This window comes from Meles meles, chromosome 8 (genome assembly GCF_922984935.1).
Source record: "Meles meles chromosome 8, mMelMel3.1 paternal haplotype, whole genome shotgun sequence".
Lineage (NCBI taxonomy): Eukaryota > Metazoa > Chordata > Mammalia > Carnivora > Mustelidae > Meles > Meles meles.
In genome coordinates this window covers 44,189,024-44,764,382 of record NC_060073.1, presented here as the reverse complement: position 1 = coordinate 44,764,382, position 575,359 = coordinate 44,189,024, and the positions used below count along the sequence as shown (strand labels likewise).

At 47.5% G+C, this 575,359-nt stretch overlaps 9 protein-coding genes and 1 non-coding gene across 20 annotated transcripts in view; 4 read left to right on the top strand and 6 right to left on the bottom strand.

Moving 5' to 3' along the window:
- The window catches only part of USH1C (USH1 protein network component harmonin), a 46,498-nt gene extending 19,178 nt beyond the window's left edge, over positions 1-27,320 (bottom strand). Inside the window, exons 1-15 of one of the 2 annotated variants that reach the window (XM_046017932.1) lie at positions 27,165-27,320; positions 19,738-19,805; positions 18,148-18,291; positions 17,876-18,014; positions 13,545-13,653; positions 13,386-13,410; positions 13,129-13,186; positions 12,714-12,808; positions 10,936-11,020; positions 9,779-9,838; positions 9,560-9,616; positions 9,106-9,248; positions 8,009-8,074; positions 7,525-7,649; positions 3,286-3,335 (exon numbers count right to left, since the gene is read on the bottom strand). In XM_046017932.1, coding sequence (XP_045873888.1) covers positions 3,286-3,335; positions 7,525-7,649; positions 8,009-8,074; positions 9,106-9,248; positions 9,560-9,616; positions 9,779-9,838; positions 10,936-11,020; positions 12,714-12,808; positions 13,129-13,186; positions 13,386-13,410; positions 13,545-13,653; positions 17,876-18,014; positions 18,148-18,291; positions 19,738-19,805; positions 27,165-27,200 — 1,260 coding nt within the window. In that variant the 5' untranslated portion in view covers positions 27,201-27,320. Of the gene's footprint in view, positions 1-3,285; positions 3,336-4,386; positions 4,461-7,524; positions 7,650-8,008; positions 8,075-9,105; positions 9,249-9,559; positions 9,617-9,778; positions 9,839-10,935; positions 11,021-12,713; positions 12,809-13,128; positions 13,187-13,385; positions 13,411-13,544; positions 13,654-17,875; positions 18,015-18,147; positions 18,292-19,737; positions 19,806-27,164 lie in introns of both variants that reach the window. The other variant, XM_046017931.1, reaches the window with a different exon arrangement.
- Positions 27,321-30,390: 3,070 nt separating this feature from the next.
- OTOG (otogelin) lies at positions 30,391-108,235 on the top strand. The gene is made up of 56 exons (XM_046015863.1): positions 30,391-30,502; positions 30,946-31,009; positions 31,175-31,235; positions 34,571-34,646; positions 35,548-35,640; positions 35,808-35,962; positions 38,217-38,335; positions 39,623-39,828; positions 40,691-40,821; positions 41,075-41,181; positions 41,610-41,719; positions 42,101-42,229; positions 43,052-43,160; positions 43,455-43,501; positions 43,990-44,135; positions 49,892-50,024; positions 51,149-51,326; positions 52,864-52,988; positions 54,000-54,212; positions 55,788-55,980; positions 57,311-57,385; positions 57,579-57,622; positions 59,032-59,185; positions 66,967-67,074; positions 67,442-67,580; positions 69,224-69,358; positions 69,606-69,752; positions 70,046-70,165; positions 71,634-71,750; positions 72,457-72,613; positions 75,367-75,393; positions 77,940-78,107; positions 80,801-81,079; positions 82,667-82,784; positions 83,460-83,539; positions 84,052-85,829; positions 86,666-86,834; positions 87,104-87,249; positions 87,854-87,943; positions 89,151-89,334; positions 91,707-91,927; positions 92,138-92,276; positions 93,802-93,996; positions 94,208-94,420; positions 95,021-95,125; positions 95,296-95,403; positions 95,833-95,934; positions 99,031-99,129; positions 100,267-100,307; positions 101,615-101,690; positions 101,802-101,980; positions 102,742-102,846; positions 103,025-103,144; positions 104,311-104,356; positions 106,692-106,771; positions 106,855-108,235. The coding sequence occupies exons 1-56, from the start codon at positions 30,391-30,393 to the stop codon at positions 107,053-107,055; spliced, it is 8,772 nt and encodes a 2,923-aa protein (XP_045871819.1). The 3' UTR covers positions 107,056-108,235.
- A 67,207-nt stretch (positions 108,236-175,442) lies between these two features.
- MYOD1 (myogenic differentiation 1) lies at positions 175,443-177,148 on the top strand. Its single transcript, XM_046014172.1, has 3 exons — positions 175,443-176,072; positions 176,547-176,625; positions 176,898-177,148. Exons 1-3 carry the CDS (start codon positions 175,443-175,445, stop codon positions 177,146-177,148), a joined length of 960 nt encoding a protein of 319 aa, XP_045870128.1.
- An 11,821-nt stretch (positions 177,149-188,969) lies between these two features.
- KCNC1 (potassium voltage-gated channel subfamily C member 1) lies at positions 188,970-233,094 on the top strand. The gene is made up of 4 exons (XM_046016022.1): positions 188,970-190,625; positions 221,344-222,277; positions 229,414-229,602; positions 231,644-233,094. Exons 1-4 carry the CDS (start codon positions 190,056-190,058, stop codon positions 231,706-231,708), a joined length of 1,758 nt encoding a protein of 585 aa, XP_045871978.1. The 5' UTR covers positions 188,970-190,055; the 3' UTR covers positions 231,709-233,094.
- Positions 233,095-237,801: 4,707 nt separating this feature from the next.
- On the bottom strand, positions 237,802-456,858 carry SERGEF (secretion regulating guanine nucleotide exchange factor). Of its 7 annotated transcripts, none has more exons than XM_046016024.1 (11): positions 456,686-456,847; positions 452,755-452,890; positions 450,988-451,143; positions 448,479-448,573; positions 444,506-444,569; positions 439,539-439,652; positions 436,717-436,779; positions 432,702-432,860; positions 407,807-407,973; positions 322,384-322,420; positions 237,802-238,166 (listed from the first exon to the last, which is right to left on the bottom strand). In XM_046016024.1, the coding sequence occupies exons 1-11, from the start codon at positions 456,746-456,748 to the stop codon at positions 237,823-237,825; spliced, it is 1,398 nt and encodes a 465-aa protein (XP_045871980.1). In that variant the 5' UTR covers positions 456,749-456,847; the 3' UTR covers positions 237,802-237,822. The 7 variants fall into 7 exon arrangements, with proteins under 7 accessions (XP_045871980.1, XP_045871981.1, XP_045871984.1 ...); XM_046016025.1 differs by having other exon boundaries at positions 444,506-444,566; XM_046016027.1 differs by lacking the exon at positions 237,802-238,166 and adding an exon at positions 250,334-250,767 and having other exon boundaries at positions 456,686-456,858.
- On the bottom strand, positions 292,882-292,985 carry LOC123950157. The gene has a single exon (XR_006820155.1). It is a non-coding gene; the product is annotated as a U6 spliceosomal RNA (small nuclear RNA).
- Positions 456,859-461,945: 5,087 nt separating the features above from the next.
- Positions 461,946-487,188, bottom strand: TPH1 (tryptophan hydroxylase 1). Of its 2 annotated transcripts, none has more exons than XM_046016059.1 (11): positions 487,127-487,188; positions 481,228-481,364; positions 478,791-478,974; positions 476,957-477,057; positions 473,865-473,932; positions 473,324-473,520; positions 470,952-471,087; positions 469,868-469,994; positions 468,317-468,412; positions 466,926-467,059; positions 461,946-464,973 (listed from the first exon to the last, which is right to left on the bottom strand). In XM_046016059.1, the coding sequence occupies exons 2-11, from the start codon at positions 481,342-481,344 to the stop codon at positions 464,799-464,801; spliced, it is 1,335 nt and encodes a 444-aa protein (XP_045872015.1). In that variant the 5' UTR covers positions 481,345-481,364; positions 487,127-487,188; the 3' UTR covers positions 461,946-464,798. The 2 variants fall into 2 exon arrangements, with proteins under 2 accessions (XP_045872015.1, XP_045872013.1); XM_046016057.1 differs by lacking the exon at positions 487,127-487,188 and adding an exon at positions 486,855-486,942.
- Positions 487,189-513,463: 26,275 nt separating this feature from the next.
- On the bottom strand, positions 513,464-541,474 carry SAAL1 (serum amyloid A like 1). 3 transcript variants are annotated; one of them, XM_046017334.1, is made up of 12 exons: positions 541,320-541,474; positions 539,849-539,962; positions 532,841-532,924; positions 529,206-529,285; positions 527,540-527,599; positions 527,293-527,408; positions 526,766-526,946; positions 524,532-524,614; positions 524,255-524,443; positions 519,638-519,831; positions 517,516-517,608; positions 513,467-516,826 (listed from the first exon to the last, which is right to left on the bottom strand). In XM_046017334.1, exons 1-12 carry the CDS (start codon positions 541,449-541,451, stop codon positions 516,734-516,736), a joined length of 1,419 nt encoding a protein of 472 aa, XP_045873290.1. In that variant the 5' UTR covers positions 541,452-541,474; the 3' UTR covers positions 513,467-516,733. The 3 variants fall into 3 exon arrangements, with proteins under 3 accessions (XP_045873292.1, XP_045873291.1, XP_045873290.1); XM_046017336.1 differs by lacking the exons at positions 539,849-539,962; positions 541,320-541,474 and adding an exon at positions 533,401-536,280 and having other exon boundaries at positions 513,464-516,826; XM_046017335.1 differs by lacking the exon at positions 524,255-524,443 and having other exon boundaries at positions 513,466-516,826.
- Positions 541,475-544,690: 3,216 nt separating this feature from the next.
- On the bottom strand, positions 544,691-547,902 carry LOC123949006 (serum amyloid A-2 protein). The gene is made up of 4 exons (XM_046016275.1): positions 547,856-547,902; positions 547,309-547,400; positions 545,385-545,523; positions 544,691-544,994 (listed from the first exon to the last, which is right to left on the bottom strand). Exons 2-4 carry the CDS (start codon positions 547,394-547,396, stop codon positions 544,832-544,834), a joined length of 390 nt encoding a protein of 129 aa, XP_045872231.1. The 5' UTR covers positions 547,397-547,400; positions 547,856-547,902; the 3' UTR covers positions 544,691-544,831.
- Positions 547,903-560,052: 12,150 nt separating this feature from the next.
- Positions 560,053-563,255, top strand: LOC123947923 (serum amyloid A-2 protein). Its single transcript, XM_046014242.1, has 4 exons — positions 560,053-560,099; positions 560,555-560,646; positions 562,432-562,570; positions 562,961-563,255. The coding sequence occupies exons 2-4, from the start codon at positions 560,559-560,561 to the stop codon at positions 563,121-563,123; spliced, it is 390 nt and encodes a 129-aa protein (XP_045870198.1). The 5' UTR covers positions 560,053-560,099; positions 560,555-560,558; the 3' UTR covers positions 563,124-563,255.
- The last annotated feature ends 12,104 nt before the right edge of the window (positions 563,256-575,359 follow it).

Genomic DNA, 575,359 nt, shown 5'->3' with positions numbered 1-575,359 from the left:
GCAGATGTAAAGCAAACAGACTCCTTCTTTTTCCTGCTGGAATTGGACCCATAAAACCTGCTTTCCTGGCTGCTTCTCCTATGAGGTTGCAAGGAAGCCAAGGGGTAAGGAAGGAAGAAAATTAACGTTTATTTATGGATTTATGTTGATTATCTTATATGTAGGGATTATCCCCACTCTTTTTTTTTTTTTAATTTATTTGACAGAGAGAAATCACAACTAGGCAGAGAGGCAGGCAGAGAGAGAGGAGGAAGCAGGCTCCCTGCGGAGCAGAGACCCCGATGCGGGGCTCGATCCCAGGACCCTGGGATCATGACCTGAGCCGAAGGCAGAGGCTTTAACCCACTGAGCCACCCAGGTGCCCCTATCCCCACTCTCTTGATGAGGGAGCCAGGGCCCAGAGAGGTGAAGCCCCTTGACCAGTGTCAAACATCTAGTCAGTGGTGGTGCCAGAACTTGCACCGGAGTCTTCTAGATCCTACACAGTTTCTCCTGTGCCCGCGTGAGCTGGCAGCCCCTGGGGGCACGGCCGGAGGGAGCACCAGCCCCATCACACACAGCACAGAGGACAGAGTTCGCACTCAGGAGAGGGGACAGCAGGGAGTGTCAGCATTCTGGGGTATTTCTGTGGGGAGGAAGAAATCTGCCTGTTCACGGAGCTCACCCCCATGCTCAACAAGCCTTCCTGGGGTCTTCTCTCAGAATTCCTGAATCATCCCAGCATCGAAGGCCTGGAACGAGGAACTGAGTTTCTCAGCACCGGCCACAGAACTTTGTCCACAGCTGGAGAGGGTTGGGGGTGTAGTTCTGGACTTCTGACTGAGTCATCCTGCCTCCCCTCCTAAAGACAACCCCCAATTCCATGCACAGATAATATGCTTTGGAGGTGGTCCTCCATCTTGGGGATAGAGGTCCACCCCCAGAGAAGTCTACGAACTGCTTGAGAAAATGATTCTCATTGCTTCAGAGTCCTGCCTGGTTCCTTGCCTACCATGTTCAATAGACTCTTGGCTCGGGTGATAGATGAACCCTGCCATCATATCACAGATCAGATAATAATTCTCCCAAGAGGAGCCAAGAACATTCTGCCTAATGGCAGCTGCTAGAATAAGGGCATGACTTCCCACAGGGACCACCATGATAGGAATGGCCATTCTGTTGATTAAACAAAACAAAACAAAATAAAACACCCACCCCAACCAAAAAAAAAAAAAAAAGTTATCAGTACCAAGATTTTAGAGCCAGGGCTCCTGGATGGGGCGGGCAGATATGACAGTTTCTGACCCATTTCCAAGAAAGCAGCACCTGTTTCCTGATGCAGGAGGTTAAAATGTCCCATAGCATTGTCTACTGACCTCATACCAGCGCCCAGTATTCGGGTTACTCAGTGGCATGGGAATCCGCTTCCCCTGCGGGACAGTGGGCTCCCGCAAGTAGGGCTGGTTTGCATGATTTACTCAGGAGTCCTAGTGAAATGCTTAGAGCCATGGGTCCTTCAGGCACTGACACAGAATTGGCCTGGGGACCTTGAATGCCAGAGGGACTTACTGCCAGGTTAGGAATAAGACATGGAATCTTTATCTTTTCAAATCAGGGCAATTTTGTGCATTGATGATCATGGCTGTAGATAGCCACGTGTATTACCTGGGGACTTGGTGTTCTAGCTGCTGGGACACAAGGCGTGTCACGGGCTCTTGAGAAAGTGACAAAAGATTTTCAGAGCCAGCATGAGGGATGGGATTCTGTTGTCCTTTTAGCTGTCAGTTAAATTCATGGCAAATAATCCTTCTGGGAGGCAGATGGGGGGCGGGGTGGAAGTACTCTGGTTTCTACCTGGAAGCAAGCTTTCTCGCTTTTAGAAATGAAATGAAAACAAAAATACCAGCTGTTCAGTTATACTGAACTAATGAAGAGAGGAAAATGGGTCTCCTCTACTAACAGCAATTTCCAAGTGACGTGATTTCCTGCGGGAGGTGTGTGTGTATGTGGAGGAAATGCTCATTCTCTTACATTTGGCTGGTTATTTGTACCTGGGAAGGATTTTGCCTATCCATCTCCTTTTAATTATTTTTTCCAGTAAAATCCTGTCTGTGTGCATGTATATATGTGTGCGCGCGTGCACCGTCTTCTCTAGGTGAGTTCTAGTAGAGAGAGTGCACAGAGAAGAATTAGAAATCCAACCCAATAAGACATCCTAAGCCTAAGAGTCAGGCTGTAGGATGAAAAAGATGGTCTTCTGAGACTGGGTCCTTCCTGAGACCACGGCAGTGTGGAAAGGAATGCCCCATGGAACTCTGTCCCGAGCTGATTCGGTGTCATATGGGTCACGATTTGTGTTCCCAGCTGAAGATGTCAACTTCTGTCAGGAATCTATTATTTCAGCAGCATTGTGTTGGAGGAAGGGGGGAGAAGTTTCCTGAACATCAGGTATTCCCATTTTACAGGCAGGGAGAAGCTACATATCATCAAGGTCACCCAGCTGCCCCCACTCTGGTTTCCAGGGGAAACGACATGCCTTGAGAAAGACCCGGTCGAGCGCTAATGCCTAAATGAGTTCACCCAGATTTATGCTGATGCCTGACTTCCAAATGCCAAGTCATCTCAAATATCCAATCTACAGACATTAACAGCAGCAGTTTCATAATCAAATGTCAAAGTGATTTAGAGAAAAAAAAGGATGAGAGTTTTATGGGGCCTGGAGATGCGGTAATAAGATTTAGAGAGAAAATTCAAGGCCCAGGGACCAGAAAAATGCATTATTCTGGCACATGTGGATGCTTCCAGGAGAGCGCTGGGATTGGTGTGGCTCATCTCAACGACGCGGCGGCTCCCTGCCTGGCAGCCAGTCTCTGTCTGGCACGGCTGGTCTGGTAACCTGTGCTGTGTATACCCAACCTGATCTGCCACTGTCTGCCTGGGGCTTCTGGTCTTGGCCTCTGTTTCTCATTGGCAGAGGAACAAAGTAGAAGCTTCCTGCTATGGCCCTACCCTTGCCCTGTGCCTCCTGGGGCTGATGCTGACCCAGGCGGAGCCAGATGGTACTCGGGTGGGTCTCACCCCCCCGAATCTCCCCCCCTCACCCCACAATGCTTCTGTGACACCCCCTAGCATTTGATGTCAGCCTGATGGGGACGCATGGACAGGGTCAGCCCTCCAAGTGAACGGTCAGGCTCACACGGGTTAGAGTTCACAGGAAAAACAAAAAACAAAAAACAAGGCTTGGAAAGGCCAAACCCCACAGCAAACCCAGTGGCAAACAGCACAGCACCCAGCCTCGCGTCCTACCTTGCGGATGGTCGGGAATTTGCCATCGTAACGATAAAACCACCCAAAGGCTACGAGAACACAGAGAACAAAGAGATGAGCCGCGGTTCTGCTTGGCTAGGTCATCCCCGGGCGGCAGCCCAGGGTCGGGATCTCAGGCAGACCCAATAGCAGCAGAACCGCCCCTCGAGCTGACACACTCGGCCTCACCCGGGTCACCAAGCAGGCCCCACGCTGGCCCGAGGCAGGCCCTGATTCCCTAGGGCCCCGCCAACCTGCTTCTCCCCGGGACACTGGCTTCAGAAGTCAGTGCCAAAAAACCAGAGACAGCCCTTGTGGGGAGATGAGCTTGCCCAAATCACAACTGCAGTGTGCGAACACAGAGCCTTGCTGAAAGAGAACGGGGCGCTCCTGACGGCTCGTCCCTCCCGCCAAGGAATGGCTCAAGACAAAGGCGAGCCTGGGGCTCTGCCTAGAACTTCTGTCACACGGAACAACACTGCCTTGTCTCATGGTGCAGCCCACGTGCTCCACCGTCGATGCTGAGAGAGAAGGCAAAGACTGGGTCCGCCTCTGGGAAAGGCAGCTCAGGCGGCAGTGTGCCGATCCGCCCCCAGAAAAGCCAGATCACCAGGGCACCAGCCACTTGCTCTCCCAGGCAACAGCAGGACAGGGAAACACCTTGAACTCACGTTCCCTGGGCCAGCAGTGATCTCCTAAATAATTACCCACCCTGACCAACTGGAGTTCTAGAACAGGATGTGGAAAGACTTCTGCTGGATCAAGCTCTAACCCCTTACTTGCTGGATCTTGGGGATATCTAGGGAGTCCTGAGGGAGAGGCCAGAGCAGCAAAGGAAGGACCTGGGCTTGGGCAGTACTTAAATATCGGAACCCCTCTTTCTGTTTTTCTGGTGTGCACCAGCGAACGTTCCAGCCCAGTCACCAGTCCTGTCCTCGGGTCTTGCATGCCGTTCTTGGACTAAGCCGGCCTTGCGGGAGCTTTGCATCCACCCGTGGTCCCCACCAGCTCCTTAGGGCTTGGTGTCTGTAGGGCTAGCAGGAGGCGGCGGGCAGGGCAAGCAGAGCAGCAAGGCCAGGGAGCAAAGCGGGGGCGGCAAACCTGCTCTCCCTGCTCCTCTGTGCCTCCATCCGGGTCTTCTGCTGGCTCAAGCTCGGGCTCCACTCCCTGATCAGCTACCCGGGAAGAGAGGAGGAAGCCAGTGAACCGAGAGGGGCTTGGAAGACCAAGAGGCCAGAGGTGGTTCCCAGGAGCCTGATGACCTACGACACCCTCCTCTCCAGGAACAATGAGGTGAGGGGCAGGAACAGGGCTCAGAGGCCCAGACCAAACTGCTTTGCTCTGGGATGGTGCATGGAGTGTTTTCAACCTCAGTAGCTTTAGTTTTCCTGTCTGCAAAATGGGGGTAATGACAGGGACCTCTGATCTGACAGCCAAGTGAGAAACCTTTTGCAGAGCATTCCGCTGATGCTTGGGAAGTGAGGGACAGAGGATGGGAATATCTGAGTATTAAACACGTTTGGTGCCAAGGGCTTACAATGGAAGAACAGGTCCTCCTGGCTGCTTCTCACCACCTTGGGAACTCTGTGTCCCCAGAGGATGTCCAGAGCTACGTGGGCAGGGTTGAGGATCCAGAGGAGGTGAGGAGATGACAAAGAGTAAAGGAGAGACGTGTGGTTATTAAGACATGAATTTTGACATCGCGTGGAGAATAGCAGATCATCCATTCCAGGGGCTTCCAACCTGGACTTGGGCCTCCCTAGGACTGTGGAAGGGAGTGTATGAGTCTGCTGTGAGCTGCTTATTAATATTTCAAATCTTAATTAGAAGAACTTGCCCATTCATCTATGAAAAGGCTATAAGTTAAGTTCCTTTGCTTTTGGCCCAGTTTATGTTTACTCAACAGCGGAACATTGATGCTTTCTTACAAACAAGAGTGACTACTTAATAAAACAATAGGAAAACAAATGATTAATTAATGGTGTGATAGGAAAAACCTGAACTTCTAAACCATGGGGACTGTTGGGGGTGGGGGCTAATGGTTGGGGTCCTGGATGAGACAAAAGCCTAGTAATAATCTTATTTAAACCTCTTTATCTCCCAAGGGTGCTTCCAACTCTGGGATCCTTAACAAATCCCCTCCCTCTTGCTGGGGCTAAAGAAAGCTCTTCTGGGGGGGTCTCTTGACAACCTGTCCCGGCTCAGCAGAATGTTGGGGCTCTGCTGGGTCAGCCATGGGGAGGCAGGCCATGCCCCTGGGACAGGTGTTGGTGAGAGGAGCAGCCAGTCCCACCGACATAATTAGGATGAGCGGCTTCCTTTTCCAGGCAAGAGATGCTCCCCACTCTTTCCTGTCTGTTCAAAACTGTATGGTCCACCCCTCCCAGGCACAAACCCCCAAGTCAGATATAACCTATTGGCTAACTGGGCCCCAGAGCTGAAGAGTGGCCCAGGAGGAGGCAGCAGAGGCCTGGTCCCTGCTGGCCCAGGGTAACAGGGACAGTTCTGGCCTCCCAGGGATGGGGAGAGAGGCAGGAGCTGAGCTGGCTGGAGGCCTTCCTGCATTTCCTGACATTCCCAAATGAGATGGCATTGCTGGTGCATACAGAGTTGGATTGAAGCAGCAGCTGCCCCAGCTCAGGCAGGCAGGCTCAGGACATCAATCCCGTGCTTTGTGCATTCTCTTAGAAGACATTTATATCTTCAAGCAAATGGAATTCTTGCTCCTTTAATTCAAGAGGATTGATTTGGTTTAAGAGCACTAAATAAATAGCTAGCTAGAGAAAGTGTTTTTATTTTTTATAGTTCCTGAGAGGGTGTGTTTGCTCTGAAGCCAAGACCCAGTTTCTAGAAAGGTACTAAATTGACTGGGATTACTTACATGAGAAGCAATTAAAATCGATTTCTCTCCTTCTGAAGCTCCTGTTTCATTCATAAGAGCAAATTAGGTCCCTGACTAAAACAGATTATTCACCAGGAATTTAGCTCTGGCCACATCCTCGACTAATACCAACTATCGTGGGGGGAGGCTTATGAGAGCTTGCTTTGTCCTTCGGAGAGGAGCGGGAGATGACACCGTGCCCTACAGCCAGGAAGGAATGTGCTAGCAGATGTCTGCCCCGCACCAGGGAGGGGTGAAATGGAACCATCCAGACGCCCTGCCCAACATCTTCGTTGACTGTGTTGGCAAGATGATGTCCCTCTAGGGCTCAGGTAGGCTCCAAAGTTGGGGCCAGAGTTGTCCAGACCCCATTGCAAGATCCCGAATGGTTGCAACACAGCAGAGATGAGGAATCTTGGTCCTTAGGTATAGGTTCACCCCATCTCTAGAGGTTCCCAGGTCAGCTGAACATAATCATCTGCAGTAGAACTGGCCCTTTGTCATGTAAAGTGAGAGTAAGGCTCAGTCTGGAATCCTGGACTCCTGGATGCTATGGCCCCCAAGCTACCTTACTTCCTACCACCAGCCCACTGGAGCAGCGTGGAGCGTGAGCCCCCACTTTGCCCTGGAGGTGTGAGCTGCCCCATGAAGAGACATCCTGGCAGCTGGGGTTGACAGGTGGACCAGGGAGCAGGTGGTGGAGGCTCGCCCTGAAATTGGAGGTAAGAACCCAGGACCAATAAAGAAAGGAGGTGCAAAGTGCAGAGGGAGCTGAGGTCCCACGATGGCCTCAGTGTGGGCCTAAGAGGGGTCTCAGTCCTCTCCCCAGCTCCACCCTTGAAGGGGGGTGACCCTAGCGCACACACGGGGATGCAGGTGGCAGGAGTGCCTAATTTAGGTAAGCTCTCCCCACAGTTACCCATCAGCCTTAGAACCCCAGTGTCCTCTCCAGCATGAGCGTTTCCCCTCTTTCTGGCTACCGTTGCATCCAGCTCTGACTCACAAGGTAGGACATCAACATGTCCCCCAACAGAAATGATGATCCCATGAGCTGCTTACTTTTGCCACAGCTCTCTGCTCCCTGGTCAGCAGCCCAGGGCATGGGGAGACGTCCACCTGCCCGAGTCTCTGTCGTCGGGGAGAGCCTGGTCCCCGGGAACAATGGGACAGAGATATCCCTCCTACCCCAGGGCCCTGGCACGCGGCTGCCCCTCCATGAAGAAAATGCAGCCCGGGGAGCCATGGGCTCTTCACCCAGGGAGGCGGTGGTGAATGGAGGAAGACCTGCATCTCTGTCTAGAGACACCCCAAATGCCCGGCCCCAGAAGGAAGCCCCTCCCCCGGCATATGATACGTACACTTAGGCTTGCGAAGGGGTACTGGGTGCACTTCGGCGGTGATGGTTTTAGGTGAGAGCAGCTGTTCCTTTGAACCCCAGTCTTCTTCCCACTGCTTCTTGAACTTTTCCTCCTCTTCTATAATCCTGAAATAAGATCCCCATGCCTGTGACTGGGGTCAGGACTTTTGCAGGCCCCCCATCTGCCTATCGGGAAACCCTACACAGCCTGGGGAGAGGCCGTGTGGCTCCAACTGCGGTGAAGAAAACACAGGCCCCGGTTCTTGTATTCTCCAGCGAGTGGGAACGCCAGCCTGGGGATTACAGGACTGTGTTCTAGTTAACCCAACATGACAGGCTTTCCTAGATCTACGGAATGGCTACAAATAAAGCAGGATCCACCAGGGGACAAGAGGGCCAGGCAAACTAGGCTTGGAGGTGGCCTCTGGCCAGCCACAATCCTGACACAGACAGGTGTGTGCAGACACGTGGACCTGGGCACTCACTGTTCCATCTCCTTCCGGTATCTTTCATTCTCCTCTGCTGCCTTCTGGGCAATTTCCTTTTTCCTTCTGAAACACAAGTTCACATGGGCATGTTGGAGCCCCTGCGAGAGACGTTCACTCTTCTTGTAGCTAATTCCTGATTTGAGAAATGTTTAAATTTTTTCTTCCAGGCTCCCTTCCAAGGATGCCTGGATCAGATTTGGATGCCGGGGGAGCAGGTCCAAGAAAATCTGGGCCTTGGGCTCCGGTGTGGTTTTGTCTGGCACTGCTGAGCCGAGACTCTGCGCTGCCACGGATGGGAGGCTGATCGCAGGAGGCCACACTCCGTGTCTACCTGCGAACACTTAGATAAAGTGACTGAGGACAGGCAGGGCCTGGCTGGAACAAGGTTGTCCAGGAGGAGGGCCCCAGACCCCATATAGTCAGGACTGCTGGTCGAGGCCAGGCCAACGGGTAGAGGTATTTCCAGAGCTGATTCTCTAGGCTAATTCTGTGATGCGGAAGAGGTGACGATCCTGTCCACCTCCCTTTCCCAAATTCTTTTTACACTCCTAGGATGTATCTGGATTTGGATTTTGACAGTAGGTCTTGGTGTGTGTGTGTGTGAATTGCTCACCACTTTATTATCTCAGTCTATCATCTCAACCAACCCTGGGAAGAGTGGGCCTTCTTACTGCAGACAGCCGTGAATCCCACCCAGCTTGGCCATATGTGACTTGGTTCACAAGTGGCTTAACCTCGCTGAGTTATAAGACCGCTCAGTCTCCTCACCTGTGAAATGGGTTAATACCACCTATCTTCCAGAGCTATTGTGGGAATTAAGTAAAACATAAATACTGGCCCGGATACAATGCCAGCCCCAGAACTGATACTCAACAAATGTTAGCTACTGCTAGTAGTATCCTCATTTTCCGTACCCCTGGGTTTTGGAAGTCAGAGGCTCTCCTGAGCTACAAGGGAAGAGCTTGGTGGTCTGGAGACAAGGGATGGAGGCACCGATCACCCCTGAGCCCATGTGATGAAGGCAGGATGAAGGTGGCCCAGGACACATCGGGGGCGGGGGGTAGGGGAGGCCTGGCTGGCCACACTCCACTCACTGTCGCTCCATCTCCTGCTGCTCCTGGAGGATCTTGTTGGACTCCATTGCCAGCCGCTTCTGCATGAGAAGCTCCTGCCGCTGCAGCTCACGCTGCCGGGCCTCCTCCAGCCGCTCCCGGTCTGTCAGGAACAGTTCCCGGCCCTCGGGGAGTGAAGAGAGGCCCCCGGCTCAGTCTCCTGGGGAACCTGGGCATCCACTGCCACAGCCCCGGGGACCAGGATGCAGGTTGTCTTCTTATCACCGTGGCCTCCGTGTCAGGCACTGTGGCTCCTGGTCCTCTCTGAGCAAGCTTCTCCTGGCTGGGCAGAGTTCTCTCCCTCCACTCTGTCAGAGCTTCAGGAACGGACACCCTCTGGCCTTTTCCAGGGGGGTGTGGCCGAGATCAGGGGTCTGAATGGCTGGGGCTGGAGGTCAGGGGTTAGGGGCTCCCTACCAGGGCATTCTGGACTTACAGCTCCAGCTACAATGGAGATGGTCAGGCTGCGGCTACTCTTCAGCACGTTCACGGCCTGGTGGGGGGACAAGAGGACAGCTGGCTGAAGCCCGACAGACCAGAGCAGTCGAGGCCTCCAGGGACCACAGACAGTCTCAGACCCCATGGCAGGGCGAGGGAGAAGAGAAGTGAACGGCAGATACAATAATGGCCAGCGACCCAAGACCTTGCATCTCACCTCCTTGTGGTCCAAGTTGGAGAAGTCGATGCCATTGACTTCGACAATCTGGTCCCCTGTCTGGTGGAGAAATGGAGAGGGATCAGCGTGTTTGCACTACCTATAAACCCACTCATCCACAGGAAGGGCTTCCCCTCTTGGCCAGGGTCAGATGTTGAGCCTTCAAGTGGCTGCACCTCAATTCTTCCTGATGAACACAGCAATTAGAAAGCTCCCAGGATACCTCCACTTCATATCTTTTATTAACTGTCAAATATTATACCCTTAGAGATTCATTCCTTTGGCTTAATTTATGATATTCACTTTAAAAACTCAGTTTGTAGACATAGGAGCCTTTGGGTTTCTCATATAAGCAGAGGCTATGCTGAGCCATAATAACAATTTGTATAATAGTTAACATTTGTCAGTCCCTTACTACATGCCAGGCAGTCTGAAGCATATGTATTAATTCATTTAATCCAATGACTCTAGAGGGAAGGATATTTCCCTAGAGGAAACTGAAGCACAGAAACAGGAGTAACTTGTCCAAAGTAGAGAGAAAGGGTTCTGGCTCTGGCACCAGACCACCTAGGTTTGAATCCCGGGCCTATTACACTAGGTACATGATCATGGAAAAAGCACACACTTTCTGCAGGTCTCTGTTTCTCCATCTGTAAAGTGAAGATAATGACAGTACCTAATTCTCAGAGTTCTTATAAATTTTATTTTTCAAAAAGATTTTTTTATTTATTTATTTTGGGCAGAGAGAGAATGAGTCGGGGGAGAGGCAGAAACAGACTCCCCGCTGAGCAGCAAGGATCCCAGGACCCCAGGATTCTGACCGGAGCCAAAAGCAGATGCTTAACTGACTGAGCCACCCAGGTTCCCCAATAGTTCTTATAAATTTGTATAAATTTTAAAGGCCTTAGGACAATGTCCTACCTATTTAACACTCAGTGAATGTCAATTATTATTACTACATTTCCAAGCTCAGGATCAAAGGCTCTCAGAGCTGGAGAAGACTGTAGAAAGGTCAAATGTGAGCCTTCCCATGGGGATGGATAGGAATCCTTGGCCAGTGGCTGCTGAGAGAGGACTGTGTGGGAAGCCCTGTCTCTGTTGCTCTGCGATCATCGTCTGACCCGTCCTCCCACTGGGGCCATGCCAGGGTCACTCACCTCCAACCCCACCTCGGCAGACAAGGAGCCAGGCTTCACATTGCTGATAAAGATGCCTGGTTTCTGGACAGGCCCACTGGAAATGCTGTGGAAGAGACAGGAAATGCAGATGAGGCTCTGCTCATCCCTGCAGCATTGCTCATTCCCAGTGTCCTGTCCCCTCTTCCCGCATGTCCAGTGCTCTGACCCCTCAGGACCCAGGTCACCCATGAGGCTCAGTTACCCATGGTGCTCTGCTGTTTACCTGTCCGGCCTCATTTTCCTGAGGCAACAGCCACAAAAAACTATTTGTCATTCCCCGCTACGCAATCCCTCACCCAATATATGGCACACGCTGTTTCTTTTCTTTTTCTAGCACTTTCCTAGTCATTCCTTAAGACTCAAATGCTATCTCTTCTACAAGGTTCTCACCAAACTCCTTACTCTATCCTAAGCCTCAGCTAGTTCCTCCCTCCTCAGTACTCCCAAGATACCTCCACCAAGGATGGCATTTGTACATCATTTTCCCCTCCCCCATCTGTGGCAGCCATCACTAATCAATCGCAGCACTCTTTCCCACTAAACTTAGATACAGCCTTAGAGTTCTCAGTAGACTCTTGAACAACCTGGGTTAGAACTACATCAGTCCACTTATACGTGGATTTCTTAGAGTACAGCGCTGTAAAAGCATTTTCTTTTCCTTATGATTTTCTTAACAAGTCTCTTTTCCCTAGCTTCCTTTACTGTAAGAATATAGTATATAATATGTAAAACACAAAGTACGTGTTAAGCAACCATTTAGGTTATCAGTAAGGCTTCCCGGTCAACACTAGGCTATTAGTAGGTAAATTTGGGGGGAGTCAAAAGTTATGTCTGGATTTTGGATGGTGCCAGGGGTCAGCACCCCTGACCCCTGTGTTATTCAAGGGTCAAATGCCATACTCCAGGCAGCCACCACCGGTTGATTAGAAAGAGCCCGGGATGGGAGACGTATGTGCCTATGTCTGACGCAGAACACAGCTCCATCAGAGTCCTCGCCACTCTCTGCTGTAACTCTCCAGTGGCTGGTCTCCACATTCACTATATTCTACAGTGTAATCTCTTAGGGAGGAGGGGCTTTTTTTTTTTTTTTTAACCACTTTTATTGGCAAAAAAGTGTTGAATAAAAGTGAATGAATGGAAATAATACAAAAACCGCATGTAACGATTGCTAATGTTTGGTGGCTGCTCACCGCCTACGAGGCACTGAGCTGTTACTTTACTTCTGTCATCTCAACTCTCCTCACAACAACTGGTTTTTGTGGGTATTCTTATCCCCAATTTACAGAGGGGGAAAACTAGGCTCAGAGTAGCTAAGTGACTAGCCCGAGGTTCTAGAGCTCCTAGGTGGCGGAGCGGGGTCTGGAACAGAGATCTGTAACTGTAGCACCTGTGTGCTTAGTAAGAACATCCCACGTGGCCCGAGGCCTGTTTGCAATTCCCAGGATGCCCCTTAAGGAAGCCCACAAGGTAATAAATGACACAGGAGCTGTAACAGAGATGACAGGCTGGACAGGTTCCCTTTGCAGTGACTTGAGGGCCCACAAAAGGAACATGGCTCTGCCTTTGGGCCTCAGTTTTGTCGTCTGTACAATGGGCCTGTTAGAGCTGTCCCTCTGGACGTATAGGGCTGCTATGAACCTCAGGGAAGAAAACAGGCACCGAGAAGTGGCATCTCCTCAGAAGCAGCGGTGAGAAAGGGGAGAGATGTTAGGGGTCTCCTGGCCATGAGTGAGCTTCAGGACATGCCAGCCATCCACCTGCAGCCAAGGCCCCGGGATCCTACTAGGCTGATGAAGATCTTCTTCTCCTTGTTTTCCCGACTGCCGGGGAAGGCCAGGCTACTTCGCCCACCCTGGAGGAAGGACGGGATAAGGGTCACTGGGTGTCCACATGTGTGCAAGTGGCCTCTTGATTTCATAAAGCCCTTTAGAGCAAGCACTGCTGTCCCCCACCATGAGACTGCTCACCTCACCATTATGTCCTTGGGGGGTATGTCTGCCCCAGCTGGGCCTAGCTGAGGGCCCACCACCCACAGGGACATTCTGGATGCCCTGAGGGCCCGTCGGAAGCCCCTGGATGCACATCTCTGGGGCAAGCCCTCCCTGTGGGATCGGCTGCCCCTCCTTGAAGACAACCCCATCCAGAATGCATCGCAGGTGGCTTGGCCCTTACCCCAGATTCCGAAACAAACTGATCCACGTACTGCCATTTGAGGGGTTCATCTGGGGAGCTGGGGGCAGGGAAAGGAGAAGAGCATTATTAGATATGTCGGAGGAGCTAGACTCCAAATCCAGATCTGCCCGTTGGGAGCCTCCAGCTACCGCTGGCCTGGGACCAATGCCAGCCTGGCCGACGCCAGACCCTGCTGCCAGTGCCAGACCCCTGAGCCCGCAGGGAAGGGTCTGTCTGCAGAGGCGGGTCCTGCTCACCTCTTCACAGGAATCAGGCCGATGTCTGTGGGAGAAAGACAGGGGGGTTAAGATGGCTCCTCTGCCCTCCCTTCCTCCCCCAGGAGCTGGGGACCCCGCTGCCGACCCCACCCTAGCCCATGCCTCCATCAGCGCCCCATGCCCTCTGGCCTCACTCACGTCTCACTTTGATGGACACAGTCTTCTTGGTGCGGATGAGGTTGATGACCTCCTCGTGGGTGCAGGAAGAGATGGAGTAGCCATTGATCCGCACAATCTCATCCCCTACCTTGGCCACAGACAGAGGGAATGAGCACCGGGTTGAGGGGGCATCCGGTAGCAAGACAGGCTTGCCCCCAGAGGCTCTAAGCCTGCTCTCCCGGAAAAGGGACGATGACCATGTCTTCCCTCAGAAGAAATCTTGGCATGGTCCCTAGTACCTTGTTACTACCAACCCACTCTCCATCAGCCCGAGAGGGTCCCTTGGTAGCGACATGTCCAAGCAGTCTTTCTGGCCCATGTGGCAGATGGGAGATCCAACGGGGGAGGTGAGAGGCACAGAGGGTGGGTAACAGAGCTGAGACTAGAACTTGCGATTCTGTCCCCTGAGTCCAGTGCCCCCTTTGCCCCACTGGGTCACCATCAGGCTCTGGATCCCATGCAAAGGGCAACCCTTCGCCTAGATTCAAGCAGCTCTTCCTTGGCCTTTGTCCCACCCCACCCCAAGGAGAAGGCTCTCCTGACCTTGTTAATCACTGAAACACCATAACTGAGTCAGGGTGGGGAACTTCTATGATTCCTTACTCAAGTTTACATCACTGACACACACACGACTTCTTCCCACTCTGTGGATGCTCAGGGGACATTTTAAGTCTGCCACAGGCCTGACCTCTGAATTTCCATGCTGGGAGTAAGAAAGACTGCTGAATAAACATAGGGCTTTGGCATCAGATAACCTGGATTCAAACCCCTGCTTCTAGCTGATTCTCTTCCAGCAATTCTTTTTTTAAAAAAATTTTTATTACTCAAAAATATCTTCATTTTTTATTTAGCTTTCTGACTCTGTGCTTGTGCCTTCAACACTTTCACCACGATCTTCTGCTCTTCAATAAGGAAAGCACGCTTGATCCGCTCACAAACACACTTAGCACATGTGGAACCACCATCGGCCCTGCTGACGTGTTTTTACATTTTCGACAACCTCCTAAGACCAGCAGGTGTCAGGGCACCTGGGTGGTGCAGTTAGCAGGGGTTCAGGACAGCCTCGTTTTGCTCGAGGCTGTACTACAGAAAAGCCCACAACGATATGCCAACGCTGGCGTATTCAGAATGCCTAAGGATGCTGTGCCCAGAAGAGGAAAAAGGACCTTGGGCAAGCCCCTTGAACTTTCTGGGCCTCAATTCCTCTCATCTGTGAACTGAGAAAAGGCTCTGGTTGCTGTGAGAATTAAGTAAGCGTGTCCGTGTTAAGCCGGCCAGCCCCTGGCATAGAGTCAGGCATCAAACGGTCACTACTGTTATCAGTTGTCCGGCCGGAGCCCTAAATACTCCCGCCCTCTTCGCAGGACTTCAGACCTCATGAGATTGGAAGAGATAGGGGCTCGCGGGCCTGCAGGGTCAGCCTGGGCAGTTATCTGTGGTGAGTGCATCACCTGCTGGGCACTGCTGGGGGCCCCTCCAAGCACTCTGGCTCTGGGGATCAGTCCTGAAGCTCCTCACTTCATAACTGCGGGTCTAGAAGAACCCTCAGATATCAGCTGAAGCTGAGGCCCAGGGAAGTGATGTTTTGTGTAAAGTCACACGGCCATTAGCTGCAAAATAGGGACTGGCTCTTGGGTGTCCCTCTTCTCCAGCCTGAGATCAGCCCAAGCCAGCTGGTGGCTTCACTCACACCACATGTGCTGTCCCTTTGGGACCTGTTTTTACATGTGGGGGACACAACTTGACTCTGTGGGCTCTGGGTGCTGGGCGGGCACACAGCCTGTGAGGGGTCTGGCTAGGCCAACTCCCACAGTCTACAACATCCCTACAGTGTAATCTTCTCAGTACTCCTCAATACGACCTACTCAATACCATCTGAATGCTTCCCTTGCACACCTCAACACAGACCCCAATCTTCTCAGGGACCTGAGGACAGTGGCAAGGAACTCGAAAATGGTGCCAGAGGGAGGGGGGCTTGCTAAAGAACTCTCTAGGTTTCTGGGGACACCTCATGTGAGGAAAGCAGCTGGGCTACCTCCTCGAATCCCACTTTTTTTTTTTTTTTTTTAGATTTTATTTATTTATTTGAGACAGAAAGAACACCAAGGGAGGGGAGAGGGAGAAGCAGAATCCCCGCTGAGGAGACAGCCTGACTTAGGACTCCACCCCAGGACCCCGAGATCATGACCTGAGCTGAAGGCAGACACTTAACCAACTGAGCCACCCAGGCGCCCCTTACACCTATTTTTTATAGCAACTCTGTTTCTGTTAATCAGATGAGGAAACTGAGGCTCAGAGAACGCAAGTGGTTTGCTCGAGGTCACTGGGTTAGTAATCAGAATTGCTGGGATCTGAAGTCAGGTCTCCCTTACTGACAACAAGCGTGTCTCTTGGGCATCTGGAAGCAGAGAGGAAGGGCACCTGGCCAAGCCTGGCTGCAGATCCCAGCATCCTGTCCTCTCTGGATTCTTGCCACCTGTCACAGGTGACCTCAAGTCCCATAGGAAAAGCAGAGATTACTCTGAGCATTTTATGGCTGGGACAACCCAGGAACACAGAATCGTTCTCTAGCTCTGGAGGACAGAGAACATTATGCCGAGCAGACAGCCTACCTTCAGATAGGACACACCTGAGAAAAAAAACCAACATATCCTGTAGGTGGACCGAACAGGTCAAATCAGCAGACCTTCAGTTCTGCCAGGATGTGTCTGAACATGTCTCTCCCCTGCCTTCCAGAATCTTCTCTTGTCTTCAGATCTCAGGCATGAGATCTTCCCAGAAACATGAACCCCAGACAGGTGAATGGAGGTGGACATTTTCCCCAAGCTCCTCTGAGTGAGGTTTCCTGTCTTGTTCCTAAAGGGAACCTGTTGGGGACCCCAGTCAGAATGATTCCCACACAGCCCCTGGCTCAGGCTACACTATCAGCTTTCCTCTCGCTCTCGCTCCAGCACGGAGCCCTGCAAAAGGCCCTTTGTGCAAAGGCCACAATGAAATGACGATCTGAGGGACAGGGGCACAAAGGACAGATGAGTCCGTCAGCCCAAGAAAGAGAAGATAATTTATAAGCCTGAGAAACAGGTGGGAAGGCAAAAATGCCCCAATGTCCCCAATCATGGAGGCATCATTGAGAAATGCTTGTCCTAGAAGGAGAGCTTGCCCTGGAAAAAAAAGAGGGCCTCAGGCGATGCCAAGAGAGGAGCTCATTATGTCTTTTCTCTGGCTGTGTTTCTGGGCTGGAAAATGTGCCCCACAGGAGAGGGGTAATGAAGTGGCTGAAATTTCAGCCGCTACTGGCGAGCCGTGAGACAGGGATTTAGAACAAAGCGATGTCTGTCAGCTCCCACTTCCCACCTCCCCCTCCACAGGGTCTGAACCAGGCTTCAAGCCCCCTGAAGTCTTGGCAGCCTGATAACAAACATGCTGGCAGCTCTGGGAGGGGCTGGGAGGGCTTCTTCTATCTGGACATACAAGAACACAGCTCTGGGCTCCAGCAGGAGCGAGATCTGGAGGTTGGCCCATCTCTGCTCAGACACGGAGGTGTGGCACCCGAAAGGAGAGGCACCTGGGGTGCTCAAGAGAGATCCCTGGGCTTGGCAGTCAGGAGACCTGGGTTCAGATCCTGACTCTGCCACTTACTGGCTCCAACTCTAGTCAAGTCTCTGAGGCTCTATTAACTCCCTAAGATGGAGACAATACAGTGAGAACCAGTAGTGAGCATGTCACCCGGCACAATATAGGTGTTTATTTAATTTCCCTCTCTGCTTACTTAACAAACACATAGCACTGTGTGCTGGGCACTTCTATAAGTACTTTATAGTATGAATTCACTTATTCTTCATGATAACCTGATGAAGTAGGGAGTGTTATCATTATCCCCATTTTACAGATGAGGAAACTGAGGCATGGGGTTTAGTCATTTCATCACAGTCTCATAGCTCATGAACAGCAAAGCCAGGAGAGTCTGGCTCTGGGGATCTATGCTCTTAAACATCACACTACACTGGGAATTCTTTTTCCCTTCCAGTTAAAGGCTACCTGTTCAAAGGTCCAGGTGCCAGGATATAACTATGCTCCTCCTTTGGGAAGTAGGGGAGGGGGTGTTAAATGCAGTAGGCAGGCTCCCCGGGTGACTGAAGAAAATAGGCAATTGCCTGCAGCCTGATGTCTATGGGCCTGAGGAAAATCTGTCAGGATGTGTCAGCTTCTTCCTCCCCCAGAGTCCCAGAAAGGCAAGGTGACCACGTTCTGTGGGGAGACAGGAAGCCTGAGGCCCTGACCCCCCATTCCACTGGATTCTGCTTGCTCACCTGGAGCCCGACACTGTCTGCCTGGCCGTCTTTGATGAGGTGGGAGATGAAGAGCCCGCAGCCGAACTCGAGGCCCCCACGAACGCTGAGGCCGAGGCCTTCGGGGTGCAGACGGTCCAGACGCACCTCCTTCAGCTTCCTGCCGCAGGAGAAGTCGGTGAGGGCCCAGTGCCAGCCTGACTGCCACCACTGACCCACTCATGAGTGAGTGACCCCGTTCAACCAGGTGACCTTTCTCACCACTTCCTCTGGCCTGGCAGCACCCCCTGTACCTGGAGCGCCGGGGCGTCAGCTGGTCGTACTCCACCTGGTGTTTCAGAGGGATCAGGGGCCTGATGGCGTCAAACAGTGGTAGGCGGCTAGGTTCATTGATGACCAGCTTCAGGTCCCCCACAAGCACGGCCACATCCATGGTTCTGCAGAGACACCGGGAATACCTGGAGCTCTACCCGTGGCCATGGCCTCTGACACCCAAGGGTTCCCAGAGGCAGCAGTCCCAGGCTGGGTCCCCACCCACTGGGTGCAGTCCCTGGAAATGGAAAGAATGCTCCTGAAACGCCCAGAGGCCCTAACTCTGGGCCAGGTGCTTTGTAAGAGCCTCATTGTTTTCCAAAAACTGTCAGAGGGAAACTGGTGAGGTAGGGATTGTTAACCAGTTCTACAGATGAACTCAACCAGGATTCAAACTCAGCTCTGCCTACTTCTGAAGTCCAGGATGTCTCTAGCCAGGAAACTTCATAGGAGATGCTGATGGCCCCACTTCTGCTCCACAGTAAGCTCTGTCAAGTCTGCCCTCATAGTATCTCTCATATGACTCCTCCTTGCACCGTTCAAACCCTTAGTGTCTCTGGCCTGCCCTTCTCCAGCTGCCACCAACCTGGTCATGTTCGTCTCATATTTTCTAAGTGTAAGTCACTCTCCTCAAAACCCTTCAATGGTTCCGTATGCCCAGAAGCCACCATCCTTTCTCCTCAGCAGGCTCAGGGCCTCCATGACCTGTCTCTACGGAGCTTCTCCGGGCCTGTGGCTGGTCCTGTGTGCCTTGAGTTCTGCTCCCCCAGATTACCTGTCATTTCCCATTTACCCTCTGTGTTTTCATGTCTCTGCACTTGTAGTCATTATTGATCCCTCCGACTGGAATGTCCTCTGATATTTCCACCTGTCGACACCCTTCTTAGCCTCCAAAACCTAGCTCATGCCTTCTTGGTCCAGCCACCCTCCCCCCCCCCCCCCCCCCCCCCGCCGCCCTATGATTAGAAGCAAGACTCCTTTCTTCCTATCTGGCTTTTACTTCACCTTAGCAGTTACATTCCTGCAACTCCTATTAGAGTTCTTTGTGTTTGTAGAGTCTGTATACTCCCCCACTAGGCCACGAGTTACTGGAAGAAATAACGTAGAACTTATTCATTTCCAGATTCCGCATGGTGCCCAGCAAGTGGCAGGAGCTTAGAAAGTGTGCTGAATGAATAAAGAAGCAGGTGAATGACAACGGACGTGTGGCTGGGGCCCTCTGGCATTTATGGTTCCATCTCAGCAATCATATTCTATTGAACCTCTCTTGACAGCCTCCCCCATTGGATTATGAGCAACCTGAGGTCAGTGGCCAGGCTGACTTGTTCCCTGGTGTACCCTCAGCTCCTAGAAAAGAACCATTCTTTGAGTATAGGAGTAAATATTTGCTGAGGCAAGTGAAGGACGTGTCCGTTAGATTCCCAGGAGCATGGAGCATCCGCCTCCCTCCCAGAGCTCCCCAGAATGGGAAGGGGAGGTTCCCCTGTCTTAGAACAACCCACCCGAGGGCTCCCTATAGACAGAGATTCCCAGGGAGTCCGCAGGAGCACGACCCCCCCCCCCCCACTTACTGGTGATACATCCGTAGCACGTCATAAAGATAGTCCTTCTCCGCATCATTTTCAATCAGAAAATCCACCTAGAAAACCCAAGGGCAGAGTTCTAGTCCTAGGCCCAGCATGCCCACAGTGGACCCCAGGGAGAGGGAGGCCCCTGCCACTCCCCAGCATCCCAACAGGGCTGCGGCTGCAAGAGAAGGGCAACCAGGGGCCAGGCTGGTCCTCTGACCCCATCAGCCACATGCAGATCACCCCGATGGGGCCACGAGAGTGCCTCTGCACATCCGGATGAGGCCAGGCTGACCCTCATCCCTCGGGGCACACACCTTCATATGCACACACCTGCCCCTTCCTATGACAGTGACGCACCCCCATGACAGCAGTGTTGCTGCTCACCCTCGCGGCCATGTCTCCAGGATCTAGAGTGGCCGTGCCAGGGTCCTCCCTGGTCTGGAAGAAGCCCACTGTCTTACCTGATGGTGGCTATAGTGCCGGATAACTGCCTTCAGAAAGGATTTGGGCCATTCGCTCAGATAGCACATGCCACCCACCAGAAGTCCCCGACCGTCTTCCGTGCCTCCAGTGTTAGGGGCCACTCCACCCTGGCCTGGCCTGGTCTAGGCTGCCTTGGCCCCGACTTCTGTCCACTAGTCAGCCTCCTGGCCACTCCTTCACCTCTCCAGGCCCCTTCAGTCCCCCGCTTCCCCCCCAGGGGAGAATCAAGTTACATCATTTCAAGTTTGCTGACGTCAATGGCTGGGACTCAAAGGTCGGGGTCAGGAGCTGTTTCATTAGCACCTCGATCCCAGGGGAACTGGTGGGTCAAAGCCCCAAATTCCACCCCCAGGGCAGTGCAGTGTGAATCTCTACATACTGTAGTCTTTACTACTCTCTCTTTAGCCCACGTCTGAGAAAGAGGGTGAGAAGGGCCTCAGGCTGGGAGGGGGGTGAGGAGGCCCTGAGCTGCGCAAAGTTAGGAAAGACTCTCCAAGACGGGGCTCGGACTCCCCTTAAATGAAAGCAGCATTCAGGTGTGACAAGACAGGGTGGTCTTGCCCAAGTCTGGGACCCACTCTTCTGGGACCACTGGAACAGAGCTAAGAGGGACAGAACCAGGAGACTGTGGCAGATGTGTGCGGAGGAGTGCCGGGAAGGTGGTGAGCCAGGGCTGAGCCAAGAGGATAGAAGGAAGGCTCTGGACTAGAGCAACTGGAGTGTGTTCTCATCGGGCAGGCACTGTGCGCCTCTGCACAGCACAGTGCTGTTGAAGACCTACTGTGTGCCGGGTGCTTTACCCTGAGCACCAGGTATCAGGAGAATGGCACAAAGTGCCCTAGAGCAGGGGGTTCCTGAAGCCAGTCCTTGGACTCTCCTTGTTCGCTTGTTCAGGCCATACTCTCACTTACTGACTGCCAGCCGTGTCTGAGGAACTTGACATGAATTCTCTTTAACCTTCTAACCGCCCTCTGATGTGCATGGATATCATCACCACACCGGACAGATGAGGAAAGACAGGCCCGAGGAAGCAGCAGAGCCGAGACTCCAACTCACACCCGTAGGCTCCAAAACCTCTGCCTTTTTTCTAGCCACCACAGGGTATCCACTTACCAGATACAACTTTTTGTATGTATTTGTCTAATACACATTTATTCAGCAACTACTGTGTGCAAGACACTATGTCTTCTTTTTCTAATTAGATTTTAAAAGCTTTTCCTTTTCAGGGACCCTGGGTGGCTCAGTCAGTTTAAGCATCTGCCTTTGACTCAGGTTACGATCCGGGTTGGATCTGTAACCTAGACCCAGGTTACGACTGGGATGGAGCCCCAGTCGTTCTGCGGTTCTGCGCCCCACCCCCCACCACCCCTGCTCGTGCACGTGTGTGCGCGCTCTCTCTCTCGCACGCTCTCTCAAATAAATAAATAAAATATTTTTTAAAAAGTCTTTCCTTTTCTTGGATCTCTCCTGATATGGACACAGAAACCCTAAAGGAGCCCACCACCTACAAAGACATTATCATCTCTATCCCTCCTTCCCTGCCCACCTGTGTCTGGTCCCCTTTGTCCCGAGGCAGCCTTCTCTGGCTGATGCTTGATGGGCCCGTCTGCTCTCAGTCTGTATGGCGGGGGGACTGGGGGTTCAGGCCCCTTGTCTGGGGCACTTGAGGCAAATGCTGGGTTTAACCTTGGGTCCTATCCAGCCACATGTCCCAGCATTCCTCCATACGGACTGGCCCTTCAGGACAGCTGCACGGGTTGGGGGGAGAGCAAACCACATTCAGCTCCTGCAAATACAACTCCACGTGTGCATCCGGGGAGCGAGAACGAGAGCAAAAGCAAATTAAATAATGTTCCGATCGAGGAACATCTGCCCTCCTCAGGCTGTTCTGGGGATTAAATAGGTGAATATATATGAAGTACCTCCACAGTGCCCAGGGCTCCAAGATTTCAAGGGCTTGGAAATGTGGCTGCATCTCTTCCTTCCCCCAGGCCCACTCTGCAGCCTTCTCCGTGCTGCCCTGTGTCCCAGGAGGCTCTGCCTGGGCCCCCTGCCCTCTGACACTCAGCCAGTGATGAGAGGGCCTGAGGAGAAAGGAGATGGGGCTCTGACTCCTCAGCTGGCTGCTCCCTGCTGGATCACCTTACACACAGGGCTGAGCTTTTCGCGGCAGCCCTGGTTCTCCCCTGTTCTGCCCTCACCCCCTTCAGGAGAACCTGGCCTCCTGCTGTGACCCCAGGCCCTGTTCCACACCCTGTTGGCTCCTGTGGTTCTTAGTGGTGGTGGTGGTGGTGGGGGAATGGGCAGCATCATTTCCTCTCTGTGAGCTCTTCCTTCACCTTCCAGATACCTCAAACATCAGCTCCCCTTGTCTAGCCTTCCCTCGTGCTCCCCACAACGCCTGTCCTGTCATTCTCCGTGCCCGCGACACCACTTTGTTCCCACCTCTGCCATGCCACGCGCCAAGCTGTGTTGCACGTTTTCTCTTTACTCCCCTGTCGCCCCACTCATGTGGGTGTGGCCCAGACCCAGGCCTGTGAAGAGGGCGCAAGGGGAGGCCAACAAGCCCCTTCTCCACCTGGGTCTGCACTTCTCTGTGCCTCATTTTCCTCATCTGTAAAATGGGGCTAAAAGTACCTGTTTTATAGGAGTTCATCCTTCTCTGAGGGATTAATCATTGTTTTTCTTTTTTTTATTATTCATTGAATTAATAATCATTAAATGCTTGCCACAGTGCCACAGTGCAAATTAAGTTTTCAGTGTTTGTTTAGTTTTATTTAACTAAATGAGTGAGTGAGAACGCTGAGTGTATTCTCAGCAGCTGGCAGACCGGGGCCCCTCCATAAATGCTGGTGGGATGAATGGATCCAGCCTCACTTCCTCCCAGGCCTTCACAGCATGATTCCCGAATAGTACTGGGTATATTTGATTCTTGTTTTATTATTCTTCGTCTTTTCAAGACACTTGTGTCCTGCTAGCTAGCTCATGGCATCTGACCCAGTGCTTAGCACAGCTGAGCATACCCTCCTTCCCCTGCCTCTCCTACCTCACGTGCTGCTCCTTCTCTCCTTCTCTCCTCTAAAGGTTGGGGTGCTCTGGCTCTGTTCTGGGCCTTCTCTTCATCAGCACCACGTCCCTAAGTGACTTCATCAGTCTCGGGGCTGAACTGCCATTTATTCCTCAAGGACTCACTGAGGCTCCAGCATTGACCTCTCCCCACCATCTTCAGGCTCCCACAGCTACTGGCTTCTTAGTCACCTCTCTACTTAATGGACAAACAGGCATCTTGATCTTAAAACATTCAAGATGGAGCTCTGCCGCCTCCCCGCCTGTCCCCACCAACCTGCTCCTCCCCAAATGTAGACGCCCTCTTGATGCCTTTCTCTCCACACCCAAAGCCACCCATTAGCAGAGCCCGTCAGATCTACCTTTTCTTGGGTTCCTGGTCTGACCGCTCCTCATGCTAGTCCAAGTCCCTACCCCTGGCCTGGGCTGCTGCAGCAGCCTCCTGTCTGCGGTCCCCCTTCTGCTCCTGGTCCCCTCAGTCTGCTCTACCAGCACCTGGAACAATCCCTTTTAAATATAAAGCAGTCAGATCACTCCCCTGCTGGTTCCCATCACTCTGAGAACCCAAAGTCCTGACCAAGGCCTTCATGGCCCCGACCCCACTCTCATCCAACATCCAATACTCTTCAATCCGTATTTCCTCTCAGAAACACCATCCTATCTGCTGTCCCTAAAGCAGGGCCTTGGTACTCACTGTTCCCTCTTCTTGGAATGTTCTTCCCTATATATCCGCGTGGCTCCTTCCCTCACTTCTTTCTGAATGTCTGTTCAAATATCACCTCCTCAGAGAGACCTTCCTGACTACCATGTGGTTTCTCTCTATCCTCTCACCCCCATTTTTTTTTTCATAGCATTTGTCACTACTTGGCATTCTATGATACTTGTATTGGCTTACTTGTTAACTGTCTGTCTTCTCCACTAAGGAGCCAGGGACTTTGTTTTATTATTCAATGGTTACAGTACTGTTGGGCGTGTATTAGCAGCCCAGTCAATGTCTATTACACGTATGCATGCATGATCACAAAACACTGGAAGGCAGGGGCTCTTTCTGACCTCCTTACTTATCCCCTCTTCCCCACCCAGGTGCCTGGACTTGGGCAGGGTACACTACAGATATCCATAAATGCATGATTGCTGACCAGGCAATAAAAACTCCTTTGAGCAAATGAGTAACCAAGTTCCTGCAACGGGCAGGTGCAGTGAGCCGAGAGGAAGAGCCTTCTTTTGAAAATCTGGTTCTTCAGGGAAGAGATTAGTCTTTGATGCTCTCCTCCCTGCTCCTTGGTATTCCCACCCAAGGCTGTTGCTGGAAAGAGCATGCCAGTGTTGCCGATGTCCTTGAAAAACTGCATAAGCCCAGAGGAACAGACTCTACTCACCAGCCTGGAGCCTCCTGGCTCCTCCCCCAGGATACTCTGCAGGTATTGGCAGGTGACTGTGGACCAGATGGTTACTATAGGTCCAGAGCAGCCAATCCTTGAATTCCTATTTAGTCCTAATGGTCCAGTGAGGTAAGCACTTTGAACCTCATCTCACAGCTGAGGAAAAGAGAGCTCAGAGAGATTCAATGACTTGCCCAAGATCTCACTGGTAGTGAGTGGCCGAGCTGAGATTTGACCCCAGTTCTCCCTATAACTAACAGGTAATAGACAACAACAAGGGACATTTTTTGCGGACTCACTAAATGCCAGGGTCTATTTAAACTCCCCGCACGCATGTAGATTTCATCCAACACTCACAAGAACCTTACTAGCTAAATATTACTGTTATCCTCATTTAACAAATCAAAGAACTGAGGCTTGGAGAGGTGAATAACTTGCTCAAGGCCACATAGCATGTTCCATGACAATATGCCACTTGTCATGTCATCGCCAACAACTAAAGATTACAAACCATTCCCACGGGTAAATGTGCTCCGCAACACTAAGCAAGGGACAGCTAGGAAGCAACAGACAGGAGCTGTAAATTTCACCCAGTACGGCTGTACGCCCCATTTGTATGCTCTGCTGCTTTGTCCTCTCTCTCGGGTTGCTAGATGATCTCCAGTCTGGGAGGGCAAGGCTGCTGCTGTCTGGGAAGCAGCAGGGCACAAAGTCCAATCTGGGGCCCCAGCCTGGTGTCTGCCCCGCCTGCACACACAGGAACATTAATAGGTAATGACTCTTGTGATGAGGAAGAGCCGGGCAGTGGAAACACAGAGGCCTGAGGCCTGTTGGAGCCTGCAGGGCCTGGAGAAGAGAAACAGAGGCTAACTCCAGGGCGCTGTCAGCCACCAGGGACCCCAGAGGTAATTCTCGAAAAAGAGGCAAAGACTGGTACCCACAGGAAAAAGGCCAAAGAGGACTGGGTGTTACTTTCTGCCCAGGCGCAGGAAACTGAAATTCAAGCCTGAGTCCTGGGGGAGGGGACGGGAGGTAGTGTTCCTTCAAAGTGGGTTGCCTGAAATCTACACTCACCAAATGTCCTCAGCAGCTGAAATTTCTCTCCTCCTGTCCCTGTGCAACAGGACACACTGCTGGACAGTCTTATACTTCCCTTGATATTCGCCAGCCCCCAATCTCCTGCTGAACTTCCAGCTATCTCTTACTCTTAGAATACCCAAGGCTTCTTTTTTAGGAGGCCTCTGCTGGTATGAGCTTCCCCTTTCTACCATACCACCTTGACCCCAACACTCAGCACCCAGCCATGGTCATTGTTAGTGTGAGGTCTGCCGCCCACCTGCCCCGCCAGCAATTTGAGGGCACAGAGAGGTCTAGCACAGATTGGGCATTCAGAATACATTCATTAAATGAATGATTGGCCCCTGGTCCTTAGCTCTGGTGCCCCCACATTGGCTGGCTCCTCTGGCTCCTCTGGGCCTCTCTATGGTGAGAGAGGGGCTAAGCACCCTGACCTTGCCTACCTGAGCTCTACCCGCTCAGGCCTCAGAAGAGGTTCGGTTTGGTCTAAAGACACTGCCCCTGTGGGCAATGTGAGTCAGGGTGCTCAGTCACCTGTCCCTGAGGCAGGGCCCGTGGGTAGTTCTGGACACCCCTGGCTTCATCCTTGGGCTCTGAAGCATCCTGAGTCCTGGTGGGGAGGTCCACTGAGTCACCTCCAATGGTCCTCTCTGGCCTCAGGGCCTCAGCAGCTCCTGCACAGCTCTGGAAACAGTTCTGGAAATGCCCTGGGTGAAATCCTGTAGCGTTCAGGGAGGACCTCTGAGAATCCTGGACCATCCTTGAGGTGCCTTTTGGGACACACCAGGGGAGATGTGGCACTGCCTGAAGGATCTGGCTGACTTTCCTTATGTACTTCCTCCTTTCCTCCCTCTGCCTCCTGGACAGCACTGGTTCCTCAGCTGCTTCTCAGGCCCTAAGAAACGACCTGAAGTGGGGGCGGGGGAGGGGGAGTTGGCTAAAATGCTTTCTAACTCTCTCTATTTTTTTTTTTTTTTTTTGGATAGGACAGAGAGAAACTTTCCCTTTCCACCGATCCCCACCTCTCAGACACTGCCCCATACCCTCTCTGTGTGCTCCAACAGCCCTCAGCTTGGGGCACTAGGAGCTGGGTTCTGCCCACTATGGGACAAGTCCAAGAAGCGTCCTGTCTCAGGCCAAGGCTGGGAGGAATTCCAACCCCAGAAAAGTCCCAGCCCTGCAAGGCGGAAGGAGGAAGGACACTGTCTGAAGATCCGTTTATGGGTTCCTACACCTAGAGTCCTAGTGCCCCTTCCCTTATTTTACTGGGATCTCTGCTGGAAACCAAACAACCCTCAGGTTCCACAGCCCTAAGGCCACACTGGAAAAGGGAGGGGTGGCGCCGGGTGTGTCCATCCCCCACCACCCTGCCAGGACTCCGGGGTCCTGAACGCTTTAGGGGTCCCTAGCAGCTCTGACCTTGTGTCGGAATTCTCGAGCCACCTTCCGGTCCATGGCTGCGCCAGATCGAGCCGCGACACAGATCGAGTCGCTACACAGCTCACTCCTTCGGGTGCCGGGTGGCTGCAAGCCGGCAGGAGCCTCACGGGAGATCCGCCGGCCCTGAGAGCTGTGGGGGCGGGGCCTAAGCGCGGTGGGGGCGGGGCCTGGGCGGAGCGGCTGGGAAGCCCGAGACACCTGTCCTGAAGCTTGTCGCCTCCCACCGACAACCGCGGAGCAAAAGGCCTGGGGGGTGTGTATGTGGTGGCGGTGGCGGTGATTGGACTCCAGGCCAGCGCTCCCCTCGGAATGATCCCCAAATACAAGCGGCGGAAGGAGAGGATCTCGGGAGGCTTGGGCTGGAGTTCGAGACTTTTTTGTGGCGGTCAGAATACTTTTTTGAGGGCGCCTGGGTGGCTCAGTGGGTTAAGCCGCTGCCTTCGGCTCAGGTCATGATCTCAGGGTCCTGGGATCGAGTCCCGCATCGGGCTCTCTGCTTGGCAGGGAGCCTGCTTCCCTCTCTCTCTCTCTCTCTCTCTGCCTGCCTCTCTATCTACTTGTGATCTCTCTCTATCAAATAAATAAATAAAATCTTTAAAAAAAAAAAAAAGAATACTTTTTTGAGGTCCCGAGAGTGTCAGGAGAGTAGGTAGGGATAATGTATGGATACGCAAATAGAGGCCCATTTGCGTGCTCCTGAGGTTTTCACCCCCTGCCAGGCATCTCACCTCCGAGTCCTTTCTTTTTTTTTAAGATTTTATTTATTTATTTGACAGAGAGAGATCACAAGTAGATAGAGAGGCAGGCAGAGAGAGAGAGAGGGAAGCAGGCTCCCTGCTGAGCAGAGAGCCCGATGTGGGACTCGATCCCAGGATCCCGAGATCATGACCTGAGCCCAAGGCAGCGGCTTAACCCACTGAGCCACCCAGGCGCCCCCCGAGTCCTTTCTATAATGACCTTCTCCATGGGCTTATTTCCAGTCAGAAGAAATCTTTGATCTGTGAATTCCTTGGAGGCTGCGTCTTAAGCCCCTCACAGAGGCCTGAACCACTGAGGGCTAGGCAGTGCCTCTCTTGAGCCAACTTCCCTTCCCACCTCCCGAGCCCAAACCCACTCCAAACACACACACACACTCTCTCTCACTGAGGCATGGAAGGGCCTGGCAAGGACATCCTGGTTTACTGCTGACTTTACCCAGGGCGGAGACCCCATCTGGTTCATTTGATTCAATTCAACCAAAGTTTGTTCAACTCCTAGGTCTAGCGCTGGAGTGCAAAGACAATGATGAACCAAGCCTGGGACAGACTGAGAGGGAAGAGGGGGATCAGGAGAGGGGTGATAAAAACAGATGTGAATGGGAGAGAATGAGCTCTTTAATTGTGGAGCTAGCTAGTGCCTGGAGTTAACCCAGGGTGGGGGCCTGACCTGTTGGCAACAGGTCAGGGGGCAGAGGACAGGGAGATGGTCAGCAACCCAAAATAGTGTAACTTCAGGGACACTTACAACTGTAACTTACAACTTACAACTGTAACTGTAACAGACCCCCTACCCTTTTCATTTATCCCCAATACCTAAAGTTTTGCCAACAGACTTATTTTTACTGGGACTAAATTATTGCTTGGTTTAGGATGTAAAGCCTTCCTGGAGAGGAACCTTCAAATATTACCCATGTTCTCACCTTAGTATTAACTAGTTAAGTCCAAGATAAAAGAAGAAGACTTGTGGGATTGTCAAAGGTCCAGGAAAGATACTCAAAATACATTCCCCTCCAGCTTACTTTGTTGATTCTCTACATCTCTTAACTAAGTCATATGGCTGTTATGTCATAGTTAGAATCCAGCAGAGTGGAAAATTTCCCTTACAAGGGAAATGCTGTCCACTAGCCACCTCAGTCCTTTTCCATGAGCAGCACTCCCACAGACCCTCTCCTTCTTTAAATGCTTCCCCTCTTGGTTTTGAGGATGGCACTGAGGCCCTGCTCTCCTCTCCTATGAATGTTCCTTTTCAAGCTTCCCCTGCCTTCATCTATTCCCTAACAAGGGTTCCATCCTTGACTCCCTCCTCTTCCTCTCATCCATGCCTATGGCTTCAAATACTGTGTGTGGGGAAGTGTGCTTTATTTACCACTATATTCCCAGAACACTGTGTGGTAAGAAATAGATGCTCAACACATTTGTTGAATGGATGAATGAATGCATGCTTCCCAAGTCTATATCCCTGCCTAGGGGTCTCCTGGGGCCACCACTACCATCGTGATCTTCATCATCATAATTATCTGCAAGGCTTGCATCCGGTTGGCACTCCCACACTTAAGTGCCCGAGAGAATGCTTCACAGGTTCTCCAGGCTCCCAAGCCCACAGTTCCAGCATTAAAATATTCTTCCTGGACAGGGAGTGTATCTTGTTCACAAAATTAAAGTGGTTTTTGTTGGTTGGTTGGTTTTGTCGCTGTTTTCCTTTTGTTGTTGCTGCTGCTGTTGTGGTTGAAGTCTGGTCGTGACGGGAGCAGTAATCTGGGAGTGTGACGCACTTCTGTGTTTCAGTCAACGCTTTCTGAGCTGGGGCCTGAACTAGTGCTGGGCATACAGAGGACTAAGTCACAATCCATTCCCTAGAGGTGCTCAGAATGGGGGGGGGAGTGGGTAGCGTAGGGTCTCAGGGTCCTGGAAGCTGTCGTGGTTGAGTGGTGGGAGCAAAGGCCAGAATCCTGCAGCCTTGAGCCTTGGTTGTGCCACTGACCACTGAGTGGCATGTCCCAGGGCATCTGTGAAAGGAGAGTGGAAGACCGGACTCACACAAACAAGTGCCTGGGGCCTCTGGTGGAAGGGCCTGCCAAGACCCAGGCTTCTAAGTTGGGGATCTTTGAGGAGTAAAGGATGTTGGGGGCTGCACTGGCTACCTCCTTGCTCCCCCAGGGTATTAGGGCCCAGTGATCTGAATCCAGACCCCTCCGGGGAGGATGGGCCACAGGACGAGAGCGGCAAAAAGGCAAAGGCTGGCGCCTAAGTTATGGTAATGAGCTGAGCTCTCCTGTCACTCTAGCTCGGGGAGGAGCCTGGGAGGAGGGGCCGAGGGAACCCTCAGGCGAGAGAGTGAAAGGGACCGTGTCCGCGGAGTGGAGATGTGACCCTGCCTTCGCAAGGAGAGGCATTGGGGGCTCCCCGCCCCGGCCCTGCGCTCAGGCTTCCCAGTTTCCCTGTACCCCATGGGGTCCCTGGCCTCTGGCGCCCCCACGCCGGCGCTCTGCCTGCTTCTGGCCTGCATCTGGCTGGCGGGGGGTGAGCCGGCGGGCCAGTCCCTGCCGGTGCAGTCTCTCGGTGAGAAGGGTGTGGACTAGGGGAGGCGGGGGTCGGGGGAATGTTCAGGGGAACGGGCTTCGGCAGATTCTAGAAAAGGGAGGAAAAAGAGGTTCGAGGGAGGGAGGTCAGGGCGACAGCCAAGGAGAGGGTCGGAGGGGGCACAGAAGGAAAAAGAGGCCAGCGACAGCCCGTTGGGGGTGAGGGAGGGGGGCAGAATGGGTCCCAAGCTAGGCAGGATGGAAGAGACCCCAGGTGGAGAGCTAGAGAGAACTGGGCACAGAGAGTAAGAGGAAAGAGGGAGACCCCGGTTGGAGAGGTGGCCAGAGAGGGGGAGAACGGATTGAAGTCTGTAAGGAGAGAGAATAGGGGGATGAAGAAGAGGCTTCCTGGCAGGTGAGGGACAGGTGGTGGGAGACCCAACAAAGGGAGGCCTGGCTTGAGTGGAGCGCAATCGTCCCCAGGTGCAGCACTCACAGTCCAGGGTAATGGCCAGCTGCAGCGGCCAGAGCCGGTCCAGAAGCCCAGGTGAGTAGGCACAAGCTTGGGGCTGCCCCATCCAGGCCTCCCACCTTTATTCCTGGTGTGGATGACCCCAGGGTTTTAGCGCTGAGGGTGGGGTGTGCTTGGGGTGGTGGGGAGGCATGTCCCATTCCTATCCCCTTCCTGACGTTAGGCTTGTTTCTTATCTAGCCACAGACATCGGGAGGTGACCCTTGCCACGGAGGATACAGCAACAGTGATGGGAAGCCAGGTGAGAGGAGGCCTGGAAGGGGGGCTTACACGGGGAGGGGCTTATTTCTGTCTGGGACTGGGGCTAGCCAGGAGGTCTGTAGGTTGCAGGAAGGTTGTCTCTGCAGTTTCTTGAAAGGGAACAGTGTTCCTAGTGTATGTCTGAAGTATGCAAATTCACGGGACACTTGTATTCCCACTTCACTAATCTCTTGGGACCCTTTGGTCAGTTCAGTTTGTTTTTGTTTTCGTTGTGTTTTATTTGGGGAGGAGGGCACTACGATGCAATCAGGACATAGTCGGACTCTCCCGTGCCCTGGGGTGAAAGTATGAAGGTGAAGTTCCCTTGTCCCTGCCTGGTCTGGGGAGGTACAAAACCCCATAAGAGGCCCTATTCCATACCTTGACCAGGGCTCCAGCAAGGGTGCTTTGAGAGGAGAGACAATTTTTTTTGGTCTCTGGATCAGGTGACTTAGGCTCTCTTTCCAATCCTGTTCTGCACGCATCTTTTCTATGATGGCAGACGCGTTACAAATCTGGCCCACCCCACTGCCAGATCCCCCAGAGCACCTTGACCCTCAATTCACACACCTTGGCCCTAGGGATCTGCTCTGGGCAGCTCCTTGTGCCAGTTTGGGGAGTATCATTTATAATAGAAAACAATGTGCCCCCAATGCTTCCCTTTTGGATATAGGTAGGAAGACCCTGAAGGCAGGAAGAGAACTTGTTTATTCTGTAAGTGGTAGATAATCTAGGCTTTTTATTTCTCGTTTGACCATTTTTTCAGGTCCCAAGTTTTAGAATCACAGTTGGATGCAGTTTGAGTTGAAAGAAAATGTTTTTTTTGTTGTTGATGTTGTTTTAAGATTTGTTTATTTATTTCATTTGAGAGAGAAGGTTGGGAGGGGCAGAGGGAGAGGGAGAGAAGCAGGTAGCCCACTGCGGGGCTCCATCTCACAACACTGAAATCATGATCTGAGCGCCCTGTTATTCTTTTTATATATGATGATATCAAGGTAGGTGGGGGACCTGTGGGGGCCCCCAGGAAGCAGGTGAAACAAGGTCTACTGGCGGAGCCAGCCTGTTGCCCCACAACATAAATGCCCCACAGGACTCCAGGAATACCTTTGTTTTGGCGGGGAAAATGACCCTCAGCCAAGAACCTCATTCCCCTGACAGGATTCCTTCCTTGCTGGACTCCAGGGTAGGCCTCCCTCCTTTCTCCTTGGGAAGCATCTGGAACAGACAACACCAGTAGGTTTCTCACGTTTCTCCTTAGAGCACATAAGGGGTCAGGATGGCCTTCCTTTAAACCCACTGGAGTGGGTGTGGAGGAATGAAGTCATTAGCCAGAAAGTGAACCTGGGGATCCTTCAAGGGCTTCTGCCTGCACTTGCCTCTTCGGTAAGGGTGGGGGTCCCAGACCAGCCGGTAAGCAACCTTCATTTCAGGGCTGCCACATTCCTACAGAGCACAGCCATTCTCCAGAGAACTGATCGTATAGAGCAGGATGGGGGAAAATGCATTGTTATTTACAGGAACCTCAATTTCACTGAAATTTAGCCTCCCTTTAATTATGCCTGTAGGCTACAAACCACAACACAGCAGTGGCAGTGTGTGTGACTGTCACCAGGAGAAATCACAGATATTGTCGTGTCACACTTGTTGGTATTTCCAGATCTCCTTTATACTCATTACCTCAAAACTCTGGCCATGATAAGACCCATTGTTAGATCTTGCTGTTTAATGTAGTAATAAACAAGGACAAATAGTACCAAATCACACATTTTTATAAAATATTTTCATAACTATATTGCAATATAATCAATTTCTTTTGTCATCTTGTGTCTCATTCTATGTATTTATAAACACTTTTCTAGGATTGGGTCAATAGAATTTGCTCGATTATGAGAGAGGTTCTTGGCATCGAAATGACTAGAAATTTCTGATCTATATTGAAGATGAACTTTTTGGGCAGGATTTAAAAATGTCTCCAGAAAATGGCCTTGATTCCGTGCGCTATCTTGCCCTCGTTAACACCAATCTCAGAAGCCACATCTGAGGTGGGGGCGAGGAGTGGAGAGACAAAAAGACTACATTTCATTAAGAGCTCTTTGGGGCCTGTGGGATGCAAGGCGATCGTTTTTCCCATGTTCTCTGAGGCCCCGTGAGATCGATTACGACCAGGACGGGAAGCCTGACTCCTGGGGCTCAGGCTGGGTGTGCAGGGTAAGGAGAGCTGGGGAGGACCCAGGAACCAGGGGCCAAAGTGGGACAAGGCCCAGGAGGGGCCAGTGACCTCCCAGGGGTCAGCAGGACAGTGAAAAGGGAGGTGGTGAGTACCCAGGGATGAGGCGGAGAGACTGGGCCCACCAAGGAGGGGCAAAGACCTGAGGCTGGGCTCCAGGGATGAAGGGTTCTGAATCTTCTCCATGTTCTAAGTCCGTGGCCAGAGGCTGGGGATTCTGCCCGAGGATGTAGAGATGACAGAGAGAGAGGAAGACACGTGAGACAGATACCCACAGTGTGCTTGGTCCCTTGTTGGCCTTGAGAACAAGAATATGAACTCCCCGAGGGCTGGGACTTTGTCCCGTTCACATTGGTAATCTATAGAAACAGGGAGGCTGGGGCTCTGAGAAGGGAGGAGCTTGCTGTGCCCCAGACCCCAGAGCCAGGTGATATGAGCCACCTCAGACTAGGGTCCCAGGTATCCAAGTCAGCTAGCTCTGTGGTGACTGGACACACCTGATGTTCAGGATAGTTCTAATTTCAGGTGGTTTATATCTGGAGAGACCACGTGTTGGGATTTCTGGCCTGGAAGATAGGATTTCTCAGCTAACTTTGCCTGTGTCCTCCTCAGATTTATGGTATCAGGGAGAATCCTGGCTTGGAGCTGAGTTCTGAGGACCGTGGGTGGTGACCTGTGAGGAAGGTTGGGGTGGAAGATGGGTTGAGATGTTCCTCTGCCTTGGGGCAAGGGGCTGCCTTTGTTTCCTAGGCCTGCCTCCTGTGGATTCTGTGGTGAGGAGGAAACATATTTGTTCCCCAGATAAGGGGTTTTTGTGTTGGGCTGTGGGGGACTCAAAAATGTACTAGGGAGGGAAGGAGAGAGGGGAGGCTGGGGGGATATGGGAGCATGGAGGGGAAGGAATATCTTCAGGCTGCCAAGATGCCACCTTCACTCCTCTTCCACCTTCACTCCCCTAGGGCAGGCCTGAGAATTCTCCCAGACCTCTTAGAGGTGGGCCTGGGGAGGTGGAGTGGCTAGGGGCCTCCCTCCTCCAGGTGATGGATGGGAAGGGTCATGACCTTTAGGAAATCCCTCTCTGACTGGGTTTTCTTCCTTGTCTTTAAAAGGAGACTGAAGTCCTGGACTCCATGGCCATGTCTTCCTGGGAAAGGCGACTCCATCGGGCCAAATGTGCTCCGTCTTGTAAGTGACCCCCTCCTCGTGGCCTATGGGAGGGCTCTGGTCCACAGAGAAGCTGTGAGGCCAAACCAGGCTCTTCTCAGGGCCTCCTATGTCCTCTTCGCCCTGCAAGGGTTTCCACCTTCCCCAGCCATGGCCTCCCAACTCTATTTTGCTTTCTCCTTCCTGGCTGAGGAGAGCTTCCTCTCCGGTGTCCTGTTCTTATGACCATGGCCCTGTGGCTTTTCCCTCTCATGCTGTCTGTGAGATGGGGCTTCCTTGTTTAGTGGTTGTTTCCTCTCTCCACTTCACCCTGTTTCTGTGGCCTCTCCCCTCACCCTTTCTGGTGGTCCATGGCCCTTTCTCTTGCATCCTGGCTCCTTCCCTCACCACACTCTGCTCCCCTCTGTCTTATTGTGCTCTGTGCTCTGTGGCCTTTCTGTCTATCATCTTTTCAATGTGAGGCATTTCCCCACTCCCTGGGTCATGCTTAGGTGTCTTCCCCTGAGCTTAAGGAACAGTGAGGAAGAATGGTCCTTGAAGATCTCTGGGCAGTCTCCCTACTCACCCCACATGCTCCATACTCAGTCTGCCTTGTGTGGCGGCCAGGAACTTTAAGCAGAGGGAGCTGAAGGCCCAGGTGGGGATGGCCCGGGGTCACTTGACGCACACTGAGGACAGGTACTCTGAGACCCCACGCCGCCTTCCTGTCAGGGAGGGAGCCAGGCAGCCAGATCTGAGGCATCCTACTTGTGCCGCCACTAAGGCTAGCTACTGAGGAAGGCTGAGCCCACCTGTGGTGGAGATCTGAGTGCCACGCAGCTCTGGGAGGGCCCGGTCTGGTGCCTGGCATGAGGGAGGTGCTGTATCCCGGAGTTCTGCCCAGCCTGGCTTAATGGGGGGGTGCCTTCTCTCTCCCCTGCAGACTTGTTCTCCTGTTTCAACGGGGGCGAGTGTGTATACCCAGCCTTCTGTGACTGTAGACGCTTCAATGCCACAGGACCACGCTGTCAGATGGGTGGGTCTGAACTCTGTCCCAGCCCTGGTGTGGGCCATGGGTACAGGGAAAGCTGGGGGCCTGAGGCCTGGGGATCCTGGGCTGGGAGGGGTAGGGGCTGGCCTTGCTAGCCTCTGGCCTGAGGCCCACTGCAGCTGCACGGATAGGTTCTCTCTTCTCTGGCACAGTGTACAATGCCGGCCCTGAGCGGGACAGTATCTGCCGAGCATGGGGACAGCACCACGTGGAGACTTTTGATGGTCTCTACTACTACCTCTCCGGGAAGGGCAGCTACACCCTGGTGGGGCGCCATGAGCCTGAAGGGCAGACCTTCTCCATCCAGGTGAGGCCTTCTTTACCTTGCCAATCTAGGAAGGTTCCATGAGGCTCTGGAGGTTGTGCTGGCCAGTGCTCTGCTCGTCATAGTTAGAGTCTACACCTGGAAGGAGCTGGGGCTCCTCAGTTCTCTCTCACCTGCTTACTCCTGGTTGCTCCTGGCCAGTCATTGATTTAATCACTTGGCATTAAGTGTTGGGCACCTACCTGTACTCTTCCTGGCACAAAACTTGGTAGTGGCCTTGTGTACAATAATACAGATGTGGTCTCAGTCCTTGTGGAATTTACAGTCCAATGGGGAAAACAGACATTAAGTTGAATGAATCATTTCAAGAGTAACTGAGAGCTTCAGAGGAGAAATGCCAAATGTTAGAAGAGCATGTGATGGAAACCTAGCCTTGTTTATTGGGAAAGATAATGATCAGGGAAGACTTCCTGGAGGAAGTGACATTGAAGTTGCGATCTGAAGAATGAATTGGAGTTAGCCAAGTGAAGGGTCACAGGGATAAGGTAAGAACATTCTAGGTAAAGGGAATTTGGGTGCTAAGGACCTGAGATAACAAAGAACATCATGCCTCTGAGGAAATGGTAGAGATCCTGGATGACTCAGTTTAGGGTTCTCTCTTCTAAGAAGCCCTCCTGGATGCACTGACCTCCTAACCTGGCTCAGGGGCTCCTCTCTGTGTAACCAAAGTTCTATATTGTTGCATGGTCCATGTATTTCTCTTACAAAGGTCTGTTTCCAGGTTGGTCTTTTCTACTGGATAGAAGATTTCTAGACAGGACCACATGTCTTTCCATTTCCAGATTAGTGCTCAATAAAACTTTGTCCTGTCTATGAACACATGCGTGAGCCTCACTGTCAGGTAGATCTGATTTCCATGCTTACCCTGGGTGCTGAGTGGAGGTCAGTACACCTCCATCTGGAGAAAAGTCTGCTTGGGGAGCCAGCTCTGCTGAGGGGCACCTTGGTTAGGACTGAGCTAGGGCCAGGGCCTTGGGAGTTGGGGGAGGTGCTCACTGTCACCCCTCTGTCGGCAGTTATACCCCTCTGTCTCAGGCATAGACCTGTCAAGGGACCGCCAAGGGACCACACCCTGGATGGGCTGACCAACGCTGTCCTCTCTACCTGGGCATATCACACACTGGGGTTTCTCATGACTGTCATTTCATGATGGATATGTTATAATTACTTAGACTAATGGGGTACCATGCATTCATGGATTATGAAATAAACTTAATGAGTTATAACCAGAATCCCTCTCCCTGGAAGGAAGGAAGGAAGGAAGGAAGAAAAAAAGAAAGAAAGAAAGAAAAGGAGGAAGGAAGGAAAAAAGAAAAAAACAAAAGAAAATGGAAAATATAATATGGATGCATTGCACATTAACAGGGGTGAATACTATTTATAACATTTTTGTTTTATTTATATATGTATATATTTATATTTCTCACTGTGGGTCATGATCTAAAGTTTGAAAAATTTAATTAGACCATGGGGTGGCTTTCACAGGCCCCACTTTCAGCTGACGTGACTCCAGCCTGCTCCAACACATTTAAGGTAATCTAGTGTAAGGGTTTCTACACTGGGAAGAGAAACATTGAAGATTTCCCCTAAGCCCTGGGAGCCTCAGTTCTCCCCCTTCTCTTGGGTCTTCTGGCTTTGAGGTGAAGTTCTGCCTGAGGAGGGGGTGGAGGAGACAGGCATGTGACAGGCAGCACGGGAGTGACATGTGTGGCTGGGTGTGCAGGGAAGGACTAGACCGTCCCCCTAGCCTGCCAGGGTCATGGTAGGAGTGTGTGTTTAGAGTGTGTGCATGAGGGTGCCCAGTGAATCTATGAGGGGTGTGTGTGTGTGTGTGTGTGTGTGTGTGTTCTGTGTCAGAAGGTGCGAGTGCTTACCTTGGCTTTGAATCTGATGGGATAATCTGGGTTACAAAAATGAAAAACTCAGAAATAGGGAGACAGCACAATGTCTTGGAAAGAGCCCTGAAATTTAGCCTTCAGTCCTGGGATGGAATCCTGGTTGCGTGTGCGTGTGTGTGTGTGTGTGACCTTCATCACTTCACCTCTCTGAGTATCAGTCGCCTCGTCTGGGAGATGCCGATCACCACAGCTCTGACCTCCGTGGGGTGCTTGGCACACGGAGGGCAGGCGATCGCACTAAGTGGGAGCTTCGTGGGGTGCCCTGGGCTCAGAACGGAAGCTCAGGGCCAGGTCTTTGGCAGGAACCCTGCACAGTGGCCTCTAAACCCCCCAACCAGGTGCACAACGACCCCCAGTGTGGCTCCTCCCCCTACGCCTGCTCCAGGTCGGTCAGCCTCTTCTTTGCGGGGGAACAGGAGATCCGTCTGGCCAAGGAGGTGACCCACGGAGGCGAGAGGTAACTGTAACACCTGCCCTGAATTCGCCTGCTCCCTGGCACTGGTGGTGGGGGAGGGTGAGCACCTTCCTTCGAAAGAAAACCGTTTTCTGCGAGCAAACAGCGGATTGTCTACTGTCAAGGCAGCGACATACTGGCAGGCCAGCTGGGTTTCTTGTCATCTGGGTTTAAAGAAAAATGAGTCCCTCAAGATTTTCTTAGAAACCCTGTGGGTTTCCAGACAGTGGGTATTCGGGCCAATAGCAGAATTTTCCAGATAGTTGAGAATATACAAGCATGCTTACTTTTTTCTTTCACAATTTCGAGAGAATCTTCCTAAATGGATCATACAAGTTGAAGCCTCCTCAGAGCAAATACGAGCACAGTTTTACCTTTTCTGATGACAAACGGTCATTTGAATGTCACTTATCTTGCTGGGACGTCAGGGACATCTGGGACCAGGGGAATGAGGCCTCTTTCCCCCACACCACATGGCCCAGACTGTGGTTCTGAAATCTTTCCCGTTATCTTGTCTTCACTGTCCTCTCCTTCCCTTGCTGTCTGCTGTCACGCTGCTGCTGGGTTGGGAGAAGGAGTCGTCCTGTGAGGACCCTTCTCCCGTTCTCATTTCCTGCTTCAGATCTGGAAACTGGGTAACCAAGCTCTCTGGGGCCCCGTGTAAAACTGAAAGTCCACGGGTTTCTCCTGTGAAGAAAAGATTGGTATATGGATCTTTGGGTACCAATTTTAGCTGGTTAGCCCCTTTTTGTTTTTGTTTTTCTTCCCTGATTTTCAGGTGGATTGAAAGTTGACACATTCCAGACATGCTAGGAGAGCCTGTCCCAGTACAGCTGGGAAAGTGGTTGGGACGGCTATGACCCTGCTTCTTTTCCTCCACTCCCAGTTTTCTTTATCCCTCAGCTTTTTCTCTCCTTCCCCCTTTCTTGCTCCCCACCTAAAGAACCAAACCAAGTCAGTGTCTGCTTCTACCTTTTCTCCCATCTAGGAGAAAGGAGCTGGCAGCTTCACTCTTAAGATTTATCCCTGCCAGGGAAATTGCAGTTTTGAGAGCAAGCTTTAAACTCTGAAGACAAAAGAATCCCTATCTAGTGGTGGACTTCAGATATCGGGGAAGTCGGGGGAGGGAAAGTGGGGGCCGTAGATCCCATGGTACCAGTGGCGTGTAGATGAGGCGGGTGCTGGGTATACGATGGGTCCTGCGGGCAGGGGATGGCAGGTCCTTTGGTGGAGGGACTGGATGAGTGGAGGTGGCGTGAACAGCCTGAAGCTCCGGGCCATGCCCTGCAGGGTCCAACTGCCACAGGCGATGGGGAGCCTGCGTCTGCAGCAGCTGGCCGGCTACATCCTTGTGCGGCATCAGTCAGCCTTCACGCTGGCCTGGGACGGTGCCTCGGCCGTGTACATCAAGATGAGCCCGGAGTTCCTGGGCTGGACTCATGGGCTGTGTGGGAACAACAATGCTGACCCCCAGGACGATCTGGTGACCAGCTATGGTGAGGTGCAGGGCAAGTGGCCTCTGAGGGCTTTGGGTGGTGTGGGGGATGGGCCAGTCTGGGCAGGACGGGAGAGGCCTTGGGGCAGAACCCTGGGCTCGTGATACTGAAGACCCAGCAGGAGTCCAGGGACCCCTTCCTACCCAGTGTGTAGCCTCAGGCATGTTCCTAACCACTCAGCCTCAGTTGAGTGGTTATCTGTAGAACCACTTATCTGGTTCTTATCTTATCTGTAGAACAGTCATAAGGAGAACCCCTACTAGGGTTGTGTGAGGATCTAAAGGGCACTTTGCTAGGGGGGATTGACCCCATAAGATGAGTATCTTCCGGGGGCAGGGAGCCAAAGGCAGGAGAGAGCCAGGATGAGAAAGGGCCCCATGGGAGCTGAAGATGCCTGTGGAGGTGTAGTAAGAAGTACAAGTGAAGCCTACAGGGCCAAATCGTGGTGGCTTTGCCCGGAAGAAGGGAAGTGATCTCTTGGAGCACCCACAGCATATCGAACACGTAACACAGTTTTTGCAGTAACCTCATGGGGGCACTATCTGCCCTGTTTCACATATGGGTGAGCTGAGGCTCAGGGAGGTGTGGGAGCTTGTCCAGGCTCACATTCCGCGCCCCACCCCCCGCCCCCAGAGGCTGGAGCAGTAGGGAGCTACTACAGGTTCTATTGCCTATTACCACTAGCTTTTTCAGGAGAATGGTTCCATTGGGAAATGCAGCCTGGGATGGGAGCCAGGAGGCTGGATTCTTCAATTCCTTGCCCACCTCTTGGCATCTCTTCGGCTTCCCCTGCCCTCTCTCAGAGCCCTCTGTGGCCCCTTCCCCGCCATACCCCTGTGGTCATGCTTATTCTCACCTCCAGGGAAGCTGACCGACGACGTGGCTGAGTTTGTGCACAGCTGGCAGGAGCAGGCCCCCAACCAGCCTCCAAGGCCTACAACGTCCTCCCTGCCTCGCCCACCGTGTCTACAACAGAGCCCAGGAACCATGCAGGTCTGGACCTGGGGAGAGCGCCTCCCCCTACCCATCCTAGTGTCTGGCGTAGTTCATTTCCTGTCCACCTCCTAGAAAGTCTCTGATTGCAGGGGTCCAGGCTCATCTGTGCCTATGGTGCCACCCTTTTCTCTCCACCATTGTTGTTCTCTCTCCTGAGCTCAAATTGGCATTCGGTGTGCGGGGCTGGTGAAGTCCGAGGGCTGTGCGTGGCTTTGCCAGCCCCCAGCTCTGCTCCTGGCCCTTTCCCTAGGGTGTGTACGACCGGTGTGAGGCGCTGCTGCGGCCCCCCTTTGATGCCTGCCATGCCTACGTCAGCCCTCTGCCCTTCACAGCCAGCTGCACCAGCGATCTCTGCCAGTGAGTAGGCAGCCCAGAGTGGAGCTGGGATTGGGTTGTGGGGAGACCAGTCCTGGTATTGTGGGGGCCAGGGGATAAGGGGCAAGGGGACTCAGCATGTGGGCCACTGAGCCTGATAATCACAGGCCCTGGCAGATAGCCTTCCTAAAACTCAGAAATTCCTACCTGTGTAAGTGGGACAGAGCTTCCCTAGTCTCTGAAGCCCAGGAATGGGGACTGATGCCCTCAGGGTCAAACAAGTCAATGACAGTGTTGGGACTGGAGCCCAGGTGTCCTGCCTCCATCTGTACATGTGTAGATATCTTCCCGGTCTCCCTCTCTTAGTTGCGTGACAAGAAGGGCTGCCTTGAGCCCTGGAAGACTTCAGAGGGTGCTGAAGGGCAGGTTGCAGATTGGGCTCTAGTGTAACAATCGGTTTCCTGGCACAGGTCTGTGGGTGACGAAGCCACCTGGTGCCGGGCGCTGGCCGAGTACGCCCGAGCATGTGCCCAGGCGGGGCGGCCGCTGCGGGACTGGAGGACCCAGCTCCGGCAATGTGGTATGGACATCCTGCTGGCGGGCAGGGAGGGGTTCACACAAGCTCTGTCCTGGGGCTCTGGGTGGCATCCTCGGGCCTCAGCTCAATGTCCTGTCCTGCTTAGAACCACGGTTTTCAGAGCTAAGTCCTGAGGCCCCATCCTCCTGTGACTGAGGAGCAGACAGGCTCAGACTGGAGGAACTGGCCTAGGGTCCCAGAGCCCAGCTAAGGGTCATTCTCAGAGCCTTCCATGCTCTGGCCAACTTCCCGGTCATCCAGTGCTCCCATCACGACTAGGGGAGCAGGAAGATCACAGCCCTCCCTCCCCCTACCCCAAGGCCTGGAGTAGGGGCTGGGTCTGTCCTGGCAGAGCCTGGGCCGGACCGTCCCCTACCCCCGCAGCCATGCATTGCAAGGAGAAGGCCTTCACCTACAACGAGTGCATTGCCTGCTGCCCTGCCTCCTGCCAGTCCCGGGCGTCCTGCGTGGACAGTGAGATCGCCTGTGTGGACGGCTGCTACTGCCCTGATGGTATGCCGAGGGTTGGGGGGAGCCTGGCAGTGTCTTCCTGGGCTGGCACGGATGAGCATGAAGCAGGGGCTCAGAGGGGGCATGTTTGTGGAATGGACGAAGGAAGGGACACACAACTGAATAAGGAGTAACTGAATGACCGGCTTCAGGGAGGTGACGGTGAGGGTGGCCGTCCATCACCATGTTTCATTTCATCCGCACTGAGCTTTGTAAGGTGTGTAGACCAGGAAAGGTCATTCATTTGTTCATTTGTTCTTTTTTCACACAGGCATTTGCTTAAACACTTACGTGTTTTAGGGGGTAGACTTTTGCAGCACGTCTGTAGGTGCAGCCCACTTGGTGAGGTAGGGGTTGAGATAAAAATATATGGGAGACAAGGCCATTGCCTTTAGGGGTCAGAATCCAGTTGCAGTGATAAGATACACATCCCTACAACTCCCATCTGAGCCATAATGTAGTGAGGACCTGCTCAGGGGTTCAGACAAGCAGAGACATAGGAATTCAGTGTGGGGAGAGATTGTCAGGGAAGGCTTCCTGGAGGAAGGGGTACCTAAGCTGGTTCTAGATGCGTGACAGGCTTTTGAGAGGCGGGGATGAGAAGCTAGTCAGTATGCAGGCTGCTTGGGGTGGTGAGGTGAGATTATTTGCCCAGAGGGGATTCCAATCTGGCCTGAGCCAAGGATTTATGAAGGAGGGAGCTTGAACGCAGGCTCGGGGGTGAAAACTTGGACGAGGGAATCTTTGTCCCAGGCCCAAGGCAGCCACAGATGGTTTGTGAACAAGAGTGGAGGTGAGTCAAGTGGGCCTTTGGTGTTACCCTAGGGCTGATCCTTGAGGATGGGGACTGCGTGGCACCAGCTGAGTGTCCCTGTGAGTTCCATGGGACCCTGTACCCGACTGGCTCTGTGGTGAAAGAAGATTGCAACGCCTGGTCTGTGTCCATAGCTGGGGGGTAGGGGGGAATGGTGATTTCCAGGGTTTTCCATCAGGGTTGTCCATCTGGGATCTGGGAGCCCTGGGGACGTGGGGGCCCTCACTCAGCATCTCTAAGTCCCAGGAGATCTCATTCGAGCTAAGTCTTGGAGGTGGAGGAAATCCTTGCCACCCATTGTAGAGACGGGAAGACCAAGGGCTAGGCACAAGAGCTCTGTGGACCCTGCAATCCTCCAGCATCTATCCTAGGCCTGGAGAAGTGAGCCATGCCTCCTTGGTCTCTGTGTTTCAGCACATGCACGGCAGGCAAATGGGTGTGCAGCTCCGCTGTCTGCCCAGGTATGTCTGAACCCCACCTCAGACTCCACCCCCTTCTTCTAGCCTCACAGCTTTTGGGGGCAGGAAATTTGAGGGGGGGCCAGGCCCGCAATTCCCAGCTTGACCCACTTTGTTTCTTCAGAGCCATTTTGCCTGGTTAGGGGATTGCTTCTGCTCCTGTCAGGGAGGGTTTTTAAGGGGGGTGGTCTATCTAAGGACCTTCCTGAGCTTGGGGTTTTGACCAGAGACTGGTCTCCAAGCTCAGGCCTTGGTCTCCTAGAAGGGGGAGATGCCCGGGGCAGGGCTGCATCCCCTTTCAGATGGGCCTGTGGGGGGCAGGGCTGCTTCTTCCCAGTGACCAGAGTGTCAAGAAGAGGGCCAGCACTCCAAACATGGCCCGAATTCCTGAAGACAGGGAGCTGTCTCTTCCTATGCTTAGAGCCTTCAGGGCAGAGTCCCTCCCTGTGGGTGCAGCTCCCAGGCATCAGCCACCTTTCTCTGCCCCTCAGCTGAGTGTTCAGTGACTGGCGACATCCATTTCACGACCTTCGACGGCCGCCGGTACACGTTCCCTGCCACGTGTCAGTACATCCTGGCCAAGAGCCGCTCCTCGGGCACCTTCACAGTGACGCTGCAGAATGCCCCATGTGGTCCGGTAAGGGCTGGGGCCCAATCCAGCCAGCCACCCCTGCTCTCTGCCTCCTAGAGAGGCTGAGCAACAGGGCAGGGTTTCCACAGCCAACTCACCCTGATGTCTAGTCTTTCTGGGCAGAGCCAGGGGGCGAGAGAGTATGTTCTGTCTCTAGAACATCTGCTAGCTGAGAGGCACTTCCCTTTTCTGGGCTTCAGAGTGTTGTTGTTGTTGTTGTTGTTGTTTTAATCTCTAAAATGGGCCTAATTTAACTTAATCTTTTCTGCTTCCTTGGATTGTACCTTCAACATCTCCGTATTCATTCATTCATTCATTCATTTATTCGTTCAGCAAGTACTGAACATCTGTTTGTACCAGAAGCTATGTTGGGTCTTGGAGACTGGGATGAATTGGATTTGGCTCTGCCTTCCTGGGCGTTGCACTTTGGTAGGTGAGGCAGGTATGTGACCCCATTATCCACTATATTATTGGAGCTGGGACAATGTGGACATCACAGGGTAAGTTTCCATGGAGGAGCTTTCCTTTGTTGTTGTTTTACCTGGATGTCAGGTGGGAGGAGGTGTGGATCCGGAAAGACTTCCTAGAGGTGGTGACCCGTGAGCTGTGTCAGCCACTTGTGAACGTAACTGAAAAAATGGCCAACTTGCTGGTCTGCGGTAATTGTGAGTTTATCTGTCTCTCAGTGGATGCATTTTCCCTGAGTCCTGGTCTGGGCTACACTCAAGCTCCTTCCTGTGCAAGCAGGGGTTCACACCCATAGCCAGGGCAGCCACCCCCAGCCCCACCTTGCTGCCTGCCTTCCTCCCCCAGTGATGTCAGGTGGGTGAGCAGACATCACTCAGAGGTGCCCCTCCCTGGCCCTGGGGACCTAGGCTGGGCTGTGGACAAGGGAGAGGGCTGTGCTTTCTCCCTTTTGAGACTTGAGTGACCACCCCCCCTCTGCCAGAGAATGGCCTGGATCTGCCCTTGGCTGCTCTCTGAATCAGAAGAATACTTGTCCTCAAAAGCCAGGTTACTCTCATCCTGAGGGCTGCAGAAGAAAAGGCAAAGCAGAGAGACATGGCCCAGTGGGACTCCTACCAATTTACAAAGTTCTAGAGTCTTAGAATGCCTGGGGCTATGGGACCTTGGAGGTCCCTTACTAGCCCTTTTTCTACCGTGTTCTGGATGGTGGCCAGCTGGCCTTGGCCTGAGGTAACCTGCTTCATTGCTGAACAGTGTCTCTTGATAGCACTTTCCTTTTACCATGAGCCAGGTCTCCTCCTTGTGACTTCATCCACACTGATGAACCAGTAGAAGGCCAGCCTTCTGGCAGGTCTGTGTGGAGCACAGTGAGGGTTACTCAGATGAGTCAGACCCTGGTCCTAGCCACCAGGAGCTCACGGCCCCATGCGGGAGTCAGTCATGTCCTCAGGTCAGGTGCTTCACTATGACATACAAGAGACAGTGCTGTCAGAGGAGAATTCTGTGGAGAAACAAATATTCCTACGGGTTAGAAGAAAGGAGCAAGGAAAGCCTCATGGCAGAGGTGGCATTTGAGCTGAATAACCTAAAAAGTGGGCCTAGAAAGATAACTGGAAATAAGATATGTCTATTTGAGGATGGGGAAGAAGGGCAATCCAGGAGGATCAGGTCATATGAAAGAAAGCAACGAGGATGGAATGTTCTAGAATACATTAAGGCAGATGCAGAAGGACTTGGCAATTAGCTGGCTGGCTAGTAAGGTGCAGGGTGTGTGGGGGAGAAGCAGGAGGAGTCAAAGATGAAGCCATGACTTCAGTCCTGGGTGGACACGAGGTGGTAGAGTGAGGATGTTAACAGAGAGGACGGAGCTGGTAAAGTATTTGCACAGTACTTTGAACTTTGACAAATCACTTTTTCATAGGACATCTAGTTCAAGGCTCAAAATACCCCCAGGTAGTCATCATTATTATTCTCCCCAGTTAAAATATGGTAAGACAAGCCAACAGAGGCCTGGGGCTATTCCTGATAACCCCCAGCCAGCAGGAGGGGGAGCAGAGCCAGAACCAAGGCTGGAAGCCCAGAAAGCCTGTCATAGCCTCTTCACACACCCACCCCAAAATCAGGGAGTGTTTACAGCCTTTCAAGTATTTTTTTCAAGTAGATCTTATTTTTCAGAGTAGCTTTAGATTTTATGGAAAAAATGCAAAGGTAGTACCTAGAGTTCCTATATACCCCACACCTAATTTCTCCTATGATTAACATCATACATTGGTATGGTACATTCACTGCAAATAATGAACCAATGTTTGTTTAGACATTAACTAAAATCTGCACTTCACTCATATTGCCATATTTATATTTTCAACCCAATACCATTTTTCTCTGTTTCAACCTGCCACATTGCATTTAGTCATCGTGTCTCCTAGGCTCTTCCTTGTTGTTGTAGTTTCTTTCTTTCCTTTTTATGTCTGTGGCTGTGTTTTTGGTTTTTGGTTTTGGGGGGTGGGGAGCGGGCACGTGCATGAGCCAGGGGCAGGGGCAGAGGGAGAGAGGGAGAAAAAATCTTAAGCAGGCTCCATGCCAGCGTGGAGCCCCATGTGGGGCTTGATCTCCCTACCCTGACATCATGACCTGAGCTGAAATCAAGAGTCAGATGCTTAACCAGCGGAACCACCTAGGCGCGCCCCCTTGCTGTAAGACTCTATTTATGATGATCTTGAAAATTTTGAGGAGTTCTGGCCAGAATGCCCCTCTACTGGAAATTTTGCAATGTTTTTCTCAGGGTTAGAGAGGTGTTATAGATTTGGGGAGGAAGAGAAGAGGTAAATTGCTATTTTCATCACATCTTCTCAAGGATGCATATACTAACATTGTTTATCACTGTTGAAGTTGACCTTGGTCATCTGGCTGAGGTAGTGTTTGTCATGTTCTCCATTGTAAATTTACTCCTCTTTCCCCCCCTTACCATACTGTCCTCTTTGGAAGGAAGTCACTGTGTTCAACCCACACCTGAAGAGTGGGAAGTTATGTTCCCTCTGCTTTTGAAGGCATAGAATCTACATATATTGTTGAGAATTTTTCTGCACAGGACATTTGTCATTTTACCTTCACATGTTTTCTTTCAGTCATTTATGTCAGCATGGACCCAGGGATATTTATTTTATACTTTGGGTAGAATCTAATACTTTCTTATTTATTTTGTGATTCAAATTTTTCTGACTTGACCATTGGGCAGTCTTTCAGTTGGCTCTTGGGTCCCTTTGACATAGCCCCATTTGTGTGTGTGTGTGTGTGTGTGTGTGTGTGTGTGTGTGTGTGTACTGCCTTACTGTATGGTCCTATAAGATGCACCAGGCTCATCTTGCATATTTTCTGTTCCTTTCCTAGAATCAGCCATTTCTGAAAAAATGTTATCAGATGCTCTGGGCTCTTTTTATTGGAGAATGGTATTAGAAACCAAGATTTGGGGTGCTGGGTGTGCTCAGTGGCTACTGGGTATCATTTCTTTTAGAAGTAATATCCTTTCAGCTGACAGGAAAAGGAAATAACATGTATAACTTATGAATATCCTTGTATAACCAATATATACACATACATAGAGATAATTACCAATAGCTCTCTATATCTACATGTGCTAAACAGGAGTTCATATTGGTGTTCCAACTCTAGTCTATTACCACATGGGCCATTCTAGCTTTTCCCTTGCTTATCTGTAAACACCCAATCCAACAGTGAGAAATCTGGTTTCTACTACACAGCATCCATGTATCTAATTGTTCAATTCCAGTATACATGTAGAGAAGTACCAGAATTATGAATTCATGGGATTATTAACAATTATTAACATTGGGAAAGAACTTTATCAACTAGTGTACAATGGTTATGCACAGTTCCTTTTGCCGTTAGTCTAACGAACTCCACTTTCCAAAGTTACTTAGATCGATGGCTACCTTGCTCTCCCTTTCAGTGAGGTTGTTTTATATATTTGTAATACAGTTAGATTCTTTTGTCACAGTCTGCACTCCATCCGGGACTCTCTGACATATGACATGATTTTTTTTAAATTATACTAATGTGTAGGGAAGTTAAATGAAGTCTTTAAGGTCTCAGCTTTCAGTGACATCAAGACTTGAACACAAGACTTTGACTAAAGGATGCAGGCTTTCTTCCTGCACCAATGAGATGTCCAGAGAGGACCAGAGGATGAGTGGGTTTGACAATGATGATGTTTTAGACACAGTGTTTTTGAGCTGTTTCAGGGATTTTATGTCTCCTTGGGAAGGAGTTTGGAAGGTCATAGCTTGTTGTACAATGTTTTTCTGAAAAGTTTCAAGCTCTAATCCTTTCCTCATTTCACTGTTTGATTATATCACTTTCGGGTTTTACTTTCTCTGGCTATCTTTGGACTTAGGATAAAGTCCAAAAATTTTACAAAGCTCTGCCTAAGCTGGCCTCTGCCTACCTCTTGAACCTTATCTTTTTTTTTTTTTAATATTTATTTACTTGACAGAGATCACAAGTAGACAGAGAGGCAGGTGGGGGGGGGGGAGCAGGCTCCCCGCTGAGCGGAGAGCCTGACGCGGGGCTCGATCCCAGGACCCGGGGATCATGACCTGAGCCGAAGGCAGAGGCTTAACCCTCTGAGCCACCCAGGTGCCCCTCTTGAACCTTATCTTAAATCACTTTCCTCAGTGGGCTCTGGCCTTCTGCTCTTCCTTTACGTGCTTGGATACATTAAATACCCAACTGTGTCAGAGAATTTTGTAAGGACTGGTCACTATTCCTGGATGTCCCCCTCCTTGCCTTTTCTCTTTGCCCAGCTACCTTCTGTGGATCCTTCAGATCTCAGATCACCTGTCATGGTTTCCTGTGCCTCAGTCTTCTGATCTACACAATGGGGTTGTTAGTAATACTAAATAGGTTGCTATGAGAATTGAGTGAGTGACTACGTGTAAAAAGATTAGAGTAGTACCTGAACATAGTACCTCTATATTAAGGTTAGCTGTTATTATAATAAATATAGGATTATTAAAAGTTTTGTTATGATTTTTGCATTATCCTTAGATTTCCCTAGGATGGCCTTTCCTACCTCTGCAGACTAAGTCTTGTTTCTTCACTATATGCTTTCTTAGCACGCTACACCTATTTGCAGCACTGATCCCAATTATAGTTTAAAAGCCAACTTTGTAATTACTTGTTTAATGTCTATGTCCCACACAAATATGTACTCTCCATGAATATATCTGACATGTTCACCACAGCATGGTTGTTGGATGTTTTCTTGTGGAAGGGAAGTATGAATGGGCCTGATGTTTACTACCCATTTCAGAGATGAGAACCTGAGGCCCAGATAGTATTAGCTCATTTCCTGGCCTGTCCATGAGTGGAGCTTGGTACTCTGCAGGGTGTGACACAAGGAAAGAACGATATAAATGCCTATAAAGGGATGAAATTAAAGTCCTATATTGTCCTTGAGTGGGGAATTTCTGAGTGTTTCTGAGGCTAGTCTCTGGGCCATCTAGGTCTATCTCTGCTCTATGTCATAGGCAGTCTAGGAGTTGACTGTATTTTTATTTGCCTTATCCCAGCTCTGCCACTAACCTTCTCCAATCTGAGCCTCTGCCTTCCCAGTCCCAGATGAGGCATGTGGTTAGAGGACTCCTAATCTCCTTTGGGGCTCTATCTCAGCCTGCCCCTGACCTCAAAGTGACTAGAATCCCTGCTCCTGGGGGCTTTCTTGGGACCAGCAGGACAGACAGACTAACTCTGCCTCATTTGTATTCCTCTTTCTCCAGAACCAGGATGGAGTCTGTGTCCAGTCAGTATCAGTGATTCTGCATCAGGACCCTCGGAGGCAGGTGACCTTGACTCAAGTGGGGGATGTCCTTCTGTTTGACCACTACAAGGTCACCCCACCCTACACAGATGGTACGGCTTTGGTGAATGAGAACTAGCTGGGACCTGCCTGCCCAGGCCTCTTCTTCCAGGCGCTGCCTATGGCTAAAGGCACTGCCACATGGGCAAGAGCTCACATTCTCTAATACCGGGTGAATCAAGCCAGAGGGGCAACTCAGTCCCAGGAATGTGGACTCTGGACTTGCAAGATGGTCTTTATCCCCATCCCGACATGGCAATAGGCTTTACAGTAGCATGATGGCTTCTCCTAATGTGAGGATAGGAAGGGAGCTCTTTTCCATCCCTACTCTATTTTTTTTTTTAAAGATTTTATTTGAGAGAATGAGAGAGAGCAAGTGAGCACACACGTGTCAGGAGGCAGGAGGGACAGAAGGAGAGGCAGGGACAGAGGGAGAAGGAGAAGCAGACTCCCTACTGAGCAGGGAGCCCAATCCAGGGCTTGATCCCAGGACGCCAAGACATGACCTGAGCCAAAGGCAGACGCTTAACCGACTGAGCCACCCAGGTGCCCCTATTTCTTCTTTAATAACCTATTATCCTGTCTGATTCCACAAGGGATCTGTGGTATCTTGTAGGAAGCACATCTAACAAAAATGGCAAAACTCTTAAGAAATGAGATAGCGCCAGAGAAAATGATTAAGAAAAAAAAAGAATAAGCGTTCAAGACTGGGAGGAGTGGGAATGCAGGGAATGTAAAGAGACCAAAGAAATGCAAGCCACAAAAAGTGAAAAATTCAGTACAACTGAATCTAAAAATTTAAAATTTTTACAAATAAATCTAAAATCGTATCATGAGCTTCCTGGTGGCCATTGAAAAAATGGGTAGTTACAGAATGGTCTTTTGCTACAGAAGGAAATATTTTCAGCTCCTTAAGGAGGCAAAACTTTAATTGGCACTTGATGCTCAAAAAAAAAAAAAAGTTCTTAACCAGTGCTGCCATGGTGTTATCCCCGGGTCCTGACTTCATCCCTGAACAGGATTTCCTAAAGGCTTCCCAAGCCAACCCCTTGGCAGGGCTTCACCTGGTGTGAAGGCTGGGCTGGCTGGGTATGGGCGAGGGCCATGCAGGTGGTGGCCATGGGTGGGGTGCACATCGGCAGAACTTCCCACATCCCTATTGTGGTTCTGTGTCCAGACGCCTTTGAGATCCGGAGGCTGTCCTCCATGTTCCTGCGGGTGAGGACCAACGTGGGCGTGCGGCTGCTCTACGACCGCCAAGGACTGCGGCTCTACCTGCAGGTGGACCAGCGATGGGCGGAGGATACCGTGGGCCTCTGTGGCACCTTCAACGGCAACACGCAGGACGACTTCCTGTATGTGCCCCTGCCCTGGAAGCAGAAGGAGGGGGTGGGTCCCTAAAGGCTGAGTACCTGGAGTCTCCTCTTGAAAACGCCTGTTGCAAACTCCCTTGGTCCCTCGCTGGACTGCACATGCACCATTGAGTATTTCTTCCTCTGCTTTTAAATCGAAGCATATTTCTTTAAGGCCGTGGCTGATTGTCTTCTCTGTGCAGAAGACTCACCTGGGGAGCTTGTTAAAATGCTGACTCCTGGGTTCTACTTCTCATGTATCTGATTTGAGTTGGGGCCCAAGAATCCTGTTCTTAGTAACTTACTGCTATGATTCTAGTGTAAGAGATCTATGGACCGTACCTTGAGAAATACTGCTTTGTAGTGAGGTCTTAAAATTGGTAGACTTTAGGCTGGGTTTCATGGTTTTCCTTGTTTTAGTTGACGTGAACACCTTTAGATGAGTGTAAGGCAATGATGTCCAGACTCCTGCTTTCTATCCCACCAGGCCAGTCTAAACCCCGTATCTTTCCTGTCTGGGCACACCCTGTGATTCTCTCACCTTCAGGGGAAGGCCGTTTCCCAGGGACTGACAGAGAACTAAGAGAAGGACTGTCCCAGGCCTGTATACAGTTTAGGAACTTGGGAGGGGACAAGAGTCAGACTTTCCAGAAAGGAGAGTAAAGGGTTGATTGTCAAAGTGAGAGGTTCTGGCCAGTTTTTCAAGTTACATGCATTAGGTGATATAGAAGTAAATGAGAGGCGTTCTTTAGCCAGAAATGAGAATTCAGATTCTTTCAGAAAAACAAGAATCAGAAGAAACTGAGAGCTTTAAAATACATGCACATTCAAAAAGGTAGCGTTCTAGTCTGCCTTGCCCGGTGGGGCTGATGTTAGGGCAGCAGGCCAGGGCAGTGGGTTTAGTGGTTTAGTGTGTGGGCTGCTTGCCACCCTCCTAAATGTGGACTCTGGGCAGAAAAGTTGCTGTGGGTAACGAGTACTCTCATGGCTCAAGAGCAGTAACATGGGCGTGGTGAGTGCCAGGCAGAACCTGTCCCAACCCCGCATATTATGATCTCTCCAACCTACCGTCTTCTCATGTTTAGTGACCCTTGGAGACTGGTGATATCTGGGAAACATGCTTTTCCCCCTTTCTTCCTTTATTGCCCCTCATATGACTATTTCTTATCTAGAGGGAAAGGGAGGGCAAAGGAGATTTCAGGAACTGCTCATGGAGAAGGGAAGAGGAAATTTTAATCTGGTGAAGTTTGGTTCACATAGTGTCCCTGTTTCTCTCTGACATGAAGAGCTGGGGGTGGGTGGTGAAGACAGTGTAGTGTGTGGCCCCAAGTCAGTTCTGGGTCCCTTTGGAGACTTTTAAATATGTGTGTGGGTGCCTATGTGTGTACATCCATAATTGTATGTGTTTGTATGGGACTGTGTAGACTCCCTTGGCGGTTGGCCTGTCCGGCATGTATTTGTGCTCTGGGTGTATGCTGTACATACATGGGTCTGAGTCCACGTGGGCAAGGGTGTGAGTGTGGTCATGCCATGACTGCAGGTCTCCAGTGGGAGTGCCTGAGAGCACCCCACAACTCTTTGGCAACTCTTGGAAGACGCTGTCTGCCTGCTCCCCACTGATCTCTGGCTCCCCGCTGGACCCCTGTGATGTGCACTTGCAAGCAGGTGAGGTGGGGGAAGAGGGAGGGAGGAGCAGGGTGCTGTGGGACTGGTTTGAGAGGGATGAGATGGGAACTCTGGGCCTGGGAGTCTGGGCAGTTTGGGCAGACGTGATGAGAAAAGGTGGAGCTGCCGAGAGGGGACCGTAGTTCCCTTCTGGGAAGGGTCAGGCAGACAGAAGCCTCGGGCTCTGTCCCTGCTGTGTAGACACATGCTTGTACTGGCTCCCCTGTCTTAAGGCAAAAGTCTAAGCCCTCACAGTAGCCCCCCCCCCCCCAGGCCCTACACTCTCTGCCCACCCCCCCCCCCCAACTCTCCAGCAGCCACGCAGGCCTCCTTGCTGTTCTTCCTGCACTGCGAGGTGTGCTCTCCGCTCCCGGCCTTTAGACTTGCCATTCCCTCCACCTGCATGCTCTTCCCTCACTGAACACAGGCCTCACCCCTCAGCTCTTTCAAACTTTTGTTCCGATTTCATCTTCCCACGGAGGCCTTCCGGACCACCTTTAAAATTGCGGTTGGCCCTCCCACCCCACCTCCAATGCCTGTCCTCCTTCCTCTTTCCCTCCTCTGAGGTCTTCCCCTTCCACTTTGCTGTTTGCGGTCTCCTTCACAGCAATGTAAGCTCCCCGAGGGCAGGATTTTTGTCTGTTTTGTTCATGCCCGTGTGTCTTTCCAGCATGTGGATTCACGTTCCGTGCATGGTGGACTATTGCACGAATACACTACACACACACACACACACACACACACACACACTTACTCTCTTTTAGTCATTTACACCCATGCCCGTGGCCAGCCATGTAGTCACACTGAGACCTAGCAAACCATAGCCACACATTCCCAGTCAGCCGTGTGCTCTGGTACCTGCTTGCGTCCCTCCTGTACACACACACTTGCACCCACCTTCTCACGCCAACAGCCCCCTGCACTGTGATGGGGACAGGGTACGAAGAGGATGGACCTGGGCACCAGGCCAACCAGATCCCTGCTCCCTGCCCTCCTCCCTCCTGTGTCCAGCCTCCTATGCCGTGCAGTCCTGTAGTGTGCTCACCGGGGAGCTGTTCGCGCCCTGCTCCGCGTACCTGAGCCCCGTGCCCTACTTCGAGCAGTGTCGCCAGGACGCCTGCCGCTGTGGGCAGCCCTGCCTGTGTGCCACGCTGGCCCACTACGCCCACCTGTGCCGGCGCCATGGGCTCCCCATTGACTTCCGGGCCCACCTGCCAGCCTGCGGTGAGTGCCCCATGAGGCTGCACCCCCGTGAGGACGCCTGGAGGAGCCCAGCTCCAGACCTGTCTCCCTGTCCCCTTGCCGCCTAACATTCCCGCCTCACCCCTCCTCTGTGCTCTCCGCCCCCTTGGCCAGCCAGGCCTGACACTCAGGACATGTGACACGTGACCACGTCTCTGTGACCCTCCCATCCAGCCCGTCTCCAAGTCCTATCGGGTCTGTGGATTGGAGATGAAATGCACTCACTTGTCACCACCCCAGTCAGAGCTTCCCAGTAGGCCTCCCTACAGCCCTAGTGAACCTTCTCAGGATCACTGGCCCTCAGTGCACAAGGGGCTCAGTGGGGACGAGCTAGTCCCTGTTCACCCTCCCACACGGGGGCCGCACTCTTCCCCAGGTCTCAGTTGTCTCGGGACCCCCAGCCCTAGCACAGGGCCCTACTCACAGTAAGCTCTTAGCAAATGTTGAAGAAATGAAAAAACTGTCCTGGGACTCAGGAGACCTGTGTTCTATGCCAGTCCTGCAGGTATTTGCTGTGTGTCTCTGACAAGGCCCTGCCCCTCTCTGAGTCAGTTTCTCCAGGTGACTAGACAGGACCAGTTGTTTGTAACCCTGACTGCACATTAGACTCACCATAGGAGCTTTTATTTTATTTTAAGGATCTTATTTGTTTATTTGACACACAGAGAGAGAAATCACAAGTAGGCAGAGAGGCAGGCAGAAAGAGAGGGGGAAGCAGGCTCTCCGCTAAGCAGAGAGCCCGATGCAGAACTCGATCCCAGGACCCTGAGATCATGACCTGAGACAAAGGCAGAAGCTTAACCCACTGAGCCACCCAGGTACCCAAGAGCTTTTAAAATAAATGCACATATCTGTGCCACATTCAGTATCAATGAGAAAAACATATTGTTGTTCTCAACATGAGGCCGGGCCTCAGCATTTTTAAATGGAGACGTTGACGTGTAGCCTGGGTGAGAAGAGCTGAGCTTGACAGTCTGACTCTGTGGGGTGCGGGAGACCCTGAGGGAGAAGGCTGCTGGCCAGATGAGGAGAGGGAAGCCTGCAGTCTTTGGACAGAGGGCCCCAAGAGGCTGCTAACTGGAGCACAATTGACCTTCACAGCCTATGTGTGCTAGAGACATGAAAGTGAGAAGGAGGGCGGTGTGTGTAATACCCACCTGTGTGTATGTGTGTGTGTGTGTGTGTGTGTGTGTGTGTGTGTGCTGGTGTGTGACTGATGGGGCGGGTGCAGGGGTGAGGGGTGAACTCTACCCTCCCCCAGTATAACTGCCTGAGAGGAACGCTGTGCAGAGAAAAAGAAACACCAATGGCAGGGTCCAGCCTGGGCTTGGGAAGGGGGGCTCACCCCTGCTACTCTGCCATTGTCGTGTAGTAGGAGGAAGTGGGACTTGGCAGTCAGACCTGGATTCAAATCCCAAGGCTGACCTTGATCTGTTGTGTGACCTTGAACAAATGTCTTCTCTGGTTCTCAGTTCTCCTCATCAGGATGATGACCCCACCCCCACGCAGTTGTGGGGCTGAGGGAGACAAAGCACGCAGTTTCATTTCCCACTACAGCACTGTCCTGTGGGGCCACCAAGGAATACAGCCCCTGTGTGGCCCTGTGTGGACAAACCTGCCAGGACCTGGCCGGCCCTGTGGCCTGTGGGGCTGGAGGCAATGGCGACCTCAGTGGGGACGAGTGTGTAGAAGGCTGTACCTGCCCACCGGACACCTATCTGGATACCCAGGCTGACCTCTGTGTCCCTAGGTAAGCTGGCTAACTTGGCCTTTGTCTGGGAGGAGGGCTGGCGGAGGGCTGAGGGTCTCTAGGGCATCTGGGCCTGGGGAGGTGCAGAGAGGCTGCAGCTCTCATGTCCTTGCTTCATCTCATAGTCACGGGATAGAGCTTGATGGGTGGCTGGGTGGGTGGGTTTCTTCCCTTCTCAGGCCTTTTTCCTCACCTCCAGCTCTTTAGGCCTCGAACTCCAGCCTGGCTTCCCCATGAGACGGAATAACAGCCCCACAGAGGCAGCCTCTCTCCCTTCATCTCCCCTTTCCTTCCACAAATACTTATTGATCATCTTGTATGTTCTAGACAATTCTAGGCCCCGGAAATTCAGCAACAAACAAAACAGAATTCTGCCGTCATGGAGCTCACATTCTTGTGCCAAGACAGATTAATAAATAAACTGACACTTAAGGGGTCCGGTGGTAACAAGCTATAAACATGCAGGGAGGGGTTATCGTTATGTCACATGAGGCGAGCACAGAAGGAAGGCCTTTCTGCCGAGGTGACATGCGAGCGAGCAAAGATGGTTGCTCCAGGCCGAGGGGACAGGGACAGCCCCGAGGCTGGCTGTGGCATGTTCTCAGTGTGGCTGGAGGCAGAGGTGGGAGGTGGTGACCTCATAGGATCCCAGGGCGGACTGGCAAAGCCCTCAGTCCCCTCTTGATCTGTTTCTCCCCTAAAATGGTATCACATTCACTGAGGGTTGGGGGCTGGAGAGAAGCTTCTGTAGGGGATGTACTGGAATCCCTCAGGGCCTTTTCAAGCTATAGGGTCCTCTTTTGAGATCCGCACACACTGCAGTTGAGTATTGGCAACAAGGGGGCCTCTGAGATTTCTATGGGGGAGGGGTTGGAGAGGAAGAAGGTGACTGAGAAACACAGGGGTCAGAGGAGTGCAGACATCCCTTCCAGTCCTCACCTGCTCTGCTCCAAGACCTGCACTTGGCCAGGACTGGCAGGGGCTGTGGGAGGTGTGGGAGGAGGAAATGGTCTTTGCCCTCAGTGGACCTACAAAGAGGAGCCGAAAGACAGCATCAGGGACCCTGTGAGGAACAGATGAGATGATGTATTTGGAGGCCTAGCCTGCTGTTCAGACTGTGAAGGTGGATGACCCTGACCTCTGTCCTTGGTGCCAGCCTGGCCTCCCCCCCCACCCCCCCGGAGATGTGTCATCACCTGTTATGGCTGACGCCATTACTTCTCCCTGCGTCCTTAGGCTGCCGGCTGCTGAGGGGTGGGGTCCCTGTCCTCCACAGTCGCTGCCCCAGCCCCCGAGTCAGCTCACTTCTGTCTGCTCCTGGGTTTTACAGGAACCAGTGCTCCTGCCACTTTCAAGGAATGGACTATCCCCCTGGAGACAGCGACATCCCTTCTCTGGGCCACTGGTGAGCTCCCCAGCAGCGTTAGTGTCCTTGCTTTAAACGGAAGTTGCTGACCGACCAAAGACATTAGAGCCCAGCGGATCTTTCCACAAAGCAGTGCTCACCTTTCGCCTCTGCGCAGGGGGCCAGGGGCAGAGTGGGGACGTCTGTCTGAGTCGGCTAATCCCAGGGCACCCCCTCTCCCCCTTCTCCACAGCCACTGCAAAGATGGAGTCATGAGCTGTGATAGCAGAGTGCCAGGTAAGGTGGGAGATGAGGGATGCTTCTGGGGGCTCCTCCATGCTAGTGTTTTATGGAGAAGAGAGTGGGGAGCTTGGGGACAGACCAGGAGGGGAAAGCCCGGCCATGTCCTGCCCCACACTGAGCCTCCTGTATTCCTCGACTTTTGGGGAAAGGCTCCAGTTTGGAGGGTGGAGTCCAGAAATTCTGGCCCATCCTCAGCCCCACCCTAGTAGCTGTCCCTCCTGCTTCCCGAGAAGGACAGGCTGAGACTGTCTCCCTTAGGGGCAGCCAGCAGAGGTGACCTCCCCTGGGTCCTGGGTTTCCTCAGTCTGAGCTGCTGGTCATTCCACTAAGGCTGACTGTCTGCCAAGTCATGTAGTAGACCTGGGGGTCACAGAGATGGGGAGGACAGCCTGGGTCTTTGAGGCCGTTCCAGGCAATAGAGATGGGGGTAGGGAGGCATGGCCTGTGAGGAACGTGGAGGTGGAATAGTAGGGGCCGGGAGTGGCAGGGTGAGGAGGGCCACTAAGGACGGGGATTGGCACAGAAGGGTCAGAGAGTAATCCTACAGCAAGTGGCTTGGATCAGGACCTCCAGAGTCTGGCTGCCCTGAGTTCAAACCTAGCCCAGTGCTTGCAAGCTGTGCAGCCCTGGGCAACTCACTTCACCTCCCTGAGCCTTCGCTTCCTCTCTTATTTATAACCTAAAATTCTGTGATTTTCTTTTTTGTTGCTTCCAGCTTCAGACTGTTTCCCTTTGGGACTTCTGTCTCATCTCCTGTGGCTATTTTCTCTCTGCTCCATCCTAAGCTGGGCATGGAACTCACCTCCCCTTTATCGATTTCCCTAAAAAAGATCAGTCACACAAGGTGCAGGTGTGCACAGCTGACTCGACCGAAGGCTTGGGGAGAGAGAGGGAGTTTATGGCAAGAATCATACGTCATGGGGAATTGGCTTCCTGTTGTTGAAAGTCCTCTGGCCATCCCTTCACACTGCATTGCTCTCCTCATCTGGCTCTTCTCCTGGTCTCTTTGGGGGCACATCCTCTCACCTTTTCATGCCTTGGAAAGCGGAAGTGACTTCTTTCCATGAGGTGGGAAATGGGGGATGGTGATACCTCACAGAGCTGTTGCAGGATCCAGTAAGAATGTGCACGTGGAGTGTCCGGAACAGTCCCCAGTGGAGAGGACGTGGCACTCTTGGTGCCGGTAGAGGGGGTGATTGTCTTGTGTGACACCCGCAGCCCAAGGGAACCCGAGGAATGCCCTAAAGCATCACAGCCCCTCTCTCCCTCATCCTCCAGTTGTTGGGTCCCCCGAGTCTCCCCGGCCACCCCTGCCACCCAGGAGCTCACCCCTGGGACCAAGTGTTCCAAACATCCTGCTGGGCATCCAAGCTCCTGCCAGCAGTCATCCTCTTCTCCTGCAGCCACCACCTGCCCCGTGGGCCAGGTCTTCGTGAACTGCAGCGACCTGCACACCGACCCCGAGCTGAGCAGAGAGAGGACGTGTGAGCAGCAGCTGCTGAACCTGAGCGTGCCAGCCCTTGGCCCCTGCCTCTCAGGCTGTGCCTGCCCCCCAGGGTACGTACCCAGGCTGCAGGGTCCCCCTCTTCTGAAGGCGGGCAGAGTCAGGGGCCACAAGGCAAAGGGAGGGGCAGGGAATCCCTGACACAGCCATGCAGGGAGGTACCAGTCCGGGGCTGCCCAGTGATCACGGAACAGTCGGCACAGGATCTGAGAAAGAGCGGTGGTGCGCGGTCCAAACCCGAGTGCATTCTCCCTGACTCTGCTTCTTCCCATTGTGTGACCTGGGACAAGGAAAAGGCCGAACCTCTCTGAGGCTCAGTTTTTCATCTTTAAAATGGAAGTAATAATAATAATGCCTGCCACCTCACCAGGCTGCCCTGGGGAACACATGAGCGACAGAAGTGAAAGCACTGAATGGGGTGTGCAGCAGAGGCCCGGAGGGGTGAACCCCATGGGAGAGACACCAGCTTCACTTCTCAGCCCCTTTCCCCGCAGAGGCCAACGGGGCCCCCCAGGTGGAGGGCTGGGGTCCTGTAATACTCCAAAAAGCAAGGCCCACCCAGTGGAAAGTCTGCCTCCCAGGTGCCTGAGATGCCACGTGCTAGAGTTGTGACCGAGCCTTGTGGGTGCACCGAACACTGAGGGGGCTGCCAGGACAGGGCTCCCTGCTTTGCTAGGGTTCGTTCCCAACTCTAGTTTTGCTTCAGGTCTGGGCTGAGAAGAAGCTGGGTGCCTGAACCCAAGACTTGGCAGCCCAGGGCTGTGTCCTTCAGCCAGGCTAGAGATCGGTGGTCAGCTGGGAGTTCTGGCCCAGGCCTGGCAGTCAGGGGAAGTGGTGGGGGGAGGGGGCCAGGGTGGGAAGTGGAGGGAATAGTCAGTGAGAGCGCTACTGTTCATTAAACAACTTGTTCTTATCACCTTCCACCTCAGAGCCTCTCTGGGAGAAAGGAAGGAAGGATCATTACTCTCATCTTGCAGACGAAGAAACCAAGGCCAAGGGTGGAGGGAAGTGGGTAGCCCAGGAGCCGGGACTCGAACCCAGCTCTGCTTACCCCAGATCCTGCCCTTTGGCCAGAGCACACCAGCTCCGTGAGGCCAGGGGTCTGGTTCCCTAAACAGAGGTCATCATGTGGGTGAAGAGTTTCCCCTTCCCAGGCAAGGGCAGCCACAGCATCCTAGGCCCAGCTGGCAGGGTGCAGACAATACTGGCTGCCACATGGGCCCCAGAGGAGCTTGAGAGGAATGTCTCTCATTGAAGGCCTCTCGAGGTACTGGCCTTGCATGTATAAGCCTGCCTCTCTGAGGACAGGGAGAGCCACAGCTCCTGGGGTCAGGAACTGAGGGTTGCTCATTACCAACCCTGGCAGCAAGGCCACAGAGGCCAGGTGGAACTGGGAGACCTGGGCTCAGTTGTCCCTGTGACCTCCCTGAACGTGACCTCATGTGTACTACGAGGGCCCGTGACTCCTGCCCAGAGGGGCTGGCGACTGAGCCAAGGGCCCTGGGGTCACTAAGCAGTATTGTACAGGGGTTGTAAGCCCAGACTCTGGAGTCAGGCTTGAATCTTGATTCTTCCACTTACTATGTGAGTTAGTAACTTCCTTGAGTCTCAGTTTCCTCATTTATGAAACAGTACAGAGTAAGCATTACCCGTGAGCAGAGAAGCATTGTCTTCCTCATTTGGATGCCATGCATTTGCAGATGACCCCTGAGGGGACCCCGAAGTGAGAGGATCCCTTAACAGGTCAGGAGAGGCTGCTCCACTGACTACGAGCCCCTTGAGGGCAGAAGCCAAGCTTCTCTCTGGGGTGGGCATACAGCAGGTGCCCAGGGACTGAAGCAGGACTGCGTAGGGCCAGGAGGGACCAGTGAATGGTGGGCGGCAGGGAAGACCCCTCAGGAGGTGGTAAGAGACAAGGCCTGGGCTCAAGGTGGAAGGTGTGAGTCAGCCCACTGTTATTGGCCGATGCAGTTATGGGTAGAGGAGGGACAAGAAACCAATATTTATTGTGTATCTACTAAGTGCTAGGCAGTGTGCCCAGGTCTGTAACGAAATTCTTGTAATGACCTTGAAGAAGGCGTCATTACCCCTGTTTCACACTTGAAAAAACAGGGGCTGAGGAAGGTTAAGTGGCTTCAGGGAAACCAGTGGATTAAACACTTGGGTTTTTTTTCTGCTTCTTCCCACAATAAAATGCTGGTAATGGAGTAAAAACAAAACAAAAAAACCCTGTGAGTCCCCAGGGATAAAGAGGCCAGGCATGGGAATGACAGTGGCACAAGATGGGTCAATAGTTTTTGAAGAACGAGCAAGGGTGGATGTGTGGAAACTGACTTTGCAGAGCCGCGGTTGACAGCTACTGCTTGCAGAGGAGGAGGCCAAGGAGAAACAACCTATGTTGTGTTGACATCTTCAGGGACAGGAGGCTCCAGGCATCTCAGAAGGTGGGGTGGTGGGAGGGAGACAGGAGGATATCCCATCAAGTCTGTGTAAGGAGCTGTCAACCCCCCAGGCCTCCTCCGCCAGGCCCTGGGGTCACACAACTGCCCTAACCCCACCCAGCAGGAGAAAGATGATACAAGTTTCTGCAGAAACCAACCACATCAGAGATTTTGATCTCAGGAGCACCAGGAGGGATGAGATGCAGAGTGAAAACAGGGAGATTAAATGAAAACCTAGTGGGACCCCAGCCCTCTTCCGAAGCTTGGATCCCTCAAGAGTGGCATTGAAGCTTCTGCCTCCTAGGTTGGAGATGAAAAGGATTCTTCTCTTGAAATTGGGCTGGGCCAGAGAAAAAAAAATCTATAGAAGCTGACATTTTAGGAGTTCCCCCAACAAAATGGTGGCTCCTCTTATACAGCTTCTAGTCAACTTGTGATGCTTCTGCTTTTTTTCCCTTTTAAATTCCTTTAAAGTGAGGCATAATTTATAAACAGTGAAATGTGTGGCTGCTAAGCATACAGTTTGCTAAGCTTTGACAAATTTGAATGTTCATGTATAGGTACCCATGAAAGGTACTCATTGCTTGTTGTGTCTCCTTATTATTTTAATTTTGTAATTTTAATTTGCAATTTTAACTGGTAATTTTCCCTAAAGACAATGAGTACTTTTTTCGTGTGTTCTTTGGCCATTTGTGTATCTTCCTTTGTGAAGTGTCCTTTCAAGTCTTTTGCCCATATCTTATTTGGTTGGCTATTTTCTTTAAATTGAATTAGAGGGGCACCTGGGTGGCTCAGTGGGTTAAAGCCTCTGCTTTCCGCTCAGGTCATGACCCCAGGGTCCTGGGATCGAGCTCCGCATCAGGCTCACTGCTCACTGGGGAGCCTGCTTCCTCCTCTCTCTCTCTGCCTGCCTCTCTGCCTACTTGTGATCTCTGTCTGTCAAATAAATAAATAAATAATCTTAAATTGAGTTAGAGTTCTTTCCTCATCAAATATATACATTGCAAATATTTTCTCCCTGCCTGTGGTTTGTCTATCTATTTACTTAATACATCTTAATAACCCTAAAAACTTCTGATGAGCAGAAGTTTTAAATTTTGATTACATCTAATCTATTATTTTTCTCCTTTAGGATCAGTGTTCTCTATGTCCTCAGCAGTTGCAATTCCAAGGCCACAAAGACATTCTCTGATGCTTTCCTCTGGTAGCTTTACAATTTTGGCTTTTACATTGGATCTATAACCTATCTGAAATGATTCTATATTGTAGAATGGAGTCAAATTTCATTTTACTTTTTTCTGATGGCTATCCTGCAGTTTTAGCCCCATTTTAATAAAAGACTTTTCTCTCCTTATTGAATTGCTTCGGTCCCTCTGTTAAAAGAAATCAATTGACTCTTTAAATGTGGGTCTATTTTAAGACTCTCTATTCTGTACCATTAATCTCTTTGTCTATCTTTAGGCCAGTATCACACAGTCTTGATTTCTGAAGTTTATATTAAATCTTGAAATCAGAAAGTCATAGTGCTCCAACTTTGTTCTTTTTCAGGATTTTTGGACACTCCTAGGTCTTTGCATTTCTATGTAAATTTAGAGAATTTCTACAGAAAAGCCTCTGGGATTTTGATTGGTTTTGTGTTAAATCTAGAAGTCAGTTTGACGAGAGCTGGCATCTTCACTCCAGCGTGTCCACCAATGCACAAACGTGGCATTATTCCATTTATTGGGTCTTCTTTAATTTCTCTCAGCAGTGTTCTGTACTTTTCATGGAAAGGCTTTGTACATATGTTATTAAATTTATTCATAGGTATTTGATGTCTTTGCTGTCCATTCCAAGTTGTCAAATTCATTGACTTTACATCATTAAAGTATTTCTATATTCTCCTTTTAATATTTGTAGGACCTGCAATGATGTTTTCTCTTTTCTCCTGGTATTGGTAATTTGAGTCTTTTCTCTTTTTCTTACTATCCAGTCTAGGCAAGGAGTTGTCCATTTTATTGATGTTTTCAAAGACCCTACTCTGGTTCCATTGATTTTTTTTCCCTATGGTTTTCTATTTCACTGATTTCTGCTCTAATCTTTATTTTCTTCCTACTACTTACTTTGGATTTAATTTGCTCTCACATTTGTTAAATTGTTATTTCTAGTATAAGCATTGAAAGCCATAAATTTTTCCATAAGCACTGTTTTAGCTCACTCTACAAATTTTTATACCATGTGTTTTCATTATCTTTGTTGTAATTTTTTCTAATTTCCTTTTTGATTTATTCTTTGACCCATAAGTTATTTAGAAATGTTAGTAGAGGGGTGTCTGGGTGGCTCAGTCGTTTAAGCATCTGCCTTTGGCTTGAGTCATGATCCCAGGGTCCTAGGATGGAGCCCCACATCAGGGTATCTGCTCAGTAAAGAGGTTGCCTCTCTCTCTCCCTCTGTCTGCTGCTCTGCCTGCTTGTGCTGTCTCTCTCTCTCTCTCTCTGTCAAATAAATATATAAAATCTTTTAAAAAAAAGAAATGTTACTAGATTTTGAAATATTTGGAGATTTTTCCTATACTTGTTTGTTCCTGATTTCTTTCTTTCTTTTCTAAGACTCATTTATTTATTTGGAGTGGGGGGTGTGCACAACCCAGAGGGCCAGAGGGAGAAGGAGAGAGAATCTTAAGCAGACTCTGTGCTGAGTGTGGATCCCAACACAAGGCTTGATCTCATGACCTTGAGATCATGACCTGAACAGAAACCAAGAGTTGGATGCTTAACCAACTGCACCATCCAGACACCCCTGTTCCTGATTTCTAATTTAATTCACCACGATCAGAGAATATACTTTGTATGATTTCAAACCTTTGAAATTCCTTGAGTTTTATGGTCCAGAACATAGTTGTCTGAGTGAACCTCCCACGAATGCTTGAAAATAATGAATACTTAGCAGTTACTGGATGATGTCGTGAGCACACTAGGAAGGTGCATGCATGGGTTGTGTCTTTCTATAGCGTCAGCTTTATTCAGTCATAAAGCAAGGTTAACATAATTATAAAGCAGATTCAGGATTCCAAATTCAATGACATTTCACCATGTGATTAACTTGGCTTCTTACATGTCACACAAGGTAAAGCACAAGACACGTCACACAATAAATATGATAGAACAGGAGGTAGGACATTAACAATCCAAACGTGAAGTCGGTCTGGGGGTGCACGGTGGAGATCAGGCCTTGGTCTGGTCCGGGTCAGCTCCCAGCACTTCCTGCTTATCACGTTCAAGCAGTGAGTGAAGGATCTCTGTTCTGTTCAGAGATCAATCAGGTGGAATCTTCAGCGGCAGCTGCCTTTTTGAAGTGGTCAGACATAGAGGAGGCCATATCTGAGGAGTCTGACAGTTTGCAGCAAAAATCCTCCCCTTTAAGAGAGAGATAACCAGCCTTGGGCCTTAGTAGATGGGCCTCCTCTGTTTCTGCTGGTTATCAGTTCTGAGTGTGTCATTAGCTGGTGCTGGTCTCGGGGATAATCTGATTACAGTTGCAATGCCCTTAGCTGCTTGAGTCACTGTTTGACACAGTCCACTGCTTGACCCGAGTTACTCCATCTTCTTCTCTACAGAGTTTTTAAATTGTCAATGAAGTCAAGAGCTTGTCAGAGTTGTTCATTTCTCTAGCATCTTTGAAAATTTTTTTGTTCTGTCATTAATGGAGTGGAGTGTTGAGATCTCTAACTATAATTGTGGATTTGTTTCTTTTTCTTTTTTGTTTCTATGAGTTTTTGCTTCTGTTTTTAAGCTTTGTTACTTGGTGCATGCCCATTCAAGATTGTAATGTTCTCTTGATAAATGGACTCTTTTGTTGTCACGAACTATCCCTCCTATTTCTGTTAATGCTACTTGGCTTGAAGTCTGCTTTGTTTGATGTTAATAAAGCCACTCCATCTTTCTTATAACTGTTGTTTACATGGCATTTTTTCCCTATAATTTTACTTTTAATGTTTCTTTGTTTATATTTCAGTTGTGTCTTTTGTAAACAGAATGCAGTTGGGTCTTGCTTTTTCAGCCAATGTTACAGCTTCTACCTTTTTAATTAGAGAGTTTATACATTTTGATTTAGTGTAATTGGATTTGATTTAATATACCATCTTGTTATTTGTTATCTGTCTTTTTTTTTTTTGGAAAAAAATCTGTTTGTCGTATTGGGGTTGTTTTTTGTTTGTTTTTGTCTTTTTCTGCCTTTTGAGGAGTTATATTTTAACATTCCATTTTATTTCCTTTATTTCATTTTAACTATATATCTTGGCATTTTTTGTGTTTTTTTTCAGTCTACTGTGAATTAATATTTTACCACTTTCTGTAGAACACTTGTACCAGTATATTTCATTTACTTACTTCTTGTCCTTTGTGCTATTATTCTCATACATTTTATTTCTGTGTATTTTGTAAACCTCACAATTCATTGATACTAACGTTGCTCTAAATGCTCCATTATCTCTTAGAGAAATTAAGAAGCAATTTCCAGAATTATTTACCAACATATTTTCTGTTTTTAGAACTCTTCATTCCTTCATATGAATCTGAGTTTCCCTCTTCTTGAAAAGCTTTCTTTTTTTTTTTTAAATTTTATTTATTATTTATTTATTTGACAGACAGAGATCACAAGTAGACAGAGAGGCAGGCAGAAAGAGAGGAGGAAGCAGACTCCCTGCTGAGCACAGAGTCTGATGCGGGGCTTGATCCCAAGACCCTGGGACCATGACCCGAGCTGAAGGCAGAGGCTTTAACCCACTGAGCCACCCAGGCATCCCTGAAAAGCTTTCTTTAACCTCTTTCTTTTTTCTGAGAGAGAGAGAGAGCGTGCATGTGAGCAGGGTGGGCGAAGGGCAGAGGGAGAGGGAGAGAGAGAATCTTAAGCAGGCTCCATGTCCAGTGCAGAACCCAGTGAGGGGCTTGATCTCAGGACCCTGAGATCCTAACCTGAGCCGAAATCAAGAGTCAGACCACTAACTAACTGAGTCACCAAGGCATCTCTAACATTTCTTTTTAGTGCAGGTCTGCTTGTTGGTCATGTAGGGCCAATGCCCATGTTCATTATCTGTTTATTAATGTACAGCTAATGCCTAAGGGGTAACTGGCATCCAGCCTGACTGAGGGGGATGTGGCTGGTAGAGCTGAGCCTTGCTTCCTGATGGATGGCAGAGGCTTCCGAGGTGGGCCCAGTCTTTGGTTTTTCCAGTTACCAAGGTACCTCTGACCTGCTCTGGGTAGCAGCAGGATGGTAGGTGGGCACATGGTCAGTCTCTTCTGCAGCAAATGCTGAGAGCCGCCCTACGATAGCCATGTGGAGGCAGGGTCCCCCATAAATGGAAGAAATTGGAAGCATGCTGGCTTGACCACCTGCTTGCTGTGTCTCCACAGCTTACTCAGACACGGGGACGCATGTTTCCTGCCAGAGGATTGCCCATGCACTTGGAAGGGGAAGGAGTATTTCCCCGGGGACCAGGTCATGTCCCCCTGCCATACCTGGTAAGTGAGGGTCCCGTTCAGGCTCTGCTTTTTGCTGAGGATGAGGATGGATATAAGAAGCATGATCGTGAGCTCCATCCAGCGTTCCCCCTTCCCCCATGTTCATACCCACGTTGTGTGTTTGTGTGCCGTATAGGGATGTGTGTATATATACAAGGGTATGCATAGACAGAAATCTGGGGGGTATTTTGTAAATATTTATACAAATGTGATTTTGTGACCTCCTGCTTCTGTTGGAGATCGATGGTGTTTGTGACCCCTCCAGGCCGGGGACACAGAGTGGGCATATAGGCAAGGGCTCTGGCATGGATATTCCAAGTGTGTGTGGCGTGGGCCCTGTGAGCTGGTCTGGGCCCTTGTGTTTCAGTGTGTGCCAGCGGGGCTCGTTCCTGTGTGCGCTCCACCCCTGCGCGTCCACCTGCACGGCCTATGGAGACCGGCACTACCGCACGTTCGATGGGCTCCCGTTTGACTTCGTGGGGGCGTGCAAAGTGCACCTGGTCAAGGTGAGCTCCCAGATGTGTCTGCCCAGCTGGCTGTGTGGGGACCCGGGGCAGCCAAAGCCGAGGACCTGTCCAACAGGGTGACGTTCTAGACTCCAGTCGGATGCCTAATGGGGTGGATGGAGGGATCTAAGCCTGGGGTAGGGCTACCTAGAGACCGAAGGAAGTGTTGAGGGGCAGGCTCAGGGCTAGACAGAGCTCACCAGTCTATAATCCCCCACTGCTTGGCCGCTCACCATTATAGCCTTGCCCCGCTGGGTCCCAAAGCTTTTCCTGTCTGTAATAGGATCTCAAGTTCTTTGAGCTTGTATTGTATGCCTGGTGGTCTCCTGAGCCAATCTCATGGATTCCTTTACTTAATTCTCACAGCAACCCTATGAAGTAGAGTTTCTGACCTCATGTTATAGAGGCAGCAACTTGGGCTTAGGGGAGTTGGGTGTTTTGCCTGAGGTCACCCCACCGGGCAGTGGCAGAGCCAGTGTCAGGTTTGAACCAAGAAATCTGACGGAAGGTTCAGTGTGCAAAATCCGTCAGCTCCTGCGAAGGAAAAGGGATGGTGATTTGGGGTGGGGGGCACAGTAGAGGCAGGATCCTCTAGAAAAGGGGTACCAACAAGGCAGGTGGGAGAGTACCAAAGACACACCCAGGGGACCCTGATTTTGCTAAGGGCCTGTCTCATTATATAATAGTGAGAGTAAAAATAATGACAGACCTTTTATGGAATGAGTCCTAGCTATGTGGAAGGCACCGTAAGGCGGTCTTTCACATAATTTCTGTAACCCCGAAAGACAGATAATTGACCCTATTTTAATTTTTAAATTCCAAAGATAATGCATGCTCTGCACCGATATTTAAAATAATATAGAAGCATATATTAAAAATAAATGTTTTCCTTCACAGCTCTTCTGTTCCCATTCCCTGCTCATAACAATTAGGTGTGAATCCTGCAAGATTTTGTTCCATGAGACAGAAAGACACATAAGCACACACGTACTTTGTTCATATGGATAGGATTCTGCAATTTGCTTTATTCATTTTATACTAGATACCTTAGTCATTGTACTACCAGTACATCCTTTTTTCTTCTTTCTGTAAAATTCTACAGAGAGGGCACGCCCTAGTTTGTCTTATTATCCCCCCATTGACAGACATTTAGATTGTTGCTGATAATTTAAATGAATACTTTTGTGCATGTATCTCTAGAATCTTAGAAGTGGAATTGCCATAAAAAGCTGCATACACATAAGATGTTATTTGGTACCTGCAGTTTGCCCTGCAAAAAGGCTTACAATATTGTCCTCGTGTATATAAGACAGTACCCCTGCCCTATACCCCTGTCAGCACCAGCCAACCCCATTATATAGCCATCCATCCGTCTGTCTGTCCGTCCGTCCGTCCGTCCGTCCCTCCCTCCCTCCCTCCGCCAGATACTTTTTGGAGATGAGTACATGCTAAGCACAGCACTAGGCACCCAACAATGAAATGGAGCCTCGGAGAACTAGAGTAAATTGCCCAAAGTCACACAGTTAGTAAGAGCTGTAAGTGGATTGGAAACCACATCAGAGTACATGTCCCACTACCTCTGGGCCTGTCCGCAGGCTCTTGTCTCCCCCTGGTTTTACTGACCACCCTTATCTTCTCCCCAGAGCACGTCAGACCTCAGTTTCTCCGTGATTGTTGAGAACGTAGACTGCTACAGCTCTGGCTTCATCTGCAGGAAGTTTATTTCCATCAATGTCGGGAACTCACTCCTTATCTTTGATGATGACTCGGGAAGTCCTGTAAGGCCCAGTGCGGGTTCAGGTTGCACAGACAGTCTGTATGTTAGTAGGGGCTGGGGCAGAAGAGGGCCGGGGTCCCAGTTCCTTAGGGCTGGTGAGTCAGCAGCTCTGAATGAACTCCTTGGTCAGAGTAAAAAGCAAAGTGGTCTATGTCAGGGTGTGAGGGAGGCGTGTTTCTGGAGCTGGGAACCTGACCGAGGTGTTGGGGGACACTCAGCCTCAGGAATGACCATCTCTGTCCCTCTAGAGTCCTGAGAGCTTCCTGGATGAGAAACAGGAGGTCCACACGTGGCAAGCGGGGTTTTTCACACTGGTGCATTTCCCAAGGGAGCACATCACCCTCTTATGGGACCAGAGAACCACAGTGCACATCCAGGCCGGGCCACAGTGGCAGGTACTTGCATGAGCAGTGACCCTCCCAGGGCCCTCTGCTCTTACCTGGGGCTGATCCAGGCCACCGGGCATCCTTGCACGAGCTGTCACCTCACTGAGGAGCCAGGAGTATCATGACTCCCTCCCTGTCTGCCGCCACCCCACTCCGTGCCCTTCTTCTCTGACTCTTCTCCTATCCCTCTTCACATCGTGGCCCCAAAAGTTGCTTTGGGCTTGTGATGGACTCCCGGGCTCATGACAACTGCTCATCCCTCGTGTTCCTGCAGGTGACTGTGGTGTCCTCTCTTCTTTCAGGGTCAGTTGACGGGACTGTGTGGGAACTTCGACTTGAAAACCATCAATGAGATGAGGACTCCAGAGAATTTAGAGTTAACTAACCCCCAGGAGTTTGGAAGCAGTTGGGCAGCAGTCGAGGTAAAGCTTCCCTAGCCTGGCTTCCTCCCTTACTCAGATGGGCCCTGGCTGGACCGAGGGGACCTGGCCCCACGTCAGGGACACTGGTGTGAGTGGGACTGCTCGTGCAACGGTTCTCCTGGCCTCTGACCCAGAGGCCTTCGACTCTGTTCTTTGGCCCAAGGACATGTACCACCCGTCTCATAAATCAGGCTGCACCTGTGCCTTGGATTAAGCCCTCATGGGAGGGTGGGGGGCTCAGGAGGAGACAAAGTCTTTGTCTGAGGAGAGACGACCACTTACTAGGGAAGATGAGGTTTGTTTGAACAAGACCATCTCAGCCATCTCTGTGACCCCAATGCCTGGCACTAGGTTGGTCCAGAGGAGAGTCCACGAGAGACCCATGTGGACTGAGGCAGTCAGAGCAGGCTTCCTGAAGGAGGTGGGAGTAGACTGGTACTTAAAGGCTGTAATTGGAAAGATGCATGTATCAGAGAGAAGGCCTCTGAGAGGGAGGACAACTTTAGCAGAGGCAGAAATGTGGAGGATGTCCCTGGGGTTTGGGAGATGGCTGAGGCCCCCGGGTTGTGAGCTATGTGGGAAAACAGCACTGAACCAAGAGTGAGAGACCTAGGTTCTTGTCTTGGGCCATCCAGTGACTTGCTGGGTAAGCTTGACTATGTTCCATCTTCTCCGTGGTCCTCTGAAGGAACTGTACCAGGGGAGGGATGGAAACTGGATTTAATCTCTTGTGACAACTCTGATCAGTCAGAAGAGGTGGCCTGGGAAGCTGTGTTGAGAAATACTTAAGACTCACAACAGGCTTGGCTAAAAGAAGATCTGCGATTGATTAGTTATGTCTACCACGGGTCCGGCAGCAGAGAGTAGTGATATGAGTGTTACATATGTGCCTTTGACAGAGTCATCCTAGGTCCCTAATTCTCTGTTAGGGAGTAGACAAAGATGAGCTTATATAGACCAGGATCAGGGAAAGTCATGGCTTGGAGCCCAGTGTAATCCTGAGGTGGGACAATGCTGTTCTTGCAGCCTCGGGATAGTGTGCTCTACCTCCCGCCGTTTTAGAGAAGCAGAGAGGAGAGCGTCAGCGTTTTTGCTAGCTGATGCCCAGAGGGGATCCTCAGCTCCTAGGGAGCACCCACCATTCCCACCATGTGAGAGTCCCCTCCATGGCTGCTTGCTTCCTCCCAGCCGTTAAGGGAGAGACTCCAGGGAGATGGGGTCTACCATCTTATGTAACATGAAAATGCAGTCACATACGCATAACTGCGTCCATCCCACCACCTTTGCCTTCTTTTGTCTGTTTGAAGCAAGTCATGGGTCCTTCCCACACTCAAGGGGAGGGGATTATACAAGGACTTAAACCTCAGGAGTCAGGGGATCAAGGGGCTACGCTAAGAGTCCGTCTACCACACGAGGCACCAGGCATTGTGGAGGTAGGGAGATCAACAGCCTTGCCTTTGCCTCGCAGTGCCCAGACACCCTTGACCCCTGGGACACATGTGTCCTGAATCCTCTCCGAGAACCATTTGCCAGAAAGGAGTGCAGCATCCTGCTCAGCGAGGTGTTTGAGATCTGTCACCCCGTGGTGAGTGGACTCCAGCCCCAGTTCTCCCGAGCCCCTCCACACCTTCCCGTGGTCCCTTCTGCTCTCAGAACCCCCCACCCCCATGCCTCGGGAGAGGCACCGCAGGTCTAGAAAGGAGACCCACCTCTGCCAGTCCCGTGCCTCCACCTGCTCCGATGAGCCTGTCCTATTTCCCCAGGTGACCCAGGACAGACAGCCAGACAAAGAGCTTCCATGCCTTTTTCAAACCTATCTCGATCTGGCTCTTCCTTCCGGTGAGGAAGTTTCTCTGCACAGTGGACACAAACCCTTGTGTGCCCTGGCGTGTCAGCCTGTTGCCTCTTCTGCCCTCCGTGGAGACGGAGCATGGCACCCCCCTCTCCCAGGGCCTCGAAGGCTGCTGTCAGCCTGGCCTTGGCTCTCTCTGGCCCTGGCTGGGTGTCCATAGCCCATGGCTGTTTCTCAGCCTCACTGTTAGCCTCTGGACCAAAGAGCATAGACCCGGGGAAGGCGGGAGCTTAGTTCTCAAAAGTGGGGTCTGCCTGGGCCGTGGGGTTTTTCCCTCTGAGCTGGCTCCCTGTGTGCCCTCAGCCCGCCGGGTAACTCACCCCAGCCTGCAGTCCCTTCATGTGGACACAGCGCCCTGCTGCTGGAGGTATCAGCTGAGAAGCCAAAGGGCTAACCTTTGGGAGCTGTCCTCTGACCTCTGACTTCTGACCTCCTCCAGGTCGACGTCACTTGGTTTTACTCAAACTGCCTGACAGACACCTGTGGGTGCAGCCAGGGTGGTGACTGTGAGTGTCTCTGTGCCAGCGTGTCGGCCTATGCCCACCAGTGCTGCCAGCACGGGGTGGCTGTGGACTGGCGGACCCCACGCCTCTGCCGTGAGTATCCAGAGCAATCACCCCGTGCGGGGGGTGGGGGCCCTCTGTAGGCAGGCCCAGAGGCCGCCATCACTCTGGCTGGGGTTCTGGAGTACTTGGTACCAGCTAGGCACCAACTAGTGTGCCCGTATCTTTCACCAAATTCGTAAAATCCCTATCAAGTAGGAGTTCGTTCCTATTTCACAGCTGAGAAACAGGTTAGACAGAGAGAGAAATGAAGTGTCACGCTCAAGGTCACAGGGGTTAGTGGTGGAGCCAGGGCTTGTCTTCAGGTGGTCTGGCTGCAAATCTGTGCTTTTAACCACTTTACCAGGGGAGTCAGGAGCCCCGAGTTTCAGACCCACGCCGGCCATTTGCAAGCTGTGTGGCCTCCAGCAAGTCACCCAACAGCTCTGGGGGTCAAATTTCTCATCTGAAAAGTAGGATGAGAAAACCTGCCCCACCAGGTTTGTTGTGAGGGTCAAATGGGACTTAAAAAGCCTTTGTCAGCTAAGAGACACAGACCCCATCAGAGGCAACACAGAACCTCGGATTATTCAGAGCAATGGTGGTCTGTAAATGCATTGGGCTGCACGCTCCATCCAGTAAAGATATTTCAAGTATGCGTTCCTACACATACACAGATACACACACATACACACACACTATTGGCAGTATACATGTGCATCATCAGATACAAGAGTAAATATTTAAAAAATGAAATAAAATATATAGAACATTACATTATTCATGCACCTATTATTTTTTTATTATTTGTTCTTGTACGCCGGTGGTCTTCCTGGCACCAGCACGCCTCACTTTGGGGAGCAGTGGTTATCCCACAGGCTCTGGGACCAGACTGTCTGCGTTCAGGCCCAGGCCCCACCCAGCAGGGTGACCTGGGGCCCGTTCTCCACACTCAGACTCCTGCTTGAGAGTTAAGAGCCCTCCCTTGCAGGGCACTGCGAGATCTCAGGGAGCTGGCACACCTGAGGCAGGGGACACGCGCTCTGTGCTATCGCTGAGGTTGCTCTCATTTCTCATGGGGACACGGGTGTGGCCTGTCCTGAGTCCTGAGAGCTCCAGGAAGGATGATGCTGGGAAAAAGATGGAGAAGAATCTGCCTCTGGCCTCCCTTTTCTCCGATCGGTTTCCTCTGAGAGCCTTCCACTGCAGAGGCTCTGTGGCCGTGCTTGGTGACCCTCCCTCTATTTCTTAGTAAAAATCCTTCATGAAGGAGAAGGGAGCCCAGATTTACCCAGGATCTGCTGTGTGCCTGGCCCTGGGCCCTCTGCGCATTATCTCATTGATATTCGGGGCTAGGGACACCTCACCTCGGACACAAGATTTAAGGAGGCACCAAAAACTCAGCAATGGAGATAAATCACATTTTAAGGAAATATTTTTAAAAAATCAAACCCGATGTAAAAATATCTGTGGCTTTGATGAACAAAATAGCAAAGTTTTAAGTAATGACAGGGTCGATGGTATTGATTTTCCCTTCTGCCTCAGTATCTCATGTGGCTTGGCTAGGCGCTATTATTGATCCTGTCCTTGTTTTAAATTTTTGATATTTGGTTCATCATGGATATTTTGCATTAATTTAAAAAATTTTAAAACAGTGCATTAAACAATTGTGTGTCTTAATTACTGAGGTGTTTGATGCCCCCTTCCCTTTTGGATGCAAGATGAGCACCCATTTTGCTCTAGTTGGCTCTAGTCCAGAACTCACAAATCTGTGAGGCAGCTACCCCTGGTGGTCCCATATTATAGAGCAGGGCGCTAAATTTCAGAGAGGTTGAGTAGCTTGTCCCAGGATGCACAGCTGAAGAGTGAGAGAAATGGAATTTGAACTCAGGTCTGACTCTTACGGGCTACCTCCCACTGACCAGAGACTCCAACATCTAAATTTCTAGTTCAAACTTCTGAGTCAACAAATGAAGGAAAGGGAGTCCTTTCCCATAGCCACACTGTGGGTCGATCTCACGGCTAGTGCTCTTTCTAGAGGTCAGAGCCAAATGCAAAGATATAGTGTTGATCATGGCCTTGGGGGTAAGGGGTGGAGTTGGTGGCTCTCTTTAGACCATGCCTATGAGTGAGGGAGGGTCCTCCTCTGCCTTCACCCCAGGTCTACCCAACTGGCCCCTCATGGCCTTGCTTCTGGCTTTAGGAGCCCCTGCAAGGTCCCTCAGCTTGCTGCAGTTGACTACAGAATCCAAGGTTGAGACGCCTGGACAACAGGCTGTGGTGCTGAGCTGGGCCACTAGAGGGTGCGCTGAGCACACACTTGGAGGAGCTTGTTGTAGCCTGACGGACGCTACACTGGGGTGCGGGGAAAAAGCCTTGGCTCCTGGAAGCCCCTGATTCCCTTCCACGGAAGGTTCTTGAAATACCAACTTCTGTCTTGTGCTCGCATTCCTATAGGACCTGCCACAACATTTGTGATTGGAGTTCACACTCCTTGATTCTAAACTTGCCCTTTGGGGGTCTCACAAGATGCCCCATTGTGTCCAACACTCATTCACTCATTCACCCGTTTGCTCATTCTTTCATTCGATACATGCTGAGTGCCTCCTCTAGGCCAGGCTTTGAGTTCTGCGCCTGGCACACAGGAGTTGTGGTATTTCTTATACCTTAAGATATCTGAGTCCTATGACCATGCCTAGATCTTGGAGTTTGGGAGGCAGGCCAGATCTAGGACAGCTGGGATGCTAGGGGCCGTGACTCTACCCTTCTGTTCCAGGCTTCTCAAGAAGTCTTATTCTCTCTTTCAGCGTATGACTGTGACTTCTTTAACAAAGGTAAGCCCATCTGCCCCAAGTAGAGCCTGGGGGCGCTGAGTACTACCAGCCCCGCCCTGCTGCCGTGACAGCATCCGCTGACCCTGGAAGAGCTGTGACATGGCGCAAGGAGGGACGGCACTGAGTGGAGAGAACCAGACAGTGCAGAGGCCGGGCTGCCCCAGAACTGTCTCTAGAAGCTCCTGCGGTCCCTCTCTCGAGGCCAGGCCAGGCCACCTTCCTGAGAGTTGTTCTCACCCAGGGCAGCTTCATCAGGGAGTAAAAACCCGATTCCCACCAGTATGCCACGCTAGGGCCATCACAAACTTGCTCATCAGGCTCATGGGAATATTGTCTTGGGTCTCCTGAAGGTTTGAGAGGAGAAGTCAACTGCAAACTGCTCTTTCTGAGGATGGCTGGGGCAAAACCTACAGCTTGGTTCAGCCTGTCAGATTCATCTTCCAATTTAGCCAGGGTCACAGGGTGCCGGGAAATGCTCCACCTTCTGCAGCAGCTCGGGTGAAAACACCGGTTGCAACTAAAGACCCGAGGGAGGCTAAGGTCCAGTGTGAGAGCTCGTTATTCAGTTTAGTCACCAAGGTGACGGGCAATAGGGTGGAAAGTCAGATCCTGACAGAATTAGATGCTTGTCAGGTCCTTGGTACCATTCACCTTTGACTTCTGAGCCCCGCTCCCTCCCCTTCTGGGTACCACGGCAGGAACAGGCCTATATGAGCCTAGTCCCAAGCTTTGTCCTTGGTTACATGCATTATCAGATTTGGGGTTGAGACATGTCCCACCAGCAGAGCGTAGCAGGCGAAATGGAGAGGGACAGACTAGAGACCAGAAGACCAGTGAGGGGGTCTGTTAGATAAGAGCTGGACCAGGGTGAAGAATGATAATTCAGGGACTACAGGCCTCCAAAATATTAGCCCCCAGGGACTCCTGAGGACCACGGGCTCCCTCCTGGCTATGAGAAAGCTTTCCTTATAAGAACGGATAATGAAAAAAAAAAAAAAATGAAAAAAAAAAAAAAAAAAGAACGGATAATGAATAGGAATGAGTCTGTAACAGAATTGCAGTCCCTGGGACAGGCAAGGTCTGTCTGACATCAGGCAAGACATTTCAGCGAGACAGCTCCGAGAAGAGTTTTCTCCCTTCTGTGGCATTTTGGGTGGCAGTAACTGGCAAAGGACAAGCTGTTTCTAGCATCGTCCTCCTACTCGTCCTCCTACCCATCCATTCCTTGCTCTGCTCTTCTACCAACATGTTCTCCAGTCCAGGCCCTTTGCTGGGTGCTGGGGAATCAGTGGTCAGAGAGGCCTGTCCCGGTGGTGTGCTGGAGCTGGAGCTGGCTGACATGGGCCCTAGAAAGCCATGGGGTGTGCCTACACTCAGACATTCGGTCGGTGGTTTGAAACTGACCCCTGCCATGAGCCGTGGAAATCAGCAGCTGCTGCAAAGTGGGGTTTTGTTTGTTTGTTTGAGAGTGTACTGTTGTGCGTTTACTAGCACAGTGCTGCCTGTTTCCCACGTGGTCCGGGAGACACACGTGCTTCCACCCCCTAGGTCCCCCTCGTAAGAGCCGTGATCAGGGCAGGCTGTGCTCCAGGGGCTGGTGGAGTGCTGAGGAGGAGGGATGACGTTTGTGTGTGGCGGGAGAGGGTGCAGGGAGAGCTTCTCCAAGGAAGTGACATTTGAGCTGGGCCCCAAAGGTTGAGTAGGCGTTTGCCAGGCACAAAACACGGAGGACTCCTCTGAGTGGGCGGACAGCATGAGGACAGGCATGAGGTAGAGCACAGCATGGCTCTTTCAAGGAAGCACTAGAGAAGTTCAAGGTGGCGGGCCAAGGATGTGGGGAGGTAGGTGGGGTGTGGGGCGTGAAGGGTCCTTGAATTCACGCTGGGCCCTTGGAGTCCATCCTGAGGGTAATGGGGAGCCATTCATCCCAGCAGGGAGTGTTTCTAGAAAGGGGACTCAGGCACCTGTGGGGAGGAAGCCCTGGAGTCTGGGGCGGGGTGCTTCCGACACCAGAGGAAGGGAGGTTGGTTTTAAGGCAACTGTCTAGGAAACCTCTGGCCCTCTCTAACCTATACCAACAATGGTAGGAACCCAAGAGCCACAAAAACGACACATTTGAGATAAGTAGGTAAACACTGATGTTGAGCCCGAGACCCACTGACATCCCTCAGGTGTTGGGTGAACAGAGACCAGCTCTGATGCTGAGTCCCAGAGGCAATCCTGACTGGAGGGTGGCTGCAGGACAGGCCCGTGGAGAGACATCTGCAGGCATGGGGTTGGGGCAGAGGTCTCCCGTGGGTGGCGCTGTTCCCAGGTTTCCTGTGAAATTGTTCAGGTGGTGTGCAGAGGGTCACTTCCCATTAGGGACTGACTGCCTAGAGCTCATGCCCTTTCCTTCTTGGGGACCTGAGCTCCGTGGGGCCCAGGGTAAGGGAAGCGGCTGAAAGTAGTTCTGTCGTACCCGCTCTTTTCCCCACCTCTGGCAGGATGGGAGGGGGGCTGAGGCCCAGGGAGGCAGGCCTCACGACTGGACACCTTCTCTCCAGCACTAGGTAAGGGTCCATACCAACTGGCCAGCTTGGCCGCTGGCAGTGTCCTGGTGACCAGCAAGGCAGTGGGCAGTGCCGTGGTCCTTGTGAGCGCGGAGGATGTGGCTCCAGGAGACATTGTGAACTTCCTGCTGACGGCTGCACTATACAAGGCCAAGGCACATGGTAAGGCCTACCTCCAGCCCCACCACTGCAGCCCTTGGTGGAGGGAGGAGAGGGTGCTGAGACCCTAAGCAGTCTGCAGTCTCCGGAGAAATGGGCTCCAATAGGTAACCCTTTCCCAGCCGAGACGGGCCTCTGGGTCACCTGTTAGTCTCTTCAAAGATTTTTTTTTAATATTGTATTTATTTATTTGACACACACAGAGAGATCACAAGTAGGCAGAGCAGCAGGCAGAGCAGCAGGCAGAGAAAGAGGGGGGAAGCAGGCTCCCTGCTGAGATGCGGGGCTCGATCCCAGGACCCTGGGATCATGACCTGATCCGAAGGCAGAGGCTTTAACCCACTGAGGCATCCGGGCGCCCCTGTTAGTCTCTTCAAATGGACACCTTCCATTTTCTCCCTGGAAAAAGCAGGGAGGCCAAGGTCCAGATGTACCTCTAGACCTTTCTTTATACCATTGCTGTGTTCTGGTCAGGCTTGAGGGCAACAGCTGCTCCTTCCTCTCCCTCCCCTCCTTCCTACCCTTAATCCTCTTTCCCCTCTCCTCCTTCCCCTCCTCTCCCCTGTCCCCACCGTCTTCCAGCTCTTCCTGCTTCTTCTTCTCTTCGGTCTCCTCCCCTCCCCTCCATTTTGGGGACTGGATAGACTGTAAGTCCAGAGAGGCATTGGCTGATGGACTGACTCCTGGAGGCCTTGTTTCTGTGAATGGAGGAGCAGCTCTTAATGGGCTCAGGCCATTATCCTGAATTCTGGGACACGTCTAGAACCAGCCATGGCCTCCTGGGTCACAGACGGTCCGCAGACCTGACTGGTTTCGCTTTAGTGGGCACTGTCCTCCCTTCAGAGTTCGGTAGTGCTGAACGGGTGGCAGGAACCTTGCCTGGCACAGAGGGAACCCTGGATGGTATGTTTGCTGGGTCCTAGACCAGCCAAGGCCTCAGTTCAGCCAGTGTTGGGAAGTCTTTCCTGTGCATTTGTGTGTATCCCAGTGTGTGTGACCACTGTGATCAGCATTTCTACCCTCGCACCTGCTGGCCCCATCTAGTCAGTGTCTCCCCAACCACAGGGATGTGGCTCATCCCAGCATCCACTGGAACTGTGACCCAAGACACTTCTCACAGGGTTCATTCCTGTCTCAGAATTTCGGTTCTCAGATTCTGAGGGTCTGCATCTTACCTGGTTGTGATGTCCTCTCCGAACCCCCTCATCCCTCCCTCCCTGCCTTTACCCTTCCCTCCTGTTCATTGAGCCCTATTCCCAGGCCAGGCACAGAGCTAGGCACTGGGGCATCAGGGACAGAAGAGACACTTCCCTGCCCACCGGAAATCCACAGTCCCATCCCGGAAACAGACACAATATGAGCATGATATGATCGTGCCTGCTCCTGGTCCCATCCCTGCGGCCAACTGTGTGGAGTTGAAGATCTGGGATCTGGCCTTAGCCTACCTGGTCTCCTCATCCTGCCTCCCTCTTCCACCGGCACTTTGACTTTGAGTCTCACTTCCCTCATCTGTAAAATGGGAATAACAAGAGCATCCCCTGCCGACCTGTTACAGATTTTACTTGTTTATGATGTTTATCCTCCTTCCACTAAAATGTAAGTTCCATCAGGGCAGAGATTTTGGTCCTTTTGTTTCCGATTTTGCCTACAACAGCACCTGGCACATAGTAGGGCCTCAGAAAACATGAGCTGCAGAAAGAATGAATTTGCTACCTACTAGGCTCTCTTGGAATTTAATAACCCAGCAGGTAGCCTTGCTTAGCATCATGCCTGGCACATAGTAAGTCCTTGACAGATACCACTTAGTGTTTTTCCACCAATAATGAATCCTTCCTCCGGTTGCTTCCGGTCTCCTCACAGCTGTTCAGGGGGGTGTGACAGGGCTACATGGGCGGGGAGGGAAGACACATCGAGCCCCATACTAGGCCTTTCACCCGTGGCATGTTTTTTGCCCCTCACCATGGCCCAGGCACGTTAATTCATTCATCCACATCATAGCCAGCTGTGGCAGGCCGGGACTCCTGGACCCCTCCTTGTGTGGATTTGGGAGTTATCCACCCAGGAACAAGCTCTGCTTTCTAGAACTGGACATTTGTGGACACAGGAGAGAGGACAGCAGAGACCAGTCATGGGGCTCAGGGCAAGCCCCTTCTCCTCTCAGGGTCAGTTTTCCCATCTGTGGGTTGGACTCCACATTCCCTCAGTCTGCCAGCTCGGACCCTGTGGGATTCTGTGTGGAGCAGGACCAAGCTGGGGTCACTGACACCTGTCAGATCAGCACCCACCAGCCTATCCAGAGTGTCCAGTTGAACGTGACTCTTCTAGGGTGGCCGTGTCTGTTGGTCTGCTCACTGCTGTCTCCCCAGCATCTTCAGAGCATCCTCCAAATGTTTACAGAGCAAGGAACAGAGGGAGGGAGGGAGAGAAGGAGGAAGGAGAGAAAGGATGTGGGAGGAAGACACCTCCCAAGGTTTGGCAGCTGGCAGCTTCTCTAACCTTCCACTTCCCTCCAGCAGGGGTGGTGTGTGCAGAGGGCCAGCCCGCAGGCAGAAGTGGGCAGGCAGGCGTGGAGGAGCAGGGCCCAGCTACTCCACAGGCAGGTGGCTGTCTTGAGTCACTGAGTGCAGAGGCACGCCAAGCTCGCCCCTCCTCTGGGCCCCTCCCTGGGCTCACCTCAAGCACCTGGCTCTTTACAGACCCGGATGTCGTGTCCCTGGAGGCAGCAGACAGACCCAACTTCTTCCTCCACGTCACAGCCAACGGGTCTCTGGAGCTGGCCAAGTGGCAGGGCAGCGCTGCCTTCCACCGCCGTGCCTCCTTCTCACTGCACCGGGGGACATGGCAGGCCGGCCTCGTGGCCCTGGAGTCACTGGCAGAGCCTGGCTCCTTCCTTTATGGGTTGGGCCCGACACTGGTCCTGCGGCTGTACGAGCACACAGAGGTGTTCCGCCGCGGCACGTTCTTCCGCCTTCTGGGTAGGTGTCCACCCCGCCATCGCCGCAGCCCCTCCTCACACCGCCCTTCCTGTCCTCTCCCACCGTACCCTCCCAGCTGCCCCCAAGAGGCAGAATTCCCACTCTCCTGGCAAGGGGACGCCACACTTGGGTGCCGCCCCGAAGATGGGAGGTGGCCTGACCTCCATGTTGGTGGCCTGGGGAGCCGTGGGCAGTGGGGTCTGGGGCCCAGCCAGCTTCCTGGGTCCTGCCTACACCCATAGGCCAATTACATGGTCTAAAAATAGGACAGCCTTTGTGGACACGAGGTAAGAAGGGTTCCAGGCTGCAGCTTGCAGAGCCCACTGGCTCAGGTTTCTTGCTGATGGGGACACATGCCTGCCCTGTGAGCTCAAAGACCTCCCCCTGGGCACCAGGCTGAGGGGCCAGCAGCCTCCCTCTGTCCCCCGTGGGAGACCCAGGACCATGGGCAGTGATGGGGCAGTTCCACACCCTTTCCAGCTAAGGCCAGGGGGTTCCAGGGCTCTGCCATTCCCCTGGCAGGTGGGTCTGCCCCCAAGGGCTTGCTCTCTGCTTATACCCTGGAGGAAGTGAGCACAATTTCTCTACCACTGCAGGCAGACCTCTCTGTCCTGCATGGGCACATGCATGTTTGTGCCTGTGCGGGCGCCTTGAGCTGCATGAATGGGTCCATTATATATGTTCACAAACGTATCTCCAACCAGCCCCCCCCACTGATCATGGGCCTTGCTCTGGGCCTGGTTCATAGTGGGTGCTCCCCAACTGTAAGTTCTCAGTTCTGGCCTCCAGGATCCTAGAAAAGCAGGTTTCTTCAGAGCCCACCCACGTCTCCCCAGTCAGGCCATGGTTTCAGAGACAGGTTGCATGTGTTAAGATGGTCTGGGGTCTCGTCTGCCTCCATGTCCCCCATTACCTGCTTTCTCTGAGGAGTCCTCATCTGTCAAGGCACTGGCCACAGGACCTTTTTTTGAGGAAATCTCTCCTGGGAGAGTAATTTTCCTGGCATCTTCTGTACCTCAGTTTCCTTAGCTATAAAATGGGGATAATGATAGTGCTGCATCATAGGATTACTGTGAGCATTAATAAGGAAAACTTATGAGACGTTGAATGCCGTGTTTGGTCCTGTTCAAGAGTTGGCTGTTGTTTTGTTGTCATTATTATTATTCTTAGCCACCAAGGGTGCAGGGCAAGCCTGACCATCAAGGTCCCAGAGGAGCAGGGTGACAGGGCAACCTTATGGAGGGGATCAGGGGTCCCAACCTTCTCTTTGGCTAACCCTCAAAGCCCAGCTGCACCTGCCTGTTCTGTACCTCCCTGTCACAGGGTTCTGAGCCCCTATTCCAAGTTCCCACAGCTCCATCCCAAGGATGCCCCAGGCACCGACCCCTGCTCACAGGAATAGTTTCCCCTTAGGTTGGTTTTTATTTTATTTTATTTTTCTTTGCTTTTCCTACATGTGTCCATTTGTCTCTTCCATGGAGCAGGGTGGGGATAGGTGAGCTAGGATTACCTCTGTCTGTCTCCTGACCCTGAGCTGGTACCCAGTCTCACTCAGTGCTGGGACTCTGGGGCGGCTCACCTTTCCAGATGCCAAGCCCTCAGGGGCTGCCTACCCCCTCTGTGAGTGGCGCTATGATGCTTGTGCCAGCCCCTGCTTCCAAACCTGCCGGGACCCACAGGCAGCTAGCTGCCGGGACGTGCCAAGGTGAGGGAGCACGGGGTCCAGGTGTGTATGTCAGTGTGTTTGAGCATGCGCATGTGCAAGTGGGTGTGTGGTCTGTGGGCAGAGGCATGAGCATGTCCTGAGGTGTATGTGTGTGCTCACATGTACTCGTGATTGCATTGTGTGTGTGTGTGTACTAGAGTGAAGCTGACTTACATGGGCATGTGTGAGTATTGATTTGTGTGATGTGCATACAGCTGGGCCCTGCGTGTATTCGTGTGCGTATACTGGTGTCCGTGGGCCGCACACAGTTGTGCGTATGTACACGTGGGTGAGCTGTTGCATCTGGGGGTTGGTGCAGCTGTGTGTGCACAAAGGTTTTGATAGTCTGTATGGATGTACAGGTGCCTGTGTGAATGTTTTCGAGCCTTGCGGGTGGGACAGTGTGCCTAAATGCAAACACGTGGGAGCGTGTGTGTGTGTGCACAGGTGTGTGCATAAGCAGACCTTGTTCATGTTTCTCTCTTGGTCTGAGGAGTATGAGTGTGCAAAAGTGTGCAACGTGCATGTTCAGGTGTATGTGCTTCTGTACACGTGTCTCTGGGGGTTCATGTGACGTGTGTCATAAGGAGGGATGAAGCTGTGCTCTCTCCATGTGAAAGAGATGATTGTCCCCCATGTCTCCAGCTACTGACTGGCTCCCTGCTCCGTCCTCAGGGTGGAAGGCTGTGTGCCTGCCTGTTCCACTCCCAAGGTCCTGGATGAAGTCACACAGAGATGTGTCTTCTTGGAGGACTGTGAGTGGCCCAGATTTCTCATCCCCCCCTCAGATTTCCTCTAAATCTCCAGTGTCTGCTTTGACCAACCATGCCCAGAGTCCCCAGGTCCCTGGAGAAGCAGGGTCAGCATAGGAGCCTCTGGAAGAGACCTTTAGAGTAGGCAGGGATCCCATCCAGTCCATTCTTCCCACTAAACAGAGAGAAAAATGAGGCCCAGAGTGGAGAGGGCACTGGCTTGGGGTCAGGTGGTAGGAATGCAGTACAGGCAAAGGCAGACCAGAGGTCCATTGGTTCCGAGCTTAGGCTTTGAGGTATGGGGCAGAGTCCAGACCTGTGGAGTCCTCCAGTCCCACACGACAGAAGCCCCTGGGTTGGTCAGGCTGCCTGACTGGCCGCTGGAGGCTGCCTTCCCCCATGCTCACCTAGGCTGCTGGCTCAGGAACCCTACCTCACAGCCCTGCCTAGTGAAGATACCCCTGGGGCAGGCAGCAGGCGTCCCATTGTCTGAGCTGCTTCTCTCTTTGCCCCAGGTGTGGAGCCCATGGTTTTGGTCCCCACAGAGTCTCTTGGCGACCAGACTCTGCCTGCCGGTCAGGAGCTGCCCACTCTCAGTGGCAAGGAGCTGCAGTTTCCACAGGAAGCCTCCGGGGCCCCCTCCCACAAGCCAATGCATACTCTCACTGCCCCACTCACCACAGCTCTGAATCCACCCATGGCAGTTACTGAGGGGCCAGTGCTGACTCCAGGCCCCACGCAGGCCACTCTGCGGCTGCCGCCGGGGGTCACTTCATCTAATCTCCCTGCCCCTGCCACAGAGGCCCCAGCCAGCATGGGAGCGACCGCCAGCCACCTGGCCACCACCCTTACCCCAGAATCCTCATCCCGCTCCCTTTCGCAGCAGACACCCACACCTAGTGTAGGGTCAGGGGCTGTGAAGACGACAAGGGTGACTGTGACCTTTTCAGGGAGCCCCAATATCACAGAGTCTGCCCGGTCACCCCCGGCACCTCGTTTCCCACTCATGACCAAAGCCGCGACAGTCCCAGGCCCTGGCTCTTTGCCTATTAGGACCACCCCACTCCAGCCCTTCCCAAGCTTGGAGTTGCCTATGAGTTCCTCCTCCAGGCCTGTGGCTTCCCCTGCAGTGACCTCCAGGCCTCCCACTTCCTTGGGATCCCACAAGGCTTTGCTGACACCTGCAATCACAATGGTCATGAACAAGACAGGGAGGCCCCAGCCCACAAAGGCCCAGAGCGTTTCAAGGCCCAGCAGCCTCCCAGCCAAGGCTAGGACAACAGCACAGCAGGTTTCTCTTAGTGCTCTGGCTACCAAGAGTGTGGAGACGGCGCCACCCACGGAGAAGCAGCCTGGGCCCAGCCAGCCCGCAGGCACCCCAGCACCCTCACTTCCAAGACCCATCCCTACTGCCCCACTCCACCCCACCCGGCGAACTACCATAGCCACCGGGCCTCCAGCTCTACCCCCGGGGACCCCAGCTGCCGCCAGCCCGTCCACACTCGCTCACGGGCTGGGGGTCACTCCCTTCATGTCTGTGGATTTGACTCGGCCACCCCAGCTCCTCTCTGGCCTGCCCTTGGCCAAGGTGGGCACATCTGCCCCAGTGGCCACGCCCAGGTCCAAGGGTTCTGTCGTCACCCTTCCACTCCGGCAGCAGGCCACATCTCCCACTATGGCCACAACCCCACCTACGCAGACCCTCAGCTCAGCACCACCTCTCACCCCTGCTGTCGTGGCCCAGGTAGGCCTACCCAGCCATGCAGCCCCTCAGGCAGCAGGCACGGTGCCCGGCCTGCTTCTGGGAGCCACGTTGCCAGTCTCTGGAGTCGTGGCCATGGCTGAGGGGGGAGCCTCCACGCTCTCTGCTGCCCCACACAAGAGCACCACAGAGAAGATGGCCATTCTGTCCAAGCAAGTGTCTCTGACCCCCTGGATATATGGCCCTGCCCAGGGGGTGCCCACAGAACTCACGCCAGCTGTGGCCCACACTTTGGCTGCCTTGGCGCCGGAGGCTGACGGCCCCTGGGCGGTCACAGTGCCACTGGTGCCCACATCCTATCCCCTGAGTCGTGTCTCGGCCAGGACTGCCTCCCGAGAGAGCTCACTCGTTCTGCTCCCTCAGCTGGCCCAGGCCCATGGAACCCCGGCTGGACCGCAGCTTCCAGCAGAACTGGGGGCGGAGGCCACCACCAAGCAGTCTGGGCGCTCAGCCCCCCCGCAGAGCATCGCAGCGAGTTCGGCTGAGACCTTAATAACCACCACTGAGGAAATCACATCTCCCACCTGTGTCGTGAGTGATCTGTCAGGCCACCCCAGTGTGGTCCCCTCATGCCCCTCTCTCCTGGGCCACTTGGCTGGCACACCATCATGGCGTCACATTCCTCACGGCCTGCGGCAGCGTCTCCTTCACCAGCCACCAGGCTGCAAGATGGCGGTTCAGTCAGCGCCCTCAGGCTTGCCCCACACTCTGGAGCTGACAAATTCTGCAGGCTCTTCTGGGTCCCTGATGTCATGGCGGAGTGTCTCCATTCCCCTAGGGCCAATTGGGTGACTTGGTGTGACACCAGAGCGTGGAAACACGAGTGTGCTGGGGGGTGTATGTTTGTATCTGTAGAGTCACGTGGGACTGTGTGTGCGTAGTTTACATGTGTGAGACTCAGGGCGAGCAATCATATCTCTGTGTGTGTGTGCTATATGGTGTCACGAGACAGTGTAGGTCTATATTTGTAAGAAAAAGAGATTGTGTGTGCATGTGCCTGTGCGCATGCTTGTGCGTGTGTGGGTATACTCAGGTTTCTCTGAGTCTGGGCTTGCATGTCTGCACATCTGTGTACCTGGACCTCTCTAGCAGGGCTGGACAGAGATGCAGAAATCCCGGGGATTCAGTCCCTGATCCCCAATCTCATGCTCAGCTCGTCCCCAGGCCTCTGAGGGGCATGTTGGGTGGGTAGAGGGTGTTGACACCATTCCCTAGTAGTTATACCTCTGGGTCCCCTGCCCTGCTACAATTGACACTGGAAAGGGTCTTATGCCCTTAGCCTTGGGTGGGGGTTGGGGGAGGGGCGGGCAGTGAGTGGCTCAGTACTAGGCTGGGCACTCACGTTGTCTCTCCACTCTGTGCCCCAGCCAATCGCTGAGCAGGACTGCGTCCGCCACATCTGCCTGGAGGGCCAACTGATCCGAGTGAACCAGTCCCAGCACTGTCCCCAGGGTGCCACACGCCCTCACTGTGGGGTCCTGGGCCTCGCAGTGAGGGTGGGCGGGGACCGCTGCTGCCCCCTGTGGGAATGTGCCTGTGAGTTCTGGGGTCCACCAGATCCTCCCCAAACGTGACCTCGGTGTCTTCCCTGTGTGTTCCTTGGCCTTAGGGTAACTCTGACCTGAATGCATTCTCCTGTGGGACATCTTGTCTCAGTGTGACCCCTGAACTGGCAGATCCCTACTCTTCCAGCCCCCAGGGCCTCTGAATCACTTGGGAAGAGGCCAAGGTGCCTGTGCTACGTACCTGGGTGGCCTTGGCCCCAGAAACATCTGTTAATCTTCTCATCCTTGCCCCTCCCCCAGGCCGATGCTCAATCTTCCCTGATCTAAGCTTCGTGACCTTTGATGGGAGCCACGCAGCCCTGTTCAAGGAGGCCATCTACATCCTCACCCAGAGCCCCAAAGAAATGGTCACCGTCCATGTCCTTGACTGCAAAAGTGCCAACCTGGTGACTGTCCCCGGCTGCATTTGCTGCTGAGACCTCGGGATTTGACTAGATTTGGAGGGGCGATTGAGCAGTGAATTGGGTTTTAAGGGGTGCCAAAAGCGAGGACAGACACAGAAACCCCTATAGTAGCTCTGTCTGTCAGGGGTCTCCTGGAATGGCCCTGTAGAGAAGGGGCTCATGGAGTGTACCACCTCGTGGCCCTTTCTGGGGCCTGCACCATTCCCAGCTCATCCCCGCTGCCTAAGCCCATGTGGGAGGCACCCAAGTGCAGAGGAGTTGGGATGCCACTCCAGCCATGTGGCCTGTGGCCAAGGAGTCTGGCCGCAGAGAATCACCTACTAGGGTACCCTCATGAGCTGGGTGGAAGGAGGCAGGGTTTTTTGTTTATTTTCGCTTTTTGTTTTGGCTGGGTTTGCAGGAGGTCAGGTAGAACCAGAAATGCTCCCTGGGATTCTGTGCACCATCTGCACAGCCCCGACCAATGCCCCTGGCAGACTGAGAGGGGGTGGCAGGGAAAGTATGCTCACAGTGGCTCCCCAGCAGGAGGAGGAGGAGGCAACAAGGACTGGGCTCCAAGCTGATGAGGGTTGGGCTCTCTCTGCAGGGGCACCTGAACTGGCCCCCGTTCTGCCTGGTGATGCTGAATGTGACTCACCTGACCCATCAGGTCACCATTGACCGTTTCAGCCGGAAGGTGAGTGCATCAGAGAGCCAGTCTTCCTAGGACTGCGATCAGGCAAGGCGCAGGGCATCCAGCGGTGGAGGGGTCTTGCTCATGACTGGGGGACGAGGGTGGAGAGGGAGAGGGACCCTTCCAATGAAAAATAATGCAAAAGGCTCATCCCATTTGTTTCCCCTTTCTCAGCAATCATTCTCCTGTGCTGCCAACTGTTCAATGTCTGAAAACTATTGTTTCATATAATCTGTCAGGGTTTTTTTGGTTGTTTAAGGTAAGAGGGCATATCCAGTCCTTATTACCCCATCTTGATCAGAAGCTAACGCCCGAGCCCTTAGATGTGAGTGTTCATTCCCAGACCTGGGAGGCCACTCCAGGTCCGTGGAACCCCATCCCCTCTCTGTACAGCTAGGAAGGCTCAGGCTGAGAGCACCAGGGATTTCCCAAGGTCCAAGTTTCCCAACACCGAAGTTCCTATCCTGGATAATTTGCAAAGTGATTAATAAAACAGTGATTCCTCTAGGAGAGGGAGGTATAAAGTCATTATAAATATTTTAAGATTCTAATCTTTTAATCTCTCATTTCTACAGAGTAAAACTACGAATCCATAGTACATACAAATTTAACCTTGTCAATGTGTAGCAGAGGTTGCAGCTGTGACTGTAAAGTGGTGGAGAGAATTAGGGTGTGTTGCATATTAAACAAACATTGAGACCCCGGTTTATGTCGGGCCCAAAGGCAGGTGCTGGGGATTCAAAGGTGGATCTGGTGCCTCGATGAGGGAACAAGCAGAGGTCAGCACAGAGATGAGGAGGCCCCAGAGAAGGGGTGCCCAAGCTAGAGGCTGGAGACTTGGGGAAAATCCCCCAGAAGAAATGACCTGGGCAGAATCAGGAAAGAAGGAGAGTGATTACAAAGCCTCAAAGTGCGTGTTTGTTTGGGCACAGAGATGCAGCCTGTATCCCATTGTTGTATTTTTTTGTTTTATCATTTTGTGCTCATAAAAATGGTTTCAGAATTCTTTGATGCCACTTATGCAGTGTCTTGGCCACATGTGCCTGAAACAGAGCCTGTTACATAGCTCGATACTGTTTGTTGGATAGATGTGTGGATGGATGGGTGGATGGATGGGTGGGTGGGTGCATGGATGGATGGATAGATGGGTGGATGGGTGGGTGGACGGACAGACAAGATGTGCTCACATTGAACACTCTCCCCCCACAAGGTGACTGTGGACTCACAGCCCGTCTGGCCCCCTGTGAGCAGACACGGATTCAGAATTGAGGACACAGGCCACATGTACGTGATCCGGACCCCATCACACATCCAGATACAGTGGCTGCACAGCTCAGGACTCATGGTCCTGGAGGCCAGCAAAGCCAGCGAGGCCCAGGGCCGCGGCCTATGCGGTGAGGTGGGACCCAGCTGGGGGAGAGGGATGGTTCTTGGGTCCAACCTCTGCCTCCCAACATAGGTTCCCCTGTGTGAACCCAGGGAAAGCTGGGCCAGAAGGCCAGGCCAAAGGTGGAAGCAGCATGGCTGCCAGGGCAGAGAGACCTTGTGTCTGGTGTTCTGAGGCTGAAATTGCCAGCAGGGAGATGGCTTAGGGCTCTGGCCTCGGCCAGTTGTCACTTTAACTGGGATTGTCTGTCGGCTTCCCGGATTGCTTCCTAATACCAGATAATCCTTCCTGTCTGCATAGGCCTGGGCATTTCACAAAGCACTTCCACACTCTGATCTCACTTACTGCAGGTCACCGACCTAACAACCCTAAGAGATGACCATTGAACTAAAAAAGAAAGGGGGCTCAGAGAGGTTAAGCACCTTGCCCCAACTCACACAGCAGAGCTGCCACAACACTGGGATTCTTCAGACACCAACATGACCGCAGGAGTGTGCCCTTAGGGACCGGATGTGTTTTGATAAGGAGAAGGGGTGCAGGGGGAGTCTGAGTGTGGACAGCTGCTCCCCCACGGGACATTCTGTGACAGGACATTATGATGCCAGAGGACAGAGGAGCACTTCTGTGTTCCATAAACACATAAATGTGCATCCATAAATCTGCACCGTTTTGATCATTGATGCTCACACCCCTGTATTCAAAATGCCCTCTTCACGTGAATTAACATGTGTAAGTCTGCTCTCTGCTCATTCTTTCATTACTTACCCTGTGCCCATCACAGGACAGATAGTAGGCAAAACAGAAGAAATCACTGTTTTATGAAACCTCAATCCTTACTGACTTACTGATACAAGCATATCTCTTTACACACACACACACACACACACACACACACACACAGCGCTGCCACCACTCCATCATCTTTTTCTCACCATGTCTTGCTTCCACAGTTTATGCCTGGCAGGGAATGCTGGCCTCAGCAGTAATCTCCTCCCTAGGATACTCAGGACACCCTTCGGTGACTCAATGTCAAGACCAAAAATGCAACCACTGGGACCATAAAATCTGAAGGTTTTGAGTAAATCATGCTTTACATTCATGAAACTGGTGGCTGGAGGTGTGAGAGCAGAAGTCAGCCAATTTTTATTCAAACTAACACTCTATGTCCTGGGCACCCTGCTGGGGGACCAAGGGGAACTACTGGGAGAGTGAGAAAATTTATCTAAAGGAAAATGAATCTTTGCATTCAGAGTGAGAGAGCCCAGCCAAACCAAAATCCGTTCTACAGACCTGGAAGGTCAGGGACGGGTGCCTCGGAAGGGCTCTTGAAAGGACTTCTGAGGAACTGTTTCAAGCAGAGGGAGCAGCATAAGAAGGTCAAGGGCAGGGAAGTCTGTGTGGGGAGCCTAGAGCGTGAGAGAGGAAGCTGAAAGTTAAGGTCATGTTAGAAGCTGTGACAGAGAAACTTCAGCCCCCCCCACCCCCCCACCCCCCCCACCCCCCCACCCCCCCACCCCCCGTTTCAGTGCCTTACGACCTGACAGAAGTCTATTTTGGGCACACAAAAATTCCCAAGTGGAGATTCCCTCCATCTTGTGGCTCTGCCTTTCTCAACACACGCTTCCAACTCCACTGCAGGAAAAAGAGTCAAAGAGTCAAAGAATGTTTATGGACTGCCCGGCCGCGGTACCCCTCACCTTCCTCCTCACTCTCGTCCTGTTGACTGGGACTCAGCATGGGCTCCCCCAGCCTCAGGAAAGCCTGCAAAAAACAGGCTAGAGAACTGTCTGGGAAGAAGAGGAAAGAGGAGTTACACTTAGCTAGCAGTCTCGGCTAAGGCAGATTTTCTTGGAGTCATTTTTAATTTATAAGGTCAGAGCTACTATAAAGAACTCCCATGTACTTTTTGCTCAGATTTACCAAGGGTTCACATTTTGCCGCATTTGCTTTTCCTGCCTTTTTGTGTACACAGAGGTGTAGAAAATGTGTTTGGATGTGTATAAGGGCGTATAAAAACCACATATAGGTATACATATTTGTATATGTATGCATGCACACATGTATGATTTTTATATGTGCACTTTTCTAAGTTACGCCGTTTTTACATAAATGCATTTTTCTGAGTGATTTGAAAGTATGTCGAAGACATTGTATCCCTCTATCTCTAAATACCTTGGTGTCTGTCTCCTAAGAATGATGATCTCTTCCGACACAGCAGGTTTCTTAGCTTCTCTGTGCCTCATTTCTCTCATCTGTAAAAGGGGGATAATAGTAATACCAGCCCCAAAGAATTGTTATAAGAAATACACAAAGTGACATCCAGGGACCTGGGAGTGGTGGTGATCATTATGGCTATTGGGATCGTCCTTCCCTTTCCAGGCCTCTGTGATGGGGATGCAACCAACGACCTCACCCTGGAGGACGGTTCTGTGGTGGGTGAGGCTGAGGACCCCGCTCCCTTTCTGGACAGCTGGCAGGTGCCCAGCTCCCTGACCTCGGTAGGCCAGACCCGCTTCCGCCCGGACAGCTGTGCCACAGCGGACTGCTCGCCCTGCCTTCGCATGGTGTCCAACCGCACCTTCAGCGCCTGCCACCGCTTTGTAGGTACCCGCTGGGGCCAGGCGTGAGGGGACCTCCCAGGCTAGGAAGGGCAGCCCCTACCTGCAGAGGGCAGCTCCCCAGAGGTGTTGAACCTGGGGCCAGATCACGAGTCTCCAGAAGCTGGTTGTTGCGCCTGGGCGGGGCTGGGAGGAGCCGGGTCCCGGGATGTGGGGAATGGGAGGGGGAGCAGCGCTGTCTGGCATGCCCAGGTGCCACCAGAGTCGTTCTGTGAGCTGTGGATCCGGGACACCAAGTACGTGCAGCAGCCCTGCGTGGCACTGACGGTGTACGTGGCCATGTGCCACAAATTCCACGTGTGCATCGAGTGGCGACGTTCTGACTACTGCCGTGAGTCAGGGCCTGAGCGGGAGTGGGGAGGACTGGCGACTCCTCTGTGGCTTCTGACACTCCTGCCCCTGTTAATCATTGATTTATTCATTCGTTCATTGATATTACTCTGTAATTCAAGAAATATTTTATCAATACATCTATGATAAATACATAAATAAGTGTATTTATATTTAATATAAGATATAATATAAGCATATTTAATATGATATATAATAATTATAAATCCATCTATGAATAATTTAACACATTTATTTTTATTACAATTAGATTAATAAGTCCAATGAATATTATCAGCTTATTATTTAACTTATCTGAATCTCTTCTCCTTCTCTGTAAAATGAAGAAAGTAATAACGGCTCCCCCTAGGGTCTCTTTGAAGGTGACATGAGGTAATGTGTGCCGAGTGTCTCCCACAGGCCCACCACACGGTTACCATCCAGGATGTATTGCCTTTCTTTTAATTTCTTGGTCATCTTTCTCTTCCTTCAGTCTCTCCCCGCCTTGCCTGAGAAGGGAAGTGAGAGCCACCCGTCCCCACCCCGTTAGGTTTGCACTGGTGGTGTAGACAGGGGTGGACCAGCCTAGGGCGCTCTGATTTATAAACGTGGACACATCCAGATAGGCTGGAAGGAGCTCACAGGAAGACCACGCCTAGAATACGACAACAGATAAAAGATGAAAAGACAAAGTCATCTAGAGTAGTGTTTTCCACACTGTGGGTATGAAACCAACTTTGCGGGTCAACACCATGTTAAAAATATGCAACAGAATAGAAAATGCTAGTGTATACTGTACCTAGAAAAAGTAAATATTGTTTTGTGAATAAGTTTGTTTCAATATATCAGTAATGCTCTAAAAAAAGGTTCATATTTATATATATATTATATCAGTAATTCTCAATCCCAACCCACCCTTTAAAATCACCAGGGAACTCCAAAAAGTATGACTGCTGGCCCCCACAATAAGAGATTCTAATTTAGTTGCTCTGGGGTGGGGTCCTGGCGAGGGGATTTCCAAAGCTCCCAAATGAGTCCACTGTAAGGACCACTGTTTGAGGTTTAAGAACCACTGTTCTGCATGCCCGTGTATATTGGACCACAGTGTAAAATGTACTTTCTAAGGTCAAGAAAATTTGAAAACACTGATCTAAAGCAAAGATTTGACAAATGTTTCCTGAGAAGGGTCAGATGGTCAATAACTGAGGCTTTTCAGGCTTTACTGTCTCTGTCACAATTAGTTCTGCCCTTGGAGTGCAAAAGCAGCCAGATACAATAGGCAGGTGCCTGGGCGTGGCTGTTTCAATAAAACTTTATTCACAAAAGTCCGTAGGAGGCTGGATTTGGCCATGGGTTGTGCTTTGCTGCCTTCTGATCTAGATAAGGGAGGCAGGGACACCAAGCCCCTTTGCACTCTCTGCGAAGGCCTAGATAACGCTCCGAGGCCCCTCCTCACTATGCTCTGTGGCCCCTCCGCACTCTGCCTGGGGTCTGAGCCCGGCCTGCTGCCCACTGTGCCCCTGCAGCCTTCCTGTGCTCCAGCGACTCCATTTACCAGGCATGTGTGGCAGCCTGCGAGCCCCCCGAGACGTGCCAGGATGGGCTGCTGGGCCCGCTGGACCCAGAGCAGTGCCAGGTGCTGGGCGAGGGCTGTGTCTGCTCCGAGGGCACCCTCTTGCACCGGCGCCACTCAGCGCTCTGCATCCCCAAGGAGAAGTGTGGTAGGTCCCTTCCCGGCCAGGGTGGGGCCTTCCAAAGCTGACCTCACCCCAGGGGCTCCTCATCCCACCTGCCACCCATGGCCGAGGCCCATCTGCCCCCCTCCAGGTCTGCTTTGGGGATGGTCAGTGTCCCAGGGAGGGTCAAGCCTGGGATGGTCCGGGTCTTCCCACCACCTCAGTCCCTTGTGCCCCACCCTGTCCCCCACTGCAGCCTGCACTGACAGCGCAGGAGTGCCTCGGGCCCTGGGGGAGACCTGGAACAGCTCCCTCCGTGGATGCTGCCGGCACCGGTGCCAGGCTCCCAACACCATTGTCCCAGTGGACTCGGGCTGCCCGGGGCCCCGCCCTGAGACCTGCCCACGTTTTGGGGAGGTGGCCTTGCTCCTGCCCACTGAGGATCCCTGCTGCCTGGGGACGGTTTGTGGTAAGTCCCACCATTCACTTCCCTCAACCGCACCCCTTAAGATGGTTAAAGGGCGCCGGCTCCCCCTGCAGACCTTGATGGACAGGACAAGGCTTGGGAAAATGAAAGGGGCATGGGGGGGCTGTGGTAAGCAGGGAGAACCCCACCTGGGGGAGAGGAGTCCCCCTCATGAAGCAGCGTGAGGTAGGGCTTGAAGGCACAGGCTCTGGACCTGAGCAGCCTGGACAATTCTTCTGCCATTTGGCGGCCTCTTGACCTCAGCGATCGTTTAATGTCTTCTGTGTCTTAGCTGGTTCTGCCATAGCACGAGACTGATCAGAGTCCCCGCTTTCTGGGTGGTTGTGAGACTCTAGAAGTTGATACTGATCTAGGACAGCAGCTGGCACTTGGCCCATCTCGAGGAATATTAACAATTAATGCTCTTCTGTCAAGCCCTGGACCTTCTGTGTGACCCTTAGAGGCCCCTTCCTAGAATGTAGGTTCTGGGGGGATTGAGAAATGAAGACAAGCTATCTAGGTGCTGGGGAGTACTGGAGGCTGGGAGGTGGGGGTGAGGGGTCCCTAACCTCCAGGTGACATGCCCTGTGGCCCCTGGCCCAGTGTGTAACCAGACTCTGTGTGAGGGCCTCGCCCCTACCTGCCGCCCAGGCCACCGACTCCTCACCCACTTCCAGGAGGACTCCTGCTGCCCCAGCTACAGCTGTGGTGAGAGGTTCTGAGACGGGGAGCGCAGGGCGGGTGGGGAACCCTGCAACTGGGGAGGGGGAGCTCTGGGGACTGCGTTCTGGTTAGGGACTGGGGCAGAGCCGGGCTGGGGGCCCAGGCATGGCCAGACAGGGTCTGCTCCCAGCATTTAAGTTCTATCTTTTCTGCAGAGTGTGACCCAGACCTGTGTGAGGCAGAGCTGGTCCCCAGCTGCCGCCAAGACCAGATCCTGATTGTGGGTCGCCTGGGGGACTCATGCTGCCCCTCCTACTTCTGCGGTGGGTGGACATGCCGGCAGATGTCAGCGTGCACAGCTGGATCCCGGTCACCCCTTTCCTCACCCATTTCCTGGGGGCGGCTGGGAAGGAAAGCGTGGGGCTCCGCAGGTGGACTGGGCACAGGACAAGGGTGAGATTCCTGTTCAGAACAAAGGGAAGGAGGAAGAGGAAATCAAGCCTGGCTTCACCCCATCCATTACTAGCAGGAGGAAATTGGTGTTTGGTGTAAAACTTTAGGTAGACAAGGAGGATCTAGATTCTTGCTCCAGGACAGGCCCCATGAGGCCACGAAAGGCTACTTGAGTCCAGCTCCTTTCACAGCTGGGTTTTAGGTAACCCCCCCCCCCCACCAACCCAGCAACCTGCTCTGTACCAAGACCCTGTGAGAGGGCCTTCCTGTGACGACCGTGGCTCCTCTCCTCTTCTCAGCCTGTGGCGACTGTCCAGATCCGATCCCCGAGTGTCAAGAAGGAGAGGCGCTCACCGTGGACAGGAACACCACAGAGCTCTGCTGTCCTCTGTACCAGTGCGGTGAGTCCCAGCTGGAGGTGGGCATGCAATCTCAAGGGGCTCCAGGGACTTTTATGTGCCACAGGGACCCCTTCACAAGGCCCTCCCTCGGGACTGGTGGGAGTTCAGTAGGGAGCCACAGGGAGCCCCAGGGTGAGGAGAAGACAAACCTCTGAGGGAGGAAGAGGCCTCACCGGAGGATACTGGGCCAGGCCACGGGAGCCAGATGGTGTGGGGTCCAGGCGGGGACGTGGATGGCTCTGAGGCTTCAGGAGGAGGTTCCCGGTCCCCTCCCTTGGAGTCCCCAGGCACAGGAGAAGGCCTAGGGTGAGACCACCCCGGCCCCACAGCACTGATTCACAGTCCTCATTCTCTGAGCCAAGGCCCCTGCTTCAGGGCCCCTCTTGCCCTGTGTCACCCTGGCTTTGCACATGCAGCCTGCATCCCAGAAGACCCTGCATCTCAAAGCCTCGGAAGATCTTTTGGGTTGCGATCATAAATAAGAGTGGACCCTTTCTGATATCTTCACAGGACATAGTACCTTAATACAATGTGTACTGTATACCTAGTACCTTACTAGTACCCCTTAAGCCTAGTAGAGGCAGCATCAGGGACATTAAGAAAACCTAATGGATGAGAGTTAACAAACTGGTTGAAATTCAAGATGACTCCATTTGCAAAAACCGCACACTGATTATAGGGAAAAGGTGAGTGAACCTCACCTGCCCAGAGCGGTGTAGGTGGGGACTGTCTGCCAGGAGACCTCAGGGGCAACTCCAACGGCTTCAGGGTCAGAAACCAACTTCGGAGCAGTGTAGACTTCCACGGCGCATGCCCAGATGAGCTGACCACACTGCACGGATCGTCCCTACCTGGGGTCTCCAGGCCTCTCGTTGCCAAGTGTTCACAAAGCTGATCTGAGCGGAGGGCCAGCGTCCTTCCCCTTGTCTTTCCTCTTCTTCTGTCCTTCTCGGCCTCCCTCTCTTGTTCATGCATCTCTCTGGGGTTCTCAGGAGGAAGTCTGGTCATGGGGAGTGAGGACAGGTGCAGCCAGTCAGTCATGGTCTCACGTCCCAGTTCTGCCATTTACTAGCCATGTGGCGTGGGGCAAGTCACTAACTCTCTGAGCCAAGGTTCCTCATGGGTCCAAAGGTGCTAACAGTACATACCTTGAGGGACTCTCATGAAGATGGGAGATAATATATGTGAAGTACCTTATGGTCCTAGGCATACAGTAGGTGCTCAATAAAGGGAGGGTATTGGTATCATTACTTCTTCCAATCCTCATTGTACTTTTGTTATAGAAGCACTATATCTGCTTCATAAAAGGTACAGAATCCATGTAAATGCAAGTGAGTGAGAATACTTTCTTCTGGCTTCCTAGATACCCCACTGTCAGCACAGTTGGGGTTGGAATATGTCCTTCCACATATTCACTAGGCCTTTATATGTGTGTGTGTGTTTAATCAAAATAAGCTCATACTGTACATGATTTTTTAGATTTTCTTATTTGTTTTATTGTTTTTATTAGAGTATAATTAATATACAATGTTAATTAGTTTCAAGTGTACAACATAGCATTTCAACAAATGTGCACATTCCTCTGGGCTCGTCTTGAAGAATGTCATCACCATCTGTCACCACACCGTGTCATTATAATATTGTTGACCCTGTTCCCTGTGCTGTACTTTTCATCTCCATAACTTACTTATTTTAGAACTGTAAGTTTGTATCCTCCTCTTTACCTGTTTCACCTGTCCCCCCCGCCAGCAACCACCAGTTTGTTCTCTGTATTTAAAAGTCTGTTTTTTTGTTTGTTTGCCCATTTGTTCTGCTTTTCAGACTCCTCCTATAAGTGAAATCTCTGTCTGACTTGGCATGATGCCCTCTCGACCCAACCGTGTTGTCACAAATGTGTACCTGCTCTTATTTAACCCACTATTTTCAGTTCATGTTAATACATGTTCAAGTTGTATCATGCCCCATCCAGGACTTGCCCAGTTTGTCCAGTCCAGGGCCACACTTTCCTGTTTTGTCCCTTAAATGTCTTTGGACCTAGCATCAATGTCTTTTTCTGCATGACACGAAATTATAGAGTTTAGGCGGGGGTCCCGCAGAAAAGTCCCACCTTCTGGATTCATCCGTTGCTTCCTCTTGGAACTGTTTACCTTGCTCTCCCATCCTCTGCACTTTCTGCAAGCCAGAATTTGGATCTAAGACTCGGTGGACTCAAGTCACAAGTGTGGGGCTCCACAGACGCGAGCTTCACATCATGCGACACAGACCATCTGGTCGAGACAGTGTAACTGAGGCTAACGTGGGCCCTGGCTGAGGGCAGTGACTGCCCCATGCCGCCATCTTGCATTTACAGTTTTCAAGGAACCTGTTACTTTGACCCTATACAAAGGTCCTTCTCCCCTTCCACCTCATAATTTTTTGAGACATCAATCAATAATCCTTACCTGTGCCAATATACTTTTTTTTTAGTAAATCAGATCAATCTTACAGTTTTCAAAGTGCTGCCCCAAACACCTCCCCTCCCCACCCCAAAGTTGTGCCCAGGAGTCCCTCAGTCCTTGCCTTGTCCTCCTAATAAATGAGAATGGCTGAGGAACCCCAAACTAAGAGGGGTTGCCTGAAGACTAGGAAAAAGGGAAGTGTGCACCCTGGAGCGTAGCATCCCTGAAGCATAGCAGGCTCAGGGTGGGCTCCGTGGGTATGGCTCCCACAGGGCGCATAGCATGGCATTCTCCTCTAGAGGGAACGTTTGTTCCCAGCAGTGGAGCTTGCGCTGGTCCCTGGCATCCATCTGACCCTACTCTCAGGGTCATAGGGACAGAAAATCCAGGGGGAAGGAAGGCTCCGTTGAGTGACTTTAAGGTTTTGACACTGTCCTATTGCTAACCCCTCCTCATGGTGGAACTAAGGCTTCCAGAAGAAGTTCTAGGGGGCGACTCCAGGAGCCCAGACTTCTTCCCTGGGCTCTAGCCCTGGAGGGTGTCTAAGGACGTTGGACGGGGGTGGGGGCAACCAAGGAGGAGCCAATGTTGCATTTCTGGGGGTTTCTGCTCCAAGGTGTCTACAGCTGACGTGTCCGCTGCCTCCCTTCCTTCACAGTGTGTGAGAGCTTCCGCTGTCCCCATGTGCAGTGTGGCATGGGCACTGCCCTGGTGGAGGTGTGGAGCCCAGACCGCTGCTGCCCCTACAAGTCCTGCGGTGAGTCCCTGCGTGGAGACATCCCTCCCCACAGCTCTGCGGAGAGGGAGGCAGGGGAGGAACGGGCCCCCACGGTCCACCTGCTCACATTCTAGCCCTCCAAAACCACCAACTCTGCCTTGCTCCCCCTGCATCTGAATGCTGGGCACTTAGCATTCCTACACCTTTTTCTCCCCAGGATGAAAGAAGGAAAAAATCGAGTTCCCTGTTCCTAAAAGGTTTTTCCTTCTTAAAAAGAAAAAAAGCCTTTATTGCAGCTGTCTGTTAGTTAAAAAAAAAAAAATTCTTCATTAAAATTTGCCTCAAGCCCCTTTGGGAGCCTCCATGATCAATAACGAACACCAGTGAGCTTTATGTAAAAATGTAACTTAGAAAGAGTTGATTTAGAAAGAGTTATGCATTTATTTCACTCGTCTTTTTTCCAGACCTCCAATGTTAACGTCAGGAGGCCAGAGAGTTTGGTCTGTTTTATTCATAGCTCTGTCCCCAGAGCACAGGAAAAGCTCTGCACAGAGTAGGCGCTTAAAACTATTTGCTGCAGGAGTGAGGGACCCAGGAGAGTGTTTTCACAGGCGCTTTGACCTTGCGCTCTACTCCCAGGAAGCTAGAGCCTGCATGTCTGTTGGGTTTGCTGGCGCTGCCCGGGCAGCAGGCTGTCCCTGAGCAGGACCTGCCCGAGGCCAGACACTTGGACCAGTAAAGCTGAACTTGCTGGAATAAGTATTTGGGAAAGACAGACGGTCAGAAGTTCCACCCCTGCCATGTTCACTTCTGGAGAGGCCCCGCATCTGCTCTAGAAAGGGCTCTCAGGAGGATGGGGCAGGATGAAGCCCAGACGACAAAGGGAACCTGTGATTGGCCTGTCTGCCTGTTTAGCCTCACACGCCTCTGGAGTGGAGCTTAGAACCAGGACCCACCCCTGCCTCCCCACAGGCCGACCAGGGGAGCCACAGCCCCCATGTCCCGGGAGGCTGAAGGGAGGCTAAGATTTTGGCTTCTTCCCCCCATCCCTCACCCTGACTGGGGCTGAGGCTGGGCCAGAGGAGGGGCTGCAAGGGAGGGAGCAGTATGGGGACCGAGGGTGACTTCCACCTGGACAGCTCCCAGTGAGATTGGTCCCGGCCCTCTGTTTTTCAGAGTGTGACTGCGACACAATTCCAGTGCCCCGGTGCCACCTGGTATGGAGACCCTGCTTCTCCCCACTCTCGGAGATCTGCCGCCCCCTTTCCTTTCTACTGTGTCCCACCCCCCGGAGACCCTATTCCTTTAATGTAGTGCAGAAAGCCTTGACTTCCTCATCAGCTTCCTTGTCCTAAGCTCTGCTTTCTGCGTACAGTGTCCACATTTATAAAGTGGGCATGCTCATGCTTCAGCATCATGGTGAGCAAGTACAATGCTGATGGGGACGGCAATGACGGTGGTGGTGGGGATGGTGGGGATGGGGATGGTGAAGATAACGATGATGGTGATAGTGATGATGGTGGGGGGGGATGGTGAAGATGATGATGATGATTATGGTGATGGTGATGATGGTGGTAGTGGGGATGGTGGAGAGGACAGTGATGGTGATGGTGATAATGATGGTGATGATGGTGGGGGGGATGGCGAAGATGATGCTGATGATGATGGTGATGGTGATGATGGTGGTGGGGAGATGGTGAAGATGATGCTGCTGATGATGGTGATGGTGATGATGGTGGGGGGGATGGTGAAGATGACGATGATGGTGATGAAACTCATAACGGGAGCTAATGTTTACTGAGAGCTAACTGTATGTCACGAACGTTCCTAGGCCTTTTTATGTATATTATCAGATTAATTCTCATGACAGCCCAGTGAGCTTGATTCCATGATGATCTCAGTTATACAGATAAGGAGACTAAGGTTAAGGTCATGAAGCTAGTAAGTCACAGTCAGGATTAGAACCCAGGAAATCTGACTCCAGACCATGCCCTTCACTTCCAGGCTGCACGGCCCCTGAGGGAAGGGAAAATACTTGAAGAAATGTGACGTTATGTTTAAAGGGGTTTTTTCATCATTTTCTGATTATATATATTCTCCTCACCCCATCTCCGACAACACACATTTCCTCTCATTTTCTCCCCCTTCCCATCCCTCCTCTTCTCTCTTCAACTAGTGAATGAGGAGGGTAAATGGTATAAGCCATGTGGGGTTCTTGGCTGACAGCCAGGCAATGGTCCCTCGTTGAGGTGGCCAGTGGGTGCTTAGGGCGAAAGGAGAGCCCTTAGCCCCTAGGAGAGGACACTGGGGGGTGTTCCTCAGTGGGGAGCCACGCTGGGAATTTTTCCTTTGGCTGGGGAGGGACTGAGCTCCCTGGGAGCCAAGGACCCCAGGCCCGCCAGCCCCCTCCCCACCCACAGCAAGGAGCCAACTGACAAAGACAAGGGCCGGGGTGGCAGACTGCTCCTGAGGGTGGGCCTGGGCTTCTGCACCCTGGGGTGCTGACTGCCTCTGCCCCACCCAGTGGGAGAAGTCCCAGCTGGACGAGGAGTTCCTGCACAGCGTGGAGAATGTGTGCGGCTGCGCCAAATACGAGTGTGGTGAGCGGGGAAGGGAAGCCCATTGGGTAGGGCCAGGCTGGGCTGGCCAGGGGGCGCTGGATGTGCCTGCCGGGCTCTCGGTCACTGCGGTCATCCCACACACCTATCCAGTGAAGGCCCCCGTGTGCCTGAGCCGCGAGCTGGGGGTGATGCTGCCAGGTCAGACCGTGGTGGAGCTCTCGGCAGACGGCGTGTGCCACACCTCGCGCTGCACTGACGTGCTTGACCCTCTTACCAGCTTCTACCAAATCAACACCACCTCTGTGCTGTGTGACGTCCACTGTGAGGCGGTAGGTGTGGGGCGGGAGGGGGATGGGCAGGGTCCGGGCACCAGCCCAGGTGACCTTAGGTGCTCCAGGAATCAGAGGAGCCTCAAGCGTTCTAGACAAGCCTGAAGAGTAGGGCTGGGGGGAGGGGCCCTTCAGAGACCCCCGTGGAAGATGCTGAGCTCCGGCCGGGTTGGGAGAGGCCAGGAGGGGAACAGCAAGAATGCGGGTCTGGCCAGGACAGGTATCTGACGGAGAGAACACAGATCGAGGCACTTACTTATGACAGGCCCACTCCTTGCTGCTCTGTGTGTGTGTCTGTGCTGCTACCCTTTGTTGAGCACTTCTGCATGCCCAGTAGCTAGGATAGTGACTGGCTTCTTGTAAAAGCTAACGAGGGTTGGGGGTGGAAATAGCCCCATTTGTCAAATGAGAAAACGGAGGCTGAGGGAGGTCCAGTCATTTGTCCAAATTCCCGCAGGGACTAGGACTCCAGCTGAGGTCTATGCGCAGCCAGAAGGAGCACCCTGAATCACCAGGAGTGCTGTCTCTCAAATGGGTGGAAATGCTCTTCGTCCACGGGGCCAGGGTCTGGGAATTGCTGTGAGAGAGGTTTGAGGAGGATGGAGGGAAGACCTTCCTGCCTGACATGAGAGGCTGGGAGCTCCCTTTCTGAGGGCGGCCTGCTCTGGGCTTCGGGCTCTGAGACCTCAGGCAGTTGGAAAGGCAGGAGGGTGGAGGTGGGCACAGGGCTAAGGCCCCTCTCGTCCTGCCCAATCCTGCAGAACCAGGAGTATGAGCACCCACGGGACCTGGCGGCCTGCTGCGGCTCCTGCAGGAACGTGTCCTGCCTCTTCACTTTCCCCAACGGCACCACCTCCCTGTTCTTGGTAGGTGGCCCCCCAGCTACCCACCTGGGGAAGGTGTGCCGGGGGTTCGGGGTAGGCCAGGGCTCAGGGAGAGGTGCAGACAGGGTCCTGGGCAGTGCCGGGTCCTGGGGCACACCTGTGTTCAGAGTTGTGCCCTAGCAGTTCCCACGGGCCATCTGGCCACCTCTGTACCCTTCAGCCTGGGGCGTCCTGGATCGCAGACTGTGCCCGCCATCACTGCAGCAGCACTCCCCTGGGCGCCGTGCTCGTCCGCTCACCCATCAGCTGCCCCCCGCTCAACGAGACTGAGTGTGCCAAGGTCAGTGCCAACTTCCTCCCTGCATGGCATGGCCTGAAGCCAGGGAGACCGGCCGTCTTACTGGCAGGGGGCGTGGGGGCTGGGGGGGGGGGTCCTGTGAGCTGAGGTGAGGGAGGAGCGGTCCACTGGAGTCTGTATGCGCCCTGCCACCCCAGCTCCACATCCCTCTACGTGGTCCCGCTCTGACCACATCACAGCGCACATCCCCAAGCATCACATGGCAGCGCCCAGGTGTACGCAAACATCCATCCTCACGCACACACCAACACGGACAGTCAGTCCCTCACACACACTGCACACCTCACGGGGACATGAACCCCTCCGCCTGCCAGAACACACGCCATGGACCGTCACACAGTGGGGCACACAGGCCACACACAGCGTGCAGATGCCCAGTTTGGTCTTGGGATGGTTTGATGGCACTGCCGCCGACCAAACTAATGCCAGAAGGGACAGCTGTCACTCTGTCACCTCAAGGGAAAGGATTTCCGCAGGGCTGGGTCATTGTTGCATTATTGAAGTTCCCGAGATTGATACCAGACATTGAAAGATTTCTGATCTTACCTAGAAAACAAATACACACCCTCCCAGTCATACTCACCCTCCTAATACAAAATCACACGTTACACACACAAGCACACACTCATAAAGTCACACGCATATACTCCCTAATTCACAAAGCTCTCTCACATCGGCTGATTTCATAAGCGAGGAGGAGGGTTGTGCCCCCATTTTCAAGGTGGGAAAACTAAGCCCAGAGGAAAGGGGTGACTTATCCGGGGCTGAGATAGAGCCCAGGTCACTGGCCCAAATGGGTCAGCCCCTGCACCCCTTCCATCTCTGTGCAGGAAGCACATGGGGCACGAGGGAAGCTGCCCCTGGAAGGACGGGGGCCCACACCCTCTTATCCAGCCTGCAGTCTTACTGGGGCCACAGGCCGCCTTAGTGCCACTGTCTCAGCCAGTCAGGTTAGACTCTGTGGCTCTCCCATGGCCAGCCCAGGGGCCCCTTCTCCCACTGGCCAGGGCCTGATGGACGGAAAGACCAGGTGCTCCTCTCCCGGAGGATCATGGGAGAAAAGGAGTCACTCTCGCTGCCTCTTGCTGGGATCTTGACTCCAGGTCTGGGACAGGCTCTCCCACTCACCTCCTCTCCTCTCCTTCTAGGTTGGGGGCTCAGTGGTACCTTCCTTAGAAGGATGCTGCAGGACATGTGAGTGAGCACGGCTGAGGCCCAGGGGTGAAGGGGGACACCTTTCGGGTCGGGGGACAAGATATCATGCCAGGGTTCAGAGGGCCAGGTTCCTGGCCCGGCACCTCAGTGGTGGTTCATCAGGGGTTATTAAATGAAGGAATAACACCCCTCCCATGGGGCTCATGGCACCGGCAGAGATATGCAAATGGGCAGACACCATACTCATGTCCCTATCCCAGCAAACGTTCTCTGCTTCTTGATGGAGACAGGGACGTCCAGGAGGTCAGTAATTCCCAACCTGTTCTCCCTCCTCCTGTACCTGCCATGACCCCCAGCCAGGAGCCCCCAGGTGATTTCTCCCTGTGGCCAGGAGCCCAGTCTTAGAGGTGCCCCCTGGGTGGGATTCAGGCCCGTGGGGTCCCTGACTCAGTCTGAGTGAGAGCTCTGGGCATCTGTCCTCACATCTGGCCCCTGAAACACACAGCCCCAGCCACATATGCAGGAACGTTCCAGTTGGCTGTAGGACCTTTGCCTACATGCCTCCCCTCCCCCTACGGTCCTCAGACTGGCCTTTGGAGGACAGAATTTGGGACCCTGTGTCCACTTCACAGACAGCAGGAAAGCTGGGCTCAGTGCCTCTTGGCTGAACTCTCACCCACAACTCACGTTCGCTGAATATTCCATGTGCTCCCATGTGACCTGCGACCCATGTCCCTCTCCCCAGGTTCCCCGGGGACCCTGTTTCCTGTGGTCCCTGTTAGCCCCGCCTCTCCTCCACGGGTTAGTGTCCACTGCCACCCAGGTACTCCTCTTGGAAGGACTGCAGGCGTGCAGCCATGTTGCCGTTCCCAACAATGTCCCTTCTGCTAGATGGCCCCAGCTCTGGGGGTGGGGGAGGGGAGGGCAGGGCCCCTGCTCCCTGCCTCTGGCAAGGGCCTTTCAGCCAACAGTGCATGCTGGATAGCGAGCCTCACCCCCTGGGCTTGCGTGGGAATGCTTCAGCGGTGCCCACTCTCCCGGAGCCCATCAGTGCCCAATGCTGCCACCGCTTTGCTCCTGCTGGTCACTCAGCTGGTCTCGGTCCAGGACCCCAAGGGCCATGGCCAGGACAGCCCTTGGGCCTCTTGCCTCCAAGAAGTAGAGGGGGAGGAAAAAGTGAACTTAGCTCTGGCCAGGAGTCCTCCAGCTGGTATGGTGGGAAACCCACTGTGGTGAGGCCCAGAGGCTAGAATTCCCCCCCATTTCTGGCAGGCGGCCCCCCAGCTACCCACCTGGGGAAGGTGTGCCAGGCTCCCTGGGGTGACAGAGGGAATCAATACGCCAGGCCCTGTTTTAGGTACTGTAGACACAGCTGACGTTTTTAGTGGGAGAGACAGAATAATAAGTAAAATATATAATAAGACGGATACCTCTGGTTTTAGGGGGATTGAGACTGACACAATTTGGGGGGCCCTCATTAAGAAGAAGAATACAAACTTACAAGTCTCATGTCAGGGTGTGAAATTGAGTATTTATATAGAAGGGAAAAGAGCTCACAGCAAGTTGAGGGAGGGGCTGTTCAAAAGAAGGTCTGAAGCTTCCGTTTCCCCAGCGTAACTACCCTTGTGTCTCTGGTGAGATGGTGACGGTGCCCAGGCTAGAAATAAGGCAAAGGAGGGGTCGGGGAGGGAGCAGAGGGTGGAGGGAGGGGGTTGTAGTTTCAGGTGGGGGGCGCAGGAAAGGCCTGGGGAGGAGATATTTGCAACTGTGAGGGCCTGAGTGGCCCTAAGATGGCTTGTCTGTGGGAGGTGCGGCCCAGGCAGAGGAAGATGCTGCCAGTCATCTTCCATGCCTGTGACGACTGTGTGAGGGGGGCGAACCCCTGACCCCGTCCGATGGATACGGAAACCCAGTGAGCCTGCTGTGTGCCACCTTCTGGCACAGGGTAGTGGGTTTCCATACATTCAGGAAATTGCCGATTCTTTATCCTAGAAGCCCTCTCAGAGTCGGAACGGTGAAGCTGAGAAGGGGTGGGGATAGGGCCAGGGTCACCAACAGGGGTTAGAGACAGGCGCTGGAGCTGAGGTGGGAGGCAGCCTGCCTGGTCTCCAAATCCTCCTCTTCCCTAGCGCAGAGCACCGCACCCCCAGGCCATCCAGACCTCATTCACTGTCTCCCCTGCCTTCACCACCTGCCTGTCTCTCCAGGGCACTGAGTGAAAGGCTTTCTCTTTGCTGGGGAGGGACTCTAATGCATGGGCACTAACGCCAGTAGAGAGACCCTCAAGCATGACACTAACTGCCCCAGTCCAGCCCATCCTGCTGTCCCCTGCAAGCACTTCTCAGCCACAGCTGCCCCCTCCCTGTCCCCCCAGGTAAAGAGGACGGGCGCTCCTGCAAGAAGGTCACGATCCGCATGACCATCCGAAAGAACGAATGCAGGAGCAACACCCCTGTGAGTGGCGCCCCCTGGCGGTGGGAGAGGGGGCATCGCGGGGTGGGCTGCACCGTGGGCCTCACCAGCCCGCCCACCTCCAGGTGAACCTAGTGTCCTGCGACGGGAGGTGTCCGTCCGCCAGCATCTACAACTACAACATCAACACCTACGCCCGCTTCTGCAAGTGCTGCCGGGAGGTGGGCCTGCAGCGGCGCTCCGTGCAGCTCTTCTGTGCCACCAACGCCACCTGGGTGCCCTACACCGTGCAGGAGCCCACCGACTGTGCCTGCCAGTGGTCCTGAGGCCTGGGGGCCGGGGCTGGCTGGACCACCTCTGCCACCCCCACCTTCTGCTTCCAGCGCGCCCAGGGTGCTGGGGGGTGGGCCTGAGGGGTGCTACTGGTGTGGAGAGCGGGTAGGCGCTGAGCATGGAGTGACCGGCAGAGGCTCAGAGAGTGACTAGAAAGGGCCACACCTGCCCATCCTGGCTTCTTCTCTGGCCTCCCTCTCCTGCATACACCGAAAGTGCTATACCTGAGGGCTCAGGGAACTCGACTCTGCCCTTGGCTGAGGTCCAGAATAGGCCCAAGGCCTGACTCTGGCTGCAGGGGGGCGGAGCGGGGAGAGCTTTCCTGGGATGCCAGGCCCCAAGCTAGACTCAAGACCATGTGCAGGGCCGAGACGTGGTGGACCCTTTCTACCCTGGGAGAACCACAGACACAGTAAAAGGACAAGGAGGCTTTAATTGCAACATGCAGGTCTGCATGGGGCTGCGCAGGGGGATTTCCCAGAAGCGAAGAGGGTGGGTTCCCAGGTCCTCCCACCAATGTCTGTGAGGTCAGTCCCAGAGACAGGGGAATGGGCTCAGTGACCTTCGAGTCCCCTGTAGACCCAGGAGGGATGCTCTCACATTCTGTCGTTACCCTGTGGTTCAGGAAAGGATGTAGAAGAACAGACCCATGCCTGCTCCCTATATGGCCCCCACTCCCAGCCTCCCTGGCAGGTGAGCTGGTTCTTGTGAGGTGGTGGCAGGAGCCCCCACGGGCCATTGGCTGTTTTAGGGTACCTTCAGCCTGGAAGGGCGTACCTGACTTTGCCGTGTGCCTCTTCTCCAAGGACATAGCAGAGTTGGTCTCTGGAGGGGCCTGAGGTGAGTTTTGTGGCTCAGCCAATTCCTAGCTCTCTGCTTCATGGGACTGTTTAGCAGGAGACCATCTGTCAGTGGGAAGTGCCCGTGCTCCACACATACAACTGGTCTTCCAGTGTTTTGTCAGAGCCTTGTCTCTGAACCTGAGTGTCCTTCTTAAAGCCAGAGCTAAGGTCCCTTTCACACCCCATTCTACAGGTCACCTCCACATGTTCCTTTGTTCCGCTGGTGCAAAGGGCATGGACACGAGGTTGTTCACGCCCCAGCACTACCCTGATATGCCTGGGGCCGTGGGGCTGCCCTAGGGTTGGGGTTAGTAGCCTGTGCCAGGTTGGGCCCCAGCTGTTCCTGCAGCTTCTTTGTTCTCGGATCTATATTCTGGTTCTGTATCTAATAAACCACGGAAAGACACCAGGCCTCTGAGCGTCTCTGAGGGTGTCCGGTCTGCTTTGACTCTGAAGGAATTTCAAGCTGTGAAGAGAAGAACCTATTTCATGGCCCTGAAGGTCACTCCAACTTCTCCTGCCCCACCTGCCCCCAGCACTTCCCCCCGGCCCCCAGTGCCTGCCCCCAGCTTGTTGGAACTGATCTGACAGGAGACTGGCTCCCAAGAGAAGGGGTGGGAGGAAGGACGAGGACATGGGGAGCTGGGGTGCTAGCGTCCCAGCAGAGGCCTCGGTTTGGAAAGGCAAACTCGGGCTTTCAGATGTCTGTTCATCTACGTGCCACCGAGGACATAGCTTTGCTGACTTGGCCCTCCTGCGCTCTAGCTGGAGGCAGCTCCCCAGCACCTGCCCCATTTCCAACCTGTGCTCCCAGGGAGCCTGGCTTCCAGTGATCACACCCATCACTGGAATCACAGTATTCCTGCCTTTTCTTCCCTCCTCACCTGCCCTTCCAGCCAGGCATCCCCTCCTACCTGTTCCTCGTGGAAGCCAACCTCTCACCCCAGCCCTCTGGCCAAACATCCCAGTCCTGTTCCCTCAGCTTCCCCTTGGGAAATCAACTCCTTTACACTCAGAAACTCCATTGAAAGATTAGTAAGAAGCAAATCATCACCCAGCATGATACTGTGCTCTGTGCTATGGAGAAGACAGGAGACAAGGAGGAACTTAAACCTTGATCAATGTTGCCCAATTGCCCTCAAAAAGCCAGTACCAGCAATGCTGATGTCAGTGTTCATTAAAACAATTTGGAGATGGTGATTCACATCAAAAATACTTATACCCTTTGATGAAACTCTTGAATTTCTAGATAGCTGTGACAGGCTGAAGGATGTTCTTCCACGTATTCATGGAACCTCAGAATATGTGACTTGACATAGTAAAAAGGACTCTGCAGGTGTGAATAAGACTCTTGAGGTGGGGAGGTGATCCTGGCTTATCCACTTGGGCCCAGTATAATCCTAAGAGTCCTTGTAAGAGGGAGGCAGGAGAATTGGAGTCAGAACACATGGAATGACAGATGCTGAGGTTGAAATGATGCACTTTGAGGTTGGAGGAAGAGGCCACTGGCCAGAGAATGCAGGCGACTTCTAGGAGCTGGGAGGGACAAGGAATGGCTTCTACCCTGGAGCCTCCAGAAAGAACACAAGACTTCCCATGCCTTGATTTTTTTTTTTAATTTTATTTATTTATTTATTTGACAGAGAGAGAGAGATCACAAGCAGGCAGAGAGGCAGGGGGAAGCAGGCTCCCCGCTGAGCGGAGAGCCGGATGTGGGGCTTGATCCGAAGATCCTGAGATCCTGAGATCACAACCCGAGCCGAAGGCAGTGGCTTAACTCACTGAGCCACCCAGGTGCCCTCCCGTGCCTTGATTTTAACCAGTGAAACCGATTTAAGATTTCTGACCTCTGAAACTCTAAGAGAATACACTTGTGTTACTTTAAGCCATTAAGTGCGCAGTAATTTGTTACCGCAGCTATAGAAAACTAATATGTCATCTAAAGAAGTAATTCATACAAGGAGGCAAGTGCCAATTGTTTATTATAGCATTATCTTAATTTTTTTTATAAGTAGTAACAACTTGACATGCCTTCCGATAGGGAACGATTAGATCCTCGAACAGACACACCGGGAAGATTATAGAGCTGTTTCTTATACTGACACAGCAGGTTCACTGGGTTTCCTTATCCATCGGACGGATAAGAAAGGAAAGGAATTTCCTCAAAGAAAGGAAATTGTGTCAGTTCCCACAGAACGACCCACTTTTATGCATCTATGCAGGGAAAAACATATGTGTGCGCGCATACACACACATACACACACACACATAACCAGGCTCGTTCCCTTTAAGGGTTTTCAGGACTGAGGAGGGCCCTTCCTGGCTGTTTGGGCCAGCTGGTTCAAAGGCAACATTGGTCCCAGAACATCCTGTTTGGTTCTGAGGGTCCCAGAGACTGTCACTGTGTACAGAAGGATGAAATGATCACCCCAGGACAGACTCAAGGCTCAAGGAATATCTATGGCATCTCCCCATCCCCATTCTCTTCCTGTAACTTACAGCTTGAGGGAACCCCCCAGGCCACACACTGGCCAGGTAAGGAAGCAGAAACCCAGGACCCAGCCCCTCCAAGACCTGGTAGCTGAGCTGAGCTGAGCGGCTGCACAGCCTACGGGCCCCCTGTGACGTCTTTGCAAACACGAGGGGTTTTGAGCCCCAGAACCATCCCATTTTCCCTGCTTCAGGCTCAAGTTCCCGCCCTGATTTTCTGGGCTTAATCTTCTTCCTGTGGAAATCAATAAGGACATTGTGATGGAATGATTCACGTTCAAGGTCAGGCCAGAGCAAATTGGAGGCGACATGCTGATTTTACTGCCCTCAAGGAGTGGAGAGCCAATCCTGTTCACAGACCCTTTAACCCTTTCCTCACCACTCCCAACACTGGGTCAGCACCTGCCCAGCCCAGCCTCTTCCCCCAGCCCCTTCGCTCTGCTGTGGCCCTGCATTTTACATCTCCCCAAGGTTCTGACCACATGGCCTTGGAGCCTCACATGGCTCCTGATGATTGGGGGAAGGCAGATGGCAGTCACAACCCTGGACCAAAGAGGAACGATTTCAAGCTAAAGGTCAGATTCTACTTGTATAAGAACATTGGGCATAGTCTGTGCCAGGAAATCACCGTCCCTGAAGTGAAGCTTTCCCCACTTCCAACCGTCTTTTCTGAGCTCAAGTTCCCCTCTTCCCTGCTGTCCTGGACTGTCCCACCTGAGGAGGTGGAGGAAAAGGGGGAAGAAGTTCCTCATTTTTTTTTAATGACCAGCAAGTCAGACCTTTTCTGTGGCTCAAAAATGATAGAGCTTTATGTCCCGCTTATAAAGAAAACAAAACAAAAACAAACACAGGCATTTCTGAGTATCAGGAACCTTCCATCCAAAATGATTCAGAGACCCTGGCTCCTCGGTCTTGAGGGACCACCACCTTCTGCACAGGCTCACCTGCATCAAGCCAGCTGGCACTGGAGGCTGGGGAAATAGGAAAGCAAGTGGCTTGCTCTCTTTCACTCACATCTCAGCAGCCAGAACCTGTGCTGTGGCCACAATTAACTGCAGGGGAGGCTGCGAGTTGTAGTCCAGCTGTGTGCCCAGGAAGAAGGGACCTGGGTCTGGAATAGTCTTCTCAGTGAGGAGGTGGAGATAGTGGGGACAAAGCTTAGGAGTTTGGCTGAGTAGGACTGAAGAGAGACAGGGTATGAGGTCAAGGGAAGATTTATTTGTCTGAAGGTTTGAGGAAGGCAGTGACTTGACCATATATGCTGGGAGGAGCCAGTGGAGAGAGAAGGGTTTCGCTGGGGGAGAGATCAGGGTCTCCGAGGGCCCTTGGCTGGCATGAGGAAGAGCAGTGGCATGTAAGGACCCCCTGGCTGGGTGGACCCTGCTTTCCATCTTTATTCATCCTGGGTCCCCAGGGTCTAACACAGGCCACTGGAATCTGAGTATGAACATACCTTTAAACATACAAGTAAGGAGCCGGGCAGCAAGAAGTTAAAGAGGATAGCGGTGGGCAGATCCAGGGAGCCAGGTGCCCCCCAACATACTGCGGCAGTGCCAGTTAATCCCTTGCAGCAGGCAGGAGGCCTGCACAGCTGTTTCTCCCAAGCTGGAACTGCATACCCAGCCGGCCCTTTGCCCAGAGGTCCTGGCAGCCCAGGGCGGAGGGAAGGGGAGGAGAAAGGTGGGCAACATGGTGGGTGAAGGTCCAGCCCCTGCACGCTTGGAGAACACATTCTCCCGAGTTGAGCCCTTCTGGAGGCTTGCTACTCAGCCCCCACTTGCCATGAAGACTGACCTCCCTCTGGGACAGGGTCCTCTACAGCCAGCGAAAGATAGAATGTCCCTGCCCGCTCCCCCCAACCCACACACACCACGTCCATTCCTGCGTCTGCGTTTTTGCCTGGGGTTCTTGCCTCATCTGGGATGCTCTTTTCCTTCCTCTCCCTGGGCAGCTCCTGCCTAGTCTTCAGACCAACCTTGAGCTGCAAAACCCCCGCTCACAGCCTCCTTCTTTTTGATCATGGCGCCCCCCCCCCCGGCCCTTGGTTCTGCTTGCCTGGGGTGTCACATGCCAGTGCAGCTCGATGCTCTGCTTAGGGAAGGGGGACACAGGCCTTGCTCTCACCTTCATTCATTCTTCACCCACATTTCATTACAACAGAGAAGGACGCTAAGGCTCAGAGAGGTTAAGCAACTGCACAGCTGGAGAGTGGGGGAACTCAGGACATGAGCCCGTACTTGTGTCAATCCAGAGTCCACACCCAGACTTTCCTTCTCACTGGGAAAAGCAAGAAGCAGAATGCCGGGTAGCTAACAGCTACCATTCAGGCCCCTTCCTCCCAGAAGCGGGATAGGATAGTGGAAAGAATATTCTAGTCTCTCTTTGGCCAGTTCCCAATGATAGGATGTTGGCAAACATCAGTCCCCCTTTGTGAGGAGGGGCGACAGGTTCTACATGCTAGGGCTGGCATGAGTGTCAAGTGAGATCATGGATGGGAATGGGCGGGACAACTGCACAGTCTGCCGCCCTGTGGGAAGCTGCCTGGCTGAGCCAAGCGATCCCAGCCGGAGCGGGCCACGGAGCAGGAGAAAAGCTGGAGCACAGGGCCTGATGGACCCCCAGCCCACCATTCCTGCAGGAGCTCTCGGGCTCACAACCGAGCCTTTGAGTGTGCTGTGCCCAGACAGCTGGGTTTCCTGTCCCAGTTCCCCCTGAGCTGAGGCACTGGTTATACATGGTTGGAGCTGAACGAGCAGCGTGCTTGGGGGAAGAGCCCGGATGATGGGGTCCAGCTCTTTCTCTGAACAGCTACATGATTTCTCCTCTCTAAATCTCGGTTTCATCACTAAAATGGAAATGAGAATCTGGCAAAGTGATGGTGAGAATGTTTACAGGTAAAGCCCATGACTTATCATAGGAATTTAATGAACGGAGCTATTGTTGCTACTGCGGACAGAACCTTTAAGGTCAACTCCTTCAAACTCCACATCTCCAGGAGCAGAAACTGACCCTAGAGAGAGACAGTGACTTACCCAAGGTCTCACTGCAAAGTGAGCAGAGCCAACACCAGACTCCAAACCCAGTGCTCCTTCCATTCCATCCTCCAGGGAGTTTCCTTTGACTTCCAACCCATGCAGGGTCTCCTTGCTCGAACCTCACAGCCTTCCCTGCCTGAGTCACCTGCTGGGCCTTCTAAGAGTTCTGTCTCCATCTAAGACAGACGCCTCTTGCTCCTGCCCTAACCTCCCCAACAGTAGCTATTAGAAGGCTGGGTCCTCTGCAAGGTGTTCAGACCCAGCCAGGGATGTTCCTAGGGGTCTGGGAATGTTCCAGGGATGGAGTCCCAGGATGGAGAGGGGAGACAGAAGTAAGAGAGGGAAGGGTTAAAGTGAGGCAGCTGGAGAGGGCAGCCTACAGACGGCCCAGCCCAGCACTGGGAGGCCTGCACCACTCCATTCCTTTGCAGATCAGTTACACCCAGCTGTCTCCCTCCCCACCGCCAGTGCCCCTTGGATTAGGCGGGAAAGGATCCCGGCCTGCAGCCTGCACACGGCCCATGGGGAACAGCGCCTGCAGCCCACGCCTCCGCGACAGCTGCTGAGTGTCAGGCGAGAACATAGATCAGCAGGGTCCTGGCAGAGGTGCCCCCACCATGCGCAGGAGGGGCCGCCCAATGAGAAAGGGGGTCTGTAAGGGATTTGGGAGTAACAGGGAAGGGACTGCTCCCAAAAATACCTCTTCTGCGCATATGTCACTGGGCCTCAAATTCTACCATTAGACATCTTAGAAACTTCAGGTCTTTCAAAGACACCAATTAAAAACTACACTTCCTGGAACAGCTGGTATTCTTATGCACCGCTTGACGAGACTGTCTTGGTAAAATTGACCAGAATTTTATTTTACTTTTACAAAGCATGCATGAAGTCCCTCAAAAATGTCTATTCTTTGGAGCGCCTGGGTGGCTAAGTTGGTGGAAAGTTGGTGTCTTGGTCTCATGTCTGATCTCAGGGGTGTGAGTTCAAGGCCCACGTTAGGCACGGAGCCTACTTTTTAAAAATGTCTTCCTTTGTCTCAGTCATTCCACTGAGAAATTTAACTTAAGATGAATTTGATGTAAATAGTTGAAAATATGGAAAAAAAATATTGTGGGCTATAGGGCTCCTGGGTGGCTCAGTTGGTTAAGCATCTGCCTTCAGCTCAGGTCATGATCCTAGGGTCCCAAGATTGAGCCTTGCATTGGGCCTCACATTGGACTCCCTGCTCAGTGGTGAGTCTGCTTCTCCCTCTTCCCCTGCTCCTCCTTCTGCTCTCTCTTTCCCAAATAAATAAATAAATAAATAAAATCTTAAAAAAAATATCGTGGGCTATAGTTTCAAGATAAAAAGACTAATACCAGAGATACTCTCAAAATACTCAAAAAAGCTATATGATATGACAAAGAAAATTTAAAACTAGAAACTATCTGTACCTATAATGAAAAACATGAAATAGTTCCATCAATAGGCCAAACACACAAAATTTCTGGACGCTATCAAGCAAATGGGAGATAGCACAGTACATAGGTTGGACAGAACTTCTGGGTTCTAATCCTGATTACTTCACTCAGCAGTTCTGTGACCTTGGAAAGTTACTGAACATCTCTGAACTTCAATTTCCTCAACTGTGAAATTGGAATAATCATTATAATAGTGATGAGAATCATGTAAAGATTAGAAGAGGTCATGTGTGGGAACATCCTTGTGAACCCACCATCAAAGGAACCAGCATTAGTCAGGGAATGAATGGCTATGGTGTGTCTCCCCCCATCACCCACCTACACAAATGCTGAGAAACCCCCATGTAATATCAATTCAGATTAATGTAAACCTTTATTATAAATATTATCAGTCAATTAAAACTCACTAGCTATTTGAAAATGATGGACTGCCCCAAAATAATAGCCAAGCTGAGATGGCGGGGGGAATTTTCATCAGTGAAATACCATCAATTCAGAATCAATATAGAACATGAAAGACATGAACAGTATTCTAATAAACATCCCCAGGATGATTTGTGAGGATATTTAAGTATCTATAAAATAGGGAGCTAATATATAAAAACACAATTAGAAAACAAGAGTTTTGTTTTGACTTTACAACATGACCTTACAACAGAGTATCCTACAGTTGCACACCCACCATGCAATTATAAACAATTAGAAAATTGGACAAAATACATGAGATCTGTGTTTTCAGACATTGGACAACAGGCAATGCAGGTCTAGGATCCTTAAGAGGAAAGAAAACAAGTGCAATGAGTCTTACTAGAAAGCTCCAACCTTCTGCCTACAGGCATTTTCTGGAAAAAGACACAGAGATGGGGAAGCCCCAGCAGAGGGTGGTGGTCTCAATGAATTGAAGAGACAGAGATCACAGCAGGAAATCTGAGGTAACTGGAAATTGTGTAGCAGAGTATCAAAGTAGAGGGAGTTATGTAGGAAAAGAGTTTCAGAAATCTGTATAAATTGTCTGTTGATGAATACTAAAGTACACATATACAAGGCAGAAAACTATAAGACTGAGCAAAGAACTATTGACCAGTTGTAAACTGAGCAATTCCTGGAGCTTATGCAAAAATAGGAGACATTCAGGTTCTTACCAGCCACAGTGGAGAGACCTCATTGAATGTCTGGGGCATTTAATTGAGCCTCCAGAAAGGGTTTTGCCATAGAAATAGAACTAAACTAGCCCAGAGTAAATCCTATGAAGGACCTGCTCTAATTAAGTTTTGAAACAAGTGTGAAATTGACCATGGTGATATATAAATAACTTAACTGTAAGATATAACTCTAGATGTTCTCTAGAAGAAACAAAATCCAGATGCTTAACAATGTGATAATAACATTCATTCAATCAATTTAAAATAATTACCAGACATGCAAGGAACCTGGCAACTGCAACTTAAAACAAGGAGAAAAATCAGTCAATAGAAACAGACATAGAAGTGACAAAGATGATACTAGCAGACAAGGACTTTAAAATAACTATTACAAATATGCTCAAGAATATAGAGGAAAATATTAACATAATAAGAAAAGAAATGGAGGATATTTTAAAGAAGAAAATGGAACTTCTAGGGATGAAAACACAAAATTTTCAATGAAAACAGGATTAAAAGATTAGAGACTTCAAAAGAAAACATCAACAATCTTGAAGACATAAGAAAAACTGTCCAAAAGGAGTTACAGAGTGAAAAAAAAAAAAGGCTGAAAAAATAAACAGAGCCTCAGTGGCCTGTAAAATAATATAAAGAGATGTAAAATCCATGTAATTTAAGGACCAGAGGAGAGAAGGAAAAGAAAAAATGTCTTACAAAATAATGGTTGAATCCAGAGTATATGGAGAATTCCTCAACTCAACAACAAAGAAACAAACAACACACTTTTTAAAACGGTAAATAACCAAGGCATTTCTCCAAAGAAGATACACAAATAGCCAATAAGTATAAGAAAAAAATGCATGAATTAATCATTAGGGAAAAAATCAAAAGCACAATGAGACATACTTCACACTCATTAGGATGGCTATTATTAAAAAAAAGTGGCAAGTGTTGGTGAGGATGTAGAGAAGGTTGAACCCTTGTGCGTTGCTGGTGGGCATGTAAAGTGACACAACCACCATGGGGGGAGAATGACAGTTTCTAAAAAAATAAAAAATAGAATTACCATATGATTTAGAAATTCTATTTCTAGATATATATATTCCAAAGACTTGAAAGCAGGGGCATAAACAGATATTTGTTTGCCCATGTTTATAGGAGCATTATTTGCAATAACTAAATGCAGGAACAACCCAAGTGTCTACTGATGGACGAATGGAAAACAACGTTTTACACACAACAGAATATTATTCAGCCTTAAGAAAGGAAGAAAATTCTAATACATGCTGTCATGTGAATGAACTTTAAAGACATAATGTTAAGTGAAAAATCTGATCACAAAAACAACAAAAAATACTGTATGATTCCACTTATATGAGATACTTAGAGTAGCTTAGTCTAATGGTCAATGAATTGCACAAGGGTTATGCTTAAACATGCCAAAACCTACAAGACTCTTTACTCTGTCTACCAATCTGTAATGGGTTGATGAATACACTTAAATTTGCAGTCATGGTACTGACATAGGATGACATATTAATCAACAGAATAAAACTGAAATCTCAGAAATAAGCCCATACATATATGGTCAATTAATTTTTGGCAAGGGTGCCAAGACAGTTCAATCGGGATAGAATAGTTTCAAACAAATGATGCTGGATAACTGTTTATCTATATGCAAAACAATGAAGCTGGACCTGTGCTTATACCATATGCAAAAATTAACTCCAAATGGATTACAGACCTGAGCAATTCCTGGAGCTTATGCAAGAATAGGAGACATTAAAGGTCTCACTTGCCAGAGTGGAGAGACCTCACTGAATGTCCAGGGCATTTAACTGAGCCTCCAGAAAGAGTCATGCTTTAGACATAGGACTAAACTAACCCAGAGTAAATCTTATGCCAAACCTCCTCTAATTAAGTTTTGAAACAAGTTTGAAATTGACCATGTTGATATGCAAATAATTATAAGATATAACTAAATATTTTAAGAGGTAAAACAAGAAAACTCTCAGAAGAAAATACAGGAGTAATATGACCTTGAGTTAAATAAAGCCTTCTCTGATATGACATCAAGAGTTCAAGTGATGAAAAAAAAATAGTTACTTTGAACTTCATCAAAATGGAAACTTTTTGGGGGCGCCTGGGTGGCTCAGCGGGTTAAAGCCTCTGCCTTCAGCTCAGGTCATGATCCCAGGATCCTGGGATCGAGCCCCGCATCGGGCTCTCTGCTTAGCGGGGAGCCTGCTTCCTCCTCTCTCTCTCTCTGCCTGCCTCTTTGCCTACTTGTAATTTCTATCTGTCAAATAAATAAATCTTTAAAAAAAAATTGTGTTTCAAAGGGGAACATGGAAAAAATAAAGAGACAACTCACAGATTGGAAAAAAATATTTGCAAGTCCAATGTCTAATAAGAGACTTGTATCCATAATATATAAAGCACTCTTACAAATCAATAGTAAACAACAACAAATAAACCTAAACAATACAGTTTTTTAAATGAACAGAGGATTTGAATAGATATTTCTCCAAAAAAATGTACAAATATTCAATAAGCCCATGAAAACAAGATCAAAATCATTAGCCATCAGGAAAATGCTAATAATATAGTCAATGAGATACCACTTTTACATCCACTAGAATGGCTATTTTATATATATATATATATATCACTCCACTCAACAACAAAATAAACACTTTTCAAGCTCAAATGGGTCATTCCCCAGAATAGACTATATGTTATATTATTAAATAAGTCTCAGTAAATTTAAAAGGAATGTAATCATACAAAATGTGTTCCCCAATCACCATGGAATTAAGTCAGAAATCAACAAAGAAAGAAATCTAGGAAATCTCCAAATATTTGGAAATTAAACAACATACTTCTACATAAAATACAGAAAAATCTGAAGTGAAATTGGAAATACCTTGAACTGAATGAAAACATAAAAAAACATATTAAAAATTATGGGATACAGATAAGTCCTTAGAAGAAAATGTATAGTTTGAAATGCGTATTAAAAAAGAACAAAAATTCAAAATCAATGATCTTAAATTTTTACCTCAGAAGGCCATAAAATAAAGGCTGAATCCAACTCTAATTAAGCAGAAGGCTGTTAAGAGCAAAAATCAGAGCAGAAACCAGTGGAAAAGAAAAAAAGAAAACAATAGCAAAGATAAATAAAACCAGACAATAATTCTTTGAAGATATCAACAAAATTGACAAACTTCTAGCTAGACTGACCAAGAATAGGAGAAAAGACACAAATTACCAAAATCAGGAATGAATCAAAGAGTGGACATCAGAAAGTTCCTACAGAATTATAAGGGAGTATTATGAATAACCTCATGCCAACAACTTAGACAAATGAAGTGAAAAAATTCTGAGGAAGGTATAAAGTACCAAAACTGACTTAAGAATAGAAAATATATAAAGACATATATCAAGTAAAAAACTGAATTGAAAATTAAGATTCATCCCACAAGGAAGCCCTAGGGCCCATATGCCTTCACACGTGAATTCTACCACACATTTAAGGAATAAATGACACAAATCCTACACAAACTCCAGAAAAGATAAAAATAGGGAACACTTCTCTATTTTACAAAGCAGGTATCACCCTGATACCAAAGCCAGACAAAGACACAAGACACCAAACAACATTTCAATATCTGCCACAAACATGGGTGTAAAACTCTTTAAGGAAATATTAGCAAACAAATCCAGCAATATCCAAAAAGAAGTACACATTCTGATCAAGCAGGCTTTATTCCAGGAATGCAAGGTTGGTTTAACACCCGTAAATCAAGTAATGTAATATACCATATTAATAAATTTCCACATGACCATCTCAATAGGCACAGAAAAAGGATTTGATAAAATCGAACACCCAGTCATGATTTTTAACAACTCTTTAAAAAGTAAGAATACAAAGAAGCTTTCTCAACCAGATAATGGTATTTATTAAAAATTTACAACAAATGTCATACTTAATGCCAAAGACTAAATGTTTTCCCACTTACCTTATAAACTTAGTAGGATTTCTGGCCTCACTCTTCTATGAAATCATGTTTTGGAGATTCTAACAGTGTAATAAAGTAAATAAAAGAAATCAAATGCATACAGAGTGGAAATTCAAAAGTAAAACTGTCTTCATTCACATATTCATGGTCATCTATGTATAAAATCCTAAGGAAACTAACAAGAAAGCTACTATAACTACTAACCAAGACAATGCAATACAGATTCAATATACAAAAATCAATTGTATTACAAAAATCAATTGTATTTCTGTATAATAGTAACAATCTGAAAACAAAATTATGAAAAGAATGCTCATAATAATAGTATTAAAAAGAATAAAATGGAATACATTTGGAATATACTTAACGAACATGCAAAACCTATATACTGAAAACTATAAAATATAGTAGCAAGAATTTAAAGAAGATGTGAATTAATAAAGGGATATGCCTTCTTCATGGATTGGAAGACTCAAAACTGTTAAGATGGCAATTTCCCCTATTAATCCATATATTCATTGAAATCCTCATCAGAATCTCAACAAGCTCGTTTTGTAGAAAGTAACAAACTGTTCCTAAAATGCATATGGAAATGGAAAGGACCTAGAATAGCCAAAATAATTTGGAAAAACACAAAACTGTAGGAATTACACTGCCTTTATTCATAACTTATTGTAAAGCTACAGTAATCAAGACAATGTGATATGGGTCTATGGATATACATATAGACTATAATAGGGAGTCCAGAAATATACCCACACAATAATAAGAAGTCAAAAAAACCTAATAAGAACAATAAGAAACTGAGAAAAATTTGAGCTGACACTTCACCAAATAAGATACATGATGGCAAATCAGTATATAAAGAGATTCCCAATATCATTAGTCATTAGGGAAATCTAAATTAAAACCATAATAAGATAACACTATTATACTCTCTAGAATATCTACATACTAAAAGACTGATGCATCAAGTTTTGAGAATGTAGATAAAGGGGATTCTCATACATTACTGGTGAGAATGTAAAACAGTACAGTCAGTTTAGAAATCAGTGTGAGTTACTTAAAAAGTTGAGTATAAACTTCCTGGGCCCAGAAAGTCTACCCTTACATAGATACACAAGGGAAAAAAAATTTGTGTACCCTAAGACTGTATGCAAAAGTTCATAACAGCATCATGCATAATGGCTCCAAACTTGAAATAACACAAATGTTCAATGGATGAATTAATAAATGAATATGGCATCCACATATACTGGACTGCCCAAGAATAAAAAAAGGAAATGAACTATTGATACATACAAATATATGGGTGAACCTCAAAAAAATGTGCAAAGTATGAAATGCCAAATCCATAAAACTATATATTGTATAATTCCATTTATATGAACTTTCTAGAAAAGCCAAAAATGTAGAGACAGAAATCAGATCATTGGTTAGCCATACTTGGAATGGGAGTGGGGTTGACTGTAAATACACAAGGGGAACTTTTAAGATAGTGAAATTATTTTTTTTAAGATTTTATTCATTTATTTGACAGAAATTACAAGTAGGGAGAGAGGCAGGCATAGAGAGAGAGAGAGAGGAGGAAGCAGGCTCCCCGCCAAGCAGAGAGCCCGATGCGGGGCTCAATCCCAGGACCCCGGGACCATGACCTGAGCCGAAGGCAGAGGCTTTAACCCACTGAGCCACCCAGGCACCCCAGTGAAATTATTTTAAAACTGATTACATAACTATGTAAACTTACTAAAATTCATGGAAACTTACAATGGGTAAGTTTTATATTATGTAAATTATACTTCAGTAAAAATTTTCTTTTTAAACTCACTGTCTAAAACAAAAAATAACTATGTTTTTAATGGTAAATTACATAAATAAAAGTATAATGTATGATAAATAACACAATAGAATGGAAATTAACTTGTAAGGCTGCATAATATACTGTTGTCCATTATACACAAAATGGTATAACATTATATGAAGGCAGAATATCATGCGATAAAGATAAATTAAGTATGCTCATTCTAAATCATTTTAAAATAACTAAAACAAAAGCTATAGCTAATATAACAATGGTGGAGATACACTGAAATTAAAAATACAATTAATCAAAAAAAGGACAGGAAACAAGAAAAGTAAGAAAAAAGAGATAGGGTAATAGAATAAATACAAAACAAATAAGTAGATAATAGATTAAAATTCTGTTTTATATTATTACATCAAATCATTGCATAATATTAAAAATGATCTCAATAATCTAATAACAGATTGAGGAGACTTTTTTTTAATGAGCCAATTATAATACCTACAGAAACAGGTTTTTTTTAAGATTTTTTTTCTATTTATTTGAGAGAGAGAGCTTGAGAGAGCATGAGTGGGGGGAGGGGCAGAGGTAGAGGGAGAAGAGGACTCCCTGCTGAGCAGGGAGCCCAACATGGGGAGATCATGACCTGAGCTGAAGACAGATGCTTAATCAGCTGAGCCACCCAGGCACCCAGGAAGCACTTAAAATATAAAGTAGGTTAAAAAGGAAAGAATAGAAAAAGAAACTTTACACAAGATTAGTCATAAGGAAGCTATAATGAATATATTAATTTCAGACAGAGTGGACTTTGGAGAAAGGAATATCACTAGAAGTTTTTTTTTTTTAATTTCAAGATTTTATTTATTTGAGACAGAGAGGGAGAGACAGAGAGAGAGAGAGAGAGAGACAGAGAAAGCACAAGTTGGGAGGAGAGGGAGAGGGTAAAGCAAACTCCCCACTGAGCAGGGAACCTGGTGAGGGGCTGGATCCCAGGACCCTGAGATCATGACCTGAGCTAAAGGCAGACACTTAACTGACTGAGCCACCCAGGGGTCCCTCATTAAATGTTCCTTAAAACTTCTTTTTTTTTTTTTTAAAGATTTTATTTATTTATTTGACAGACAGAAGTCACAAGTAGGCAGAGAGGCAGGCAGAGGGAGAGGGAGAAGCAGTCTCCTCGCTGAGCGGAGAGCCCAATGTGGGGCTCGATCCCAGGACTCTGGGATCATGACCAGAGCCGAAGGCAGAGGCTTTAACCCACTGAGCCACCCAGGCGCCCCCTTTTAAAAAACTTCTAATGATATTCCTGGGGTGTCTGTGTGGCTCAGTCAGTTAAGCATCTGCCTTCAGCTCAGGTCATGATCCCAGGGTTCTGGGATCAAGCTCCATGTTGGGCTCCCTGCTCAGCAGGGAGTCGATTTCTTCCTCTGCCTCTCCTCCACCCCAACCCCTTACTCATGCTCGTTCTCTCTCTCAAATAAACTAAAAAAAAAACCTCTTTAAAAAAAAGAACATTTAATGATGAAAGAGTCAATGAATCAAGAAAACATAACAATCAATAGTTTGCATGCACCTAATAACAGAGCTCCAAAATATATAAAGCAAAGAAATCATAATTAGAGCTGAAGATTTCAACACCATTTACTAATGATTGAAAGAACAAGTAGGGGCGCCGGGGTGGCTTGTAGGTTAAGCCTCTGCCTTCAGCTCAGGTCATGATCTCAGGATTCTGGGATCAAGCCCTGCATTGGGCTCTCTGCTCAGCAGGGAGCTTGCTTCCCCCTCTCTCTCTGCCTGTCTTTCTGTCTACTTGTGATCTCTCTCTCTCTCTCTGTCAAATAAATAAATAAAATCTTAAAAAAATAAATTATCCATAGGTTGAAGAAAAATTTTTTTAATTAGTGATTAGAAATTAAAACATAGTATATTGAAATTTATGGGACATTTCTTTTTTTTAAGATTTTATTTATTCATTTGACAGAGAGAGATCACAAGTAGGCAGAGAGAGAGAGAGAGAGGAGGAAGCAGGGGCTCGATGTCGGGCTCGATCCCAAGACCCTGAGATCATGACCCAAGCTGAAGGCAGAGGCTTTAACCCACTGAACCACCCAGGCGCCCCATGGGACATTTCTAAAGCACTATTTAGGTAGAAAATTGTAACACTAATTGCTTATATTAAAAAAGAAGAAATGTCTCAAATCAATGATCTTAATTCTCACTCTAAGAAACTAGAAAGAGAAAAGAAAAATTAAATTCAAAGTAAATGTAGGAAAAGAAAACAAAGGTTGTACCATCTTTATTAGGAGACTTTGGGGTGAAAAAGACCAAGTAAATGTAAGAATGGAAAAATAATAATTAAAGTTGGAATGGATAAAATAGAAAACAATAGAGAATAAATAACAGAGGGAAGTCATTAAAACCAAAGTCTTGTTTTTTAGAGAAGCTTGATAAAATTGATATAACTCTAGCCTAATTAATCCAGAAAAGGCAGAGGAAAAAATTACCAATATCATTGTTTAATAAAGGGGCATCAATGCAGGTCCTATGGACACTAAAGGAAAATGAAATATCATTATGAACAACTTAATTCCCATAAATTTAACAATGTATATGAAATATAAAAATGAAACTAAAAAGAAAAATAGACAAACTCACAATTATAGTTGGAGACATCAGAACTCTTTCAGTAATAGATACAATAAGTACACAGCAAATGGTAAAAAGATACAGAATCTGAATAACACTACTAATCGAATTGACCAATTGACATTTAAGGAAAACTTCACCCACCAACAGCAGAATACTCATTCTTCTCAAGTGTACATGAAGCATTCACCAAGAGAGAATATATTCTGGGTCATTAAACAAACCTCAAGAAATTATTTAAAAAACTAAAATTGTATGAAGTATATTCCCTTGCCAAGCAGAATTAAATTAGAAATTAATAACAAAGATGTCTGGGAAATCCACAAATATTTGTAATTTAAATAATGTATTTATTAATAACTCATGGGTCAAAGAGGGAGTTACAAGAGAAATCAGAAAATATTTTGAATTGAATGAAAATAAAAATACAACATATTACAATTAGTGGGGTGCAGCTAAAGGACAAATATTTATAGCATTAAATCCATATGTTTGAATAGAAGAAATCAATTATCTAAGTTTTCATTTCAAAAAAACAGAAAAAGAAGAGTAAATTAAATCCAAACCAAGTAGAAGGAGGAAAATAATAAGGAGCAAAAATCAATAGAATTTAAAAGAAAAACATTACAGAGAAAAATCAATAAATCCAAAGTGGTTCTTTGGCAAGATCAATAAAATTAATAACATTCTAGCCAGTCAGATTAAGAAAAAGAAAAAGAAGAGATGATACATATTATCAACATCAGGAATGAATGAAGGGAGATTACTACAGACCTTACAGACACTAAAGCAGAATAAGACATTATTGTGCAAACCATTCTGATAAACTTTAATAACTTAAAAAAAATGGAAAAATTTTTGAACACATAAAATACCAAAATTTTTAAAAAGATTTTATTTATTTGACAGACAGAGAGAGGGAACACAAACAGGGAGAGTGGGAGAAGGAGAAGCAGGCTCCGGCGGACCCTGGGATCATGACCTGAGCCGAAGGCAGACAGTTAACTGACTGAGCCACCAGGCGCCCCTAAACTACCAAATATTAAGAAGAATTAGACAATCTGGATAATACTATACTATTAAAATTTAATTAGTAATTAAAAACTTTCCAACAAAGAAAACTCCAGGATCAGATGTCTTCACTGGAAAATTCTACCACATATTAAGGAAGAAATAATACCAGTTATATGCAAAAACTTTCAGGTAATTAAAGAGGAAGGAATACTTCCTAATTCATCTTACATGGCCAGAATTACCCTGATACCAAAACCAGAAGAAAGATGTTATGAAAAAAACAAACTATAGACCAATATGCTCATGGACATAGATGCAAAATCCTTAAGAAAATATTAGAAAATCAAAATCTAGCAATATAGAAAAAAATTATATATCATGACCAGTTGGGGCTTATACTAGGTGTGCAAGGTTAGTTCAACATCTGAAAATCAATGTAACAGAGAAAAATCACTGTCAACAAAGGAATAGGAACAGACATAATGTCATCTCAATAAATGCAGAAAAAGCGTTAGAGAAAATTCAACATTTATTCATGAGAAAAGCTTCCAGAAAACTAAGATTAGAAGGAAACTTCCTTGGGGTGCCTGGGTGGCTCAGTGGGTTAAAGCCTCTGCCTTCAGCTCAGGTCATGATCCCAGGGTTCTGGGATCGAGGCCCATGTCAAGACTCTCTGCTCAGTGGGGAGTCTGCTTCCCCCTCTCTCTGTCTCTGCCTGCCTCTCTGTCTACTTGTGATCTCTGTCAAATAAATAAATAAATAAAATCTTTTTTAAAAAAGATTAAAGGCTAAATACTGTCCCCCTAAATTTGAGAACAAAGATAGGATACCTTTTCTCACCACTTCCATTCAAAATTGTTTTGCAAGTTCTATCTAATGAAGGAAGTCAAGAAAAAGAATCAAAAGGTATACAGATTGGAAAGGAAAAAATAAAACTATCTCTATTCCCACATGACAATTGTCTAAGTAGAAAATCCCAAAGAATCAACAAAGAATCAAGAAACTAATAAGTGAATTCTGCAAGTTTGTAGGATACAGGATCAATACAACATCAAAGAACTTGAAATTACAATTTAAAATAAGTAATGTTTCAGATGATCTGCTATAATGAAAAAACAGTACAGTGGGTAGCTTAAATAACAGAAATTCATTTTCTCATAGTTCTGGATGTTGGGAAAGTCCAAGATTAATGTGCAGGCTGACTTGGTTCTCCATCCTCCTGCACTGTCACGGATCTTTGTCAAGAGCAGTGAAAGGTTGATGGAGAGGAGCCTGCGAGTATGAACTACCCTCTTGTTCGCAGGTCCCAGCATTTCTATACTTTCATATAAGCTCACATTTGGCCTTTAGCAGTTTGTTTTAAAAATTTATCTCATGAAATAAGTCAGACAGAGAAGGATTAATACCATAATGATCTCACTTATACGTGGAATGTAAAACAAGAGCAAAAACAAAAACCAAGCTCATAGATACAGAGAACAGATTGGTGGTTGCCAGGGGTAGGGGGCAGAGTGTGGGGGTAATGGGTGAAATTTCCAGTTATAAAAGGGTACAAATTTCCAGTTATAAAATAAATAAGTCATGGAGGGTCATTTACAGCATAGGGACCCTAGTTAATAGTGCTGTATTACAAATCTGAAAGTGGCTAAGAGAGTAGATCTTAAAAGTTCTCATCACAAGAAAAGAAAATTCTGTAATGATATCAACTAGACTTATTGTAGTGATCATTTCACAAAACACACAAATATCAAATCATTACATTATACACCTGAAAGCTAATATAATGTTACATGTCAATTGTACCTCAATAGAAAACATAAAATATCATTCGATGTAACAAAGAGAAATAAATATTTGTCTCTATTCTTTTTACCTCTTTCTATGGCACCCAGATCTTTTCTCATACTCTGCTGTAGGTAAGCAAATGTTCATATCCTGTCTCTGCTTAGAGGGCCCTGTATTTCCTTAGATTCCAGATGCTGGTTATCCTGGACCCTCCACTCTCTGGTGGGTTATTAGTTATCTACTGCTTCCTAAGGAATTATCCCTCAAACATAGCAGCTTAAAGCAATACACAATTATATCTCACAGCTGCCATGTCTCGGGAATATGGGAGTGGCTTAATGGGGTGGTTGTGGTTCAGGGTCTCCTGTGAGGTTGCAGTCACACTGCCATCCAGGGCTATAGACACCTCAAGACATGAATAAGGCTGAAGAAGTTTCCCAAGCTCAGCAGGTCTTAGTTCATTGCTGGTTGTTGGTCGGAGACTTCATTTCCTTGGGCCCTTCCCTTGGAACACTCTCAACCTGGCAGCATACTGCCCCCAGAGCAAGTGATGAGAGAGAGAGAAAGCCCAAAACAGAAAACCATATTCTTTTATAAGCTAATCTTCAGTGTGGCATATCATCACTTCTGTTGTATTCTGTGACTGGTACCATATAGTAGGAAATTACACACGAGTGTAAATACCAGGAAGTAGGGATCATGGGGAGCCATCTTGGAAGCTGGCTACTACAGAGGGGGTAAAGAAATGTTATGGGTTTTCTAATTGATCCAGCTTTCTTTTTTTGTTACTATAAGAAAAATGAGGAAAGCTCTTTCCAGCTTTCTATATCATAGACATGTTAGAAGTCTCCCTCTACTTACACTTTTCACCTCTTTGCCTTATTGCATTGTATTTTGAGAGAATTTCTTGGCACCACTTTTTAGTTCATTGATTCTGTCTTGAGGATGTTCATCAAACCTCCCATTATTTTTCCCCCATCAATATAGTTTTTATTTCTGAGAAAAATTGAGAGGTTTTTAAAAAATCTATTCTTAAAAAATTTTATTTATTTATTTATTTGACAGAGATCACAAGCAGGCAGAGAAGCAGGCAGAGAGAGAGAGGGAAGCAGGCTCCCCGCTGAGCAGAAAGCCTGACGGGGGGCCTTGATCCCAGGACCCTGAGATCATGACCTGAGTTGAAGGCAGAGGCTTAACCCACTGAGCCACCCAGGCACCCCTAAAAAAATCTATTTTAATACAGGACTAGAATGCATACACTTGGTAACTGCTATTGGTCCAGGGTTGGGCATATGACACAAAGTTGCCCAATCAGACTCAAGAAAAAGACTTATATTCCATGGCTGGGGAGAGAATATTTTCCTCTTTCCCATTAAACTGAATAAAGGGGGGAAAAATCTCCCTTTTCTACTGGCAGTTATCTTACAACTAGAAGGCAGCCATCTTGTGACACAAAGTAAGGCAAAGCTGAGAGACAGAAAGAACCTGAATCCTTGATGACATGCTAAATAATCCAGCCCTGAAACCCACTTTAACTCTGAACTTCTTGCTCTGTGAGTTAATGACTGCTCTTATTGTCGGATCCAGTTTGAGCTGGATTTTCTGTGACATGTCACCCAGTCCTTCCTGTGCCCATATAATGTCTTCCTTAGTAAATGAATCCCTCCTTCATGCAAACAGAAAGAGATGGACACGAGCCAGAATCTAATAAGAATGGACTCTCATTAACCTTATCTTTTACCCTTAGCCACTGATCCTCCCCTCTCACCCCTCCTACAAAGTGGTCCTTGACTTTGTGGCCTAGCCACTCTTCACCGCCAATCCACGGAGCCCTGATCTGTCACAAAACACTTTCAGGACAACCCTGGCCCCCAGTGACTATGAATCCAAGTTAGCCCTTGACATATGCTCAGTAAAGCATCTCTGACGCCTGTTGCAGGATCCCATAGTAGGCAGACCCGTAAGTGAGAGCCCCACTGCCAGGTTCCCATCCTGGTCCTGTGTGATCTCTCTTCCCTCTCTGGGCCCTAGGCAGCCATCCACTTACAACATCTGAGCTGGACTCTATGTCTCAAGGTCTCTCCTGCCTCTGACGTTCCAGGATTTCTGGACTCTGAGATACATGAAACTCTACCTATCCTGGTTAGCCCAATGTCCCATTTTGCATTTGGCACACATCCATTCTGCACTGATCTCCAGCATCATATGGCAAACATGAAGGAAAGAAGTTAGAAAACTGAGCTCCCCAATGTCCGGGCTCATGGTCCTGGAAGTCCATTTTCAGGCAGCTGATAACAGGCCCGTCTTTGTCGGGACTCATTTCCTGACAAGTTAAGAGAGTTGCCCCTCATCTATAGAGACACCCAGGGGAGGAGTGGAAGTGCTAGGAGATGGTCTCTGTCCCAGGGATGCAGGACAAGAAGAGGAAAGACTGGGGTAAAGGACAGACATTTGGCGGGGAAATGGGAGGGAAAGGAGTGGAGACCCCAAGGAGCCAGAGCTGGTCATCCAAGAGATCTCTGTTCTCTCCCTCTCGCTTGGGAACTCAGTTGGCCATTTCCTCCTCCAGCCCCTTCCAGCCAGCTACACCAGTATCCCCTCCCTCCCCATCCCAAGCCTTGCTCCAATTTCAAAGCTTTCCCTGGCCCCAGCTGGATTGGGAAACCAAGGAAGGGAGCAGGCATGATTTTTAGTCCTGTTTGGGGGAGGGGGTGTAAAGAAGGGGCTGGTGGAAGACAGAAAAGAAGTAGAGCCTTTTGAAATGAAAGCCAGGCCAAGCCCATCAGAGATTAATGTAGGAAAAGCCCCACTTGTGTGATGGGACCCAGATGGTGGGCAGACTTGCAGAGGCCGCTGACAGATCCTGATGGTCCACAGCCTGCCTCTCACTTCTCAGCCTCAGCTTGGAGCAAAAGATACAGGCCCAGCCCCTCAGGAAACTTGGGGCTGCCCCAGGGCTCCTCCAGACCAGGTGGAAAGCCAGAGTTCTAACCCAGTGGCTTCTTACTCCAGCTTTCTGAACACAGGCATACACATGTCTGTGGACACACACAGAAAGGGAGAGAGAATAGAGAGCTGATCCTGGCACTTTCTCCCATGAGAAGCCTGGACTGGAGAAGAAAGGTCCCAAAGCAGACTGTGACCTTGTTTAATAGCTGGAGGTTGGTGGAAAGAGTGCTGTGACCACCATCCCAACTTCATGCCCAGTCACTGCCCTAATGTCCTTCCTTCTTTTTCTAACCACACTCCTCAAAAGAGTTGACTCCCTTCACTGTCCTCTGCTTTCCCACTTATCGAGAACTCCTTGCAGCATGGAGCCCAGTCTCCCCACCCAGAGAAACGATCCTGTTCCTACCCTTTCCACACTAAATTGAACAGATACGTCCTCAACTGTCCAGACCTCCCAGTGTTACAAGACAGATTGGCAGCTGCCTCCTTCTGGAGCCTCTTGCTCATTCCAGGGGAGCTCTCCTGGTCTCCTCCTACTGCTCTTTGTCTCCCTCATTCACGGGCTTTTCTTCTTTTGCCTTCCCATGCCTTTCTGTCCCTTCCCTAAAGGTAGGCTTCTCAGTCTCCTCTCTCACAGTTACTTCTGCATATGTCTTCTCCTCCCAAGTCTTCAAACAGCAACTCCAGGCTGATGAGACCCAAAGCAAGGTCACTCACCTCATCTTTTCCTGAGCCCCAGTTTATCCCCCATCCACCTCCTGACAGCCCATCCTAGGCAGCTAAAACCCAACATAGCCCTTAACTTCCCACCAACTTCTTCCCCTCCTGGGATTCCCATCTCGGGAGAACTACCACCATCTACACCATTACAGTCGGGAACCTGAGACTCATCACCGTCCCCCCCATCCACTCAGACCACAGGACATTGATTCTACCTCTTGAGTAACACCTGGACTCTGCTTCTTTCCAATTTCAGTAACCTCAGGCTTTTCCTCTATCTCCAAGAAGGATGCCAACAGCTCCCATCTGATCATCAAAAACAACTTTCTCTTCACTGGGCTCTCCCCGCACCCTCTCGTGCCTCTACTCCAGCACGTACATCGGCATCTACCACACTCCTTAGGGTTCTTCCTCCTTGGCTAAACTGTGATCTCCTTGGGGGCGGAGAGAGTGTCTAAGTCACCTTCATAAAGCCATTCCTTAGTCCAGGACATAATGTGTGATCAAAATATTTAATGTTTGGCTAAACAATTCTATTTCAAGTATTGTGCCTGCTTCCCGAAACCAAGCCAATGCTAGAATTTTCTGTGCTGAATCCAGGGTGCTGAATACCAGTGCGGCTGCCCCCAGATGGGGCATAAAGCTGAGCAATTATTTCCAAACTGGGTGTTTTAACCAGCACAGGCAATACTGTGGTAAGCATCTTTGGGCATAAAGCTATTTCTGTATTTTGGAGTCTGTCCTTGGGACAAGTAAGAAAGAACAGCGGCCACACTATCCAGCTGTCCCCTGGGAACATATTCACCCTGAGAGTGTGGTGAGAGCCTTTTCTGCAGCATCTCTGGGAACCTACTGTGGAACTTAACCACAGACTGCAGTAAAAAGCTAAGAAGCTACAGAATACGAGTGCCCAGGAGACTTGGGGACACTGTCTGTAAGATTCTCAGGCTCAGAGAAGGGGAGCAGCTCATCTAAGATTGTCCACGTTGATGAACTACTGAGTCAAGCCCAGGAATGAGGTCTGCCTGACACCTCTCTCTGCCCGCACCCCATGTCTGCTTTGGAACTGCATGCACTTACTAAGTTCCCCATGGGGAGGCTGGAGACACTCTCCAGAGAGCAGAGGGTCTGACAAAAGTTGAAACCTTGAGGATGAGAAGCAACTGGTTCCCCGTGGGAGGCAGGCCTTCCAAACCTTCTGCATTCCCCTGTCCTAGCAAGGACATTTGCTTAGGAGCTTCAGGAGGGAAATGGGAAATGCAGAGAGGGGCACTGGAAGTGCACTACGGCACTCAAAGGAAACAGTGGAATCACCCTGCCTTCCTCTTCATCATTCTTAAGAGAACAGAGAGAAACGACAACAACAACAACAACACTATACATTTAATTATCTAAGTCTCTCAAGTTCCATGTCACCATGCTACTATTATCTGCCTCCTACATATTTGGAAACAGGCTCAGAGAAGTCGATAACTCATTCAAAGCCACACAATAAAGACTCAAGTGCAAATGTGCCAGACTAAAAAGCCTGCAGGATTCACTCCAATGATAAAAGTTTCCCACCTTCAAGCCAGTTTCGGGCCAGGTCTCTGTCGAGCAGCTCTGGTCTGGAGTTGAGTAAGTTCTGAGTCCAGAGCTCCCACCTCTTCCAAAGAGTTGTTTTGAAGAATAAAATAGATCTATGTGAACCAACACACAAATCTATGGACACCTGGTTTGGGACAAAGATGCCACTGCAGTGCAACCGGGAAATAATGATCCTTCCAATAAATGGTGCTGGGACAATTGCGTATTTACAGAGAAAAAATAACTATGCTGGCCCCCATCTCACTCTATACGTAAAAATCAATTCCATTCAGATGACAAATCTAAATGTGAAAGTTAAGACACCAAAGCTTTTAGAGCAAGATATAGAATATTTTTGTGACTTTGAAATAGATGAAAGTTTTTTTAATAGAACATTGAAAGCACTAATCAAAGAGGGAATTTTTTAAATAAATTAGACCATATTAGGATTAAGAATGTCTGCTCATCAGAAGTGCAATTAAGAAACTAGAAAAGCAACACATCAAAACAATGAGAAAGCATGTCACACACTGGGAGGAAATATTTGCAAAAAGACATATCTGATAAAAGACTGTTGCCAAAATATACGAAGACCTCTTAAAACTCAACAGTATGAAAATGAACAATTCAAATGTAAAAACGGGCAAACGATCTGAACGGACACCTCACCAGAGAAGATATACAGAAAGCAAGTAAACACATTAAAAGATGCTCTGTATTCATTATGGGCTTACAAATTAAAACAATAATAAGATACTACTACATACCTTTAGAATGCTCAAAACTCAAAACATTGACAACACCAAATGCTGGCAAGGATGTGGCACAAGAGAAACTCTCAGTCATTGTTAAGAGCAATGCAAGATGGTACAGCCACTTTGGAAGATAGTTTAATAGTTTCTAATAAAACTGAACATATTCTTGGGGCACCTGGGTAGCTGGATCAGTTAAACACAGGCTTCGGCTCAGGTCATGATCCCAGGGTCCTTGGATAGCACCCTGCACCAGGCTCAGCAGGTTCATCAGGGAGCCGGCTTCTCTCTCTCCCTCTGCCCTTCCCCCAGCTTGTGTTCTTTTCCCTTCTCTCTCTCTCTCAAATAAATAAAAATCCTTTAAAAATTTTTAAAAACCCAAAATGAAAACTAAACATAATTTTTAAGGTTTTATGTGTTTATTTATCTAGAGAGAGAGAAAAGTACATGAGCATGTGAGTGGAGGGAGGGGCTGAGGGGGAGGGAAAGGGAGAATCTCAAGCAGACTCACCACTGAGCTCAGAGCCTGACTCGTGCTCACGAGCTGAGCTGAAATCAAGCTAGACGCTTAACCAACTGAGCCACCCACGTGCCCCAAAACTAAACATATTCCTACCCTATAATCCAGCAATCACACTTCTTGGTATTTACCCAAATGAATTGAAAAACATGTCCCCAGCAAAAAAAAAAAAACTATACTGGTAGACATGCCATCATACATTTTTCCAAATCCACAGAAAGTACATCAAGACTGAACCCTAATGTAAACTATTGGCTTTGGGCAATAATGATGTGTCCATGTAAGTTCATTGATTGTAACAAATGTGGCACTCTTCAGCCGGATGTTGATAGTGGGGAGACTGGGTGGGAGTGGGGGCAAGAGGTATATAGCAACTCTCTGTACCTTCCACTCAAGTTGCTGAGAACCTAAAACTGCTCTAAAAAAATAAAGTTTTCATTAAAAAAAAAAAGAAAAAGGCAACAGACTGAAGAGAATGTAATGCATATATCCAATGAAGCATGTTATCCAACTCTTACAAATCAAGAGGGGAAAAAAGACGGTGCAACTTTTACAAAGGGCAAAAGACTTGAATAGGCACGTCTCAAAAAATAATATCCAAGTGGCAAATAAATGTATGAAAGGGTGCTGACCTTCACTAGTCATCAGGGAAATGCAAAGTAAACTCACCACACAGTACCACACACATACCACTGCATGGCTGAAAGGAAGAAGACAGACTGAGACTTGGTAAGGATGTGGAAATGAGGACTCCGAACTGCTTATGGGAAAGTAAATTGGTGGAACAACTTTAGAAAATTGATTCACTGTACATATCAGAGATAAGCATACACATAATGTAAGACCCAGCAATCCCATCCCTGGTATAGATCCTGCAGAAATGCTTACATCTAGTCACCAGAATGTTTGTAACAGCCCCACTCATAACCAACACTGAAACTACCAAAATGTCCACCAACAGTAGCAGAGATGAATAGTTGTAGGATACGCACACAATGGAATACAATGAGAATAAACAAATTACAATGACACACAGCAACAATAATAAATCTTGCAAACATAATACTCAATGAAAGAAGCCAGGAATGAAAGTATATTGTACGGCACCATTTAGATAGAGTTCAAAACCAAGGAAAACTGCGGTGATGGAACCTTTCTATATCCTGACTGTGGTGGTGATTAAATGAATCTACATAATGTGATAAATTTCATATGAGCGCATATAAAAACTGACAAGAGCTGAATAACACCTGTAGCTAAGTTACTATTATTGTACCTATGTCAATTTCCTGGTTTCGATACTGTACTATGGTTCTATACTACATCACTGGGGGAAATTGGGTAAAAGGTATGCAGGAACTCTCCGTGCCACTATTGCAACTTGTTGGCAGTCTAAAATTATTTCAAAATAAGAAAACTTTTTAAAAGCAGACTGAATTTATGTTGCTAGAAGGCAGGGTAGTAGTCATCCTGGGGAGGGTTAGAGGGATTAGGAGAGGACATTAGGAGGCTTCTGCGGTGCTGTCATGGTCTGTTTCTCAATTTTGGGGCTAAACACACAGGTGTGCACATCTTATACAGTTTTATGAGAATCAAGTTGTACACTTATGTGCATTTGTTTCTACGTACATAATACTTCAACAAAAGATTGTTTTTTTTTTTTAAGGCAGGGATTTGCTCATAAGAGCTTGGCCCAGTGCCCAGCATATTGTAAGGGCTCAGGAAAAGCATTTCTTTACCTGTGGCTCTCTCCTACCTTACCCTCACAGGTTCCCTCTCATGTTGTCTTCACTGCCCAGGTGAGCACATTTCCTAAAGGAGGTGACTTGGCCCACAGACTAGAAGGGTGGGTGTTCCAGGCAGGTCTTTTGGGAATAACAAGACCTTTTGGCAGGAAAAATAGGCCCCAGTGTGAAATATAATATGCCTCCTCCCAGCATGGAATATAATAAAAAAAGGCTTCATGTAATTTCTAGACATATAAATTTACTAACAATCAATAATTTCATTGGTTTCTTGGTTAAAACAAAAGTACACCGCTTTGGAAAAAAAAAAACCTGAAAATGTTAAACAATTCCTGACAGTATAACAATCAAAAATACTCTTTCCTTATGAAGAACTTTATGCGAATTACAAAAGGTATGCTGATGTTGCTATACCTGGCCAAGGTTCCAGCCATTTGAGCCTTATTGATAAGCCATGGGATCTTGAATTAGTTTTAATTTGGAGAAAGAACATTTTGCCAAAGTCAAAAGTGATAGAAATTGCTCAAACTATAGCACACACTACAGAAAAGCAGGCACCGAAGTTGTACTATTTCAAAGTAACCATCCCAGCAAATTCAGTCTTAATTTTTCTCCAGGTTGGCATTTAATGATTTTACAGAAAGCAACTTAATAATGCTTCTGAAGGGTCACTTGAGAATTGCTTTTACACCTTTCATGTGTCTGCCACACTGGATTTTTCACCATTTTTTTTTTCCAGAGTGAGATATGCAGACAAAGCCAATAGCTGTACTTTGCCTCTGAAATCTGGGTCTTGATAGGCAGTTAGTGTATCAATTACAAGATGAAAAATGATGAACTCTAATCCTTTCCCGTAAAGAATCTGCAGATCAGAGAACCATCGTACGCTCTGGAACAGATGACACAAAAATGTTTAAACTATTATCCTTTCAACCGAGAGAGTTTTACAACGCAGGAAATGTGATTTAAGGCAGTTGGTTTCGCATTGCCTTTTAGGACAATGCCACTGGCCACTGTATACTTTTGTAAGTGGATTACAATGTATGCATTACAGTTCAGACTTGCAAGGAAATATGCGTTTCTTTATTGTTCCCTAAATATTTTTGTTATCTTGTTTCAAAGTCTCCAAATGAAAGGTGGGGGGAAATTATACTCCAGCTCCTCTGGTTAAAATCCCCTCTTACTCTCGAGGTGAACTCACTCTGCAGTGGGTTCTCAGCCCTTCCAGGGGCTCTCTGCCCACTGCTCCCTCTCTGCTTCCTGAGTACTACAGGGGCACCAAGAGGGAGAGGGACCTTGGGTCTGAGCCATATGACTTCTGCTGCTCTGGGGGATGGGGAGCTCAAACCCTTTGGACAGGACCCCCGTCCTCCCTCATCCTGTTGAGGGATCTGTGGCTGGATATCTTGCAGTGTCCTCAGAACAGGCAAACCAGGGGCGCTTGGGTGGCTCAGTGGGTTAAAGCTTCTGCCTTTCGCTCAGGTCATGTTCCCAGGGTCCTGGGATCGAGCCCCGCATCGGGCTCTCTGCTTGGCAGGGAGCCTGCTTCCTCCTCTCTCTCTCTCTGCCTGCCTCGATCCCTACTTGTGATCTCTATCTGTCAAATAAATAAATAAAATCTTTAAAAAAAAAAAAAAGAACAGGCAAACCATGTGGCAATTGCTTTCTGGGAGACGACCCTCTCATTGCCCCTGTGCTCTTGCCCCAGCTGCTACTGCTGGAGATACAAATCCCACCTGCATCCTCAGCTTTGAGCTGCCTACCTGCACCCTCTTGTCATAAGAATCCTCCTATTTTTTACAGTGGGGTGGGTTCCCTGCACCTTCACTGCAGGGCAACCCTTGGGCAAGCCTGCCAATTCCCAATTCTCAGCCACCATCTCTGTTTACCATAGCAGAGAAGCTTCTGGATCTCTTCCATGGCACCCAGAGACTGCTTCAGGCTACTGCTTCGGTCTAGATACATATTGCAGCATGAAGGTGGGGCTGGGAGAAAATGCAACAATAGCTTGCCCACTTGCAAAATTTTCCTAAACCTGTTGGGAGTAAGTGTATCTGTTGGGGTACCTTTCATTTTACCTGGCCCCCTGTATCCCTGATCTAAGGCAACACCCTGATCCTGTCTCATCCTTTCCTAGCAATTGAAGAGCTCTCTCTCTCTCTGCTTCCTGTCTGGTGGGGCTTCTCCTACACACCCTTCTCCCCTTTTCCACTCCAGCCCAAAGGTTGATGGCAAAAAGGCCATAGGGCACAAGCCCAAACCACTTGGAACAGGAACATACATCAGCAGGTATAAAAAAAATTATTTTTGATCCCTGACACCTGATTCTGACAAAGATTTCTATACACTTTCTGCTAACAAGCAGCCAGGTCTCAAATGCAGCGAGCACTTGACCCAGCTTTTACCCTGGCCAGTGTTGGCACAAACTTCCAGATTCCTCTAGCAAAGGGCAAGCAATGACCAATTTTCAAAGGGCTTCCCAACATACTGACCAGATATATGTATATTATTTTTGCATATGAAAAAAATTCAGGCATAGTAGGGCTTAATCCTAAAATTTTAGAAGAATAAATGCAGGTGAAACATTCTTTGACAAAATAAAGTCTGAATTCCAAAAGCTGCATTTGACCAACCAATACAGCAATTTCTTGTGCCCTTTGTTTAACCCAGTGATGTTTTCATTTTTATCAGTACAATGTATCTTGTTCTTGCAACTGTTTAACCAAGTAAAGACTGGGAGAATGGCTACTGAGGGTTACTGGGCAACCACAGGGAATGGATTAGCACAAAGATGCCCAGTAACACATCTGAGATCTTCCTCCTTCTGTCATAAACTTTGCACCTGTGATCCTGTAGTAACGTGTTTGGATCCAGATCCTTTATCCTATATTGGAACCCTATAAGTATGCATTACTTTCTTTGCTAATGCTTTAAATGCTCATTTTTAACTGCAGTAGAATATTTAAAAGCCACAATCAATACTCTTGCCATCGCCCTACTCATTAGTTCTCTCAGAGCCACTGGTCTCAATGCAACATTCTTCATCCTCCTCCTGCCCCTCCTGGGTGTCTAACTCACACCAGAAACTTCTGAGGGACATCTGAGGGTCGGGCCCAGGTAGGACCAGACCCTGGGGTTGCCCTCAGGAAGATAACAACTGCGTCCATAATATCACTGACCATTACTTGGGTCTGCACACTAGCTAATCTTTGGACTGAATCCTTAATCACTGGATGAGAAGGCTGGGTCTTTATTGTTCTGCAAGTTCCCTTCCCTCTAAACACACAACAGATAGGTAACATTTATTGAGAACTTACGCACCACATACCTTACATGCATAAGGTCATTTAATCCTCTCCAGGAGCCTTTGAGGCATTACTCTCTCTGTTCTATCGCTGAAGAAAAGGAGGCTCAGAGAAGTTAAGTAATCCATTTGGAATCACACGGCTATCAAACAATAAGCCAGTTAACTCTAGTGCTCTTAGTTATTTTAAAATTGGAGGCATACAGAAGTTAAACAGCTGGGCTGCAGTTATAAAGGTAAGGAGTGGCTGGGCTGGGATTCAAAGTTCAATCTCACCTACCGGCAAAATTTTGTTCTTCACCCTACAGGACAGGGAAAAGGCAGGAAGCACGTGTATTTAAGGGAGGCCTGTGAGAATAGCATACATTCAGACGATCAGAGCCAGAACTAGCCTTGAAATAGAAATTGGAGGTAAGGTGTGTGAGAGCAGCCTCTTTTCAGCGGACTGGCTGGTGGGATTTGCCAATCAGAGAGCAAGATCTTTGGAGAGTTTAGTGGACTCGACCAATGAGAGCTGCATACTGTGAGGCATGGGGAGCGGAACCGGCCAATCAAGTAACTGAGAGAAGGGGATTCTCCTGTGAAACTGGCCAGTTAGTAAGTCGCAGCTAGACCTGAGCCTCTGAGCTGGGAACTTACTCCTTGGAGAGGTAGTCTGACTTCCTAATGTCACAGGGCTACTCTGGCCTCCGCCTGGCGCCAGGGTTCCAGGGAGCAGGTCGGAGGCCTTCCCGGCACCAGCAGTAACCGCCAGTGCGCCTTTGCTCATAGATTAGCCATGAGGTCAGCCGTTTTAGTGACTCACCTCGTGAAAATGAGGCGGCGGTGTCAGGCCTTACTGTTTCTCTTTAAGCATTTAAATTGATTTTTCCAGCTGGTTAAATTCTCCCCCTTTGTTTTTATACAGAGGCTTAGGATGTGGCTGGATATCAGCTCCAAAGATATTACTAGGTAAAACAGCCCCCCACCCCACCCATGTAGGACCCGCACTCTGTGACTAATGAAACTGGCTCATTGAAACCGTGGTCAGAAAGTGACCTACCTGAGACAGCCCACACTGGTGACAGCCCGGGAAAGTCACCACCAAGGGCTGAGGGATAGCCCTAACTAGAGACGGGGACAGCCCCATCCAGAAACACCCCATTGAGTGATGACCCCACCCATTGCCACAAATTCAAGAAGTCACAGATCTTTACTCGTCCCCTAAGCCATGCGATGCCTCCCTTTTGGGCACAGACATCAGTGGGTCCAGGAATTTTATTTTATTGTTTTTAGAAGATTTTATTTATTTATTTGAGAAAGAGAGCACTACTAGCAAGGAGGAGGAGCAGAGGGAGGAGAAGCAGGCTCTCTCCTGAGCAGAGAGACCCACACAGGGCTGGATCCCACGACCCTGGGATCATGACCTGAGCCAAAGGCAGACGCTTAACTGACTGAGCCACTCAGATGCCTCTGGGAATTTTATATGTAGAGAATCTTTTACATGTAGAGAATCTTTTATATGTAGAGAAGGAAAGGAGGTCTTGACTGCTGCATCCCTTGGAGTTTACTCTCTGTTCAAAATCGTTTGCTACCCTTGGGCACATGGGTGGCTCAGTTGGTTGGGTGACTGCCTTCGGCTCAGGTCATGATCCTGGACTTCCATGATCGAGTCCCACATCAGGCTCCGAGCTCTTTGGGGAGTCTGCTTCTCCCTCTGACCTTCTCCTCTCTCATGCTCTCTCTCACTCATTCTCTCTCAAATAAATAAATAAAATCTTAAAAAAAATCGTTTGCTACTCTGCCACACTGTGTGTCCTCTCCACCTCCCGTCCCTCCCCCCCCCCAGTGCTATTTCTAATTCACACAGCCTTCCAGGCACAGGCACACCATCTTGGTTTGGGTCACCCTGAAAGCAGAGCCTCAGGCAAGAATCTAATGCAAGTATTCGATTCAGAAGGTGGCCCAGGATGCAAACCTGTGGAGGGAGGAAGAGCGAACCAGGGGGAAAGGAAAAGCCAAGATGAGGGCCTGCTTCCTCGAGGTCTGCAGACATAGGGGGCTTGATTCTGCTGGAACCTCTGAGAAATGTGCAGATGCCTCGCCGAAATAGCCACCCGACCCGTGATAGCTGGACTCATCCTTCATTGTCTCCCTCCCTCACTGGTTGAGAATTGCTTCTGGGGAGGCTGACTCCCCTGAGCTTCCAGACAGCATTTGCAAGTTCTGATCAAGCTTCTGCAGTGTGGCAGGGAACCATGAATCAAAATTCGGTGACTGGCTCTGCTTGAGGTGGGACACGGAGAGTGAGTCTGAGCTCACCTAGGAAGGATTGTCCACTGGGCAGTGGCTAAAATCTGAGGGGGGCTGGGGGCTTGTGGTGCACACACCACAGGTGACATGGGCTGACTTCAACCCTCCTAAATGATGTTATGGGCTCTGCGGGAGAGCAACAAGAAAATAAATGCAAAAGGAGCAAGATATGTGAACCAGTGTAGCTCACCCAACCTGAAGAATGTAGTATTTTCATGTTTCGACCCAAAATTGGAGAAAAATGTACTGGCTTCCAAATCCTACAAGTTTGGGTTCAAATCCCAGCTCTGTCACTGTGTAAGATAGCTACCTTAGGTATGCCATTTGGCTGTTCTTAGCCTCAGTTTTCTTAAGTATATAATAGGGATAAAAATACTTTACTTGCAAGACCCTTGGGACATAACAAGCCTTTTCTTGACATATGGCAACTCTTACTAAAGGGCTGGCACATTTTCCCTCAGCTCCAGGCTCTGACTTCCAGGCTGTCTCTGAGGGAAGGTGGCCATTTGACCTTCTCTAGACAAGAGCTACTTGACATCCTGACACTCTGAAGGCCAAGACCAGCTAGCCATATGGCCTCTTCCGTCCTCACCCTCACACCCTTAACAGAACCTCTTCTTGTCCAAATATTTGGTTCAAACCTTTTAGAAAGTACAAGAGAAGTAGGTCTGAGTAAGACTGGTAAAATCCAGGTATCTTTTTTAATGGGATAATGTGAGAAAGATACATCCTTGAGGAACCATCTTGACCTTTCTCTCAAACACTGAAGACAAAAATGCAAGCTTTCCTCTATAAATTTTTCCATTTCATAGTTTAGGTTTCCATACCTTTGGGCAAAGCAATACCTTTAGGTGGACATTATAATAAGCAAACTCAGATTTCAGAGGTGAGTGTTCCTGTGTCAAATCCAACCGTTTGCATTCCTCAATTGTGCTAACAAGTGGGGTTATGTCTATAAAAGATATTTTAAAAACTTACTTATTGCCCTTATTTCAATTATTCCCAAACTTTCGTTCCTGCTGTTCCTCAAATTTCCAACTTCAAATGACTTAAAATTTGTCTAATTTTATCTGGGTTAAAAGGATCATGTGCTTTAGTTTAAAAACTGCCTTCCCCTCATATCCTCTGCCTTGGGAGTCTGGATTAGATAGGAGCTCCCATATCAGACCCCATCACCCAGACGATAGGTCTACAGAACTTCTCCAGAAGGAGCTGGGGAAAGAGCTAGGAGTGGAGAGATTAAAGTTCCAGTGTGGGCATTGCAGTGAACAGGCTGTGTGACCTAGGGGAGGTACCTCACCTCTCTGGGCCTCAGTTTCCCATTTTTGAGGTGAGGGGCTGAGACGGGAGGTGCTCTGAGAGTCAGCGGTCGTGATCCTTCAGGGCTTAGTCAGAGGTCCCCAGATAGCTGGGATTTTCTGAGCCCCGCCATGGCGTCCCTGGCTGGCTAGGAGCTCCCGCAGGGCAGGATCACATTGCCCCAGATTCCAGGACTGGCTGCGGCACAGACCCAGGATCGGGTGACAGATCCATCCAGCCTGGACTGGCTCAACCTCTCAGCTACAGTCGCAGCCATGGGGGCTGGAAAACCGGAGCTAATGCAAGCCAGCTGGAGGCTAGGACAAGATTGATGAAGGACAGGGAGAGGATTTGGCCAGGGGGCTGGGCTGGGGGTAGAGCATAATTAGTCCTGCCTGCTTCCCAGAGGCCCCCAAACCGGCTAAACCTTATTAATTGGGAACCCCCAGTGGGGAATGCCTGCTCATGACCTAGAGAAGGAAGGGCTAGGTGGGAGTTAATTAGTAGTGAAAGTGCCAATCAGGGAGTGTTTAAACTATTAAATAGCTGAGCACCTGTTTACCTACAAACAACAGATATGTCTATTTGGCCATCAAAGCAGGTCCCCGAAGATAGTGATTACCAACCTCGGGTGATCCCCAAGTTCCCCTAGGAACCTTGTTAAGCATCAGTCCCCAGTGCAGTGATCTTGATCGATTGGTCAAGGGTGAGAACTGCTGCTCTAAACAATCCATTAGCACAAGATCTCTTGGTCCAATCTAAGTGGCTACATGTATCAGCAAGCAAGAAGTAATACCCAGCAGGTACCGCTATCACTAGTCTTTCTATGACTTATTTAGCATTTACTATATCTCAAGAACAATGCTTGGCTTTTAGAATGCATTGCCTCTTTTAATCCTTGTAACAGCTATTTTTGGGAGGGGTTATTGTCCCTTATCTACAGAAGATGCATGGTAGTTGAATTCAAAGTGGGGGGGGGGGGACTTACAGAAATAATAGTAAGTGGCAGAGATTATATTTGATCTGATATTTTGACTTCAGAGCTCAAACGTTCACTCTAACTTTTTTAATGATCCTGAAATCCTTTCCTGTCCTTTCACTGACTAAGATGATACTGTCAGGCTTTTAGGCATAGTCATAGTGCTATGAAAGATACTGCCCATTAAACAGATGAGAAAACCAAATCCCCATAAGGAGATATTAACTGATTTAAAGAGTCCAGGTTTATGGCTCCCATGCCTGGTCTATTTTCCATTAGCCAGTTATGCACTAGAAGGAAGGAGAGAGGCCGACCTCCATCGCTAAATGTCAACATGTCTCCTAGTATTCAAGGAGCCAGAGCGATTCAGTTACAAGCACTAGGCTCTAATCACCATCACTCCACTGACCCCAAGTGTGATCTGGAACAAGGCACTGAACTTCTATTCAGTTTCCCCATCTGCCAAATGGGGATGCAGCTTATTTGGTGTGTCTCTGCTTTAGAAGGAACAAGGGAATGCATGAGTGAGAGAAGAGAGTGTTGTAATGGTATAAGGGATTGCTCCAACTGATGTGGGGTAGCCTTGACTTTAGGGAGCATCTTGCACAACTATGTAACTGCTTCAGCGTTGATAAGATGGTCCATTAGGCCCCAGGCCTCAGAGATGATCTTCTCCTCACTGGGTTACAGGAAGCACAAGAAAACTCTTTCTAGTTAACTCTAGGAAACTGGCAAGATGGTTGACCAGATGGCTCCCAGGCTTTCCTATGTGACTCTTGCATTTGATTTTATTGGTTGATCAAGACTTGCAGCCCTACCCCTCAGACCAAGGGCAGCTTCCCCCAGAGCCAACCTCACCTAGGGGCCACATCCAGATGCTTGCCTTGTTCCCTTCCGGCCTTGGTAGAGGCATGAGCCTCCCCCACCTCCTGTTCACTCCTCACTCCTCGGCCGCCAGCCCAGCAGCTGTTGCCTCAGATCAGTGTGGACCATCTAATCCTCTCTCCAGAGCCCTGGCCCCCTCCTCAGGCAGTAAATTAAGGAGGATGTAAGAACAGAGGGCACCAGCGTCAGCAGAGCGGCATCCAAAACATCCTCCCCCACCCTGCGCCTGAGTCATAGGGCCCTGATTTGCACCCCCCCACCCCCGCCGCCTGGGGAGAGGGAAGAGGAAGCAGAGAGAACCAGACCTGAGGGAGGAAGGAAGGGAGAATCCAGAGGAGGGGACACCAGGGTCATGCAGGGCATGGAGTCCAAGCATCAGCTTCTTGATCATGCCCTGGCCCCTCCATCTCATTCCTTTCACATGCCACACCCACTCTGACCACTGTGTGTCCATCCCAAAGAGGGCAGAGAATAGTTAGCTAACAAGACCTCAAGGGAACACCTCACTCCAGGACAGAGCCCAAATCCCTGTGTTGAGGGGCTATACGACATCTTTGGAAATGACATCTTGGGCAGCTGTCCTTGTGTCCTACCCCTGGCAGCATAATCTACAGCAACTGACCTTAAAAATTCTATTACTCTCTGACTGAAAAACAGCATTTGGTACTCCCTATGCATATAATGTCTTGAAGTGTACACCAAGAGCTTCCAGATCTGACACTAGTCTACTAACAAACTGGAAATGGGGAAAAAAAAAAAAAAAAGGAGAATGATGGCCAGATAAAAGTGGGATGGCATCTATGGTACGACGTAGAAAGAAGAGCCATGTAGGGATGCTGCCCTGCTTTTTAGAGACGCCACCTGGGAGGAGGGGCTGGTGAAGAATGCAGTGGCTTCTGATGCAGAGATCAGAGTAGGGTGATAAGCCCCACGAGCTTGAGATTTTAGGCCAGCGAAGTCAACACTCCCTTCTAGACGTCATAGGGACATAGCAGGATGAGACTCATCCCTCAGAAACAGGATGGAAATGATTCATGCAAAATGGGTCTGTTCAGAGGGAAGGACAAGCAATCTTATATGTCGAAAACATCAAGGCATCAATGTTTGTATTCCAGTGTTGCTTTAAATACCATTATATACATGACTATCAACTTTCTATCTTCTGCCAAGATCTCCCGAATGAACTCCAAACTTACATCTATCAGCCTGCTTGATGTCATGACTTGGATATCCAACTGACTCAAATGTAACCTCTCCAAAACTGAACTCCTGATCTCCTCCCACAAACCTGCTCTACATACAGCCTTTCCCATCCCAGTGTATGGCAACTCCATCATTCACATGGCTCAGGGTAAAACCTTGACACTCCCTTTGAATCTTCTCTTCGTTTCTCCTCTCCATTCCCATATCCAATCTGTCATGAGATCCTGTTGGCTCTACCTTCAAATACTACAGTAGAACGCTGACTACTACTTGGTCCTTCCCCCGTTAGCACTGCAAACCCAACTACAGTTGTCTTCTCCCTGATTCCTGCCAAAGCCTTTGTACGAGTCTCCTTGCTTCTACCCTTGCCTCATCACACCTCCCCGCACTGTCTGTCCTCACCACAGCCACTAAAGGAATACTTTTAAAATTGTAAGTTAAGTGGTGTCTGGTTGGCTAAGTTGAAATCTTTATTTCAGCACAGGTCTGATCTCAGCATCATGGGATCGAGTCCCACGACGGGCTCCACACTCAGCACGAGTCTGCTTGAGTTTCACTCTGTCCCTCTCCCTCTGCCTCTCCCTCTGCATGCACAGATGTGCTCTCTCTCTCTCTCTTTAAAATAAATAATTTTTAAATAAATGCAAGTTAGGTCTCATAACTCTTCCACTCAAAACTCTCCAAGGCTTCCATTTCATTCAGACTAAAAACCAAAGTCCTGGCAATGCCCACAAGGCTCTGTGTGATCTTGTTCCATCAACCCTTGTCCCTCATCTCCCATGACTCTTGCCTTTGCTCTGCTCCAGGCACACTGACCTCCTTGATGTTTCTCATATCTGATGGATGTGCTTCTGTTCAGAGACTTTGTTGTGATTGTTCCTTCTGCTTGGCTTGTTCTCCTGCCAGATATTTACCTTTCTCATCCTGCACCACCCTTGAGTCTTTGCTCAGGTCTCGTCTTCTCAACAAGGTCTACCTTGGCCATCTGACTGCAACAGAAGTTTCTCTTCGCCAGCATCCTGACCACCCTTACTCAAATCTACTTTTTCATTTTTTATAAGTAACACTAATACTCTTGGAGTACATAATTTACTTTCTTATTATGTGTATGCCTGCTGACCATCTCTCCCAGCTAAAAGGTAAGCCCCACGAGATTGGTGTTTTTTTCAATACTATACCTCACGTGCCTGGAATAGAATGTGGCCCACGCATAAGTGAATGAATGAGTCCAGCTGGTAAAGGGGAGAGGAATGTTCCCTAAGCCTCTCTGGCTATATTATGGAAGTGGAGGTAGGTCTATTGAAATATATTCCAATACTGGCCCAGAGGTCCATTTAGGCAATGATGTGGTTCCCATTCATCAGGAAGTCCTGCCACAAGGGATCTGTGGCTAAAACTCTGACATGTTGCATATACTGAGGTGCCAAACTTATGGCTGATCTAATCAAAGGGCAAAAACTGGAAGCAATTTACTCCCAATAGTCTTTGGGTTCATTACATGCCTGCTACTCTTTCTTGACTTCATAACTGGGTAACCGTCCTGGTTCTTGATTTAATCCAACCCGTTAACTTTAGATGTCTGTCCTCCTACCCATGGCAGCCAGACCCACCTTACAAGAATGTCATTTAGAGATATTTTGGGCCACTCAACTCAAATGGCTTATTTTGTCACCAACTTTGACCCCATTTCCACTTTTTGCCATCTGAGCATAAGAAAGCACCTGTATTAGTTTTCATTGTTGTATAACAAATTACCCCAAACTTAGTGGCTTAAGACAATGCCCACTCAACATCAATTGCCATTAGAGAAATGCAAATTAAAACCACAATGAGACACACACTACAATGGTTTTAATGAAAAAATTTAAAAGACAGATATAATAACTGTTAGCATGGATGTGGAGAAATGGGAACCATCATACATTGCTGGGGGTAATGTAAATAGGTACATTCACTTTGGGAAACAGTCTCGCCATTCCTCGAAAAGTTAAACAGAGGGTTACCATATAACCCAGAAATTCTAATCCTAAGTATTCACCCAAGAGAATTTGAAACATACGTCCACACAGAAGTGCCTGGGTGGCTCATTTGGTTAAGTGTCCAACTCTTTTTTTTTTTTTTATTTATTTGAGAGAGAGAGATCACAAGTAGGCAGAGAGGCAGGCAGAGAGATAGGGGGAAGCAGGCTCCCTGCCAAGCAGAGAGCCCGACGCGGGGCTCGATCCCAGGACCCTGAGATCATGACCTGGGCCGAAGGCAGAGGCTTAACCCACTGAGGCACCCAGGCGCCCCAAGTGTCCAACTCTTGATTTCAGCTCAGGTCATGATCTCAGGGTCATGGGATCAAGCCCCACGTTGGGCTCCATGCTCCATGTCGGGTCTGGTTGAGATTCTCTCCCTCTCCTTCTGCCCCTCCCCTCACTTGCGCATGCTCTCTCTCTCTCTCTCTCAAATAAATAAATAAATAAATAAATAAATAAATAAATCTTTTTAAAAACCCAACATATGTCCACACAAAAGCCTGCTCACAAATAGTCATAACAACTCTATTCATAATAGCCAAAAAAGTAGAAACAACTCAAATGTCCATCAACAGATGGATAGATACATACAATGTATCAGATCCAGAGAATGGGATATTATTCAGCCATAAAAAGGAAAGAAGTATGGTTACATATTATAATTTGGATGAGCCTTGAAAACATGCTAAACAAACAAACAAAAAAGCCAGACACAAAAGGCCACAAATTGTATGATCCCGTTTGTATTAAATGTCCCAAATAGGCAAATCCATACATACAAAAAGTAGGTTAATGACTGCCAGGGGCAGGAAAAAGTGGGGAATGAGGAATGACTACTTACTGAATATAGGCTTTTGTGGGTGGGGGGAGTGGTGGATGAAGATATCCTGGAATTAGACAGTGAGGACAGCTGCACCACCTTGAGAATGTAAAAACACAACACAACAAAACATTGAAGTGTATGCCTTGAAATACTCACTAATTAGTTCACAGTTCTGTAGATCAGAAGTCTGCATAGGCTTGTTGGGTTCTAATCTCAGGGTCTCATAAGACCAAAATCTAGCTGTCAATAGGAGGGCAGCATGAAACATATTCCAATAATCTGCTTCTAAACTCAACAATTTGTTGACAGGAGCCAGTCCTTGTGTTGTAGGGCCCAGGTCCCTGCTCCTTCCTGGCTGTTTCTCAGCGCCTTAAAGCTACCTGCATTTCTTCTCATATGATCCTCTATCTTTAAGCTTGCTAATCAGTTCAGTGCACGGGATCCTTCTTATGCTTCAAATCTCTCTGACTCTCCTTTCTGCCACCAGCCTGAGAGAGGGTTTTGCTGCTAATGACTCATGGGATTACATTAGACCCCCTCAGATCATCGCTCCACTTCGGGGTCAACTGTCCCATATAACGTAATATAATTGGGGGAGTGGTGCCTTATCATGCTCACAGGTTCCGTGGATGTAGGCAGAGAATCTTGGGAGCCATTCCTAAACATTTGGCCCCTATAGCACCTGATAATTATTTTTGGGCGTACTTACTGACAATTATATCTCCAGAAGGAGCAAGCATTCCTGACCACCTGTACCATTCAATGCTGGGGAATTCCATGAGTTGCCCCTTTGTCTCCCTGGTCTGTAGCCCAGTCCGGGCACACAGTGAACCCTTGCATGTCTGCTTACTGTCCCCTACCCTGCTGTAGCTTCCTGTTCATTTGAAAAGACAGGGAAATTCCAGAGGCTATCACTGTGAGAGGTAAATAAATACAAGTGCGGGGAGCACATGGAGGTTGTAACATAGGGAATGGTTTCTTTGAAACTACTCCTGGCCTGTTCAAAAAGACAGAAGCAGCCAAGTGACTTTAGAGCTGTGATAGCCATAAAGGTCATTTATCTGTGTGAGAGAAAGGCCAAGCCTCTCCCCGCTTTTGGAAGGCAAGTTTCAAAAAGTAGGAGGGGAGATGGGCTCCCATGAGCAGATGTGTTATTCAAAGCTAGTATTTTTTAATTTAATTGCCAATGATTCCTGTGAAGAAGAAAAGTTAGGGGGTGAAGCAGGGGGAGGGTAATATCCAAGGAGAACAATCTGGAATAATAGAACCTCTGCAGAGATTCTTTTGATAATTGCTTTCATTCTTCCAAAACTATCTACTGAGGGCTTTGTGCTGGGTCCCAAAGCACAGGGAGAAACCCAATGGAAAATTCAGTGTGCAGCCTTGACGACGGCTCCCAATGATCCCTGCCTTATATATAATGTGATCCCTTCCCTCTGGGAGTGAATATCAGCAGAAGTATTGGGATGTCACTTCTAAAATCAGGTTTCTCTTAAAGATGTGCCTTTGTTTGGAATACATTCTCTCTCTCTCTCTCTCTCTCTCTCTCTCTCTCTCTCTCATGCTCTCCCTCAGCTCACTTGCTCTGAGAGGAGCCAGCTGCCATGTTGTGGGCTGTCCCACGGGGAGGCCCACATGGCAAGGAACTAATGTCTCCAGCCAACAGCCAGTGAGGACCTGAGGCCTGCCAACAGCCACATAAGTGAGCTGGACCTGGATCCTCCCCTAGTCACGCCTCGGGGTAACTGCAGCCCCAGCCAACACCTTGATGACCGCCTAGAAGGGACCCTGAGCCAGAGTCACAGCTGAGCCGCTCCTGGATTCCTGACTCACAGAAACAGTGGAATCGTAAAAATGTGTTCTTTTAAGCTGCTAAGTTTGGGGGTAATTTGTTAGGCAGGAATAACTAATTCAGAAAGGTATATAATAGCGATGCCAATATTTTATAATAGTTATAATAAAGAATATACCCAACTATTCTTTATTTGAGGATGAACCATGGAGAGGGTTTGGGAGAAGAGAGGGTTTGAAAGACCGGAGTCAGAAAGGAGGGGACCCGTGTGGAGGGAGACTTGGGAAACACTCAAGGCAGAAAACAGGATTTCTTGACTTTTGTTGAGGGCAAGAAGCAGAACGAAGAAGGCGTCCTGTCTGTCGGGACCAGGGGGGGCAGGGGAGCAGAACTCTCCCCAGTCTCACTACCTGTTGTCTCCAGTGGGGAGCAATGAGCCTCCGGCTGCTTCACTCATTCCTCACATGTTGCTAAGAGTGTCGTGGAATCAGGCCTGGCTGGGGCAGACTGAAGGAGATGCTGAGGAAGACTGGCCCAGAGCTCAGAGCTCTGCTTCTGCTTTCTTCTCCTCAGGCCCCCAAAACCCCACACTGCAGGCCCAAGAGCGTGTGGAGTAAGATTGTTGAAGTGTTACCGGTGGCTCTTGGAGGGGTCTGGGGGTATAAGTGAGGTCAAGTTGTTGTGGGGAGCAGACACTATCCTTATCTCCAGAAAGACAGAGATGGGTCCTGAGACTCTGAGGGACCCTGACCTGAGGTGACGGCCCAGAACAGATTCTGGAGAGATGATGTGTGACTCCAGGCCCAGCCCAGAGTTCACTAAACAGCTCAGGCCTAGGCTCATGTGCTTTCTCGGTTTTTAAATAGCAGAGAATGAGCAATCATAGCCAGGACCCACGTAACAATGTGGGAATGGCATATCCCGATTTCATCTCCTAACTGACAGCTTTAATTCCTGCAGAAAGTGGAATAAAAATGCTGCTAGGATGACTTATAACCATTGGAACAATTATGGCCAGAAATTACTGATCAAAGGAACATTATCAACTATGGTGTCCCCAGGAGCCTCTCACCCTGACTGGGTAATAATATTATTGGTTAACTTGCATCGTGGACTCACATCGTACTAGGAACGATTCAAAGCATTTTCTGTGGATTGTTTCACTTGGTTCTTCAGTCCTCGGAGAGAGAGGCTCATTATCCAATCCACTTAACAGATGAGGTCCCTGGGGTGCAGGGAGGTCAACAGAATCCCGCAGTTAGTTTGCTATGTGGCCTTATCACCACAGAGAAGGCAATTCAGTGTTCTTCTACCTGGGGAGAAGCAACTTGGCTCGGTGTGTTTGAATCTGAAGCAGGCTCTGGTGTGGCGCATGCGTTCATGCAGCCCGTGTTAGTCCGCGTGTCTGTGTGAGCAGTGTGAATGGGCATGTGGGTGATGTCTGTGTGCCTGTGTGCTCCGAGCCAGTGAGTTGCTGGGAAAAGCTGAAGAGAGGAGGGCAGAGCACTGCAGCCCTGATCATACAGCAGAGCAGCGGGAATTTGGTCAGTGGGTCAGGCAGCCAGTCACCCGAGCAGGAGGAGTGACAGGTGGGCAGGGCTGTGGGGGGTGACTAGCCGGCTCCCACCTGCTGGGGCTGTCTGTCAGCACCAATGCTGGCAGTGCCTGAGGCCAGGACCCCCAGCAGGCTAGTCCCAGAGGCACACTCTTCCAGGGGACATCCCAAGGTGGCAGAGCCGCCCCCCACAGCCAACCCCAAGCTCTGACCCAGACCTAAACACCCACATTCCATCCTATCCTCTCTTACTCACCCCCACCCCAGAGGCTAAAAAGCCTCCCTGCTGCTGAGACCCTGAGAGCTAAGTGATGGGATGAGATGGAGTGGGGACACGTGGCCAGCGGGGGCCCTCCCACACGCATCTGTCTTCAGCATACAGATGACTGGAAGAACATGACCTTGCTAATGTTGTGGGATAAGAAACGGCAAGTGAGTGCTCAGAGGTCATCTAAATCACACCTCTTTATTTTTCAGACAAGTAAAACAGATTCAAAGAGGCCCCAGGATGCCCCCCACCAAAGATCCTAGGATCCATCAGGGGGTCTAGCAAAAGTCAGAGGATTAGAACTGAAGTTTGACTGCTCTGGAGGGAGGAGAGTTCTGCCTGGGAACAGCATGAACAGGCGAGGGCTGTACCTCTGTGTGGTGGAAGAGAGGATTGGGGAACTTTGCTGATCCAGGTAGGGGAGGGAGCCGAGGACTGGCCATCGGAGAGGGGTAGAGCAGGTAAATGAGAGGGTCGCGCGCAGAGTGAGAGGTTGCGGCCCAAGGAACGATCCCCTTAGCGGCGATGGTAATGGAACCTGGCAGGTGGGTGGCTCTGGGGCAGGTCTGGGCAGTGCAGGTCCTGCGCTGGACACTCGGGGCGGGGATGCGGCTTTAGCCCGCCTGAGGACCCAGAGGGAGGCTGATGGACAAACGGCGGGGAGGATCTGGGGGCGGAGCAGGAGCAGGGGGCTGCTGAGGGATAGCTAGGGGTGGGAGCGCAAGGTCGCCGGCGGTGGCGCCGGGGGCAGGGGAGGCTGCGCAGGGCTGGGGAGGTGGAGGGGGAGGGGCGCGGGGAGGGGCCCCCGGGGCGCGTGGCCGGGAGGCCGGTGGGCTGGGGCTGCGGTGATGGGCGGCGCGTGGCCGGCCGCCCCCAGCTGTGGTGTCGCTCAGGCCCGGCTTAGCGGGCCAGGCCCGGGGATTAGGGGCAGTGGCCGCACCTGGTGGGGCGGCCGCAGGGCTAATGCTGTGTGACCGCGCCGCCCCGCCCGACAACTGGCTCCCTCCCGCCGAGAAGGGCTGTGGGCTCGTTAGCCCGCCGGCGTGTGCGCGGGGGTGTGCGGCCCGGCGGCGTGCGCACGTGGCGGCTGTCTGCCGGCCACCGGCGGCGGCGCTGCCATGGGAGGGTCCCCGGAGCGGGGCTGCCCTGGGCGGGGCCCGAAGGTGTCCTGCCCTGTGCCGGGGAGCTCTCGGGGTCAAGTGAGGGCCACTTGATTGTGTGCAGCTGTGAGCAGTTGTGGCCTGGTGATGGTGTCGCTCCGGGTCTGAGTCCCTGGGGGTCTGACTGGGGCTACGTCTAGTGTGACAGTCCCTGTTATCACCGGATGTTGACTGCGTGCGGCCCCCCAGGACCTTACCCCGTATTTGTGAGACTGAGTGTCTCTGGACTAGACTCTAGGGGACACCTCGGTACTTTGAGTATGTACTTAGGGCGCATCTGAGGGGTATCCCTCTGCAGGCACAAGCCAGCCAACAAACTGCCTATTCCCAGCGACAGTGTCTCGGACATGTGCCCTGCAGGAACCGAGTCTCTGGTGCTGAGTGGAGACAGTAGGAGGGGAGTTCTGGCCCCCCTGCGTTCCTCCCCTCCCTCAACTTGGGCCTGCCCGGTCAAGAACTTCTCCAACCCAACCCTAGGCCAGGGCCCCCAGAACTGCTTTAACAGGTATATTTTCTACCAAAATAATTGGATCTGGACAAAGTTTGTGCTGGAATTGGGAGTTCTTATCTAATGTCATAGGTAAGCCTCTGGGCCTTTGTACCTGCTGTTCCCTCTGCCTGGAAAGAGGCTTCTCTCCCTTTCCCAGAGCGCAGCAGCCACCTCCACCAGCCTTCCCTGTGGCAGACCCACCCCACCGGGCTCTATCCTCTCCTTGCAGGAACTTGGATCACACCTGGCCTGGCTATTCCACTGTCATTTGTGTCTCCTGGAGCTAGGAGCTCTCTGAGAACGGAGGAGGGTCTGGACAGGGGACAAGTGGCAGGAAATGCTCACTGAGTAGAGGCACTGGGCAGCAGAGCCATGGACCCTGCCCTTGCCCACTACCAACTAACAAAAGCCTCTACAGGCTTCAATTCTAAGAGGCGGGAGGGTCGGACCAGCCCTGCCTCCACTCACTCGTCTATGTCCCATGAGCAGCCCTGCTCCACCCCACCCCCCAGTCTCCCTAGCAGTGAGGAGCTGGGCTGAGCTGTCCTTACCCGCCCTCCTGGCCTCACCCTGGCCTTGCCTGGAGATGCCAGGATACACAGCAGGTGCCTGGACAGACTTGGGGTTGGAGAGAAGGGCTGGGCATGGCAGGCCAGCCTCTGGCCAAGAATAGGATTCAGAGAGCAACAAAGTTCCAAAATCTTCCTCTTCCTCCTTCTCCCCACCCCCTACTTAGTATTGTTAATAATAACAGCTACTATTTACTGACCACTTAGTATCTGCCTTACACGGTGTTTAATGATGTATTTGCATTATCTACTTAATCCTAAATCAATCCTGAAAGGTGGGTGCTATTATCCCTATCTCTCTGATGGGACAGCAAATATTCAGAGAGGTGTATTTCTTGTCCAAGGTCACCTCGCAGAGCCAGGATTCTTTCCATGTCCTTCCGGACATGCCCTTCCGGTGCTGCCCCAGATGTTGCTGTCCTCACCCTGGGTGACCACTTTGTTATACCCTTGCCTCCCACAGTAGAGCAGGAGCTGTGGGATATAGGACTGTCCTGTCTTCCCGATTGCCTCAGAGAAGGCATCGAGGAATGCTAATGGAATGGTATTACCTTGGCTGTTAGCGGAGCAAGCGCTGGGGCTCCAAACCCAGTTCTATCTTAATGGTGCTGTAACATTGGAACACTAATCTTTCCGTCTGTTTCATCACGTGTAAGATGGGAAGGATAATCATGTGGTGGTATGAGAAAACTGAGTTAACTTGGGGTTAGTGTCATATAGACAAGAACTTGGGGAGTTCTTGTCATATAGTAGGTTGTATATAAGCACTAGATAGTACTCTTATTTGTAGTTCCCACTAGACTAGCCTGGGCCCTGTCCCACTCTCTGCTGTAGCCCCAGGCTTGACCTCGAGTCGATCCTTGCATTTTCTTATCTGTAAGATGCGGCTAATAGCATCCAACCCCCAGGACTAAGGGGTTGTATGTAAAATGCCTGGCACAGGGCAAAGGCTGGCATTGGGAGCGGCACGAGGGGGGTTGTGGGTATGTTGATGGGAGATGGAGCCAGAGCAAGCATTCCTGGACACCCCATCTTCACATCTAGGGCAGAGGCTGCAAGAGCACATCCTCCTGCCCCCATACCCTTCAGGCCCCAGGACACAGGGCACACAGAGCCTCGATCAGACTGTGGCCCCTCTAGCATGTGGAGAAAGCCCCATGCCAGGAGTTACCTTGGAACCAAGATGCCTTCTCCTTACCCCTCTCAGGGTCTTCCCCAAGGAACTGGCACTTAGGGCTTTGGGAATAGAACCAGGTAGACAGGAAGTATCCAGGAGATCATCCCAAGGTGAACCTCTTTAGGAGCGGAATCCTGTTCAGACAAGTTCTTGTGTGAACCTTGATATATAAAGCAGAGGAGGTGCCAATTTGCTATTACGAATTCATTTTTATTAGTTTAGGGGCCTGGGTAGTTCATTCGGTTAAGTATCTGCCTTCAGCTCAAGTCATGATCTCAGGATCCTGGAATCAAGTCCCATGCTTGGGCTTCCTGCTCAACAGGAAGCCTGCTTCTCCCTCTCACTCTCCTCCTCCCCTCCTGCTCATGCTCACACACACAGACACACACACACTCTCTCTCAAATAAATAAAATCTTTAAATTTTTTATTAGTTTAAATCTGTAACTCTCATTTCTTATAAAGAATGCTATTGTTCTCCACCACTACAACAGAGCCTAGCACATAGTACACACTCAATAAATGATTATTGACTGAAGGGATAATCAATCTGTGGGGGAAAAAAGGTATTTTGATGAGTACAAATATGTGAAATGGGGAGGGAAAGGGGTTATGTATGATACTTGGAGAATCCTAGTAGCCTGAAATTCTCATCTAGCATTTGTGGAATCTGGAGCATTTCTGAATGGCCCAGGACTCCACAGAACACCATTTGAAAACAACTGGTCTACACAAGTCCTTTTAACAAATGAGGACCCTAAGGCCAGAGGGTGGGTGGGAAAAGCAGTCTAGAACCCAGACCTCCTGACTCCCCATCCCAGGGCTCCCTCTCAGACTCTCCACATGACACCTTCTGGGGCCCAAGGGTGGCCTCTTCCTGCCATTTCACCCTGCCTGGGACAGCCTGTGTGCCAGCAGCCCACAGCCCTGCTCCAGGCCCTTCCCGCCAGCCTCTGCCCTGAGCCTGGGCCAGGCAGGAGCCAGGCCCTTCCCACTGACTCCAGGCCAGGCTTTGTTCCTAATGTGTGTCATCCGGGGAAGGAAGGACCATTGCCCAAGACCCCTCTTGGAACCATAGGGCCCCAAATGGCAGGCATTCCCAAAGGGTGCCAGATTAGCAGAACCTGTTGGGTAGGTGAAAATTTGGGGGTGAGGGGATAAGTATAGCCATTGACGGCCTTGTCAGGGGAAGCATCTAGGAGCGCCCCAGATCACGGGCCCCACAGCAGTTGGGGGCATTTATGGGCCTTCCTATAAACTTCTGAGAGGGTAACTTTATCCTGCTTCTTTCGGCCAAGTATCCTCCTCCAGCAGCTGGTCACAAAGCTGGTTAATCTCCCAGAGTGCTCAGCTTAAAACCCGTGACTCACAGCACAGCCAGTGTGGGGGAGGGGGCAGCTGCCTCCAAAACGTGGCGCCCAGAGTCAGCTGTTCCCGGGGCCTTCTCGGGTTTCTCCAAACTCTGGCCTGAGGTTTGGGGCCTTCTCTTCCCTCCTGGAGTCCTGCTCCTCACTAACCCCTTGATATGAGCCATGAGAGGTCGGGGTCCTGGGAGGAGGGCCAGTTCCAGGGCCTTGGCTTTGGCCAAGATCTCAGGATGTCCCCAGGAATGACCAGCTGGCATGGGCCCCCAAGGGAAGGATGAGGTTTCAAGTGTAACTCTGGGACTAGGGAGAGGACAGGCCTGCAATTGGGGGTCCAGCGCTTGGATAGTTCTGGAAAATGTTTCCTTTAATCATGACCCCTCACTGAAGAACCCGTTACTAAATAAATAAATAAATAAATAAATAAATAAATAAATAAATAAATATGAGCACATGGAGAACACCTGAGGCAGGCTAGCAGAAAGTGTTGCAAATGTCAAGTGGCCTCCCACTGGAGATAGCAGAATAAACACAAGAACTTGAAGGGAGTGAAGTGAAGTAATGAAGAGTATTGTCCTTAGAGTTGGAGAGACTTGCGTTCCAGTCCCAATTCTGCCTCTTGCTAGCTGACTGGCTTTTCTGAGCCTCAGCAACCTCATCTGTCAAATGGGCGTAGTGACAGTACCGACCTCTGTGAGTTGAGGTGAGAATCAGAAGAGATTCTGTTTTGCCTCCTGTGTAGGTGGGAGCTATTATTACTACAACTGTTATCGTCATCGTCATTATCACTCAAAAGACAGAGGAATCCATTTTCATTTCTTTTATTGAAGTGAAGTTGATACACAGTGTCACATTAGTTTCAGGTGGATGACATAGTGATTCAGTGATTCTATACATTATGTTACCCTCCTCACGAGTGTAGCTATCGTCCGTCCCCATACAGCGCTATTGCCATAGTGTTGACTAGATTCCTCATGCTGTACCTTTTATTCCTGTGACTTACTCATTCCCTCACTGAAGGAGTGAAGGATCTCCCGCTCTCCTTCACCCATTTTGCCCATCCCCTCAGCCCTCTCTCCTCAGCAACTACTAGTTTGTTCGTTTGTTCTCTGTATTAATGGGTCTGTTTTTTGTTTGTTTGTTTGTTTGTTTGTTTATGGCTGAGCCCATTGTGTATACGCCCGCATCTTCCTTACCCATCCGTCAATGGACGCGCAGGTTGCTTCTGTATCTTGGCTAGTATAACTAATGCTATAATGAGCATAGAATAGCATGTATCTTTTCAAATTAGTGTTTTCATTTGCTTTCATTAACTACCTGGTAGTGGAATGACTGGATTGTATGATATTTCTGTTCCAGGTTTTTTGAGGAAACTCCATCCCATTTTCCCCAATGGTTGCCCCAATTTATATTCCCACCAACAGTGCAGTCAGGGTTCCCTGAGGAGAATCCATTTTCATTTGTCAGGGACAGTGTCTGTGGAATAGGACTGTGTCTGTGGAATAACGGTTTGAACAGCTCTCAGTGACTCCTCCCATTCGGTAAGAATCTATTCAGATGTACTTAACTCTCTAAATGATGAGCAAATATCTGCCAAGCAGTTGCATTGTACTCACTGTGGCTGAAGACAAAACCCAAGAAGCAGGGAGAGCGGACACATGATGGAGGGTCCCACTGGCAGCTGTACAGAGCAAAGCTTGAGTCCCGTGTTAGCTTTTGCTGTTGTAGCTCCAGCAAATCCTAGTATCTTCTACCCTATCTGAAAAGCCCCAGAAACACCCCCAAAAAATACCTGTGTGAGGAGGAACTGACCATTTTATAAGTTCCTATTAAGGACCTATATAAAACACATATATTTGACCACATCCAATCTTTGCAGCGAGCCTATGAGGTAAATGCACTATTATCCCTATGCAGTAGACTCATGATACTGATGGACCCAATTCCTTGCTCCTCCTTGTGTCCATGCCTTGGCAGCTCTCCGCCTCAAGTGGCATATTTTTCTACCCTTCTGTTCTGAATTCAGTCATGCAACTCGTTGTGGCAGAAGGGGTGACCCCCATGACTCACGTAGAGGTTTGGGAAAAGTGCTGCTTGCATTTTGAAAAATGCGATTGAAAAAGTGTGTTTCTGCTTGCATTTTGGTTTCACGGCCATCAGCGTGAAAACATGCCCCGGCTAGCCTGCTGGACAATGAGAGGCCGGTGGAGCAGAGCTGAGGTGTCCCACTTGCCCCAGTCAAAGCCAGCCCAGAGCAGCCAAGAACCAGTCAGCCACAATATGTGAGTGAGTCCAGCTGAGCTCAGAACAGCTGCCCACAGGAGCCCAGGAGAACAGCCCGATCTAAATAGCCAACCTCACATAGCAGAGTCATAAATTAAATGAATGCTTATTGTTCAGGGGCCACGGAGTGCGGGGATGGATCATTACAGAGCATTATTATAGCGGGATAGATAATAGACACACACCTTTTTAAAACAAATAGATTGTTTGTTTGTTTATTTTGAGAGAACATGAACATGACAGGGGCAGGAGGGACAGAGTGAGACAGAAAAAAAATCTAGAGCAGACTCCCAGCTGAGCGAGGACCCTGATGCCGGGGCTAAATCCCACAACCCTGAGATCATGACCCTGATATCGTGACCTGAGCCAAAAATCAAAAGTTGGACGCTTAACTCACTGAGCCACCCAGGCACCCCTCAAATAGACTATTTTTTAGAACCATTTTAGGCTCATGGCAAAATTGAGCAGAATGTATAAATGTTTCCTGTATATCACCTGTTCCCCTATACACACACAATCTCCTCCACTATGACATACTGGGCTAGAGTGGTACATTCATTATAATCAATGTACCTACATTGATATGCCATAATCAGCCAAAGCCCCTAGTTTACATTAGGGTTCACTTTTGGTGTTGCACAATCTATGGGTTTAGACACATGTGTAATGAAATGTATCCACCATTAAAGTATCATATAGAATAGTTTCACCGCTTTAAAAAATCCTGTACTCTGCCTATTGATCCCTCCTCTCCCCATAAGCCTGGTAACCACTCATCTTTTTACTGTCTCTGTAGTTTTGCCTTTTCCAGAATGTTTTATAGTCAGAATCATGCAGTATGTGTCTTTTTCAGATTGTCTTCTTTCACTTAGTAATATGCGTTTAAGGTCTTTTCATACCTTGATAGTTCTTTTAATAATATTCCATTGCCTGGATCTACCATAGCTCACTTATCTGTTTACTCACTGGAAGACATCTTGGTTGCTTCCGAGTTGTGGTACACGACCTTTTAGTTGAGGAAACTAAAGTGCAGAGTGGTAAAGTAGTCTGTCCAGAATCACACGGCCATAAGTGGCAGGTCTGGGACTCAAACCTAGTTCTTATTGCAGAAGTCATGAACTTTCTGTTCTTCTGTTGAAGGATCCCTACAAAACTATGGTCTTTTGAAGTTCACAGCTTTGGCCTGCTCTGGTCCCTAGGATTAGGATGCTTTTCCTTCCCTCTCTGTTTATCTGTGTTTAACTCCAAGTCTGTCTCTGTGAGACCTTCCCTTCACTTCAGCCAAGGCACTCATTAGTCCTTTCTCTGTGTCTCCACTTTGAGTCCTTTGCATTGAAGAGTTTGTAAAATTTCTCTTGGAGGAACATGCCAAAGTAAGACCCCAAACTAAGATGTAAGCATTTCTAACCAGGTAGCTAAGAACTACCTGGGTTTGAGGGAGGATGTTCTTTGGGGGGAACTATTGGGACCATGAAGACTCCCCCTTGGGTTAATACATGTTTTCCCCTTTACCTCAAGTCAAGAGAGAGAGACTTTAAGGACATCACATGGGGATCTGATCACATCTCTCCTACAGTTTGGGGGACATATCAGGCTGATATCTGAGTCATGAATACAAAACCTGAAGCATGAAAAGATAACCCAAATGGCCTGGAGTTGCAGAGTACAAGGCTGCTTTCCCACAGATACCTGGGCAAGGATTCATGTGTCCTTTCTGTGGGTTATGTGTGAACCATGTAGGAAAGAGTCAGTATGGGGCGACTTAGAGATTGCCCTAGAGACCCTCTAGAGAGCAGTGGGGTCTCAGCAGGAGAACACTGGAGGTAGACTGCTGAACACCTAAAGTTACAAGAGATCAGTAGAATAGAGTTGCAGGTGAGGGGTGCCCAGCAACCAGAGCAGGAAGAATCGCTAAAGAAAGCACCAAGATGGGAAGCGTAAGATACAAAATTTCCTTTAAGCCTGGAAAGTGCTGCTAACTGGAATATTGTAACAGTACCAGCCAAATAATGACATTTCTGCCCCACCCACCCCTCTCTTCTGTCTCCTCTCCCTGCAAAGTGTAGCAAATCTCACTGGCTGTGGATGTCCTACCGACCGTGGATACAAGCTGGAGAGCAAGGGAGAGAAGCCTACACTTTAGTCACATTTCAGAACAAGAGTTTTGATCATTGTAATCTCTGAATTGAGGTTGTATTCGTGTTAGTTTTCTATTGCCCCATAACATGATGATCGCAAATAGAGGCGTAAAGCAACACCCATGAAGTAGCTCTCCATTCGTTCTACAGGTCAGAAGTCTGGAATGGCATGGCTGGGCTCTGTGCTCAGGGGCTCATGAGGCTGAAATTAAGAAGTCAATGGGCTAAGTTCTCATCTGGAGGCTCTAGGGAAAAAAATCAATATTCAAGCTCATTCAAATTATTGGAAGAATCCTGTTCCTTATGGTCTTATGACTCAGGTCTGAATTTTCTTGGTGGCTTCTGCCTGGACGTCCCCTTCAGCTCCTAGATTTCTTTCTCAGGCCCTATCTATGGGGCCAACTTATCCTCAAGGCAATAATGGCATGTCAAATCCTTCTCATGCTTTGAATCTCTGACTTCCTTCTTTGTGACAAACTGGAGAAAATGGTCCACTTTTAAAGGACTCCTACGATTATGTTAGGACCACCCAAAGATTCTCCAAATCTTAAGGTCAACTATGTCATGTAACATAACTTTGAATACGTTATGTTACCATCAAATCCACAGTCCTGGTGATTATCAAGAATGTAGTACCATGGAAGGTACAGGGGAGGTGGGGGAGAAATCTTGGGCACATCTAAGATTCTTCCACAGTATTGTAAACCCAAAATAATAGTAGGACTTTTTATTATCTTAAAGAGACCAGAGAAGTCATGAGACTACCTAACATTTCATCCAGGACCAGGAAAAGAGCTATTATGCTAAAGAGCTGCTTTAAAGAGATTGCAAGAGATCCCTTCCCAACAACGACAAATATTTGTTCATGATGACCTCCCACCATTCATTCTTGCTCAGGGCAAGGACTGTCATGGCACCACCCCTCCCACGTTAGCACTAATTTCATCTGCCTTCTGGGGTCAGAAAATGTTTCACTACCTGCCCTCTGCTCTAGAACTTTAGGGATTTGAAGGAAAAGACCAAGGCTTGTTCATTTTTATATCTTCCAGAACTGGGTGCAGACCAAAAGCTCATGGTTTGTTGAAAGAATGCGTGAATGAGTTAAGCAAATAGGAACCATTTGCCACAAGTAGTAAAACTGTGATACCCTTCCTCCTAAGAGCCATTAGAGGTAAGCCATTAAAGAGCTGCCCTTGGGAGCCATTTTTAACAGGATCATGCCTGCATTCTATACATTTGCTGTTAGTTGCTCCCCATTAGGCCAAGCTCAGTCTCCATCTTCAGTTAGGACAATAGAGAGGAGGATGGGGGGGGGGCAGGCAGGGTAGACCCTTTACTTTCTCCTTTACTTGGGTTGAACCTGTTAAATAACAAGTGTAACTGCTCTAGAAGTCAGTGTGTAACAGAGACCGGCTTAAATGTTGGCAATTCAGAGACTGAGGGGTGTTGGACCTCTCTACCATTCAATAGGTGGGCCTGACCATTGAGTTTGGGACAGGTGAGACCTTAAAAGAGAGCTGTTTATTGAGTCCTTCCTGTGTTTCCAGCTTTGTGCCTTGGCTCCCCTCTTCATACATTCACTTACTCACATCCAGCACTTCGACAAATGTCAATTAATCTCTTCACTTATTAGATGGGGAAACTGAGGCTCCAAGAGATTGAAGAACTTGCCAAAGTCACACAATTAGTGGCAAAGTCAGGAGTACAACAGAGGCAACGTGACTCCCAGAGTCCAGAGGCTTAACCACCTCCCTTCCACTGCTTCCCTTCCTGGAGCTCTTACTCCTCTTTTTCCCTAAAGGTTACCCCACAACCTCTGCTGTCATCTCAGGGGACCCATCTGTCAGCCTGAGGGAGAATCGCCAACCTCTTGGTCCTATCTGCAAAGTGAGGAGAACAATCCTTACTTACCTGCCTGCAGTCCTTTATGTTCACATAATTTCCTGGGCACACCTCAGCCATCACACTTCATCACATACTTGATACGTGTCATTTCCCAGGGCCAATGTCATTGCGGGACACATAGTAGTTCATGAATGTTAATTAGGATACAGCTTAGGCTACTGTAACAACAAAGACACCTAAAAAATGCAGTTCATTCCTTTCTTACATGATGTTCCAAGAGCAGGAGATGGTCAAAGAATGGTGCAGCTGCTTAAAAGTACGGGGCCCAGGTTCTTTCTGTCTTATTGCTCTGCAGTTTCAACAAGCTTTATCACTATCACATGATCTAAGATGAGATGTCTGTTTCCTATTGCTGCTGAAAGAAATCACCAAAACTCAGTGGTTTAAAACAACACACAATGATCTCGAGCACTGAGTAATGTATGGAATTGCTGAATCATTATATTTCACACCTGAAAACAATGGAACACTGTATGTTTTATGAATTTTAAGAAGAAGAATAAATAAATAAAAGAAGAAAACACATACTTATTATCTTACCATTACGATGATTAGAAGTCTGAAGTAGGTCTTACAAAGCTAAGATCAAGGCACTAGCAGACCAGGGTTCCTTCTGAAGGCTCTGGAGGAGAATTCTTTCCCTCCCTTTTCCAGATTCTAGAAGCTACCTCACTCCTTGGCTCATGGCCCCATCGCCCTGACCTCTGGTTCTGTAATCACATTTTCTTCTCTGCTCTGACTCTCCTGCCTCCCTCTTTTCCTTTAAGGACTCCTTTGATTGCATTGGAATCACCTAGAAAATCCAGGATAATCTCTCTTTAACTTAATCACATCTGCAAAGTCCTTTATTCCCCCAAGGTAACAAGCCATGGTCTCTGAAGATTAGGACAAGGACATCTTGGGTGGCCCATCATTCTACTACTGGTGGCTACATTCCAACTAGTGAGGATGAAGGAAGAAGAAAAGTTACAACTGAGAAGTTACAAGCAAATCATTTCCACTTTTACCACGTTGGCTAGAACTGATTCATATGACTATAGCTAGCTGCAAGGGATTCTGGAAAATGTAGTCTTCTGCTGGGTGACATTACTGCCAGCTATAAATTGTATCAGTATGTTTTTTAAAAAGGGAAAAAAAACCACTACACTATTGGGAAGCAATAAAGGAAACCTCCAGAGAATAAGAACTCTGCAGGACAAACAACTCAGCTTTTTTCAACAAATAAACTGCAGAGAAGAAAGATATGGAAGGGGAAGTTTACAAGTAAAGGGACTTAAAAGACAGATTAACAACCACAATGTGTAGGCCCCATTTGGATCCTGATGCAAACAAACAAGAATATTTATGAGATAATTGGAAATTTGATTACTGATTGAATAGTTGATTGTGTGAGAAATTATATACTGTAAATTTCATTAGTATTCTAATGTGTCGTACTTAAGTAAACAAAAAGCTCTTATCTTTTAGAAATATGTAATCAAATATACACAAGCGAAGTGATATAGTATCTGAAATTTGTTTCAGAATAACAGGAGGGGAGGAAGTGGGTAGTAGGTCAACAGGTCAGGTCAGTCAGTTAGTGACTGTCAGAGCTGGTAATGGGCTTCTTATACTATCGTGTCTATTCCTATGTTTGGAATTCTTGACAATAAAGAGTGAAAAAGGAGGTTTGGCAGGGAAGGGAAGAAGGGGCAAGGCAGGGGCTGAGTGGACAAGAACAAATTCGATGAGCCCAGCAAGGCCCCAAGACCAGCTGTCTCTTTCTCCCCACTTCCCTGTCCTCTCCCTAGTTCCTGGACGAGCCCACTCTCAGCCTCCATCCCAAAACAGCTAAGGAGGGACCATGAGACCCAAAACCCCTGAGCCAGATGAGTCAGACGTCTTATATCGAGGCAGAGGTGGCTACCTCCTAGCCATAGATAAACCAAGTCAGCCCTAGCCCCTGGCCACCCTCCATTTGCCTTCAACTGCCACAGGTAGAGATGTCCTTGCTTTAAGGGCATGAGGTGGAGCAGGTTCATCCTGAATATCAAGGGACCTCAAGAAGCCATCAGATCCATTCCCCTGTCTCCAAGGCTGGGCTTCCTAAAATTAGCTCGGCGGAGAGATCAATAGTCCCATCCCAGTGCCTCCAGAGCTAAGCTTAGGTGAGTCCTGGATGGCAGGGTACTTAGAAGCTTGGGCCTCATATCTCTCCATTACACAAAGAAAATAAATGTTGTCCCTGGTGTTGAAGAAGGGAGGAGACACTGGCCACTGAGGTGTGGGCTCTCCTGGGCCTCAGCCTCCTCCACAGAGCTGCCTTCTCTGTCCTCTCCCAGCCCCCGCTCCCTGGCCCAGCCCGCACCAGCCTCTCTGTATCTGTCATCGGCCAGTTCTGCTCCCTTTGGGCCAAGCTTTGTTTGGGGGCGACTGGCAGGCTGCCCGTGTGCACATTAGAGACGGTGGTCCTTGCTGCTGCAGTCAGATACTCCACAGGCTTCAGGATGGCCCCCACCTCCAGCCACCTCACCAGGGCCCCCACGTCCAAGAGCTCCAGAGCCCAGAATAGGCAGACCAGACCCCCCACTGTCCCAGCCCCACCCACCCACAGTTTGCTCCTAGCTTCTACCAAAAGGAGAGCAAGTCAGCCTAGAATAATCTCCAGGCTTCTACTGTGCTCCATGAGACAGGCTCCTCACAAGGATGTCACGTGGCTTGCCATATTGAATCCTTAAGAGCCTACAGAGTAAGTACTGGGACTGGTCACAGTTTACAACTAGGAGAAGTGACACTCAGAGAGGGGAGGTAACTTACCGTAGCTAAGTAAGGGATAGGGCCAGTGTGTTGAGTCCCCGTCGCTCTGACCTCTAAGCCCAATAGAGATCCCTGGCAACACAGCCTAAGGAACTGGGGACCTAGTCTCTGTGTCAGGCAAGATCAGCTCCATGTGCTCCAAGGGCAAGTTCAGAAAGGCTGCAAGGGAGATTCTGCTGCGTCTTCAGGAGAGAACTAAGCAATGGCCTTCATGATTCCCCAGTGCTCCTTGGGGCATGTTAACTACCTTTCCAGTCTGAGGACCAGGCTTCTGGGTCCCATGCTGAGCCCTAGTCTCACTCAGGCTCCTGCTTCAGCTACCCCTGCTTCTGGGCGGGCCAGCAGGACAGGTCACAGGACAGGCTTCTCCATCCATGACGAAAAGGGGGACCCAGGAGAGAGGCTGGGGGCTCGGGGAGAAGCAGGGCCCTCTGCAAACCCCCTACCCGAATAGGAGGGGAGCCAGGTGTCCAATGCCTCCATCCTACCTGTGGAGAAAGTGAGACCCAGGCAGAAGGCACGGAAGGGCTCACGGAGATCACAAACCCGTGCACAGCCAGCGCAGTGAATACGGGTGTTTCGGCTCGGGCCAGGCGCTCTCCACTGTGTAAGGTTGCCGCTCTCCCCCTGGAATCCTTCCTCACACCCTCCTCTTCCCTTGGCTTTACTTGTCTCTCCTGGAAAGCTGATGAGCTCCACTTCAGAGAGAGCCCCTTTACCCTTCTGGGGGTATGAGCAGGTCGCAAGTGACCAAAGGAACCCCAGATACAGTGTCAGTCCCCCAGGACTATCCCACGGCATGTTGCTGTGCCTTCTGGCCTTTACTCATGCTGCTCTGGAGTGCCTTTCCTCCAGGTCTCCCACTGGGCCTCCTACTCATCTTCAGTACCCAAGAAGAAGGCTTTCAATAGGTCCTTCTTGGGGCAGTCCTCTCAGGTACCCACAGGAGAGTTAGTTGCGCCCTCTGGGTATTCCCACACGGTGTTTTGATGATTCATCCATGGGTCTCCCTCTCCCCACCAGGGAGCTCCCAGAAGGTAGTGGTCCTGTCCACAGCCCCTAGCTTGAAATCTGAGAACAGGGTGGGTACTAAGGAGCACTTGAGGAATGGTGAGAGGGTAGACCTGTGGAGGCAGTTTGGTCATTAATTACTTTCCCAAACCAGAGGGGAAGCAGCAAATCCAGGAGGGCTTCGTGGAGGTGGCAGGGCAGGATGTAGGACTGAGAGGGATGACAGGTGTCCCAGGCAGCCTGGTTATTAGTCATGAGGCCCTTGTCTTCTGTCTCTCTGCCAGGAAACTCACTGTCCTGGGTGCCACTGGCCAGGGATGGGCAGGTTTGGGGGAAAGAATCAGGCTTCCCCAAGGCTCCCACCCTCCACTCAGAGGCGTGTGGCTGGGGCAGCTGCTGGGGGCAGCAGCTGGTGTCTGTCCCTGGAGCCCAACGGCTGTGTGTGTCTTAATCCCAGCTCCTTGGAGCCCCCCAGGCTGGCAGGTGGGCTGATTAGACAGAAAGAAGGCGAGGGAAAGGGGTGGGGAGCCGAGGCCCCTCCCCAGATGCCCACAGCTGCCCACTGGATTCTGCCACATGCGCCATGCCATCCCCATCCCCCGGCCCCCCATTACCAGTTCTTCCCTCAACCCAGAGCTCTCCTCCCTCAGCCCTTACATGGAGGCCTGACCTGCTCTAAGCAGGGAGATGCCCCTTAGAAAGTTCCAGCTAACAACTGCGAAGGTGTGGATGCCACAGCCCATAGGCCCCCTAGTGTTTTCCTTCTGGATGGAGCAGGGAACCTCCAGGCACACAGGTGGAGACCAGTGGTCACACTGGCACCAAGGTGTGGATGCACCTGACCTAGACTATGAGTAGTGTGGGACACAGGTGTGGTGTGGACATGGAATGTGAGGCATGTTCTGCAGGGAGGATGGACACAGGGTATGAAGTGTACGGTGTGCGAGGTGTACATGGAGCCGGAGCGGCCCGTCGTCTACGATGTGTAATGCACGTGAGGATGACAGAGCGTGAGAGGGCTACGTAGTACGGAAGGTGTGGCCACACGTGAGACAGACTCACCGGTGAGGCGTCTGTGGTGCGGGAGGTATGAACGGAACGCGAGAGGCATGTGGAGTGTGGCGCGCACGTGGTGGGTGTGAGAGGCGTGCATCGAGGATGAGCTGTGCCCGGAGTGTGATGCGTACACAGAGTGGGAGGCGGACACGGGATGTGGGGTGGACACGGAGCACGACGTGTGTGCAGACTGTGAGGTGGGCCCCGCGCGAGAGGGGGCCACAGTTCATGGGGTACGCGTGTGTGTGAGGTACTATGAGAGAGCACGGGGCTGTGGGGGTGAGGGCAAGCAGTCCCTCCAAGGAAATGTACTTGTCCACTCTGTCATGGGCCCAGACGCTAGGACCTTGACACGAGCTCCACGGAGTGTCCTAGCCAGAGGAGGCAGGGACGCATCCTGTGGCTTTTTACTGACCCTTGTGTGGATAAAGTAGAAGGTGACTTTCAGAGGCCTTCCCGTCCTTCTTCCTCCACCTGAGCCATCTTAGCTTAAAGACAAAGTGCTCTTTGAGGAGATAGTACACTTGGGCAATAGTATTTCTTTTGTCTTTCTTAAATTCCTCACACTGCAAGTTAAATTCACATTTTAAAAAAAAAATGTTTTTTGGTATTTGATCCATAGAAGTGGTGAACTCTCCATTAGGAATTCTCCTCACCCCAAAAGCCTGATGCCGTCAGGCTGGAAGAAGAATTGGGACCTTCACGAAGCCCACCTCCCTGAACACTTCTGGTCATGAAGCTACTGTCACCTTACTAGTGTTATTTAGTAAACCACAGTAAGTCTGTATTTCAGACTCCTGGAATCTGGCCCTTCCAAGACCAGAGAAAGGCTCTAGTTCTGTGAAGAATATGTTTGAGGGGGAGATTCTGCCTGAGTGAACTCCTCAGTTCTTCCCAGAAGTCAGGCATCAGGTGATTCTTTTTTTTTTTTTCTTTAAAGATTTTATTTATTTGTTTGACAGAGAGAGACACGGCAAGAGAGGGAACACAAGCAGGGGAACAGCAGAGGGAGAGGGAGAAGCAGGCACCAGACATTCGGGCCCCAGGTTGCTAGAACAGGAACCCGTCTTGTCGCCTGCAGAATCCTCTGCTTCTGTCAGAGGCAACTGTCCCATAGGAGGTGCTCCATAATGATTTGTTCTCTCTGCCTGGAACCTTCTGTCGCAACAGGCACAGGCCTCACTCCCGAACTTCTCTGTATTCCTGTGTCACCTTGTCAACCTGACCACTCTAATTCTGCAGCCAGGCCTGTCCTGGCACCTGAGACCTGCTCGCCCTGCTCTACTTTTAGTATTTTTCCTTTGCACATTTCATGTTCTAATGCACGCCATAATTTACTTCTTTTTAAAAAGATTTTATTTATTTATTTGACAGAGAGAGAGATCACAAGTAGACAGAGAGGCAGGCAGAGAGAGTGGGGGGAAGCAGGCTCCCCGCTGAGCAGAGAGCCCGATGTGGGACTCGATCCCAGGATCCTGAGATCATGACCTGAGCCGAAGGCAGAGGCTTAATCCCCTGAGCCACCCAGGTGCCGCATAGTTTACTTCTTTGAGTGTCTCTTGGCGACTCCGGGTCTTGCCAGGTACAATGTCCCCTCCATAAGGGCAGGGGGCTTTTTCTGCTTTGTTCTCTGCTGTGCTCCCAGCACCTGGCATAAAACAGGAACAGCACTGGTATCTGTGGAATACACGAACGAGCCCGGACAGATAATGACTGCGGTCACACACACCCCTCCCCGGGCACACACGGCCCCACAGAGATACACCCGTTGGCCCGGCCCAGGGCTGGTATACGGGCCGTCTCTTCTCTCCCTGTTCCCTCCCTGTCCATGGGGGCTCCTTTTCTCCAGGTCTGCTTTATCTTCTGGGCTTCCTGCTTATTAAGTGGAAAGTGGGGGAGCCCCCTAAAGTGGGATGGGCAGCCATCTGTGAAGAATCCCTGGGACCCTGGCCACATCCACCCAACCAGACTGGCCCCAGGGCAGGATTCCTACCCAAGGTGTAGCCAGATTCATACCTTGCCAGGGAGCAAGGTTGGCAGGGGACAGCGTGGGGACACTCAGGGGGGATCCAGGGACAGGAATGGGAAGACTGGGGACAGAGAGGGGACATAGAACTGGCCCTGTTCATGTTTTCACCCTGGGGTCCTGTGGCACTGCCCCCCCACCCCCAACTCCCAGCCAGCTATGCTGCCTATGCCAGTGAGAGGGAGAGCCCGTGGGTCCAGCCTGGGCAGGGACAGGGTGCCTGAAGACCAGGGCAGGTGCAGGCTGGATTGGGTTACCAGACGCTATATATATAGAGAGAGAGAGGCTGCTGGGAGCCCTGGGGCCGGCCGCTCCCTGAGGGTGAACACGAAGGGCCCCTGCCAGGCCCGCATTCCTGCTCAGGGCCAGCCCTCCATTTATAGCCCCAGGCAGGCATCAAGGGGGCTGAGGAGGGTGGAATGGAAAGGGTGGAGGGAGAAAAGCCTAGGGATCCTTCTCTTCCCACCTGCTGCCAAAGGAGCTCCTCACTGTGCAGACCAGAGAACCAAGGGCCAGGGTGAGGTGTGCCCTTGCCCACCAGTCTGCTGAGCCCTGAGTCGGAGATGCCCCCGCCTGTAGGTCCCTCGGCCCATCGCCCCTGGCTTCCCCCAGAACAAGTCCGGCACGTGTGTCCCCAAGAGGCACCCTGGACTAGACTCCACACCTATAAGAGTTTGGACTCTTTTCGCTTCCAGATTTGTCATTTTCCCCCTCCCTGGCCCCAACCCAGCACCAGGACTGAAAAGAGGGCACCAGCTCCCTGCTCTTTCAGCAACAGAGATGGAACGGTGGTGTTGGCAAACTTGTCCCCGAGAATGTGGTGTCACCGCAAGGAGAGTGACCCCAGTCAGGCATGGGTCCCAGCCTGGAAGGTCTGTAACAGCCACTGAGTCCAGTGATTTCCAAACTCCTCAAGCAGCAGGAGCCTTGTAACAAACTAAATCCTACTTGAAGTCTAATAGAAGAGTGGCAGCGGGCCAGTGGGCCTGCGTGCTTCCTAATTACTGAAGAAGATGAAGCTACAAATCAAGTTTAAAACTGTCAAAGCAGTTTAGATGTCTAAGCCACAAGTGCTAATATATTAAATGTTTGGTAAGTCTGAATGTACAACATATACTTATCCTGAAGGCAATTTGATGATGACCCCAAGGTGCTTTTTGTGAATACAAAACCCAAAACGCAAAGTTGTAATCTTGTAAGTCTTAGCATTAAGTCCTGCTTGTTCAGGCTTGAGAAAAATTTTGATTCGCATGGATAAGTGATTTCAGGAGCTCACCTGGAAATCTCAGGGGACTCTACAATCAAACGGTTTGATTCATTAATTGATTCATCCAACAAATATTTATTGAGAACCTACTGTGTGCCAGGCATTCTGCTGCTGATGCAGGAGCAAGTAGAAATATGTGTTTTGATCTAAATCTATTATAACAATTATTTGCCCTTCTCATCGTGAGTGTGTAAGACAAATGAAGACACAAGCTTCTAGTAAGTCTATAGCACACTATTAAGATACTGGAGCAGGTCATGTGAATTTGTTCAACAGACAGGCCCTGAGTCTTGCCTGGGCTGAGCAAGTGTGACCCAGCATGTACGTTTAATTGTGTACTAGCTTAAAAGAGGTACAACCAGGGGCACCTGGCTGGCTCAGTCGTTAAGAGTCTGCCTTCAGCTCAGGTCATGATCCCAGGGTCCTGGGATCGAGCCCCACATTGGGCTCCCTGCTCGGCTGGAAGCCTGCTTCTCCCTCTTCCACTCCCCCTGCTTGTATTCCCTCTCTGGCTGTGTCTCTCTGTGTCAAATAAATAAATAAATAAATAAATAAATAAATAAATAAAATCTTAAGGAAAAAAGAGGTATAACCATCCTCATTAATGACATATTTCATGATATTCAAATATATGCATAGAGATTCAAAGGGCAGAAGGCCACTCATTCATTCATTCCACATTTATCAAGTTCCTACTATGTGACAGCCACTGAGATGGTTTCTGGAGATGCCATGGTGAGCAAAACGATTTTTGCCTTCCTGAGGCTATATCTATCAGTGAGCGAATTAAGAAGATAATTACAGAGTGGCCCTGTGAAGAAGGAAATGAGCAGAGTGACATGACCCAGCTACCTTAGAGGAGATCGTCGGAGACATCCCCAGGAAGTGATGTTTGAGCTGAGACCTGATATATAAAAGCAGCGATCACGGGAGGAGCTGGGGCCAGGGCAGTAAGCAGCAAGGACAAGGCTCTGAGGTCGGATCATGCGCTCAGTGTTCAAAGATGGGAAAGAAGCTCAGACTAGAATGGAGTGATCAGAAGGGATGGTGGCTACAGAAGAAATCAGACAGATGGGCTGAGGCCAACTTGTGTAGGACTTTACAGGCTAGTGTAAGGAGATGAAATTTTATTCTAAGTGCAACAGAGAAGCTCTTAAGGAGTTTAAAGCTGGAAAGGGATATCATCTCATTTACATATTTAAAGGATTACTCAGGCTGCTGTGCCGGGGGACAGATTATGCTGGGGCAAGAATGGAGGAAGTAAGGAGAGCAGCCAGGAAGCCATGGTGGTCATCCAGGTCAAGAGAATGCACCTCAGTCCAGAATGGCAGCACTGGGGTTGGAGAGACTCTGATGTCTCAGTGGACAGGGCTTCCCCCTGCCCAGACCTCCCCCCTGGAACTCCAGCCTCATAAAACCCCTGCCTACCTGATCTCTCCACCTGGATGTTGAACACCCATCTCAAATTGAGTCTTAACTTGGACTCCTGATCTGCCACCTGCAAACCTGCCATTCCCCAACTCCGTTCTTCTCCAAGTCCTCCTCAACTCCTCTCTTGTCCTCCTGCCTACATCCAAACATGAATAAATGTTGCTGACTCCATCTTCAAAATATGTTGGGAATTGAACTACGTTTCACCATCTTCACTGCTGGTACCCAGATCTAAACCACCATCACCACTTACTTGGCTCATTACAATAGTCTCCTAATGCTCTCCCTGCTTCTGCCTTCGTCCTCCAAAATCTGTATGCTTCTGTTAAAATGTAAGTCAATAGGTAACATTCTTCTCTTCCACTCAAGCCCTCCAGTGGCTTTTCATCTCAGAATTCAAATTCTTTGTCCCTCTGACCCCATCTGTTACCACTCTCCCACTGGTTCATTCTGCAGCAGACACACCAGCCTCCTTGCTGTACTTTAAATATGACAAACACAGTCTTGCCTCAGGACCTTTGCATGTGCTCTTCCTTCTATCTGACTCCAGATACCTGCTTCTGCCCTCCCTTCATTCTGGTCTCTGCTCAAATGTAATCAGCTCAGAGAGACCTTCCCAGACCACTCCATATAATGAAAGAATCTTCATCACTTTTTCTCTTTGCTTTATTTTTCTTCATAGAACTGAAAATTTCCTGATATCACATTTTTCTGGCTTATTTGTTTATTATCTGTCTCCCTACCCTACAATGTAAACACCATGAGAGCAGAGTCCCCATTTTATTCATTGCTGTATCCCCCAACACCTAGGCCAATACCTGGCACATAAGGGATGCTTCATAATATGTGTTGAAGGACTACATGAAGGTGGAGTTACAGAGTGAAGGGAGGGGACCACATCAGGAAGAGGACCTTCAGCATTGCCAGTGGCAGAGAAGAGAAGAAGGCAGGGCTCCAAAAGAGTCTGTTAGGTTTGGTGGGAAGGGAGAGCTTCCCAGGGTCCAGGGAGCCAGTTAGGACAGCTTCTTGAAGTATAACACACAATGACTACTCTTGCTTCTATCTGTAGGTGCTGCAGGGAAAGAGCCCTGGAGGGCTATCTGGTCCAAGGGAGACCTCTAGTCAGACTGCTGATAGGAAGATGTGGACGAGAGATTCAAGAAAAGGCTAAGAGGCATTCTGGGGGTGGGGGTTACCCAGGGCTTGTGAAGGAGCCAGAGATCCCCTGAATTGCCTTCTCCTTCTATTCCCAGTCTTTCTAGTGGGCTTGCTGGGAAGAAATGCAGCTAAGACCTCTGCAGAAGCTAAGCCCTGACATCACATGGGTCCCTGTCAGGGCTCAGTGTCCCAGCCAATGGCTGGGAAACCTGCAGGGAGCCCATAGCTCAGTCTGGGCCAACGACAGAAGCAAGTCCTCTCCATAATACAGCCTTGTATCTGGGACTAAGGGCCTCCACATCTTTGGTCTCTTTTAGATTCTCACCACAACCACAATTACTCCAAGAAATAGCTATTATTATCCCCAAATTTACAAAGTGGGGAAACTGAGGCTTGGAAGGTGCTATGACTTCGGCAAAATCACACAAGAAGCTATGGGATCTGGACTCGAACTTAGATCATTGGTCTCCAAACTCTACTCTCAAAGATCCCCTCTGAAGTGGGGTTCTCGGGCTGAATCTGGGCGTTCGAGGCCTTTGCGCCATGAACCTCACGGTGCAGCGCTGTGTGCGAGGGAAAACCAGAGCCCTTTTCTTCCCAGCGGAAGACACATCTCCACCCAGACCCGCACAGGACACTCCGCTGCTGACACACGCCCATCGAGCTAGGCAAGAGTTCACTCCCCTCCCTCCAGGCCAGGGCAGAACCTGGGCTCGGAGACATAGGTGAGACGCTTTGGCAGCCATCCCCCTCGTCTGCGTAGACGCAGCGGCTCAGTTTCTAAGCATCCAGAGGGGGATACTGGGCCCACCGCCCTCTGAGCGACTCCCAGGTAGGAACTGGCCTAGTGACCCGGCCCCCACGTCCAGTTTGTCTCAGGTTCATCCACTTAGACTCTAATTCTCGTTGCAGATTTTTCTCTGCCTCTGGCTCTAGCTTTCTGCTCTCCGTGTCTGTCTGTCTTTTGGCTGTATCTCTCACTGTCTCACTGTCTCACCTCTGAGTGTGTCTCTGCCTTATTGCCATGGGTCTCTCTCTAAGTCTCTCGCGATCTGTTTCCTGCACCTAGGTCCCCCCATAAATCAGAGGACAGAGGGAGACCCAAAGTCAGCTTGGAGTTGAGCGCGCGCGGCCAACACTTCCCGGGGACATAGGACGAGTACGGTGCTGGAGTGGTTTGGAGCAAGTGTGCCCCGGAGCCAAGTGCAACCGCGTTGGGCTGCCAGCCTCTGCCTCCCTCCCAGCCTAGGGAGGGGCCGGAGCGCCCGCGGGCTCGAGGGGTAGGGGGTTGGCCGGTCTCTTGCCCAAGCAGCCACCCTGGGGATCCCAAGCTCCTCCCCACCTTGCTTCTATTGGCCTCGGGCGCCCCCGCCCCCAGCGGCCAGCTAAGGCTTGGGGGCCCTTAAGCTACTACTGGATAAATAGCCCCCGGCGCCTGGCGTGAAGATAGGGGTGGGGAAGCCCCGGGGCGCTGCCGCCGCTTTCCCATCAGACCCGACAGGACCCGGCAGAGGGGGGATAGTGGGGTGTACATTCAGACCCCCGGTACTTTACTACCGCACGGCCAGGACTGCAGAGAGGCAGAAAGTTTCGGGTAACCCCTACGGAAGCAGGGACTGCGCCACCCTCTGCCGGGATATGGAGCTGCTGTCGCCGCCACTCCGAGACGTAGACTTGACTGGCCCCGACGGCGCCCTCTGCAACTTTGCCTCCGCGGATGATTTCTATGATGACCCTTGTTTCGACTCCTCCGACCTGCGATTCTTCGAGGACCTGGACCCGCGCCTCGTGCACGTGGGCGCGCTCCTGAAGCCCGAGGAACACTCGCACTTCCCTGCGGCGGTGCACCCGGCGCCCGTCACGCGCGAGGACGAGCATGTGCGCGCTCCCAGCGGGCACCACCAGGCTGGCCGCTGTCTGCTGTGGGCCTGCAAAGCGTGCAAGCGCAAGACCACTAACGCCGACCGCCGCAAGGCCGCCACCATGCGCGAGCGACGCCGCCTCAGCAAAGTCAACGAGGCTTTCGAGACGCTCAAGCGCTGCACGTCCAGCAACCCGAACCAGCGGCTGCCCAAGGTGGAGATCCTGCGCAATGCGATTCGCTACATCGAAGGCCTGCAGGCGCTGCTGCGCGACCAGGACTCCGCGCCCCCTGGTGCCGCCGCTGCCTTCTACGCGCCTGGCCCGCTGCCCCCAGGCCGTGTGGGCGAACACTACAGCGGCGACTCAGACGCGTCCAGCCCGCGGTCCAACTGCTCCGACGGCATGGTAAGGCCGGGACCCCCAGCTAGAGAAGTGGGGGCAGCTCCTGGTATATCTGGGACGTGTTTCCGAGGGCGAGGAGCAGGCTCTCCAGAGGGAGGTTGGGCTCGGAACCTTGCAGCGAGTGGACCCCGGTGTCCCAAGCAGCTGTCACTAGGGGAGGTCTGGTGCCTTGGGGGCGCACGGGACAAATGCGAGCCACCCTATTGGGGGCGCTGTTAGAGCTCTGCTTCAGCCACATGAAGATCTGCCTTTTCCCACTTACCCCTGTTTACAAAATGCAGACTTATGTTCCTAGGCGACTATCTGCCCTCTAGTTAGCCCGGGCGGCTGCAGACAGCGCCTGTCTGCCCCGACCCCCAACCAGGGACCAGAACTCGTGGCTGAGACTTGGGGACTTGAGGCGGGGTGGCTACAGGGAGTGATGCTCTGGCCCCACGCGGTCCCCGAGCCTGACTCGGTCGCCCTTACCGTTTGCAGATGGACTACAGCGGCCCCCCGAACGGTGCCCGGCGGCGGAACTGCTACGATGGCACCTACTACAGCGAGACGCCCGGCGGTGCGTATTCGCGCCTCCTTCCTACGTTACCCCCTTTGCGCTGCCCCGACTTCCCTCTATCTAGAACCTTCCTCTTGCCCCCAGTCCTGGGAGACTGTACAGGGAATGAAATACTACACGTGCAGCTCCCTTCCTTTTCGCTCCCGACTCTCTCTGGGTCCTCTCGGACTCGGGCGGGCCTTCAGTTTCCTGTCTGCCCCAAAGCACTGAGCCCGTAGGTGGGAGACTTGTCCACCGCTCAACTGCATACTCTCCTACCCCTCCCCGCGCAGAACCCAGGCCCGGGAAGAGTGCCGCGGTGTCGAGCCTCGACTGCCTGTCCAGCATCGTGGAGCGCATCTCCACCGACAGCCCCACTGCGCCCGCGCTTCTGCTGGCGGACGCGCCGCCGGAGTCTTCTCCCGGCCCACAGGAGGAAGCCGCCCAGAGCGAAGTCGAGCGCGGCGCCCCCACCCCTTCCCCGGACGCTGCCCCGCAGTGCCCCGCGGGCGCAAACCCCAACCCCATCTACCAGGTGCTCTGAGGAGGTGGGCGGCCGCATGGGAGGGCTCCGCTGCCCGGGCGCCCGAGGGACAGTGCCCCTAGAGTCCCCCGCGCCCCAAAGATTGAGCTTAAATACCAACCCCCCACTCCCAACCGCGCTTTAAAAGCGACCCCTCCCAAGTTGGGAGAGGCGGGAGAACTGATGTGTTTCCACTCCCGCACTCCACAGCAAGGACACAGTCCTTCTTTCCCACGCAACACCCTTCCCTGAGACTCGCTGCGATGGCCTTTAGGTGTTCCTCCTTGGGCCAGAGCTGATCCTCGAGGGGCCAGACCCTTCCTCTGCCTTTCCGCATTTCCCTAGGAGGGAGGGGACCCGCGCAGATCTCAGCCCCGCCTCCTGCAGAAGGGGGCGTGGCCTCCCTCCTGGAGCCCCGGCGACTTTGCCCTTCGCCAGCGCCCACCGGGCGCCCTCGCGTTCCGCGTGTCACAAGTGTTAACAGTAACCACTCCACCCCCTCCCCCAGTTCAGGACCACTTTTTGTAATACTTTTGTAATCTATTCCTGTAAATAAGAGTTGCTTTGCCAGAGCAGGAGCCCCTAGGGCTGTATTTATCTCTGAGGCATGGTGTGCGGTGCGACAGGGACTTTGTACGTTTATACGGCAGGTGGGCGAGCCGCAGGCGCTCGCTCAGGTGTTCGAAATAAAGACGCTAATTTATACCGCGGTGGCTCCGACTTTCCCTGGGGACGGGGCTAGGAAGGGAAGAAACCCGAAAACTTGGGCCAGCTGTACCGCAGCGACCCCTGTAGGCGGAAGACGGATTGCAGAAAGGAGCCTCTACGTGGGGGAGGTTCCTCTGTGGTTCTTCTGTCAGGATGCATTTTAGAATGATTTGAGTAGTGAAAAAAAAAAAAGATCCATGTCTGCCCCACTCGCCAAAGATTTAATGTATCTGCCCCTGATATCTGGGGCCAGGTACTGTTTGTTTTTTTTTTTTTTTTCAAAAGCTCGCCAAGTGATTCTAAAGCACGTGCAAGGTTGAGAATCACGCCCCTGAGTACACACTGAGTGAACCCAGGCGTGGTGTCCAGAAGGAACACTGGGAATTCGCGCCACCCGGAAGTCGCATGGGTATAGACGATGCATCAGGTGCTCATAACATTATAAGGAAAAACTAAATGATTGTGAAGGGGCGGTGATGTAAGCTGTATGGCACTTACAGGCTCTCAGTGGTAGGAGTAATCTTAAGGGGACCGCATAGGAGGCCAGACAGGAACAGATATCTCTGCTTAGCCAGGAACTTAGAGCATCCTGGCCGTGTCAGGGCAGTGCAAATCGGCATCATCTCAGGTTTGGCTATAAACGTTCTGAGAGCAGCGGAGAGGACATTGATTTAGTCAGCGTGCTGGAGAGGGCTTCCTGGAAGAGGTGCCATTTGAACTGTGTCTTGAGAAACAAGAAAAGACAACAGACAGTGCCCACAGACCCATGCATGTGTGCATGCACGTGCAGAGCTGGGAGGGCACCCCTGGAAGGATAGTCTGGTAAACGTTCTTCCCCATCCCCATGCCATGCAAGCCCGCTCCCAAACATACATACATTTGTCACCAGGACCCCAATGTCTCCTGCATCTCACCCCGACAGACACTTTTTTCCTGAAAACCTTACAGACCCACTTTCAAAGGCTCTGCTTGGCAGGTGGGATGGCCCTGAGGACTGCCGGCAAGATATGTTGCCAGCAAGAACGACTCTCTGCTCTGAGGAGAGCCTCTGCTGTCCGCAACACAGGGTCCCTGAAGAGCTGCCTAGAGCTGCTCTGTTACTAATAATCCTCAGTTTTTCTTCTGGCTGTTCCCCAGTTGTCCCTTGGGGTTCTTTACATTCCTTTGAGACCTTCTGGGGACTCACTCATTCAGTAGTTGCCAGGTCCTATGCTGGGTGAAAACAGAGACCAGTGGACAGTTCCTGACTATGGAAAACACTGAGACATTTGGGGAGATTGGCTCTCTTAGCAGCTGGTTACATCACAATGAATTGTTATAACGGGGGTGTATGTGGTAGAAGAACACAGTAGAAACAGAAGGTAGAGACAAGCAGGTAACCTCTAGTAAGAATCTTGAAGGAGTTGGTCATGAAAGGGGAGGATACTCCAAGTTGAGGACACAGCAAGAGCAAAGACCACAAAGCGACAGAAAATAAGCTGTTCCTTCACATAATGGGGTATAAGAAGATACAGAAAGGAGGATGCAGAGTGTCTGCACTGAGGAAACAAATTACACGTATGAAGAGGGCCCAGGAGCTAGTGTGCAATTGGAAAAAGCTGTCCCTTCTTTCCTGAGGGTGATGCTCTGCATCAGGGTTCATAGCTGGGCAATCATAGAGCAGGCTGGACTTCAGCCCCCCACTGACCTTCATAGCCAGGTACATTTGTTCAGTGAACAGCATGCACAACTGTTCACAGAGCCTTGTATATGGAGGCCCTAAGGATGTGAGGGAAAAGGGGGAACCAAGGCTGACTCAGGCTCTGGTTTGGTTCAGAGTGGACAGTAATACCATTACAAAGATGGAGACCTCAGGTGAAGAAGAAGCGGATATGGGGAGAGATTTAGTCCAGAACACTTGCAGTTACAAGGGACAGAAACCCAGTTCAAATTAGCTTCAACCCCCCAGGGGTATGTTGGAAGGACAGGGGACAGTTCATATACAGAAGCAGCACTACAGGAACCATAACATCCATAATTTTGATAGCGGGGACCAGAGCCTGAAGCCCCTCTTAGTCTTCCACCATTCCCTGAGTTGCCTCTACCTAGTTTATTTGCTCTGAGTCCATATTGGTTTTCTCCAGCAACTCAGGGATCTCACCATTAAACTCCACTTCGAAAATTCCCAGAGAAGAACCCTTACTGTACTAGCTTAGGTCATGAGTCAGGATTTGAATCCAGGCAGAGAGGCAGAGGTTGCATGCTTAGCTGCCTTGCCTTGTACTTGTGCATGGGAAGGAAGGAGGGAGGACTGAGTGGAAGTTGGGAAGGAGGGGAGCACCTGGAGACTGGATCATTCCATGGATGATCGGGTTTGAGGTCCCCTTCTGGCCCATCTCTCATATTAGTCCCCTGGATTTGGGGGTGGGAGGAGCGTCTAGCTGAGGCCAACTCCGTTTGCAAAGTAGATGAAATGACCCTTGTCTTTGGGGCCATTTTCACCTGGCGAACCTGAGGAAGCCCTGGGCCCATGTCCATACATGTGTGCTCATACAAGAGTACACATGAACCCAGAACATACCACCAGGGGCTGGTGCACCTTTTAGGCAACAGAGTTTAAGCTTAAGACCCTTGAATGAGCCTCTTCTAAGGCCCTGGGCCAGTCTCCTTCTTAATTTGCCAAGGTAAATTATTTTAGCCAATTAGTTATGACCACTATCCCTTTCTACTCTGACTTCTCCCTTCTGGAAGGTGGCATTATGAGCACGTTGGGGCCCAATCTAAAGGTACACATTTTGTTTGGGTTTGGTTGGATATGTTTTAGATAAATAGAATAGAAAAGAGAAGCAATAATAATGAACAATGAAATTAATTGAAATGATCTGACATTGAAAAGACAGTTATACTCAAAATATCTTTAGATCATACTAAAAAGCAGTTTATTAAAAGAAAGAGGTAACTTTTGAATGGAATGATTAAAAAGACTCTTGCGTTGTTTGATAATACATTCAATGAAGAGTGAATTATATGAACACATTGGAAAGAGACTTTAAATCTTTTGCTAATCTAACACAAATCACTTGACACCAACAGAGTAAAATTTGTAATATGCACTGTCACAAGACCTTGACATCAACCAGCCTTTTAATGAACACTATCAACTTAAAAAAAATAAAAATAATCACTACAGAAGAAAACTCAAAATATGTTGAAATTTTACAGTCCACAAATGAAAGATTCTTTTTTTTTTCATTTTATTTATTTTTTCAGTGTAACAGCAAATGAAAGATTCTTGATAGAGTTTTCCCCAAATCTGACATCAACCCTAAAATTGTACATGACATTTCCAATATAGGGGTAAGCCTGAAAAAAGCTTCCCTAAATTATGAATGATACAAAACATGTCTTGATCACCACGCTGAAGGAAAGACTAAACTCTCTGAATGGTCTCAGTTCTCCGTCTAGAAAATGGTATTATAAAACCACTGTCACATGAAGAAGCAGTTAAAGAATGTACAGCCTGATATGGTAGAAGGGAGTGGGCAAGACTGAACACAGGCAAGGAAAAAAGAGCAGGAGGAGGGAGGCAGAAGGCTGAGGAGATGAGGAGGAAGATGAAGACAAAAATGAGGATGGTGTTAATGACGAAGTTGATTCTAGCTCAGTGTTTTCTAATCATGAAACACTTAAAACATCTACACACAACTCGCTACAATCAAAGGAAACACATGAGAATGTGAGGCTGTATAATACTAGTTTTTCTCTTATACAGGGTCGTTTTCATATAGCTAATTTTCTTTTTAGACACTTAACAGCAAGTTTTAATTCAAGCAGAGCCTTCCCAGTAGCAGGAGTAAGTGAGTCCTGGAGGGTGTCAATGACTACATAGTTCCCGGGATCCTAGCCTGACCAGCTCTGACGTTTGGACACGTGACTTAATCCATCTGGATCTGGGCTTTCTCTTTGTATCATTGGATTAGTGAATTTAAAAGGTATGTATCAATTCTGAAATTCTTTAGTAATTTGCCTCAAGCATTTCAGAGAAAGAAAAAGATAATGAAATAGATCTTTTACAGAAAAGAGAATGGGCCCCATGACAAACTGAGATTTTTCTCAGCATAAGCAAATTATTTGTAACCTGGTACACAGAACCTTCTTTACTTTTCCAAACTTAATCATTGAGGTATAATTCACCCACCATAAAATCCAGCCTCTTCAAATATCGAATTCAGTGGTTTGTACTATATTTGCTATGTTGAGCAACATCAACACTACTGTCTAAGACAGAACATTTTCCTTACTCCCAAAAGAAACTGTTCCCCATTTGCAGTCACTCCCCACTCTTCCTCCTCCCCCAATCCCCTGGCAACCGTGAATTATTTTCAGTCTGTATGGATGTGTCCATTCTGGACATTTCATGAGCGGAATCACAGGCTCTGTGGCCTTTTGTGCATGACTCCTTTCCCTTGGCTTAGTGTTTCCAAGATCTATCCATGTTGTAGCACGTATCAGGACTTCATTCCTTTGCCTAGCTAAATAATATTGCATTGTATGGATACATTGTATTTTGTTTATCCACTTATCAGTCGGTAGGTATCTGGGTTTCCATTTTTAGCTATTATGAATAATACTGTTATGAACATTCAAGTACACACTTTTGTGTAAACATATGCTTTTAATTCTCTTGGGTATATACCTAAAAATGAAATTGCTGGGTATATCATAACTCTATGCTTAAATTTTTGAGGAACTGCCAACAGCTTCCCCAAAGCAGCTGCACCATTTTACGTTCCCATCAGCAGTGTACCAGTGCATCAGTTCCAATTCATCTACATCATCGACAACATTATTACTGTTTGTCTTTTTTATTCTAGCCATCCTAGTGGGTGTAAAGCGGTATCTCATTGTGGTTTTGATTTCCATTTCCCTAATGACTAATGATGTTGAGTATCTTTTCATGTGCTTATTGGCCATTTGTATTTCTTCTTTGGGGAAATGTCTATTCAAATCCTCTGCTCTTCTTAAAATTAGGTGGTTTGTCTTCTTATCATTGAGCTTTGAGAGTTCTCGCTATAATCTAGATACCAGACTTTTATGAAGTCTGTGATTTACAGATATTTTCTCTCATTCTACAGGGTTTCTTCTCACGTTCCTGACAGTGTCCTTTGAAGCACAGTTTTGTTTCATTTTGATGGAGTTCAATTTATCTAAATGTTGTTGTTGTTGCTTGTGTTGAAGGCAAAAGCAACATCCTCTGTAGGTTGCTTGTGTCTAAAAAACCATAACATAAGCTAAGTAAGAGTATTATAGTTTTGGCTCCTACATTTAGATATTTCACCTGTTTTTAGTTGATTTTTCTATATGGTGTAAGGAAGGTGTGCTCGTTTCGGCAGCACATATATATGGTGTAAGGAAGGGATCCAACTTCATTCTTTAGCATGTAGATACCCAGCACCTTTTGTTGAAAGGGCTATTCTTTCCCCCATTGAATTTTCTGGGCACCCTCGTCACAAATTAATTGACTATAAATGTATGGGTTTATTTCTGGGCTCTCAATTCTAGTCCATTGATCTACACAACTGTACTCATGCCAGTACCACACAGTGTTGATTACTGTAGCTTTGTAGTAAGTTTTGAACTGAGGGAGTGTGAGTCCTCCAACTTCGTTCTTCAAGATCACTGTGGCTATTCTGGGTCCCCTGCATTTCATGAATGTATCTTTAAATAGCCCAGTCTCGGCGGTATTTTAAGTAGCCACAAACCTTTGTCTGGTACAAGTTAGGAGCTGCAAGTTGGCACAGAAATTTGAAGCAGGTTCTTGTGTGGTGGTGCACAGAAAAAATAGTTATATGGGAGGATGGTGATATTTTCATTTTCAGTCATCTTTGGTGCAGTTTTAATGAAACAAACGTGGTGTTAACTGAACGTCCTTCTGTAATTGCAAAAAAAAATTGCAACTGCTTTTGTTGGCTTCCAAGTAAATATAACTTATTAAAAAGTCTTATGTTGGTGTGTCAGTCAGTTAATAAAAATACTAAGCAATTTTTTCCTGGATTTTTAAAGGCTTGTAGTATTTGTCAGCTTTCTAAAATTTCCATTTGTTCCTGATTTCTAAGTCTAAATATATATTCTCTTTTGTGCCCAACTTTCTATTCTTTTTTAAAAAAGTGTAACCCCCCAAATATCTCAACGTTAGGCCTCACAAAACTGCCAATCAGGTTTATGTGCAGCCTGACTCACATACAGGTGTCCACAAGGACAACCCACAAGGCTCCTATCAAAGATATTGCAGCCCGTGGGATAGCCACACATCTCCAAGCTGCTTCCAGAAGATTTCAGTGGCCTCTGCCCAGCCCTGCTGGGAATACTCTTACAAAAGTGCCTGGACCCACCTGTCCTCCTTACATGTCATCTCTGACCATCCACAGGCTTCCTTCACCACAGCCTTCATCATTTCCTACCCTCCCACCTTACTCAACTGGCATGAGAGGCATCAAGGCCTCATCTTCCCCAAAGCCAAGCCTAAGGAGGACTGACACTCTGCCCCCTGGGGCCACACTGACACTGAGGGAGTGATGGACATTGCTGAGGACTGGCAGGAGCCCAGGATAGAGACCTGGGGTGAGAGCAGGTCACAGAGGGTTTGGAGGGGATAGGCAACCTGAGGGAAGGGGGAAAAGGGAAGGAGAGGAAGTTAGATGAGAGTCACTATCTCATGTAATCCTCTCAAACTATATCCCCTTTATATAGATGAGGAAACAGAAATCTAGAGATGAAAAGTGAACGGTTTACAGTCGCTAATAAGCAGCAAATGAGATATGTGATCAAATCTGTCTAGACACGTGGTCCTCTCAATCAGGGGAAATTTTACCCTCCAAAGGACTGTTGGCAGCGTCTGTAGACCTTCTTGGTGGTCACCACTGGGGAAGGGGCTCTAGTGACATCTAGCTGGTTGAGGCCAGGGATGCTGCTAAACGTTCTACAATGCACAGCAGAGCCGCCACAACTAAGGACTGTCTGCTGCGAAAGGTCACTGGTGCCCAGGTTGAGAAACCCCGGTCGAGAACTTCCCCTGGGCATTCGTTACCTTGCCTCCTTTCTAGACTTCTTGGCCTAAGAGATCTGGGCCCCACTCACCCAGGGGAGGGGGGGTTCACAGGAAGGAAGAGCTGTACACCCTACCCCATTCCCAGGTTAGGTGCCAGGGTCAGTGCTCAAGCCACAGCTCCAACAGCAATGGTCACCAATTTCCCACTATGACAACTCTGATCTCAGTCTCCCTGCCCATTGGAGGGAGGAGTTCTGGTCAGGGCAGGAGACCCCAGTTGGTTTCACTGCTTATGGTGGGTCACCCCCAAAGCCTGCTCAGTCCGGCCGGTTTAGGTTAGTTTCCAGTTGTGACCACAAGATGGCACCCCTACCCACTGGGACTGCTAAAGCTCCGAGCCTGGGAGAGCAGCATAGAGGACGTGCCAAGCTGGACAAAGGCCTGGGGGGGCTGGACTTGGGCCAGTTCCAGAGCCTAGCAGGACCAGATCTAAGGCTTTCAAGTGCCAAGTGTGAGAACATAGGCCAAACTTGGCTTCAGGACTCCCTTCACCTTTTTCTAGTCCACTCTCAGCCCCAGCTCCTCCTGGAGCCTTTCTCACCACAGAGCTCATGGAACCTCGCACACCCTCCCCTCCACGCAGAACAAGAGAAATCCCAGAGCTGAGGTGTTAAAGGATATAGGGCTCATTATTATTCATATCCAACAATAAAGAAGCTGAGGTCTAGAGAAGTTGAAGAACTTGCCCAAGGTCATAGCTAAGTCAATGATGGAGCTGGGATTTGAATGCAGGCAGCCAGGCCCTAGAGGCTGTGTTCTTGACCACTGAAGAATACCAGAGCATGGGTAGTTCATTGCACCCTCTTCTCACCGGCCACTGATCCCAAGGACCCTCTGGTATAGGACCATGAGGCTTTCTCTGCAAGAGAAGGGACAGATGGCTATGAAAAAAAAAAGAGGGTATAGCTCAAGTGGAAAGGGGTGAGGGGTCTCGGCTGGGCTGAGGGCCTGTGGTTAGTGGTTGTGGGTGAGAAGCTAAGACTCAGGCAGCAATTCTTCCTCCCACCCCCACTTCTCAGGGGGGAGGGGTTCTTTCTTTCTGTGTTGCCCTCCCAGTTTTTCTGGGCTTTCTGCAAATGCCAGCCTTTTACAGTGTGAAAAGGAAGCGAGAGAAGGGACTTTTATGTCCTTGTTTGCTGGAGGTGGGGTGAGGTGCAGGGAATATTCTTTGGGGCCTGGGCTGGGAGTTGCCATCAATGTGGCGAGGATCAAGGCGACAATCCTTTTTTTTTTTTTAAGATTTTATTTATTTATTTGACAGAGAGAGAGATCACAAGTAGGCAGAGAGGCAGGCAGAGAGAGGGGGGAAGCAGGCTCTCTGCCAAGCAGAGAGCCCGATGTAGGGCTTGATCCCAGGACCTGAGATCATGGAGGGATGAGCCTTGGGAACACCCGAGCCGAAGGGAGAGGCTTTAACCCACTGAGCCACCTAGGCGCCCTTCAAGGTGACAATCCTAAAGTGGGGATGCTCCCCTGTCTCCTGGGAAGCTCCTCTCTCTGAGCCTTTCTGTTTGCCATGTAGGGGATTTTAGGGTGTAGTGGATACATTTTTACATTTCCCCTCACTCCAACTTTTATCTGCCTCTCTTTTTCTAGTTCATCCTCCAGGGCCAGGACTGACTAGGACTCCTAATCACTACTTTGCTTCTATGAGCAGCCTTCCTCTACCTCTCCACCTGTCCACTACATGGGGCACCTTTCAGCTTCCCATTGTGGTTCACCATGGGGGTAGTGGCCTCAGTGGGCTCTGCACTGACTCCCTGAGAGATCCTGGGTATGACCTTCCACCCTGTCACAGCCTTGGTTCAGGGCTCTGGACATTCCTGGCCTCTGACACTGGGATGCTCTGATCCCAGGCCCTCTCTTGGCCTTTCTCAAATTATCTAGCCCTGAGTGAGGAACTGCTGTGTTCTGGGCACTGTGGAGGAAAGCAAATGAGCAGCAGCCCCAGGGGAGCTGAAAGTCCGTTTCGGGGAAAGAGATGAGCTATAGTGAAGGCTGGGGAGGGATACTCTGATCCAATGTTGTTCTTCCTGTAGGAGAGGGAGGAGGGTGAATCCTAGACCTCTATGGCTAGTGCAAACACCAAGGCTTTCTGAGAGAGAAGAAGGGGTTAAACGTCTGGCTAGAAGGAAGAGAAGGTTTGGAGAGGTCTCTTTCTGGTGTCTCTCCATCGTGGTATCTCCTAGCCAAATGTGTGCAATGTGGGTGTGTGTTTGTGTGTGTGTGTGCGTGTTCATCTCTCTGTGTCCATCTTTTTCTCTTCTTTCTGGGAAAGAAACAGACATTTGTCTGTTTTATCACCTCCTTGGATTGGGGCAGAGCTTTCTGAGAGCCTGTGTCCTGGCGAATCTGAATGTGGCGAGACTGAGCTGCATCGGGTCGGACTTCCTCCTGGTTATAAGGGCCCTCTCTTTGTTTATGTCTATCTCTGCCCCTGCCTCTGCCCTAACTCTGCTTCTCTCTCTTTCTGCCCTTGTACTTCTCCCATCGCTCATGTCATGCTCTGCCCCTCACCCTTTCCAAAGTTCTCCACTCTTCCAAACCTTTCCCTACCACACACAGATTTCCCTGGGCTGGGATTTCCCTGGCCAAGTGAGGAGAGAGATGTCTAAGGCACAGCTTTGTCCTCAGGCTCATAGCTGTGTCTGTAGGTCAGTGTAGAGGGACAGCTGTCTGCACAGTTAGCAAGTGCCGACAGGTAAATAAGAGCCTCCTGTCTTCTTAATTAAATCGCCCTTTGCCCAGGCAGCCCTGTGTTCGATTGGGCTGGGCTGGGATCAATAAGCTTCTTTCCTGGTGCGGCCAACCCTGGAGCTGGGCCTGACCTCCCCAGCCCTGCTCAGGCCCACCTGCCTTCTTCCCCAAAAGCCTGAGAGCCCCGGGAGGGCAAGGTATCTTGTACCAGAGTGCCTGGGACAGAGTGTGGAACAAGAAAGGAGTAAAAGAGTGATTGAGTAAACTGAGGCACTGGCAGCAAACATGGGCCAGAAAGGCTTGGAGGCCCACACTGTAACTCCCCATCCCCAAGATCAACTGTGAAGCTGTGGGAATCATAGCAAGAGCTGCTCCCATCCAGCTCCCCGCCTCAACAACAGCTTACAGCCCAGGGAGGCTGAAGCCCAGTTGGGAGAAGGGGGATGTCAGTGTTTAGGACCACTAGGAGCAGTTGCTCCTTCTGACCTCTAAAGGCAGAATACCCCTTTCATAGGGGATCCTAGGGATCCGGAGCTAGCGTGGGAGGATAAGTGAGCTGGGATCAGTATGGCAGAGCCTGTGGCCCTCAATGAGAGACTAGGGTCAGCCTGGAGTTGTGAAGGGCCCAAGATGAGTAAGGGGTCAAAAGGCAATCACAGGGTTCCAGGCTTGTTGGGTTGTTAGTAGGGTTTAGAGGACAGCGTTAGTTGTGTGTTGTGTGTTTGAAGGGTGTTATTTTGGAGTCCATTCAAGAGGGACCTCTGACAGGATCACGGGGGCTCCAGGTTCTGCAGAAAAGGTCGGTATTAAAGGTTGCTTGGAGCCGCCAATACTGGTCCAGGTCAAGGCGTCTCTGATAGCGGTCGGGGTCGTCACATTTCACTAGGGGATGGGAAAGTCTCTTGTTTGGAAGGACAGTGACGGTGCCGACGCCCTTGTAACCTCAGTCTGACCCGGGGGGCGCAGGCCTTAGACGTCTCCCGGAGCCCCCGCCCATAGAGTGGCGTTTCCCCAGGGCGGAGCGTCGGCGGGTCCCCCAGGAGAGCAGGATCCACGCGGGGCGGGCGCCCCCAGCGCCGGGGTTGAGGGAGGCCGGCTCCGCGCCGTTCTGGGAGGGGGGCGCGGAATCAGGGCTTTTTAGGACCCAGCGCGGCGCCTCCCTCCGGGGGCGAGTGCGGCTGCGCGCGCCGTGTGCTTGTGTCCGGAGAGCGGCGGGCTGGACGCGGACCGCGCGAGCGAGCAAGCGAGCAAGCGAGCAAGCGAGCCTAGCAGCAGCCCGGGCAGCAGCAGCGTCGCGGCGGCGGCGGCCGCTCCGCGCCTCGCCTCCCCGGCCTCGCCGGCTTAGCCGGCCTCGCCTCGCCGCGCCTGGACCCGCCACCCCCGCCTCCCGGTCGCTACCGCCGCAGCCCCCTCGCCTTGACCGGCACCTTCAACCGCCTGCCCGAAGCCGGGCGCGAAGCGCGGGGCGCAGAGGCACCGGAGCCAGTGCCCACCGGCCTCGCAGACCGAGCCCAGCCCGGAGAACCCGTGCCCGGCCCCGCGCAGCTCCGCCACAGCCCGGGAGCTGTCCCTTCAGCACCGCCGCCGAAGCCTGAGCGTAGCCCCGCGGAAACCCAGCTCGAGGCGGAGCGCGCACCGAGCGCAGCGCTCCGCGGCCGCCGCACCGAGCAGCGCCCCGGGTGCCCCTGCCCAGGGGGCCCGCCATCTCCTCCAAGAGGCGGGGAGAAGGAGCGAGGAGGGCGGGCGGGCAGGCAGGCGCGCCCGCCGCCGGGGGGAGCAGGCAGCCAGGCAAGGAGAGAGGGAGGGGGCCGGAGCCTGCCCTGCGCCCCGAGCTGCAGCCCGGCCACGCAGGGAAGAAGGCAGCGGTCATCCATCTCCCCAGCGCCGAGAGCGCGCTGCGGCGACCACCGCACAGCCGAGCGCGAATTTCCCGGCCCCCTCTCCTCCCCTCCCCCTTCCGGGGTCTGATCTATCTGTCCGGCCTTTGGAGCAGCTGACCTTACCCCAAAAAAGCTTTGTGTCAATTTCTTCATTTTCCCGCTGAGATGGGGACGGGAGCCCGGCCCCCCAACCCTCTTTTCCCTCCTCCCGGGGCTCGCCGCTGAGCGCCGTCCCTCTTCCTCCCTTCCTCCCTCCCTTTCTTCCTCCCTTCTCTCCTCCTCTGCCTCCTCCGCAGCCGGACCAGCTCCCTCCCCACATCTGGCGCCTAGAGACCCCTGGGATCCCGCGCACACTCCCCTGGACCAGCACCCAACAGAAAGCGCCCCGAGGGGCTTGGGTCGCTCTTGGGGTGGCCAGAGCCACCATCCTCTGTACCCCCCGACGGCTGGGGGGAGGGGGGAGGAGGCCCCGCGCCCCCCTCCCCGGCGCCAACTCCCCCTGGCGGCCGCTCCCATGGGTGTCGCTGGGCCGCGCCATGCCTAAGGGGGCGCCGCGATGGGCCAAGGGGACGAAAGCGAGCGCATCGTGATCAACGTGGGCGGCACGCGCCACCAGACGTACCGCTCGACGCTGCGCACGCTGCCCGGCACGCGGCTCGCCTGGCTGGCGGAGCCCGACGCCCACAGCCATTTCGACTATGACCCGCGCGCCGACGAGTTCTTTTTCGACCGCCACCCAGGCGTCTTCGCGCACATCCTGAACTACTATCGCACTGGCAAGTTGCACTGCCCCGCCGACGTGTGCGGGCCACTCTATGAGGAGGAGCTGGCCTTCTGGGGCATCGACGAGACCGACGTGGAGCCCTGCTGCTGGATGACTTACCGCCAGCATCGCGACGCAGAGGAGGCACTCGATAGCTTTGGCGGCGCACCCCTTGACAACAGCGCCGACGACGCGGACGCCGACGGCCCCGGCGACTCAGGCGACGGTGAGGACGAGCTGGAGATGACCAAACGTCTGGCGCTTAGCGACTCCCCGGACGGCCGGCCGGGCGGCTTCTGGCGCCGCTGGCAGCCGCGCATCTGGGCGCTCTTCGAGGACCCCTACTCCTCCCGCTACGCGCGGGTAAGTGACAATCTCTCCATCAAAAGAGCGGAGCCTGGTGGGGAAGGCAGGGTCCTCTGCCTCCCTGGGGCGGGGGTGGATTCCAGAACTGGCGCTTAGCGAGTCAGAACTGGAAGGAGTGTGTGTGTGTGTGTGTATGTGTGTGTGTGTGTGTGTGTGTGTGTGTACAAAGGAGACCGTGTCTAAGAGGGAGGATAAAAAAGAGGGTGCTCTTGGAGGGTGACTAGTTTTGTAGGTATGGAAGGTCTGCGTCTGTATTTCCAAATTTAATACGTCTGAGTGAGTACAAATGGCTGTTTGTGTGTATGCGTAGATTGTGTGTGCATATTTATGTAAGTATGGTGGTGTCTCTTTGGGTGGGTCAGATATTAGTGGGAAGGAGAGAACATGTGTGTATGTTTGAGTATGCAGGAATGCCTGTGCATGCATGTTTGTGTCTTTGCGGCTGTACACTGGGAAGATGTGAGCTGCCCTTTAGATTTTGTTATGGGGAGAGGAGCTGGGAGCCCTTCCTCCCTCCCAGGGAAAAGCATCTGGAGCCAGTCAGGGCCTATAGAGGAGGGCCTGGCCTGGTCCGCTGCTTGAGGCAGACCACCCCTCCCCAGAGAACAGCCTCCGGCTGTTGTGAAGAGATGGTCAAGGGGGAATCTCTATGGCTAATTAATAGCTTGGTAGTGGGTATGGATGGGCCTGGGCTGTGGAGAGGGTGACGTGGCCCCTCAGACCTGCTTCTGGGAACACTGCCTGTCCTTCTTCATCAAAAGGGGGGGCGGTTTGGAGGGGGCCACTAGGCGTGTGCCTGTGCTGCCTCTGGGACCTGTCAGGAGCAGAGTGGGGGCTTCTAAAAGGGAAATGGGCAGGAAGGTGTGCGAGAGGTGGGCGTGTCTTCATCAGCCACTCCCCTTTCTGGATAGCAGCGGGTTGCTGGAGAGCAAGGGCACCCTGCTGCTGACCTTGGCCTCTCAGAGGCTTCTCTGGATTAGTTTCTTCCTTTGTAAAATGGAAGAGGGGGTCTGGTGAAATATAAGGGTCTTTATTTGCTTCACTGAGCCGAAAAGGGAAACACTGGTACGAGCCACCCACCCTGGAGGAGACGCCCCTTGCATTCCCTGGGCTCTGTGAGGTCTGAATGGAGCCTAAAGCATGAGGGGGAAGGTCTGAGTTGGGAATTTAAAGCAGAACGCCCCCCAACCCCCTACCAGGCAAACCACTGCTCTTTTTTACTGCTCCACACCCTTTCCCTCCTGTCCCCAGGAGCCAAAGTGGGGAGGATGGGGCAGGGGAGGGGGCAGGATCAGTGCTGAGGGCCAGTGGGGGAAGGGGACTTGGGGGGCACTGATGTGTCCACAGGGAGAAAAAGTCAGTGTTTAGGCATAGGCCTGGTAGATCTGTGATGTTTTAGCGTGTGAAGGAGGGAGAGCAGGACTGAGTCTTATACATTAAATCCTAGAACAGATGTGTGTGTTGGGGGGGTGGTTGGGGAGAGGACCAAGCCCCTCATTTTGCCACTGAAGACCCTACACAAGGTCACTCAGGGAGCTAGAGGCGAACAGGACTAGAACCCAGGTCTCCTGGGACCCCATCCTCCCCTGAGCTGGCTGCCAGCTCCCTGCCATTCCCAGAATGGACTGGACCCTGAGAGGTCTACCCTCCTCTCTCCTCCTAACAGAGGCCACCACAGCCAGGGGATTATGTAACTGGAGGCTGTGGCTGAGCTGTGGGGAGGGGCAGGAGAGGGGGACTGGGAGGTTGAACCAGTACATGCTGGGGCCGGGGGCATGCTGGCAAAGGCCTGGCTTGCAGCAGCCACCCATTCAGCCTGCTTTTGACCTTGGACAGCATCTCACCAGCACCACCACCCTCCTCAGCCCAGGAAGGAAGGAGAAAGCCCAACTTCCTCATTGTCCTTTCGCCCACCTGGCTCCCTAGTAAAAGGCTGGATACCCCCACCCCAACGTTGGACTCAGCTTTCAGGTTCTGGGCTGTGCTGCTGACTTTCAGGATAGGCAGGGGGACATATGGGGCCTCTTCCACCCCATCACTGTCATCCTCTTCCACTTGACGTTCTTAGGCCATGGGGTGGCCTTCACCCAATGCAGATAAATGGGCTGGTTAGTGCGGTTTGGGGTCTTGTTGGAGTTCAAAACCTTACGGAAACGTCCTGACTGTCTCAAGTGTTCCCTGAAGAGCGGACTCTAGGCAAAGGGCTGGAGTGTCTGGGGGAGGTGGAGGTGGGTTAGAAGCCCCCCACCATCTGCGCCACCACCTTCTCTCCCCAGGAGACTCATAGAGTCATTCTGACTCCTTTGAGTGACATCTGAGGACACTGAGGCCCACAGAGGAGGGACCTGCCCAAGGGCACTCAGGAACTGAGGGCAGAGCCTGGATTAGAACCCAGGCTTCCTGCTGCACACCGGGCTGGCCTCGCTGCATTGCGCTGCCTCTCTGCGGCTCATCTGCGCAGGGAGCAGCCCGCTGCCTGCCCTTCCTCCCCCTCCGTCTCCGCTCTGCCGCTGCTGTCACCTTTGTTTACCCCTCCCCCCTCCTCACACGGGTGGGTCAGGATTTCAATTTGTATTCTAGATGCTACAGCAGAATCCTGGTGGATGCGTGTGACATTGCATGTACGTGTGGAAGAAAAGCTGTACGTGTGTGAGAGAGATTCTGTGTAAGAGGGATTTTCTGTGGGTGTGAGAGACGCTTCATACGTGTGAGAAAGGCTGGATAAGAATAAAAACGTGTGAGAGAGACTGTGGGAGTAGGGTGTGCGTGCGTGTGCCCCTGTGCACGTGTGTGTGGTATGTGTGTGTTTGTGGTGAGACTCTGTGAGAGCGATTCTGTGAGTCTCTGTATCAGAAATCCTGTGTGAATGTGAGAGAGACAGATTCCGTGTGTTTGGAGATGGACTTTGTGTGTGAGAATGAGACAGCGTGGGAGACAGCGCGTACATAAGAAAGAGAGGGAGACTGTATGTGTAAGAGAAATGCCGGGTGTGCGTGAGAAACTTGAGGTGAGTGTGTCCCTGTGTGAGCGTATGGCTGTGTGTGGCGAGTGTGACATCGCACATGTGAAGCTCTGCCTGTGAGGCTGTGTGTGTGTATGTGTGTGTGTGTGTGTGTGTGTAAGGCTGTTGCATGACAACATCTGTGCATGAGGCCATACATGGTGTGGGGGACCCTGCGTGTGGCTCGGACTGTGTGTTTGAGGCTCTGGGTGTCAGTGTGCTGTGGGTGCTTGTTTGTGACAGAGACCCTGTGTTGCCCACGTGTGGGTGTGTCTTGAGGAGGATGAAACTCCACACCAGCTTCCTGCTTGCTCCCTTGATCTCCTGGTCCTCCCGAGCTGCCTTAGTGAGCGGTTTTGCTCCTCATGCCTGTCCTCGGTTGAAATACTGCTCTAGCCCAGGCCAGTGGTGGGTGTGTAGATCAGACAGATAGTGAGGCCACCCTGCCCCAGGCCTTCTTGCTGGCCCTGGAAGGTAAGGGCTGTTTGGCTGGAGCGGGAGGTCCCATCTGACCCCTTGAGGGGTGATAGTGCGAGCTAGAGCAGTCGGTTCCCTGGGTCCCCTCTCCTATACTTTCCTGGCTGAGGGGGTAAGGGGTGGGGAGGTGAGCTGGCACAGGACGGGGTGAAGGGTGGACACACGCAAGCAGAGGATGATGGTGACTCTCTGTGGTAAGGGCTGTGAGGGGGCTTCCCGGAGCTCTGAGAGGACGCACAGTCTCAGAGGAGGCAGTGCCAGGGTAAGCTTTAGGAGGCAGGTTGGAATTAGCCAGGCAGATGGCAGGGGATGGCAGTCCTGGCACACAAAGCCATGAGGGTGTGGGAGCAGGCAGGGCTGTTGGCAAAGCCTGGGGCAGCCCTGCCTTCAAACCTGTCCTTCTCTCTGTCTTGGCTTTTATCTGAGATTTGCATGTTTTCATCAGGAACATTGTTCTGTGTCAGGTCAGGGCTAATGGTGGTCCTTGTTCCATAGGCCAGAGAGTATCCTTAGTATGTGGTGTGTACATGTGTGTGTGTCATGAGATCTGTCCCCCTTTCAAGTGGCAGTCATTTGACCTTCCAAATGACAAGGAAGTGCCAGTGGTTCCCAAGCTGGGGCAGCCCCACCTGCCCCCTGCCCACCTCCCCTCTGATGCTGGCTGGCTGTCTGTCTGCCTTGTCCCCTGCTCTTTGGGACCCAAGGCAGCCCCAACTTCTCCTCAGCTCCCCGGGAAGGAATGCACTTGGTGGCTGGAGTGAAGAGCCCAGCAAGAGACTTCTGTTCCTCCCGTGGGCCTTAGCCAACACAGGGCTCTTGGAGTCTTGGTGAGAGGCGGAGGGAGAGAGCTGTTATCAGGGACTTCTGAGAGAGCCCCCCACCTCAGAGTCTGCCAGGGCCCCACTTCTAGGGATGGTAACATGTGAAGGGGACCCGTGAGCGGTGGAGAAGGGGCTGCTGGGTTACCCTCCCTGCTGCCACCCCATGTGCCCCCCACAACAGTGTGTCTGTCCCCCACTGGCTGTTTTTCTCCTTCCTATGATACTTTTATAGGTGTCCTTGTGACTCTGGGTAGTACCACCCCCAACCCTAGCTCCCTTGTCAGTAGAGAAAAATCACAAACCAGTGTCTCCCCATCGCAGTCTCTCAGCCCCTTCACCTCTAAAATTGGCCCTATGAGTGAGTTAATGGAAGAGTCACTGAGGTGGTGTGTGGAGAGCCCCCTGTCACAGGGCCTCATGTGCAGTAAGTGCTCGGTAAATGTTGGTTGCTATTATCACTCCGATTATCCATGTTATCTTTCCCCTTCGTGGTTCTCTAGAGTCCATCCTTTGCCCTCCATCTCCACGTCCACCATCCTGGTGCAAGCCACCGTTGTTCCCCTCAGACCTACCCCTCTGGCGGCTCCCAGCTGTTCTCCTGCCTTCAGCTCCCGGCCCCTCCAGTTCATTCTCTACTTGACCACCACAGAGAGAGGTCTCTTTAACTCACGAATCTGTCAGTCTATTCCCTTGCGTATTTAAAACCCTTTGGTGCTTCCCTGGACCATACTTTGGGTGCTCCAGTCCTGCCTGTCTCCTCAGTCTCCTCTGGCCTGGCTGTCTCTGTGGCTCACTGAGCTGCAGCTACTCTGGCCTCATTTCAGTTTCTTGCCTGGGCCAGGCATCCCTGCTTTAGGGCCTTTGCACATGCTGTTCCCTGGGGAGCATTCTTTCCTCCTGGTCTGCACGTCTTCATCCTTCACACCCTGCTTGAAACATTGTTCCTTGGTGATGCCTTCCCAGACCCCACACATTGGGTCAGGGTTGAGAGTCCTTCCTTTCCTTCAGAGAAGCTATCTGGTATGTAATAAAATGTTCATTAGCAGCTTTGCTTGATTCAAGTTTGTGTCTTGCTCCAGACTCTAAGCTTCCTACAAACTCAGTATAATAGGAGCTACTGTTATGACAAAATGAGGAAGTTGGCCTGAGAGGGGCCACAGGTGAGCAGATGGAGGGCTGGTTCAGAAAGCCAGATCTCTAACTCCCAACTCTGTGAGAGCCCTCGGGCACCTTCGCCATGCCTCAGGGAGTGTCTAGAGTCCTGTGCCCTGGAGGCAGATGTCTGTGCTCCTTGACTGTGGGCAGGAGGCCTGCTATCTGCCAGAAGCTTTGGGAAGACTGGCAGGCGGTTGTCTTAGAGGTGGAGGGGGGAGCCTGGAGGGGACTCATTTCAGGGCCCGCTGCCTAGGCCAGGGATCTTGGGGCCTCCAAGACAGCTGAATATAGTGCTATGGCTATTCTGAGCGGTCCCATGACCAGTGTGCTTACTCTGGACCAAAAGGTCAGGGCCTTGAGCTGCTCCCTCCCGTCAGCCCCTAGGTTAGCCACCGGCCTGAGCTTCCCTTCCCTAGAGACAGAGTCCGAGGAAAAGGGGACTATTGGCTGCCCAGGCCTGATTCATGGAGACCCCCTGGGTGGGAGGGACCACCTTCCACATACATGAGTGCTGTTGGAGAAGATGGGTGCTCCTGGGCCACCTCTAGCCACTACCCTCATTTGGTGGAGGAGAAGCAGACTCAGAGGGGGGAAGACACTTGCCCAAAACCACACAGGAAATTAGTGAAACTCAAACTCTCATTCGAAGCCTCTCGGCCCAGGGCCTGGCCATTTGCATCTCTTTTGGCTCTCAGTTTTAACAGAGCATCAAGTACTACCTGCACATGCTGTTCTCTTACTTACCCCCATTATTTCCTCCCCTGAGGGAGGGGGATGAAGCCTTCAACGGCCCTCCCACCCCACCTTCTCCAGGCCCCCCGTGCCCCCCACCCAGGAGTCAGCACAGCTGGTTCAGATGTTTGCAGGTCATTCAACCCAGAGTTGGCCCAAATTCTGTTCTTACCATCCTCCTAGCAGGATTTTTCTAGAACCCCTTTCCTTTCTTGAATTATAATACTAACGGCTGCTATTTAGGAAAGCATTTACTATGTATCCTTCATAAGGGCTTCATTTCCATATTCTTATTTAATTCTCACAAAAGTGCCATGGAACTGTATCATTATCATCATGCCAATGTCACCGATGAGGCTGCTGAGGCTCAAAGAGGTGAGTAACCTACCCAAGGTCACTCAGCTCCCGAGCGGGAGAGCCAGCCCTCGGACCTGGGCTGCCAGCACTGGAACTCTGTCCGGAACTACTGCTCAGGACTGCCTCCCACTGCCATTCCAGGATAGTGGGGTCTCTGGCCCAGGCTAGGGTTTCCGTCTCCTTCCCCTCCCCTCCCTCCCCCAGCAAACACTCATTCTTCACAACCTGTCTGGGATTCCTGCTCATCAAGTTGTAGGCCCTGAACTTGGGTAGGTAAGGGTCCAGCCTCATGGGCTAAGACGTGCTCTGGCAGTCCCCAGGGACAGGGTCTTCTGAAGGTGCCGCATTGCTTCCCATTAGCCATGCAGGCCCTGGGGCTCCATATGCCTACAGGGGAATGGCAGAGGACTCAGGAAAGGTCCAAACTGTCCTGCACAGGAGTAATGCTGGCTCCCCCTTAGTGTGGCATTCGAGGCCTTCTGCGCTGGAACCCGGACATGAGCTGCTCCCTTCTGCCAGCCTCCTCCCAGGCCTCCTCATCTCCGGCCCTCATTCCAACCTCTGGGTTGGTGCTCATCTCTTTCCCTTTCTCAGTGTCTACTCTAGATTTGCTGAATGTGACAACCCATTCCACAAGGCCCCTAACGCTTACCCTGGCTGCCCCTGCCCTAGCTGATCACTCTGGGGAGCGAGGGTTGGGCATGGAGTCGCCAAGCTTGCACGATTTGAGCTGGAGGACAGTGGGGGCACTTCTGGAGGCCTGTGGCTGGGCCTGGTAGGCCCTCGGGATCAAGGACCAACCAGTCCAGGTGCATGGAGAGATGAGGCCACAGACAGTTGCCCCGTTGTGGGCATCAGGCAACTAAGCCAGAGCAAGGTCTGTAGCCGAGCCATTAAACCAAGCCAGGCTCCCCTGGGCCAATCCCAGCACTCCCTTGGGCTGCAGGGTGGGCCTCTGTCAAGTACAAAGGTCATTCCAAATGACCAAGTCCCTCCCCAGTTCTGACATTCCAGGAGCCTAAGAATTCTGGGCTTCAGCTTTCCAGAGTCGCTGTGGGTGCCAAGTTAGTCCTTCCCTATCTCTCCATCCACCTCTTCAGCCCTGCCCCCTCTCTCGGACACATTTGAGCTCTCCTGCCAAGAGCCCTGACACCAAGCAGGGAGGAGCCCCGGGGAAGGGCTCTGAAGAGCTTCCTCCTTTCCTCCTACATTCATTCAGGCTCTCTCCACCTCCTCTCATTCATTCCTTCAAGGCACAGGAATTACGCCCTGCCTGGGCTTGCCGCTGTGACTGCTGCGACCGGTCCCTGGCTCTCCCAGCCTCTCCTGCGCATAAACCTGTGGGTCCCACCTCTTCAGTGTGTGCTTTGCTCAGGCCCAGCAGGTGGCACCTGTTTGCCCTCTTCTGCAGGCCATTCCCTTGGCCGTGTGCCCTGTGGGAGCTGCAGAGAGGTGCATTCAGAGAGGAAATGCTGCGGCCGCCTGCAGGGGCTTGGGCCAGGCAGGGCAGCTAGCTTCGATGGGGCAGGGGGCGCTGTGGGGCAGTGAGCTCCCTCTGTGCCAGGTGGGGCTGGCCCTGGGCAAGGCTCTGGGCAGCGTTGCTCTGGGGGCTGCAGGGGTGCTTGTAGGGGCATTCCCACCTGTGACTGACTCTCACATGACCTAGGCTGCTTCCAAACGGTCAGGCTCCTAGGCTCTGTCCCTCGAGAATGATTCCTGGATCTGGGGGCCGGGGTGCTCGGGATGCTGGCTCCACTCCCGGACAGGGAGACTCTGCACTGAGGGCTGGGGACATAGAGGCTCTTGCCAGTTGGCGTGATCCTCTGACCAACAGCACCGACGTCACCTGGGCACAGGAGAAATGAAGAGTTTCAGGCCCTGCCGGAGACCTCCAGAGTCAGGACCTTCATGTTAACAAGATCCCCAGATGAATCATACACACCCTCGGTTCTGAGAAGTGCTAAGGCGGGCAGCCATTCGCAGTTGAGAGGAAGTATCAGGACACCGAGAAGCCTGAATGGGTGTGTGCAGGGTGGCAGAGCTTCAAGGGGCGTGATTCTGATCTTTCCCTGTGCCCAAGAAGTTGGCACCAGGGTGACGGGCCTGGGGATGAGGCCCAGGCCAGTAAGTTCTCAGACCAAAGCCCTTGGCACCATCCTTGAGTCCTTCCTTTCTCTCATGCATCAGCAAATCCTGTTGCCTCCATGTTGAAAAAAGCATCTCAGAACCAACTGTGTCACATCACCTCCACTGCTAGGTCGCTAGTTGAAGCCACCCTCTTCTCTACCCTGGATTACTGGGAACTGTCCCCCTCCGGCTCCTTCTCCACATGCAGCCAGGGCCATCCTGGGTAAAATGCTAGTCAGACCAAACCACCTCTGTGCTCTGCTGACCCCAGCTTCCAGTCTCACTCAGGGAGGAGCCCAAGTCCTCCTGAGGGTTCGGGGGCTCCCCATGAGCTCCCGGCCCCTACCATCTCCCTTCTGCTCTCCTGCCTCTCTCCCACTTCTCCTTCTGGCCTCCATGGTTTTCCACCAATACAGTGTTTGTGCCTCTGCCTCAGGACCCTTACTCTTGCTGTTCCCTCCACCTGGAGCATTCCCCTCCTCCTCACTCCCGCACCTGCTTCAGGTCTGGACTCGAATGTCATCAGCTCAGCTCAACCCCCTGCCTTTCCACGCTCTCCTGTTTCCTCCTTTGCATTAACACCATCTAGCTGTATTTTGCTTATTTACCTCATTTGCTGTCTGTTTCTTTCACTAGAAGAACCTAGAACAGGACCTGGCATGTAGTGGGTGTTAAATAAATATTTATTGAGAGGATGGATAAGGAGACCAGAGTTCAAGACCTAGATCAGGCCCCACACGCTGGAGCCTGTTCCCAGCTGACCCCCTTCTTCCTTGCCTCACCTGGGGACGCAGTGCCTCCATCCCCGAGCCTAGGGCAGTGACGGAGAGACAAAGACTAAGGCAGTGCTGGGGCCACGGAGTGTCCTGGTCAGGGCTGGGGGTCGGGGGAGGCAAGCAGCAGCCAAGACAGGTCCCACCTGCCACTGTCACCACCCAGGGCCACATGAGGCTTTTCCCATCCCTCCCCCTTCACCTCAGCAAACTCTGTTTTCACTCCACCTCAGCCCAGTGAGCCCCTGGCCCGCCCCCCACAACCGGAGCTCAGAGGCTAAGGAACTAGTTTCCCGAACCAGGACTCACGAGCTCTCACACAAGGACACACGTGTTGCAGGGACAGTTCCCAGGCCCAGGTGGTCCGACCAAATGCCCAAGTGTCACTTCTCTTGCGACTCCTCCTGGAGGCCAGACAGGCTCTTCTGCTGTCCCTCCCCATTTTCCTCCCCATCCACCTCCTTCTGTTCCCTGTCCCTTCTGTCACCCCCTTCCCTCTATGAGTTACTGGCTGTCAACACAGACTCTTCCCCTTGAAAGCCTAAGGATGCTTTTTGTCCCAAGGTCCCCGGCTAGGAGTCCCCGTCGCATGTTCTGCTGAAAGTGGATGGGCCTCGAGGCCCCACTTGACAGTGTGACCTGGAGCCCAGTCTCTCCTAAGAGCGTGTCCTCTGGAGCCAGGAGGCCTGCATTCATGTCTCGGCCCCAGCAATTCCCAGCTGTGTGACCTTGGACAAGTTCCCTAACCTGTCTGTACCTCGAGAGGGATATTAATAGCGCCTGACTCATAGGGAAGGGGAGAGGCCTGAATGTGTTAAGCACTTAGCCCAGAACCCGAAACATAATAAGTTCTTAATTATCGTAGGTTCCATTATTGTCTTTTCGCTGGTGCTTGGCTCTAGAAGACCCAGACCATCAGCTGTTCTCTGTCAGCTTCCTTCTTTCGGAAACTGACTCCCCTTTCAAATAACTCTCTAGGGGGTCACCTCACCTACCTTGGCCCTGGGGGGGCTCCCGCTTCTGGAGTCCGTCTCCCAGGGGCCAGATTTCAGGGGCATCATCTTGGCAGGGCCTGGATTCTGTCTTGCTTTCTGCCACAAAGCTGCTGGGCATCACAGACAGACCATGGCCCCTCTGATCTTCGTTGCCCCCACTGGTCAGTGTGGGCCACTGGTCCCTGCTCTGCCTCCTTGTCCCAGTGTAGTGGGCGATGAGGGAGAGGGAAGACGGAAGTCGTGTCGCGGAGTAGAGGGGCAGGGGGAGGCCACTGACATCTGTGGTGGGGAGCCAAGCACAGGCACCTGAGACGCTGACAGGACCACCAGTGTGGAGGGGGCTGGCGGGCATGGGACCAGGTATCCCAGCTTCGGGCCTCAGTGTGCCTAACTTTACAGGCGATGCACGGTGAGCACTGGCTGCAAGGGCCAGGCAGAACCTAGATGCTTCTGGGGCCTGGGGTTCCTGTGGGTGCCAGGGGGCGGTGCCCTCTCGGGCTGGCCTGCCCCGCCAGGCCGACGCCAGGCTGGGTGGGGATGAGCTAATATTAGCTAGGGCAGCCCCAGACAGCTGAGCTCAGGGGGCCTCGGAGCTTCACTGGGCCCAGGCTTAGATGCAGCTTCGGCCTGGGCCACAGCCGCCAAAGGAAGCTTTCTCAAGCCTGCGCATGGCCTTGGATGCCCCTTCAGCCCTGGCCGGGTCCAGGCCTTCCTCAGACCTAGCCTGGCAGCCCTGCTCCTGCTTCACTCTGGCTCCGGGCCTGCCCACAAGCCCCTGGCCCCCTGCCCATGGTGTGCCGCTGCCTTACCTCTTTCCTTCTCTATCCACAGTGCAGGAAGGGCCTTCTCGCCCTACACCCCTACTCTACACTAAGGACGCTCTCTGTAATTCCTGCCAGGGGCGGCTGTTAGCATTCATTTGTTCCTTCGTTCCATCAACGTAATTATTGAGTGCCTCCTTACTAGGGGTAGGCGCTGTTCTAGAAGCTAGGAATAGAGGAAAGAACAAAATGGTCAGAAATCGCTGCCCTCAAGAAGCTTACATTCTAGCGTGGGGAGAATAAAAAGAAATAATGGACACATGAACACAAAGTGGACACATGAACATGAACACAAATAAATGGACACATGAACATAAAGTGTGTTGGATGGTGGGGAGTGCCGTGGAGATACGTCACAGAGGGTAGGGCCCAGGAAGTGCTGGGGGGTGGGGAGGATTTTAACCAGTGTGGCAGGAAACGCCTCCCTGAGCAGGTGATGTTTCAGCAAAGACTTGAAAGCAGTGAGGGAGGGAGACATGTGACATCTGGGGAACAGGGGTCATGAGACATGCAGAAGTCCTGAGTGGACGTGTGTGCCTAGGGGTGAGGACCCGCGAGAGGCCAGTATCCAGGGCCGGGCTCCGAGAGCTGAGAGACTGTGGGAGGTCAGAAAGACAAGAGCAGAGCTCCCCACAGCCGCACTGTGCTCTTGGCGGCAGGGTCTTGCCCCATGGGCTCTCTGGGTGTGCTAGCCTGGTGCTTGGTGGTGTTTACGTCTCCAGTCTCCACCGTTGTCCTCTTCCCTCCTCTTTCCTCCCCTCCCATGGCCTCAGGGGCTGCACAGTCCTCACGTCTAGGAAGCTGGGCCTCAGGGAGGGGGCTCTTGCCTCACCACAGTGGCAACCCTCTGCCTTTTCCCTAAAGGCCAACTGTGCCAGTCAGGACGAGGTGGCAGGGCCACACAGGGCTGCCACCAGGCTGTGGGGATGCTGTCCTCTCAGGGGCTCTGGGGCTGGAGAGAAATTGGTATGGGATCCAGAGGGAAAGGGCCCTTCCAGATAAAAGTCTTTCAGCAATTTGCATTCTCAAAGCCCCCCACGGCTGCTTACCTGCTTCTCACTCGGTCAGACTTTGAGAAGATGGTCAGTATAGTGTTCACGGGCCAGACTGGAGCAGATTGCCTAAGTCCAAGCTTGGCTCCGGTGATTATTAGCTGTGTGACCTCTGTAAGCCTCAGCCACCTCAGCCATAAAGGGGGGATACCAAGAGTTCCCACTTCAAGGGGCTGCCATGAGAACCCAACGAGATAAGGTCCAGAAAGCCGGTTAGCGCGGTGCATGGCCCAACGCAGGTGTTCCAGTCATGCCTGATCATTCTCACCGTTTGGCACTTGAGGCATCTTTCTAGGAGGTCCTGCAGACACTGGCCTCTACCCCCAGGGGATTTGGGGAACATGAAACAAATGTCTAAGAAGGGGTTGCTGTAACCAGGAGGCTTTGCTGGTTCCGCAGGGACCTTCTCTGCCCATGAGGATGGTACAGCAGGGAAGTGTGACTCCCTTGGGTCTTGTCACCAGGGCAGGACTCTGAAGATATTTTAGACCACAGCCTCCCGCCAGGGCCAACATCTTACCACTTAGAGATTAATGTTTTATACTCAGCCTCAGGGGTTCTCTTAGCAGCTGTGAAGAACACAGTCACCCACTGGGCCACCTGGAGCCACCAGATCCCAGGACGAGGGCAGGGCTCTTGGTGGCATACATGGCAGGTGCCTGCTGAGGGCCAGGCCCAGGCGGCGTGCTTCTCCCCATATTGCCACGGAAGCTCCCACCTGGGCGCCCAAGCAGCCCGCATGCCCGGAGCATGGTCCTTGTCTTGGTGGGTGGGGGGAGCTTTTTTATCTCATCCATAAACTGTGCATAATGGTGTCACTTACCTCTCAGGGGAGTTGGGCGAATCCACCAAGCAGAGGCAGAAAGATAATGCGTGAGGGAGAAAATATGGTTCAAAGCAGAGCCATGTGTGCTGGAGACCACTGTCTCAAGGGCAGGGGAAGGGTGAGGAGGGAACGGGTAGAGGCGAGAGCACAGGCCTCAGTGTGGGCTTAGGCAGGTGGCATCTGGCCAAGCTTCTTTGCTCCTGGTGGGGGTGAGCTTCGGAGGGCAGAGCCTGAAGCATTGTGCCTAGCACACGAGACACGCTTACCTACCGGGGTCACCACTGCGAACCTGTTCCTGGGTTCAGATGCCCTGGGAGGGCTGGCATGCTGAGGGCCTGGCTAAGCCACAGAGACAAGGAAGCAAGCTGTGGAAGCTTTGTCCGGTGGCCCCACAGCCTCAGGGGCACGAACCACTGTCACCAATGATGTATTTAGCAGCACAAAGGTTAGAAATGCCAGGCACTGGCTTCTCTTCTAGGCAGCAGGAACCATGTCTCCTGAGGCCTGGCTGTCACCAAGCAGATTTTTTTTTTTTTTTTTCCGCCTGGCAGTCTGGGGACCTGAGTAAAAGTCTCAGAGTAAGGAATCGCTGTGGTTTGTACCAGTTGGACAAGTCTTTCCATGCCCATGGCCTTCCTGAACTCTGTTGTGCTTCCCTGGGAAAATCCCACCCAACATGTCTTTCCAGACCTCCCACCCTTGGCCTCCAGGTACATTCGCCACTTCCCTAGCTGCTCCCCTGTGTCCTGCCTTTGCCTGTTCTGTTCCTTCTTGAGCAGTCTGCTCTGCCAGAGAACTTCTCCTGCCCTTGATCGAGCTGCCCTATTAAGGTTTCCTGTCTCCCCGGCTCAGCTGCAGCCTCTTTGAGGAGGAGGGTCAGCTCAAGGAATGATGGCTCCTGTTATATAATATGGAATCAATAAATCCTTGCTAAAGTGACATACTTCGCCACAGCCCTCTCAGGCAGAAGGATGAGATAGTATCCGCATTTCATTGATGAAGGAACAACGGGCCCAGAGAGATTACTTTATTTGCATGGACCAGCTAGTTAGTAAGTGGTGGAAGAAGGACTAGATCCCCAGGTCATCTCTGGGCGATTGAGAAGGCCAGTTGCGGGAGTGCTATGTTCCTTCCCACTCTATTATGCTGAAGTTGTGTGGCCAAGAATGAGGTGGTTGGATGGTCAGATGGGTGATAAGCAAGTGGACGAAAGAGTGGATAAAAGGATGGCCCATGGATGGAGATGAGTGGGTGGAAGGAAGAAGGTACGAATGGACACCCTGCTGGGTGGGCACCTTGGCAGATGGGTGCTCAAATCAATGGTTGTAAGAATGGATGGAGGGATACTGTTCTAGTCACTTGGCTTTAAGGCAGGAAAGGAAGTCTCACCTCTCATTCAAAGAAAATTTCCCAGAGGAGAGGACTGGGAAGCTGAAGACTTCAGGGTGGAAGGCAGGGTAGAGAAACCTAGCCCCAAAGCAGAGAAATTAGGTTTGCAGATGCAGGGGTGGACGGTTCGTGGAGCGAGGGAGCTTGGAGCTGGGGGCCAGGGCTGATCCAGGAGACCAGCCCATACTCAAAGGTGAGAGGTTCTGATCAAGCAGCTTCAAGATAGGCTGGAAAGAAATTGCACTCAGAGCCCCATGACAGGGAAGCCTTGGGGTCCAGGGTTTTCTGGACGCCCTGCGGCCACTGGAAGGCAGACAGCGAGTGGCAGGGGCTCTGAGCCCCAGGCTGCACGGAACATACCTCTGATTTCAGTCTGTCCTGGGGTAGGGAGGCCACTCCTCTTCCCTAGGTCCCCAGCCTCAGTGAGCATGTCCCTCTGATAGCACCAGCAGGCTGTGTAAAAAGGGACAGTGCCGCTCTCCTGGCTGAGGCAGGGACCCTCCTGAGTCCCCTGGCTCAGGAACTCCAACACACATCGTCTGCCCCTGCTTCTTGTCATCAGTCCCCAGGGTCTAGACATGAGCTCCAAGGCTTTCATTTTAATTACCCAGCAAGGGCCGGCAGAGGGACCACAGACATGGGCGGCAGGGTCTGGAGGCTTAGAGGATGCTAGTCTACAGCAGATTCTTCCAGCTGGAGCTGAGGACCTCCATTTGCACGATGCATGGAGCTGTGAGCTCCAGGCTCCCTCCCAAAGCCCAGAGCATTCCCCAGCGCCAAGCTGCACCCCCTCCACACATACACTGGCCCCAGCGATCTCCCTGGGAAACCAGGTCCCAATGAGAGTGCCTGGTGTGCCACTAACCACTCATTACAGTCACGGCTGCAGCTAAGTATAGCTCCAGCACACACAAGACCAAGACAACAAGGGGAAGGCTTTCCATAAAAAAGCCCCACAGGCGAACACACAAACATCTGCACGTACATGCTCCCCTTGCTCGCTCGTGCTGACGGCCCTAGACGGTCACAGACCCGTACCTGCACCAACACAAAGTTTCACTCCCTCCCTCAGGCTTTCATTCCATGAATGGATGTTGAGGGGCTGGGAGAGTGGTGGAGAGCCTGCGTTCTGCAGTCAGACAAAGCTGGGTTTCCAGTTCCAACTCCATCACCTCCCGGGTTCCTGATCATGGGCAGCCTAGCCTCTCCATGCCTCAGTTTCCCTCCCTACAAAAATGGGGCGGTCACCAGCGCAGAACTCAGAGTTGGTCAGGGTCAGTGAGATGGGACATGTGTGAGTGCTCAGGATGGGTCTGGCTCAGGGAAAGGGTCAGCACATGGTAGATGTCTGTATCCTTGCTCCTGAGTAACTCCTGGGTGCCCAGCTCTGTGCTGGGAGCTTTATTTAAAGCTTTTGTTTCTGGAGGTGGTTGTGAAAAATGGTGCCTGGTGTATAATAGGCACTCAGTGAATATTGGATGATTGAATAAATGAACACACCACCGAAAGCTGCATGGATGGATGGTCAGATGTCCCCGGAGCTCTCTCCTCTGAGGAGGCCTCCACCCTCACTTGTCTCTCGGCCAGGCTGTGTCTCCAGTAGGATCTAGGTATTCTTGTGGGTAACATAGGGATCCTAGGGGTAGAGGAGGAGCTCCAGGGGGTCTGGGTGCACCCCCACCCCATTTGGCAGATGGGGGAATGGCCGCACCATGGGCAGTGCCCGGTCCTGCTTGGACAGACAGAGTAGACATGCAGCAGCAGGCAGGGGCCTGGTGACAGGCGGGCAGGCTCTGGGGCCCCTGGGCTGGCACTTGGCAAGGTTCTGCTTGCTGGGAAGGGGCTGGAATTCTGTCCGGCCTGGATAGGAGGTAGGAAACCAGCTTCAGGGTTTAAGGGTACTGTCACCGTTCCCAGCCTTTGAATAGGCCAGCAGCTAAACCGCCTGGGCCATCTCCTCCCATCGCACCTCCTCAAAAAGAAAGTGACATTTCCTGGTGCTTTTTTTAAGCGCAGACTGGCTGGGCCCGGCCCGGGCGTGGGGTGGGGAGGGAGCGGGTGGCACTGGGAGTCACACAACCTGAGTCTCTCCTCACCTTGCGTGATCTCAAGGCCCTGGGAATAGACAAGGTCTCATCTGCTTGCCATGTGCCCCCGATGCCAGTGGCCGCACTCCAGGACTGACATGCAGATTTTGAATTCCACGTCCCCATGCCAGGGATGCCCCCGAGGCAGGCCTAGAGCTGTTACACTCCACAATGAACGTCTTCAGCCGGCCGGCCTGCTGGGGGTGAACAGGAACTTTCACGCCTTCGTGTCCACTGTCTTGACTCATTCATGTTCACGGCCGGTGGGCACCCACGTCTTTATTGGCTTTGCCCACTGTCAAGAGAGGAACATGACTGTGCCCGCTGGCAGGGTAGGCATGAGCCTGCTGTCAGTGAGTGTCCCCGTTGCCCGTATAGACATGGATCTGCTCTCAATCTCTCTGCCCACTGCCAGTGTAACGAACAGCCTCTGTGGAGATGAGGCTGGTAAGGACAGAGCCGGGTGATCAGTGACCAGATGAGTCACAGATGCACAGACAAAGATTATCCTTGCACCAGTGTCCACATACATCTGCTGTAAGTGTGGTCAGTGCCGGCGTAAGCACGAGTCTGAAGTCAGTGTCTGGGTACCTCGCCAGTGTAGACGCCGGCGCCGTGTCAGTGAATCAGGGACGGTGCATGCTGCCCGTGCAGAGGAGGGGACTTGGGCGCCAGAGGACGTGAACCCCTAAGGAGGATGAAAGGGGTAAACTTTGCTGTGCTCGTTGCATAGGTAGAAGGATTGAGACAAACAGACATGGGCATATATCCATGACCTTCCCACAGAAGGGAGGCCGTCCTGGTGCTTAGCTGTGCTCCTGGTCCCCGAGAAAGGGGCCCCTTTTTCCCTACTAGTGTGTGGCACATGGCTGGGCCTGAGAGCTGGGCCAGTCCCTGATCCCCAGATCTGGCCCCTTCGCGGTACTTACATACTAAGGTGGAAGAGAGGCCAAGAATCAATATCAGAAGTAAGGAAATGAGATGGTGGAAAGTACCAGCACTCACGCAGCTGGGCCCTCAGATGGGCTGAACGTGGCCCGCTGTAAGTTATGCCTCAGTAAAGCTGGGGAAGTCCGTGATGGTCCGCGCTGTGAGGGGAAGGAGAGGAAGGAAGCTCGAATCGGCGGGGGGTGCTCCTTGAGAGTAAGCCCCGGGAGGTGCCGAGGGAATGAGCTGTGAGGATACCTGGGGAAGGGCGTCTGGCCGGGGGGGGGGGGGGAACAGCCAGTGAGGGGGCCCTAAGGCAGGCGTATGTCTGGCATGTTTCAAGAACATGTTTGAGGAGGCGGGTGTGGCTGAAACAAGTGAAGGGGACAGCAGCAGGAGAGGAACTTGGCGGGGGGGGGGGGGGCAGCGTGGGACCAGATCACGCAGGGGCTGCATGGAACGGGAGGACCTTGGCTCCTCCTCTGAGAGAAACGGGGAGCCTGTGCAAGGGCTCTGAGCAGAGAAAGGACACCGGCAGATTTCTATGTTAAAAGGATCATCTTGCTGGTCTGTTGCAAATAGTTCTCCAGCACCAGGAACTGTGACAGCTGGGAGACCAGTGAAGGGGCTCTTACCATAATCGGGGGGGGGGGGAAATGATTGATCTCGCCAGGGATGGAGGTAGTAAGGGTAGTGCTGGGCAGGTGGGTCAGACTCTGGATTGGTTTCAAGCTTCGTCCGTGGCCTTTCCTTACAGATTAAATTCGAGGTGTGGCAGGAAGAGAGATGTCAAGGTCTGGGGCAGGCACGTCCAGAAGGATGGAGCTGCTGCTTCATGGGCTGGCATGTGGGGGCTCTGCGGGAGCTCAGGGGGCGCATCAAGTTGGGGACAGCGCTATCATACCTCCCCCCGGAGACGCTAAGGAGTCGGAGGCCGAAGTCCTGAGTTCAGGAGAAGGGCTGAGCTGCAGGGAGACATCGGGGAGGGTTCGGTGCTATTTGAATGGGTGGTGGTATTTCAGGCTGGAAACTAGGTGAATCGCTAAGGGAATGCATGTATATGGGGAAGAAGACCAAGGCTCTGAGGCACCCTGATCGCTCGAGGCAGGGGAAGAGGTTGGCAAAGGACATCGAGAAGGAGCAGCCAGTGAGGTAGGGAGAAAATCAAGAGATGGTTGGAGCCTAGGAGCGTGACATAAAGGAGGGGGCGATGGGCGATCTCAGATGCTGCTGACGGTCAAGGGATGGGAGGACTGGAAATGGCTCCTGTTCTTTCTGCCTAAATTGCTCTTCCTTGCAACCTGCATTCCCCCTCGTTGGTTCTTACCCATCCTTCCAACCTCTGCACAATTGTCACTTCCACCCAGAAACCACTTGAACCTCAAGACATGTTGTTAAAGTCCCATCAGATGCCTTGTGCTTTCCCCTGAAAGCCCTTATCACCTCATACAGGTATATATTTGCTTGTATGTTTCCTTGATACATGGCAGCCTCACCTACCAGAGGTCATGACAGTTTTTGTTCACTCTGTGCCCTGCACAGTCCGGGGATAAGGCATAAATATTCACCGGAGAGAGAGCAGGTGGGCAGTCAACTGTGGTCCCACCTGCACTGCGTCCACTGCCCTCCCTGAGCTGTCCCTCTTGGGGCCATCTTTTATTCCCCTCTCCACAATACATGCATATGTCTACGCATATGCACACCCTTGTTGGGAATCAAGACCACTAACTCGATGCAGAAATACAGGTGGGCCCTGGGAGCAATTTCCCATTAGATTCCTAATGGGAGATGATGGAGCTGCGGACCTCAGTTTTCTCATCTGTCTAATGGGGACAATCAAGACTGTCCTGCTGATGGCACAGCTGTTGATATGTGTGTGTGTGTGTGTGTGTGTGTGTGTGTGTGTGTGATATGTGATTCAAAATGTGAGGATTATTATAGTGTCGACAGCTATACCCCATGTTATCATAATGGGAAGACTAATGTCCTCCTCCCAGGCTACCTAGATGGACGTGGAAGAGATTTATAAGTGGAAGCGTGGGGTAGGGTGGTTTTAGAGTCAGAGACACCTGGATTCTGCTTTCAAGCTCTGTGGGTTTTGGTGTTTTGGCACATGTCTTTACCACGCTGAGCCTCAATTTTTTTTTTTTAATCTGCAAAATGGAGGTAATGATCTCTGCCTCAGAAGTTTTTAAGGATAATGAGATCACATTGGTAATAGCGATCATTATTACTTCATAGCAGAGCACAGTGGGGCTCAACAAAGCTAAACACTCTGGCCACCAAGATAATTGTGGGAATCCGAAAGGGTAAAGTGTGTGATCCATTCAGCCACACACAGTGAGCGCTTAACCAAATCGGGCTCTGAAGCAGGGGGGCTGGCCCAGGAGAGGGAATGTGGTGGAGGCCAGGGAAGGCCTGGCCTGCAGGAGGGACAGCTCAGCGGTGGGTCCGGAGGCCCATCTGCCTGTGTGGACAGGGCTGTCACAGGGAAAAGGAGCAGGTGTGTTCCGATGACCCCAGAGGGCAGAACTGGAATTGCTGGGAGAAAGGCGGGGAGGTTGACTTAAACACAAAATCAATGCATACCTCTAGAGCTGTCCAAAGCCAGGATGAGTGGTCTTGGGAGGTCCCCATCACTGGTGGCCACCATCAGAGACATCTGCCTCAGGGTTACTGAGTTGCCCAGATGGGAGGCCTATATCTCCTGGATGGGAGGCGCCTTCCTACTCACTTCCTTATCTAGGAGCCTCAGTCACATAGTTCTTATTACTGTCTGTGGCACCAAAAGCTTTGATATATATATCAAACAAAATCCTTAGAAATAAAGAAGAAAGAAAAACACGGGAGTGGTATAATAAAGAGAAGAAATAAAGATACCATGCACTCGGGTGAAAGATGAGTTCAGACTTGAGCATCGAATGTCACTGAGCTCCCTGGCAGCCAGAGCAAAAGAGGAACTCTGAAGTGTTCTGTCACTCATCACTCATGAACAGAGAAGTCAGCAAGTGCAGCAGAGACAGAGAAACATGGTTAGGAACTCTGAAACAGAACAATTTCCTGCGTGGAATACTGGTGTTTCTCCGACTTTAACATGCTAATGGGTGAGGATATATGTGTCTGGTCTCCTGGAGGCACTCTCAGGTCACAGGAGTGGGTGGGATGTCGGCTTCTGGTGGGACCTTCTAGGGCCCCCAGGTATGGGGGACTCAAGGGGCACTCGGGGAAAACACGGCCCTGCTTCCCTAAGGCACACAGGCCTGTGTAGCTCGCTGGGGCTGTCTAAGGTCCACATCAAGCCGGAGCAGCCAGGTCTGGCTCTCGGGCACAGCTAGGCTGACTTGCACTGTGGATATAGTGGGGGGGGGGGGGGGGCCCACGAGAGGCCTGGAGAGCAGGCCTTCGAACCAGGCTGGGACTGATGGCGCGGCAGAGGCCCTCTGGGTGCTTGGGCAAGCTTCTCCACCTCTGTAAACCTTAGCCTCCTCGTCTGAAAAATGATACCAGTCAAACTTCCCCCTAGACCCGTGTGAGGTTTCGGTGACCTGATGCAAGGAGAGCGCAGGAGGCAGGGACCCCTCGAGCCCCAGAAGCTGCCGTCATCAGCCTCCATCTTATCACCGGAGTTAGGCCAGAATGCCAGGAGCTCTGGCTCCCACCCTGCTTGCCTTATGACCTTGGGTGTCCTTGCCCACCAAGCCTCATTTGCTCCCGGGCCCACGGCAGGGGCTCACGTGGATAACCATGTAGCAGTGGGCATGTGAAGTCACCCTTACCCTGAGGACAGTCCCTCACTGGCGGGCGGCTGGTATGCTGGGTATCAGACATGGCTTTGCCTGGGTCTGTGGCCCCAGGAAGTGGGCTCTGAAGGCCATGCTGTTGGCTCCCATGAGGCTCTCATTTGCTCCCAGTTTGTCAGCAGGCAAATGGTAGCAGGAGAGGAAAACATTAGGGAAAAATTCTGAAATGAAACGTTTCTCTCGTTAGCTGTTTGCTGCTGCTCCTTGTAACTTCCACCCTCCCCCCGCCCCCAATAATTCAGGGGGAAAAATGCTGTGTTTAGATTTTTGTAGAACGAAGCCTTGGCCCAACTCCTGGAATCCTAGTGTGCAAGGGAACTGGCAGTCTCGAGGTGTCTCCCAACCCCAGAATTCTGCCTGGGATTTAGGGAAAGCCTAGACACCTGGCCTTTTGCTCTAGGAGCTCCGTAGCATCCGACTTCCCAGGCTGTGTTATTATTATTGTTAGAGTCCCTACTTAAAAAACGATGGGGCTGCGTTTCCCAGAGCTCACTTGCCTGCTGCGGGCAGACAGCCCATGGTGGAGCTGGGACTCAAACTCGGGCCTCTGAAGCCAGGCCTGGGCCCTTCGCCTCCTGCTACGCTGCCCGCTTCCCAGTCTCCGGGGTGTCCCGGGCTCATGAGCTTCATTATACACCGAGCTGCCCAGTGCTTGGGTCTCATCCGACCTCATGGATCGCCAGTGCAAGGATGGGGCTGGAGGTATCAGAGCCATGGAGGGCCCAGGTCGAAGGTCAGTTTCTGGTCCCACCCACACCTACTGACCCTGTCTCTGAGCATGGGACCAAGGAGCCTGCATTTGTGTCTCTGCTGAGTCCCTCTCCTCCAGCACACCCCACCGCCTTCCTGTCCATCATGCAGGCCTCAGCCCACTCCTGCCCACTGCGTGCCCCCACAGCAGCCCCCAGGGAGGGCTTCTTACTTCCAGCCTCCCTATCACCCTTCCGAGGGGTCTGGCTTTGGCTGTCACCAATAAGTTCTCCTTGGTGCTGCACCCAGAGACTGCTCCCAGGGGCTGTTGTTCAGGGACACTCCTCCCTGTGTCCTCCAGGACCAGGGCTAGCCCCGGTCGGGCAGATGGGTCTCCGTGCTGCTTAGCCAGGCCTGCGCGGGTGCGTTCGGTGCGCCCAGCCTCACTCCTGCCGCGTGGATGGCTCTCGGAAGGGCAGTGCTGCTGTGCTGGGATGGGGGGAGGGGCACATCCACCTCAGTCCCCCAGCTGCCTCCCAACCCGGTGGTTCCTGTGTCATGACTGTGAGAGTCTTCACTTCTCTAAGTCTGCGACGCTCTGATCCCAAGCACTTTGTTGTGCTGGGACCCATGAGGGCCAGAGGTGGAGGTAGGATCCTGTCATTTCTGACTTCAAGATCCCGTCATTTCTGCTCCAGCCAGTGCCTCCCTTTGGCCTGGGGTCTGGAAGGCGGGTGGGGCCCGGGGAGCAGAGAGGCCTGGGCGGGCATCTCAGGCGAAGCCTCGGACGCTGTGACCATGAAAGCTCCAGGCTGCAGCCCAGTGTTGATGCTCTTATCTCTGTCCGCCCTCAGAGTTCTGTGACCTCGGGCAGATCCTTTCCCTTGCTGGGCCTCCTTGCTGGACCTCCGTTTCTCCATTCATGCCACAGGGGGCAGCTTTTAGACCAGAATCCTCTGAGGGCCTCCTCTTCCCTGGTGTTTGGGGTTTCTAACGACCATGTTTTCACAAGTCTAAGCACCATCGATCTAAGACATGACATGAGTTGAATAATAGCACACTAGGGATGGGGTTGGACATACTATTTTAAGGATGTGTACATTTTATGACATGTTTTCATTTCCAAAATGCGATAAAAGAATGTGCATCCCGGAACGAAAGCAACGAAAACGGAAACTGCGGCCGCCTCCAAATTTGCCCGCATAGCTGTCGGGGCAGCCCTTTCTGGATATGGCCTAGCTCTAGGGTCGTGAGGGAATTCAAGGAAGCCCCTCTCTGGAAGGCTGGAGGCCTGGGCCCTGCCTTTCCTGGCCTCGGTTCCCCCACTGCCCAGGCTGGGTCCCAGGACTGAGAGGGGGAGTGTGACAGGAGGCGGGGGTTCTGACCTGAACACCACAGCCCTGCATCCCTGTGGCCTTCTCCCTACCCTTGCCCTTTCTCTCCTCTTTCTCTCAGTCAGAGACAGTTTCAGAGAAAGGAGCACACCCCGGGGCTAGTGTGTGAATGACCATCTCTGGCACGGAAAAGGGTCACAGCCCTGGGCTGGGTGTTATCTCAGAGAACATGTGTCCAGAGTGCCTAGCCAGCCCGATTTCCCTAGGAGAGGGCTCATACGTGCCCCAGCCTCATACGATCCCGTACCTGTCCTTACACACACACGCAGACATATCACACCCCATACATGTCCTTATCTACATACAAGCACACACACCACTCCTCATATGTGTCTTAACACACACACTTGTGCACGCAGGCACACACTCACACACACACTCCTACCACCTGTAGGAACCACACACTACACATGCTGACCATTTACACAAGCCTTTCACACATGCCTGGAGTCCGGTCGCATAAACAGGGGATACACCTTCACCATGTCTACACCCACTCAGCGTTGACAGTCTCTCCCTCTCTCCCCCCGGACTCTCCCACAAACATGGACTTGCCCAAACAGGTGCCCACTCGGCCGTGTTATGTTCTCTGCACAAACTCTCGCACACTTCCACTCACCCCCTCTGTGTAGCATCGTGGGGCACTCATCCACCTGCTGCTCCCTGAGCTGGGAGCCAAGGGGGAAGGACTAGTGAAAAGGAACAGGGGCAGGGACCTGGATGCTGGGATGGACTGCCCAGGGCCCCCCATTTATTGATAGACCAAAAGAGAACTAGACTCCAAAGAGGCACCTCTCCTGCTGCCCCCTTGCAGCCCTCAGCCAGCTCAGCGTGCCACGGGCCTGCCCAGCCCAGGAAGGCCAGACAAGTGTAATTCAGTTTCCAAACTCAACTCGACTGACAATTTATTTAGTCCAATTGGCCATCCCGCCTGCTCTGCATCACTGACTCCGCCTGGATTAACTCAAACGCCATATACCCCTGCTGGGCAGATTTAATTAGGCGAAAAAACTGACCTGAAGCCTCAGGGGGCTTGGGCCTGGACAGCAGCCAGGGGCCCCGTGATCAGCCCCACTGCCTGCAGCCTTGCCTGGTCTCGGAATCTCGGAAGGGACCAAGTCCAACCCTCAGTGTACCAGTGATGAATCTGAGGCCCAGAGAAGGGAAGTGACTTGCCAAGGTCATGCAGCACGTGAGCGCCAGACCCGAACGGCGGTCCATGCACCACAGTCCAACCATTGCCTTGTTCCTGGAACGCCAGACTGCGAGCATGCAGATCCCCACCGCGAACCCTGGAACAATTCTGGAAGGCAAGCACAATCTTCTACAGATGACTGTGGCATACATAATTTATAAATGAAAGTCATAGCACATATTGGTCATTTTAATAGATAGTAAATTGCTTTTCTGATTTATGGTTTCAGGGGCGGGGTTACCATAAAAATAACTTGGTGATTTATAAAACATCTTCTAAAGTCAACAGAGCTTCAGTAGGTTTGTCTGACTTTACAGCCAACAGCCTCGCCGCCCCAGTTACCATAGAAATGGGATGCCTCCTTCTGTTGCCATGGCTACCACTTTCTAGAACACTATTGGTGGGTCTTTCACAGTTTGTGATTTGGTTCTGGTTTGGGGGGGGGAGCCAGGACTACCAGCTTGGTTGGGTTTATGCTGCATTATCAGGCGATCTTGCCTGTGTTGTCTTGAAATTTCACTAGGTGGCCTCTGCGGTGGCCAGGCTAGGTGACAACTGTCCCTGTCCCTGGGCTGCCAGGCAAAAGTCCCTTTGTGCCTCTCTTCCTACCCTGGCAAACTAGCAGCCCAGGAGACGCTGGTCTTATAGCGGCCTGGATCCTGGGTGTGGGGGACAAGGTGGCCGCTGGGGTGGGCTAGAGAAGGAAGACGAGGCCTGGCAGCGGGGGGCCGGAGGGGTGGGCAGGAAATCAGGCAGCTGGGGACTGAGGGGCAGATGTAAGGCCTGGAAATCCAGGCACTGGCACCATCACCGTGGGGAGGCAAGCTGAGGGCATCGAGGAAGGCCGAGGAGGCAGAGGCAAGGCGGGCTGGAGCTGCTGTCCTGTGGGAGAGACAGACGCTGAGCCAGCCACACCTGCAGGGGTGAGGTGGGCAGAGGAGGGGCTAGCCGGGTGGCCAGGCCTGGGTTCTACTGTATGATAGTGAGAATGCCGTGCGGGAATGGCTGCCACGTCATCGTGTGCCCCCAGTGCAGGGGGACTAAAGCTGCAGGGGGCTGTGGGTGTGCTTCCATACAGCCCCTTGGCCCCTGTGTCATCTCCGGATGTGCACTCCCCAGGGCTGTAGACTGTGTGGTTGCATGGACGGCGAATGCGCTTAGGGTAAGGGGTGAAGGGTGTGCTCTGGGTAGCTGTGTCTGTCCGCGGTCTCTGGGAGGCGGACGGCTCACGTAGGGTGCAGCCCTTGCCCTTGCTCTTGCCTTCAACCCCTGCTGTCCTGAGAGCGTCGGCCCGGGATTGCCGCAGACGTGGCTCCCAGCGTCGCTCCCTGCCAGGGCTCGGCCACCCCCAGGAATGCACCATCCCCACACACTTGCCCAGTCCCTCTGGCTGAGCCCCTTGAACAAGTTGGGGTTGTCTCCCAGCCTGCCCTTTTCTGGGTGTGTGAGGAGGTGGCCAGGTGGGGACACAGGCGAGCCCATCCAAGGCTGCTGTTGGTGGTGATTCCCTGAATGAGGCGGGGGCAGCCTCCCTATTCCTGGGGCTGCTGTTGTCCCAGGAGCTAGCAAGTCCTGGGCAGCTGGGCTGGCCCAAGAACAATTCACTGGGGGGCCGGGCAGCCCAGTTCTCTCCTTCCCCAGGATAGACATAACCTGCCCTCAGGGAGTCTGACCTGTGGGTGCCAAGCTCCAGGATGGAGGTGTCCGAACACAGGACTAACCACCCAGGTGCGCTGGCAGCTCTGCTGGTGGAAGTAGGTTCGATTCTAGAGCTAGATGAACTTGGGTCCAAGCTTCAGCCTCATCATGAGCTCTGAGCCCTTGGTTTAGTCGCTGACCTCTGTGTACCTGGGTTTCCTTTTTGGCACAGTAGGGTAGGACTCCCTGTCTCATTAGGTCAGAGAGGACTAACGGTGCCGAGTGGGTCCTTAGCTTTGGGAGCTTCCTGCCCCCTCCTTCCTGTGCTCAGCTTCTCCGAGGATGGACCAAAGAGAGCTGGGATCATCTGGAGGAGAGCTCTCCCTTTGGCTGTGCGCTGTGGCAGGCCTGCTGGTCTCTGGGCATACGAGAATATGGCAGTCTGAGCGAGCAAGGGGCACCGGCTTCTACAGCCCTCCTAGGGGCCCTCCGGAGGGCCTGGATGTTGCTGGGGCTTGGCCTGTGACCGAGGACCAGGCCTACCAGCAGCAGAGACCAGGCAGGGGGGTGCCCGGGAAGGCGAGGCTGGGTGGCAGGCCTGGCTTCCACTTTCCCTGCTTCCTCCCTAGTCCTAGTGCTGGGTTCTGGGCTGGGCTGGACTGCCACCCTGCCCCTGCCAACTCCCTGGGCACTAGGGCCCAGAGAGGAAAGAATCTAGGCAGGATGTTCCATGGATTGCTAAGAACCAATACTTTTTCCTACCCTAACTGTGTAAGACCCACCCTCTTCCAGGGCTTTAAGTGTTCCCATCAGGACGGCCTGTGAGAGGGGCAGGTGGAGTGAGAGCTCTGTGGGCCGGCGGAGGCGCCTGGGACATCAGGGCCCTGTTGGGGCTGTTCCCGTGAGCCTCCCCAAGCACTAATGAGCTGGCGTTGGAGACAGGTTTGCTGTCTCCTTGGGGGTGAATTTAGAGACTCCTTGGGGGGTCCCTTCATTTGCTGCTTCGTTAAGGCCTCAGCTCCAAGAGGAGCCTCACCTGGAGAAGGGGTCCCAGGAGTAGGGCTACTTAGCGGGGGCACTGAGGGATGAATGGGTTTTTCTAGAGGTACGAAGACACAGAGATGGGGAGACCCGGAGAAGGGGGTCCGAAATAGCAGAGAGTTGTGTGTGGCGAGAATGTTGGGTGCGGGTAGGGAGTGAGCTCTTGGGCCAGGGAGGCCGGGCGCAGAGCGTCCCCTGTGTCATGGCTCCTCTCTGTGGGCAGCATGGTCGGGTGGCCTGGGCAGAGGGCTGGGACGCCAATGGGTCGCTCCCTCTGGTAGCTGTATGGAGACTGGACTCTAAGCCGGAAGCCTGCTGACTTTGATGGCAGTAGTCCTACGGAATGAGTATCACGTGTGAGCAGAGGGGACGAAGGAGGACAGGTGGGGGAAGGCTTGGGAGGAGGAGATCATGGCTGATGAGGCAGTGGAGGGGGGTGCCTCATGTCTCCTGTCATTGGTCAGGATGGGGAGCTCAGGGAGGCAGGGTGCCCCGCCTCTCCACATTCCGCAGCTGTGCGAGTCCTCCTCTCTCAAAAAGCCCAGGGCAGGGGCAGGACCCGCCCTTTGGGATCCGGTGAGTGCCAAGCCTGATGACTGGGCCTCTGGGGCCTGTGAGGAAACCTGGAGGCAAATAACCAGCATTTTGGAAGGTGTTTTTAGCTCTAGGAGCTTTGGCCACGTTGGTGATGGCAGGAGCTTTGGAGCTAGATAAACATGGGTCAGAGGTGGTGGCTGCTCGCAGTTGCTGCCACTTGGCTTTCCTAATCCACTTCTGGGGTGAGCCAGGTCTGCCCTATCCAGACCCTTAGAGAGCTGTTTCTGGAGTTGGGAGACCCGGCTTAGTCCCTACCCTGCCCCACCTTGTCCAAACCCCACCTGTTTTCCAGGGCCCGAGGGAGAGTCTCTTTTCAGTCCACTGCATTGGACTTGTCCTTGCGTGTGTCTTTTACTCTCTGCTGGGCAGGGAGCTCCCCAAGGCTGAGGCTTTATTCCACTCTGCTGGCCATAACCTGGTGGCTGGTAAAGAGTGAAGGGAGAAAGGATGGATGGATGGATGGATGGATGGATGGATGGATGGATGGGCAGGCAGGTGGAAGGAAGAAAGGGAAGAAGGAAAGGAGGGACTAAAGGAAGAAGGAGGGAAGGAAAAGAGAGGAGGGAAGGGAAGAATGATTGCCTGCATGATGGACGGGAAGGGGGAAGGAAGGAAGGGAGAGAGGAACAAGAAAGGAAGGAGTGGAGGGAGGGAGGAAGAAAGAAGGAGGAATGGATATGAGGATGAAAGGGAGGATGGGAGGGAGGGAGGGGGTGGGGAGGAAGAGACGAAGGAGAGATAGATGAGTGCCAGGAGGGATCCATCTGTGGATAGAAGGAAGGATCCACAGGGATCATACTTGATAGTGGTCTTGATAAAATTTTTGAAAAGTGTACAGTGTCCTAAAACCAACGGAACTATGAGCATAGCACAAGGCCCCAAGACTTCTTCCTGTCTGGGGGACCCCAGACTTCCCATCTGTAGCATGTAGCGTCTTGGGCCAGATACTTTCTAAAGGCTTCTTTTACTCTGACATTCTAAAATGCTGTCTTTGTTGCTTCCCCTTTCCTCTCCCCTTCCTCCAAACCAGAATGTTCCTTGAAAGGTCCACATAGTTCTCGGTTTCTAGATCCATGCCAGATTATGTGGCAGGTCCCATGGCTATGGTCAACCCAGACAGGGCTGTTCTTGGACTTACAATGCTGCCCCCACACCAACGAGCACCACAAGGTGTGGGGGGTGAGGGGGTGCATCTCTGCAGACTACATTGTTCTAGAAGCAGCATGGCTGCTTCTTGTTGTGGATACAGTGTGGGACCTTGGCCCTCCTTGAAGTTCTCTGTGAGGGCAGCTCTGGAGAACACAGGGGTCACCCCATCCAGACTGTAGCCCAAGGCTGCTTCCAGAAGACGGCCTGGCTTGGGACATTGTGTCTTGCACAGGCTGGGAGAAAGGGCCCCAGAGGAAGGGGAGCTATGGGAACATGCAAGCAAGGATGACCAACTGGACACCTGGAGGAGAACTGACTAGCTGGGGTTCTTCTAGAGCTCTGGGGGACCCAACTGGAGGCTGTAAGAAGAGGCCTTGCCTGGAATTCAGTCTAGCAGGACAGCCAGCTCCTCGGTTCTCTTTCCTCAGGGACCCAGGTCTACTGGGGGCTAGGAAGCCCGGGGTCATCAGATGGGGCCACCAAACCAAACCAAAGGAGCTCCTGAACCTTTCTCCAGGGGCTCCGGTGGTTCTGGACAGGCTGGGCCATCCCAGCCATTTCCTTCTCACTGATGGGGAGAAGAGGAGGCAGCCACATATGTTCGGAAAGCCCTCCAGTGACTCCATCCTCGCTTCCACCCACTACCATACCCAGCAGGAGAAGCAGACCCTATGGTTTTGGTGCCTTTGAGGACCCCTAGTCCAGTTGTCCTTCTGATACTGAAGCTACAACACAGTATCCCTGACAAATGAGCATTTAGCCTGTATTTCAGTACCTCCAAGAATGGGATGTTCACCTCCAAGCTGGTGGTGGAAAGTCCAAGGAGGATGGGGGTGGGGTGGGGGGCGTGTAAAAGCTGTCTAAGTCCCTGGGGCAGATATCTGTCTTTGCAGTTTTAGACTTGAGAGAACCCAAAAGAGACCACATCGGTGAGGTACACATTCCTGAAAAAGAGCGTGAATGGACTGTGGTAGGAAGAGGAGGGCTGGGCCATATGGCCACTGAGGGGCCCAATTCCACCACCACAGCCCCGTCTCATTCCTTTGCCACCTTGAGCCTCAGCAGGCAAAGTCACTTTTATCAGTCAGGGTAGGCTAAGTGCTTAACTAAGTCACCCCCAAATCGCAGCAGCTTAATACCTCAGTCGTTGATTTCCCACTCAGGTACTTAGTGGATGTTTTTATTTTCAGGGACGGAGGCTACGTCCTTGTGGTGGCCCTTCTGGCTCCTAGAGCGTCAGCATGTAACCGGCAGCTGGGGGAGGAAAGAGGGCCTGGAAGATTGAGTAGAAAGATGCTAAGCGCCTGGCCTGTCGTTAGCACACATCCCTTTCACGCGCTGTCCCCCGACCGTGAACTCAGTCACGGGACCCCACCTAACCCCAAGGAAGCCTGGCAAATGGAGTTGAGCTGTGCATCCAGGAGGAAAGGAAAGGCATTTGTGAAAACAAAGCAATTCTGCCCCAACTTCTTACCTCCCTGAGCATCCTAACTCGGTGCTCCCTCGGTGAGGAGGGAAAGGTGGCCGGTCCATTTGGCCCATGTTGGAGGGGGCGGTGAGCAGGCGTCTTCCCCCGGCCTGGCCTCTGACCAGAGCCAACGCCCAGGTACCCCGGGTTGCTTTGCTCTGGGTGGGAGGGCCTCCCTCTGACCCTGTGTTTCTCCTCCACAGTATGTGGCCTTTGCCTCCCTCTTCTTCATCCTGGTCTCCATCACCACCTTCTGCCTGGAGACCCACGAGCGCTTCAACCCCATCGTGAACAAGACAGAGATCGAGAATGTTCGGAACGGCACGCAAGTGCGCTACTACCGGGAGGCGGAGACGGAGGCCTTCCTCACCTACATTGAGGGCGTCTGTGTGGTCTGGTTCACCTTCGAGTTCCTCATGCGTGTGGTCTTCTGCCCCAACAAGGTGGAGTTCATCAAGAACTCGCTCAACATCATTGACTTTGTGGCCATCCTCCCCTTCTACCTGGAGGTGGGCCTGAGCGGCCTGTCTTCCAAGGCCGCCAAGGACGTCCTGGGCTTCCTGCGCGTCGTCCGCTTCGTGCGAATCCTGCGCATCTTCAAGCTGACCCGCCATTTTGTGGGCCTGCGGGTTCTGGGCCACACTCTCCGCGCCAGCACCAATGAGTTCTTGCTGCTTATCATCTTCCTGGCCCTGGGCGTCCTGATCTTCGCCACCATGATCTACTACGCCGAGAGGATAGGGGCACAGCCCAATGACCCCAGCGCCAGCGAGCACACCCACTTTAAGAACATCCCCATCGGCTTCTGGTGGGCCGTGGTCACCATGACGACGCTGGGCTATGGAGACATGTACCCGCAGACGTGGTCCGGCATGCTGGTGGGAGCGCTGTGTGCGCTGGCGGGCGTGCTCACCATCGCCATGCCTGTGCCCGTCATCGTGAACAATTTTGGGATGTATTACTCCTTAGCCATGGCTAAGCAGAAACTACCAAAGAAAAAAAAGAAGCATATTCCACGGCCACCGCAGCTGGGATCTCCCAATTATTGTAAATCTGTCGTAAACTCTCCACACCACAGTACTCAGAGTGACACATGCCCGCTGGCCCAGGAAGAAATTTTAGAAATTAACAGAGCAGGTAGGAAACCTCTTAGAGGCATGTCGATCTGACCTTTCACCTCTGCCCCCGTAGCGATGATTCCAGATTCAGTCAGACTGCTTCCTTAGTTCCGTGGGCGACCCGGGACCCCGCACTCGGTCTCGAGGTGTGGAGCCCGGGGGCCCAGGGAGATGCTGGGCAGCCAAATTCACAAGGCGAGAGCCTGCTGGAGGAACCTCACTGGTGGCCCTGGGTAAGGAGGTTGGCGCTCTGGTCTCGTGAGGTTCGGAAGAGACGACATGGCCCGCAAGGTTGCTGAGGACTCTCTTAGCAGGAGCCCAGGGGGCTGCTGCTCGGTGGGCAGGAGGCAAGCGTGAGTCTCTGACTCAGGCCACTGTCCCAGGGCTGGGGCAGGGCAGGGCAGGGGTGGGTGTGATTCGGAAACACCAGAGAGCTTCTGGTTTGGTCTTCCCTCGGCCCCCTTCAAGCTGTGCAGAGAGCACAGCTGGTGCATGGGATCGGGCAGAAGGGTCCCTGCAAAGGCAGTAGCAAGGATTCTCACCCCGCAACAGAGCCTGTCTCCACAGCTGAGTAGAACTCCTGCTCTGATTCCGGCTGCCTAGCTCCAGGTGCGTCCTCGGGGACGCCTGTAGCCCTCCATAACAAGCTTACTTACCCCATAGCATGCCGAACCAACTCACCTTCTACCACCACTCTAGAGTTTAGCGTTTATCTTTAGGAACCTGTTGGAGCGACTCTAGCTTTCACGTTGTCTGTTTGGGTTGATGGTCGAGCGGGAGTTTCCAGTGGCCTTCTGATGGAAGCGGCTGGTGAGCAAAGGACGAGCGGGGGCCACCATCCCGGGCAGCTTTAGGCGAAAGCACTACGGACCAGCAGCCACCTCCCACCGAGGGTCCTCCCCATGTCCGTCAGTAGGGACTGCAGCAGCAATACGTGACAACCAGACCAGTGTCCAGCCACATTCCCGTGAATTCAGTGGGGGGCCGGGGGGGGAGGGGGGCCATGAAACAATACTAGTCACCGTGGGATATATTCTCATATTCCATGGCTAGTGGTTTGTTATGGGACTATCTCAGTTTTATGAGAACCTGCACATAGCACATAAAGTTGATCATGGGGCTCTGGTCTGAAGATATAAAGCCCATAGTCTACCTCTACCCATGGAATACCATCGACTTATTCTGTGGACACAGGGATTTCAAGGAGATGAATGACCCAGAGAAGAATGGCAACACTGAGCTAAGAGGTGCCGGGGTGAGGGAGGCTGAGTGAGTGACAGGTAGCATTTAGTCTATGGAGGATGTCCCCATGCCTAGACGTGGCAGGCGAGCTCAACCCTGGATGAGCACGTTTCCCCTGGTGTGGGTGGCCTCCCCCAGCGGATGAAGGAGTCCTCATTCCTGCTCCCTGCTGACGCACCCGCCACCCCGTCCCACTCCCGATCTGGCTTCATTACATACCTGTGCTGCCTAGCGTAGTACCCCCAAGGCCCACTTCTCTGCCCGTGGGGGCTCTATCGCCCCTTCTTCTGGTCCCATACCCCTCCCTGCTTCCTGGATTCCTTGAGGCACTCAAGAAGAACATGGTTAGTGTCCCAGGCCAGGCCAGGGGGTGGGCGAGGGTCTCCGATGCTGGAACAGGGGGCCTGAGGTAGGGCTGCGTCCCCCTGGCCAAGGCATGGCTCCTGCTCAGCAGGGGAGGCACCTGCTAGCGGAAAGTTTCCACCCCACCTCTCTGCTTTGGATTAGGTGGACGTCTGACTTCAGGAGCTGCCATCATGGCAAGGAAAGTTCCTGGGGCTCTGGGGAGGGTGTGGGCTGGCCTGGCCCCCACCTTCAGTCCAGGCCCCAGGAGGGAGAGCTCAAAGTTGGGTGACATCCCTATGGCGCTACTTGGCCCTCAGGATCAGTGCCCCAAGCTTGGGTGCCCAGGCCAGCCTACCAAGGATCCCCAGTTCACTCTAGTCAGGCACAGATTCCTCTGCACTCCTAGAAAATGCCAATATTCTCCATGTGCTGAGGGTGCACACACACACAGACACGCGCGCGTGCGTACACCAAGTGCAGACGTGTTCTGACATGCACACCAGCTAGTCCCAGAGACACAGCCCTCTTCCCATGCTGCAGCACACCTGTGAAGCCCTTTCACTCCTGGTGGATCCCCTGGGCCCCCCAGCCATGGCAGCCCTGCTCCTAGGAGCCTCCTGGTCCCTGACCCCAGATCTCAGGGGCCCAGAGAGCCCTGGCTTGGTCAGTCCTTGGCTGAGGAGGGATTTGGGGGCCTCCCAAGCTTGCCCTCAGGAGCCCAGATGCCCAGGCCTTCCTGCTTTCTCTCCCCAGCCCCACACTCTGCCCGCCCTCCCTTTCCGAATGCTCACTTGCCTGGAGGTGCTGTCCTGTTGTCCAGACCTGTCCTCCTCGGCTCCCAGACCCCTCGGAGCCTCCTCCCTTACCAGAACACTCCTTCCAAAAGCTGGTGTGTGAGACCCAGATGATCTGTCACCAGGGTGTGTGGTCCTTAAGGGACCTCCATCTCAGCATCATGGGGTCCCTTCCCATTTGCTTCCTTCTCTGCTTGTAGCCACATACCCAGATGGGTGTGGGGCATCTGTGAGTTGCACGGGGGGAGGGCAGAGGTGAGGAAGGCAAATATGGGTGGAGACCTGACCCTACGAGAATTGAGAGAGGTAAGACACAGCCCCTAGGGCCTTTCCAGCCTCGCTCCATCCCCAAGGACAATCAGGTGGCCTCAAAGAAATCTGATTTTCCAATTCCGCTTTTAGAATCTGGTTTAAGGCTAAATGCAGCCTGCTGGGCTCTGGGGCATCCCCAACCCTGACCCCCCCCCCCCCCCCCCCCGTCCCGCAACTCCCCAGGGCCAGACCCCAAGGACTCAAGGCCTCCCAGTCATGTCAACAACACCTTCCCTCACCTCCACCTCTTAGTCTGTCCTGAAGCCTCAGGTCTGTGTGTCTGTGAGGGGTGATCTGGTCTCCTCTATACCATGGTAGGCATGGCCTCCATGTTTGGGGGATTTGTCCTGTGGGGATCGTGCGGGCGGGGATGCCAGGAGGGCATCCCACATAGGGACCGCCTGGGGCTGATGGTCCAGGAGAAGCTGCTCTGTCTCCCAGAAAGGGTCTCCCACCCCATCTAGAGGCGGGGTCCTAGAGCACCTGCTCTGGACAGTTCGGAGTGCTCCCTCTGTCCTGCCATGTCCATTCACGTGTGTGTCTCGTTCATCTCTGCTCCTCTGATAGGGGTTGGTCCTCTGTGGTGCTGCGTCTGGGGCTACGGGGTCCCACCATAGGTGAGCAGGGTGCTGGCATGGGGGAGGGTTGGTGGCCAGACCCACTTTTTGCCCATTGGCTGGGAGGGCAGCCGGCATCTGGGAAGTCCCAGAGAAAGTGCTCCCTGGGCTTCCCAGGAGCCACACACTGTAGCCTCTGGGTCATCTCTGGAGGCGGGCTCCCCCCTGAACAGCTGAGTGTGCAGCGCCCCTGGCCCTGGCCTTCCGCCTTCCCCTGCCGGGCCACAGTGAGTGCTGGGAGTGGCGGGAGTCCACGGGGCAGGGAGGGTGACAGGAACGGGCAGAGGGGACAAGACAGGGTGTGGGCAGGGGCCCTCCGCATGGGCCGACCAAGTTGTTACTCGGGGTAGAGGGCCGGGTTGGGCAGTGGGGGCCCGGAGTGGGGTCCTCGAGGCCGCCAGGCAGGCCAAGGGGGGAGCAGTAGGGAAATGAACCCTCTCTGAGGGCCAGGCATGGGTGTTCTTTTCTGTGTTGTTCACATTTTCTCTCTTTCTCTCTCCACTAATCATGTCTCTCTCTCTCCTCGTTTTGTTGCACGACTTGTGCCAGTTCTCGTGATTATACTCCGCTCGTGTCTCTCACAGACTGTCCCTACTTAGCCTGGGACTTTTCCCCCGAGCCCCCCGCTGGGGAGACCCCTCAGGGCTAAACCCCAGGAAATGCCCAGCACCCCCCAACCCTGCACCCCCCCCCCCAGCGTGCGCCACCCCTGCCCCCCGCCCCCGGCGCCCGCTGCTGGTGTGAACAGTAAGTAGTCGGTGCTGCCCGGAGAGCAGGGCGGAAAAGCCAGCCGTGTTGGCTGAGGGCCCAGGCACCGGGTTCTCCTTGCTCCAAAGTTTAAAAAAAAATGACCCTCTTGCAGATGCTCATCTCAGTCCATTTCAAAGCCTGGAAACCATCTCCGTGAGACGCTGCCCATGCTATCATTCCATCACTGCAGGCGGGCGGGGTGGGGGTTGCGGAGGGGCCTGGGGCCAGGTGTGCAGCCTTTGGTGGGGGGCCAGGTGGGAACCAAGGCTTCCCGGTGGCCGTCTCCTCCAAAGGACAGCGTGGGGGCAGGAGGACGGGAAGGTGTGGGGGAGCCGGCACTTTTGGCCCTTTTCACGGGTTCCCCAGCTTTAGAGAGTTGGCCCCTGCTTGGTTTCTCTATCTTCCAGCCACCCCTCTGGACTTGGGGAGGGAGAATGCTCCCCGTTTCTGAGAGCAGCCCAAACCCCAGATAAACCACCTGCCTTGGGAGGCTGGCTCCTTCCCAGAGCGAGACCTAAACACACCCACCCAGTCACAGCTTCCCCTCAAAGGGCATGGTGGTGCTTGAGAGACGCAGCAGACCCCAGGCGTGACCTGGAGTCTTTCCAGGGACAGAAAGGTGCCTGATGGTTGTCCCTGCCCCCAGCCCCAGTAGGGGAAACCAGCCCAACTCGGGGCCCTTTAAAGGCCCTGGGAGCTCAGTTCCTCCAGGACCAGGGCACCAAGGAGCAAAGCTGGTAAGTGGGGGCTCATCACTCAGAGCCAAAGGAGGTGCGTCAAGTTTTACCACCCTTTGACCCACTCCTAGGCCAGAACCACCGGCCGTAGATTCCTCCACCGACAGACGATGGCCCCAGAGAGACAGCAAACCCTGGCTCCCCTCCCAGAGGGAGAGGCTGTCGGCTAGGACTCGCTGTTTTCCCCTTGAGGACCATTTGTGCAGGGTACTGTGGGCCCCAACCCCGCACCCCCATCCACCCGCACCTCCCTGATACCTCTCCCCTTCTCTCTCCTCGCCGCCCTCCTCCCTCAGCCCCTCCCCTGGGAGGGAAGACAGGGGCCAGCCAGAACAGGAGGCAGGCGGGACTTGTCTGTGGGCACACGTGTGTGCCCACAGACACGCCCCAAGCGCTAGGCAGCTCCCAGCCCCAGAGAGGCCCTAGTCACGTGGTGTCAGAGTTACCTTGGTAACTGGCCTTTCTGGTTCAGAATAAATCGGGGAGCGAAGCCCCTGGGATTTGTCGAGAAACGCACTGTACGTGAAATGCTTTGCCATCTTGTACGACAGACTTTTTTTTTTAAGTTCCAAAATTATGATGGGATTTTTTTTTTTTTTTTGGATTTGCTTTACGAATAAACCTGATTGGTCCATTTCTCTTTTGACTGACTGCCTCTTTGTAGTGACATGATGTGTACACGGGCCGTGATCCCGCCCACGGGCACGCTGAGTGTGTGCACGTGGAGAAGGATCACTCGTGCGTGTAGTTACATGATGTGAACAGGGTCGTGGAGGAGGGTCCCCCTTTAGTCTTTCAGAGAGCCCCCTCTTGTGTTCACACCCATGTTGGTGGTACCTTCCCTGAGGCTCTCCCCGCAGATGAAGTCTTTGAGGGAGTTCTGTTGCCCACCGTGGGGACTGAGTTGCTCCCCCCTGGCCTGGAAGATTCTGTCTTGAGGGCAGAGAGCAGGGGGCAGGCTCAGTCCCCAAGAGTGATGGGTGGGAGCTGAGGCCAGCCAGAGCCACCTCCACGAGCTCCAGAGGCTTCCACAGCTCTGCTCCTGGACTTGGGAGAGGGAGAGCTGGTTGCTCTGGCCACGCTTTGCCCCTTCACCGGATGTCTCCTCAGACCTCTCCCCAGCTTCCTTCTCAGCTGTCCCAGAGGCCAAGACTCCTCTTTACCCACCCAAGTCCATCCGCCACTGTTGTCTTTACACGTCCATCTGCTCTGCTTTGCCGGGACACTGCTACGAGGAGGCAGAGGAATGGGAGGCCCTCCCGAATCATGGCCCGCTGTCACTGCCTCATGCATACATCCCTGTTGTGCCTTTGCAAGCTGACCAGGCCCGCTGCGGGCAGAACGGGATGGCGAGCGCTGGCGGGATCAGTGTGGGGATTAGAGCAGTCGGAGGGACTAGCTTAAGTCTGCGTGGGGGGTGGAGCAGGTTCGATGGTTGAATTGGGTCTGTGTGGGGACAGAGGAGACTGTGTGACCAGGCCTGGTCTGTGTGGGGGGTGGGTCATACAGAGTGACCAGGGGAGTCTGTGTGGGGACAGAGGAGACTGTGTGACCAGGCCTGGTCTGTGTGGGGGGTGGGACATACAGAGCGACCAGGGGAGTCTGTGTGGGGACAGAGGAGACTGTGACCAGGCCTGGTCTGTGTGGGGGGTGGGACATACAGAGCGACCAGGGTGAGTCTGTATGGGGACAGAGGAGGCTCAGTGACCAGACCTGGTCTGGGGTGGGAGACATACAGAGTGACCAGGTTGAATCCAAATGGGGGGGTAGGCAGGATGAGTGATGAGATAGGGTGTGTGTGGAGGACAGTGTGGAGTGTATGATGAGGTGGGATCCCAGTGAGGGGTAGAGTTGAGAGATGGGGTCTAGATGGGGCTAGGGCAGCCTTGAGGAACTGTTAGATGTGGGTGGGCAGCAGCCAGGCTCTGGTCAGCAAGAGAGAGAGGTCTGAAAAGGCCACCTCTCTGAACTGGAGTTTTTCTGAGTGTCTGTTTGTCTTCTCCCTGAGCTCTGTGTCTGGCCCCCTACCCATGACCTCATCCACACCACCCTGTCTCATCGGCCCTGCCTTGGGCCCTAGGCTCGGCCCCCAGCACCGCGCTTGCTGGACCCATCACCAACTCATCTTTTTGCAAACTTTGAGCAAACCCAGGAGCCCCTCTTTCCCTGCACCATGGGCAGCTCACAGGCTGCCCGAATGAGCCGGGAACCCGTAGCCTCGTGCCCCCCTCCATGGCCTACTTGCTATTCTGTCCTCAGGGACAGGCTGCCCTTTGCCAATGCCCCACCTCTGGCCTGTCCCCCTCCCCCACTAAACAGTTTTCAGTGTCTCAATAGCTTCTGCTTATATGTTTGAAGATTCCAAACTGAATGGGGAGGTGGCGAAGGCCGCGCTGGCGAACGAAGACTGCCCCCACATAGACCAGGCCCTCACTCCTGATGAGGGCCTGCCCTTTACTCGCTCGGGCACCCGCGAGAGATACGGACCCTGCTTCCTCTTATCAACCGGGGAGTACGCGTGCCCACCTGGTGGAGGAATGAGAAAGGGTATGTAGGGGAGGCGGGGGCACTCTGCATCAGCTGGGCCGCCTCGCGTTCCTGCAGGTGGGCGGGTGGGTGGTGGGGGAGGGGTGCTGAGGGGCAGGCAGGCACGCGGGGTGGGGGCAAGGAGCAGAAGGAGCCCTCCCAGGGTTGGTCTCTGGGGGTCCAAGTCCCTTTCTCCCAAGTGGGATGTCAGGCTGGCAGAGAGCACTTGAGGTCCCTGCAGCTGGGGTTGGAACTGAGCTGAGGGGTGGGAAGGGGTTTGGGGACAGGCTGGATGACCACGGGGCTGTGACCCTCAGGTAGGGTGTCACCTGGGGATGTGAGAGGAGCCTGGACTCCTCCAAGCTGCTCTGGGAGATAGCAGGTGAGACCAAGAAGGCCAAGTGAGCTCCCCTGTCCCTTGGCAACAGGGTGGGCCAGGCCTGGCCAGGACCCTGTGGGCTTAGCCACCCAAGGTCCATGTTCTGGAACAGCACCCTTTGAAGAGAGTCTGTAGGTCAGTGGGAGGGAGGCATGAAGACAGATGTGGCCTCAGAGCTCGAGGTGAGGCCAGTGTCACTGCAGAGATAAGATGTGTGCCCGTCAGAACGCCGCCAGCGGCAGGTAGAGAACTCGTGGAGAGAAGGTTAAGCAGGACTCTGCCCCCTTCCATCCTTGACCTTCCATCCTTGGTCATTTCCCCGGGTGTGTTTAGCGCCCCCTTGTGGTTGGTGAAGGTTGAGCCCCACAGTGACCTCTGTACGAGGTCTCCTTGTATCAGACCCTTATCTGAGGCTGCCCCCCAGCAAGGCAGAGTGGCGGGGGGTGGCGGGGGGAGACTTCTACTAGAGCTTGAGCTTGAGCTGGAGAGAAGCTTGAGGCGGGGGCCCAGAGCAACCTAGCTCCAGGCTTCGGGCATTGGCCTAAAAGGCAGAGGAAGCCATCCTGGGCCTGTCGGACTGGCTGGGCAGCTCATGCATGCCTGGGAGTGCCTCGCGGGCTCACTCGGGGTGCATGCTGACTGGAGTGGGCAGCTGGGCGGGAGAGATCGTGGGTTTTTCTAGAGCAAGAGTTGGTTAGCCTGTGGCCATTCACAACTGCTCCAGTATTTGAAGTGGTTCAACAATGCACCAGGAGAAAACACAGAATTCAAAGTCCAGGGCAAACCCAAACCCAGGAGAGGAGAGGCAGCCTACACTGAGATGGGGAAGTCCTTCTGGTCACTGGTGCTTAGTGGGCCCACCGGATCCAGGCTGGCCCCCGCTTCCTTGCCCTGCCTGGAGGTCCCTCGGACCCCAGTGCGGCCTATACAGCTGCCCGCATGGTGCTGCATGGGGGAGGGCTGCGGGCCTGGGGCAGGCACCTTCCGTGGATAGGCCCGATGCTCCCCTTCTCAACTTGCTTTTTCCTGGGGGGACGCTCTAGAATCCAAGGAGCAGGGGCGGCCAGGGGGAGGGAGGGGGAAGGCAGGGAGGTTTTGTGGCTGTGCTCTGCCCGGTAAGGTCTCCTGGGCAGCCTGTCTCCTTCACCTTGAACGGTGGCTCAGTCTGGGTGGCCTAAAAGAGCGGACAGGAAAGTCTCTTCGCTGTGCTTCCAGAAGCCCAGGGAGAGTGGGACAGAAGAAGCCCCACCTCCCTGTAGTGGCCAAGGGAGCCCAGCGGCAGCCACTGTCCACAGGCGGGACCCGCTCCCCAGTCCCACAGAAGCGGGGGTGCCAGTCTCTGGGAGGCACCGAGGGGGAAGTGCCCCCACCCACATCCACCCGGCCCTGTTCTCACGGAGTCGTGACAGCGCTGAGGACTTGCTTCTCTCTGGAGAATCGCAGTGCCTAAGCCACGTGCAGAGTAGGGAAGTTAGGGACCCGACACGGTCCCCAGGAGGGAGAAAGAGAGGCGCGCTGGGCCGGCTCACTGCATGGGAAAACCAAGCCAGCTGGAGAAGAATCTGCCTGCCTCTGCATGCGTCTGCTCTGTCTTTCCTCCTCCTTCCTTAAAAACTAAGTACCAAGCGGGATGGGAAAGCCGAGAAGAGAAGCTCAAGTGTTAATTGTATTCTTTACATACAGATCTTTGCAAAGAAAGCCCTGTCATTGCTAAGTATATGCCGACAGAGGCTGTGAGAGTGACTTGACCAGGCGGCTTGGCCGAGGACACTGGTGGCTATTAAGCATCTGGGTGGACCAGCAGCCCCTCCTCACCCTCGGACAGAGTAAATTCACGCCAATGCAGGTTTGCCGGACGAGTCCGAGTGGCCCAGGTCTTGTACTAGGACGGACGTAGCTTTTTCTACGGCCAAATGGTAACTGACCGTAGAGGATTTCTTTTCCTTCTTTTCTTTTTCTTTTTCTTTCCTTTCCTTTTCTTTTTCTTTTTTCTTTCTTTCTTTCTTTTTTTTTTTTTTTTTACATTTTATTTTATTCGGGGCGGGGGGTGGAGGGGTTCCTTAGCATGACTTGCATGAAGTTAAACAGAAAACCCAGCAAACCAAACCCACCAACCCTCCTGCAACTGTCATGATCACCCTAAACAACTACAACAACAAGAAAAAAAAAGCAAAAAGTCCTCTATTTTCTTTCCAAGCTCTTTACTTTGACACACGTTGCTGGAGCCAGACTGTATCAGCGTTTGGTAGAAACCTGTACGTTTCTGGGGGTGGGGGGGAGGGGTGGGGACTGGGAATGGATGGATGGCTTCCCTTTTTGTACACGAGCTCGAGAGTCAAGGTTCCCAAAAGGGCAGTCGGTCAGTCATCGGTCATATTGACCTCACCTTCATAGTTCATCTCTCATGCGGAAACCGAGAACTTTGCTCCAAGTAGAATTGTGGAAACGCGCACTGCTGCTTTCTTCCCTCTCTGTCTGGCATGCTTGTGACCCAGCGGACGTCTCCCCAAGACCCCTGACAGCGGCTAGTCTAGGTTGATTCTATCATCTTCTTGGTGTGTAGCTCCAGTGTGACCAGCTCCCATAACAAGTTGTTCATAGTAAATAATCAACACCGTGCGGATCTTCCGAGTGTTACTTTAAAACACCAAAATCAGGACCACGGGAGGGGCGGCCCCCCTCCACCTTTGTTAAGGCACAACCTGGCATTGTATGCAATTTAGTACTTCAGAGTAAAAAACTGCATGCCCAATGTGATGCAAAGCGATTCTAGCATGAAATAAATTTTGTATCATGGTTTCTGTATAGTCTAAAGCAGATTTGTTTTCCTGAAGCAATTGGAGGTTTGCAGAGACCCACTTCTGCATCTTGAATAAATATAGTATTTTCCCAACAGAAACAGAGGACAGTAGCTTGGCTTTGATCTGATTCTAAAATTAGTGGTGGGGTGGGGGGTGGGGAAGGATGATATTTTTGAAAAACACATGCTTGAGTTGAAAAAAAAAATGCAACATCTCGAGCTTTCACTGCAGCTCGCAACATTTCCTGGAAAGAGAGCAATGCTGCTTTAGCTCAACACCCTCCCCTCCTTGGGCCCTGGCCCTCCATAATAAAAAGCTGACTTTTGAGATGAAGCATGGATTCGGGTTTTTATTGCCTTGGGCAGGGTTGCGATGTGCCTATAATCAGGACTGCTGGGCTGGGCTGGGGTTAACCGAGGGGCTGGCTGTCCTCCTGCTGGGAAAAAGCAGGTTCTTCCTGTTTGGTGTGGGGAGGGAGACCGTTCTCAGAAGGCTTGGAGCAGACAAAGACTTGACCCTAAAAGGAGCGTGTCCTCTGGTGGGGTTCAGTGACGGGGAAACTTCTCTGCGAGTCATGCCATATTGACGAGTCCTTGAACCTGACCATGTCAGAGCTCCCAGCCCCTGTGTGGACATTAGCCACCCCCTCCCAGGGCATTTCATGCATCTGATGGTGGCAGAGGCAGGGGCCCGACTGACCGGTCTGGGTGCCCTACCCTGCCGCACCCCGCTGGGTCCAGTCCACCGGACCCCCTTACGGCACGCATCTCACTCAGCTGGGAGGCGTCTTAAAGGCGAGGAGTCCTCTCTCGGGGATCTGGATTTGTGCGGGTTGTTCACTTGGTTTCTCAAGGGGAATAGAGTAAGGACTGGGGTTCCAATTCTTTTTTTAATCCATTGGAGATTCTGGTAATGTTTGGGTGGAAAGTCCCTAATGGTCATGGCAGTCAGCCTTTGAGCATTTTATAGATGAGGAAGTGAGGTCTGCACAGGAGAATGGGTTTCCCAGGGCCACAACCAAGTGGGTATCAGTCTCCAAGGACTTCGGCTCCCTTGATGCCCCCAGCATGGCCCGGGTCAGCTGTCAGATGGGTGGCTGGGAGGCTGGAGGTGGGCGTGAATTCTCCTCCAGCAGTGACTTGCCCCCTCAGAGCCTTTGCCCGTGGGGCCCGGGAACCAAGGGCGCGGGGTCAGTGGAGCAATGAGTACAATAAGGCCCAAGGGGTCATGCAGCCAAAGAGCTGCCAAGTCACACTGTGTGCGTCACAGCCGTTCACAAGTATCGGGACGTGAGAGCCAAGCAGCCTCAGCGGCCGCAGGGAACACCATGTTCACCCTGCCTGGGAGTCAGCCTGGTTCCTCTGGTGGACCCAAGGGGGCTGAACACAGTCATTTGCAGTGCGGGTTTTCTGGGACGGAGTAGCTGATGGGGAAAGGAGACGAGCATACATTGAACGTCTGCTGAATGGGTGGGGTGGGGGGGTTCGTCTGGGAAGGAGCCCACAGTAATTCCACCTGCCCATTTTAGAGGCAAGAGGACAGGTGCAGAGAGGTAAAGGAAATGGCCTGGCGGCACACAGCTGGGGAAAGATGAAGGAAGGTTTTCACCCAGGTGGGCTGGCTCCAGGGCTCGGGTGAAGCCATCTCAAGCTAACTGGGGCCTTCTTGCGGCTAGAGCCCTGAACTGACAAGATCACTAGCATGGCTGGTCCTGAATCCCAGGGTGCTCAGGACCTGGCCTCCTGCCCTCCTTCATGAAGCGCCGCGGGCATAGGGAAGTGGCCACTTTACATGCTGCTCAGAACCTTCTACACATCTAGCCACCTCACTCTCCTGCTTGAACATCTGCCCTGCTCCCCCCCGCCCCCTCCCGTCCCACCACGTCCCACCTAATATGCTGACTGCCAATTCCCATCTGTTACTAAGTCTCTTTCTGTGGAAGTGGCAGGAGCCTGGGGTGGCGGGGGAAGGGGGCAAGCGGGGTAGGGGGTGGGGAGAGCACTTTCCTCTGAGCCCCGGGCCCGGATTCACCGTTGGAAGCACAGTCTCATGTAGTTTGGATTTTATGGCCTATTGGGGCCAAGATGGTGGGGGAATCAAGGGAAGAGGGGGTGCCTGTGGCCCGGGTGGGGGGATTGTGCGGCAGACAGGTGAGGGTGCGAACAGCCCACTAACACCTGGAACGTGGGGACCGCACAGTCACCGCAGACGCCAGGCGCAGGACATGTGAGCACACCGTTGGGCTCACACCCCTCTTCTGTTCCCTTCCTTCTTCTCACGCGGGAGGAACTTGGAGGCCCATCTACTTGGCCTATCAGAAAAGAAGTAATTTTTAAAAATGAGCAGGTATTTACTCCAGTTGCCTCCTAAGGCGCATTAGCTAACCGGGTGGAGGATACTGACCTTAAATTTCGACTGGTTAGAACGCACAACACAGTTCCCACACACGTGTAAGAGATGGACGGAGGCTAGGCGGGTGAGGGATCGGACCCCCTCGCTGAGCCTCCTCAGCCCTGGTGGCCCTAAGAGTGTGCTCCTCGGTTCCTTCGTCAACACTTAGTGGGCACTTCCTCTGTATCAGGGCCCGTCCTCGGTGAAGGTGTTCCAGAATCCACCAAGATTCGGTCCCTTGCTCTCAAGGAGCTCAGGATCTATTTGGAATGAGGGGCATGGACAGCTACAAGTGTGAGAGTGACCGCAGGAACCAAAGGGTCCGGAAAACATCTGGGCGACACTGTCGACAGCCCCCGGAGCTCCCGGGCACTCCTCAGGCCCCGTGGACAGGCTGGCAGAAAGCCGGCAGCTGCCGTAGGGAAGGCAGACGGAGGAAGTGGAGGGGACGGGACTGTGTGAGGTGTTGTCGAGTGCAGGGAGTCATTCACTCCCGCTTATGGGGATGGTCTGTGCCCCACAGGCTTGCCAGAACGGTCTGAGTCAGCTTCTGAGCCAGAGTCTGAAGCAGGCCTGCCCCTGTTCCAGGCTGGGAAGGAGCCCCGAGACGCTTCCTTCTTATGCCCACGGGGAGGGCCTCAGGAGAGGCACCAGGGCTCAGCAGAAGACTTAGAACTGGGGCTTCTTCCAGCCAGTGCTGACGGAGGCGGGAGGGAACCCTGGGCCACCACGCTGCGGGAGAGAGTGTGTTGGCTCCTTGTGAGCAGTAAGCCTGTCTTGGAGTATGGGCCTGAGTACTATCCCGGGTGGGACAGTTTTCTGGCCGATGCGTCTGATGCCGATCATTCGCCTATAGGCCTGGAGGTAGGGGGCGGCAGGAACTGTGGGCTTGCTCCAGGATGGGTCATCTCTGGGCCATGCAACTGCACCATCTTTGAGGGTGTGGGAGCCTTGGCAAGAGCAGCTCAGGTGCACAGAGATGGCCTTCCCATTGCGGAAGTGCCTAGAGGCCGTTCTAGCCTCTACTGGTTGTGGGAGGCGGGCACCCAAGGGCTATGCTGGCCAGGGCAGTGCTGGTTTCTAGGATACAATACCGGGAAAGGGCTCCATGCACTGGTGTTCAAGGGCCGCCAGTGGCTGTGGGTGGTCTCTAGGTTCAGACCTGGGGAGCTCAGGACTATCCTCATCCCCACTCCATGGAGCTGAACCCACTCTTGGTCCCAGGGGTGCCCCTCATCTGCCCCCTGGTTTAGCTCAAGGCTCTGGATGGGTCACATCCCACTCAGGACCCTGGGCCAGGAGTGAGGTATGTGACCCCTTTCCCTTTACAGGCCTCTGTTTCTCCAAATGAATAATGAAAATGTTGGATAAGACCAGTAGTTTCAAAACTTTCTCAAGGACCTCTTGTCAATTCTGCGTGAAGCCCAGTATATAATATAGATGAAAATAAAGCTGCTGTGAATAACGTGGAGGGTGGGGACCCGGACCTCTGTCCACATGGCTTTCCTTCACCTACAGCCCACCCAGGTGGCCACTGAATTATCAGGAGACGTCTATGGCTCTCACAAATGCACTTTGAAGGCCACTAGGCTAGAAGGTCATCTTGCTGGTTCTCTGCTCTGATGTCCTGGGGTTTTGTCACTTCCTACAGACTAGCCCTCACAGACCCAATCCTCTCCTGAGTCACAGAGGGAAGGTGGTGTGGAACAGGCCATGGACTGGGCTACCTAGCTAGCGACACTGCCACACAGTCGCCCAGGGAAAGCCATTTTCTGAGGCAGAGACACGGGCACTGTGCCCCCCCCCCCAAGCCACAGCTGCCACCTAGGGAGGCCTGGGGCCTGTGGTCTGGCCTGGTCCCCATTTTACCTGAAGGCCCTCCTCCTGCAGAGGCAAGGAGGACTGACAGGCAGACATCAGGGGTTGGGGTAGACTCCCCTGCCCATGCTGTGGCCCATCCCTCCTCATCGGAAACTACACAGCTTAGCTGTTAGTTATACAGACCAGGTCCAGGGTCCTGCCTGGCTCGGATGAAGACACTGATCTTCTGAGAGCTCGCTAGTCTAGATTCCCTTGTCCGTCCCAGGCGTCTCCTCTGTCAGGCCTTCCCAGGAGTTCTGCGTCTTCCTCCACTCTCTCATCTCCACTTCCTTCCAGCACACTGCCCCCCCACCCTGCCCGCACCCCCGGTCCAGAGGCTTCTCCTTTCTCCCTTCACCTAGTCACCAAGACAAGAACTGCTCCCTGTCTGGGCACCCACCTGCCTGACTCAGTCTCCTTGAACCAACAAACTAATGCTCCGGGCGCTGAGAATAGAAGGCTGGGGGACCGTAACCACCCCAGGGGATGGGGCTGGGCTTTCTGTCCCCACCAGGTGAAGACAGACTGGAGTCTCCTGTTTTCCATGTCCTTTGGCGATTCTAGTTTAAATGTCACTCAGAGACCTGACTCCCCAGCCAAGCAACCCACTTGGGTTCTTGTTATTGCTCTCAAGAGGATCCTTGTTCCCATCTGTCTGTGTCCTTGAACCCCAGACACTGGCCAGGTGGCCTCTCATCGCTCTGGCCCATGGTGAGCCCAACCAAGTGCCTCCACAGCACTTCTCAGGCCAACCCCACAAGCTGACCAAGCAATCCTCTGGGAACATACTGGGTGGGAAAAGTCACTTTATTAAAGGGCCTCCATCACAAGCCCCCCATTTCTGGACCTGCCAGAATGGCTTTGGGCAGAAGCTTCTGGTTGCCCTTCCTTCCAATTTCTCTCTTTGTCCATGGCTTCCTGAGATTCAGCATCCTCAGTGGCATCTGGGGAAGAGCCAGTGACCTTGGGGTGTTGGCCCAACTCAGGGAGGGCTGGCAGCTGGCAGAGGGCCAGGGAGTGGCCAGCCCCACAGCCCACGAGGAGTCCCAGTGACGATTGCAGAGCCTGCACGGGCTTCGGGGCCCAGACGTTGTCTTCGGAGCCATCCCCGCACATGCCATGCTCGTTCCAGCCCCAAGAGTAACACGTCCCTCCTGTGAAAGAGAGAGAGGACTGCTCTAGAAGAGGTTTGGAGAACAGGGCTGAACGCTCACGCTGGGGGCGCAGGGAGACCATAAATCCTGGTTTACACACAAGGAAACCAAAGCTCAACCATGCCTGGTGGCACCTCAGCACCCCTGCTTCCACGCTGCCCCCTCAGAGCAGTGTCTCCCACTCCCGCCAACCCACAACTGTCGCTGCCCCAAACCTGGCCCTCCTCCTTGGCCCTTCCCTCACTGTAACTTCCTCTACCACCGGCCCCGACCCACCACGATCCTAGACCTGCCAACTCTGCCTTCAGAAAGACTTTAAACCCTTCCACGTCCCCCATCTCCACTGCCATCCCCTGAGCCCGACACCATTCTCCCTCATGTGCAGCCATGCCAACAGCCGACAGACTAGCTGGGCCAGTCGCCACCCACCCCAACCTTCACAGAGCGTGTAGGTGATCTCGTGGTCACATCAGTACCCTGATCAAAAGTCTTCAGTGACTTCCCGTGTCCTTAACGGCCTTTCCTTGGCCCATGAGGCCCTGAGTGATCTGGTTCCCGACTACCTTGCTGGCGTCCCCTGATGCAACTCTCTCCCTCACCCGCTGCATTCCAGAACCCTGCCTTCTTTCACGTCGTTACACAGGCCTCACAGGGTCTTCCTTTCTCTTGAAGCCCTCTTTTTACTGGGCTCCAGACCTACTCATCCTTTATTTTATTTATTTTTTAAATTTTGTTTATTTATTTATTTATTTGACAGAGAGAGATCACAGGTAGGCAGAGAGGCAGGCAGAGAGAGAGGAGGAAGCAGGCTCCCCACTGAGCAGAGAGACCGATGCGGGGCTCGATCCCAGGATCCTGAGACCATGACCCGAGCCGAAGGCAGAGGCTTTAACCCACTGAGCCACCCAGGCGCCCCCTCCTCATCCTATAGATTCCAGTTAAATGTGGCTCTGCAGCCAGAGTCCCTGGCCACCCAGTTCAACTTGGATTCCTGTTATCACCCTTGGACTCTCCCCTCATGGGGGCCCTGGCATTCTGCAGTGAAGAGATAACTCGTGTGGTGATGTATGCGCTGTTCCCTCTCACTGGCCCGTCTGCTCTACAGGGATGGAAGGACAGGGTATGTTCTGTTCACTGCTGGATCCCTAGCCTAGTACACAGTTGGTGCTCAGTAAGGGCTCACGGATGGGGTAAAAGATTGAATGAACTGAGTCATACAGCCTGAGAGTCTCCAGGCCAGCATTCAAGCACAGATTTCTCCGACAGCCAGTGATGCTCACACCCCACCGTACACGCTCTTCCTAGCTTTTAGACCCTTCCCCAGGGCCAAACTCACTCATATTTTTCTATAGTCATTAAAAAAAATTTGTCCAGTTTATTAAACTAATACATCTTCATGACCAAATGGAAAATGACAAAACAGAAAATACGGATGGGTGTAAAGAAAAAGCAGACTTTGAGTCTTGCCGCTAGTATGAATATTTTAATCTCTTTCAAGACCTTAATTTGTGAAATTTGTAAATATTTGTGTATATGTTGTCCTGCTTTGTCCCTTACTATTATAACACAAATATTTCTCCACAGAACTGCAAATTATTCAAAAAGTAAATTTTAAAAAATTGTTTGAGGGGCACTTGGGTGGCTCAGTTGTTGGGCGTCTCTGCCTTCAGCTCAGGTCAGATCTCGGGGTCCTGGGATCTAGCCCTGCATCGGGCTCCCTGACAGGTGGGAAGCCTGCTTCTCCCTCTCCCACTCTCCTTGCTTGTGTTCTCTCTCTCACTGTGTCTCTCTCTGTCAAATAAATAAAATCTTTAAAAAAATTGTTTGAAATTTTGAAACAGTTCAATATCCAGAAAGGTACAAAAAATAATTTAAAAGAAAGACACATACTCCACCCAGACTTAGAACATTAGTCAACATTTTGTGTATCGGCTTCAAACCTTCCCTTAAAAAAAAAAATCAATCGTAAAGATACAGCATAACCCCCACCTCCCATTCTTGCCCTGTAGCCACTTCTCCCAGCAGAGACCCACTCTTTCGAAGCCGGTGTTCATTACTGGTGTGCTCGTTTTACACTTTCTACCTATATGTCCTTAAATACTATGCAATATTTTTAGTTTGTTTTAAAGACTTACATAAATAGTGTCATTGAGATATTTTTATGCTTGCTCCTCGCACTGAACATTGCTTTTTAAAATTTATCTGAGCCAATAGTTAGGGATCTGGCTCATTATTTCAACTATGCATAGTATCCCATTAGGTAGAAGTCAGATTTTACTTGTCCGTTTCCCTTCTGATGGACAGTTCTTTAATGAGAACTGTTATTTTATTACACAATATCATGTATAATGTACAGTCATATTCTACAAAAAGAGGAATATTGCTGCTATTATAAGCAGCACTACCATGAACGTTCTTGACCATGTCTCCTCGTACCAAATGGTGTTTGTGCAGGGCTGGTCCCTACAAGCGTGAGGGTGGTGGACGTGTTTGGATTTCGGTATGGCCTCACAGCTGTCCACAGCGGCTGTGGTCACGTCCAGCCCCATCAGCGATGGACCTGAATGCTTCCCTCTATCTTTGCCTCTAAACTCTTGCTATTCTGCTGAGTACGATGAATGACTCTGCGGTTCCCTGACTCCTAGCGAGAGGGATTGTCACTCCGCATATCCCTCTTCTTATGAAGGGCCTCTGTTTTTCTCTTTGTTTGCCTTTTTCTAACAGATTTGTACGTTTTCTTTGTGTATTCTTTTATTTACACAATTCTCCCCTGTGCTGTGCATTCCAAGTGTCTTCTCCCACAAGTCCAAGGTCTGTCTCTTCACTTTGCTTATGGTATCTTTTGTTAAACAAATTCCTTTAAAATGACCATCTAATTGCATATTGTGGAGATTCAACAGTTTCCTTAAACTGTATTCAATTATCAGACGCATAGGTTGTTTCTAATTTTTCATTATTTGGAATAATCTTCCTATGAACATCATCGCATGTGAATCTCTGTCTAACTAATTGCTTTCTCAAATTAGATTAGAATGGGCATTCCTCACCAAGTGGCATGGACATTTTTGAGATTCCTGAGGGCTGTTCTGAGTGCTTCCACAGTACTTTCTCAGAAAGGTCACCCAAATACAACCAAGTCTACCTGCGGAAGTCTCCCTTTCACTCCAGCATGGCCCGTATTTATGGCTTATTATAACATTTAGAAATCTGCTCTGATTTGAAGACAGAAAAGCATCTCATTGTTTTTATTGGTACTTTACTGCCATTGAAACTGAAAAATAATTCTTATGTTTCTCAGATATTTGTATTTCCTCTTTTGTGTATTATCTGCTTCATATCTTTTTTCTGTTTGGTACAGAAGGCTTTCTGATCCGAGTATTAGGCCCAAGGGCCAGATGGTCTTGGTTCAAATCCCAGCTCTTCCATTTATTAGCTGAGTGACCTTGGGCAAGTTACTTAGCATCTCTGTGCCTCAGTTCATTTCATCTGTTAAATGGGGACAATAGTACTGGTACAATAAAGTTGTTTACAAGAATTAAATCAGTAAGTATGTATAAAGTACTTAAGACGGTGCCCAGTAAGTAGTAGTATATAAATATTTGTTATTGTTCTTGGTTAAGAACCTTCTTGTTTTAAAGATTGTTAATTCTTTCTCTGCCATATCCAGCATAAAATTTTTTTTCTCAGTTTGACTTAAAGTTTTGTTTTGGGTCTTTTGATATAAAACATAAGCTTTATCCTTCTTTGTAGTAAAATTCACTGATCTTCTATAATTTCTTCTACTGCTTCTAAGAACTGAAAGCCCATCCCTATCCTATCAGGAAATACTCTTTTTTGATTTTTCAATAACTTGATTTTTTTTTTTAATCCTTACATTTCACTCTTTATCCACTGAAAAATCTGTTTCACTGACCACTTTTTCACAAGGGGAGGCTGGCTGGCCCGGGACTACCCTTCCTCTTCCTTCCCCCTAGTAGGAAGGCAATCACTGGCCAAAAGCTTGGGTTTGGGGAAACACAGATGTCTCCCTGTTTGGCCCACGAGTGAGGAAATGCACGCAGAGAGGATGGGCCCCGGGCTGCGGCTCCTGCAGCGACCAGTACTCTCTGCCAGGTTGGTGTGAGGCCCGAGTCGGGAAAGTGGAAAAGGCTCGGTACCTTGGGGCCTCGCTCGGCACCTGGTGTGGGCTCAGTGCCCGGCCCCGGCGAGCAGCAGCAGCTGACGGTCAGCAGGAATGGGGGCAGAGCGGGCTCACCAGCAGGATGCGGCCCACCGGGCGGCTGGCAGGTCCCTCCCCTCCCACCAAAGGAAACTCATTCTGAAGGGGCCGGGGCAGCCAGAGGCCTGGAGCCAGGACTTTCATGCCCACTGGGTCGAGAAGGCTGGCTGAGGACCAGAAATTTCCTCCCCCAGTACCTCCAAAGAAGCCTACTTGAAGTTAGGTGTTTTCTATTCTTCCTCTCTTTTAATTCAAACAACCCCGTGGGGCCGCCGCGTCTTACAGACTCTCCTCGTTTCATAGTGGTCGACGCAGAGGCGCCAGAAACCAGGCCAAATGGCTCCAGAATCGGAGCCGACTCTGCAGAGGATACACCAGCCCTTGCCAAATTCATTCTAGAAAGGCGGATGGTAAGTATTTTAGGTTTGAGAGCCTCATTTGGTTTCTGTTGCATATTCTTATTACAACCCTTTCAAAACCCTTCTTGGCTTGCAAGGCCATCCAAAACGGGCGCCAGGTCAGATGTGGCCTGCGGGTCACCCTCTGTCAGCCCATGGCATACCTGCAGGACATGCATTATTTGCTGTGGGCTGCGCTGTGCTGTCCTGGGTCCCACAGTCCCAAACACCTGTGTGATCACAGTGCCTCTGTCCCCATCTCTGTCCCATCCCCAGTGCTGCTGGGGGTGGGACTGCACAAGGAGACACACACAATGCCCCAGCATGGTGCCTGACACTTGGTGACAGTTCATGGCCATGTATGAAGCAGACCATGGGGAATGGAGGAAAAGGCAAGAAAGGCCATGCTAGGGTCCAACGGCACAGAGAGCGAGGGGCACCAGCAGACGGGAAGGCCTGGGGTGGAAGGACCAGCTTAGAGTTTCTGAACAAACTCCCTATGGGACAAAAACCAGACTGCTGACTTTGAAAGTGAAAGATTAGCTATGCCCTGAACAGAAGACACCTTTAAGTTCTGAGCCCCTCCAGCATTTTAGGATGGGTTCCCATATCCCTCTCCAGCCTCAGCGAGATGCTACCGTAAGGGATGCTACATGTCACTTCATGAAGAAGTGACAGGAAGGAGAACGGCCTACAGTAGGCCTTTCCCTAAGCTAACTGGAATGTGAACACCCAGTTTTTAAGACAGGTAGGTTCCAGGATGCTCCCTCGGCCGCAGGCCTGGCACTGCCCAGGTCCTGCGGCTGCTGAAATCCACCTGATTGATCCAGATCTGCTTTATTGGCCCCGAGGCACATAGCTGGGCCTTGGGTGGAAAGACCAAGTTACTGGGGGATTCCCTAGTCTCTTAAGAGTTCAGACCCTCAGCTGATGGGGCTCAATGGACTTGGCCCAAGCCGGGCTGTGACAAGGGATGGGCTTGTGACCCACCACACTTGCGTCAGCCGAACAGCCCTGCGGGCAGCGGAACCTAGGGACTGGCAGGGTCCTGGCACAGGCCGGACACAGTACTCAAATCTGTTCAGGCCTTGTGGCACCTGCCTGAGCTTCTTGGCAACCTGGGTCCTTACAGAGCCTTATGGTGCTGGGATTATAGCCCAATGCTAGGAAGGAGGTCACATTTCTGCTGGAGGGCCTTGCCGAAGAGGAGCAAACCCCTGAGCATGTGTGACCAGGTATGAGTGGGAAAGCTTCATTCCGAACCACACAGTGAAGACTACATTTCCCAACTTCTCTTGCAGCTGGGTATGGCCAATGAGATGTAGGCCAGAAGGTTCTGCAAGAGCTCATGGCACCCAGCCTTCAAAGAGGGATGGCATGCCCCTAGAATCCATGACTCCCAAATCTTAGGCTCACTCACTAGGGCCAAACCATGTAAAATGTAAAAAAAAATCACTGAATGCTTAGTATGCCAGGCCCTGTGATAAACACTCAGCTCACTGAATCCCCCCCAAAAGACTGTGAGATACAATCTAACATTATCCCCATTTTCCAGAGGGATGGCACGAACCATGCAAGGTGACACAGCTGGTAAGAAGCAGAGCTGGATTTGAACCTGGGCAGTGCGACCCCGGGGCCTCTTCTGTTAGTATACTGTCCTCTCCGGCAAAAACCTTGCTTCCCAGGTAATTAAGGAAAGGCACAGGGTGACAGCCTACCTGTGTGGGGACAAGGGCAGCGGCAGAGGCAAGCGCTGCTGCTGGTGAGAGGAGCACTCTGCCGAGCAGCACAAACGCACTGAGCCCTTGCGAGCGCTGAGGCCCAAGGCCTGAGGAGGCCATGCGGGTCCTGCCCCGCTGGCCTCTGGTGGGGTAAGGAAGGGAGGGAGCAATGCGGACAAAAATTCTGGCAACTAATGGCTCACCTTGTCCCCTGTCAAAGACCTCCCAAAGCCCTAGAGCAGCAGGAGGGGCTGCTCTTCTGTCATTCCAGGCAGAGGGAGACAGGACGGATGAGGTCTGAGTACCCTTACGGAGAAGGCTCTGGAATCAGGAAGCTGGTAAATGTCAGTGTGGCCACGGCTGGCTGGGAGCTGCGTAAATCCGGGGAAAACGTCTGAGTGTCCAGCCACCAAGCTCAAGCGGATCCCACCTCATTGGCGGTCACTGCTGGGGTGCTCCCTAAGGTCCTGCTGGGGGAGCAAGGAATGGCATGTGAAGAACCCAGGATGCAGGCCTGCTGAAGGGTTTCAGGTGTAGGTGGTGACTTGAGGATAGAAAGGAGTTCAGGTCCTCACCCTCTCTTGCCCGGAAAACTTTTTCAGTTACTTTATCCTTTGCGCAGAGGCAGCTGGCCCCGTGTGGACTAGCTCCTGTGGACAGCCTCCCATCTCCCACCACCAAGGAGCCCGGAAGCAGTACTCTTAGCTGGCTCTCTAGGCCCTCTGTGGTCTCGGCTATGTCACTCCTCTTCCCAAGGCTCTGCTCGAGCCCCGCGGGCTTGCTGCTGCTCCCTGCATCCCCCAGGCCTTTCACACTGTCATGAATTGGCTCACACGAGCCCGTTTATTGCATCCTGTAGGCATGTCTTCTGCTGAGGCCCCGTGCTGGACAGAAGGCCTAGAAGAGGAAAATTCTGTTTCTGCCTCTGGGCTCCCAGGCCACTGGGGAAAATGGCCATGAGAAAACAGGATGATGGGACCAATGGCCTGTGTTTGCAGGGAACCACGCACAACAGTGTTCCCTGCAGCACTGTTTGCAATGACGAAAGACTGGGTGTCAGGGAGGGGAGGCAAAATAGTCATCAATAGAGGAGGGTTTAAAGAAACTATGATTCGACCCTACTACCGAGCTACTATGCAGCTATGGCCTGACATGAAAAATCTCTAAGACATTTTAAAGAGAAAATCAGTTGCAGAACAATAGAGAATACGATTCAATCTATGCAGACCCCCTACACATTTCTAGATGTACAGATCTTGAAGAATACATCCCCAATGTAGAACAATCTGGAGAAAGGAGAGAAGAAATGGGGGCAGGGGAAGGGTGACAAAGATTTTGTCATTTCTGAAAATACTTTAAAAAGTAGTAACAAAGGATGATGATGATTTTTAAAAAACCAACAGTATTTCTAAGGGACAGAGGTAGCATAGAGGAGAGGATGACATGCTCTGCTGGGGAGAGGAGATGGGTGTCATTGGAAGTTCCAGAAGTTCATTCTTGGCTAGGTTTTGAAGGATGAGTAGGAGTTCACCAGTCTTAAATAGAGGGTACCCACTGAAATTTGCCCACTCTGCATTCTTTTCATTGATCCCAAAGGCATCCTGTTTTGCTGCAGAAGTGAATGAGGCTGGGTGTCGGGCTGGGTCCCACTGGGCTGTGGGAAGACTGTTAATTTCACTTCCTCTAGCTCCTAAACCACCCGGAAGCCTCTAAGCATATGCACCACACCCCTCCTGGTTCTACAGGTAATTATATTTGCACTCGGCTCTCTACTCTGGGAACTGGGATATGAGTGGGGTACTGAGAACAGGGCACACTCATCCAACAGCCCTCAGGCACACGGGACAGGCAATCGGGATACAGCTACTGAGGGGAAGAGAGTACATGTGGCCCTTTCCCCTGCCCACAGTCTGTCTGGAGAGCAGCAGAGAGGCACATACACAGAACGCTGAAATCGGGTGCCATCAACCCCAGTCCCATGCCTGCTTGCTTGCCTTTATTCCCTGGTCCGTGGCCAGAGCCGCCACCTGGCCACAGTCCCTAAGAACAGAAAGCTGCAAGTCTCTGTCCCTGCTCACACTGCCCAGAAGAGGGGCAGCTCCTACACAGAGTGGCCATGAGAATGGCCTTGAGGACAATGGCCCCACCAGGCCCAGCTGAGGAAAGAGGCAGGGGCAGTGCAGGGCCCTTCCAATAATTAGTCTATCCATCACTCTCCAGGGCCAAGGATGCCCTGAGGCAGGAGCTGAGGCAGCAGGAAGAAGCCATTCCAGAATCAGAAAGTGGGGCTGTTTGCCCACAGAATCACTCTGGAGATGTTCTGGGATTTTGGCCTGAATTGCCTCAGGGAAGGCTGTCAGTGGAAGCAGTCTGGCCTAGGGGGCCTTCTAGACCAGGATCCACGCAGCACTGTGAATGCACTGAGAAGATGCGGGTGAAGGCTGAGGGTGAGGAGGAGGAGGGCGGGGTGTCCACATGTAAGTAAAGATGAGGGCTTGTGGAAGAAGGGATTTAAGGAGATAATGTTCAAAACCCGGCCAGAACCCGGCCACTTCTCGCCGCCCCATTACCTCACAATGGAACCCCGTGAGGGCTTCATACTTGTCTCTCTGCTGCCTCTCTTTCCTCTCACTGTCTGTCCTCCACACAGAGCCTGAGTGATCCTATTAAAACCTAAGTCAGACACGGCACTGCTCTGCTCAGAATCCTCCAGTGTGTTCTCCGCTTACTCAGATAAACAAAAGCACCGTCTCTGACCTCAAGTCCCATGTGTTCTACCCTGCTGGCATCACGATAGCTACACTGACTTCTTGCTCCTCAAGCAGTATTGCCTCAGGGCCTTTGCACTTGCAGTTCCTGCTGTCTGGAATGCCCTTGACACTGATAACCACAGGTTCACTCCCTCACGCTGCTCAGGTATGTGTTCAAATGTCACCTTATCTGAAAGGCCCTCCCTGACAACTCTATGTGAAATGGCTATCTATACCCCTCTCCATCCCTGTCTCATCTGCTTTATTTTTGTTCACATTTTTACTGTTGGTTTACTGTCTATCTCTCCTGATCAGAAAACAGCTCTTTGAAAAAGCAGGGACTCAGTTTTGTACACTGTGAAATCCTGGCACCTAAACAGTGCTTAGCATACATTAGTACTTAAAAAATAATTACCTGTTGTGGGATTGAACCAACGAACAGATGAACAAATGAATGCATGAACAGCTAGCAAGAGCACGGAGCTGCCTTGTTCTCTCCTGGAGGGCCAAGAGAGTCTGTGAAGTGGGGAGGGAGGAGATGCCATGGGCAGACCGATTTCAGCTCACTATCAGGAAGAAGGCTGGTATGGCCGGGAGGCCACCCAGGAGAGCAGCAGGTGGCCTGCCGCTGGAAGTGCCAAGCCCCTGGCTGGCACGGGCCCTCCCACAGTGGGCAGAGTGTAGATGAGACACATCAAAAGTCCTTCTGACCGTGGAGAGCGTGTGTGGTGGTGTGGGTGGGTGTGGACATGTATGAGAGAAGGGAGGAAGGGGGAGGCCAAAGGGCAGAGTAGGGGCCTACTCATCCGGGCTCCAGGGCTTCAGGCTGGCTCCCTCATAGCACACAGACGAATGGCCTTGGTTCAGATGATAAACAGAAATGTGTTGAATTTCTGGGTTTGCCCTCACAGGTCTCACTTTGAGGCTGCAAGGCTGGGGGCTACTTGAGAACCTCTTTTAAAACTCCATATCCCCGGGGGCGCCTGGGTGGCTCAGTGGGTTAAAGCCTCTGCCTTCAGCTCAGGTCATGATCCCAGGATCCTGGGATCGAGCCCCACATCGGGCTCTCTGCTCTGCAGGGAGCCTGCTTTCTCCTCTTTCTGCCTGCCTCTCTCTCTGCCTACTTGTAATCTCTGTCTGTCAAATAAATAAATAAAATCTTAAAAACAAAACAAAAAACTCCATATCCCCAAAGTTGCCCAGTTCTTCGTCAATCTGGCCCATTACCTAAGAGGAAACTGAGGCCCAGAGTGGGGGTCCTCGCCTCTGCACCTTCCCACTGCCCTCCACATGGGATGGTCGGGGCAGCCCAGTGAGGGAGGTTTGGGATCAACACTGTGTAGGAGAGAAAACGGAGACTGGGAGAGGTTCGGAGACAGCTAACCCAGGAGAGGCAGAGGCCTGCCTTGCCGCCGTCCCCCAGGCTCCCCGGAGCAGGAGGTGCTGGGCTGCTGGGGGTACATTTCCCCAGTCACCTGTGCAGAGAGCGTGCCGTGGCACGCGGCGCGGTGGCCCCACTGGGGGGCTATTCTTAGACCTGGGGAGCTAGGCATGATGGATTTAGAACTTACGAGGTGGAAACGTGTTGGCCTGTTTTATAAACAACTGAAATCCTCCCCACAGACTGTCTTTCTGAATTCTGTGTCCTCTGTGGAACTGCTGGCTCTCGGCGCTTCCTGGCTGCACCGGGAAAGGGAACAGAGAGGGCAACTAAGCCAGTTGGGGGCCTACTATGGCTGCATACAGAGCTGGGGCTTTGGCACAACCCCTCCCACTTGGCAGTACTGCCCTGGGAAGATGGTACTGTGATCACACTCTGTGGAGGGAGAGATGCTGGAATGAGCAGGCCTGGTGTGCAGCCTGGTCCTGTCAGCGGGTCTGGCCCTGGTGGGTGGAACGTTAAGGGTGCTGGAGTTCAGTTCCTTCACGTGTTGCCAGGGGCTCTCCTATCATCTAAGCTTTCTTCGCCAGAGGTGACGTATCAGCCCCCGTACACCCTGGTGGCCTGTCCTCCCCGCCAGCCAAGGACCCTGCTCTCCGTACATTCCGGGGTTGCCATCACCCCTCTCTGAGCATGTCCCCAGACTTGGCTAAGGGCTCCGGGGACCACGCGCCCCGCTGGCCATATACTTGGTCCAGGAGGTCGCCCCTGTCAGTGTGGTCTGAGGTCACATTAGCTGTACCGGAGTCCAGGTCCTCTGCCTCTTGCTGAGCCCACAGCCCACAGGAAGGCTCCTAAACCAGGCACAAGAAGCTGTGCTGTCAGGGCCTGGCCTGGCCTGCGTGCTGCTGTTCTGGGCCTGGCCAGAGCTTTCAAGTTGTCTCCATGAATTATCACCTTATTAAATGAAAACAGCGATCCCTGAGGGGCTCCCACGGAGGGGTGGGGGCACAGATGCAGCTCTGGGACCAGGGGCTCTGGGACTCTTGCCATTTCCGGAAGCTGGTCACCGACAGAGCGTCTCTAATCTGTGCTCCCTGTGCCTGCTTGGGAATCATCAGTGTGCAGGCGAGAAGGCTGGGGCTTAGAGCAGCAGCGGGGGTGGGGGTGAGGGGAGGAGGTCTGTTCTGGAACCCAGAGCCAGGGCCAGAAGAACCCACATGCAGATCAGAAGATTAGGGCAGATCAGAAGTGAGTAACTGCTGGATAACACAATCACTCACTAAAAGCCTACTGAGTGTCCTCTCTGTGTTTGCTGCTGCACCCAGCTCAGTCCAATGCTCTTGGCCCACAGCGAACAGCCCTCAGACAGCGTGGTGCCCAGGTCTGTGGCACCTGGAAGAGCGGTGGCCGGTTCCTCAGAGGGATCATACCCTTTGGGAAAGAGAGTCTGGCTCTTATTTACCTTTCCTGTTCCAGATGGTAAATTTTTACTGAACTTTAAGACAGTCAAAGAAAGAAAGAAAGAAAAGGAAGGAAGGAAATATAATAGTACAAAATAGTGAAAAAGCTAAAGGATTAATCCTTTTTATTTACCTTATTTTTTTCCTTTTAAGAAAACTTTATTTTTTAGAGCAGTTTCAGGTTCACAGAAAAACTGCGCACAAAGTACAGAAGGTTCCCCGTCCCCACGCGTTCACAGCATCGCCACCATCAGCGTCCCGCAGCTGAGCGGTACACTTCGTCACAGTCAACGAGCCTCCCCTGACACATCGTTATGGCCCAGAGCCCACGGTTTACATCCGAGGCCCCTCCTGGTGTTGTGGTACGTTCCGTGGGTTTAGACAAATGCCCAACGGCATGTACCCACCATTATAGCGGCAGACAGGGCAGTTCCACCGCCCTTCGTCCTCTGTGCTCCACCTGCTTATCTACAGTTTTATCCATCAGAGTGAACACGTGAGCTGAGGAAGAAGAGTTCAAGGGCACCCGAAGGTTCACGCAGGGCTCTAGTGGGAGGAGTAGAGCAGTAATAAGACATGGGGCCCCGTCCTCCAGGGGCGACAGTCTCGCAGGGGAGCGGCAAGCAAGGAGACACACACGGATCAACAGGACGCAGCTCGTGAGAAGAGCTGTGAAGACAGAATGGAACGGCACGATTAGCAGCACAGGTGGTCAGGAGTCCCCTCCAGTGAGGCGGCCCCTGAGCTGTGACCTGGAGGCTGAGAGGGAGCCAGCCACGCAGGCACGTGGGGGAAGAGGTCTCCAGGCCAAGGCAATGATAAACACCAAGTCCTGAAGGGGCACATCCTGCCAGTTCCAGGAGCGGCTGCGTGGGGCCCCAGGAAGCTGGGGTGAGGTGGGCCTGGGGAGGGAAGGGGGGCCTGCTGAGGGGTGAGGAGTTTATTTTGAGAATGCTGAGAAGCCACCAGAGCGTTTTAAGCAGGGAGTGATAAGACCTGACTTATGTGTGAAAAGGCTGCTCTGTGAAAGGCCAAGCAGGGAGATGTTCAGGAGGCTCCCGCAGCACAGGGGACGGCAGGAGGGGGAGCGGCTGAGCGGGCTGGGGCGGTGGGAACAGACAGATTTACTCTACTTTGATAGCAGGGTGTCTAGGACCTGCTGATGGACAGACACAGGGAGTGAATGTAGGGGGGCTCACTATAGCAGTGCTACCTATGAGGTCCAGCAGCCTGGGGGAAGGGAGGGCCAGGCTTGGTGAGAAAACCTGAGAGTTCTGTTCTGGACATTTTAAGGTAGACGTGCCTGTTAGACATGAATGAGTGAATGAATGAATGAGTGAATGAATGAATGAATACCTGCCCCACAGACAGGCTTCTGGCAAGCCTAAGAGATTATGCACCCGAGTGAGAACTGAGAAAGCATGGGAATGACCAGCATAGGCGCTCCCAGGTGAGCAGCGGCAGCTCTGGAGGTAACGGTGTGCTTCTGACTCTATGGGGCCTTTGTTCAGGGCTCAGTTTCAATGCGACTTTCTCAGAGAACTTTCCCTGACCACTTAACCCTACCTCCTGTCCCCTCATACTACTTTCTTTTCCTTCCTGGCATGTAATACCCCATCATATATTTACTCGTCTCTCTATCAGAATGAAAAAGTTCATGAGAGCAAAAATTCCATTTTGTTCAATTGCTGCGGCCCCAGCACTGAGAATAGTTACAGATATATAAAAGGCGCTCAATAAATAATCATTTTAGGAATGGATGGGTGTCACCTTCCCCAGAAGAAGCTCATTTCCTTGAGAGGACAGCCCAGTCAAAGAGCTGGGCAGGCCACCCTGGGGGTCACCAACCCAGAGGGAGGGGGTAGGGGTAGGCGGAGGGGGAAGTCAGGGCAGCCTGTGTTGAAGGCACATGCAGTCTGTAGTTGTGGGGAAGGGATATTACAGCTAACGATTGGCCAGACTCAACCTCTGGCTCTCTCGTCCCAGCCTGGCCCAGTCTGTCCCAGCTCTTTGAATAAGCACCCACCGTAGCCCCCTGCAGGCAGACCCCTGCTCCCCCAGGCCGGGAAGAGCCCGCTGGGCAGCATGCATCTCCGAGTTGTCACTGGATGGGCTGGAGACTTTGGAAACACTGTTGCCCCTGAGCAGCTAGGGAGCCAGACAGGTTTGGCTAGGATGCTGCCTGTCACCTGCTGTGTAGATCTGAGCCTTGGTTTCTTCATCTGTAAATAAGGACAATCATCTTTCCTTTACCATTGTTTTTTTTTCCTGAATGAACATGGAGAGCGCCCAGCCCAGAGTCCTGTGATCCTGTGATATACGCCTGGTTGACACTTGTTCCCTCCCCCATCTCCCCAGTTGCCGCTGGGGTGGCCTTGTGCCTCCTGCCCAGGATCCAGTTCCCAGCCCTCCTGGGTCTGGTCTATGTCACTGCCAGCTGTTAGGACATGTGGGAGAATCCCCATGATCAAAGCGTGCCATCCTTCCTCTCCTCCCATCCCCCCAGACCCCTTGCAAGGAACAAGCAGGTAACACCAGCTGAGAGCTCAGATCAGTGATTGAGGTGTCCCGACAGGCACAAGCCACTGAGCATTGCTATGGAAACCACTCTGTTATTCTCAATGGTGTCACTCGCTTCCTGGCTCAGCTGCCTTTGCGGCTCAGGCGGGAGGGCAGTGGATGAGGTAGGGAGGATGGGACTCCTAGGGGGGCCTCTGCACCTACAGGCTTCGAGACTGAGCCTAACTCTCTGCTTCTTCCTGGGTCTTGGTTCCCCGGCTCTAGGCAGTAGGCCACTGTGTCTCAGACCATGGCCTAATGACTGTCTGAACTCCTTAACAGCCAGAGTTCTTGCGCCCTGTCAGACCAGCCGTCGGGGTCTCCCTTGGACGGTTATGATGAACACCAGAGTTTGGGGAGCACTGAAGTAGGAGTCAGACGAGCTGAATTGTTTTCCATCTCCCAGCAGACAGAACATGCCAACCGGAGCTGCTCTGCTTGGAGCAGGGGTGATGGGCTCAGAGCCCCATGTGCTCAGCCCCCACCACCCCCAACTGGCTCCACAGCACCCTGGAGTTTCCCAGAGCACAGTCTGAAAACCCCTAGACTCAATGATTTCTAGCATCTTCCCTGGAAGGGAAGTCAAATGTTCATTCATAGATACTAAGTAGGTGTCTTCTGCTTTCTTTACGCAGGCATTCATTTGAAGTCAGAAGCTCTGCTACTTACTAGATGTGTAACCTTGGGGCAGTTAATATCTCTGAGGCTCAAATTTCTCATTTGCAAAATGGGAAAAGAATCCCTTTTTCTCTACCTTACAAGATTCTTATAATGGGCAAATAATCGAATGAGAACACCTATGAAGGAGAGGCGAGGGGCGCCTGAGTGGCTCAGTCTGACTGGCTGAGTGTCTGACTCTTGGTTTCAGCTCAGGTCATGATCTCAGGTTTGTGGGATCGAGCCCAGCATGGGGGTGTCAGCATCCCCCCTCCTTCTGCCCCTCCCCACACTTGCGTACTCTCTCGCTTTCTCTCTCTTAAATAAATAATCTTTAAAAAAAAAAAAAAAAGTGGTGTGTTACCTGGAGGAGACTCTTCAGATACTAACCACCACTGCTCCTACTGTTAGTGGTAGTAGATAGAACTGCCTCAAGTCGCAGACCGGAGGGCCTTAGCGGCCTTTGTAAATGTTAATCTCCCACTTTCTGTAGCTAAGCTTCCAGAGGGTGCTACAGGGCCCGGCAAGCCTTGGTCCAAAAGCTTCATCTAAAAGACAGCAAGCTGCCCCAAAGGGGTGTTCTTGAGGTTTAAGAGCATTAATCAGTTATCTTTTAAGTGGAATATTTCTTTACTACCCAAACTTTCTTCACAGATCATATATGACTTTTATAACAAAAGATTTTTTAAAAATTATTGAAAATGCCGATACACAAAATTCTTTCAAAACCTCTTATGTCTTTATCTGATGCTTTCAAATGAGTTCAGACGAGGCACTCAGAGTGAGGGCGAACATCAGGCTCTGCTGGGCGTGGGCAGCCCGGCCCTATGGGAGCAGTGCGGGGCCAGCTCTGCCACCGACTCAGCACGTGGGCCTGGGTGAGCCACTGCCCCTCTCAGGTCCTCCATTTCCACACCTATAAACTGAAGGCACCGTTTTACGGCCCTCCGGCTCCAAGGGCTAATGTTTCGGGACGACGCTTCCCACACACCCAGGCTGCCTGTCACTTCGGAGCTCATCTGGACGTGCTAAGGCTGCAGCCTTGCTGGGCTCCGGGTGGCTCAAGAAGACGCCGTTTGCTGAAAACAGTGCCCCTCTCGCTAGTCACTCACCTAGAGTTTCAGACTTTCCAAAGCACCATCGGCCTCACTATAAACCCAAAGCCGGAAGGTCAGGGAGCGAGCATGTTTAGAAGAGAGTGCTGACTTAGGAATGGCATGATGGGGTCATGACCAAAATCATGGCATCTTGACTCTAAGCTCAAAGCTCCTTACCTCACTGGGTCACATCTCAGGGCTCTCAGTCCCACAGAAGAAAAATGGACCCCAAAAGCTTTCATCTGGTGGATCATCAGAGCCGAAGTCAGAAGACAGTACCACGCCCCTGTGCCAGCTCTCCCTGCTGTGTGCCTCCGGTCCACCCACTCCCCGGTACCGAGCCTCCGGGAATTCCTCCTGAATGTGGGGACAGAACTCCTGACCCATGCTACAGTGGGATTTGTGTGAGAGCGATTGCAAACCTTCTGTATATTATAAAGCTATGTACTAGTTACCATTTGTACCACGTATTGTGCCCAAAGGTTGAAGGAATCTACTCCTGTCCTTCAAGAAACCAACAGTCCTGGGAAGGTTAAGTTCTCCACAGGGTAGCAGGGTCTGGGACCGGAGCTGCACAGGACCCCAGGCCTGTGTGACTCCAGGCCTGCGGAGACCGAACAGCACCAGAGCTGAGCACACCTGACTGGAGAGGAGAGCCCATCAATGGGCAGTTCTTTATTCCGAGCATCCATCCAATCCACAAACATCCTTCTACTATCAATTCCAGATGCAGTACTGTCTGGTGTTCATGTGTGCGAGGAAAGAGAAGGAGGAATGAGCAAAGATGAATAAGGTGGTCCCCGTTTCTTAAGGAACTCCCAATCTCTCACTAACCAACATCCTCTGAGAGCTCCCCACATTCCGGAATTCTGTGGCCCTACCTGCCTGCTCTCAGTTCTCACCTGTAATACCGGAGTGGGCAGGAATGCTCAGGAGCCCTATTTCACCCCTGAAGAAGGTGAGGGTCAGGCTCCCCTGGAAACTGAATGGTGGAGTCTGGACTCAAACCAAGTCAGTCTGTCTCCAGAACCTAAGTTCTTAACTCCTGTGTCCCGTGGCTTCCGTGTCTCGGAAACCTAAGGCAAGCGTCTTCCTCCCTGGATCTCAGTTTGTCTATGAAATGCAGAGGGTCAATGACACTAGTGGGTACAAGAGATAAGGCAAACACTTGGGAGCCAGACAGACAGAGAATAAGACATGGGCCCCTGAAGTGAGGTGTGAGGTGCAGAGATGAGTCTCTAGACCTCGGGGAAGGGAGCAGAGTGGCCTCCACCCACTATCTGGGTGGAGTGAGGCCACCACCAGGCTTTTTTTTCAAAAATATTTTATTTATTTGACAGAGAGAAATCACAACTAGGCAGACAGGCAGGCAGAGAGAGAGGAGGAAGCAGGCTCCCCGCTGAGCAGAGAGTCCGATGCAGGGCTCGATCCCAGGACTCTGGGATCATGACCTGAGCCGAAGGCAGAGGCTTTAACACACTGAGCCACCCAGGCGCCCCCACCACCAGGCTTTTGCTTAGGGCTCAGAGCAGCAAGTTGCAGAGAGGCAAGGCCAACACCTGTCCACCTCCACCAATGTCTTTTCTCCCACCAAACCAAACTGCTCACCCCATCTAATCACTCCATCTGCCTTCCCAGCTGGGCCTTTGTTCATACTGTTCCCCCACTCTTCCCCATCTCCTCTTACTTTCTTCCTCTGGGTGGTCTCCCCTGATCCTGCGGCTCACCCAGATAGACTAGAACAGACAGAACAGATAGCTTTAACTATTTCAGTGCCATTTCTCCAAGCTCCCATACCAATGGAACAGCATTTTCCTTTAAGGTCTGGTCCTCGGTGGATGGAACTAGAGCGTATCATGCTTAGTGAAATAAGTCAATCGGAGAAAGACAACTATCATATGATCTCCCTGATATGAGGACATGGAGAAGCAACATGGGGGGGTAGGAGATAGGAGAAGAATAAATGAAACAAGATGGGATTGGGAGGGAGACAAACCATAAATGACTCTTAATCTCACAAAACAAACTGGGGGTTGCTGCGGGGAGGTGGGATTGGGGGAGGGGGAGCGGGCTATGGACATTGGGGAGGGGAAGCGAACCATAAGAGACTATGGACTCTGAAAAACAACCTGAGGGTTTTGAAGGGTCAGGGGTGGGAGGTTGGGGCAACCTGAGGGTTTTGAAGGGTCAGGGGTGGGAGGTTGGGGGAACAGGTGGTGGGTAATGGGGAGGGCACGTTTTGCATGGAGCACTGGGTGTTGTGCAAAAAGAATGAATACTGTTACGCTGAAAAAATAAAAAAAAAATAAGGTCTGGTCCTCGGTGCATGGCTCCCTGCCTTCACAATTTGTTCAGTCTCTACTGGAGAAAGAGCAGTGGCCCTTCTCCATCTGAATCTTTCACTGCAGCAGATGCCAGGAAGGTTGCCTGGAGTGTCTGGAATGCCATGTTACCATAGTAACAGCACACCAAGGTTCGGGATGCTTTATCCCCCATGAGCTGCCCTGGCAGTGCCATCCCAGGCTGCTGGTGGAATCTTCCTTAATGAGCCAAAAAAAAATAAATAAATAAAATAAAATCCCATTAATGGACAAGCAATTGCTCCACTGGAGTTGAGGTTCAGCTCTTGCAAACTCACTTGTGGGCCACTCAAGTGGCTGTTGACTGATAAGGAGGCCCGACCCCGGCTCGCTGCACTATGGCTCACTCAGGGTAATACGGTTTTTTAACTGGCTCAGCCAACAAAGCAGGCCCTCCCCCACTCCAGCCCCCAAATTACCCCTTCTCTTGTTTGATGCTGCCAGCCAGGGATCTGCCTGCGTGGACCCTGGCAATTAGCACAGCACTTGCATTTGTTGGGGAATTAAGAGTCACTGATTAGCCTAATTCCACGCCATTTACAGGCAGTGAGTATCAGCCTGAGATTGACTTTTCCCAACAGTGTTCCAGAGGTGGCTAGATCATGGCCTGAGTTTGAAATGGAGGCAAGGGACTGGTGAACCAGACTGCGAACCAGGAGGAGAGATAGGATTCACCTCCAGGCCTGGCAAAATGTCAGCCACTGCCTCCCCCAGTTCTGCTTGCCTAAGGGAACCAAAGACCAGAAGACTGAGGTCATGCCAGTTTCCAAGTCAATGCTGACCAAAGAGGGAACCCATTTCCCTTGGATAGCCTCCCTGCTGAACCCCACTGGGAATGCCCAGCCAAAGGACTGGGGAGGGTTTTTGAGGCTAGAGGGTCTGAGTTAATTGTAGCTGGATGGGCAGGACCCTGACACTGCCTACACTCTGTTGCCATCTCACCACCTAAGGGCCAGAACTTTCTATCTGTCCCCTAAGTTGATGATGTCTGGCTGGCTCCTCTTGGAATCTGAATGCCCCATGATCATTACCTTAAGATTCCTGCTCTCAGACCCCTCGCATTCCTGTTGAAGAACCCCAACTGGCCGCTCCAGGATACACAGCCTCCAGGATACATTCCCAGATCATACAGGCCCCACACCTTGGATGGTTGATTGCTATTCTGACCTAGCAAGAGCCAACTCCATAGCGAGTATGGTTCCCCTGGGTTTCTACCCTTTCCTGCCAATTTGCTTGTACGCAGCAGAGACGAGGCACAAGCATGTGGAGCTCGCTATGTGCCCACAGACACTGGGTAACTTCCAGATCCCTTCAAGGAACAGCATAGGTATTGGGGCCTGGCTGAGCTTCCCCCGATTCCAAAGTCCCTAATTTCAAGCTTGCTCAAAAACAGGGGATTTTTTTTTCTTAAGATTTTATTTATTTATTTGGCAGAGAGAGAGAGATCACAAGTGGCAGAGAGAGGGAGGGAAACAGGTTCCCCGCTGAGCAGAGCCCAATGCGGGGCTCGATCCCAGGACCTTGAGACCATGACCTGAGCCGAAGGCAGAGGCTTAACCCACTGAACCACCCAGGCACCCCCCAAAACAGGGGATTAACCTAGGTCTTCCAGTCACTCAAACACAAAAACATTTTGTTTTTGTTTACTTTCGTAGATGCCTTCAGGGATACAGAATGAACCATCAAGGAATATGTCGTCTAGGTGATCAGAGGAGACTTCCTGATGAAAAAAGAAACATTAAGGGCGGGGGAGGAGGGGCCTTCCAAGCAGCAAGAACGTGAACAAAGGCTTTGCTGGGAAGGGAGATGGTGCTTGCAGAGCTAATAGTGGTAGCTCCGTTTGGTGGAAGAAGAGGCAGTGCACGAGGCAGGGGAGGGGAATAAATTTGGCATGACAGGTAGGGGGCATATCATTGCAGATGGCTCAGGAAACATAATCCTCAAAATGCCTGACTACAGATTTTGGACTTTATCCAGCAGCCACAAGACTTCAGAGCAAGGGAGTGGCCGAATCAGAGCTGTGCCTCAGAAGCAAATTTGGGTAAAAACTGTCATCATCACTGTCGTTGTCGTCACGGTGAACAGTGAGGGAGCACTTGGACTGAACACGGAGGAGGGGCCACAGGAAGATCTGCTTGGAGGAGAGGCAAGGTCCAGGGGAAAGAGCACAGTCCACACTATCTCAGATGCAGTGGGATGTAGAAGACGGACGGTGGGAGAGAAAGCAAGGAGGCAGGACCCAGAGGGCCTGGCATCTGTGAAGCTACAGGTTCAGGACGGAGACAGGAGTCAGCCTGAGCCAGAGGACTGGGAGGATAGAGGTCACAGCTAGATCTAGGATGTGAGACCCTTTGATTCATAAACTTTGTAGATGGATCTAGGATCCACTTCTGAGGACATAGTCAAAATATCCCTCTTGTCACCCTGACTTCAGGAAAACATTCGGGGAGGAGCAAACCATGACAGAAGGGCAGCTCTCTCGGGTAGATTTACTCTCCCACACTCTGCCCTGCTCCTACCAACCAAGAACCTGCTGGCTGAAGTGAGAAGGAAAGGACCTGGAGGGGGTGTCCTCTCCTAGCTTTCCCCCTTGTCCCTTCTTGGTTGGAGGTCTTTCTGTCCCAAGAAGCATCAGACTGGGGCCCCCAGATAGGGAGGGGGTTTAATCCATCTTGCTTGCTTCTCTGTCCTTAGGGACCACTGTTACCCGTGCCCCTGGGGTCGAGGGCTCTCAGAGGGATGGCAAGAGCTTCCTTCTCCAAGACTGCTCTCACTCCTCATGATGCACATGAACCCTCTGCTTTCAACAGGAGAGCTTTCCACCCTGCTCTACCCTCCCCTGTGCTTTACAGTCTCTGCCTGTGCTCACACATGCTCTTTTCGCTTCGGCCAGTCAGGAAGGCTCGTATCCATTTCTCTTGGGCCAGCCCAAATCCTTGTCTAGCCTTCAAGGCTCGGCTCCACTCCTCCTCCCACTAGAAAATCTACAATGAGCACTCCTTCCCTGAGCTGAGCTACAGCACTTCAAAAAAAGAAGTTCCAGAGCAGGAAGGGAACTGGGAGATCACTGGCCCAACCCTCTCAAAGTGATGGAAGAGGACACTGGGCACTGGAGAGGGGAAGAACTTGCCCAAGGCAGAAGGACTAGGACTAGGTAAATTCCCTGGAGAAGCCACTCAAGAACTTTATGGCTCTGCTTTGTTTCTGTTTGTCCGTAACACAGATTGGGGTCCATGACACTGGGGGAGTGGGGAGTGCCTCTGCTATGTCTTCACCTCTGACACAGAGCCCTGGCTTGCAGGCAGCTCAAGAAATGTAATCCTCACTAGCCAAAGACTCAGGAAGGCAACAGGTCCTTAAGAAAAGCAAGACAAGGGTGAAGAAGGAACAAACTCCTCCCTCCAGCAACTCCCCACTGTTCTGGGATACGAGCCAAGCCTAGCCTCTAGATTGGGGTGGACAGAAATGATGCATTCAAAAGGACTATTGCATCCAAAAGAGATTTCTGCAGCCAATGCCAGGGTTCCAGCCCAGAACTTCCTGGGAGAGTAGCTTGAGAGGCGGGCAGAAGGGGTCAAGCTGAGGCCAGCCTCCAACCTGGGGGCACTGTTGATGATGGTCACACCAGCTATGGAAAGATTTTTTTTCTTTTAAAGTTGACTCTTCAGGTTTTTAGAGTGAAAAGAACTCTTCAAGATCACCCAATCCAATTGCCAAATTTTTCAAATAGGAAAACTGAGGTCTTGGTCAGGAAAGAGACTTGACCTTTCCTCGTTCTAGCAGAACACAGTTCCAAACCTCTTCTCAACTGGGTCCCACATGGGTGTGGAAGGAGAGCACCTGGGAGGGGTAAATGGCCATCAGTACTTCCCATGCTGGTTTTTAAAACATCCAGACTCAATTACTGACTGACAGGCGATTCAGGTTTAAAGAAAAGTATGAGGTTTGACTAAGGCTCCAAGTGAAGGACGCACTTGCTTGAGATCATACAGCTAGAAAAAGGTTGTACCAGAACTGAAGCAGATTGATCTGGTTCCAAAGTCCTTCCTTTCTCCACTGGCTCATGCTGCCACCCACACTGCCTCCAGGCTCAGAAGAGAGGAAGAAAAACAGGACAGACAGACACCCTGAGAGTCTGAGTAAGGGTTCCACTGGCCACATACTTCCTGGGGGATCCCTTCTTTTGCCTGAGATCCCGAGCCTGGTGCTGGAGACATGGAGAGGAAATGAGATCCAGAAATGCAGAGACTAGTAGGGAACTCCCAGGGAGATTCTAAATGAGCAGTGATAAAGGTTGGAGGAGAAGCACACACAGTCCTCTAAATTCTAAGAAAGAATGAGGTTGAGGAACAGAACAAGAAAGGGATGTGTGAAAGAACTGGCTGGCAGGGTCCTGCCTGAGGATGCAGAGTTTTCCCTCTCCCCCCACCGACCACCACCCTGACCCCCGACTCCCAGCCCCGGGCCACAGTCATCTTTGTGTTGGCGGAGCACAGTGCCATGCCTGGCCGGCAGAGGCAGGCACGACAGAGTTGCTGAGTCAGTACACAGATGAATGAAACTCCCACCCCATAGGGAATCGAGATGCAGCTCCAGTCCCTGCAGAGAAAGGGACTGCCCACCCAGTGGGGTCCTGCGCCCCCTCCATCTGTAGAAGGGCAGGAGGCAGCTGGCGGGTCCAAAAATGCTGACACAGACAGGGACAAGAGCTTCCAGCCCCAGCTGACTTCTCCATGGCAACGAGCTGACAGAAAACTGCACGGGAGACCGAGAAGCCAGTTTTAAAATAAAGATACAAAACACTGAGTCTAACATCACACATGCAAAGCAAGAGCTCAGCCTCCCAGGCCCCGAGGAGGGGTAGGCACAATCAGGAAAAAAGGTACCTCCTTCCAAGCCGCCTGCTTCCCTGCCAAGGGCCCCCTGTGCCTCCCCTCCTCCCGCGTACTCCTCCAAGAGCTGCCAGGCACAATCTCTCTTGCTCTGCGCTCTCCAGTCACTGCAGCAGATCTGACAAGCAAGGGTAGGGGCTCCCCCGGGGCTGGAGCCGGCCATGTCCTCCAGCACACAGGCTGTAGCAGCCGGCTTCCTGTCGCACCGCAGCGATGGTGGCTGCTGCAGGGGGCCAAGGAGGAAGAGTGGGGCAGAGACCCCTTTCCTCCTTCTGTCTCCTGATGGTCAAATCCTGCTTCATCCTTCAGGGCTCAGCTGTATTTGCCTTCATCTCCCCAGGATGACTCAATCACATGCACCTTCCGGTGTAAATCCAAAGTCCCGTGTTTACATTTCAAATATAAAACTTTTCATTATACTTCTGCTTGCAGCAGTCCACAAGACAGTCTACTTTGCATTCTACGTCTGCTTCCTCATTCTGGCCCCCTCCTCCCTAGTAGAGAGCCTGGTCTGTGATAAAGCCTCCCTAAATGTTTTTTGAATTGTCAATAGCATAAGAAAACATTTTAATTTGAGTAGCTGGAGACCAACCCTCCCTCGGTGTCCACTAAGACTAGCCTGTGCCTCCAAAGCCTTGGGAGCTTCAGGAGTGTGACGGCGGTACACCCTCTCTGATGTTGCTGTCGTCCCCACTGGCTTCCTCCACTGGCTTTCTGTCTACTCCCCCTGCGCTCTCCTCTAGACGCTACTGTATTTGAAAGGATACCCCCGAGCGAGCTGGGCTCCATTCTAGCTACATCACCTCCTCCTGTCTGTGCGAAGTGGGGCAAGTCATTTAATCTCTTTGAACCTAGTCTGCAGAAAGCGAACAGTCCATTTCCCTGCCTATATCTTGCCTATCTCATGAGACTGGCAGGAGGAACAGAAATGACACATTGAGAAGATGGCTCTGAAACCTATTAGGTAGGGGTGCCTGGGTGACTCAGCGAGTTAAGTGTCCGACTCTTGGTTTCGGCTCTGGTCATGATCTCGGGGTCCTGAGACTGAGCCCCCCCACCCAGCTCTGTATTCAGCATAGAGTCTGCTTGAAATTCTCTCCCTCTGTTCCCTCTCACACACACGCTCTCTCTCTAAAATAAATAAATAAAATCTTAGATAAAATAAAAGCGGTGAGGTGCTATGCATGCAAATCTACGGTAGTGGAGTACGGTTTCCAAGATTTTGTGAAAGAGGAGGCTGAGGCCTACATTCAGGAAGTGACCTGTCCATGATCACACAGGGAGGCAGTGGCAAAGGAGGGTCCAGGTCTAACTCCTGGCTCGGAGCTTTTTCCTTAACCTAATGCTGCCTCAGAAGTCCCATCCAGGCATTCTTTGGGCAAAAGCAATTCCACATTCCATTAAACTGAGAAGCACTTTGGATCACCTGCGGAGTATGAATCCCTGAGATGGAACAGAGGCCAGCTCTGTACTTCCAGGCAGAATGCCACCTGAAACATTTTAGGCAGGGAGTTAACTCTCACTGGCCCACCAAGCCTTTCCTCGCAGCCTCTCTGTCCCTGCTAACTAGCCCCGCAGCAGAAAGGCCATCCTGGCAGGTCGAACAGCCTTGCCCAGGTCTTCCGATCCAACCCCCAAAAGCAAAATAATGAACGCCACACCGCAGGTACTGGAGAAGCGGACTGGGAACAGCCTGGACAAAGCACAGAGGAAAACTGGTATGGCTCCGACAGCAGACTTCAACGGAAAACCACGAAGGTGACTCCAGCTCTCAACTCAGTAAGTAGGGACATCGATTCCCTAGGGTATAAAGTCAGCAGAAACAGATCTCAGAGAGACAGGAGGGACACACAGGTCTCACCGCCCAGATTCTAACCGCTTCCAGGCCCACATGCCAGAGACGTCACTGAGTGAAGCCTCTTTGGACCTTAGCAATGACTTTGAAAAGAAGAGAGAAAGAGAGGGAAGGGAATGTCTTTGTTGAGAACCCGAGCCCTTTTGTGGTGTAATGGTTAACTCTGTGCCACCCTGGCCAGCTTACAGTGACCAGATGTTTGGTTAAACACCCATCTAGATGTTGCTATGAAAGTATTTTTTTTTTTGAGATGTGAGTAAGTTACAGTCAGTTGTGGTGGGTGGGCCTCATCCAATCAGCTGAAGGCCTTAACAGCCAAGACTGATGTTTCCTGAAGAAGGAATCCTGCCTCAAGGCTGCACTACAGAAACCCTGCCTGAGTTTGTAGCCTTTGGATTCAGGACTGTGACAACAACGCTTATCTAAATCTCCAGCCTGCTGGCTTGCCCCAAGGACTTCAAACCTGGCAGCCTCCACTACATGTGAAACAATTCTTGGGATAGAGAGATCAATTGGCTCTATCATTTCTGCTTTTTTGGAGAACCCCAACTAATACATAAATACATGTGAGGCCAGGTGTTTTCATCTAGTGTACTTCATGTAATCCTCCAAAAGACCTGAGAGGTAGGTCTTGCTATTCTGATGTTTACTTACAGATAAAGAAACTGAGGTCCAGAGAGTCGAGTCACTTGGTAAGGGAGTCCCCAAGGCCCATGCTTTACCAATTTCATCACAGGGCCTGAAGAAGCAGAATTTCTCTGAAGAACGCCAGGACAAGAATTCTTCACAAACAGTAATGCGGCTTCCTGCATTCTCCTTCTCCATGGGAGTACAGTTAATGCCAGCAAGAACTGGGGGTACGAATAGGTTTGCTCATTCAAGCAGGACATCCTGCTTTTGCAAAACATGGTCTTTAGGCTCTCCATTCTCCCATGGGATGTGTTTCAGATTTGGGATTTGGGTCTGCATCTATCCTCCAGGGTCTCACCGTTTTTAAAGCTGAGCTCTGAGTGTGGGGGGAAGACACGGATTTTGTTTATCTATGAGTGGTTTTCAGCCTGAAGGCAAATCCAGGCTGGAGCCTATTTCTATCTGACTCCTGGTGGGAAGTGGGTAGATAGACTGTGTTCTCTGCTCAAATAACAGGCCGTGAAGGGGCTGAGTTCCCCGTTCCCCGGGGTGGTGCTGGAGCAAGCAGGCTTTGCTCCGCCTCCCCAGACTGCCCTCTCCCCACCCCTGGCTGCTCACTACTGTCTCCAGGGGAGGCAGGGGGAGTTCCTCCCCTGAATCACATCAGCCCAAGGAAGGTCGAACCTTTTCCTCTGTTCCCACTAGTGCAGCAGAAGCAGGGGCGAGGGGCACTAAAAGTGCGAGGGGCACTAAAAGTGCGAGGGGCACTAAAAAGAAAGAATCCCAGCAATCCAAAAAAAACATTTCAGGCAGGCAGGGTTGCCAAGGTGAGGTTTCTGACTCTTTAATATCGCCTCTCTCCCTCCAACGGGTTGGGACATACATCTGCAGCAGCCTTTGCTTCCTGTCATTTGAACCTCCCACAGTTCCCACTTGGTCACTGTCTTGCTTATGGTCACTGTCTTGCTTATTGTCCCAAAGACACAGCCTCCCAGAGCAGTACTTACTGACCTGTTAAGGTACACAGAAGAAATGACCCTGTTTGACATACTGGCTGAAGGCACAAGTGACTGTGTGGTCCCAAGACTGGCTTCTGCCAGCACAAGCACAGCCAGCCCCGACTAGGAATCACACTTTTCCCACCCTGGTTGGGAAACCTGTCCTAAGAGCCCTGCTGCCCTTGGGACCCAAGTCAGGAGATCCAGAATCAACTCTGCCTTCTGGCTAGGCCAGTCCTCACATTTCTGAGCTCTGGTCTGGGGGGGTCCTACTTCCTCCTCTGATAATGGCCTGGAATGGGGTGACAAGCAGATGACATCACTTCTCAGATGAAATCTCAAAGACAGAAGTGGCCTTACCCAAATAGACCAAAGGGCCCTCCTCCGAGGACCAGGAAAAGTGCGACTACTTTCCCTTAGGAAGCCTGCCGGAACAGGTGCATTGTTTCCTGTGTTACTGAAAAACCAGGGAATCACCCCCTTCCTTTGCAGCTGGTGTTACTGTGCACCCCTTTCTTCCCCCCCAAAAAAGAGTTACATGCATGTTTACAGTAGCCACTAGAGCTCACCATCAGCCAGCACTCCAGGGAGAGGCAAAAGCTAGTGGTAATACCAAGAATAACTAGCATTTACTGAGCATGTACAATGGACTAAGAACTACTCTGAGCACATGCATTAACTTGCTAATCAATCTTCACCACAACCCCTGGACTTAGGTCCTTTCATTATACCCATTTTACAGACAAGAAAACCAAGGTGCCGAGAGAGTAAATGACTTGTCCAATAGTATATAACTAGTAAGTGTCATCAATGTTCCTCCTGCCAGTCTCATGAGGTAGGCAGGATATAGGCAGGGAAATGGACTGCTCGCTTTCTGCAGACTAGGTTCAAAAAGATTAAATGACCAGGAATGGATGGATGTCCACTGCTATCAGTAAGGTTCTTTTAGCAGCTGACTTTGAATGAGTGAGGTTTCCAAGGCTCTTTATTATAAATAAATAAATATATATATATTAATATATGTATATTTCTCTCCTTCCCTTAGATGGAAAGAAAGCCTAGGAGAGCCTTATTCCCGTGACCAGGCACACATTTCCCTGTCATTGTATCTGAACACTACATGCTTAAAGCTTCCTGGGTGTCCACTCTACCCAGGTGCTGCTCTAGAAACGGCCTCATACGTGAACCTACTTGTGCCCGAGATGGAGTGAGACACAGAAAGCAGAGTCTTCCCAGTGGAAGGGCAAAGGCTTAGAGGGACCCGGAGCTACCATCCACGTCCTGTGGGGATTTAGACCAAGTTTCTTAATCTCAGAGTTTCAATTTCCTTACCTATGAAACAAAAAAAGCAAAGAAATTCTTCCTTTCAGGGTGGTTATGAGGAAAAAAAAAAGAGAAGCATGAAATTTTACAACAGAGAAAGAAAACATGTTTATTAAGTACCTATAATGTGTCAGACCTTATATGCATGTATCTCAATTATATTTCACAGAAACCCCATGTGATAGCTTCTCCCCTTTATCGTTAAGGAAATGAAGTTCAGAGAGGTTAGTGTTTGTTCACTGTCACATAGTGGCATGGCTGAGTCATGAACCTAAACTCTCTGGCTTGAGTCTGGAAACTTCACCGCCACACCAACTATCTCTCTAAAAAGGCCCAACAGGCTCCCCAGTTCCATTGGGGGGGGGGCACCTCAGGCCTTTCCCTGTCAGCGTGGCCCTCTCCTAAGGGCTGAGGCGGTACATGCCTCCCCAGTCTTGGTGTCTGTGAGATTTCCATAAAACAAAGGAACGGATATTCCAGGCTTGAACTTGAGTGATCAAAGGGAACGGCCCTTCTGCCTCTTTTCTCGTTTCTGGGTGGGATTCCTCCCTGGACTTTCAGATCCCATGGGGAAGAGAAGAGGCGACTGTGGTAAGGTCGCTGTGGTCTGACCTTGAGGGAGAGAGGCTATTCCTTTGCAGAGCCTTGAGCACCCATGCCTGGGAGGTGGCAGCTGCTGTTGTCTGGGATGTGGGTACAGAGATGGGCCTTTGGCAGCACCAGGCCCAGGGGGTGACTCAGCACCATCTGGCTCTGGCCCTCTTTGCCAGGACAAACCACAGAAATTCATGGGTCCTCAGAGCGGCTCTGATGGGGGCATGTGGCCTGGCTCTGTGCAGTCCTAGTAGGTGCTGCGGTAACACCTGATGCCCACAGCTCCTGGTCACCCAGCCCTGTGGGGTCTGCAGAAAAAGATCGAGACGATGTTTCCTCTTTTCCATCCTCATTTTTGCTGTCCTAATTTAGGCCCTCATCCTCACTTTCCTAGCGCAATAATATTAACTAACATGCACGTGAAATGTATTTTTTCTTATTTTTTTTAAAAAAATTGTGCTAAAACATACCTGACATAAAGTTCGCCCTTTTAACCATGTGTAAGTGCACACGGCTCTGTGGGATGAGGCACGCTCGCACGGCACAACCGCCACCACATCTCCGCGTCTTCCCGTGACAAAGCTCTGTACACATTAAAGAATAACTCCCATTTCCCCCCTCCTCAGCCCCTGTTACCCGCCATCCTATTTCCTGTCTCTCTGAGCACAACTGTTCTCAGTATCAACTATGAGTGGAGTCACATAGCGTTTGCCCTTTGTGACTGGCTTATGTCACTGAGCGTGAGGCCCTCGATGGATGTCCACGCTGTAGCGTGCGTCAGAATGGCCTTCCTTTCCAAGATTGAGCGTCCCATAAAGACAATTTGCTTACTTAATCCTCCCAAGAGTCCTCTCAAGCAGATACATTATTATGTCCACTATACAGAAAGAAGATGGACGGACAGAGAGACGACGTGCTTGGATCCCTCTGCTGACAGGGAGCAGAGCTGAGATTGAGGCCCAGGAGGTGGCTTTCCAGAACCTCATGCTTCCTCACTCTCCCGTGAGCTCTGCGCCTTCTCCCCAACATCCCTCCTACTCACAGGCCTCCTGAGCTCCATTCCCCCATCAGGGCAGTGATCTTTCTAAAGGATTAATCTAGTATTGTTACTGCTCTCCTTCAAACCCTTCCTGGATTCCCCACCTATGGGTGATCTTAAACCCACTAGCACAGCCTTCAGGCCTGGCCCTGACTCAACTCCCACCTCCTTTTCTGGCCTCTCCCCAGGACTCCCCCAAACCCTAGTCCTCAATACCCAGACTCTGCCTTTTAACTTGCTGTTCTCTCTATGTGCATTGCCCGTTCCCCAAATGCATCTTTGAAGGCCTAGCCTAAGTATCCCCCTTCCTCCCTGGAACTCTCCAGGCAGTTTGTCCGGTTTTCCTCTATGATTCTGTAGAACCCAAACATTGCTCTGTAAGAACACTGCTCCCATGTCTCTGGCTGGTCAGTTTAGCCCTCCGTGCCCCACATATTTGAGTATGAAGACTTCTTTCCAATATCAGAGAACCTCAGGATCTTTCCAGACACGCTGATCAAGCAACACATAATAGTAAGAAGTCACTATGAATTCAATAAGCTTTTAAATGTAACTGTATCTGACTCAATATGACCCCATCTCCAAATACTTGAAAGCAATGCTGCTTACAGGTGTAAATAGTGATTTGGGGATCCAGTTCTCTACCCTGCCTGGATTCTAGGTCCCAGAGCTTACAGTTTGTGAACCACTGCTCTGGCCCAGAAAGTGAGTTTCTAATGCAGTGGAAGTAACATTGATGGCCTCTATTATACTCCGGGCTGTGCCAGTCATTTCTCATTTTTATCTCCTTTAAATCTCAAAAAAATCCATATTTTTTTCCAGACAAGAAAACCAAGGCTTGGAAAGGTAAAGTAAGCCTGGATGGAGGTCCCACAGTGAAAGAAAGGCAGCGTGGGATGTGACGCTCTGTGTTTTTCTCCTTTGCTGTACTACCTCTGGGGTAAGGACCACAAGGTATTCATCTCTGAGTTCCTACCGCCTCCCTCAGAGCAGTATTCAGGAAATGCCGGGGACACAGCTGACAGGAACCAGAGAGCCCTTCCCCGCACATTCTCAGGTCCTCCATTTGTACCAGCATCTCTGGCCAGGTTTCCCCAGTGGCAGGTGAGCACAGAGGAGAAGGCATGGTGCAAAATTCGGAGATGGCAAAGCATGGCCCACTTCTCCTCTACATGCTATTTCCCTCATTTAGTAGGTACCTCCTCCCCAAGCCTGGCTCTAGATGCCCCCCTTCATTTGCAGCCCTCTGCCTCCCTGCTCTCATCCCTCCCCCAAACTTCCTTTCCAAATCCACCTCAGCCTGCTCTCAGCTAACAATGGTCTCAGACTAGTTCCCACTAGATCTTAATGCTGGTAGAGCCAGGTGTGGGCTTCCCATTGCCACTTGTGGTTTTTGTTTTTAAAGATTTTATTTATTTATTTGTCAGAGAGAGTGAGAGAGCACAGGCAAGGGGAGCGTCAGGCAGAGGGAAAGCGGGCTCCCCGCTGAGCAAGGAGCCTGATGCTGGACTTGATCCCAGGGCCCTGGAATCATGACCTGAGCCGCAGGCAGACACTTAACGACTGAACCATCCAGGCATCCCACCACTTGGGTTTTAAAGCAAAAGGACAGATGGCTCAAAAGTCTAACTGGTCAGGAGCCATGGGAGGAAAAGAACGGATTTCAGTCAAGCATCTCCTGGAATCCATCCCTGATTCAGCTCCTTCCTTTTTGAATGCCCTCAGGTAAAGCACTTCCTTTCTGTGAACCATAATGTCCTCAGGTGGAAAACAGGACTACAGCCCATCTAACAGGCTATTCAAAGGCTATATGACCTTGCACTGTGTGGTGGGTTAGTGGCCCTCCAAAAGGTACGCTCATATCTTACCCCCCAGAACCTATGAATGTGTCCTTATTTGGAAAAAAGTCTTTATAGATGTGATTAAGTTAAGGATCTTGAGATAAGAAAATGCTTGGATTATCTGCATGGACCCTAAGCACCATCACAAATGTCCTCTTAAGAGAAAGGCAGAGGTAGGTGGGAGTATGGGGATGCCAGGTGGTGGGTATTAAGGAGGGCACGTGTGGTGATGAGCACTGGGTGTTATATGCAACTAATGAATCACTGAACACTGCATCAAAAACCAGTGATGTACTATATACTGGCTAACTGAATATAATGAAAAAATTTTAATAAATTAAAAAAAAAGACAACAAAAGAGAGAAAGGCAGAAGGGCTTCTTACACAGAGAGAAAAGAGGAGGAGGCGATGTGACCTTGGAGACAAAGACTGGGGTGATGGGGGCCATAAGTCATGGAATGCCGACAGCCATCGGGAGCTGGAAGAAGCAAACGGTGCGCTCCCCGATACAGTCTTTGCAGATGTAACTTTGTGACTATGTTCAGGTCCTTGAGATGAGATCATCTGGGATTACCCAGGTGGGCCCGAAATCCGATGACAAGAGTCCTTATAAGAGTCAGACCGGAGACACAAACACAAACAGGAGAAGGTCATGTGAAGACAGAAGCAGAGAATGTTCTCAGCCATAAGCCAAAGAACGCCGGGAGCCACCCCAAGACGGAAGAGGCAAGGACGGATGCTCTCCTGGGCCTCTGGAGGGAGCATGGCTTGCCGACACCTTGTTTTTCAGACAGAACTGTGCCCCTCGGACTGTGGTACTTCATTGCTGCAGTCCTGGGAAAAGAACACTGCTTATCTCCTTAGCTTATCACACATGGCAGCCATCTCCTGCTTTATGTCAGAGCCATACAGGCCACATGTATAAGAACGTGGGCTTCTCAGGGAGGGGGACTTTGTCTGATGAGGGTCACTCTTATAGCCTAACAATCAGCATGGTGTCAAACACATAGTAAAGGCCCAATCCGTTGGTCTGAATACATGAATGAACTGTAGTCTTCCAAGGCCAGGGGCCATATGTGATTTACTTCCATATCCTCAGCACCCAAAGTAGAGTACCACACTCCAGACCTGTGGAACGACCCCCTCCTTTCATATATTCTAGGGCCAAAGGGGCAAATCTTATCATGCCAGTAACCAGAAATAAACCTATGGGCTTCAAAGAGGCCTTCGGTTCTTTCTAGACCTTGTTTCCAAGCTCCTTCTAAACAGAAGCCTTGGAGAGAACCCATGACTGCAGAATCCCGGGGATGATATTGTTTAATTAAACAGAGACTCAAGTCACCAGCCTCTGGCTCAGGCTGGGCCTCTGGGACCTGAGCAGGCAACATTTCATCATTAGGAGGAAAGGAGATGACAAACTCTTTCCTGAAAGAACCCAGCAGGCAGTCAGAATTACTGGATGTGGATAAATAAAACCATTATTTCCGAATACATATCCCAGGCAGCACTAAATGCATTCTCCGTATCACAGGCAGGACTAAATTTAGAACTGGCAGTTTGAATCATATGCTGATTCCTGAAGAGAAATACCAAATTCAAGGGGCGGGGGGGGGATCAAGTGAAATATGAAAATAAAAATGCAGTCTTAATCCCTCAGAGCAAGCTGTCAAGAGAGGTGAGGGCAAAGTTTCCTGCACAGAAATCTGGCTAGAAAGGCCGTGGGCCGCGCTGGGGGGCCCAGGGCTCAGCCTGTGTGGAAGCCTCTGCAGCATGTCTGTGTGTGCAACTGCAGGGGCAGGAGGGGAATCTGCATGCTGAGCAGTGATGTGGGCACACTGTTGCCACAGCGCTGCCACACGCTGTCGCACTGAAGCCTTTTCTCAATCCTGCTGTGAGGGTGCCGGCACCCCCATTCTGTGGCTGAACCAAGTCCAACGGGGTGAGGGGACTTGCCCAGCTCACAGAGTCAGGGAGCAGGAGAACAGGGACTTATTTTAATCAAGTTCTAATTTTAGAAGAGTGTGAGATTTATAGAGAAGTTGAAAAGATAGTACAGCTCCCAAGTGCCTCTCTCCAAATAGGGGGGCCTTCTTATTAACCTCTTATGTGAGTGTGTGGCGCATCTGTCACAACCAAGGGACCACTATTACTCACTAAATGCTACACTCTGTTTAGACTCCCGGAGGTTCCCCTACGGTCCTTCTGCTCCAGAAGGCCATCTGGGACACCACGGAAGGCTTAGTTGTCACGTCTCCTCAGGATCCTCAGGTCTGTTACTGATTTCTGACTTCCCTGTGCTTGTCGGCCTTGACCGTTTTAGAAGTACTAGACGGTATTTTGTAGGATGCCTCTCAGTTTATTTTTTTCTGATGTTGTACTCATGGTTAGGCTGGAATTCACAGAAGTGAAGGGCCCTCCTCATTGCGTCATATCCAAGGTACTTAATATCAACCTAGTTTACCACTGATACCGTTCACCCCGATCATCTGGCCTCAGTAACACTCACTGGATTTCTTCCCTGTAAAGTTCTGCTTCCTTCCACCAGCCATCCCCTGTCTACGTTTTGGAAGCAAGTCACTGAGCAGAGCCCACACTCAGGGAATGGGAAGTTAGGTTCCAGCTCCTTCGCAGGGGAGAACCTACGTAAATTATGTGGAATTGTTCTGTATGGGAGAGCAGGAACTACAATCTGGTCTATGTGAGACATCACCTAAAATATGCTCCATCCCTCCATTTTTCTCTCTCATTGCATCCTGTTTTTTTCCTTGACAGTATTTCTCATAATTTGCAATTACATATTTACCAATGTTTTATGTATTTACCAATTTGTTGCCTAACCTTTGCAACTCCCTGTGTTCCCAGGTTAGCAGGCATCATGAGGTCAGGGACAGTTTTGCTCATCGCTGTAACCCTAGGGTCAAGCAGAATGCCTGACACTTAGTAGATGCCCAGTAAAAGCTTGGAAAATCCTGGTAGTATGGCAACAAGATGATGTCATCCCTGCCCTTGGGGCAGGCACAGATGCAAAACTTATTATATAAACTTCCACATACACACAAAGTAGAGACAATATCCTAAATAATTCTTAATTACAAGCAGTTCATAATGAATATTAAAATATACATGTAGGCAAAGTGCACAGGAATATAGGATAGGGAACACTGTACATCACCTCAGGTGCTTGCAGGAGGAAATGTTTGGGTGGCCTGAAAGGATGGATAAGATATTAGGGTGTCAAAGGGCAGGGGGTATAGTTCAGATAGAGGGAACTGGAAGGCAGGTGAGTGCAGGCATATTCAGGGAATGGGGCTAGGGACAAGGTGCCGGTGAATGGGTTAAGAAAAGGTTAGGAAGGCGGCTGAGGGCAAACTGAGCCATTCCCTCCAGCCCAGCAGGGGCACAGGCTACCCTGCGGGCAGCAAGAGCCTCTCCTCTTGTAGCTTGCTCACGGTACTGGTGGCGGCTCACAGGCTCTGAGAAGTGCGACTGTTCTTGTGACCGAGAAGCTCATTTCCAGACTGCTCATTCCCCAAAGTGCTCGTGCTTGCTGAGGTTATCTACTCAAGATCCATTCTCCAAGATTTCAGTCAGGGAAGCCACATGTCCAGCTAAAAGACTAATTTCCCAGCCTTCATTACGATTAGGTGTGGCTAATCGTAATGAATCAACTAGAATCAACTACATTCTGGCCAGTAAGTTGTAGATGGGCACTGCTGGGTATCACCTCAGGGTAAGTGCCTTAATAGGACTACTTTTTGTGCTCTTTCCATCTGTTTACCTCCTGCCTGAATATGGATGTGACAGCCAGAACTCTAGCAACTATATTAGACATGAGAAGGCCTTGAAGAAAGTCTAAGGACTTTCTTAGTCCTACTACGCCAGCCCCGGACTGAACATCACCAAGACTTCTCGTACATGTGTGTATCAGTCTCCTCAGGCTACCAATGACAAATACCACAGACTGGGTGGCTTAAAGAATAGAAATGTATTCTCGCACACTTCTGGAAGCTAGAAATCCAAAATCAGCATGCTGTTGAGGTTGGTTTCTGGTGAACCCTCTCTTTCTGGCTTACAGATGGCCTTTCCACTGTGCCCACATGAAGGGAGAGTGATCTCCAGCGTCTCTTCCTCTTCTGGAAGCAGCATGGTTTCTGTTTCTTTCTCTAGAGCAAAGAGCTTATTAAGACTGTGAGTGATCACTTCGAAATGGCACAGCGACTAGGGACTGGTAAATCCAGAAAGCTCTGAAGCTGGGACATTTGGTGTGTGACTTTATGAAGAAAGAGCAAGAAACAGGAGTCCAGAGAAAGTCCAGGGTAGGTGGAAGATGAAATACTGAGAATGAAGTCAGTACGACTGACCCAGAGTTCCTTTCTCGGTATAGCACAACAGGTGGCATCTTACGAGAGAAAGAGGATGGGTCTGAATGCCCACTCTGCTACTCACTACTTATAAGCTCAGTAATTTGTGGGTGTTACCAGCCCAGAGCCTTAGCTGCCTCATGTAAAATGAAGATGATATCTGTCTCTTGTGGGGATTAAATACCCAAACATTATACACAATACATATACATAATAACTCCGCCAGAGTGCAGTAACAAGTCACAACAGCCTACATATACAGGTCTTATCTTTGCCAGGCACTGTATTATACACACGACACAAGTTCTTTCATTTAATCTTCACCAGGAGGTAGATGCTATTGAAGAATTTAAAAACTGTTGGTTTCTCCCCAAAGCGATGCCAAGCCACATCCTTGGGTATTTTTAGAAGAAATGTACCAGTCCTTGGAAGGCTCTTTGCAGATCCAACCCATAAAAAGCAGCTGAAGTGACATCTATTTTGTAACCATTTGCAATCCCCAAAGTTTGCTGCAAATGGCAGAGACCTTTAACTCCCAGTCTCCCCAGCGGGAGTTCAGAGAACTCAAAGAAAACCCTACTAAGAGCCCCTTTCTAACCCCCATTTCATGGGAAGAAAGACAGTGAAGAACTTGGAGCATGCTATCGAAAAAGAGAGTGACCAGACTGGGCAAAGGAGAGAATGGGGAGTCATTGATCAATGGGTAGAGTTTCAGTATGGGAAGATGACAAAGTTCCGGAGATAGATGGTGGGGACAGGGACACAACAATGTCAGTGTAATTAATGCCACTGAATTGTACACAGAAAATGATTAAAATGGCAAGTTTTGTTATGTGTATTTTACCAGAATAAAAGCTATAATAGTAATAGTAACCATAATAATAAACAGAGTAACCATGGTAGCGAGTAGTCTAAATCCCACATTTGCTAGAAAGCACATAAAAGAACTCAGGTGTACTTTAGGGCTAAGTTTAAGGCTAAGTTTTAGGCTAAGAAAACTATTCTGGTTTTGAGAATAATGATATTCCCCATTCCTTATCAAGCACACCACCTATGTAGGCCCTTTATCTGCATTATCTTTATTCTCCAGTAGGGCTCTTCAAGGCATTTCTTGCTTAGAGAGATCAGGTGACCAGTCCAGGATCACACAACTCGAAAGCAACAGAGACGGGATATGAAACAAATCGGTTCAAAATACCGTGTCCTTCTACACCATGCTGCCTCTCACTCAAATAATAGATACCTGGATTTTAAAATGCTGGTGATTTCTTTTAATCTTATTATTCTGAATTGGGGGTGGGATACAGGAAAGTCAGATATCCATCTTCTTGAAGGCCCCCTGCACTGCCAGGGCATGTAGGTGAACCCAACCCAATGGCATCGGTGCCCTAGTTACTGATGCCCAGGGGTAACTATTCTAATAGGAGGAACCTGGAAGACCTTTGAGACTAGAAGCAGCAGAAATACCAGGTCGACACTACCAGGGGACTGCATCAGGACCCATGGACCGCAGCTAGCTCCCATGGCTGCGGAGGAGGCCATCAGCCAACAGAGGACACAAAGCAACGTCCAGATACAGTGAGAGCTACTGAAATCATTTCCCTCCAGCTCCTTCAAGTGTAGTCACCACATCCCAGAAGAGAAATTTGGAAGAGGAAGAGGAAGGAAGAAGATGAAGCAGGAGAAGGAGTAGAGACGGGTGAGAGGTTCTGAAGGCAAATCTGCTCAAATCCCAGCCCGTTGTTCCCTGTTGGTAAAAGCAAACTCATAATCACTCTAAAGCCAGCACATAATCTCATGACTGCCTTGGGTGTCCTCAGAAGTCTCAGGTATCACCTTCTCTTTTTCAGTGACCTCCCTCCTGCCATGGGATCTTGCCCTCTATGGACAAATGGGTTTGGGTCCTCAAGTCTAAGTCAGTATCACAAGTACCCATGATAACAAAGGTATTATGGCAGAGTCAAGGGATGGGTGACAGGAAAACAGGTTTCCCATAATGCTGGCTGTTGATCAGAGACTGCTAGACACCCACTCTGTTTCTTCCCTACTGGCCGAAATGTAGACTTGCTGACCCTGAGTTTGCTTCCAGAAGCAGGAGAGCTTTTTGTAAGAGAAGTGTTTGTAAACTTTCTCTTGAAAGAAAACAGAGAAATTATTTTTTTTTTTTTTAAACTTTATTTATTTGACAGACAGAAATCACAAGTAGGCAGAGAAGCAGGCAGAGAGAGAGAGGAGGAAGCAGGCTCCCTGCTGAGCAGAGAGCCCGATGCGGGGCTCGATCCCAGGACGCTGGGATCATGACCTGAGCCGAAGGCAGAGGCTTTAACCCACTGAGCCACCCAGGTGCCCCCAGAGAAATTATTAAGTTCTTCAGGAACGATGAGCCAGGCTTTGAGTAAAAACGATATTGGTGGCAGCAAGAAGTGGCTATTTCTTGGATGAGGAGGGGCCGCCTCTGCGTGGACAGCATCACCAGCAGCTGTATGCTCCATTCTGGAACTAGGGGCCAGTGAGGGCAAGGCTGAGAAACTCCACATCTCCTCCTGTCCTGCCCAGCCTCCTTAATCCCAGGACATATCTGCATCCTCGGGTTATTAAATCAGGAACTCAATATAATCTTACAACTGGTGTATGTGTGTGTTCCCACCAATTCAGAGACTCTCACTACCTTTCTCCCATTCTCCTTCAAGGATCTCCTCATTTAGCTGATCTGTGGTACTCATTTGTAACTGGGACCCATTCCTAGAAGCTGCACGGCCGCCCTGTACCAGCAGCAGGAGCCCCCTGCCGAGAAGGACCCCTGGGCCTCTGAGCGGCACCATGGCTGACCGGCCCTGGTGCGTGGCTCGAGCGGGACTCGGCTGGGCTCCACTCCACAACGGTGCTGGCTGTCGCCTGCTCACTTCGAGTGGAGGATCCGGCACTTATTTTAGGCCCTTATAAATAATACATTCTGTCATCTTGATTCTTCAAGGCCTTCTTTTAAGCTATTTTCTCCTCTTTGGGAAAACCTCTTTTACTCTATGAGACAGAGTTGTTCATAAATCAAGAGGAGTTCCAAGTGACCGAAGCCTGAATTCCTGACTTTGGAAAGAGTGGGATGCCACCAAACCTGACTAGTCATGGAAGATGCTGGCTTCACACAGGCAGAGGATCTTCATGGATGAAAACAAATGCTCACAACATCTGTGAGGCCTTGACCTCTGCCCCAAGAAGTCCTAGTGTCAGAAGTATCAAGAAGTACAAGAAGATACATTTGTACCTTGAAAAAGCGTCCTTGTCCTACTCTTCAGTGACCAGGAACCACTGAAGAAGTGCTCTTTAATTAATACAGCACAAAGGAGCTCACCTGTACAGTAGACAGAGCACTAAACTTGGAATGGAACAGGACAGGGCTTGAATCCTGGCTCTACTTTTTTTTTTTTTTTTAAGATTTTATTTATTTATTTGACAGACAGAGGTCACAAGTAGGCAGCCAGGCAGAGAGAGAGGAGGAAGCAGGCTCCCTGCTGAGCAGAGAGCCCGATGCAGGGCTCGATCCCAGGGTCCTGGGATCATTACCTGAGCCGAAGGCAGAGGTTTTGATCCACTGAGCCACCCAGGCGCCCCCGGCTCTACTTTTAATGTAATCTTGGGTAAATTCCTTAGTCTCTCCAGACTTCAGTGTCTTAATCAATGGGGATAAATCACTAAGTTCAGAGTCTCTCTTAAACTTTAATGGGCAGATGAATTGCCAGGGAATCTTGCTAAAGTACAGATTCTGACCCAGCAGATCTCAGCTAGGGCCTGAGGTTCTGCATTTCTAATTAGTGCTGGCCAAGGCCAATGGTTTGTGGATCACTGTTTGAATACAAAGGACATACATGGGCAAGGCACTAGGTGAAGGGTTATGTCAGTTTAAGTTTCTGATTCCTGAGCTAGTGTTGTTCTACCTTATAATGCAAAGAAGGTCATTCTGCAACTTAGCTTAGACTATGTATTAATCTTTGATTCTTTATAGGTAAGCCAAATACTGATTATTTACCTAGTAAAACAACAAGGGTTGGGGAAAACCACTTGTCACCAATCTTCCCTCAATCAACCAATCAATCAATAACCAACAAAGCACAATACATCAGCTGACTGATGTAAAAGGCAAATTTACAAAAAAAAAACCATCTCCAGCAGAACTTAAAATAATTTCAGATGAAAACTTCTGAGGTAACAATGTAAACGGCATTTCCTCCACATACAAAAAGGCACCGTTTTAAACCCCAGTATTTATGACTAAACCAAAGCTTTGACTTAACACTGAAGGCAGGTTTTGGGAGGGTGAAGGAGAAAGTAGCCAAGACCACTGAGTTTCTGAGATTGGTTTGAGGGAGCAGAGGGGAGCAAGGGGAGGAAACTGATGATAGAACTTGATGAAATGGAAGAAGGAAGCCAGTGGAAAGGACTGTGAAAGAGTCTCTCCTCCCTGGAACAATCCACATTTGTGTTCAAGACACAGCTCCAGGGTCACCTCCTTGGTGACACTCCCTTGGCGACACTTTCCCTGACATCTGGTTCCTGCTCTTGTTCCCAAAGCACTAATGACCACTTCTCTACCCCACCCACCCCACCCACCCCACCCCGAGCTGGCCTTGAACTGTCATTGAATGCTCATTTCCATATTGATCTCCAACCCTTTGAAGTCAGGGACCACTTTGTATTCATCTCCACAGTCTTAGCCTGGCACAGTGCACGGACACGAATTAGGCATGGATTAGGCACCCAGTGAATGATGCTGATCTGGACGCATGAGATGGAGGATACTAAAGAGAAAGCCTAATGACCCTGCCTCAAGGTTTATATTATATAAAGCTTTTAGCATTTTTCCAAAGTGCTTTTCTATTTTCATAATAATTGAAAACATAATTTCCCCATTTTCAAACAAGGAAACTGAAGCCCAGATTAAGAAAAATAAGGTGATCTAAGGCAGAGTCTCAAACTTTAGGTTCATAAGAATCACCTGGAGCACTTGTCAAAAATAGAGTCCCAAAAAAAAAAAAAAAAAAATAGAGTCCTGGCCTCCAGCCCCCAGAGATTCTGATTCAGTAGGTATGAGATAGAGCTCAGGAATCTGCATTTTAATTCTCCCCAGGTTCTGGAACAGGGGGTCTACAGTTCTGGGGCCAGGGCCCCAGATGACTAGAGCTCACCCCAGTGCCTTCTTCAGGCCAGGTACCCAGCATATTCTAGAGCTCAGTGTCTGTTGAAGGTTGTTTCAGGGCTTTGGTTCCAAACCTAGAGTCATGCGATAGGATGCTAGTCATACAAGATTGCACCTTCACAGGGCCTGGCAGGAAACCTAAAACCAGAGACACTCAGATGATGATGGCAGTTCCCATAGCCCACGTGTAAAACCAAGAAGCCAGAGTGGTAGCTGCGGGATGGATCACATTTCTGAAGACATTAAGACCTAGAAGGCCAGGTTCTGGAAAAGAACCAGACCCTCTAGGCAGCAGGGACCACCAAAAAAAAAAAAAAAAAAAAAAAAAAAAAAAGAAAGGAAGGAAGGAAGGAAGAAGAAAAGAAGAGAAAAAAAATTACAAAAAGGCTCAACTGAGGAAATACCGATGTGTTGGATACATCTATTTTGGATTTGTACTCCTTCTTCCTCACTGCAAAGTAGCTTACCGAAAGGAACCCAATGGTGCAATCCAGTAAAGAACAGCAACTGAAGAAAGGCAAGCAGACGTCTCCCTCTTGTTTGCCTTCCACATGCACACCCTGCTGACTGGACCTCTGCCTTGTCTCTCCCATCAGCCCCTTCCCATCACCCACCATGGCCCTGATTAAAGACCTCAGGTTTTACCTTTCTTCTGAACTTTATATAAAAGTCGCCTCAGGCTTTCCCTGTCACCCTTCTTTTTCCTTCAATCTTCCTCCACCAGAAAGACTGTGAATCTCCCAAGCACAGATCTCATCTTGGAGCGGAGAAGACCACTGGATCTGAATCCAGAAGATCTGGTTCTGGCCCTACCTCCAGCTCCAGCTCCGTCCTTAACGAGCTGCCTGACTTTGGGTTACTAACTTCCCTTTTTGGGACTTGGTCTTTACGTGTGAGGCAGAGGGCTGCACTGGCTCATCTCAAAAATCCTTTTCAATCATGGGATTTTATACATATTCCTGCTTAAAAACTATTAGTGATATCTTATTGCCTGTAGAATTAAATATACAATTGCCTCATCCTGGAACATTTAAGGAAGCCCTCTGTGATCTGGCCCAACCATGGACTGAATGTTTGTGTCCCTGCAGAATTCCTATGTTGAAATTCTAATCCCTGCTGTGATGGTGTTTGCAGGTGGGGCCTGTTGGAGGTGACTAGGTCATGAGAGTGGAGCCCTTGTGATGGGCTTACTGTCCTTATAAGAAGAGACACAAAAGAAAGCTTGCTCCTCTCTCTGCTCTCCACCATGTGAGCACACGGCAGGAAGATGACCATCTGTGAACCAGAAGGAGAGCTCTCAACCAAGAACCTGACCACGCCTGGCACCCTGATCCTGAACTTCAAGTCTCCAGAACCATGAGAAATAAAGGTTTAAGCAACCCAGTCTGTGGTATCTTGGTGTAGCAGCCTGAACTGACTCAGACAGGCCCCAGCTTTTTAAAAAGCATGATTCCCCTTCATGTTCCCTTTGTTAGAGTCAAAGTGAAGTATTCCTGTTTCTTCAATATGCCTGGAGTTTTCTGCTTCCTCAACGTTTTTGTCATTATTCTGGAAAAGCTACCACACCGATTTCGATGTGCATATGTGGACAATCCCTAAATTTTTCAAGGTCCAAATCACATGGATCTCTTTTAGGTTTCCCCTCCATTCCCCCGCTTCAAAGCAAACTCACTCCTCCGACTGCTGGTTCTTCATTCCACCCTCTTTCACAGGGGCACTACAGCTCTTCCTAGGCCTGACTCGAGGGCGGGGACTGTGTGAGTCTCCTCCCCACTTAGCACAGGGCCCTGCCCAGGGAAGGATTTGGCGAGTAACTGGGGATGGGGTAGGGAGGGGGGTAACTGTCAGAAAGCAGATGCTTTCATTATGATGAGATCCTGAGTTTCAGTAGCAGCCAGAGCAGAGAGGGTCACACAGGCAAACGGTTTCCAGTCTTACAAAAGAAAGAATAAAAATTCTTATTAGAGTCAACACATTTTTCTTTGAAATCAACTCCAAGGGTGTAGTCATAAAAAGGGGCCCACTGAGTTTGGCCAAGCAGTGCACCCACTGCTCATAAAAGCCAAGGGCTGAGCGCCTGAGGTGATTTTTCCCTGCCAACAACAGCTGAGGCTGAGGTGCTTGGTTTGGTGGTGACCTGCTGACTGGGAGCTCCAGGCTGTCACTGAGCACTGTCTTCATGGCCATGGTGGCTCTGGGAATTAGAAGCCACAGGGTGTGGTAAAAGACAGACTTCTTGCGTAAATGGTGTACTTGAAGGGATTTCTTCCTCTGACCTCCGCTGGTGGATCCAGCCTGTCCCAGCTTATTCTCTGCCCACCCAAGGTCACAGTCAAGTCTGTATATGTTTCATCTTCCTGTCTAGACCGTCAGTTCCTGCCTGGAAGGATCTCGTTCATCTTGTATATTGTTCATTCTCCTATCTCCCACATGCCTAGCACAAAACCCTGCTCATAGCAGATGTCAATAAATGTTCTCTGGATGGATGCTCAAATTTAGATCAAATTGACTCAAATCCCAATTAAAATCCCCAGTCAGGAAGACAAGATTTAATTCATATTTTTTTCCTACAAAAGGGGCAATCTTGCTGGCTAATATAGTCTAATACATTTTCTTCACAACTCAGAGACAGACACAGGTTCTGTTTTTAGAAGGCATATCTGAGATATTGTAAAGTAGTGCTGAATTTTGATATTTTGTTCTGATTACATTTGAGGCCTATCAGAAATATGGGGCGCCTGGGCGGCTCAGTGGGTTAAAGCCTCTGCCTTCGGCTCAAGTCATAATCCCAGGGTCCTGGGATCGAGCCCCGCATCGGTCTCTCTGCTCAGCAAAGAGTCTGCTTCCTCCTCTCTCTGCCTGCCTCTCTGCGTACTCGTGGTCTCTGTCAAATAAATAAATAAATAAAATCTTAAAAAAAAAAAAAGAAATATGAGCGATGACTTGGTTTGCTCTGAACCATTCTATGTATGCATCATTCTAGAATCCTAGGACAGCACAGTGAAGGTCTGTGGAGATCAACCAAGTCATTACGTGGCTGAGAGAAGGGAGGTGCAAGAGCTGGGCTTAGAACCATGTTTGGCGGCTGGTTCATCAGTTTTCTTTGCCCTGTTGGTTTACTCAGGTCCTGTGTTAGGATATGGAACTGGCATTGACAATCACAGCCATGACTGAGCTCTCAGACTAATGGTCACTTCCTGGTTCCTTAGCCCAGGATATTCTACTTTCTTCAAAGGAGCAACATGGCCTCTCTAAGACAGCTTCGTGAGGAAAGGACCAATGTCAGTAGGACAAGAAAGCCTTGTATTTACTGGAGCACTACACTTCCCTACAAGTCAAGGGCATCCATTCCAGGGCTAGTAGACTGGAACTCCTTAAAAAAGCCTAGTACTTTCTGCCACAGCACGGCCCCCTTGGAATTCATACAACCATGGCCATGCTCTGAATATCTTCCTTCAGAATAGACTGTTACTTCTCCCTTCATTGTTCTCCACCACGTCTTACACGATGGAGGCAACTTACGCTCATGGCTGATGAGACAACTGTATGAGGTAGTTTTGGGTCCTAAACATTCCCCCCCCTTTTTTTTTTTAAAAAAAGATTTTATTTATTTATTTGACAGAGAGAGATCACAAGTAGGCAGAGAGGTAGGCAGAGAGAGAGGAGGAAGCAGGCTCCCCACGGAGCAGAGAGCCCGATGCGGGGCTCGATCCCAGGACCGTGAGATCATGACCTGAGCCAAAGGCAGCGGCTTAATCCACTGAGCCACCCAGGCGCCCCAACATTTCCCCTTTTAAACTCATACAGACTCATCTTGTTTTGGGAATGGAGAATAGGCCTCATCCTCTGCCAGTTCTGGCTGACTGGAAGTGACTGCCTGGTGTGCCATGTTGAGAACATTTCTGAGGCTGCATCCAGACGCAGTAGGATATAGGGGATTTGATTGATTGGCGGTCTACAGGGGAGCTATTTGCTTTCTGCCATCTAGACCCTGGTTTTAAAATATGTTGGTCCCCTGGTGCCTAAAGGATTAAGTCCAACACTGTCAACGTGGTACATAAGACCGTTCACAGTGCAGTCAACAACCTTACACACCAGCCTGTGCCTCAGCCCCACACACCCTACATCCCAGCCATGCAGAGGTGTTTTCTATTTATTGAGTACACTCCAATCCTTCAGGATTCTGTGCCTCTGCAAATGCTATTCCTTTTTCCTGGAATGTTCTCTCTTCTGACCCCCCTACCCCTTCTTTTAGTAGAGAACAAATAGATATTGATGTTCAGAAACTGAATTGTTCCTGGCCATTAGTTGTATTATTTTAACTACAATTTTTAAATTGAAATATAAAGTATAGTGTCTTCTTAACCCCCTTTTAATGCCTAGTTTCTTTGTGAAGACCTTTCATACTTACTGCATGAAAAGGCAACCCTCTCCTTTGTGTTCCTACACCCCCTGGTTTGTCTTTTTGCTGATATACGGGCTGAGATTTACCTATTTATATTTCTACCTCCCCCAAGAGGGGAAGCCTAACGAGCAGAGCCCTATCTTATTTGCAAAAAGTAGAACACCAGCCACAGATAAGGCACTTGCTACAGGACTCATGAATGAATGAACTTGAAAACGCCTCCTTTTTTCACTTCTCCAAGATGTCTTTCTGAGATGCGAGAACCATCCCTTACCTACAGTCTCTCAAGTTTGCAGACGTGCATCCTGGCAGTGAGGTCTGTCATCCGCCAACATGTCCTCTGCTTGCCCCAGCTTAGGAACAGAAACTAGGCATCACTTTGATCCACACTAATTGGGTACTGAGTAGACTCAACAGAGCGGATTACTTCATCTAATCCTTCATCAAACCCTGTTGCCCTAACTTCAGCATGATCACAAATGTATCTGATAGTCTCCACTATCATAACTCTGTCCAGGCCATTGTCACTCTCCTGGGCTATTCTAACAGCCTCTTAACTGGCATCTCTGCTTCCCTGTTGACATTTTACAACCCATTCTTCATTTAGCCACCTCAGTCTTCTTTAAGATCACACCACTCCCTGGCTTAAAGCCCTTCAGCGGCCTCCCACTAATTCTAGAAAAAAAAAAAAAAATCCAAACTCTTCTGAGGCCTCCAAGGCCCAACATGATCCAGCTCACACTCTCTTATCTTATGGCTCCTCCCTCTGGCACACTGTGTCCCAGCCATCCTGATCATTTTACTCCTCTAAGGGCCAAGCCCTTTCCAACACCGGGTCTTTGTTCTCGGCTCTCTCAGCCTGGAATGCTCTTGTTCTGCTTTTCACTTGATATCTCAGCTCAAGATGTTGCCTCCTCGAAAAGTCCTTCCCAGACAATTCTATCCAAAGTGCACCAAATATCATCCAGTGGGACTCAAAATCTTTATGGGACTTAAAATCTAAAACCATCTTACTGACTTACTTATTTTTCCATCATTGACCTCTCACACTACAACATGAGTTCTGTGAAAGACAGATTCGCCTCCTTTACTGCCATAGCTACTAACACAGGGACTGGCTGAAGTAGGTGCTGAGGGGTTGGGGGCTGGCGTGGATCAGTCAGTTAGGACTCTTGATTTCGGCTCAGGCCACAATCTCAAGGTCATGAGATCAAGTACCACGTCCAGCTCTGAGCTCAGCATGGAGTCTGCTTGTCCCTCTCCCTCTCTCTTCCCCCCACTCGCACTCTCAAATAAATAAATAAATAAATAAGTAAAATCTTAAAAAAAAAAAAAGTACTGCATAAATAAATTTTTACTGAAAGCCAAATGAATACATTTCTGAAGATCTCCAAAGACAGGGCTCTGATTTTATCCCCTGACCTACTGCATACTCCTTTTAAACATGAAATTATGATAAGCTGGAGAACATGATGCTGGGAGTCAGGAGACCTGGATTCTAGGTCACTTCCATGTGTGGCCCCTCGTAAAACCCAACACAACAACGTGAAAGATCCAGGCAGGATGCCAAAATAAGGAAAATAACCTGTGTCTGCCTTAGAGAAAGTCAGGAAAGGGGAGAGCCCTGCAGCTGGAGAGGCCAGAATAGGCTTTAGCGTTCCAGAACACAGCCCTGGAGCAAATGTCAGGGGTGTGGTGCAGCATGCCAGGGAAGGATGGTGTTTCTTGAACTGGCAGAAGACTAAACAGGCGGTATCTGACAGGGAACTCAGATCAGAGGCTGCAAGTGGCCTCTGAGGGGGCGGCGGATATGATGAAGAAAGCTAGGGAGAGGACTTCAGCATGACCTCAGTTTCTAAATGTATTAAATGCGATGCAGTGGAAGGACCACTGGATTAGGACACAGAGGGGGAACTAGAGAAGGCAAAGGAGCACTGACCTAGCACCCCCCGGCCACTGCATTTCTGTGCTAGGCAGTGCTCCCACATAACCTCCCTCCTCCAGTCCTCATAATCACCCTCCCAGGGAGGGAGCAATATTCTCATTTTATAGAGAAACTGAGGCACAGACACGTTACTTTAGGTCTCTGAAACTCAGGATGCTTCTCTATAAAATGGGTCATAATAGAACCCATCTCCCAGGTCTAACATGAGAAAGCAGGGAGACGTGGTGGGGGAGTACCTACATTGTGCCAGCTGTTTTGTAAATTTCATTGTTACTATTAATATTAATAACCGCTTGTAATATCAACCATTAGCTTGTGCAAAGTCACACAGCTCACAAACATCCAAGGTGAGCTGGGAATGCTGGATGGGGTTTTCATGGTCAGGCTGCCCCACAGAAAACCAGGAACTGAAACACAGCTCTGTCAATAATCAGCCGTGTGACCTCAGATAACCTATTGCCCCTGGCAAGAGCCATGCTCCCTTCATTGGAATAAAGGGGCCAAGAACTCCACCATCTACAGGGCCTAGAAGTAGGCCGGAGGAGTAAAGAACCAGGGAACGTAACTAAGCCTTGTGTGTGCAGTTGGGAATCAGTATATCCGTGATAAGTACCCCAAATGGGGACAAGTGTCTTCAGGTTGCCATGATTCAAGTGTGTTATATGGCGACACATGAAGCCAGAGCCCTGCCTGGGGTGCCATGGATTTGCAGGCAGCAAATGGCCTTGAGCTGACAGCGACTCTGCTAGCTCCATTCAAAGGCTAGTCTATAGCTTGTTACTGTTGGAAAATAAAAACAGTGTGAACTTGCTAAGACACCCTCAGAAACATGCTACAGGATTTTAGCCAATACCTTAGGAAAATCACTCCTCATAAAATCAGCTTTAGGAGAGAGCTGGTGTGAAAAAGGGACACAGCCAGAACTCTCCAGGGGGCTGAATGCAAGCAGTGTGTCACCTTGGGCGCCCCAGAGGACTTTCTGTGAAGACTGAGTGAGTTCTTTGGGGAAACTTAAGCCGAGTGGACTACTTCAAGGAGCGAGCATCTCCTCAGGCAGAAGCGGGACAGTGTGTCCCTGCCCACTCCAGGCTGCCGGGGAGCTGACCTGCGCCCCACATCTGTGCTCTGGGAGTAATAAACGCTCTGAGCGGAGTGTGCAGACCTGGGCCATGTACGCACCCCGTAGAGGTGATGGCTGATCAGAGGCACCGCAGGCTTCACCCGTTCTTACATCCTGGGGTGCTGGCTGAGAAGCTTAACTCATGGGACCTCGGTAAATACACAGCTCTGCAGGGTATCATGACCCTGGCTTGGCGGACTGGGAGAAGGAGGTGCAGAGAGCAACTCGCCCAAATCACACAGTTTTGAAGAGGTGGAACTGGGATTCAGCCGAGATGCTTCCGACTTTAAGCACCCTTCAAGTCCTCGACAGACTTAACTTGTCAAGGTGAAAGGCAAAGCCAGGAATCAGAGCATCTTAAGAGATGCAATTCTCAGCCCACCATCCACCTGAGGAAGCAATCTCTCTGTCCCACCAGACACAGGGACACCTCCGCTAACAGGGGCTCACCATCTGCTCCTGTTCTGAGGTTCTTTGTCCCACTGACACAGAGAAGGTGAGCTTTCCTTGAGTACCTGACTTGGCATTGTTTTCCCCCCTCCCTCACTGCATGTTAAATATACTAGGGGATTTAAAAGGACACCTATGCTCCCTTTCATGATGGTAATCACTCCTGTAGCTTGTGAGTTTAGATTTTCGCCAGGCAAACCCATTCTTAGAGCATGTATTATTCCCCGTGGGTATTCATAACCCTATCACACGGTGCCAAGGCTGGTTGTGTCACTCTGCTGCTCCCCTCCCCCAACACCCACCCTGCTTGCTAGTCCTCAACCATCTGATGGTCCTCGACCATTCCACGGGAGGACACAAAGCCTGCTCTGCCACTTCTCTCCCCTCACAGGGACACAGAGATGCTCTTAGACAATAAACCAGCGCACGTGGCACCGACGAGGGGTGGGTGGTGGGGCTCAGACTGCCCAGCTGAGTCCCATTCAAAGTAAAAAACTGGCATTGATGTAGTTACTGTCTAGGGAGACTCTGCAAAAGACAGGAGGCCTGAACATGGACCTGGGAGTCGCAGCTGCAGAGGGAGCCCCTGACAAACCAACTCTCAGAACTCAAGGACATGCCCCCTCGATAAAAGTCAGCAGCTCCGCATCCTGGGGAGGGAGTATTCAGAGAAAGGGCAGCATCCTGCTGGCATCTTTATGATCACAAGAAGAGCAATGCCAAACGGGTTCTGGGGATGTTTCTGACTCGGCATTGTGCCTGCCACATTGTAGATATATATTAAGAGCAAATATTTTAGTAATAAATGAATAAAGAAATGAAGAAAAGAACATACATCAAACACAAATATCTTACACACAGATTTGGGGAGGAAGGCACCTCAAACGACATGCATCAATATTTTAGCTGTTTCCCCTGAAGAAACAGACTCTCCCCCAGACTGTTCATGGGTCAGACTTCATAGGCTGAATTCTCTCATGTGTCCCTTTTCAGGATATTCTGGTAAGGAAACAGAACCACAAGGACCCACCGTAGGTCAGACTTCATAAGCTCAATTCTATCCTGTGTCTCTTTTTAGGATGTTCTGGTTAAGGAAACAGAACCACGAGGGGAAGCAAACCAGGAGTCCACAGACCAACTGGAGTAAAACAAGCCCGACCCCAACAGATGCTTGATCTGGGTCAGACTGCCCAAAGGTATTTCAAGGCCATTGTGCCCTCCCACAGATGCCCCCGAGCATGGGACATCTATGCTTGGATGTTGAAAACCACCCAAGCACAGTGTATTCGGATTCTCAAACCAAGATATTTCTACCCAAATCAGGTTTTCTTCTACCTTTTTTTGTTTGTTTTTTTAAGTTTAGAATGGCAAGAAACCTGGTGGTTGTTTTTTGTTGTTGTTGTTTTTGGTTTTTTTTTTAATTTAAATTCAATTTAGTTAATATTTAGTGTACTATTAGTTTCAGGAATAGAATTTAGTGATTCATCAATTGCATATAACCCCCAGTGTTCATTATATCACATGCTCTCCTTAGCACCCATCACCCATCCCCCTCCCACCTCCCCTCCAGCAACCCTTAGTTTGTTCCCTATAGTTAAGAGTCTTTTATGGTTTGTCTTCCTCTCAGTTTTTATCATGTTATTTTCCCTTTCCTTCTCCTAGTTCATCTTTTTGTTTCTTAAATTCCCTATATGAGTGAAAGCATATGGTATTTGTCTTTCTCTGACTTACTTTGCTTAGCATAATACTCTCTAGTTCCAACCACACTGTTGTCAATGGTAAGACTTCATTGTTTCTGATGGCTGAGTAAAATTCCACTCTGTATCTATATCACCTCTTCTTCATCCATTCATCTGTTGATGGGCATCTGGGCTCTTTCCATTGTTTGGCTATTGTGGACATTGCTGCTATGAACCATGGGGTGCATGTGTCCCTTCGAATCATTATTTTTGTGTCCTTTGGATAAATACCTAGTAGTGCAATTGCTAGGTCATAGGGTAGTTCTACTTTTGACTTTTTGAGGAACCTCCATCCTGTTTCCCAAAGTGGCTGCACGAGCTTGCATTGCCACCAACACTGCAGGAGGGTTCCCCTTTCTCTGCATCCTTGCCAACATCTGTCGTTTCCTGACTTAATTTTAGCCATTCTGACAGGTGTGAGGTGGTATCTCACTGTGGTTTTGATTTGTATTTCCCTGATGCTGAGTGATGTGGAGCATTTTTTCATGTGTCTGTTGGCCATTTGTACATCTTTTCTGTGGAGAAATGTCTATTCATGTCTGCTTCCCATTTCTTGACTGGATTTTTGGTTTTTTGAGTGTTGAGTTTGATCAGTTGTTCTTTAAACTCTTTGCCCATAGCTATATATAAGACACCATCAAGGCCTGAGTTCTACTTCCTAAATATCTCAAACCCCCTCACTCCCCTCATCTCTGCCATCACTAGTCCTGCTCTGCCCAACATTATTTCTCACTGGGACAAATGCAAAGCCTCCTCTGTACTAGTTTCCCCATGACCAGTCTTGCACCCTCCAACCCACTCCCAAGACCACTGTCAAAATGATCTCTTGTAAATACCAAATGGGTCATATCACTCTCCACACGTGCAACACACACATATTTTGCTCCAAAGCCTTCAATGGTCCCAATGCTCTTAGAATAAAGAAAAAAATTCCTTAACAAGGCCCTGATTTCCCTTTCCAGTCTCTTCTGCTCTTCCCCACTCTCTACACTCAAGTCATACTGAAACTCTCAGGTCTCTAAAAGCACAAAGCTGCCTCTCACCTTCGGGGCCATATGGATACATAGGCTCAGAAAGCTTCCTCCCCAACGGCACCTACTTCCTTCTCCTATTAAACCACTAATGACCCTTCAGATCTCAGTTCAGATGTCACTTTCTCAGCAACTAAGTCAGGATCCCTGTTATATGCTCTCATGACAGCTTGTCCCATTCTCTCCTAGTATTTAACCTAGTTTGTAATTTTATATGACTGGCACAACTAGTTCCAAAGTACCATGCATGTGGTATTCATGCAGTCCTCCTCATACTATGGGGCATACATGATTAATCCTATTTTGCCGATGAAGAAACTGAGACTCAGAGGGGGCTGGCTAAAACGTGGTGGGGCCAGAATTTGCACCCCAGTCTGACTCTAAAGTCTATAGTCTTAATTACCACCAGCTGCCCAGCAAAATGGAGCTAATCATACCTATTCACGGTGATGTGAAAATTTCAGCACAGTAGGCCCTGGGTAAGGGGTGGCTGTTATGATTACTGTGGTGCTGGAGGCATTGTGGGGGGATCGTTTACCATTTTCCCCAGGAGAGAGCTAATCTGATTGCCTTTCTGGGGCTGTAACAGTTGGACTTGGTTTGAAAAAGAGACTTTTATGAAAAGCAGCACGCTGTGGCAGTTCCAACACCGAGTATGTGGAGACGGGAGCTGAAGTGCTAACAAAACCAACCCTAAGATCTCTGGCCCCGGGAACTAACCATTCTGAATGAACTCGGCTTTTTCACGGTAAGCCCAGACATTCGGCCTGCATGGGGAATCCAAACCTACAATAGTTCCTTGCATTTCTTTCACTACTTCTTTTTCTGTGTTCCTGCAGCGGGGTAAGAGAGAGACCACGCTGCACCTGGCATCTGATTCTGAGTCTGAATTCTGACATGCCCAGGGCCAAGCAAGCAGGGATCCACCAAGGTGCCTGGGTCTCAGTCAGAGCCTCGGGGTCCCTGCAAGCCAGGAGGCAACAAAGGACCACAAGTCATTCTCTTGGCCTGCTTGGGGATGGTCCACTCTTCTGAGTTCCCCCTTTTCCTGTCATTCACCTGCAGCCAAAGGAAATGAGTCCTACTATATGTCCAGAACTTTAATGTGCATATTCTGATGTGGTAAGTTAATCCTCACAAATGTGGTGAACAATAAGAGCCTTTATTCTCATTTTATAATGAAGGAAACTGCATTTTAAAGAAATTAAATGACCTGGGGCAAATCACTACATAGTAAGAGGTGAAAGAAATTCAAATCCGGTTTTGTTAGATTCTGAAATCTGTATTTCTATTTACCATATCAAAAGACTTAGAACGACTGAGTGCACAGGAAGAATTCTGGAAATTACTTGGATGTACAGAGTGGTAGTGAAGCCTATTTGTTCCCTCCTCTGGCTTACTAAGCACCTCCTCTGTGCCCAACATGTGTGGGATGCCAGCGACACAGAGGAGGCGAGATATGGCCCCTGCTCCTGAGAGGGTCACAATATAGTGAGGGCGGCTCTCTGGGGGAAAAAGGCTAAGACAATATCAGGAAACTGAGCAAGAGAGAGAAGGCAGAGGATTCAAAAACATCAGATCCAGATGGGGTTCTTGGAAGACAGCTACTCAAAACCTGGCTGCGTCACCTGGAATCACCTGGAAGATTATTAGAACTAAAAATTTCTAAGTATTCTATTCCCAGTTCTACAAATGTGCAAGTGGGCCCAGGAATCAGTACATTTCACCATTATCCTAAGTGGTTTGGCAGAACTAGCTTCCAGTCCAGGTGAATAAACCACGGATCCATCCCCTTTGCTTGGCAGGTATGAGAGCAGATGGGCAAAAAGGGAACATGACTAACCCAAGGACACACAAGAGTCAATGCTTCAGACTCAGGTCTCCAGCTCCCAGCCGAATGACTTGAAGTCAATTTTCAAAAATTCCGAATGATTGACTTGTAAGCATTACACATGCATTGATAAATGTACAGAGGACGTCTTTTACGCACATGTACTTGGTAGTTCTTTCAGGACAACGTTATGTGCCTTCTGGAAAAATAGTTTTTATAAAAGCGCAGTGTGGAAAAAAGCACAGATCAATGTAGAAGACTAAAATAGACATAGAGAATGGGTAGAGGTTTTCATAATCAAAAACAGTTTTCTCTGCCCTCTCCTACCTCTGACCACCTCTATCCTAGGGGAGCACTATAGGGCAATAAACTTTATTAATTAATTAAGGACAGCACTTCAAGGTATGGGTTCCCAGAGTGTGATGTAGGGAAAGCAACAGACAAACAAGGACTTTGGGTTGGCTAAAGCCTTGCTACGCCTACAGCATCTTTCTCCACCCAGGAGCGGACATTCTGGTCACTGAAAAAGTGCTGAGCCGCCTGCTCCTGACTTATCCACAGGCAGCTCAATCCCCTTGCCTCCCCAGAATATCAGGGTGACCCTTGTCGTTCCAACCTTAGATTCCTTCTACTGGAAACATGTAGGTGACAGGCAAAGGTCAGCAGTACCGAGGCTTGTGGGGAAGCAAGCCTTTCTGCAGGTGTTCTGTGAGCTCACTGAGCTGCTGCTCACTAGCCACTGCCGCTGGGTCTCCTTCTTTTTCAGTTCCACAGAGGCTTGCCGAGACTGCTTACGGAGCACTCTGACAGCAAACTCGGCAGGCTCTGCCTCAATTTCCTCACATCCTGCTTTTGGGTAGTCTCACTGGATTTCAATCCCGTTTGCCAATATGCGTGTCATCCTTGCACAAGGCCTCTGCTGACCTTCTCTGTATCATCCCAATTTTAGTGTATGTGCGGCCAAAGCACCCACCCAATTCCATAACCTTCTGAGGCCCAGCTACCAGAAACTACTCCTTCCTCTTTTGCTCGCAAGCCCCAGGCTCTGAGGCTGGTAAGGGAGTCCAGAAGCGGTGGTTAGAGTGGTAGGTAGGAGAGACTCAGCAGAGCTCAGCGTTGGAGAAGCTAAATGCAAAAAGGCTTCCAAGGAGGGGGGCAATAGCAGTGTTGGGAGGGAAGGGGCCTCAGGAGGACTGGAGGAGACACGGGCTCAGCTCACTGGCCTCCCCACCCGAGCTCTGTCACTGATATGCCAGGCAAGTCACAGCCTTCTTTTAGCCTCATTTTTCTCATCTGCCAGTGAGGAAATTGAATTAGCTTGTGTCCATGGTTCCCATCCAGATTCTGAAGTTCTATTTTTTTCTTTTTTGGCATTGGATGCAAATGACTAAGATTGACACTATGACTCAATAATAAATGTTTATAACCCAGAACTACAGATTCTGCAATCTTAGAGCTAGAAATGAGTGACCGATCCAGTTTTTCTCTTTCCTACCCATTTGATGATGAGGAAATTAAGGCCCAGAGAGGGACTATAAATTCTCTGAAGGCTAGGACTATCTGTCTCATTCCCCACTGCATGCCTGGTGCATTTTCCAAATGTTTGTTGAATGAATGAATAAATGAACAAATGAATGAATGAGTGAACAAATAACCTCCCTCCAAAGTCACGTGGCCTGGAGGCAGGGGAAATATCCTCACCCCTTGCCTGGAGGGAGCGGGATAACACAGAAGCCTCAGGCTGCTTCTGGCCCTTGAAGGTATGGTGCTCTCCAGCTGGAGAGCCCGAACAGAGCCAGGAACAAATTCTCAAGGCTGGTGGTGCCAGCGGCGGTTGGCCACAAAGAGGGCTTCTGCTAGAGTCCTCTGTGCTGTGCATAATGAATCACGATATGTCAATTACTACATTCTGTTAACAAGCTCGGGTCCGCCTGTGCATCGCCAATGAGTGCCCCACAATTTGCCACAGATCTGTGGCAGAGGATTCTGAGATACTCCAGGCCCGGGGAAATCAGGTGGTTGGTTTGTCTTTGGCAACGACTGCCCTCAGTGATTGGGCAGCAGTATGTAGGGATGTACGTACTCCTTTCTAGGGAACAGGTCTGTGTCCTGGAGGGAAAAGGATGTCTGACTCAGCTAAGTCCAGCTGGAAGAAGCCATCTCTGTACTATTTTGTTTGAAGTACTGAACAATATGGGGCAGGGTAGAGTGGGAATTAAAAGATCACCCCAAGCATGGTTTGATGGCCTGGTCATCTATCATCAGCTCTGAAGTCACAAACAGGATTCAAAATCTGCCTTTCCTACGTATGAGCTCTGTGACCTTGGGTAAGTCTCTTAATTTCGCTGTGACTCAGTTTCCGCATCTACAAATTGGGGATAATCATACCTACTTTTCAGGGTATTTGCAAGGACTACATGAGATAATGCATATCCAACCCAGAATAGCAGCTGGCACATAGCAGGCGTGCAATTCATAAGCCTCCTACCATGTTCGAGATGTTTTCTGAAGGGATTCTACTCTCTGGGGGAAGACTGGGGCTGGGACCCTAGGTTATCCCAGACGAGCGTGTTCAGAGGTGTATGTGTACGTCTCCGTCCCCCGCCCCCCAGTGGCTCCACAGTGACGACTGCCACCACAGTCATGTGAGGATGTCAGATGTGCCTTCCTCACCTCCACACTGGCTGTGCAAGAAGTGAAGAAGCCTCCCGGAGAGAGGGGAGGCTGCTCATTGCTCAGGCGGCACCGCTGCAGCCCCTGACCTACTTTCTTACTAAAAATAGCCCCTCTTAGGTCACTGCTGCAAATCGAATTCCACTGCTTCACTGCACCCTGGAAGCAGGTGGGTGGGCGGCAGAGCACAGTTGGTGAGCCCGAGCCTCCGCCTCTGTGGCACACGGCTGCCCACAATGCAGGCTAATCCCACACATCTGCGCGCGGGGCCCGAGGGCTCCAGTGCCCACCCCGCCCTGGTTGGCATGGCTGCACACAGCAGGGCTGTACGGGCCCAGTGGCAGGGGCTTTGTGAGGGGCGGGCAGGGAGAGAAGGGGTGGAAGCAGAGGTCCCAGTTCCTGGGCTTAAGGCTACTAGAACTCCATTCAGCTATGAGCTCCTGGGTTCTTGTTACTTCACCTTGAACAAGACACTTAACTTTTTTTTGCCTCAGTCTCCTCATCTGTAAAACGGGGATACTACAACTGACCTTGAGGTATTAGGAGCTAAGAAACGCTGTATGTAGAGCAGTCACTGGCAAAGAATAGGTGCTCGATAATGAAGTGATGGCCGTTATTCTCCACTGTCTGGCCCACTGCTCTGCAGTGCCCTCGTGCTGAAGCCTCTGATGGCAGCAGGGGTGAGGGCCAGAGGACTCTGAGAGCCAGACGGAGTTGAGGCTGAAAGCACCTTAGAGGCAGTTAGGTCAAGGCTTTCCACACATGGCTAAGCATCACAGTACCAAAGTGGCTTGTGAGCACTACTGATTCCCGGGGCTCAGTCAGTTAAGCATCTGACTCTTGATTTCAGCTCCGATCATGAGATCCTGTCCCACATCGGGCTCCATGCTCAGCTGGGAGTCTGCTTGGGATTCTCTCTCTCGCTCTCTCTCCCTCTGCCCCTCCCCACTATGCTCTCTCTCTCTCTAATAAATAAATAAACCTCTAAACAAACAAATAAACAAACCAACCAATGCTGATTCCAGGTCTTTGCCCTGGATTTTGGGATTTAGGACACCTGTTCAGGGACATGGGAATCTGCATTTTAATAAGCTTTCCAGGTATCTGTGGTGCACTGCCAGGTTTGAGAACCTTTGAGTTAAGTCAATGACCTCCTTAAAAATAAATGGGTAAATGAATTACTGTTATTTGTCCTCCATTATAAGGATAGTGAATGGTCATTATAAAATATGCATAAAATACGGAAAAGCAAAAAGTAAAAACAAAAAGTGAAAAACAATTCAACCAACTTGTATCGAGTACCCATTAAATACCAGGCCCTCTGCTAAGCAGTGGGGATTTGATAACACAGTTCTGACCAGGATGCCTGGGGGCTCAGTTGGTTCAGTGTCTGCCTTCAGCTCAGGTATTGATCCCAGGGTACTGGAATCAAGTCCCATATCGGGCTCCTTGCTGAGCAGGGGGCCTGTTTCTTCCTCTGTCATTCCCCCTGCTTATACTCTCTCTCTCTGACAAATAAATTAATAAAATCTTAAAACACACACACACACACACACACAGTTCTGACCCTCAAGGGGCATCCAGTCTATGTGTAGAGACAAAAACAGACACGGAAGAATCTTCTTACAAAATGTACAGAGACAGAGATGATGGCGCAATTTACTTTTTCTCAGAAGTCAGGGAAATCTAAAGCTGGCCTGGAAGGAGAGTTAAGTATTCACATGCTGCCCAAGGGAGGAAAGGGCATTTCGGAAGGAATGAACAGGACATACAAAAGCATACAAGGTGTTTGTTGGGAAAATGTCCTAAGGTCACCTTATATGGCAAATGGTGGCATAGGAGTAGCTAGTGTGAGTGACCGTGGCCAGATCATGAAGGACTCTGGGTGACATTAACAATGTCGTCTACATTGGGAAGTATGATTTTTCCCACTACAGTTTTGTTTTTAATAGATGCCTTTTTGGTTTCATTCTTATATGACCAATGCTGGTACTCTTAGTAAATACTGCAATTAGTCAAGGAGATGAACCATAATTTATCCAATCCCAATTATCAGACATTTAGGCAGCTTCTAGTTTCACTAAACTGTACAAACGCAACAATGAACCTCTTTAACCATACAGCTGCTTCCATATTTAAGGTCTTTCCTTAGGAGACAATTCCAGGATATGAATTCATAAATGAACGTGAATGGGCATCTTCAAGGCTCTTGATTAATAGTTCCAAAGGACTTTCCAAAAGTGGTCTGTTTTTGTAAATGAGGAGGTAAGGCCCAAAGAAATTATATGTCTTGTCCAAGTCACACTGCTGAATGGGGGTGGAACCAAGAGCAATACCCGAGCCTCCTAACTCCTGGCCCAGTGTTCTTTCTTCTATGTCACATTGCCTTCCCATAGATGAGGGCTGAAAGAAACAAGATCTACTCAGCCAATGTCTGTGATAACATCTAACTAAGGGTTTTAGGTTTGCAGCGTACATGGGTAGGATATTAGAGTAATAGGAATAGATTTATGCATAGAAACACACGTGAAGATCTATATGAAAGGTTTTTTTCTAACCTTATCATGTATGCTCCCCCCGCAATTACAGTTTCTGTTCTAACCAAGCCAAGCATATCTTACACTGTCTTACCTCTGTACCTTTGGTCCATGAAATGTTTCCTGTTCACCTCTTCAAATTCTATGCACATTTTAAAAAGACAGACCTTCATGATCCAAAAAGCATCTCCAGACCGGGGGCTGTAACCGTCATAACACCCATATATGATACTCATTTTATTGCTTTGTAGCACCTTTGATACTGATGTGAAATTATTTAAGTTTAACTACAAAATAAAAGTCTGTCTCAGGCCTCTGTTATTGGAAGCGACCCCCCCTCCCAAAGTGAATGAAAATAGATTTACTTCAAAAAGGCACTTCTGGAGTTTGATGGCCTCAAGATAGATCAGTCTCATACCCTGTACCTCCCGTATCACTGCAGCAGACAGACATCTTGGTAGATTGGAAAGGATTGGAAGAGCAATAGTGCCGTGTATTAAGGACCTATCCTGACCAGGCACAGTGCCAGCTGCTTCATATACATTACTTAGCACAACCTTAAAATAATCCCAGCAAGTGAAATAATCATTCTTGCCATTTTACAGATGAGGAATGGTGGGACCTGTGAGACTGAGTAACTTGCACAAAGGTCAACACTATTAGAAAGTGTCAAAACTGGGATTTAAACTCAAGTATGTCTGACTCGAAGAACCTGGTTTTTTTTTTTTCTGCTTTACTACACTGTCTCGGCAAATGTCATTTCAATTCTGGCTGTGCTGTGATCAAGCTCTGTGGTCCCCAGCGAGGATTCGTGCTGAGTCCTAGCTTTCTCACCTGTGACATGGGGATAATTATCTTCCCGTCCTGCCCTCACTCCCAACACACACACACACACACACACACACACACACGCACACAGCTGTTGCCATGACTGAATGTTAAGAGTGTCAGAGATCCAGACAGACATGCAATTAGAGTCGTGAACATTACAACGGGTCATTACGACAAATGACTGGAGACCCTGCCAAGATGTGTCATTCAAGAAGGATTAACCGACGCTCACTAGACAGCTTCTCCTAGCTCCAGAAAGTGATTTGCTGCAATGCATTTCATAATGATCTGCAACAAGACCTGAAACTAAGAAGTTAATACTCAGAAAATCCATTAGCCAAAACACTGCATTCGTGGAGCCTCTAGGGAATCACGGTTTCCCAGGACATTTCCTTGCTCCATCATTTATATATATGTATTTGTACACAAACCTGTGTAGGCCCACATGCACGTCTGTTACCAGCAGCCCGTTTCTAGAAAGAAGGATTCAGCAGAAGGAAGGCTGGGCTCAGGCTCCACCACCAGGGGGCCAGTTATAAATGGGTTTGGGGCATTAAATTCAGTTTTGCAGAGGCTTCTGGTACAATGTCAGGAGACCCGGCTGAGGTGTCAGGAGAGCTGGCTTATAATGCAGATTTTGTAGCTTACTATTGTATAACATTGGGCAAGATCCATGACCTCTCAATCTCCGTTTTCTTTCACAGAAAACAGGGGTAATGCCTTATCCTACACAAATGAGTTAACCCCCCGGACTGCCGTTTGCTCTGCTCTAAGACCGATGCCCCAGGTACCATGTGTCATGGGCTCACTGTGTGCCCGGCCCTGTGCCGAGGCTCTGCGAGCACTCTTTCGCATTCTTTCACTCATCCTCACGGTCCTAAAGGACGGGACTACTATCTCCGTTCCATAGATGTGGAAGCCTACACTCAGAAAAGCTCAGGAATTCGCTCCAGGCCGCCCAGTGTTTGGCTGTGGAGTTAGGATTCAAACTCTCCTCTCCTTGATTTGAAACCCTCTGCTCTTCACCACCAAACCAAATTCCTGCTCACCAGGGAGCTGTTGCGGGTGACATGCAATAACATTTATTACTATAATGTGTGCATTTTGAGAATGCAGGGGAGGGACAGGAACTGCCAAAAAAAGATTTACTGCTGCGCTCCCCAAATTCATGAAGTCAGCCGCATGGTGAACATGGACCGGGGTGATGGATGAAATCCTCCCAGGCTGGAACAGCTGGAGAGCTGAAGGCCAGTTTGGCAGTGAGAGAGCCTTGCTGAAGACCAGGACAAAGCGCTCATGTCCCAGCAAAAGCAGGGCTTCCTCAAAGCTCATGATGTCCAAGGCAACCGTGCTGGACATGGAGGAGGAGGAAGGTGTGACTGTGAAGGCGGGATAGCCCCTCCTCAACCTGACCCCGCCCCAACTCTTACACTGAAAGGATGAAGGGACACTTGAGGCAGACACCACATTTTTAAACCTTAGGCAGCATCGAGCTAAAAATAGAGCTGTGAGTCAAGTGTCTATTACTGAGTCTTCTGCCTCTGCACTCTGGAAACCAGACCATTTCACTCCTCATCAACCCCACCATCCCAAGGCGCTCATTGCCACAACTCGGAGATGCAGGGAGGTAAGCATTACTGGGGGTCTAATGAGCACCAGCTATGATGCTGGGCCCTTTGTGATCTCCTCTGAGCTGCATGATGACCCTGTGAGGCAGGTCTTATCACTCCCATTTTATAGATGAGGACACTGAGGCTCGGGTTGGTGTGAAGACTTGCCCAGGGACACTCGGCTTAGAAGTGGTGATGCTGGGAACAGACCCCAGGTGAGTCTGGGTCTGGAACACCTGCTCTTTCAAATACACATGCCTGCTACATTTTAAAGAAAGAAGTTGAGCTTCACCTAAGTCTAGGGACTGAAGAAAGCAACAGTGCTATCCAATTCACCTTGTGGCTCTGGAAGGACGCAGCAAAGCAGCCATCTGAATGATTCACTCCCGTGACTGACAAGAAGACTCCCCTTGGTTATAACTTTGGCAACTCCTCATCTGTGTGGCCACCCCACGCCCTCCAGCTAGCTTAGGGAGGTGGAATTATTTATGTAACAATTTTGGTGACCTCCTGCCTCAACGCAGGATCATCGGAGACTTTTAAGTGGTAAGAACACCATAAATGATAATGAAGGACAAGAGGAGTCAGGATCAGGGAAAGATAACAGGAGAGGATTTTCTGAAAAGCAGGGTAGTTGGTACAAAGGCAACAGGATAACCCCCAAAGTTTATGAAAACACTTTCTTAGAAATTTCTTCATCCGACGCTCATAACATCCTGGGAGGTAAGTGTCAGAATCTGCATTTTGTAGGTGATAAAAATGTGGTTCCAAAAGGTTAAGGTCTAAGGTCCCAGGTCAGACAGAGGCTGGACAAGAACCTACATCTCCTAATTCCCATCCAGGGCTTCCCCCAACCCACCCACTCCTTGAAGTTGTAAAGACAGAAAACTGTGAGGCCTGTGAAAGAAAAACCCTATAGTCTCGCTCCCCTGAATGACAGGAACAGCGAGGGTCAGGGCCAGCGAGAAACAGCATAATGTCCGAAAGTCTAGGCATGGGAATCAGAACTTTTTTCAAATCCCACCTCATTTATTTATTCAAATCCCACACTAATTGTGTGACCCTGGGCAAGTTACTTGATCTCCCTGCCTTGACTTCCTCACTTGCTGCAGTGGTTTTTTAAGATTTATTTATTTGAGAGAGAGAGAGACAGACAGACTGGGAGGAGAGGCAGAGGGACAGAATCCTCAAGCAGAGCCCCTGCTGAACATGGAGCCCAGTGTGGGGCTTGATCTCACGACCCTGAGATCAGGACCTGAGCCAAAACCAAGAGCGGGACACTCAACCAACTAAGCCACCCAGGCGCCCCTCGACTTCCCCACTTGTAAAATGTGGCTAGTAATAGTACCTATCTCGCATATCGATTAAATCAAAAAGAAAAACAAGCAATATGTACCCAGTGCCTGGCACTAAGGCACATACCCGGTGAGTTAACTGTCACCATTTTCATCATTATCGTCACGAAGGAAGGTGCCCAGCACACTGCTTGGCCCACAGGCCCTCACTGCTCAGGGAATACTGTCCCCTCTCCTTCTCCATGTTCTCACTCCTCCCAAGGCAGAAACTCCCCATCCATTAGCTGCAGACCTATTGAGGGGAGGTCGAGGGTTGGAAAGTGGGAGAACAGAAGGTGTTCTTCCCAGGCACCCTGACTGGGCGGGCCTTGTTTTGTGGGGCAGTGAGCTGCTACATGAAGTCGTTAATCCTGCTTCGTGTGATGTGCTTTCAGGTCACTCCTCAGATATTAGTGATTCCATCTGGGATTTTCCTCAAGGAGACACAGCCCTCACGTGTATGGGCTCCTACTGAGGACCAAACCGTCACACTGGCTTCTCGACATCTAGGGAGAAAGTCTTGCAGGCTGAGCAGATCCCTGCAAAACATGGCGAAGAAAGCTGTCCCTGCCCGTGACCAGACTATTACAGTGGCAGGATTAATCACAGGATGGTCACATTGATGTAACAGTATCAAACACAGGATGACACCATACCCTAGAGCAGGGCCACTCAGCAAAAACACTATCCATATAGACATGAAGGAAAAAATGACTCAAATAGTCCTGCTTCACTCACCTTTCTCTACAGAAACTACCTGACCTCTCCAAAGAGTTACAAGTCTCCATCCCAATCTCCTACTAGGTAGTTCTATTTGGATGTTCCAAAGCCATCGCACACTCAGTTAAGTTAAAAAATGCACCCATCACCTTGCCTCTAGCCTGCTCTTTCCACTTTCCATGTATCGCCCTTCTTGGTCAATGACGGCGCATCCACCCAGTCTACCGAGCAGGTCACCGGATACCAGCCACCATCCTGCCTGTTTCTCTCCTTCTTTTCTCAAGCCTGTTCAGAATGGGTCACTGAATCCCAATAAGCTGAGCTCTATCTTTCAAATCTCTTCTCACTTTCTATCTCAGTTTCTCAGTTTGCTGCTACTCATTTCAGGTCCTCATCACCCCTCCCTTAAGGTAATGCTCTGGCTTCTCTACTCATCTTTCTGCTTCCAGACCCTCTCCCCTTCAATTTAAAGATTTTTTTTTTTAATCTATTTGACAGAGAGAGATCACAAGTAGGCAGAGAGGCAGGCAGAGAGAGGAGGAGAAACAGGCTCCCCGCCGAGCAGAGACCCCCGATGCGGGGCTCGATCCCAGGACCCTGAGATCATGATCTAAGCCGGAGGCAGAGGCTTAACCCACTGAGCCACCCAGGCGCCCCTCCCCTTCAGTTAAAAACCCTCCTGTCCCCAGAACGATTTAAAATGCAAACTGGACCATGTAACAGTCAGTTTTATCTGGCATGTGTATCCAGTTATCTAATCAAACACTAACCTAGATGTTGCTGTGAAGATATTTAGTAGATGTGATTAACATCTATAATAAATTGGCTTTATGGAGAAATTCTTCTGTATGATTTGGGTGGGCCTGATCCAATCAGTTAAAAGGCCTTGAGAGGAAGAGAACCCCTTTGCTGTTTGTCTTCAGGATGGCTCTACTGCTTGTCCCACTGACAGTTTAAAGCCAGTAGAGTCATCAAGTTCATCTTCTCCCCTCTGCCCACGTTTCTGCTGCCACGGTTGGCTCCTTGGCCTTGACCTCACTGCAAGCTGACCAGGAATCAGGAGGCAGTTCTCATCCAACACTCAGAACTTCTACCATTAGACCTGCCCTTACATTTATACCCAGTTAAACATTACTTTGTTGGCTTCAGCTCACATTTCAACAATCATTTTGTTCCTGATTTTGTCATTCTTCACATACCCTCCCAGTTTTCTGATATCTCAGAAAGTGGAACGAACACTCATTCTCCTCTGCCTTCATGGGGGCAGTCTGAGGCTGGAAACCTTGACAGCCATTAGAGATCCCTCTGCAGCTCTTATCAATCTACTACTGAATAATTTGGGAGAACATCACCCACTAATAGTGAATCTACTACATTGGATAGCTAGCCCCTTACAAGGTAGAGAAGCCAGGACAATGCTCTTCTCCTTGAGCAAGTTACTTAACCTCTCTGTGCCTTATTTCCCTATCTGTGAAACAAGCACAGTAACAGTAGCTACCTTACATTTAATGTAAGAATCAATCAATAATGCATACGAAATGTGCATTATTGCACATTTATAAAATGTACACCTGGTCCATGCATAAAACCATACATGGTCCATAGTAAGGACCAATAATATCAGCTATTACTGTTAATATGGCCAATAAATATTCAAGAGTTGGTAATTTACTGTGTTGGCTTATTTTCCTTTACCTTCCCCAAACCTGAGTTATTGAAGTCTTTTACGTTTGTGGGTTTTTTTTTTAATAACTGCAATTAACTTCATATAGCAGCCCCTGAAAGAGCCTCAAATTTGGGGGAATGAAAGGAAACAGCTTTACTTTCTGTACTGCACTGGGCTGCATGTGCTAAGAACCTGTGACCTGCTACAGAGGAGGGAAATGGAGGACACGATGGGTCTACTGGGGATGAGCAGCAGTGAAGTCAATGGCTCCCCATGCCATGGATGCCAGGTCACAGTGACAAGGGTGGGACCTCTGGAGCTCACCTCCAATGTTGCTGAAACTCTGTTTCCAAAGAGGTGTGATGATGCCAGCTGGAGCCAAGACTCGGGGGCTATTATCCTGGGCTGAGCCTCTGACCTGCTGTGTGACTTTGGGCAAATCATTTCCTCGCTTAAGCCTGCATTTCCTCTTTTGTGGCGAAGTCTCCTCTACTTGTAAAGTATGTGGTTCTATGACCCCAGGTCTCTTCTTAGATTAGAGCAGCTAAAATTTTGCTCCCCTCCCTCAAGAAGGCAGGCCCCTCCCACAATAGACGCCCATAAACATTTGGCCATCCACTCCATCTGGAAAATTAAGCTTTTAAAATGCACTTGTCCAAGAGTCCCTATCATTTTACTTGGGGTTTTTTTTGTTGTTGTTTGCCTTCTGTTACGTATTGCCATTTGTTGAATCTTTTTACAAGTCAGTTCCCAACTGATGGAAATAAATTATCTTCATATGTAGAATTCTTCTTCTAAGAGGTGCTGCCTGAATAAAATGGACGGACTCACATAACTCACAAAACCCACCATTGCAAAGGCCCCGGTTTGGAGGCTTCTGGTCTGGGTGGCTTACCTTCCATCGAATCATGGTCTGTCCTGCAGGCTCTGGGCCACTCTGGGGCCACTTCCTCTGACCTCTGCAGCTGTGAGCTACAAAAGCAAGCTAGGAACTTCCCACTAACCAGAGCAGACTGAGCCCAGGCTTTTATCTCTATTCCCTTCCAAAAGCCCCCTTTAATCGACTGGGAAGAACTAAAGAAAGTATAAATCCACCAAGGAAAGGAGAACAGAAGGAGAAACAGCAGACAAGATAGCACAACACATTTCAAATGAGGAAGAGATAGAGGAGATAACCAACTTTTCAGAGTGGAGCCAGCTGCAGCCCAGTGTGGGCTGAGGGGACAATAAAAATGGAACCTGCTTTTCTTACAAAACTCGGGGAAGCCTCAGGACTGAGAGGTACCAAGTGCCTTTGAAAGTGGGGTAAAGACACAGCTGAAATTAGGCTGAAAGCCTATGTATGGGATGGTTAGATTCTCAGACTCTCCCAACAGACATAACCAGGCAATCTACTTCCCAAGGGAACACTTGATATTTGTTCCCTGGAGAAACTGACCCAGGGAGGCCCTCGACCCGGGAAAAAAACAGAAGCACTGGATGGTGGGAGTGACAATAAGGATGAAATTAACAGTTTCAGTGACAATCTGTGTATGAGTGATGGGACCCCAGGCCTCCCTCCTCCCTCCTGTTCCAGAAAGTCAACAGCCAGGCATATATATGCCAAAGTAAGAGATTAGAAAAAAGCCCATAATACTGATCTCTGGAGGTCCACAAATGAAAAAGCTTCTCTCACTCCTCTGTCCCTCATCTTATACGGAAGTCTACCAGTCAGTGAGACCTCTCCATGCACACAGAGCTTCACGTAGTGTCTCACTTTCCAACATGAACAGCTAAAGATCACCACGGTTCTAGAGAGGAAAGCCTCTGCAACAGTCCAGGCCTCAGCACCTCAAAGGAGCAGCAGAGAAGAGTTTTATAAAGGAACCACTCACAGAGGCAGGGACAATGTTTAGGGAAAGCAACAGGGAGAGTTTCGTGGCCCGGGGACCACTAGGGAAAGGTAGAGATTTACCACCTCTCAGCCAGTAGAGGCAAGGGAAGGTTGTGGCTAGTGGAATCAAAGAGGGTAGAGTTAAAAGAGAAGGATGCAAGGTGGCAACCAAGCAGGGATCCAAGCCGGGGGGGGGGGGGGGGGGGAATAAACACCCTGTCCTCACCTTTTTCTGGCCCCCAGATCTCCTGCTGTGCCTCTCATTAGCCGAATCCCACCAGAAGCCAGAGGGCAAGGGAGCCTGCTGGTGTAGGCCACAAAGATCAGTCTCCTGATGCAGGCCAGAGAGATCCATTTCCCGGGAGACACATGATAGGGTGCAAAGTGTACTTATGGGGGGCAACAAACAACTTTCAGTGAGTCTCCAAAAGGTAAGACAGAACCCCAAATAAAGAAAAAAGTAGACAGAGAAAGGCAGAGGGCAAAAGAAAAAGATTTTTAAGACACTACAATAATATCCATTGTGAAATAATAGATGACAAAGCTGCATTATAATCAAGAATAGAAAATTAATTTTTTTTTAAAAAGGATTGAAGAAGAAGAAAGAGTGCTTGAAAATTTAAAAAGAGAGCCAAAATAAAAATTTCATTTCAAAGGCTGGAAGATCAAGTCAACAAAATTTCCCAGGAAGTGATCCAAAAATTAAAAAAATGTCTAAGGGGAGAGAAAAACTAAGAAAATTAGAAGGTAAGTCTGGGAGGTTCACTATACAGCTAAGAAGTCCCAGTAAGTGAGAACTGAGACACATAAGGAAAAAACTATAAAAGACTATTTCAAGAAAAATCTCCCAGAACTGAAGGGCATAAGCCTCCAACAGAGGGTTCAGTGAGTACCAGGACAAGGAATAAAAGAACACCCAAACAAAAGCACATCATCATAAAAGTTCAAAGCAATGAAGAGGAAGAGAAACTCCTAAAAATTTCAAAGAGGGGGAAAAAAAAAACAAAAACCTGGTCTCATATAAAGGAACAGAAATTAGGGGCGCCTGGGTGGCTCAGTGGGTTAAGCCGCTGCCTTCAGCTCAGGTCATGATCTCAGGGTCCTGGGATCAAGTCCCGCATCGGGCTCTCTGCTCGGCGGTGAGCCTGCTTCTCTCTCTCTCTCTCTCTGCCTGCCTCTCTGTCTACTTGTGGTCTCTCTCTGTCAAATAAATAAATAAATAAAATCTTTAAAAAAAAAAAAAAGAACAGAAATTAGAAAAAAAAATGACAGACTTCTCACTAATAACACTAGAAGCTAAAAGACAATGGAAAAACCTCTAAAAATCAGAAGCAAAAGGACTTCCAATCCGGAGTCCTACACACCACTAAACCGTCAAGTGTGAGAACAGAATACACATATTTTCAGAAATCAAGGAACCAAAAAATTTATCTCCAACTACTCTTTCTCAGGGAGCTACTGGAACCTGTGCTCCACAAACTAAGAGACCCATCTCAAGAAGGAGGAAGACAGAGAGCAGATGAACCAGGGTTTAACACAGGGGAGCGGTAACAAGAAATCACATGGTAGCAGTGGTACAGACCTGGGGTAGGCATTTCCGCCCGAGCCAGGAGGCAGGCAGGGCTCTGCAGTGGGCGGGGGGGTGGGGACACTGCTAACAGACTTGACATATCTGACCATATGAAAAATGTATCAAGAGGTGAAGAGGCGGGTGCCTGGGTGGCTCGGTTGGTTAAGAGTCTGGCTCTTGATTTTTGGCTCAGGTCATGATCTCAGGGTCATGAGATCAAGGCCCAAGTCCGGCTCCGCACTCAGCAGGGAGTCTGCTTGAGTTTCCCATCCTCTGCCCCTCCCCCTGTTCGCATGCACTCCCATACTATCTCTCGCTAAAACAAATCTTTAAAAAAAGAAGAGAGATGAAGAGGTGTTTTATAGATATTTTGGGGGCATTTGGGAAGAATTAGTGGTTAGCATACAGAAAATCAAACAAAAGAAGAGGGGAAAAAACAACAACAACAACAACCAGGCAATACACCAGAAAAAGAGAAAGTCAGCCCAGGAGCTCTATCATGATATGTTACTTGGCTCAGCAGTGAGAAAGGTATTTACACTGATCTTAATAACAGACTGATGATTTCAGTACAGTGGGAGGATAGAGAGGAAATGGGGGTGGTGGTATAAGATAATTAATTTTTATTTACATTAAAAAATCAATAGAGGTAATCTGCTTTATTTATTTACCTATTTATTTATTTAGAGAGGGGGAGAGAGAACGATGAGGAGGGGCAAAGGGAAAGAGAGAGAAACAATCTTAAGCAGGCTCCATGCCCAGCGCCGAGCCTGACATGGGGCTCGATCTCACGACCATGAGATAATGATCTAAGCCAAAATTAAGAGTTGGATGCTCAACTGACTGAGCCACCCAGGTGCCCCTAAATTTTAATTTACATTAAGAAATCAATAGATATAATTTGTTTTATTTAAAACTGTTATCTTTTTAAATTTAATTTAATTTTTTTTTTATTTGCTTGACCGACAGAGATCACAAGTAGGCAGAGAGGCAGTTAGAGAGAGAGGAGGAAACAGGCTCCCTGCTGAGCAGAGAGCCTGATGCGGGGCTCGATCCCAGGACCCTGAGATCATGACCAGAGCCGGAGGCAGAGGCTTTAACCCACTGAGCCACCCAGGCATCCCTAAAACTGATATTTTAAATGAACATTTGGCTTATAAACACAGAGGTAAATACCTGAAAAGAATTCAAAATGGCTGGCTCTGGGAATGGGTCTTGGGGTGGGAAAAGATGAGGCAGAAACTGCTATTAAGTCTTTTAGTATTTTTTTACTTGTTAACGACATATACGTGTGTGTGTGAGTACATATACGCACACACACACTCACATATATATACACACTATTCTGTAGTAAATAGGAAGTTATCTAATAAGAGCACATGTTCCAGAGTCAGATAATCTGGTTCAAATAGTGCCACCCAGCATCAGTTGTAAGATCTTAAGACAAGATGTTTACCCTTCCCAAGCCTCATTTTTCTCATGTGTAAAACAGGACTGAAGGCTACAGTGTAAGGAAGCTACAGGCACACGTGAGTATGTGGGAGTGTATACCGGAGCTTAGAGACAGTACACGTAAGAGCTTAGCCCAGCACGTGCCACACGGTAAGCTTCCAGAGGAGGCAGGAGATCAGTGGCCCACAGGATGGTCACATCCCCTTGGCTCCATGTCAAGAGTGAAGGCTAGACCCTCTCTGCTCCCACGCACGCCCCACCAGGCCATATGCAAAGTGAGGGCAAGGCATTCCCTGTGTCCCATCCACAGGGCCCAGCTTCACACCAGGCACACAGGAAAAGTATTTCCAGTAGTCTATGTTGTAGCATTGACTTGAGAAGAGAGGAGCAAGATGACAAGAAGGGCCATATGGGAAGCAAGGCGAAACACCAGAAAGAGCCCTCGAGTGAGTCAGAATCAGACATGCTGAGCACCTTCTCTGTGCCAAGAGCTTTTCCAGAAACTACATGGTTCACTTCGGTGACAAGCATTTATAAAAGCAGTTATTACCTCAATCTTCAAAGAAGGGGAACCCACAGTTCAGAGAAGGTGACAAGTTGCACACGGTCACACAGATATGAAGCAGCAGAGCTGGAATTGGATGCCCTGGCCTCCTAACTCCAAGGCCTCAGGCTCCTTACACCAGCTAACGCTTCTACCTGGGGCAAATCAGGCAACCTTTCCGAGACTCCCTGTCCTCACCTGCATGATAGGGACCAAACCTTTCCTGAGAACCCCTAGACAGCAGTGACCATGAAAAAGGGCAGGTGAGTTGGAGAGCCTTGGGCACTGGGAGCTGTGGGCCCACGTCAGAGGCACTCACATCCACAGGCGTACCACACGCGTGAGCTTCCTGTCCCTGTTAGCCTCGTGGCTGCTTGGGGAAGAGGAAAGGATTAGCCTCGAGCTGGGTCCGGAGTTACACCTAGGATGGGGTGGATCCGGGCCAAGGAAACTGATGGAGATTTTGGAGCCAGGATGCCTGGTCGGAGCCATCAGACATTCAATGTGCTGAAGGCTGGAAGGTCAGCAGCATCTTTCTTGTCTCAAACAGAAAAGCACAAGCTTACTGAATTAATATCTTACAAAGCCACAAAATCAAACCCACTGCCATTCCTCTGTTGAAGTATATAGAAAATCAGTCAAAGAAGAAGGGAAAAAAACAAGCAATTGTAACCCCAGGAAAAGAGAAAGTATAGCACAGGAGCTATATCATGATGTACTACTATTACCCTACAAGTTGAAGTCCCAACTGCTTAGCTTGTCATTCAAGGCCTTTGGGACCTGGCTACAGACATCCCACAGCCTTGTCTCCCACTGCTGTGTTCCCCTCCTGATCCCTTCTTTTCCCCCAACATGCCATGCCTTCTCTGTGCTCTTGTTCATGCTGATCCCATTTGCTGCAATGCTGTTCTCCTCCTGCTCATCCTTTAAGATCCACCGTAAACATGACCTCTTCTGAGAAGCATTCTCTTAATGCTGTGTTAGGGGCAAGGTATGACTCTATGGAAGAACAAAACCCAGAAAGGGGGAGAACTGAAAGACACCTTGAAGATTATCTTATACAATTCTCTTCTTTTATCCATAAAGAAAAGGAGGACCAGAGAAGGAAAGTGGCCACCCCAAGGGGACAGCAGCTAGTCCTGCACTCAGGTCCCTTGGCCCTGGGCTCTTTCTACTACATGGTGCAGCCTCTTAACGAATCAGTAAATCCATGAATGGCCAAATGGGCAAATAAAGCATTGCTGAAGCCCTGCCCAAAGAGAGGACTTTGGAATGAACAGTCTCAGCTGTTCTGTGTTAAGGGTTTTTGGTGCACGCAGGAGGGAGAGGGATTCCAGAGAGATAAAAGGCAGCAAAGATAGCAGCCACGGGGTTGGTGGTATTTAGGGCTCCAGCATAAGCCAAGGCCTTTGGGTGCTAAGGGTAACACTGTGAGTCTAGGTGCTACCCAGGCTCAGGAAGCTTGCTCAAAGGAAGGACAGAGCAGGCCCACAAACCTGACTTCTTGGTTATGGTCAAAGCTGTTCCCGGCTGTCCATGCTCCTGGAGGTGCTACGCTCTGAGGACAATGGGGCAAAGGCAGACAAGAGCTATCAGTACTAGCTCTGCTGCTGCTTCTTCCTGGCTTCCAAAGTCACCTGCACGCTCTAAGATTAGCTGGTGCTTCCTGATATGCTAATTAACCCAAAGCATGACCCCCTTCAGGGATGTGGCAGGATTGGGGGGAGGGGAATGTGCAGACCTTGGAGTCGACAGACATTTGGTCTAAATCCTGGGCTCCACCTCTTTTGAGTCTTCAATTTCCCATTTGAAAAAACAGGGACAATGCTCACCTGTCTATTTTCTATCTTACATGGTGATGATAAAATGAAATGATATATGTCAAATGCTCAGAATGGTGCCAGTGCGTAGTAGGCACCCAACTACCATCCATTCTCTTTTTCTCTGCAAAAAGGCATTATCCATTTTTTTAAAGGCTTTTATCTTCTGTTATAATTGTCAGCTTCTGAAGTATCTTCCTAAATGACCAATAATGGCTCCACACTGTTTATATGATAAAGTCAATGCCCCTCAGCATGCCATTGGAGACCTGGCCCTAGCTTACCTTGGCTGTCCTGATGGTCGGCCACTGTCCCGCAGCCATGACTCACTCTTTAAAGCCTAAACCTTCCTTCCCTTTCCTCATGTTGGTCCCTCAGCACACCAGGCTCTTTACCCTTCCTCCACTCAAAAGCTACCTTTTCTATGAGCATTTGCAGAATTAATCATTCCTCCCTTTCAACCTTTTCCTCTAATTCTTACCACTCTATGCTTGGGATTCACTCACTGTTCATTAAGTACATAACTATGTGCCAAACTTCATTCGTAGTTCTTTTTCCCACTTAATGTGAGCTCCACGAGGGAACAAGCATTGGCTGTCTTCCTCCACAGCACCCAGAATGCCACAAGGCAAACTGTCAGCCACTAGTAAGGGAAGGAATGAGGAGAATACTGCATGCAACGGTTGGTTGGTATTTAACAAACAGGTGCAGCGCCCTGCAGGCAAGGCAGGTAGAGACAATTCAGCCTATTAAGAGGTACGACACATAAAAGCACTCTGGCTACCATATATCCATGCCATAGGAATTCCATTTTTTCTAGTGGTGGGGAAGAGAAGGGAGTCCTGGTATAGTTAGGGTTCTAGAAACAGTCCCAAGGAGGGACCCTGGTAGTGTGGACTAAGCAGTAATAGTAGAAATGGAGCAAAGTAGACGTTCTCAGGTAAAGTCAGCAAGACCTCCTAAGGGAGTCAATGTAGGATGAATGAGGAGGGGAGAGGAATCAATATGGACTCCTAGATTTTTGGCTTCAGCCACTGGGTCGATGGTGATGCCATATACTGAGAAAAAGACCCAGTAGAGATGGTCTTGAAAAAGACAAATAAAAGATCTATTCTGGGCACATTACACTGGAGATACCTATTTAAAATTAATGTGGAGATGTCAAATGGGGACCTGGATATATAATTTGGTGCTTAGAGGAGAGGTTGGAGCCGAACATAAAAACTGGGAAATCATCAGCATACAAAAAGTTTCTAAAGCCATGGGACTGAATGAGGGTGACTGGAAAACCTGCGAGAGAGAGAGAAGAGACGGGAGACTAACACAGAGCACTAGAGTGCTCAGACCTTCAGCATTTGGGAGGAGGAGAGGCAGAGTCCATGAAGGAGACTAAGGAGAAGCAGCCAGTGAAACAGAAGGAATCAAGAGAGCAGGGTATCATGGACACCAAGAGAAGTAACTGTTTCAGGAAGGAAGATGAGTAAGTTTTAGAGGTCCCTGGTACAACACTGTGCCTACAGCTAATAATACCATATCATACACTTAAAAATCTGTTACAACAGTAGGCCTCATTAAATGACACCACAATAAAAAATTATTTAAATAAATTAATTAATCTTTTTTGTTTAAATGTGCAACGCAGTTTGTCAACATGAGGCCAGACCTGAGTGATGCAGCAGACTTTAGACACATTTCTTGTGTGGGGAATCCCCAGGCCCAGAGAGAGAAATGACTGCCCAGGATCATACAGACAGCAGGTGGCAGACAACGCTGGGACCAGACCTCAGCCCCTCCACGGCAGAAGGCTGCCTCCAGCTCATCTACCTCTCTGTAGTTTCTACCTTGAGTTCACCTTTGTTAGATTTACCTTTGCTAGGCCCCAAGCCTCGTATTTGTAAACAAGGACACTGGGTCACGATTGTGGTTTCTGCTCCTGGAAGCAATCCTAAAAGGACCAGAGCATTGTGCTAAAATGTGGTAAGCAACCTTGTGCCCACAAAGGCTGGCATGAGAGAGTAACTAGCAAGTACGTGAGCCTCCCTGACAGCCTGGCACCCTCACGTGTGGTCTCATATAGAACGACTCCTGTGGAGTGATACTACCATTGCTTCTTTGGAAATTATAGTGGAAAAAAAAAAATCCACCTTTATTGAAAGCTGAAAAGGCACACCTTGTGATGTGAGGCCATGCCTTGAAAACAAATGACTCAAAAGAAATGTGACTTAAACAATAACCAGTGGTCTGTAAATACATCTCTGCATTAATTGTAAAACATCTCTCCTGAATGCCAAAGAATTTATCACATTTCAGTCTGATAGAGAAGAAAACGCAGTACCCATGCAGCAAGGTGTGACAGTGGCAATGAATATATCTCACTCCAGAGATGAGCAAAGCATGACCTGGGAGAGCACATTGAGAGCCCATAGAACCACGGGGCTGCTCTGTCTCAGCCAAAAGCCCAGGAGGCCACAACCCCCAGGGAAAGCTCCTTGAGAACCAGCCACCAGCTTCAGACTGAGCAGTATGAGCTGGACCCGAAGTCTAGCCCTCGCTCTGCCACTGACCAGCTGGTAATCTTGGGTCAGTCACTGCCTCTCTTTATGCCGTAGGGTTGCCCTGGAAGCAATGGGATCCAAGAGGGCAGCCAAAGAAAGGGAATTCAGTAAGTAGTGCTGAGACAGTATTGAGTAACCATCTGGAAAAATAATGAAGTTGAATCCACACATGACACTGTGTATCAGAATAAGTTCCAAACGGATCAAAGACTTACATGTTAAAAAACAAGCAAACAGGGGCGCCTGGGTGGCTCAGTGGGTTAAAGCCTCTGCCTTCGGCTCAGGTCATGATCCCAGGGTCCTGGGATCGAGCCCCGCATCAGGCTCTCTGCTCAGCAGGGAGCCTGCTTCCTCCTCTCTCTCTGCCTGCCTCTCTGCCTACTTGTGATCTCTGTCTGTCAAACAAAATAAATAAAATCTTTTAAAAATAAATAAATAAGGGGCGCCTGGGTAGCCCAGTGGGTTAAAGCCTCTGCCTTCGGCTCAGGTCATGATCCCAGGGTCCTGGGATCGAGCCCCACGTCGGGCTCTCTGCTCTGCAGGGAGCCTGCTTCCTCCTCTCTCTCTGCCTGCCTCTCTGCCTAGTTGTGATTTCTCTCTGTCAAATAAATAAAATATTTTTTAAAAAATTTATATAAATAAATAAATAAACAAACAAGCAAACAAACCTAAAAAGTAGTAGAGTAAAATATGAGAAAAGTCTTGTATACCTTGGAATAGGGAGGGCTTCTCTAACTCAAAATCCAGAAGACACAGGAAAAGACTGATAAATTTCATCTGTAGAGAAAGAAAAGGTTGCATGGCAAAAACAAGACAAAACAAAACAAAAGAACACCAAGAGTAGAAACTAAAAAAAGATGAGAAAATACATTTGTCATCTGAACCACAAAGGCCTAACCACCTTAATACATAAAAAGCTCCTAGAAAATTTTTTAAAGATTTTATTTATTTATTTGAGAGACAGAGCACGAGCCGGGGGTTGGGAGAGGAAGGAGCAGATGCCCCGCTGAGCAGGGATCCTGATGCGGGGCTCAATCCTAGGATCCTGGGATCATGACCTGAGCCAAAGGCAGACCTTTAACCAACTGAGCCACCCAAGTGCCCAGCTCCTAGAAATTTATTAGATAAAGACCAACAATCTATCTGGAGAAAAAGGGCAAAGGATATTGAGACAAGTTAAACGATATCATCCCAAAGTCCTAATCCCTGGAGCCTGTGAGTGTTACATTACATGGCAAAGGAGAACTGAGGTAGCAGATGAAATTAAACTTGCTAATTAGCTGACCTTCAGATACAGAGATAATGCTGGATTATCCAGAGTGGGAGAGGGGGCCCAAAGGAATCACGTGGATTCTTATATGGAAGAGGATGGCAGAAAAGTCAGTGTCAGGGCCATATGATGAAAGAAATATTCAACCAGCCACTTGGGGCTTTGAAGATGGCAGGAGCCACAGTCAAGAACTACAGGTGGCCTCCACAAACTGCAAGCAGCAAGAAAACACTCTTCTTATAGATTCCAGAAAAAAATGCAGCCTGTTCACACCCTGACTTCAGCCCAGTGAGACCCATTTCAGACTCCTGACCTCAAAGTCTACGATAACTTATTTGTGTTGTTTTAAGCCACTAATTTTCTGGTAATGTCAGAGTAGCGATGAAAAACTAATACATATGTGGAGAAACCTTTCATAAAGAAGAAAATACAGGGGTGACTGAGTGGTTCAGTCAGTTAAGCATCCAACTCTTGGTTTTGCCTCAGGTCCTGATCTCAGGGTCTTGAGATAGAGCCCCATGTCAGGCTCCGTGCTAAGTACAGAGTCTGCTTGAGATTCTCTCTCTCTGCGCCTCCCCTCTGTCCCTCCCTCACTGGTGAACACACCTCTTTCTCTAAAATAAATACATAAAATCTTAAAAAAAAAAAAGACAAAAATACAAAGAGCTCCTGAATATACAAAAAGGTGCTCAATCTTCATTCATAACTACAAGCAGAGGGACTAGAAAGGTCACAATCACCTTACAGGAGAACAGAGTTGGAAAATCTAAAACCAGATATTGGAATTTATTATAAAGCTGCAATCAAGGCGAAATGGTACTAGCATGCACATAGAAAAATAAACTAACGCGAGAGAAGAGAGAATCGAAAACCAAATTTACACATATATACAGTCTCTTGATTTACAACAAAGGAGCCTCTAAAATTCAATGGGGAAAGGACGAACTTTTCAATAGATGGTTTTAGAGCAATGTGTTGTTGGATTTTTTTTAATACAGATTCAAAATGGATTCTAAACTAAATGTAAAAGGCAACATTAATAAAGTTTCCAGATGAACACAAAGGAGAATATTTTCATTTCGGGACCTTGGAGCAGACAAAAATGTTTTAAAGAGAGCACAAACACCTCAAACCATTAAATAAAAGATTGATAAACAAGACTTCATTGGAATTAAGGTATCTGTGCATCAAAAGACACCAATAAGAGAGCAAAAGACAAGCCATTGACTGGGAAAGGAAAAGACGTTCGCTATATATATATATATATATATATATATATATATATATATACACACACACATGCACACATACATACATACATATATAACAAAGGACTTGAATCCATAAGATAAAGGATGCAAAACACTAAGAAAAACACAGAAAAAACCCACTTGAGAGTGTTTGCACTAAGTCTTTGCACTCGACAGAAGAAGCTGCCCGAGGGGCCTCTAAGTATATAAAAAGGTGCTCCGTGTCACTGGCTACCAGAGAAATGGAAATGAAAATGACAGTGAGGTTCCATACTACTTATTCTGCAGGATGGCCTCAATCAGCAAGACTGAAAACACCTGGCAAGGATATGGCACAGTTGGAACGCCCATATATTGCTGGCGGGCAATATGTAACTGGCACCACCACTTTGGAAAACCGTTCATCCACTAATGCTAAGGACCGGATCCAGAAATCCTACTCCGGCTGTGCACTCAGGAGAAACCAGTGTGTATGTTCACCAAAAGGCATGTGTAAGAATGTTGACAGCAGCCTTATTCACAGTCCTCCGAGGGGAAGTAACAGTGAAATGGACATCTGAGTTGTGGTATATTCACCCAGTGGGCTAATACTGACCAATGAAAAAGAACTTCCACTACACACAAAATAGAGGAGTCTTAGAGACACAATGTGTTGAACAAAAGAAGCTGAACACAAAAGGGTACACAGTGCGTTAACAGCATTTATATGCAGTTCAGCCACTGACACAGCTCGTTTCTGGAGACAGAAGCTGGAGTAGTAGTTAACTCTGGGGCTAGAGTATTGCCTGAGAAGAGATACCTTCTTGGGTACCTGAAATGTCCTGTGTCTTGTACTGGGTGGTAGTTTCCTAGGCATATGGAAAAACTCGTCAAACTGGACCTCTAAGATCTGTACACTTTACTGTATATATACTGTAACTCAATTTAAGAAGTAAAAAAAGACAAAAACCACCCTTAGTAGTTTTTCATCTATCAGATTGGCGAAAATCTAGAAGTTTCTTGACATACTCTTGCTGCAGAAACAGGCACTCATTTATTGCTAGTGGGAGTGAAAAATGGTATAATTCCTATGAAGGCAAAATTGCTTATGAAGGCAATAACTCTTGCAAAATTGTTATGCTTACTCTTTGATACAATAATTTTGCTTCTGGGGATTTATTCTTTAACATCCCACCAATGAAATGACATATATACACAAGGTTGTTCACTACACCATTACCTATAATAGAAAAATATCAGAGATGATCTACATGTCCATCAAGAGGGTATGGGTTAAATAAATCATGGTACATAGGTACACTGGAATATTATATACCTGTAATACTATCTGGGGAGGCTTTTATGCTAATAAACTGTTGAAAGAAAAAATAAGACACTTCAAACTATGTACAATATATGTACAAACTATGTACCACTGATGTGAAAGGAGGAATAAAAATATATCTTAGCATTTACTTAATATGTGCAAAAAGAAACTAGAAAAATACAAATGAACAGACATTAGTTGCACATCTGGTAGAAGGATTTTTGTACATTGGACAAATAGGAGGACAGGGAAGGAGGAAAGTTTTTCACTTTAAATCTTTTTATGCCTTTTAAGTTTGAATCATATGTGTGCATTAATTATTCAAAAATTAAATAAGTAAATTAATATTTGAAGCGGTGAGGGACAAATGAGAGGGGGGAAGAAGAATCCTAAAAAGGGGTAGTTTTCCAAAACAATGTCATCAATTTCACAGTTCTATCTGGTGATTATACACAGAACTGCTGAATCAGAAGGAGAAGACATTTAGGGTGCAAGACAGAAGTTGCTAACATGAAGGGGAACTAAGTATTGAAAGGAAGAGATGAGATCATCTTATCTGGTGGCCTTAAAACCAGGCTAGACTGTCACTGGTCCGCAGGAAAGCAGCATGGGGGGGTAGCAGACCACAGGCTCTGAAATCAGAGGCCTGGGTTAAAGACCTGGCATACTTACTCCTCCCAACAAACTGCTCAGCCTAGGCTTCAGCTTCCCTCATCTAGAAAATGAAGTTAACAACAGCACCAACTCAGCGATTTGCTCTGAGGATTAAATAAGATAATATAAAGCATTTATGCTTTGCCAATCATACTGTGCACAGGACCATATAGTTTACACTTGCCTCTAAGCTCTCTGCAAGCCCTTGGGGTTTGGAGGTATGGCCTCTTAGAGGAAGAGCCAGTGTCAAAAAAGATTTAGTTCTCACTATTCAATTCCTCTCTGACCCTGCTTGATGGGTTTCAAGTGAAGGTCAGATGTTTTGCCACACATATTGAAAAGGTACAAAGGTTCAATAATTGGAAATCATCACTGAAACGAAGTGGGGAAAAGATCCTTACATAGATTATAGCTCCAATTTGGTAAGAGAGCTGGCTTTGCTTGGAGGAGGAGGAGGAGGAGGCGGCATGACACTTTCTTGCCAAATATCTAACCCTTTAACAATGCATGTCTGGCAAGCCTGAATGCTCCAGGAAAAGGCCACCAATAAAATCCTTTCCAAAGGTCTGCATGGAGCGGGGAGAGAGGAAATGCAGTCAGCTCTTTTTTTCTCTGCAGGAAGGGAAGGCTGAACAACTGCACATCAGGAGAGAAGGCAAACAAATTGCCCATTCAAGCCAAAATAAGCTGCTCCCAGGGGAAGCAAAACAGCTGGAGCCAATTCAGCCAGACACAGAGGTGAGGGCCCCAAAGACGGAGCCGGACCTGGGAGCCGGCCTCTGGTAGGCAGGGATCTACAGAGCAAGTGGTGGTCACACGCCCTCATGTCACCTCTGCTGACCTCGGTCTCTGCCCACGAATGGGAACCAGTCAGCCAGCTCTGTGAGATGCAGAGGGAAATCCTAGGTGGGAAGGCAGGAAGAAAGAAATAGCATCGGTGAACCTGCCAAGCAAGCGAGCACCTGCTGAGCACCTGCTGAGCACCTGTTACATGGCAGGCACTGAGCAGGCACCTGACATGCCTATGCCATTTCGAAGAACAACTTTCAGGGGTGGGTTGATCACACACATGAGGAATCGGGCGCCCTGAGCTGGCATGATCGTGCACGGCACACAGTCAGAAGGGGCCAGGCCAGCTGTGGTCTCTGCCTCAGCTCTCTCCTTCCTGATCATCACTTGAGTTTCTCTGCGCCTCACTCCAGCAGCTACTCCTTTGTCTGAAGCAGGAACTCGAGCCACCTCACCATTCTGTCTCGCCACGGCCATGCCTCGTGGCAGACACAGAATATATCAAGAGAAGTGTCATTGGAAAATTAAGGAAAGAACCAAACCAAATTGCAAAAGAAGGGGAAAAAAGAAACCTGGAAGCGAATGAAGTAGCAGAGTAGAATTATTTTGTTCCCTAGAGAAACCTCAAGTGTGGCTGCTGTGGGTTTTGCTTCAGGCTGGAACGTGCAGATTCTGAATCCCTGTCTGGGGCAGCGGATAGCAGAAGACCCATCTGGAACCAATCTGGCCTAGCATTGTTTCCAGATCCCCTAGATTGGCGTCCCCAGGCTCCAAGTTTTACAAATCCCTTCTGTAGCTACGCTGAGATCCTGCACTGGTCCCTGGCATTCTGGGTGGGGAAGACACTTCCCTCTCTAGCTCCTGAGGTTCCTACCTGGAGCATTAAGCCTTTTTATACTCATCTTATAATTACTCCCTTCCTTGAAGTCTTCATACATGATGATGATGATGCCAGCTAACATTTATTGAGCCTCTATTTTTGTGCCAAGCACTGTTAGCACTTTATAATAACAACCTTATGAGGTCAATAATATGATATTCCCAATGAGGCGATCAAGACACAGGGGGGTTAAGCCACTTATACAAGGGTACACAGCTCCTGAGTGTGGGAGCCAGGACTAGAATCACACAATCTGACCCGAAGGTCTGTGCTCTCCCTGACCACCACCCACACTGAATAGGGTGGAAAGAACAGTATGGTAAGTCAGGCAGACAGCTCTACTATTTATTGCTACCTAACCCTAATCAACCCATATATCCTCTGAGTCTCAGGTTTCTTCTCTATAAAATGGGTACAGAAAACATAATTTGTGGAGTGTCCATTCCAAAAGCAGGTCCTGAGTTACGGCCTTCCACTCGTCTCCATTCTGCCTCCCTCTCTGGTTTGTCTGTCGCACATTCATTAGACACTAAAGCTGCTTCTACACTCGAGGAAAGTTTGGCTCCCTTATATTCTGTTCTAGTCTATTCTGTAACTGTTCTGCGCCTACCACATGGGAGACCCAGCACCAAGCACAGAGGGCCCAGATCTCAATGAATGAGACTGGAGGGGGAGGAATCCATCTAACGTAGGCAATGGTAGAAGGGCTGAGGCAAGGAGCTGGCTGTGAGAACCAGGCTTTACCTCGGTAGGAACTCTCCTCCTTCAGCTTGTCTCCCTCTCCTGGCCTTCTGCCAGAGTCAACAGGCACTTCCTGTCACACAGCCTGCACCCTGCAGAGCACCCATGGAGGGCCCCATCCCTCCAGTGGTGGGGGACCTCTGCTCCCAGCTCACACACACACAGGGGGACAGGCCCAGAGCCGTGTGACTGGGCCCACCCTCCTTGACTCTGCAACCATGCATTCAACAGACTGTGAGCCAAGACCAGGCACTGAGGACAAAACAGAAAAGAACAGGTCCGCCCTCCAGGAGCTTACTGGCACACCTTGCTCTCCGTGGCCTCTGAGGTTCTCCTCACTACGGTAATGCTGGCCACATTTCCAGAATGTTATCATCTCTTCCTCCCAAGAACCAATGATTTCACTAGCACAGTTACACTAACAAGCCATTCTCCCCTCTCCCCACCCTGACCAAGAGAAACAAGAAGCAAACAGAACTATAAATACACACCAACGCATTTCTCTCACACCTCCTATATACCAGGTATCTCACACACATTAATCCTCACAGCAGTCCTGCAAAGTGGAGTTCCCCCCATTACGGAGATGAGGGGGGAAATGGAGGCTCACACGGAGATGCAGCCAGTGTGAACCAAGGCTATCTGCCTGCACAGGCGATGCTCTTTCTACAGCCCGAGGCTGCCTTTGTCTGCTCCAGCCCACTACCCTGCTAGCATCGGCCCCTCCTTCATCTGGACTGTGTGCTTTCTCGTACTTAGAGTCCCTAACATCTTCTTTTGGCGCTGGTCACAGAGGGAGCCAAGCCCTCTCCTGGACCGGCAGGAGTAGCAGCGGCTGCACCCCCGGCACCACCTCGGATCCCCTGCTTAGCTTGTCTTCATTATGCCCAGGCTGGAGCAGCTCTGGTACAAAGTATCTGGGGCGGCTGCGAAGCGGCACAGGTTTGCCATTACATTTTCTCGCTCCTTCTCTGACTCCAGCCCAGTTTACTCCCTGCCCCCCTCTGCTGGCTGGCAGCCTACCTCCTCAGCTGTCCTTGGTTCTGCCTCGTTGCACATCACGTTCGGGCCTACAGAGTAGTGCTTCCAACTGCTGCCACCGCAGGTAGCTGAGCCTGTCTAAGCTCGATTCAGACAACAGTGCTCGGGTCTCTGCCGAGTACCAGGCACTGCTCTGGGTGCTGCAGATCGGCAGGAAACAAAAGGAAAGTGCAGGGGTCTTGCCCTTCAGAAGCTGAGTCAGAAGCTGGGAGAGAAGTAGCCAGGAACAGAAGTCACCAACAGAAGGCAGGCAGTGATGGGTTTGTAATAGGATCCTAAAATATCAGAGCAGGAGGGAACCTTGATTTTCTGTTTTAAAGCCTCCATTTTACAGATGGGGAGCTAAAGCCCAAAACAGGACAATTAGAACAAATATCAGGTAATAATAATGAACATTTCTAAAACCCTTCCTAGGAGCTAAGCACTGCTCTATGTGCTTTATATATATTAATTCCTGGAACCCTCACAACAACTCTAGAAGGTAGGCACTACTGCCCTCCCATGGAGGGGTCAAGTACCTTGTCCAAGTTCACACAACTAGTAAGTTTTTAAGAGTTGAGATCATACCACATATGCAATATAGAAGCCTGTATTGCACTCAGGCAGCTGGGCCCTACAGACGTGCCTCTTGAATGCAGTGACATGGATACTAGTCTACCTGGAGAAGTAACGAGGAAGCTTCTTGAAGGAATTACTCATAGGCCTAATCATAAAAACAGTGAATCTTGGTTATCCAGAATCAATGAAGAAGAAATCTCAACCAGTCAGAAGGCTGGCTTCCTCTGGGAGTTCCCAAGTGCCACGGAATACAAGGCAGTGGGAGGCAGTGAGCAGAGTCCCTTACTCCCAAGAAAGAGGAAAGAACCCGGAGTAAGGGATTTGTTCAGAGAAACAAGAGCAGCCCAGTCCTCTCCCCCTTTTATGTCTGGTTTTCTATACATGATATCCCTCATCTGTAAAATCTTTAATACTCTCAAATGCCACTGCCTGGGGCAGGGAGGCCAGCTTAGGTACCTTAAAAAGACACTCAATGATGTGGATAGAAATTTCTAGCAAAGGGGCTTCTAGTAAAGCCTTGAGCAACCAAAGACTTCCATATTTCCTAGAATCTCCCCCAACATGTGTACACACACACACACACACACACACACACACACACGGAGGTACCCTGGCCTTTGATCAACCAAGTCTTCTCTAACTCTGCCACAGAGTTTCAGAACACACATAGTTCTCAATATACTAATTACTCACCAATCACAGCCAGATTATGCTCTGAGCCACAAGAGATCTAAAAAAAGAAAAAAAAAATTATATTAGAGAAAGAAAATTCCTTGTCCAAAGAAAAGTACTCAACTTTTTCTCATCTGCTCACTGCCCCTTTCACCCTCCAGGCTCACAAACATGACATATACTTCCATACCTCAGGGCCTTTGCACATGTGGCTCCTCTGCTTGGAATGCCCTCTCCTTGACTGCCTAGAAAACTTCCACTCATCCTTTAAAGGTTCAATGTGTCCACTGAGACTCCTTTGCTTCTAAGTGGACTCAAGAACTCCCTTCATTATGCAACTTATTTGTACCTCATTGTAGCAATTCTCTTGTTGCCTTTTATACCTGCTCCTGTCTCTTGATAGACTGCATGTGTCTTGAGAACAGGCCTGCATGGCACAAGGTCTGGGACTCTGTTAACATCCACTAAGAGAGAGAATGAATGAAAAAACCAAGTACATAAAAGAAAAAATAGCTACAACATAAGAGATGAAGAATCATTTGGGGTTCTGAACCTAGTGTTTTCACCCAGCAAGCAGCACTTCCCGACTTTCAGTCTCTACTCATCCCAGCCGCTACCCGGAGGAAGTAAGTGGGAATATAAACGCATAAGTGCTTCCCCAGGTACTAATTAAAAGAAACTCTGGACTCTGGAGAAGCATCCTGTGACCTTTATCAGGATGCTCACTTCAGCTCCTGGCGAGAGGAAGGCTTCAGGTCCCTGTGGAACATCAGTGCTGCAAGGGCCCTGGGGATCATCTAGTCCAATCTTTCTACATTGTGGGGAGACAACAGAGGCTTGGTAAGAGGAAATAACTTGCCTTGGATGCCAGAGCAAGCGTGCATCAAAACAAAGACTAGAGCATCCCTGAACTTCCTAAGGCTCACGCTAGTTCCTTTCTTGAGGCTGTAGCTTCTCACCCTTCCCAGTGAAAACCACTTGGAAATGATATTCAAAGGTCATTAGCACAGGCCCCTGACAGTCAAGGTAACAGGCTCAAAAGCCATTTGAGTATCGGAGACCTACTAACACACTGGTAGGTGAGAAGGGTCAGCAAAGCTTCTGAGACTTTTGTCTTTGTAAAAGCTGTGTGCTCCAGATCCCAGCCTCTAGAGGAAACAGAGATACCCACACTTATGTGAACTCCCTGACAGTGTCTGGCAGAGAAACACCTGCATATTTTGCCCTAATCAATATTTCCAGGTGTCTAGCCACCACAGTCCCTTGAGGTTCAGTGCCTGAGTTATCTGAGGGGTTCCCCCATCCCCTGCCCAGGATCATACACACAGCACAAGTTCACTATATGCCTCCTGGTGACATTGAGGCTGGGGCCCTAGCTTCTGCCAGAGGGAGCTGCTTAGATTAAGGAATTGGGAAATACTTAGATCTCTAACGGTAGGGAAATGCTTATGTAAATTATGGTGGATCCATGTGGTGGACTATTATGCAGCCTTGGAAAATAATGCTTACAATAAAGAAAAATGCTCATGATACCCTAATGAACTGAAAAATCACAGAAAAACTGTATATGTGGTATGATCTCGACTCTTTAAAAAAACACAAACAAAAGACTGGAAGAAGATACATCAAAAGTTCATAGTGAGGGGCGCCTGGGTGGCTCAGTGGGTTAAGCCTCTGCCTTTGGCTCAGGTCATGATCTCAGGGTCCTGGGATTGAGCCCCGCATCAGGCCCTCTGCTCATCAGGGAGCGTGCCCCCCCCCCCCCCGCCTGCCTCTCAGCCTACTTGTGATCTATCTCTCTCTCTGTCAAATAAATAAATAAAATCTTTTTTAAAAAAAAGTTCATAGTGATAGCCTAAGGGCTAGGAATGAGGTATGCATTACAAGTATGGTTTTCCTTTTGCTTTTCCTATGCTTTCCTACATTACATACAGTGATCTCATAATCAGGAAAATTTTTATTAAAAATAAATATAGTGTACCTACAACAAAGGAAAAATAATAAATATGGCTATAAAATAAATATGCTATAAAATCTGATATGTTCTGAAGTTGTGGGGGAAAAGATTTGAAAGAAATATAACCAATAATAATGATAGTTGCATCACGATGGTAGGTTTATAAAATACTTTTTCTTATAGTCTCTGGTTTTCAAATAGTCTTTAAACAGTGATGGTAGCAGTGGCAGTGGGGGAAGCAGTAACAGCAGGATTTCAAGTCACCATATATTCAAGATGTATGAAATCCAACAGCACGCCAATGCATTATGTAAACATAATCTCTTCTTAATCATCCCAACCATCTTTTCAGGGAGGTTTGACTGTGCTCATTTTAGAGATGAGAAAACTGAGGTCCACACTGCGTTAAATAACTTCCACAGCTAGCTAGATGGCAGCAGCAGAAAGAAAACCCAGTTCTGCCTGATCTCCAAGCTGATGTTCTGTACTGCTAGATGTTATCTTTGTTTTTTAAAAATCAAGTTATTTCATTTTACAAACTGCACACAGAGAAAGGGCTTGCCTCTGACCGCCAGGGTCCACCCTGGGGCTGCGGACAACAGAGCTGACCAACCTGGAGGACTGGATCTTGCAGAAACAAGTCCCTGACAAAGGCCAGTATCAGGCAGCAGATGCTGTCCTGAATTAATGAGCGAGGCCCTGATGAATGGAGTTTGTCAAGAAAATGCAGAACTGGAAGCTCCAAGCTCCCTGCTGCTTCTTGCTGTCTGTGCACTAGGTCAGGAGACCAAACACCACAGGCCACAAAATCCCAGGGCTACAACTTCTTCAACAAGATCATATCAATGACCATTTGTTTCCCATGGCTTCTGTCAGCATCCACCCACTACCCAGCTGCAGGCAGCTTTCTAGAAGACTCTGTTAACAATGGCAGCATGCCCAGGAGAAAGAGGTTCAGAGCCAGGAAGCCAGGTGAGTCCTAGGCCTTCTGCTTTCTGACTCTGAGACCTTTGGCAAGATATTTAAGTGCTCGGGCCTCAGTGTTCTCTCTCAGGTGTAACCAGTAGATAACGGCGTCACCCCGTCTGTCTCACAGAACTGCTACAGGACAAACGAGACAACCCATTCCCTCATAGCCATTTGTCTCACTTTCCTTATGTATATATGTGAAAGTCCTGCCCTTTCACAGGCTCCCCCATGGTGGCCTTCAAGGCCCGCATGAGTAGGTCCTGTTTAGCTTCTGGCCTCACTTCTTCTCTCTGCTACTCATGAACCTCAACCCAAATAACATACTCCCCTTTTTATTCCCCATTCACACTACATTTTCTCGAAGAACATAAGGCAATTTCAGCTTTTATGAACACTATTTTCCTTGACTTGAATTCCCTTTCTCCCACTGTCTACCTAGCTAATTCCTTTAAGATTGCCCAAACATCACCTTCTGGTAAAGACTGCCCTGATTCTGGAAGCAGAGCCGGCTGCTCTGCCCCACATGCTCCCGTGGCACGATGCATCACAGCCTTATCACACAGGATGTGTCTATTTGTGAAGTGTGTCTGTGTGAAGCAGCTCTGTCCCTCAGACGTCCAGCGGACTGCCTTCCCAGGAACATCTCTGTCACACAGCCCAAGCAGACAGGGCATCAAGTTGGAGGCAGGGGAGGGGTACAAAGAGGAGGGGCCCCAAGGAGTGAGATGATCCCAAAACAAGTATGAGTAGCAGTGTGGCCACTCCAGCCCAACAGGAGCCAGGTGCTGAGATGCACAGTGAGGGCAGGAAGGGAACGGGGCTACAAGAACATAGTGTTGAGGTGAGAGGAGCCTGAAAAGCAACAGCAGGATTGTTTCAGGAACTCCGGCATGGCAAAGCACAGCAGACCAGCAAAGGAGGCTGGTCCTGGGAGACAAGGGTCCCACTACAGAGAAAGTAGGCTCCTAGCTGGCTGACTGGGGACTTCAGGAGAAGGGGGCACTCCTCCCCACAGGTGAGGGGAGCAAAAGTGACTGTGGAAATATGCTGACTCAGGGCTGCTGAAACACTACAGGGGTCTGCACTGTTCAGGCCCCTCAGCAACAGGAGGCAGAGCTACAGGAAACCATTTCCAAAACCCCAGCTGCCACAGGGCCAAGATGCCCTGGCAAGCCTCCTGCCAGGCTAGACTCCGTCAGTTCTGGTAAAGAGAGTCGCAACTCCCCTGGGGGCTGGATTCCACAAATACAGTTGGACAGGGATGAACTGACTGGTAGTAGATGCCCAAGGAATCTGTGCTCGCCTCGGGGGCACAAAGACTAAAATCGGAACACTACGAGAGCAGATGCTCAGAGAATATATGCTGAATGCATTAATGGGTTAAATGAATGAAGAACTATGTGAATAAGCAAAAATTGGATGAATGTGAAAACATCTGCCAAACGCTGCATGTGAGTACTCTAGCTCTGGGCAGTACTGTTGTACCACTTCTAGAAACAGGTGACTGTCCCTTACTGAGTGCTTATGGCCAGTCAGCTGACTGCTTTGCCCGTATTATTTACTTATACCAAGGCCAGCAGATAGGTTCTTTTGTTACAACTGTTTCTACAAATGGTGCAATTGGGATTCAGAGAGTACAGTAACTTGCCCCGCCTCTTACAGCTCATGGGGCTGCAGATTCTGTGATCTTTCAGATTCAAGTGTTCTGTCCTCCCAATGGTTTTAACCTCCCTGTTGGCAAACAGGATGGAAATAAACCAACCACCCAGGTCCAGTTCCTTGCATCCGGAAACCATGTAGCTACCAGCAAGGGATCTTAAGCTGGGGCAGCCCTAGATTTACAAGGCCCAAACATCTTCCTGGGGCTCAGACCGCCCACCTCCCGGCCAATCAAGGAGCTGCTGCAGAGCTTTTTCTTGTGGGAAATGGCTATGAAGTGGCAACAATTCTTCGCTCCTGCCTCCCTAGCGGATAACTCCATCAGACTGTTCAACTCTGAACGCGGAGGGGGTACAAGCAGGGAAGGGGGGTGGGGTGGGGTGGGGTGGGGTGGGGTGGTGTGTGTGTGTGTGTGTGTGTGTGTGTGTGTGTGTGTGTGTGTGTGACGGGCACTCTGGGAAAGTAGCACTGAGATCCCCAGGAGAGGCTGCAGGGCCTGGGCCCAGTTCCACGCCACTGGCCAGGAGCCATCTTCATCTTCCCAGGAGCAGCCCCGCAGCAACTTATCTTCATCTTCCCAGGAGCAGCCCCGCCGCAACTCCTCCACCCCAACCCCGCCTCAGCCCTGGGACCACCCGGGAGCACCTCCGCCTGCCGGGCCTTCTGATTGGTTCCCGCCCTGTGCCAATGGGCCCGTGTGCCCCGCGGATGCTATGGCAACCAGGCGCCTGGTGGAGGCGGGCCATTCCCTGGGACTCGGAGGAGGGATTCGAAGCCTGGGCTCTGCGCCGCCGCCGCCGAGAGTCTTTGGCCGGCACCACCGCCCAGAGGAGAAGCGCCCAGAGGAGAAGCGTGTTGGGAGAGGCTCCAGAAAGACAGCCTCCCGACGGTGGGGGTTAACTGAGAAGGGAACGGATGTCTCCGTGCAGCCTTTGCTAGAACTCCACCCAAACCCATTTGCCCTATGTGTAGAACTCAGAGGAGACAACTGGAATTTCCAAACCTGTTAGAAAAGCAGGCTGGGAGGCTCGGCATGTTTTACAGGCAAACTGCAGTCCTGTCAGCCAATGGAGTTTTCCCCTTAGGCTCAGAAATAGCCCCAGATGGAGGCCATCGAGGCAGGAGAGAGGCAGCAGAGTTGCTTGCTTTGGAAGAACCTAGCCTTGGGTGCAAAGATAATTCTAACTCCTTTGTGAGGCTTCAACTTTTAACTGAAGCCTAGACGTTAGAGAAGGCCAAAAAATAAGAGGCTCCATCTGTCCTGCAACCCAAAGTCCCATTGACTGTGTTCCCAGAGAACCCATTTTCCCTGTAAAGCCAATTCCTTTTTTTCAAAGCACATTTTATACATAAGAAGATGAGGTTTAAAGTAGGTTCTACTACTTCCTCAGAGAGATTGGGCTGGGGAGGAAGGGAGCTAAATAAAAGCCGGTAATTGCCTGGATGCCAGGCATGTGGCATCATGGAATTTCACTTTACCTGCACAGCATCACAGCTGCTCTGGGAAGTAGGAATCTGTGTTCCTACTCAACAGGTGAGCAAACTCAGAGAACTAAATCACTGGTTCCAAGTCACAAGGGGCTATACACCCAAGTCAGCCTTGATCCAAAGCCTGTGAGCGTCACCACTATATACATATTGTCTCTGCTCTTCTGATACTGGTACCAGATCACACCCATCACTAAGGCTCAAACTGTCAAGTGGCAGCTCTATCTCCTCCTACCCTGTCTTCAGCCTGTTGGTTCTGCCTTTTCAAAGACTCTCAAATCTATGTCTTGATCTCCATCTTCAGTCCTTTTCACTCCAGCCTGGAACATTTTTGTTTATTGGTTTAAGATTTGTTTTATTTATTTGAGAGAGAGAGAGAGCACAGGGACAAGGGCAGAAGAGGGAGAGAATTCTCAAGTAGACTCGTCACTGAGCATGGAGCCCCAATGGAGGGCTCGGTCCCAAGACCCTGAGATCATGACCTGGGCCGAAACCAAGAGTCGTACATTCAACCGACTGAGCCACCCAGGCACCCCCACCCTGGACTCTTTAAAGAGCCACCTAAATGACTTCAAGCTTTCTTCTGCCATGTCTGATTTTTTTTTTTTTTAACTTGGAAGTTGTCATAATCTCAAAGCCTCCTAACAACTTCCTACTATACCCGATCTCTCGCTCTCCTTTGTTACATAGAAACCTACTAAACCGTCAACACAAGTAGCTTCTCTACCCCTGGGAAATCTGTTCCCCCACATCTGTACTTTTTTTTGCACCACTCTCCCTTCTCCATATCGTTACGAAACCTACTAAGCCTACAGTTCCAAACCCACTCAGTTCCAAACCCACTTCCTTGAGGAAGTTTCCCAATCTTCTCTTAAATCCTACCACTTGTCTTGGCTGAAGTTTCCTTTTGTCAACTCTCCTTTGTACTATTAATAATTTGGGCACTGAGGTAGACCATGTCTCCCCAGTCAGTGTGGTAGGAATTATGGAACCAGAAGACCTAGATGTGAGTCATGGCCCTGCCACTTCCTGGTCATGTGGCCTTGGGCAAATCTGTCTGCATCTCTGGACTTCAGTTCCCTATCTTTAAAATGGAACAGTAACAACCAAATAGATCTCATATATACTAAAACTTGTTCATGCCCTCCCCCATCTACAGAATAAAATTTACTTTGAGCTTGACACTGTTCTGCAGATAATGTGTCCACAATATATAAAAATTTATTAATTTGGGAACATATAAAAGGAACTGGCATAGCTTCATTTCCCTTTTCAACAGAGTTCCTCTATTGGCAAAAAAGGAGAGGAACTTAAGAAATGTCTGCTGAATTAGAATATAATATACACAAATTAGCAGACACTCAGAATGCCTGCTTTCCCCACTTTAAGGGAATTCCTTTCTCCTAAGTTGTCATGTTGATACCAGGAACTCCTGTTTCCTGTGGCCAACCTAACCGGTGTGGATGGACTATAGATGGAAACCTATCTCAGAGTAGGTTAATATATAGATTGGCTAGAGCCTGTGAAGTGGCCTGATGGGAAAATTCTGCCTGCAAGGGGTTATAGGGAGTGAGTCCCCTAGTTTGTAGCTGGAGCAATGGCCAGAAGAAACAGACACAAGGTTAATATAAGGAGCAGTTACAGGCAGAAGAACCAGGACAGCAGGAACAATCAAAGTAGAGAAGAGTAGCTAAGTCACTAGAATGTGAGATTTCTTGATTCTATTGCTGAGGGTTTAAGAAGGTCTAGGTTTCTGAGGTGGTTTGTGTTCTAAATGACCTTCTCGTTGTTCTTTTATAAGGTATTCACTTAACCTGTTTTCCCCACTTGTACCCATTCTTACCATATTAAAGTAACCTAAGACTATCTCTGATCCTTACTAAAGCACTTAAAGCAATAATGTATCTAGACTTCAGAAAAGGCACACCATTAAGTTACCTATACCCTTGAGAACAGCCTGGAATGCTGTAAGCCAACCAACCAACCTCAAATACAGGTAATTAATGGAATCAGGCCAGTTAGAAAATATCCTATAGCATCTTTCTCAAAAACAATTGAACTCTTGCCTAATAATAGCCAAGACAGGCTGAAATCTAAAAAGACTGCCGGGGCGCCTGGGTGGCTCAGTGGGTTAAACCTCTGCCTTCAGCTCAGGTCATGATCTCAGGGTCTTGGGATCGAGCCCTGCATCGGGCTCTCCATTCAACAACGAGCCTGCTTCCCCCCCAACCCCGCCTGCCTCTCTGCCTACATGTGATCTCTGTCTGCCAAATAAATAAATAAAATCTTTAAAAAGACTGCCAATTCCAAGTGCTGGTGAGGATGTGGAAAAACTGGAAGACTCTTACACTGCTGGCAGGAATATAAATTCAACAACTGCTTTGAAAAACTATTTGGCATTATCTACCAAAGCTAAACATAGATCGATATAGATAGACACAGATGCCAGGAGAACCAGGTACCCAAAATGATTACTTCATTCCATCCGAAGGCATGTATAAGAATGTTCATAGCATTTTTATTCATAAAAAAATAAAATTAACCAAATATTCATCATCAGTAGAATAGATAAGTGTGGTATTCAAAATACTTTATAACAACGTGTAAGAAAACTGCTATTCACAACATGGATAAATCTTCAAGAATTTTGGTGAACAGAAGAAACCAGAAACAGAAGGGTAAACAGTGTGTGACTCTACTTACATGAAGCTCAGTAATAGGCAAAACTTATTTCAAATAAATAATACAACTATTCTGAAGGGGGTTAAAAGTAACCAATCCTGGGGTGCCTGGGTGGCTCAGTGGGTTAAAGCCTCTGCCTTCGACTCAGGTCATGATCTCAGGGTCCTGGGATCGAGCCCCACATCAGGATCTCTGCTCAGCGGGGAGCCTGCCTCCCCCTTTCTCTCTGCCTGCCTCTCTGCCTACTTGTGATCTCTATCAAAAAAATAAATTTTTTTTAAAAAGTAACCAATCCTAACAACTTTTTTTTAAGATTTTATTTATTTATTCGACAGAGAGAGAAACAGTGACAGAGGGAACATAAGCAGGGGGAGTAGGAGAGGGAGAAGCAGACTTCCCACCAAGCAGGGAACCCGATGCGGGGCTCAATCCCAGGACCCTGGGATCATGACCTGAGCCAAAGGCAGGTGCCCCTTCTAACAACTTTTTAAAAAGATTTATTTTATTTTAGAGAGAGAAGGAGAGTGTACGTGTGTGTGTGCGTGTGTGCGTGCACATGCGCACGTGAGTGAGCAGTGGGGAGGGGTAGAGGGAAAGAATCCCAAGCAGGCTCCCCACTGAGCACAGAGTGGGTGGGGGAGGGAGAGGAGAAGGGAGCTCCATCTCTGGACCTTGAGATCATGGCCTCACCTGAAATCAAGAGTTGGACACTTAACCCACTGAGCCACCCAGGCACACACCCTAGTAACTTTTAAACAAAATTCTTTGACTAAATAACTTCCATCTAATAACAAAAAGAGCTATAAAAAAAAATCTTTAACTTAGTGGATTCTTTTTTTTTTTTTTTAGAGTAGCACACAGGTATCAATTCTGAAAATATTTTGTATGTATTGTAGGACTGTGCAACTGAGAGAATATGTTAATGGCTCTGAGAGCCAGAGTTTTCACTGTAGATGAAGGAAACACAAATATGGAATAATGGATGACAAAGGAACACTGTGGACATTGGATTTGAATGACAGGTATCAGTGTGAACTCATAGGTTCTCTCTCTCTCTCTCACACACACACACACACACACACACACACAGGTTGAGTTCAATGAATATGAAATTTCCTAGAAGCAATGACACTGCAGCAGCAAGGAGTTCACTTGGTGACCAATTTTGTCCTTTAAATACTATTTGACTAAGAGGAATCAGAGCTCCTCAGAGAAATGGCTAATTTCAGGATTGGGGGAGGGAAAGAACAATTTGAGCCTGTAATATCTATTTGTGCCAGGAAGTAAGGAAGTGATCAAAAGATGAAAGGGAAATGTCAAAAGGATACCAGGTTTTCCTGAAGGGTTTTCCACTGGCTAAATCAGGGAGAATTTGAATATCAGAATGAATAATGACAGTAGTAGATTATGACACATTGAATAAAATAAAAATTCATAAGTACTTCCTGAATAATAAATAAATAGGGGAACAGGGAAAGCTCTTCCTTAGAGTACGATGTCAAGAGTAATAAATGTAGAAGAAATAATTGGGAAAGAAAATAATTATGCAATAATAATAGTTAATTAAAGCAAGAATCATGAATTCATGAATTCAAGAAACATGAATGCATGTTAAAATTGCTGGGCAAAAGACTGAAGAGGAACAGAATACTTACATGGTTTCAGAGCATCCCTTCATAGATCATTCTTAATTACAAAGAAGAAATGCTAACTCTAGCAGAAAAGGGAGGCAGACACCACCTTACCCAAGTCATCTAACTCAGGATCACTAAGAATGAGAATAAACTGACATCAGGTTCCCCTTCATGCAAAGCATTAAAGACACAACATCACTTACTTAGCACGCCTGCCCAAAGTGCCTATGTGAAATGTAGTCATGAGGGGAAATCAGATAAAATTGAGGCCCATTATACAAAACAACTGTCCTGTACTCTTAAAAAAAAAGCCATGTCATCAAAGATAAAGACAAGCTATTCCAGACTAAAAGAAGCAAAAAGATATGACAACCAAATGCAGTAAATGATCCTGGATCAAAGTGAAATATTGCCATCAAAGATATCATTGAGACAATTGGAGAAACACGAAGGTGCTCTGTGCATCAGGTATCACTATTCTCTCCATGCTGAATCTTCAGAAAAGAGACAGAGGATACAAAAGCACACATGGGATAAACTGTCACTCCAATCAGCGTTCTGTCAACAAGAAACCCACAGGCACACAGGAAGAGAACTAAATCTCATCCTCAGCCTCTGTCACGCTGAGGGAGCCAGAGTGCTGGAATGAGGAACAGAGTGGTTAAACACTTTGACTAAAAACAGAGAGCCAGAAAGCAGCCAGGCCAGGTCAGAAGTAATGGCTCCCTCCTCTGGACTCTGCTACAGAAATAGCACTTATTTCTGCTATAATTAAGTGGTTCACATGTTTGTCTCTTCCCAAATTACACATATTAAAACTTTCTTAAGCATGAGGACTGTGCCTCGTTAATTTCTTTGCTCAGTGGCTCACACAGTGCCCTGCACATAGTAGGTCCCAATCACGTGTTTGTTGAAGTCACTCATCCATGTACCTCCCTCCCACGGCTCTTGGTTCTGAGTCCCGCACAGAGTAGGGACTCAGGAAATGCTAGATGAAGGACACTGGATTTATCCTTGAACTTCCTCAGCTCCTTAACAGAGTATCTCCTAAAAGTTGGAGCTCTGTAAGTAACAGCTGAATTCAGAAACTAGATTATCCTTCAGATGTTCAGAATTTGAGTCAGTGGATAAATAGAACCACCTCCCAGGACAAGACAGGTAGATCCCACAAGGCCTGTGGGAAAGCCCCAGGGAATCCCCCAGGGTGGGAACAAGAATGTGAACCCACAAGTGTGTGAAGGGAGATAGCACAGCCCCTCCTATCTTGATTCTATCACCAATAATTGCAACAGCAAAAAACAAGCCACCAGGGTGACCCTAAGCCATTCGTACACAAGGCCCAAGAATGCTCCCCTTTGCTGAGCTACACAGTCGAGCCTGCTTGGCCATCGCCAGGCAAGGGGACCAAGAGGCCAGGTGAGGCTCCTTCCAGAATGGATCACTTTTGCTTGTTTTGATTAGAATAAAAAAATCTAGAGGCCCATATTCTAAAGCGTTATTCTTTCTGGGATTAAAAAGTCAAGAATGCAGATAAGATGTAACAGAGAAATCAAAGCTTATCATAAGAAGTAACGTGCACCGCAACAATGAGCACAGCACTACCCACAATGACTGTATCTGCTGCAACTGGGGCCACGTGACCCAGCCGGCCAGACTTCCCAAGTGCAGCCCCACAAGTCAGCCAGTCCGATGAGTGCTGCTGGCCTGCCCCCCGGGCACAGCCTGCTAGAATCCCACCGCCTTCACTCCTGTTCCCAGCTGAGTGACCCTCGGAGGTACCTCCTTGATCTATAATGTGACTCTGCAACTTTTCTGGTTCAAGACGAAGTTGAGGGTTATCAGGTTTTGTGCTGGTACACACACAAAATAGCTTTTAAAGAAAGTTTATTCATATTTTTTCAGTTTATTAAAGTAATATACATGGGGCGCCTGGGTGGCTCAGTGGGTTAAAGGCTCTGCCTTCAGCTCAGGTCATGATTCCAGGGTCCTAGGATCAAGCACCATATCGGGCTCTCTCCTCAGCAGGGAGCCTGCTTCCCTTCCTCTCTCTCTGCTTGCCTCTCTGCCTACTTGTGATCTCTGCCAAATAAATAAATAAAATCTTTAAAAAAAATTTTTTTAAATAAAAGTAATATACAGTGATGGCAAAAAATATATATATAATGAAGAAAACTTTAAAATACCTTTAAATCCCACCACCTACTATTAACACATGGTATATTTCCTTTTGATCTTTCCCTGCCACTATTTATGCATTAATAAAATATATGTAAATTTCAGAAACACAGTTGGGATCATGCTATATATTTCATTTTATATCATGACTTTTGCAATTAACATATGTTGTTTCCTATGTCATTACTACTATTGAAATTGTGATTTTATGGCTTTAGAGCATCACAGAAATGTACCCTAAACCCTAATTTCATTATTTCCCCACTGTTGGATACTCAGATTACTTTCGATATTTTGCCATTATAAATTGTGTTGTGATGAACGTTCTGGAACAAAAATCTTTGCATACGTCTCTGATTATTTCCTTGGCATAAATTTTCTAAAGTAGAATTATTGAATAAAGGACTGTAAACCTCTTTAAGGCACTTATGCGATTCAGGCAGTATATTTTATTGGGGTCACTGACAAAATAGATCACATCCAAAGGAAAAAAACAAAACAAAATGAGGAAAGGGTAACAATACGAAAGTAATAATATTGGCTAACATAAATTGGGTATCAATGTGACAGGGAAGGTGCTTAAGAGCTTTGCATGCATTAGCTCAAGTAATCTGTGAATTAATCCTATAAAGTATGCATAGATAAGGAAGCCAAGGTTCAGAGACATGAACTGGTTCAACATCACAGTTAGTAGGTGGCACAGCTGAATTTCAATCCAATTACATGTGTCGTTCCAAGAGACTACATTCACTGTTCTGCTGCAACAAGTCATGTAAAAAGTAAAGGGAAGGGGCACCTGGGTGGCTCAGTGGGTTAAAGCCTCTGCCTTTGATTCAGGTCATAATCTCAGGGTCCTGGGATCAAGCCCCACATCGGGCTCTCTGCTCAGCAGGGAGCCTGCTCCCCCTGACTTCCGCCTGCCTCTCTGCCTACTTGTGATCTCTGTCTGTCAAATAAATAAATAAAATCTTTAAAAAAAAGAAAAAGTAAAGGGAAAAATGAGTGTTTTCGATCTGGAGAAGAGAAAACTTGGATGGTACAACAGCCACAGCACAGGGAGAAGGGGAATCAGACTGCAGACTGAGATGTCAGAATGAGGATCAATGGAGAGAAACACTTAAAAGGTCAAAATACACCTTAGTATCAGGAAGGCCATTCAAAAAACAGAAGTCTACCAAAACTGGAAGGGCTATCTCCAGACGGGCCAAATTTAGTCATATGGACTGTTCAGAAAGAGAGTCTTCTCCAGGTGATGGCAGAAGAATCCAGCGAGATTTGAAGCACAACAATTAGAGGCCCTGTAACTGGTTCTGAAGGTAGAGGGGCTGGGTGCAAGTGCAAGGACTGAGGAGCAGCATCTAGTCGTGGAGAGCAACCTCAGGCCAACAACCAGCACGGAAATGGGCCCTCAGTCCATTTCATACCCAAGGAGCTCAATGAGTTTATAAGCACACTCTTCTCAGAGTCTCCCAATAAGAATCAGCTCAGCTGATGTGCTGATTTTGGCTTTGTGAGATGCTAAGCAGAAAACCTGCCTTAGCCCACCCAGACTTCTGACCTACAGAACCATGAGCTAACAAAGAGATGCTATCTTAAGCCTCTGAGTTTGTGGTAATTGGTTATGCAGCAAGAGAAAACTAATATGAGAGGTAAATGGATAAACTGTGTGGATTATACAACGGAGTACTACTCAATAAAAAGGAAGCATCTGCTGATACACACAACATGGATGGATCTCAAACGCAGTGTGCTGAATGAAAGAAACTAGACGCAAGAAAGTACAGACTATAGGATTCCATTAACATGAAACTCTAGGAAAAGCAAATCTGATTTATAGGATCGAAAGCAGATAGACAAATCTCTTCTACAGTACAAAGGCTGGGGTTGGGTTGGGGTGGATGGGTGTACTGGTCCCATCTCTTTCCCGGCTGACTTTCTGGCCCCACCTGCACGCTCAGTCCTGCACTGGAGCAAAGGAGGCCCGTTCACTTCCTTCCCTGCCACTCTAATAAGACAGAAGGTCCCAAAGCCCCTAACGTGGGTAAAATGTTCTATCAAAAGCACAGTTTGAAACCTTAAAACACACATACCAAAGGGGAGTAATCAAGTTTTCAAAAAACTATGCCACAGGGACACCTAGGTGGCTCAATCAGTTAAGCGTCTGCCTTCAGCTCAGGTCATGATCCCAGGGTCCTGGTATCGAGTCCCATATCGGGCTCCCTGCTCAGTAGGAAGCTTCTGCTTCTGCTTCTGCCGCCCCCTCTCCCCTGCTTGTTCTCTCTCTCAAATAAATAAGCTATGCCACAGATTTCTCTTGTCAAGTCCCTTTTAACAATGTGTCCCATTTATAGAGGGACTATACTGAGAGAGTTGAATATTCCTAATAATTTAACACTTATAAAAAGCATTTTGAATAAGTAGCAGACAGCAACGGTGACGGAGGAACTCGAGAATTTGGCCCTGCCTTCGAGCAAAACAGAGGTCAGATATTTTTGAATGAGCTACTTGTTCCAGCAGCTCTAGTGTGAAGCTGTAAACATAAGCTGCCATCCACGGCCACAGGCAGCAGCAAGGCTCTCGATCACAGACTGTCAGGAGGCTGCTGCCCAAGTCCAGGTAAAAGCAGGCTTCACCTCTGGTCCTATCGCCTATTCTGTGAACTTGGCCAAATGACTAATACTGTGTAAGCCTCAATGTCCTCATCTGCATGGCTGGAATGAAAGCAATAACCTCACACAACTATCATGAGGATTGAATTCAATTACCTATATTTAGTACCTTGGACAAAGCAGACACTTCTGTGTTAGCTCACTTGCCCCCTTATCCGTCTGGAGATCCAATGGCGTAGAGAAACAAGAGGGCAAGTGGGAAGTGGTTGAGGCGGGGAAGCAATCTTTTTTCCCCAGACCTCTATTATCCTCCATCAAAGAAAAAAAAAAAAGAGAAGAGAAAACCAACTCTTGCAAAATTTTCCGAACTTGATTCTCTCTAAATGTGTCAGCTACGATAACTTCGTGAGCAAACCCACATTTTTATATGCGTCAACTAGCAACAACTTTAGACCTCTATAGGGCCCTTAAAAAGCACTGTGCTTATTTCCATATTAATCAAAAGCAGTCCTAAACAAAATGGCTTTTTTTCCCTTTTACAATTTCAAATTTTCCATCAGTAAGAACATAATTCAAAATTTACTGTGTGCTATGTGCCAAGTACAATGCTAAGAGTCTTTATTCTTAATACCAGAAAACATCAGTCTTAGCATTGGTATCATTTGGAATGTATTTTAAAACTTGACCGTTCTTTCTAACAGAGTCCACCTTTTAAGAGCAGCTACAAATCATCCTAACTTTCCCATCTGGCATGTGCTAATGTCTTCAAACTGCATTTATTAGTAAAGTAAAATCTACCATTTATTCTCTAAGAACCTTTTAAGGTTATTGACTCAGTGGTTCAGTGACCCTACCTGGGGCAGCCTCGCAGGGAAATACAACATGTTTCTGGCCATTCCAAGTGCTTTACCCACCATAAACATCCCAACAAACATGAACTACTGTCGGGATTATGTCAACCCACCACGTACTCATCCTACATATTCCTGGTATAATTATGTGTACAGGGCCCATGCTGGGAAAATATTGAGTGGCATGGATGGTGCATCAGAAATTCAAAGATAAACAAGGTCCCTTTTGAGGGCTTCATTCAACTGGACCGTAAAAGGCAGCCGAGAGTTCTCTTAATAAAGAGGAAGGACAGAGGGGGTCAGGAATGGTGGCAGTAGTGGTGAAGATCACTGAGCACAGAGGTGAAATAAGCAATCTACCGGCACGCGAACAAAATGGAATGAACCACCTACCATTCCCCACCCCGCCCACCCCCAAATCTGCTCTCCCTCCTGACCCTCCTCTTTCTGTTAGGTGCTGCCACCGCCATCCTCACGGTCACCTCAGAAGTACCCAGGAAGCCCCCTCTCATTCGTCCGTCCTGCCAACCTCCAAGTTCTATAATTTAGCCTCCCTGGTTCTGCTCTCATGCTGCCCCTCTTCTCCCTCCCCATTGTCGCTGTGCTATTTCAGACCTCAGAACATCTGTGTGGGACAATTGCAATAGCTTCTCATTATTTCCTTTCTCTGCTGTTTCCCTTCCCTCCAGTTCACTGGGTGCCCCAGGTAACCTTTCTAAATCTCGGCTTTGACTAGTGACTCCCCTGCTCAAAACCTGCCAATGGCTCTCCTGTGTCTAGAGAGCAAACAATAGCCTTTTCACCAGACATTTAAGTCCATCTCTGAACTGGCTACAGCTCTCCTTCGTAGCCTGCTAGCCTGCTACATCTCCCCCAACAAGAACTCTGTGTTCCGACCAAAATGGGCCGTTCGTTGATGATCTCTGATGCTACCAAGGGCATTTCCCTCTCTGTGTCTCTGTCCACGCTAGTCCCCCCCCTTTCCTATCCTGGCCTCCTAGCTCCTCTGGTCAAATCACCACCCATCCTTCACACTCAGTGAAGACCTACCTTCTCCATGAAGTCCTCCCTATCTCCTAACTGGAAAAAAGTTCACCATCTTCAGAATTTCTAGAGCACTGTACCTATAGTTCTTAGGACAATGGCATTTTCTTCCATGATAGCTGAGTATGTGCTTGCTCTATCTGTCCTGCCAGCCTAGAGACTTCTAGCTCCTGCCTCCTACTCTACCTCTAGTACCAGGTCTACAGCATCACAGACAAGCACTTGCTTTTTTTCCTCAGGGCCCCTGTTCCCGCATCTGTGATATGACCGCAACTCAACCCAATTCACAGGAAACAAGGGATTAAAGCAGATAACATATGCAAATTATTGGCATACTGTAGGTAGTCACCAAATCCCAAGCCACATTCTTCCTTTCCACATAGCAGAGTACTGTTGAACAAATAAAAACTTGTATGCTTTATAGTTTGCAAAGAAAGGTTATGATATTTTTTTCACTGAAGGAGAGAGGGGAGGAAGGAAGGAACAAATGAGCAAAGAATCACCAAATATGTAGGAGACGTGAGTAGCCCAGTCTGACTGGTCTGAACAACTCACACGGGGGGCTGGAAGGGTAGATTATGAAGGAGCTGGAGTGTTTGGGCCTAGTGGTTTCAGGGAGTTTTAAACTCAAAAGTGGGTCAGTGCTTAGACTCTACCGTCTGTATGACGGACAAAGAACTAAGGACCAGGAGATCATTAGGAGGTTGCCACAGTGGCTGGAGGAAGAGGGCACCAATGCCTGGCTGTGGCTGGCGGCAGCCACAAGGGAGCAGACAGGAATGGCTGGATTTGCAAGGCAGGCCCAAGTTCAAAAATGACAGGGTCGGTGAGCGCTGGCAGACGACATGATTAGAGAACTCTCATCAGAAATTGAGATGAAGGGCTCAAGCCTCGGTAATGAGGAGGACAGAAGGACACCTGGAGAACTGAGGGCTCGCTGGGAGGTGGGGAGCAGCACATGCAGGAAGAACACAAGCTACTGTTTTTAGCTGGAGGTGGAGTGCAGACAGAGATGAGGACTTGGTGCGTGGTGGTCCTTAGGGACTGAGAAACCGCTTTAGAAACACACCAAACCCTCCTTTTGTACATGAGGGCCTATAAGGATCCACTGAACAAGAACCACGTAGGACCAAGTATCCCACACACTGACTCCAGGAGCTCTCTGAGGGGCAAGGCACACAGGGATGTCCACCTACCCATCCAACATCACCTGCCAGGGAGAAGGCCGCTTCTTCTTCTTCTTCTTTTTTTTTTATTTTTTTTTAAGATTTTACTTATTTATTTGACAGATAGAGATCACAAGTAGGCAGAGAGGCAGGCAGAGAGAGAGGAGGAAGCAGGCTCCCTGCTGAGCAGAGAGCCCGATGCGGGGCTCGATCCCAGGTCCTGGGATGATGACCTGAGCCAAAGGCAGAAGCCTCAACCCACTGAGCCACCCAGGCGCCCAAGGCCGCTTCTTCTTTTTTTCAAGATTTTATTTATTTATTTGACAGATAGAGATCACAAGTAGGGAGAGAGGCAGGCAGAGAGAGAGAGAGAGGAGGAAGCAGGCTCCCTGCCATGCAGAGAGCCCGATGCGGGGCTCGATCCCAGGACCCTGGGATCATGACCTGAGCTGAAGGCAGAGGCTTTAACCCACTGAGCCACCCAGGCGCCCCCAAGGCCGCTTCTTCTAGGCTGCTCTTCCTCACACTGACAAGGCACAGTACTGGGGAAAAAAAAAAACAAAAACCCAGGTCCCAAGCTGTTTTATGTGCAACGAGAAATGCAGAGAATTGGTGTCTTCTCCAAATAAAAGTTTATGTGGACAGGATAAAGTGTATTTACAGCCTGAAATCTAGTCTGGCATTAGGATCCAAAAATCTATGAGCCGGGTAACCTTGGGTTAGCCACTTAAACTCTCTAGGTCTTGGGTGTTTTCTTTCTTAAGTACAATAAGAGTATCTCACATGCCAGAAGGAACCAGAAGCTTTCAGGAGGTCTCACCCGTTCTGAGATCTTCGATTCAGTACTGAGGCAAAATCCTGCAGGTCAGACTGCAATCTCTCAGAACCCCTGGACAGTGAGTCACTGCAGAAGCCTCCATGGTGTGGGGATGGGGAGAAACCTTGCAAACGCACAGATCTAGAGCAGGGCAGAGACTCCAACTGCCAGGTCCCTGTCACAAGAAGATACAGCTAGAATATTAAAGCTGTCCCAGGGACAGAAGATAATTAATCTTCAAGGCAATAAAAATATTTAATTCATTCATCTAAGAGAAATGACAAGAGAAAAGATAGATATTTGCTTTTTCGCTCCCTGTTCTGACAAGGTTGCTCTGGATGGATCGTAGAACGTTTAATGAACATTTAATAGAAGAGCCTGAGACGCAAACAAGTAAATGATGATGGGGCCTGGGTGGCAAGCAGTGGAAGCTACAACCAGGGCAGACATTTCCAGAGCTGATCTGCAGTAGTTCAGGTGACAACAGAAGGGAGTGGACGGGGATGGATATGCGGGAAATCGCAGAGTTGGAATCCTAGGGTATGAAAGGAAGGGAAGAGGCACATGGAAGCTGCCTGAGCTTCCTAACCAGCATCAGAACCAGGGAGTCACCAAAGTAAGCAAGAGGACAGCCATGGAGAGACAAGGAAAGGGGAGTCTGCAGGTCTTGTGAACAGTGTCAAAGGACATAGTCATCAGCTGTGAGCACTGTAATCCCTCCTTCACCTTAGCTTTACGGACTTTGAAGGAATGACCACAAAGCACCAGAGCAGTCAGTCCACATCTGCTCTCTGGCCAGAACAGGGGAGCAGGTGTCTAGCATCAGGAAAGTTCATTCAGGGAAGTGTTCAGGGTCTGAGAGTAGCAGAGCAGGGAGAAGAGGAGAAAATGTATGAAGTCCACTGCTTCAGACCCTTCACTGGTTTTGTGTCTCATATACTTTCCTCCTTAGGAAGGGCCAGTGAGGGCTCCAAGAAACAGAAAAGCATTTTCCAGTGCTGGAAATGGGAGCATGGGCCACGGTCTGAACCAGTGGAGGCGGGAAGGGAGTGGTCCTCAGGGAAAGGAGCCTGGGTTCTCCAAGCTGCCCTTGGCAACAGTCAACACCAATGGTTGAAGACTAAGGGCCACTCTTAAGCATTCTTAATCAAGGAGGCTATGGGCAGGGGTGGACAAGTTCAGGAAAAGACCATCCAGAGAGCCTCCCTCACGGCCCGGCATCCACTGTGGCTGCAGCCCTGTCTCTCGCCTCCCTTTACGTAACCCAGCAAGGAAGATAGGAGACTTGACAAACTTCAAAATATAATCTCTCTCCCGCTTTTCTCTGTCTATTCCAACCACTTCTGTGCACTGTTCAGATGATGCTCACTCTGGTGACAAGTCCTAGTATGACCCCAAAATGAGAATATATGGAAATTTCGATGACTGTGTCAGCCTCTGGGTAGAAACCTGCCTCAGCATCAAGAAGCATTTCATCTTTCCTTCCTTCCCTTCCCCCCTTTCTTTCTTTCTGCAGATGCCAACTAGATGCAAGGCCTACTAATTTACAAATGAATATACCTTCAAGACCAGGGAAATTCCTTCTAGGCATCTAAAACCACATGCTCTGACCCAAAATAAAATAACGTAAAATAAAATAAGGGAACCTCTGCTTTGAAGAGGTCTGGATCTGATCTGGCCCCCTGACGGCCAGGGCCATCAGAGCTTGATTTCACAGCCAGAATACCTCATGTCTGCCCGAGCATGCTCTCCTGCTCACTCCACTCAGCTCAAGCCACAGACTACTTGACATTTGAATTGTCAACTGTCTTCCAAAGCATGTTGGCTCTGAAGTTGGCTTTGAAAGATCCCGTGCAAATGGTTCACTTGATCAGCAAACTTTGGTATGTCTATCAGAAAATGGGTATATATTTCTGCATTTCAATGATCACATCAGTACTTGGTCTGAAGACAGAATTCCTCACACTGAATTGAGACCATCCAAAAGACTGAGGGAAAATTACTAGGGAGACTGTTTTATTCCCACCCTCTGATTTCTCCTCAAAAAGGAAAGAGATGCTGTACAGAATTTAAATGGGCTAACAAAAGTTGTCTTTAAAGCACATTTCAGTAAATTTAAGTATACTTCATTCAAAACAATTTTCAGTCAAAATAAGCCCAATTTTCTCGCAAAATAACATAAAAGTACAATGGCCTGGATTTCTGCTACACTCAGCTTTTCTGTCTGTGAGAATTTGAGCCCTTGCTCTGAGGCAAGACCCATTCCTACCAAGTATTCTTGAGGAGGCACCAGCCCTACTGAAAAATCAGTTCTGGCCTCATCTGGCTTGGCCTAGGGAGGAAGGGATATGACTGTCTAGCAGGGATCTGAGTGACCCAAGAATCTGATGCCAACATGACTCCAGTTCTCTCCTTAACGGTGATTGCTAGGTAGAGACCATTGGGCATCTCTGAGTTCACATGAGAGGAATCAGAAAGGAGATAGCAGACGCGAAATCCCGAAGGAGGACGCGGATGTTCTGAGAGCCCCATTTGAAACGAGGACAAGTGCATAACTGAGCGTAGTGTGGTTAGAATAGCATTGGGCTGGCCTCTGTTCCAGTCTCTTCTTCTCTGTGCCTTCATCTGCCCATCTATAAAACAAGGAGCTTAGATGAATGGGTCCTTGGTGCCCAGTCAGCTCCAATGTGAGAAGATAGCTTCTAGCCCCAAATGACAGGAGAGGTCTCCAGCCTCCACAAGGCAGTCCTGAGACCAGTGTGGGTAGGCCACCAGCGTCTTCCCCTCATTTATTCCTATCTTGACCCAATTCATTGCTCAAAGCCTAGCTCAAATGCCATTACCTTTAAGAAGCTCCCCCTGGCCCTTCTGACAAATCATGCACGCCTCCCTCTAGGAGCCCCTGATTTGTCTTGGTGCTCAGCACTGAGACCTTCAGAGATTAATGCCATATAATTGGGCAGCAGTGGGGGGTGGAGGGGACTGGAGAGAAACAAACAGAAACACTGCATCCTTTCCTCTTCACTGTGTAGAACTCTCAAACCCAGTTCCAGCTCACTGACAAACCCAGCTCTGAAGAGCCAAGAGACTCGCTCCATGAATTGGAATACCAATGGCTAAAGATTCCATCTGAGCCAATCTTTGGCTTTTTAGTTGAGAAAAGCACCATTCCTCAGCTTTGCAGGTATAAAAGCTTTGCAGTCTGGAGAGAAATAGAAGGCAAAATGGCCACAGGAACAATCACCTGCAAAGGCGGGGGCAGGGGGGCAGTGGTGGGGGGGTGCTGCGGAGCAGGGCTTGGGGGGGCGGGGCACTCAGCGGCTCAGGCTCTGGGAGACAGTGCCATGCTGTGGCCACCTGCCGCCTCTGCGCCGCCTTCCACAGCCGCTGCAGGTACGGGAGGCTGTTTCCTGACCCAGTTTTCTCCCCAATCTCTATTTAGCTGTTCGCTAGTGATGCTCCTGGCATGCCAATCAGATACTGCAGCCTGCAGTGCAGTTTGCGACAACAAATTCACAGTTCCTAGTAAATTCAGTGGAAAAGTACTGTGTCAAGCAGCCTAATTAAACTGACGTAATTTCCACAGCCACACACTTTTATCAAATAAGAAAAAAAAAACACTCAGGGGAAAAAGAAAAAGGAAAGAAATTGTGTCTTTCAGAACTTAAGAAATTGGCTATGGTTGTGATGCATTTGAAGGATGCTGCTGCTCACTGTCACTGGAGCCCAGCTGGCCAAGCCCTGGATCCCGGGTGAGACCTTGGACGATGCTGGCAAGAGCAGGAGACTCCAAGTCTGATGGCCCTTCTACCCCTCGCTCCCGCTGTGACCTTGGACACAAGAGAATGGAAGCTACTTCTATTCTCCTGGGAAAAGGGAAACTATCAAACTATACTGTCATTAAAACAGCCTGTTCTTTATTCTCCAGACTGTCAAACTGTCAAACTTATGACCAAAGGAAAAAAATAACTTTCATGGGACTAGTGAAACAAGAGCTGAACCAGAGGGCCCTCGATTTGGTCCCAGTTCTGCCATTAGCTAATCATGACCTTGGCAAGCCATATCACCCCTAGAGACTTCAAATTCCCCATCTGCAAAATAAGGCGGAAAAACTGGATGAACTTTTAAGGTCCCTTCCAATGCTAGTGCTCTATTCTTTCTATAAAAGATTAAATTGGTCAGCGTGACCACGGAGGGGATAGTTCCAAATGTCACCAACCTGCAGCATTTCAATCTACCCACACCAGGCCTTCCTCCTCACTTGATGGGAATTAGTTACATGTTCTTTCTTGCTGTATTTAAAGATCTTATGTTCTAAAAATGCAAGAGGAATACTTGTCTCTTCCTCCTCTAAAGGTAACTCAGCAAATAAGGTCACCTTTTATCTCAGTCCTCCCCAGGAACCACTCTGAAAAGAGGATGGCACCACCCAGGTGGGGGGCATTGGGGAGTGAGGTACCCTACATGGAAACTTGAGTGACACCTCTTGGTTGACCTATGGTACCACTCGGGTTTCCAAACGCAAACTGAAAGAATGCTCTGGACATTGATCAGGGAATGATAAGGGGAGGTTTAGCTAAAAGTAGAAGGACTTTGCAGGGACAATGGGGTATGGGGAGAGGGATGGGTAAGCGAAGCCAACCAGGAATCAAACATCAGATTTCTCTTCTGACAGTAGAAAGGGACTGCATGTAGGCCAAGGCAAGGCAGACAAACACAAGGGTGAGGCAAGTCAGCACACATCCTCTTAACTGTATGGACAACTGATCAGCCACCAGCCCTAGCAACCCCACCTTCCTTATATTCTGCAACTATTTACTTCTCTCCTTTATCACTGCCATATCTTAGCTCAAGTTCTCAATTCGAGCCTCAATCACTACCCCAGTCTTCTGACTCACCTCTTATCTGTGTCTCTCTCCAATCCATCCTTCATTCTGGCACTATAGGGATCTTTCTAAAACACTATCCTAAACAAGTCACTCTTCTACTTAAGATCTTTCAGTGACCCCTCACCACCTTCAGAACAAAATGAGAGCCCTGGGGGGCGCCTGGGTGGCTCAGTGGGTTAAAGCCTCTGCTTTCAGCTCAGGTCATGATCTCAGGGTCCTGGGATCGAGCCCCGCATTGGGCTCTCTGCTCCGCAGGGAGCCTGCTTCCTCCTCTCTCTCTGTCTGTCTCTCTGCCTGCTTGTGATTTCTCTCTGTCAAATAAGTAAAATATTAAAAAAAAAAAAAAAAAATGAGAGCCCTGCACTGTCTGGTTCCAGATTACCTCTCCTACCTCATCCCTCACCATCCCTACAATATCTGCTCCAGTCAGGCTAAAATGCTTGCAGGCCCCTAAACGTACAGCTTCGTACAGCTCATTCTGCCTGGCACTCTGCCCTCCCTATAGATCACCACCACCACCACCACTCACTCTAAGCCAACTTGAACTTAGCCCTCAGGAATTAGTTCAGACATGATCTCTTCTAAGAAGATTTCTCTGACACCCCCAAATCTGGATGATGTGTCCCTCCTTCTATGTTCCCACAAACATCTTTTGTTTATGCTTCATAACCATTACCATAGTGGATAGTAAAGGGCTACTGATTCTTTGGTCTCCTCAACCATATCCTAACATCTTGGAAACACACCCCTCCCCATGCCTACATATAGTGCTCGACACAGGCACTCCAAAAGTAGCTGATGAATAAATGAAAGAGTAAATAAATAAATGTGAGAAACTGAGCCTACCCCATAGGAGGGGGAGCCTTGTCTATCAAAGAAGCAAGACTCACAGGAAGAACCATAAGAACTATGGGACAGATCAAGGGAAAAAAGACAAGGGACAAAGCAGGGTCTAAGGTTCAGACCAAAGATAAACCTGACAGTGGGAAAAATAAAGGCAGAGACAGTGGGAGCTCTAGCTAGGGGAGCTAGCTGGAGTTCCATAGTCAGCATGGGAAGTCACAAAAGAATCTCAGGGTCTGAGAGGAATAAACTTCCTGCTGGAATCTATGGAACTCTCCCAAGACTAAAAAGGTATAGAAGCAGCAGAGAAAGTAATAAATAGTTTAGCTTGGTATCACAGAAAATAACCTGGGGTTAAAGCCAGAACAAGCCTAGGCAGATCAAAGAGAAGATACTGGTAGGAGAGGCCAGGAGGTACAAAGGAAAGAGAACAGGGTTTGGAGCCAGGTGCTTCAGCACTTACCAGCTCTATGACCTTGGACAAGCCAAGCCTTTTCTCTAGGAACCTTAGGTTCTTCGTTGGTAAAAATTGGAACACAACACCCATTTCATAGAACTGTTTAAAAAAAAACACACATGAGGCATGCTATACTTTGTAAATGAAAAGAATAATAGAATGGGAGCCTATTATTATGAATGATGACCAGAAGCTGGGCCTCTTCTCTCCCAAGGCATCTAGTGCTTATGAGTTGTTCCAGATTTCTTGGGACGGGGAGGAATGCATGTTGATAAATGAACATACTCCAGGATATGAGGGACTTGATATGTCACCATCCCCAGTGGGAGATGCTGCTGGAAAAGGCAATGCTTAATCCAAAGGAATGGCATGAGCGATGATCAACTTGTAAGCTAGATCAGGTCCCAGCAGGGACGGTGCAGAATAATGTGTAATTTTGTGCAAGTAACAGCCACAGTAAGGATGTCTTGCTGATGGTATGGCTGAGGTATCATTATTTTATTAGATTTGCACAGAAGACAAGCCAGAACTACGTCTGTAAGAAATGGAGTGTCAAGAGTGTCGCCTAAATAGTGATCATCCTGAATGCATCCCTCAAATTGGAAAAAGAGAAACCAGGTTCTCTGGTCTATGACACAAAAATGTCAAGGTGTCCAAGAAGGAGCTTCTAACAAATTAGCTTTCAGATTGAAACTTCCACATTAGCAAGAGGCAGCAGCTAGAAAACAGAGGATCAGGCCAGAGACAGGGGAACTGTACCCAACTCCTTGGCCAAGAAATGCAGTGTCTTGGCCTGAGTGAGCCGGTCTGTTTCAGCTTCTCCTACCCCCTTTGCCAAGTCCCCTTTGGCTCCCTCACTATGGTTCAGACAAGCCTTTAGAACAGTTCCAGTAGCCTGCCTCAACTGTACTCAGGGGACTCAGAGAAAGATCAGTGTCGAAGCTCGGGACAAGGTTCTTAAGGAGGTCTACAGCTCCCCCAACACCCAAAAGGGAAGGTGAGATGAGAGGGTCAGAAGTAGGACCACTTGCCACCTGCACACACTTGGAAATTTTCCCTTCAGGGACCCATTTTATAAGTTTTGTGTTTGTTTTCATAATGAACTGATGGGAATTTGTCTCACTGCATGAAGCCTTCCTAATACCTTGCAAATCATATACCACTCATTCATTCATTCCACATCTATAGAGCATTTACTCTATGCCCAGCATGGGTAAAGGGGAAATAGAGAAAAAAAAATTAGAAAGGACACATGCCCTCAGAAGACATCCGAGGTAGACGGAAAGATAAGATACATACACCCGAGGCTGCTTGAACACACACACAAACAAATCTGGCTGTGAGTCAGTGCCAAAAACACTAACACAAAACTTCAGGGAGGAGGGAGAGGAGGAGGCCAGCAGGGCCTTGTGGATTCAGGGGAGGGGAGAAAAGGTGCAGAACTGGTGCTGGATTTTAAAGAAGCAGAAATACTTGGGTGAAAGCTGGGGGGAAAAAAACGCTTCAAGATCATGGCAGCATTCTTTCTTCCGTTCGTTCCTTCCCAAACACTTATCACACACCTAGTCTGTGCCAGATGCCGTAAGCCTGAGGTGAGTAACCCATAACAACAAACACCTGGAGAGCTTCACCTGCAGCAGGGAAGGTTCTAAGCACTTTACCTGAATTAATGGACTTAATCCTCCCCCAATCCATTATAGTAAGTTACTGTTATTATCCTCCTTTTACAGCTGAGGAAAATGAGGCACAAAGATGTTGAATGACTTGTCACTTTACTTGAGTGGTAGAGCCGGGACACAGACCTTGGCTGTTTGGCTCCGGGACGGTCTTTTTTTTTTTTTTTTTTAACATTTAAAAAATGTTTTACTGATGTATAATTGATATATACATATTTAACATGTACAATCTGATAAGTTTTGACATATGTATAAAGCCGGCAAAACCCTCACTGCAATCAAGACAGGGAGCGTATCCATCACCCAAAAGTTTCCTCACACAGTTCTGGGCAGTTGTAATGCTAAGTCACCAATAGAAACAGGGAAGCCCAGTAGACAGGCATGAGGGCATTGGTTTGGAGTTTAAATAATGACAAGTTTTGTTTAGGATAGGATTCTGCAAACAGGCAGATACAGGGAACTGGAGAGAGGCTTGGCACTCTGAGGTGGTATTCTGACTTCAGAATCCTCGAGTAAAGACAGAAGCAAGATTCTGCCTAAGGAAAAACCCCGGCGAGGAAGAGCAGGGGCTGAGATGTGAATCTGGGGAGACAGACAACATAGAAGACAGGAAAACAGTGTAGACAACCAGGAAGATGTGAGGAGGTCACGAGAGATGCACAGTGCTATAAAAACCAAGGGAGGAGAAAGTTTCTAGAAACTCAGATGCCACAGAAAAGTCAAGGACAAGTAAGACACTGTATATAGCATTTTGGAGATAGGAAAAAACTCGGAAGTCCTATAATTTTTATCTGAAAAGATAAAGGAATTCTGAATAAAGTGTGTGGTACAGTTACCAATAGGTATTGTACCCAAGTTAATTTCCTAGGGTTTTTTTTTTTAGGATTTTATTTATTTACTGAGAGCAAGAGAGAGAACAAGTGTGTGAATGAGCAAGGGTTAGGGGAAGAAGGAGAGAAAGAATCTCAAGCAGACTCTGAGCTGAGCATGGAGCCCGAGGCGGGGCTCAATCTCACAATCCTGAGATCATGACCCAAGTCGAAATCAAGAGTCAGCCACTCCACCGACCGACCGAGCCACCCAGGCACCACAGTTTCCTAGTTTTGATACTGTAAGTACTTAAGAGTCTACCATTGGAGGTACCACTCTATCACTAGGATCATCTGTACTATTTTTATAACTTCCTGTAAGTCCATAATTATTTCAAGAAAAAAGTTTTTGGGGGACACCTGGGTGCCTCAGTCATTAAGCATCTGCCTTCGGCTCAGGTCATGACCTCAGGTCCTGGGATGGAGCCCTGCATAGGGCTCCCTGCTCAGCGGGGAGCTTGCTTCTCCCCTGCCTGCTGCTTCCTCTACTTGTGTTCCCTCTCTCACTGTGTCTCTGTCAAGTAAATTAATAAAATCTTTTTTTAAAAACTTTTTTTTTTTAACATTTTATTTATTTGAGGGAGAGAGAGAGAGAGAACATAAGCGGGACAGGGAAGGGCAGAGGGAGAGGAAGAAGCAGACTCCCAGCTAAAAGGGAACTCATTCAGGGCTCGATCTCAGGACCCTGAGATCATGACCTGAGCCAAAGGCAGACGCTTAACCATTGAGCCACCAGGCACCCCATTTTTTTAAAAAAGGAATTAACTGAATATCTGATTTATGTTAGGTATTGTACACTTTTCTTAATAAATGATCATTTAACCCTCAAATAATCCTATTAAGTAAATATAACTATTCTCATTTTATAGCTGAAAAAGTGAGACACACAAGAAAGGACTTGCCAAAGTCACCACCTAGTTAATGAAGAAGCTACACTGTTAATTTCTACTGCAACGTGCATAAATTCCATCTAAAGCAGCCCTGACAATAAATACATACATACATACATAAAAATAAAGCAGCCCTGACAAGTCACCTCTTGGCTTCTGCATGAACAAGTCCCAGCCCTTGTGCTCCGTATCTGTAGGACTTTAGAAAAAGCTACCTAACCCCACCCTAGCCCCAGTTTTCTCATCAGTAATATGGATCAACAACTCCTGTCCTAATTAGTTCACAAGATTTTTGTGAGATTCCAATGAGACAGAGTATGAAAGCTCCTTGCAAACTGTTCAAGTCTGTGCATGTCTGAAGGACTGACTTTTGAAACTGACTGTGAATAAGGTCAGTCCTGGCAAAACGGACAGAGGAAAGAAGAGTATGCACACTAGCAACTCCTGCTGGCCTGTCCTATCGGGTCGCATATGACGGTGGGGATGCACCAGCTACCAACAGCATCTGGCGAAGGGCAGGCAGCCCCTGGCACCAGGCTGTGTCAGCAAACTGGACCCAATCACAATCCTCCCTCCACCAACCCCGCTTTCCCCCAGCCCCACACACATATGGTGCCCTTGTCTATGCAGATGTCCCGTGCCCCCAAAAGCTTCAGCTCTTTGTAGTGGAGCATTCTGCTATGAGGCTACTGGAAATACACCCTCTGGCCCACGGCCCATGGCCCTCAGCCCTTGTTCAAAGCTGTCTAGCATGCTGAATTCAGGCAGGATGTCCTCAGCACACCCCGAAATTAAGAAACTAGCAGCTCCAGATTCTGGTAGAGCTGACCTCTACCAGCCCTACCCTATAATGTCTGTGATGCTGGAATTAGCCAGAGATGAAGGAAAGACACACCCTGCTGTACTGAAACAACAGAAAAACCTCTGTCTCAAAGGTAGGTTGGCATGATACTGAATTTCGCCCGTAGAAACGCTTCCGTGGATGAAGTGGCCTCTCATTTCAGGAAAGAGACCTGGCTGTCCAACCCGTTTATCAGCCACACATAGGGAAAAACTGCGCTAGGGATGCTGGTGTGGCCCGATTCCCTGGCTAGATCCGAATGCACCGATCACCATGATGTCAGTGACTCCACCAAAAGCTCTCAAAGGAGAACCAGGACTGGAGGATGGGCAGCCTTTGCAGCCCGGCTCCACCTCAGCCCTATTCTCCAATGACAATGATGCAGCCAAAGCTGAGCCCATGCTACGTGGCCCCCTAAACTGGTCTCCCTATCTGCTTCCAGGGAGAGCTCTGATTACATTGCTTCTGTTTAAAAATCATGCACAATTCTCACTGATTGCAAAACCAAATGAAGCCCAAATCCCCCAGCCTAGCATCCAAACACCTTCTCAAACTGGCCCCAGTCAACCTTCATAACTTTGCTTTAATTATTCCCTTTTGCGTCCTGTAGGCTCTAGCCGAAATGAACTACTTCTCATCCCTGAGCTCAGCCTGTGATTCCTGCCTCTGTACTTTGTGTATGCTCTGTGCTCTGTCTGGAATGCTACCTTCCTAGCCAAATGCTACCTGATTTGAAGCCAGAAAGAGTGGTCAGGAACCCCTTCAAGACCTTGCCTAACAACAAAACCTTTGTCTAACTCACCTTCGTATTGCTCACAGCTTTTTGCATAGTGCTTGGCACAAAAATAAATGTTTATTGTATGAATGAACGAAAGCATGAGTGAGTGAATGGACTGGCATGCCTCATCTGCAGATACATTACCCCCCACCCTGACCAAGTGCCCGGGAAAGTACCTCAAATACACTAAATGTTCAATAGATATTGATCGAACAGGTGAATGGCACCTGCTCCTGGGAACAGATCATCATGAGATCGCAGAATAGCAAGCTGATCTTGAGATAGCTGAGCCCAATCTTCTCATCTTAAAGATAAAACTGACATCCAGAGAGGTGATTACTGGGCCAAGATCACAGAAGAAATCAGAAGGAGAGCTGACCTGAGTCCCCAGCTCTTCTGACTCCTGGTATAGTGCTCATTCCATCAAACTGAAACACTTTTCCCATTAGCAATAGAAAATTATTCTGAGGGCTACTAACTGGCCTAAGAAGGAACTCAGATTAGCACCAGTAGAACTTAAAAAAAAAACAACCTCAATTTTCTTTGGTTTCAGAAATGTCTTTCCTGACGGCTAAAATATGGTGCATTTAACAGATAACCTCACCCTCGCTGTACCTCACTGCCCCATTACACCGCCTCCATCAAGGCAGGAAAACAGGGCCTCCCAGAGCAGGTAAGGGGTTGGTGAACTTCCAACTGTATCTACAACTCTGAATGTTTCCCCTTTTCCAACCTCAGCCAGAGTTCCAACAAAGTATGGAATACGCCACCACAGGCTAAACGGGAAAGCCCATGTAAAGAAGCCAGTGACCAGAGAGGAGCTGAAGACCCTGGCCAGGTGAGGGAAACCAGCATGTACTGGGATTGCTGGTGTCTTGATGAGGTGTGCTCTAAGCAAGCGGTTGGCCAGCTGGCCTGGATGTGGGCAAACAAGCTCTGGCCTGACAAGAAGCAAATACAACATTTTCTTTTCATTTTTCTTAAAACCCTGTGGAAACATAGAGTCCATCTGGATGCAATGAAGACCAATTTCCTAGAATAACATTCTGAACAAAAATGCTCTTCCTCAAGAGAGCCAAGTATTATACTGTTGGCATGGGCTTCCTTGGCCTTCGAGTAAATAAAATGCCCTATCACCCGGCCTTTCTGTACCTCTACAGTCCCGGGATGGTCAAAATGAGGACCCTAAAGCAGCTGGAGATTACAAAGTGTTTTCTGAATTCTCAAAGAAAAATGTGACTTAGTGCAACTTTTAATGTCAAATATATTGTGTTAACATTAACATGGTACTTCTTCGAAACTTGCAATTTTTTACTGGGCATAGGTGAAGAAGCAGAGAGCTGATCAACTATAGCAAAGAGGCCCAGCTACACCCAATCATAAGAATCTCCTATAGGGGGACGCCTGGGTGGCTCAGTGGGTTAAAGCCTCTGCCTTTGGCTCAGGTCATGATCTCAGGGTCCTGGGATCGAGCCCCACATCGGGCTCTCTGCTCAGTTGGGGAGCCCGCTTCCTCCTCTCTCTCTGCCTGCCTCTTTGCCTACTTGTGATCTCCGTCTGTCAAATACATAAATAAAATCTTTTTTTTTTTAAAGATTTATTTATTTATGTATTTGACAGAAATCACAACTAGGCAGAAAGGCAGGCAGAGAGAGAGAGAGGGAAGCGGGCTCCCTGCTGAGCAGAGAGCCCGATGTGGGACTCGATCCCAGGACCCTGAGATCATGACCTGAGCTGAAGGCAGCGGCTTAACCCACTGAGCCACCCAGGCGCCCCCATAAATAAAATCTTAAAAAAAAAATCTCCAATGGGGTATTGGACCTCACCAAGTTGGAATCACCAGAGCAGAGCTAGAAATCTGTGTTTTAGCAAGCGTGCCAGGTGACTCTTATGAATTGGTTAGGATGGGAAACATCAAGCTGGAAAAACCACGGTATCCACTGCATAAGGTTATTATCAGAATTAAGTGGAGCTATATAAAGCTCGTGGCACAGTGCCTGGCACACAATAAGTGCTTCAGTAAGTGTTGGTTGTTGCTGTTACTTAATTATTTGTACGACATTCCAGAGCCTAGTCAGGTAAGTTACTATATGGACATCCACAGTAAAAAGAGCAGAGAGCACAAGTATCCTATAGTGAAAGAACTACCATCATTTACCTCTTTGTTTCTCATTAATTTCGTCCCTGTTATCTCCCTAGCACAGTAGTTCTAAGAGTGTGGGCCCTGAACCAGCATCATCAGCACAACCTGGGAAATTAATTAGAAATGAAAATTCTCCGGCCCTACCCTAGACCTACTGAATTAGTACATCATCGGAGGTGGGGCCCGGAAATCTGCTTTAATAAGATTTCCAGATGATTTAGAGGCAGGCTATAGCTTGAAAACCATTGACCAAACATCTTCCTACTCCAAGTATGCGCAGCAACATAGCATATCAGAAATGCAGAATATGGGGCACGTGGGTGGCTCAGTTGGTTGGGGGTCTGCTTTTGGCTCAGGTTATGATCTCAGGGTCCTGCGATGGAGCCCCGCATCAGGCTCCCTGCTCAGTATGGAGCCTGCTTCTCCCTCTGTGCCCCCCCCCCCCCACAACTTGTATACTCTCTCAAATACATAAAATCTAATGCAGAATTTCAGGTACCCATCCCAGGCCTACTATATCAGATTTCATATGTTAATGAAATCCCTGGGTGACTCACATGAACAAGACCGTCTAAGCAGCATAGTCCTAGGCCACAGGAATGTCACAGACGCACAACAAAAAAGGGGAGCTGACTGTGACACTCTGATTGTTGTTAAATGGCATTCTAAGGACTTTCTAGGCACTACCTTTTAACCCAGGTTACCTCATTCACCCTCACTACACCTAGTGGGAGGTATATTTATTCTTGTTTTGCAGAATAGAAAATTGAAGTTCAAATCAGTAATTTGCTAATGGTCCCATGACTAAGTAAAAGTAGAGCTGGTCATCTCCGTGTGATCTAAGTCTCCATGTCTTTCTCTGCCCCATGGTGCCCAGGACAGTGGCTGACAGTATGGCTATGCAGACACCACCTGCCTGCTGGTACAAGGGAGCAACTTGGAAAAGGAAGCAGTCTCCAGCTTATGAAGGAGCAAGCCTCCAAAAGTGGGTGCTTCTGAGTCCGCCATTTGGAACTCCTGATGGAAATACTTGCAGAAACTATTTACATCATGACTTCTATGAGAAAATGCATTCTGGGTTATAGCACCGGATGGTAGCAGCTCCCTGCAGGGACATTACCTCTGGGCTCCAGAAACTTAGGAGCAGTTCATTCATATCTCCGTAAGAGGAGCTCCAGTGGCGCAATCGGTTAGCGCGCGGTACTTATACATATCTCCGTAAGAGAAGAACACACCTCCAATGGAAATCCATCCCCCCATGTTATGGCTCAGGAAACACCCATTCATTCCCTCACTAAAGGATTTATGCCTCAAGGAATTCATGATCCGGTAAGGGAAAAACCAGAAACACACACACCACTACCTAACCCCCATGGTGGAATGTGGTGAGTGGCAAAAGAGAATGGTATGAAAGCTGACAGAAGGAAGAGATCACTTAGCATCAAGGCAGACTTCCCCAGAAGGTGCCATCTAAAGCCAAGTGTGGAAGGACAGTCAGAACACAGATCAGCCCAAACTGCCACTCCTAGCAAATGGAAGAGTCTGAACCAAGACCTGGAGGTGTGAAAGAGAAGGTCATGTTGCGGAACGGCAAGATGTCTCCTTGGTTGAAGCAAAAGGTTCACTTGACTCCGATGTGGGAGATGAACCAGAAAGGCAGGTCTGCGCCTAAGCAGGGGGACTTAAATGGTAGGTTGAGAGACTGGAACTTGGCTTTGTACATACAGAGAGCTGCTGCTTCACATTACTCATCATATTATATAATAAAGCTACTGAACTCCAAATCCTTTTTGAAACAAGCTAGGGTAAAAACAAACATTTCTGAATTGGTATTGTAATTATTTTCGAGGCTGCTTCCTCCATTAGACTCAATTCGAATGAGTTTGAGCATTAGTAGATGCTCAAAAGACGCTGGTGGATGAACAAAGGAATGAATAACGAGAACACCAATGAGCGGGAGAGGGTGGCTCCTCCGTGCAGCAGGGCATGGAAAGGGAGGAGGAGGGGAGGGGTGACGATGGAGGGACTGGAAAGGGTGGGTCTACCGGTTAGGAGGCTACTGTGACTGGACAGGTGAGAAGCCAAGGGGCTAAGGTCAAAAGGAACAAGGAGAAAGAGACAGAAGACAGACAACCAACTACAGGGCCTAGCAAGTGACTGGCAATGGGACAAAAAGAAGGGAGCCATCAGGGTCTCCCTGAAGTCAGCAGCCCGGGTGGCTGGGAGAGAACAGCGCCATTAGAAAATTGGGCCATTGGATGGAAGAGCAAGGTGATTACAGAAATCACTTCACTGAATCCTGACCTCAGCTCCTCTTATCCTCGCCCATGCCGCCCACTCCCCCTGCTTAAGCCATGCCAGCTTCCTTGCGGGTTCTCGAGCATGCTAGGCCTGCTCCTCCTTTGGAGCCTCTGTGCTGGGACACTTTGTCGGTTACCTGAAGAGCCAAGTCCCTCACCAACTCCGTATCTTTGCTCCAATGTGACTACCTCAATGAGGCCGATTAAAAACTGTAACCCATGCATCCCAGCTCCCCTCCAGAGTTCCCCAAGTCCCACGCCCTGCTCCTTTTTCTTCTTTTTTATTATATTTACTACTTTCTAACATGTAATTTTCTTATTATGTCTATGGTTGAACGTTGGTCTCCTCTCACTAGAATGTAAATTCCACAAGGACAAGGATTTCTATTTTACAAATACCCTGTACAGGGGCTAGCACATGACAGGCATTCAAAAAATAATTGCTCAATGTATTATCTCCATTTTACAGATAAGGAAATGGAGGCTCAGAAAGGCAAAACCACTTTCCCTAAATAACACAGTTGTCAATCAGTAGTGGGAGCCTGAATTCAAACACAGATCTGCCCACCTCTAACTTCCTCTCTGCCAGGCTGAGTCTTGCTTTAGACAGGCCAACTCTGAGGGGACAGTGACCCATCTGGGAGGACATAGAGTAAGCAGTGAGAAACGTGAGATTCGAGGCAATGGCAACCAAACCTCCAAGACAGGAGACCCGGCCTGGCTGAGGGCAGGTCCACGAATATGGATCTAAATTGCCTGCACCCTGAAACACAGGCACTCTGACCAGAGAACCACCAAGTGATCCAATGGCTTCATTTCCTAAGTGCAAGTCTGAAGAATCAGGCCAGCTTCTCCAGCAAAGCAGCTCCTAATTTTTCCAGCTGTCTAAACTGTCAAATCACAGACTTCTCTTCAGGGGAATGAACTGAACAAACGGACATGTCCAATTTCCCTGCATACCACCCAACCAGTGGGTCTGCATTCGGTTTCATGGACCCCGGATCCACCCCTTCTTCCCCTCCCACTGCATAATCTGTATATCACAGGCTCAATTTACAGCGCAGCGCGGCCCGTTAGCCACTGGAGCTGCTCAAAATAAAACAGGGTTGGCAGAGTGTAATTATTTCCAGCAAAAGAGTTGGTTCTGCATTTTGACAGTCATCTGATATATTATTGTACTCGATGCTAAACTGTGAAACTGCAAAATTAAAAGAAAGCATTTTTTTAAGTTTCAAAAGTCCTCATTATTTAATTATAAAGCAGGTCATTTAAGATGAGTCAGTCCAAAACCAAGGATAACAAGGAAAGACTGCAGGAATCTTGACTTCTTTCTATAACCTCTAAATGTCCACAATCCAAGGCCATTGTGAAAGTTGAATGAGATAGCACATCTAGCCCAGTGCCTAGGTCACAATGGGTCCTCAATCATTGTCAGTTGTCTTACTTGATTATTATTGCAATTTTTCCAGGAGCAGAATTCACAAACTACCTCAATTTGTTCCTTTAGTCACAACTCCATCATCCCCAAAGAGCTATGGGTCCATTAGAGAAAGGCAGCCACACAGGTAACTCTCGCACGGGAAGAGGGGGAGATACACAGGGCTGAGTGAGGGGTGTGCAGAGAAAGAGCCCTTTCTCGGGGAGAGCAAGGCCAGAACTGAGCCAGAAAGGGAAACAGAGGTCAGCAGAGTGCAGGGAAAGGTGGGGAGGGCAGGGAGGCCTAAAAGCAAGGAAAGAGCACGTGACTTGGAGAAACCGCAGTTGGAACCAGCCTAGAATGACCAGCACAAGGCAAACGCTGCTGGCGTTTAGACCTGCAATGGCTCCTCTCTCATGTGAAAGTGACAAAATGCACCAAGTCCTCAGCACAATGGGAAGTGGCTGAGCAAGTCTCCTGTAGCCCACCCTCTGGAGCCCAAATTCCCGGGAAAGTGAGGGTGGGCCCCAGCCACCCAGCCTCCCATGCTTGCTCGCAAAGATGAGACAAGAGAGATCCCCCTTGAAAAGAGGATCTGATGAAACCCAAGCTCTCCAACGGCAGCGTGTGAACATGCTGCATCAGCTGCACTTCAGGAAACAGCGCGTCCTTGGGAGACAGGGCATCTCACTTACACACAGAAAACCACTCCTGGACACGAAGGACAAGACGTGTAACGTTTAGCGCTGGCCTTCAATTATTAAACAGGTCCAAACGAGCTGTGGCAGTAAGACAGCTCACACACACTCACAGAGAAGACTCTGGCAGGTCAGCCTACATTGTCTTGGGGTCATTCATCAAGGCACCAACAGACAGGGCCACTCAGAGGGCCCTCTTAGAGGTCGCAGGCTCATATGGTTACCCAGAGCTCTTGCAGAACCCTTGGGAGCAGCAGTCCTGGGCAGAGCAGGGAAGAGGATGTATCAAGAGCCTGATGTTGTGGAAAGTGTGGGTGTTTTCAAGGTAGAACAGCCCAGGCTGGCAAAGAGCTCATTAACAACTTTTTGCTCCTTGGTTGACATTTTCACACTGTCCAGTTTGGGGCTTCCCGTGTGGCACTTAAGATTTGAGCCAACTGTCTCCCGGGGTGTATCTGTCAGTCCCTTGGGAAGAGGCAGCACACTGAGGTGAAGCTCTGGAGCCTCCCCTGTTGGCCCGCTGCATGGTTCTCAGTCCTCACTTCCTCTGTATTAAGGCCGGTCCATGGCGTGGTTGGGAAAATTAAATAACACACACATGATTTAATAACTGGGCACAATGCACACAGGAGGGGCTTCTTATTTTTTGCTTCCCAGTCTCTTTAGTCCTTTGCTTTGTGCCTCTGAAACATTAGAATGTTTTCCTGGCTGGGTACTGGGTTCACCTCTTTTGATTTCAGATCAAAATGGTATCCTTTGAGGCCTCGGCCTGGTTGGTCACTAACTTCTGTTAGGGAGTTACCCAAACGAGAAGAGACTCGGGTAAGGACCCAAGTCCTTGCACACCTTTTCTCACGTGGACCTCAGAGAGTCTGCCTTACCAGGTCACATCTCTGTCTGTGCTCTTCCCTATCTGACTCACCTGTGAGGCTGGCCTGTTGCCCTGCCTGTGTGACCCTCCTCTCCTCTCAGCTCCTTCCTATCTACTGGTCCAGCACTGCTGTAGGCCCAGGGTCCCCCACAAGGCTAGCCAGCCCTCTGCCCCTCATCTGGTTCCAGCTACTGGATCCTGAGCTCCTGGAAAGCAGGGGCCACGTCCCAGAGCCCTGACTCTGTGAGAGCCACAGACTCTAGCAAACAGCAGAGGCCGGCCAGTGCTGGTGGGGTGAGAGGGACACAGTGCCAGAGGGCCCAATCCTGGGACTTGTTCTTAGAAGTTCTGTCTTGAGGCCAAAAAAAAATTTCCTAGGATGGAAACGCTCCAGGAAGCCTAGGCAATGACAAATGAGCTGAGCGCAGGCAATCTCCAGAGACTCCTGGTTCCAGAAACCTTCACGCTCTCCCACACATCCCTCACACACCAGGGCAGCTTGTGTGGATGGGGTGGCCCAGGGTGCAGGGAGTACAGACTCTAGACTCCATGTCAAGGAAGGTGCTGTGGCAGAACAGATGAAAGCGTGGAGAGTGGAAGAAAGGGTGACAGAGACACGGAGTCCTGGTCCCAGGAGAAGATAATCCAACACCATGCTAGGTGCTGGGGATGCCAGAGTGGGTAAACACACCGCCCCAGCAACCCTACCCCCACAAAGCACCCTGATCCTCCTCAGCACTGTATCATTCTAACTTACCTGTCCCACCTTCCAGACCACAATCCTTGAGGGTAGAGATTATGTCATAGTGAACATTATGTCTACAGCTCCTAGCAAAGTGTCCACCACAAGTCCCAGATTTGTGATCTTGCCAAGTCACATAGCTCTCTCAGCCTCAGTTTCTAGTCTACAGAGTAGAGAAAATGATAACCTCTATACCTAAGGAGGATGAAATGAGCAATGTATGTAAAGCTCTTACTTAGCCAAGGCCTGATTTAGTGCAGAACCATAGTTAGGTGGTAGGGGTAGAACAGCCAGTGGACAAATGCTTGATGAACTAGGGGTAAGACAGACGGCTACACGTTCTCACAAACTGCTACAGAATTATATGACAATACAGCAGGAATATATTTGTATTACTCGAAGAGCAGAAAAGAGAGAGCACACCTACTTTTGCCTGGGTATATACAGAGAATTTCACGGAGGAGGTAGATAACACTGGACTTAAAATCTGAAGACCTAAACTCCAGTCAAAGGCACAGCATTTGCAACAGCACACAGGTGGGACAGAGTCTGGTGTGTTCGGGAACTACAAGTCTGGGTGCAAGCAGGGTCTGTCCACGGGAGCAGCGGTAACACAGGCTGAAGAGATCAGGAAGGGCCAACATCTCCCAGCATGCTCTGTGGAAGAGACGGGCTTCTCCTGCCACAGCAGGGTTCTGAGCAGGGAGGGAAAGGCACAGGCACTCTGATGGCTATGTGGAAGGTGGGCAAAGGGGGCAAGGCTGTGGAGAATAGGGTAAAGAAGGGAGCTGATATGGGCTGGGGTGTGGGAGGGAATGGGGTGATGAGAGGAGGGAAGCAAAGCAAGCCAACTTAAGGAGTTGGGGAGAAACTGAGTCTCAGAAAAACTGCACATGGCCCCTGGTGTTCCCCAAGTCTCCTTCATATAAAGTGTGGCTGTGAGTTAGCTAAATCCCCTTCCCTCCATATTGCCTGCCTCACAATTTGTTCAACAACTGAGGAGCACGAATATGGAAAATTCCAGCCAAAAGCTGTGACTGGGTTGAGCAGGCCCAGAGGTCACAGCCACCACTGGGCAAAACCACCTACAACAGGCCTGGGATGGGGGCCAGCATTTTCCCACTCGCAGGCAAACTTGGGGCCCGAGTTTTAGTAAAACCTTTCAGGTGTACTTTTTTTTTTTTTTAAGCTATTTACAGGAACCCAAGGTCCTTCAAGTACTTCAGAGAAATGGCTTACATTCTAGTTTGTTAAAGAAAAAACAATAGTCTCTTTGCCCTACATGCCTGGGTGCCGACAAAAAGATACAATGACTCATCAAGTCTCTAGGATCCCAGAAATCAGTGTGTCTGTATGTCTGTCTGTCTGTCTGTCTCTCTCTCTCTCTCTCACACACACACACACACACACACACACACTGCCTCTGCCTGCCCCCTCCCCTTCCCCCCTTCCTCTAGTCTCTCCCCACTTTTCCCCCCTCTCCTACCCCCAATCTCTCTCCCCCTCCTCCCACTTCCCCCCACTCCGTCTTTCTGTCTTTCTCTGCAATAGAAATCTACTACATTCCCATGAAAGGAGCTGCATTCTAACGGTCTCCTGGAAAGGGGAGGGAGGGTTCAAGGCCATACATGACCATTCCTGCTCAACACAAAATGGTTGCCTTTGCTGCTTCCTTCCTTGGTTTCAATCTAATTAGACAGAGCTAATGAGTAGGCAGCAATGGTGCTTGGTTCAGCTGTTCCAGACCCAAGCGTTTCTTCCTTATTAAAAATAAAGACACCCAAGGGCTCAATTTGGTAAAGATGCACACAGAGAGGCACATTTCCTTTTAAAAAAAAAAAGTTTCTCATTAAAAAACAGTATCTGATTAATATGTACCAAAAATCAAATGTACAACAGCAAGATCCCTGGCAGCACCTGTGTGCGCTTTCAGACAGTATCTTCAAGGAGAGAACACTAGAAAGAGACTCAGAAGACCGGAGGTCTAGAGTCAGCTCTGCCACTGACCAGCAGTGGGATCACCCTAAGCCTTGGCTTCCTCAGTATCAGATATAATGCTCTACCTATCTCACAGAGTCAGGGGAAAGCATGTATTTGGAAGTGTTTTACAAACTATAAAGCACTTTGTGAACACCAACTCGGTCAACAAATATTTACTGAGGGCCTACCAGGGGCCAGGCATTTGTTCGCCTTTGTTACCATCAGGAAGGGCACTGCACCACTTCAGCTCAGTCACTGGATATCACTTTCAAATGCAGCCTGGGCTGTGGGCTCAAGCCAGGTAACCGTTCACCCCGTATTTTCCCCACTGAAGCATTCATTAGTCACTCACCTCCATCAGCAGACACTTAATAACATCTCAGCCCCAAGAGAGCCTGGGGCATGTTAGTACACATGTGGGTGGGAAGCGGGGCCTCTTGCCACCTCTGCTACTCCAGGGGCCCTGATCCTGTGAAGCTTCCAGAACCTTATTCTCCATAACCACAGAATAGGATGATTCTTGCAACCAGGGCCAAGGCAGGTGAACAGATGGCAAGCCTGTGTGGCTATGTCCTTCTGGTATCAGAGTGCCTCCTGCCATGTCCTCGCCAGCTGACCTTTACCTAAAGGCTCAGCCCCAGACCGGCCCTGACCAGTCAGTACTGTCCTTAGTTCAGAAAGGTTTAAAGTCTCTGAGGTTAGCAACTCAGAAGCAAATTCAGTGTGTTGTCCTTCCTGTTCTGACCTTGTTCCTTGGTTTGCATCACTAAGCATCATGTCTTATTCTGGGAACCAGGTCCTGCTTTGTGCCAGAGGTCCAGTAACTATGACCCTGTCTTCTCTGTCTGAATCCGCATCTAGTGACCCATTCCATCAAGACCAGAGTGCTGCTTGCTCTGCTTACTCTTACTATTACTCCAAGAGACTGTCTTGATGCAGAATCTACCCAGGAGCCCCCAGAAACCAGAGCTCCTAGAAATGCATCTCCATATCTCCCAGTGCGCAGCTCAGCCTCCGGCATGTGGCAGACACACAATAAATATCTGTAGAATGAGAAGTTTGCCCACTTGCCTAGATGACTGCAAACCCTCTGCTCCCATGCCCACCTATGCCCACCCCACACACAGGACCTCCTTACTGGACAAAAGTACTATTGCTTTTTGCCATGTCCTCCGGCTGCTGTGCTGTTCCCAGCAGGATCTCTGGGTCAAACTCACCCACCCCACTCCCAGTACGTCCCCTTCGCCAATGAGCATATGCTAAGAGCGGAAGGGCTAAGCCAGTTCTGCAGTCTGCTGCCTGGCTCAGCATCCAGCCCCATCTTTCGCTCCTGGAGCCTGAGAGTTAGTTCAGTCTAAGATTCATTCAGGGCCATCTGGCACCTTCTGGTACCAGCATGGAAGGGACTCAGCTCCGTCCAACAAGCATGGCTGAACACTAAGAGTGCTATGAGGGAAGCTCTGTTTAAGACCCAGAGGTGGACACAGAAAATGTCTCACTAAAACCCAAGAAAGAAGGGCCCCAGTTAGGCCTAAACTACAACTCACCAGAGTTCAGCTCTGTGAGGTTGTTCTAAACCTGAGAATGCAAACAGGAAACCTGATTTCTACTTCTTTACTTCTTTATTGCTACTTTTTTCCAGATCAGCAGAGGGAAAGCATACCCAACACAAAGGGAGAAAATGGGGACTAAGCTTTAGCCCTGGTCTCTTCGTGTGACCTCAGGTGAATCCCTCTCCTTGCCTGGGTCTCTAATATTCTCCTTCACGCAGTCCCAGGCTTTCATCTGGCAACCCATTTCTTCGGACCATCTATGCCTGACATGCCGCAATTTTCTTGCCACTGAAAATGTGGTTCTGAGACGACAGCGTTGGCATCACCTGGGATACACAGAGACCTACCGACTGGACCTAGGGAATCAGAATCTACATTTTAACAAGATCCCTGAGGGATGTTGCATGCATGCCGAAGTCTGGCACGCATCGTTCTGCAGCTCCTCAGAAAGACCAGGCCAACCCGGAGCACGACCTCTTCTGCAAGAAGCTGGAAGAATGAGCCAGTCACAGGACTTTGCTGGAGTGTTTAGAAGCAGCTGGCCAGTGGTACAGGCTGGGGGAAGATGCTGCAGGATCCTTTTAGACTCAGCTGTGATCCATAAAAGATCTCTCAAGTATTTAGAGTCTCTAAATTTGAAGTCTTTAGATAAAATGACTTTAAAAATACTAATTATGCACGGAAGTCTAACCAGGACCCAAGCCGTAGTGACTCCAGAACTCCTTCTGTGCTGGCATCCTGCCAGCCTGCACTGAACAGAGCTCTAAAATCAGCAAAGAGGTCACCTCTGAAACCACAGCACTTCTCCCTGCCCCACCTGTCTCCTGCCTGGTCTTCACCTACCAGAACTTTGGTCTCCGCTGGAATCCCATGGACAAGACCACACTCACAGGAACACTGCCCGGGGCCAATGCAGCAGGCCAGAGTGGGGAGAGGGCCACAACCTGAGGGTCACAGACCCGCACAGTCAGTCCCCTGGGGCAGAAAGACAAGGGGAGAAGCACAGACTGAGAGTTTAGCAAAGACTAAACAAACCTGGACCTTGTTTCCACCGTCCAGGGAGAAGACCAGCTTCTGGCCTGGTGAACATCCAGCTGAGAAAGTCTCATTCAGCCGGTGAGGCTTTGAAAGTAAGCAGAGAAAAACCTCCTAAGCCCTGTGTTCTAGTCCCGAGGCTATGCTAATGTGCTGTGTGGCCCTGGGAGGCAGCCTCCCTGCCTGGCCCAGTTCCCTCCGGATGAGAGGCACCACTTGCTCCTCTAGGATGAGACTCTGCTGCACACTACAGAATTATTTATCTGTTTGCACGGCCACATCACCCAGTATGCAGGCGCTCTATCTCCATTGCCTGTCTTCTAAGCAATGGAGAGGGTCGGGGAGGGAAGGAAGGAAGGAAGGAAGGAGGGAGGGAGATGGACGGGAAGGGAGTGGAGGCCAGACTTGGACCTGATGACCGTGCAGGTCACCAGCAGTTCAGAAAGGGGCCCCTTTCTTGAGGCACTCTCCATGTCAGTGTCCATTTTACATCTTAAGCACACTGTGAAAAAATAACACGTGATCCTCAGAGCCCAGTTCTGAAGCTTCTCACTGCACCTGTCCAAAGCCCTCTTCCCCCTTACAATGGCAGGCTCACACCATAACTACATCTTGCATCTGCGAGGATTTCTGACCACCTGGTGTCCCCAAACAACTCTGGCAGAAATCTCAAGGAGAGATGTGACTATAAAATTCTCCATAAGCCACTGGCTATGGCTAAATTCAGCCTGAAAAAACCAATCTTCAAGACCTCTAAACCTCATACAGAACCAAGAGGAAAAAGCACCAGGCCTCCTGATTATCCTTTGCAAACAGCCTTTTGCTTACTGTGGTGGGGACACAGGCAGGATTACTCGGAGTACTAAACTGAACGGATGATGGCCTGCCCCAATTCTTACTTAGGGTGGGTATGGTGGCTCAACTTTGGGAGTCATCACTGAGAGCTGACCCCTGGTGGACCTCTAAGATTCACCTCCTCTAGGATGCCCTCTCTGACCATACTGTCACACTAGGGGTCCCCTCCAACACTCCCCACCTCATCTCCTATCACATGCTCTTATCTGTCTCTCCCATGCACTGTGAGAGTTTGAGGGCAGTACTGTAAAACGTGTCTCTATACCCATGGCAGCCTACACACAGAAGTCATTCAACAAGGGTTTCATGAATGAGTGAATCAATCAATCAATCAATCAAAACCGAACAAGGACCAAAGATTATTTACTCAGTTTTATCAGTGTCTGTCAAGACTGGCATTCAAACTCATTGGGAACCTGGCCTCGTACTCAGTCCGGAAGCTAGAAGAGAAAGAGAAGACCTCAGAGGTCTGGGAGAGTTAACTCTGGAAAAAATGGAGATTCGAATTGGCCAGGAATTTTTTCTGGACCCATGTCTACTAACAAGTACACTGTTCTCACCCTCCTTCAGGTTCTGCAATGTTCTGTGCTCCTCTTACCAGAACTGTTAGGTCAGAAATGGATTCTTTAGAAATGGGACACTCTTTATATTTTAGCTATTAAATACAATGTGAAAGTACTCCGCACATGGGTCACTGTTTAAATTAACATTTGTTAAACCCCAATCTATAGAATGCTACTTCTCTATGTCAGGCATTAGGGATTTGCAAATAGTGGAGTTACAGAACCACTCCGGGCCACCCACTTTTGTGAATATAAAAGCATTAAAGTAAGGCAAGCTGACTTTGGTGGAATAGCCTCTATTTTTCAACTCCTTACATAACTCTGCATTGTCAAAGAGCACCAATATCTGGTCCTGTCATCTCTCATGCCCCCAAGAAAAACCTCCTTTGGGGCTCTTTCTACATTTATTTTCAATTGCCAGATCCCCAAAGGAAAAAATCAAATCACTGACGCTATTTCAAACTTCATGCTCAAGGCAGCCACTAAGAGGATAATAGGGCAGCTCAGCTTTTGCTCTCTTTGAGGCAGGAAGACACCCCATGGCTGTGAAGGAAACGCAGGACACGTGTGAGGACATTCAAAATAGAGCAAGGAAACCCAAAACAACAGAAAGATAAGAGATGCTGGAGGAAAAAGCTGTTCGGCACCATGAATCATGCCAAGGTAACTTATTATGTTATTATATAAGAAACAAAATGAGCTCTCAGCATTGCCGGTCATTTACCGTTTCCTCCCTTCATGCATTCAGTCAGCAAACATTCACCCATTATATGCCAGGGAATGTGCGAGGCAACACAAGGAGGATTTCTAGTAGCAGAACATCAGCCCACAGCTGCGCACTATGTTCCTGCCACACTAGCCTTCCTTCAGGTCCAAGGTATAAGGCCTTTTCATGCTTTGAGACAGGTTTCAGCTTAAATGTCTTCCTCCAGGTGGTCTCACCTGATGCTCAACAAATATTACTCCATTGCCCCCAGCAACTCCTCTCTAGTGAAGAAATAATGGATAACAAGGCAAGACCCCAGCCTTGGTATAGGAACTTATCAGTTATCAAAGCAGAATCAGGCTCAGGGTAATAGGACAGGAACTGGGGCAGGTCAATACAGGGGTAGCAACTCAGATGACATCTTACTGACTCCCAGGCTCTGAACACAAGCCTCTTCAGTCTCTGTGACTCAAGTACAGTTCTGGGCCCTAGAAGGAGCCTGCAGGTGGGGATCAAATGGCTGCCACTAGGGGAGAAAATGGTAGGGACCCGGCCCATCCCTCATGCCAGAAGATGGCCTTTGAAGCATTCAGACAGACGCAGACATGACTCTCCTCCCCAACTATGCTGTCCTTAGGAAACTAGAGGGAACCCAAAGGTCTACACATGGGCCACGATCTCTGAGTAAGACTGTAAGTCCAGCAAGGGGAAAGGCAGCACAATGCAAAAGGGAGGAGGGCTTGGCCTAGGCACGGAGGACAGGGCTCAAGTCCAAAGTCTGCCACCTATTAGATTCATGCTGTAGGGCAAGTCTTTAGCTTACCAAGGCTTTATTTCACAATTGTAAATGGAACGGGTTGGACTAGGACGATGCCTAAGAGCCCTTGCAGCACTAAAGATCTGAGATTCTAGATGCAAGCCGACCAGCTGTAATCAGTGGGCAGCAGGAGAACTTTTCAATCATGCACACCACTGATCTGCTGCTCGGTTGCACTCTCGATTACACAGTGGGTACAATGGTCAGAAGGAAGAGCTAATACAGTATTTCCTGAGCCTATTTAGTCTCCGGATTCAGCACTGTACCTGCTTCTTCCGCATTTGCAATTTACCAGATACTATCACAGGCGCTCCCCTGAAACAGCTACCATTTGTCACTTGCTTAGGTATTTAAACCTGTCTTCTTCCCTTTTTTTAAAAAAGACAACTAGATCGTTATAAAGACTAGTCATTAAAATTGCCAAATAAAATTTACCCAGAAAACAAGTTTCTCCTGTCTTTGTTTCCATTATAATAGTAATACCTATAATGAATTGCTGACCTGAACAGAAGGGAAAAAAAAGAAAACCTATCAAAAGGAACATGGGGGCAAATAGATATGCCTACTTTGGAAACAAATAATGCCACACAGAGCAACATAACCCATTCCTTACCCAGAGCCTTTTCCTTATGGAAACAATACTGTAAATGATACTCGGTATCCCAGGCTTGTTGCCTTGCAATAATACCCGCCCTCACCTGCAAACACATACCCAACATTCACTAAGTACCTTTTAATATAGCCTAGCTATTCTTTTCAGGGCTGGAGAAATGGTGATAAAATGCACTTTCTGTCCTTAAAGTATGAGGCTCCAGGTCAAGTGGTCCCAGCCATGGAAGAAAAAGTAGCAGAACCCAGTTCACAGGCCAGGGGATGGCAGGTGCAAGCACTCAGGCCAAAGAGCAGATTGCAAAGCACTGCCCCATGTTCACACCATAAAGGCCACATAATCCTGGGACAGCCGTTTTCAAACTGCGGTCCCAGACCGTCAGCATCAACACCACTTGGGAACCTGTTAGAACTTCAATTCTCAGCTCCACCCCAGACCTACTGAATTGGAAATGCCCAAGCACTGTTTTAACAAGTCCTCCAGGGGATTCTGATGCCTGCTTCAGTTTGAGAATCAGCACCTTAGAGCATCCTAACTGATCCAAACGGCTGCATCTCTGCGGTAAAAATGGTAGAGAACTAAGTTGTCCATTAAACCTAGCGGAAAAACAAGAAAATTGGGTACAAAATTGGTTTTTAAATAAAAATATCTTCAACGGTACCTGGGAAAAGCAGGCTGATTAGAGAAGGAAGAAAGAGACAGAAGTGCTGGCCTTGATGCAGAAGGGACTGTCTGCACAAATTCAGGAGCCTCGGAGGCCAAGGCCCCAGCCCTTTCCCTGTGCAGTACTTCATTTTCCAATATTATAGCCTGTTCAGTCCCTTGAGCTGACAGTCCGTCACTGCAGACGGCGTTCCCACACATTCACCACCAGGCCTCGCAGACCTAGCAGCCACCATTAAGGCCACTTGGTTCTGGATTCATAAATAGGAGGATGGAAAGTAAACAAACAAGGAGCAATAAATGTTGTGGGGTCGCTAAATCTAAAAAACGAAGGGACAATTAAAAGTAAGAGGGAGAAAGAAATGCGTGAGTATGTATGAGAAAGAGACTGTTTAAAGTAGGATCTGCTGAGCTCTGAGTAACAAAAGAGAGAAGAGGAGGATTGGATCAGCCCAAGCAGAGAAGAGGAAATGCAGGAATATTGAGTCACGGGGAAAGGAACCCAGCACAGCTTAGATGCTGTCCAAAAGCTTTAGTTTTGTTTGTCTTTTCCTGTTCAGTTACTGCTTTAGGGGGGAACAGCGGTGCAGAACAACTTCAGGCTGGGTCGGGGGAGGCAAAGAAAGGATATTGGGCAGTGGATTATTTCTACGCATGTTAATTCAGTCAGTGACCTTAACTAGAAGTATTGTTACAGTTTAACTTGTGGGAACAACCAAGTAAAAAAAATACCCGTGATGACAAAGACTACACGTTAATATTTCACTGCAACTAAATTTTAAGACAATACATGTGATTTTAAAATATCTGTTTTCCTGGGATGAAAATGTCAAGTTAGGTTTAATTTTAAGGTCCAAATGCAATTTTTCCTCCAGCAGACCACAAAATGTTAACTACTGAGGAATACAATAATAATGAAAAGGCAGCTTTACTGTAAAAGCAAATTTCCTGTAGAGATGACCTGTTGTTCTACAGATCACAAAGGAAAAGACACTGGTTAATCATAAACCCATCTAAAGATAGTTCATTTCTAATATCTTTCATTTTAAGCAATGTAAACAACTCTCTGGGCTTTGAAGGTTGTAAATTTAATAATGTTTCAATTCACTACTGGTTCCCATTGATTTTCTCTCATTTTAATCTTTATTGATTGATTAATGTCATCTTGAGACATCCAAATGACAAATTGGAGGGGGTTGGAATGATAAGCCTTGAGTTGGACCTCTACTGGAAAGAGCACTAATCTGGGAATCCAGAGACCTGGCTTCTAGTATTTGCTCAGCCACTACCAGCCACCAACCCGGGAAAGTCACTCCAGCTCTCCAGGCTTCAGCTTCCTTGTATATAAAATGACACAATAATCTTTGCCATAATTCACTAAATTGTTGTGATTAGCACATGAAAAAAACAAGAAGCTGTTACTATGAGACAGTACCAAGATTCCCATAAATTCAAATGAAACAAGCAAGCAAACAAAACTTCTACTGAAAAACAAACTGCTTTTAAAAGCTTTTAAAATTAGACAAAGAAAAACACCCTACTTTAAGGATTGCAAATATCAAGGTGGGCAGGTAGAAACACTCAAAAATTGTTCTTGGTGTGGTTGGAGCCTCAAATTTTAGATCATCAAAATAAGTGTCTGGAAAAATCGAGTTAGAATAATCCCAAATGATGCTAGAGTTACCATAGCAACAAATGGGCCCATTAGGTTGGGGCAATCAGGAAGAGCCATCAACAAACGGCTCTGCTTTATCTATGAAAACAACCACAAGAAAGTTTCTACTAAGGGTGGTACCTCTATGCTTGTAACTTCTTTGAAATATACAGGTGCAAAATGCTCATGAAATTAACAAAATTCAAGTGATTTTCAAATAAATTGAATAATAAAAGACTAAGCAAAACGCCTTTTTTAAGTGTTGAGATCCTTGAATGAAAAGTATTGTCTGGATACATATATCACTGCTCTTTATCCAGGAAGGAATATCAATCAAATGAGTCTATAGACAATCTACTCTGAATGTTTCTTTAGCTGCTATATTAATAAAAGGTAATATAATACATGGTAAATATGTACTCGACAAAACAAGAGCTTTCGATCTCTGCTGATTATTAGGGGATACTCAAATTCAAACAAGCCAAACCATCCTTCAAACAATTCAGATCACAGAGCTAGACAAATATTAGCTTAGCTTGCTTCCCAGCTGGTAGGCCAGACAGAGTTCAATCTAGTTACAGATTCAGGAGAAAAGAAATGGCCTATGTCATTTAATTCACTGTCCTATTGAACCCACATATCTGACAGCTCTCCTCCAAGTGAGACCCAGGGCTTAAAAAATTAGTTCTACTATTAACTACAATGGTCCACTTCAATGTGACGGGACTAACATCTCCCCAGTCCACTAACGGTGGGGCGAGGACTGGGAATCTTAATGTAAAAACTTCACAAAGACCCTTAATCCTCTGGCAATTGCAAAACAAACAGATCTCTAGACCTCGGACTACTTGATACTGGTAGCCCTATAAGATAAAGGAACTAGGGACCAACATGTATTAAGTAACCTCAACCACATGAGTTTCTAATAAAACCACATAATCGAAAAGTTTTATCCCAGTTTTATTTTTGTATAATAATAGAGGAAATTATACAAAGAAAACTCCATCCACAAGTGCACCATCTAACACTTTTTCTCATTATTCAACATTCTCTTTCAAATTCACATCTGAGCACAAACAAAATTTTACTCAGAGATATGACCCAGTTCCCATTTCTCACTCAATCCAGAGAAAGGGTTTTCAAACTGTGTCCTACAGAGCCCGGTGTTCCCTGGATGCACCCCAGGGGCTACTGTGAAGAGCGGACCTGCCAGCAGGCAGCCAAGTGGTAAGGCTTTATTCTCCCTTCCCCCACATTTCTCTTCCTGTTCCCAATGCAATCAGAACAGTTCCACTTCTGTTTTACATTTTGAGATTCTGCACAAAATTTTATTTGAAAATAAAACAAAAAAATACTTCTCTTACTACTAAGCATTTGAAAACTAAGAACGCACAAAACTTTTTGAAATTTTCGAGCTAGGAAGAAACAAAAGAGAGTCAATGCTTTTATTTTACAGATGCTAAAAGGAGACCCAAAGAGAAGACAGACTTGCCCAAGCTCATATAGCAATTAGTAACTGGAATTAGATCCCAGTCTCTATCCCCGATTCAAAGATCCTATTCCTAATTCAGGAACTATTCATTCACTTTTTCAATAAATATTCATCAAATGCTACCATGAGCCAAGCACTGATTTAAGTGCCGGGAAATTAAAAGGGACAAAAAAATCCTGCCCTCATGGCTCTTATAATTTAGTAGAGGAACACAGATAATAAATAGAAGAAATGAGTATACAGTATATTACAAGGCAATAAAGAAGATAGGGGCACCAGGACAGAAGAGCTTGAGGTTACAACTGGTGAATTTCCTCAAAGACCATTATCATTAGTTCTTTATGTACCTAATAAAAATATCTGTGTTTGGTTAAAATGTTAAATAGGAAAATAGTGATGTCAGAAGATTCTGAATTCGCCTTCTCCCACAAATGCACTGAATCCAAGGCTGTATATGGAACAATTTCCTCTGAAGAAAACCTACAACCTGACAGAGGGACCCTTCCCATTGAGAAAAGAAGGAAACCATATCAAAGCATGTAGGAAAGGCTGAGACACAATGAATAAACCCCACCCCTAGTACGGGGACTTACAATCAGGAGGGAATCAATACTGGGAGCTTCTCCCAGAGGAGCAAAGGGTCTGTCCTCCACATCAGGCACCCTAACTGTTAAGACTGTCAACTGAGAGGCAAGCCCCCAAAACACCTAGCCTTGAAGACCAGCAGGGCTGTGGTGAGCCGAGGACATCTCCTAAAGGGCCCCGCACACCGACTGACCTGCCCCAGGGCCTACTGCAGAAGCAGCACTTTGAAAAGTGCCCAGACTTTATGTGAGTGACACTCGTTCCTTAATCTTCAAGTGCTGAACCGAGGGACAGGTGCCTGCTGGGATACTCTCCAGGGACAAAGGCTGGAGAGCACCATCTTCCTACTCTCATTCTGCCTTGGTAAAGCAGCCAAATGCCATCTGGGTTTTGTTCTTCCTTTTTTTCTCTTTCCTGCAGGTGTCATCTTTATGCTCCAGCTGGCAGACACCATCTTCCATGATCTCCCTCTGCCTTGCTGAAGCCAGCAGGAACCATCTTTTTTCCTCTGTATTTCTCTTCTTTTCCTTCCTTTTTTCTCTTTTCTTTCTCTTTTCCTTCCCCCACCCCTTTTTTCACCAAGTGCCATCTTTGCACTCCCCCTCTCCCTTCCTCTAGCCAGTGGGCATGATCTTCACAGTCCTCCTCTGACACACTCCAGAGCACCAATATCTCCCCAAAGGGAGCGTCTACACACATATGGTACCCTGGTTTTTATGTCCGGGAACCCAGTTTTTGTACCTATGACCTGGGGAACACCCCCTTGATCACCTGACTCTGAAGCCTAGGGGTTTGCGTTTCTGGGTCCCATAGGACTGTAACAATCTGAGAAAGAGTTCTTGGCAGACTACCACTCCCAGGGCACTGCAGAGACAGTACCCCGAGTCCTTCTGAGAAAGAGGCCTATTCCCTCGTCCAGGAGCTTTGGCCTGAAAGGCAGACCTTCAGTTTGGCGCAATTATACCGGCCTACGGGGGGACTCTCAGGCAACAGAGCCTGGTGTTCAATTTCTGTTCTCTCCCTCTGCATCCCTCCAGCTCACCAGTACCTTACAGAAAGGAGCCTATTCCCTTCTCTGGTGCCCTGATTTTTGTGGCTGCTAACAGGGGACACGTCTAGATTGCCTGGCTCTGGTAGCTAGTGGGGCTTTTGCACATGGGTCCCACGGTACTATAATCAATGGAAAAACAGTTCTTAAACAGCTTTTACCACGGGGCACAGCAAGAAGCAACAGACCCAGGAGCTCTATCTTTCTGGAAAGAGGCCTATTAGCTTATCATCATAACTGCAGCCTGAGGGCAGGTTTCTAATTAAACACACATCTAAGCACTGACTGTAAACCCTTCCTGAGAGTTCGAAAAACAGGCATTATCTTTGTGCTCTCCCTCTGCCATGCTCCAGAACACTAAAGTATCTTGAAGGGGAGCTCTTACATGTCTGGCACCCCAGTTTTTATATCTGGTGTCCTAGTTTTTGTGGCTGCCACCCAGAAGATACCCCTTGATGGCCTTGCTCTGGTCATTAGGAGCATTTGTGTTCCTGGGTCCCATGGGACTGTAACAATCGGAGAGACACTTCTTGGCAGGCCACTATCCCAGGACACTGCACCCACTGATCTTTCTGTAAAAGAGACCTACTTGCTAGTCCTGGTACTTCGACCTTAGGGGCAGGTTTCAGGTTTGGCACACATCGAGAGGCCACAGAAGTGCAATCAGGGAACATAGGCCAGGGGATGCCATCTCTGTGCTATCTTTCTGCCTCACTACAGCTCACCAGTATCTCCTAGAAAGGAGCCCTGATTTTGTAATTGCTGCCTAGGGGACACTTCCAGATTGTTTGACCATTGGGGCCAGCAGTATTTATACCTCCAGTCCCACAGCACTGTATGTATTCGCATTATTTAAAAGCTGTGGCCTGGGTGCCTGGGTGTCTCAGTCAGTTAAGTGTCTCCCTTTGGGTCAGATCATGATCCCAGAGTCCTGGGACCAAGCCCCCTATCAGTCTCCCTGGGAGACTCCCAAGGAGTCTGCTTCTCCCTCTCCCTCAGCTGCTCCCCCTGCTTGTGTGCACTTGATCCCTCTCTGTCAAATAAATAAATAAAATCTTTTAAAATAATAAAAATAGAAATAAAAGCTTTTGCCTGATGTTCTGGCTTCCAATAAGCTTGAAACTAGGTGCTAGCTGAGATCCTACCCTTTAGAACACCAACTGGTCTTGGCACACTCTCAACTACTAGGAGATATCAAAAATAAAATAGGCTGCTTGGAAAATCACAAAGATTTCAGAGACAACCAAGAGATAGGGCAGGGTTGAACAAGAAGGTTCACCTCCTACATAAGGCCAACACTTTAAGGATGGAAGAAGTGGCTGTTTTATCTAATGGACAGAAACCAATACAGAGAGTCAAGCAAAATGAGGGAACAAAAGGATATTTTCCAAATGAAAAAGACAAGATAAAATATCAGGAAAAAACACTGAATGAAACAGAAATAAGTATTTTATCTGACAAAGTGTTCAAAATAATGGTCATAAAGATGCTTACCAAATTGGGGAGAAAAATGGATAAACAGTGAGAGCTTTAACAAAGAAAAAATATACAAGAAAGTTCCAAACAGAATTCAAAGAACTGAAGAATACAGTAACTGAATTGAAAAATATACTAGAGGGGTTCAACATCAAACTATAGGAAAGAGAGGAGAGAATAAGTGAACTTGAAGACCAGGCAGAGACACTCACCCATCAGAACACCAAAAAGAAAAAAGAAAGAAAAAAAAGTACAGATAGCTTAAGGGGCTTATGGAATGCCACCAAGCAGACTAAGACTAGCAATATAGGAGTCTCAGAAAGAGAAGAAAGACAGAGGCAGAAAACTTATTTGAAGAAATAATATCTGAAAACTTCCCTATCTGGGAAAAACAATAGCTATCCACATCCAGGAAGCCTAGAGAACTTCAAAAAAGATAAACCCAAAGAGACACACACCAAGATATTAAGATTAAAATATCAAACACTAAAGACAAGGAGAGACTCTTAGAAGCAGCAAGAGAATAATAACTTGTTATATATAAGGGAACTCTCAGAAGACTATCAGCAGATTTTCTAGCAAAAACTTTGCAGGCCAAAAGAGAGTGACATGATATATTTGACATGTCAAAAGAAAAAAATTTTACAACAAAGAATATTCTACCCAACAAAATTATCATTTGGAATTGAAGGAAATAAAGAGTTTTCTAAACAAGCAAAAGCTAAAGAATTCTTCATCACTAAACCAGACTTATAAGAAATGTTAAAGGGACATCTTTAAACTGGAAAGAAAAGGTACTAAGTATTAAGAAGAAGACATATGAAAGTATAAATCTCACTGGTTAAGGTAAATATATAGTAAAGGTAGTGACTGAATCACTTACAAAGGTACATGAAGGTTAACAAAAGTAGTAAAAATAGCTGTAACTATTAAAATTAGGTAGGTATACACAAGATAAAAAGATGTACAATGTGACATTAAAGCATTAGAATGCATTCAAACTTAAGTTGTTATCAACTTAAAATAGACTCTTATAAACATAAGTTATCATATGTAAGCCTCACAAGCAAAAATATACAGTAGATACACAAAAGATAATGAGAAAGAAATCTAGGCATACCTCTAAAGAAAGTTACCAAACCATAAAGGAATGGAGTAAAAGAAGAAAGGATATAAGAACTACAAAATAGGGGCGCCTGGGTGGCTCAGTGGTTTAAGCCGCTGCCTTCGGCTCGGGTTGTGATCTCAGGGTCCTGGGATTGAGTCCCGCATCGGGCTCTCTGCTCAGCGGGGAGCCTGCTTCCCTCTCACTCTCTCTGCCTGCCTCTCTGCCTACTTGTGCTCTCTCTCTCTGTCAAATAAATAAATAAAATCTTTAAAAAAAAAAACTACAAAATAGCCAAAACACAATTAACAAATGGCAATAGGTACATACCTATCAATAATTACTTTAAATGTAAATAGCTTAAATTCTCCAATCAAAAGACACAGAGTTGCCGAATAGATTAAAACAAAACAAAACAAAACACAAGATCCAACTATATGCTGCCTGCAAGAGACTCACTTCAGATAGAAGAACATATACAGACTGAAAGTGAAAGCAGGGAAAAAGATATTCTATACAAATCAAAGCCAAAAGAAAGCTGGGGTAGCTATACTTACATTAGACAAAATAAACTTCAACAAAGACTATAATAAGACACAAGGAAGGGTATTACATATTGATAAAGGGGTCAATCTAAAAAGAAAAATAATAACATTTTAAAATATTTATGGACCCAACATTGGAGTAACTAAATATATAAAGCAAATACTAAGAGACCTAAGGATATAAAGCAAATACTAAGACACTAATAATAGGGGATTTTTAATACCTTATTTACATCAATTGATACATCATGCAGATATAGAATCAATAAAGAAACATCAGTTTTAATCAACATGTTAGACCAGATGGACAAATCTAAACAGACCACTCATCCAAAAGCAGTAACATACACATCTTCTCAAGTGCACATGGAACATTCTCCAAAACAGATCATATGTTAGGCCACAAAACAACTCTTAGCAAATTTAAGAATATTGAAATCACATCAAGTATCTTTTCCTATCAAAAACTAGAAATCAATTACAAGAAGAAAACTGGAAAATTCAAAAATATGTGGAGACTAAACAACATGCTACTGAACAACTAATGGGTAAATAAAGAAATCAAAAGAAAAACCAAAACACATCTTGAGCTAAATGAAAATACAACATACAAAACTTATGAGATGCAGCAAAGCAGTTCTAAGAGGGAAGTTCATAATGATAAATGCCTATCTAAATAAGTAAGAAAAATCTCTAATAAACAACCAAACATTACACCATAAGGAACTAGAAAAAGAACAAATGAATCCCAAAGTTAGTAGAAGGAATGAAATACCAAAGAGCAGAGCAGGAATAAATGAAATATAGATTAAAAAACAATAGAAAAGATCAATGAAACCAAGAGCTAGTTCTTTGAAAATATAAACAAAACTGACAAAACTTGAGCTAAACTGACTAAGAAAACAAGGGCTCAAATAAATAAAATCAGAAATGATAGAGGAGATGGTACAACTGGTATCAAAGATATACAAAAGATCATAAGACACTACTATGAACAATTACATACCAATAAACTGATAACCTAGAAGAAATGGATAAACTCCTAGAAACATACAACCCTTTGAAGACTGAATCATGAAGAAACAGAACATCTAAACAAACAAATTAGAATTTGTTAGTGAAGCTGTCTAGTCCCATACTTTTTTTTGTAGTAATTTTAAAACTCCCTACAAAAAAAAGAATGGGACTAGACAGCTTCACCAACAAATTCTACCAAACACTCAAAGAAGAATTAATACCAATCCTTCTTAAACTCTTCCAAAAACTAAAAGAGGAAGGGACACTTCCAAAGTCATTTTACAAAGCCAGGATTACCCACATAAAAAAACCAGACACGGATAACACAAAAAAAGAAAATACAGGCTATTATCCCTGATGAATATAGATGCAAAAATCCTCAACAAAACATTAACAAACTGAATTCAACAATATATTAAAACACCATATGCCATGATCAAGTGGGATTTATTCTGGGGAGGTAAGGATAATTCAATATTTGAGAATCAATTGACATGATATGCCACGTTCAAAAAAATGAAGGGTAAAAATCATATAATCATTTCAATAGGTGCAAAAAAAAAAGCTTTTGACAAAATACAACATCCTTTTATGATGTTGGATATAGAGGGAATATACTTCAACATAATAAAAGTCATATATGACAAGCCCACTATATATATACATTTGCACATTATATGAACATAAACACAATGTAATATTATTCAGCCATGAAAAAGAAAGAAATCTTGCCATTTGTGACAATATAGATGGACCTTGAGAGAATTACGCTAGGTGAAATAAGTCAGACAGAGAAAGGCAAATGCTGTATGATCTCACTTATATGTGGACTCTAAAAAACGAACAAAACACAACAAAAAACCCAAGCTCATAGCTACAGAGATCAGGTTGGTGGTCACCAAAGGCAGAGAGTGGGGGTGGGCAAAATCGGTGAGAGAGTCAAAAGGTACAAACTTCCAGTTACAAAACAAGTAAGTCATAGGGATGTAATGTACAGCATGGAGCCTACAGTTCATAATATTGTATTGCATATTTGAAAACTACTGAGAGTATATCTCAAAAGTTCTCTTCACAAGAAAAAAACTCTGTAGTCATGTATGGTGACAGATGTTAACTAGAGTTACTCTAGTGATCATTTTGCAATACACACAAATATCAAATCATTATGACTGTACACCTGAAACTAATACAAAGCATGTCAATTATAACTCAATTTTTAAAAAGTGTTAAACAGTACCCTGGAAGCACACATGAGTGAGATATTAATTGTTGTACTTGGCTCTAGTAGGAATCCATGAATGTGGCAAAAAGAAAAAAAAAAGAGAAGTGAGGAGACCTGGCTGCCAGGCGTACTCTTCGGTGGGACACTGGATAGGAAAATTAAGTTCGCTGAGCCTCAGTCTCCTTATTTGTAAAATAAGCGGGCCAGAGTAAATCTTCTCTGAAGTTCCACACCATCATTCAAATAGCAACACCCTCTAATGTGCCAAAAGCATTATATAATATCTTAGTAGTCATATCAGCATTATTATTCCAATCCAAAGTAACCCTAATAATAACATTACATTTATAGAGTTCTTCACAGTTGTCAATGTGTTTTCACATGAATTTCTCATCTGACAAGTAACAGGACAGCATTTTTTTCCATATTGTAATAAAAAAGGCTGGCCCCTTAGTCAATGCAAGGTAATAGGAAGCCACCCGACCTCCAGGGCCTACATTCTGGTCCTGGTATGGCTCTGGTCAAGGAAACCGGCAAGACCCCTCACACAGGACAGACCCCCAGATTTAGGGCTGCCATTCAATAGGGCTGAGGATGACAAGAGGGGTATTTTTGTTGTTGTTGTTGTTTTAAGATTTTGTTTATTTACTTGAGAGAGAGAGAGAGGGAGCACAAGCAGGGGGAAAGCAGAGGGAGAAGCAGGCTCTCAGTGGAGCAGGGATCCCAACAAGGGGCTCAGTCCCAGGACCCTGGGATCATGACCTGAGCCAAAGGCAGATGCTTAACCAACTGAGCCACCCAGGTGCCCCGATAAGAGCATTTTAAAGATTTTTATCTATCTATCTATCTATTCATAGGCTCCACATTCAGCATGGAGCCCAAAATGGGGCTTGAACTCATGACCCTGAGATCAAGACCTGAGCTGAGATCAAGATTCAGATGCTTAACTGACTGAGCCACCCAAGCACCCCCAAAGATTTTTTTTAAGATGTTATTTATTTGACAGAAAGAGACAAAGAGCACAAGTAGGCAGAGCAGCAGGCAGTGGGAGAGGGAAAAGAAGGCTCCCCACTGAGCAGAGAGCCCAACGCAGGGCTCGATCCCAGGACTGTGGGATCATGACTTGAGCCAAAGGCAGATGCTTAACTGACTGAGCTACCCAGGCTCCCCACCCCTGAAGTTTTTATCTTTATTTTTTTATTTAGTAATCTCTATACCCAACATGGGGCTTGAATTCACAACTCCAATATCAAGAGTCACATGCTCCTCCAACTGAGCCAGCCAGGTAACCCAATAATCCCTTCCCCATTTGAGGGGTATAGGAAATTTTCCCCAAAAATGAGACACTTCAGACACACTCAGGCATCTGTCACTATATTAGTGCTTCAGCAAAGGGATTAGGGACTAAGATGCAAACTTTAATAATTCTTGCCATACTAAATATATGTCAAGAGCTATTAAAAAGCCTAGATCCAAGAATCTTATTTCTAGAAATCCTTCTGAGAAAATAATCAGAGATGTGACCAAAAATTCAGGGACAGGTATACCTTGGTTTGTTTTTTTGTTTGTTTGTTTGTTTGTTTGTTTTTGTGCTTCTCTTTATTGCACTTTACAGATATTGCATTTTTTTACAAATTGGAGGTTTGTGGCAATCCTGCTTTAAGCCAATCTATCAACACAACTCTCCTGACAGCATTTGCTCACTTTGTGTCTCTGCGTCATATTTTGGTAATTCTTGCAATATTTCAAACTTTTTCATTATTATTATACTTGTTATGATGATCTGGGATCAGTCATCTTTGATGTTATTATTGTAACCGTTTGGGAATGCTACAAACTATACCTATATAATAAAATGAACTTAGTAAATGTGTGTTCTGACTGCTCCATGAACCAGCCGTTCCCCCATCTCTCTTCCTCTCCTTGGGTCTCCCTATTCACTAAGACACAAAAATATTAAAGAGAGGCCAGTGAAAAACCCTAAAATGGCCTCTATGTTCCAGGGAAAGGAAGAATCACACACCCTTCACTTTACACCAGAAGCTAGAAATGATTAAGCTTAGTGAGGAAGGCATGTCGAAAGCTGAGACAGGCTAAAATCTCAGCCTCCTGGACCAGTTAGCCAAGTTGTAGACGCACAGGAAAAGTTCTTAAAGGAAATTCAGAGTGCTACTCCAGTGAACAAACTGTAAGAAAGTGAAACAGCCTTGTTGCTGATAGAAGGTTTTAGTGGTCTGGACAGCAGATTCAACAAGGGGCAACACTCCCTTAAGCCAAAGGCTAATCCAGGGCAAGGTCCTAACTCTCTCCAATCCTATGAAGGCTGAGAGAGGTGAGGAAGCTGCAGAAGTAGTCTGAAGCCAGCAGAGGTGGGTTCATGAGGTTTAAGGAAGGAAGCCATCTCCAAAACATCAAAGCGCAAATGAATGCTAATGTAGAAACTGCAGCAAGCTATCCAGAAGATCTAAGCTAAGATACTTACTGAAGGTGGTTACACTGAACGACAGATTTTCAATGTAGGTGAAACAGGCTTCTATTGGAAGAAGCTGTCATCTAGAACTCTCATAGCTAGAGAGAATCAATGCCAGGCTTCAATGCTTTAAAGGACAGGCTGACTCTCTTATTAGGGGCAAATACAGCTGCTGACTTTCAGGTGAAGCCAATGCTCATTCACCATCTCCAAAATCCCATGGCCTTTAAGAATTATGCTAAATCTACTCTGCCTATGCTTTGCAAATGGAACAACAAAGCCTACATGACAGCACATCTGTTTACAAATTGGTTTACTGAATATCACAAGCCCACTGTTGAGACCTACTGCTCAGAAAAAAGATTCCTTTGAAAACGTTACTGCTCGTTGACAATGTACCTAGTCACCCAAGAGCTCAGACAGAGATGAACGCTGTTTTAATGCCTGCTGACACAACATCCATTCTGCAGCCCATTGATGGAGGAGTATTTTTGACTTTCAAGGCTTATTATTTAAGAAATATTAATTCCTAAGGCTATAACTGCCATAGGCACTGATTTCTCCAAAGGATCTGGGTAAACTGAAAACCTACTGGAATGGATTCAACATTCTACATGCCACCAAGAACATCTGTGATTCCTGGGACGAAGTCAAAATATCAACATGAACAGGAGTTTGGAAGAAGTTGATTCCAAGCCCCATGGAGTTTGAGGGGTTCAAGATTTCAGTGGAGAAGGTAATGGCAGGGTGGTGGAAAGAGCAAGAGAACCAGAATGAGAAGTAGAGCTTGAAGATGGGACTGAATGGCTGCCATCTCATAATAAAACCTGAACAGAGGAGGAGTTGCTTCTTAGGGCTGAGCAAAGAAAGTGGTTTCTTGAGATGGAATCTAGTCCTGGTGAAGATGCTGTGAAGATTGCTCGAATGACAATAAAGGATTTAGAATGTTACATAAACTTATCTGATAAAACAGCAGCAGGGCTTGGGAGGACTGATTCCAATTCTGAAAGAAGTTCTTCTGTGGGTGAAATGCTATCACACAGCATCGCATGCCACAGAGAAATTGGCTGTAAAGGGAAGAGCCAATCAGTGCGGCAAACTTCATTGTTCTTTTCTCTTAACAAATTGCCACAGCCACCCCAGCCTCCAACAGCCACCATGCCCATCAGTCAGCAGCCATCAACACCGAGGCAAGACCTTCCAGCAAAAAGATTAGAACTCTGAAAGCTCAGATGATGGGTAGTGCTTTTCAGCAAAAAAAGTATTTTTTTTAATTTTTTTTTAAGATTTTATTTCTTTAACAGAGAGATAGAGAGCACAAGTAGGCAGAGCAGCAGGCAGAGGGAAAAGGAGAAGCAGGCTTCCCAACCAGCAGGGAGCCTGAAGTGGGACTCAGTCCCAGGACTCTGGGATCATGACCTGAGCCAAAGGCAGACATTTAATTGACTGAGCCACCCAGGTCCTCACAAACAAAGTATTTATTAATTAAGGTACATACATTGGGGGTTTTTTTTAGACATAATGCTATTGAACACTTAACAGACTATAGTGTAGTATAAACATAACTTTCATATGTGGTGGGGAACCAAAAAATTCATTTGACTCCCTTTATTGCAATACTTGCTTTATCAGTCTGGAACCAAACCTTTAATATCCCCAAGATAATTATGTTGATCATGGCACAATTTTTAGGAGCAAAAATTTAGACCTAAATTTCCATAAATAATCACATGAACCATGCCACATCCAAATAATGGAATATTACTTTTTAATGCTGAGTAATTATTTTAAAGAATATTTAATAGCATGGAAGAAATGTTCCTAATGTAACTGCAGGTGAAAAATTTGGATATAAAGCAAACATATAATACACATACCTTGTTGTTGTTTTTTTAAATGCATGTAGAAGATAGAAAAATGCCTCAGAATGTTGTAAGTGGTTTTCTCTAGCTTGTAAAATTATGGATGATTTTGATGTTCTATAATTCTACAACGAGCATTGAGCATGCACTATTTTTATAACCAGAAATTTAAAATTAAAACATCTTTGTCCTACCTACCTCCCAGAATAGTGATAAAAACAAATATGAAGGATGAGCTTTCCAACAGTAAGGATGACCCTAAAATGGAATTTGTGGGGAGAGGACTCAAATATCATTGTGCGACCACATGACCCCTGGTCAGATCAGATGTTAGCAACCTGGAATTCTAGAGTCCTCTGTGAAATCTCTCCATCCACAAGATGTGTCCTGCACTTAGCGGGACTGGGCTGGTTTGGGTTCATCCCATCCTTTCTGCCTAGTGCCCTAATGCCCAGAGATAAAGCAAGCAGTCAGTGACCAAGAAAGACCCTAGGGGACCAACCCTAGCAGCCAATGGCAACTCTGCCCTTACCAGCTACTAACTCCCCAAGTGGTGAAGGCCCTTCTGGTCAGCAAGCATGTTGCTGGGACCTCTGCTACTGGCTCTAGAATATGGTGCTCATGATAACATCCCTGGGGACCTGGTCCTGAGGCTTCACTCTGCAGCTATAGTCCTAGGCATGCCATGGGACAGGAAAGAACAAGTGAGTGTATCAAATACAACCCTCAGATATTTTTTGTTTGGCCCACCAAGCATTTTAAAGGACAGTATACCTGAGTAGGGGTTTGGTTTGGCCACAATACAGTACACACAGCTTACCTTATACCTATACCCCTACAGGCACCAAAACTTATGACAGATGGGAAAACCCGGACTCAGAGGACAATGATTTATTCAAGACCATGCAGCAAGTTATTGACAAACTGGGTCTAGAACCTGGGTTTCCTGACTTCCGGTTCAATGTGTTACATTACGGAATTGCTGGTCCTCCAGAGATTCTACACCCCTTCCAGTAGGAGGCACCCCCGGCAATTTCACCTCCTGTGGGTCTCTTTGCTGAGGATGACAGGAGGCTTTAGTTATTATTTTAGGTTGTCAGTGACCAAAATATGGGGGAAGAAGTTGTTCATATTTGGGATGCAGAAATAATTGACAGTGGGCAAGCAGGAAAAGACAGGACATGGTAGTAATGAGGGGTTGAGGAGACAGGAGAGCCCCCGCTTCTGTAGGACAGGTGATAGAAAACCATGTTAAAGAAAGTGAACACAGAACCTTTTTTTTTTTTTTTAAAGATTTTATTTATTTATTTGACAGAGAGAGAGATCACAAGTTGGTAGAGAGGCAGGCAGAGAGAGAGGAGGAAGCAGGCTCTCTGCCGAGCAGAGAGCCCGATGCGGGGCTCGATCCCAGGACCCCGAGATCATGACCCGAGCCGAAGGCAGCGGCCCAATCCACTGAGCCACCCAGGCGCCCCGTGAACACAGAACCTTAATGGTAAGTAGATGCTTGAGCAAAGCTGTACTCTTCCATACTGCTCTCCAGAGAAGACAGGAAGGAGTACTCTAAGAATTCGAGGAAGCTAAATTGATGAAATGAAGGAGTTAGGGAAATGTAGTAATCCACTTCTGCCTTGGTTTCTTGGTCCTCCCTGGCTTGGCTGTAGCCTTGCTCTCATCCCCGTGAAATGTGTGGGACAGTGCGTGATAATGCGATAAACTCTGAGTGAATGTTACATTCTGGACTTCCTCTCTAAGACAGAGAGTCTGTTACCTAGGGAAGGGAAAGAAGGAGTTTAGTGCTGTGCTGTATTTTCCTAACGTTTCCTTATTTTTCCTAGTCTCAGAAAACAAATGACAAAAGTGTGGAAGATGTGGTGGGGGTGGGAGGAACAGAGCAGTGAGGCAAGAGAGAGACAAAGGAAGATTAGGGTAGAGGAAAAAAGGAGGAGTAGAAAAGCAAATAAACAAGTTAGATGCCAAGGCAGGAAACAGGAGAGTTTTTTCTTCCTAACTTAAAAAGAAAGATGGACTTTATTATTCTGATTTCTAGCAACCCGCTGACCTGTCTCTGTCTCCCTCCTGAGCCTGTGGGCTTCCAAGGTCATGATGTATCAAGTTGCATCAGGCAAAAGCATTTGCATGTGGACAGAAAAATCGGCCTCTCTCCAGCACCTTGTCTTCTTGCACCAGAATGCTGTGAACTGCTATGAGCCTTCTCAGCTGGGAGGACTGCTAACAACGGTGAATTAATTTGGCCATTTTCCTGCACAAAGCCGGGGTGCCCCACCTCACTGCAGGAATAGTGTGCTGCTGGCTTCCTCTGACCACCAGGTGTGCCCAGGCATCACAGGCAGTGCGACTCCTGAGGGACTCCTGAGGGACTAGGCAGTCTGAAGTGGGGGCGGAACGGGGCAGGGAAGGCCGCCAATGAGCCAGCAGGAAGCCAAGACCCAATGGGTATTCCCAAAGTGCAAACACACAGAAAAGGCCAGCCTCCAGGTCAAATTCATAGTCAGTGGAGCCCTGTCCATCTGGCAGCAGATGGCTCTTCTATTCTAGACTTGGGTCATTCCCCTTGAGAAAACCTCTTTGATAATGTGTTGTCAGTCCCTTTCTCAATTTGCACGGAAGGCTCAGACATCACCAAGACATGCAACCAAGACCACCACCATGAAGATTCTCAGCGATACTTAGGAAGGAGGAGGAACAGAGTTATTTGCTTGTTTTATTTTTAATTAAAGGTATTAACTGCAGAGGAAAGAGCCCCAGAAAAATCCTTTCTAATAACCCATGCAGTGCACTCTCCTTAAAATCCTTTCTAATAATAGCACACTCTCCAGCCCGGCTGCTCCTTCCCTCTTCCAGTCTAGCAAAGAAGGGGAGAGTTGAAGGGGTCTATCAGATCAATGGAGTCCTTCCTGTAGGCTCAACAGGGAGGCTGGAAGAGCACTTTACAGACCAAAGAGAGGAATCAGAGGACACCCAAGCCACCCCATACCCTCAGCACTCCTCTCAATGTGCTAATGTGCTAATATCGCAGAATGCTAACAGGGCCGCCTAGGGGACTGAAAAACATGGTGCACCGGGAGTCAGGACATCGGACTGGCAGGCCCAGCTCTGCCACTGACCTGCTGTGCAGCCCGATACCAGGTGCTTAGCTTCTCTGAGTGCCAGTGTCCCCATCTATGAAACAGGTGATGTGTCCCTAATATTATTGCCTATTAGAATTTCATATATAGGGTATCATGCACTGTGTACTCTCCTGTGTAAGGGCTCTTTTCCCTCAGAATAATGTTTTTGAGATTTCATCCATGTTGCCTGATGTACCATTTTGGTCCTTTTGAATTGTATGATTATACCACGTTTCTTTTTCCATTCTCCAGTTGATGGATGCTTAAACTGTTCCCAGTTTGGGACCACTACAAATAAAGATGCTACTTTCTGTCTTTATGATTTTGCCTACTCTAGGTACTTCAAGTAAGTGAAATCATCCAGTATTTGTCTTTGACGACTGGCTTCTACCATTAGCATAATTTCCTCAAAGTTCATCCATGTTGTAGCATGTATCAGAACTTCCTTCCTTCTTCAGGCTCAATCATACTCCACTGAATGTCTTTCCCACATTTTGCTTATCCATTCATCCGTCCATGGGCACTTGGTTGCTTCTACCTTTTGGCTCTTGTGAAACTCTATTACGAATACTCAAGATCCTGCTTTCAATTCTTTGGAATACACACCCAGAAGAAAAATTGCTGGATCATATGGTAGTTCTATATTTAATATTTTCAGGAACCACCAGACTGTTTTCCACAGCAGCTGTACCATTTTACATTTCCACCAACAGTACAGCAGATTCCAAATTCTCTACATCCTGGCCAACACTTGTTACTTTCTGTTTTGGAGTTTTTTTGTTATAGCAGCCATCCTAATGAGCGTTAGGCAGAATCTCATTGTGGTTTTTGTTTTTTTCTACGTATGGTTGACATATAACGTTATGTTAGTTTCAGATGTACAATACGGTGATTTGACAATTCTAATCATTATGCAATGCTCACTATAATAAATGTAGCTAGCATCTGTCACCATGTAATTGTGGTTTTGATTTGCATTTCCATACTGATTAGTGATGTTGAGTATCTATTCATATGCTACTAGCCATTTGTATATCTTATTTTTGAGAGATTATTTATTTATTTATTTGAGAGAGAGAGAGAGAGTGAGCAGGGGTTGGGGAAAGAGGTGCAATGGGAGAGGGAGAGGGAGAGAATCTCAAGCAGACTACCTGCTGACCACAGAGCCTGCTTGAGATTCCCTCCATCTCCCTCTCCCATTGCCCTCCCCTCCCCACCCCCTGCTCAATCTCACAACCCTGAGGTCATGACCCAAGCCTAATCCAAGAGTCAGACACTTAATGACTAAGCATCCAGGAGTCCCTGTATATCATCTTTAAAGAAATACCTATTCAAGTTTTTTGCCCATTCTTTAATCAAGTTATATGTATTTTTTTGTTGACATACTATAGTTTTACAGCAAATCTTCAAGTCAGGAAATGTGAATCCTCCAAATTTATTCCTTTTCAAGATTCCTTTGGCTATTCAAGGTCCCTTACATTTCCATATACATGTTAGAGTCAGGTTGTCGATCTCGACCTCTAAAAAAGCCATCTGGGATTTTGAATGGGATTGCTTTAATCTACAAATCTATTTGGGGAGAGCTGACAGTAACAATGAGTCTTTCAATCCATGAACATGATACTTCTCTCCATTTATTTATGCCTTCTTTAACTTCTCACAGCACTGTTTTATAATTTTTATGTATAGGTCTTCCATATTGTTTTGTTAAGTTTATTACCTAAATATTTTATGCTTTATAATATTTTAAAAGAAATTGATTTTCTTTAATTTTTATTTACTTTGTTTAAGTAGGCTCCACACCTAGTGTAGAGCCCAACATGGGGCTTGAACTCATGACCCCAAGATCAAGACCAGAGCTGACATCAAGAATCAGACACTTAACTCCCTGAGCCACCCAGGTACCCCAAAAATTCCTTTTTAAAGATCTTCCAATTATTTGCTACTGCTATATAAAAAATATAATCAATTTCTGAATGTTGACTTTATACTCCATTAAATTCACTTATTTTATAGATTACTCGTGATTTTCTATGTCAATAATCATGCCATCTGTGAACAGAAAGAGATTTGTTTATTCTTTTCTTTCCTTAAGATTTTATTTATTTATTTGAGAACGAGAGCAAGTACAAGCTGGGGAGGGGCTGAGGAGGAGAGGGAGAAGCAGGGTCCCTGCAGGGAGCCCAACATGACCTCAATCCCAGGCCCCCGGGATCATGACCTGAGCCCGCTTAACCAACTGAGCCACCCAAGCACCCCCTGCTTATTCTTCTCTGACTATTAAGACTTTTGTTGCTTTTTCTAACTTTATGGCACTCACTAGAACCTCCATCCAGTATGATGTTGAACAAAAAAGGTAAGAGAAAACATATTTGCCTTATTCTGATCTTAAGAGAAACACTTCCCATTTTTCACAATTATGACATTTGCATTTTATTATTTTTTTTACTTTATTTATCTGAAAGAGAGAAAGAGATCACAAGTAGGAAGAGGAGCAGGCAGAGGGAAGGGGAAGCAGGCTCCCCACTGAGCAGAGAGTGGGGCTGCTGTGGGGCTCGATCCCAGGACCCTGAGATCATGACCTGAGCCGAAGGCAGAGGCTTAACCCACTGAGACACCCAGGCGCCCCGACATTTGCATTTTATAAATATCCCTAATTAGATTGTGGAACTTTCCTTCCATTTTTTTTTTTTTAAAGTAGGCTCCATGCCCAGTATAGAGCCCAACACAGGGCTTGAACTAAAACCCCAAGATCAAAACCTGAGCTGAGATCAAGAGTAGGATGCTCAACTGACTGAGTTACACAGGCATCCGACTTCCCATCTATTTCTAATTTGTCAAGAGTTTTTATCACAAATGCATGTCAAATTTTTTCCAGCTTTACTGAGGTATAGTTGATGAATAAAAATTGTATATATTAAAGATATACAAAGAGATTTGATATAGACATATACTGTGAAATCATTAACACAATCAAACTAACACATCCATCACTTCACCTCACAGTTACTATTTTTGTGTGTTATGTGTGTGGAAAGAATACTTAAGATCACTTTTAGCAAATTTCAAACACATAATACAGTATTATTAACTATAGTCACCATACTACACACTGGTCTCCAGAACTTATTCATCCCACATAACTGGACCTTTTGTACTCTTTGCCCAACAACTCCCTATTTTTCCACATGGCAACCACCATTCTACTTTGCTTTTATGAGTTCAACTTTTCTAGATTCCACATTTAAGTGAGATCATACAGTATTTGCCTTTTTGTGTTTGGCTTATTTCACTTAGCATAATGTCCTCCAGATTCATCCATATTGTCACAAATGGCAGGGTTTCCTCTTTTTTAAGGATGTATAATATTCTTCTGTGTGTGTATGAGAGAGAGAGACATTTTCTTTAGCTATTCATCCATCATATCTTAGCTACTGTGAATAATGCTGCAATAAACATGGAAGTGCGGATACCTCTTCAAGATACTGATTTCAGGGGCACGTGGGTGGTTCAGTCCTTGAGTGTCTGCCTCTGGCTCAGGTCACGATTGGGATCAAGCCCTGCATGGGTCTCCCTGCTCAGTGGGAAGCCTGCTTCTCCTTCTCCCACTTCCCCTGCTTGTGTTCCTTCTCTCACTGTGTCTCACTGACATATTCTGTCAAATAAGCAAATAAAATATTTAAAAAAAAAAAAGATACTGATTTCATTTCCTTTGGTTAAATACCCAGAAGTGGGATTGTTGGATCATACAGTAGTTCTATTTTTAAATTTTAAGTTTTTGTGAAAACATCATACGTTTTCCATAATACATGTACCAATTTACATTTCCACTAATTAAGTATAAGGTTTTCCTTTTCCTTGTCTACATTTGTTATCTCTCGTCTTACTGTCTTGTCTTATACCTAAGATGTATACAGTGATACCACATTGCAATTTTCTTGCTGTTTTTTCTGCATCTAATAAAATGATTATATGATTTTTCTTCTTTATTTTGTTAGTATGAGAATTATATTTTTTTCCCCAAATGTTAAAGTAAGTTTTCATTCCTGGGATAACACAGCTTGGTCATGGACGAATTATCCTTTTTATATACTGCCAGATTTGATTTGCTAATATTTTGTTAAAGATTTTTCTATCTATGTTTATGAGAGATTCTAATCTGTAATTTTCTTTTTTTGTAATTTCTTTGTTGGGTTCACAAAATAGGTTAGGAAGTGTTCACTCCTCTTTCTCTACTTTCTGAAAGAGTTTGTGTAAAACTGTGTTTTTCCCTTAAATATCTGATAAAAATTACTGGTTAAACATCCAGGCCTAAAAGGTTCTTTGCAGGCAAATTTTCAATAACGAATTGATTTCTTTAACAAATATATAGTTGTTCAGACTTTCTATTTCATCTTGTGTCAGTTTTGGTTAAATTTAATTTTTTTTTCAAAAATTTATCCATTTTATCTAATTTTTGCCCAATTTATTGGCACAGTAGTGTTCAGAATATTTCTTTATCATCCTTTAATGTCTATAGAGTCTGTAGTGACATACATGTTTCATTACTGGATACTGGTATTTTGTGATCTCTTTCTCTTTTTCCTTATCCGTTCAACTAGGGCTTCATCAATTTTGTTGAGCTTTTCAAAGAATTGCTTTCAGTTTTGTCATTTTTCTCTATTTTTGTCTGTTTTCTATTTCATTAATTTCTGCCCTTACTTTATTATTTCCTTCTTTCTACTTTGCATTTCTTTTCTTTTTTCAGCTTCTAAAGATGGAACATGAAATCACTGAATCTTATCCTTTCTTCTTTTCTAATACACACATTTAAAGACATAAACTTCCTTCAAAGCACTGCTTCAGCTATATTCTACCAATGTTGAAGTGTTCTATTTTTATTATCATTCACTATGAAGTTTTAAAAAATCTTTCCATTTTGAAATAAATTCAGAGAAAAATTATAAGAACTATATGAAGAACTCCTATTTACCCTTTACTTATTTCATATTCCCCAGATATTACCATTTACCATCTTTGCTCTGTATTACCTTCCCTCCTTTTCTCTAATTTTTTCTGAACTACCTGTGAGGAATTTGGCAAACTGATGCACTACCACTCCAAAATACATTAGTGTATTTGTCAACCAAGCTGTTAACACTCTCTACATAGCAACAATTCAACCATAAAACTAAAAAGTTAACACTAGTATGTAACCACCAAAAAAACTGCAGATCCCATTTAGGTTTCACCAATTGTTCCTATGATGTCCTTTACAACAAAAGGATCCATACATTTCATTTAGTTGCCCAGTCACTTTAGAGTCCTTTTGATCTGAAACTATTCCTCAGACTTTCCTTGACCCTCAGGACCTTAATTTTGTGAAGAATGGGCCTGCTTTTGGTCACTCTCCAGTTCCTTCAGCTGGTTCTTTTTTACCTTTTGTCTGAGTTTACAGTTGTTTTCTGTTGGAAGGTTGGTCCAAAAGAACTACCCCGCCAAAACCAGAAATGGAATCAAGATGGAATTTAATCCTCTTCTGACCACAGATCCCACCTGAAAAATGCCCCTGTCTTTGTTTGACTAGCATGACAGTTCTCCTATCTACGAAACAGGCACAGTTCCATTATGCAGCCTCATAGCATTTCATAAAATTTTCCCAAATATCTATCTTTATTATTATTATTAAGTGATGCCTATATAGTTAAAAAATCAGGAAGTACAGAAAGGTACCAAATGAAAAGAAAAAGTCGCCCTCCTAACATTAAAAAGAATTGCATTTAATGGGACAAATCTCTTTCTAACACTAGGCTTGGCACACCAGTGATAAGAAAAATAAAGGAAACTCTGGCCAGGAATCGAAAGATCTAAGTTTCCAGTCCTGATCTCCAACTCCAAAAATGGCTTTAGGTACATTACTTATGCACGCAAAAAGTATTTACTCAGCTCCTAGTAGCATATTTAACTATTCTATGCCTCAGTTTTCTGAGAAATGCACATAGCACTATCCATCTTTTCTATTTGTCTCATAGGCAGGAGAAAAATGAAGCAATATTGTGTGTTTGAATTGCTAAAAGTTGAAAGTATAATACAAATGTAATAATATATCAGGTATTAAACCTCTAGAAAAATTAACCATGGAAATCAAAAGCCTTAGTTGGAATACAGGAGACAAATGAAAGATGACATGCGAATGGAAGAATCTATACTATTTAGTTTCATACTATTATACTATCTATACCTCTACCGTCCAATACAGTAGCTACCGTACATACAGCCATTTAAATTTGAATTAAAATAAAATAAATGTAAAATTCAGCTCCTCTGTCATACTAGCCAGATTTCAAGTGCTCAGTAGCCACAGATGGTTATCAGCTACTGTACTGGACTGATACAGACCATTTAAATTATAATAGGAAGTTTTGCTGGACGGTACTGACCTCTTTACACTCTGTATATTCTTCATTGCCTGATATTAATGTTGTTGCTAAGGAATGAATACATGGCAGCTAGTCTTCCACTATAAAACAAAACAAAAATTCTCAAAGCTAAAAGAAATCCACATAGGTAAGAGTGCTAACCAAATCAGAACGGTACTGGGCTTAGTGCTTTGGAAGACCCCTAGAACTGGTTCTCATCAGAGAGATTAGGAAACTGCATCCCAGGGAAGCAGGGTCTCTGGCCCCAGGCGCCACAGTGAATTCACAGTAGAGTTCAACATGGAATCCTGGTATATCATAGCACAGGCCTGGCAGTAGGCTCTGTCACTTATTAGCCACACAGCCGTAGATGGGTAACCACCCCTGAGCCTCACTCTCATCATCTGCAAACTGAGGAATAATAATCCCAACTCTGCTGGGTTGTCATGAAGATTAAAGAGATGATGTCTCGAAAGCACTTGGCAGAAAACCTGGCACTCCACCGGGACTTGGTGAATGCCACCTGCTGTCATCATTAGCGAATATACTGCTCTTTCCACTGTACCACAAGCTGAGCAGGGAGGCTTTGGCCACCAGATGCATCATCGTCACAGAGCTGGGGAGTGTAGGAAGGAACAGGGAAATGCTGCAGCCTGGCGAAATGCACCAGAGGAGCAGAATGATAAATGCATTGTACAGCAGCAGCTACAGAACTGCGCCGGCAAGTCTCCATGCCATAGCAGAAATTTCACCTTGAGGGATGCCAATGGAAATGTACCATTTGCATGCCTCTGTGTTCTTACCTTTAAAAAAGGCATGATGGAGCCCTGCAGACGGAGGAAGACGTTTATGTTTCTATAACCCTCATGCTGAGACAACCGGAGGTGTCAGCATTCTGTTTTTGTTCTTCTCCCTCCAGAAGTAATATATCACAATTCTGTTAGCTACCAACACAGCGATCCCACCACAGTCCTCTCCAAGCTGGCTTCAGGGTGGGTGGAGCTCTCCCCAAGGCTTCTCTAGGTCCCTCCTGTGTGCCCTAGCCCCTCGCCCCCTGCCTGGCAGGGCATGAGATCCAAAACAATTGTAAAATACAGTGTCCACTCTGCAGCACCAAATGCTCTCTTCTGGAAGACTGACCACCACACATGAGGTGATCAGATATTAGAGGAAAGTCAAATAGCAGCAAGTGACTTGGTCTCTAAGTGAGAAGAGGTTTCCATTCCATTCCATAACAAATCCTAACCACGTGCTTTCTGACAGGCACTACACCATGCACAAATGATACGGCTGCAACCAAGACATAGTATCTGTTCTCGAGTAGATTCTACTCGAAATGGCAACTGGAATTGTCCACCAGAAATTCAACTGGGTAAACTCTAATCTGAGCCTTGTGAAATTTGGATTTGCAGGTAAGGGAACTAGGGTTGGGATATTCCAAAACTCATCCTTGCTGCTACTCTGAATGGAAACAGAAGCCCAAGAAGGGACCACGAGGAATTACAATATCTTTTCTCTGCTCTTCAAAGGTACACTACGTCATCGCAGCTTTAAAGTGGCAGTTTCTGAGGAAGGAAAGCCACTCAGCTGTTCTGTGAACCTGCCCTAGCCTGTGCCTCAGCTCCAGAGAGACAAGAATGAGCTGTTGCAGGCTCTACCTCTCCCGGTACCAGTGGGGCAAGCACCATTCACAGTCACCTCTTTCTCCTCCAGCCTAGTAAACCACCATCCAGGCACCTGTATGTCCTCTAACCACAACACTGCCTCCATGTTAGCTCTATTTCCTAGCTGTGTCCTTAGACAAGTTACTTCACAAGTTTCAGTTTCCTCATCTACACAACGGGGATAAAACGGTACATGATTCCCCGGCATCAGTAAGAACTGAAAGTGATCATTACACAGTGCTAAGCACCACACATGGTACACAGTCACTGACCAACAGATAGGAGCTATCATTATTGTTTCTAAAAAATCCTGTTGTTTCCAATCAAGTCTTCCTTAACTGGTTATTCAAGCCTCCCAACACCATCCTCAGAAAGAACCAGCCTCTTCCTATAGACCCTTCAGGAGCCCAAAAAGAATCTTCTCAACCACTAAACTCAGTCTAGTCCAGCTTTAAAACGTCATCTGCTTGTGGAAGCTCTCCCAAAGACTCAAGGAACTCAGCCAACAACTCCTCCCTGATACCGTCTCTAGATCTCTGATCACAAATCTTCAGCTCTTACCTGTAGGAGATTTATACTATCAATCACACCCCATTTAGAAAGCTTCAGGAGTTTGTGTCCTCCCTGTTGTCATATTCCAAGTCCACAGCTCGAAAGCATCCTGGCTACTCAACCAAGTACTGATGGGTTAAGAGGAACACAAGAATCATGGAAAAGACTCACATCAAATTCCAGCTCTACGATAACAGATAACAATTTTCAAAGAGTTATAAGAAATCGAAGTTTCCTGAAAACCCAGAGAAGGTTGGACATGACAAAGAAATCTAGTAATATAACTTACATTTACTGCTTCATAGTTTACAAAATGCTTTCATATTCACAACATCATTGTGACAACAACTTGGAAAGATAGGCCAAATAAGTATTAATATACAGACATCAAATCTGAGGCTCAGAGAAGTAAAGCAGATTGTCCAAGAATGAAACCACAACATTAAGTCTCTTGATCCATCCAAGTCCTTCTTCTGTTTGTTGTTCCTTGATACATACTCTATCCTCAAATGATGTGCATGCTCTAGACTATTAATTTAAAAAAAAAAAAATCACTCAAAGGGAATCATGTGGAAATAAAACCACAAAGAAGATCCTCAAGAATGACTAAATTACCTTTTTGGAGTAAGGAACATTCCTCACACAATCCTGGGGGTACTGACTACCCAACCTATGTTTTGTTCAGCAGCTGTGAGCAACTGTACCCAACCAGCCGGGTCTCCTGAAATAGCGCGTGGCACGGTCCTCACGGGAGCTACCAGCAGCCTCCTGGTGCCTGTGAGCGGGCTCCCACCCTGCCTCCTGCTTCCCTTTCCCCTTCCACTTCTGGCCTCTGTGAAAAGCCAAAAGCTTCACAATTCATTGTAACAGCAGCTGCTCCTTTCACAAAGATTTCCTCTATTTCTGCTCCCCACAGCCAGTCTCCCCCAGTGCTGGGTGATGCCACGCATTCAGGGAAAAGAGCTCCCTTCCAGTCATCTGAAGGTGCAGGAGGTCCCTACCACAGGGTCCCACAGAGAGCACCACTGCATCGCAAAAGGGAGTTATGTAATCACGCAAAGACTAACTCCCCCTTTCTCATCATAATTTGGTGGTCCCTCCACCAGTGAGGGTCCTGGTGTTCTGAGGGCTACCTCCCAACAGAATGGCCTGGTTTTGCTTCCTTGTTAGTGATGAGAGCAATGTTTTCTCTTTATCCACCTCAAATAAGGGGTGCCTACCAGGCAAGGCCTCAGCGGCTCAGGACACTGCAGGCCAGGAAGAGGCTGGAACTCCATGGGAATAACCTTTGGAAAGAGGCATGGCTACAAGGCTGGCTCCTGAAACAGTCATCCAATATAAAGTACCCGGAGGGGCCTGGCAGAGAGAGAGCTGATTGGGGCCAATGCCAACACCAAAAAGGGCCTCTAAGCAGGAAGCTCCAAGCAGCAGCAACCCTCCAAATCGAGCACATGGCATCTTACTGAGGAATCAGCCATTCAGAACAAGGTCCCAGACAATGCTCAGGGTCCAGGACACAGAGTCCAGTCCCAGAGCAATGAGACTGGTAAAATCCATGCCCTGCTCAGAGTATAGAGTTCATGTACACGCAGAACTGGCACAGAGGTCCAGCTATCTGGATGGGGCTGGTGTGGGAGGGAGAAGGCGCTCAAGAAACACAAAAGGAAGGCCATGGTTCATCAGCCAGCACCCAACAAACTCCAGATCTGGAATCTTGAGAAGGCTCAGGGACAAGGAAGGTGGATGGAAGGTGGACTAGAGCTTCAGGGACAGCAACTAACAGAGCCAAGGAAAGTGGGTAATGACACTAAACAAAGAGAAACTCAATCTGGAAAGAAAAAAGAAGCAGGTTTGCCAGGCCGGATGGCAGGAATACTGAGATGAATGTAAGACGTGATCTTTGTTACCCACTGGGGGATGAGCAGCAATTGTCCAAGCAGCCAAGGGCAAATGGACATAGAAGAACGGGCCTATACAAAAACTCAGACATATCAAACATCATGATAATTCTGTAGGTTCAGGATAGATGAGGTGCAGAATGCAAGGGAGAGACTGGTAGAAGGCAAGGCTGGGTGTTCTGACAGGGGCAGAATCAAGAAGAGTTTATGTCAAGCTGGAGATTTTGGACTTCATCCAGACGGGAAGCCATTGGAAAGTAAGGGCACATGTTCATCCCTGTAACAATTATTTGCTGAGCACGTACTATGTGCCGGCCACTAATCAAGGTGATGGGGATTCCAGGGTGAACAAGGCCCACAACAACCCTGGAATTTATGCTCTAATAACCTCATTCTTCGCACACTGGCTGTGGGGATTCCAGACTATGTTTCTCCTTCCCCTTGAGGGTAGAGGTGAGGTCTTACCTTCTTCCATATCCTAAAGGCTTGGCTGAGTTTCTTCTACACAACAGGTTTCCAATAAATGTTTATTGTGGGAATGAATTTTTTTTTTCTGTATTTTCTAAGAGTCTTAAAAAAAAAGGTAAGAACATCACAAAATCAGATTTATATTTTAGTACATCATTCCAACAGCCTGTGGGGGCAGCTGGGATGAGGCCAAACTAGAGACAAGGGTTTCTCACTTGAGAGACAGCCACTGAAATTAGGTGGTAAATAATGGGGGTCCAGGCCAGAGGCACGGTGGCAGAGATGGAGGCAGCCTTAGTCCCCCGGCCAACCAGGCCTCACAGAGCTCACACTTCTCCCATCAAACTGCCACAGCCTCCTTGAAACCCTCACTGGCTTCTGCTTTCCCTCTAAACCTCTGCATGGTTTACTTCTACCCTGGGACAGCCCAGTTTTCAAGGTCAAATGCAACAAAAGACAGCTGGTCTGCTCCAGGATGAACGTGGGTGCAGCCTGGGGCAGTTGTCATGCTGCAGAGCACGGTGGTGACACGTGAGGTCACTGGGGCTATAAATCAGTGCTGATGAATTTCCTCTGCAGCTGAGAAAAAGCAAGCCAGAAGCATCCTTGCTGTCAACACTGATGGCTAACCTCGACAGGAATCCACGCTCTGTGGCACTCCGCGGAGGCTGGCCGTGGATTACCAAGCCTCTGGCCTCCATTATGTTCACTGGCTCTGATTCCAAGATGTGTTTATCAGAAGATCCAGGACAGTTCTGTGTAGCTCCTTAGATCTCAAATGATTAAAGACAGGAGAGGAGCTCTGACCCATCCTTATCACAAAACCCGTATCCGAAACACAGAGCGCCTGGTATGCTATGAACCTAATAGCATCTGTACAGCACTTGAGAGTTTATAAAAACCCTTCTCTATCTTATTTGCATACTCCAATAATCCCACGGGCAAGATACAGCAGATATTATTACTCCTACTTTGGAGAGGTCTGACTGACCTAACGTCACAGGGATTGTGGGTGACAGAGCAGAAATTCCATCCCAGGTCTCACTCCACGTTCAAGATTGCCCCTCAGACCTCCCCCGCCCAGCGAGCACTATGGTTTCCCAGAGTCGTGGATTAATCTCACTGCCCTGGTCCTTGCTGAGGCTATCCTCTTCCTCCTGCTATTCTCAGAAGACAATGACCCGGACTGCAAGTCTGGAGAGGGCCACCGCTCTCACTACCACCTAGTGAGAGCCAGAGCCAAAGCCAGAGCCCAGGGCCACGCTGGCGTCAGAACTGTCCCAAGAGGAAGCTGTTGGTAGACGGGGCTGGTGATGAGAATGAAAGCTCCAGGTGCCAGGTTCCAGCCCCGGCACTGTGTCACCATGTGCCATGTAACCCGGGGCTCATGACAGCTTTCTCTCGGAACTCTTGCCCCTTGTCCCTAGCACGAGGGCGGCCACCACTGCCCTGGCCCACCAGTGCCAATAATGGTGTCTTTCTTCTGCCATTGCCAGCCAGCTGCCGGACTGTGATGGATGGACCCACTACAGAGTAAAACCAACTCATCCCTGTTCGGAGGCCTCCCCAAATTAACCTCATCACGCCAGCAATCTGGCTTTCAATCTAACCAGGACAACTGAAGCCACCCATCAGGGGCTCTCGCCCTCTTATCAACACACTCACATCAATCCCTTGCTGTGGATGAAGCTGGGCCCTCATTACACACGAATGAGTAAGACAGCATCTATGCTTGGGCCGCCTGGGTGGTTCAGTGTGCTAAAGCCTCTGCCTTCGGCTCAGGTCATGATCCCAGGGTCCTGGGATCGAGCCCCACATTGGGCTCTCTGCTCAGCGGGGAGCCTGCTTCTTCCTCTCTCTGCCTGCCTCTCTGCCTACTTGTGGTCTCTGTCTGTCAAATAAATAAAATAAAATGTTTAAAAAAAAAAAAAAAGACAGCATCTATGCTCAAAGAACTCAATGTCTGATTTAGAGACGGACATATTACTAACTACTGCAGCGCTTAAATACCATGCGACAGCTTTGGGCAGCAACCTGGTCTTTGCTCTGTGAATTCTTGGCACCTTGCTCTGTGCATGGCCCACACTGGGATGCATTAAACATTTATTGAATAAATAAATAAAAAGACATAACACGACGACAGAAGATACAGACACACTTCAAAGAAAGCATTTCTCTTCTCCACCTCAAAAATTCCATCTTCACATGTCCCCTTTTCTCTTGACTCCTGTGCTACAAGAAAGTATTCTTGCGTCTTATTAGAACTCATCCCTTCACAGAGACTCCAAGCCTCTCTCATCTCCCTGGGCGCCTTGCTCCAGCTGTGCCCTCGGCTTCCTGCATCTTCGCTCACAGCTCGGGCTCGCTCGCTCTCTCTCTCACTCACTCTCTTGCTCAAGCCTTCCATTGGCCTTCGCACACACTCCAGTTTCCCCACACTCACGAAACGAACTCGAACCAAGCTCTCCTCCCAGTCGCTGAACTTGTTCTCTCATCCTCCTTTGGCCACTGAATCTCTGGCAAGGCTGTTCACACCTACTGCCTGCATTTCTCACCATCCCCTCATTCCCTGTGTCCCAGCTCGAGCCTCTCCAAGGTGTCACCACAACCTCCCAGCCATCTTTTCTCAGCCTCTGACCTCCCTGACCTCCTTGTTGAAATTTCCTTCGCTTCTGAGAACGCTGCCGTTCCTGGCTGGCTTTCTCCTTCTCTTGTCGATACACAGTCTCTATCTGGCTGCTCTTCCTCTGCTTTCCTCCTAATGCGAGTTCTTGCCAAGATTCCCCTGTTATTTTGCATTAGCTCCCTTGAGAAATAATTTCATGTCAAAGCTTCCAATTTAGGAAGCCTTTCCAGTCACCACCTCCCACCCCAGCCACCCCCTACCCCAACCCTGCAGGATCCTACAGAACCAGAGGGGCTGGAAATGCAAGGAAGAGGAGGTCCCCAAGGACATGGTTTGGATGAGATTGTTGTCAGACGCTCTCTTACAGCCTTTGTCACCTTCAGCTGTCCTGTAATGAACTGATCTTAGCCCGGCCACCAGCTCACAAGGCCCTGAGACAGGAACTCTTCCACCCTCCCCTGCTCCCCGCATTCGCCTAATGGAATGCCCGGACAGACAGGCATATGTAAGCATCTGCTGGAGGAAAGACTGGCAACCGGAGGTGCATATGCATGGCAGCACTCGGTAAACTGTGAAGCCCTAAAGGACAGTAAGCCTCATCCTCAGCAGACTCTGTAAGAAACTTCTAGGCTGTTCGAGTCTATTACAGGGTCAGACACTCTGTTCTCTGGCTCCGCAGGACACATGCTGCCCAAATGCCTGAAAACATGCAAATGCCCATTCCGGCCTGGGCCCAGGCCTGGGAAGCATGGACTGTAGGGGGCGAGCACAGAGGACCTGAAGAGGGTCATGTATTTCTGAAACTTTTCTTTCATTCTGTTTTCATTTATTCAGTCAGCAAATATCCACTGAGCACCCACGAGGTGCCGGGAGCTATTCCAGACCCTGGGAACACAGCTTTGGAGGAGACAGACAAGGCCCTTGCACTCCCGGATCTGACAGCTTCGCACGAGGAGATGGTGACTACACACAAATAAGACGAAAGCGGACGGTACAGAAGGGCTGGCTGTGCTGCTTCCCTTCCCACCCCTTTCCAACGAAACAGCCCTGGCTGTTGGCTGCCTTCTCTCTCCTAAGTGTGTCCTACGGACAAAGCCCGGCCGAGGCTCTGATGCGTGCTGTGTGAGGACTCCTCCGGTCGGGCCAGCAGCTGCACACAGAAGTGCCGCTGTTCTCACCTCCCAACGAAACCGTCGTCGCGTGAACACTGCTCCCCTCTTTGGGGAGGTCTCTGGAGCCTGCTGCACCTGGAAGGGCTGGGCCGCGGGGGCTGCACGGGCTCCAAGACCTCATGCTCCTCCAAGAACGGCAGTGACGAAAGCGATTACTTACCGGAGAGCTACATGGGGATGCTTTTTTCAGGTTGTGTTCAATTCTGTCAGAACCCTCCAGACTCAGCTGATTGCTGGTGGTAGATTTCTGTGTTATTTAGGGCACCGAAGTCCCACAGTCTTGACACAAACTTAAAATTAGAAATGCATTAAATATAGGAAAGGAGGAAGGTCATTCAGGAAGGGCAGCATTCCGAGGGAGTTGCAGGACAAAGACGCCCTGGAAACTTCCAGGTTCGTTAATGGGTTTTACACAGCATTCGAGTGGTATTTCTCCTTCTGAAATAACCCTGTGGAAAGCGTAGGGGACTGGCTCAAACCTCAGCTAGCACCGCCGAGTGAGTGACTCTGCAGACTAAAAATAGCTGCTTTCCCACTCGCTCTGACAGCTCTCACCCAGACCCAGCGCACAGGTAGGCCCTCCAACAAACACTTCCAGTCCTGCAGCAAAGTCAGGGTTGATGGCTTCTGGGCTTAACAAGTACCCAATCCTTGGTTCAACTCTTGTTTACTTCCACGTTTCCTGCTCTTGCTCCAAGGGCTGTGTGTGCGTGTGTGTGCCTGTGTGCACACTCGAGCACATGTGCCCTGAGCTCCCTGACTGGGATTCGGTGCTCCTCAACCAGACGTGGGCAGAATTTAAACCGGGAACATGACTCAGGCCCATGGCTGCAGACTAAGCCCAGAGCAAGGCCTTCAGAAACCCTGGGAATCAGGCTGTTTGTCCTGGGCCTTCTCCTAACCTACCTAGCCTCTCTGGGCCTCGGTTTCCTCAACTATAAAAGAAGGATAATCATTCCCAGTCTGGCCTATTTCACAGCATCATGCTGGGAGCAAATGAGATAAGGGACAAGGGACTTACTTTCCTTCAGACAGTAATCCCATCAGAAAGACAGATGGCAGGGACGAGACAGGCAAGACCAGCAGCAAGACTGCAAAACGAGGCTGGCCCACTGGAACAGGCAGGCATCCTGAGCCGCCCAGGAGCTAGAACAGATCTAGACTCATAGCTTCTGTTCATGTTGTCCCCTCTGCTGGAATGTCCTTCTCCCTTTGCCAAACACCTCCTCGTTTTTAAGAACCCAGCTCAAATAACATTTTTGCACATGGGTGTCTTCGGCATAAATCACCCCATCTCCCCTGTTCCCTTGGCCTTTCGTACATACACTCAGCATGTCCATTCTGCATAGCAAGGATCTATTTACAAACCTGGAAGTTCTTTGAGGGCGCAGACTAGGTTCTTTATCTTTGTATGCGCCACCCCCTACCCCAGTCCCCACTGTGTGGTCAATGCAAGCACGTGGCAGGTGTCAACCAATGTTTCCTGGGTTGACTATGGAATAGGCAAGATCCCAAAGCCAAGACAGAGGTAAACTCAGGAAAGCAGGAACGGTGGGACAGCACACACAGAACCCACAGAGGGGGTGGCAGGTGGGGAGCCCAGGAAGTACTGTCATGGGAGATCGGCCTGCCCCTGGCAATAAGGTCACAGCCACAGGGACAGCAATCAAAGCTGAACTGCAAGTCCTGGGGGGACCAGACAGCAGCATCATACTAAATCCCAATGACCTAAACTGGAACAGGAGGCCCTGGGGACAAGGAACAAGGGCAGAGAACAGAGCCAAGGCAAAGAGACAGAGCAAGGCTAAGTGGTACTGAAGCCTGGAACCTCTGGATAACTTAAAATGCCCAGGTCTGCCAAAGTTGAGCCAGCAGCTGGGGTCAAGTGATCTTGACTATGACCCTGAGGGACTCCAGGGCAGGAGTCATTGTAACTTTATGTTGTGATCATTTCCATAAAATAAGAATCAGATCTGGAAGGGACTCTTAGATCTATAAGAAACATCAGGAAACACCCAGTCTAACATCCCCCACCCATATCTGGGGGAACTAAGGGTACAGGAGGAAAAGGGGTTGCTCAAATTCACTCAGTCCGGGGAGAAGCAAAGCTGGAAGCCAGGTCTTCTGACTCCCAATCCTCATCCCCTCAGAGGCTGCTTGCCCTCTTCTGAAGGTCCCACGCACATACTGGGTGCCCAGCTCTAGCTGCTTCAGAACCCTGGGGAGCCCCCAACATACCCACTAAATGAGCACAAGCACTACTGCTTCCACCTTTGGGCAGAGTTTAGAGCCAAGGTTCCATAGGAAACGTGCAGATGATAGCCCCAGCTGGGGCCAGAGAAGCTGTTGTGGTTCACACTCTGCTACTCCTGGAATTTTCCAAGAGTGGCTAGAGGGGCCTAGTATCTAAGGCCAAGCTGATAGAACATGATACACATAGTCTTCACCACTGTAAGAACATTAAAGACCTGCCAAGGCTACGATCCCAAAGTCTTTCTCAGGCTAGAGATGAGACATGGCTCCGAAGAAAGTATTCAGACTCTCGGGGGATCAGAGAATCTGCCTCCCAGATTCCTGGAACTTTTATTTTATCCAAGTGAGGATACAGACACAAAAGGACAGATGCAACTTTACTTCATCTACAAGGCAAGTATGTGAGCTTCAAATACTTCGAGTTCACGTCCCACCCCCACTGTTTACACTGTGTGATCTGGGGCCAGAGACTTGCCCATCCTGGGCCTGAGTCTCCTGATGCATAAAGCAGTGAATACAACACTTGCACCCAGTTTTATTGTGAAGATGAAGTAATACACATCAAGTCTTTCATATGCTGCGCCACCAAATCGCATTGCGTTTGTCTATTTTCTTTGGTTCATAGGAAGGGATGGTTATACCGCCTGTGCTTCCCCCTTCTGTGTGGCTGTCACTCTGGATCCCAGACACCTCGCTCTCACTCTGCTAATCCCTGGGACACGGAAGAAGGCAACTGGTCGGCTATGGGCCACACTCAATGCCTTGAAGGTCAGGAATCATTAGCTTCGTTCAAGGCTGCTCCTGCTCCCCAGGTGTCCCTAGACCTCCCTGGCCAAGCCCCTCCCAGGGCAATCCCTCGTTTAATAGGGCTTTATATCTTTTCCAAGGTGAATCCACTCCTAGTAGCTAAGAGCTGCCACTGGCCTGGCTTTGGGCCATAGGCAAACAGATGCTTGACAGGTCAGACGGGAACATCGACAGCAGGGATGACCCCTGGACCAAATTTACCAAAAGGAGACAGCCTAGGGCCTGGGGTCTGAACCTGCAGGGAGACTGGCAAGTACACACACCAGCACCCCAGAGCCTGGAGCAGAGATGGAGGGAGCACTGACATGAAGTCGCCCCAAGGCTCAGGGCTCAGGGCTCCAGCCAGCTCCTCAGGCAGTCCCGCTAAGAAAGTCTAAGAAAGAGGCACCTGGGTTAAAGCCTCTGCCTTCGGCTCAGGTCATGATCCCAGGGTCTGGGATTGAGCCCCATATCGGGCTTACTGCTCAGCGGGGAGCCTGCTTCCTTCCTCTCTCTCTCTCTCTTTGCCTGCCTCTCTGCCTACTTGTGATCTCTCTCTGTCAAATAAATAAATAAAAATCTTTTAAAAAAGAAAAAATAAAGAAACACTAAGAAACTACACAAAAGTCACCTCAGTGTCAGCCTCTTAGGCTGTATGTGCGCTGGTCATATCTGTCCCAGTGCTACACATGACAGGCACCACACAGTGTTAAAAGGCAAAGAAGAGAAGGGCCCAACAGTTAAAGAGGGCCTGCCGCACACCACGAACCCCATGTGTTGTGCTCACAGATGACACATTATGGCAGGCATCATGAGCTTCATCTTGCCAAGGAAACCAGAGACTCCGAAAAATCCATGAGGCCTCTGGGCTTCTGCTGTGCTACCTTACCACGAAGTCCTAAATGTTCTGAGAAAGGCAAAGAAGAGTAAAGGGTCTAAAACCCTCGGTACCGGGTGCCTGGGTGGCTCAGTGGGTTAAAGCCTCTGCCTTCGGCTCAGGTCATGATCTCGGTGTCCTGGGATTGAGCCCCTCACTGGCTCTCTGCTCAGCAGGGAGCCTGCTTCCCCCTCTCTCTCTGCCTAACTCTCTGCCTACTTGTCATCTCTGTCTGTCAAATAAATAAATTTTAAAACCCTTGGTACCAAGCTCTCAGCACCTTAGTATTGTGGCTAAGCAGACAATACAAGCTAAAATAGTTCATTCCCCATTCACTGCTGGGGGAGTCAACGTCACTCAAACGGAATCTAGAGAAAGACAGCAAAAGTCATAAAGATGTTCACGGCCTTTGTCCCTGCAATTTCATCCCCAAGAGTGTATCTTCAAGAAACAGTTCAAAAGGGTACTCACTGCAGAGTCCACCATAGTAACGAAAAAGAGGAAATGAGATAAATGTTCAACATTCGAAGAATGGTTTGGAAAATCCCAGAACCTTTGACTCCTATAATGTTATAGGGCCCATTTTAAACGACCTTCAAGATCAGAAAGAAACAAGGCAAAGCATTTGTGATCAAATAAATGAAGACTGAATACCAAACATCCTCAGGGCTCTCACTACAAATTTAAAAAGGAGATACATGTGTATATGCAAAAAGGAATGCAGTTGTGAGGGTGGTTAAGATTAGGGATGGTTTATTATCACCATCATCATCACCATCATCATTATTACCATGTCTAAATTGCCTTTGTGGTTTTGTTTAATGAGTGCCTTTTCAATTAAACAAAGAGAGAGCGAGAAAGACAGACAGACTTAACCCCAGCACTAAGGAAAGGCCCAGGAGGAGCAGGTCTGGGATGTGAAGCAGAAACTGAGAACCGTCCTACATACCCGGAAGGAGGAGGCCAGGCAGGCCCCAGGGGAAGGGAAGCCCTCTAGGTATGAAGAGGGTTGTAATTAGTCTGATGCTAATTACAGAAGTCTCGCTAGCTTATTAATTTTTTTGACAGACTCTGAATGAAGACTGAATTCCTTCATTAAGCCAACTTGGGTTCAGAGGCACATTTCCTACGTGGCCTTCCTCATTCTTTTCAAAAAACCTAGCCTTTCCTTTTTTTTAAGGACAGCAGTAAAGTAAAATTTAGTAACAGAAACACACACCCTGGAGAAATTAAGCCTCCTGCCTTAAATGTAGAAATTCAAGACATTTCAGGGAATTAAAGGGGCTTGAATAAGGAACTGAACTACAATATTTTCCACGCTGGGAAATATAAACAGTAGTGCAGAATACTTAGCTCACTACGAAGGCCCCTTGATCAAGTTCTAACCTGTCTTTCCGACATCACCCCATATTTGCCCCCACAGACACCTCATGCTCCAGCCGAACTGAACCACCATGGTCCCCCAAACACTTTCTTCACTTTCCTACCCCCCGTAACCCCGCCCCAGCTATTGCGCCTACCTGAAAGTCCTCTTCTCTCTTACAGCTGCTTTCTCGAGTCCGACCCATCCTCCCAGGCACAGCTCAAAGCCGTGACCTCCATGACACTGGCCTAAACCAATCTGCAGAGCCTGACTCCATCTCCCACTCTCTGAAGTGCACCCGGAGTACTCACGGTCTCCCTAAAGGAGTTATGCCCAGTCTGCTGGTATAGTTATCCAGGCACCTCCCTTTTCTACCATACTGAACCCCAAGCAACTAGAGGCAAGGACCCCTTTAGAGTCCTGTGTGGAACTCACAATGCCTCTACTAGAAGCACACAGTAGGCCCACAGTCACTGCTGCGATGCAAGACAAGGGAAAGAGAAGCATCCCTTCTGTGGAATGTCACTTCCTACCTCAGCTACTCCTGTTAATCGGTGCAGAGGCGAAGGCACACTCTTCCGCGGTCCTGAGCGGGGGAACGATGGATCCTGATTTTGTAGTTTCCAGTCTTCATGAGACGCCAGCTTCCTCCCTAGTTGACCATAGTCCGCTCGGCCCCAGGTAAACACCTTGCCAGTTTCTAAAAACAAACATTAGCTGAATTAAGGTTACATTCCACAGCTGTGCTCTCATGGGAAGGCAATGACTTATGAGAGAAAGGGTGAGCATTTATTTTAGAACCAACTACCACGTACTAGGAGCCATCCTATCTTCCTGTAGGGAGAGCACAACTATTCACACTTTCACAGATGTGGGGACTGAGGTTCGGAGGGGTGAAAGGGCACAACCAAGATCAAACAACAGGGAGCACCAGAGCTGGATTCCAGCGGAGGCGGATTCCAAAGCCTGTGTGCCTGCATTTTGACAGGGGACAGGGTGACAGGGAACTCTGGCCACACCTTATGGCCTCCCCACCCCTCCTTGGCTCCACCCAGACATCTGTTCTCAGGCTGGCTGTCAGCTGCCTTGAAGTCCCCGAGGCTCCTTCCTGCCTTGCCCCATGCCACAATCTCTTAGCACCCTCCTCCTAGCACAATTAATGGCCAGTTTTGTGTGTTTTCTCTCCACATAAAAGGACCTTCAGAGTCTATGCTCTTACCCAAAGGAGCAAGTCTCATAGTCCCAAAGCAAGTGCCTATGTGAGGTGGAAGGGAGTTAGAGAAGGGAAAAAAGACAAAATCATTTACAGCCAGGAAAGCCTCAGTCCCCCAGATGCACCATCTGGGAAGCTGGCCAGTGCAGAAGATGATTGAAGAAAATGGATTTTGGAAAAAGAGAACTGCCTTTCTTCTCCCAGATAAGAAGAAATTCACCAAACTTGCTCAGTTGTACCAAGTGCCACATTTGTTATTTCAACAGAAATGCAAAATCCGATGAGGCATAGATTATTAACAGATTCTCTGCAATAAATATGCATAACCATGTGCGCTGTATAAATTCTTTATACATGTTTATGTTAACAAAGAGACTCTTTGCTTAAGAGACAAAACACCAAGCAATGCATATTAAATTCTAGACAAATCTACTACTATGATACTACTGTGTTTAGTATCAAAGCTTCATCTGGCCCTATATTCAACATACGGTTTATAGTGTCAGCTACAATACAACCACAGACTCAGGGGGGAAATGCCGGAATAGCGAAGGGATGCAGTTCAGAGGATCGGCCTGCTCATAGACATCATGTAGATACTGAGGAGTTCACAGGAAGTTCTGAGCTTCCTCACAGGGGAACAAAGTCTGTGCGACCCGTGGGGTATGACAGGAACTGGGAGCGGGTCTGCTCAGATGCGCCATTCCGTGGCCTCACACATGTTGTTCCTCTTGCTGTGGATGCCCTTTCCTTACATTAGTCATTTGATAAGCTCCAGCTCCAGCTGTACAGTCCAGCCCACATACCACCTGTTCTATAAAACCTTTTTTGACCCCTCAATCCCTCACAGAAAGGATGAAACCCACCCTCCTGTGGGCCACCTTTATTACTGTACTCATCAACTACTGTGTTCTCATTTCACAGCTGAGAAGTTAAGGTTCAGAGAAGTGACTAGCCCACGGTCACACAACTCCTTCTTCTACCCATGGTACTACCATTCTGTATTAGTTATTCACACAGGGTCCAAATCAATAGATAACCAATACCCAACACTCAACACTCTCCCCTCACTTCTGTGGGACCCACAAAAAAACTCATGTTCCCAGGAACCACAAAGCATCCAAAACTAGCAAACTGTCACTCGACTTGAGTTGGGTACAATATATAACCAGACTACCCTAGAGAGGAGAGTCCCAGGAAGCTAGAGGATGAGACTGTCACTTCTTAACTTGCCCCTACATTCTTCTGCTACAAAGAACTGGCAAGTTGTTATCTGCAAGACTATCAAAGAACTAAATTCCACAATGAATCCATTCCTGTGAAGTAAGACATCTTAGAATCTTCTCTGCTATTAATTACTGATGTCCAAGGCAAACAAGACTGCCAGGATATGGTGTCGCCATTTTTCCATCTCCAATAGCAATTCAACCATTCTACTTACATAGCACTTTTCACCTTCAAAGCACTTTACAAAGATTAACTAATTAATTCTCATGTTCCCTGAGGAGGCCACAGACATTCTATTAGAGACAAGCCCAAAAACCAGGCTGACTGGATGTCCAGCCTTCACTCTCCAGCCCAAGTTTGCCCAATCAGATAGGTGCATTCTCTGAAGCTGTCTGTTTTTCCCCCAAAATACACCCTGCATTAGAAGGTTCATGGAAGACAAAGGAGATTCTTATTTTTCCTTTTCTTTTAAACAGACACTTACTGACCATTTCCTAGGTGCCCAGCACATTCAGAGCCACTATCTTAGTTAATCTTCAAAATGGTTCTACATAGTATAGATTACTAAACTTATTTCACAATGAGGTTAAATGACTTGGTCAAGACCAAACAATCAGCAGATGGCAGAACCAAGATTAAAACCCATTGTTTTTTTCTGACTCCAAGCCCTTTGGTAGCTCCACTGACTGCCCAGCTGCTGTCAGTTCTTACAGTGTTTGAGGAGGGGGAATGTCCAGATCAAATGGGTATGTTCCATGTACCCGCTCATTTCGCAGGACACCTTGTAGAACTTGGGACTAAAAGTGCTGAAATGAAAGCATTTAACACAAGGATGATGATTTTAGGTCACCTGGAGTAAAAAGAAAACAATGAATCCACACACACAAAATGTTCACTAAGGCACTGTAGACAAAAATATGTCTCAAGCAGAAGCCTGCTGTCAAATCCGAGGAGATTCAGAGCACGAATGTAACAAGCAAATTTTTGCCTTATAGCCAAGAATTATGTTACTGTGGCAAAAGAGACATACATTAATGTCATCCAAAAAGTACAAGTATGTGTCTTCAGATAAATGAGAAAAAGGACCAAGAGCACAAAATAAAGTCAGCAAGTAAAATATCATTTCAAGGCCTGCCCATGCGCAAACTGACACAAAATCACTATGGAGCCAAGACATTAGGTACAGGTAGCCAAAGATCCCAACACAACACAGAACACAACGGGCCAAGTGAACAGCACTGACAAAGCATGCCTAAAGACCTTGCAGGTTTTCAGGCCAAAATTGTCCTGACAGGCTTGATGGAACAAGTTGAACTTCTAGATAGGAAAAGAAAAGGGGAGAATGAGGTAGAATATTCTAGGAGTGGGGAGATGGGACGAGCAATGACAGAACCAAAAGGCACAAGGTGGGGCAGGTGGAGAGAGAGTGAGGGTCACAAGGAAGAGGGACTTTAAGGTGAGTCAGGACTGCGGGCTGGGGTCACCACAGGAACATGCCAGGCTTGGGGTCTGGATCCCACCTTCCAGACCAGTTCAAACTTGGTGGCTTGTACTCCCCTGTTAGTAAAGTATTTTTTTGACATGCCATGTATATGTATACACACATATATACCTGCGTACACATATATGTATACATCCATTTATTAAAATACATACTTGTATTATATACATATATCAATAATCAATACATCCTTATTTTAAAATATACAGTGTAAAATATACTCACAATGTAGAAAACTTAAAAGAATGAGGTAAAAATACATAAAAGAAATCATAATTTTTCTTCCCATACCCTGGCAATTCTTCTCACATGCTCACTTTAGGAACTGCTGCTAACCAGACCATAGGGAGACTGCGGACGGAGAGCTGGGGTGGGGCCTGGTCAGAGGAGTGTCTGGGAATGGCGCATCTGGCAAAGGTGGAGGGACCAGTTATAAGAACATTCACAACATTCACAGCTAACACTAGCATCGCACCTACTGTGTACTATGTACTGGTCCAAGCATTCTCTGCATGGTATCCTGGGTATCTCTCTGTCCAGCCCCATCTGGTGCACAAGGAACTAGGCACTTATCCAAAGGCAGAGCAGTGGCAACCAAAGGGAAGGAAGAAAGTCACTACAATTACACAAGCCTGAGACGGATCAGCGTTTGAACCTACGGTTGAAGTCACAAGGGAAAACAAGTTAAGAATGTGCAAGACTTGGTATCCCATCAGATGTCAGAGAAAGGGAACAGGAGGAGATGAACACCACTCTGAGATTTCAGGATTTCAAGGCTGGTGAGAAGGTGGTTGTGCCATTAAAAGAAATAGACAAAAGGGCAAAGATGCTAGATCTGTGGTCCCATCAAAGGGAGTCATGAAATATTATTTCATTACTAAACGATTTAACTCTCCTGAGTGGTTTTGCAAACATCTTATCAAACAGTCAGATATAAATAAAGAGGAAGTAGGGCGCCTGCGTGGCTCAGTCCGTTAAGCATCTGCCTTTGGCTCAGGTCAGGATCCCAGGGTCCTGGGATGGAGCCCTGGGCCCTCCCTACTCGTTGGGGAGTATGCTTCCCCCTTGCCTGTCCCTCACCTTCCCCCACCCGCCTGTTCACTCTCTCTCAAATAAATAAATACAATCTTTTATTTAAAAAAAAAAAAAAAAGAGGAAGTAAGTGAGGAGAAAGATTATTCTGTGCCAAGCCCTAGCAGGGGCAGAGGAGGTCAGAAGGCTGGGGGGCTGGTGAGTATTCAAGGGGCCAGCTTCCTTCAGCATCTATCAGAGGGCTTTCTGGAATGAGGGTAAAGGCAGGTAAGAAGCCACTCCAGCAATATCTAAGCTCTTTAGGGAAGGGGAATTTCTACCCCACTCCAGGGAAAGGGGTCCTGAAGGAGAGAAGAAGACGGAGTGTGATATAAGGAGCATTCACACTTTAACAGAATGTCCCAAAAGGGAACAGAGTGATACTGAATGTATCTGAGGGAGTCAGCAGAGGTAGATGTTATAAAAACACACCCCTGGGTCAAGGCAGAGAAAAGGCCACATAGCTCCCCCAGTCCTTCCCATAGCATATTCCAGGGTGCTAGGAAGCCTCCTAGAGCACACGCAGGTGACAAGTGAGCCACTCCCTAGCTAGGAGTTTGTGACATTTATAATTCATCTGCTAACAAACACCAGTTACTCTCAGATTATTAATTCTAAGTCTGCAAAGTGTAAGAACCTGATTTCTCTAACTCATCCTTTGTTCTGCCATTTGGACAGAGATTTTATTAAAAGGCGCGGATGACAACCAAGGACTGGTCAAATGCAGAACAAACTGGCATCCCCAGCTTAATCTTCCCATGGAAGGAGGAAAGCGGGAAGGGAGAGGGTTCGGGGCACAGGTGGCAGAAGCAGTCACACCAGGTTGTGATAAATGTACCCTGCCTCCCTTCCACAGGGCAGCTATGCCACTCTCCTCTGTCCCTGGCTGTCACCAATGTCCCAGCCCCCTTCACCTAGTCAACTCCTACTGCTTCTTCAACTCTGAGGGTCTTCAGTCCAGACCAGGTTCCTCTGTGCAACAATCTTGGAGAACGACGTTCCTCATCTTGGGGCACTTCTCTCAGTTTATAAACATACAATTATTAGAAAGACTTTTGATTAATGTTTGCCTCCCCTCCAGAGAGTGAGCTCTATGACTCCGGGGACTGTCTGGTTTTGCTCATCCCTAATCCCTAGAATAATGCCCAGCACAAAGCTAGTACTCAATGAATTTTGTTGCCAGAATAAACAAATGAAATTAGCTACTGAATTTTATCATTCACTGGTTCCATAATCTTGAGAAAATTACTCAACATTATAAAACGGGAATAATAACATCTACTTGAACGGCTATTGTAAGGATACTTTTGCAAAAAGTATGCAACACAGTAAATGTTAGCCACTAGTACTCTCATTCTCCTGGCTCACCTTCACAGCCTTAATCAAGGATTTCCAGTGTCCACTCACAGTATCTACCAATTCGTCAGATCTTCTCAGCCAACACCCACCTACCAATGTCTTAGGGTCAATGTCTCTATGGACAACCAAAGAAGCGGAAGAGCACTGAAGGCTCTGTCTTGGAATTCTGGATTTTATAAGATTTGAGCATACTATCTGGCATGTCAGAGGCCTCTGAAGGACCATGTGATACCAACAAATGGAAGCTAGGGAAAGAGAAGAGAGCAGTGGGGAAGTGAGAGGAAGCTTTAACCTAAGACTCAGAAGACCTGGCCTACTCCTGATTTCTTTTAGGCTATGTGATCTTGAGGAGGTCCCTTCTCCTCCAGGGTTCTACTCTTCTGAACCATAAAAAAAAAAAGAGGACTGGGTTAGATGGTCTCTGAGACATTCCTGATCTACACTTCAATGACGAGGACTAAAAATCTTCACTGTCAAAGTGAGTGGTGTACAACCCAATTTTATTGGCATCCTTAGACTATTTAGTCTGACCAGTGTCCTAAAATAAAACACCCACCCATATCAAAGACCACTCATGGGGCCTCTGGGAGACTCAGTCGGTCAAGCATCTGCCTTCGGCTCAGGTCATGATCCCGAGGTCCTGGAATCAAGCCCCATGTTGGGCTCCATGCTCCGTAGGAGCCTGCTTCTCCCTCTCTACCTGCTCCTCCCCCTACCTGTGCTCTTCCAAATAAATAAAATCTTAAAAAAAAAAAAAAAAAGGACCACTCATACAGTTAACAATTTAAATGAAGATTGGGATTAACTGTCTATCCTGTTATTTCTTAGTAAAATTTCCTTAGTCTCCAAAGTCGTATCATGGACAATATCTCCAATAAAAAAAGTTTGGAATTTTTGAAGTTAATGCAGGAATAAAATTTCCAAACATCGGCTGCCCAACTGAAAAGGAGCAAGAATGAACAAAAGGTGAGGGACTGTGGAGACTTCTACAGAGAGCTGACCCTGGGTGAAACTCTACTTTAGGCACTGCCATTAAGTTATCTACTCTAATCAGCCCTCAATGATTGGTGTGAACCCCCTCTTACAGATAAAGAAACAGATCACAGAAGTTGAATGACTTGCTCAAGATCACACAGCTCATATGCTGCAAAGCTACGATGATAATAATAACAGTAGCTAATATTCTGAGGGCACTTCTTTCATGCTAAACTCTCCCTGGCTTGTCCCATTTAGTCCACAGAAACACCTCACGAGTAGGCATCATTAAAATCCTCAAATTACAGGTGGGGAAATTAAGGCACAGGAGAGGTTAGGGCTGAGGTTAGGGGTCAGGCTCAGCCTCCTGCAACTGTCAGCAGCAGAGCTTGGATGGAGTCCAGGGGCCCAGCACAAGCGCTGGGACCCCCAGTCACTGCCCTGGAGAGGACATACTGCTTTTTACTGGGTCACACTGCCTCTTCAAAAAGGAACATTCCCGAGGACTTCTGGAGGTTGTTCAGGGTCACGGGGACACAAAGAGCCTAGCTGCTGCTGAGTGACAGAGCACGCTTCATCATGTGGCCTACATGGCCAAGGTCAGAATCCCACAAGATGCCACGCATGCCACGCAGCTGCCCCATTTTGACTTCACTGACTCTATTAGCTGTCAAATCGGGAGCACTGGTAATGGAAGTCAAGACAGACTGCACCCTGAGGAGGCCCCAGACCAGCTACAGGACGATACCATGCAGGGCTGGTACAAAAACAGGGAGGAATGGCTTCTTCTCCCGAACTGGGTCCTACTTTAAGTAGTTCCTTGGCCTTCCACACAGTCCCTCTGTTCTCTCCATGCTCGACAGCTGCTCCTTTGTCAAAGGCATACCTTACTTCCTCCCTCCCAGGATCTAGGGTCATGCTGGATCCCAGTCCCTAATGCTGGGCAACCCATAATACTGCTTTGTTCGTTCTAACTACAGGACTCCTTCTCACCCTTCAGGGCCCAGCTCGAAGGTGACTGCCACCTGAAAGCATCCCATCATCCTCCTGTTTCGACATCCCTTCCTTTAGGAGCCATTAGCATAAGGCTTGTACCTTTGTTACAACAACTATTCTATACCACCAAATGCAAGATTATTTGATGGCAGGTCTTGTGTTGCCCTCTGTCTTAGCCAACGTTCTCCAGAGAACCAGAACTAAGAGGATTCAGGGGCACCTGGGTGGCTTAGCCATTAAGCGTCTGCCTTCGGCTCAGGTCATGATCCCAGGGTCCCGGATTCAAGCTCCACATCGAGCTCCCTGCTTGCGTTCCCTCTCTCGCTGTATCCCTCTCTGTCAAATAAATAAATCTTAAAAACAAAAACAAAAAACTAAGAGAATAGAAAGAGAGATGTATAAGGAATTGGCTCACATGATTACGACAGCTGCAGAGCCAGTGTCTCAGCTCCAAGGCTGTCAAGCAGCAAGAGCTAATGTCCCAGAAGACCACCAGGCAAGACGATTCCCTCTTATTCAGGGAAGGGTCTGGTCTGCCTTTTGTTCTACTCGGGCCTTCAATTGATTGGAAGAGGCCCACTTGTATTAGTGAGGGCCAACAATATTCAGTCTATGATATAAATGTTCATCACATCTAAAGACACCCTCGCAGAAATACTCAAAATAATGTTTACCAAATATCTGGGCATCTCATGGCCCAGTCCAGGTGACACATAAAATCAACCATCACACCCACTAAAAGGCGAAGAGCAATGATCCTTTCTTATTCTCTCTGTATTCCTCTCAAAACCTAGCACAGGGCCTGGCCCAGAGCAGGTGCTCAATGTTCATTGAAGAAAAAGGGGTCTAGGCATTGCTTTTACCATAGACTTTGGATGCCACCAAGGACATCAGAGACCATCCCATCCAACTCCCCCAAAGAGAAGACAAAACTGAAAAGTATCTTTCCCAAGTCCCAATGACTACTTAGAAGCAGAGACTGCACTCACAACATTCAACACAACATTACTGCCTACTTTCTGTAGGCCAGGTGTTCTCCCACGTACAAGGGCTACCAAACTCTCCTCCTTCGTAGAGCTTATATTCAAGTGGGGTTGTGGGGAAGGATGGGGGAAGACAGGCAACTGACCAAATACCATAAAAAACATATGCCCTGGCAAATGACTCTGAGTGCTACAGAGAACACACAGAAGGGAAAAGGGACAGGCAGAGCTAGGGAGGGCACTGGAGGCCTACGGCAGGCACTGAGCTCCCAACTTCCCATCTGGGGCTCTTCCTCTGCTACACACCACCTTGCTTAAAGGAAGAATCTTTACAAGAACCAGCCAGCTGAGGGGGCAATGAAATTTGCTCTATCTACCTCTTAGGACTGTGATGCAAAGTAAGAGGGACAAACATGAATACTCTGTAAACTCCAAGGAAGGTGCTAATAATATCATGAGCAATTGCTCTTTGTCTAAAGCCAGACTGCAAGAGCCGTTGGGAGAGGTGAGGCCGTTAGCCCTGGCTCTCAGGGGGCTGCTCTGGTGGGATGCCTGGGTTCCCTGTTCCTCCAAGGATCTGGGCACACACCAGGCTGATGGTCACCCCCAGGACTTGCTTGGTGTCTGGAGAAAACTCTCTGGGGGAGGCTGGGGGCCCTGCAGATGTTTCCCAGCTCACGTCACATTCAAACTCCAGAGTTTTTTCGCACACTTTTAGACTCTTATTAATAACATTTTAAAATGCAGATTGCTGCCTAATCTTAGCTGCGTAATTAAAAAAATAATCTTGCTTCTCTCCCTCCCAGCGAGAAAGGAAACTATACCCCAGGGCTTCTGCAGCTAAGAAATCACGCCCTGCAGAAGAGCTGGTAGGAGGCTCAAGTGGAGATGGGGGCAGGGGAAGGGGGGTGGAGGTGAAGCCAAGAAGCGAGTCTAATCCCTTGACTTTACAGAAAATGAAAAGGAGGCTGAAGGAGAGGAGTGATCTGCCCAAGGATACACGAAGTGTTCTAGCAGAGCCAGAATCAGAATCCCACTTTCCTGCTTCCCAGCAGACTCTGTACTGTCTCCTAGAGCAAGGAAAGAAGAAGACAGCCTGTAAGTTCTTACAGGGTAGGAGTCATACCTATGTCCTCAAACCGTGAGCACTGTTCATCTGGAGAAGTAGCTACAGGTTTCAGATGTTCAAGATGGTCATGGGAACAAAGCTCAAAATTCTTTACATTCGTGACAGACTCACTCACAGCAGGAAGGGACCTCAGAGCACTCTAACCAACCATCCACCTGCTTCTGGCTGGGAAAAGTGAGGCCCAGTAAGGAAAGTGATTTACTCACCCAGGGGTAAATAGCGAGTTAGAAGCAAAGCAAGACTAGGGTTAGGGTTAGGGTTCTAAGCCAGGTCACCCTGACTTCTACGCCATCCTGTCCACAGCTTCTGAGAGAAGTACCAGTCAGCCTCTCACATGTCCCACTGCTAGCTGCATCAGCTAAAGCTTTCTAGGCTCCTTGGCAGAAAAGAAGAGACATGGGTGAGGCCCTGCCTTTCTCACAGGGATGGCTTTTCGGGAGGCCCAAGGGCTGGGGGACAGAAAGATACACATCCCTACCCCATCTCCTCAGGGTTCCTTTTCTCCCTACCTAGAGCTGCCCTCGCCCTGGACTCCACCTCCAGTCACTGTCCATTACAAAAGGTCAGCAGCATCTCCCATCTCTGTGAAGTTTCTAAAAAAGAAGGGGGGAAAAAAGGCCAGGCGCTGCACCCAGCTGTTGGCGAGGCCTCGTTTTCTACTGCTGATGATGACTCACAATGCCCAAGCTGGAGGCTGAAGCTGGGAATGAGGCCTGAGAGGCTGGTTTGCCGAGGAAAGCCGCAGTTCCCAAGCACGCCAACCTGCAGAGAGGAATGCTCCAGGCCAGTGATGTGCCAGCCCCTGGCCACAGGAACACAGCTCCCCCTGCAGACCACCCCGAGGCCCTGCAGGAGCAGGACCACAGCCAAACCACTAACTGGGACGTAAGGCCAGCAAAGCTCACCGCGGTGCTGGAGCTGTTATGAAGAAGCGAGGGCTCCACCTCAGAAGCCCCAAGAGATCCTACGACCCCCAGAAACACTACTTGCACTCCAAAGAGAAACTGGCTTTCAGTTCACGAGGCCCAGATTCACATCTTCAAACAGAGGAGACAAAGATTACTGCCACTTTTTCAGGGGACACATAATTCACCAGGGTCCGGAGCAAGAAGGGGAGGGAGCCTATCCTGGGATGCCAGTGCGTGCCGGACCAGTGAGAATGTCTTAGGACATGACTTAGCCTGGTGCCTCTCAAATTTCCTCCAACCCCACCCCTGGGAATCTCTCCTAGGCTCTTTGTGACAGGTGTCCTAACAGGGCAGCACTCACAAATAGGGAAGCACTCTCCCACCCCCACATGCTAGGACCCATTAAGGGCAAGAACTGAGGAGCAGGAGGGGCCTTGAAAGTGAAGCCCACTTTACAATGGCTTGGAGACTTGCCCCCTGCATCAAGCAGTGTCAGAAATGAGCATCACCACAGGAGGCCACTGAGGAGAACCCAGTATGATCAAGCACCCACCAGGAAAGGCAAGATAATCGGGAGACCCAGCAATTTCAGTGAAAGGGGATGGGGGAGGCTTGAAGTCCAAGTCCACGGTCAAGGCTGATGTGCATGGCAAACACTGCAGTTTCATTCAAGTTGCTCATCTGGAAGTGCATGGCCTCCTATGTGTGAAGGTCCGCCAGGCCAGATCCATGGTGGGACAGCCTGTCCTTCCTTCCCTTCCACATCTGCTCATCTCCCTCCCACTCTGCTCCCTGTTCCCATCTGTCCCTCAGGCACCAGAAGAAACACCCTTTACCAGCACCCCACCTGCCAAGAAACTCTAAGTCACCAGTGCGGCCTCCTGGGAAAAGCGGACACGGTTTAAGTCTCCCTCTGGTGATTCACCTCTAGCCACGCCAGACACGGGCAGAAGCCAAAGCTACAGTGCCTTCCCTGGAGAGACTGACTTTTCCATGGCCAGGGACTGCAAAAGGCATCTGCTACACGGGATTTTTCATTTCATAGGATCAGTTCCAACCAAATCAGCAGAGCACTGTTACTATGGACCATCTGCCAGGACCCGGAAACAGCCCTGTTACATAAAGGGCTGGTGTAATGAAATTGATTAAGCTGGATTCTTCCTCCATAAAGGCTGATGAAGCACTTAGAGTATCCTTCAGAGGGGCGATGTGGGGCAGTGAAGAGGTCCCGGGCGAGGGTCCCACGGGGTTCCAATCCTGGCTCTGCATCCATTAGCTATATAACTGTCCTCCCGGGCTTGTTTCCCTACATTTCAAATAAGGAGAAGATGGTCCCTTCCAGCATTAAAATTTTGTGACTTCTACTGTTTTTACCAAAATGGGGGGAAAAAAATTAAGCTCATTTTGATGTTAATGTTGTACTACAGGGTTAATATTCTTCCCCAAAAAAGCGGGGGGAGAAGGGGTGAGTGGAGCCATTCACTCTGGGGCTGGCTGGAGGAAAGTGTGAGGAGAGGAGAAACCAAAGGCTGGAACCTTCTACAGCCCAAGCAGGAAGGACCCAAGCAAGTCCCAAATACTTTCACTGGGAAGCGGTACTTCTGTGACTCCCTGCCCATGCACATAGCAATTCCCAGCCCACAAAGTGCTTTCCCTAGAGCCTCGAGCTGACCAGTCATCCTGCTAACCACCCTCCCTTGCTGCACGCTGAGCAGAGTATGGCTCAGCCACTAGGGCAGGGGGCCCACCTCTCCTAAGTCCCCTAGGTTCCTCCTATGTGAAACGGGAGTGAGCCTCCCTCTGCAAACTCTGTGCAAACAGATGATTCTCTAAAGGCCTGGCAAACACTTGGCCCAGTGTGTCTTTGGTAGAGGTGAGCAGCTCTTCCCCACACACCTCCATCTCCTCGGGCAGGCATGGGAGAGGCCCCCAAGCTGCTCATCTTTAGGCCGCGGAGAAATGTGTATTGACGGCAGCATGATGGCTTCCTAAGTGACCTTGCACGTGGCCTGGGACAGCTCCCCAGAAGGCAGACCAATGAGCCAGAGAACTCCAGTCCCTACCAGTCTTGTGCATTCCACTGGTCAACCAGCTCATGGGGGATAGGGCCAAAGTACCTAAAACTCAGCCACAGACGTGAGGCCTGAAGCAGAAGGCCGGCGTGAGGTAAGAGCCACCCTGAGGCATGGCCTTTCCTTCATCATTCCTATTCCTCCACCGCCCCCCCGACCCCCGACAGAAACGTCCAGCTGCCCCTTCCATGGCTCACATGTAAGGCCTGAATAAGGACCCACATCTGTTACACCTGAATGATTCCAGTCCCTTCTGCTTCTCTCCGGCCCCTAGCTGAGCAAACTATGCCAAGGGGCATCTCCCACTTCTACAGCTTTATTTCCAGTATTCCTTCTGCCTGGAGTGCCCTCTCCTCACTTCTGCCTAGTCAACAAATATCTGTCGAATAACAGAGAGAAGGAGTGAAGAAGGAATGTGTGAATAAGTGAATGACATAATATATCCCACAAGGCAGACAAATCAGAGATTAGGAGACCCATTTAACAGATGAGGAAATTCAGGCCCAGAGAGGTTAAATGACTTGCCTAAGATCACACAGCCAAAAAACAGCCAAACAGAGCTTGAACCTGGCTCTTCAGGTCTTTTGGCCACATGAGGCTTCCTCCTGAAGTAAAAAGTCACTCTCTGATTAAGAAGAAGATGACCCAAGATTCCTCAAAATGGCCCACTTTCATCTTGGCACCCATCCGAGAGCACTTTAAGGCACTGGCTGTCACTATGATTACTGAGAGCTCCCGTGAGACAGGCAAGGTCCCCTGAGGAAGGGCAAGTGCAGTGCCATCTGTCAAGACCCTAAAAATGATGGTGAAATTACAGGCCAGTCACTTAATGCTCACTTTGAGAGAGCTCCTGGAACGAATCAATCCACCAGAAAAGAGGAGAAGGATTCCTTGAATGGAAACCGAGCCCTCTGCCTGGGTCCTCTAAACCCTTCCCAGAACCATCTGGTGAGCTCGCAGCGTGGCTGTAGTCCACAGTGGCTGAAACCAAGGACTGAAGGGAAGGCCTCGCAAACATCCAGGGCAAGGCTGGCCCTAACACCATGTGCCACCAGGCATCACTGTCCACCCCAGGGAGCAGAGGCTCTCTGCCCTGGGCTCCCCAAGAAGGCGGGAAGAAGGCAGGGCCATAGGGCAGGTCTCCTGAGCCCAGGCCCCTGGAATGGCCCACCTTCCATGTCCAGAAGCTGCAGCCATTCCGTGTAGTTCCCACTCACTGAGCCTCTTCTCTGGGCCCAGGGAGACACAGAGGTGAGTAACAGAACAAGACCCTCACCTGGCAAGGCTCACATTTGCTGAGGAGATGTGACAAGTAAACAAACAAACAGAGATACCCTGGTTCCAGGCAGCAAAAACTGCTGTTGTGAAAAATAAAGCCGTGCAGGGAGAGGAGCGTGCTGAGAGGGTGGCAGTGGACAGGGAGGGCCTCTATGGGAGGTGACCGTGGGCAGAAGGCGCCTGAGTGTGTCAAGAGCTTTGTGAGGACCACGGTCCCACACTCCTGGTACAGGAAAGGGTTGGAGCACAGGCACAGAGAGCAAAGGTACCCAGCATCCCCTCAGCCACCACCCAACCTGCCTATGACTGCCCTCCTCTTCCATGTTTCTAAGGCCTCCTCCCCAGCGCCCCCATAATGCTGCTACGTCCCAGGAAGAGAGAACAGTATGTGTTCCTCCCTGCCCCGCAGCCCGAGAGTCACCTGCCACATCTGCAGCACAGTCACTTTGAGGGGAGGTGGCATGATGCAATAAAATGAGTGTGACCCCTGACATCAAACAGAGCCTGATTCAATGGTCTGCTTTGCTTAACTGGCTGTGTTACTTTGGACAAGCCCCTCAGCCTCTCGGAGCCTTAGTTTCCTCACTTGGAACGAATGGAAGGGAAGCTCACCTCACAGAGGTAGGAGGAGGATGTAAGTGGCAGCTCCTGGCAGAGCACCTAGCTCATGGTACGTGCTTGGCAAAGACTGGCTCCCTGCCCTACACTGACACCCTTGGAAATTACTGTGTTAACTCGTGTCTTATTGCAGCGTAAGGCCCTGGACCTACCCATCTGTTGGGTGTGGGGGCTGTGAGATGACCCTTGAGGATCCCATCATGGCGCAGCCTGACGAGAAGGCCCTGGCCCAGAGGAGAGCTGGGAAGACAAGCACGAACAGAAAAGATACCAGGCATTGCGCTTACTGCAGGTTCAAGGGTGAAAATCATTAGGACTGGAAGCTCAAAGACACCAGGATCAAGGCAGGACACTTAACTGCTGCCCTCTTCCCTTCCCACCTCTGGCTCGCTGGCCCAGGGCCCAGGCCCTTGTATGCTGTCTCTCCTGGGGAACAGCCAACTAGGGGCCAAAACGATCTCAGTTCTTCTCCTGAGCAAGGAGACAATCAGGTATTAACTCATAGCAAGACCTTAGGTAACCTCTTCTTTCTTTGGGCCTGAGTTCTCCCATCCATAAAAAGAGGGCCTGGATGACCTTTAGGGGTTCTTCCAGCTTTGACCTTGCTAACTCTGATTCTGGATGCTGGCCCTACTCATCTCACCCCAAGGCTGTCTGCTTGCCCACTGCTGCCATCTGGTGGCCCTCTAGGCCCAGCCGCACTTGGCTTTGGCCAGGCCCTCCAACAACCCCCTTGTTCAAATGAGTCCTCTTCAAAGCACAAATCTTGCATCTGCTTCAGCTGGACACATACCACACTTCCATGGACCACAGATCAATGGGCATTCATTGCCAAACATGAAAACCAAAAACAATGCCAGACCTTCATCTCTCGAACAGAGACGACACCACTGCCACTGAGAGCAGGACCTCCCTGCCCAAAGACAGGAAGGAACTGCCCAAGGTCGCACAGCTGCGTGGCTCCCAGACCAGCCCACAGTTCCATTTTACCACAGTGCTTAGGGCTGGTGGGCACCCTGCAAACCAAAAATAAAGTCAGCCCAGGACCAAGGAAACAAAGCCTTTCGAAGGTGGGAAACGAACGGTTAGGATTCCTTGCAAACTTCGAGAAAGGGTAAGACAGGACATGGGAACACGTGAGCACTACTGGCAGAAATGCCCTGGGAATTACAAACTGGAGGTGCCCGGGGAGTCTGTCTCCTAACCTTGGAGGGCATCAGTCATGAGGACACCAGCCGACGTCCCATAAGCCAGCCTCCAAGTCAACACCCAGCGCAGTTCCCAGGAGGGCACACCATCGGAGGACGGGGAAGGTGTGCTGGGGGAGGCTCATGTGTCTGCATGCGCTTCTTCCAGCAGACACGAGCTCCTCAGGGTACAGCTAGGTCTTTGCTTCTCTATCTCCAGGCCTCTCAGCACCTGACCAGAGCAGCACAGTTAAGGTGCATCCAGGCAGATCTCTCAGATTCCTGCACAACTGTGGAAACTGTCCAAATTTTCTGGACTCAATGGACCACACTCTTGGCTCTGTCTGCAGCCTTCTCCTAAACCCTCTAGAGCAAACCCTAAGAAAACATACTGTGTGGCTTTAAATAGGTCACTTGCATTTTCTGGCCTCTGTTATCTCACATCTGCAACATAATGAGGGTTCTACTAGATGATCCTCAAAGTCCTTTTCATTCTAAAATTCTAGAATTTGAAACCAAATCAGGGCAAATCAGGCTATTTTTTACCTGCAGAGCAGATAAGGGACAGTGGGAACGGGGAAGCAATCAAACAATGCTTCCCTCTAGTGGTGTAATGCTGTCACTACAGCCTCTCATCCCCAAGCCCTACCAACAAACTCCATTCAGTCCCACCTTGAACTTGAAACAGGAAAAGTCAGCTGGCACCCAGTGCAGAGGAGCAGGAAAGAAAAACAAGGACACCAGGAACCAATGAGGCCCTAACCCAGCACCACGACAGTGGAGAAATTCCATCTTTAGGAGCAAGTATATCTTGGAGCTCAAAGAACTTTTTGTGACCTCCAACTCCTGTCTTCCGATGAGGAAACCAAGGCTCGGGGATGTTCAGAAGGGACTTGTCTGAGGTCACAAAGCTGACTCATGACTAAGCCAAAAATAGATCTCTGCATTCCTGCCTCCTTCTACAGTCTCTTGCCTTTCTTCCATGCGACCTCCCAAATGAAGCCCGTAGAAGCGACGAGTCAATGACACATACCCAGGACAGGAGGTAAAGGGGCTAGTTCCCTGCACTGAGGGGCAAGAAATTTTATTCATTAACCTTAACGTTTATGGGAGATATAATCACACCATAAGCTATTCAGCATAAAAGTAAAAAAGAAAATAAAAGCCCCACATAATTCCACCAATCAGGGGTAAAATTCTGGTATGTTTCCTTCTTGTCTTTCCTATTCAAACATCCTTTTAAAAGAAAAGTTTGAAGTTACAGTGCAGTAATTTACTATAATCCATTCTTTTCACTTACTATCTCATGAGCATATTCCTGTCATTAAATATCCTTCTACAACGTTCTATTTAATTGCTATATATTTTAACATATGGTTATATAATTTATTTTAACCAATCCCTCTTATATCCATGCATTTGCTGTCACAATAAATTAGGCTGCAATGAGTGGAGATTTACTTAATCTTCCAATACTTCTGTAATTATTTCCTTAGGTCAATTTTATTTTAATATAGGGTAGAATTTCAGAGCTGGATTGGTCCCTAGAAATCACTATGTCCACAACCTGCTATTGGCCAGATGGGAAGAAAGGGACCAGGGAGTTTTGTGTCTTGCCAGAGGACAAAAAGAAAGCAAAAGAACCAAGTCCCAAACTCTCCACTTTTCAAAGGTGACCTTCTCAAAGGATTTCACACCCTTCCCTGACCACCATCACCCACCTGGACCTCTCCTTCCCCTGAAGCCCTAGAGGCTTCAGTGTCTGGGCCAGTCTTCTGACTCTTTGCCACATGCTTTTTTATTCTTCTACTAAATATTTCACTTGCTCATCCAAGTAGTTCCGGATTTTCTATTCCCCTGTATCCTGTAGCACAGTGCTATATACATACAGCGTTCCACAAGTCCCACGGAAGGATCAAGGATAACTAAGAATTTCCTTCCTCATTGCTTGGAAGAATCACTGGAAGAAACTGGAGAAATAGGCTTCTCTGAAGAGCGGAAGAAGTTCAGTTCATGAGCTAGAGCATTCTGAGATACATACTTGGAATCAGAGCAGCAGGCTTGACCGGGTTCAAGTTTTCATTCTGCCAGTCTAGTAAACCAGGGCGATGCAGCTGACCAATTAGGGACTTGTCTGTGACACAAGGATAACATCCATCTTGCCAGCTTCACAGGAGGAAATGGATACAAAAGCACTTTATAGCAATAAAAGTGGTCTGTGAGAGTTATGACTGCTATGGTACGATCACAAACAGACACGCTGCTGCTTCTGTGAGTCCTAGGATGGTGTCCTGACCCTTGCTCCTGGGCACCATCTCCTACTTTCTACTGCACACACAAATCCATTCAGGGACTCTATGGCTACACACTTGAGTTAAGAATCAGTGTTCTCTTGAAGCAAAACTTCAGGTACAGAAGAAACTACTCTTCCTTCAGGTCCCTGGGTTGCATTAGTGAAGTCCTCCATATCTCCTCATCGTCTCTGGAGAGGCTGAGACACGGTGGAGAGAGTACTGCACAGAGAGACTTGACACCTGAGTTCTGCTCCACCTCCTCCACTCACACCCCATCAGTCCTCAGTTTCCCCATCTCTAAAGTGACAGAGTCCGGCTAGATGAGCTTGAAGTTCTCATCCATTCCTCATATTCTAAGGATGCTCGGATAAAAATGAATGACTTTAGAATAAGCAAAGCTATTCATTTCAAAACAGTCCTTTAGGCTTGCTTTGACTTTCAACCATTGGGTTTTCAGAGTTCTAAAGCACAAACATCATGAATTCCAAAGCATCTGCCTTAAATAGAGCCCATGAGGTCAGAATCTCCCTGAGCTCGGTTGAGGTTTCACGATATTTGGTCCCAAAGAAGATGGAGTAATACACACTGTCACCCTATTCTAAAAAGGATCCTGGCTCCAAAACAGAAAAATCAGCATCAGATATATTTATAAATTTAAAAAAAAATAGTGTGAATCAATGCCTGGGCTTGGATTTCACTAATGCTTAGACATCAAATACAATAAAATATCTCTGGGTCGGTGACACTTGAAACAAGAAAGGAGAGTGGCTAAGAGCTGGTCCCTTCCACATGTGCCTGCAATTCCCCACTTTAAAGATACAAAAGAATAAAACATATCTCAACTATAAAAGAATATAACCAGGAACCAAGAGGACTATGATGGGAAGGGAAAAAATTTTACTAAAAAGTAGAAATGGACTTCCGGCTTTAATGCTGCCATAAATCACTCTCTCTCCTCTTTCAGTTTTTTCAGCTGCAAAGTGAGGAAGTCTCTTCTTCCATCTCTGATTCTCCAACTTCCAAGACTCTGGGACTTTCTTAGGTTACACTGAAGAAACTGAAGAATGTCAAGAACTCTGTATTTGGGCTGACTTTCTCAGTCCAGAGCCATCATGAGACCACAAGACTAATTCAGGATACTGCGTGGCTCATGGAAAGCTTCCAGCATGCCAAAAGCAACCGGATTCTAGATACTCTGACCAACCCCATACTAAGGTCGGGACCTTGTGTAAATCATTCCCCTTGAGATTCAAATAAATCACTGGCCACCAGCAGTTAGCATTTGTAAGCACCGATCTTCCTGCACTCGCCAGGAGACTTCTGAATCAACCTGTTACCTGTCCAGAGACATCCAGTCAGCCCCATGGAGACTTCTGCTGGAAGAAGATATGGGGCATGGGATCTCTAGAGAGCTCCAGAGTTTCCAAGAGCAGAGGACACTCATGTGTACTGAACTGACATATGAACCCAGTCCTCATGGATCCTGGAAGCTTTAAGACATCAACTCATTTAATCCTCATGCAAGGTCAGCAATATCCCCCCACTTCCCCTAATGAGAAAATAAGCTCATTTATTCATTTGTCCAACATGTACTGAGCACCAACCTCCTCTGCCAAGTACTTTGCCAAACACCGGGCATATAATGCTGAGTGAAAGCAATGTAGCTCCTGCCCTTATAAGGCTCCCTGTCTAGTGGGAGGAGAAGCTAGTCAAAGAATCTACAAAAAAACAGCACAAAGGAGAAGCTGTAGTGCTAGGAGACGGATAAAAGGGAAAAGTAATTAGTCAGGGGCATCAAGGGAAGGCCTCCCTGGGAGGCAATGACTAAGCTGAGGTCCAAAAAAAAAAAAAAAAAGGATGTAACTAAGTCAAAATGAAGAAGGAGTTCAGGGATAAGTGTGCCAAATCGAGGGAACATGAGATGCAACAATGTGGTAGGAAATACACGGCGCAGTCAACGTTTACAGTGACCGTGTAAAGGCCAGAGTGGACATCGGGTGGACAGGCAAGAGCAAGCACGGTACGAAATGGTGCCAGCATGGCAGGCAGAAGGCAGATTACAAGGGGCCTTGTGGGACCATGAAGGAGTACATTTTTATCATAAGAACACTGCGAAGCCACTGGAATGCGACATGATGGGATTGTAAAGACCTTCCAACTGAGGTATGGAGAACAGATTGGCAGGGGCGGGGGGATTGATTAGGGGGAGTGATTTGGGAGTGAGTGTGGGAAGACAAGGAGGTCAGAGGCCACAGGCCAATGTGGGATCCAGGGAAGAGGTTTCAGAGGCCTGACCCATGGTGGTGGCAACAAGGGTGGAGAGAGCTGGGGCTGCCCACAGCCACACAGTCAGGACGCCAGCAGAGCGGAGATGTAGAGACCTAGGCCTGTCTGACTTCAAAGCCCCTGCTGCTCTGTACCTTGCCATTTATCCATTCATTCAACAGTTTCATTACTAACCTTCTACTTATGTGCCAGGCCTACTCCAGGTGCTGCGGACACAGCCAAAACCGACGCGGTTCTCACAGGCTGACAGCGTAGATGTTAAATGAGAACACACACGGATGTATACAATTACAAACTGGGATGTGTACCATGAAGGAGCGATAGTGTGATCAGAGATCTTCACAGGAAAGCTATCTCGAAGGCCACGAAGATCCTCCTAACTGTTGGTGAGAAGAAAAAAGCCACCACTTGCCAGCCTGCGTGTAAGTGAAAGACTTTAGGAAACTCTCCCTCTCAGAGCTGGACACTGAGCATCTCTGGCCTGCTCATAAGGCCTCGGGGAAAGCTGGATGTCTCAAGCTCTGCAGATCCTGTCGACACAGAAGTCCTTCTAGAAGTATCGCTCATGCCTTAGCACACTCACATATCCCAACTGCATGTCACATGCGGACAGCATTTGACAGTTAGATGGGCTCTTTCACACAGATCCACTCATTTGACCCTCACAGCAGCCCTGTGTAGAATGCAGGCAGGCTGTAACCTCCTCCCTGAGAGAGGAGCAAGTTGAGGCCAAGACAGGTCAAGTGACTGGACCAAGGTTGTCAAGCTAGGAAGGTACCCAGATCTGCTCCCAGACCTCACTAAAGCATCTCCGGCCAGGAAATCAGGACTCTGGGAGGAGACGGCTGCAGGTCACTGAGCCTGGGTAAAGTCACCCAGGAGTCCCACGAAGTTCCTGAGAACAATGATCAGGGACATTAAGCAGCTTAGGAAAGGTTTCTAGAATGCAGCTCCTCCAGCCTGAGACACAGGTATCCTTGCCAACTTTCCCAGATTAGAACAGGTTCTCTTGGACTCTTTCCAAGCGACTCTGACTAACAGAGAAAAGTATTTTTCCATCGCAAACACTGCAGGCAGGCTCCAGACTCCGGAAGGGGGAGGCCAGAACCTGCACCCCGGATTCCCATACAGACAAGCTGTAAGGTCAGCCTGATACCGTTGTGAACTGCACTAACCGAGAACCCACCACTGGGGATGCAGGGCAGTCTCGGGCCATCTAGGATGTCTCGATGGTGCCAAGACTCAGATTTGGGGCTAGTATTTCTTTGTGGTGGGGGGACTGTCCTGTGCATTGCAGGATGTTTAGCAGCATCTGGGGTGTCTACCAACGAGGGGCCAGTAGTATCCCAGTTGTGAGAACCAAATATGTCTACAGGGGCGCCTGGGTGGCTCAGTGGGTTAAGCCTCTGACTTCGGCTCAGGTCATGATCTCAGGGTGCTGGGATCGACCCCCACATTGGGCTCTCTGCTCAGCAGGGAGCCTGATCTCCCCAGTCTCTCTCTCTCTGCCTACTTGGATCTCTGTCTGTCAAACAAATAAATAAAATCTTAAAACAAAACAAAACAAATACGTCTCCAGACATTGCAAACAATCCCAGGGGCATAAAATTGCCTGGGGTTGACAGTACTAGCCGAGGACTGTGCAGAAGGGGAAAAGCAGAGTCCACTCCTCTTTCTCTGCTCCTATCTACCCCTTCCCATCCCACCTAACTGGAGAGACAGATGGCCAGAGTGCAGAAATCCTTCTTTTACTCAATATCACACAATGACCGCCTTCCACAATGAGCCCGAGAGCAGCCTCGGTGCTGATGTGGCCTGCAGGTAAGTCCCAGGAGCAATTTCTCACTGGAGCTTGTAAAAACAACCAGAGCCAAATAACTCCTTGTTCCATTAATGAGCTGCTTCTGACCCTGTGAGCAAATCCTGTTCCCATTAATACGAGCCGCTGAGTCTGACTGAACTAGAAACCCTGGGTGTTTCTTCTCAATGACTCTGGGCCAGGGCAAAAGCTTCCACTGCTGCTAGAAGGAGCACAAAATTGGTGAATCACGTAGCGGGAGACTCCCATTTCCCCAAATTCAGTAGAAGAGCCAGGACACTCAGACACCCCAGCTTACAACCATTCTGGACTAAGGAGAAAGGGGAAAGTGACAGAGTACATAAACAAGAGATCTGAAATAACAAGTTAATTAAACAGCTGAAACATTAGCGAAAAATCTCGCTGTCAAGTGGAGGTGGTGAAGGGAAGCTGAGCTCTAGAGAGACTGGGGTGACTCAGACAGCGTCAGGGCTGCGGGTTCCAAGCTCGCACACCAAGGGCTGGGCTTTGGCCCAGACGTGGAAATCAATGTCAGTTCTGAGGCTACAAGGCCAGCCCCCAAGAAGCAGCATCTTGCATCTCTCATTCATCAGCTACTAACCCAGTTAGAGGGTTTACTGACAGGCTCAACCAAACTCACCGCCATTTGGTAGAAGTGTACCTGACTGTGTGGTAATTCTTTGCAGACTGATTAACCATGAAACGCCCACCTGGTAGCACCCAACTGCTCACACTCCTGCCCCCTTCTATGCCCCTTCTGCACGTTGTACTTCGCTCTACTGCTGCACAGGTGTGCCGAAGCTGGGTAACAGGTCAGTCTCTCCCAGTGAACAGGGGGCTCCCTGACAGCAGGATTTGTATCCAGTACAAGGTGTAGTACATAAATAGACCCTCACCATTTGTATGCTGGATGGATGGATGGGTGGATGGATGGACAGATGGATGGATGGATGGCTGGTAGAATCTTCCATGTCTACCTTCTTAGACCAGGCCTGTCTACGCGTTCTAGTGAGGGCACAGCCCAGGTCTTTTCCCCAACACTGAGCACATCGCTCAGTAGGTTCCCAATAAGCAAGAACCGATTTGCTTTGAGACAAACTGAAGCCTTCTGTTCATGAACAGGTGAGACCAAGGAAGGAGGTCAGATCTAGAGGTCTACGTTGACTCATGTGTATCTGAAGATATTTACTCTCTTCTAACTAGAAAGGGAAGAGACAGAAGCAAACAAGACTAACACGGTACTGTCCCTCACAGAGCTCATTGTCAGAGGTAAAAGGCAAATATTAACAATTGCGAATACACGACTACGGTGCTCACTGAGTCTCCTTAGGAAGAGTTTTTGTAGACCCCAATCTTCTAGCAGTCTGAACCTCTTTGAGGAAGTCATGACTTTCCCCTTTAGAGTATCCTCTGAAGTGGTCAGTATGGAAAGTTTATTTTACACCTTTGTTATAAAGGCCTGTGTTCCAAAATGGTCACAGAATCTTTTCAAAGACCAAGGGAAAGCCTCATACATATGAAGACTCCCAAGTGTGTGTCTGTGTGTTCCAGTGTGTAGTGTGAGTGGGGCGGGCCTGCCAGGCATAACTGAAGGGGAAAACCTACAAAAAGCAGACAGCCCTGCAGTAACTAGCAGTCACTAGGTCAGTACTTGGGAGTCTAGAGACCCAAGTGTAGCTAATAAGTAGGCAAGGGCAGGCAAGGGGACTCCTGAGAACCCCTGAGCTTCAGGGGTCTCTGACATGAGCATAGATCTTAAGAATTACAAATGGCCTGTCTGGGAAACTCTACGTAAGTCAACGGAAGCACTGGGAAGGCAGGGAAGAGGCCATAAAAAAAACAAACCCAGAGAACAAAATCAGCAATATGAAGACCACAAAAGGAGACAAGCCCTAAGGGAAAGATGAGAAATGAGAAATCAAGAAAAGATAAAGATGTCTGAAGCTGGATGGCGTGGCACCGTAAGGTGACATCTAACGGGATATATCAGATGTCTGAATCAATGTATGTGGTTTGTTAGCATTAATGGAAATGTGAATCAAAATATCACACCAGCTATGATTCAAAATAATGCTCCTGCCTCAATCTTGAAATACGAATCTTTAAGTTTCAGAAGCCTTTAATTTAGCCTCAGGTGGAAAGGCAAGTAGAGTCATCTCTTCAGCTAGGACAAGGCAAAAACTCCCCAGCAACCCAACAAACCTCTGGGTGATGCTTGCTACAATGGTTCCTTCTCAAAACCTCATGGATTTGTAGGGCCAGAAAGAGCCCATCTAACCAAGTCTTGCCTCTTTGGGTGTAAACCTTTGATCCAGAGAGGAAAAGCTCCATATCTGGCTGACGGCAGAACCCAAGCCCAGGCCCTCCCATCCCAGTCCATACAGCATCTCATAGTAAAAACCCACCGGCTTAGTCCTAAGCATTCATAGCTGTCTAGATAGCTATCCTCCCAGCCTTCCCCCCCACCCCACCTCACTGCTCTTACCAACCAAATTCTCTGCTGCTCTCTCACCTGTCTGAGCAACCAGGTGCGTCCACCCACTCCAGACAGAAGTGACCTTTTCATTCTGAAAACAGTGTGCTTCTATTTTCTGGGGTATAGGAAGAAAAGCAGCCAAGGAAGCCAGTTGCCCATGCTTGTTGCTTCCCCAAACATACAGCTCTCCTGCATCTTAAACAAACAGAAGGGGGAACAAAAGAGGTGAAGGAGAATTAGCTCAAAATGATGGGAAATAAGACAAATCTGGGGGAAAAAATAGTTAAGAGAAGTTGTATTATTCTCATGCTATGACGTCAAATAGGGCAAAGCAGGATATAAAATTCATGTCTAGCATATTAACATACAAGATTGCTATTAATTCTATAAATAGGAAACAAGGCCAAATGTTCTTAGTAGTTTGTCAAGGAATAGGAAAGTATAAGTTTATTTTTTCATTAATTCATTCAACAAATATTCATAGAACATCTACCAAAAGAAAAACATGTTTCTCCATTTTTCAAAAAATGTATATTTACATTGCCCTTGGTTAGGAAAAATATATATTAACTTTTTAAAGGAACAGGTTAAAAGATATATTATTTAACCTTAAACTTTTCAGACCCGAGACTATTTCACGACATGCCCTGTCCAGCAGAAAACACAATGCAGCTACCTCCCATCCACACACACAGCACTGTATCTCACTTGAACCTCACGGTGGTCCTGAGGTTTAAGCAGGAACGCCACAGACTGACATTGGGAATTAACAGAAAGAAAGCAAATTCAGAGTCACGTGACTCTGGCTTCTACTCCTGGACCTGCTAACCAGCTACTGACCTTAGACTTTCAAAGCTGAAAACCGGAGGGGAGGGCACATGGCCTAGAAGGGCAGACCGTGTAACAGATGACACAGGCCACAAGAGAGACTGGTGGGCCATAGCAGCAAGCCACAGAGCACATGCTTCTTTAAAAGGCATGTACGTTCAAAAACATTTTTAACCGGAAGCCAGACCAAATGGATCTGTGAGCTACACAGTTTGGCCCATGAACTTATAGTCTGTGACTCCTTAAATGAGCTCTAAGATTTTTCCAACCTAACATTCCACATTTCTACACTGTACTGTACAGCACATAGCACACACACATGGCTCCTGAACACTTGAAATGTAACCCATCCAAATTGAGATGTGTTGTCAAATTAAAAAAGCACAACAGGGGCATCTGGGTGGCTCAGTTGGTTAAGCGGCTGTCTTTGGCTCAGGTCATGACCCCAGGGTCCTGGGATTGAGCCCCGCATCGGGCTTTCTGCTCAGTAGAGAGCCTGCTTCTCTCTCTCTCTCCCTCTGCCTGCCTCTGCTTGTACTCTCTCTCTGTCAAATAAATAAATAAAATCTTTAAAAAAAAAAAAAAAGCACAACAGATTGCAGACTTAGCACAAAACAAAAAAACACGTATCTCCTTAATAGTCTTCATATTGATTACTCGTTGAAATAATATTGTGGGTATATTGGGTTAAATGAAATATATTACTAAAATTAATTTATCTTTTTACTTTTTGAAATGTGGCTCACATTATATTTCTACTAAAGAGCATTCTTCTAGAAGCTAAAGCAATCAAGGCTTGGAGATTTAAATGACTCTCAAGATCACACGGTTAGCAGAAAGCCAAGTCCTCTGCTTCCAACAGCATTTCATGACCGCCCAAAAAAGCCTTCCAGCATTGCTTGCCATAGAGCAGTCTGGTATAGAGCCAAACAGTATCATTAAGGACATCAGACCAAGATTCGGGGTTCCAGCCCAAGAGCTGCTACTCCGTCGCCCTTCCATACATTTCACATCCTGGGCCTGTTTCATCAGGTCTAAGATGAGGGAGTGTAAGTCAGTGGAGTCATTCTGTCACTCAGTTGACCTTGCCGGACTGACATTCCACAGTTCAATGATGTGAATTTGGTGCACTTCATGCCCTGAGAGAGGGCAACCTCCCTGGACTTCACCAAACTGTACAAAGTAGGGAGATCCCTTACAAGAGGGCAGAGAAGTCCCTTAGCAAAGTCTCAGCCTGTTTAATGGACTGGTTAGCTACCAAGCTGCCACTTACGGCGAGTCCGTGTCTGTAATAAGCCTTCATTTATCTTAGAAAGTCTAAACCTTCTTTTCGTAAAGACAAACTGCCTTCCACATGTGGATCGTTACACTGTTGCACCAGCAGGCACAATTACGTTCTGCTGCAATGCCAAAGAGTTATATAACCTACCACAACTCCAGAGAGAATGTCTAAAGAGCAATGAACAAAATCCGATGGGTAACAGCTTCAACAGGAAGGAGGGATATGAATCTTGACGATTTTTAACTCACTTTTAAAATATAAAAAACCAATTTCCTTTGTGAATATACTTTAAAAATCACTAAATTTTATACACACTGTAAAGGGGCAAATTTTATAGATGAATTCTATCTCAGTAAAACAAAAATTCTACATCTATGTTTTAAAAACACCATAAAAGGGTTCCATATATGAAATAATAAATAACCTCACTAATTTTAAGATTTTTGAAGAAAGTGTTAGCAAGCAATGAGAAAATCTCTACGTTTATTTAATGCTGGCCATTTCAAACTGATTATGATAGCGTAGAAATATCTCTATTAGGATAGGGTAGAAAAATCTCTTATGATAATCTTAGTCTCAGAAAAGAATGCCTTCCTCAACTGTCACTGACCGTGGGGCACAGACTAGTCACTTCTCACCCTGGGGCCTCCAGCCTTTCCTCTACAAATGGAGAGAGGGGGCCATTCACTTCAACTCAACCCTTTTAACATACATGTAAGTCTACCTAATATGAAACACAGGCTAAAAGTAGGCATTTCTTTTATTGGCTAGTTGTCTGCATTTGTTAAATAACAAATTATTGGTAGTTCAGAATTTATAATGTATTTAAACTCTCACATCATGGCTTTGTAATCTGGAAATAGTAGCAGCTTCTCAGTTGGACTGTATTACACATTTGACGTTGAAGAATGCATGTCACCATTATCTGTGATGTGTACCTATGTACACATACACCCTAATTTCCACATAAAACACTCAAAACACTATGTATGAAAGTCATTCCCCTTTGCTCAAAAAAGGTCCTGCCTTCAGCTCTGGCCTTACCAAAATAAATCTCTCTTACCAAAATAAAGCTCTCGTCTCAGTCTACTGGTAGGGATCAGGGCACTCTTGGCTTTGAAAGAGAACCTTTGGAAGAGATAACCTTCACTTCCAAGAAGGTGCTGCTTTGTCAATGGAAAGTTTGTACTGTGTTGGTGGGGTGTGTGGAATGATGGGAGGATGCATAACCAAGAAGAGGGATACGGTATGTGAGAGAAAAAGATTAGACAGAGAGGTGGAGGGATCAAAGAGATGGAACAGAATGCAGAAATGCATAAAAATACAAAATAGATTAGAGAAATATGTGCAAACTCAGTTTAGAAAGATATACAGACACAGAGATTAGATAGGAAGATGTGAAGATGAAAGGTAAATAAAAACAGAGATAAACAGATAAAGAGAAGATGAACACAGAGCAGAGAGGTAGATAAATGCACTGGAAGACGGAGGTGGATGGAACAGGTTAGTCGGAGAGCAAACAGAAAAGGGAACAGACAGCCTTAGTAGACACCAAATGGCTCAATGGCTCGGGGGATACAACAACAATGGGCTCTAATGCCTAAGTGCTGGCTGTGTGACTTGGCAATCACAACCACCTGGAGAAGAGGATATTCTTGTCCCTACCGTACAGCTGAGAGGAAAGGAAGGGAGCCCAGGTTTCCTTCCTGTGGATGCCTTACCTGTACTTTCACCTTTACCTCTCAAAACTGCCCACAGAGAATTCGGTAGAGAAGGCAATGGTCTTGGAAAGTAAAGTGACTTCCTAAATCAGACCAGGGAAGGCAGCAGAATTCTGACTCCAAGTCTACGCTCCTCCCTCTGTTTCCCAACATCCACCATGCGAGGCGGAAACGTGCAGAACTCCGAACGGCGTGTTAGACTCAAAGAGCGGGTCCCTACCTGTCAGTGAGGCTGAGTGATCTGAGCCAGCAAGAACACAGGTTACTTTAGAATTTTCCAGGCCTACAAAAAAAAAAAAAAACAAAAAAAAAAACAAAAAAACATTTGAAAGCACATTTATAACAGAACAAATCGGTCAGAGAAGGGGCTCAGACAGTACCACTGGGCCTGAAAGAAACTTGAGTCGGAGACAACAGGTCTGAGTCAGCAGCGCTGGCCAAGAAGATGGGTGATGTGGTGGGGACACTGTTTCCATACCGAGAGATTGAACAAATAAGTAAACACACTGAAAATGAAGGAGCCCAATTTCTCACCAGCAGAGAGGAGAGGAAAGGTACAGACACAAAGAGATGGAAGGCTAGAATCACCCATGTCATAGTGGACTGTAATTGCAGAAATGACCGTAAGCTCACGGTTTCGAGACAAACAGACATGGGTGTACATATGTGTAAATATATGTGTGCACACATCTATCTCCTAGCTCTGTCCATGCGAGGGCCTAGAAGCAAGGACATCTCACCCTTCAGCTGCCATCTTATACGTGAGCAGACAAACTCAGGACGCTAAAGAATGTAAAGATAGAACTAAGAATCTGAACCGGACTTCCATCCCCAAATCTAGCACTTTTCCTCCCTTAATTACACTGCCTTCACTGACCGGTTATAATCTCAATCAGCTCTGCTAGAAACCGTGGTCCCTGGGTCTAGCATGCGGAGACAGGCACTCTTATTCCGTAACTCTTATCTGACACTTCTGTTTAATTAACTAGTATCTTAGTAAAATGCCCCTCACCCCTTTGAGTACCCTGTGGAATGAGAAAGGGACAAAGCAGATGTTTCTAGCACATTCACCAGAGAGGGAGCACAGGGCTTTGTGACCTGGCAAGGAGAGGATGTCCAGGGCCACAGCCCCAGAATCAGCGGCGAGGAGGTAACGATGGGCGAACAAAAAGGGGAAAGAGAGAGCGGGAAGCTCATGATCTATTCCAAGGTCTCATCGGGAAACTTCACCAATCACTCAAAATCTAAGCTGCATCCCCAAACAGACCCAAACAGATCATTTAAATCAAATCAAAGCATTTGTGATTTCTTCCATATATAGGACCTGTGCTGAAATGGACAGTTCCTACCCTTAAGCAGCTCAGTTTTTGGCATATTGGGAAACATGTAAGCAATTCCTAATAATGCAGTACGCTGTGCCCTCCACACACATGGGGAAAATGCAATGGAGTTATAAGAGAAGACTCTTCACTGAGAAAGCTGTATCTGAGTTAGGACTTGAAAAATTATCAGGAGAGACTAAAGATTACCAGAAGGAATGGGAAGGAAGACATTTCAGGCAGGGCTGACAGCTTGCCCACAGACACAGAGGAATAAGAAAGCAGGAAATGCTCAGGGAGCAATGAATGCCTAGATGAGGCAAGTGTCTGGGAAGTATGAGTTTATGAATGTGCTCAAGGTCATGTGCAGTGGACTGCCTATCCAGCATCCAATACCCGCTTCTGCTTCACCACCAGTCCCCTCCCCAACTCTACCTCTGGCTTCAGGGTATCACCCTCACCCCAGCTGAATGGGAGATCCTCCAGGACTTAGGAAAATCAGAACCACTCCAACACCTGTGCAGCACTCCCACTGTGGCTTTCCCTTCCCTTCTTTCCCCGATTCCTATCCCACCTGCAAAAATTCCTCCTTTGTTCTCACCTGGAGGAAAGCAGAGGTTTACTATGTGGGTTCTTCCTACAGCCAACCCTCAGGAGACTGGGGCACACAGTAAGAGAACAAGAGAGGAAGAGAGAAAAAAGAGGAGATGCAGACACGGGGGCCCACCTGGCAAGGAGAGGATGTCCAGGGCCACAGCCCTGTGAGAGTGTAGAGCAGAGGGAGAGGCAAGCAGGGACAGGAGCTAAAAGAGACTGAGCCCCAGAATGAAAAGCAGAAAAGAGAAGTGCCTGGATGGCTTGGTTTGTTAAGCAGCTGCCTTCAGCTCAGGTCATGATCCCAGGGTCCTGGGATCGAGCCCCAATGAGGCTCCCTGCTCAGTGGAGAGCCTGCATCTCCCTCTCCCTCTGCCTCCTGCTCTGCCTACTTGTGCTCTCTATCTCTCTGTCAAATAAATAAATCTTTTTTTTTTTTAAAGGTGGAGGGCAGAACAGAAAGCCCTCCAGGCTAAATGACCAACAAAGACAGACCAGACCCATGGGCAGAATGATCACTACCCACTCCTCATGTGCCCATGTAAAGAGACTTCCCTACAGAACACTCTAGGCCCCTCAGTCTACATCCTCGCTCACTCCCACTCTCCTTTTGGGAGAAGGACCTGGGCTTGTAAGGTGCAGTCCTTCCAGGTTCTCCCTTTGGGATGTACCTCCTGCAGAGGGGGTGCCCCGTCGTGTGCTCCCAGCCATAAGGGAGCTTAGCTGAGCTGACCCTATGCAGCAGCTACCATGCCTGCTGAGTAAATCCAATCCGGGATTCAGAATCTAGAGGCTCACTGTCGCTACACGTTATCTCCAAACACCTAAGTCACATCTCCCAACCTAACTTTTAACAGTTCCAGAGCTACCATTCTGATCTCCACTTACCTGACCTGCATCTGTCTCTCAACGGCCTCCCCTTCTGGTAGCGAGGAGGGGTCCTTTTACTGGGTCCACAAAAATTCTAACAAGACTAACACACCGACTAACACAGAGACTGAAGACAGAGGAACTAAGAAAACAGCAAAAGCAGTGTAAAGAGTAAACTCCATTTACCCATTTTCTGCATGCATGTGTCACTATTTCTTGATAAAGAATAAATATAGGACTCAAGAAATAAGGGCCTTACCTGTCACTCTGCTGGGTTCCCTTGCTGTCAAAAACGGTGGGAGAGTCTGCCCAGGGCACAACCGCCGTCCAGATGATGCCAAACCAGTGCCCCACTGGAACACGACACCACTCGCTTCCCAATGGAGCAGAAGAGGAAAATGAGAAAATGTTTACTAGAATTATGACCGGATCGCTCTTGGAGCCCCATGCTGTGGGGGATTCTCAATGCGTTCTCGGTTAACACGCCTGCTACGGAGAAGCATAGTGCTTCCAAGGGCCCTATGACTTGGTTACCACCAAGCCAATCACAAGCCCAATCTTCAGGGCAATCTAAGACAATCAAAGAAAATCCCCACATATTAAAACTCCTTCCAAAAGTTCCAGGACACTCTTCCGTAGTCAAATTACTGAAATGACCCCTTGTTCATGACTAACCTGGAAGGACAACTCAAACTCCAGACCCAGCAGGAAAGAACCTTGAAGATTATCAAATCCACTGCTCATATTTAGTAGACAAGCAAACTGAGGGCTTGAAGATATGATGTGCTCTGCCCAAGGTCATACAGGGAGCCAGTAGCAGAGAAAATACTAAGAGTCACCTCTCCTAACGTCTAATGCAGTGTCTTTTCTCTTTACCAAGATAAATGCATTGATTCCTAGTTACCAAATAAATATATACTTATGACTGCAAGATAGTTTAACAGCCACTCCTTTAAGGGAATGGCCTTTTATTTCCTTATCCACTGAATCTAGGTCATGTGCCCAGGTTCTGAACATCACACAAATGCGTAGGCGACACTTCATATATTTAATCTACAGTCATTCCTCTGGAAGAATGCTGTACCTCACAGTCCTTTAGACTGTAAACAGACCAGCCCGCTTTGTGAAATAGAAGTGATGACGATTAGCAAAACACAGTGCTGAAATAAAACAAAACTTACCATCTCTTCCACAAATAAATTGCAAGGGGGAGAAAAGGGGAGGAAAAAAAATGTATAGATTAAAAGAATCTTGTGATATCTGATAAGGGATGAATATTCCAAATATAGAGAGAACTCCTAAAACTCAACAACTCAAAAAAAAAAAAAAAAAAAAAAACCTGACTCAAAACTGAACAAAAAGGACTTGAAGAGACGTTTCTCTAAAGAAAACACACAGATGGCCAAAAAGCACATATGAAAGAGGCTCAATGTCGCTAATTATTGGAAAAATGCAAAACAAAACCGCAATGAGATACCACTTCACACTCATTAGGATGACTACTATTACAAAAGGAGAAAAAAAAAACAGAAAATAACAAATGTTGGCAAGGATGCAGAGTTATCTGGAATCCTTACGCACTACCAACAGAAATGTAAATGGTATGGCCATTGTGGAAAACAGCAGGGCAGTTCCTTAAAAAGTGAAAAACAGAGTTACTACACCATCCAACAATTCTGCTTCCGGGTGTGTATCCTACAGAACTGAAAGCAAGACCTGGGAGTACCATTTGTACACCCAAGCTCATGGCAGCCTTTCCCAATAGCTGACACATGGAGGCAACCCAAGGGTTCATCAACAGGTGAACAGATATGCAAAATGTGGTCTGTCCACATAATGGAATAGTCGTCAGCCTTAAATAGGGACCACACTGCAACATGGACAGACCTTGGGGACACTATGCTAAGTGAAATAAGCCACGAAAGGACAAATACCACACAGTTCCACTCACAGAAGGTACTGGTGTGAGTCGTCAAAATCACAGAGTCAAAAAGTAGAATGGTAGTCGCCAGGGGCTGGGGGCGGAAGTAGTTATTATTGTCTGTGGTTCCAGGAGATGAAAAGAGTTCCAGAGATGGATGGTGGTAATCGTTGCACAACAACATGAATGTACTGTACAGTTAAAAATAGTTAGGATGGGGCGCCTGGGTGGCTCAGTGGTTTAAGCCGCTGCCTTCGGCTCAGGTCATGATCTCAGGGTCCTGGGATCGAGTCCCACGTCGGGCTCTCTGCACTGAAGGGAGCCTGCTTCCCTCTCACTCTCTCTGCCTGCCTCTCTGCCTACTTGTGATCTCTCTCTGTCAAAATTAATAAATAAAATTTAAAAAAAAAAAATAGTTAGGATGGGGCACCTGGGTGGCTCAGTGGGTTATGCCTCTGCCTTCGGCTCAGGTCATGATCTCAGAGTCCTGAGATGGAGTCCCGCATCAGTCTCCTTGCTCAGCAGGGAGCCTGCTTCCTCTTTTCTCTCTCTCTGCCTGCCTCTCTGCCTACTTGTGATCTCTCTCTATCAAATAAACAAATAAAATCTTTTAAAAAAATGGTTAGGATGGTAAATTTCATCATGTGCATTTTATCACAATTAAAAAATTACAAGGAATAAATAAGTATTTTTAAAAGAAGAGACACAATATTCATATCCACCACTTGCAGCACAGACATCATTCAGATCCTGACTCAAACAAACTATTTTTTTTAAGATTTTATTTATTTGTTTGACAGAGAGAGATCACAAATAGACAGAGAGGCAGGCAGAGAGAGAGAGAGAGAGAGAGAGAAGCAGGCTCTCTGCTGACCAGAGAGCCTGATGCGGGACTCGATCCCAGGACCCTGAGATCATGACCTGAGCTGAAGGCAGCAGCTTAAACCACTGAGCCACCCAGGTGCCCCTGACTCAAACAAACTATTAAAAAAAATATTTTTGGGATAGCTAAGAAAATTTAAACACTGAATACTTGATGATCGAATTGCAGATTTATTGTTAGTTTTTCATAGGTATGGTGATGGTGTTCTGGTAACGGTTTCAGAAAGAGTCCTTATCTTTTAGAGATGCCTACAGAAATATCTAAAGATTAAATGGGAGAGAGGAGGGCTTGCAATTAAGTCCATCAAATACATAATGGAAACTGTGCAGCTTTGTAACTGGACAGAAATGTATACATAAGACTGGCAATTACAGAAAGTTGGTAGGGAAGGGGGAATTAAACCAATAATAGGCAACCTTCCAGTACTGCTAATTTCTAAAAGGAGAAACAGCTTATAAAAATGTAATCACTATCATACAACTCAGCAATCACTATCCTGGGCATTTATCCCAGAGAAATGAAAAGTTATGTTCACATAAAAACTTGTCCACAAATGTTTATAGCTTTATTCTTAATAGTCAAAACCTGGAAACAATGAGATGTCCCTCGATGGGTGACTAGTTAAACAAACTGCCTTGCTGTGGGCTGAACTGTGCCCCCCCAAATTCCTATGTTGAGGCCTTGAACTCTAGTGTGACTGTATTTGGAGAGAGGCCTGAAAGGAGCTAATAAAGGTTAAATGGGTTGTAAGAGTGAGGCGTTCATCTGACAGAACTGGTGTCCTTATGAAAAGAAGAGGGGTGCCTGGGTGGGTAAGTGGGTTAAGCCTCTGCCTTTGGCTCAGGTCATGATCTCAGGGTCCTGGGATCGAGCCCCATATCGGGCTCTCCGCTCAGCAGGGAGCCTGCTTCCCCCCAACCCTGCCTGCGTCTCTGCCTACTTGTGATCTCTCTCTCTGTCAAATAACAAATAAAATCTTTAAAAAAGAAAAAGAAAAAGAGACCAAATGTCTCCCTCTCTCCATGAGTGCACAGAGCAAAGGCCCTATAAGGACACAGCCAGAAGGCAGCCAGCTACACAGTCAGGAAGAGAGGCCTCAGTAGAGAGCAATCCTCCTGGCATCTTGATCTGGGGCTTCTAGCTTCTGTAACCGTAAGAAAATTGTTTAAGCCACCTGTCTGTGATATTTCATTGTGGCGGCCTGAGATGACTAGTTCAGTGGTACGTTTATACTGGGGAATACTACTACCCAGCAATAAATAGGAACCAATTACTGACACACACACTTTGGATGACTCTCCAGGGAATCCTGCTGAGCAAAAACAGTCAACCCCAAAAGGCTACATACTGTATGATACCAATACTGTACAATACTGTGCAATTCCATTATGTAACGTTCTTGAAATGACATTACCATTGGAGAACAGAAGGAGCGACGACGGGGTGAGGGTCAGTGGGAAATGAATGTATAAAAGGTATAGACAAGGGTGTGTAAAAGTGGGTGCAAAGAAAGGGCCACAGGCCGGTGGTTACGGCGCTGGAACTGTTTGTACCTGGATGGCAGCAAGACCAGCTGTACTGAGCTACACTTTCGTAAAATGTCACCATGGGGAGAAGCTGGGAAGAGAGTGCGTGAGATCTATTTCATTTCTGGCAACTGCATGTGAATCTGCAATTATCTCAAAATTTATTTCCTACAGGAGCAACGTCGAGCCCCAGGCGAGCATCAGTACCAAGCTGCACCAGACCCTTTCTTGCCCCCTCCAACCTCCCCTGGCCATGACCGGGAGCAGAGAAACAACCCAGGGAGAGAAGAAAGGCTCACTGCTCTTCTGCAGGCCACCACGTCTCTCCACGTACCACTGTCACCCTCACGCACACTGTCAGCCCGAGGTCCATCACCACCCTTTCACTGGACAGGAGGCAAGTTCATTGGAAGCTTTGACATTAATAAACATTAAAATCCTCTAGGAACGCAGTGCAGTTCACAACAAAGACTGTGGGCCTGGGAAACGAAATCATTCCAGACTCTGTTCCCAGCTCTACCTTGGACCACCTTATCCCCTGTGCAACCTTAGACAAGCCCTCGAGTCTCTCTGGGCCTCAGTGTCTTCACATGTCAAAATGGAACTCGCACCACAACGAGGTTGTAAGGATTAACTAAGGATTGTAAGGATTAAATAAGGATTAAATCAAGAGAACCTAGCACCGTGCCTAGAACATAATAAGGAGATAGGAAACCTCACTGCCTTCCTCCCAACCTGCTAAAAGTTTCCCACATGACTTTGGTCTTATGTCCCCTCCTTCTAATCAGAAATGCAGCACAGCAGGACACCCTGAATTACTCCTTAAAGTTTATTTCCTCTAAAGCTTTGTTTCTCCTTATTATGAATCTATTTTGAAAATAAAGCAAAATGATCACCTGTAGCAGCTAAAGCATGCCTCAGTCCAGCAGCAATGCAAACAACCTTCTCTCTCAGGAGCTGTTGAAAGAAGGAAAAGGACCGAGATCTTAGAATCACCCATCTGCAAAATGTTACATACTTATGCCCCGACACATAATGAGGGCAACATGGCCCTCATTACGTGTCTGACTGGTTTAGAGTCCCCAACCTCCAACATTCCCATTCCTGAACCCCTCTATCGTATCCCTAATACATCTTTTAAAGATCATCTTTTAAAAATAAACGTATCACAATGTATCTCAGGGCTGCAAGGGACCTTCAAGGTCATCCAGTCCAGGGGTTGACAAATGTCTTCTATAAAGACCAGATAGTAACTATTTTAGATTCTGCAGGCCATACGGTTTGTGTCATAGTCTCTGCTCTGCTGTAGTAACATAAAAGCAGCCACAGACAATACATGAATGAAGGGGCATGGCTGTGTTCCAACAAAATTTCGTTTACCAATGGTTCTAGCTGGATGACCTCTGATCTAGTCCAAGTCCCATCCAATGCCAGAACCCCTCCACAACACCTCAGGAAATCGTCATCCTACCCCTGCCAGCCAGCTGCTTCCAGTGACATGGGCTTCTCAACCCCAGGTGCCTGTTCTGTGTTTCCACCATTCCATTTACCTAATTAGCTGTCTCTGGCCTCTCATAATGCTCTCCAAATACGTGAAGACCATTGTCATGTCCTCAAATTCCTTGAAACCCACCCCTTCAAGTTGTGGAGCCTAATTCCCCTCTGGCTGAATGTGGGCTGAACTTGGTGACTTGTCTCTAGTGACCAGGATAAAGAAGTGTGAGTGGCCTAGAGACAAGGTGATAAAAGGCACTGAGGCTTCCAGCTTGGCCTCACTCTCGAATCTCTCTTGGGGGAAGCCAGATGCCATGCCTGCACAATCCCATAGAGAGGCCCATGTAGCAAGAAACTGAAGCCAACTGCCAAGTGAGAGAGCTTGGTGGCGGAACGCCAGCCCAGCCCAAAGCGGACAGTGTGCAAGCCTAGCTAACATCTTGACCATGACCTCATGAGATCAGCTAAGCTGTTCCCAGATCTCTGACCCTCAGAAACTGAGATAGTAAATGCTTGTTGTTTGAAGTTGCTCTTTTTTTTTTTTTTTTTTTTTTTTTTTTTAAGAAAGAGAGAGGGAGAGCGTGCGCTCTTCACTCCACCCTCCACACTACCCCTTCTGGCCCCTCCCTGACACACCGTTCTGACCTTCTGCCCCAATGATCCCCTCCCCACTGACACTTCTACCATTTCCTTATATTCCAATCATACTAAACTGTCAAACCCTGCCAAACCTTTGCTCACAGCTCCTTCTGTCTGGTCTACTCTTTTATAGCTACTCTGTGCATCTTATCTCAAGACACATAAACTTCGACTCAACTTTGAAGATTCAGCATAACCTGTTCTCACTCCACCTCCCCCTAAAAACAGTTAAACAGTCCTTCCTTTGAGGCTATACCTACATCCACCACAGTTTTAATATGGCAACCCATTTAGATGTTTCTAGATCTAACACGTACCACTAAACTCTAAAACCTTGAAATGCTAAGATTGGATCGTGCTCACCTTTGTCCCCATGGCCTAAACACAGAGCCTATACACAACAGTTGCTATTAAATAAATGAATTTCTCTTATATTTCACTTTGGCACATTCCTCCTCTATCCGAAGGGAAACAGCCTGACAAATGTTTTCACCTCCTGATTCTGTCATCCAACATATTTTAACCATTGTTCCCTTCTGTCTTCTTTAACCATGTGACCTAAGCTAAATTAATTATAACTTATGTAGGTTCTTCAAAAGCCATTTATTTGTAATTTGCAACTAAGCACTTCCTGTGACAGGGACCGTAGAGTCTAGATTTCTGTGTATACCATGTGCTACAGACTGAATGTTTGTTTTCCCCTGAAATTCATACACTGAAACCTGTTACCCAACGTTACAGTATTTGATGATTAGGTCATGCGAATGGAGCCCTCATGAAGGGGATTAATGCCCTTATAAAAGAGGCCCCAGAGAGCAACTCTGTCTGGCAAAATGAGTGCCTATGAAAAAGGAAGCAGGTCCTCCCCAGACACCAATTCTGCTGATGCCGTGATCTTGGACTTCCCACCTGCCAGAAATGTGAAAAATGTTTGCTGTTGAAGCCATCCAAGTCTTTAGAATTTTTGTGACAGCAGCCTCAACACTCTAAAACTCTGTGGCGACCATGATCTCAAATAACGTCCACAGACCAGCAACTGTAATTCAGCAACATGACCAAGCTCTCTCCAATGAAAATAGATCGTCCACTCTGAGTCAGAGTTTAAAAAAATTAACTAAACGTGAGCAGCTAAGGTGGTGAAACTGATTTTAGATCCCAGTATATTTCTTTTAAAATTCCACAGGGGGTCACCTGGGTGGCTCAGTCAGTTGAGCAACCGACTCTTGGTTTCAGCTCAGGTCAAGATCTCGGAGTTGGGGACGCCTGGGTGGCTCAGCGGGTTCAGCTGCTGCCTTCGGCTCAGGTCATGATCTCAGAGTCCTGGGATCGAGTCCCGCATCCGGCTCTCTGCTCAGCAGGGAGCCTGCTTCTCTCTCCACCTCTGCCTGCTTGTGATCTCTCTCTCTCTCTCTCTCTGACAAATAAATAAATAAAATCTTTAAAAAAAAATTAAAAAAAAAAAAAAGATCTCGGAGTTGTGGGATCGAGCTCTGCTGAGCTCGGAGCCTGCTTCTCTCCCTCCCTCACTACCCCTCCCCCCAAACATAGGTTCTCTGTCTCTGTGTGTGTCTCTCTCTCTCAAATAAAGAAATCATTAAAAAAATTAAGATAAAATAAAATTCCACAGTCCTATTGTGACCACTTGCATACAAACTTCATAAAAATGTATACGTTTTAAGTATGATGCCGTGGAAAGAGCTCTGACCTAGGGCCATGAGTCCTGTCTGGGACCCATGCTACCCAGGAGGAAGCCACTAGCTACACGCAGCTACCAAGCAACCGAAATGTGACTAGACGTGAGTAGGCTGAACTGAGACACACTCTGAGAACAAAATGACTTCAATACAAAACAGAACACAAAGTATCTCATTAGGAAATGTTAACATTAGTGACACATATGAAATGATAGTTGGAATAATTGGGTTAAATTAAAAGTTATTAAAATATTTTCACCTATACACCACAATATGAATGAAACTTAAAAACATCATGGGACATGAGAGAAGCCAGACACAAAAAGCCACATACTGTATGATTCCATTTATGTGAAATGCCCAGAACAGGCAGATTCACAGAGAAGCTGAGTGGTGGCCAGGGGCTGGGGGAGGGCAGAAGGCAAAGTAACTGCCATCAGATACACAGTTTCTTTCCTGGTGATGAGAGTGTTCTGAAATTAGATAATGCTGATGGCTGCATTATCTCTGTGATCTACTAAAAACCACTGAATTATACATTTTTAAAGGGTAAATTCCATGGCATGTGAATTACATCTCAATAAACCTATTATTTTAAAAATTAATTTCACAGTCTTCTCTTTAGTCTTAAATGGCACTACTAAAAAATCCTAAATTACATATGTGATTCACACCACATTTTTATTGGGCACTACTGGCCTACCATTTGCTGAGCTTAGTGTCTTTAGGTAAGTCACTTCTATCTGGACCTGTTTCTAACCTAGTTCCCATTGTTACTAATCTTAGAATTGTGAAATGTCATTAATGTCTTTGTAACATGTATTACCTTCACTGTTTCATTTCACAAAAATCTGTAACATGTTTGAGGACTAACAGGTTTTTCACTCACAACCTCCACCAACCTATTTTTTCCTGGGAGAACCTAGGTTTTTCAACTCAAATTCCAACTAGCCTGTGGGTTTTCAGGGACCCAATCCCTGAGCTGGTGAGGGAAACACTCTAATAGGACGTGGGTCAGCTACATATTAGGTGCTATTCTTACCTCAATGGCCTGGGGAACCACGCATCTTCGAGGGCCATGAGGAACTCCTAGCTGGCCAAAGCAGTTGGATCCACATGACAAAACCTGACCACTCTCTGCAAAATTCAAATACTTCAATCATAATCTAAGAAATAAGATATATGTGACCAGTGGGTAAATGCGGAAGGATGGGAAGAACAAAGGGAATGAGAGGAGGAAGCAGGGCCTCAGATTCAGCACATTCAAACCACAGTCCCTGCTTTTTCCCTCTAGGAATAAAAACACAAGGCACTGGGCTGTTTCACTGATTCCCCATCCCACTACCTAATTCATGCAGCTTATCTGTGTAGAACATTCACATGCTGCCCGGTGCCAGGATGGGAGGATACTTACTCCCCACTTTTCTTATTTCCATGCATCACAATTTTCATTATTTTAACACTCCAGGCCTCTCTCCCTGGCCCTTCCCAGCTCACTGCTTCCCAAGGGAAAAGGGATAACTTGACCAACTGAGGAGTTTGGGAGAAGAAACAGGACACGTGTTACTTGGCACCCTCCTCTCGGGTGACCAACTGAGGAGTTTGGGAGAAGAAACAGGACACGTGTTACTTGGCACCCTCCTCTCGGGTACTCTGGATTGGGGCATAGTAAATGCTTCACCTACAGAGATAACCCGGTGTTTGCAGAACAAGTTTGGCTCAGAGGAGTGTTGCAGAGCCACTTGGTCTGACCACTAACCCTGTCCTCCAACGCAGCCTTTACCAATAGTGTGATCTCCAGCTATCTGACCGCTCTTCACCTCTCCCACAACTGGTTCCAAAAGTGAGCAGACAACAGAGTGTTAACCACTGACAGCCTACAACCCCAACACAGCCCACGGAAAGCACTTCAGAAAAGAGAGCTATTCTCAGGTGGCGGGTAATAGGGAGGGCACGTACTGCATGGAGCACTGGGTGTGATGCCAAAACAATGAACACTGTTACGCTGAAAATAAACAAATAAAAAAAAAGAAAAAAGAAAAGAGAGCTCTTCTTTAGAGTTATTACTACTAAATTCAGCACACATTACAGAACCCCTCTGCAAAAAGAGATGGTGATGCCTGAGCAGGGTTTTAAAGAAGGGGTAAGAGTTCATCAGATAAACAAAAGAGAACAATGTTCTGCATGATATTTCCAGAAAGAAAAGTATGGAGAATGTGGAGAATAAAAGACAAGGCAACAAGAGGGATAGGCAGAGAACAATAATTTTTTTTATTATTATTGACATATAATGTATTATGAGCCCCAGGGGTACAGGTCTGTGAATAGTCAGGCTTACACACTTCACAGCACTCACCATAGCACATACCCTCCCCAATGTCCATAACCCAGCCACCCTCTCCCCTACCTCCCCCACCCCCAGCAATCCTCAGTTTGTTTCATGAGATTAAGAGTCTCTTATAGTTTGTCTCCCTTCGGATCCCATCTTGTTTCATTTTTTCCCTTCCCCACATTCCCCCGCCCTGCCTCTCAAATTCCTCATATCGTAGAGATCATATGATAATTGTCTTTCTCTGGTTGACTTATTTGGTAGGGAATAATAATTAAAGCCATGTGCTAAAAGCCTGGGTTCTGAGCTATGCACATGAGAATCCACAAGGGTGGGGTGGGAGAGGATATGGTCAGAAGATGCCCTTGCCAGAGGACTGTGTCCAAGAGGGAATCTAACCAGAAACTCTAGATGTCCTTTTCCATCCAGAATGACAAGCTACACAGGGCAACACTTCCAGGGAGAGGTCAGCTGGACAAAAAGTAACTATTGCTAGCTGTTCCCAAGAGCCTTATCCTACTAACCCTTTGGCCATATCCCTCTACATCCTATTCTGCTATCTGGCTTTGCAGAGACCAAACAGTTCTGCCCAACCGTACCTAATATTCTTTTAAACTCTTCACTGGGGAAAAAGCTGCCACTACGGTTGTATGACTTCTGACTTCCTCATGCTTCCCCACCACGGTCCCCCACGAGTAGCCCTTAGCCAGCATGAGTGGCCAGCTAGCCCAGGCACACAGCTATCATGAATTTCTAGGACAAGAAGTAGCCACCAAAGTTAATCTAATCCATTCCCCAGTTTCTGGCAAAGAATTGTCTAGCCCAAAATTTTGCTGTTCAAACTCCTCTTGCAAAGGGCGCCCACAACCTTCCTCAACGACCAGAGAGAAATTTGTATGTGTGTTTACACATAAAGAGGCTTTTACTTAATCAGAAGGATCGCTACCATCAGGCTCTTCTCACCCAATGCCTCTGCGGTGATAAAGATTTACCCAAGAGTGGGGACACCTGGGTGGCTCAGTTGGTTGAGCGGCTGCCTTCGGCTCAGGTCATGATCCCAGAGTCCTGGGATCGAGTCTTACATTGGGCTCCTTGCTCGGCGGGGAGCCGCTTCTCCCTCTGCCTCTGCCTGCCACTCTGTCTGCCTGTGCTCACTCTCGCTGACAAATAAATAAATAAAATCTTTAAAAAAAAAAAAAGGTTTACCCAAGAGTGAACTCACCTGTGAGAATAATGGTAAAATCCCAGCCACAGGCCACCTGTAGGATAGGACAGCCAAGGAGTGATCTGCAGGCAGTAAAATACAGAACATCTTCTGTGTGACCAAGCCCCAGTTGCCCATCTTTATTCAGGCCACAAACAAAAAGGCCTCCACCATCTGCAAAAAGCAGAGGCTTTGGTGATAGGGTACACAGGGGAAATTACAACTGTCAAATCGAGAAAAAGGATTTCACTAATTAGTTGCAGTCACAAACCCAGCAACTCTTCTCCCACTTGCACTAATAAGCCACGCAGGTTAATGTGCACTGGTCTAAGTGGCATAGGGCCAAGGCCTCAAACCTAGTAGCTACATGGGACACTCCAAGTCCTAGAGCAGTGGCCAGTCACCAAGCTGAGCATCTGCCATCCCAAGAAAAGCCAGCATTCATTTAGAACTTAGAATGTGCCACATATTACGGTATGAGCTTTATCTTTTATCTGTGGTGCCAATTTATCCTTTAGGCATCATGCCTATGGCCCACAATATTTTAGAGGCCCACAAAAATGTTTTAATTCTATATTCTTTTATTTTTTTTAAGATTTTATTTATTTATTTCACAGAGAGAGAGTGAGAGAGCCCAAGCAGGGGGAGCGGCAGAGGGAGAGGGAGAAGCAGGCTCCCCTCTGAGCAGGAGGCCCAATGCAGAGCTCCATCCCAGGACCCTGAGATCATGACCTAAACTGAAGGCAGACGCTTAACCCACTGAGCCACCCAGGTGCCCCTAACTTTGCATTCTTTTAAAATAAGAAAAAAAAAATAAATGCAATACAGATACAGGGGCGCCTGGGTGGCTCAGTGGGTTAAACCTCTGCCTTCGGCTCAGGTCATGATCTCAGGGTCCTTGGATCAAGCCCCGCATTAGGCTCTCTCCTCAGCAGGGAGCCTGCTTCCCTCTCTCTCTCTCTCTCTCTGCCTGCCTCTCTGCCTACTTGTGATCTCTGTCTGCCAAATAAATAAATAAATAAAATCTTTTTAAAAAATAAATAAATAAAGATACAATGCTAAATCTAGCCTGGATTAGACTAATCTTCATATCAACGTGGTTATAAAATAAAATTCTTACTTTTTCTTTATAGAGGAAAGGGTCCACAAAGGCAAAAGTGCCAAGGACCCATGAAAGTCATACTGCAGCCCTGTCACGCACTGATTCTCATCCAGCATGAGTACCCCCATGTAGCAAACGGGAAACTGGCACAGAGGAATTAATATGCTCAAGGCCACACAGATAATAATAGAACCAGGATTTGAACCCAGGCAGTTGATTCCAGAACTCGTGTTCTTAAGCAGTATGCAACATACCCTTCTTTGCAAAATCATGGTTCCTGTAATACATGTTAAGTACTATCATAGGCTCTGCAAAGCAAATTAAGGAAAACACAAGGTCCTTGCTCAATCTAGTTGCAAAGACTTCTAACTCACAAGTGAAAGTTAAATAGCAATATATGATATAAAATGTAATGTATGTTGCCACTCTGCCACTGATGTGGCAACCTTGTAACCTTAAGCAACTGGTTTTCCTCTCTGAGCCTCATTTGTACAAATGGGGGCGGGGAGCCTAGAAAATCTCTGAAGGCCTTTCAGCTCTGACAATCTAGAATTCTCTAATGGTAACTTGGCTCTTTAACAAAAATGTTTTCCTCTGCAAAATATAAGAGGTTGAAAGGTGGCAACATCACATGCTAGTGCGAAATGTCGAAATAAGAAATGTCCACTCCAGAAGGATGTTACCTGTGATAACAGCAGAGTGGCCCCCTCCTCCAGTGATCCTCCTGATATACTCAGGTTTACAGAAGTCACTCAATTGCTGGGGCAAAAGGACATCTTCCTTGTGGCCAAGGCCAAGTTGCCCGTAGCTATTTGCACCCTAGGGATAAAATAAGGCAAGGAGGAATGAGTACGGGAACCACAACTGTCAATGTGCATTGACCTGTCCCTATCTTTCTCATCCTGACATGCCTCTCAGAGCCTTTGACAGTGGAGATTTCATAAGCTCGTTCTTTAAAGGCTGTTACATGCAACCCATACTTAGATGGTGGCCGCATCCCAAGAACACCACGATTTCCATGGGAGAGGAGCCCTTATCCAAAGATACTTGCCTTCTCCTTCCAAAGTCCCAGCCCACATATGTCACCTTTAGGGGGCAGCATGGGAGTTTCTTCTGATAAAAGCTAATCCTCTAGGGAGGCTAAGAAAAGAAATAAGGAGGAGAAATGGGAACAAAGTGGGTGGGAAATATACTGGACTTGTCCCTTCTCATGCCCTCGCTGAGAAAACTGGCAATGACTTCTGTAATCGAAGTTAGCTGAGGGCATTATGCCCTCAAACAGGGCACCTCATTGTTATTTCATTGTAAAGTGAAAGAGGTTGGCAGTGATCTCCAAGGGCCTTTCCAAGTACAGTGTTGTGTGACTCCGAGATTCATGTGGTGAGATTCCTGTAAGAGAACAGATTTCCCCTTGGTGGGTAATATGTCTATCTTTGTTATTACGAAATAAAGGTCCAGAATCTCTGATCCGAACCCCTTGAAGCCAGATGCATTTCAGATTCAGAATTGTACAGACTTCAGAAAAGTGATACCGTATGCAAATCATACACACTGCTGTGAGGTTCAGGAGCAGCACCCCATAAGCAAAATAGTATTATTTCTGCAGTAAGAGGTACAAATACAGTAGGCAGGCGAAGACTATAAACAGCATCATGTCAGGTCAGTTTGGGGTCTTTGGAGTTTTATGTACTCAAAATTAAAGAAAAAGAATTATAGACCTGCAGGAAGAAACTTTAGATTTCAGAAATCTTTATAATTCTTCCAAGTATCTACTCCTGGTTGTTTCTTCCTAGATATGAGGAGTAAAACCTTCCAAATATGTTTGTTTTTAAAGACACTTGAAAGAGGAAAAGTGATTTAAAATAACTACCCAAGGGGTGCCTGGGTGGCTCAGTGGGTTAAGGCCTTTGCCTTTGGCTCAGGTCATGATCCCAGTATCCTGGGATCAAGTCCTGCCTCAGGCTCTCTGCTCAGCAGGAAGCCTGCTTCTCTTCCTCTCTCTCTCTGCCTACTTGTGATCTCTGTCTGTTAAATAAATAAATAAAATCTTTAAAATAAAATAACTACCCAAAATACATACATGCGTGCAAACTTCCGCCCCTTATGGTCTATGTGACCTTATGGTCACATTTGTACCGGGCTGCAAGGACTCCAAGCTGTAAGTGCAAGCCATGGCAGGGGCATGGGTCCCAGAGGCCCCTCAGGGGCAGTATCAGCTGTCAATTACTAAGTGCTTCTCCCGTGGCCGGCATTCACATTTAATTCTCACAACAACAGAGGAGATGGACGTTATCGTTCCCATTTTACAGACGAAGAAACTAAGGCTCAGAGGGGTTAAGTGACCTTCCATAATCAAATAGCTGGGAAGGCACTAAGTCAGATATGCCCTGTTCCTTTCATTATACTGTACTGCGTCTCTAAGGATATATGGTGGGAACTTCAGCCCAGAGCTTCCCTGGCAAGAGGTTAACCATATAACTATATCTATAGTACCCCCATCACTTTATCCCCCTTTTTCTGCTTTATTTTTCTTCATAGCACTGCCTGATGTGACCTTTGCTTATTGTTCATTGCTTACCTCTCCTACTAAAAAATGAACTCAATGAGGGCAGGAACTTTGTTCACTGCCATTTCCCCTGCATTCGAAGCTGTGCGGGCCCAGAGAAGGTGCACATGTATTTTATAGTGAATACAGTAAATGAATGTAAGATCTGATGAGGCCCTACCTAGGAAAGATGAAAGGAAAGACCCTTGTGGGGTACCCGGACACAGAATGTCTCCATCAGCCCTAAGATCTCCGTGGCTGCCCCATGAGCAACACTGCAACCTGCTGAACAGAAAGTGAGAGAGACACGGGTACTTGAGGCTCAAATTTATGGCACTCAATAATGGAGCAAGAGGCCCAAAATCCAGAATAAAGCAAAACAGAGGAAAATTTATACATGTTACAGCTGTATTTGCCTCCTTTCCTTACATACCCTTCAGACATAGCACACACACATACAACTCCAAGGAGGTAAATTTCCTTGTTATGGGCTGAATTGTGTTCCCCTAAAATTAATTTGAAGCCCTAGCCTCCAATATCTCAGAATGTGACTATATCTTGAGATAGGGCCTTTAAAGAGATAATGAAGGTTAAATGAAGTCGTAAAGGCAGAGCTTTACACCAATACAAGAAGAGACACAGGAATGCTCTCACACAGAGAAAAAGCCACATGAAGACACCTCAAGAAGGCAGCCATCTGCGAGCCAAAGAAAGAGGCTTCGGAAGAAAGTAAACCTGCTGCCACCTTGCTCTTAGACTTTTGGCCTCCAGAACTGTGGGGAAATAAAATTCCATGTTTTAAGACCTCCCAGTCTGTGGCATTTTTCCACAGCCCTGCCACAGCCCTGGCAAACTCATGGACCCCCTCCATTCATATTATGCAGCAAGAAGGCCCGCAGGCCTCCAAGCAGTGGAAGAGGCCATATCTGACACGCAGACCCCTGTCTCCCGCCTGGGAAAAGCCAGAACCGGCCCTCACCCAGGTGCATTCCATCGCCAAATCAAGTGCTGCCTCAAAGATCGTACCCAGACAGACTACCTCAGGCCACAGCGCGGTCTCCCTTCTGCCAGTCTGCTGCCATACATTCAACAAGTGCTGCCTGGTACGGATAATTACCTTTGACTAGTCAACACAGGTTCCTTTTAACAGTAACATAGGTGGTATCCTGCGCCCTCAACTCCAAAGCTGGATCTCTCACTTGTGTGCATTTCCCAAAAGACCAGCACATAGCTAGGCACACAAAAGGGTCTCATTCATTCATTCGTCAACAAATATTTGCTAGGCACCGTGAACAAGACAGGCACAATACCCACCCTTATGACGCTTACATTCTAGCCGAGGAGACCGACATTAACAAATTCTACATTTCATTACAATTGTGATATGGGCTGTAAAGAACAAGACACTCCGCCAGCTTATTTCCATGCACCCGTCTGGTTGGCCGCTTGCAACACAACCCTTTGCAGAGACCCTCCCCTCTCCCAGCCAGTACACGTAAAGATGACCATGTCTCTCGGTGCCTCCGTCAAGCCAACACCGGCGCAGACTCCCACGCCCCCAACACAGGAAAGATCCGGTCACAGAAGAATACCAGCAAACCGGCAGGATCTCCGCCTTGCACACGGCCCACCACCGCAGGCCTCACATGGAAGGATGCTCCCGCCAGGGTGGGGCTCGGAAGGGGCCGGCATCCTCCGGGATGGTGAGGAGCACAGGTGGCCCCATAGGGCTCTGGACCGGGCGATCCCTCCACGCCGTCCCTCCCGGCGCTATCCGGGCCTGAGGCTCTCACGGAACCAGAAGCTCTGCCCAGGAGGCAGATGCTTCCCGCTGCGCCGCAGTCCCTCGGGTCCGGACCCCACCAGCCAGCAGGCCCCTAAGTCACCTGTGAGGGCGCCTCCCTCCCGACCCTCTCCATCTCAGGCCCCAGCCCCGCGTCCTCCAACCCAGAGCCTGGCCGGGAACTCGGCAGCCCAGCCCAGGAACGCCCACGCCGAGGCCGCCAGCTCCCCGCGCCTCTGCGCCCCCTCAGTCCCAGCGGCCTCGGCCCGGGGGCGGAGTCACGTACCCAGGCGAAGAGCGCGGCGGCAGCTGCAGGGGCGGCCGCGGAGGCGCACGGCTCGCGCTCCATGTGGGGACGCTCCGCAGGCCCTTCCGGGAGGGATCGGAGGAGGGGCGTGCCAGGAGAGAAACTAGTGACGGGGGGGAGGGGGAGGTGGGCCAGACGCGGGTGCGACCTGTGATTGGGAAGGGCCGGCTCGGGGGAGGAGTCTGCAGTGAAGGCTGGGTCGGTTCTCCGGAGGTGTCCGTGATGGGGCGGGGCCAGCGCGGAGGGAGGGGTCTGTGTAGGAGGCGGGGCCATCGCTGGGGAGTGGTCTGTAGTTGGAACGGGGGCGGAGCCGAGGGTGGGCCAGCGGGAGCCGGGCTCTCGCCTCTGAATCCTTCTCCTAGTCTCCCCGCCTCCGGTTCCCAGCCTGGCAGTGCTGCTGTGCTGCTCCCTACCTCCCTTCCCACTCTATTTTTAGTAATATACGAATGCACTACGCTCGTTCATGTTTTTTTAGCTCCTTGGAGTCCCACGACAGCCCGGAGGAACTGACAGGGCAGAGATTGTATCACCAGTTGACTGGGGAGAAATTGAACCTGGGAGCGGGTGGAAAATGTCCTGCCCCAGTGTCTTAGCCGATGGGCCTTTGGATCTGCTTTGGTGTGCATTTGTAAAATCTGATCTTGGTAAGCGAGTGTGAGGGAACTTACTCCTCAGGACACTAAACTGAGGAGGCTGGTTCTCATGGATTCCTGCCAGGTGCAGCTTTCTAACCCTCAGCGCTCAGAGCACGGTCCTGCCCTGATTCTGATCATCAATACTGGGTAATTTTCACCCAACAGAGGTTTTCATATAAAATGGCTTTTATCAGACACTCTCATACACTGCTGGTAGGAGCTAAATAAGTACAATCTTCCTGAAGGAAAATGTGGCAATGCGTAGGAGGAACGTGAAGATAGGTAAATAGATATTTACCCAGTAAATTCCACATCTGTTACTTTATCACAAGAAAATAATGAGAGCTGTGCACAAACACTTAGACTGCAAACTATTCCCTATGGGGTTGTATATAATAGGAAGGAACTTTATTACCTAAAAGTCCAAAAATAAATTGTTTAAATTGTGGCATAACCATGTAGTGGAATACCAGGCTGCACATTTTTTTTAAAGATTTTATTTATTTATTTAACAGACAGAGATCACAAGTAGGCAGAGAGGCAGGCAGAGAGGAAAGGAAGCAGGCTCCCCACTGAGCAGAGAGCCGGATGTGGGGCTTGATCCCAGGACCCTGGGATCATAACCTGAGCTAAAGGCAGAGGCTTAACCCACTGAGTCACCCACACGCCCCTACTAGGCTGCATTTTAAAAATATGTTTTGGAAGATATTAAGTAAGGGAAGTGTTCATGATGTGTCATAATTGTAACTATTATAACAATTTATACACACAACACAAACACCTATACTCAGGGTGACAGATTGCAGCTGAATTGTATTTTCTTTGTTGTACTTTTTTTGTACATAATCTCCATTTCCAGAGCCGCCCATAATCTTGTGGGTACAAATAGGGTAACATTAAAGATGATAATCCATATTCACCAGTTCTTGACCCCCTTTGCTATAGAAGCCTTCAGTCCTCATTACCCTGTATGCCTGGGAGCCTTGGTATGTATCTCCAGTGAGCTCTGAACAGACAGACCTTTCCGGAATGTTCTTTGACTCCAACTACTCCTTGGTGGTTTTGCCTGTAAGACCACATGAGGGCAGCACCTCACTTTTCCCTCTCCAGCCTGGGGCATCTTGAGAACATCCATGACCATGCTAAGAAGAAAACGAACTTGTGAAAGAGGTGTCTAAAAACCGATGTATGACTTCCAGTCTATGAAAGAGGTTGGAGAGGCTGAGAGAATTCTGGTAGGATACAGGGGAACCGTTGTCAAGGTGCTGTGAGCGCTGCCCATCTCATGTCTCAGGAAAAGCGTGCTGGGGCAAAACCACTTAGAGAACTTGGTATGTATGTATCCCTCCAGACTGGGCCTGGGCAGGCTGTTGATTCATCCTGAGAAATCCAATGGCTTCTGGCCAGATGGCTGAGCAAAGAGAGATCAATTTGGAAAGGTCTTTCATGCCCAGAGTGTCTTCCGTATATTTTCCACACAATAATTTGGCCAGGGGATGGTCTTAGACCCTATCCAGAGAAATTTCTGAAGGGGTGAAGAGACACCCTACTGGAGTTGACCACTAAATTCCTAGAGAGTGAGGGAGATGACTTCAACAGCCCAGTCACATCAAGAGATCTCAAAAAATAAGAAGGTGGGAAGTTCCTCCAAAACACCCCCAGAGAATGAGTCAGCATCACTTACCAAGTACAGAAAGCTCTGATGCCAACTCACAGCAGTATCAGACCAAACAGAGCTTTCTACTCATTACCTCTCCTCCCCACCACCATTCCCAAACTGGCATCCTAGTGCGTGGGCACAGAGGAACAAGAAAAGAGAGAGGGGAAATTAGGAGCTAAGGACTGAAAATGAGTGGTAAATTCAAGGCCAGGACCTGAGATTTCAACCAAAGGAGAAAGGACTATCACAGAGTAGTTTGAATAGAGAGAGGATCTAGAATACATTTGTCTTCGATTTCACCCCTTAAATGTATATACTTCTATACTTCACTAGCTTACAGTTATATCATTATGTTATATCTTTTAATACAGTTTCTAGGCAATGTTGCAATGTTGCCACTATTTCAACTATGTGCATGCTACTGAGTAATTCTGTCCATTAGCTGCCTGACTGAGTTGCAGTTCTTTTCTTTTCTTTTTTTTTTTTAATATTTTATTTATTTGACAGAGAGAAATCACAACTAGACAGAGAGGCAGGCAGAGAGTAAGGAGGAAGCAGGCTCCATGCCGAGCAGAGAGCCCGATGCGGGGCTTGATTCCAGGACCCTGGGATCATGACCTGAGCCAAAGGCAGAGGCTTTAACCCACTGAGCCACCCAGGCGCCCCCTGAGTTGCAGTTCTTGAAGGGCTAAACTCTTAGATCGTATAACTTTCAGATGCCTTGTTTCCACATAAGAGGAAAGTATAAAGTACTTTGGGGCCATATAGGCTATATCTATGTGCCATACAAGTTAGGAAATGTTTTCCTTTAGATTATCTGACTTTATAGAAGAAAAAACTGAGGCTCAAAGAAGTTAAGTGATTTACTCCAAGGTCAGATTTCTGCTTTTGATAAAGACAGATTAGCTAACTACAGACCAAGCCTCTTGCAAAAACAACTAAAAAAGCTGGGGGATAATATTTTAAAAATCTGTTTCAAGTCACTGAGGAACTATCAAAGCAGCCAGAATTTGAAGAGCCAAAATCTGGAAGCTGAGAGATTATATTTGGCACTACTTTTCCACTGGAACTGTTTGCTCATTAGCAAGTAGTGACTTGGAGGCTAAGAAACTGGGCTGAATGCTGCAATTGAGAAGCTGAACAGTATTTTCAGCAATCATTTAGGGGTGGAAAGAATGACAAAAGTAGGGAACAAAGGTAGGAGTCCAGGTTCCCAGCACACACCCATAGCTTTCCTTTGAGATCCCTAAAGTGTTGCAGCTTGAGAGTAGAGTTGAACTAGAAATAGACCAGCTATCAAGAAGACTGATGCTCAGCTTCAAATCTGCTTAATCCCTCAGGGGACGAAGATCTTCCTATGCCATGATATACTGCCTGCTAGAATTCCCTCTGGAGGAAGATGAAGTCATCCAGAAGTTATGGGGGATCCTGGATCAGGACAATGATTATATTAGTGATGCTTTACATATAGATGTTGCTTTTTTCTTTTTCTTTATTGTGTTATGTAAGTAACCTACAATACATCATTAGTTTTTGATGTAGTGTTCCAAGATTCATTGTTTACGTACAACACCCAGTGCTCCATGGATGTTTCTTTTTACAATGTCCTTTTGTAACATAATTCCTCCAATAACTCAGTGAAGCAGATTTAGCTCCTTACACAGATGAGGAACACATGATTGAGACTTTATCAAAAATTCCAAAAGTAGTTTCTAGGTTCCAGGCATATTCGCCTTCCTTTATATCTCATATTCACAGGCTTTTCAAGAAATGTATGAATGGGGGTGCCTGGGTGGCTCGGTCAGTTAAGTGTCTGCCTTCGGCTCGGATCATGATCTCAGGGTCATGGGATGGAGCCCCACATCCTGCTCCCTGCTCAATAGAGAGCCTCCTCCCTTTCCCTCTGCCTGCTGCTCTACCTATTTGTACTCTCTGTGTGTCAAATAAATTTTTAAAACCTTAAAAAAAAAGAAATGTAAGGGGTGCCTGGGTGGCTCAGCGGGTTAAAGCCTCTGCATTCGGCTCAGGTCATGATCCCAGGGTCCTGGGATCGAGCCCCGCATCGGGCTCTCTACTTGGCTGGGAGCCTGCTTCCTCCTCTCTCTCTCTCTGCCTGCCTCTCTGCCTACTTGTAATCTCTATCTGTCAAAAAAAATAAATCTTTAAAAAAAAAATGTAAGAATGTTATAGATTTCTTAAACTTATGAAATTGCTAATATATATTTAAACCAGCTTTTGTTTTTGTTTTAGGGTTTGTTTTGTTTTTGAGATAGAGAGAGAAAGAAAGAAAGAGCCAGGGGTCAGGGCCAAGGGACAGGGTGGGGAGAGCTGGGAATTATAAGCAGACTCCATGCTCCACCCGAGGCTTGCTCTCACAAGCCTGAGATCATGACCCAAGCTGCCATCAAGAGTCGAATGCTTAACCAATTAAGTCACCAGGGTGCCCCATAAATCAGTTTTTAACTTATGTTTGACCAAAAAAAAAAAAAATGCTTCTTAAGAACATGAATTTTTGGGGTGCCTGGGTGGCTCAGTCATTAAGCATCTGCCTTCAGCTCAGGTCATGACCCCTGGGTCCTGGGATTGAGCCCCACATTGGGCTCCCTGCTCGGGGTAAGCCTGCTTCTTCCTCTGCCTCCTGCTGCCCCTGCTATGCTCCCTCTGTGTGTGTGTGTGTGTGTGTGTGTGTGTGTGTGTGTGTGTCAAATCAATAATCTTAAAAAAAAAAAAAAAAGAAACACAAATTTTGGGAAGCCTGGGTTGACTCAGTTAAGCGGCTGCCTTCAGCTCAGGTCATGATCCCAGAGTCCTGGGATCAAGCGCCACCATGGGTTCCCCACTCAGATGGGAGTCTGCTTCTTCCTCTCCCTCTGCCCCTTCCCATGTTTGTGCTTTCTCTCAAATAAATAAAATTTTTAAAGAAAAAAAAAGAACATGAATTTTTTGTCCATTTATTAACCAGTTAAATAACAAACTTACAAATCATAAAAGTATATTACATAGTAAAATAAAGACTAGATTGAAATGGACCATAGCATCTTTATTCACTTCCTAGAAATTAATATATGAACTCTATTATGTGTGCTTTTAAAGAACTCCAGGATTTTTTTCCTTTTTCAATTTGAAAGCCAACTTAAAAACTAGGTATAATTGTATACATTCTGGTGTGTCATTACTATTAACAACTCTGAATTACAAACAGGCCAATTAAGAAACACAGGCATTCTGGCAACCAGCTTTTGGAACTTTCTTCAGAAAGTCACTAAAATACCATCTCTAAGTCCTTAAGTAAGAAGTCACTGACTAAGAATTATAAACCAACCTTTTGGCTCAATTCTGTTCTCATATTAGAGTAAATATTAACATATTCTTAAGTGCTTTGAAGGTATATTTTTAAAAATGCATGAAAACTCTCAGGACTCCTGATTTACCAATTATCACATATCCAGAGGTTAGAAGAACTGAAGTCAATCATTAAATATTTCCATTATTCTGAAGTTATGAATAATAATGATTGTGCTTTAACATTATTTTAGTGTGCTTTAGTCAAAAGAGTGGTTTTAAACACCATAATTTTAAAATTCAGTATCTATGATTAAAGTTGTATGAAAATACCCACATATAGTATCTACAAATTGCTGTTAACTGTTATCTATCATGGTTTTCTTACAATAGATTTCTTTGCAACCAGATACACCAACTAAAAAACTAGCTGATCAGTATTTCAAATGATTTTAGATTAGCTAACTTAGATCAATTACTATCAAAGGTACATTAATAGTTATACTTAATTAAAATTATAAGTAATGTATAAATCTGAAATAGCATGAATTACTCTTCCCAATTCTATTTCATTGTATGATAAAGTTTTTTATAATTTGAGGTCTAAAAATGATTAAAAGATCTAGGGGTCTGTTGAAATAAAATGTGTTAAATGCTATACAATTTGACTATTCATGAGGGGCAGTAAAGACACAGTTTTTTAAGTAGCTGATTAAGAATGAAAACTTGGTGGGAAATATGACCCTTAATATATCATTAACAGAAATGACATCACTGGGAGAGGAAGCTGATGGGGTGTAATAGTCAGATGATTCTAAGGTTTTTCTTTGTGGATTTTTTTAACCTTTTGAGTGTGAGATACTTGGCAGGGCTACCATGTTGTACTAACCCACTTCATTCTATGTGACTGGTACTGTAAGAAGTTGTACAACATTGGCCTGATTTATAGGATATCTAAATGGAAAATATCCAGCAGGCAGCTAGACTTAAGATGCAAAAATTCAAGAAAGATGTCAAGGTTAGAAGTGCAAATACAGAAGTCACAGAAAACAAGAATTGAAGTCATAGGGGAACCTGGGTAGTGCAGGTTGAGCATCCAGCTCTTGGCTTTGGCTCAGGTCCTGATCTTAGGGTTGTGAGATCAAGTCCTATGTCAGGCTCCACACTCAGTGTAGAGTCTGCTTAAGGACTCTCTCTCTCTCTGTCCCTCGGCACCTTCTAAAATAAATAGATCTTAAAGAAAAAAAAAAGGAATTGAAGTCAGAGATGTGGATGACATTTCCCACAAAGAGATGGCAGGGAGAGAAGAGGGCCATAGACAGAAATCTGAGGGAAGGGGCGGGGGGAGAAAAGGAGCAAATGGAAAAGACACAGCACGTATTCACGACTCCAGCTTCATCTCTCTTCTAACAGGCCCATTCCCTGTCCTACATACCTAACAGCACATAAAAACCAGTCCTTGCCACCCTTGCAAGACCTAAAATGGTCTTCTTCACTTTTCTTACACCCCATTTCCTCACCCATTTCCCCACCCTCTACCCCTATACCTTGCCTCCATATTTATGACCTCACCTATACCTTGGAAATGAAGTGCTCAGTTTTGCTTTCCCAACCTTAACTTCGCATTTCTTTCATCTGTCTCAGTTTGAACTCTCCATTTGACAATGACATCTCCTGCTAACCTGAGGACAAATTCCATCATAATACCCTGCATGTATAAGTATAGGACCTTGTATATGGTCCCCCAAAGTTCCCCTTGGCCCCATGAGTAGAAGAGATCATCTAAAACAAAACCAGCCTCAGGCAGTGCCTTAGAAAGCAAAGGGTCTCACTCAAGGAGGATTGTCGCTTGGGAAGGGACTCCCTAGTTCCCTACCAAATAAAATCCCAAATTATTAGCCTGCTCTTGATGATTATACCCCAATCAACCTTTCCAGATTTGGCTATTCATACTTCCCTACAAGATACCACACTTGGAAACTAGACTACTTCCTCTTTACGAGGTAGGCTTCACATGCAAAGACCTCTATACTTCTGCCCACATTAGCAGTAGAGAAAGCTGGTCTCCTATTAAATTTAGTGCTATGATCAAATTTGGCACAAAGCCAAAGATAAGTAAGATACTTTAGAAGTAAGAGGATCTTAGGTAGAAGTATGGGTCAGGTCCATAATACCCATCCAGGTATTTTAAGTTATTGTAAAGGTCATTTTATTCAAAAGCATTAGAGAAAAGAGAATCAAGCTCGTATGAGATCTATCTCTGGGGTGAAAAAAATTCTCTATAAAAACGAGTAGTCAGTGAATTGTAACGTATATGAATCATATTTCACTAAAGCTGTTACCCCCCAAAATAATAGGTAGTGGTATAGAGTATTCAGGGACAAATTTTCAAAGAACAGATTAAGGAATAGGGGTAGAGAATATCATTTGGCTGCTGTCCCTCCACAAGCAGATCTTCAAGAAAAGCAGGAGCTGGCCCACAGGCCTCGGAATTGATGCTCAGACCCTCTCAGGATCAGATGATCGGCTGTCTGCTGACCTTCGCAAGGGCATCACTGACAACATCAAGATCATGCTGCAGCTCATTCATGGCGCTGGTTATGCTCTTGGTGTCTTTCAAGATCTGAACACTCCGTGTGTATGGATTATACTTCACTCCAAATGGACGCTTAATTGTTTTGGTAAATTCTCTATTGAAGAAATCAAATAAGAGGCAATCAATTTCCAGGAAGCCAAGGATAAAAACTGAATGAGCAACAGCAAACCTATTGCACACCCTAGGCAACGAATAAATCTTTATCAGTTGTTCACACAACCAATCTGACCTGCTTCCCTACACAGCATGTGTAGAGATCCCCTGGAATCCTACACAGATACGAAACCTAAAGCTGTCATAGACACATCCATGTCTGCATTGCTAGAGAAAGATCCTGTGGGTGACTTTATTAATGATTTATACTTTATACATTTCTTGGCTACAGTAAGGAGACAAACTACAGTAGCTTGATCAGGAGACAATTGCACACTTGACCACCTAGTAACACCCCTCAACTGTGATTTACCTAACTACACACACACACACACACACACACACACACACACCAAGAGCAGTCCTGCCTCTTGCACAAGGACATTCTTTCTGTTTAGAATGTTTTCCTCTAGCTTTCTCTCAAATGACCTAACTTCTACCCTTTCTTCATGCATTCAAGTCCTGCCCTCTTCATCAAGTCAACATTTGAACCTCTCATTTGGCACCCCCAAGAACAATTGTGTTCCAGACCCCTAGGAACACAGCTGAGGACAACTATACATGAGTAAGGGCTGAAAAGCAGCTTGCAATCCACCTGGTCTACCCAGGAGGGACCGCTTCTTTGAGTCTGCACAAAGAGACTATATGAGCTAGAGGTAGCCCTGCTGTATTGTTATTTGGTTCTGGGTCTGGTCTAACTCCCCAGGAATCACAAAATCTCTGGAAAACAAGAAACATGTCTTCAACCCCCATCTGTCCCGCAAGGATCTCACAATGTGACCTGAGACCCCTTCCACTAAATATTTTGTTGATTCTGCTTCTCTAGTCCTTCCTTTCTTACTACCTCTGTCTTGGCCCAGACTCTTATTTTCATCTGAAGTATTACAAAAATCTCCTGAGTAGTTTCTCTGTCTCCAGTGTCTTTCTTTCTTAACAACACACATAGCTGATTAATAGTTAAAGCACAGTGGGGCCCCTGGGTGGCTCAGTTGGTTGAGCATCTTCATTTCAGCTCAGGTCATGATCTCAGGGTGGTGAGATCAAGCCCCATGTCTGTCTCCACACTCATTGCAGAGTTTGAGATTCTCTCTCTCCTTCTCCCTTTCCTTCTCCCCTGACTTGTGCTCTATAAATAGATAAATAGATGATTGATAGATAGATAAAATCATTTTTTTTTAAAAGTGGTTAAGGCATGGGACGCCTGGGTAGCTCAGTCATTTAGTGTCTGTTTTCAGCTCAGGTCATGATCCCAGGGTCCTGAGATCGAGCCCTGCATCAGACTCCCTGCTCAGCAGGAAGCTTGCTTCTCCCTCTGTCACTCCCCCTGCTTGTGTTCCCTCTCTCGCTGTCTCTCTGCCAAATAAATAAATAAAATCTCTTTTAAAAAATAGGTAAAGCGTTGCTTCATTGCATCACACTCATATGTTTCCACCTCCCTTACTTGTTTCACGCTCTCCCTTAGCCTAAAATTTAGCATATCTAAATCCTATTCATCCTTCCAGTGCTTTCTCAGATGCCATTAAGCCTTCCCTGTTTCCCCATTTATAATAAATTGCTCCTGGATAAAATGGAAAACAAAGTTTCACCTGTATCTCTCTAAGGCTTTCTATGCTGTGATATAGTAATTTGTATATAGTTCATTTTTCCTAATAGATTATAAACTCTGATGGGAAGAAACCAGTTTCTCAATGTATCCGATTCATATATGTAATCACCAAACATCACCATAAACAACATATTCTAAATATTTGTTTGTGAAAGGGAGCTACGTCAGAGGCAGACGTTACCTCGTAGGCTTCTAACTATCCAGCCGCTTACTTCTGTGATTTGTTACCATCACTGGACCTATCTTTTGCAGAAGAAGAGTGAAGGCATGGGGAAGATATACCTTACCTCATCTTCTCCTTTGCATCTTCAAAGCTTTCAGATACAAAGTAGACATCCTGAAAAGTTGTGATGAGACACTCCTGTTTGCAGGTAGTATTGGGATCAAAGGGCTTTACTTTGGCATGTCCAGAAAGTGAATGCTAGGAGACAGAGAGTCAGCGAATCAAATAATACTGTCTAACTTCATGGATCACATCCCAAACATCACCAACAGAATCAGCACACCGCTGAGGGCACTGACGTAATGGCCCAACCTGTACTTCCAAACTTATTTCCTACAGCATTATTTGACCCACAATATACTCCAGCAAAACAAATGGCTTGCTATTCCCCATAAATGCCCCAAGATCGTTTCCATGACTTTGTTCTAACACTCTTTCCAGGTAAGTGGCACCTGACGATCTTCATGTATATTCCTGCATTATGACACAGACTTCCTAGCCTGCACTAGTTATTTGTGTACATGACTTGTACCCACCATCAGGTGATAGACTCCTGAGAGCAAGAAGTACCATGGATGGTATTTCACACACAACCCGTCACTCAGCAAACATAAGATCCTTCCTTTATTGGATAAATAATAATTCTCAAAGAATTCCATAGAATTTAGGGGAAGTTATGGCTAGCACACTAAAAATGGTGAGGGAAGAGCAAAACTTTGTAAGCAAAAGCTTTAAAATACTTAAATATATATTTTTTTTAAGTATTATATATATATATATATATATATCTGTTGGGACACCTGGGTGGCTCAGTTGGTTAAGTGCCCGACTCTTGGCTTTGGCTCAAGTCATGATCTCAGGGTCCTGGGGTCAAGCCCCGCATGAGGTTCTGCACTCACCAGGGAGTTTGCATTGGGAATTCTATCTCTCCCTCTGCCCTTACCCTGCTTATGTACTCCCTCTCTCCAAAATAAATAAATAAGCCTTTAAATAAATAAATAACATGTCTATAGCGTGTCAACTATACTCAAAAAAGAGAGAAAGAAATGAAATAATTGAATTCCACATATAAGGGGGCACCTGGGTGCCTCAGTCATTAAGTGTCTGCCTTCCACTCAGGTCATGATCCCCGGGTCCTGGCATGAAACTCTACATGAGCTCCCTGCTCGGCAGGAGGCTGGCTTCTCCCTCTCCTACTGCCCCTGCTTGTGTTCCTGCTCTTGCTTTCTCTCTGTCAAATAAATAAATAAGGTCTTTTTAAAAAAAAAATTCCACATATAAGTAAAAAAAAGAAAAATAGGGTATCTCTATAAACTTAGGAAATAGAGAAAATTGTCTTTATTGCCACCCCAAGTATTTTCCATAGTATGCATTTGTTCAAATCCAAAAATTCTTTCCAGTCGTATCAATTATAGTAAGTGAACACGACTATGTGGAGAGATTTATAGCTTTTACCTTAAGTTCGCTGATAGAAGAAAGTAATCCAGCACCAAAGACTCGCAGCTGCCCGTCTTGCTTACAGAGACCAAACTCTACAGTGAAAAAGTAGCACTGAAAAAGGACATCGATATTACTATCACAGCCTGAATAACTCAATTGAAAACAAACAGCAACTATTAGTCACCAACCCACAGTGCCCTGGAAAGAAGTTCAAGATCCCCAGACCAGTTCCCAAGTATTTCTACAACCTGGCCTCATTCTAAACTAGCACTTCTCAAACTGCTGTTCCCAGGACTCTTACAGATTCTTAAAAATTACTCAGGACCCGAAGGACCTTTTGTTTATGTGGGTTACAGCTCACTAAATTTATTAGAGTAAAAGTTAAAACTGAAAACATTTACATGTCTACTAATTAATTTTAAAATGTAACATACCAATTTAATGCAAAGTAACTATATTGTACAACACTTTTAAAAAGGGTCAGGAAAGAAGCCTGGTTTTACATTGTTCCCAATCTTTTTAAATGTCTGTCTAGATGTTATTGAATGTCTGGCTAGAAAAACAAGATGGATTTTCATATCCGCTTCTGTATTTAACCTGTTGCCCTATGTTGTTTTAGTTAAAGCCTATGAAGAAAACTCAGCCTCACACAGATAAGCAGTTACAAGAAGGCTATGGATTCTAATAGCCTTTTCACATAACTGTGGATATTCTTTGACACTACATCAAAACTCAACAAGTGCTAATTTCTTAGAGTTCAGCTGCAGTGTGGAATCTGAAACCGTATCAATGAACTCTAGCTCTTATATTGAAATCCACTTTGCACCCTGAATGTATATTTCACTCAAGGACCCCGTGCAAGGGTTTCAGGAACATCAGGGGGTCCCCGATCACAGTTTGAGACGCACTGTTCTAATCATCTAGCCTTTTTCATAATACGTCCCCCACCCTATCACACTCTGTTCCAGCTTCTTGTCATTCCCCAGATACACCAAGCACCTCCTTGTCTTTCCTTGGGTGCCGTTATCCTAAGATCCTTTCCTTCCTTTCTTGGCAGGTGAAAACATGACCCACCTTCCCTAGGCTAGTCCAGACATTCCTCTTCCGTGAAATCTTCCCCAAGCCATTCTCTGCCCTCCCAGAATACTCTTCCTGAACTTCTCTGTAGAGTTTCTCCCATTCTAATACGACTGTCTCCTTAAGTTGTACATAAACTCCTTGAAGGCAGGAACCAGATCTTACTCATCTTTGTATTTCCAGCACAGAGGCTCAAAAGCATCTTTAGCATCATTTTTGGAGGACCCATCATTTTTTCTGAAGAAAGATCTACAAACAATTAACATGACTGAACTCCAGTGTTTCTCTACCTTTTTTTAAAGCCCATGTCTCCTTTTGATGAATCTTAAAATTTCACATCCTCCTTTACTGCTATTGAAATTATTTAAATTAAATATGAGCAAAGACAAACTGTCTAACAGTCACCTTAAATACATCCTTTTAAACTGACACTCCCATCCCAAACCCAATAAGAACTACTGATCTCCATAGCTGTTTTCCGATTTATACCGTTGCCAGTTTTTGAACAGACTCCTCTGAAGCTCCAAGGGAAGCCAGGCCAATTTCTTGGGAGAACTGAGCAAAACTAGGTTCAGCCAAAAGGGGGACATGACCTAAGAGCTCATGGCAAGTATCTCTGAAAAAGAAGTACAAGTTCGTCACTCTGTGATGCTCATGTCACGTATAAACCACGGTCAACAATTCAATCAAACCAAAATCTGATCTTACTTTGATTCGGGTGGTATTACTTTGCAAGTGGACCACGGAGCACACTAACAATTTACTGAAGAAACTATTTCGGTTCAAAACTTAGGCTACTTACAAACATATACACATAAGATACCCATAGACATGTCTGTCCCACACCCCAACCAAATCAGGTCTCTGTATAAACGTTACCTTCTCAGTGAATCTTTGTCTGATCACACTTTTCAAAATAGAAACACTCCACACATCCACCACATTCCCCTTTCTCTGCTTTACTTTTCTCAGTGGCACTTATCGCCATTGATTGGTGATATTGAATATATATGTTTACAGGGGCGCCTGGGTGGCTCAGTGGGTTAAAGCCTCTGCCTTCAGCTCAGGTCATGATCTCAGGGTCCTGGGATCCAGCCCCGCACTGGGCTCTCTGCTCAGCAATGAGCCTGCTTCCCGCCCCGCCCCCTGCCTGCCTCTCTGCCTACTTGTGATCTCTGTCTGTCAAATAAATAAGATCTTAAAATATATATATATTTACACATATATAAATTTAAATATATTATATATTTATTATATTTATATATATTTACTTGTTTATTATCTCTATCCCCCATTGGAATATAAATTCTATGAAGGCAGAAACTTTTGTCTGATTTTTTTACACTCCCTATGCTTAGGCTAGCACTGGGCACCTAACAGGTAACAGGCTGTCAATTAAAAATAGGACTGATAACAGCTAATGTACATAGAGCATGGAGCATGTATTATGTGCCAGGCAGTCTTCCAAATTTTTTACACGTTCATTCATTTAATCGTCACACCAGACTCCTGAAGGAAGTACCATCACGACAAATAACTATTTGATGAAGGAATACTAAACAGAAGTACTCACGGCTCTGGGGTATAGAGAGGGTTGGAACTGTGTCTCACGTACTGCGTGCAGTGGAAAACCCGGAAGGCTAAACCTGATAAAAAATCTCTTGGTGACAGGTAACCAGCCACGGGACGGATGGAAAAACCAGTGCGCTCTGCAAAGCAAGGGAGAAAACGAAGAAAATGTTCACCCCAACAGACCATTTTCTGCAACATTTTAATTCTGCCAGTGGCACCCGGTAGCATTTTAAGGGAAAACATGGAAACTAAACGTACATGTGTGTACTATGCAGAAGTAATAATTTTCAAGCACTTACGGTGGGTCATGCAATGCGTTAGACCTTACATATCACATCTCCTTTCATGTTTACAATCTGAGTTGAAGTTTACTCTCCTCATTGTGGCCACTATTAAACTGAGGCTCGGAGACTCAATAACATGCCCAAAGTCACACCATCAATGATAAGGGTAGAATGAAAGCCCAGGTCTCCTTATATTATACCTCACTGTCTCCCTAAAGGATTTAGGATATCTCCTAGACAATCTTACTTCCTTCAAAACAAAATTTAAAAACCAAAAAAATAAAAAAACAACAACAACAGGATCTATTAATTTAGATCGGAACCACGTTTTAAGCTATACCACTTTTAGCCAGTACTTCCTCTTGCAAAGTATATTTTATCTAAATTGGATGGTGCGCGTTGATTCCCCAACAGCTCTGGCTGCTTGCCCTCCATAGAAGGGGCCCGCCAGTAGGGCAGCAGTGATTCTGGATAAGCTCAGCGCCCACCATTCATTTCAGACCCTCGCCCTCTGCTCTTCCACTTCCACCCGGGTCCTTTTGTACTCGGATTCCCCACTCTGATGGGTGGACTTCATAGTCCAATAGAACTCTCCACAATAATGAAAATGCTCTACAGCTAGGCTACCCAGTAAGGTAGCCACTAACCACACGGAGCTATTAAACACTTGGAATGTGGCTACTGTGGCTAAGAAACTAACATTGTGATTTACCTTAATGTGAATTATTTAAACAACCACATGCATCTAGGGGACACCATATTTGATAGCGTAAAGAGCGCCTTCTAACCAGTGTTTTGTTTGAACAATCATTTAGGTTTGGTTTCCCTCTTTGACAATTTCCCTTGAAACACCTTTAGCAACCTATTCAGCAGCCAGCTCACGCTCCAGACCCCAAGTGAACAGCTTTCCATTTTCTATCCCTAACAAAATAATTCTTCCAAATCTCAAGCAAATTTAACGTGATAACTTCTACAGCGTATGCTTGCCCATCTTTGTCGGACCCACGTGTGAGGTCATGTGTGTTGGTTCTCTGTCATCCTAATCATTTTTTTTAAAATCTCATCTTTATAGGAACCACTTATAGGAGTTCTTCTCTTATAAAACAATAGTGCATTTTTCCTGCTTAGTTTTTATTAGTTTTGTGCATAGTGATTGACTAACAAGAATTATGGAGTCGAAAAGATATGTAGGTTTTTACGATGGTCTATGTAAGAAATTCAAAGATAGGAATTTCAGACCATGATGGAAATAAACTAAACTCCCTTTGAGTGAAAAACATAACTTCTATTTGTTCCCTAAGGTTCTAGTCTGCTGAGATCAAAGCGGATACTTATTTTTCTTATATACTGCAATACCTGGAGATCACCGATCATCTTACTTCCTGTACTAGCTAGAAAAAATAAGGAAGCCTGAACCAAATAAGCAGGAAGAACTAAAAGAAAAAAAACTGCTGGTGCTTCTTTGTTGATGCTTCTACTAGCGCATCTTCTTCTTTGGGAAAATGATGGAGTCTCACAGTGGAAAGGAGCTTTGGAGACCATTTTCTCCAGTCTTCTCCAAGGAGCCTGAGTGTCCTCTACCTCATCCCTGACAAGTGGGTGTAGAACTTTTGCATGAAAACCTCCAGGGGTGCAGAAATAACCATCTCATGAGCCTGTTCCATTTTCAAATGGCTCATTTAACAAGGTCTTCTCTATTTTGAGCTAAAAGTTTGCAATTTCTACCCAACTGCCATTTACTTTAGGGTCACATAGTATTCCCTCTATTACATAAGATGATCAGCTAGTATTTAAATAAAGCTATCAAGTCCCCTATATTTCCAGGTTAAACATCCTAAGAGTCCTTCAAACTTTATTTATATAATACATTTTCCAAACCCCTTATAATTCTGCTCACTTCTCCACATTCACTCCAGGTTATAATTGTCCCTCTTCAAATGGGATGCCCAATACTGGGTCCAATACTCCAGGACACAGTAAGGAAAATTCTGACTCCCCATACACTTGAACTTTTTATTCCTCTATTAAAAATTCTGTCATGATCACAACAGAGCTCAACATACCCCTTACAAAAAATTAAGCATAGTACCTTTTAAAAAGTTTGAGACATCTTCCAATTGTGGGATATTATCTTCCCGGTATCCACAATATTTAGAAAGCAAAGGTAAGTTTTTGAGATACTCTCTGCAGGCATGGGTTGGGTAAAGTTTGTTGAGCTCTCGGAACACAGTTCCCCAGGTCTTAATCTCCTCTTCAGTGAATTCAACTTTGGGAATGGGGTCTCCACTAGTGAGACATACGGAGTTATTTTGAATTAGCATTCAGTAAGCAACAGCACTTATCTTTTATATACTAAGTATGCATAATCTACTCTATTCATTTTTTATTTCAAAATTGAGGTTTTTTTAATTAAAGATTTTTATTTATTTATTTGACAGACAGAGATCACAAGTAGGCAGAGAGGCAGGCAGAGAGAGAGAGAGGAGGAAGCAGGCTCCCCACTTGAGCAGAGAGCCCGATGTGGGGCTCGATCCCAAGACCCTGAGACAATGACCTGAGCCGAAGGCAGAGGCTTTAACCCACTGAGCCACCCAGGCGCCCCGAGTGAGTTATTTTTATAATATACTTACTGTTTATAGTTCATAGCCAAGTCTGCAAAATATTTCCGTCTTTTACGATAAACATTATCTTTGAAGCCCTGATAATTAAAGAAAAGTTTAAAAATATCCATATTTTTAAATGTTGACAAATGATATTTAGGGAATATTTCATTATTACTCAAGTTATGATAGTAAAGGACGACATAATTGTAATTTTGAGCAAGCACTGTTTAGAAATGTATGATTATTTTTATTTTAAAGGCAATCTTATGGGTAAGGAGGATGGGGTAAGTGGATGCTGGGTGTTAAGGAGGGCATGTGATGTAACGATCACTGGGTGTTATATGCAACTGATGAATTACTGAACTCTGAACATCTGAAACTAATGAGACACTAAATGTTAACTAATCGAATTTCAATAAAATAGTTAGTAAAAAAGGCAATGTTATATGAAAGCTTAATACTATAATGGCTACTAAATAAAAGATACTATAGATACAAGGATACAAAAATCTTATAGTGGCTACAAAAATAAAATGGTTTGAGGAATAAGAAAAGCATCATCCTAGTTAAACACACGGCTCGTTTTCAAATGTGAGGTTTTTTCCTTAATCTTTTGACAACATCTTCAGTTATATTTTCCTGTAATCATAATTCATAATAAAATGGTAATTAATAATACATGGAATCATGACAACTTAATCTAGCCTTAGATTTCATCACAAAATGCAAACATATTCATATTTGATAAAGCAAACAATAAAAAGATAAAATAGTAACATTAGAATTTATACCTAGAAAATATTTTTTTAAAAAAACAGAAAAAATAAGACTTCAAAAAGCAAAGCCCAGGAGAAAACAGGCAATAATGCAAAACAGAAAAGAAGGGGAAGACCCTTGATAGGGGAGAATGAGATTCATTTCCTTAACACAAATTTACAAGCCCATCCTATGCACCTGGCTTTGTGCTAAAATCCAGAGAAACAAATAGGAGCAAAGCACAACCTGGGTCTTCAGGGAGTTTACATCAACCAATTATGAAACAATTTGCTAACTGCCTTATTAGAGACCTGCCCAAAATGCCACTGAACTCAAAAGAGAAACTCCTAATCCAGAGTATGTGAAAGAGAGTAGGGGGTGGTCAGGAAGGGTTTCCCAACAGTGACTCCCAAGCTAAGTCTCAAAAAAAGGAGTGGGGACAGTTGGGTGGGAAAGGACAGAAAGGATAGCATCAATGTCAGTGCAGCAATGAAAAACAGCAAGCTGTGACTGAGGGTATGTGAGCTGGAGCTTGGCGAAGGAGGTGGAGCCTGGCGCAGACTAGCTTGAGGTCTGCTAGTCAGGGTCTGAAACAGCTTGGATTTCAGTCTTTTTTGATGGGAAGCCATTGGTGATTTTTCAAAAAAAAAAAAAAAACAGCTTTATTGAGATATAATTCACACACCATAAAATTTTAAGTGTACAATGTCATGATTTTTAGTACAGTCAGTGTTGTGCAACCACTTCCACTGTAATTTCAGAAGATGTTTATCCCCAGAAGAAACACCATACTCATTCACGGACTCCCCACCTTTTCCCTTCATCTCCAGCCCCTGGCAACCATTAATCTACTTTCTGTTCCTATGAATTTGGGTATTCTGGATATTTCATATAAAAAGAATCATGAACATATGGTCTTTTGTGACCAGCTTCTTCTATTATCACAGTTTGCAAGGTTCCTCCCTGTTGTAGCATGCATGTATCAGTATTTTGTGTTCATTTATGATCACTAATATGCCATTTTATGGACTTACCACAATTTGCTGATCTGTTTATCAGTGGATGGACATCTGGGTTGTTTCTACTTTTTTGTTACTATGAATAAAGCTGCTATGAAAATTTGTGTACATGTTTTTGTATGAACATATGTTTTCATTTTTCTTAGATGGGTACCTAGGTATCGTTGGCGAGTTTTAGGCAGAAAAGGGATAATGCTCATACTGAAGTTTTAGATCATTCTAGTGACTATGATGGTTTTGAGGTGGTGAGCTGGAGGCTGAGGGATCAGTTAAAGGTGTGATAATAGGGATAAATAAGGAACAAATTTAAGCAATATTTAGGAGGTAAATATCAGTAACACTTGGTAGTAGATCAGAAAAAAATATTTAGCCACCTCTCCATGAACATGCTCTGGATTTTCTTACCTCTGAACCTTCTGCTCATGTTACAATGAACTGACCTTCCTCCCCCTCTCTTTCCTGCCACACTCCTTTAAGACTGTGTTAAAATGTTGCCTTTCTCTGATCTCTTCAACCAGAAGTGTTTGCCTTCTTATGTACACCTCAAAGCAATCTGTTCATTCCATTTAGGACTTTTCACAATTTAATCACATGTTTATTTATAGATGTGTGCTTTATTTTCCAACTAGACTGTAAATGCCTTGAGGGCAAATACAATTGCAATTAATAAATTGCTCAATGAGATATTATAGAAAAAAAGGTAGATCAGCTGAGGGCTCTCTAAGGCAATATGCGGCCAACGAACAGATCTACTAAGTGGCAGATCAAAGACCTGCTGCATCGACTCCAAAACTGCACTCTTTTTTTTCCTCGACCTTCCCAGAACCCCACGACTCCAGAGGCAACCCTAATGCTCTGGGCATGCTAATTCTCCAACTCATGCCTGCACTATGTTTCGTATAATTTTCCAAAGAAACAACTTCCCAGTTCATCAACTGCCTAATAAATCAGTCATGCCAGACAGCGTGGGTAGTAAGTATTTCTCCCTTATCCTTACTTGTCCCCCCCCATTTCCAATAATCCATACCCACTTTAACAAAAACTGCTGCAGATACTGTCTTCATTTTAGCAGAATTCTTGAGAATTCTACTACAGAGAAGCTCTTATTAATAGGAATGCCAGACATGGGACAGGTGTTTCAGAGCTAATGAATTTAGATGCTCTTCAGACACTAGTTGGGATTCCGCCAATGTGGAAAACTACGGGCACTTCCCGAAATCCAGATTAAAACCAGATCCCATTTATTCTAGAATAAGCACATTCTCCAAAAAAAGAAAATAATATCCCCTAATTTTTAGTTTGCTTTAAAATATTTTCATGGAAATATTTATTAAAAATATTTACAGGATGATCGGCATCCAGTTCAGATCCATACATCAGCACTCTGTTGGCACAATGGTCCAGGTCAGAAACCTTCTTTGGAAACCAAGGAACAGTTTCCATACCTGCAAAATACAAAACCACTAACAGCTAAAGAGATGATCTGAAGGAAATAAGAAAGAAGAAATTAAGAAAGTCATAAGTACATTTGGATGAATTTTTTTTTATTGTAGCTTGTATTTTGAGGAAAAATTTATATAAGTAAATTGCCCTTTTTCTAATAAGTAAAATTCATTAAAAATTTTTTAGTTCAGGGGCGCCTCGGTGGCTCAGTGGGTTAAGCCTCTGCCTTCGGCTCAGGTCATGATCTCAGGGTCCTGGGATCGAGTCCCGCATCTGGCTCTCTGCTTGGCGGGGAGCCTGCTTCCCCCTCTCTCTCTGCCTGCCTCTCTGCCCACTTCTGATCTCTCTCTGTCAAATAAATAAATAAAAATCTTAAAAAAAAATTTTTTTTAGTTCAAAGAAATTTTTGAGCCTTGATTTCCTAAGCATTGGAGAAATGCTATACTTCAGAAATAGACCTAATGAACCATCCCCAACCCTGTAGGTGGAGCTAATTCTCTGTCCCCGGGGCTCTGATTGTCTGAAACTGATCTGCTTATATCTGTTTTACAGGAAAGATTGGGAAGGACTCTAGGGGAAGGGCTATATTTCTTTGTAGAAATAACGGACATAAATCAGTATTCCCTAAATATCAACTGAACCATTTAGCCCCTAGAAAACTCTTCATTTTACAGATGGGATAATCAAAGCCCAGAGAGGTAGTTTATCCAAGGTAACTCATCTCTGTTGGAAGAGAGAGGACTAGAATTCAATCCACCTTGTTCCAGCCTAATGCTCTTTTTAACATACGCAAAAGTGATAGACAAGTAGATTTAACCAGAAATACCACAGGGGCACGAGTCACTCAAAATAGGCAGGAGCAGAGTCCTAGGCTCCTGCCCCACCAGCTGTTAACCCTTTGGTTATTTGTATCGGGCCTGGGACTCGGAGGGTAGCATCTGGAGCACAGAACCTTCAGGCATGATGGGGATATGCAAGGAACTCGTGGAAACAGCTATCTGCCGCTCATAAATGGAAGCATATTATTATTTTAATAACTCACACAGCCATACAAATACATAAGGGATGAATATCAGCCCTGATCACCCCCCCCCCCCACCCCCCCCCCCCCCCGGTATCGTGCATGTTCTAAGGGATTATTCTAAAGTATGTACTATATGCAAAATGTGGTTCAATTATCCTTTTATCTTTTGTCCCAAGAACTTTTTCCACAACAAAAGTTCTTAGCCATCTGAAACCTTAGGAGGCTTTGCTGCTTTTCACTTGCTTTTGGTGGGAGTGGGGAAAGGGAGGACTGTGTAAAGAGTGTATTCACATCATAGTTGTCAGCGACTGTCAATATTCTCAACAAATTTGAATATTCACTTCATATCTGCCAGATGCTAAGCCCTGTGGGAATTTCTAAGTGCTCAGGAATTGTAAATTGAAGGTTTGTGAAATTAAGAAACACTTGATGATTTGGAAACTGAGAAAGCTTAATTAATTTCCAACCATTCTGATTTCTGTCTTATACCCAGTGTTTCCCTTTCACTTCTCTCACACTTGATAAAATGTTACTTTATAATTGTTCTATAGTATTTTGAGCAGTTACATTTTGGGCTCCCTTCCGTACCAAACTAAGGAACTTGAAGAGACGGTGTTTTATTTTTATGTTCATGCCTTCAAGATAAATATAAGATTGGACACACTTTATGTACTTAATCTTCTGAGTGGGATTTTCACTTTTCAAACTTACCATCTTCCTTCACAGTAAAATTATCTGGTGGATTCACAGAGAGAACGTTAGTATGGGACTTCAACAGATGAAAAATGTCATTCAATTGTTCTCTGTTGATATCACAGTCCACAAAAATCTCAAATTCTGAGTTTCTTCTCTTTGATTTTCGAGACTCGATATGTAACAGGTTCACATGCTTCTCCTGAGTAAAGCAGAGAGTAAAGATACATATGACAGCCTCAAGTGGTAACAGTCACTGAGCTCATTACTTTCATTACCACTAAAAATCAATTCCACACTTGCCATCATAGTCAAAAGAGAAAAATGGTGTTTTTAATCCTGCCAACAGCAAAATAACTCCCCCTAAATATTATTACTGTTCAAAAAAGTTTGAAAAATTTATCACACCCTCCAGAAACTAACAAAATAACACCTACTAGAAGGCCCTCAATTGCCAGAACTGAACAGCCTCAAATCAAAATATCAACTCTCCTAGATAAAAAGAAACTTTCAAAAATTGATCACAAATGGAAGTGTTTTCAAAAAGTGGTATTATTGTTAGTCCTTTAGAAAGGAAAGTTTCCTTTGTGAATATGCATTTAATAAAATTAGATGAACAGCTTGAACAGTGTGTATTTAATGCCTCAAATCTCTTAAGCTACAAACTTAGTAAACCAGCTGAAGCAGATTACTTCTTCTGCTCTCTTCCCATGCCAGCCCAAACTGGGTGCCATATGTGCAAACCTGTGGGAGGAGGATATCTTCTCTTACCAACTTGGATAGCTGAGGACCAGCACCAGTGGCATAATAATGAAAAATAAGAACCAATTATTCAACATCTAAAAAAACGAGGTTAGAATAGCTGATTTCCAACACTAACCAGTTCAATTTGAATTAACTTAGTGAACACCTAAGTAGCCAGGTTAAAAACTGTGAAGTATACAAAGGAAAGAAAGTCAAACAAGGAGTTTATAATCTAGTTGGCTACCACAAGAAAGGCTAAAAGAAAACACTAAATAGTAAGTATTTAGGTGCAGAAGATGTTCTGGGAAAAAGCATTATGAGCCAGAGAAAGTAGACATTTCCATGAAGCAGACAGGAACTGAGATGAGTCTTAAAGAACAGATAGAGTAGGAAGACAGAAGGATAGAAGGAGGATTCCAAACAGGAAGAACTGTAGATACAAAGGTAGAAATGAAATAAGAATTAACAACAAGAAAAAAGAGTATCAGGGATGTTGGGAAAACTGTCGGGACTACATCAAAATAAAATCTTCTGCACAGCAAAGGAAACAACCAACAAACCTGAAAGGCAACTTACTGAATGGGAGATGATACTTGCAAATGACGTATATGATAAAGAGTAGTATCCAGTGTATATAAAGAACTGATACAACTCAACACCCCAAAAACAATTAATCCAAATTTGAAACCAGTAAGACAATACTTGATAACATTACCCAAGTTCTGGTTTCCTCACTTGTGAACACATGGATTTGTAGATACCCTGCTTTCTTAGGATAGATTTATCGGGGGGGGAGGCACCTGGGTGGCTTAGTTAGATAAACCTCCAGCTCTTGATTTTGTCTCGGGTCATGATCTTGGGGTCATGAGCTCAAGTCCTGCATAGGGCTTCACGCTGAGCACTGAGTGTGGAGCCTGCTTAAGATTCTCTCCCCTCACTGCACCCCCACCCCAGCTCATGCATGCATGTTTCTCTCAAAAAAAAAAAAAATTAAAAGATGGATTTATGGAAGTGGAATAACTGGGTCAAACTGCGTGAACACCTTAAGGTTCCTAATACATATTGTTTCCCTACACATTATGCCAATTTATGCTTGCACCAAAGATATATTTAAGTTCCAAATGCATTGCAGCTTTGACAGTAGGGAACAGTATAATTTTGGAATCTTTGTTATTTTGCTCTATTAAAAATACCATAGAATATATTACTAATGTCATTAAATAATATTAAAAATTTAATATTCTATTTAATTAAAACAAAATTAAAATCTGCTTCTCTGAAATCTGTGAAATGAATCTTTCCTCCCGTTGTGTCTTCTTTTCTGTAAATGGTTTGTATCCCTTGCCCATTTGTTAGAATTGAGCAATATTTTAGAAACTTAAGTGCTTAAGAAATTTCTTCCATCCAGGGCACCTGGGTGGCTCAGTGGGTTAAACCTCTGCCTTCGGCTCAGGTCATGATCTCAGGGTCCTGGGATCGAGTCCCGCATCGGGCTCTCTGCTCGGAGGTGAGCCTGCTTCCCTCTCTCTCTCTCTGCCTGCCTCTCTGTCTACTTGTGGTCTCTCTCTGTCAAATAAATAAATAAAATCTTTAAAAAAAAAGAAATTTCTTCCTTCCATCTCCAAAGAATTTACAGTAATTTATATTTTAAATATAATTTTAGAGACTCATTTGAGAAGACGACTATGCAAAAAATATGGAGAGTGCTTACCTGGAAGATTTTCAGTGCTTTTATGAGTCCACCAACTTCATTCTTCAAGGAAAAAATGAGGGTTGCTCTCCCTCTTTCTAAGGAATGGTCTTTATTTTCCTTATTGTCTTCAATCATGGTGAATTTGGTGTAGTTCTCTAAAAACGAAATATGAAAACAGAAAAACAGCTCTAAAAAAGAAGTTGTGCAATATAGACTATATTTGATAATATTTGAAACCAGTAAGACAATACTTGATAACATTACCCAAGTTCTGGTTTCCTCACTTGTGAAACATGGATTTGTAGATACCCTTCATAAGACTATAATGAGACCAGTGTAAGATAAAACTAACATAGTTCTTATGATATAATGAGCATACAATGCATGTTGCAGTTTCCTTTTTCTTTTTTTCTAATCCAATCCCTTCAGGGTGTAATTCATGCCCACTGGCTTCCCGCAGTCCTCCTACTGTAGCCTGAACTGGGCACTCTTCCTCTATGAAAGCCTACCTCCTCTCCCCCCACAATTTCAGCACTTTATTATATTGGGTCTCTAATGTTTTATTCATGCATGTCTTGTCTTTCAACAAGACAGCAAGCCCTTCAGAACAGGGACAAGTCCTTCTATTTCTTTCATAAATTCAAGAGCCTGGCAGCTCGGGACAAATGGGGGACCACAAGGATTATGGCTTGAGAGAATTCTGGTTTCAGTATTTTCTTTCTTCTCCAACTTGGAATCCCCCAGACCATGGGCCCTGAAAGGCTAGTTAGCCCTTTCAGTATTAGCCTACAAGAATTACATGATTATAAATCCAACTGTGTGTGTGTGTGTGTTCAGAAGGTAAGGATATTGTGGAGGTGAACATGAAAGTGAACATGAAAGTGGGGTATAATAACTTTCAACTGAGATACACTTGACAAATAAGATGGGGATTAATACATGGAAACAACATATTGAGGATTTATTTTTATTAGTTTTCTTTTGGTTATTAATTCTCCCTAATTGTCCAGTTTCATGTTGGAGTTCTAGTGGAATTAACGTTTAACAACTTCAATTAATAAAACCATTTCCATTGTCTTTGTCCTGCTTGCATTCATTGATCTAAGCCTGAAGCAGTATCCACCCAGAACAGGCATAGGATGTTGTTCTGGGCTTGAAGCCGGATAAACTGTGCCCAGTCGCCCACAGTTCAAACTTCATTGCCTCATGGACATCCTCCCTGACCTCCCTAAGTCAATTCCCTTCGGTTCCAGAAAGCCGCACCATATACCTCCCATTCATAGCAATGGTTACAGGTGCAGCTGTAGTTCTGTTTCAATGAGTATTTGGTTATATTCAGAAACACAGAAGGTAGAGCAAAATTCCTGGCATCTAGTTGAAAGCTGTCTTCTCAGAAGATGAACTAGATATCTACTCTGACATCTTCTCAAGTACCTATTTATGTTACTAAAAAGTGTATGCAAATATTTGGAATGCAAAAATCAGACCTATCTATTCACTGTTCTGAGATTTATCAATTTAAGACCTCGGGCATGTTACTTAACCTTTCTAATATAATAAAGTTACCAAACAATTCACTGAAATTCACAACATCCAAAACTCTCTCACACATTTTTTGTTTTTCGTTTTTTTTTTTAAGAGAGGGAGAGTCTTAAGCAGGCTCCACACCCAACATAGAGCCCCATGTGGAGCTCGATCCCATAACCCAGAGATCACGACCTGAGCTAAAATGAAGAGTCTGATGATTAACCAACTGAGCCGCCCAGGTGCCCCTCTCTGACATTTTTAAAGACGTAATGTGACTTGGTATTCTGTTGTTTTCCCCACAGAAGAAACTAAGCTATTTAAGGCACCAAGAAAAGACTGGGATATATAATTCAAAGTTTACTTTTTGATTCATTGAGTTTTAAATAAAAACTGATTAAATATTTAATTGTGTCAATTTATTCTCTATAACTAAAACAATCTCTATGCCAAATGCTTTAAAACCAAAAATCTGGTAAAACTTAGTAATAGTCTGGATTTTTCTGTGACTCAACTGTTTACTAATGGTGAAATAAATGAAATTTCAACCCAAGCACATTCATGTGTCTAAAATATCATAGTCAGTGTTAAAGCAGTAAAGAATAAAAAACAAAGAAGACAATTTGCCTGCAATAGACTCACAGACTTATGTACAAGGGAGGGGGAAGAGAGAGAGATTTCCCAAGAAGCACAAATAAGCAGAAGAGACTAAGACCCTGAGATCCCAGCTATGATATCTGAGGGGCACACCACCCTCCCCAACCCCCACCTTCCCACCCTGTGACAAATATCCTAAAGATAAACAGAGATGGCTTCCGGCCCATCCATAAGTCTGATCAGAAAGGATTTCTGCATGAGAAACAAGAGGTCTTAAAAGAGACTTTCAGCTGCAAAGAAACTGTACCTTTGTAAAAAAGTATATACAGGCAATTCTGAACTGGTAGCTCGGGGCTAAAAATTCAGGGATGCATTCTCAAAATACATTTAGAGATGTGAAAACCTTTTGAGACATTTCTTATCTAACTATCACTGAAAGGTTGTAGGCTTTTTTTTCCACACAGAGTATGGGTAATTTTGTCATATGGTATATTGATGCAAAAATGAGAGATATAAAATCATATGACAAATTGCTAGTAACAAATTCATCTACAAATTCACCTGGACAAGTTCTAGTTTCTATGTGTATAAGTTTCCTTATTTGTAAAATTGGAGGGAAGATAACTGACATCAGTCTCATGTTTATAAAGAGGATATATATATATATACATATATATATTTACATATACATTACATATACATATATATATATTTAATGTATATAAAACAATTAGAACAGTTGCTGACCTACACAAAGTACTCAGTTAATACTAGCTCTAATAATGGGAAGTGCATCCCAAATTTCCTGGTCTTCAAAAAAAGATAAAATATTGGGGCACCTGGGTGGCTCAGTGGATTAAGCTGCTGCCTTCGGCTCAGGTCATGATCTCAGGGTCCTGGGATCGAGCCCCGCATCGGGCTCTCTGCTCCTCGGGGAGCCTGCTTCCTCCTCTCTCTCTGCCTGCCTCTCTGCCTACTTGTGATCTCTCTCTCTGTCGAATAAATAAATAAAATCTTTAAAAAAAAAGATAAAATATTAAATATAATAAAAATGACATTCTAAACTCCTCTGGCTAAGAATTTTCTTGCCTGGGAAATTAAGCATGTCACAAGATGGTAAAGGTTGTTTTATGACATGAAACGTAAGTATTTTTTTGTTTTAAGGTGATTTTCAGTTTCATTAGTTTATTTATATGAAACCCCTATAATATATTAAGTTTCAAATCTCAAGTGAATGATTCAGCAACACATTTGTAAGTAGATGAAGACCCTTGCCAATCTATATTTACTAAGTCCCCATTTTCCTTGATATTGTCCCCATGACATGCTGAAGAAAAAGGATTCTGCAAATATAAGCTACTTCCTAACATACCATCATGTTCATAATGAAAGCAAATTTTAACAACTGGGAGCAAGGACCAGAGAACAGTAGAAAAAGGTGATTTTTGCCAGTCAGTGCAAAAACTTGACAAAATTTCAGATCTCCTGACAGTTCATCCTTCAATGATCTTTCAGAGTTTAGAATGCAACTCTTGTATAAAACTATATAAAGATTTTCTCTCACATTTCAAAATTAGCCCTTAAGCTCCCCTAGGAGCCATTATAAAAAGGTAGTAACAGTCATGGATGGTCTCACTCCATCCTTTTGGATTTCAGAATTCTCTCTTCTTTCCCTGGTTCTGGAATAGTTTTGCCACCAACATCTCTTTAGTGGGTTGGGGAGAGAAGGGTGAAGGATACCTTAACAGAATATTTATTATGCACAAGGCATTTTATATTGAAATTTAGAAACATTCCTATCCTTAAAGTTTCTCAAAAGGAACTTTTGGTAAAAAAAAAAATTAATTAATTAATTAAAATTAAAATGAAAACAATTCTCATCTACACCCCTATCCCCACCCTCCACCCACTGCCCAACCCCCCAAAATAAGTTTATGGAATATAGGGCTTTGATCTAAGAGCATAACTTTGGTTGAGCCTTATGAGGCATCAGTCCTTTTTCCCCTTTATTCAACTACCCCCCCAAACCCTTTTCAGAACCTCAACATTTTCTCTTGTCACTTTGTTTCCTTTCTCCCTTCAGCATATCTACCCCCTCTACTTCTTCAGGGGCAAAAACCATAGCACAGCCTGGTAAGATAAAAAGCTATACAGTGTCCAATGCGTCACTCCTGTTAAAACACATGTCTCATTAAAAAAAAAAGTATATATTTTATTAAAAAAAAAAAACTCTAATGGGCCAATGCCAACTGGTATTTTCCCCTTTCCCATAAAAGACAGGGAGTTGTTCTGCTTCATCTCCTGGCCAGACTAAAGATGCACTGGTGTTCAGGATATACCATGGGAACTAAGGAAGACATATCAAGGAGAAGGTCGGAAGATCAACAGCCCCTTGAAAGAGTAGAGGCCAAGGTGCTTAAACCGACTAATTCCTTTGTCCTTTCAGTTTAATCAGTAACAGGTATAATTTAAATGTATCTGTTCTAAGAAGCACTAAGCACTATCAAATTAAAATATTTTGAAATCACAGATGCTGTTTTAAGACAGAACTAAAAGCTGTGGAAAGGACTGATGCGGAGGGAGAGAATCTTGCTTTTCCTTCTTTTTTTTTTTAAGATTTTTTACTTATTTGACAGAGAGAGAGCACAAGTAGGCAGAGAGGCAGACAGAAAGAGGGAAGCAGACTCCCTGCTGAGAAGAGAGCCCGATGCGGGGGCTCGATCCCAGGACCCTGAGATCATGACCCGAGCCCAAGGCAGAGGTTTAACCCACTGAGCCACCCAGGTGCCCCTTGCTTTTCTTTTTTGACTTGGGGAAAGGAATAAGAATGAAAGTGGAGATGAAATAAAAGAGAAAACAGTGCCCATGAAAAACGTTTTCCTAGGAAATAAAGGCACTGGCAAGGAAAATGGAAATAGAAGACATATCCCTACCTGAAAATAAGCTAATATAGTAACAACATATATACAAGTAAACTCCAGTGCTGAAATTCATAAACCACACATTATGTCTTTACAGGAACACTTCTGGTTACTTTAAGCTGTGTTCACATCTACTTTTAAAGCAAATAAATGAATTCCATCCTTCTTTGAGAATTAATTGATGGGTATTAACTTTTACTGGATGGATTAGAACTAGAACTCCAGTTTTTCCCCCCAAACCAACTAGAGTGGAACATCAATGGGAAATTAATTTTAAGCCACTGGAACCAAATGGTCAGAGACAAGTTTAGGCTTACCTGCTGGATGTGAACTACTAGCACTGTTTGTCAGTTGTAACCTTGTACTGTGTTAGAGTGCAGGTGATGAAGGTAGGTGTGATGCTGAGAGGCTTGGCATCTGAAATGCCCTTTTCTTTGGAGATGTCTAAGGGATGGTTCCCTTCATGGGAAAAGGAAAAAAGAGACGCTGCCATTTGATCAAGAGGAAAGAATGCATTTGTTTCTTGCTAACACAAAGGAGTCATACAGACTTAAGTTCAACTCTGAACTTTCCAAGAAATGCAAAAATGTAAGAAGCACCCACCTCACAGATTTTGTCGTGAAGGTGAAATCAGATGATGTGTAAAGAGCCTGTTGTTGGCACACAGCAAGCCTTCAAAAACTGTCTTTTCTTCCCAAAAAGGGTAGGAGAAAAGAAGAGTCACCACAGGGTACAATTCCGACTCCCTAGATCCAGATCTCCACAGGTAGTTACTTCCTGAGAGAGTGACCCTGCCTCTGCGCACTGGCCCAGCGCCCCCATATCCTCGACGACGGTGGTCCCTGATCCCAGCGGGAAGGAGCCACCCCACTCACCTGTGAAGCTGCTGATGATAAGCTGACTGCCTGCGGCACAGCACTGCCCGCCTCTTATAGGAAGCGGAGTCTTCGCGGGCCAATAGGCGCCCAAGGCGGCCGGACAGCAGCCAATGAGAAGGGAGTTCGCCTGCCGGGCGGGGCGAGTCGGCCCGGTGCTGACCGCGACTTGGTGCTGACGGTCCCCGCCAGCCAGCACCCTTAGCCTTTAGATATATCCGACTCGTGTTTTAATTAAGCTAATGCCAGGCCATTCTTAACTACATAAGTCTAATATTAAACAACCCAGAGCTGGAAATTCCCTCCAAACCAAGATGACATCTGTTGACATAATGACTTTCTTCTATAGGCTTATCTGTTTCTCCCGGTGGGCACCAAAGCAGGAATTCCCCCATCTCCCCCATGTCTCTGTGCTTCTGGTTTATTTGATAGCCCAGCCCTACTTCACCATTCTTTTGGTGCTTTCCCTTGTTCCTTGAGGAAGAGCAGTTGTTTAAATTATTAGAAGGGAAGAGCTCAAGAGGCTTCCAATTAAAGAAATGTTAAAGTTGCAAGCAGATGAGCATGCTTTATGAGCAGGAAAAAAATGTTTGAACAACATGGCACAAGAGCCAAATAGTTGGACTAGGTTATTTATTGGTTGAGTGCTCAGACCCTTAGATCTTGTCCCAAAAGACTATGTATGTAGCACATTATGTTGTAGGTTATTTTCCTTCAATTTTTTGAAGAGAAGAGCATTTGTCTCCCTGAGATTCTATTCTCTCCCAGGCTCTCAAACAGCAAAGTCAAAGTCACGTTTATTAATGTATAATTTACATACAGTAAAATTCCCCCTTTGGAGATGTACAGTTCTGTGTGTTTTGACAAACATATACTGTTGTGTAACCACCAAAAAAAAAAAAAAATAGAACATTTCCATCACCTCAAAAAAAAGTCCCCTCATCTCAATCCTTCCTCTATCTTCAGAGTAGGCAGTGTAGCATCTTTGACTCTGCCTCTGACTTGCCTGCCTCCTGCTATCACTTTGTAAGGAAGGACCTTTGTGATTACTCTGTGCCCACCCAGATAATCCAGGATAATCTTCCCATCTCAGACTCCTTAATCATATCTGCAAAGTCCCTTTTGTCATGAAAAATAACATATTCTTTAAAAAAAAAACATATTCTTGGGTTACAAAGATTAAGACATGGACCCCTCTTGCCAAAATTAGAAGTTTTTGAGTGGTACCCAGATGGGAAATGGTCTTTTTCCTTATGTTCGTACTATTTTCTAGATCTGTGAAAATCTTTTTTTTTTCAAAGATTATTTATTTATTTGAGAGAATGAGTGCACGCACAAGCAGGGGGGGCAAGCAGAGGGAAAGGGAGAAGCAGACTCCCTGCTGAGCAGGGAGCCCAACATGGGGCTTGATCCCATGACCTTGAGATCATGACCCGAGCCAAAGGCAGAAGCTTAATGACTGAGTCTCCCAGGCATCCCAAGATCTGTGAAAATCTTTGGCAAGGAGTTTTCTGATCCAGAGATGTGCCTTTTGAAATATTAAAAGTACTGATTCCATGGATGGAGGAACACTCCATTGCACTCCCTGGATCTTCAGCAGGACATATTTGAGAGGGGACACATCCCAACTTCCTGTTTCTCATATGCTAACCTGCCCTGGGGGTATCTTTGGATTGGTCCTCCTTGATCTTTACCATCCCCCCAGATACCCCGGGTTCTTCTGAGCAAGGATCTAGGCCTTCTTCTCTCAGTCTATACCCTTTTCCTTACCAATGTTATCCTCTCGCCTGTTTTTAAGTGCTCTTGGTATGCTAACAATTCCAAAATATATAGTCCAAGACCAAACCTTCCTTCTGAACTCCAGACCTTTATATCCAATAGCTTATTTTATTCTCTACTTCCATAACACATTGGCATCTTGATGTCTCCAAAAGAGGACCTGGGAAAGTAACAAGTGTTGGAGAGGATGTGGAGGATATGCAAACTGTTACACACTGCTGGTGGGAATATAAAATGATTCTGCCATTGTGGAAAACAGTTTGGGTTCCTCAAAAAGTTAAACAAAGAATTAACATATGACCTGGTAATTCCACACCTAGGTATACACTCAAAAGAAATGAAAACAGATTCTAAGCAAATCCTTATACACCAATGTTCACAGCCACACTAATCACAATAGCTGAAAGGTAGACACAGAAGTCCATCCAAATGTCTATAAATGGATAAACAAACTGCGGTATTGCATACATATAATGAAATACTGTCTAGCCATAAAAAATAGGGAAGTACTGGGGTACCTGGGTAGATCAGTGGGTTAAGCCTCTGCCTTTGGCTCAGGTCATGATCTCAGAGTCCTGGGATCGAGTCCCGCATCAGGCTATCTGCTCAGCGGGAGCCTGCTTCCCTCCCCCAACCCTGCCCGACTCTGTCTGCCTTTCTGCCTACTTGTGATCTCTGTCTGTCAAATAAATAAATAAAATCTTAAAAAAAAACAAAAACAAAAAACAGGGAAGTACTAATACATACTACAACCTGAATGAGCCTGGAAAACGTTATGCGACCTGAAGGACAGACATGAAAGGTCACACTATTGTATGATTCAATTCATAGAAATTATCCAGAATAGGTAAATCCATAGAAACAGAATGCAGTGTGGTGGCTGCTAAGGGCAGAGAGGGGGAGATAAGGAGCAACCATTTAGTGGGTACAGGGTTTTATTTTGGGATGATGGAAATGTCTTGGAACTAGACAGATGCTACTGCCCCTCGGAACAATTTGTTACTTAAACTATAGCCCCTAGAGGATCTTACTAGTTGCCAAGGACATTTATATATGGCCTTAAGAAAAACATAAACTGGCAACAGGTCTTTGGGGAGAAGGATGATATACGACCGTGAAGCTGGGCAGCTGGGGATGCCTGGCTCGCTCAGGGCAGAAAGCCACCCCTTCACAGAAGCCGGGCAGCCAGGAATGCCCGGTCAGCTCAGGGTGGAACGAAATACCACCTGCTTCTCTGTTCCGTTATGGCTCCTTTCTCTTCCCAGAAGTGCCCGCTGTTTGTTTTTTAGACAAGTCCTTTGAGTGTGCTTGGTTAACTATAAACTTTATCCTCCTCCTTGCCTGTCCACAAGACATGTGACTAGCCTTTGCCCTTCATTGGTTCTTCTGTTGGCTATTGTTTCTATTTAATAAAAGTGAGACTGTGGAGTTGCTCGTGGCCGCAGTCTTTTCGACTGTTGCCCCCTGCTCCCAATCTCTTGCAGCTGACTTGTTTGTGCCTAATTCTTCTCCTGTCACCGACTGGATGCGGCAGACAAAGATAGTGGTTACACAACATTGTCAAAGTACTAAATACATCTTTCAGTTTAAAATGGTTAGTTTTATGTTATATGAATTTCATATCAATAAAGGTAAATGATCTCCCTGACTGCCTCAAGTCTCCTTTCTTCCTGCATATGTTCCTTTTTCATCTCCTTCATCTCACAAATGACTAAATTTGATCTCTTCTACCTCTAATACACACTTGAACTCATCTACTCCTATCTCCTCTGCCACTATGCCAGTCCAATCCACCACCATCTTGTCTCTGAAATGCTGCAATTATCTCTTCACTGGTTCTCCTTTTTCTTCCTCCATTCTCATTTTTAAACTACACCAAGAACTACTGTTGAGTCTACACAATCATTTTTGCTGCACTTTACAAATACCAACAACAATTACGTCACTACACCGACCATAACCATAAAATGGCTCCCCATTATTCATAAGATGAAGTTTACTTACTATTTTTTTAAAAGACACATCTAAATGATCAGACTATTACATTCAGCAATCAACAGCATGGGTGCAAAAAAAAAAAAATCTACATTAAAACCCTTTGTTGGAATGCTTTACATTTTCCACAGAATAGAAACTAAAATAACCTGCTATACAATTAGTCACAAATACTGGCCTTGAGTTTTTTACCCAGACACATGAGGATTGTCTAAAACATGCCTTCTTTGTAGCAGCTCAGCCCTGCCCCCACTCTGCTCGGCTGAGATGACAAATCCATTGTAACCCATAGCTTCCCTGTTCTTCTCTGGCTCTCTTCTCTGCTATGCTTTGTTTCCTGGCAGCAATGAAAACCTCCTGTCCCTGCTGTCCCTCCTGCTGCTGCTGCTGCTGCTGCTGCTGCAACTGCCACTGCCACCTTGATTTCATGGTTTGGCAAAGTATTGGCCTCCACCACCACAGGGCCCAGAGCTTCTGTCTCCAAAATTTCCTCATTTCAAGGGTCCAAACTTTGAAGATTGATTGTTGTAGGTGCCAAAATCATTACAGTTTCTGCCACCTCCAAAGTTGTTTCCATTATCACCAAATCTGTTACAGCCATCCCCAGCCCCATATCCACCCCCACCTCAACTGCCACTGACTGAAATTCCCTCTACGACCAAAGATGTCACTCCAACCAAAACCACCTCCATGACCTCCACCAAAGTTTCCAGAACCACTTCGACCTCTCTCGGTGGAAGAAGCACTAATCTCTTGCTTAGTTAGGACTCTCCCTACTTCACAGTGGTGGCCATTCTCACAGTATGGGAATTTTGAATGACAATCTTGTCTACAAAGTCATGGTCATCAAATGTTACAAAAGCAAAGCCTCTCTTTCTGCCACTGCTTCCATCGATTGTGATTTCAATCACTTCAAATTTCCCCTACTGTTCAAAATAATCTCTTAGATGATGTACTTCAGTGTCTTCTTAATGCCACCAACAAAAATGTTTCTTTTTAAAAAATTTATTTATTTTTATTTCTTTTCAGCCTAACAGTATTCATTGTTTTTGCACCACACCCAGTGCTCCATGCAATACGTGCCCTCCTTAATATCCATCACCAGGCACCCCCAACCTCCCACCCCCCGCCCCTTCAAAACCCTCAGGTTGTTTTTCAGAGTCCATAGTCTCTCATGGTTCACCTCCCCTTCCAATTTCCCTCAACTCCCTTCTCCTCACCATCTCCCCTTGTCCTCCATGTTTTTGTTATGCTCCGCAAATAAGTGAAACCATATGATAGTTGACTCTCTCTGCTTGACTCATTTCACTCAGCATAATCTCTTCGAGTCCCGTCCATGTTGCTACAAAAGTTGGGTATTCATCCTTTCTGATGGAGGCATAATACTCCATCGTGTATATGGACCACATCTTCCTTATCCATTCATCCATTGAAGGGCATCTTTGTTCTTTCCACAGTTTGGAGACCATGGCCATTGCTGCTATAAACATTGGGGTACAGATGGCCCTTCTTTTTACTACATCTGTGTCTTTGGGGTAAATACCCAGTAGTGCAATTGCAGGCTCATAGGGAAGCTCTATTTTTAATTTCTTGAGGAATCTCCACACTGTTCTCCAAAGTGGCTGCACCAACTTGCATTCCCACCAACAGTGTATGAGGGTTCCCCTTTCTCCACATCCTCTCCAACACACGTTGTTTCCTGTCTTGCTAATTTTGACCATTCTAACTGGTGTAAGGTGCTATTTCAATGTGGTTTTAATTTGAATCTCCCTGATGGCTAGTGATGATGAACATTTTTTCATGTGTCTGATAGCCATTTGTATGTCTTCATTGAAGAAGTGTCTGTTCATATCTTCTGCCCATGTTTTGATATGATTATCTGTTTTGTGTATGTTGAGTTTGAGGAGTTCTTTATAGATCCTGGGTATCAACCTTTTGTCTGTACTGTATTTGCAAATATCTTCTCCCATTCCATGGGTTGCCTCTTTGTTTTGTTGACTATTTCCTTTGCTGTGCAGAAGCTTGTGATCTTGATGAAGTCCCAAAAGTTCATTTTCACTTTTGTTTCCTTTGCCTTTGGAGACATATCTTGAAAGAAGTTGCTGTGGCTGATATCAAAGATGTTACTGCCTATGTTCTCCCCTGGGATTCTGATGGATTCCTGTCTCACGTTGAGGTCTTTTATCCATTTCGAGTTTATCTTTGTGTATGTTGCAAGAGAATGGTCGAGTTTCATTCTTCTACACATAGCTGTCCAATTTTCCCAGCACCATTTATTGAAGAGACTGTCTTTTTTCCACTGTATATTTTTTCCTGCTTTGTCGAAAATTATTTGACCATAGAGTTGAGGGTCTATATCTGGGCTCTCTACTCTGTTCCACTGGTCTATGTGTCTGTAACAAAAATTTTTCTTACGGTTAAGTGGGCACCAGGTCTTGGAGAATATTAAGACAGCCCTCTTTGGTTCCACACTCTTCTGTCCACCTTGTGTGGCCTTGTACTCATGGCTGCATCCACCTCCTCCACAGGAGCAGAGGTGACAAACCCAAAGTCTCTGGAAGGTTTGGTGTTTGGATCTTTCATATTCACACAGCCTGCGGGCGTTCTCCATTGCTCAAAATGGCTCCTCAGATGTGCACTGGTTGTTTCAAAATGCTCAAACTCCTGATGAAGCACTTCCACCGCTTTTCAGGCTCTTTGGGAGACTCTGGCTTAGACATGACAGCAGTGGAAGGGAAGACTTTATCCTTACTCAGTGGCATCCGCAGGCTGAAAGACGGGGAATGAACTTTTAAAGTCTTTTTCATCAACTGCAAAGACGTCCAATCTGGTCCTAATGCACCTCTCTAGTTTGTTACCCTATCACTCTCCCTACCTTCACCACATTCCATCTACCGTTGTGTTCTAGACTTCTCTGCAAAGCTCCTTCCCACTTCAGGCCCTTCCCACATGCTTACCCTGAAGATCTCCACCCTCACAGGCCAACTCTGTCTCCTCACCTGATTATCTTTTCCCATTCTTTATTTAGATTTTCACTTCAGGGTCAATTTCTTACCTGAAGTAAACTATCCCCCGGTCTAAGTTAGGTTCCCCACTTGCCCCTTCCTCACACCCCACCCTTTTACTCTAGGACACTTACAGCAAGTTATTTCCCAGGTAGTGTGTGGCTTCACTTACTTATATCTCTCACAAGGCAAAAATTGTTTCTTGTTTTTTTGTTTTTTTTTTTTATAAATCTCCATTGGCTATCCCAATGCGTGGCACATAGTAATCTCTCAATACATCTTTTCAATTCATGACAACTGAATGATAGAAGCTATGTTGTGTGCATATGTGCAGTCTGGCATTTCTGTAGAACTCATTCCCATTTGTGCAATACTGCCAGACTGCCTTCCAGAAAGATGATACCAACTTCTATTCCTACTTCCAAGAATATAAAACGACATCCTCACCCCAACCAACGGTGGATGCTATTCATTTTAATTTCGATAATCTGAGTAGTGAAGACAAGTATCTAATTTTTAATTAGCATTTTTTTAATTATTAGCAGAGCTGAGCATCTTTTCAGACATCTGTTCACTTGTGAATTTCCTGTCACTGCTCATTCTTTAATGGGCTATTTTTTTCTTATTGATAAGTAGGAGCTCTCCAGATATTATGGATGGTAACTATTTATGCATCACCATCACCCAAGCCTTTCATATGTCTTTAATACATCATTTCAGATGTCTTGTACCTTACAATGGCTTTGTTTTTATAAAGTCAAATCAATCTTTCATGCTGGAGTTTAAAGGAGGCCCTGGTCACTGCCTTCTTCCTCGTTCCGGTTCTAAGGTGGACAGAGGGCATTAGTTGTGGGTGCGGGGCACAAGAAGTTAGGAGTGGAATGGGGCGCCTGGGTTGCTCAGTGGGTTAAAGCCTCTGCCTTTGTCTCTTTGATCTCATGGTCCCGGTTTCCTGGGATGGAGCCCTGCACCTGGCTCTCTGCTCAGCAGGGAGCCTGCTTCCCACCCCCTCTGCCTACTTGTGATCTCTATCAAATAAATAAAAGCTTTAAAAAAAAAAAAAGTCAGGAGTGGAAGCAGGGAGACTGGCTGAAAGGCTACCGAAGGGGTCCAGCTGAGATAAGACGCTGGGTATGAGCAGATGAAGAGAATGAAGAACCTACAACCAAGGATGTCTTTCACAGGTGGAGTCAACAGGATCAGCTGATGGCGGGGATGGGGGATTGGTTAGGGAAACTGAGTTTCAAGGATAGTTTATAGGCTCTTTATTTGGAAGCTGGGTAGATTATGGTTGCACTTACTGAGATGCAGATGGCAGAGGAGGAGCAGGTTTGGTAAGATGGAGAAAATTAAGGCTTGTTTTGGACGTTCTAGGTTTGATATGCCCCCTTGCTATCCAGATGAAAATGTCATGTAGGCATGAAGCAATGGGAGTCTAAAATTCACAAAGAGATCATGGACAGAGAAATAAATGTAGAAGTCATCGGTATAATGATCATATATATAGTGCATAAAATCACAGGGCTAGGTGAAATTTCCTAGGGAGAAAATGTATCAAGAGATAAGAAAGAGGCCCAAAACTGGGCCCTGGGGCATGCCAATGTTCAGAAGCTAAGAAGAGAAGGACAAGGAGGCTGAAGGGACAACACCAGGGAGGGAGAAAACGCAGGTGAACGTGGTATCCGAGAGCCAAGAGGAGAAAGTGGGGGTTTTTTGGGTTTTTTGTTTGTTTTGTTTTTGTTTTTTAAGATTTTATTTATTTATTTGACAGACAGAGATCACAAGTAGGCAGAGAGGCAGGCAGAGAGAGAGGAGGAAGCAGGCTCCCCGCCAAGCAGAGAGCCCGATGCGGGGCTCGATCCCAGGACGCCGAGATCACGACCCGAGCCGAAGGCAGAGGCTTTAACCCACTGAGCCACCCAGGCGCCCCGAGAAAGTGTTTTAAAAAAGAAAAGAACTTAAAAAACAAAAACAAAAAGAAAGAAAGAAAGAAAAAAAAAAAGTAAAGAACTGTCTGTTGCCTTTAATGCTACTTCAAGTGAAGGGCAGAACTATAACCTGGGTTCAGCAACAGGGAAGTCACTGGGATCCCCGAAAAGGGAAGTTGTCAGTGGTGTGGGACAGAGGGAATCCAGTTTACATGAGCAGAGGTGAGATCAGGCCAGAGCCAACTCTTTCAGAGGAGTTTTGTTGTAGAGGAGCAGAAACAATGTGCTTGCAGCTGGAGGGGGATGTGGGGTAACAGGGGCGATTTTTAGTTGTTGTTAAGATAGGAAATACTAAAAAAAAAAAAAAATAGGAAATACTAAAGAAAGAAGGATCTAGCAGGGTAGAAGAAATAGATGATTTGGAAAGTGGGAGAATAATTATAGGAGCGAAGTCCATCCTACTGATCCCATTAGTTCTACTTTTTTTATTGTGTTATGTTAGTCAGCATACAGTACATTAGTTTTTGATGTAGTAGTGTTCCATGATTCATTGTTTGCATATAAAACCCAGTCCCCCATGCAATCGTGCTCTCTTTGATACCCATCACAAGGCTCACCCATTCTAATAGGTCACCGGTACACAATCATATCCTCTGAAAAGGCACCTGAAAAAAACAGCACTTTTCAAATAAGTGATCATCATAAAAGTCAGCATAGTGGTTTGTTTTGGGGGGAAGGCATATAGACAGACTTCTGGATGACTGGCAAAGTTCTATTTCATGTGCTAGGTGATGGATATGGGAGTATTTGCTTTTTAATAATTCAATAAGATGCACATTGGTTTTATGCAGTTTTCTGTTTCTGTGCTTTATTTGTAAAAAAAAAAAAGATTAATGAAAAACAAACTGTATAAAAATAATAGTATTTTTAATCTTTTCTTTTTAATATTTATACCTTGTATCTGTTTTTCATCCTACTGTATTAGGTAGGGTTGTCAGAACAATGCTTAATAACAATGATTAATGTTTTGTTCCAGGCTTTAATGCCAATATTTCTAATGTTTTAATTAAGAATCATATTTGCCATAGGTATCATGTTTTCTTTTATTTCAGACTACAGAGGGATTTTTCTCAGAAATAGATGTTAAATGTTATCAAGTGAATAATTGGCACTCACTGAAATGATGACATAGCTAGTCTTTTTTTAAATCTATTAATCTATTAAAAGATTTCCTAATGTTAAATATTTGTAAGATAAACTCACTTTGGTCATGGTGTTTATATATATATATATATATATATATATATATATATATATATTTATATTTATATATCTTTTGATATGTTGCTAAATTCTATTTGCTGACATTTTGTCTCTAATTTTTGCATCCATATTAATAGAAAAACTGGCCTGTAGTTTTCTTTTTGTATGACTGTTCTTAACCAGCTCTGTTAACAGGGTTTTGTTATCTCTGTAGAATTACTTTAGAAATTTCTCACCATTTTCTGTTGCCTCAAGAAAGAGACAAGGGTAAAAAAAAAAAACAAGGTGTTTTTTTTTTTTTTTTAACTACCTCACCAATGTGAATATTCTTAGCCTTTTAAGGTTCTCTACTTCCTTCTGAGGTAATTTTAGTATTGAACATTTTCCTAGAAAATTATCCATTATTGAAAGGTTTCCATGCAGTTATGTTCTTTTAGTTTCTCCCTTAATTATTTTTTCCTTTATTACACCAGAGCACTAGAGTCAGAGAATGTGCCTGTGTGATTTCTGCTTAGGGAAATTTGTAAGGATGTTCTTTGTGGCTCATTACATTATCTAATATCACGGATACTCTATTACATTTGAAAAGAATATGAATTCTTCATTTGGGGGCACGTACTAATCAGAGTAAGCAATCCTGCAGGAACAAGTTATCTCTTTATTATGTTGAGACGATAAAGGTTTATTTCTCTCTCACTCTAAGTCCAGTACCCACTGGGAGACTCTGCTGGGCAGCTCCCTTCCATGTGCTTCTCTGGGTGGGCGGTTAGTCAGGGATTTGGGTAACTTCCATCTTGTGCCTCCACCATCTCTGTCTACGGCTGTCATGAGAGAGGAGAGAGAGTTGTGAGGTGGCATGCCAGCTCTTAAATGCTTTGGCCCAGAAATGACACTTTTCATTTCTGCTCTCCTTTCATCGGCCACAACTAATCACCATGCCCTTCCTTACCGCAAGACAGCTGTCAAGTCTAGTCTTCTAGAAGGCCAGGAAGAAGATGGGAACCAAATATGAAGAGCCCAGCTATTTCTTACTATAAGGTACAAAAGTCTATACATGTGTGTGCATTTAGAGCATAGGAGTTAAGAACATGGGCTGTGAGGCCAAAAGCAGTTCTGCCGCTTACTTAGCTGGGTGACCTCAGGCAACTTACTTAATTCTTTCATGCCTTGGTTTCTCTATCTGTAAAATGAAGATGTAATAGCATGCTTGTTTCAAAGGATTGGAATCCTCATTGTTAGCCCTTGAGACAGGCATGCTATTATATTAGTTGTACCACTTGTAAGACAGCCCAGGCGTCCCTTTAAATTTTTTTGCTTTGAATCCTATTTAGTTTTTCGATTCTTGCCCTCTATTTTATCACTTACCTAGCTTTTCTTTATCCATCCCTTTATTGTGTGTTGTCACAGCTGTCTCCTTTAAACAACATAAAATTTGATTTTCATCTCAACAGAAAAATCTTTACTTTTAATAATAGGATTTAACACATTCAAATCATGGGTATTAAATGCATTATTTCTTTTCCTTTCACAACCAGATTTTTGCTGGATCAACCAAATTTTCTTTGTGGCCCCCTCTCCCTTCGTAATCCAGTAGTTTAGAAATTCTGTATCTTTTTTTCCTTTTTCAATAGTGATTATTCTTGAATGCTTAGTAAACACACTTCAATGTATATAACCCTGTCAACACCAAGATTAATCAGTAACTATAACCTTTCTCCTTAACAAGACAAAGAATTTAGAATGCTCTTGCTTCTCTTTCCCCAGCCCACTCTATCTCAAACTTCCTAACCCCTCACTCATTCATTCAACAAATCTTTACTGAGCCTCAAATGTGTGTTGAAATTTTACTTGCAAATTATTAGTACATTAACGTTTAGTGATTTCATCAAATACTATATTGTCAGTGATGATTTGATCTCAACTAAAAATTTTCCTTGTTTATTGGTTCATTGCTGGTAGAGGACATTACTGTTTCTGACTTCTAGATCTATTCCCTCTTCCTCTGTTAACAGAATCTTTTTCCTCTGGGTCTCCCTCTTGACTCCCACACTCAGGCCACTTGCTTTGGATGAACTTGATTCTCTCTCTGCCTACCCACTCTTAGGACAGTCACATGACTCTACATCAGCCTGGCTGAGGATTGCTAGCCTTTAGCCAGATTAAATGAGGAAGGGCCAGTGATGGTCACATGACCCAATCTAGACCAATAAGAATCAGGTCCAAGAACTTATTTACAATTTAGAAGAATAGAGATTCTTTTATCTTTAACCTTGAAGGATGATAGCTAATGGAAGTCACCCAAAGGAGAAGACTTAGAGTGATACCAACATGGAGAAGAGCACTACTGAAAGAGAAAGAGAAAGCAGGACCTAATGATATTGTTTGAATATCTGGAACCAGCCGCAGCTGACTTGATCCCTTTTTCATCAAACAAAAGGGTTCTGACCCATAAGTTACTGTTTCTTCTATCCTGTGAACTAATTTTTTATTTTCTTGAAGTAAATCCTTGAAAAACGATTTTCAGAAAGATTGCATGGGTGTTATACCTTCAGAATACTCATATGACCAAAAGTGTTCCAGTGCTGGAAACTTGCTTTGTCCTTTCGTGCGTCTCCTTGGGAAAATAACAAGTAAAACTAATACAGCATTTTGTATGGGGGCAATTCAATGTTCATGTAATATAGGAAAAGAAGCATATTTAGGTAAGAAAATAGGTTTTATAGTCAAATTTCAATTCAAATCCCAACTCCTCCACTTACTATGTGATCAAATTTCTTAATCTGTCTGAACCTTTCTGTATCCAGAAAAGAGATGTTATTATCTCCCTCATGAGACTCTTGTATTCAGATTATGTAAGTACCTGGAATGGCAAATAAGAGATATACTGTGCTAGCCTCAAAATACTTGGTCGATTGGGCAAATTTCTCTCTGTAAACAGTAGTTTGCTTTAAAGCAAAGCAAGGCTGTGGCCAATCTGAGACGTGGGCAAATTAATTAGCAAATGAAGGATAAACCATGGTGGAGAGGCAAGATGTTTGTCAAGTTGGGCCATCCTAATAATCCTGGAGAAAAGTAATGACACATAAAGGAAGGAAGGCTTGCAGGAAAGATGATGTCCAGGGTGGTGGTAGGTTACACAGAATGTAACCCATGAGACAGAGAGGAAATAATATATAAAATCTACCAACTAGGTATAATTGGAGAGTTGGGTAGGGAGAGTTTAAAGTATGATCCTAAATTTTATTTTATTTTTTAAGATTTTATTTATCCATTTGACAGAGATCACAAGTAGGCGGAGAGGCAGGCAGAGAGAGGAGGAAGCAGGCTCCCCGCGGAGCAAAGAGCCTGATGCGGGGCTTGATCCCAGGACCCTGGGATGACGACCCAAGTCAAAGGCAGAGGCTTTAACCCACAGAGCCTCCCAGGCGCCCCTGTGCCTAAATTTTAAATTAAGAATCTCAATGGACAGAAATCTATTAATTAAGAAGTGAAAATAAAAGCAAAAGATTTTTAAGAGGAAGATGAATTCAGTATGAACATTCTGATTGTGTTTCTGAGCTGTACATGGATCATTCTAGGGAAGCATTTGAGATTAGCCTGTAGCATCATTTTATTTTCACCCCTACAACTATGCTATATGCATGGCAGTTCAGGAGAGAGGGTAAAGTTGAAACGTATAGTTTTAATGTTGTGCAGATACACAGTTTTGCTTAAAATGATGTTTCTGGACTTAACAGTTGACCCACATGTGGGCAACTCCTGTTTACCCCCATCCTATTTTTAGGTAATGTACATGAAAATTGAAGTAAAATGTTTAACCCTATATACATTTTAATTTTTTCTTATTATGAAGAATAAAAGATTGTAGCTTAGCCAGGTGTTTTTGTTTTATATATATGTTTATGTATGTAAATTCTTTAGATTTGGACTTAGCATATGGGAAGCACTCAGTAATTCCAAGTTTCCTTCCTCTTCCCTTTCCCTATGGCTCTTTGATACAGAAGAATATCGCCACAGACAAGAACACTTATTTTAATATATGTTTTAACTCCAAATCCTTATACAAATACCTCATCAAAGTTTGAAAAGCCATGATAGCATTCATCATCTACACAATTATCTTTGAAAAAGTTGCAGTCCCGAGATGTTATACTTCTAAAGATGGGAAAAGACATGTTGAATTTTTAGTGGTGAGTTGCTGAGTAATACACTAAATGCGGGTGTATACTGTATGGAATGCATGGAGAATTTTTCTTTTTTGTGCAGTAAGACTGAAGTGCATACAGTAAGCACCCTTCAGGGAAAATCATTCTCTGCAAAGTTATTCTGAGGATCATCTATAGGGATTTTATTTTAATACCATGCTATACAAAAATTGAGGGTCTAAAATGCATAATTTCAGGGCACCTGGGTGGCTCAGTGGGTTAAAGCCTCTGCCTTTGGCTCAGGTGATGATCCCGGGGTCCTAGGATCAAGCCCTGCATCAGGCTCTCTGATCCGCAGGGAGCCTGCTTCCTCCTCTCTCTCTCTGCCTGCCTCTCTGCCTACTTGTGATCTCTGCCAAGTAAATAAATACAATCTTTTAAAAAATTAAATTAAAATAAAATAAAATGCATACTTTCTAATTGCCTTGTGACTGAATTCCGGTAAAAGGAAGAATTGTTTTGAGAGTCGCAATCCAGTTTATATGTATGATTAAAAAAATCCTTTCAGAGGAAAAAAGAATGTTTTTTCAGGTTAAAAAAAAATGGGGCCCAAAGTAAAAGTTGTGCTTATTGGGGCGCCTGGGTGGCTCAGTGGGTTAAGCCTCTGCCTTCAGCTCAGGTCATGATCCCAGGGTCTTGGGACTGAGCCCCCAGTCGCGCTCTCTGCTCAACGGGGAACCTGTTTCCCTCTCTCTCTCTCTCTGCCTGCCTCTCTGCCTACCTGTGATCTCTCTCTCTCTCTCTGTCAAATAAATAAATAAAATCTTTTTATTTAGTTATTTATTTATTTATAAAGATTTCATCTATATATTTGACAGACAGAGATCACAAGCAGGCAGAGAGAGAGGAGGAAGCAGGCTCCTTGCCGAGCAGAGAGCCCAATGTGGGGCTTGATCCCAGGACCCCGGGATCATGACCTGAGCTGAAGGCAGAGGCTTTAACCCACTGAGCCACCCAGGTGCCCCAATAAAATCTTTTTTAAAAAGTTGTGCTTATTATTCTTCAGTGTGTGTGTGTGCATGTGGAAAACTGCTTTTTTTTTCCCTAAAAAATTCTTAAATGTATATAGTGTTTTCCATTTCACAAAGTACTTTTATTTATATTGCTTATTTTGGTCTTTAAAGTAATGGAGACAGAACAGTGCAGTGACTTGCCCAGACTTACACAGCTTGTAAAGGGCAGAAAAAGAACCTGAAACTAGCTGTTCGGACAGCGCTGTGCTGTCTTACTCATCATGCTACCACTTCTAAGATGAGACTTGGTTTGAATGCCCATGAATGAGTATATGTTTAGTTTACATTTTGCCATTTAATTAAAGGGGATCTCGGAAACAAACTGCAACCATACTCCAGAAGCCACAATCACAGCGGGAATGCTCCCTGAGCTTACTCTTGTTTATGGATTATATTATTTGTTTCCTTGTTTCTCTCCTTTACCATAAACTCCTCCAGAGCAAGGACTATGCTTTTCATCCCTACAGTCCAGGATCCAACACAGCACCTGTGACAGAAAAGATGTTCAACATATGTTTGTTGAGAAAGAATGAATGAATACAAAAATAAGCAAGTCTATGTGAGAGAAATGAAAATGTGATGATAAAACAAAATGCTCTCTGTAATCCTTTATCAGAAAGGTCAAAGCCCCATGTATCTGAGTATGAATCAGAGGTGTTTGTACAAGACTTCAGATGTTACAGGCCATATGGGATTCTACTCATGTTCAAATGGAAAGTAATTTGATGAGGCAAAGGGATGAGGGAGAGAGATCAGGCCAGGACATAATCTCTTGAGTCCTCAAAATCCAAATCTACTAAATCTTCCTCCAAAAAACACGTAATCTTCCCAACATGACACCTTCAGTGAGCACTCATCTCTGACAACACCCGCATGGCTTTCTGGGAAGAGCCGTGCACACGTCTGGTTACACGCAACTTTATGCAAATCTACTTCAATTGTCAATTACACTTTTAAAAATTACAATTGGAAAGCCTATTTTTAATTTGAACAACTTTGCTTCACCATTATTACTCCAAGAAATGTTGGCTTATGGTCAAACACATTGAACAAAACGGCCCAATTAGTACTGGTGACAACAAAGCCTTCTATTTGCTATGTATTATAGCTCACCTAAAGTCACAGAGAGTAACAGAGGGGGACCAGAGTCCCAGGCCTCACTTATCTCAGGTAATTTTCACCTCAATGTATCAAAAAGTTTCAAATAACAGACTATGGAACCCAAAGGATTTTTTTGTTTCTTCAGGGTTTTAGCACTCTTGAACTTTGGGTTCTAAGTCATAGGAAGCTTCCTTGTCTATTATTACAAGCTAAGTATGAAGTACCCAATACCATCCAGAAGAGTCATGGCATTCTAAGCCCAGAAGGCATGACCTTCATAAGAGACAGTGTGAATGCTGCCCCCTGGAGTTGTGCAAGACAGCATTCCTGTTCACGTTAATAAAGCAAACTGTGAGAAAATCCCATTAACTATGGAAATACGGAACATTCCAAATCACTAGGACATGCTGGTTGTTCAGATTTTCGAGGAGAAAGGAGACTATCTTACAGCATTTGAAAATAACTGTGCGTAGGGAAATGGGCCCTGTTGCTCAGGCGCACTTGGTTTCCCAATGTCTGCTGTCTTAATGTTTGCTTTGTACCATTCAAAGAGGCATTACCACCCCCCTCATTCAGTGCAACTAGTCATTTCTCCTACAAGCCAAACAGCATTTGTTGGGGCTGCAGAAAGCAAAGCCGGTACCATTTGTCTAATTAATGATCTCTGAAGCTTTTATGAAAGGGTATCACTAAGTCTACATCAGGGAAAACGAGCAAAGTTGATTAACCTCTTTCTCCTTTGTATTTCTAACAGAGTTCATTGTAGTGTGGCCAAGCTCTTACAATGATCAGGAATATTCTGAAAGAATCTAAATGTGACCATCTAGAAGAGTGAAGAAAAAAAAACACCATAGGGAGAAAAAAAGGAATGCCTCTCCAGGAGTTCCAAATAGACACAAAGGAGAGATCATCCCTTCACCTTTGGGGAAATCCTACCTGCATGGCATTAATACCCCAGGACCCCACACTGGAAGAGGTTAGTTGGAGCTACCTTTTCTTAGGTGCCAGATATCAAAAGACTTTACAGGCTCCATTGTGACAGAAATCAATTTTAAAAAAATCAATTTTTCTTACAAAGAGAAGCAGCCATGCCCTTAATCTGCCTTGAGTCATCACTGAGGACTCTGGCTTATGTATTATGTAACTTTTCCTTGAAAGGTAACAAGCCATTGATAATCAGATGTGTGAATAACCTGGATATGACCTGCTAAGTAGGCATTTGATACACCTAAGGGACCAAGAGGACTCACAACAAAACACCACCAGGAAAACAAAGCCTCAAAGCAGCCAGGAGTAGCCTTTGTGCCTTTGTAGATGATACCAGATGATACCGGCAAATTAGCTCACACAGCAACTAAGCAAGCTCAGAGCCGCTTCAAAACGCTTCTGCACAGTGAGCTGCTCCATTCTTTCCTCTCCAGGCTGTGTGCATGCTCATCCCATTGAGGCAGGGACACACAGTCCCAGATGCTCACATGGCCAAAGGCAAAGAAGCGGAAATTCCACATGTGGCCATTTTGTTTGCCAACTGGCCCACATGTACAGCAGAAATGGTTATTGTTTGTCTCTGTAATAAAATCACTGAATAAATTTTGTAGAGCTTTAAATCAGCCTCGTAAGCATCACCAGGCAACTCCCCCAGGAAAGACAGGGAGAATGGTGAGGTACAGAACTCCAGGGACACAGAAAAGGACCAGCGAACAAGCGTGTCTCTTGCAAAAGACTGGTGCTAAAAATGCTAGAAACTTTGTACTAACCATGAAAATCCGATCATAATGCAAAACCCCCAAACCCATGGAGCCCTGACATTGGTAGCAACCAATTCTATGCCAAAGTGGAGCTCCTTCTGAAAGCACTGCAGAAATCCAATGTCACAGTCATGGACCAGAAAAACAAGAGGGATGAGCCTACAAAAAGTGGCAGGTGTTGCTTATAATAGTTGAGCTCTCATGTGGTCACAGCCATAAGAGGACTGGTAACCTCCATCTTTCAGCCACATTGTATCTCTGAAAGGCTTGTGCTGGCTGAGTAACCTGCTGACTGGATGAAGAAGGCCTCAAGGATACAGAAGGTTGGATCCAGGTTTTGTAGCACCTGAAGCTTATTCAACTTGGGAGACCATCCAAGAAAATGACTAAAAATTTCACAGCTGAAATTGTTAGGCACCTCCCAGGCATTTTGGAAGGGGCTTGAGCAAGTGTGAAACCCTTAACATAGTAGCTCTCAAACTTTGTTGTACATTAGAACCACGTAGGGAGCTTTAAAAATCCTGATACCCAGTTTGCACCCCATACCAAGTAAATCAGAATGTCAGGAGAAGGGGCGTGTGGGGTGGGGAGAGTCAAGTATCAGCGTTTTTTTAAAGATCTTTAGGTGATTATTATGTGCATCAAACTTTGGGGACCACTGCTTAAAGGTTAAGCTTTATTAGCTTTAGGTAATTTTGTCTCTGGATAGGGAGCATAGCTTTCATGTATTTAGGCAATTAACACTTGTGGAACAACTGCCATATTCCAAGCACTGTATTCCCATCCCTTGGCACTGACATGTGACTGGGAATCAGCTGATGCTTGCTTAACACATGAACGAATACTAGTTAGGCTGTTTTACATTGGAGGTTGGTTGTAAACTAGATTTGGAATTTTCCAATTTCTTTTCCTTTAGATGTGCCAGCTTTTAAAGGAACACTCTGGGTTTACTCCAAGATAAAGATGTTTCATAACATATTTATTAGGTGGTCCCTATGGATTCTGGATACAAAGTCAGTCAGCAAACCTCCAGCCTCCTAAAATGTAATGAAATCAAGTCCCGCATCAGGCTCCTTGCTCAGCAGGGAGCCTGCTTCTCGCTCTGCCTCTGCCTGCCACTCTGCCTGCTTGTGCTCTCTCTTACAAATAAATAAAATCTTTAAAAAATATATTTATCATCTATCTTCACCTGCCACTTTGTTTTCTTGGAAATAAACCTACATAGAGGAATACAGAATATATTTGACATAGAAATACCAAAAGAAGTTGTAAAGATTCTCTTATTAAAACTTTGGTAAGTCCCTCTCCTCTGACTTTCCCATTATAGGGTCTCAAAATTCAACTCATATGCTTACTCAGATGTGAAAATGTACAGCTTCATTTTGCTTATATCAAATCTGCTCTTTCTCTGGAGCCCTCATCTGTTAGTAACAGGAAAATTAATAAGCCAAAGATCAATTTGTTTTGGATCCAATTTGATCCAATCTATTTTAACTTACTCTGGTTCAACAACTGAAATTGATAAGATATTGTCAATATTGTCAGAATTCAATCTTCAAGAATTCTTAAAGCATCATCAGCTTCAAAAACAAACAAACAAAAGTTTACTGTCTTAAAGAGCTTCCTCCTAAGACAGTGTCCATAGGGGTGTAACCATGAGACTTCACGGTAGATGTGAAAAGGATTGTGTTCTTTCCAACTGTGAACTCTTGGCCTCCAGAGTGCTGGCTACTTCACCATTGTTCGTGGCTGTGTTCTACAGCTAATGTAGATTCAGGATTTGGGCTCTTTTGGCTTGGGTCAGGCTCCAGAATTCTCTCCAGGTGATGGGGCTTCACCTCAGCTCCCAGTAGCACCAAATTCTGGAGTCTCTTATATACACATCATTCCTCCAGCCTCCTGGACCAACACCCCCCAACCCCCCACCTCTAGCCTCTGCAGTGGCATCCTCATGCTGTGGTATGGCAGGCCTGTTGGCATGACCGCTAGCTCTCAATTCAGCAGATACCGTATGGAGAATTTAGAGCGCTTGCGAAAGCTAAAATGCAGAGCCTCCCTCTGAAGGTGGGATATGGCCAATCCCTGGAATGGAATGAGAGCAGCCTGAGAGGTGGTATCTTTGTAAGATCCCAAAGAGGAGTGAGGCAAACCTTTATCTTCTGTCCTTGTCATTGAACGTGGCCAGGGGTGGAAGGGTGCTTGCTCTTAGGCCTACATATAAACTGCAGGGAGATATCCTCCCAAAAAAGGACCAATCCTTTTATAATCGTGTAAGAGTAAAAAAAAAAAAGACCCAAATCTCCTACTGGCAGATAACTTGCAGGAGTGAAAGTGTAACAGCACCCCAACTGGTCTTAAGGGTTAACTTGCTTCAAGCTTACGCACTCCTTGCTTGCTAACATCAAGCTCTTGATCTGTAGCAGAACCTACCTTCCCTGAGAGGTGCAGACCCCTGGACTTAAACAGTGAAGGACCAAACTTTCCCAGAAGATAAAGCCTGACTACATCCCAAAACAGCTGCTGCTAATGCCAGCAAGCCCACTCAGGGTCACGTTGACAAATGACTTGGGCACCTGCTTCTCTGGCACATAGGTCCCCCTCCCTTTTCCCATGCCTTCCCGTGGATGGGGAAGATGGTCTTTGAGACCTTCGTCCATCACCTTCCCAAGTTGCCAACTTCCTGAACAATGCAACCATTCCTTTCCCACCATCACTTGTCTCTTGAGTAACGATTTTCAAGTAGCGAGCTGCTGAATCTGAATTTGGAATGGGTTCTCTGTCTGGTAACAAAAGTACATCACTTCAAGGGAAGTGACATGGTCCTTGACGTTCAGAAACTGGTAGAATGAACACCTATTAACTAGCTCCCTGTTTTCTTCCTATTTTGAATTGTCACCTTCTTAGTCCCACAAACCAAACACTGCTTAACACGTGTCAATTCCAAAAAATCACAATATATTGTGGCATGAATGAATAAATGAGAAGTGTTCTACAATTCAGTTTCTCTTACTGATTGATTCAATAAACTTCAACAAAACACTTACTGATCACTTGTTGGAAGTTCGTCTCTGACTGAAGATACAGAATTTTATTAATATCCCAATGCTCCCAAGGAGAACCAAATCCTCTGTCCACTGAAATCCTCTGAGGCTCAACAGCAACATTACAACTATCAGCACTGGCACAAAGGGCAAGAGAACTGGACGGAGTGACAGTCGGGGCTAAAAAAGAATTGAGCTCCAATTTCAGAGCCAGAAAAGAATAGATTCTAACCAAAGGAAATATTTCCCCAACTCCAAGGATGTGACAAATAAGCTCATAGCACTTTCTCTACAGTCGAAGTAGAGCAATCTAATTTGTCTGATGGCAATCACGTGAGCTACAAAACCCCCTTTTTGTTTCTTTTGCACTTACTTCCAGCAGCAGGTGCTCACGGCTTCATAGGACAACTCTACAGGTATATACCAGGTACGCTACCAAAATGTTTGTCTTCTGTTTGGAATTACATATGCAGAGCTGTGCCCCAATTCCCATGCCTATATCCTCCCCACTATCCAGCTACTTTCTTCTGGATCTTTACATCGAGAACTGCGAAAGAGAATAAACTTCTTGGCTTCCACTGACAACACACCCTTCAATCTCCTTCTCATCCCTTCTCCAGATGAGAGGCTTTGGAAGCGAGGCAAGAGAGGAACATTTTTTTTTTCTTTTCCAATTAATTTCCATTTCTTTCAAGTCTAAGTAAACTCTGGGCACAGAGCAACCAGGATGATATGATTATGGAAACTATTAATCTCTCCATCAAAGGAGAGCCAACTCATGGTTACGGAGTAATTGGCACGTTCCTCCAAAGGGCTTCTGCAGCACGATCCCCCCGGTTTCCTTTGGGGCCACAAGAGTTCAGGGTACAACTTCCTGGAACATAAAATAATCCTTGAGCGCTTCATAAATTGTTGTGAAAAATTGTGTTTCTTCATCCAAGTGCTCTAAAGAGATAGCAAACCCACATTAAAACATGTCCAAATAGAATGAAAGAAAAAAAAAATCTTCTAAGATTTTCAGATTACTCAAGGTTCATCTGAAAATATGAAATCTGGATCTCTGAAGACCATTCAGATATCACTTGCTGTGGGCAACAAGCAAACAGTACATCTGGAGCAAGAAGTCTCCAAATCACTTTCAATACTGACTATTACAATCACAAAAACTGAAATTATTTCTAGAACTGATTATGACAAACAGGACATTATCTGGTTCATCCAAACCTAAAACAAACATTAAAAAAAAAAAAAATAGGGCATTTTGGGGACTTTGTTCCTGGGTCCACAACACCAGCAGATTTTTTTTCGCCCAATGGTGAGACAGTAGAGACTTCTCCGAGATGGGGGAGTTAAAGGATTTGTTTCCTCCAGGAGTACTTGCTGATTGGCCAAGTGAATGCTTGCTCCTGGGCACAGGAGAGACAAGTCCATTGCCAATGGTACTTTGAAGAAAGCACATTCATGGATTTACAAATGCCACTAGCCTTCCAAATACAAATTCCAAAGGAAGAGTGAATTTATAGAGCTGCCAAATTCCTCAAATGGTATGGGGTCAACAGACAAGCACTAAAAACAAAACTACCGACTCAGTGACTTATACTAAAGCCATGTACATGCATTTTCTTGACTTATAGACTATAATACAGTCTCCATCCACCCACCCACCATGACTTCAATATACACTCCTTCCTGGAAGCAAGTCCATACTTCAGGAAGTCAGAACTCCTCCAGGAGAATAAAAAGTCTCTTCATCTTCCCTTCCCACTGTTCCATTGTCGTAATCTGCCTAACTGAGCAGGAAACTCGGTTCTATGAACGGTCTGTTCCCAAAATGTTTCAATTTCTTCTGTAATCACATAAAACCTGAACAGTAAGAGGGAAAACCCATAAAAGTCATTATAAACAGATTCCATGATGTCAAAGGAAAACCAGCTGGGGAAGGAGTTTAATAAGCAGCCGTTTGTTGTTTTTTTATTATTATAATAGGCTTGACATCATTATTTATTATTTCCAGCACTACACAAAGCCATGTGCTACACTGTAGACTAAGATGAAAAGGATATGTGGACTTTCCTGAGTATTTTAATATCCTCTTATTGACAATAGATAGAAGATCTGAACAAGGACCAGGAACAGGAAATGATTTTAGTGATTTCATTACAGTAATAGGGAAAAGCATTTCCAATGGACAAGGTCTGGCAGATGGTCTGAGTAAGGCTTCAACTCCTAAATAGCGGGCAGTCAACAAGCCCAATATTGATATAAGCCCAATATGTAATTAACAAGGTGTCCTAGTGAGCAGAAAAGTTTTTACAAATATATGCTGTAGCCTTAGCAGTAGAACTGCTGGTGTTTCCAAGGCAAATTTAAACCATTTCACAAGGAAAGGTATTTAGAGGCAGCAAAAGGTGCAGAGTAGGCTGTAGCTAAAGAGCTCTTGATGTTCCAGTGCTCGCTTCGGCAGCACATATACTAAAGAGCTCTTGATGTTCCAGCACAAATCATATTTGCAATGAGGTATCAAATCTGGTACATCTTCACCTAATTTATCACTTGTGAAAAATAAATGCAGTTGTAGAATTTTCAGATTCTTGAAGCTTTTCGGATCTCATTCATGAAACCCTAAAAAGCTCTATAATGTATTTTGAAATCATGAAGAGTGGTGCTTCCAGCTATGCTCCTTTAGCTAATTGCTTTGGCTATTTGGAGTCTTTTACAGTTCCACCTGAATTTTAGGACTTTTTTTTTTCCTATTTCTGTGAGAAAAAAAAAAAAAAATGACCACTAGGATTTTAATAGGGATTGCATTGAATCTATAGATTACTTTGGGTAGCATGAACATTTTAACAATGTTCTTTCTTCCACTTCATGATCATGGGATGTCTTTCCACTTATTTGTGTCTGCCTGATTTTTTTGTGTGTTTCATAGTTTTCAGTGTATAAGTATTTCATCTCCTTGATTCCTGATTAAGGTTATTCCTAAATGTTTTATTTTTTTGATGCTATTAAAAATGGGATTGTTTTTAAAACAGACATATGGACCAATGGAATGGAACAGAGAGCCCAGAAATATACCCACACATACACAGACAACTGATGTCAACAGTGGTGCCAAGAATACACCACGGGGAAAGGAGAGTCTCTTCAAAAAATGGTGTTAAGGAAAACTGGATATCCATAAAAAGGAGGGAAACTGGACCTTTATCTTACACCATACATAAAAATCAACTCAAAATGGATAAAAATGTAAACGTAAGACTGAAATGGTAAAACTTCACAAAGAAAATGGGAAAAGCCTCTTGACATTGGTCTTAACAATCACTTCTTGGAAAGACACCAAGAGAGCAGGCAACAGAAGCAAAACTAGGTAAGTGGGACTACAGCAAACTAAAAGCTTCTGCATAACGAAGGAAACAATCAACAAAATGAAAAGGCAACCTATGGAATGTAAGAAAATATTTCCGTACCATGTACCTGATAATGAGTTAATAATCAAATATATAGAGAACTCCTTCAACTCAATAGCAAAAAACCCAAATAACTTGAATAAAAAAATTTGGGCAAGGAACTGAATAGACATCTCATCAGAGATTACAAATGGCCAAGAGGTATATGAAAAGACACTCAACATCACTAATCACCAGGGAAATGCAAATCAAAACCAAAATGAGATATCATTTCACACCCGACACAGGATGGCTATCATTAAAACAAAGATAACTAGTATTAATGAAGATATGTAGAAAAAGGAACACTTGTGTACAGTTACTATGAATGTAAACTGGTACAGCCACTATGGAAATATTATGGAGTTTCCTCAAAAACATAAAAAATAGGGGTGCCTGGGTGGCACAGTCAGTTAAGCATCCAACTCGGGTTTTGGCTGAGATTGTGATCTCAGGATTGTGAAACTGAGCCTGTGTCAGGATTCTCTTTCCCCTCCCCTCTGTCACTCCACCTAGTGGGTGCTCTCTCTCTAAAATAAATAAATCTTAAAAAAAAAAAACAAAAAACTACCATTGACCCAGCAATCTTACTTCTGAGTGTATATTCAAAGGAATTGAAATCACGATCTCAAAGAGGTTATCTGCACTCCCAAGTTCATGGGAGCATTATTCACTAAGCCAAGACAGGGGTCAAACCTAAGTGTCCACTGACAAACAAACAGATGAAGAAAAGGAATATTATTAAGCCTTAAAAAAGAATAGTATATTAAGTACTCAGCTTACATCAGCTCCATTAACCTTCTATTGGCCATTACGTAAATACATAAAAGCGGGGCTAGGAATTTCAGAGAGGGTAGAGAAAAAGGACTTTGGTCCTTCCTGTACTGTTAGGATTTTGAAAAATGGTGTTCACATATTACTAGTGTTAATAAAAAAAAAAAAAATCTGTCAGCAAACAAGTAAATAAATAATTCAGGAAAAATAACTTAAAAAAAATAAAATAAAAAATAAAGTTTAGGGGTGCCTGGATGGCTCAGTGGATTAAAGCCTCTGCCTTCAGCTCAGGTCATGATCCCAGGATCCTGGGATGGAGCCCCGCATTGGGCTTTCTGCTCAGCGGGGAGCCTGCTTCCCCCTCTCTCTCTGCCTGCCTCTCTGCCTACTTGTGCTCTCCGTCTGTCAAATAAGTAAACAAAATCTTTAAAAAAAAAAAGTTTAAATCACTACAATTTAAATTTTTTAGTAGTCACATTTAAAAAGCTAGAAAGAAGATGCAATTTAATAATGTATTTATAACTGAATATATCCAAAATATTATCTTTTAATATGTAATCCATATAAAACATTGATGAAAAATATTATATTTTTTCTTACTACTTTTCCTAAAGTCCAATATGTATTTTACATTTATCTCAATTCGGACTAGTCATACTTCAAGGGTTCAGTAGCCGTATGTGTCCAGAGGATACTGCACTTGGTAATAGCATAGCTGCAGACCCTTAACAGAGAACTGTATCAAAACATCAGACACACACTCTCACGCACGTGCATTACTCGTTATATTAAAGTAAAACCTTCATTAACCAAAATGAGGGAAGAATGAAAAATTCAAATTGACTGCTTTTGATTAAATTATGTTTAGGGTAAGGTTTTTTCCCTAATATTTATCACAGGTATATATATATATATATATATCTGTATCTTTCTATTATATATATATAATATACATATTTTATATATATTATATATAATATAGATATTATATATATATAAATCCTCTTCCTTTTCTCTATATTTAGCATAAATATATTAAATATATATTTAAACAAATGAAGAAAAAAATTTTATTGGCCAAAGCAAAGTGACTTGGCTAAACTCAAAGTCAAGGAATACATAAATATACTCTACCCACTGAGAAGCCATGGAATGAGAATGAGTACACAGAGCGGAAGACTTGAGAACAATGATCAAATCTGCTACAGGCTGCGTGACTTTTTCTATCTGTCCCTCTATGTAGACTGGTGGGGAAGGGCAAAAGGAAAATATGTCGTATGTGTTTGGTCTTAAGTGGTTTAGATACTTCAAAAATCAAACTGAAATTTAATTAGAAATAGAACAACACATTTAACAAATATTAACCCAAGTTCATTTTGTACATTTCCCCTTCTCTGCAACAAAGTATAGTAAAAGTTTCCATTTCATCTGTACATGTAATTCCAAATTTCATATTTAAGCTCCTGGAGAAAGCACCATTTCAAAATATCACCTGTAATTAATGCAAGTCCTTAATTTTGGGCGTGAATTCATCAGACTGTATAGTATTAAAAAGATTCAGCATTGCTCATCTTTTATTTCTTTAAAAAACTATTATAATTTATAGATTTAGGAAGTTTGCAAACATATCAAAATATGAAAATATACACTACCTTATAATGTTACAAGAGCAATTAGTAACAAGTAACAGGGCAGGTCCAAGGCAGAAATGGGAAACAGAAAATAACCTGCACATTCCTAGCCTTCCCAGATATATCCTTTTTCTCTCTTGGTGACTTACCCACTTGGAGTGGCACTCTTTCCCTCAGACAGCTAGACAGCTAGGGGCTTTCAGCTTCCCTTTTAAAATGTGCTCTTTCTAAAACAAAGGGCGAAATTCATATGCACTCAAGTAAACATGACTAATAATTTGGGAATATTACTCTTACAGGGTTATTTGTACCTTTCACCTTAAACTTCAAGATAAAATGGAATTCTTAGTACTAGCTAGCAGGTATCACTGGCAGATCCACTGAGCTCACCCAACAGGAACTGGTAATTTTATCTTTCAGAAACTAACAACAGGAGAATTGAGCTCCAGCCAGCCTTGACCAGTTTGGGCTCAACCACTAAGCCAACACTTGTGCAGATGGGCCATAAAGTGTCTGAGAGTTACCTCTGCCTCATCATATTAAGATCTCTGCTCCAGAAGGAAGACAAGCTTCCTAACACAACACACAATGCACATATAGGCATATTTTCTAAGTATGTATGTGTGACCTTCTACCCGCCTCTGCTTGCAATGATAAAGGTCTGCCTCTGAATATTCATCTCAAATCCTAAATAAAAAGAGCTCCCTTACCCCTCCTCAAGGATCACAGCTTTGGAAGTTATTCCTCAAGATCTGCTGCAAAGAAAGATTACTTTGTGTGATAGCTCCACCTGGTGTAGCCTCTATCTGTAAGGCACCAAGAAGCACACTCACATTAGTTCACGTACACAGGCAGTGACTTCACCAGTGCCCTTGAGATCTCATGTTAAATACAGTCACATTCAGCCTAGGATAAGGTCAGTACAGAAGACATGAAAACCTATAGCGTAAACCTACTAATCACAGTTAACAGTAAGATTTTAACTTCATGTTCTTTTCAGCAGGAACAATTTCAACAATAAAACTATAATTTCAACAATAAAACTACCTCCAAACTGGAAATTGTTTATCTCTTCTCAGTAATGCTACTTCCTAATGTTTTATCAGCAAAAGTCACTTAAGGAAAAAAGACAAAATGTGAGACAAGACCAATGCTTTAAAACTAGAAAGATTCTGCAATAAACTGAGAAGGGGCTATAAACCAGAAGAGGGGTTTAAAAAGATGGCTTTGCTTTTTATGCAAAGGAGGAGGCTGGGAAGCTAGCACAGTTAAGAGGATCCAAAGCTCACCTCGTCTCATAAATAAAACTAGATTAATAGTCACATCTGCGTAAATTATCCAGAAAACTACCTGAAGACTGGTAAAAAGCTAGCTTTGTTATTCATAACTCATAATTTCTTAAAAACTCTACTTTCAGTAACTAAATAACGCAAACTGCTTCCCTAAGAATGGGGAATAGCTTTCCTGTCTTTCTGCACAGATCTTATTCTGAAGCACTATACAGAAGGATAAAAGTGTATATGAGGGAAATCACCTGGAGCCCAGTTTGCATACAGTCCGAGGTTCTTAAACTCCCTCCATCTTAATTTAAACAACTCTGAACTCACTCAAGCAAATCATTTTCTGAAATCCAACCACTGGAATTATGCTGAAAATAGAGATTTTTGCTAATACACTTTCATCAAAATGTTACATTTCTATCTTCATAGTTGTAACATTAAAAAAAAAAGAACCGTAACAAAGCTAAACTAAAACCTGCTTCTGAGTTAGTTGTTAATGACAATCTAGCACACAATGAACACAATTAAGAATCGCAAAAGGCTAAGATGTGCTTGTATACTGTAGCAAACATCACAGACTGACTATCAAAAAGCCTTTCAGAACTCTTCATGCCTTTCTCTCTTAAAGACCCTAGCGGGAAAAAAAAACTTTATTTCAAATAGCTGCAGTTAGGGATGGCCATCAACACGGTTCTGGGCAGGGAGGAATTTCCTTTACAAATGTGAAGGTAAGTACTTCGAAGGACAAAGCCCCTTTACCTCTTTCTCCTTTCTCCTGCCTGAATGTGGATGAAGATCCCGAGATGTTAAAGTCCCCTTAACCACAAGACAATAAATATGAACACAAAGGTCTACACGCAGACTACATGGGGAGGTAAAAGGAATCGGGATCCCTGAGTCAACAAATTTGGTCTAGACTGCCCACCACTGGATTTCTTATTGCATCAGATACATAAAAGCTATCAGATTAAGCTCTTAGAGTAGGGTTTTCTATTAGTGCAGCTGAATGTACTTGCAGGGGAGAAAAATAGAAAATTCTCACATAAAAATCAAATTAAGAGGTATGAAGAAAATCCTTACCAAGTCCTCAACCTAAAAAGAACCTCAATGATAAGCTTGTATTTTTGTTTTCTTTACCTAAAGAAGACAATTAACACAAAACCATACCCACCCCCACCAAAAAATGCATGTGGGGTGGTGTATTTGACAGCAGAGGAAACTCCAGATTCTAATGCCGAATGAAGTGAGAGAAGACTGGGGCAGAGAGAAGGGTCTGGGTGTAATACCAGACAATGAGGGTCCAATAGGCTTTAACTAATATCTCCTACATGTCAATTTCAACTGTCAGTGCCAAAAGTAAAGTTCATTTATTGGGCAGAGGAAACTCCAATTCAGTGTTTAAGTCTGAGCCTTCAAACTTGGGAAGCTTTTCTCCAGGTCATCAGCAAGAGTTTTATCAACTTCATGTAGAATTCTGAGAAAGTCTTCTATCTGTGAGTCAAACAAAAGAGCAAAATAAATACAAGTAGAAGAAAATGTGGTTTTAAAATACCAGTTGTTGACTATAAAAATGTTCTACCTATGGTCTCTAAAGAGTCCAGAGGAAAAGAAATGTTGACAGATCCCCAGATGACAATAATACTGATTCCCAGGTAGTCCCCTGAAACATCAAAGTGACTAGCCCTTACCATTTAGTTTTATCTTGAACTATGATTTACACTCCCACTGCTTCCCCTTTAGCGTCCATTACTGAGTTTTATTACCCTACTCCTTGCTGACATGGCTTCTCACTCCCACATTCCATACTTCATTTTCCTTAAAAAGTTCCTATTTTAAAACTGTCTCTAATGGTAGCAAATGTGATGGAATTTGATGAACCACAAAAACCTACTGTTCATTCTTACCCAAGAATCTTATCTTTGCTTAATGTATATGCGATTTACTTTATAACAGTAAGAGGTCCAATAAATTCAGTGTTCACTCCTTTCTCTTAAAATTAGAATCACTACTCAGACTAGTCCCATGAATTACCCCACACTCATCTATCTGAGGAAGGCACTAAGTCATGTGAATTGTATGCAAGATCTTTCTTGACAATGGCCTCAGAGAGCAAGAACTTACATAAAAGTAATACAGTAATCCTCTAAAACTCAGCCACCTATACATTTACTCATACTCACCACCGGACTATAAAAAGGAAGAAGGTTTTGAAATGCACAGGAAAACTTCTCTTTGCTTAACTGGCCCTCCTTTAGTCCCTGAGCCACAGTCTCCTAAAACAAGCAAAGATTTAATGTTAAAAAAGGAAAATTTCTGAAGCTTTATCTGAATAATAAATACACATCAGTATATGTGACTCCCTACTGATTCTACGGGCATTTCAAATGTCTCAAGCTGAGCCCAACATTATTCCTCATTATGTAACCCAAACACTGTTCCACTCTAGTCCTTATTTTAGGAAAAGCCACTGCCACCCCCCCCACCCACCCACCCAGCTACACAAAGCAATAACCTAAGATACAGCCAAGATTTTTCCTCCTCCTCTGCTGCTGCTGACCCCTCCTCCTAAGAGTTTAATTCTACTCTATTGAATCTCTCTCATCCCACCTCTTCTTTCCACCAACCCTTCTGCTATTTGGGGTCTTATTATTTTTCAGATCACTCTTGAAGATTACCACCCACAAGAGCCTGTTGGTTGGTCTGCAGGCCTTCAGACTCAACTTTAATCCTCTCTCTTGCTTTTGGAGTAATCTTGCTAAACAGATCATCTCACTTGATCCTTAAAACAAAAACCTTCAGTAGCTCCTCAGTCCTCAAGATTAAATCCATATTCCATTAGTATGTCACATAAGAATTTCTTGACATATCCCTGGTTTATTCTCAGTCCACCTTCCTTCTATATTCCTGTCACTTAAAAATAAACATTCCTCCAAAACCAAAAAGCATGCACAAAGGTCGCTGCAAAAAATGTGAAAAACACTTGCAATGAATATGCAAAAGATGTTATTATTGCCCGAAGAGTTCAAGTAAATAATCAAAATAGATAAATTTATAAACTAGGAAACACAGATAATATACAACTATATGGGGGCTGCCCAGGTGGTTCAGTGAGTTAAGTGACTGCCTTCAGCCCAGGTCATGATCCCAGCGTCCTAGGACTGAACCCTATGTTGGGCTTCCTGCTCAGCGGGGAGTCTGCTTCTCCCTCTCACTCTGCCCCTCCACCCACTCCGGCTCAAGCTCTCTCTCTCAAATAAATAAATAAAATCTAAAAGAAAAAAAAATATATATGGAAAGATGTTTAACCTCACTAATAAAAAATACAAATCAAAATAAGGCACAATTTCTCACCTACTGAACTTTACGTGATATAAAAATTGTAATACCTGATAGTAAGAACCTTGTAAAGCCAACATTTTCACATAAATACATTTGGGCAATATGCAGCCATTAAGCCTCAGCCATCTCCACTTGTACAATGCCAAGCCCAGGAATCTAACTTCCAAAAATCTACGCTCAAGTAAAAACCTCTATCTAGAAAAAGCAGAATAGCTGACCAAAAAAAAAAACAAATTACCAGAATAATAGAAACTTCTTTTAGGAAATATTCTTCTTAAAAAAATGCAATGAATGTGCATATATTCTTCAAAGTTATATTGAAATTTTTTCCTAAAATATATGGATAGAAAGCACGCTCAAAGGAAGAATATGCTAACAATCCTGAGGAAACTCAGGAAAAACAGCCCCTAAAACAAGTCTGCAGTAAATTATGAAAACCGATTTTTTTTTTTTTTTGACAAATTGGGTATTAAACAAACTGACTTTCAATGAAAGGTCTTTCAGTAAATTTAGAGTCTGGAAAAGGGCTTATAACAATGTTTAGTGAAAAGGGCAGCCTATAAAGTTCTATATACTGGATTTTAAGTATGTGAAAAACACACATACAAACATACCAAACCATATCAGTTGCCATATTAGGATTACAAAGTTAGAGTGATAACTTTTTTCTTTCTCTATTTCACCAAATTTATGTAATATTCGAGCAAGAAAACACAAGCAGGGGGAGCTGCAGAGGTAGAGGGGAAACAGACTCCTGCTGAGCAGGGAGCCTGATGCGGGGCTCCATCCCAGGACCTGGAGATCATGACCTGAGTGAAGGCAGACACTTAACTGACTGAGCCACCCAGCTGCCCCATTACACTACTTTTATGTTAAAAAAATTATACAGTGATAGTAAAGTTTGGAGCATTAAGCAATCCATACTTTCTTTTGCTGAAGAAACCATCAATACTTCTTTCCTACCTTTGTTAAAACCTGAAAAATATTAGAAAGAAATTCACATGAAATATCCTTTAAGATTTTCAAGTGGAAATCATCTTGGGTTAAATCAGAGTTTTTCGTTTCGTCAGTGTTAGAATCTGCTGAGTTCTCTGGTTTTTTCTGACAATGTTCCATGTTTTGTAAGACACGAATCAGGCTGTCGATCAGAGGAAGATCTAGTGTACAAACAGATCAAGAAGCACAGAATTAGAGAGACAAACCATAAGAGACCCTTAATCTCACAGAACAAACTGAGGGTTGCCGGGGGAAGGGGGGTAGGTAGAGGGTGGTGGGATTATGGACATTGGGGAGGGTATGTGCTATGGTAAGAGCTGTGAAGTGTGTAAACCTGGTGATTCACAAACCTGTACCCCTGGGGCCAATAATACATTATACATTAATAAAAAAAATTAAAAATTTAAATAGGAAGAAAAAAAAAGAAGCACAGAATTAACTAGTTAAATTTGGTCTTTCCTACTTTTGTTGACTGATGATTCATTCAAAAGTACTGAACAACTTATTGGTGGCTAGACAGTTCACTTTAGGTACCAGAGATGATGGCAAACAAGACCTGAGGCCTTAGCCTCTAAGAGGCTCCCGTTTTCATACTCTCAGATCCAGGAGTGCGGTTACCAGGCAGCCGTTTTCATACTCTCAAATAAACTAATGTATAGAACAGATCATCTCAGCTTTGACTGAGTTCTGCCCATGAAGGAAATTAAAGGGAATATAATAAAGTCACCGGTAGGGGAAGCTCTCTAAGGTGTGAACTACAGGAGAAGCATCAATGCCAAGAGCCCAGGAAAACGTTTCAGGCAGAGAGAAGTTAAGTGCAAAAACCCCAAAGAGGAAATGGTCTGAGGAACAAAAAAGGCCACTGTGGCTCAAGCCAAGGGAAGCAAGGGGGAAGGAGGGCACGAGACAAGTTTAGACAGCTAGGCAAGAGTCCTATCATGCAGTGCCTTGGAAGCCAGTGAGAAAGGATCTGAATTTTAAACTTTTTATCATCAACACTTTAAAGCTTTTAAATTGTATATTTCTTTAAGTTAAAGTTAAGTTTCAAAAACAGTATGATTTCTTAAAAGACTGCATAATCATTTTAATTAGCCTCTAATAAAAACTGAACGTAAAAAGTAAAACTAAAGCTCAAACTCAAAATACATGTTATAGCATGAACATGTTGAAGGGTATCTCACTTTGATCCAACCACTGATTCTAACCCAACCATTTGTGCATCACAATTACAAATCCAGGAAACAAGATTTTCTGTAGCAATGAACCCAGTATATTGATTTTAAACAATCTAACTTCACTTCCAGATTTACGTCATTTATAGTACATAAAAGTGCCATTTTTTTTTTAAATTAAAGAAATCAAAAAACTAGGGAAATCTTGTCCCTTATTTCTCAACTCAATGTCACCTCTTCAAAGCACCCAGTAGGCAGAGAGGCAGGCGGAGAGAGTGAGAGGGAAGCAGGCTCCCTGCTGAGCAGAGAGCCCGATGTGGGACTCGATCCCAGGACCCTGAGATCATGACCTGAGCTGAAGGCAGCGGCTTAAACCACTGAGCCACCCAGGCGCCCCTGTCACTAACTCTTGACTCTAACTCTCAGTTCTTTACTCCCTAATGTCCCTGTAGGTCACATCAATCTACACTATACCATTCTTTCTCACCCCCAGCCCAAATTCTACAAAGCCCTTATTCAAGGCTTAGGGCAGGATGACGGGTGACAGCTATTTAGCGGCTTCGAGTTCAAAGAGCATCTTTTCACTTTCTCCGCAATCATAAAAATCATACATAAAGTTTCAGGGAGATAAAATACACCTAGTCTCATAACATCAAGAAAGATATGTTCCTAATATTGCAAATAAAAACTCATGATTTTCAACAGAAAGCATATATATACAAGGAGATAAGAAAGAGCATCCACCACCATGGCAGCGGGGGGGGGGGGGGGTGGAATACAAGCAACAAAAAACAAATGCCAGCTTAGATCAAATTAGGAGACAGCAGAAACCTCAAAGACAAGGTAAGGGGAAATCGTGTCAAAGGAGTGTCAATCAAGCAGAAAGTGCAGGAGGAAGTGACGAAAGGATGCCCAAGGCTGCATGTCTGAGAAAGGGCCAGAAAAGTCCATTTTTTTTGAGGTAAAGCACATACTCCGAGGTGCAAATCCAGAATCCCCTGTTTGCAAGAGCAGGAATGGAATGTGCAAGAGAGCAGCCGGAGCTCCCCTGGGGGTTCTAAGAAACAGAGGAAGAGGGGGTAAATGAGTAATCCCAGAGACAAGCCATATTTACAGGAAGCAAATGGCAAGGGGAAAGTTAAGACTTAACCATAGCCATCTGTCACCTGGTAAAAAGAGCAGGAAAACTCACAGACCCAACTCCTATTAGCCTAGACGACAGCTTTAGCTGCTCTCCTATGTGAACTCCCTGCAAATGGCTAGTCCAGGAAAAACAAGTCATTCAAAGATGAGTCAGCAAAAAGAAACCAATATACGAGCAACACAAAAACACTTATAAGAAAAAAGAAAAGGAACAAGGAAAAAAAAAAAAAAGATAAAGAATACCAAAAGAAGCTGTCATGGAAGCTTACACATATTAAGATAATATTTAGCCGTTAAGTTTTAAAACAACATGTAATCAAGCACCAAGCAGACATAGAAGAGCTCAGACTAAGAAATGAACAAAAGGAGAGGAAACCTCAGCTGGCAGAACTCAAGGAAGATGTTAATAGAAAAATCCAAGCCACCACTGAAATGAAGGCAAAGCTGGCAGGGGAGCACAAAGGAGGGAAGACACTGCTCAAAACACAGAAAGGCATAAGGAGGTCAGAAAGACAGAGGGGCACAACAAAGGGAATGAGAATAAAGAGAGTTTTGTTGTTTTTCTTTGGTGAAGAAAATTAAAATTATGAAAGACTAGAAAAGAGATCCTACACAAAAATTACTGCTCTCGAAGAAAAAACTTAAAAAGATATTTTAAAATATAATTCAGGAAAGCCATCCCTGAGACTTGGATTTGTTATTTGTTATCAGAAAAACTGATAAGGAATTATTAACAGTGAGATACATTTTCTAAGTTATTAGATTTTAATGATCTTTTAAAGACCGGAGGGCAGTTATAATTCTATTTTTGGAGCAGTCATAATTATAAAGGTAACCATTAGACCAAAAATATTCACCTTCCTAAATGTTAGATCTACATACACAAACCCTATATTGGTTTATTTAAATGTAAATATACATAATGGTGCTCCAAAACATTCATTTTTGATTAAAAACTTAATAAAACAGGAATAGGTTAATTTCTCCTTAAATGATAAAATGTAAATAGTAGTATCATGACTAATGGTGAAATACTAGAATCATTTCCAGTAAAGTCAGGAAAAAGGTAAGTATGTTTTCTACTACCAGAGGTACAAGGCAACCCACTAAGAGAAAAAATCAGAGGCAGAAAAATGATATCTAACTTAAGATAAAAGACAAAAAGATGTCTAACTTAAATCCAAAGCAGCATCAGAGAAAACCCACAACTATCACAGAAGCAACTATTAAAAATATTAAGAGAACTCAGTAAGGTTACTACGGGATGCAAAATTAATATACAGAAATCAATAACCTTCATATATTCCAACAGCAATAATTAATGGAAAAAAGATGTCACAGACAATAGCAACCCAAAAGATATAATAACTAGGAATAGGCCTAATAGAGATATGCAAGATCTTTATGAAAAAAATTATAAAATGTTACTAAGAACATAAAATAAGATTTGAACAAATGGAAAAACACGTTCTTAGACACTATAAATTTAACACGATCATAATAAAAATATCAGGAAGATTTTTGTTTACATAACCTGTTAATCAAATTCAGTGTTAAACAAAAATAATGGTCAAAAACATTCTGAAAAATTAGGATGAAAGGGGACTACCCTTACTCAACATTAAAACATTTAAAAACTATGGCTATGATACATGAGTAGAGCAATAGAAGGGAATAAAATATATAGGGCAATTCAGGACATAGGAAACCCAGAACATAATAAACTTCAAATCAGTATAGATAAACTGGTTTATTCACTAACTGATGCTAATAACTGAGTAGCCATCTGGAAAAAGGGCTGAAACCACACTTCACATGTCACACCTGAATAAATTCTAGATGGATTCTATATTTAATAGTAGTCATTAAAAAAAAAATCAATCCGTGAAAGAATAAATTCTAGATAGATTCTATATTTAATTGTAGTCATTTAAAAAATTATTCTGTGAAAGACACTGTTTACATAGGAAAATATTCATGTTATACTTCTAAATGAGAAAAGTTGCCTAAAAGGCAGGACTTAAAGATATATATGCATATGAGTACACAGTAATGATCTCTGGATAGTGGGATTACAAGTGCTATGACTCCTTTTATAAACTTTGCAATTTTTCTGTACTAAGCATGTAATATTTTTGTAATCAGGGGAATAAAAGAACAAAGAAAGAAAGCAACCAACCACATGAACAATAATCATAAGCCTAGGCTTTAAAATCTGACAGAGTAAGGAAGAATAGAATTTACTTTAGTGAACTAAAATGGTACGTGCCTTCTTCTATCTTTAGATACTCTTGTTCAGCCCGTGATGCATAGATAGCAGACAACACTGAATAAACAGAAGCTAGCACTGTTTTCTGTTCTTGAAGTATGATGGGTGGATCATCAGACTGGCAAAATTCATGGGAGACCAGGTCAAAAAGTAAATTCCAAGTGTCTTTTCCAGTATCAGGACACTGTACTTAATAAAAACGACAAAGCAAATAGTAACCTAACAAGAGCAAACAATTCAAAGTGTAACTCCAATGGTTCCCTATAAAACACCTTACCAATTGCTTGAATTCCATCGTCCACTGTGGTAAGCAGCTGTAAGATATGCATGTAAACATCGAGCCCTTCTGGATTTTCAGAACTACATACAAAAAGCAAAAGCACTGAATCAACAACTCTATGGGACTGCAATCATTCATTGATTCAACAAATACTTACCACTCTGTACTAGTCACTGCCCCAGATGCTGAGGATAAATCAGGGAACAGGACAAAGTTTCAGTGCTCACCACAGCTTACATGTCAATGGTGGGGTGGGGGGGAGCAGGGAACAGTCAAAACACAAGGAAATATTTTGGAATATAATCAACACACAAGAATGAGAAGTAAAGTTTTTCTTGGCCCCATCCCACAAAAGAAACAATGCAGAAACCTTCTAGGTGATACTTCCTCATTCTGGCATACTGGAATAATCAGGATGAAAAACAACTAAAACATTTATATAATAAATGAAAGGCCCACTGCTGCAAGCACCGCCAGTAACGACATTCTCAGAACTCCACAACTCCCCTAGCTTCCTCGTTGAGAATACTAAAACGATGTTAAGCATAATTTTTTTGATCAACAGCTTGGATTCCTAGAAATTCACAATCTTAGTTCCTCAAAATGTTAAGTAAAAAACAGTGAACGATAAAAAAGATGGTTCAGCAAATACTTCATAACCTACTGTTTTCAGGCACTATGTTAGCAGCTGGGAAAACAGATGTATAAAACACTGTTTCTATCTTCATAAAGTTTATAATCTAAAGTGAAGAAGAGAGGGGCACCTGGGTGGCTCAGTGGGTTAAGCCTCTGCCTTTGGCTCAGGTCATGATCTCAGGGTCCTGGGATCGAGTCCCGCATCGGGCTTTCTGCTCGGCAGGGAGCCTGCTTCCTCCCCTCTCTCTCTCTGCTTGCCTCTCTGCCTACTTGTGATCTCTCTCTGTGTCAAATAAATAAATAAAATCTTTAAAAAAATAATAATAATAATAATAAAAAAAATAAAGAAGAGAATTAATGGGCAATTATGATAAAGTGATATGAATATAATACTAAGAGAAGTCCAAGGTGCTACAGGACCACAGAGCAAGCGGACTTAAGTTTGGAGAGTCAGGAAGGGTATCCTAAGACAAATGACGTTTAGGTACAGAGCTGCAGGGAAAGTTTCTAGTAAACAAGGCAAGATATGCAAAGGCTTGGAGGCAAAAGAGCTCCATTTCAATGATGAAAGAAATTTCACATGATTGAAACACATAACACAATAAGGACGGAGAACACTTGATCCTTATGAGCCATGCTTTTAAAAAAAAAAATCTGGACCTCATCCTAAGGAAGGCCATGTTTGAAGCATGAAAAGTGAAGTGATGAGCATGTGCTTTGGAAAGATGGCTCTACAGTCTGGGCTTGGAAGGAACAGCCTTGATGTAGGAAACTCAAGTGAGAAAATGCGGCAGGTGTCTAGGTGAGAGACAGTGGCGGGGTGATGGCATGGATAGGATCCTATAAAAGTCAGGAACAAGTTTTGGGAGGTTGATTGGCCAGGAAAAAGAACAGGATAGGGAGGAAAAGTCAGTAATGACTTCCACATCATCTGAACAGGATAATGATTGCATCATTCAGTGAGAATGAGAACAGTGAAAAAGGTTTGGAAGAAAGATGGTAAGTTTAATCCTGACTTGGATAAAGAATATAAAATTCACAGACTTTCCTATGCATTATTAAGCACAAAAAATAAACAACTGACCATTAAGCAGTTCAATTCACAAGTTAATTTCCTAGTGACTAGCAAGAAAGTTTCAATGATCTACATATAACACCTAGTAATCACTCTTGGCAAGATATCAGAGCCCAAAACTCGGTCACTTATCCAAGACTGACATACATACATAAAACAAGAAAACAAATGATGTCTGACAATAACTGAAAAACCTTAATGTTTGATGGAAAACAAAATGTAAGAAAATCTTTTCTCTTTGACTTAAATTACACAAAATTGCAGAAAATTTTAAGACTGTAACCATAATTAATGCTGGAAAACAGCCTATAGCCAAGTAGTATTAGAATAGGTACTTTATAACCATTAGGATTTTTTAAAACAGCAGACACACTGTCATCACAAATGTTAGTAGTAAATCCAACTTGACAAAGACTAATGGGATGTTATTCATCCTGCTGAAAAGAAACTAAAACTTACATCTAAGGGTTTCTAGCAATTGGATTTTCCCTGACCATTTTGCACAAAAGCGCTCACTTACCGTACTTGTTTTGCAGCTTCAAGTACACATGGCACAATCTTAAACACTGGCTGCTCTTCAGAATCTTCCTGGGGTGGGTCCAGAGGCTGAACAACCCCATTTCTAATCCATTCCAACATTAGCTTCTCATCCAAATCAAAAAGCTTGTCTACAACCTCCCCAACTTTGACCAGCAAGTCAACTGCAGACAATAAAATCAATATTGAAATGAGAAACAAAATTTTAAAAGCAGTAAGGTTAGTCAAAATTCCTAAAGCTATTCCAAGAAAACCAAATCTTGCCAAAGCATTACTTATTCAGAGGGCAATTTATTCACCTCCTTTGTTTAAGTTTGCTTGTCTTCCTTCATTTTTAAATGAGGACTTGTCAGTATCCTGGCAGCTTCAGAAGCAATTTTATGTCTTGAATTGAAATACTTTCTCACCTTAGACTTAACACTTCTTTTACACAACCTCCAGAAACAGTTACATGGTTTCCTAACAATTAAATATAACCAAAAATTGTTCCTAGATTACAGGGTGACTTACCATTTGTTGAACTTGACATAATGAAACAAATGCTATCATAAATAGCTGGATATTCCCGGATTCTTTCAACCCAGACACTGGCCACTTCTGTCTGGGAAAGACAAGTAAGCAACAACCTACAAGATAAACATGAGCTTAGTATCTATGTTTGAAAAACAATAAAGGAAATTCAAGAATGAAGAATTAGCTCTATTGTCCTAGATTCCTGTATGAGTGACTATACAGAATCCATAGAAAGAAAGCATACCGGCTTGTTTCCAGAAGAGTAGGAGGGTCTGAATCATACAAACAGTGCACTAACACCTGTCTATAAAAACAAAAGAAGTTAACCCAATATGTATCACTTCTCTCGTTTCAAATATCCAGGTAATTTAATTCTCTCAACATTTTCATTTTGAATTAAAGTATATATATAAGAAAGCCTATAGATATAAATTTATACTTAATGATTATCAAGCAAATACATATTTACAAAAAACAGAACAGTACTACATCTCCATAGCCTTTGTGTGTCCCTTCCAAATCACAATTCTTTTTCGCACCTAGAAATGACTACTACCTGGAATTTTCCAGCAATTATTTCTTTGCTTTACTCCATAGTTTTATTATTCCATATATTTGGGCTTTGAATTTTATGTGAAAAAATTATACTGTATGTGCTCTTTGCAGTCTTAAGCTCTTTTGCTTAACACCATGTCTTTAAGATCTACCCATGTTTTCCCATAGTGATCATTCTTTGATTCATTGCTACAGACATTCCATCATATGAATATAAGGCAATTTATTTTTCCAGCCTACCGTTGATGGATCTGTGGGTTGATTCTAACTGGAGCCATAATAAGCAATGCTCCTCTAATACATTTTGGCTGATATATATGATGCACAATTTATCTTACCATATACATGAGTGGGACAGTTTGATCACAGCATCTGCATTGCCTGTCTTCCAGTTTAACAAAATAATGCCCAACTTCTCTAAAGTGGCTAAACAAATTTATATCCCATCACCAATGTAAGCTGTTCCATATTTATCTTAACATGACTCATTCTTAGATTTTTGATAGGGACCACTAGAGGCCAAATATAATCCTGGATCATTTACTCCAGGAATTACTGAGGAATAAAGACCTTAAACTAGGATCTTAAAGTCACTCCACATAGAAATTACCTCTATTTTAAAGACCCAGGGACTTAAATCCTACGATAAACCCCCACAATCCTAGCTGATAATAACCACCCAGAACACTTTTCTTCATCTATTGTGGGCACAAATTTCTTTGAAATTCTGATTAACAGCCATGAATTCTCTCTGCCTAGAGAAAATGAGTATGTTCACAAAATTTAGTATATTAATTCCAAGGTATTCTCAGATCTCTTAAAGTAACTACTTGGGTTTCCACCACTACAAAATCCTCTGCCTAAAATGTTCCAAGTGAAAAGATGAAAGCCTCTGAATCACGGAGGCAACCTTCTATCTTCTAGTCTATCGATAAGCCCTATCCCCTGATGTTAAGTCAAGAATTCTCAGGGTAACCCTGGTCACTAAGTCTAGTTTTTCCAGGCTCTAATTCTTTGAGCCCTTGGATTCCCTGACCTTAATTATTGGGGACTCTCGTCAGGGGCCCCATTGCCAAGCTTTGCCTCTCTGGGTCTCATCTTATCAGGCTTACCACCTACTGATTGTTTGTCCTTTTGCTACCAATAAAGAAACAAACCTAAATCTTCAATCATGCCCATAAAAACCATGAATGCCCCTAGCTACCATTAATAAGCAATGAAGTTCCTGGAGACTATTCATCAGGAGAAAGGGATTTTGTAAAATGTTCCTGTATCTCCTATGTATTAGGATTTTCTTAGGGATATGAATATTAATTTATTTTATAAAAACATAATTCTTATGTGGTAAAACTTACCCAAGATTTTTATCACTGCTGATGGACACACATATCTCCTGGAAACAGGCCATATTACCTAATATTCCCACACAGATTTCCTGCCAAATCAAATGTCACAGGTCATAGGTCACAGTGTCTTGAAGATAAAAGACAAATACAAAAATAACAACTTGAAAAAAACCTTCACTGGGTCAGTATGGGGGAAGAAGAGAACAGAAGAAAGTATGGAAGAAGAAATCTTATGGATGAACTCAGTCTTAAATGGTTAAATGGTTAGTAGGATTCAGACATGCAAAGAAGAAGAAAGACATCTGGGTAAGTGGAAAAGTATCAGCAAAGGCAGGAAGGGAATAATGCACACGGCTAATGCACTGAACCCTGAAGAGAGCAGCTTGGCTATTGCACAAAATTGGGAGAATAGCACAAGATAAACACAGCAGGTATCAGGACTAAGGGACCTGAAAGCCATGTTGAAAAGATTACAGTTAATCTAGGAGGCTATGTGCATCTATAAAGATCTTTACACTGCAATGTTATTTTAGGAAGATTTTGTCAGCAGCAAAATGCATAGTGCATGATAGTGGAAATGATAAAGGAAGTTAATAACCTCAGTAGTAACAGCTGATGTTTACTTAGCACGTACTAGGCCCAGGCACTACTCCAAGCACTTTCCGTATATTATTATTCATGTAATAATTTATGAGGCAGATATTGTTATCATCCCCATATTTCAGACGAGGGGGAACTAAAGCACAGAGCAGTTAAACAACCTTCCAGGATCTCTGATGAGGCAAGAGCAGAGCTCCAGAGCCTGACATTGAATACTATACTGCACGGCATCTCAGGAATCAAGGTACACGGAGATGAGGGTGCTGACGGCAGGCATAGGAAGGGAGGAAGCTGAGGAAGACTCGAGGTGAAAGAAAAAGAATATGATGGCAGGCAACAGGAGTTCTCACTCCTAGGTTTCAAGTTTCTTCATTTTTCCAGTCAGAGTTATTGGTCCCACTGACAGGAAAATGGGAAAAGAAAGTGTAGGAAAGGACACAGTGAGCTCAGGTAGGCAGTTAGTTTCCAAACTTGCTGGAATGTAAGACTCATTTGGACAGGCTACATGTTAAAAATACACATTTCTGGGGCGCCTGGGTGGCTCAGTGGGTTAAGCCTCTGCCTTTGGCTCAGGTCATGATCTCAGGGTACTGGGATCGAGACCTGCATCAGGCTCTCTGCTCGGCGGGGAGCCTGCTTCCCTCTCTCTCTCTGCCTGCCTGTGTGCCTACTTGTGATCTCTCTGTGTCAAATAAATAAAATCTTTAAAAAAAAAAAAAAAAAAGTACACATTTCTGAGTGCCATCTCAGAGCTACTGAATCAGAATCTCCAGGGTAGGACTTGGGAGGCTACTGTTTACCAAACACAGCATGTCATTTTTATGACCATGTAAGTGTGTTCATCACAGAGTCAGGACATATGGGATTCTGGACTGGAAAATACAGCAAGTACAGAATGTCTAGGTAAAGTTGAAGATGTGGCACCAGAAATAAAAGGCAGAGCGCAGCTTTGATCCCACAGGCATAGACTCGCAACTTAAAGGTGTAAAGAGTGGATGAGCTCACTAAGAAATTAATTTAAAGAGGACAAGGGATCTGGGGCTACAGCTTAGAAGGAGTCCACACTCTGTGTAGAAAGAAAGATTAAAGCCAATGAAAGTGACAGAGAAGTGACTGAAGAGGTTGGAGACCTAGGGATGGAGGTGGCACCAAAGCTACAGAAAGGGAGTTTCAATAAAATGAGGGGTGTCAAATGCTGGGAAAGGATTAAAGAAGAACAGAAGCAGCAGAGAGACACATCCATTTCCTTACAAATTAAAGGGAGAGTGACTGAATTCTCAGTCAAAGACGTTTCTCGTTTTGGCTGCTAGCCAGAATCAGCTGAGAGAACTTTTTAAAATTCGTGTGGAGCCTCACACTTGGAGATTCTGTTTCGGCTGATCTGGGTAGAGCCCAACTCGGGATTTTTAAAAGGTCCCAAAGGTAAAACTTCTCAAAATGTGTGCCCTGGTGCAGAGCACTCACATCACCAGAGAACTTGTTAGAAATCCTCAATCGTACCACAACAGCAATGGATCAGAAACTCGGGGGTGGGCCTGGGACATGCCAAAGTTTCAGAGTCCGTGTTCCCTTCTAACATGCGGCCACGGCAGAGGATCACAGCTACAGACAGGCTGTGGTTCACAGGCATATATAATGGTATGACTCATTCCTGAAAGGTACCATTACTGACATAAGCTTATTTTCTTTAAGTGTTAATCATGAGTCAATGAATTTAAGTTAGAAAAATAAGGAGAAAATCGTATGCAACTGCCAAATTTTTCTATCAACACAATGACTCCAGGAAAAAGCAGTTTGTCAGTTCATCAGGTCCCAGTTCAGGTAAAACACTGTCCCAAATGAAATTTGAATTCAGCATTCAATATGTGAAAATTACTACAGAATTCTTCACTTCATATTTCAAAGAAAGAGAGGTGATACACTACAGTGGTCATACGGAAATCAGGCCAGCTAAGATCAAATCCCAGATCCATTCTTTCCCAGTTGTATGACCCTGGACACACTAACCAGAGACTTAGCTCAGTTATTTATAAAGTGAAGATAAATTCCTATCTCATGGAGTAGTAAAATCAGATACTCAGTAAATAATAGTTGCTCCTAAGTATAATAATATTTACTAGTCACCCACGATATGCATAGCACATCCCAAACTAAATGACACAGAAACACAATCCACCACACACAGCATAAAGACGAAATGAGAAGCACAGATAATTCTTCTCGGCAGTTTATGATCAGCAATGGCCACTGAAAGTTTCCTTATCTGGGAAGGCTTAGAAGAAGAGTAGCACCTTGGATAACAGATGTGACTTCTGAAAGGGATGGAGGACATACGAAAGGACGCATGGCGATGGCGATGATCACAGTACGCTACTGAGACAAGGAGTGGATGGGCCTTGCTAAATCAGAAGCACCATCTGCATGATAGATTTTATGCTGGAAAGATGAATTAGATTCAGATTATGGAAAGTCCTGAGTGTCAGGTTGAGTTTAGAAAGAAGGTTTTGTTTTGTTTTAAAGATTTTATTTATTTATTTGACAGACAACAGAGATTACAAGTAGGCGGAAAGGCAGGCAGAGAGAGGGGAGGAAGCAGGCTCCCTGCCGAGCAGAGAGCCCAATGCGGGGCTCGATCCCAGGACCCCAGGATCATGACCTGAGCCGAAGGCGAGGCTTTAACCCACTGAGCCACCCAGGTGCCCCAAGAATGAAGGTTTTTAAGCAATGGAGGATTTTATGAATAAAAAAGAGCAATCAACAGAAACAGGAAGTCCGGGCAATGTTCTCTGTTCTGCCACATACTAGGAACATAACTTTGGTTATGCCTGTTTCCACAGCGGTTAAACGAAAGTATTGATCTTCCTGGTCCAACCCACTCTAATAATTTTAAACAGCACATTATCAAGTGCCAGGCAATGTTCAATAAAAATCTGCAGACTGATTTGTGGCCAGCAAGAAAATGAAAGTGAGAAAAATGAAAGACTATCAAGTACTATTTTCTGTTACTACTTCAAAGAGGAAGCTTTTAAAGTGTACATACTTACTCTTAATCGAGGACATTTGGATTTGGCCAATACTCCCATAAATATGTCAGGAGCATTAAATTCTTGGAGAAACAGAGCCACATCCTAAAAATAAAAAGTGATTATTATTTTGGATGCAGAATAGTCCTCTTTAAACCCCCCAGTTCAGACAACCATTAAAAAAAATTATTCTAGGGGCGCCTGGGTGGCTCAGTGGGTTAAAGCCTATGCCTTCCGCTCAGGTCATGGTCCTAGGGTCCTGGGATCGAGCCCCACGTCGGACTCTCTGCTCAGTGGGGAGCCTGCTTCCCACCCCCACCCCAGCCTGCCTCGCTGCCTACTTGTGATCTCTATCATATAAATAAGTAAAATCTTTAAAAAAATTTTTTTTTCTATATATACCTCCTTTCAGGCTCAAGAAAAAAAAGCCATCGGTTAGGAATTGTATCATTACACAAAAATAATGTTAGAGAGTCTTTGTGCTATCTGATCCCAACACAAAGGAACAAATCCATAAGCAAATGTAAACTAACTGTGATCTTTCAGGAATATCTTCTTTTTTCTGCCTTGAATGCTTTTACCTTAATGATCTTTCTAGCCACCAGGAATGTTAACTCATTCAAACACATCCACTAGTTGCCTGGTAGCCTGTCAGACACTGGGGTGGGGAAAAATGTCAAACTCATAATTCCTGTCTTCTAAGTCCTTAAAACACAATGCAGGAACAAGTTAAAACCCCTACTGGGTCATGCCCCAAATCAGAACTTGTGCTTTCAAAATTCTCAACAGAAAATTCCGATCACAGTGTTAACTGCGACAGCTTCGTATCTCCTTCCTAGTTTGCCCAGGCCACAGGGCCCGGGGTCACACCATACAGGTGAATGACCTGGAGTGGTCATATGACCCAATCTCGCACACTCCAAGACCAAATCACTTCGCTGTGGAGATCTGTGTTGTACAATATTTAAATAAAATGGAGTTTTTGACGGTCTACTGCCTCAGATTTTCACCAAACTTGAAGTGTATATTTGCGATAGCTTAACTTAAAACCAGAAACTACTTGGCTTAAGTGAAAATGCTCTTCAAAGGGCCCTGGAGGTACCCCAAGGAGAGAGACAGTAATCCTTCATAGCAGCTGAAGCCAAGGTAACCTGCATGACTGCTGATTAGAAGAGACATCCTGTAATTATTAAGAGAGCACAATCAGAGAAAACAGTATTTTCAAAGATACACTCCAAACTGAAAGTCACGTCATCTGGGCAACTCTTAGGGCATGCAGAGACTGATTTATTTAAATGATAGTAATTCCTAGGATAGCACAGGATTACATAGTCTAACAATATCAACACCAATAACAGAAATAATGGCAATTAACATTTACTGAGCAAGTGGTAAATAACAGGGAAGTGGTTTGGATACTATCTTATTCAATTCTCAAAACATCCCTATAAAGTAGTTATTATAATTGGCCCCATTCCACTAATAAGCAGAAGTCTTAAAAGGCTAAGCAACCTGCCCAAGATTACACAATCAGCAGAACAAAGCCAGGAACACAGAACCAGATAATTCTGACTCATGGCCACGCTCTTCATCAGCACACCATGCTGCCTCTCCACTATTCATTCAGTCACTCATGCATTCATTCATTCACTCTTCACCAACTATTTACTGCAAAACCCAAGTGACAGGCACTGTTTGAGGCTCTGGGAGACGCATCAGTGAACAAGCTACACAAGGACCCAGTCTCATGGAATGTTTATTCTAGACGCTGAACAAACAATAAACCCATGAAGAACTGATCTGAGTGCTACAAAGAAGAGAGACAAGATAATATGTGCTAGAAGCCAAGATGTGGGGAGGCGACTTCAGATATGTCAAAGAAGGTACCTCAGAAGAGGTGACATTAAGCTTTGAAGAAAAGGAACTTAAATCTATCAGAGGACACAAAGGCTGAATAAGTATTATACAACAGAGTGAACAGGTTTCATGAGAGCACAGAAGATATGAATTCTGCCTGGAGTGTCTGGGGAGGCATCACACCGAAGAGGACATTTAGGCTAGGCCATAAAAGAGGAGAAAGATTTTGCTGGCTGGAGTCCATTCCAGGCAGACAGGAACATGAACAAGAGCATGAACACATGAAAATACAGAAAGCACCTGAAGTCTCTGGTCCTGCTCAAACACTAATGGGAGGAGACGAGGCTGTGATACTGGAAGGACTTTATGCCAGTGATAAGTGAATAGCTCAGTTCTCTAGAGATGCTTCAAGACCTACCCTAAGAAGGTGAAAAGGAGGTCAAAAACATGGTCCTGCCTTCCACCAACAGTCTTATTCAAACAGTAGCTCTGTTTTACCTACTTCATATTTGAGGATGTCACATTAAGATTTCATTTTAAAAATGAGTTCCGGTTCTTTAAAACCAATTTTTTTATAAAAATCACAGCTTCTCAATAATTGTATAACAAGTAGAAAAAAACTTGAAAGATCAACCAACTAAAAAAAATTAAAAAAAAAAAAAGATCAACCAACTTGATCTGACATTTATATATGTACATATATAGGACATTCCACCCAGCAACAGCAAAATACACATTCTCTTTCAGTTAACATGGAAAATTTCAAGATAAATCACATTCTGGGCTATAAAACAAGTCTAAATATATTTTGAAAAGGATTCAGAGTGTTCACAGACTCCAGTAACAGAAAGGTAACTGAAAAACTCCCAAATACATGACATCTAAACAATGTACTGCTAAATAACTCAACAGCCAAAGAAGAATAAAAGGAAAATTAGAACTAAACTAAATGAGAGGGAACCCAGCATATCAAAGGAAACCCAAAATATACTGCTAAAGCAATAGAGGAAAATTTATAGTGTTATATGCCTACATTAAAAAACAGCAAATTAAAAAAACCAAACCAAACAAAAAAAAAAAACCCAGCAAATTAAACCAGAGTGAATAGGAGGAAAATAATAAGAGATCAAAACGAAAATCAATGAAATAGAAAACAGTAAAGCAACAAAGAAAATCAGTAAAACAAAGGCTGGTTCTTTATGAAGATCAATAAATTAAACTTCTAGCCAGAATGATGAGGAAAAAAGAGACACAAATTACTAATATCAGGAATGAGAGAGGTGCTATTACTATAGATTCTACAGATAATGAAAGGACAATAATATAATATTATAAAGAACTTTATGCCAATAAATTTAATAACTTAGACAAAATAGGTAAATTCCCTGAAGAACATAAACTACCAAAGTAACCTGAATGGCCTTATACTTATTCATCCTTTAACACCTTATACCTATCTATCCTTATACCTATCAAAGGAATTGAATTTATAATCTTTTGCACAATAAACTAAAAACCATTAAAGGGTGAATTTTATGGTAGGAAGTTATACCTCAATAAAACTATTATTTCTTAAAACTAATAAATATATAAAACTAAAAGTAAACAAGTAAAAAACAAAAAAATCTTCCCAAAAAGAAAACTCCAAGTTCAGATGGCTTCACTGGTGAATTCCGCCAAATATTTAAGGAAGAAATAATATTAGTTCTGCACAAACTCTTCCTGAAAAACAAAAAGGGAAAATTTCCCAATCAATGAGGACAGCATTACCCTGATATCAAACCAGACAATGACAAGAAAATGAATTATCTCTCTTGAAATTAGATAAAATTTCTAAACAAGATTTTAGCACCTTGAAAATCAATCAACTTAGTTGATCATATTAATAAACTAAAAAGAAAACCACATGATCATCTCAAATGACTTAGCAAAAGCATGACAAAATACAAAATCCATTCCTGATAAAGACTCTAGGCATACTAGAGACAGAGGGGACTTTCTCAGTCTGCAACTACATCATATTAACGGTAGAAGACCAGATGCTCTGCCCTCAATTAAGAACAAGAGGATGCCCCCCCTTACTGCTTTTCTAAACATTATCATACTGGAGAGAGCAAATGTGCAAGAAAAAGAAATAAAAGCAGGGGCGCCTGGGTGGCTCTGTGGGTTAAAGCCTCTGCCTTCAGCTGGGGTCCTGATCCCAGGATCCTGGGATCGAGCCCCATATCCGGCTCTCTGCTCAGCAGGGAGTATGCTTCCTCCTCTCTCTCTGCCTGCTTCTCTGCCTACCTGCGATCTCTGTCAAATAAATAAATAAAATCTTTAAAAAAAAAAAAAAGGAAAGAAATAAAAGCACTTCAATTGAAAAAGTAGTAAAATTTTTTCTTCATAAATCAAATAATACAGCTACATACAATAAAATACAGCTACAGGATATAAAATATACAAAAATATTGAAGTTTTTAAAAATGCCATTTATAGGTGCCTGGGTGGCGTAGTTGGTTAAACAACTGCCTGTGGCTCAGGTCATGATCCTGGAGTCCCTGGATCAAATCCCACATCAGGCTCCCAGCTCAGAGGGGTATCTGCTTCTCACTCTGACCCTCTCCCTTCTCATGCGCTCTCTCTCTCTCAATCTCTCTCTCAAATAAATAAATCTTTTTAAAAATGCCATTTATAGTACCATGGAAAAATATGAAATACTTAGGAATAAATCTGACAAAAAATGTGAAATACTATACACTAAAAACTACAAAACTTTGCCGAAACAAATTAGAGAGGACCTTAATAAATGGAAAGATATATCTTGTTCAATTTATCAATTCTTTCCCCAAATGATCTATAAATTCAACTCAATCTCAGTTAAAATCCTAGTAGGCATTTTGAAGAAACTGTCAAATCGATTCTAAAATTAATATGGAAATACAAAGGATCCAAAACAACCAAAACAACTCTGAGAAATAACAAAGTTGGAAGATTAACACAGCCCGATTTCAAAATTTCTTATAAATGTACAGTAATTAATACAATCATAAAGATGCACAAATAGGTCAATGGAACAAAACAGAATCCAGAAATAGACTCCCATGTACAGATAAATGATTTCTGACAAAGGTACAAAGGCAATTCAGTGAAGAAAGGGTGGTCTTTTTTAAAAATGAGGTTGAAGAACTGGGCATCCATATGCAGAAAAAGTGAACTTCAATTCATACCTTGCATCACACACAAATATTAACTCAAAATGGGTCAAAGACCTATCAGTAAAACTTAAAGTTACAAAACTTACAGAAAAAAAAAAACCCACACACAAAGACAATTAAAAAGTGGGCAAAAATCTGAACAGGCACACACACACACACACACACACAAAAGATATATAGATTGCAAATGAACACATAAAAATATGGTCAACACTGTTAGTAATTAGGGAAATTCGAATTATAATTTCAATGAGAATCACTACACACTTATTAGTATGACTAAAATGAAAGGGCTGACCATACCAAGTGTTGGCAAGGATGAGGAGAAACTAGACCTGTATCTCATACACTGCTTATGGTAATGTAAAAAGTAAAAATCTCTTTGGAAAATACACAATTTTTTACACAACCTATAAGAAACACAATTCAGACTATTTCTTAAAAAGTTAAACATACACCTACCAAATGATCCATAATATTCTAGGTATTTACTGGAGAAAAAGGAACACATAAGTCTGTATATAATTACACACAAAAATTCAATGTTAACTTTTTTTAAAATTTTTAAATTTTTTTTATTTATTTGACAGACAGAGATCACAAGTAGGCAGAGAGGCAGGCAGAGAGAGGAGGAAGCAGGCTCTTCGCGGAGCAGAGAGCCCGATGCGGGGCTCGATCCCAGGACCCTGGGATCATGACCTGAGCTGAAAGCAGAGGCTTTAACCCACTGAGCCACCCAGGCGCCCCCAATGTTAACTTTAATAAACCATGAACAACTCAAATATCCACCAACAGAGGAATAACTGAATAAATTATGACATACACATGTAATGAAGTGTCACTCAGCAATAAAAAAATAAATCAATAAAACTACTGACAGACACAACTGGCATGAATCTTAAAACAATGATGCTGAGTCAAAGAGGCAGACCTCTCCAAAAAATAATATGATCTCATTTATACAAAACTAGACAGTGCAAACTACTCTGAAGTGGAAGGACAACCCAGTGGCTGCCTAGAGAGGTGGAGGCAGGGAGAGGCAAGAGGAAGGGATTATGAAGGCGCATAAGGAAACTTTTGAGGGTGAGAGAGATGTTCTCTTTCTTGATTACAGTGATGGCTTCGTGTGCATATACACACATAAAGTTTTTCAAATTGTGCACTTTAAATAGGCGTCATTTCTGCACATCAATTACATCTCAAGAATACAGGTTTTTTGGTGCCAATTCTACCTCAATAAAGCCGAAGCCAATGAACAGCCATGAACAATTTGTAAGATAGAAGAAAAGAACACAATTTATTCTGTATATTAGGAAAAAGAGAAATTTCGTGGCAATGTGGAGCACAGAAGGGAAGTGAAAGACTAAAATAAGGATTTTAATCAGGAAACTACTGCCAACAGTCCAAGAAATTAAGCGAGAGATTATGTATGCCAATCTCTTTTCATGTCTTTTCTTATCTGTAAAATAAAGGTACTATCTATATCACAAGGTTATTGTGAAAAGCAAATAGAGTAATATACACACGAAAGTGCTGCTGAGCTACAGAATACAATACAAATGTTAAAATACTATTTTATAATTATATATACATGGGTCCTTCTTGTCCCCTTCTAATTTAATTGTGGTCATCAGTGGTCTCCTAACTTCTACCCTGTTCTCAAACACAAGGTCAGCATTCTGTTTAGGCAGGTAAGTATCAGAACTTTCCCTGACTATGAGCATTCTTGCATTCATGAGAACTATATATTTAGACCAAATCTAATGACAGGTCAGATCCTCTAGCTTCAGAAACAAAAGTTTAGCATTTAAGCTCACTCCCTATATCCATATGAGTGATTACAAACACTAAAGTATTTTCTCAGAGACTTAAGGACTGAAACTTAAAAAAAAAAGAAACAACAACAACCAAAAAAAACCATTCACCACCTCCTTACCCAAAAGTCCTCTCAGTTTCATTTCCAACCCCATACCTCATCCATTGACATATCCCATACTCTGCAAATTTCATTCTCCATTTCTTCATCGAGCTCCATCTGCTGTTCCTCATCATCTGAGCTGGATTTGGTGCTTTCAGGGCTAACGATCTTCAACAGAAAGGAAGAGAAGTGATGATAAAAGCAGTCCACAATACTCATCACATAGTATTATCCCAAATCATTCACAAGTCACAAAGACACTGACCTCAAAGTATCCTCTCTTGCAGAAACCTTGTTTTAAAAAATTACTACCCTGGGTAGATCTATTCATTCACATTCATGGAGTAAACACTGTTACTAGGCACTGGGGTCCAAATACAGAGGCAAAAAAATTTAACCCCTTGCTTTCAAGCAGTTTAGGATCTAGAGAGGAAAAGATATGTAAGCTAATTATCACAACAGAAAAGGCTAAGGGATTCAAATGAATTGTGGACAGAGTCCTGAAAGCAAAAACCATGGACCAATGACCTATGCCCGGAGAAAGTGGGCAAACTTCTCCTAGGAGGGAATCTTCAAGCTAAATCTTTGAGGGAGAATAGGAGTTTGTCATGTGAAGAAGGGGAGAAGAACATACCTAAGAAAGTGCAAGAGTTCAGAGTTAACAAACAGCCTAGTCTAATGTCTGGGGAATGGTGAGTAGTTGGCGTGTGTCGTGGGCAGATAAGGCTGGGGCGGTTGCAGGGAGTCCTGGATTCCAAGCTAAGAAATAAGCATTCTTCTCCTGCAGGCAAAGAGAACCAAAATGAGCTCCCACGGACAGTTTGTTTTTTTGGTTGGTTTGTTTTTTAAGGACGATTATTCCGGCAGCTATGCAGTAGATGCACTGGAGAGAACAGATCTAAAGTCAGTCAGTCCGTGAAACGAGGGAGAAGTTCACATTTATATGAGCTTCTATAAGCCAAACACCATGGTAAGCACTCTATGCCCCTTGTAATCTTATCTAACCTACACAATAAACCTATATACAATAATATAGGTATTTTCGTCGCAGTTTTTTGAAACTGAGAAAGAAATCGAGACTCTGTGAGGTTAGGTGACTTGCCCAAAGCAGGTGATGAAGCCACGCTTTCGGTATCAGAGCTGCAGGGCTCCAAGTCACCATTTACTTTACTACAACAAAAGTCCACGAAATATATTGGGCCCTGAGCTTTGGAAACGACAGTGGGAATGGGGAGCAAAAAGCCGAACAATGTCATGGTCAGACATTTTCGGAAAATACGAAAAAGTACAGTATTTTAACTGTAAGCATTCCCGCATCCCTGCCACTCTACCTCCCCTCCCTTTGTGTTGAGGGGTACCGGGGAGTGGTTCCCCGCAGTTTGGGGAGTCCGTGGAGGCGGCCCGGACGCTAAGCGCGACGCCTCGAGAAGGGTCGTCGGGGAGGGGTGCTGGAAGGGGCTGCCAGAGGCGGGACCCGGGGCTGGGACAATGTGGGGGAGCCCACGCGGGGCGCGACTTCCCCCACCTGGATGAGCCCGCTGAGGACGCCGAAGAGCCAGTGTTTGCTGTAGACCGTGCTTCCTATGCAGTCTCCCCCGGCCCCCTCCTCCTCATCCTGGTCCGGACTCGGCAGAGGCGGCGAAGGGTTTCGGTCCATGATTTTGCCTCCACCCGCTCAAAGACAACGCGCCGGAAGCCGCCGGCGGAGGCGATAAGCGTTCTGGTGCCAGAGGGGCCGGCGCGCCCGGCGCGGCTCCTGCCACAGCGCCCCCTACTGCCCGGAGCTCTGCGGCCGGAATGCTCCCTTTTGTGCGCCCGCCCACAGGCTTAGGATTCTAGATGACTTGATCTCCCCCTACCCCACCCTACCTAGGACCCAAGCACGGCCATATTCATATGTGTTATTTGTCACACTCCTAGGACCAGATAGTCCATCTCCTCGGGGGCTCTTAGCCTGATTGGAAGGGACAGGGAGTCGGGGACAGTGTCTCCGGGGCAGACGTGAATGTCGAAGCTGACCCTGATCTCTGGGCCTTTGGCATCCTTAAAGACATCAGTAGGTGCTCATTCTTCTCACAGGTGTGTTTAGAATCCTCGGAAAGACAAAAGTCACCAGGAAGAACATCAGTACCGTCAATATTGCAACTCCTTTTATTTTCAGTTCCTGCTTATTATTTAGTTCAGTGGTACTCAACATCAGACCCAGTGCTCCCCCCACTCAGCAACAAATATTATACCACACCTACTTTACGTAGATGAAAGAGATTTAGGGACGCCTGAGTGGCTCAGTGGGTTAAGCCGCTGCCTTTGGCTCAGGGTCCTGGGATCAAGTCCCGCATATGGCTCCTTGCTCCGCAGTGAGTCGGCTTCCCTCTCCGCCTCTGCATGCCACACTGGCAGCTTGTGCGCGCGCTCTCTCTCTCTCTGACAAATAAATAAGTAAAATCTTTTTAATAAATAAATAAAAGAGATTTATAGGTGATATTACCTACCTAAGCATTAATTTCAAAAATTGTGGTTCCCTAACAGAAAGAAGAAATAGAGTTAATTTAAAATAAATGATATGTATTTTAATATTTTAAGCACTACAAGACATAATAGAGGTCTCCAATGTTAGCACATATACATCAGATCACCGTGAACCTAACAGTTACAATGCAGAGTAATAGAGGTGTGATTCCATCTTAGGCTGTGCTTCTCAAAATCATAAACAGAAGATGGTAAAATTTCTCCCAAAACACAGTTCCAATTTACAAAGCAATAGCATTTCCAGGAAATTTTAAGTTATATTAAAACTGGACTAAAAATACTCTGTTAATATGTGAAATACAGTTGGATTCCAGGCTCAAATAATTATGAACATTTTTTCACTATACATGAAGGGGCAGACCGAGGTTTTATAAGGCCTGAATTATGCAATTTGGGGAGCCGCCTTTAGGAAAAACAACATGAAATTACAAATATTATATTAGCTACAATATGAAATATTTATTTAGAATGGGGAAAAATTACAAATTTTAAGTAGCCGACAAGTATGTAAAACATCACAAAACACAGAAAAATGTACAAATATATTAATTGATAAACAGCCTGACACACTTCAACAATCCTTTTTCTTTCTTTTAATAGAATTTATTTTTAAAGCAATTCTAAGTTCACAGCAATGTTGAGCAGAAAGTACAGAAATTTCCCATATAACTTATACCTGCCCCCATGCGTAGCCTCCCCCATTAGTAGCATTCCCCGCTAGAGTGGAATATTTGATACAGTTGATGAGCCTACACTGGCACATCATTATCACCCACAGTGTTCGTTAGGGTTCTCTCTTACTGTACATTCTGTCGGTCTGGGCAAACTTATGACACACAACCACCATTTTTGCATCATGTGGAGTATTTCACAGCCCTAAAAATCCTCTGTTTTAATATAATCTTTTTAATATAATTTTAATTTTAATATAATTTTTTTCCGAGTTTACTTTGATCTTCATTTTATGACAATGATCTAGTAAGATCATTTTCTATCATGAAAAATAAAAAGATAATTCTGTCCTTACTTTAGCATGGTTGTTTGATTTTTTATTTATTGGTAGTTTAGGAATTTTCTTTCAGCTTCACAGCTTGCTATCGGTAAAATTCTATAAAGTTTGAGCACTGTCAAATTTGGAAAACCTCCCTCCAGGGGAGAACTTCCATTTTGACTAGGATTCCATCAAGATAAAAATCTTCCACTTATGATCTTACAATTCTCCATTGACTCATGCTTGACTTTCAAAGTTGTTTCTTCCCAACTACCCACATACTCTGTACTGCCCTGTACAAGACATGTTCATTTTGCCATTGACTGTCATTCCTGCACCCGAGTAAACCACAGAAGATGGTAGGAGGATACATACCTAGAAGCCATTCCTACTCCAGATAGTGATCAATAATTTAATCATACTTGGAAGTGACTGAAAACCACACAAATATGTCCTACTACGTGCAAACCAATTATAACCCCAATTCAACTGCTCCTTATTCAGGTCCCCAAAATGCCTATGCCCACCCCGGCGCCACGCAACACAGGCAGAAAATTAATGGCGGAATCTTGGTATGAACACGAGCATTAACTGTCTTAGTCAAAACATTTTACTTCGGCAGATTTTACAAAGATAAGGGACCATGTGAATCCTTTCCCAGGGCCTCTCCAAGGATCTTGGAATGGTTCCATGTAAGTCAGGAGTCCTTGAAACTTAAGCTTCATTCAATTCCGCATAAATCTGATTCTGCCAAAATTCATGTTTGATAGGACACTGCGAAAGTCAAGCAAGATTCAGGATGCCCCTTTGCAGGACTGTCTCCTAAATTATAAGCTGTGTGTACCTCTGGTCTACCCACCAAATGCCCTGCAATCACTGTGTCAACCAAAAGCAATCTCAGATGTGTCCAAAATCTGCGATGGGGATGGATGTGGCTGCTCCTGTTGAGAACTAGAGATTAGGTCTCGATCTGTACCTGGAACTGACAGGTATGATCCGAATATAGTCTATGTAGTATGGTCCCTATTATGGACATATACTATTACCCCCAAATTAGTATTATTCTTTATTAAAGCCTTATTTCCTTGGGAAAAAAAAAAAAGACAAAGTAAGTTGATCATGTCCCTTGTATTAAAAATACCCAGGAATATTGTCATTTGCTGTATGCAGAGGACAATGACAAACTGAATTTCACAGCATTTTTTAAAAAGATTTTATTTATTTATTTATTTGTCAGAGAAAGAGAGACAGAGAGCACGCAAGCAGACAGAGTGGCAGGCAGAGGCAGAGAAGCAGACTCCATCCCAGAACCCTAGGATCATGACCTGAGGCAAAGGCAGCAGCTTAACCAACTGGACCACCCAGGCGTCCCATCACAAGCATTTACTAAACATTTTAATGTACTCTTTAAAGTATTCAGTAAGAAGGATATACAATTCAGGAACTCTAACTCAGCAACTGTTCCTGCCTTTAGGGGCCTCACAGCCCCTCCTTCCAGGGCAGAGCCCAGGGGAAGCTCAGTACTTGTCAGGCAGGCCAGGGGGTCGGAAGTGGTTGGGGTCTTTGCCACTCCGGCCCCATTCATTGGCAGCCTGGTCAGCCTTCGAGTCCTCCACTCCGTGGCCACTGTCTCCATACTTGAAAAGGTCTGTGACTCTCTGAGAATGCTCTCTGGCATCACTGGAATGGAGGAAGGCAGGTGGAGATTCATTAGGGGCTGCTGAGCAACAGGCCCCCGCCCCCACCAATCCCTTCTCTTTCTGAAGGATGGCTGAGAGGAGCCCAGGCCAGAGGGGCTGAAACACGGACCCTGCTCCACGCACAGCCCAGGTCAGCCCAGGCTGGTCCCCTTGCCCACAGCAGGAGGGCGGGAGTCCCCCATTCCCACGGGCTTTGCTCTGGCTCTGCCAGCCACGCAGACCCCACACTGGGCACAGAGGGGAGGGTGGGCAAGAGGACCAGGAGCCGCCGCCGTCTCTACAGGAATCTTCTCTAGGGTTGACCCCTCCTGGCTCTCTAAGGCTGCCATGCACAGCCAGGCCATCCCTGCATCCCCGGGAACCTTGTTACCTGATGACTTTAGCAGCCCAGGCGCCCCCAGGGCCCCTTTGTGCAGCATCATAGTTCCCGCGGGCATGGAAGTATTTGTCTGAATTTTTGTAATTGGCTTCTCTCATGTCAGAGTAGGCTCTCATCATGTCCCAAGCCCCTGCGAGAGAAGGACAAGGCAACAGGGATATCAGGTGGACAGAGAGCCTGTGGCACACCGTAGGGAAGAACCAAGGAACGGCCAATCTCCCACCGACTCAAGATTTCTGCCTGCGCTCCCAGCACCCTTGGGCACCCTAGGCTGAGAACAACAGGCTTCCTCCTAGTTGGCTCCTCCAGGCATCCCTAGGGAGGGTGCTGGGGGCGGGGCACAGCCAGGCTGCACCTGTGTGTCTGTCCCTGTGCTATCTCCGTGCTCCATCCACGGAGGGCTCTATGTGAGCTGCTCAAGAGGGGGAAAGAGGAGTTATCAAACAGCCTTTCTCAACCTCAGCACCACTGAGATTTGGGGCCGGATAATTCTCTGTTGCTCAAGCCTGTTCTGAGACTGCAGGATGGGAGGCAGCCTCCCTGACCTCTCCCGCTAGATGCGGGCAACGTATGCCCCGAGGCTCATAACCAGAAATGTTTCAAGGCATCGGCCCGTGTCCCCAGGCACAAGATTACCCTTGGCCGGGAAGCACTGGTGGAGAGTGAAGCACAGGGTGAGGTCCAGGGGACAGGGAAGTCTGATTCTGAGAAAGGCCCAGGAGCACAGCGCCACTGCCCCGAGGCCTAGCAAATCCGTTCTTGCAGAGTGAGGGCACATGACTGTGTCGCTCTGAGTGTTAAATGGCATCCTGACAACACCCTGAATAGACTGTTCAGATGACAGGGACAGCCTGAGGAAGCACGCGCTAGAGCCCTGGCCATCACTGGGGTGTCTCTGAATATCCTGGTGGCCAGATCACCCCGGGCTGGTTTCCTGAACCTCTCAGGAGTGGATCTCAGGCGTCAGGGGACTGAGATGCTCCCCCAGTCAGTCCAACACCAGTGGAGATTGACAGCCCCCCAGCTTTGGGAAGTGACACTCAGACACATCTACCTGGCCAGAGCTCTGACCTCCTGCACAGCTGGGTTCTAGCCTCTCTGCCACCCATTGCCAGGATGGCAGTCCCTGACCTGGGACTCAGCTGCTCTAAGCCTCAGCTCCCTCCCCTTCATGTAGGGAAGATGCCTGCCTCACCAAGGGGTCCTGAAGTCAGAGTCAGAGAGCACCTGTCCCAGCTTGAGAAGAAGTGTCCCTGTTGGCCCAGCAGCCTCCCAGTTAGCACTGACGGGGTCATGGAAAGCCCTCAGCCCTGGGCAAACCAGCATAACTGGTCACTGCCCATTGCATGAAGGTGCCCAGTTCCTAGTGCAGGCTTGATAGATGGTTGTTAGTCTCCCCTCCCCTTTCTTTTTTTGCTCAGGTCAAGGGCCAGGAAAGGGGAGGAAACAGACCTCCCAGGGACAGCATCGCTGACAAGAGGAAGCATCAGGGACAGCCAAACTGGAGGTGTCTGTAAATTAGTCAAACGGGAAATGGCAGGAAGAGTGGAAGGGAGGGAGGGAGGAAGAACAGGGGGAAGGGCTGACTGAAGGGAGAGAGGGAAAGGAGAAGGAGGAGGGACAGCTTTAATCAGACACTGTGCCTTTTGTCTGCAGGAAATTCTGTGCCATCTCAAGACTCATGTTGTGTCTTCTAGTCAAACCGACACTTCAGCTGGGAATGATGATGGCTCCTTCTCCAGTCACAGGTGGACACAAACCCTGTGCCTTTCGATCTGTTTGATGAAGAGCTCCCCAAACACCGGGCACATTCTACCACATAGGGCAACACACCTAACGCAGTAGCTGAGCCCTTGCAAGTGCTCAGGGCAAATCCAAGTGGCCCGTGGATGCTGCCCCCGTCCGGTGACCTTACCTTGAGCAGCCTCACCGATGAATGAATACCATTGGCTGCTGACCCCCAGGACCAAGGAGCAGAAGATGAGGCCCGTGAAGAGCTTCATGGTGCTGAAATGAAGGAAGGAGAGGGTCAGGGGGCAAGGACAGGATCCGCACCCCCCTCGGGGATTTCCAGGTCACACGGAGCCTGGTGTCCATTCCTTTTGTTCTCAGTAGACTCTCCGGACCCACGCAGGAAACACTGCAGGAGGTCCTCACTCAGAACCACAGTCCCCAGGGCTGAACCCTTCAGCCTAACCCCAGGCTGGCTAAGAGGTCCCCAGTGGCACTGATGGGGGAACAGGGCAGCTGGGACCAACTTGTCCCAGCCTAGAGCAGCCTGTCGTCAACCAAACACCCTATCATCCACAGGGTCTACCGTGTGCCACTCTGCAAGCACAGACCTCCTCGTGTGGGACAAATACAAAGCAGAATTATTATTTTTAAAGGGATCTACATCCTGTTGGGAAAGAGAAAAGAGAGTCTGTTCTTCCATCCGGTCCCTCCTTGGAGTAGCCCCTCACCTGAGTTCTGGTGGAGCAGAGCTGCTGGTCCCTGCCTGCTGGGGAGAGGTGGCTGGTATTTATACTGAGCCCTCCCTGCTGGGCTCATGGGAAGAGAAGAAAAACCAGACTTGGTGCCCGGAAAAGTCTCCCCAGGTCATGGCCCCTAGAGACCTGCAAAGGAGAACTTACGGGACAACGGTGGTTTTCTTCATCCACAGGTCAATTCCCGGTTGTGCAATCCTGAGGAAACAGGTTGGCTGGTTGTACTGGCGGCCGGGGCTCCGGAGGAGGGTCCTGCTGTCCGAGCTGGAGGAGCTGTGGAGAGGAGCTGTGTGGAGCCCCAGGGGGGTGGCCCGCCGACCCCTGGAAGGTGTGTGGTAAGAGGAGGCCTCCTTTAGCCAGGCTCCTCTAGCCTTGCTCCCTGCTCACTTCCTCAGGCTGGTCCCTGCCGGGCCAGATGGCAGATGTGCCTGAAATGAGAAATGACACCCTTTGTGTTCATGCCTAAAGCCCTTGAGCTTCAGAATGGACTGGTGAGCCCCATCGAGTCCCGTGGGTGCCCTGGGAGGTCCTTTCCCCAGTCTGTGTGCACCTGCTAAGCTTTCAGCTCTGAGGCCCAGTGAAGCACTGCTCAGCTGGCTCAGCCCATGAGCACGTGCATTATGGAAGCCGGTTCCTGGGTCAGGAGTATCTAGTCGGAGGGATTCTGCCTCACCTACGCAAGCCTGGAGTTGTGTCATAGTGGGAATGAGAGTATTAGGTGCAAGGGACTAAAATGGTAATCCTAAGAAACCTATAATAGGACATCCATTATGAGAAAATGGCAGCGCATTTGGAGAAAGGTCAGGCTCCCAATCAGGGGACTGTTGGGGGAAAGCTTTTACTAGTATTTCCTGGGGTGTCACTGTCTGTCCTCTTCTCACTGTGAGTCAGAAATATCAGCGGGGTCTGCCCAGCCAGATGAGGTCTGTGTATATATGAACATAGTCTCCAGCTCTCCAAAGAAATTATCCCTTGTACCTTGTATCCCTTTCCTAACTGGAAACATTCTAAAAGACAATCTGGGGCACCTGGATGGCTGAGTTGGTTAATCATCTGATCATGATCAGGTCAGGTCATGATCCTAGGGTCTTGGGATCCAGCCCCAGGTTGGGCTCCTTGCTCAGTTGGGGGTCTACTTGTCCTTCTCCCTCTGCCCTTTCCTGTGCTCATACTCTCTCACTCTATTTCTCTCTCTCTCTCTCTTAAATATAAGACAGACATAAAAAGACAGACATAAAAAGAGAATTCTGGAGACCCTAGTTCAGTGTACACAGTTGACATTTTCCAAGCTCTCTAAAGACTGATTGAAGAGAAAGCCTGATTATTTTCCTAAAACATAATGAAGCTCATTATTACTCCTTCCCTTTGCCTGATCTTTTGGGACAAGACAGCAAGTACTATTTATTCTTTTTGACTCTCAACGTCCTGTCTAGTCAGTCAACTGTTGTCTTGTTGTTATTGCTAATATGAATGAAATACAGAATCTCAAATTCTCAACCTCTTGGTTCGAATATGAATCTAGCACATAGGAGAAGAGAGATATGCTAAGTTTCCCTTCGACTTCCCAAAGTATCTTATACGTTCAGCTATCATTTGGGGACAGAGAACGTCAATTACATCTGTTATAACATTATTACCAGGCTGACAAATAATGGATCCAGACAACCAAGTTGACTTCTTTTTTGGAGGTTCAAATTACAGGAAATACCATCCTCGAGCAATTTGCCTTAGTCCCTCACCCAACTAACTCTTTATTGCTCTCTCTCTCTAAAATAAATAAATAAATAAATAAATGTTTTTCTTAAAAAAAAAAATGATATGTGGGACACCTGGGTGGCTTAGTCAGTTAAGCGGCTACCTTGGGCTCAGGTCATGATCCCAGGGTCCTAGGATGGAGTCCCACATCAGGCTCCCAGTTGAGCAGGGAGCCTGCTTCTCCCTCTGCTTGCCATTCCCCCCCCCACCCCACTTGTGCTCTCACTCTCTCTGTTAAGTAAATAAGTAAGATCTTAAAAAAGAAAATGAGGGGCGCCTGGGTGGCTCAGTGGATTAAGCCGCTGCCTTCGGCTCAGGTCATGATCTCAGGGTCCTGGGATCGAGCCCCACATCGGGCTCTCTGCTCCGCAGGGAGCCTGCTTCCTCCTCTCTCTCTGCCTGCCTCTCTGCCTACTTGTGATCTCTCTCTCTGTGTCAAATAAATAAATAAAATCTAAAAAAAAAAAAAAAAAAAAAAGAAAATGAATGCAGGGGTGCCTGGGTGGTCAGTCACTTAAATGTATGTCCAACTCTTGATCTCAGCTCAGGTCTTGATCTCCAGGATCTCAAGTCCTGAGTTAAAAAAAAAGATAATGAATGCATAATAAAATATACTGGAATTTTGGGGGCTGAATAAATTCAAAATTATCCATCTAAGATTTGTCTGTATTCAGATTCGAGGAGCTAGATGATAGCGTTTTCTATTGGAACTGGAATTTCTGTACACAGATGGCTGTGCTACCCTAACTTTCTATCACCCAAGTCCTGATAATATGAGACTGTGTTTGCAGTTAAATTTTTGAATGGATACTGATGTTTATGTCTTGATCACTCAGTAGCGACATGTGTCACTGTTGTCTGCAGGTCACCCCCTAGTAACAGGAGAGACAGAGTTTCTGTGAATAAATGCAGGTACATCGGTACATTTGGGGGTCGGAGCCCATGGAAGTTCATTTTGGATTGCTTCTATTTTTTAGTGAAATAGGAAGCAGAGTCATCAGCTGAGAGGAGGATGGAAGAGGAGGCATGGCAGAAGTTCTAGAAGAAAAGTGAAATATGGTCATGTACGAGAATGGCAAAGTGAATAAAATTGGGAAGTGTAGTAGGACTGCAAGAAAGCTTGAGGATAATGATCACGGATTTAAAGTGAGAATAATCACCGTGATTTTCCCTGAGCACATTCAGTTGCCAAAGTGCAGATTTGAAGTTAGTGGAGAATTGGATCTCACCACTCAGTAAATACTTGTTGACTTATCCACTGAATTAACATACATGTGAAGGTCAAAGGAGGATTCATTTAAAGATGAGGGAGGGTTATGAGGTATAGGGAGAGAAGTAACAAAGAGAGAGTGAATGAGGGCATAAATACTCCAAGGTTCGAGGGCTGAGAGGACCACTGAGGATGGAGTTACCCAGAATGTAGTAGGAGCAGGTCTTTCTCTAATAAAGGAAAGAAAGAAGAGAGGATGAGGAAGATGTAGTTTGAGATGAAGGACAGAGAGCTGAAGGAAACCAGAAACACCGGTGCTTTACTTGTTCCAGGATTCATCAGTCTCTACCTGTTTGCATTACTGAGTTTGGACCCACCGTGCACAAAACCCAGAGACATGAACCTTGTCTGGTTTCCCTGACAATCTGCTACATCTCTTACACCTAGCAGAGCACCCCACCTATGATGGGTTCTCAGTAATTTTGGTTGATTGAATATAACAATGAATGAGTGAAGGAGAAATAATCTATGTGGTTGGATAGAAGTAGTGAGATGGTGAAGTTTGGAGGTTAAGAAGAATGGAAAAGCTTTGAAGAATGAATGTGAGTTTTGTGAATTTGAAAGAATGTGCCATTTAGAGATGAACACGGACATTGTTTGCATGCAGTAAAATCCCAGCCTACTTGGAATGGTTGAATTTACTGTCAAAGAATATACCCAGGGGCACCTGGGCGGCTCAGTGGGTTAAAGCCTCTGCCTTCAGCTCAGGTCATGATCCCGGGGTCCTGGGATCGAGCCCCGCATTGGGCTCTCTGCTCGGCGGGGAGCCTGCTTTCCACTCTCTCTCTCTGCCTCTCTGCCTATTTGTGATCTCTGTCAAATCAATCAATCAATCAATCAATCAATCTTAAAAAAAAAAAGAGTATACCCAGAAAGTAAATACTTAACACTTACTCTATCATGTCCATCCTGTTATTATGGGCCATCACTAGATTATTGTAATGAATTTTTAATTGGCTTCTGTGTTTCCACACTTGCCTCCAACTAGTCTCTTCTCAACATAGCTGTTGAGACTGTTAAAACACAAAGGCAAGCCATGTCACTCTGCTCAAAACCTTCCAGAGGATCTTAGTTTTACCCATAGTGACGCTAGAGCTCTTTCTTTTCTTTCTTTTTTTTTTTTTTAATTTATTTACTTGACAGAGATCACAAGTAGGCAGAGAGGCAGGCAGAGAGAGAGAGGAGGAAGCAAGCTCCCTGCTGAGCAGAAAGCCCGATGCGGGACTCGATCCCAGGACCCTGAAATCATGACCTGAGCCGAAGGCAGAGGCTTTAACCCACTGAGCCACCCAGGTGCCCCCAGAGTTCTTTCAATGGCTTCTAAGACTCTACTCGTCTTACACCTCATTTCCTACTTCTCTCCTCTCACTCGTTTCGCTGCGGCCACACTAGCCTCCTCCCTGTTATTCAAACTCTCAAGCGCATCTCACCCCTGGGGCTTGGATCATTATTCCTTTCATCTGGAACATTCTTTGCCCAGATATTTGTATATCAGGGCTTTAGGAAGACTGAGGTCTTAGATACCAGGATGCTGGAAGGTTCAGCAATATTATTAATGTCACTAAGAATGTTGGCAGCCAATAACAGAAGGAGGGCTGTGAATGACAAGTGGAAATTTTCCATGAAGGTGGGAGAGGAGTGGGGACATCTATCAACAAATGTAATTGAGAGAGGCTTTGTCCTCAAACAGTACTAATTAGATTGTCTCTATCAAGACCATCTGGGGGCTCCTGGGTGGCTCAGTGGGTTAAAGCCTCTGCCTTCAGCTCAGGTCATGATCCCAGGATCCTGGGATCGAGCCCCACATCAGGCTCTCTGCTCAGCAGGGAGCCTGCTTCCTCCTCTCTCTGCCTGCTTCTCTGCCTACTTGTGATCTCTGTCTGTCAAATAAATAAAATCTTTAAAAAAAAAAAAAAAGACCATCTGGTGGGCATTTTATGAATGCTGATTCCTAGGCCAGAATCTTGAAGGTTGTGGTTTCTGAAAGTTTGGAGTGGACTTCGGGACTGCCTGTGTTTGACAATCTCCATGTTTTGGAAATCACTTGTGCAGATAACATTGGTAAAGCTGGAGAATGGGTAGTAAAGAATCTGAAGGGGACTTAGGAGAAGGCACTCCAAAGAGCATTGAGGGTCTCACCGGGTGGACTGGGGAGACCCCTGGTCCCTGAGGCCTCTGTTCAGCCAGTCCTGGGATGTTGCCAGAGGCTCTTGGTCCTGTTACAAGAACGAATTCAAAGACAGACTAGACACAACAGTTGGGTGGTGCAAGAAGGAAAGTTTATTAAAGCAAGAGTACACTCCCAAGACGTGAGAGCTGGTGAGCTCAAGGGAAAGCTACACACCCTGGAGTTTGGGTGTCTCTTTTATTGACAGTTGTTAACTAGGGGTTGGAATATTTATTACATGGGGAGGGGATTTGGGGGGAGTAGATTTTCTCGCCTTTTCTCCCTTACTTGGTGAGGGTCTTCAGCCTTCTCTGTCTTGGGACCATCTGTTCGATCCGGTTGGTTTTGTGGTTTTGTGGTTTTGCTTTGGGAGTGCTGCCAGGACGAGTCTCTCACGTTTCCCTGACAGCAGACTAGGAATCCCCCTTTGGGTGGCTGTCAGGCATCCTGTTAAAACCTCCCTGACTGCTTACTCTAACAGGGGTAAAGTATGTGCAGACGGCAGTGGGGAGCAAAGAGGATGTAGACCCGTCTCTCCCATTCTCTTGTTCAGCAATTGCAGGAGGTCTTCATGGGAAAAGTGACAGTAAAGTGGAACCGATTTGGGAAAGGCAAGTGTCAGGTTTTTGTAACAGGGGAAGGAAATAGGCAATGAGAAAGGGGAGTACTCCCCACAGAGCCTTCTCGCCCAGGGCTCAAGGGAAGGCAGTGGTGAACAGGCAGACAGAGCACAGAGAGGGTTGAGACTGACCCATAAAGAAATTACTTTAGGTCAAGCAAAAGCAGGGACGTAAGAACAAGGGTAAAGGAAGCAGTGGTTTAACATACGGGTTAGGGACAGCAGACCAGGTTATTTATTACTTCGGGACTGAGTGTGAGATGCTGGATCGTGGGAGGCTGATCTACTACATCTCCTAGGAATGACTCTCTTTTGCTCAGCAAGAAACACTCTACCTCCAAACCCCTTTCAGATGGAGAAGCTATGGAGAATATAAATGAATCCCTCACAGACCAGAACCATACAATGCCTGAATCAGTGCTCTTTCTGCTCTAACTCCTTGCCTCCATAACTTAGCAAGGGTTGTTTTCTGGGAAACTGTACACCCTTTAAAAATATGAGATGTGGGGCACCTGGGTGGGTCAGTGGGTTGAGCCTCTGCCTTCGGGCTCAGGTCATGATTCCTGGGATCGAGCCCCACATCAGGCTCTCTGCTCAGCGGGGAGCCTCCTTCCCCCCTCTCCCTCTGCGTACTGCTCTGCCTACTTGTGATCTCTATCTCTGTCAAATAAATAAATAAAATCTTTTAAGAAATGAGAAGTGGTTTATGGAAATTCCAGGTTGGATGATTTGGTTTGGGAGAATGCCATGGGGCATGGCAGTCTGAGCTTCTGGTAGTAGAAATCTGGACTTTGCCCCATTCCATTAGTCCATGCTCAACTTTAACAGAATGTCCCATTGCGAAATACCAGAATACCTTTCCAGTACAGATTGTAACACTGAGTTCCCATCACAGATCCTAAAATCCAACCACCTGCATTTGGAGGCAGCATGGCATAGAAGTCAAGAGCCAAGCCCCAGATTCAGACAGACCTAGTATGGTTTCTACATATAATCATATTGCAGGCAGGCATTTGATGACCTGGAGAAACATAGATAATGTCTTAAGGGAAAAAGAGTGCAATAGAATATGATCTCACTTTTCAAATGTTCAAGGACGTCTTTCCACAGTGAAACACAGCCTGAGAAGTTGCACATCAAACAGTGATCCATGTTTCTAGGTAGTGGGTCTTGTTAGTGTTATTCTGGGTTTTCAAAATTCCCTACAATGACACGTTCCTTCATTTATTCATTTACCAACTATTCATTGACTGCCCTCTATGCAACCATCACTAGATTAGCTGTTGGGCATACACTGGTGGGTATGGGCAGAGGCGAGAAATAACCAGATCCAGGTTATGCCTTCGTGAAAATGAGTCATGTGACTGGGGAGAAAAAATGATTATACATACATAGAGAGAAACGTCACACTTATCTGATGGTAAATCCGTAAGATCCAAGTGAGTAAATGCAAAAGATTATGTGTACAGAAAGTAAAATGAAAGAAAAGAGAAGACAAGGTGTCACCAATCCTCCTAAGATTTTTATCTCTCCCAAAGAACCATAGTCCCTAAGTACTGACATCATTACTCATTCCCATCACGTCCTCCTTAACATTAATAGAATCATAAGTGTCTCAGGGCGCCTGGGTGGCTCAGTGGGTTAAGCCTCTGCCTCCAGCCCAGGTCATGATCTCAGGGTCCTGGGATCAAGCCCCGCATCGGGCTTTCTGCTCAGCGGGGAGCCTGCTTCCCCCTCTCTCTCTGTCTGCCTCTCTGCCTACTGGTGATCTCTGTCAAATAAATAAATAAAATAAAAAAAAAATCATAAGTAGCTCAGCTGTCAAAAGATCTCCTGCCCCTTTACTAGTTCTTCACCAGGCTACTGATTACTGCAATTGGGAAGACAAGAGAAATGACTTCTCTGTTTCTTCTACTTAACAAGCTGATCATCAGGAGTGTAAAGGGACTAATCATTGAATTGAGGATGCGGACTCCTAATTCTGTTTGGTGTGCATCCCCTCTTATGAAGCCCACATCTCCTCCTGAAGAGAGATCACTTCCCTCACAGCTTGGAGATTTCAATGAACATTCTTAGGCACCAGGAAACCCTGATTCGAACCTGTCTATACTTAGGTCCGGGTCTCTTCCCCCGGAGGCTGTCAGCCGGGGCTTATTGATCCTCTAAAGCCTCCTGGCCTCTCCCTGGTGGGATGGCTAAAGGCACACAGTAGGACCTGGTGGGATTCAGTCACCAGCCGACCATCAACAAGAGTGAGTCAGAGTCCGGAATTGGTGTTGCTGACATACAGAAAGATACCGCATTGCGTTTTAAATATTTTATTTATTTATTTATCTGACAGACAGATATTACAAGTAGGCAGAGAGGCAGGCAGAGAGAGAGAGGAGGAAGCAGGCTCCCTGCCAAGCAGAGAGCCTGATGTGGGGCTCGATCCCAGGACCCTGGGATCATGACCTGAGCTGAAGGCAGAGGCTTTAACCCACTGAGCCACCCAGGCACCCCTCCGCATTGCGTTTTAAAATAGTCTCTTTTCTTTTCTTTTTTTAAAAGATTTTATTTACTTATTTGACACAGAGAGAGAGCACAAGTAGGCAGAAAGACAGGTAGAGAGAGAGGGGGAAGCACGCTCCCCGCTGAGCAGAGAGCCCAATGCAGGGCTCAATCCTAGGACCCTGAGATCATGACCTGAGTTGAAGGCAGAGGTTAACCCACTGAGCCACCCAGGTGCCCCTTAAAATATTTTCTTTCTTTTCCTTTTAAACATTTGCAACAGGGGTAGAAACCACTCGAAACCCAAAATCTCATGGAATTGTGCAGTGTTGGTGAAATTAAGAACTCATTTGGGGAGGGGAAGTTTTTTGAGTCTTAGTAATTGGTCATAAGTTTTGTTTAAATTTCAAGTGATTACCTTGTTTCTTTGTTTCCTCTCTTAAATTCCATATCAGTGAAGTCATATAGCATTTGTGTTTCTCTGACTGATGGAGACTAAAGAGTGAAATCTTAAAGTAAATGTAAATAAATTAAAAAATTTCAAGTGTTACCAATAAGCCCACCTTATGAATCATCATTAAACCTTTTTGTACCAGTTAGGCTATTCCAATATCTAGGTCATTAAGCATGTTTCTCAATCTTAGAGAAGTTTTCATTCTAGAGAGACAATAAAATGTTACGTGAAAAAGAGGCTCCTTTTTCTATCACATTCATTGTCAGGAACATCTAACTTGGAAAATTTACTGCTTACGATTGAGCAAAGTCAAATTTTCAGATTTACCAGAGAGTCTGTCTCAATCTGCTTAGTTAGCAAAATAAGGAATGCTTGTTTCGGTCTCTGGGTCCTAAACATCCCGGAACTCCCTGGCTTCTCTTTCCTTCAGAGAGACATGACTGACACCATAGCGGTTCCGTAAACAGAAAGAACTCTCAGCCCCAGGAGATTTACCTTCCATTTTTCCTTTAATTAAAGCTCATTCTCTGCCTAAACAGAGACACACATTCCTTTTGACAGATTATCTCTTTCTATAATCCCAGTAGTGGACCTTCTGGTCAGAGCTGCTGGATGAACATACTGTCCAGAGTAGGGCCCCCCACTTTCTGATTCAGGAAGCTCCAGGCTCACTACATTTACATCCAGGGTTGGGGAACTCACAGCAAGGAGAACCGACCCCACCAGATCTTCGAAGGGAAGCTGGCAAGTGCCACTCAAAAACCCTGAGCACAATGTTGACTTGAGCCCCTGCTTGGACCCCAGCCTGTGGTGGCATACAAATGTGTCCACCTCTGCGCCTGGCCCACTTGAGAAAGGCCTGGAACCACTGGCATGTGGATCCATGAGAAAGGTTTCAGGGCCCGTGAAGAAGTGAGCCTATGGCTTCCTATGGCCCCGCTGGCTCTAGCATGACCCAAATCTCTTCCCCAACCTCCACCAGACCAGCTCATTGTGCCAGCTCTGTGGGAAAATGTTTCCAATCCTCTGGGATCCCTCAACAGCTGGGGAGTCATTAGGCCAGGAAATACCTCTGTGTTCCACAGATCTTCACCCCAACCCCATCCCACCTCCAATGAACCGTGAAAGCCTCAAATCCTGGCTTTTTTTAATGCATCAGGGTCAACACCTTGCTCCGCCTCTCAGCTAGTATTCCTGCCTGTCTCCCTCAAGAGGCTTCCCTTCGAGGAGATGATGGGTGCGGGGTCTTTGCTTTTTGTGTTTTATTTCAATTTTCAACAATTTGGGATCTCTCTTCTGTGTGCAATACTTGTAACAATGAGATTTCTGTATTAAAAATATAGGTTGTATTATTATTCAGGTATGGCAAGAAACAGATCAGGAGGGGACTATCATTAACAAGGTAGTATTTTACTCCCAGATCCCAACAGAAGGGGGCACCCATGTCATGGGGAGGGGATGGCAGCACCCAGGGATGCTCCCAGGGAAGGTCAGAAGGCAGAGGGAGTGAGGTGCTAAAATATGGATGAGAGCATTTTTTGTGGTTTCCGAGGGAAGGAACGTGAGGGCGGGTGAGCAGGCTTAGGGTTGACAAGCTTCCTTCTTTTTCTATTTTTCTATTTTGTCAAATGACATGTATACATTTGGTAAAATGCATCTGTGAAAATGAAATCCATTTTGGGAATGTGTGGGGACTGTCTTCATCATGTGTTTTGTTCTGTGTAATTTCTCTATTTCTTCCCGTACCCACGTTGGAATTTATATTTTCCCAGAAATATGTTTACTTTATCCAGGTTACCAAACGTAGTATCACATATTCTTTTCTTTCTGAGTCAGGGATTTTATACTACTTTTACCTTTCTGTGGTTCGTTTTTCTGTTCTTGGGGATTTATAATGATAATTCTATTGCTATTCTATGTCTTTTGAAAATTCCTAATAAACTCCATCCATCTCTTTTTCTGTTGCTTCTTGGGAAAGATCCTAGAGCCAGCTACTGTGAGGTAAAGTACCCAACTACTTTACCATTGGGTTGCATTTATCCATTATTTATCCCTTTATTAAGGTGTTTTTATTCAATATTATATTTATAGTCTTTCCATTTGATTCTTCTTCAAAATTGATGGTTCCTTCTTTATATTATCTTTTACCCCTTTTGAAGATATTTATTAAGTGCATTATGAGTTCTCCCTGGGGCAAGTCAGCCTAGAATGTGTGTGAGTGTGTGTGTCGCATAAATTCTAACATGTATGACACCCAGTGGATTTAACATGGTGGGGGGTGGTAGCTGGGGAGAGGGCAGGGTGCTGAGTGGCCTGAGGGCAGCGGGTGGAACACAGCTGTGCAGGATGGAGCTACTCTTTGCTGCCTGCAGATCATTACCCTCCTTTACTTCCTCCTTCCTGGCCCTGCCCTTCCTAAGCTTTCTCTGGTGGCTGTAAATGCCAAGCCCTGAGGGTGGGAAGACAGCGTGGAGAGGAAGAAATCAGCAGGAGCTGACATGTCCTACAGCCTTTGTTTCTAACCTGGCCTCGCCCGGGCTGGGCACTGACTCCGCTCTCCCCCATCACCCCTCACCAGCCCCTGCAGAGCTGGGCGGACACTGCTGGTACTTCTGTCTCATAATGACAGGGAGAAGACAGTAACCCTTCACGGTAAGAAAATACAAAGAGACTTCCCACCCCCATCATTCCCCCATCTGGAACCCCAGCTAAGCTGCAAATTCACTGAACAATACTCTCACTCCAGGAAGAGATAACTCGAAGTTTGGTTGAAGTGAGACAGAAACCCCCCACTAGATAATCCCGACCCAGGAACCGGCTTCCATAATGCACGTGCTCATGGGCTGAGCTGGCTGAGCAGTGCTTCACTGGACCTCTGAGCTGAAAGTTTAGCAGGAGCTCACAGATTGGGGCAAGGACCTCCCAGGGCACCCACGGGACTCGACGGGGCTCACCAGTCCATTCTGAAGTTCAAGAGCTTTGGGCATGAACACAAAGGGTGTCATCTCTTATTTCTGGCACATCTGCCATCTGGCCCGGCAGGGACCAGCCTGAGGAAGTGAGCAGGGAGCAAGGTCCTGGCTAGAAGAGCCCTCGTCTACCTAACCACACACCTTCCAGGGGTCGGCGGGCCACCCCCCTGGGGCTCCACACCACTCCTCTCCACGGCCCCTCCAGCTCTGAAACCGGGACCCTCCTCCAGAGCGCCGGCTGCCAGCACAACCAGCCAACCTGTTTCCTCAGGATTGCACAACCGGGAATTGACCTGTGGATGAAGAAAACCACCGTTGTCCCGTAAGTTCTCCTTTGCAGGTCTCTAGGGGCCATGACCTGGGGAGACTTTTCCGGGCACCAAGTCTGGTTTTTCTTCTCTTCCCATGAGCCCAGCAGGGAGGGCTCAGTATAAATACCAGCCACCTCTCCCCAGCAGGCAGGGACCAGCAGCTCTGCTCCACCAGAACTCAGGTGAGGGGCTACTCCAAGGAGGGACCGGATGGAAGAACAGACTCTCTTTTCTCTTTCCCAACAGGATGTAGATCCCTTTAAAAATAATAATTCTGCTTTGTATTTGTCCCACACGAGGAGGTCTGTGCTTGCAGAGTGGCACACGGTAGACCCTGTGGATGATAGGGTGTTTGGTTGACGACAGGCTGCTCTAGGCTGGGACAAGTTGGTCCCAGCTGCCCTGTTCCCCCATCAGTGCCACTGGGGACCTCTTAGCCAGCCTGGGGTCAGGCTGAAGGGTTCAGCCCTGGGGACTGTGGTTCTGAGTGAGGACCTCCTGCAGTGTTTCCTGCGTGGGTCCGGAGAGTCTACTGAGAACAAAAGGAATGGACACCAGGCTCCGTGTGACCTGGAAATCCCCGAGGGGGGTGCGGATCCTGTCCTTGCCCCCTGACCCTCTCCTTCCTTCATTTCAGCACCATGAAGCTCTTCACGGGCCTCATCTTCTGCTCCTTGGTCCTGGGGGTCAGCAGCCAATGGTATTCATTCATCGGTGAGGCTGCTCAAGGTAAGGTCACCGGACGGGGGCAGCATCCACGGGCCACTTGGATTTGCCCTGAGCACTTGCAAGGGCTCAGCTACTGCGTTAGGTGTGTTGCCCTATGTGGTAGAATGTGCCCGGTGTTTGGGGAGCTCTTCATCAAACAGATCGAAAGGCACAGGGTTTGTGTCCACCTGTGACTGGAGAAGGAGCCATCATCATTCCCAGCTGAAGTGTCGGTTTGACTAGAAGACACAACATGAGTCTTGAGATGGCACAGAATTTCCTGCAGACAAAAGGCACAGTGTCTGATTAAAGCTGTCCCTCCTCCTTCTCCTTTCCCTCTCTCCCTTCAGTCAGCCCTTCCCCCTGTTCTTCCTCCCTCCCTCCCTTCCACTCTTCCTGCCATTTCCCGTTTGACTAATTTACAGACACCTCCAGTTTGGCTGTCCCTGATGCTTCCTCTTGTCAGCGATGCTGTCCCTGGGAGGTCTGTTTCCTCCCCTTTCCTGGCCCTTGACCTGAGCAAAAAAAGAAAGGGGAGGGGAGACTAACAACCATCTATCAAGCCTGCACTAGGAACTGGGCACCTTCATGCAATGGGCAGTGACCAGTTATGCTGGTTTGCCCAGGGCTGAGGGCTTTCCATGACCCCGTCAGTGCTAACTGGGAGGCTGCTGGGCCAACAGGGACACTTCTTCTCAAGCTGGGACAGGTGCTCTCTGACTCTGACTTCAGGACCCCTTGGTGAGGCAGGCATCTTCCCTACATGAAGGGGAGGGAGCTGAGGCTTAGAGCAGCTGAGTCCCAGGTCAGGGACTGCCATCCTGGCAATGGGTGGCAGAGAGGCTAGAACCCAGCTGTGCAGGAGGTCAGAGCTCTGGCCAGGTAGATGTGTCTGAGTGTCACTTCCCAAAGCTGGGGGGCTGTCAATCTCCACTGGTGTTGGACTGACTGGGGGAGCATCTCAGTCCCCTGACGCCTGAGATCCACTCCTGAGAGGTTCAGGAAACCAGCCCGGGGTGATCTGGCCACCAGGATATTCAGAGACACCCCAGTGATGGCCAGGGCTCTAGCGCGTGCTTCCTCAGGCTGTCCCTGTCATCTGAACAGTCTATTCAGGGTGTTGTCAGGATGCCATTTAACACTCAGAGCGACACAGTCATGTGCCCTCACTCTGCAAGAACGGATTTGCTAGGCCTCGGGGCAGTGGCGCTGTGCTCCTGGGCCTTTCTCAGAATCAGACTTCCCTGTCCCCTGGACCTCACCCTGTGCTTCACTCTCCACCAGTGCTTCCCGGCCAAGGGTAATCTTGTGCCTGGGGACACGGGCCGATGCCTTGAAACATTTCTGGTTATGAGCCTCGGGGCATACGTTGCCCGCATCTAGCGGGAGAGGTCAGGGAGGCTGCCTCCCATCCTGCAGTCTCAGAACAGGCTTGAGCAACAGAGAATTATCCGGCCCCAAATCTCAGTGGTGCTGAGGTTGAGAAAGGCTGTTTGATAACTCCTCTTTCCCCCTCTTGAGCAGCTCACATAGAGCCCTCCGTGGATGGAGCACGGAGATAGCACAGGGACAGACACACAGGTGCAGCCTGGCTGTGCCCCGCCCCCAGCACCCTCCCTAGGGATGCCTGGAGGAGCCAACTAGGAGGAAGCCTGTTGTTCTCAGCCTAGGGTGCCCAAGGGTGCTGGGAGCGCAGGCAGAAATCTTGAGTCGGTGGGAGATTGGCCGTTCCTTGGTTCTTCCCTACGGTGTGCCACAGGCTCTCTGTCCACCTGATATCCCTGTTGCCTTGTCCTTCTCTCGCAGGGGCTTGGGACATGATGAGAGCCTACTCTGACATGAGAGAAGCCAATTACAAAAATTCAGACAAATACTTCCATGCCCGCGGGAACTATGATGCTGCACAAAGGGGCCCTGGGGGCGCCTGGGCTGCTAAAGTCATCAGGTAACAAGGTTCCCGGGGATGCAGGGATGGCCTGGCTGTGCATGGCAGCCTTAGAGAGCCAGGAGGGGTCAACCCTAGAGAAGATTCCTGTAGAGACGGCGGCGGCTCCTGGTCCTCTTGCCCACCCTCCCCTCTGTGCCCAGTGTGGGGTCTGCGTGGCTGGCAGAGCCAGAGCAAGGCCAGTGGGAATGGGGGACTCCCGCCCTCCTGCTGTGGGCAAGGGGACCAGCCTGGGCTGACCTGGGCTGTGCGTGGAGCAGGGTCCGTGTTTCAGCCCCTCTGGCCTGGGCTCCTCTCAGCCATCCTTCAGAAAGAGAAGGGATTGGTGGGGGCGGGGGCCTGTTGCTCAGCAGCCCCTAATGAATCTCCACCTGCCTTCCTCCATTCCAGTGATGCCAGAGAGCATTCTCAGAGAGTCACAGACCTTTTCAAGTATGGAGACAGTGGCCACGGAGTGGAGGACTCGAAGGCTGACCAGGCTGCCAATGAATGGGGCCGGAGTGGCAAAGACCCCAACCACTTCCGACCCCCTGGCCTGCCTGACAAGTACTGAGCTTCCCCTTGGCTCTGCCCTGGGGAGGTGGGCTGTGAGGACCCTGGGGACAGGGACACCAGTCATTGAGTTCTCTGTCCCCAGAGGCTGGTGGAGGGCACCTAACAGGTGTCTAATAAATGCTTAATGCGACTGACTGTTGAAAAGTGTGTGTTACTCTTGGGTATAGGAACTGCTTGTTTGCTCCCCAGGAGTAAAGGATGGATACCCCCACCCGGAGCGGGCAGAGCCTGGGCCCCTGTGTTTGATGTGGTGGGGAGGAAATCTCAGTGTCACACAGGACAGACCCCTGCACCCCGCCCTCCCCAGTCAGACCCGCTCCCCTGTCCACGCCCCTCTGGTTGCACTTGTGCTATTTCAGGTCCTTCTGTGTCCAGGTCCCTCACTGCTGTCCATGGTGTCCTGTCACTTTCTCTATCCTCAGGGTCTAGTTCCCTTTGTCTTGCTCCTCAGTGGTCTCTGTCCCTGGGGGTAGAAGACTTAGCAATGGGAGGATGGGCCGGTGGCATCCTGATCTGGCCACTGTCACCTTGATCTTCTGTTGGTTTCTCGGCATCACCTTCAAATCCATTGAAAACCAGTTTCTGTCCCTGCCTTCTAAGAAACGTGTCCAGAGCCGTTTTTCTCTGCCTTATTTCACTGCCTTACTTCAGGCCTCCGTGGAGACGTGATGCCTCCTCCCTGGTGATTCTTTCCTCACCACTTCTGCCTTAACCAGTTAAAACTGGGGAAGTGATAGTGAGGAGGGAGCAGGGTGGAGAAGCCCCCTGTATCAGCTGGGGTCCAGGCAGGAGATAGACACCAGGTAGCCGTCTGAGATGGCAAATAACAGAAGGAGTGATTAACTGGGACATGAGTAAACACTAAGGGGTACAGGATACACAAAGCTGAGCTGTGGATCTTGTTGGAAACTCTGTAGCCCACGGGATGGCCCATGAAGATTGTTGGGTGTCACAGGCCACAGCCCAAGAATAAGGACTCCCCCACTGAGGTGCCGGAGGACACTTGGCAGGAAACTCTGAAGGCGGGCAGTTGAGTTGGGAATGTAGCTGAGCTGCTGCAAGCTCCCTGGGGGGGGGGGGGGGGGGGGGGGGAGGGGAGCAGCCCACAGCGGTCAAGGGAGAGGCTGTCCAGATGCCAGAGGACAGGGTGCCAGGGGCGGGGCTCTGGGTTGAACTGTGTCTCTGCCTCTCATTCATATGCTGAGGCCCCCACCTCCCCCTCCACCCCCCATGGCTGTCTACTGGATTAGAAAAGTAACTGAGGTTAAGACAAGTCCTAAATGTGGAACCTGGTCTGATAGGATCAGGGTATCTTTAAATACCCGGTACTGGAGATCTTGCTCCCTCCTCTCTGCCCCTTGAGGACACAGCTAGCAGGTGTCCATCTGCAAGCCAAGAAGACAGCTCCCACCAGCTACCAAATTAATTTGACCTTGATCTTGGACTTCCCAGCTCCCAGAGAGAGGTGAAATACATTTCCGTGGTTTAAGTCACTCAGAATGTGGTATACAGTTAGGCTCCCACTTAACACAGGCAGAGCGCTGCAGAACACCCGGGCAATCCAGGGGAGAATCACAGAAATTGTCAGGAATCCTCAGTAGTACACCTAGGAAACTCCCTCTGGTGAGTGGCCGTCAGGGCGCTGCCTTGAGAACAGCACCACTGAAGCTTGGAGACCAAGCTTCCAGGACCTGAGGGGCAGGTCTTTCTTCCTGCTTGTCTCTCCAGCGCCCTCTACTGACAGAACTTAGCACCTTGCTCCGGGCCACAAGGGAAATGTGGGCAGGGTCCCGCTCCAGCATCGGAAACAGGACAAAGAAAGGTGAATATGGAGCTCAAGTGTATAAATTGGTGACTGCCCGTGCCTCCTCTCTGAAAGAGAAACTGATGAGAACTCCTAAGGGAAGAAGATTAATGATACAATCCCTAGCGGAAAGACAAACTGCATTTGTGTGTGGAGGACATCCCTATAAAATGGTTAGCCACAGGAACCCTTAGATGGACAGCACGGACAGCAGGGCAGGTGCGGGCTTTGCCTTGCCTGAGACTTGGTCTGAGAGGGGCGAGGCTCTGCCGAAGAAGGCGGGGGCGGGAGAAACAGGTGCAGGGCACCCTATGGCCATCGCTGCTGAGAGCAGGCTCTGGGCACTGGGAGAGATGACGGCTCAGTGTGGTACCATCTGAACTGACCTAACGTGAACATATGGGCCGTCGTTAATACTCTTTGGCCCTGCCTTACTCCCTCCTCACAGATATCCCTTTCTTTATGCAGATCTGACTTTCCACCCCGATCATTTCCCCTCCCTCTAAAGAACTTCTCTTACTTTGTGCCAGGCAGGAGTATGCCAACAGAGTTCCTCACCATGTTTTCTGAGAAAGTCTTTGTTTCTCATTCACATTTTTGTAGGATAACTACACAGGTCCGAATTGCTGATGGGGGTGTTCTCGCCAAGCCCTTTAAGTGTTTCACTCCACCGTCTTGTTTGCAGACACCGAAGGTAAAGTAGATGGAACAGCAGCTGCACCAAAGTCAAGCGGGAGCAAGTGGGGGTGGGCTGGAGCCAATGTGGGGGGGAAGGGTGAAACCCAGAGGGAGCAGAAGCATCTGCTCTGAAGGAAGAAACTTCAGGAGAGGAGGGACGGCACCTGAGATGGAGGACAGGAACCAGCAGGAATCCAGTTGTACCGACTGTTGTGCCCCGAACCCAGGGACTGCTCACCCTCCGTTGCGTTATCCCTTTACCGGTCTGTCTTTAGGGCAAGTAGGCAGGAAACCCACCAGCAAAAAGCATGTCTCTCTTACTGTATGTGTCAGCCTCTATCCTCCGTACCTGTCAGCTAATACTTGTTTAGTAAATGTTTGTTGAAATGGGTGAAAGAAGCAGAAGTATTGTTCGAAAGCTGACAGACCTGGGAGGCGTCTTGGAATTGCAGAGTACGGACGTGTGGTGCAAGGTTTCATCTGGAGAATGTGCTAATGAGGTACTTTGGGCGACCGTCGAAATCTACATCAAAATCTGCAGTAAGATACTGGGGAAATGGACACAATTTTACCTCGTCATAGAATATACATTTAATTTTCTCTAAGAGTGCCTTGTACTCTCTGCACCCGGCCCTCCTGGCCCAGCCACTGCCTTCCCTCTGTCCTCAGTGGTCTCTCTAGCAGACCCCAGAGTGCCCGAGGGTCCCTTCTCCTCCAGCCTTGGTCTCTTCTGCTGGGTCCAGAGGGAGAATGGGACGAGAAGGTGGTGATCTCACCGGGCTGCCCTTTACCTCATCATCGGCCCTGGGGCTCACGAGATCTGGCTGCTTCTTGGATGCTCTCCCAGGATGTGGGGTACGTGGAGCCTCTTGGTCCTCAGGTGTGGGACAAGGAAGAACTTCACCGTACAGTCTGCTCTTCAAACTTGGGTGCGAAGGGAGCCCTTTCCCAATTCTCTGATTTCCCAAGTTTGGTTTTTGAAATCTCTAACTAGGGCTCTAACTAGGGGAAAGACAACTCGGGTCTTTTCTGAGAAGATCTTGTGTGGTATGCACACTTCATGATTTATGGAGTGCCGTCAAGCCATGCTGTTTAAAACATGTTCACAAAGCCTCCCGTCAATGACTCACTTGTGCCTTTGCTGAAAGAGCCTGGGAAAGTGCCAAGAGCTCTGGGCTGGCCAGAGGGCCTTGTTCCCGGAATGATCTGACCTGGGAGGGAGCCGCCCTGCTCAAGGAAATTCCCTTAATCCCCTGAAGGCACCCATTTAGGAAAGTCCAAGTAATCTAACACCAGGCCTTTCAAAACCTCCTCCTATTTGCACCGTTGGGAAAGATGCTTGCAAAACTCATCAATCCATCCATTCACTCGTTCATGGCCTACTGAATGAGCTCCCAGAATGTGGCAGGAACTGAGCCGGCCCCGGGAACATAGCAGGACATGGCACAGAAGAGATTGGTGCTCTTGTCCAGGTAGCACTCTCCCGAGAGAGCCCTTATTAAGCTATGCATATTTTCTATAACTGAATTAAATGATAGTGTACATTTACTGGTCGATGTGCTGTCCTGTCGCCAAGTTCAGGTGGCAGGTGCATGGCAGATGGGGAAGAACCCACGTGCCCCTCCCAGAAGACCACACTTGAATTTCAGCTTTGTCACTGCCTTTGGGGTGGAGAAGAGTAGGAACAAGAACAAATGCTCATGAGAAGTTGTTCAGGGAAAAAGCAGAATATCAAATGACAATTATTATATCCCCATATTTGCTTATGGATTCATATATGTACATACATTTAGACAATAGACCAGAAGCCAGACGGGAAGGTTCTAGGAGTTCCTTCCCGCCCTTCCCCAAATCCAGGCTGATGAAATTAGCACTGCTTATTCTTTTTCTCCTTATACTTATTTTATATTTGGCACATTTTCTTTAGTAAACATGCCCATTCAAGTAGGGCTCATTATCTTGAGTATATTCTAAGCATTCTCCTAGGCGCTGGTGGTTAAAGGTGAGAAAACCAACAACCCAGTTCCTGCCAACACTGGGATTCCAGTGTTGAGATGGGGGAAGCTGCAAATGTCATATAATGTGCATGTATGTGCCTTTCTCTCTCATCACACCCCCCAACAACACAATGTGCAAATGCATCCATACGTATCAACAGCGATTAATAAAGACTAGAATGAGATACACATTGGTAAATGTGTCAGGGTCCCCCATGAAAGTCTAGAATGGATGGTAAGAGGAAAAGGATGTTGCTGGTGTCCATATTCCACATTCCATCTGTTAACAATCCTATTCTGATCTTTTCTCTCCCATATGATTTTCTCCTAGGCTTGCGAACCAGTATTATTTCAGAACTTGGCCTTGAAAAGGACAGGCCCTACTAATCTTCTGTGAAGGAAAATTGCTCACTGCAAGAAAGAAGAGTTGCCCTCTTCTCCTGGCGGTGCAAGAATAGGATAGGATAGGGGTGCCTGGGTGGCTCAGTGAGTTAAGCCTCTGCCTTCGGCTCAGGTCATGATCTCAGGGTCCTGGGATTGAGCCCCGCATTGGGCTCTCTGCTCAGCAGGGAGCCTGCTTCCCCTCCCCCCTGCCTGCCTCTCTGCCTACTTGTGATCTCTCTCTGTCAAATAAATAAATAAAATCTTTATAAAAAAAGAATAGGATAGGATAAAGTTATTATCCTGTTATTGTTATATAAATATGTACACATGTTATATTCTGTATATAGCATATGTTCCATGTAGATGTAGATGTATACATATAACAATATAGACATATAACATATACATGCTATGTTGTCTGTAACATACACATATATGTGCACGTAATATATACAAACAATATATGTAAACATATATAAAAAATATATACAACACATACAAGCACTCCTTTGTCAAAAGTAACTTTCATGCATACAGTGCAGGATAATAACAGGATACGTCTCCTGTGCTCCATCCCAGGACCCCGGGATTAGGACCTGAGTTGAAGGCAGACACTTAACTGACTGAGTCACCCAGGTGCCCCTGGTTTCTTTTTTTTTTTTATATATTTTATTTATTTATTTGACAGAGAGAGGTCACAAGTAGGCAGAGAGGCAGGCAGAGAGAGAGGGAGAAACAGGCTCCCCACTGAGCAGAGAGCCTGATGCGGGGCTGGATCCCAGGACCCTGAGATCATGACCTGAGCCGAAGGCAGAGGCTTAAACCACTGAGCCACCCAGGCGCCCCCTTGGTTTCTTATTTTTAATCATTTTTTTCTATTTGGTTATTTCCAGTATAGAGAAATGTGGTTGATTTTTGGATCAAGTGTTGGGTTCCATTATCCGATTCCCTTATTAATTCTAGTAGTTTGTTGATTTGTGGGTTTGGGGGGTTGATGGTTATACTATCTGCAAAGAATGACAATTTTATGTCTACCTTTCAATCCCTGTTATCTCTTCTTTCTTTTTCTATTCTAGATATTTTCCACAGCTTCCAGAACTATGATAGAAAACAGTGGTGATAGTTGGCAATCTTTGCTCATTCTACATCCTCAGAGAAATAGATGACAAGTTTTCCATTAAGCAATATGTTTTACTATAACTTCATTGGATACATTTAAGAAAGTTACCTTTGATGTTTAGTGTCCTAAGGATTTTTTGGAACCATGACTATGTCTTCAGTTCCTCAAATTATTTTTTTATCTATTGAGATGATATTATTTATCTTCTTTAGGCTATCAATTGACATAATATGACTACCTTTTCTACAATGATTGATATCATAGTTTTGACTTCTTTGTGCAATCCAAGAAAAAACTACAGTCAATGGTGACACATTTTTCACACTCAGATCTGATTCGTTAACACTGTATTTCATTTTGAATTTTTGTGTCTTTGAAAACAAAAAGGGGCTATTGTTTTATTTTCTTGTATTGCCCATCTCTGGTTTTGGGGTCAAGATTATTCTAGATTCTTTAAAATGAGCTGTACAACTTCATTTTCTGTTTTTGTTTTTGTTTTGTTTTGTTTTGTTTTACAACAGCTTGTATAACAGAATTAAGTGTCCCCTAAGATCATATCACTTTCCTGAAGAACATGTGGCCTCCCAGTAGATCCTGGGAGGAGAGATGTTATCTATCTATCATTTCAAATTATCTGATATTTTGGGGCTTCTTAAAGATGACTATGTCTCCTTGCAACAAAAAAAGTATCTAACTTTCATAAATACCTTTGGGTGTTATCTAATCTAAATGAACACATGGTGGGGCGCCTGGGTGGCTCAGTGGATTAAGCCGCTGCCTTCGGCTCAGGTCATGATCTCAGGGTTCTGGGATGGAGTCCCGCATCGGGCTCTCTGCTCTGCAGGGAGCCTGCTTCCTCTCTCTCTCTGCCTGCCTCTCTGACTACTTGTGATCTCTCTCTCTGTCAAATAAATAAATAAAATCTTTAAAAAAAAATAAATGAACACATGGTGTGTCACTGTAAATTGATTAAATTGAGATCGGAGATCAGTGACTCTGTATTACGTCCAACCTTGAACCAGAAAAGAGGACCCGGATGAACCTTTTGGGTCTGCACAGAGAGTCTGTCTGTCTCAGAACTGGCTCTCACCAGCTCAGAACAATCCTGCTGAGGAGCCTTCAAGCTGAGAAATGCTACAGCCATCGGAAGATCGGGTAACTATGGGGTTTTGTGTTGTGTTGTCCTTAGTGTGGCTGATGGCTGTCTTGGGGCTTTGTCAGATGTCACTGGGTGGGCATGCAGGGATGCAGGTGTCCTCTGACCTGTGAGCCCCCAGCGATCGGCTGAGAGGAGAAACGTGGTAGATCTGTTCTCTTCAGTGATGCTTTAGGTCTGGTAGTTACCAGTGTTGGGCGAGAGGCAGTGTGAGGAGCCCAGAGCAGGAACCACCCCCTGCCTCCGCAGGTTGTCTTGCCCCGAAGTTGGGGGAGCTGCTGCCCCCTATCGGTTAACCGTGGAGGTGAAGGTCCTGGTCGCAGGAAGCTCAAAGGGGCTGTCCCAACATGTCCTTTTCTGATGGATGCTTTCTGCACCTCCCCCCACCCCTGCCATGTTTGTTTCCTCGGGAAGAACACGCAGCGTGTGATCAACAGCGGACACAGGAATGTAATACTTTCTTCCATATCCGAATGTGATATTTTCTTTTAACCCCCAGCGTGCATTGAAGGATGGGGAAGAGACTACAGCCACACCTTTGAGTCTAAGCTGAGCCCTTCAAGGATTCCCCAGAAGGAAAGAAAAAAAAAAAAAGGAAGCAAAGCAAAACTTCCCTTTACAGAAGTGGTAGCTGTTAAGGAAAATTCTCCAGCTTGAGAGAAAAGTGAAATATATCTCATAGTGTTTGCGAAGATAGCTAAGCCATAAATTATGTCTCTGTACTTTGAGCAAAGACATCAAATAGGTTATGGAAATTGATCATCAGAGGGATGAATGAGATAATGATCACCTTACAATACAACTTGATATTGAAAAAGAAACTACAAAAAAGAATTAGTGCTTATCAGGGCTTCCTGGTTGTAGAGATTACTTAAATAAATAAATAAATAAATTTTTAAAAAATTAGTGTTCCTCAAAGGATATCATCTAAAACTTAAAAAAAAAAAAAAAAAGCAAGACGTGAACATCTTTGGTGGGGAGCATTATTTTGTCTCTTATACTGATATACTCCGATATACTCTTACACTGATATACTCTGATATACTCTGTTAAGAGCTTCTTGACTTAAGTTTTTTTTTTTTAAGTTATTTTTTTAAAAAAAGGTATTCTTGTACTGGATATAGTAATTTTTTTAAAACCAGCAATATTTTAAATCGTACCTGAATTGTAGCCTCAAAGGCTACGTTGCCCACAAATGTTCTCACTTGGATACTGAAGAAGTAGCTCAGATTGAAAAGAGAAGTGTGAAGCCTAAGAGTAAAAGGAGAGCAGTCAGGTGGAAACCCAGGTGAAGTTTTGTTTCACTAAATGGGGGGCCTTTACGTGCCAATGATGACACAGTCAATATTCCATCTGCTCCCAAACCATGTTGGCCCTCTCTGTTCCCCATGGTATGGTTTGAGCTCCTCAAGGCTCTCTTTCTCCCAGAGCTATGCAGTAGAATTGTAGGGCTTAGGCTGAGGACAACAGCGGGACCTCCCACCTGCTGGGGGCAGAGTCCTGCCCAGGTAAGGAGAGAATGTCCCTCCTCTCTTGCACAGCTCCCAGCACTCCAGCTTGTTTTCTGCACCGAAACACTGTCCTGCCCACAGTTCTTTCTAACAAAGGATCTTCAGAGACACCCAGACTTGAAAGAATGTTGCTATGTCCTGAAAAATTAAGCCAGGATCTTTATTATATTTTTTATGATTTTATTTATTTATTTGTTTCCCAAAAACAGAGCACAAGTAGGAAGAGTTGTAGGCAGAGGGAGAGGGAGAAGCAGACTCTCCATACAGAACTCCGGGACCCCAAGACCATGACCTGAGCCTAAGGCAGATAGATGCTCAACCGACTGAGCCACCCAGGCGCCTCTAAACTGGGATCTTTAAAAATAGAACTCTGCTTGGTAATCTTACTTATTAAAGTCTTCATGATGTGTGGCCTCCATAATAACATACTAATTAATCTTCCTGTCTCCCACAATGTATAATATATTATGAGTTGTCTTGGCTAAGCCAGGAGAGTTCAGTGTATTAAAATGGTTTGCAAGTGCTCAGAACGGACCCAGGCCGCTTTTAGCTTTAATGACCCCACCCCGACAACAAACCCTATGAGGCAGGGTTTTAGGGTCCCAGATGCAGTTCCAGTGTCTGAGGGGTTCCCCTCACACATCGCCAAGCAGGGTGTGTGAGACTTTCACTCCGTGCTGACACCCTCCACGCGAGGTACCACAGATCCCGCCTGTTAAGGTTTGAACCTCTTCATCCCTCGCCGGTCCGATGTACATCCTACCCCGGCTCTTCTGTGTGCTTCTCACTGATCCCAGACAGTGTCGATTAATGTGCTAGAACCACTCACAGAACTCGGGGAAACACTTACTTATAATTACCCGTTCAATAAAGGTTATAAAAGAGGGTACAAATCAGAGCCAGAAGAAGAGACATGGAGGGCAAGGTGAAAGGTCACAGGCCGCAGGTCCTGTTTCGCCACTCTCCTGAGTCTGCTCATGTTTACCAGCCTGGAAGCTCTCTGAGCCCTGTTCTTTTGGGTTTTATGGAGGCTTCATTGCATAAGGGATTACTTAAATCACTGGCCACGGGTGACTGATTTAACCCTCCAATCCCTGACCTCTCCATGGAGGTCAGGAGGAGGGAATGGAAGGTCCCTCTAATCACATGACTGAGCCTTCTGGCAATCAACCCCCATCCTTACATGAGGTCCAAGAGTCACCTATGAAAGTAACTAAAGACACATTTGTCACTGTCAACACTTAGGGAATTCCCAGGGTTTGGGAGGCAGCCCCTGTGAAAGACCAAATATATATGAGACACATTGTCATCTTCTGAATGACCACATTTTTATTTCTTTTTTTTTTTTAAAGATTTTATTTATTTGACAGACAGAGAACACAGGTAGGCAGAGAGGCAGGCGGTGGGGGGGCGGGGGGAAGCAGGCTCCCCGTTGAGCAGAGAGCCCGATGTGGGGCTCAATCCCAGGACCCTGAGATCATGACCTGAGCCAAAGGCAGAGGCTTAATCCACTGAGCTACCCAGGTGCCCCCAAATTTTTATTTCTTATCTGTGCGAATCCCGCAGGCAGGTATCATTATTCTTCTCATTTGAAATTCAGGAAACTGCTCATCCTTCCTTGTGCTGTCCCTCCAAGTCTGGGCCCCAGGCCTGCTACCCTGGCTTGGTCACAGTATCCTGTGGGGCGTCTTGTCTAGCTTTGGCTTCTGGCTCTCACAGGCTTGCTGTTCTTCTCATCCACTGAAATCCACTGTAACCGAGAAAAGGCAGGTCTCTGAGGCCTCTCCACAGCCTGGTCACACGGGGCTCTTAGAGGAGGGGGACCATCTCATGTCCTCTGTAAACCAGGTCACTTCTGGGTACGAAAGGGCTTGTCACTACTAACAAAGCTGGCACAATGGCCCTCACGGACACAGTCTCTGCACACGGGACACAGCGACTCCTGCAAGACTCAGGAGGCCTCAGCAGCCTAGAGATCTGATACCGCCCTCCCAGCGTCTTTCCTTGGCAGGAGACACAAAGGGGATGGGCTGCCTGTCCCCACTGTCTCTTGTTCTAAGCTTGTCCCTGCAGGGAGTTGCATGTCCCTTCCAGGAACACAGAATACATGACAGAACAAAGGAAGAGACAAGTCTTGCTGGCCCAAGTCCCCGTGAGGAGCACCTCTTGGTTCTGGAAAGTGTACTCCCTGTGTCTGTAATGTTTCTGTCAAAGAAGGGAATGGCGTGAATGCTGTCTGAAAGTGGGGAGGGCTTTCCAGCAAGGAGTGACCCCAAGGGAGTAAAAGAATGCCACAGGATGGGATCACTGGCCCCGATTTCTGCCCTGGGGAGCCTGGGAGGAGGGTTGTGGGCACCACACTACCTCCTCTGGGGAGCAGCTCCCAAGCTCCCTGTCACCACTGGCTCTGGAGGGCTGACATCTGCCCCTCTCCCCACATGTCTACTCCTGGGACTAAGGGAGCCAAAGCAGCTCAGGGGCCCAGACCCGGCAGACCTCAGTGACCCCACCTTTCCCAGGGCATGGTTTGGGTGGGGAATATCCAGATTTTGCTTACCATTGCCTTGGATAAGAACCACGGGGACAGAGGGATCCTTTGACAGCTGTCTGCCCTACACCTCTCTTCTTACTGTACCTACAGGAATTCAAATAAGACCCAGACCCAGAAAGAGGCATCACTCCTCATGCTGGCAGGCTCCAACCCAAGACCCTGATTCCCTCCCAGTAGTGGAATCCTTGCCTGATCGGCTTCATCCTGGGTCAGCGTCCCCTTTGCAATGTCCTACCCATAACTCCTCTAGTCCTGTAACAAATCAGAATTCCACCTCCTGCTTCCTCTCTGGGTTCCTGATGGAGCCTGAGGCCCACCTCCTTCCTGTCCAACCTCCAGGCTGTCCAGGCTCCAACATTTGCTTGCATGGGCCCTGGAGGCACTTATGTCGTATCTGCAATGTCTGTTCATATTCCTTGTGTCCCAGACACACCTCAGGCAACACCTCTGAGCCAGCACTCTCTGGGCTGGGCCTCCCTGGCCCTACTGCCTTAGGCTTCCAGCCCCAGGCCCCACTGTGACAAGAACCACGTCTTTCCTCTCCACCCCCCATTGTCACTGTCACATCACACATGCACCATCCTCTCCTCTCCAAGAAAATCCCATGACCTCTAAAACTTCCCTTTCACAAACAGGGGCAGGGAGGGGGTAGGTGAGGGGACCAGGGCCACCATCCTGCTGATACCGCCTGCATGCAATTTCTTCCCACCATCATTTCCCTAAACTCTCACAGGAAAGCCCAATCCTGTTTTTCCAGCTGAAACAGCTGTTCTGCATGTTTGCAACCTCCCAGCTTTCTTGCTCTGCATCCAACTTTCTCTGCATCCTTCCTGAATCTTCTATTCTCATAATTTAGCAGCCAGTAGGCTATTTCCAGATCACTTCTAGGATATGTCATTTCTCCGTGACAAGTTCAATGTTACTGACCCACGGTGTCCCCCCATTAGAGCCTGCCATTAGGAGCTCCCACAGCCACTGGTCATGAACATACTCGAGTCTGAAGGACTCCCTTTTCCAGCGTCCAGGCCACCAC

Coding starts and splice junctions, on each gene's coding strand:
- OTOG (XM_046015863.1), top strand. CDS start 30,391: ATGGGGTCCCTGGCCTCTGGCGCCCCCACGCCGGCGCTCTGCCTGCTT. Junction 41,720..42,100: donor GACCCAGCTCCGGCAATGTG/GTATGGACATCC, acceptor CTACCCCCGCAG/CCATGCATTGCAAGGAGAAG. Junction 100,308..101,614: donor CAGTGCCCCGGTGCCACCTG/GTATGGAGACCC, acceptor TGCCCCACCCAG/TGGGAGAAGTCCCAGCTGGA.
- MYOD1 (XM_046014172.1), top strand. CDS start 175,443: ATGGAGCTGCTGTCGCCGCCACTCCGAGACGTAGACTTGACTGGCCCC. Junction 176,073..176,546: donor CCAACTGCTCCGACGGCATG/GTAAGGCCGGGA, acceptor TACCGTTTGCAG/ATGGACTACAGCGGCCCCCC. Junction 176,626..176,897: donor CTACAGCGAGACGCCCGGCG/GTGCGTATTCGC, acceptor CTCCCCGCGCAG/AACCCAGGCCCGGGAAGAGT.
- KCNC1 (XM_046016022.1), top strand. CDS start 190,056: ATGGGCCAAGGGGACGAAAGCGAGCGCATCGTGATCAACGTGGGCGGC. Junction 222,278..229,413: donor TTTAGAAATTAACAGAGCAG/GTAGGAAACCTC, acceptor ATATGTTTGAAG/ATTCCAAACTGAATGGGGAG. Junction 229,603..231,643: donor TGGTGGAGGAATGAGAAAGG/GTATGTAGGGGA, acceptor CTTTACATACAG/ATCTTTGCAAAGAAAGCCCT.
- SERGEF (XM_046016024.1), bottom strand. CDS start 456,748: ATGGAGCGCGAGCCGTGCGCCTCCGCGGCCGCCCCTGCAGCTGCCGCC. Junction 436,780..439,538: donor GGAACCCAGCAGAGTGACAG/GTAAGGCCCTTA, acceptor TTTTTTTTGTAG/GCCTGGAAAATTCTAAAGTA. Junction 322,421..407,806: donor GATTAACAGGAGTAGCTGAG/GTAGGAAGTGAC, acceptor TTCTTTTTTTAG/ATCTCTTGTGGCTCAGAGCA.
- TPH1 (XM_046016059.1), bottom strand. CDS start 481,344: ATGATTGAAGACAATAAGGAAAATAAAGACCATTCCTTAGAAAGAGGG. Junction 468,413..469,867: donor CTGTTCAAAAACTGGCAACG/GTATAAATCGGA, acceptor GTCCTTTTTCAG/TGCTACTTTTTCACTGTAGA. Junction 464,974..466,925: donor GATGCAAAGGAGAAGATGAG/GTAAGGTATATC, acceptor TTTCTTCAATAG/AGAATTTACCAAAACAATTA.
- SAAL1 (XM_046017334.1), bottom strand. CDS start 541,451: ATGGACCGAAACCCTTCGCCGCCTCTGCCGAGTCCGGACCAGGATGAG. Junction 524,615..526,765: donor GAAGCTGCAAAACAAGTACG/GTAAGTGAGCGC, acceptor TTTTGTATGTAG/TTCTGAAAATCCAGAAGGGC. Junction 516,827..517,515: donor TTCCTTTTTATAGTCCGGTG/GTGAGTATGAGT, acceptor TTTGACTCACAG/ATAGAAGACTTTCTCAGAAT.
- LOC123949006 (XM_046016275.1), bottom strand. CDS start 547,396: ATGAAGCTCTTCACGGGCCTCATCTTCTGCTCCTTGGTCCTGGGGGTC. Junction 545,524..547,308: donor CATCGGTGAGGCTGCTCAAG/GTAAGGTCACCG, acceptor CTTCTCTCGCAG/GGGCTTGGGACATGATGAGA. Junction 544,995..545,384: donor TGGGCTGCTAAAGTCATCAG/GTAACAAGGTTC, acceptor CCTCCATTCCAG/TGATGCCAGAGAGCATTCTC.
- LOC123947923 (XM_046014242.1), top strand. CDS start 560,559: ATGAAGCTCTTCACGGGCCTCATCTTCTGCTCCTTGGTCCTGGGGGTC. Junction 560,647..562,431: donor CATCGGTGAGGCTGCTCAAG/GTAAGGTCACCG, acceptor CTTCTCTCGCAG/GGGCTTGGGACATGATGAGA. Junction 562,571..562,960: donor TGGGCTGCTAAAGTCATCAG/GTAACAAGGTTC, acceptor CCTCCATTCCAG/TGATGCCAGAGAGCATTCTC.